The sequence below is a fragment of the Geotrypetes seraphini genome, chromosome 2 (genome assembly GCF_902459505.1).
Source record: "Geotrypetes seraphini chromosome 2, aGeoSer1.1, whole genome shotgun sequence".
NCBI lineage: Eukaryota > Metazoa > Chordata > Amphibia > Gymnophiona > Dermophiidae > Geotrypetes > Geotrypetes seraphini.
In genome coordinates, this window is record NC_047085.1 from 101,187,112 (window position 1) to 101,763,827 (window position 576,716).

The 576,716-nt window shown below is 42.3% G+C and overlaps 2 protein-coding genes across 6 annotated transcripts; one reads left to right on the forward strand and one right to left on the reverse strand.

Annotated features, from left to right (window-relative positions):
• Positions 1-61,990: 61,990 nt before the first annotated feature.
• SLCO5A1 (solute carrier organic anion transporter family member 5A1) lies at positions 61,991-188,943 on the forward strand. The gene is made up of 10 exons (XM_033932794.1): positions 61,991-62,141; positions 62,273-62,970; positions 84,747-84,879; positions 88,189-88,409; positions 93,277-93,441; positions 147,294-147,492; positions 157,864-158,023; positions 164,019-164,260; positions 174,664-174,728; positions 188,489-188,943. The coding sequence occupies exons 1-10, from the start codon at positions 62,101-62,103 to the stop codon at positions 188,941-188,943; spliced, it is 2,379 nt and encodes a 792-aa protein (XP_033788685.1). The 5' UTR covers positions 61,991-62,100.
• Positions 188,944-238,867: 49,924 nt separating this feature from the next.
• Positions 238,868-484,518, reverse strand: SULF1 (sulfatase 1). 5 transcript variants are annotated; one of them, XM_033934434.1, is made up of 20 exons: positions 484,259-484,516; positions 401,708-401,767; positions 391,167-391,744; positions 371,958-372,197; positions 352,035-352,186; positions 321,464-321,633; positions 313,758-313,908; positions 308,804-308,979; positions 303,516-303,644; positions 295,440-295,496; positions 292,776-292,905; positions 282,418-282,634; positions 277,358-277,622; positions 272,286-272,382; positions 272,080-272,174; positions 268,218-268,283; positions 264,579-264,751; positions 259,529-259,671; positions 254,129-254,252; positions 238,868-240,544 (listed from the first exon to the last, which is right to left on the reverse strand). In XM_033934434.1, the coding sequence occupies exons 3-20, from the start codon at positions 391,351-391,353 to the stop codon at positions 239,739-239,741; spliced, it is 3,378 nt and encodes a 1,125-aa protein (XP_033790325.1). In that variant the 5' UTR covers positions 391,354-391,744; positions 401,708-401,767; positions 484,259-484,516; the 3' UTR covers positions 238,868-239,738. The 5 variants fall into 5 exon arrangements, with proteins under 5 accessions (XP_033790325.1, XP_033790324.1, XP_033790327.1 ...); XM_033934438.1 differs by lacking the exon at positions 401,708-401,767 and adding an exon at positions 245,858-245,891 and having other exon boundaries at positions 240,368-240,544; positions 484,259-484,518; XM_033934433.1 differs by lacking the exon at positions 401,708-401,767.
• Positions 484,519-576,716: the final 92,198 nt, after the last annotated feature.

Below are 576,716 nucleotides of genomic sequence, written 5' to 3' on the forward strand. Positions count from 1 at the left end.
CTAAAAGACAGCAGATAAAGAGACCTGAATGGTCCAGTCTGCCCTGCAATCACAATTTCATGATTAAATTAGTATAAAGAAATAAAACAAAAAAACAAAGGAAATAAGGTGATCCCTTTTTTATTGGACTAACTCAATGCATTTTATGATGAGCATTTACAAGCAACCCTTTTTTTCAGATCAGAAATAAGCAAATGTTGACAAATATCAGTATATATAAGGAAAATAGGAAAGCATTTCAGGGATAAAAAGCCCAGATCTCTGTTAAGTCCTGTCTGGTAGGTGTCAAATACCTTATCATTTTGATTTCAAAGGTTTTGCGTTCTTGCATTGTCTTAAAGTTCCCTTTTAGTATTCTTTGCTACTTTTCTGTCTCCTGCTCTCCCACCCACCCCTCCCTCTTTCTATCCCTGAAATGCTTTCATGTTTTCCTTATATACTGTATACTGATATTTGTCAAAATTTGCTTATTTCTGATCTGAAGAACATAAGAATTGCCGCTGCTGGGTCAGACCAGTAGTCCATCATGCCCAGCAGTCTGCTCACGCGGCGGCCCTCTGGTCAAAGACCAGCGCCCTAAAGGGTACCTTCGAAAGCTCATTATAAAATGCACTGAGTTAGTCCAATAAAAAAGGTATCATCTTTTTCGTTTTTTGTTTTGTTTCTTTACACTACTTTGGAAAGTGGATTAACATGGCGACCATACCATTTCACTCATGATTAAATTAAAATGTCTTTTTTCTTTGTTATTTCTGGGCCATAGACCTTAGAAGTCTACCTGGCACTGACCTTAGTTTTCAACTACTGGAGTTGCTAATAAAGCTTGCTCCAGCCTATCCAAGCCATCTTGTTTGTTGGATTCAGACTGTGAATGTTAGCCCATTCATATAATGGGTATAATTGTTGTTTCCACAACTCTTGTTATCTAGCCCCTCCTGGAAGGCCACAGATATTTTATGCAGTTTTCTGCTCCTTCTATCTGGCATATCTGTCCTCAGGCTCCCCCGCTGATGTCATCATAGACCAACAACAATAGCCAGCCTGTTGCAAGGGGTAGGTTGCCCCAAGAGGTGATGCCAAAGGGAGTTGCAACTTTAGGAATAACCAGGATGATGGGAGCGAGCTTTGTGAACATAAGAATAGCCTTACTGGGTCAAACCAATGGTCCATCAAGCCTAGTAGCCCTTTCTCACGGTGGCCAATCCAGGACACTAGTATCTGGCCAAAACCCAAGGTGTAGCAATATTCCATGCTACCAATATAGGGCAAGCAGTGGCTTCCCCCGTGTCTTTCTCAATAACAGACTATGAACTTTTCATCCAGGAAGTTGTCTAAACCTTTCTTAAAACCAGCTATGCTATCCGCTCTTACCACATCCTCTGGCAAACGCGTTCCAGAGCTTAACTATTCTCTGAGTGAAAAAAAATTTCCTCCAATTGGTTTTAAAAGTATTTCCCTGTAACTTTGAGTGTCCCCTAGTCTTTGTAATTTTTGAGAGTAAAAAATTGATCCACTTGTACCCGTTCTACTCCACTCAGGATTTTGTAGACTTCAATCATATCTCTCCTCAGCCGTCTTTTTTCCAAGCTGAAGAGTCCTAACCATTTTAGTCTTTCCTCATACGAGAGGAATTCCATCCCCTTTACCATCTTGGTCGCTCTTCTTTGAACCTTTTCTAGCGCCACTATGGGCTCCTTTTACTAAGATGCGCTAGCAGTTTTAGCGCATGCTACAATGCCACGCGCACTAGATGCTAACACCTCCATAGAGCTTGTGTTAGTATTTTCCGTGTAGCGCGGGGTTTGTGAACGCTAATCTTCAGTGTGTGTTAAAAATGCTAGCGCACCTTAGTAAAAGGAGCCCTATATCTTTCTTGAGATAAGGATACCAGAACTGAACACAATACTCCAGATGAGATCGCACCATGGAGTGATACAGGGGAATTATAACATTCTTAATCTTAGCATCCTATTTGCGTTTTTGGCCGCCATCACACATTGGTCATGCAGAGTCATAGGATATTTCTTTTTCCCTTACAAAATGAGGGAGAAAAAAGAGATAAGGTAATTTTTATCTTCATTTATTATTGTATTTGTAATATCTGATCTTCAGTTTCAATCATAGAAATATGAGCCACCCTGGTTCCCTTATTTGGCAATATGACCCTGCCTGGTGCATTTTGCAGACAACAGTGTTGAGGCAGGAGTGAGTGGGCATTGCTCCTGTCTCTTTAAGGTATGGGACTGGGGGGCTAAGCCACCAGGGAATTTTTTGGGGTAGGTGAGAAAGAGGAGGACCATTAGATTACCAGGAAAACTTTGATTTTTGTATCAGAGGAAGGGGAGGCTCTGATTGGGTCAGGAGAAGGTCTGCTAGACTACCAGGGCAATGTTTTGTATTGGGGGTAGTGGGGGGGGGGGGTTCAGGTCAAGTCAGGTTGGGAGTAGTACTACTAGACTAGCAAAGAAATTTTGTTTTTCTTAATTGGGAGAAGGGGGCCATTGCATAAAGCAGTCCGGGCAAAGTGATCAGGTTGGAGTGAGAGAAGTGGGTGCCACTAGGTACCTACTCTCTGAACCAATTCTTATACTCTGCTCCAGACCTGGTGCAAAGTTTCCTGCTCACAATGTGCAGGAAAAGCTTTTCTGAATGGCTGTGGGATACTTAATGACTGCATTAAAATGCATGTAAATGCGGTCTACAGTGAGTGTTTCCAGATGAGTTAACACCTTTGCTGAAACCTTTCTGCATTGCTATCCCATGGTAAAACTATGCTATGCCTGCTTTAACCAGGTGGGAAGTTGTTTGCATAGGTCCCTCTGTCTCTTCGGTGCTTAGGTTGCAGAAGAGTCTACTTTACCAACAAGGTTAACATTCTTATACTCTGCTCCAGACCTGAGGTCTCAAGTCGGGGGCTTGATGGCAGTTTCAATCAAAGCAAGCCTCACATTAATCTGACAATTAAAAGCCAAACAAAAATGGGTCTTTTTTTCTACATGGTGATGGTAAATGTCAATCACACTAAGGTGAACCCCAATAGAATTAAATCTCTAGACCAGATTCTGAAAAAATGTAGGTGATCAAGCAGGTTTTGTGTAGGATCTAGGGCTTCTCAATCACATCATAAATCAAATCTCTAATTAAAATAACAAGACTTTCTAATGGAATCTTTTTTTTATAAGCGTGAAGAATCCAAAGACACATTATAAGGCAATTTCAAAGAACTGATTACTATCCTCTCAATGTCCAGGCTGTAAGTGCTAGGGTTCATCCAATGATGTCATCCATATGATAGAACTGGCATCCTGTTGGCCTCAGACAATACTGAGTACAGGCAAGTCATTTTGCTTTCTGCTAGACCCATATCTTTAATCTCCTTGTTGCTTCCTTGAAGAATGAAAGGCAGCAAATGATATGGTTCATTAGCTGTGCCAGAGGTGAAGGCTAACTAGGAAATATAGGAATTCCTTAATCAGCCACAGAGACCGGTGTCTTCCATCACATCAATATCTACTGTTGTAATGCTTTCTGATTCACTGACTTGGATGTCATCGTGTTCTGCAAATAAGTGATTTCAGGAACAAATAAGAGTGGCATAAATACTGTCCAAACAGTTCTTGTGGCATGGGGGAGACCCAGTCAAGAAAGGGGAAGGGGATGGAACTTGATATATCACTTTTCTGTGGTCACAATCAAAACAGTTTAAATATTATGTACAGAAAATTATTTTGTACCAGGGGTAATGGAGGGTTAAGGAGCTGCGGAGGGAATTGAACCATTTTCCCTAGTTCTCAGATCACTCCTCCACAACCCCTAACAGCTGTCTGTAATTCCTACACTCCAGGTCTCATGCTGTATCTCGGCAGCTGAGTGCTGCTGATGCACTTGATACCATTATAATAATACCTTCGGGGCTTGATGGACCATTGGTCTGACCCAGTATGGCTATTCTTATACTGAAATCACAGAAAAAAAAATCATAGAACTTTGACAAAAACCTTAATGAAGACATAAGGGGGACAATTCTACAACTGGGCACTTCCATTTAGGTGACCAAAGGCTGCACGGTAGGATCCTATTCTGTAAGGGCACCTGGTCACCCAAGTTCTGTGATAGAATACTAGAGGAACCTGGTATCAGCAGACCTAACATTTATGCATCTGCAGTAATACCAGCCAGGGATCTGGTGAAAATGCTCATCCTTACATTTTTGCACCATTTTTCCAATGGAACAAAAAAAGTGGGAAATCACTGAACAAAGTGTATAGCTTTCAATGGAGACTGCCCCAATTTTGTTGGTTGGGCTGAGAACTTTTCAGCGGGCCCTCATATGGACTAACATTTGGATAAATTTATTTAAAACAATTTGTTGTTCCGCCACTCTAGAATCATTATATTGTTTATGCTTCCTAATTGTTGTTGGACATGTAACATTAATCAAGCAACTTTAGAGCACATAATCTTCTATTGCCCTCACTTAAATGATTATTGAAAGAAAATATGGAACACCATTTGTGATATTATTGACATAGATGATCAACTCAACTTTAAAATTCTTATATTTACAAATTTATTGGATAAGATCCCACCTTAATGTTCACAAAACTAAACTTTTTCACATTCTCATTCTTCTGACAAGTAAGAACATTTTACAATGTTGGAAAGACCTGTCGAAAGGCAAATATTCTACCTGGTGGAATACGCTTTGTTTAACTGCTAAATTTGAAAATGTTATAGCTGAAAACCATAAAGCTTTAAAGCTGCGTGGAGGCAGCGAGTGTAGGCAGCGGCTGAGGAAGCAGGAGAGGCAGACGGAGAAGAAAGGAGGTGGTAGCAGGAGGTAAAATCATCGGAGGAGGAAGCAGGGGCTAGCGGCAGCGCGGAGCGGGTAGCGAGAGATAGCTCCGCCCACCCGCACCACGTCACCAGCAGCGTCAGCACCCAGACTCCCCCTTAAAAGGAGGGGCCAGCGGCGCTAAGGTTTTCACAGCCGCGTGGAGGCAGCGAGTGTAGGCAGCAGCTGAGGAAGCAGGAGAGGCAGACGAAGAAGAAAGGAGGTGGTAGCAGGAGATAAAACCATCGGAGGAGGAAGCAGGGGCTAGCAGCAGCGCGGAGCGGGTAGCAAGAGGTAGCTCTGCCCACCCGCACCGCATCACCAGCAGCGTTGGCACCCGGACTCCCCCTTAAAAGGAGGAGAGCCAACGGCGCGCAGCCATTTGCCGCGCAGCAAAGGCGCTCGCCTTAGCGAGAGCGCCTTTGCGAAGAGCCTTTGCGAAGAGCCAGACCACAACGCTCAAGAACACACACAAGGAGAGTCAGCACATAGGATAAAAGAGTCAGCACAAAGGATCCACACAAGAGCAAAGAGAAGAGACAAGCAGAGGGGCAGAAGTAAAGCAGCGGGAACAGAAGACAGGAAAAGGGTAAGGCCCAGGAGAAAGGCCCAAGAGGTAACATGCACCTCGGCACATAGGACAGTGGCAGAGAAGCACACACAAGCGAATAGAGAACACACTCAAGCAGAGAGAACACACACAAGCAGAGAACTCACATAAGAAGAGCAGTAAAGACAAAGGGTTAAGGAAAGGCAAGCTCAAGCAAAAGGCTCTGGCAGGCACAGAGGGCTAGGAAGGGAAGGACAATGCGCTCGCACAAGCAGCAGGAAGCATAAGATGTAGAGGATCAGGAAGACACAGGAATAGGAGCAAGCACACTAGCAAGAGTACAGGAACTTCTAGAAGGAGGACAAGAATGGAAGCTACAGGAGCCCAGGGATTGAGCTTCCCAGTGTACTGCACGGACTGCCACATGTACGACTACCTCCCCTTGGGAAGGCAGTCGTATGTGTGCGGACGATATCAGGAACTGAAGAGCCTGAAGAGTGAAGTCAGGATCCGGGAACTGGAGGGACTCTACATCCCAGAAGACCCCTTCCAGACAGACGATTACCCTATGAGAGAGAGGCACATCGAGGAACAAGTCAGGGAACTTGAGAAGTTCATTGAAGATGCCTACAGGAGAGTGGAAGACCATCGAGGAGGGGAGAAGTTCATCGAGGACGACTACGGGAGGGTGGAAGAGCAAGAACACGAGCAGCACAGGAACAAGGCGGATGCACAGAACAGAGGACACGAACCATCTGACACCGAGGCAGAAGGATCCCATGGGGGGAACACGCAGGAGGAAGAGGCAAGACCCTACCAGCGCCTTGAGGGAGAAGAAACAAGAACCACCAAGGACACTGACCTGCGACCACAGCGGAGACTGAAAAAAGAGAAATCTGCGATCCTGGTGGGAGATTCGATCCTAAGACAGGTGGACAGCCACATCGCAGGAGGGAGAGAGGATAGGCTGGTGACCTGCCTCCCAGGAGCAAGAACCGCGGACATCATCGACAGAATTGAAAGGATCCTGGAGGGAGTGGAGACGGAAGAGACAGCAGTGTTAGTCCACGTCGGGACAAATGATGTTGCCAGGAGAGACTACAGCAGGAAGGCACTCATCGAACAGTTCGAGACTTTGGGAAGAAAGCTGAAGATGAGGACCCAGAGGATAGCGTTCTCAGAGATCCTGCCGGTACCAAGGGCAGACGTGAAGAGGCAGACGGAACTACAATCAATAAATGCGTGGATGAGGAGATGGTGTGAAGGATTTCACTTCGTGAGGAACTGGACAACGTTCTGGGGAAAGAGCAAGCTCTTCCGGAGAGATGGACTACACCTAAGCACGGCGGGCACTAGACTACTAGCAAACAACGTCAAGAGAGGAATAGAGCAAGCTTTAAACTAAGAAGTAGGGGAAAGCCGACAGTCGACCAGGTGTTGATGATTCGGAAGACAGTGTCCCGAAAGGATACTGAGAGGGGAGAGCACTGGGAAGACACCAAAAACACCAAAGGAACAACAAAGAACACCAAACAGATGATGAATAGCCAACGGAGACAGACGAAACATGAGGGGGACAGGAGGGACTACAAAGGGAAGGCAAATGGGAGCAGGAGGAAGATGATAAACACAAAAAGGAAGGAAAAAAACACAATAAGGATACATACCACGCACCACTAGGGGAAGACAAGAGAGACAATAAACAAGAGATGGCAGAAGGGGACGAAAAGAAAAATGAATCACATGGGAAAATAACAATAGGACAAAAATATGGAGACTTACATTGTATGTACACTAATGCAAGGAGCCTGAAGAACAAAATGGGGGAACTAGAAATCATGGCCAAAGATGAAAACTTAGACATCATAGCAATCACGGAGACAAGGTGGAGCGAAGAAAACAAATGGGACACAGTACTGCCAGGGTACAAGCTATACCAGAGAGACAGGACACATCAGAGAGGAGGTGGATTAGCACTGTACGCAAGGGATACCATTCCATCAACCGAAAGAGACGAAGCAACGACAAACGACCAACTGGAATCAATATGGATCAAAATACCAGGAAGAAAGGGAACAGAGGTAAAGATGGGCCTGTACTACCGCCCACCTGGGCAAATGGAAGCAAAGGATGAAGAACTGAGAGCCGAGTTGAGGCGAGAATGTAAAAACGCAAACACCATAGTTATGGGAGATTTCAACTATCCCGGGATAGACTGGAGCCATGGAGTTTCAAAATGCTCGAAGGAATCGGAATTCCTGGAGGCTGTACGGGACTGCTTCTTGGAACAACTTGTCAAGGATCCGACGAGAGGGACAGCTACTCTGGATTTAATCCTCAATGGTCTGGGAGGACCTGCCCACGGAGTGGAAGTTATGGGACCATTAGGAAACAGTGATCACAACATGATCCAATTCAAAATAGAAATAGGTAGGCCAAAGGGGAGGAGAACCATTGCAACAACGTTCAACTTCAGGAAAGGGAACTATGATGCCATGAGACAAATGGTGAAGAGAGAACTCAGGAACAGCTCCAGAAAGGCACAGATGGTGGAGCAAGCCTGGACCCTATTCAAGGACATGGTAAGCGAAGCGCAAAACCTGTATATACCCAGGTTTAGAAAGGGGTGCAGAAAGAATCAAGCAAGAGACCCACCATGGTTAACCAAGGAAGTTAAGAAGGTGATAGGAGACAAGAAAAAATCATTCAGGAAATGGAAACAGGATAAATCCAAGGAAAATTGGAAAGAGCACAGGATGCATCAAAAAGAATGTCACCGTGTGGTCAGATCAGCAAAAAGAGAGTATGAAGAGAGACTTGCCAAGGAGGCGCGGAATTTCAAACCATTCTTTCGATATGTGAAGGGGAAACAACCGGCAAGGGAAGAGGTGGGACCCCTGGATGAGGGAGACAGGAAGGGAGTGGTAAAGGAGGAAAAGGAGGTGGCAGACAGATTAAACACATTCTTCTCGTCGGTATTCACAATAGAGGACACATCCAACGTGCCGGAGCCGGAAAGATTCTTCAAGGGGGACCAAGAGGAAAAATTGTTGTGCATGGAGGTAAGCCTCGAAGACGTACTCAAACAGATAGATAGGCTAAAATCGGACAAATCTCCGGGCCCAGACGGAATCCACCCGAGAATACTAAAAGAGCTTAGAGATGAAATAGCAGAGTTACTACAGCAGATTTGCAATCTATCCCTGAAAACAGGGATAATCCCAGAAGACTGGAGGATAGCGAATGTTACGCCCATCTTCAAGAAAGGATCCAGAGGCGACCCAGGGAATTATAGGCCGGTCAGCTTAACCTCAGTTCCGGGGAAGATGGCCGAATCGCTAATCAAGGACAGCATCAATGAGCATATAGAAAAAAATAAGCTGATGAGAACTAGCCAGCATGGTTTCTGTAATGGTAGATCATGCCAAACGAACCTACTGCACTTCTTTGAGGGGATAAGCAAACAATTAGACAAAGGCGAACCCATAGACGTAGTGTACCTGGATTTCCAGAAAGCCTTCGACAAGGTGCCCCACGAGCGCCTACTAAGGAAACTGTGGAACCACGGAGTGGAAGGGGACATACATAGATGGATCAGAAACTGACTGGTGAACAGGAAGCAGAGAGTAGGAGTGAAAGGTAACTATTCTGACTGGAAAGGGGTCACGAGTGGTGTCCCGCAGGGGTCAGTGCTGGGACCGCTGCTGTTCAATATATTTATCAATGACCTGGAAGCAGAGACGAAGTGCGAATTTATAAAATTTGCGGACGACACAAAACTCTCCGTTAAGGTTAGAACTGTTGAGAAATGTAGAGAACTTCAAAGGGACCTGAACAAACTGAGTGAGTGGGCAAATAAATGGCAGATGAGCTTCAATGTGGAGAAATGTAAAGTCATGCACATGGGAAAAGGAAACCCGATGTACAATTACACGATGGGGGGGGGGATATTATTGGGGGAAGGCAACCTAGAAAGGGACTTGGGGGTTAATGTAGATAGAACAATGAAACCAGCAGCACAATGCGCCGCGGCCTCAAAAAAGGCGAACAGAATGTTGGGCATTATCAAAAAAAGTATCACTACCAGAAGCAAGGAAGTTATCCTCCCGTTGTATAGGGCGATGGTGAGACTGCATCTGGAGTACTGCGTTCAATACTGGTCGCCGTATCTTAAGAAGGATATGGCGGTACTTGAGAGGGTCCAGAGAAGAGCAACAAAAATGATAAAGGGCATGGAGAACCTTTCGTATGCTGAGAGATTAGAGAAGCTGGGCTCTTCTCCCTAGAAAAGCGGAGACTTAGAGGGGATATGATAGAAACTTACAAGATCATGAAGGGTATAGAGAAAGTAGAGAGGGACAAATTCTTCAGACTGGCCGGGGAAACGAAAACTAGAGGGCACTCGGAAAAGTTGAAGGGAGACAGATTCAGAACAAATGCCAGGAAGTTCTTCACTCAGAGGGTGGTGGACACCTGGAATGCGCTTCCAGAGGAAGTGGTAGAACAAAGTGCGATTGTGGGTTTCAAAATGGGACTGGACAAGTTCCTGAAGAAAAAGGGGATTGAGGGGTACAAATAGAGGGATACTATGAAATATAAAATGCTTTAGAGTAATAGATAATTTACAGGCCATTGACCTGGGGGGCCGCCATGTGAGCGGACTGCTGGGCATGATGGACCTGTGGTCTGACTCAGTAGAGGCGATGCTTATGTTCTTATGTTCTTTAGTTCATACACTAAAACCTGGTCATCACTTCAAGATTATTGTGAATCTAAACCTTAAATTGCTTTATATCATCATATTTCTTAGTAATTACATATTTGTTTTCAACAAGATTAGCATGATTGTGTAACATGTAGATTGTCTATAACCACAATTATTCAGCTATTCATATATGGTAGGTCAAATATGATATATCTGTGATGTTATTGATAATATGCTTATTGTTATTAACCAATGTTCTTTCATACATTATGAAAATTTAATAAAATGTACTGAGTTAAAAAAGAGAGGGTACAGTTGAATTAGGAAGGATTACTGTAACATCATCTGCATAACTATATGATTTTATCCCACAGAAAGCTAAATATGATTCAAGTGAACATAAATAGAGGTTAAACCATAATGGTGAAAGTGGGGACTCCGCATTGAGTAGACCAAACATTGAGTAGACCAAACATGAGAAATTCCACTATTAAAACTCATGTGATAGGAACGAGATTGCAAAAAATTCTTAAACCAACAATAAACTGAGCTCCCCTATTCCAATAGCATCTAAATAGTAAAGGAGGATATTAAAGCAGGATCCACTGTATCAAAAGCACTGCTGATGTTAAATTGCAGTAATCATTTAATAGCTTGGCTCTCCTCCTTCCTGAAAGAAAGATCGCAGAGAGTACTATTAGGACTCTCCCTATTTGAGCCCAAACTAGAGAATGACATGGTGACAAAATTCATCACCGTTCCCGTCCCCGCGGATAACGCGGGAAATAATCCCATGTCATTTTCTAGTGTCTATTTCAACCTCGGTCCTTCTACACCATCATTCTTCAAAGCAAAGCTTGCGGGTCAGTGGTTGTGCCCAATTATACTCTGGTTCTTTCCTCTCTCCTTAAAGAATGACATGAAGATGGTTTCCCGCGGTTATCCGCGGGGACGGGAACGGTGATGAATTTTGTCACCGTGTCATTCTCTAGCCCAAACCACTCCACTACAGAGTGCCCCAAGGTGCATTGTTATCCCCACTCAGACCAGTACTCGAAATTGCAGGAAAATACCAAATCAAAATCCACTCATTCGCGGACGATATACAGCTCTTCCTTCCTTTAGGCCAACACCATGACGCAAAAATCATAAAACTCCATAGCTGCCTAACTGAAATAAAGAACTGGATGACCGCAAATAAACTACAATTTAATGCCTCATAGACTGAACTCCTCTGGATACACAAAGACACCTGCACATACCTCCGCCCATCCTTTTCATGGGGAAATGACACACAGCCAAAGATAACGTCCGCAGCCTAGGAGTGATCCTGGACTCACTCTCAAATCACGTATCAAACTTAGTGACTTCATCCTTCTGCTACCTCTGTCAACTGAAGTGCATCTGTGCTTACTTTTCAGGAACCGACTTTGGCCAACTACTGCATGCGTATTATCCTGCTTAAACTATTGCAATTCACTACTAGTGGGCTTACCCGCAAAAACCCTTTCCCGCCTCCAAGGTATGCAAAATGCAGCCATGCATCTCATCAAAAACTTAGGCTTCCGAGACCATGTCACCCCAGCATTAACATCCATGCATTGGTTACCTATCCAAAAACACTGTGCCTTTAAAAGCTTTGGTCCTAGCCTTCAAGACCTTCCACAAGTTGACACCAAACTACATGACATCAAAACTACAAATTTACGTCCCAGATTACTGAGATCTCAAGCAGAGAGACGGCTCACATTACCACCTAGCCGTTCACTCAAAACCGAAACATCCCGTAAACGTTCTTATTCATAGTTTGTACCCAGATTTTGTCACATCATCCCCACATCCATTGGATCGCTAGACAGTCTATGGAACTTCAGGAAGGCTGTGATAACCTTCCTCTTCACTAATCCAGCTCCTTAATGACCGACGCTACTCATGGGAACTCAACTGCCGATCACCAATCATGTACTCGCTTAAAACACTAAAGTTTTGTACCTTTATGTTCTGTTCTGTTAGTACAGTGAATGCTGTCCTAAAACTATGCTATGCCATGTAATATCTCCTAAGAATGTTGCAAATTCTTCTAAGCTATGTCTGCCAATATGTCTTTCACTAATTTTGTCCTTTTTATACTGTGAATGTACTTTTGTAACCCGTTCTGGCCTCCTTTGGGAGGACGGGCTAAATACATGAATGAATAAATAAATAACATAAATAAATAAATAATAAAATCCAATAATGCATATCAACTAGACTAATTAATGATATAATTAAATTTAGCCTTGCATTTATTAATGTAGAATTATTATATGATGCTAATTAATGATTAAACAGGAGACTTGATAGTGTGGAATAATGGTCTGTCAATTTAATTTCACATTTGTGTGGCGCGGTGGTTGAAGCTACAGCCTTAGCACCCTGGGGTTGTGGGTTCAAACCCCGCGCTGCTCCTTGTGACCCTAGGCAAGTCACATAATCTTCCAGAGTCCCAGGTACGTTAAATAGATTGTGAGCCCACCGGGACAGATAGGGAAAATGCTTGAGTACCTGATTGTAAAACTGCTTAGATAACCTTGATAGGCGGTATATAAAATCCTAATAATAAAACTCCCCCTCCATTTCCCTGTGCAGCAGCATTTTTTCCCCTCCCCCCACTTCCCTGTGCAGCAGCCGCAGCATTCCCTCCCCCTCCATTTCCCTGTTCAGCAGCATTTTTTCCCTCCCCCTCCACTTCCCTGTGCAGAAGCTGAAGCAGCATACCTCCCCCTCCATTTCCCTGTGTAACAGCATTTTTTCCCTCCCCCCCACTTCCCTGTGCAGAAGCCGAAGCAGCATTCCCTCCTCCTCCATTTCCCTGTGCAGCAGAATTTTGTCCCCTCCCCCTCCATTTCCCTGTGCAGCAGCAGGATTTATCCATCCCCTCTACTCTTCCCGCGGTCTAGCCGGCTCTCTTGCCAGAGTTATGTTTAAGTTTAAAGGTGCCGCGGCGGCTCCTCTAACGATCCCCGCCTGCATTAGAAGTCTTCTCTGACGCAGGTGCGGCTCATGAGAGGAGCCGCGGCGGCACCTGTAAATGGAAAAATAACTCCGGCAAGGGAGCCGGCCAACTGGCAGTTCAATGAGAGCCACAGCTCTGTCGAGCAGTGGATTTGCTCACCTTTGTAAAGCCTTGGGATTTTTGAAGCTTCAGTCTGGCCTGCTCCCTGCGTGCCTTGCCGTAGTGTATTTTTTAGTTGAAAGACGTGGCGGCGGCTCCTCTCATGATCCCCACCTGCATCGGAAGTACGACGCAGGTGGGGATCGTGAGAGGAGCCACCGCCGCGTCTTTCAACTTAAAAATACACTAAGGCAAGGCAAGTAGGGAGCAGGCCAGACCGAACAACAGCACAGAAAACATAACCCTAAGCGCGCATGCGCACTCCTAACTGCCGGAGACCTACAGCTCATGGAAAACGGAACACGCAGGTAACAGTGTACATGTGCGCTTAGGGTTTTATTATATTAGATTACATTCTTGTCCAAAAATTAGTCCAAGTCCCAAACGCCTAGAATAAGACCTTTAGGACGTGGGAGGGGTCAGTAAAGTGATGGACTGGCCACCCAGCCATGGCAACAGTGTAGTGGGGCATCTTACTGGGCACTGCTGTGAACTTCACAAATAGGGTGCCACAACTCCCTTGCAGGTCATGGTGAGCCTGCCAAAACACTCCAAAAACCTACTATACTTACCTGTCTATAACCACAATAGCCTTTATGGCTGTAGGTGCCACCTATATGGCAGTAGAGTAAGGTTTTGATAGACTCACATTTTTCACCATGAATGTAGTGGTTAGAGTGGCTTATGGGCCTGGTTTCTCTTCTCTATGGCTCACTAGCCCAGACTACTTAAGCCACCTCTGTGCAGATGTTCTGGAGGCAGGTATGTATATTACATTACATTGGTGATTTATATTCCGCCAATACCTTGCGGTTCAAGGCGGATTACATAAGAGTTTTCAGGAGGTTACAAGAATTGTGACATAGCAAAATAGATGCCATAAGAGTTACAAGAATTGTGACATAGCATAAGAGTTACAAGAAATTGTGACATGGAATAAGAGATGTCATAAGAGTTACATAAGAATTACCAAAGAGTTGTCGAGATCTTGAGGTGATAAATGGGTAATTAGAAGCATATTTGAGTATGTTAAGGGTATACAGTGGGTTGGTGGGGTTTGGGTAGGAACTGGTCATGTTAAACAGGTTTTATGTATTTTTTTAATATACATAATGTACATAATATACATAATGTATATAATTATACATATATATATGTTTTATATACATCTGTATGCACACCTAATATGTTATTTTTGCATAACTGATTACTCACTTGTTCCAAGTCTTCTGTTAACATGAAGAATATTTCCATCAATATGAATACATATTTTTTATCTTTTGGTTTTATCTTTCGGTTCCTTATCTTCTAGTAGTCCAGATTCTTACTTCATTTCCCTTATTTCATTTCTTTCTTTTATATATAGTACATTTGTATAGTTATGTGTTTAGACATACCTGTATATGGAAATTATTATTAAAAATGCTTTCTTATGTTTTGTGTGTCAATATTTTATAGGCTCCTGAGGCAGTCCAGTTAGGCCAAAACACATGCGTTTTGAGCCACCACACAAATAGTTCTGAAATAAACAAGTACACTTGTGTTTTGAAAGTCTCCACTGTTTGCTTGTTCAGATATTCATGCTCCATAACCTTGCCCTCTGAAAAAGGCAGCCCCTCCAGACCACCCACAATACCAGCAGCCGCCACTGGATATAGTTGATGAGGAGCCCCCCCTGCCCTGGCAGAGCTGACCAGGATGTGTTACAGGAGGTGATCTGCACTAGGCACATCACTCTGTAGCCCTAGCAGCTGCAGCTGATATCATCAGAGGAAAGACACAACCCATCCCTCATGTCTTTTGTTGCCTGCAGGCAAAGCTTACTATAGACAGACTTTCAGTAAAGGTCAGTGAACAGGTTTATTCATGCTTAATAGTTCTATCAAATCCCAGCAACTCCACCATCACTACCACTCCCACCCTCTCCTCCAGCATCCCTCCCCAACATATCCTCCCCCTCAGCACACCCCTCTCCCTCCCCACGGACACCCACACACTAAGACCCACATCCAGATTTCCCTGCCTACTTTCTCCTCCTTTTGCCTCGGCCCCCACATCCCTTTTGAGCTGGGTGTGGTTGTAAAAACTACAAAAAGGTGTTATACAAGTTCCAATCCCTTTCCCTACTGCTGGAGGTAGAGGGTGTAGTTGGGTGCTGATCAAGGTGCTGCTGGGTGGTCTCCAGAGGTGTAGTGAGGGTCTGCATGCCAATCTGTAGCCCTAGCAGCTGATAATAATAATATAACAGTTTATATACCGCAGGACCATGATGTTCTATGCGGTTTACAATAATTAGAAGATGTTACAGTTTGAATGGATTTAGCAATGTTCTGCCGGTTAACATTGATAGAAAGATGTTACAAGTTGAGTGGAATTAGCGAAGTTAGAAACTAGTGATTAACAACTCTAGGGATCAGTTATTGTGGGAAGAGGTTAGTTGCCTACGTACTTTAGGAACAGATATGTTTTTAGGCGTTTCCTAAATTCCCCATAAGTAGTAGACGTAAGCAATTGTTCTAGATCTTTACCCTATAATGCTGCCTGGCGTGAGAGGAGATGTTGATGATGTCTTTTGAATTTACATCCTCTAACCGGAGGGGAGACAAAATTTGACTGTGAACTTCTCTTATGTCTGTTGGCTGAGAAAGAGAAAAGGTCAGTTATGTATTTAGGGGCTAGACCGAATAGTACTTTGTAACAGAAGCAACCAAACTTGAACTTCACACATGCCTCCATCGGCAGCCAGTGCAGAAGTCGGTAGGAAGGTGTAACATGGTCGAACTTCTTCAACCCGAGGATCAGTCTGATCGCTGTATTTTACACTAATTGTAGTCGCCGTGTATTCTTTAGGGAAATTGCCAAGTAGGCGATGTTACAGTAATCAAGTTGGCTCAGTATGAGGGATTGTACCAGAATTCTGAATGATGACATATCAAAATATGCTCTAATGGACCGAAGCTTCCAGAGAGTGAAGAAACTCTTTCTGATTATAGAGTCCACCTGGTCTTTCATGGTTAGGCTCTGGTCCAGTATTACACCCAGTACCTTCATAGTAGATTGAATAGGATAACTGAGTTTATTGATGCATAGTGATGATTTGGTATCAAGCGGGTGTGGCGAACAACAAAAAATTTTGTTTTTTCTGAGTTAAGTTTCAGTCTGAATTCTGACATCCATTGCTCCATCAAATTTAGTACTTCTGTTGCTTTGGGAGTGACTTCTGAGAGAGAGTTAGTGAATGGGATAATGATTATGTCATCATAGGAATGACACAACCATTCCTCATGTCTTGTGTTGCCTGTAGAGCTTGGTGCAGCACCTATGTATGCTCTTGCTGTGCCTCCACTCCCTGCTTCAGGAGCTGCAGCTTCTGCTGCTGGTAATCACAAAGAGAAGTTCTGGCCCAGGAGCTTATGAGCCAGGTGGATGAGGTGTCACCAATGTTATTGGGGTCCCTTCCTCTTGGTAGGCTGATCTCCCTCACTGCCCTCATCCAGCACACCACCCTGATCTGGAAACTCTGTGTGAGTGGGGACATGTTGCAAGTGTTTCTCATCTTTCCCCTCCTTCATGACAGCCCTCCCTGCCTCCTATGCCTCTATTGTGGCCATAGGCTGACTCTGGTCATCCCACTGTGTCTTGCTTGGATGGTTTGTGTCTTTCGTTCTCTGCATCCCCAGCTGCTCCTTGTTCCTGTGGTGTAGCCACCTGCAGCCCACTGGGTCCAGCTTTTGCCTCAGATTTGCCATCTGCATGGGGAAATGGGAGCCGATGTGGGTTCTGGCCATCTTTCATCTGCCCCAACTTAGCAACATTTCTGTCTTTGCCCCTCCAGTGTTCAAATGAGCAGTGCCAATGTCATGGACCCCCATGCTTTCTGCCACTACATACACACCTACCAGAACTTGATGTGAAGGTGAACCGTAACCCATAGATGTCACGGGGCCTCATACAACCACCTCAAGATATGCATTTACAGACAGAGAGAAAACAGAGTTGTGGGGGAAGGTGTGCATACCATTTTAGGAAGGGGGGATCAATGGCTTCTTGGAGGTGCAGGCATGGCTAATGTGACCATATGTTCCATTTTGAACAGTACCGTCCCGTTTTTAGATTCCCTGTCCCGTTGTCCCCGCACACAGCTTCGGGATGCCAAAATGTCCCATTTTCAGAGACTGACAAAAACGAAAAAAGAAACAAAAAACAAAATGAAAATGCCTTTAAACCTCGAAGGTGCTCAGAACCAATATATGGTAAGAAAGTGACCAAACCGGGGCAACAACCCCTGTAAGGACTTTCAAAGAGTATATCATTGCACCATCCTCAAACGGTAGAAAGGTATTTAAATTTTGGTGAATGTCTTTTTGTACTACTTTTCTTCTTTTTTCTATTAAATGTCCAATGCTTAAGTGAAAACTATGATCCTCAAAATAGGCAAAACTTAACTGTGAGTGTTTAGGAAGCCAACTTGCTACAGCAGGTACAGATGGGTCCTAACGTGTTTCGCCGACAGGTTTCTTCAGAGAACCCCCATGCTGGATGGAACATCAAGTTCAACAACTTCCTGAATCTTCCATTTTCAGAGACAGCATCCCGAAGCTGTGCGCACGGACAATGGGACAGGCAATCGCTTCCCCTCCCTCCCTGATGCACCAAAGCTAGCCTCCCTCCAGCGCCCGATTCAACACCCCCCCGATCTGCCGCCGCTACTTACCAGCCTCCCTCCTTCCCTCCCTCCAGCGCCGATTCAACCCTCCCCCTGGTCCGCCACTGTTGCTTGCCGCCCAGAAAAGGAAGGTCTGACATTGGAGAGGAAGTTCCGGGACAGCCAGGCAGTGATTGTCTGGCCCAGAACTTCCTCTCCGATGTCAGAATTGATGTCGGGAAGAAGGCTTGTGGGCTGCCGCCTGGCCCTTCATTTTCTGGGTGGCAAGCAGTGGCAGCAGCGGACTGGGGGGGGGTTGAATCAGCAGGCCAGACTTTGGGTGCTGGAGGGAGGGAGGCAAACAGGCAGGCTGGCTTTGGCACGGCAGGGAGGGAGGTAGGCAGGCAAGCTAGCTGGATTCGGGGGAGGGGGTGGGACATAGGCTGGAAGGCAGTGAGGGGGACATAGGAAGGAGGGAGGGAGGAAGGAAGGAAGGAGAGATAGAGGCAGAGAAAGAGGGGTTGTAAGCAGAAGAAAGATTAGAGAGAAAGCCCTGGACCAAAGGGGAAAGACAAGAGGCAGATATAGGACTATGGGAGGTGCAGACAGAGGGGGAGAGACCCCAAGGAAGAGTAGAGAGAGGCAAGATCATAACAGAGGAGGGCAAGAGAGGGAGACCTGGAACAAAGGTACAAAGGAGAACTGACACTGGATCTGGGGGCACTAAGGACATAGGAATGGACACAAAGGACATAGGAAGGAGGCACTGGGGCACTAAGGACATGGGAAGGGGCACTAAGGATATGGAAAGGGACACTAAGGACATAGGGAGGAGCACTAAGAAGATACTGGGGGCACTAAGGATATAGGAAGGGGCACTAAGGACATAGGAAGGAGATACTGGGGGCACTAAGGACATAGGAAGGAAGAAGAGAGGGAATAGAAAGGGACAATTGTTGGGTCTGAGTACAGAAATGAAAGAAAGGATGCACAGTCAGAAGGAAATGCAACCAGAGACCCATGAAATCACTAGACAGCAAAAGTACGAAAAATGATATGATATGAAATGAAAGTGTCAAGAAAAGTGTGGAATAACTTGTAAGTTTCATGGCTCCACATCATTCTCTTCCTGGTTGGGCTGAGAACTTTTCAGCGGCCCCTCATACACTTCCTGCTCTGCAGGTACCTAATCTTGCTTTTATTTACCCATACTGATATAGGGTTACCATATGGTTCCAGAAAAAGAAGGACGGATTGAGATATCTGGTTTTTACTTCCAATGCTTTCAATGGAAGTATAACCCGGATATCTCAATCCGTCCTCTTTTATTCTGGAGCCATATGGTAACTCTATACTGATAGCTTCTCTCTTTGCATATGTTGCACAAAGAGCATATTTTAAAAGCACTTGATATCTTGCTGCATGCTTGAATTTTTGTAGAGGCAGGTTTTATACCTGAACGGTTGGCTGCATCACCACCCATGTGGCTCGGTACAATGCTCCTGTTTCACTTTAATATAGTACCGCATATGTTTGATGAGGTTTGCTCTTTGAAACTGCACAATACCCCTCTGTCTAAGGGCAATTCAGGCAACACCAGCCCTAGCATCTGCCATATAATGTAAATCTATCTGCTCTCAAAAGATTTACCTTTCTTAAATTAAGGATATGTTATTGAAATGCGCACCTAATTATGACAATGCTTTGGTTGTGATTCACTGGGAACATTATTTACAATGTAGCAAATTAAAAATCAAATTAATTAAGGGGTAATTTATAAAGACTTACGAAGGATATACTATTATTTATTTTCAGAGCATTTCTGCTCCATCCAAATCATTGAAGGCAGAAAACAAACAACGAAGGTGACTGATTGATGTTCAATTTCCTTTATTGAATAAAATGACTTGACACGATCGTGTTTCGGCCCCAAGGGGTCTACCTCAGAAGTCTGGGTACTCGATGAAGGATCAATAACCATAGGTACGTAGTCCTCTATTGTCAGTGTTATAATGCAATCAAAAAGTGTATGCCGCTGTCACTGTGAAGTGGACGTAAAACCCGAGTGCGAAATGGCGCCGTCTTTTTAAAGGAAATTGAACATCAATCAGTCACTTTCATTGTTTGTTTTCTGCTTTCACGATTTGTGAGGGTGCCATACAAATCATTAGCATGTTCAAATAAATTTTTTTTCACATCCTTGTAAGTAGGGACTGCCTCTGTTTATCAGCTGTTTCCCTTCTTGCTTTCTCTTATTCAAGGGCAGACTGACAGAGATCTGGGTCCCTGGGTAGTAAAGCTCCTGGACCAGGCCAGGCCCCACCCCGGGCAATAAGGCTCCAGGCTCGTGGTCCCTCACGCCTACCTGTTTTTTCAGTGGCAATGGCAGCAACAGAACTTCCCAGCAAGTAAAGTTTGCAGCCTGCTCTCTGTGCATCCCGCTCTTGCTAAGTAAGAATTTAAGTCGGAAGGGGCAGAATGAGTAGAGAACAGGCTGCAAGCTTGAGGCCGACAGCTGGTGTGAAGCGCTGGATCCCCCAGATGCTCTGGGCCCTCAGGCACTACCTGGTTGCCCAAATATTCAGTCCGCCCTTGGCTCTCTATGACTATCTAGAGCAGTGCTTCTCAAACCAGTCCTTGATGAGGTGATTAAATTTGAGGACGATACAAAGTTATTCAGAGTAGTGAGGACACAGAAGGATTGCGAAGACCTACAATGAGACATAAACACACTCGAGGAATGGGCTGCGAAATGGCAAATGAAGTTCAACGTGGATAAGTGCAAGGTGATGCATGTGGGTAACAAAAATCATATGCACGAATACAGGATGCCCAGTGCTATACTCGGAGAGAGCCCCCAGGAAAGAGACTTGGGAGTATTTGTAAATGAAACCATCCGCGCAGTGCGTTGTGGCGGTGGCGGCGAAAAGGGCAAACAGAATACTAGGAATGATTAAGAAGGGGATAACAAACAGATCTGAGAAGGTTATTATGCCACTGTACCGGGCCATGGTATGCCCCCACCTGGAATATTGCATCCAACACTGGTCGCCGTACATGAAAAAGGACATAGTACTACTCGAAAGGGTCCAGAGAAGAGTAACAAAAATGGTTAAGGGACTGGAGGAGTTGCTGTACAATATGAGGCTAGAGAAACTGGGCTTCTTCTCCCTTGAAAAGAGGAGACTGAGAGGGGACATGATCGAAACATTCAAGATATTGAAGGGAATTGACTTAGCAGAGAAAGAGAGATTGTTCACCCTCTCCAAGGTGAAGAGAATGAGAGGGCACTTGCTAAAGTTAAAAGGGGTTAGATTCCGTACAAATGTAAGGAAGTTCTCCTTCACCCAAAGAGGGGTAGAAATCTGGAATGCCCTTCCAGAGGCTGTTATAGGGGAAAGCACCCTTAAGTGATTCAAGAAAAGGTTCGATAAGTTCCTGCTGGACAAGAATATACGCAGGTAAGGCTAGACTCAAATAGGGTATTGGTCTTTGACCTAAGGGCCGCCGCGGGAGTGGACTGCTGGGCACGATAGACAACTAGTCTGACCCAGCAGCGGCACTTCTTATGTTCTTATGCAACTCTATCTCATGCATATGGAATCTTGAAAACCTTAATGGATAGGACTGGGTTGAGAATCCCTGATTCTAGGTAAGCACTTCTATTACAGAGAAACAGAATATGATTGTTGGTAAAGCCTGCAAAGCCCATCTACCCTGCAAGTTTCTTTGCCTGCCACAACCCGCTTGCAGAGATGCCAAGTTACCCAGTTCCAGGCTGGAAATTTTTGGGATAGACCTGGATTCCTGACCACCTCATTCTAGTGCATGATGGGACTTGCAGCACTGATTTCAATGCCCAGGATCAGGCACTATAACACCCACTTTGCTTTGGGATGTAAGTACAAACCCAGGACTGGGCAAAGGTTTCCAGCCTGGAACTGGGTAACATGATATCTCAGCACTTGATTTTGGCTCTCTTTTTTCAGGATCCTCTGTTCTTATCCCATGTTTTGCTCAGCTATTTTACTTTATGTAGATTTAGCTCATGCTTTTTCAATGAAATATCAAAATGAGTTATATTCAAGTACAGTAGGTATTTTATTGTTCTTAGAGGGCTTACAATCTAAGGGGTCTATTAGACAGCCGCACAAACTTCAACTTTACTCCGCAGCTCTCCTTCTCAGCAAGTCCCAAATCTACCACTCTTTCCCTCTTGTCTTGGTCCCGGACCCCTCCTGACTGTTCTTTGGGCTCGGGTCTGTAATGACAGGGTTTACATTCTTGGTACCAGATCCTAATATCTTGTGGTAAGGAAGGCCAATAAAACTGAGCCTTTGCCCTGCTCAGGATTTGGGCCTCCGAAAGGTGACTCGTTTTGGGGTCAAGATGGGCGACCCAAAACATCCTCCTTCTAAAGGAATGGGGCACTACCAGATGTTTATGTTGCCTCCCCGTTTCCTTATCCCAGGTCAAATAATATACCAGGCCTCCTTCTATTTGGAACTGTCTGTACCTCCCCCCTGGCTGCCTCACTTGCGCCCATATGTATTGTAAGGACCGATCAGTTCTTTGTTCTTGTCTCAGGGTCGGGAACTTCTGCATCACCTCCCATGGTTGCCAGGGCCTCCAAGCCAGATCTCCCCCTGACCTTAATTCTTGGGAGTATGTGACTTTGTCTGCCCTCCTTTCTGTCCGGGTTTTCTTAATATTTCGGGAGGGGGCTTCCATAAGCGCATCCTCCCAAGGAAAAATTTCCCCTAGTTCTGCCTCCCGGGGCTCCCTTTTCCCCTGTAGTGTCCACCCCGCCTTATGCCTGGACCGGGACATCTCTTCCCGCTCCCTCATGCACTCTTGGAAACCTGCCCATTCTCTCCCTAATATGAGATCATAGGGAGGTGTTGGCATGACCACCACCTCTAGGGGCTGTTTTCCTCCCCCATACTCTAACCCTACTCTTCGGAGTTCATAGGGAATGGTCGTGCCATGCATGCATTGGATTTTAGACATGCCTCTAGATTTATCCACCTGACCTCCCTTTTTATTACGTATGGCTCTCCATAAGGCCCTGGAGACGCTTGACTGATTCGCCCCAGAGTCTAACAAAGCAGTCGCTGGAACTCCCCCTATCCTAACGGGCAGAAAGTATTCCCCCCCTTCCCTAGGACTTGAGTATTCCTTCTTACTAGCCAGGTTCAGCTTCCCTTTACACTGTGTGCTCCTGTGTCCCATTTTCCCACAGGAGAAACAGCGAAAGGCTCGATCCCTGGAGGTGCTCTGATTATACCTACTCGGGGTGGTGTGACTAGACCCCCGTGTTCGTGAGGTTTCCTCCCAGGGTGTTCGCCTAGACCCTTGGGTTCTAGAGGGGATCTGAGCCTCCAGGAAGGCTTCCGCAATGGCCACAGTCTGACCTAGGGTTGGAGCTCCCTGCCTGGCTAACCAGTCTTGTAAAGAGCCCGGAACTGCCTCCATAAATTGCTCTCTCACCAGCTCTGCTATCACAGCTGGGAGACTTTGCAGAAAAGGGGTTAACCATCTCTCGCAGAGACGCTTAAGTCTCTGCGCTAGGGCCTTAGGTCGCTCTCCGGGTTCCATTTTTAAGGCCCGAAACTGCATTCGGTATTGCTCTGCAGTATGTCCCAGATATTCTAGCAGTACTTCCTTTAAACATTTATAGTCTGAGGCTTTGCTCAGCATTTAAAGTTCTATAAGCCTCTAGTGCTCGTCCCGCTAAGCAGGGAATAAGTTTTATTGCCCACTGGTCCTGAGGCCAGTGAGATGCCCCAGCCACCCTTTCAAAAGCTAACAAAAAGTCTTCAATATCATCCTCCGGTACTAGCTTATTCAGTCTAATAGGCTCCGCAAAGGAAGCTCCTACTGGGGCGCTGGTGGTTGGTTCAATCACTTGCCGCTGTGCCAGCTTATGCATAGCCTGCACTTGCTCCCCGAGCATATGTAGTAGCTCGGCATGACGAGTTTGTTGGGCGGTCTGATCGGCCTTCCACAAGTCCATTTGGGTCCGTACCGACTCTCTCATCGCTTCTGCCAGCTGTCGCCACTCGACCTCCCACGCTGCTGTAGGCTTGGCCGACTCCATCTGGAAGGCAAGGGAAACGAGAACACAAACCAAGTGTGGCTCTTAAACACCTTTCCCCTCTCCCTTCCCGGCAACAGGAAACCTTTTTACTCAGAATCCCTCACCAGCACCCTAAGGTACCCTTACCTCAGGCACTGATGAGTCTGCGCCTTTGGGTTTTTTCCTCCCCAGGATTCGATCTCCTTTCCGCATACACTGCTCTCCGGTCGTCTTTCCACTCGAACGCTGCTGGGCTCACTCCGGTCCTCGTCCTCCAACCAGGATCTCCGGCCTCGTAGCCTCGCTCTCCAGCAACCTCCGTGAGATTTCACCAAAACTCCAAAGAAATGAGACGTTAATAATCCCTCGTCCCAAAATCAAAAAAGAACTGTAATCCACAGGCAATTCCAACTTTGCTTCAGTCTCTTTGTACTTGAGCAGCACTACAAACCTGCTCTCAAGCAGTAGGCAATCTCTCAGTTCAAAAGTCAATTCTTCAAACAAAATTTGAAAAACCAAAAAAAAAATTCACTGTTCCAGCATATTCCTGTGAGTGGCGCTAGAGATCCCACCACTGCCACCATATTCCGCTCTGTGGCGGGGCCGGGGGTAAGCCTAGCGCTAGCAACCCAGCTCCCGCCCCAGGCGTAAGGACCAAGCGCTCCCAGGAGGACTTCCACTGGGAAACAGTGAAATAATTAATGGAGGCTGCGTTAGTGGTAAAGTTCAGCTTTTCATTTATTTCCCTCAGTTTACAGCACTAGGGTTCAAGCAGTCCCTCTGTGTTGAGGAGACTTAAACAAAACACCTTTTCATACAGTCCAGCCTGATGTCCAGGCAGAAAAGCCAAAAATAAAACCAAAAACGTTTTCTCCTGATTTTGCTTTTTCTGTTTGAAAAATCGTTAGGAAGCTTTAGCACTGTCCCACCTGAAGCCCAATGCCCCCACTACCCCCAAGCTCTCAGGGTAGGGCTAGGGAACTTTATAACCCAACCGTTTCAGACTGCTGTTAGTCCCCTCCCAAAGTTCCTGCTTCAGGGTTAAATTATATCGGGACTCTAAGTTCCGTGCAAGCTTTCTGAGGAGGTTAATTACAGGTTCTCACCTCCTTCCCTATCTTCACAGGCTTTCCTCTCGGGCTCTAAGTAATTTATTCATGCTAGTTCACAGTTAGAGTAAGGGAGAAAGAACGCTACTTCCCAAACATTCACTTTCATTCCCCTCCCCCATTCATACCTCGTTATCTGGGACTCTCCTGGAGCTCCCATGCTGCGAGATTGCATTCCATGTCACTGCTCTCAGATAACGCCCTTTCTAATTCCATTAGGGAATCACCATTCTCTGAGCTAGGGTAAGAACTCCCTTCAGGGCCAGCTAACGGACAGCCCTGTCCTGGAAGTCTTGCTACTTCCCTGCACTGCTGTTGAGGAGTTAGAAGTCTGGTCACTCGGGAGGGTTGTAAGAGCAGCTGTGCTTTAGCTAAGGTCTGGGACAGAGACCTCTTGGCAGGCTCTCCCCTCCTTAGTGCAGCCTGGCTCTTCCCTGCATTCCTCCTTCCAGTCTTCTCTCCAGTATTCTCCACAGTGTTCGTAATCTCCTCAGCCCTCCCCCTATTGTTTCCACCTGGGCTCATTTTATGCTGCAAGCCTAATCTCACTCTCCCTCTGGTTCGTCCTGCTTGCTAGCCACACCCCCCTCATTAACCATGCCTGTGCTGGTTTTCTTTCTCATAGGTTTTGTCAGAGCTTTGCCCAAGGAATCATAAAAGGAATTATAGTGCCCCAAACTAGACGTTATGGTTTCTGTCCTTGCCTCTCTGCCTTGCCCTGCCTGTTGGCTCTTAGTGATAGGCACCGGGATACTAGACAGTTTCCTGGGCTTAGGAATAGGGACAGCCCTTTGCAAGGCAGGGTTTAAAACCGTGCTTAAACCGCTGACAGGCACTTCCCTGTCACAATACACACTAATTCATTAGCAAATTCTTGAATTTATTAGTGCACCTTAGTAAAAGAACCTATAAGTTTGTACTTAAAGAAAGAGAGAGTTAAATGATTGCCCAAAATTACAAGGAGTAACAGTGGGATTTGAACTCTAGCTTCCCAAATTCTCAGAAAAAATACACAAGTAGAGATCATATACAATGTCTTCCATCCATCTCAAATGTTTAGTAAAATACAAGCTTAAACTAAAACACAGAGCATAAAATCATTGACTCGACAAGGTGCTGTGTTTCAGCGACACAATGCCTACATCAGAAGTCAAGATATCTACAAACAGATAAACATGAAATAAAACATGAAATAAAAGTATGCTTACAACCATATTCTCAGCCAGCTACACTAACCATTAGGTTTCACCCCTTCTTCATACTTTTTTTTTTTTCATCTCCATCACCACAAGAAGGACACCATTTCATGACTCTTCCACTCATTCTGGAACAGATAAAGGGGACTCTACAGTATGAGATTTTGATTTACCTGAAATACAAATTGAATTCATTTTACTATACATGGAGGAGCTGATGCAGAATGCTAACGAGAGCAGCAGTGTGCAGTTAACAACAGGAATAATAAGTGAACATTGCAGAAACAGGTTAAATGCACTAGTTAGCATACCTGAAGTAGAAAATAGGTTATTAACTATTCTGCCCCGATGCAGTGAAAATTTTAAGGGAGCACAACATGTGTACAATATGAGAAATTAATCACCAGATATGAGGTGGCATAAAAGGATTAGCTCACCTCAGACCCTCAGTCTCTCTTGAGATGACCCATAATTTTCAGTTACCCACACCTGAATCCCCTCCCCCCAAATAGTCTTGGTATCCTGTGACACTCCATTCTCCTATCCTCAAACCCAAGGGTGAGCTCACCCTCCACCCAGGCTCCTTAGACCCTCAATCTCCCATAATTTTCAATTGCCCATACCCAAACCTGAATCCTCCACCCCAACTGAAATAGCCTTGGTGTCCTGTGACACCCCAATCTCCTATTCTCAAACCCAATAATCCCGATAGATACAAAGTGAAGAGGGCTGCGAGACTGATGATTTCAAGGTAGCCACAGATAGAAAAAGTGACAGCAAAAGCCAGAAATATACTTGGATGCACAGAGAGAGGAATGGCCAGCAGGAAAAAAAGGTCATAGTTCCTCTTTATAAGCCTCTGGTGGGACCTCATTTACCCATTTTAGAAAAGTGTAGCGCGGTTTTTAGTGCCGGCTCCGGTGATCTCTCCAACACTCATAGAATTCCTATGAGCGTCTGAGCTGTTACCATTGCTGCTGGCGCTACAAACCGCACTATGCTTTTGTAAAAGGAGGGGTTAGAGCATAGTGTACAGTTCTGAAGACCGCACCTTCAAAAAGATATACACAGGATGGAGACGGCCCATAGGGCAGCTACTAAAATGTTCATCAGAAAGTGTTTTTCAAATGGTTTTCATTAGAAAGTGTATGGGGACAAACTTAAAGATTTCAAAATGTCTATTTTGGAAGAAATGAGGGAGAGGGAAATATGAGTTATGAAAGAGACGTTTAAATGCCTCTGTGGCATAAATACGAAGCACTGAACAAGCGAAACTCGAGTCAAGGGGGGATAGCCTGGATTATAGATGGCTGGGATTTATCACTACACAATAAGCGAGCAGGGAGATAATTCAGATAAGTTCATCTTTTTGAATATATTGAAAAATTATACAAACATTGGCGGTTTAAGGGACCTAGTGAGCTATGATGGTTCCTATGACTCTGCTTGCTTCATGTATTTGAAACACTGGAGGTGTGGGTCTGAGCACTACTTTCATCACTTTAAGCATATTTTGTTGTCTGGTTTGTTTTTATTTTAATTTATAATATAGAAACATAGAAAATGATGGCAGAAAAGGACCACGGTTCATCAAGTCTGCCCACTCTAATGACCCACCCCCTAACTTCACCCCCCAAGAGATCCCACATGCCTATCCCATTTTTTCTTAAAATCTGGCACGCTGCTGGCCTCAATTACCTGCAGTGGAAGTTCATTCCAATGATCAACCACCCTTTTGGTGAAGAAATACTTCCTGGTGTCGCCATGAAATTTCCCGCCCCTGATTTTCAGCGGATGCCTTCTTGTGGCCGTGGGTCCTTTAAGAAAAAAGATATCATTTTCCACCTCGATATGGCCCGTGATATATTTGAACGTCTCAATCATGTCTCCCCTCTCTCTACGTTCCTCGAATGAGTATAGCTGCAATTTACTCAGCCTTTCCTCATACGGGAGATCCATGAGTCCTGAGACCATCCTGGTGGCCATTCGCTGAACCGATTCAGCTCTCAGCACATCTTTTTGATAATGTGGCCTCCAGAATTGTAAATATTCCAGATGAGGTCTCACCATGGATCTGTACAACGGCATTATGACTTCGGGCTTACGGCTGACGAAACTTCTACGTATACAACCCATCATTTGTCTAGCCTTGGGTGAAGCTTTCTCCACTTGATTGGCAGTTTTCATGTCTTCACTAATGATCACTCCTAAGTCACGTTCTGCTGCAGTCCTAGCTAAGGTCTCACCATTTAGGGTGCAAGTTCTGCATGGATTTCTGCTGCCAAGGTGCATGACCTTACACTTTTTGGCATTGAAGCTTAGTTGCCAAGTCAAGGACCAATGTTCCAGTAAGAGTAGGTCCCGCGTCATACTGTCGGGCAATGTGCTTTTGCCTACTATGTTGCATAGTTTGGTGTCATCGGCGAATAATGTTATTTTACCTTGAAGTCCCTGAGTCAGGTCCCTAACGAATATGATAAATAGGATCGGGCCCAAGACCTAGCCCTGCAGCACTCCACTGATCACCTCCGACGTTTCGGAGAGGGTACCGTTAACCACCACCCTCTGAAGTCGACCGCTTAGCCAGTCTTTGACCCATGCAGTTAATGTTTCTCCTAATCCCATCGAACTCATCTTGCTCAATAACCTGCGGTGTGGGACGCTATCAAAAGCTTTACTGAAGTCCAAGTACACGACATCCAGGGACTCTCCCATATCCAGTTACCCAGTCAAAGAAGCTGATTAGATTGGATTAGTAGGACCTTCCCTTTCTAAATCCATGTTGATGGGGATCATGTAGATTCTCCTCGTTCAGGATCGTATCTAATTTATGTTTAATTAGTGTTTCCATAAGTTTACTCATTATCGATGTGAGACTCACCAGTCTGTAATTCGCAGCCTCCATCCTGCATCCCTTTTTGTGGAGTGGAATGACGTTAGCTGTTTTCCAGTCCAACGGGACTCTTCCTGTACTTAGGGAGAGATTGAAGAGCGCGGATAACGGTTCCGCCAGGACATCACTCAACTCTCTAAGCACCCTGGGGTGTAGATTGTCTGGTCCCATGGCTTTGTTCACTTTGAGTCTTGATAGTTCACAGTAGACGCTGCCGGGCGTAAACTCGAAATTCTGAAACGGGTATTCCGAGCTTTCCCTTGTCTGGAACTGTGGTCCGGACCCCGGCGCCTCGCAGGTAAAGACAGAGCAGAAGTATTCATTTAGTAGTTAGGCTTTATCGGAATCGGATTCTACATAATTCCCGTCTGGTTTCCTAAGGCGTACTATCCCATCTGTGTTTCTTTTTCTGTCACTAATATACCTGAAGAAGGATTTATCCCCCTTCTTAATGTTCTTTCCTAGATTCTCTTCTATTTGGAGTTTGGCCTCTCTGACTGCTGTTTTGACAGCTTTAGACTTGGCCAGATAATCTTCTTTTGTCTCCCTTTTTCCTGATTGTTTGCAGGAGATAAATGCTTTTTTCTTCTTTTTAACGAGGTCCGAGATCTCCGCAGTGAACCACTGAGGTTTATTGTTTCTCCGCCGTTTACTTACTGTTTTTATATAGTAGTTAGTTGCTTTGTGTAGGGTAGATTTCAGAGTTGACCACATAGCCTCTACATTATCGGTTTCAGCTTGGTTTTGTAGTGCCCGATGGACGAAATCTCCCATGCGTTTGAAGTCAGTTCCCTGAAAGTTGAGGACCTTTGTTGCTGTGTTTGATGTAGTGAAACCTTTCCTGAGGTTGAACCATACCATGTTGTGGTCGCTGGAGGCCAGCGTATCGCCTACCGAAACCTCAGAGAAGCTTTCTCCGTTGGTGAGTACCAGGTCCAGTATCGCCTGATCCCTAGTGGGCTCCAATACCATTTGTTTGAGTCGTGCTCCCTTTATGGAGGTTAATAGCCTTCTGCTGCTGCTGGTCGTAGCGGAGAGTGTGTTCCAATATGTGAATCCTGTGATAATATTGATGAGATAAATACACAGGAGACAAGTCTCTTTCAATTGACAGGATGATCTAAAACAGGTACTTCCTGATGCTACACAAACTGTTAGAAAATATGCAGTATTAATAGAATATTTTAGTGATGTCGTTAGCTGAAAGCATTATAGTTGTCATGTTATTCCATTTGAATACATGGAAATAAAGGCTAATAAAAAAAAAAATAAGGTGATTCCTTTTATTGCAGTGGCTTAATGAAAATTGTTATAGATTCTCCAATATACCTTATAGAATATATCAAAATGAGCTGTGAAGAATGAAAACTAGGGGGTCAATATTCAACCAGTGGTGGCCAGTGTTTTTTTTCAGTCCAGTAACAGAGGAACAAAAACACTGACTTCCACCAGCTAAATTAGACCTAGATATTAGTATACCAGCATTGGAACTGAATATCCGGGCCTGTAGTGGCCCAGAAACTATCCAGGTATGGCTGTTATTCAGTTCCATAACTGAATAGATAAGCAGGCAAAGTTAGGACTACTATTTATTCCCTGTTACTTGCCCAGTATGAGTGTATGTAGACATTGGAAGTGAATATCACTGGTGCTTGCAGAACCCCTGGCTTCACCCAGGCCTTGCAAAAGTGGTCAGAGCTAATATTCACTGGGACTGTCTGGTTAAATGTCACTGAATATCTGCTCCCAACCCATGCAGCATGGTTTCACTGGGCAGGTACTTCTTCCCAATTTAAACCACTTTGAATTTTGATCTCTAAAATTTTAAAAATTGCCTTGAATTTCTTTTTAAACTTCAAAGAGAATAATACTTAAGAAGAGCAGAGTACACTTAAACAAGCATCATAATGCTTTTTTTGACATTATTCAGGATTACCCCTGCAGACGTCCAAGCAGTTACCGCGATGGTCAGCACTAAAAATGTTAGAGCAGCTTTGTAAAGGAGGGGAAGTGATAGGAAATGAAAGTCTAAGGGCTCCTTTTACTAAGGTGGGCTAGCGGTTTTAGCATGCTGCCACACGCGCTAGACGCTAATGCCTCCATAGAGCTTGCGTTAGTATTTTTCAATTAGCATGGGGGTTTGCGTGCGCTAAAAATGCTAGCGCACCTTAGTAAAAGGAGCCCTAAATATCAATTAAGGTTGGGAAGGTATTTAAGAAACTTGGACTCAGTTATCTTAGGTGGAGGAGGGGGGGAGGAGAATATTTACTACTTTTCCTGAGAAGAAGCGTATATTTTTATCTATTACAATATTTGTGGTTTACATATTTGACATTGTTTTCTTTTTTATTGGATTATTTGGTGATTCACACTATTGTTAATTGTTCACATTTTCTAGTAAATTTCAGTGAAATGTTATCTTCTGCTGCCATCTGCTGGATACATATAATTGCAATAATCTTGACTAGTTTAAGGTTTTAATGGACACTAGAAATGATCCAAACTCCATTAACAACCTGCATACCACTCAACTAGTTTCTAGATTAGTCAGCCCAGCTTAGGGACCATACCAAGAGCATTCAGTTATTTATAAGCTTCTAGTGTGAAATCGGTGCTTGTGACATGCAAGAACATCACATCTAGCACTCTCTCTTGATCATATTTTCTGGTCTTCCAGGGCAATGCAATAAACTTCTATGGGCAGGAACAATGGTTAATGAACAATCTACATGCTCATTGCTGGCCAAACTGTGCAGAAAGGGCTTTAAAATTGCACAAAAACAAGCAAAGAATCCAACAAAACTGCAGAAAAATATTGAATCGAACAACAAAAGCAAAAACTGCAGTAATGGTCACTAACACAGTTTTATGATTATATTTTTATTTATGATTGTCTATTAAAGACTCGCGGCCTCTTTTACAAAGCCATGCTAGCGGCTGTGCTGCGCTAACGGCCCCAAAGCCTATAGAGATTTAAAGGGCTTTGGGGCTGTTGCTCTGCGGCAGCCGTTAGTGCGGCTTTGTAAAAGAGGCCGCGAGTCTTTAATAGACAATCATAAATAAAAATATAATCATAAAACTGTGTTAGTGACCAACTAAGCAAGCTTTATGAGCTCCTACGTTTGCTTAGTTGGTCACTAGCACAGTTATCTCCAGCTGTCATCAGGTTTCTTTGTACACTTCTCCCTCCGGATTCGCGGGGGATAGGAGCAGAGCTGGACCACGAATGGTGAAAAACCACGAATATCCGGCTCTGACCCACCCCCGCCTTCACCTGGTGGTCTAGCGGGCTTTCGGGGCAGGAGCGATTTTCCTACGCTCCTGCCCCGTGCAGATCACCATTAGGAAATGGCTGCTGTGAGTTCCCGTAGTCTCTCGAGACTATGACGGGAACTCCCTACAGCTATTTCCTAGTGGCGATCTGCACGGGGCAGAAGTGTAGGAAGATTGCTCCTGTTCCGAAAGCCCGCTAGACCACCAGGTAAGGCCGGGATGCCGGGTGGAAGACTTAACGATGTTTTTTAAAAATTTTTTCCCCTCCCCAAAAAATTGCGAATATGTGAAACTGCGATTACCGAAACCGCGAATGGGGAGGGGGAAGTGTATATGATACATTTTAGGACCCCTGAAGGAGGATTGTTTCTTCAAAACACGGACCATGTCGTTTCCTGGTCCATCAACCCATTTGGATACAAACTGTTTTATGATTATATTTTTATTTATGATTGTCCATTAAAGACGTGGCATCTTGTACACCATTACTGCAGTTTTTGCTTTAATATTGCCCAGCAGAAAATCAGTGCAAAGCATATTAAAATGTATGGAAAGGAGTCCATTAATCAATCCACAGTAATGCAAAGCTGTGCTGATGTCCGCTAGGTAAGCACAAGATAAGAAATCTACTGACAGGCTTGAGGCAGCTCAGAAAGATAAGGACCCCACCAACTCAACATTTAAAACAAAAATCCCTGGGGTCTTGCAAACCCCTCCACCCCAACTTCTCCCTTTTATTGTACCTTGAAGAGGCAGGATGGATGCCCACTCACTCTTGTCTCATCACTGCCATCTTGGAAAATGGTGGCATCTGACCCTGTGCATCCTGGGATGCACCAAAATGAGTCATCTGCCAAATAAGGGACCTTTACTTTTGAATGATAGTCTAGGCAACAATTGCACATAGCCATTAAAATACAGGCAGTCCCCAAGTTATAGACACCCGACTTAAGTACGACTTGTACTTAATGCAGTCGTAGCTTCACTTGATTTCATTGAGCAGTATTTCCAGTGGCATAGACTCCTATACTTCTCCTGTAGCAGATTCAGGAATAATGCATGGCCACATCAAGAACAGTGTATGGTTGTGCATGCTGTACCTTAGAGGGAACAGTGGTAGGGACAGTTGGCCCTTTTGTTGGCTGGGAGTAGAGGTAAGCTGCAAGAATTTTAAAATCTATAAGTTCTGAGTTACATACAAATTCAACTTAAGAATAGCTTTAAAAACGTAACTTGTTCTTAACCCGGAGACTGCCTGTATATATAATCAATAAAATATACAAAATTTAAACATTCAAAAACTAAACATAGATAATACTATTTAAAGTTTAATATTTAAACACTGGCAAACACTTTTAAACCAACATCAGATGTGTACTGATCATGTCCTATAAACACTCACATTGGTTATCAGGCATAATTCAATAGATGATAACATAATACAAATTATATGGATAATCGTTGAATCAGACTTCAAGTTTTCAAGTTTCAAGTTTATTAAAATATTTGTTATACCGCTTATTCAAATTTCTAAGCGGTGTACAGCAATAAAAAGTAAAGTTTATAAAACAAATATTTAGTATTAAAATAATAAAAACAAGACAGTGTTAGTCTAATAGGGGTTAAACAGGGAGCACATAAGTTGACTACACACAAGTAGGAAAGGGGGAAGAACTACAATAATTTAAGTAAAGAGAACATTAAAGGTAAAAACACAAGGTAGGTAGGGAGACTAGCATAGTTTAGTCCTGAAAAGGACAATTTTTAAAAAAATTTTTTTATTTTATCCAAAGGCATCCTTAAATAAAAAAGTTTCGAGGTTTGCCTTAAATTGCTTTATTGAAGATTCCATTCGTAAATGATGAGGCAATGAATTCCATAGGGTAGGCGCGTTAACAGCGAAATTATTGATTCTTAAAGTATTGATAATCTTGAGAGATGGAACAGTTAAGAGATTTTGTGATGTAGAATGAAGAGATTTGGCAGGGTAATAGGGAATAAGTAATCGGTCAATAAATTCTGGTAAACCAAATGAACGAGTGGTGAAGATTAATAGTAAATTTTTATAGCTAATTCTGTGTTCGACAGGTAACCAGTGGGCATTAATTAGAAGGGGGGAGACATGGTCGTATTTCCTAGCACCGTAAATGATTTTAATAGCAGTGTTTTGTATAATCTGGAGCCGCCTTATTTTCTTTTTAGTGATGCCCTTGTAGAGGGCGTTACAATAGTCTATACAAGTAATTATTAAGGAATGAATTAGTATATTAAGAGATGATAGATTTAACAGTTTGGAAAGAGAACGTATCATCCTGAGACGGTGAAAACATTTCTGGACCACTGTACTAATGTGATTATGGTAGGAAAATTTACAGTCAAAAGTAACTCCCAAAAGTTTGAGAGTAGAGACCACTTTAATCGGAATTGATTCAAATTTCAAGGGGGCCTGAAGGGTTAGTCCCTCTTTAAGGGGGAAAATCATCAGTTTAGATTTATTGATGTTGAGTGACAACATGTTGGTATCAAGCCATAGTTTAATTTTTTCGAGTTTTAGATTAATGGAGGCAATTTCATCAGAATTATTCAGATCAATGGGGTGTATTAGCTGCACATCATCAGCATATGCGAAGGTGGTAAAGCCAATAGACTGGCCCACTATCAAAAGGGGAGACAAGAAAATGTTAAAGAGGAGAGGAGACAAAATAGATCCTTGTGGAATCCCGTATTTAATGGAAAAAGAAACAGAGGAAGAATCATTAACAATAACCTTGGAGGATCTGTTAGAAAAGTAGGATGTAAACTATTCCATGACTTGACCAGTTATTCCTATTTCACGAAGGCGAGAAAGTAATAAGCTGTGATCAATAGTATTGAAAGCAGAAGAGAGATCAAGAGAAATGAGCAGGACTGACTGATGATGGTCAAGATGATAAAGTATTTTAGTAGTTAGACCCAATAGGGAGAGTTCTGTGGAATGATGTGGGCAAAAACCGGTTTGATTGGGATGTAAGACATTTGTTTTTTCAATGAAGTTGGATAATTGGTGAAACACAATTTTTTCGGTAAGCTTGGCTATGAATGGAATGTTAGCTATTGGGCGGTAATTGGACGGTTCGTGGGTACTAGACGTATGATCCTTAATAATGGGAGAAATGGTTGATTGTTTTCAAGCTTTAGGTAGATAGCCTAATGATAAGCTGAAGTTGACTAAGTCTTTGATGTACGGTCCAAAAATGGAAAAGAATCGTTTTAGGAGAAATGGAGGAATAACTTCAGATTTCGTTGCTTTTATGTTAAGAGAATTAAGACTTCTTTGTAATTCTTGCAAGGTTGGAAGGATAAAGCTAGATAATGTAGAAACAGACAGTTTAATAGTTGTAGGGTCAGTGGGATCAGTGACACTACTGGAGTTGAGAGTTTGTGAAAAATTATCCCGAATTTTTTGTACTTTGTCTGCAAAGTAAGTCGCAAAAGCTTGTGCTGACGGTGTTTGAGTTACTTTGTTTGATTCTGTTTTCTTTGAAGTTAGAGATTTAACTTTAGCGAATAGTGCAGAAGTATTTTTTGCTTTATTGATTAGCTTGGAATAGTATTCTTTTTTAGCTTTATTGATTTCAGTTTTATAATAGGCTGCATGATCCTTAAACTTATTAAGATTAAAAAGCATTTTATTACTTCTCCATTTACGTTCCAGAGAGCATAGTTGTTTTTTAATAAGATTCAAGCTGGCTGTGTACCAGGGGCTTTTCAATGTACGCGGAGAAAGCGTAATAGTAGTCATAGGTGCGAGAGAATCTAGGAGCTTAGTAATGGCAAGATTCCATTCTAAAATTTTATTGTCGATAGAGAGACTAGACAGTCTATCAAGAGTGAGGTCAAAATTAGATATAATAGAGCCGGCGTCCAGGTTATTAAAGTTTCTAGAAACAACTAATTTAGGTTTTGGTTATAAGGTGCGATCTACGGTTAGTTGTTGAAAAGAAACTAGAAAGTGATCTGACCAGGGAGCCTGTAAAGTGGGAAGGACATGAAAATTACTGTGGAAAGAAGCTTGAACAAGCACCATATCCAAAGTATGACCGGCAGTGTGGGTAGAATTGTGCAATAATGGCAAGAGCTCAAGATCTCTTAAAAAAGTGAGAATTTCTGAAGTTAAAACATTGCTTGGGTCGTCAAAATGAATATTAAAATCACCTAGAATGACAGGATTAGTAGTAGAGACGCAAAAATCCAAGATAGTGGATTGTAGATGCGTAAGAGTTGTAACACTGACTGGGGGTGGGAGGTACAAAAGCAAATATTCTTGAGGAGGGGAGGTTTTAAGCGTAACCTCCATGTATTCCAATGTACTATTATTAGGAGAGACTTCACCAGCATCCATCTGACTCACTCATATATAACCTCAGTTTCACATATAAGGGAGAAAAAAAAGACTTCAAGGGCCATGGGTGCAGGACTTTAGAGCAGTCTTGACCAGTCATCGTTAGTCTCAAAAAAACCTCCCTTGTTGTACTGAGTGATAATGTTGCTTGGTTTTTAACTTAAGCAACTCAGGGTATCCATTAAAGTGAGTGAGTCAGGTGGATGCTGGTGAAGTCTAATTCAACGATTAGCCATATAATTTTTATTGTGTTGTCATTTTTTTACTTTATTCTCACTGGGGATATTATATTTTTATAATTCAATAGATAACTTTAGGTAGGCTCAATTGAATGAGACTGGTGATCATGTTTTTTTCAGTAGCAGTTATATTATCTGTGTATATTTTATTACAGATGTTGCAGAGTTTGAATCCATTGTTGTGACATCCAGTTCTGAGACCTTAAGGCTCCAGGAGAATGACAAAGTCTCAACAGGGTTGCAATAGTAACTGGGGCTTCATTCTATAAGGTCTTGTGCACTAATGTAAACATTTTACATTTAATTCACCAAATGACTGGTAACCAATGCAATATTTGTGAAAGTGGAGCTGCAGGGACAAAACAATTAGCCTCATTTCGTGAACTAGAAGTGGCCTCAGCACGGAGTCCAGGAGGCTTAGCAATAGACCACTGCAGTGATTTAAATAAGATATAATTAATGATTAAAAACAGTGCACATGCTATCAAAATTCAAGAATGCAGCATCTATAATTTAAAAAAGACAATTTTAACCATGGGGGTCCTTTTACTAAGCAGTTCTATAAAGGATGGATCTACGTATGGGTACATGCAAAAAAAAGGAGTTGCTAAAATGTATGCATGTATTCTATAATAGACAAGCAGGCAGGGACACCTTTTAGAGAATCAGCATACATTCCTGCATATGGTATGTCTGTATTCAGGCAACATATGACTGACATCGCAGGTGCAGCGATACTTACAAAATGGCAGCCATAACACAAATGCCAAACTTTAGCACAGCTGACACTCTTCTCTTGGCCAGGCTGTTTCTGCCCCAGAAAACAAATTGTTTCCAGATCCTGGTCAGAGGAGGGACAATTGAAAGATGAGGAGGACCTGGAAGAGGCTACAGAGAAGACACAATAGCAAAGTGCCAATAGAGGGTCAAAGGAAGAAGGAGAACATATGCAAAAAATATAGATGTGGCTGAACTGTACCAATGCATTCAAATGGTCTGTTACATGGCAGATGGATCAGAGATACAGCACCAACACATACTAAGAGCAGTATGGGATTGAGGCTGGAGAAAGGATAGAGAACGCCACCACTCCAGCCTACATAGAATCCAAGCTAACCCTGTACACTCCCACCCGCCCCCTCCGCTCAGAAATGATGAAACGCCTATGCATCCCCCCAGGAAGATCTCTCCTGTCAGAAACCGCCCGCAAACGCTCCTACAGCCACTTCATCCCCCAACTCTGGAACCAACTCCCCCCGCAACTCAGATCACAGAACTCATTGATGACCTTCCGGAAAGCGGTAAAGACCCTCCTCTTCAGCTAAAATGACAACTAAACAGCATCTGGGAACACATCGAAAACAATGGGCAGCTAAAGTCGAGCCAGCATGGCTTCTGCAAGGGCAGGTCATGCCTCACAAACTTATTATACTTCTTTGAGGGGGTAAACAGCCAGGTGGATAAAGGGGAATCCATAGACATCATTTACCTTGACTTCCAGAAAGCCTTCGACAAGGTACCACACGAAAGACTGCTAAGGAAGCTATGGAACCACGGGGTGCAAGGGGTGGTCCACTGATGGATCAAAAACTGGCTGGCGGACAGGAAACAGAGGGTTGGGGTAAAGGGCCATTACTCAGATTGGCAATGGGTCACGAGCGGAGTTCCACAAGGGTGGGTGCTGGGACCGCTCCTGTTCAATATATTTATTAACGACCTGGAGGCGGGAACAAAATGTGAGGTTATTAAATTTGTGGATGACACTAAACTATACAGCAGGGTCAAAACCACGGAGGACTGCGAAGACCTCCAAAAAGATCTGACAACGCTGGAAGAGTGGGCCAAAAAGTGGCAAATGAGCTTCAACATAGGGAAATGCAAGGTCATGCATGTTGAAAAAAAGAACCCGATGTTCACTTACAAGATGGGGGGATCACCGCTAGGGGTGAGCAACCTTGAAAGAGACCTGGGAGTGATGGTAGACACAACACTGAAGGTGTTGACGCAGTGCGCCACAGCCACAAGGAAAGCGAACAAAATGTTGGGTATCATTAAGAAAGGTATCACGACCAGGACGAAGGAAGTCATCCTGCCACTGTATCGTGCAATGGTGCGCCCGCACCTGGAGTACTGTGTCCAGTACTGGTCGCCGTACCTCAAGAAGGACATGGCGGTACTCGAGAGAGTCCAGAGAAGACCAACTAAGCTAATAAAGGGTATGGGGGACCTCTCATATACTGACAGACTGAAAAAGCTGGGACTTTTCTCGCTGGAAAAGCGACGACTTAGAGGAGACATGATAGAAACCTTCAAGATCATGAAGGGCATAGAAAAAGTGGACAGGGACAGATTTTTCAAACTATGGGGAACCACAAGGGGGCATTCAGAGAAATTGAAAGGGGAGAGGTTTAGAACAAACGCCAGGAAGTTCTTTTTCACCCCAGAGAGTGGTGGATACATGGAACGCGCTACCAGAGGATGTGATAAGCAGAAGCATGCTACAGGGCTTCAAAGAAGGTCTGGACAGGTACCTGGAGGACAAAGGGATAGAGGGGTACAGATAAGAGTAGAGGTAAGGTTATAGGGATAGGATTAGAGGTAATTTATAAAATTTGTCAGAGACCACTGTTCAGGCAGTAGGCCTGATGGGGCGCCGCGGGAGCGGACCGCTGGGCGAGATGGACCTCTGGTCTGCCTCAGCGGAGGCAACTTCTTATGTTCTTAACTGCGATCTACCCCTTAAACTCCCCCGTCCTTCTCCCCTCCCCCCTCCATCTTGAACCTCTACTTAAATTACTGTATAGTCCTCTCTTAACCTGTACTTAAATTACTGTATAGGCCATTCTTAACCTGTACCTAAATTGCTGTATAATCCCCATACTTGAACTACTGTATAATCTTTGCACTGTCCACATACACCCCACTGTGAATGTTTGTTTGTAGGCCGTTCTGAGCTATTGGGAGAATGGGATATAAATTGAAATAAATAAATAAAATAAATATGGACAGGGCTCATATGACTCAGTTGCACTCACAAGGGCACATCCCACCTCACCTACCCAAATATATATCACCACACGCAGTGATAACAATCATGAATTTATATTGTGTGTAACTATTGGGCAGACTAGATTGACCATTCAGATCTTTACCTGCTGTCATTTACTATGTTACTATGTGCCTCAGGCAGGCCCTAAGTGATGGGGAAGAGCAAGAACCAACATTGCACAGCATCAATGTCTGCCAGGAGCCTGGTCTATAAACCAACTGATATGAAGAAATGTGGACAATGTGATAAGGACTCTTGGTCATATCAACCCCAACTTGCCTGGAATTCAGGAAAGTCCTCCAGTGATGTCACAAGACATTCCCATGTTTGTCAAGCCTAAAGAAAAGGTACAAGCCAATCACCTTCTGTGATATTGTAGCAAGAAATTATTAATGTTTGCTGGATCTAGCATTATAAAATATGGCTTGAAATAAAATGCATTTCCCAACCTGGAACTCTGAGTAACTCCAACAATCTGCCTTCAGGTGTTAAGTACCACCTTTCAGGGAAGACAAAAGACAGCTAGGGTTGGCACTAGAGAGGCAAATAAGGAGCCTGTAGAGTCAACCGGGGCCTATACACCCCCATAACCATCCATCCCTGCTCCTTCCAAATACTCTCCCATCCCTACATTCTATCTAGTATCACCCCTGAAAGAGGAGGATAATAATTAGGAGGTTTTTAAGATATTAGACAGAGATCCAGATTCCCCAAGCAGCTGGCATTTTCTTCTCCACATGCAGTCAGTGTACCGTCCCCTGTGGTGCCTAGGAATGCAGCTCAGCCTACAGTTCTAGGTGTTGAGAAGATGGAGCACTAATTGCTTTGGTGCAGGAGATTGTTGGCAGCAGGGAGACTTGGTCTGAAAGCTAACAGGCATTGAGAAGCACACTGAGAGGATGGAATGCATTCAAGGACAAATGCTGATGACCCTGGTGACAATTTGCTTTTGGATGTGCTGGCAAATTTTGGATGCATCTTAGCCCTGTTCTCCTCCCTTCCCTGGATTGTCTTCTTTCCTCCCCTTGTGAACCTCCCTCTCCTGATTTTAATAATTCTTATTATAGTAAATAGTTTATTATTTTCACTTGGAATCATACTTTTCATGTACTTTCATTGTTTGCACATGGTTCCCCCTGCCATGTCCATATCCACTCACACATTTGAATAAAATAAATATTTTCTAAATGGATGAGGACATTGATTACTTTAGGATATTGGATATAGTATGTGTGATTTTACTTGCTTTTATTGTTTAGTGAAGAAAGTTGTATGATTTTTTGTTTATTTTATGACCTAATGATGTATGTATGTATTTTTGGAATCTGCTTAGATTTTAAGCAGGCTATAATTTTTTTAAATAAAATAAATATAGTTTATTCAGAACTTTATACATACTGCCTTTCACAACCTTTCACAATAAATCAAAGTGATTTACAATTTAAAATTATCAAAGTAGTTAGAAAGGAATGCCGCATTCAATACAGAAAAGCCTAGAGCAGTAAACATAGAAACATAGAAAGATGACGGCAGAAAAGGGCTGCAGCCCATCAAGTCTGCCCACTCTTCTGACCCACCCCATCAAGTCTGAGTGCTAATGACCTAGTTCCCTAGCTCGACCCCCGTAAGGACCCCACGTGGATGTCCCATTTGTTTTTAAAGTTGAGTACACTGGTGGCCTTGACCACTTGCACCGGAAGTTTGTTCCACTGATCCACCACCCTTTCTGTAAAGAAATACTTCCTGGTGTCACCATTAAATTTCCCTCCTCTGAGTTTGAACAGGTGCCCTCTTGTGACCGAGGGACCCTTAGGGAAGAATATATCGCTTTCCGCCTCGACACGACCTGTGATGTACTTAAACGTCTCAATCATGTCTCCCCTTTCTCTACGCTCCTCAAGAGTGTAGAGCTGCAGTTTATCCAGTCTTTCCTCGTATGGGAGACTCTTGAGTCCGGAGACCATTCTAGTGGCCATTCGCTGGACCGATTCAGCTCGAAGCACATCTTTTCGGTAGTGTGGTCTCCAAAATTGCACACAGTATTCCAGGTGAGGTCTTACCATGGTTCTGTAGAGCGGCATTATGACTTCAGGTTTGCGGCTGATGAAGCCTCTATTGATACATCCCAACATTTGCCTTGCCTTGGATGAGGCCTGCTCCACTTGTTTGGTAGCCTTCATGTCCGCGCTGACGATTACTCCCAAGTCCCGTTCTTCTGAAGTCCTAGCTAGTGTTTCTCCGTTCAAGGTGTAAGTTTTGCATGGGTTTCCGCAGCCGAGATGCATGACCTTACATTTCTTAGCGTTGAAGCCCAGCTGCCATGTCGAGGACCAGTTTTCCAACGTGATCAGATCTTGCGTCATACTATCCTTAAGATTGTTTTCACTTACTATATTACACAGTTTGGCGTCATCGGCGAACAGTGTTACTTTACCCTGAAGCCCTTGGGTCAAGTCTCTTATGAATATGTTGAAAAGGGATGGTCCCAGGACCGAGCCCTGCGGCACTCCGCTAGTCACCTCTGATGTCTCAGAGAGGGTGCCGTTGACCACCACCCTCTGAAGTCTTCCACTTAGCCAATCATTCACCCATGCAGTTAGCTTCCCGCCTAGACCCATCGACTTCATCTTGTTTAATAGTCTGCGGTGCGGAACACTGTCAAACGCCTTGCTGAAATCCAAGTACACTATGTCCAGAGACTCTCCCAGGTCTAGCTTTCCCGTCACCCAATCGAAGAAGCTAATAAGATTGGATTGGCATGACCTACCCCTAGTGAATCCATGTTGACGGGGATCCCTTAGGTCTCCCTCATCCAAAATCGTGTCTAATTTACCTTTGAGTAGAGTTTCCATGAGTTTGCACACAATTGATGTGAGACTCACCGGTCGGTAATTTGCAGTCTCTGCTCTGCATCCCTTTTTGTGCAGAGGAACGACGTTAGCTGTTTTCCAGTCCAGGGGGACTCTCCCCGTACTTAGGGAGAGATTGAAGAGCATGGCTAATGGTTTCGCTAGAACATCGCATAGCTCTCTGAGTACTCGTGGGTGTAAATTGTCCGGCCCCATGGCTTTGTTCACCTTGAGTTTTGACAGTTCTCTGTAAACATCAGCAGTTGTGAATTCAAAATTCTGAAATGGATCTTCCATGCTTTGCTTTGTTTCCAACCGTGGCCCGTGCCCTGGTGCCTCACAGGTAAAGACAGAGCAGAAGTAATCATTCAGCAGTTTAGCTTTATCTGAATCTGTTTCTACATAACTCCCGTCTGGCGTTCTAAGGCGTACAATACCATTTGTGTTCTTCTTCCTCTCGCTAATGTACCTGAAGAAGGATTTGTCCCCTTTCATAATATTCTTCGCTAGAGTTTCTTCCATTCGAAGTTTGGCCTCCCTGACTGCTGTTTTGACCGCTGCGGACTTTGTCTTGTATTCAATGTTCGCTTCTTTCTCCCCGGTGCGTTTGTATGAGAGAAATGCTCTTTTCTTCTCCTTGACGCGGTACGAGACCTCATCAGTGAACCATTTGGGTCTCTTGTTTCTTTGTTGTTTATTTACCGATTTAATGTAGCGGACAGTTGCCTCCTGAATGGTCGATTTCAAGGTTGACCACATAGCTTCCACATTATCGGTCGCTTCTTGAACCTGTAGTGTCTGATGAACGAAATCTCCCATGCGTTCGAAGTCAGCGCCCCGGAAATTGAGTACCCTTGTTCTTGTTTGAGATCTAGGGAAGCCTTTCCTAAGGTTAAACCATACCATGTTATGGTCACTGGTGGCTAGCGGTTCTCCCACCGAGACCTCCGAGACACTTTCCCCGTTCGTGAGTACCAAGTCCAGGATGGCCTGGGCCCTAGTAGGCTCTAGCACCATTTGTTTAAGCTGTACTCCCTTCATGGACGCTAATATCCTCCTGCTGTCACAATTTGTCGCTGAGAGTGTGTTCCAGTCTACATCAGGCATATTGAAGTCACCTAATAGAACAACATCCCCCCGCAAGGTGATACTCTCAATGTCCTCAATTAATTCTGCGTCTTTGTCCTCCGATTGTCTAGGAGGTCTGTATACCACACCGAGGTACAGGCATTTTTCTCCGCCCCTGGCCAGGTTTACCCAGATGGATTCCCCAGTATACTTAACATCCGTGATCCTGGTTGTCTTGATGTGCTCTTTGATGTAGAGTGCTACCCCTCCTCCTAGCTTACCCTCTCTGTCTTGGCGAAGCAGGTTGTATCCCTGTATAGTCATATCCCACCCATGAGAGTCCGTGAACCATGTTTCGGACACAGCCACCACGTCTAAGTCTGCATTAACCATTTCTGTTTCCAGTTCTAGAAGTTTGTTCCCTAGGCTGTGTGCGTTAACATACATAGCTCTCCACTCTTGGTGTTTACTGAGCTCCTGATGAGTTAAAGTGTCTCCTAGCGAATCTTTTGTAGTAAGGGGACTTACCTCGGACTTGGAAGTGGAGTTTTGGTTCATTACCTCAGGTTGCAGGATCTTCCCAGGAACAGAAAACTCTCATAAGGACTGTGCACAATTTGGGAAAGTCATTAAAAGATACTAAAGAAGAGTTTTCTATAGAAACTAAGAAGCTTAAAGAAAAAACAGACACATTACAACATGTAACAGGGGATTCTGAAAGAAATAATTCTTTTAAATTGAAAAATTGAACAATTAGAGAATTACAATAGAAGGTTAAATTTATGTTTATTGAATTTTCCAAAATCCCTTGGTGTATCTCCTCATGAAATGTTCAAGAAATATTTAACAGAGGTGTTAAAATTTTCCCCTGAGCTTATACCACCAATTAATCGTATATATTATCTACCTCAAAAAAAATTACCAGCCGCCTCTATAGAAGGTGAAGGTTTAGAAGCTATAGGGCCATTAAATCTTACAGAGATTTTGGAATCCTCGGTGTCGCTGGAAACAGAGAGAGCCACTTTGTTGGTTTCCTTTGTTTTTGAACAAGATTTGAATTCACTAATGAGATTGTTTTTTCTCAACTCTCAGATGTTATTTTATGGAAAGAAAATTTGGATCTTCCCCGATGTTACAGGAGTGGAGACAGTTGTTTCTAGTAATGAGGACAAAACTTGGAGCAACGTTTCTTTTGGCATATCCATGCAAATGCTTAATAAAATTCTTAGGTGTTATTCCAGAACAACTTAGATCATTCCTGGATTTGAAGAAAATGACAACCGGGACAGTTTAATAAGATCTTAATGATAGTCATGATTATGGAAATATGAGGACTGTATACTGTTAAACCAATTTCTAATTATCCTTATATTCCTCATTTGAGTTGCTCCTCACTCTTAATATTTCTTCTTTGTTTTGATATTGTGGTCTAAGAAAGACTTAATATTTTTTTCTTCTTTAAAGTTCTCAATTTGTATGAATGTTTTTCCTCTGATTTTCTTGTACAAGAGATCTTTTGTGAAATTATATTAAAATTTCAATAAAGAAAAAAGAAAAGAAAAGAAATATAGAAACAAAAGTCAATTGGGTTGGAATAAGTAGCACGGAAGAAGCAGGAGTAAAGGAAGGAGCAGAAAGGCAAGGGACTAAAGTGCGTTCCACAGAAGGGAGATAGGGAGTGAGTAGCTGAGGCTGGTAGTATCAGAAAATTGAAATCAAGGCCATAAAGTGGAAGAGAAACAGCATGTACAAAAAGGACAAAGATTGTTAACCAGGACGGGAGGAAGGCCCCAAGCCGCCCCTGGAGTTGCCCCAAGGAGTTTATCCAAGGAGCATAACCTGCTCCTCGTGTGTTTGGCTCCTCGTGTGTGCTACTTGCCGCAGTGGTGCAGATGCTGCTACCAGAAGGCAGGAAATACTGGCATCTGACATGACCCTTGCCAAGTGAAGGGTACAGCAGATGACCTGAAGTGTGCTAAGCCTTTATGTTCATGGTTTATTCTTTATTTGCTGTAATGCTCTTAATACAATCATAATGCAAAGCAGCATACAATCAAAAGCTTAAAATATGAAAAAGACCATCATAAATTAACAGAAAAGGATAGATTCACTAGACATCAAAGATAGAGGTACAGGTAGAGTTAAAATACATTAAATAATTAAAATAGCACTGAAACTTACATTTGGTGGCAGTTAACTTTCTGGCTTATATTTCTCGGAAACATCGGAAAAGCCTATGTAACTGGATATGTTTTCAATCTAACTTTGAAGTAAGCATATATTGGTTTAGCCCTAATATCATGTGGAAATAAATTCCAGAGTTTAGGACCCCAAAAATAGAAGGCTGCATGCCAGGTACTTTCTACTACTACTACTACTACTATTTATAGAGCACTACCAGATGTATGCAGCGCTATACAGAGTCACAAAGGAGACAGTCCCTGCTCAAAAGAGTTTACAAGCTAAACAATTAAGACAGACAAAAAGGGTGCCAGAGTAGGGGTTATATTAGAGGGGATGGTTAAATTGCTGGCTAGAGTGGTGAGCAGAGGGCAGCGGAAAGCAGGGTTATGAGTTGAAAGCTAACTCGATAAGGTGGGTTTTCAGCTTACTTTTGAACAAGGGAAGGAAAGGGGCATGACGACTGGACTCAGGTAGTTTATTCCAGGCATACAGGGCAACAAGATGAAAGAAACAAAGTCTGGAATTGGCAGTGGAGAAGATACAGATAAAAGCAACTTATCTGAGGATCAGAGGTCTCAGGATCATATATAAGGAAAAACAAGAGGAGAGATACTGAGGGCTGCAGTGTCTGTGTGTGCCAGGATGTATCCAACTTTCACCAACTAAGGTGTATGGCACCATTGACAATGCCCACATCCCCTATGATACCCCCTTTGGCTACCGGTCAGTTCTGCCCTAGATCCAGAGCTAATGATTTCACCTATATTCTTTGGACGTCTATATGAAAATATTGGACTTTCTCCAATCGTAGCTTCTGCTAATTTAGCTACATGCCAATGCCTTTGGATGATCTGATTTATTTCCGAGACGAGATGGGAAAATCTTAGTACAAATGCTATAGAGTCATTTGCAGGATCCGGTTGTTTGAATTGAAGAAGTAAAGGATGATGAACATATTTTACAAGCCTACAGACAGGAATAGCCTGCTTAGGTTTCACAGCTTCCATCTTTGCAGACTAAAATGTCTATTAGTCAGTTCTTGCGATTAAGGAGAATTTGTTACTTCCTGAGTTTAAAATACGAGCACAAATAATGAAACAAAGATTTTATAACAGGGGATATCCTAAACAAGTGGTACGTAGACATACTTAAGAGCAAAATATGCTCAGCGTCCTTTACTGCTTCAATACAAAGTTAGTTTTTTGAAAGTCTAGAAACTTTGCTTTTGAATGAGCCCTCTCTATGCCCATCTTAATATTAAACCATACCATGCAGTGATGACTGGATGCCAGATGATCACCTATTGTAACATCAGAAACACTTTCCTCGTTTGTAAGCACTAAGTCCAGTATATCCCCATCCTGCGGGGTTCCATTACCAACTGCTGGAACAGTTCTCCTTGTAGAGAATCCAGGATCTCCCTACTTCTAGAAGACCCCGCAATAGGGATACCCCAATCAACATCCAACATGTTAAAATCACCTATTAATAAAACTTCCCCTTTTTTAGATATATTCTGAATGTCCCCCTCCTTTTCTTCCTACCCTGTTTTTCCTGAACAGATTATAGCCCGGTATAACTAAATTCCAGTTATGGTTCTCTGTAAATGCCACTATATCCAACTCATCTTCCATCACGGCTTCTAGATTCAGAATCTTATTTCCCATACTTCGAGCATTAGTATATACTGCCCCCTTTTCCTATCAGTGTAGAGGTATACAGTGATTTACTTACCTGAGGACTTTTACTCACCCAGGGGCTTTGATCATTCTGCCCCCATTACGTCTAGTTTAAAGCCCTCTTCAGTACATTAACCAGTTTGCTGTCGAAGACACTTCTTCCCTTCTTTGATATATGCACACCATCCCTGTTCAGCAGCCCTTGGAAAATCATTCCATGGTCCAGGTAGCCAAAATGCTCTCGACGACACCATTCATCTCCAGAATGCGAACTTGGCAAACATGTGAAGAGAAGACCACACTGCCGCCCTGCAAATCACCTCAAGAGAGACAGATCTAGCTTTGACCCATGAAGAAGCCACACTCCTGGTTGAATGCGTCTTGACGGAAACAGGGGACTGTTTCCCAGAAAGAATGTAGGCTGATGAAATGGCCCTATGGACTCATCTGGGAAATTGTGGCCTTGGGAGCGTCCCACTTAACTGAATAAGTCAGCACAAAAACAAATGGTCAGAGAGATGAAACTCTCTGGTAACCTCCAAATAACGCAGAAAAACTGCGCACATCCAGTTTCTTTAACAAGCGATCCTGTGTCCTGGAACCTGTAGACCGAAAAGGCAGGCAAATACACTTCCTGAATAATATGGAAAGCCAAAACCACCTTCAGCAGGAAGGAAGAAACTGTCTAAAAGGAAATCCCTGCCTCCAAAATGAATTTAGTAAGACAAAGACTGTAGTTCCGACATACATCATGCTGAAGGAATGGCAACCAGAAAAAGGTCCTGAGCGTCAAGTCCAAGAAGGAAGGAAGTATCTCAAAGGGGCTCAAAAAGAGCCTTGATAAGGCTAGACGGCACCAGGTTAAGGTCCCAGGAAGGGCAAGGCTGATTAACCGGCAGGCTGACACGAAGAGCCCCTTTCAGAAATTCAGCGACATCAGGATGAGATGTCCACAAAGACTGACGCTCTCGGGATCTACAAACAAGAGAGAGCCCAGTCACCTGGACTCAAAGATAAGTCATAGAGAAGCCTTAATCCAGACCACTTGGCCCCACAGAGAAGCCACAGTAATGCCTGAAGAAAGGCGAGAATCAGTGAGATTGAAGCCGAATACAGATACACCTGGTTTTGGGTGCACCAGTGTTGGAAAGCCTTCTACACCTTAGCTTAAGCCGACAGCGAGGACAACTTCTTAGACTTAAGAAGGGTATCAACAACCAAGGCAGAATATCCTTATTACCTAAGGCTGCGTGCTCAAAAGGCATGCTGGAAGAGTAAAGTGGCCCAGATCCTCCATGGCAACTGGCCCCTGTTTGAGAAGGTCTGGATAGGCACTCAGCTGAAGGCTGCGACCTACATGCACACACAGCAGCCTGATGAGCTGCGATCCTCTGAATGACACAGCTGACCATCGGTCAAGGAGGAAAAACATACAAGAGAATCCGGAAGCCATAGCTGCACCAGTGCATCAAGCCCCTTACTTCTGGGCTCGGATCTTCGACTGAAGAAGTGATCCGCTTTCTTGTTTCTTGCCATGGCCATGAGGTCAAAGCGGGGCCGTCCCCAGCACCCCACAATCGCTTGAAATGCTTCTGTGGGCAGGACCCAACCGCCCGGATCCAGAGTCTGCTTGCTGAGAAAGTCTGCTTGAACTTTGTCCACACCTAACACACACACTGCTGTCAGAACCCCAGGAAATGACGTTCCGCCCAAAGCAAAAGAAGGCGGGCCTCCTGACCAGAGGTGTGTTTTTGGACCTTCCCCAGATACTACTGTCGCTTTGTCGGAGAAGACCTTGACTACTTGACCCTCCAGAGTCTTCCGCAATCCCATCAGAGCCAGACGAATGGCCCTGAGCTCCAACCAGTTGATGGGCCACTTTCCCTGTGAGGGTGACCAACACCCCTGAACAGAACAATTACAATGGCTCCCCAGCCCCGAAGGCTGACATCTGTCATCACCACGATCCAGGAAGCAATGTGGAGCAGTTCACCCTTACAGAACGAGAGTGAGCAAAGCCACCAGTCCATGCTTGCTCGAGCCTCCCGAATCCACGGCAGATAAGTCTGCAAGGCATCTTGGTGAGGTGCCGAGAGAGCGAGGAGGGCATGCTGAAGAGGACGAATGAGCATCCTCACTCAAAGAACTATATCCAGAGAGGCAACCATGGATCCTAGAACTGGAAGATAATCCCACACCGAAGGAATATAAAAACATAAGAATTGCCGCTGCTGGGTCAGACCAATGGGCCATCGTGCCCAGCAGTCCGCTCCCACGGTAGCCCTTAGGTCAAAGACCATTGCCCTAACAGACTAGCCTTACCTGCGTAAGTTCTTGTTCAGCATGAACTTGTCTAACTTTGTCTTGAATCCCTGGAGGGTGTTTTCCCCTATAACAGCCTCTGGAAGAGCATTTTAATTTTCCACTACTCTCTGGGTGAAGAACTTCCTTACGTTTGTACAGAATCTATCCCCTTTTAACTTTAGAGAGTGCCCGCTCGTTCTCTTTACCTTGGAGAGGATGAACAACTTGTCTCTATCTACTAAGTCTATTCCCTTCATTATCTTGAATGTTTCGATCATGTCTCGCCTGTCTCCTCTTTTCAAGGGAGACGAGGCCTAGTTTCTCTAACCTCTCACTGTACGGCAACTCCTCCAGCCCCTTAACCATTTTAGTCGTTCTTCTCTGGACCCTTTCAAGTAGTACCGTGTCCTTCTTCATGTACGGTGACCAGTGCTGGATGCAGTATTCCAGGTGGGGGCATACCATGGCCCGGTACAGCAGCATGATCACCTCCTCCAATCTGTTCATGATCCCTTTCTTAAACATTCCTAGCATTCTGTTCGCCTTTTTCGCAGTCACCAAGCATTGCGCAGACGGCTTCATTGACTTGTCGACCAGTACTCCCAAGTCTCTTTACTGGGGGGTCTCTCCGAGTACTACACCAGACATTCTGTATTCGTGTATAAGATTTTTGTTACCGACATGCATCACCTTACACTTATCTACATTAAACCTCATTTGCCATGTCGCAGCCCATTCCTCGAGCGTGTTTATGTCATGTTGCAGGTCTTCGCAATCTTTCTGTATCTTTACTACTCTGAATAGCTTCGTATCGTCTGCAAATTTAATCACCTCGCTCATCATACCAATATCCAGGTCATTTATAAATATGTTGAAGAGCATGGGCCCAAGCACCGAACCCTGCAGCACTCCACTCGTGACGCTTTTCCAGTCCGAGTATTGTCCATTTACCCCCACTCTCTGTTTCCTACCCGACAACCAGTTTTTAATCCATGTGAGTATTTCACCCATGATTCCATGGCTCGCAATTTTTCGAAGTAATGTTAAAGTATAAAATGATTGTATCTTATGTCATACTTGTAAGTTTTAAAAATGAATAAAAACTTAAAAAAAAAAGGAAAAAGAAGTAGTCGTTAATGCGGGAGCCGACCGCTCCAGAAAAGAAGACATCTGAACACACAGCTTCTCTCAGCCCCATCGAAGAGAACTGCTAGGTAATCCATCTACTGCAAAGTAGTGCTGCCTGATTCACGATTCGAATCGGTTCACCAATTCACTTCGGGTGAATCGATTCGAATCGGTTCAAAACAAAAAAAACCCGGCTTCCCGATTCGCCTGACCCTCCCCCCTCGCCCCCTAAAGCAGGAGCGGCAGCTGCCGCACCTGCTTTAGAAAGCGAGGGGGGAGGGTCAGTCGGGAAATGCTGCTGTCGGCTTCCTCCCCCTCCGATGTCCGGCTTCCGGCTCCCACCCCCTCGGCCTTCCACTCCCGCCCGGCCTCCCCGCATTGTTTACCTTCCAGCCGGAACAGCCTGCAAACAAGATCGTGGTGTTAGCGATCTTAGTACCACTTTGGAGCTGGTTCCTCCTTAGCGGTCCCACCCCTCCTCTGGGGTCTTGTATATCCTTCAACACCACACCACACTACCCCCACTAGGGAGAGAGGTGCACTTGGTCTCCTGTGCCACCTGGGCTGACACAAACACTGCTAACACTCCTGTGCCAGAAGAAATAAACTTGACAAAGCTCCAGAAATGCGCTTCCAGAGGACTTAATAGGGCAGAGTACGGTACTGTGGTTAAAAAAGGATTGGACAATTTCCTGCTGGAAAAGGGGATAGAAGGGTATAGATAGAAGATTACTGTGCAGGTCCTGGACCTGTTGGGCCGCCACGTGAGTGGACTGCTGGGCGCGATGGACCTCGGGTCTGACCCAGCGGAGGCAGTGCTTATGTTCTTATGCTCCAGAGATTCAAACTGCTCTGAGATCAGAATGCCCATATCCAGACGTCAGCGCACACCGTAAAGCCAGAAGTGGATGGAGCAGCTTAAGAGACAACGAAGTTCAATTCCTGCAAAAACTCAGCAGTAAGTAAGTTCAATTCCTGCAAAAACTCAGCAGTAAGGTCCGGCAGAGCTGTAAACTGAAATAAGCTCAGGACCGTAGTATCCACACCAGGCTCTATGATCCCCGAAGGATCTGCAGATCCAGCACACAATCCCTGATCTCCCATCCCGGGAAATGCTGTACCAGCAAACAAGGGATCAGTAAGAGACATATCATCCTCTGGGTCCTTCAGATCAGGATCAGGCAGTGCAACAGGCTGAGGTGAAGATGTGGCCAAAGGCACCACACCAGTAAAGGACGCCGCGGAGGCGGATTGAAACTGCTCAGGGGAAGAACACTTGATTTTTTTTTTTTTTTTACAAATTCAGAAAAGGTGTCCAGCTCCTGGGGCATAAAGGCATCCTTAGATGACTTAAAGATGCGTTTCTTAGGCTGCGTGTGTATGTGTGTGTGTGTGGGGGGGGGGGGAGGGGTTTTCGCAGCCGGCTGACAGAAGAACCAGCTGTGCCGAGCCCCAAAAGCAATGCCGGCTGCCCCGCCAGGCTAGGTGAACGTTTGGTCACATGCTTCAGCAAGGGAGAAGCTTAGCAGGATGCACTGGCCCCTCCATCTGTGCCACACGGCACGTGGTACAAAGACGCTCTAAAAGTGCTACATTTGCACAAACCTGGCAATAATTCACAAGAGGAGAGCCCAAGGACTCCATCCCAGCAGTTTTCTAGGCAAAATTCTAAGTTTTGAAGAAGCAGGGAACTGAAGAGAAAAAAAAAAAAGATCGCTAAAAATCCGAGATGGCTGCCAGCACAAAATTCACACCAAAATTGTGATTTTTTACACATTTTCCGAACTTGAAAAACAGCGATTTTAGGATTTTTCAGGAGGAGGAACACAGGGAAACAACCAGAAACACTCAAAACCCCACTTTTTCTACCTCACCTGATGTCTCTCACAGGTTGTCCGCCTGTGTACTCACTGTGACCTGAGAGGATTCATGCTGCAACCTGCTTTCAGCTCTCTCACAGTAGCTGTATGAGAATTTCACTGCCACAATAATGGGAATTGGTCCTCAAAGTTGATCTTTGGGCTGCCAGTCAGAGCAAGCTGTTCCTCCACCCCTGCAGACCAACGGATATGCACCAGGACGGGTGGAGGCACAAAGACACAGCCGGCACCCTGCGAGACACCGCTGAGTCTCCTAAGGGTGCCTAACAGCCTACACTCAACCCCCACTTAATAGCAGGTGAGCCATTTCAGGGATGGCCCTGAGTTCCAGATAAAACTATGCAGGCTGGCCAACAGGTATCCAAAATGGGATTTGCCTGCCAGCTACAGACCGAAGTCTGTGAATTCTCAAGCAGGCAGAGCTTCAAATTCGCAGAAAGAAATTACCTCAAAAGGGGACGAAATTACATCTAATTTAAAATAATAAAATGGGGAAAGCAGAACACACACAACTGCAGTCATGCGTGCAAAACTGCACAATGAAGTACATCAGAGGCAGAGTGAAAAATCCATAGTGGATTCCTTCTGCAGCATGTGGGAATGGGGAAATAACCCATCTGTCTAGAATGTCTCACCTATTGCAATGGAAACCCCTTTTCAGTTTTAACAAGAACATAAGAATTACTGCTACTGGGTCAGACCAGTGGTCCATCATGCCCAGCAGTCCGCTCACACGGCGGCCCTTTAGTCAAAGACCAGCGCCCTAACTGAGACCAGCCCTGTTCAACAGGAACTTGTCTAACCTTGTCTTGAATCCCTGGAGGGTATTTTCCCCTATAACAGCCTCCGGAAGAACGTTCAAGTTTTCTATCACTCTTTGGGTAAAGAAGAACTTCCTTACGTTTTTATAGAATCTATCCCCTTTCAACTTTAGAGCGTGCCCTCTCGTTCTCCTTACCTTGGAGAGGGTGAACAACCTGTCCTTATCTACTAAGTCTATCCCCTTCAGTACCTTCAATGTTTCAATCATGTCCCCTCTCAATCTCCTCTGTTTGAGGGAGAAGAGGCCCAGTTTATCTAATCTTTCGCTGTTCCTCCAACCCCTTAACCATCTTAGTCGTTCTACTCTGGACCCTTTCGAGAAGTACCATGTCCTTTTTCAAGTACGGCGACCAGTGCTGGATGCAGTACTCCAGGTGAGGGTGCACCATGGCCCGGTACAATGGCATAATAACTTTCTCCGATCTGTTCGTGATCCCCTTCTTTATCATTCCTAGCATTCTGTTCACCCTTTTTGCCGCCTCCGCACAGTGTATGGACGGCTTCATCGACTTGTCGATCATGACTCCCAAGTCTCTTTCCTGGGAGGTCTCTCCAAGTATCGTCCCGGACATCCTGTATTCGTGCATGAGATTTTTGTAACCTACATGCATCACTTTACACTTATCCACGTTGAACCTCATCTGCCATGTTGATGCCCATTCCTCGAGCCTGATTATGTCAAGTTGCAGATCTTCGCAATCCCTCTGTGTCTTCACTACTCTGAATAACTTCGTATCGTCTGCAAATTCAATCACCTCACTCGTCATACCAATGTCTAGATCATTTATAAAGATGTTGAAGAGCATGGGTCCAAGCACCGAGCCCTGTGGCACCCCACTGGTGATGTTCTTCCAGTCCAAGTATTGTCTATTTACCCACACTTTCTGTTTCCTATGATCCAGCCAGTTTTTAATCCATGTCAGTATTTCACCCTCGATTCCATGGCTCGCAATTTTCCAAAGTAGTCGTTCATGTGGAACCTTATCAATCCTTATTTATTGCATTGCCCAATGTTTAAAAAAAATCAAATCATAAAACTTTCTTTTTCAATTCAATGCCATGTAGCTGAACTATAAACCAACTCCCTTTCTTTTTGAGATCATGTGATTGTTATTTTCTATTCCACAAATACTTAAAGGCTTTTCTTTTTTGAAAATTTGATATATCAACCAATTCATAATGTTGATTAAAATATATTTGTTAACGATGTTCTATTTTTGCTTTATTGCAAATCTGTCCTTGAACTGTGTAGGTATTGGTGGAATATAAATAAGTTAGTAATAACATAACTCCATTTTGGAGCCCATTTGAGGTTTTGCTCCCTGCTCTCAGGGCTAGCCTTAGGGGAGTGCAAATAAAGCAATTGCCCTGGACTTCCATACCAAAGAGGGCCCCAAACCTGCCCAAAGTAGAAGTGAAACCTGCCAGCTGGCTTTGAGGCCCTCTCAATTTCTAACAATTACTTGCCTGCTCTTGGAGCTATGGAATAGAGAGAAAAGCATAGGGTTGTCAGTCTGGACCACAGCTGTGCCCTAGAAAAGAGAGCAAGCTGTTCCCATAGAGACAAAAATGATCAGCGAAATCCAGTCTGATCCAATACTAACCTATGAAGCACAGACTCCCAGAGAGAATAGGAGAGACAGATCATTTGGAAGACCTTGATCCTGTTTCTCAGGAGACACAGTGAAGCTGCTACTACCCTACAGCTGTTGTTAGGGAAGGGATTTGACACTACCATACCATTTCTTATACCCTGCAAAATTTCAACTGTGTGGCTTACAATAAGCTGTATAGAATCCTAGGTACTCAAAGATGGTACTGTAGATTCTTGTTTTAGTGGAGAGCAGCTGTATTTCTTTGTATTTTTCTTCCACTCCTTGTTTTTTTGTACTTTTGCTTACAATAAGCTATCAGAAGTTTACATTACAGTTAGGTATTTGAAGCAAATTAAGATTGTTATCTTTTGCTATGGAAGAAAGGTAGTTGCTCGAGTCATGTCTAGCAAGGCTACTATGAATTCCATTTGTTGATTTAGGATAATTTATTTCAAATCCTTGCATTCCAGTAGCCGAATGGATGAGTGAACTGATCTTTTCGCTCCTTCCTGTGTACAATACCAGTTAATTGTCCAAACAGGAAAACAAGTGGATACATATAGTCCAGGGGGTCTCAAAGTCCCTCCTTGAGGGCCGCAATCCAGTCGGGTTTTCAGGATTTCCCCAATGAATATGCATGAGATCTATGTGCATGCGCTGCTTTCAATGCATATTCATTGGGGAAATCCTGAAAACTCGACTGGATTGCGGCCCTCAAGGAGGGACTTTGAGATCCCTGGTATAGTCTATATAGATATGTTGTCATAACTGCAAAATTCTTTGTGATCACTCAAGGTGTTGACAAACAGAAAGCAGTTGGAGTGAGAAGGAAAAGTGAGTAGTTTGGAGAAGGGAGAAACAGCCTGTCTCGCTCTGGTTAATAGCTGGTGGAAGCTGGCAGATAATTTCTCTAAGTAGCTGACTACCTCTATACCAGTGTCTTGCAAACTTTGCGAAGCTGCCACACCCTAAATTGGTGGCCACAGATCGAGGGCATCTGGAAGTGTGTGGACATCGATGCGATTATGTCAGGCGCATGCGTGCCGTCATTAAGCCGACATTCATGCATGCGCAAAGGCCCTCCGTATGTGGCCCTAAGCCATCAGTGGGGGGTGCTGGAAGGGAAGAGGAGCCGGGGAGAAGGACAGGCGCTGGTGTAGGCTGACTGCCTACAGCAGGGATCTCAAAGTCCCTCCTTGAGGGCCACAATCCAGTCGAGTTTTCAGGATTTCCCCAATAAATATGCATGAGATCTATGTGCATGCGCTGCTTTCAATGCATATTCATTGGGGAAATCCTGAAAACCCGACTGGATTGCGGTCCTCAAGGAGGGACTTTGAGATCCCTGGCCTACAGGATATGCCAGCTGGTGCCGATGCCTCTCCTCCTCCCTGGCGTCTCGCGGCACACCTGGAATCTTGGGCGGCACACAGTTTGCGATACACTGCTCTATACACATAGCTCTGGGAATCAGTGTCCTAGAATTCTGAATTTACTGGTAAAGGAGGAGTTTCTATTTATCCTATTTACTCTCTTTTTACCTGATGGTGTTCTTCTGATCTGCCTCCTGTGCACATAAACAGCCACAGGGTACTAGAGGTCTGCACGGGAATGGGGATCGCGGGGGTCCCACGGGAATCCCCCCTAACCCACAGGACTCCCACGGGGACCCCCCACTGGCCCACGGGACTCCCATGGGGACCCCCCTCTAGCCAACGGGACTCCCACGGAGATGGAAGGCTTTGGAAGCAGGGTTCGTCCATATAATATAATGGACACGTCAGCCTTAGTAAAAGAGGGGGTTTATAAGTTAATTACCTGAACAGAAAACAAAAAAAGGGTTCCACCAAAGAGATTCCACAAGGAAAACAGCAGCGCAAACACAAAAGAAACTGTGGAATTGATGATCCTGTCAGAAGTAATTGTTGCTTTTTATAGGGATGGGCGGGGATGGAGGTAATTCCTTGCGGGGATGGGTGGGGACGGAGAGGATCCTGGCGGGGATGGGTGGGATTTCTGTCCCCGCGCAACTCTCTACAGGGTACCATAGGAGGCCAGGGGTTACACTAGAGAATGGTGAAGCTGGTGAGTGTACTGGGAAACACAGAGGGAAGAAAACAATTAGACAATATAGAGAAGTAAAGATTTTTACAACTTTCCAGTCAGCAAAGGGGTGTGAAAGATGTAAGAGTTTGAAGGAGAGAGCAATGCTCACAGCATAGGAACCAACTTTCTAAAATTATTGGGGGTGCTAAACTCAATGATAATTACCTCTCCTTGGACACAATATTGGGGGTTCTCAAGCAGCCAGAGCGCTGGCTCCTATAGTTCAGAGACCAACAATTTTGTGTCCTTTGAAACTATTTTACTTTGTTTTATGAACGTTCTGCCTCATTTTTTCCTATTCCTTCTTTTGTATACATATTCATACAATGCTGGACATTTAAAAAATATCTATATAATTTAGACTCGGATTCTTGAACCGGTGCCAATTTTTTAGGCACCCAAACTCAAGTTAAAAACGCAGTTCAATTTTAAATGACGTTTTTAAATGAGTTTCAAGACGCCTACCAGCGTCTAAAAAAAATCAGTACCAGAATCACTTCTACGGAGGTGCTTTAGGCCACTGGACGTCACTGTGGGTGTAGCTAATGCTGGAAGTGGCGTTAGGTGGCCTAAAGTGCCTCCGTAAGTGCGATACACATCATAGATAGGCACCAGAAATGTAGGCCAGGAAAACTGTCCTACATTTCCAGTCCGCACCTGGCACCATCGCATGATTGACATGCGATTGGCAGCAGCTTTTAAGGCAGTCACTGATCATGGCGCTGGTTACAGAATTTGGGCCTAAGTGTTCCAGCTATATTTATGCTTTTGACTTTACTGTGCTTATCTAATTGTAACCAATAATATTTACCAACATTTCACAACACACATAGTTATACCCTAAATCATGGCTAGGGTTACCAGATTATACTTTAGTAAAATCCAGACCCCTAGACCTGCCCCCAGGCCCGCCCATCCCTGCCCCATTATGCCCCCCCTCAACCCCACTGCCTGCTTTCCTACCTGATGCGATTCCAAGCTTTTCAAAACCCGAACATGTCCAGGGAAATCTGGATGTCTGGTAACCCTAATTATGGCCCCCTTTCATCACGCCTCGATATGTTTTTTTTTTTAAATCACCAGATCATTTTCTTGGGTGCTAACCCCCAAGGTTGAGCCTAGCATTCTGCCAGGGTTACATAAGCTTATGATACATCTACATGTGTTAATGGCTCGTACAATGGTGCGGAACATGTGCCTCACACACAAAAAATGCTTTATGAAATAACGTTTAAAGTGGTTACAAAGCAACAATCTTTTTCAAAATGGCAACAGCATTAAAATAAAGCTACAAGGCATTGAAAGGTTTTGTATTTACACAATCAAAGGCAGTGTGAGAACTTGGTGCAGTCTATGCATGCGTGGGTAAGCTTGAGTGCAATTGCAGGAATCTAGCAAATGCTTCCCAGGCTCTTGATGCACCGATCTCGAACTCAGCACTGGAACGGGCAGGAGCTCTCTTTAGGGATTCCCAAGGCCGTGTCCTGCGCCCTTCCTCCAGTTAATGGAAAATCCGAACAGTAGGCTGTCAACTGTTGAAATCAGACAGAGATACCCAACGTCTCCTAGTACTGTGCCAGACAAACCAGAAGAGGGTAAAGGGGATGGGACTTGATATGCCACTTTTTCTGAGTGATTTACACAATCAAAGCGGTTTACATGGGCCACTGAAGGTGTTAAATGACTTGCCCAGAGTCAAAAGGAGCTGCAATGGGCATCGAACTCACAACTTTAGGGTGCTGAAGCAGCTGCTCTAACCAGTGAAATTAGTTAGCTTAGCGGGGTTTAAAAAAGGTTTGGATAATTTCCTAAAAGAGAAGTCTATAGGCCATTATTGAGATGACTTGGGGAAATCCACTGCTTATTCCTAGGATAAGCAGCATAAAATCTATTTTACTACTTGGGATCTAGCTAGGTACTTGGGACCTGGGTTGACCACTGTTGGAGACAGGATGCTGGGCTTGATGGGCTTATGCTCACTTATGTTCTTGGTCTCGTATATCTTATTTTCCCTCATAGAAACCCCCCCCCCCCCAAAAAAAAAAAACCCTTCGCCCTCGCTTTGGTACTTCTCCGTCTCTCTCCCCCACTGCCTTCCGGCTTCAAACCCGTCTCCGAGGCTGCCGGCGACTTCTTTTCCCTCTGCCGCATGCCGCGCCGGAAAACAGGAAGTTGCGTCACAGGGGGGCGGGACACCGGGGGAAGCAAAGCTCCGGGAGCGGTTCCAGGCGATCTGTATGAAATTGCTGCCGGCGACCTCAAAGACGAGAGCGAAGGTAGGACGCGGGGGGGAGGAGAAGAGAAATAGCAGAACGAGGGAGACGCGCTGGGCGAGGAAGGGCGGGAGAGATGCAAAACCGCGAGGGGAGGGGAGGGGGTCCTGGTCGCGTTCGGCTTTTGTGAGAACAATCAAATACTGTATGTGTGATTTGGTACCTCTTATGTCCTGTAGCGTTATAGCGAGATCTTCATTGTGTTACGAAAGCCATAACAACCAGATGAATAATAAGGCGGACCAGCATCTTGCCTCCCTCCTATATTATATGTGTGTTTTATCCCTGCTGAAGAAAGAAGTCCCGAGTCAGCTTTCCCAGTGTTTTGTTTTTTTTTCTCTCTCTCTGCCTAGAAAGCGCATCTCTCGCTCTCCTCTCCGCCGAGGAGGGCAGCTGTGCACTTTTCCTGCTCTTTGTGTGAGATCGGATGCTCCTTTTGTCTCCCTCGGCACTTCTTCACATTTCCAAATCTCGGTCAGTAGAGAATAGAGAAAAAAAAAAGAGAGAGAGAGCCAAGAGCAGGTGCAGCACTCGCCGCTCTCGCAGACTCTCGTGTCTCGTTATTTGTAACTGAAGATTGATTTATTTTTTTTTTCTCCGCGTGTATTTTTAGGCTTGTGAAAAGAAAGGAGTTGCCATGCTGACCTTTTTGCTGTTGGGTGCCGTCGCATTTTGCCTGGCACAATGAAAGTCCCGATCTGCACAACGCGCGGGCCTTCAACTTTTTTTTTTTGTTGCCGCTGATTTAAAGTTTTAGGTTTGAAATCATGTAGAGCAGGGGTGTCAAATGTCGGCCCTCGCAGTCCAGTCGGGGTTTCCCCGATGCATATGCATGAGATCTATTTGCATGCACTGCTTTCATTGTATGCTAATTGATCTCATGTATATTCATTGAGGGAATCCTGACAACCCGATTCGATTGCGGCCCTCAGGGACCAACATTTGACACCCCTGATGTGGAGCATTTTGTGTTCTAGCCCTGTACATGGGAGCCAACTTTTCAAAATTATTGGGGGTGTTAAACCAAATGAAAATCACATCTCCCTGCTGTCAAGGAGTTTATTGTTCAGTGTTGGGGGTGCTGGCTCCTAAGGTCCTGTAGTTTTCTTTCAAATTTCTGCAGTACTCTAGCCTTTTAGTGCCCTGTAGTAGAAGCAAGAGGATTTTTCATGAAGCAAAAAATCCCATGTTTTTGTGAGAATTGACAGCTTTCTTTTATTTAATTTTATGCAACCTAAAATACTGTAGTTTATTGACAATGTGTGGGGTAAAGAGCAGGGTGGAAGTAAGGTGGTTTTTTATTTTCATTGTATGAAAGGGGATTTTGAAAGGAGTTTTCTTCAAATTATCTTGTTCTTTAGGTTGATATTAGGGACTAGATTAGGAATCATGTGGGTGAGTGCTATGGCAATGATTGGGGGTTCTTATTTAGGGTTGTCCACCTTTTATGTTTCATATCTCTTTTCTTTTTTGTTTACAGATTTAAAGCATTTGTTATTGGAGGATCTCACTATAAGCAATAAGAATTACTGTAACTGGCCTATGATTGGAAGGAGGGATGCAAAACATGATGGAGATAAATATACAGAAATGGTACATGGACTTAAACCTTATTAAAATACATTTTACTCAGTCTATCATATGATTATTCATCTGAATGGGAAGGTTTCTGAAGAAGGAAGAGCATAACTCCATCCAGACTATATCTATGTTTTCATCTGAATGTTTCAGGACTGTCACATTGATAGAATTGCCCATAACTGGGTGCATTTACTTAAAGGCAGTTAATAAATAAATGGAATGTCAAAATCAGTATTGGTTTGCTTCTGAAATCTATAATGAATTTTAAGCTCATTTGCCTCATGTATAAGACTGTTCAGAATTTATGATGGGGAATCACACTGGATTTTCAATTATGTTTGGCTTAACATACCAATTTGCTGTTTTTTTACTGTGATCCACACATGTTTCAGTGATGACTTCAGAGGATGACAGAAGCCATAGTCTTGTTTTCACTTGTCATTTTGAAGAACATCGGCAGGAAGAACAGAAACAACCTAGTGAAGACAGTGATAATTTCAGGTCCAGGAGCTTACTGGTCATAAATGGGTGTTGTAAACCTGCTGTTGGTGAATCAAAAACAAAGGTGATAGATGTACCACAAATGGCATTCATTACATCACAAAAGAATGTCTTGGACAATGTCCAAGATGATTCTGATCCACAGTGTTCTATTGTAATTGGCAAATCAACTTTGAGTAATGCTGTCTCTTCTAGGACCATGCTGTCTTCTTTAGCAATATCCAGCTTTTTAGTTGGTGGAAATACAGAAAGAACAAACACAAGTAATGCCAGTGAAGGTGTGAGAAAAGGAATTTCTTCATCTCCCACACTGATTACAATCACAGGTAGAAACTACCTAAGTTTGGTTTTGACAGATTCCCGTTGTTTCCTGGTTTGTATGTCCTTCTTGACTTTCATACAGTCCTTAATGGTATCGGGTTATCTGAGCAGTGTCATTACCACAATTGAAAGGCGGTACAGTTTGAAGAGCTCTGAAGCCGGGCTGCTGGTCAGCTGTTTTGATATTGGCAGCCTGGCGGTGGTGATTTTCATCAGTTACTTTGGTGGCAAAGGGCGAAGGCCGCGCTGGCTTGCTGTAGGTGGATTTTTCATTGCTCTTGGAGCAGCCATTTTCTCTTTACCTCATTTCATTTCTCCTCCACATCAGATCCAGGAACTGAATTCCTCAGTTTCTGAAGAGGGTTTATGTACGAGCGGCAATAACACTGCCAAAGACCGTTTGGAGTCCGCAGCATGCCGAAGTCACTCGGGTGGAAAAGATCACTCGCTTTATGTGGCTTTATTCATTTGCGCTCAAATTCTCATTGGTATGGGCTCCACACCAATCTATACCCTTGGACCAACCTACTTAGATGACAATGTCAAGAAAGAAAATGCATCATTATATTTAGGTAAGAAGGATATTGTAAAATTTTATGAGTATTCACTATAATTGAGGTTTCACTTTGCTTGAATTAAAATCCCACTACAGGTATAAGATCCTTAATCCAAAATCCTTGGGACCAGGCAAATTTTGTTTTTTGTACAAAACCATAAGACCGTAAAATTGCTAGTAAACCTTTTAGTCGGCCATTGTACTAATACATCATGATCAAGCTTCTTAACTACCTCAAATTTCTGTACTGTTGACAGAGAGAAACACTTCCGTTTCTGCTTCTCACGGCTACCCTGAGTGGAATCTGTAGCTTTCTTTGCCATTTTTCCAGCCCTCTTCCTTGAATTGCACAGAGAACGGGAGAAACACTCGTACCTGCGTTGGTTTCATCATGTGTCGTAGGGAAATTGACTATTTTCAGTTTGCGTTAAATTTCGGGTTTTGGAGCTTTTCAGTTTTTGGAATTTCAGATAAAGGATCTTGTACCTGTACTATCATTTTAAAAATAATCCTCAAGTAGAAAAACTAGCTACAGTATAACTAACTGCAAAATGACTCTGGTTAATTTATTTTAAAATTATTTATTAAGATTTTATTATATTACTGTACATTCTAGAAATACAAAAAGAAATACACCCATATTCTCAATTCTCATTAAGAAAACAGGAAACAAAACCTCTTTATCATAAACATAAATGGAATAAACTGGAGATCATAAAAAAGGCATATGGGGCTCCTTTTACGAAGGTATGCTAGCGTTTTTAGCTTGTGCGCTAACCCCAAGCTACACGGAAACTACTAACGCCAGCTCTATGGAGACAGTAGCGTCTAGCGTGTGCGGCATTGTAGCGTGCGCTAAAACCGCTAGCGCACCTTTGTAAAAGGAGCCCATAGTCTAGGAAAAGCAAAAGATTTAACTTTTTAATAAATCTGCTTGAATACTGGTCCTATTTCAGTACCGACCCTATTCTGACCCCTATGTGAAAAAGCAACTTATTTAGGAGCTTTGTATATCACTAGTGTTTAAGCCCGTTAGATTAATGGGTGCTAGAATAGATGTGCAATCTTAATAGTTTAAAAAAATTACTGAAAACTTAATGTGAGAGCTTTAATATCCATTGTATGGTTGATTTATTAAAAGTTTTTATATTTTTCCTATTTGTTGCATGTCTGTCTCCTTGGGTGCTGTATGTTTCTATTTTTTTTTCTTTCTGTCTCCTTAGCCGTTGTCTGTCTGTTTCTTGGCCGCTGTATGATTGTTTGTGGTTTTTTACTGTATGTCTCCTTGGTCGTTGTCCTTCTGTATGTCTTATTGGCTACTGTATGTTTCTCTGTTTTTTGTTTTTTTGCTGTATTTTTAATTGGCTACTGTATTTCTGCCTTTTTTTCCCGTCTATCTCCTTGGCTGTTGTCTACTTGGTTGCTGTCTGTATGTCTTTTTTTGCAGTCTAACTCCTTGGCCACTGTATGTTTGTATGTCTTTTTTCCATTATTTATCCTTGGCCACTGTATGGTTTTTTTTTTTTACTGTCTTTTTAATTGGCTACTGTATGTGTGCCTTTTTTTTTCCATCTATCTCCTTGGCTGTTTATATTTTTTTGTTCTCTGTCTCCTTGCCCGCTGTCTGTCTCTTTTTTTGCTGTCTGTCTCCTTAACCGTTGTCTGTCTGTCTATCTCCTTGGTCGCTGTGTTTGTTTGTGTTTTTTTGCTGATTGTCTATTTGGTCGCTGTCTGTCTGTCTCATTGGCTGCTGTATGTCTGTATGTCTTTTTTGCAGTCTAACTCCTTGGCCATTGTATGTCTGTATGTCTTTTTTTCCTGAATTTATCCTTGCGCATTGTATTTTTGATTTTTTCCGTTTGTCTCCTTGGCTGTTGTTTGGCTGTTTGTATTTTTTTTTGCTGTCTCCTTGCCCACTGTCTCTCTGTCTGTCTACTTGGACGCTGTATGTAAGTATGTCTGTATTTTTTTTTGTTGTCTGTCTCCTTGGCTGCTGTATGTCTGTCATTTTTTCCCTGTGTGTCTCTCTCTCCTTGTCCACTGGTTTTAGTGTTTTTTTTTAAATCAGTGTCTTTAGCCCCGTGTCCTTCTGTGACTGTCTGTGTGTGTCTCTCTCTCTCCGTCTCTCTCTCCTTGTCCTCTGTGGGGGGGGGTTGGGGGTTCAATCTGTCTCTTTAGCCCCCCTGTCCTTCTGTGAGTGTCTGTGTGTCTCTCTCTCCTTATGTGTGTATCTCTCTCTCTCCTTGTCCACTGTATTATTTTTTTGTTTTTAAATCTGTGTCTTTAGCCCCCTGTCCTTCTGTGAGTGTCTGTGTGTCTGTCTCTCCTTGTCCACTGTTTGTGTGTTTTTCAATCTGTCTCTTTAGTCCCCTGTCCTTCTGTAAGTGTCTGTGTGTGTCTCTCTCCTTGTCCACTGTTGTTGTTTTTTCTTTTTTTTTTCAATCTGTCTCTTTAGCTCTCTGTCCTTCTGTGAGTGTCTGTGTGTCTCTCTCTCCTTGTCCACTGTATTTTTTTTTCAATCTGTCTCTTTAGCCCCCTATCCTTCGGTGAGTATCTGTGTGTGTCTCTCTCTCCTTGTCCACTGTAGTTTGTTTTGTTTTTCAATCTGTCTCTTTAGCCCCCTGTCCTTCTGTGAGTGTGTGTGTGTGTCTCTCTCTCCTTGTCCACTGTATATTTTTTTTCAATTTGTCTCTTTAGCCCCCTGTCCTTCTGTGAGTGTCTTTCACTGCTACCTAAGTTAAACCGGCACTCGACACTTGTTGGTATGCGAACGTGTGCACATGGAAATTTGCTTTGACAACCGTTGAACGCGCATGCTATTAGCCCGACGGGTGGGGTGGCTCAAAACTTGCCAGTGCTTTGTTCAGATCAATAGAAGAACGTACATACCTGTTTACTTTGATTCACGTTGGATTGAGCTGCCACATTTGTTCTGGGAACATCACAAAGCTGTCTGCCTGTATTTCCCCCCAGCCAAGAGGCTCTCTGCAGGAGAAGCGGTATTTCCCTCCCCCTCAAGTCCCTGTGCAGCACTTGCCACGGCGCCTCCTTCCATGACCCCCATCTGCATGGCGACTCTTGAGAGGAGCTTCCGCTTAGGTGTAACTGTGATTTCGGGCGTAATTGGTACAGAAAAGGCACGCAGGGAAGCCGGCGTCGCAGACGCCAAACGCAGGGCTCGTGTGACAGTGGATCGCAGGCGCTCCACTTGCTCTCTGGCTGGTGTTAACGTCTGGGGCATTTTTTATTGTTATGTGTAATCAGGGCAGAGATGAGAAGTGGCTCGAGCCGACGCGCTTGTGCTGGGGACTCGTACAGAAAAGGAATGCAGGGAAGCTGGCGTCGCGGATGCCAAACGCAGGGCTCTCATGACAGTGGATCGCAGGCACTCCACTTGCTCTCCGGCTGATCTTAACGTCTGGGGCTGAGAAGTGGCTCGAGCTAACGTGCTTGTGCAGCTTACAGGGACTGAAGGGGACGGAGAAAAACAAAACAGTATTTCGCGGGCTAAGCTTCTTAAGGCAAACAAATGTAGGTAGGTGCTGGGAAGTAAGGCTGGGTGCGGCCACAGACCAACAGATCACGGAAGCACGCTGATAGGAGTGCACATGAGCGGCTAGCCTTTTATTATATAGGATAAAATTTAACGTGTAAAGGATCAAAGAAAATATATTGCTTCCCTTGCCAGGAGATTAAACATTTGCAGGAGAACCTTTAAAAAGGTTCCACCTACCAATAAAACCTTAGATTTTAGCTGAAGAAATGCCTTCTTCCTTAGCTGTGTGGTACAAGCCACGTTGGGAAACATTTGAATTACTTGACCACAAAAGAAATGTTCTTTTTTCTTGAAATATAATTTCAATACCTTAGCTTTATCATGCTGTACAGTAAAAATGACAAGAGGGTAGCCCTAATGGAAATATCTGTCGATCATTCAAGAAAATCAGTTAAATTATGGTTACTACCCTCAAGGGAGTCATAAGCTCTCCTCCTTATCATTAACTGCCCAGGTTCTTTGGGGATAATAGCATTGGGGAATCTTTACATCTTCTTGTATAAGCAGCACCTCCTTAAGATATATAGAGAGCAATGTAGTTTAAAGAAAATTCATTAACCAAAGATTCCTGGTTCTCAATGAATTCTCCACTCTCTCTAAGCCATAAAGGATTGAGAGGCTGTCTTTTGCTGTATTAGAACCAATTGTCCTCAAAGTAGCAGTTTGAAGTTCCACTTTTTCCATAGCAAGAAATTTATTATCCATGTTCTCTACAGTTTCTTGAGAGAACTGGTACAACTGGGCCACCATGTCACCCATCCTAGTTTCAATTCTAGTTACAACAGTCCAGACATCTTTAAGAACATATCTTGAGGCAAAGGTTGCAGACCAGCAGCTTTCATGTAAGGTAATATTACTATCTTAGGTAAATGTATTAATTAATCACCGGGAGGGCCAGGCCTGGCTATGCCGTCTCCTACTTGCCCCTCAGTCACAGTCATCAAGGGAGATTGGACTCTAAGCTGGAGTTGCTGGGCATAGGGGAAGGGGTCCTTTCAGGGGATCTAAGTGGCACCTGTTCTACCAAAGGAGTATCATGGCTTACACCAGGGGTGCCCACACTTTTTGGGCTTGCGAGCTACTTTTAAAATGACCAAGTCAAAATGATCTATCAACAATAAAATTTTAAAAAAACATAACGCACACTGTACGCATACAATTATTAATTATCATTCCTATTCCGGGGTTTTTTCAAAGAGGTCAAAGCAGATGACTCTATGCACTGTCACCTCAGTAACAACCATACAAAAATAGACAAATACCCACCCTCTCCCTTTTTACTAAACCACGATAGCAGTTTTTAGCGCAGGGAGCTGCGCTGAATGCCAAACTATATCGCAAGGTCAATAACATGGAGGACTGCGAAGATCTCCAAAAAGATCTGACAACACTGGAAAAATGGGCCAAAAAGTGGCAAATGAGTTTCAACATAGGGAAATGCAAGGTCATGCATATAGGGAAAAAAAACCCGATGTTCACTTACAAAATGGGGGGGATCAGTGCTAGGGGTGAGCGTCCTTGAAAGAGACCTGGAAGTGATGGTAGACACAACATTGAAGTCGTCGGCGCAGTGTGCCACAGCCTCAAGGAAAGCAAACAGAATGTTGGGTATCATTAAAAAGGGTATCACAACCAGGACAAAGGAAGTCATCCTGCCACTGTATCGTGCTATGGTGCGCCCGCACCTGGAGTACTGTGTTCAGTTCTGGTTGCCGTACCTCAAGAAGGACATGGAGGTACTTGAGAGGGTCCAGAGAAGAGCAACTAAGCTAATAAAGGGCATGGAGGACCTCTCATATACTGACAGACTGAAAAAGCTAGGGCTTTTCTCCCTGGAAAAGCGGAGACTTAGAGGAGACATGATAGAAACCTTCAAGATCATGAAGGGCATAGAAAAAATAGACAGGGACAGATTTTTCAAATTAAGGGGATCAATAAGTACAAGGGGGCACTCAGAGAAATTGAAAGGGGAGAGGTTTAGAACAACGCTAGGAAGTTCTTTTTCACACAGAGGGTGGTGGATACATGGAACGTGCTACCAGAGGATGTGATAAACAGGAGCACGCTACAGGGGTTCAAAGAAGCTTTGGATAGGTACTTGGAAGACAAAGGGATTGAGGAGTACAGATAAGAGTAAAGGTAGATTATAGGGATGGGATTAGAGGTAAGTTACAAAATTAATCAGGGACCACTGTTCAGGCACTAGGCCTGATGGGCCGCTGCGGGAGCGGACCGCTGAGCAAGATGGACCTCTGGTCTGACTCAGCGGGGGCAATTTCTTATATTCTTAAGTATATATTTATTTTTAAAAATTTATCTCCTGCTTAAAACCTAGGTGAGTTAGAAATCGCATATATAAAATCAACTTACTTTTACATTGTACAAACATCTGGTACTCTGTGGGGCTCATAATCAAAACTTAAATACGTCTAAAAACCTGCCCAAGTCTGCACTTGGTCGTCCTAAAAGACAGGTTGTCCAAGTGCCGATAATTGAAACGGCTTTTTGGACGTATCCAGGGACTTTTTAGGCCTCTGAATACCGCTGTGTGCCCAGAGCTGAAAGGGGTGTTTCTGGAGGAGTAGTTAGGGTAGGATGTGGGCTGAGCTAAACTTACCCTCTCTTCTATTAAACTGTACTAGCAGTTTTTAGCGCCGAGAGCTATGCTGAATGGCCCGCGCTGCTCCCGAAGCTCATAGGAACTCTATGAGCATTGGAAGCAACACGGGCCATTCAGCTCGGCTCCCCGTGCTAGAAACTGCTAGTGCAGTTTTGTAAAAGGAAGCCTTAGTTGTCCTGCAGGGATAATTGAATATTTGATGAGACTTCTTTCCTCCCTTCTATCCTGGATCATTTTCCCTCTTTCCTCCTCCCCACTCCTGCAGAGCATTTCTTCCTCTCTTCCACCCCCATGTGCAACATATTTCACTCTCTCTCACTGTCCACCACCTCTCTCCCTCTCATTACCTTCCTTGCTGCAAAGGGAGTGGAAAAAGAGAGAAAGACAGGGATCCAGGGTGCATCTCTCTCACCCCCTCTACAGCCATGTCCAACATATCTCCCTCTCTCATCCCCTGGACCTTGGGCAGTATCTTTTGCCCCTCCCCACCAGCCCCTTGCTCAACATTTCTCCTTCTATCAACCCTCTCCAGCACCATGCCACGTTTCTCCATTCATTCCCTCCACCATGTACACATTCCTCCCTCTTGCACCCTTTCCATCTGTCCCACCCATCTTTACCACAACATCCAATATTTCTCCCTCCCTCCTCTCCACCTGCATGTCCAACAATTCTTCCAAGATTTATAAAGAGCTTCAATGGATAGAAAAGGGGGTTTGAGATATTCCAAGTCTCTCACTCTCTTCCCTCCCCAAGATCTCTCCCCTCTTTCTCCCCTGTAACCCCTCGCAGGTCTCTGCAGTGCACCTCTCATCCCTCCCCCCAAACCATAGTCAAGGCCCAACCCATTTTTCTCCCTCCTAACCCACAATTTCCCCTCCCCCAAAGGGCCTACCTGGGTACTAGGTCCAGGGGGGTGGATCTTGGTGTGAGGAGCATGGCCTTCTCATGGCAGCTCAACCCTACAATGCCCCTGTCTCCCCTCCACTGTGCCATATTTGGGTATCCCCCTAGCTTATTGCAGTACCTGGTGGTCCAGCAGGAGTCTTCGTGGTAGGAGCGAGGCTCTTTCGCTCCTACCTCCTCACTGTTTCCTTCTGTAATGGCTGCTGTGACCTTTTGCAGGCACTTGCTGCATTTCTTGTAGTACTGCGAGAGGTCATGCAGCCATTTTAGAAAGCAACGAGGAGGCAGGAGTGAAAGAGTCGCACTCCTACCACAAAGACCCTCGCTGGACCACCGGTACTTTGGTAGGTCTTGGGGACCATGGGAGAAGAGCCGAAAGGTTGCCGACCCTGCCCTAGCCCAAGCAGTATATATTCCCTCCCTCTCCACACCCCCTCCTAACACGTGCAGTATCTTTTTTCTCCCTTCCTACTCACCCCGAGCCTATACAGCAGGGGTAGGGAACTCCGGTCCTCGAGAGCCGTATTCCAGTCGGGTTTTCAGGATTTCCCCAATGAATATGCTTTGAAAACAGTGCATGCAAATAGATCTCATGCATATTCATTGGGGAAATCCTGAAAACCCGACAGAAATACGGCTCTCGAGGACCGGAGTTCCCTACCCCTGCTGTACAGTCTTACCAGGCGCTCTCTTCAAGCCAGTGGCAGAGTTTCTTCGCTCCTCCACACTTCCAGCAACTGACCCAGAAGCCTTTCTTCTGATGTGTTTTGTGTCAGAGGGAAGGTTTCTGGGTCTGCTGCCATCGGCCTGAAAAGAGCATGCGAGTGAGTGCAGCTACATAGGACCTGACACAAGAAGAAAGTACTATACCTGCGGAATGCCTGAACAAAGGCTACCCGTCCCCACAGGATCCCTGCAAGTGTGGAAGGGATCCCCATGGGATTCCCATTGCCTCCGTTCTCGTGCAGCTCTTTACCCCCCAACCGCTCCATCTTTGTTTCCCCAGACGGTGGCTGAATACTTCTATGACAAGGTTCACAAGATTGCCCTTGAATTTGCTGCAAAGTTACATCCTTCTCCCCTTTCCACCATCCACTCTCCTGACATTAAAGCTCACGCAATCTTTTCTTCCATCGCCCAAATAACTCCCTTGCCTGATCACACCCTCTCGACTCTCCTCCACCTACCACTGACTTTTCTTCCTTCCCTGAAATTACAGAGGAAGAGACTGCACAACTTCTGTCCTCAGCCAAGCCTACTTTATGCCCCTCAGACCCTATTACCTCCCCTCTACTTGACCCCATCTCACATACTATTATTCCTTCTATCTGTCATATCCTCAGCCTATCTATTTCAACATCAACTGTTTAAGCTGCTTCTCAAAAAACCTTGCTAGGCCCACCTGTCCGTCCAACTATCACCCTGTCTCCCTTCTTGCATTTCTATCCAAGCTACTTGAGCGTGCTGTCCTCTGTCGCTACCTTGACATCCTTTCATCTCGACAGACTCTTGATCCTCTACAATCGGGCTTTCACCTCTACACTTCACAGAGATTGCCCTCACCAAAGTCTGCAGTGACCTGTTTCTGGCCAGATCCAAGGGCCTTTACTCGATCCTCATCCTTCTTGACCTGTCTGCTGCCGTTGATGCTGTTAATCACTGCTTAATCCTTGATATGCTCACTTGGAGTCCGCAAATCTGTCCTTTCCTGGTTTGCCTCCTACCTTTCGCATCGCACATTTAGTGTATGCGTCAGTGGGGAGAGTGTGGCAGAGTTGTTAAAGCTATAGCCTCAATGCCCTTAGGTTGTGGGTTCAAAATAAACAAATACATTAATTATAATCAAACATTTAAGAATATGTCCAGGACACAGTGTAGATGTTTTGGGGCTAGACCTGTTTTAACAACAAATACGTGCCAAAAAGGTGCCCAACTGACCCGATAACCACTGGAGGAATGAAGGCCTGACCCCTACACACTGACCTCCTCCTACTCCCAAAGATGTGAATGAAACTACATACCTGCCTGTATGATAGCGTCGGATGTTATGGCCAGTCCTAGTAGAGCAGCAAGCAGGTTCCTGGAGTAGCCTGGTGGGCTCTGTAGTCAACCATACCCCAATCTTTCTACCACACTTATAGTGGATCCTTCCCCTCAACCATCTCTTCTCCAAGCTGAAGAGCTCTACCCACTTTAGCTTTTTCTCATATGAGAACCACTCTGTCCTCTTGATCTTTTGGTCCCCCTTCTCTCTAGCTTATGGGACCTTTTGATAAAAAAAGTGGTATATAATTGTATTAAATATAAAAATAAAGATCCTTTTCAACATGGCCAATGATTGCAGTGAGTCCTGGGCTGTAGAGATTACAATGATTCTGCAGTAGGGTGGTATATTAATGGCAATTCAAGCAGTACAAAGACTAGGGGACACAATGAAATTACAGTCAAACCTCGGTTTGCGAGTAACGCGGTTTGCAAGTGTTTTGCAAGATGAGCAAAACATTCTCGCAAGTCGTGACTGGCAAACTGAGCGTTGACTCGATTTATGAGCATCGCTCCCTCCTGCCTGCAAACGCACCCCGCCCCGCGAACTGGCAGCCCCCGCCCGCCCAAACAGAAGCCTTACCCCATCTGACACTGGAGAGAGTGAGAGCCAGAAGGCCTTCAAGTTTCAAGTTTATTAAATTGTTTGATTAAACGTTTTTCCAATTTCAAAGCGTTTTACATAAAATAAAACAGAATTTAAAATACACATCTTATACATGACATTCTACTAAACGAACAGGGGATACATCTTTGGACAAAAAAAAACACAAAAAAACAACTGGAAACAACGGGAAAGCGGGGAAGAAATACAATATTTGTTAAAAGAGTACATTAAAGGGAGACAAAATAGGGAAATAAGGGGAAAGATTGAGAGATCAAAAAAAAGGTCATAAGAAGGAGTAATAATAGTCTATATTTAAGAGAAAAGAAATTTGCTGATATTATTATAAAGTGAGCTGTCAGTTAAAGGCTTCTTTAAAAAGAAGACATTTTAAGTTCTTTTTAAATATTTGCAAATCTTGTTCTAATCTTAAGTACAAAGGGAGAGAGTTCCATAACAATGGTGCAGTAACAGAGAAAATTGAAGCACGGCGGGTTCCGATAATTTTTAAAGAGGGAACATTTAAAGTAGATTGTGAAGCTGATCTGAGAACTCTGGAGGAACTATATGGAATCAGGAGCCTATCTATGAAAGCAGGAGTATTAGTTTTTAATGTCTTAAAGACAAGGAGAGCTATTTTGTAAGTAATCCTGTAAGATATAGGCAGCCAGTGAGCATTTTGTAATAGGGGTGTGACATGATCAAACTTTTTTGAACCTGAAATAATCTTTATTGCAATATTTTGAATGAGTTGAAGACGTCTTATATCCTTTTGGTAAGCCCCTTTTAATAAGGAGTTACAGTAATCTAACTTTGAGATAACTAAAGAATGAATTAATGTATTAAGAGAAAATGAATCGAGAAGCATGTGCAGATGCTCAAGGCCCAGGCAAGAGGCAGGATCTTCGTTCACTGGCACCGGCAGGTCCTGTGGGCTGCGTGCCGGTGCTGGTGCCAGATAGGGTTAGGCTTCTGTTTGGGTGGGCGGGCAGGGGATGCTGGTTCATGTGCGGGGGGTGGTGGTGGAGCAGTGCTGGTGGCCTTGGATGGGGGGGAATGAATCAATCGAGTTCCCCTTACTTCCTTTGGGGAAACTCATTTTGATATGTGAGCAATTTGGTTTACGAGCATGCTTCTGGAACAAATAAACTAAGGTTCCACTGTACATGGAAATATTTCTTCATTCAAAGTATAGTTAAGCGCTGGAACTCAATGCTAAAGGATGTGGTAACAGTGGTTAGTGTATCTGGGTTAAAAAAAGGTTTTGACAAGTTCCTGGAGGAAAAGTCCATATTCTGCTATTGAAACTGACATGAGGAAGCCACTGCTGTCCCTGTGATCGGTAGAATGGAATGTTGCAACTTTTTGTGTTTCTGCCAGGGACTTGTGACCTTGATTGGCCACTGTGGAGACAGGATATTGGGCTAGGTGGATCATTGGTCTGACCCAGTATGGCTATTCTTAAGTTCTTATGTTAAGTAGCCAGCTGAAAAGCTGGAAGGCAACTGGGTTAGCCTGGCAGGCTGCATTCACAGTAATATTTATTTTTTAGAGGTCCTGAAAGCAAAGACATAAGTCAAGACAAGCTAGGCATTTCTTGTGTTGACGGAGTAGGTTTGGTAGATCTACCCCTGTTAGGCAGGCAAGTTGGATGCAGAGTAGAAAAACGGGGGGGGGGGGGGGGGGCATTGCAGACTTTTATGCAAGCTTTGTCCTCATCTGCACATATCTCGAACACTTTAAAATCATAAGTGTTCAAGGCTTGTGCGGTTAAGGCAGTGCTTGCAGGAATTGGACAGGGACAGAACTTGTGGGGGGCAGGATGGGAATATTGCGATTCCCTAGATCCGTATCTAGCATTAAGACAAATTTAGGACAAGGCTGGAATCCAAAGGTTTTATTATAGCATCTCAAATATACTGTGTGTTGCTGGCATATAAAACACAGAATACAAATTTTGAGTTTCAATGAATACAAGCACTTGAGATTTCATTGTGAGAACTATAAGGATCATTGTCTCTCCTCACTACAGAGTGCACGTTCTAACTACCCCCGAGAGCAAAATAAAACAGTGTTATGTATTCTTTGTGCAGCGCTCTTGAGATTGTCACAAGACCTGAATTCAGCCCTTTCTTGTAGACGAGGCACACTGATCTGTCAGAATGCAGGCAGGTGTTAATTTTATGAGGCCAGTGCTAGCTGTGGCAGTCATTTTTGAAGCAGATGGCCATCTCGGAATGGCCAAAAATAACCAAGTTGCAATTTTTGAAAGGCAGAATTTAAATGTTTTACACTGCAGTACATCCAACTAGTAAAGGGGTGTGTTGGATAAGACTAGGCAGGGCTCAAAATTATGATGTTTTTCAGTGCCACAAAGAATTATGTTTTTATCTAAATCTAATTCAATCACGTCCAGAGTACAAAAAGGTGCCCTAATTGAGCAGCTGATCACTGGAGGAATAAAAGCATAACCTCTCCTTCATCTCCCATCCCCCTCAGAAGTAAAAGTGACTGTGGATATGCTGTATGACAATGTCAGGTGTTGTGGGCATTCCTAATTAAGCAGCAAGGGGGAAGGGGTAAAACGCACACCTGACAGATCTCGCGGATCTAAAACCGCACATCCTTAAAAATCTGAGGTCCGTGCCACTTGTAGCTTCTGTCTCTGACAGACCTCTGAGATTTTAGCGCTGACGGATCCGTCTCAGCATAGGGAGGGAAAAGTATTAGGATCCGTCAGCGCTAAAATCTCATAGAGGCTTGTCAGAGACTGAGGCCCGCGTTTTACCCCTTCTCCAAGAAAGGCAGATCAGAGGGGTACATCGAGCAATTCAGAGGGAAGGAAAGCAGCCGAGGCTCTGCCTCATGCCTACGATCATCAGACAGCACCCAGCAACATTTGGAGACTTCTTTTCCATAACGCACGTCCCAAACCTATGTTCCCGCTCTCTTTGTCTTTCCGAAAACCTATGCATAAGAAGATTTCTGCTCTGCTGCTCCAGCATTAGTCTCTGTCTCTGACAGACCTCTATGAGATTTTAGCGCTGACGGATCCTAATACTTTTCCCTCCCTATGCTGAGACGGATCCGTCAGCGCTAAAATGTCATAGAGGTCTATCAGAGACAGAAACTACAAGTGGCACGGACACGGACCTCAGATTTTTAAGGACATGCGGTTTTAGATCTGCAAGGTCCGTCAGGTCCGCGTTTTACCCCTTCCCACCAGCAAGGAATAATTTAGTGGTCAGTATAGTGGATTTTGAACAACTCCCACTTTAAGGGCTCTTTTTACAAAGGTGCATTAGGGCCTTAACGCGCGGAATAGCACGCGCTAGCCGCTACCGCCTCCTTTTGAGCAGGCAGTAGGTTTTCGGGTAGCACGCGCTAAAAGTGCTAGCGCACCTTTGTAAAAGGAGCCCTAAGTCTTTTATTTCTGTACAAATATGCGATTTCTCCTGGAACATAGAAATACCCACTGTGGTGCAGCAGGGGAGAGTGTGGCGCAGTGGTTAAAACTACAGCCACAGCACCCTGAGCTTGTGGGTTCAAACCCACACTGCTCTCTTTCCTCACCATACTGTTCTTTGATCACTTACCCACCTTTTACAAAGCCGCTTTAGGTTTTTTTAATCACTGGCTGCGGTGGTATTAGCTCCAACGCTCATAGAATTCCTATGAGCGTCAGAGTTAATTCCGCCGGGGCCAGCGATAAAAAAGCCAAAAGCAGGGGTGTCCAATGTCGGTCCTCGAGGGCCGCAGTCCAGTCGGATTTTCAGGATTTCCCCAATGAATATACATGAGGTCTATTTGCATGCACTGCTTTCATTGTATGCTAATAGATCTCATGCATATTCATTGGGGAAATCCTGAAAACCCGACTGGATTGCGGCCCTCGAGGACTGACATTGGACACCCCTGGCCTAAAGGGTTGGGGGTGGGGTAATTTTTCATCTTAAGAAAAATTTACAGGTATGAGGAAGCCAAAAATTTCTAATTAAAAATTTCTCTCATTGTTCCAACATATTTTAACATTAACCCCCGCTTTTACAAAACCATTGCGTGGTTTTCAACGCTGGTCGTGGCGGTAACAACTCCGATGCTTATAGAAATTCTATGAGCATTGGAGCTGTTACCGCTGCGGCCGGCACTAAAATCCGTGCTATGGTTTTGTAAAATGGGGGGAGGGGGAGTGGTAAATACAGGTTGAAATCTTGGTGTACCTTTAGGCCTATTTTAAGCTTTTGGGAATAGCAGGTCAAAAATGTGGCTTGGTGAGTTTTGTAGCCAAGAAATTACTCTTTCAAATGGTGCAAGAAAGAAAGAAATTGGAGGATGTACAGTTGTGGTATGTGACATTAAATTTAGGTAAAGTTGCATAAAATTTTTTTCAACGATCTTAATTAAGATTTATCTCTTAAAAGAAAAGTACACTGTGCCTAAAAGTTTATGAGACAGTAACTGGCCATAATCTCTTTCAGTTTCTAAAATCTGAGGCCTAGTGTGCTTTCTGTTTAGGAGCTATGTTGTGTCAGATATTTGCCTGTGCATTCTACGACAGACTTTTTCATCAACTTTATGGTCCCGCAATGATGCCAATGTTCTGAGTGGTATATTTGGACTCAGCACATAAGATTGTTCTAGAAATATTATCTTTAGCTGGTTGAGCAATTGTCCTGTCCACAACTTGAACTAAAAGTTGACGTTTTTTCACTTTCTTCCATGAAATGAAAAAAGTGACCCCACTAATGAGGCCCCTAACTTTGGAAGAAGTTGAGATTCTGCCCTAAGACTTTGCACATATTCATCGCATGTCCTGTTGTACTTCCAGTAACAATTTTATCAACTTCTAAGATGGTCAGTTGACGAGACCTAGATCACTTGACATGGAATGAATGGCACATATATAAATTCACAATCAACAGAAAGAGAGTACTTGCCTAATGGGAGAAGTACAGACAGAACAAGAAAAAGTCAAGAGAGATGTCCTAATCAACCAATATGTAAGCTTTATTGTTAAAAAAAAGTCCCAACAAGGATCCAGGATTTGGCATTAAAGATGCCTCCGTCAAGGGAACCTAAAGACATAAAATAAACTTATGTTTATGAATAAACAGAGCAATAAAAGTAACTATAAATAAACAGAACAAAAAATAACAATGAATACATAAAAGAATGCATGAACAAGGCAATAAAAGTAACTATAAAATAAACAGAGCAATAAAAATAGCCATGAATACATAATGCATTTGGCTACACTTAGGGCTCCTTTTACAAAGCCGCATTAGCGGTTTTAGTGCACACAGCTTTTTAGCATGCGCTAAACCCACGCTACGCTTCTGTTTTCTTGAATACTAGAACTTTCTTTTGTTATTTAGAAAATAAGTACAGGAAAAGCACATGGTTTTTAGGATTAGTAAATTAGAAAGCAGTAATGTCCACAAAATGAAAGTGCCAAGGAGGTGGGTTTAAGTCCACCCCATGAGTTGATCATGATCAGTGAACTTGGATACTAGAAAAAAAAAAGGGTGTCAGGTCAAAAGCGCGCCCCGGGACAAAGGCGCGCGCAGACAACTGAGCGCAACGCGGAGCCATGCGCTGAAGAAAATGACTGTTTTAAAGGGCTCTGACGGGGGGTGTGGGGGGGAACCCCCCCACTTTACTTTATACAGATCGCGCCACATTGTGGGGGGGGGGTTGGGGGTTGTAACCCCCCACATTTTACTGAAAACTTCACTTTTTCCCTAAAAACAGGGAAACAGTTAAGTTTCCAGTATAATGAGGGGGGTTACAACCAGTGTTCCCGCTAAGCTGCGCTGGGGTGCGCTGACGCACAAAATATTACCTCGCAGCGCACAAGTTTCTCGTCACAGCGCACACAGTGTAGAGCACAGTTCTTCAACCGCCGGTCCGCAAACAAAATCTTGCCGGTCCGCGAAGGATTCGGTCCCCGCCGCAACGAAAGGCCGGCGTCAGCTGACTTGCAACTTCCTGTTGCAGTCGCTGTGCCGGGACTCCTGCCTTCGCCGGGACTCCTGCCTTCCACCGCGTTTGCCTCCTGCCTTGTCTCCGCACCTCCAGACCAGCAGCGGCAGCTGTGTATGCTTTTAACTTCGGCACAGAGCTGCCCCTAATCAATAGTTTAGCGCGGTTTCATAAGGCAGCCTCGGGGCCTTTGCTAGGCCGGCCCACATCGCATCATCGAAGCGGGCCGGCTATCAAAGGCCCCGAGGCTGCCTCATGAAACCGCGCTAAACTATTGATTAGGGGCAGCTCTGTGCCGAAGTTAAAAGCATACAGAGCTGCCGCTGCTGGTCTGAACTCTTGGGCCGCTGAAGGAGGGCAAAAAGCAGCTGTCCTGGAGGTTTCCCTTCCTCTCGCCTTTACAGGTTCCTTTTTTCCACCTTTTTTTTTTTCCTTCAAACGGCAACGGGCCCCAGCATCGACATCAATCAAGTAAGTTCCACTGTCAATCAAGCGGTTCTGCTCGGCCAAAGCTTCCCCTGTGACATGAGCCACCCTCAGGGGAAAGAAAGTGACCCACAAAGGTGAGGGGAAGGGGGGGCAGATGATGGAAGTTGGGGGGGGGGAGAGAGAGAGAGAGAAGGGGCAGATGATGGAATGGAGGAGATGAGAGAGAGAGAGAAGGGGACAGATGATGGAAGTGAGAAGAAGGGAGAGAGAGCAGAAGGCAGATGGATGTCAGTTGAGAAGGGAGAGCAGATGCTGAATGGAAGTGGGGAAAGAACACATACTGGATGGAAGGAGGAGATAAATAAAGGGGGAAGAAAATAGTAAGATAATGGAGGGGTGAGGGAAAGGGGTGACAAGCTGTGTGTAGACACAGTGAAAAGAGGGAAACGGGACTAAATAGTAAGAAAGAATTTAATTTAGATGGAGGCAGAAAATAGAGAAGGAAGACCAGAGAAGAAAAGGGAAGAGAGAGCAGAGAATGATCAGATCTGAGTGGAGGAAATGAGAAGAGAGATATGCTAAAAACCACAGGGGGGAGGGAAGGATAGAGATGCCAGACCATGAGGGGAACAGAAGGAAGATGATGGATGCTAGACCAAATTGGGGGGGGGGGGGGGGGCAGGAGGAGAGATGGCAGGGAAAGACAGACAGTGAATGGAAGGGGCAGATGCTGGACTGAAGAGACAGAGAAGGTTATCATGCTGCTGTACCGGGCCATGGTACGCCCTCACCTGGAGTACTGCGTCCAGCACTGGTACTTTAAGAAGGACACGGTACTACTCGAAAGGATCCAGAGAAGAGCAACTAAAATGGTTAAGGGGCTGGAGGAGTTGCCGTACAGCGAAAGATTAGAGAAACTGGGCCTCTTCTCCCTTGAGCAGAGGAGATTGAGAGGGGACATGATAGAAACATTCAAGGTACTGAAGGGAATAGACTTAGTAGCTAAGGCAGGGAGAACGAGAGGGCACTCTCTAAAGTTGAAAGGGGATAGATTCCATACAAACGTAAGGAAGTTCTGTGGTAGAAAGCAACATATTTATTTGGCTCATAACTTGCTGGCGCCCGATATTTTTAGCTCACAGTGAAAAAAGTTTGCTCACAACACCCGCCCGCTTAGAGGGAACATTACAACCCCCCAAACCCCCACAACGCTGCCGCGATCTGCATTAAGTAAAGAGGGGGGGTTTCTTCAACAAAAACCCCCGTCGGAGTCCCTAAAAACACTCTTTTTCTTCAGCGCGTGTTTCCGTCTTGCGCTCAGTTGTCGGCGCACGCCTTTGTCTTCGGCGGTTTTGTCTATGAACCAAAAAAAGATTTTGTACTCTTTCTAGTTCTGACTCTCACCTCCTTCAACTTTCTCTCTTCCTTGGCTGTTGCAATGTTCTGCATGGGCAATCTGGCTTCTGGGGTTTTTTAACTTACTTGTGGTGTCACTATCGGCATAAAATGGACATACCCTTGAGAGGGAGAATGACCTCTTACAGATCTATTTGAATGTGGAATTCAGCACCTAGCCATTGCTTGCATTGTATTAGGTCATAAAGCTTGTATAAAAGTTTGAGTTGTCCTTTCATTTTGAAGTGAGCCTTGTTGCAGAATCACTGCTCTTAAGCATGCTTAAGTGCTCAGCTTGGCGCCTAACTTTTAGTTGTGCCTCTATTTCTTGGGCGCCTCCAAAATAGATTCCGCTCAGCGTGATTCATTAAACAGCACCCAATTTTACTTGAATCGTGCTGAACAGTACCTAATTAGGTGCCTAACTTTTGGGCGCTTCTTATAGAATTTGCCCTTAAGTCTTTGTGTTTATTTAGCCAAAGAAAAGTTGTTTTATTGGTATTTCCCCAGACTACAAGATGTTCAGAAAGGAAATAAAAACTATACTCTATAAAGCTTAATACCATGATAAAGCTTAACCCCCCTCTTACCATCCCCTCCCTAACCCCCAGATCCTACTTTTCCCTCTCTTGGAAACCTTCTCTGATCTAACGTTGTAACCCTTCTTCCATAACTCTTTTTGTAATCCGCTTTTAACCGAAAGGTAATGGCGGAATAGAAATCTGTAATGTAATGTAATTTCAATAGTTGTGACAAAGCGCAACCTATGATTTTTCTTATACAGTTTGTTTTAGTTGAAAAAGTTTAGATTAGTTTATCAGTAAGAGGTAGTAAAACAAAAATATCAGCAATGTAGGAATAAAGCGATTGTCCTATCTCCAGAGAAATGGAACTCAAAGATGGGCAATAAAGTCAAACCCCTGAGGCACCCCAAAAGGAGGTTGCAGGAAGAAGAGAAACCACCTCTCATCTTAACTGTGTATCACCAGTAATACACAATTCACTTAATTTAGTGATAAAAAGCTATCCCGAGTGGGTTGGATTCATTGATATGCTGTCCTCACTTGGATTTCAGGGCTTTGTTCTTTTTTAGTTTTCTTCTTATCTCTCTCATCACACTTTTAGTGTATGGAGTGGTGGATCCTCCTCCACTGCTACCCCACATGTCGGTCAATGTACCTTAAGGCTCTGTCTTGGGACCTCTTCTTTTTTCCTCTCTGATCTCTTCCATGATTTTCAGTATTACCTCTATGCTGACATCTCTCAGATCTACCTCTCTACTCCAGAAATTTCTACAGGAATCCAGGCCCAAGTCTCAGCCTGCCTATCTGACATTGCTGCCTGGATGTCTCGCCATTTAAAACTGAACATGGCCAAGACTGAGCTTTTTATCTTTCCACCTAAATTCACCTCTCTTCTTCCCTCATTCTTTATTTCTGTGGATACTCTCATCCACAGAACTTGCAACTTGCAACTTCGGAGCCATCTTTGAATCCTCTCTTTCTTTCTCTGCAGAAATCCAACAGACTGCTAAAACCGGTTGTTTCTTGCTAATATCACCCAAATCCGACCTTTTCTTTCTGAGTACACTCCTATCACCTCTTGTCTAGATTATTGCAACTTGCTTCTCACTCCCATTCAATCTATTCAAAATTCTGCTACAGAACTTATATTTCGCCTGTGTCACTATGTTCACGTTATCCATAAGAACATAAGAGTTGCCGCTGCTGGATCAGACCAGTGGTCCACCATGCCCAGCAGTCCGCTCACGCGGCGGCCCTCCGGTCAAAGACCAGCGCCCTAACTGAGACCAGCCCTACCTGCGCATGTTCTTGTTCAGCAGGAACTTATCTAACTTTGTCTTGAATCCCTGGAGGGTTTTTTCCCCTATGACAGATTCTGGAGGAGCGTTCCAGTTTTCTACCACTCTCTGGGTGAAGAAGAACTTCCTTATGTGTGTATGGAATCTATCCCTTTTCAACTTTAGAGGGTGCCCTCTTGTTCTCCCTACCTTGGAGAGGGTGAACAACCTGTCCTTATCTACTAAGTCTATCCCCTTCAGTACCATCTCAAGTCACTTCATTGGCTCCCTATCCATTTCCGCATACAGTTCAAACTCCTCTTATTGACTTACAAATGCATTCACTCTGCAGCTCCTCTGTATCTCTCCTTTTACTCCTCCCCGGGACTCCGTTCATTGGGTAAGTCATTCTTATCTCTACCCTTCTCCTCTACTGCCAAGTCCAGATGCCGTCCCCTCTATCTTGTTGCACCGTATGCCTAGAACAGACTGCCTGAGTCAGTAGATCAAGCTCCATCTCTGGCAGTGTTCAAATCTAGACTACAAGCCCACTTTTTTGAGGCTGCTTTTACTCCTAACTCTCACTCAGTTTTAAAATATCTATGTCTGTTGTTTTATTCCCTCAATGAGAAATTCCCTAACCCCTATTTGTCCTGTTTCTCTGTTTTAATTAGATTGTAAGCTCTATTGAGCAGGGATTGTCTCTTAAATGTTTAATGTACAGCACTGCATACGCCTAGCAGCTCTATAGAATTGATAAGTAATAGTAGTAGTACGACAAGAGAAGAGAGAACAGAGCTGACTGAAGCCCACTAATACTTAGGGATATAAATAGGCTGTTTATTTTAAATAATTGCAACTTGTCTATATCTCAGTAGCTAAGTCTACAGCAGGAACACCCCACTTGGAGAGGAGGAGGGGGGAGTCTTCTTTTTTTACTGTTTAAATTGATTCAGATTAAACACAAGTTACATAAGTGCAGAAGGTCTTTAGTAATTGCAAAGAAGTGAAGGAAATGCTGAAGATGAATACTACTGTATGACATTGCAAAAGGAAGCAAATTGTGGGCTTCATAGTTTTTAATTAAGCCATATGTTACCTCATTATAATTGTTTGTCGAATGTGAGCCAATTTTTGTTTATTTTAGTACATATGAAGGGAAGGGTGGGAGGGGGCGTGGGTTATTTATGTCATAACTTGATTTTTAAATTTCTATTCTTGGGATGGTTGGGAATATATCATTATTTAGAATAGGGTAAGGTTTTTTGTGGTAATGTATGTTTTTGTGTTTTATTGGATAAGTATTGGGTGAGTGGGGAAAATGGTTGATTATGAACATGTGTAAGTTGGATATGCTTTTATTGTATCATTTGTTGTGCATTGCACTTTTGCAATTTTGAAAATCAATAAAGAATAAAAAAATAAAAAAAAGACATATGCTGTATTGTCCTCATAGATCTTATAAAATAACACTTTGAAGAAGTGGTTGATAAAGTCTGTGAAATTCAGACAAACATGCTCTCGCTGCAGACCATAGCACCACATTTCCCAAAAAACATCCTCATTTTATATTGGGGCCCTTTTACTAAGTTGTGTTAAAAAGTGGCCAGTTCTTTTTTTTTAGTGCCTGGGTTTCTGTTACGCTGTGGCCACTTTTTGCGAGACTGTAAAATGGCTACTTTTCCTAAGGGCCTCTTCTATCAAACTGCGCTAGCAGTTTTTGGTGCGGTGAGCCACGCTGAATGGTCTGCGCTGCTCCTGACACTCATAGAGTTCCTATGAGCGTTGGGAGCAGCAAGGGCCATTCAGCATGGCTCTCTGCGCTAAAAACTGCTAGCGCAGTTTGATAGAAGAGGCCCTATATGTCCTATAAACGACGAAGCACTAATTTCTTAATTAGTACATGAGCTCTTACTGCAACCTATTTACACTAACCGCGCGTTGATTAGCACAGGACAAGCCTACTTTTTACCTCCTATTTTTTAATGTGTGGGTAGTTCACGCCAGTTCCAAAACTACTGTAGGGTAAGTGCACCTCATGGTAGTAGAATTTAACCTGAGGGGAGTGTGTGGTGCAGTGGTTAGAGCCACAACCTCAGCACCCTGAGGTTGTGGGTTCAAATCCCACACTGCACCTTGGCAAGTCACTTAATCCCCCCACTATCCCAAGTACATTACATAGATTGTGAGCCCACCAGGACAGACAGGGAAAAATGCTCGAGTAGCTGAATGTAAACCACTTAGGCTATAAGTGGTATATAAATACTTAAATAAAAAAATATTCGTGCTTATTGTAGCTTAGTAAAAGGGCCCCATTTTGACAAAGGTGATATGAAATGTACTTTGTTATAGTGATACTGTCATTCACATTTTTATTTCTTGCTTAATATTTTATGTCAAAGAGCAGTTCTGGACTAAATTTTATTTATTTTATTTTTTTTCTTGTATATCCTCAGCTATGATGTATGTCATGGGAGCCCTTGGTCCTGCTGCAGGATATTTGTTAGGAGGTGTTTTCATTGGTTTTTATGTGGATCCCAAAAAAACTGTCTATATTGACCAGAATGATCCCCGCTTCATTGGAAATTGGTAAGAATTAATTATTTCATTTTAAAATATTTTATCCATAGAAATATTTTAGCCATTTTTACTCCCCCGAATATCCAGGGATCTTATGATGATCTGTGATCACAATGTGATAACCCAGCCCCTGAGTTTAAACTTTGGACCCAAAATCTCAATATTTTGGTCTATATATAATAAAGCTAGTAAGTAACTGAATGGCAAAACTGAGTTGGCATTTCTACTCTGGAAATAAACTTGCCAATAATTTCTTTGTACTTCATAATCTTTCATGGTGAGGGCAATTTTCAGTAGCCTTTTAACTATTCACACAGGTAAGAAAACCGTTTTTGAAAATGGCCCAACTTGTGTGGTAAAAGTATTGTGGAACATTTTGTGAACTCTAATTCGGCAGAGGCATTCATGGGAGTAGGATTAGCCCAAGGATTGCTGCAACGCAAAACTACACGCATTAGTTTAGTTGGGAAAAGTACTTGCAGAAAGAGTAGGTGGAAGTATCTGTTGATAGTTATTCCTGTGGCAGCTTTCAGAGTGAAATTACACACATACTTTCACTTTGAAAAATTTGTGCACACTGTGCCTGAAAAAAGTACCTGTGGACTTTGGAGCAAGTGGGTAGTTTTAAAATTGCTTTGTCAAAATTTGACTGAGGGCTCCTTTTACAAAGGTGCACTAGCGTTTTTAGCGCATGCACCGAATTAGCACGCGCTAGCCGAAAAACTACCGCCTGTTCAAGAGGAGGCGGTAGCGGCTAGCACGCGGGGCATTTGAGCGTGCGCTATTCCGTGCGTTAAGGCCCTAACACACTTTTGTAAAAGGAACCCCGAGTGCTGCAGAAATCTTTACCTTCTGACTAAATATACAGTAATCCAGCCAAATATTTTAAAGGCAAGTTACTGTATAACAGATTACTTACAATTGGACACCTAAGGTTGTGGGGTAGGACCCTATTCTATAAAGGGACATAAGTGCCTGCTTTTTTATGGCATACTAGCATAACTATGCATATAAATGCTTAGGTGCGAGCACTTACACCAGCCATGTTAGCGCTTTACATGCGTATATTTAAACTTGCTCATGTGTACATCCTCTTTGGAAATATACACTGTATAAATTAAGTAGGTTATTTATAAAAATGGCAGTTATGTATTTGAAAATTCTGCAAGGTTTATTTGTTTTGCAAAGAATTCCCCTATCATAAAACCTGAAATTCTTTCTTCCATTTTCTTTTCTCAAGCTCTAGCCTTCTCATTTCCCTCTCTCACTCCAACTACAGTTCTGTCTCCAACTCCCACCCCTCTCTCTCGCATCCTGAATTCCCTCCTTGGCCCCCATGGTCTGGCATCTCTTCTCTGGCCAAGAATTTCTTCTTACCTTCCCCTTGCCCCCATTCTGGTCTGGGTCACTGTCTCTTCTATTCCCCCACCCCTACTTGCGGATCCAGCATCCATGTCTCCTCCACCCCTCCCCACCAGCACACCTCTCGCTAACACCCTGAATCCCACCCCTACTCCCATTGTCTGGCATCTCTCTTTTCCTTTCTCCATTGGCCAAGCATCTCTTCCTCTCTTTTCACCCTTAGTCTGGATCAATTTCTCTCTCTTCCTCTTTCCCCCACTTACAGATCCAGCATCCCTGTCTCCTGCTCTTTCTCTCTCCCCCTCATCACTTACAGGTCCATCATCTGTGTCTTTTGCTCTCTCCCCCCCACACACACACTAGCAGGTCCAGCATCCATATCTCCTGTTCTCTCTCTCCTCTTCCCCCACTTGCAGGTCCAGCATCCATATCTCCTGTTCTCTCTCTCCTCTTCCCCCACTTGCAGGTCTAGCATCCATATCTCCTGTTCTCTCTCTCCTCTTCCCCCACTTGCAGGTCCAGCATCCGTGCCTCCTGCTCTCTCACACTCCCCCCTCCCCCATTTGAGGGTCCAGCATCCATGTCTTCTGCTCTCTTTCTCTCCCCCCTCCCTCCCACTTGTAGGTGCATAGCTGTGCTTTGGCACTTTCTTCCAGCAGCACCCTTTTGATTCCCATGTTGGGGTACTTCCCCAAGGTGCATGGATGCCCTTCACTCACTTTCAGGGCATTGTGCCAAAACAAAAGTAAATGGTGGCCCAATTCTGGGATCGTAGTTGGTGACTGCTGGCAGCGGTCTTGTTTTGGGTTCTGGCCATCGGAATTCTCTCCACAGCAGCCCTGTGCTAAAGCAGCTCCTGTTATGGGTTTGTTCGTCTATTTGGACTTCACCTTCTGGTCTTGTCTGCTCTTTCTGGCTGGATTTATTTGGTTCGATGCCGGGGCTGCTGACAGATATCTTGCTACCAGAAGGTTTTTGCGTGAGAGAGTCTAAGTGGGGAAATTTCAAGCCAGCGGTTGCTGCAGTGGCCTCATCTTTTAGGTTTCAGACACTGGCTTACCTTCAGCAGTATGGGAATCTCCCAGTCCTGATTCTCATTTCCCTTAAAGGGCGGTTTTCTCTTTTTGGGGAATGGCTGCCTTTGAACAGGGCCTCAGGTTCTCATGTGATCAGATGCTAGAGGTTCTGGCAGTATGGCGGGGGAATCTAAATTGAAAAATAAAACCTCAGTCTTCAGTAAAACAGTACAAGGTCTATTTTGGGGGACAGGGGACGGGACCTGCCTTGGGTTTTCCCAATACTAGCCTTTTCCTGATCATTTCTTCTCCCCCACCTTGACATTGTCTGTCCAGTATAGCCTTTTAGAGTTCACACCCTATGGTTGACGGTGAGTTTTTTTGGCAAGTTGCTTCTACAACTACTGCAATGTTTTTAGGTTTCAGGTCTGTTAGGCATTTGGACCTTACGGCCAACTATACCTTGTATTTGAGCTTTGATTGTGCTATAATTTTAAACGTGTGTGGGTATGTCACTCTGTGTGTCTCTGGCTCATGGAGGCTTCTGGGGGAGCGCAGCTGCAGATATGCCTAGGCGTTGGCTCCATGTCAAGAGTCTTGACATAACTCAGTCTCCAAAGTGGCACTGCGGGGTTCTTTAGCGGCTGGCGGACGGACCCTAATCCAACACCCAGCACCCGACAGGTACAGACCCCTGGGCCACCTCTCGCCACTTCCTTGACACCTTTTGGGTTCTGGAACGAATTGTCAGCATTCCCATTATGGCCTATGGGGAAAGTTGCTTTGATATACGAGTACTTTGGATTATGAGCATGCTTCTGAAACGAATTATGCTCATAAACCAAGGTACCACTGTATTTTGTCTTCTTGTAATTTATTGTCTTTAAGCAAAGTACGGACAATATGCACATAATTTTCTGGGGCTTTTTCCTATCAATAGGTGGAGTGGATTTCTTCTTTGTGCCATTGCAATGCTTCTTGTGATATGCCCAATGTTTAGTTTTCCCAAAAAACTTCCACCTCGACAGAAGAAGAAAAAGAAAAAAAAAAGTAAATCTGATGATCTATCCAGTGATGATGACGTTATGAAAGAAAAATCTAGCAACAAACTTATGGATACCGGTGTTGGCCCTTCTATGGGATTTGGAAAGAACGTTAAAGGTATAGTATACTATTCTGTAATCCTGCTCAAAACACTGGGGTAAATGTTCAGAAATTTAGGGCACTTGGTTGTGAAGCTGCAGTCTGAAACAGAATAAAACAGGATTAGGAGGGCAAAATTGGAATTTTAGACACCAAACAAATTCTGCAGAACTGTCTGCCCGAACTGGCTGCCTCCTTGTAGAGAATCCAGGATCTCCCTACAAATGCAGCTTAATTATTTACTTCTGTATTATTTCTTCAGAAATAAAAACTTAGAGGAGCTAGCTAGTAAAGAGCTCCTTTATGAACCCTTGAGAAAGCCCTTGTGGACAAAACGGGTCCCGTCGGGGCACGCTAGAGACACTGCATTAAAAAACGATAAGTAAAAAAGAAACTATACTGTCTATTAGTTTTTATTTCTGAAGAAATAGTACAGAAGTAAATAATTAATCTGCATTTGACAAAGGAGGCAATGATATGAGCCAAGTCAAAACATCTGCACTGGATTTTTGTATTGATGTTAATGACTTTGGGAACCTTGTTGCCATCCTATATTTTGATCCTCTGAGTGAGGATTGCTGCGTTGTGGGAAAATGGGGGTCTCAACTTATATTTGAATCGACTTATATTCGAGTATATACGGTAATTATGAAATTATTGCGAGGTGAACTATGTATTTCTAATAGTATAACTAAATCAGTAATTTTTTGATATAACTGTAAAACTGAAAAGTTATTTTTCAAAACAAAACCTTCATCTGGTTGTAAATATTAAGATTATATCAGCAAGAATGAGTCTGTAGAAAATCATGATTTAAATCAAGTCTTTGACTAAACAAGCCAGATCCTGCACAGTCAATATATTTTGTACAGTCAATGATAACAGAAAACCATTTCCTTTTCATACACAAAGAACACAGAAACACTTTCGCCCAATATGGAATAATCACAAACTAAAAATAGAAATATGTAGACAAAAGTTAAACTAATGCAACACCTCAGAAACAGTGACACATGTCCCCTAATACTGTGCAAAATATAAATACAATAGATGTAAATTTGAAAAAACTGATACATAACAATCACAACTTTAAAAATTAACAAATATAAATAAAACAATGAGAAATAAGAAAATACCATTTTATTGGACTAATCCATTTTTCAATTAGCTTTCAGAGGCCAAATCTTTATTCAAGACAGTACAGTATACAGCTGTTATGGTATCCTGTCCTGACCTGAGGAAATGGGTTTAGTCCAAAAGAAATTGCCTTATTTCCATTTCCTATTTATAAAGATTTATCAATACAGTTACAGTACTACTTGATTCTATGTAAAGCAACAAAAAAAATTTATTTCTACCTTTTGTAGTTTCTGCTTTAATTATCTTCTCTTCGCTCTTTTCTTTCTATACAGCGTTTATCCTCTCTCCCTTCCATGCAACATCTGCCGTCTATCTTTGCCCCTTCCACCCAGCCTCTGCTCTCTCTCTGCCCCTTCCATCCACTGTCCACCCTTTCTCTGCTCTTTCTATCCAGTGTCCGCCCTCTCTCTCTCTTCCATACGGCATCTTCTCTCTTTTTATGTCCTTTCAATAAACTGTATATCCTGTGCACTTTCTCGCCTTTGTACATGATTCATTTCAGCTTCATCCCCCCTCTCCATTTTTCTGTCTCCACTCCATCCCCTATGCTCTGGCATCTCTCTCTTCTCCTTTCTTTCCTTCCTTCCTTCCCACTCCACCCCATGGTCTGGCATCTCTATCTACTTCCCTTCCTTCCCCCCCCCATGCCCTGGAATCTCTCTCCTCTCCTATCTCTCCCTCTCTGCTCTGGCACCTCCTCTCCTTCCTTTCCCTCTGGTCTGGCATTTGTCTCCTTAGTTTCCCTTCCCTCCCCCTTGCCCTATCATTTGTCTCCTCTCCCCCTCCCCCTCCATTATCTGGCATCTCCTCTCCTTCCTTTCTTTCCCCTGGTCTGGCATCTGTCTCCTCTCCCCACCATGCCCTGACATCTCTCCCTCCATGGTCTAGTATCTCCTTTCCTTTCCCTCCCTCCCTCCCATGGTCTTGGCATCTCTCTTTCCTCTCCTCCCCCTTCCTGGTCTTTCTTTTCCTTCCTTCTCTCGCTCTCCCCAATTGGGTGCAGCAGCAGCAGCATTTCTTTTCCCCCTTCCCCCTTCCTCCATCCCCTCTCACTCTCCTCCTCCACTGCTCTTCTTCCTTCTCTCCTCATTCCTGCTGCAGATTTCCCTCTTCCATTTTAAGTCCAGCAGCACCTCTCCCTCTCACCTCCCTCCACTACTAATCTCCAACAGCACCTATCCCTCCCCTCCTCTCTATTTCCGTTTCCCCCACCGACGAGCTGCAACACTTCTCCTTTCCACCCTCAGGGCCACAAGAACCTCTCCTCTCCAACTAGCAGGGTTCCTCTCCCTTCCATTTCCCTCCCCTCTGACTACAAGCAGTACCTTACTCACTCACCTCCCAGGTCTAGCAGCACCACTCTCTCCTCTCCTCTTTTCCTCTTCTCCTGTCAGCACCTATCCCTCTTATTTCCCAGTCCCATTGACACCACTCCCCCTTCCAATTAACAGGCTCTCTATTGTAACTTGCCTGACTGCTGCCCTATTGAGTCAATTCCCTCCAGCAGCCTTAGGGCCTCTGCTAGGCTGTCCCGCCTCCGAGGAAGAAGGAAGTTGCATCATCAGAGGTGGGACGGCCTAGTAAAATCCCCAAGGCTGCAGAAGGGAATCGATTTGATAACACTACTGCAGCTGTCAGGCCAATTACAATATTCCAGGGTATAGCGAATAGAAAATGACAGCGGCAGCAGGAAGGCAGGAATCATGCCGGCGCTGTGTTTCCCCAAAGCAATTTTCAACTTCCCCAGGCCCGTCTTCCTGATCGGGAATGGGGGCCGCCCATTGCATACACACACAAAATACAAATTGCAGGCTAGTTTTACGGGGAAGGTTTTTCGTTTGTTTGTTTTTCTTTTTTTTTTTACTTTCTTTATTTCTTAAATTTAAAAAAATATCAGGCTGAGGCCGGAGTCGAACACAGAACTTTAAGCAGCTCTTCAGGCTGTGCCGAGTCAGGTCGGGGAATCCCCAAGCCGGTGAGAAGGGTTTTAAAAAATGTTTAAGTGGCGGCATTAGCAGTATATAAGAAATAAATTACATTACATTACATTAGCAGCAGCAGGATTCGCAACCGCGATGACAGCCGGGCGTTCACCTAAATTAACCGGTCGTTGCGCCCGGCTAGAAAACGCTAAGGAGAAAACTGTAGCCGATAGCTAGGGAGTCCCATGTAGTGATGATCTTAATATCCAGCTTGTCCGTGGAGAAAACAAAGTTACTTACCTGTAGGAGGTGTTCTTCAAGGCAGCAGGATACAAATCCTCATATACCAGCCCACCTCCCCCAAGTGTTTGCTTCTTAAGCTAGTAAATAGACTGGCATGGCCCCATGTAACAGCAGCAAGTGGGAAAGTACATGCACGAGTAGCTGAACTGGCTCAAAAGTTCTGACATTCATTTCTGGGGTGTAGTTCCTTCACTGAACTCCACTGGATGATGTGAGGATTTGTATCTTGCTGAGAATATCTGCTACAAGTAAGTAATGTTGTTTTAGCTAGGCATTGCCAATATCCAGTAGCAATACTCAGAAAATATCTAGAGATGGTGAAAAAGTTGCTCTAAATTTAACTGGTTGCTCTCCGAGTACTGTTGTTGAATATTGCCGGTATCCAGATATCTTCTGGCCAATATACAGTGGTACCTTGGATTACGAGCATAAACCGTTCCAGGAGCATGCTCGTAATCCAAAATGCTCGTTTATCAAAGCAAGTTTCCCCATAGGAAATAATGGAAACTCGGTTTGATATGTTCCCACCCCCCCCACCCGCCCCCCGAGGCCACTGCGCTGCTCCCCCCCCCCCGCGTGATCTGGCACCCCCCGTGAGAACAGGCACCCCCGCCCGACCAACTTTAACTCACCGCTCCCCGTCTGGCACCGGCACGAGAACCGCTCCCCCCCGCTCGCAAAGGCCCCCCCCCGCTCGAATCGGCACCCCCCCCGCGAGAACAGGAACCCCCTCCCGACCAACTTTAACTAACCCGTCTTTGGCACCGGCACGCAGCCCACAAGTTCTCGGCGAGAGGGAGAATTAGAAGGGCTTGAGCATGCGCAGATGCATGCTCAAAGCCGGCAGAGACTGGGAAGAAGATCTTCAAGCGGCTCCGGCACTTGTGGGCTGCGTGCCGGTGCTAAAGGGGGGGGTGAGTTAAAGTTGGTCGGGCGGGGGGTTCCTGTTCTCGCGGAGGGGGTACCGATTCGAGCGGGAGGGGGCCCTTTGCGAGCGGGGGGGAGCGATGCTGGTTATCAGGGAGTGCTCGCAAATCGAGTCAACACTTGGTTTGCGAGACACGTTTTGCGAGAATGTTTTGCTCGTCTTGAAAAACACTCGCAAACCGAGGTTTGACTGTATTTGGTTCCAGTTCCTGGGTAAGGGCCAGTACTGAATATCCAAGTTTAATTCAGGAGACGATGACCAGTATTTAAAGAAACAGTGACCACCACTGACTGACCAACAAAAATCTCAGCAGTTCACCCATACAAATTGTATGTACAGTAGTGGCATGTAGGTTGTGATTTCAGCTGCTTTTGTGATGTTATTTTATAGAGAAACAAAGGCACCTACATTTGTATTTTTATAAAATAACCTTAAAATATGTGCCTATTTGGTCTCCTAATTCAGGCGACCTGTTATAAAATTACCCTCTCTGTAGTCCTGGCCTTTGCAATATATACGATAAAATGCCAATAGGTCATTTTTTTTGGTTCACTTCAAGGAATCTGTTTTCAATTTCTTTTCATATTTGTAGACCTTCCAAGAGCAGCTGTCAGAATCTTAAGCAATATGACATTCCTTTTCATGAGTTTGTCATATACAGCTGAGAGTGCCATTGTGACTGCTTTTATTACCTTTATTCCAAAGTTTATCGAATCACAATTTGGGATCCCAGCTTCCAGTGCCAGCATCTACACTGGTAAGCCATTGCCGTTAAAGTTTCATTAAAACTGTTTGATTTTTGATTATTGTGACAAAACTAATTGAGAAATGTCTGCATGGAACATTCGGCCTGTTCATATGTCAGCATCAGTCTAGTTCATTGGCATCCCTCAACTTCCTCAGTCAACTGGTGAACTGCATGAAGCATTACATTTGTACCTAGACCACTACTGAAACAGTATATGAACAATGCCAGTTTTTAAAATATAGTGCTGTGACTTGTGCAAAGATAGTAGATGCCCTAAGCAAATAAATCTTTATTCTTAAACCCTTTCTCCCTAATTACACACCCACTTACTGGCAACAGTTGACTGTGGAAGTTCAGTGTACTTGATATACAGATTCTGGAGTCACCTCAGTAACAGCAAAACAAACTCTGCAGTACCAGGCACTTAAGTTGGTTTTTGTGTTCTCTCTAAACTTAGGGGCACTTTTACTAAAGCTTAGTGTGCGCTAATGAAATTAGCATGTGCTAAATGCTAAGAAGCCCATTTTATACCTATGAGCGTCTTAGCATTTAGCGCACTAAACTTATATAGCCCTTATATAGCCAAGTCATCATACCAAAATTGTACTGTCTCCCAGGACTCAAACACTAAAAATATTGCCCCATTTCCCTCCTCCCTTTCTTATCTAAGATATTTGGACATGCTATTCACTGCTGTTGTCTTGACTTTCTTTCATCTCAAGTATTTTTGATCCACTGCAATCTGGTATTCACCCTGTATATTCAACAGAAATAGCCCTTGCAAAAGTCTCCAGTAACGTGTTATTGTCCAAATCCTATGACCTTTACGCAATCTTCATCCTTCTGACCTGCTTTTGAACACCTCCTAGCCCTTAATATGCTGTCCTCACTTGAATTCAGGGTTCTGTTCTGTCATAGTTTTCTTATCTCCCCCATTACACTTTTAGTGTATGCTTTGGTAGATCCGCCTCCACTGCTATCCCACTATCAGGGTTCCGGCTTGGAACTTCCTCTCTTCTCTCTATACTTATTCCCCTGGTTCTCAGATCTTCTCCCATGGTTTTTAGTATCATCTTTATGCTAATAACTCCTAGATCTACCTCTCCAAAACCCCTCCCTGACCCTTGCCACCTTATCTTCCTTTACTGAAATTACTGAGGAGGAAACTGCACATTTTCTTTCCTCCTCCGGACTCAGCACCTGTTTCTCTGATCCCATCCCCATCCAACTACTTGCCACTATCACTCCTATTGTCATTCCCTCTATCTGCCTATCACTCTCCACCGCAACTTTGCCCAACGCCTTCAAAAATGCCGTTGTTATATCACTCCGCAAAAAGCCCTACCTGCCCTTCCAACTATTGTTTTGTTTCCCTCATCCCCTTCTTATCCAAGCTACTTGAACATGCTGTTCACTGCCATTGTCTTGACTTTCTTTTTTTTTCTCAAGATATCATTGACTCGCTTCAATCGGGCTTTCACCCTCTTCATTCTTCAGGAACTGTCTTTATGAAAGTTTCCAATGATCTGCTCCTGGCCAAATCCAAAGGCCTCTACTCCGTCCTCATTCTTCTTGATCTATCCACAGCTTTTGACATGGTAAATCACCACCCACTCATCGATACGCAGTCCTTGCTTGCATTTTAGGGCTCTGTTATGTCATGGTTTTCTTCTTATCTTTCCCATTGCACCTTTAGTGTATGCTGTGATGGATTCTCCTCCACCGTCATCCCGCAGTTGGTCAGTGTACCTCAGGGCTCTGTTCTGGGACCACTTCTTTTTTCCATCTACATTTCCTCCCTTGACTATCTGTATCAACTCTATGCTGATGACTCACAGATCTTTCTATCTACACCTGAAATCTCAAAAAACATTTAGTTCTAGATTTTAACCTGCTTGTCTGACATCGCTTCCTGGATGTCTTGCTGCCATATAAAAATTAAACATGGCCAAGATTCAGCTCGTTATCTTTCCACCTAAACCCATCTCTCCTCTTCCCCCCTCCTGCTCTATATCCAACAAACTGCCAAAACCCGTTGCTTCTTTCTCAACAATATTGCTAAAATCAGACCCTTCCTTTCTGAGTGCACTGCCAAGACCCTCATCCATACCATCATCACCTCTCGTCTAGACTACTGCAACCTCTCACTGGCCTTCCGCTAAACCATCTCTCTCCCCTTCAGTCTGTTCAGAACTCAGCTGTACACCTCATATTCCACCAATGTTACTATGCCCACATTACCCCTCTCCTGATGCTACTTATTTGACTCCCTCTCCGTTTCCACATACAGTTCAAACTCCTCTTAATGACCTACAAGCTCCCCAGTATCTCTCCTTTCTCATCTCTCCCCACACTCCCCTCCCTGCGCACTCTACTCATTGGATAAGCTTCTTTGATCCGTACCCTTCTCTGTGTCCAACTCCAGACATACGTCAAGCTCTGTCTCTGGCAATATTCACATCCAGACTCCAAACCCCCTTCTTTGAAGCTGTTTTCAATTCCAAACTCTAACTCACCTGCTAAGCACTAATATCTGTCTTATCAGTCCCTCTGTAATCCCTCTACCCGAGCGTTGTGTATCAATGCACCTTCTTGTCCAGTTTGTCTGTCTTGACTAGATTGTATGTTCTTTTGAAAAGCGACTGTTTTTTTTCCAAATGTTTTGATGTTCAGCACTGTTTTTGTCTAGTAACACTATATAAATGATAAGTAGTAGCAGTCGATATTTCACCAGGCATTTAGGCCCAAGTCTCAGCTTCCTTGTCTGACATTACTGCATGGATGTACCACCTCCATCTGAAATTGAACATGGCCAAAACTGAGCCTTTTTTATATTTCCTTCTAAACCAGGGGTGAGCAACTCCGGTCCTCGAGGGCCGGAATCCAATCGGGTTTTCAAGATTTCCCCAATGAATATGCATTGAAAGCAGTGTATGCAAATAGATCTCCATTGGGGAAAACCTGATTGGATTCCGGCCCTCGAGGACTGGAGTTGCCCATGTCTGTTCTAAACCCACCTCTCCTATTCCCCCATTTTTATTTCTGAGGATAACACTCTCATATCTTCTCAGCTTCCAGTATCACATATATGCTGATGACTCCCAGATCTACATCTCCACCCGAAATTTCACCTAAAGTCCAAGAAAAAGTCTCTGCCTGTTTGGCTGCCTGGATGTCCAGCCATCATCTGAAATTAAACATGCCCAAGACTGAGCTGCTTCTCTTTCCTCCTAAACCTCCTCCTCCTTTCTCCATCTTGGTTAATAATACTGTCATCATTCCAGTCTCCTCTGCTTGCAACCTTGGGGTTGTCTTTGATTCCAACCTCATTTTCTATGCACATCCAACAAAATGCTAAGATCTGTCGCTTCTATCTCAAAATTTGCCCCTTCCTCTCTGAACACACTACCTGGACCCTTGTCCACACTCTCATAACCTCATGCTTAGATTACAGAAATCTACTTCTAACTGGTCCCCTGCAGTGCCGCCTCTCCCCCCCTGCAATCTTCAAAACTCTGCTGCACAACTTATTTTCTACCAACCTTGCTATTCTCATGTCACCCCTCTCCTTAAATTACTTCAATGGCTCTCTATCCGCCTTCGCATACAGTTCAAACTCCTATTGCTGACCTATGAGTGTGTTCATTCTGCTGCCCCTCAATATCTCTCCTCACTTCAATCTCGTTATACACCTCCCAAAGAACCCCATTCCTCAGATAAGCCGCTCTTAGCCATACCCTTCTCCTCCACTGTCATTTTTAGACTTGGTTCCTTTCATCTAGCTGCCCCCTATGCCTGGAATAAATTACCCGAGTTTGTCCACCAAGCCTCTTCACTTACCTTGTTTAAAAGCAGACTGAAAACCCACCTTTTTGATAAAGCCTTCAATCCATAACCCTACTCCCCACTACCCACCAACCCAGCCAGCAGATTAACCGTTCCCCTTAACTGTATCCGTGACATCCTGTTTGTCTGTTTGGATTGTAGGCTCTTTCGAGCAGGGACTGTCTTTGTTGTGACTCTGTATAGTGATGCGTGAGTCTGGTAGCACTATAGAAATAATAGTAGTAGTAATAGCTTGTAACCTTAGGGTCATCTTTAACTCCTTTCTCTCCTTCTCTGCACAAATGCAACAGTCTGTTGAAATCTGTTGTTTCTTTCTCTGTAAAACCTCAGGGCGCATGCGAGGGCTGGAGGCGCGCGCGCAGTGGCTGAAGGCGTGTGACTGTGGAGCTTTCTCAGCACGGGCGCATTTGGCGGTTTGGAGTCTGCCGCTGATTCGGAGGGGGGGAGGGGGGCACAGGCGCACCTGCCAGGATCTTCTCACCCTCCTCACCCACCCGCCACGGCTCCTCTCTCGAACCGCACCAGGCGGAGATCGAGAGAGGAGCTGCGGCGTCGGCTTTCAATTGATACACGGGCGGGCGGCCGGCCCGCAGACAGGAGACTGCTGAAGCCGGAAACGAAGCTTCCCGGGGGGGGGGGACGGCAAGCGACGGTGAGGAAGGAGTGGGAGCAGGCTGCAGAGGCTGTCGGTGCCTGCAGGCCACGGCGGCTGTAGGCAGATGTCGGTGGAGGTAAGGGTTGCTGCTGGACATGGGAAGAGGTGCTGATGGACGGGGGGGGGGCAAAAAAAAGGAAGGGAGGCCTACTGCTGGACAGGGGGAACAGAAAAGAGGTACTGCTGGACAGGGAAAGAGGTGCTGATGGACGGGGGGGGGGGAAATGGAAGGGAGGCCTACTGCTGGACAGGGGGAGCAAGAAAGAGGTGCTGCTGGACAGGGTGGGAGTTAAAACAAAGGGAGAAGAGCTGCTGCTGGATAAGGGGACCAGTGAAGGGGTGGTGGTGGACACAGGGGATGAAAAAGGAAGGGAGAATGGACAGGGGGAGCAGGCAAGGGGTGGTGGTGGACCACCGAGGAAAAAGAAAGACAGAAAGAAAGAAATTCAGAAACAGGCTAAGGAGAGAGAGAGAGAAAGAAAGAAATACACACACACATTCATATTCTAGCATCTGTTAATGTAACGGGCTTAAAGACTAGTCAGAAATAAAGTCCTTCAGCCGGGCTGCTTTCAAAAGAAACTGTTTTATTTAATTCAAAAGTAGCCAAAAACTACACTTTCCACCTTCAACTCCATCCAGGATTAAAACCAAAAATTATGGCAGTCTCAGCTCCCCCACACTTCTGAATTAACATAGGCTGGAGAAGCATGTCAAACTTGCGGCTCACAGGTCATATGCGGCCCACAACAAACATCTTTGCGACCCAGCCAATGTAATCCAATAAGTCATAACTAGAGTCGCAAAATTTCTCACGCAATCCATTGGCGCCGAGCAGTCACCTACCTAAGCCAGTCGACAACAACAATACAACGTACAAGTACATATAACCAGTTGCTTATTCTTATTAAGTACCACAATGCGGACGCCTTTGGTACCCGAGACAAGTTCGTGCCTCTAGTCATAATGCACCATTTTACCCATTAATACTAGCAGTGAATCAGACGATAATAATACCTGCCATTCCATTAGTCTTATATTGACTTGCTTGGTGTACCTAACAGGAAATATTTTGCCTTTGGAGTACAATAAAAATATGAGTATAGGTTTTTTTACTTTACACTTATTCATTTGTGCAATTATTCTGTGTCTGGTAAGTTAATATTTAAGAAAAGATATTGATTTTTTATTGAAATGTTTTATTTTTTTGTGTGTTAACTTTTACTCATTTATTTCAGATCGTTGTATTCAGAATGTCTGTATCGAAACCAAGTAGTATTAAAACTAAACAAAAATTGCTGATGAACATCAAATTTTCCAAGAAAAGTGGGAATTGGAGTATTTTTGCTGTGAAGTAAAAGATAAAATAATTTGCTTGATATGTAATAATGCTATTAGTGTGCCAAAGTTATATAACATTAAACAGCACTATGAACAGTATAAATCAAAATATGATAATTATGAAGGATTAATGAGACAAGAAAAGTTGAAAGAGCTCAAAGTTGGGACTGAAAAAACAACAGTTCATGTTTACTAAAGTATCATGAGAAAGTGAAGTAGCAGTGCACGCAAGCTACGCCTTGTTGGAGTTGATAGCTGAACACTCGAAACCTTTTACTGAAGGTGATTTAATCAAGGAAAGTCTAATTAAAGCTGCAGAAATTGTTTGTCCTAGAAGTGTGAAGGTTTTTCAAACAATCTCTTTGTCTCGAAATACAGTTGCAGAAAGAATTACTGATTTGGCCGGCAATTTAAGTGATTAGATCAAAGCAAAATCATCTAGTTTCAAAGCTTTTTCCATTGCTTGTAATGAGAGTACGGACATTGGGGGCTTAGCTCAATTAGCTGTGTTTCTTTGTGCTTGCGACACGAATTTCAACATTTTTGAGGAATTATTGGAACTAGTGCCGATGCATGGCACTACAACGGGACACAATATGTTGAATTGTGTTTATGAACTTCTGCAAAAATATAATTTACCTCTGTCAAAACTAACTTCTGTAGCTACAGATGGAGCTCCTTCAATGGCAGGAAGAATTTCAATGGCAAGAGAAACTTGTGACGTATTTAAGATTCATCATACGCATTGCATTATACATCAAGAAGTATTGTGCACAAAGGTAATAAACATGAAAAATGTGTTGACATTTGTCAAAAAAATGATCAATTTCATAAGATTTCAAGACATAAATCAGTGACAATTCTCTGCTTCAAGGTCCTTAAACAATTCTGGGACTTAAAAGAAAAAAAATCAAGACACAAGGTTGTTTTCTGATCCAGTATGGTTACAAGATTTATCCGTCATGTTTGATATAACAAAACACTTAAACAATTTAAATTAAAAACTGCAAGGAAAAGATCAGATCATTACAAACATGTGTGATTAAGTTAAAGCATTCCAATGTAAGCTTGTTCTTTGGGAAAAGCAGTTGAAAAATGAAGATTTAACACACTTTCTGACATGCAACATAAACAAATTGAGTTTAGGTAAAATTATATTGTACCAAAAATACACAGAAAATATTTTAAGCCTTAGAACTGAGTTTGAAACAAGATTTGCAGATTTTAAATCTCTAAATATACTAATTCACTCGCTGGTGATTTCAAAAATTGATTATTGTAATGCTTTGTTCAAAGGAATTGCGTTAAAAGAAATCCGTCGTCTGCAGATCACACAAAATGCCTCAATTAAACTCATAAAGAACGCAAAAAAATTTGATCATGTGACTCCGTACTTAAGGAAGTGCATTGGCTTCCAGTTGCTCACCGAATAACTTACAAACTAAGTCTACTAACTTTCAAATCTCTTCTGTATAAATCACCTTCTTTCATCTATAGAGTATTGATTCCCTATACTCCCCCTAGATCACTTAGATCTATTGACCAACATCTCTTGACAGTTCCTTCTCTTAAATCTATAAATACACAGCGACTCTCTATTTTTTCTGTCACAGCCCCTCAAATGTGGAATTTACTCCCAATTCATGTATGAGAAGAATTAAGTTTGGATAGATTTAAGAGCAAGCTAAAATGCTTTCTTTTTAAAGATGTATTTGACAGCTAATAAAACTAGAATGTAGGATTAGATTAGGGTTCTCTACTGAGCCCTGGGCTTTAAATTTTCTGTTTCTTATTATTCTCCCCTTACCTATTGTTGTTTTTCCCTTATAGGTTTCCTTTACTATCTTTTAAAAACTTGTATTTCTTTTCCTATTCTCTTCCTCTTGTGTCATTCGTTTGTCTTGTGAGTCATATTTACATTGTCTGTTTCCCTTTAATTATTGTAATTTAATATTTTAATATTTTGTACATTGCTTAGAATGTGGAATAAGCGATTAATCAAATACTTAATAAACTTGGAAACTTGGAAGACAAGTTTTCTTTGTTTTCTTCAATTTTCTCAATAAATATAGAATCAGTACCTAACCATATGCAAATGGAAGCAATTGAGATCCAGTGCGATTGAGATTTGAAGTTGGCTTGCTGGAATTTTACAAATATTTGCCCCCCAGGTTTGAAAATACTCCAAAATTCAAATATGAAATTATTTCCATGCTTGGAAATAAGTCTCCTATGAGATCCAGAATTACTGACATTCATCTTGGGTCAGTTTTAAAAGTAATCACTGCAGATAACATTTCCTCTGAAATAGGAAAAATAGTATCAGAGAAGAGATTCCAAGTGTCAGGAAGAAAACATTAATTTTATCGTTGTTCTTTTTTTATACTGTACTTTTTGAAATAAACCTAAGTTTCTATGAAAAATGACATTTTTGCTTTTTTGCGGCCCACATAAACTTAACCATTGTTTATTTGGTCCTTGTCAGCCTTTGAGTTTGACATGCTTGGGCTGGAAGCTCTTAGGCTTTTCTCATTTTAGGGGAACCCTTTAGGTTTGGTCCAAAGTCAAAAGCACAAAGAACAACAAAGTTCCTTTAACGTACTTTTCTTCGGGTTTGTTTTCTTCCACACCCATATACTATACTGTTTTTCCAGTCAGTCATATAATTCTTTTTTCTTTAGCTCAGGGGTGTCAAACTCAATCACATAAGGGGCTGAAATGTAAAACATAGGCTGTCAGAAATGTAAAACATAGGCTAAGTCACCCGCCAATTATTTTATTAAGATACTTAGGGGTCCTTTTATTAAGGTATGCAAACTGATGTAGCGCACTAAATGCGCATCTTAATAAAAGGACCCCTTAGTCTTAGTAGAAGTATAGGATTACAACCTCTCTAACCCCATGCCGGCTCTGTGATGTAAACAAAATAAATAAAAAAGACTTTTCCTCTCTTTTAGGTCCTAGTTCACGCATGCTGTCTAACACCAGCTCTGGCAGGATGTACATTTCAAATCTGACATATTGTAATCACAAAACAGAAAATAAAATTATTTTTTTCTACCTTTTGTTGTCTAGTTATTATTCAAATCATGTTGGTCCCAGGCTCTGGATGTCTGATAACTCGCTTGCCAGGGTCTCCTTCCCATTTGTTGTTTTCTTCTTTCTCTGTGCTAACCATCCATCTTCTATCTCTGCATGTCCCCCTTTGTTCCCCCACCTGAAAAATCCTAAAATCATCATTTTTGTGTTTTGCATTTATGTGAAAAATATCACAATCATGGCACAAATTTTTTGACAGCAGCCATCTTGGATTTTTAGCAATCTTTTTTTCAAAAGCTCCCTGCACTTCCAAAACTGCAATTTTTGCCTCAAATGTTGTTGGGATGGAGTCCTTGGGCTCTCCTGTTGTGAATTTTTGCAAGAATTGTGCAAATTTAGTGCTTCAGTAGCGTCCTTGCACCACGTGTCACTTGGCTTAACCAGCACAAAGCTTAGCCTCACCCTTGACTAAGGTGACAAAATGCTCTGCTAGCCTTTTGGGTTGGCCTTTTCTATTTTCAGGGCTCAGCACGGCTGCAGGTCCGTGTGGATGGATGTGGACCTCCGCAGCCCAAGAAATGTAAAGTGAAGTCATCTAAGGGTGACTCTGTGCCCCAGGGTACGGAGGCTTTAACGGATTTCATGAAATATTTGTGGAATGCATTTTAGAGTAGCCATTTTTCACCTGCGCATTTCCACTTTGTCTTAGACTTATCCTTTGTCGACACTGCTTCTGTGGGCATGGCCTCATCGCAGTCAGTCGCTGTTCCTAGGCAGGCTGCCCTTGACCTGGGGGATACTTATGATGATAACCAACTTTCAGACCCTTTGTTCTCAGGTGCTGCACTTCCCATGCCTGGGGATCCGGGGATGTGTGCAGGATCTTTGGATCCCTCAGAGGCTTTAGAACCAGGGGACGAACCCACTGTTCTGCGTTTATTCTGCGGCTTTGCCAGACTTCATTTCGGAGTCTATGCAGGAGTTGAATTTAGTCACTCAGCCGGCTCTATCTACTTCTTCTTCAGCGCTATGTGGAATGCGCTCACAGTCTTCCTCCTTTCCCTGGCATCTTGATATGAGCATCTCTGTCTTATGGTGCAGGAGTGCCAGCAATTGCTTGGTCAGCCTAAGGTGGACTCTGGTAGCGCAGTGTGGTACTGAAAGACATGCAGAACCACCAAATGGATGTGGTCCTTAGGAGATTCTTTGAGGCAGTGATTTTGGGCATAAAGGCTGCTTCAGCAGCTTTTGTTGCACATATTTTGTCTGTCTCATCTGTGCACCCCAGAGAATGAGGCTGTGGAGCCCCCTTCTTTGCTGCTTGTGGTTAGAGGGGATTATGTTGCTGACACATTATATGACCTTTTGAGGGTCCTGGATAAAGTCTGAACATATTTGATTTCTGCTAGCAGAATGCTCTGGATTTTACAATGGGCTGGTGATTACACATCCAAAGCTACCGTACTCTAGTTAAGCTTCCCTTTAAAGTGCAGTTGTTGTTTGACAAGGGTCTGGACGATTTCATGAATTTGGTGGTGGACTGTCACCCTAAGAACCTGCCTGATAGCAGTCTCTTGCCCTAAAGAGCACAGGTGTCAAAGTCGGTCCTCGAGGGCCGCAATCCAGTTGAGTTTTCAAGATTTCCCCAATGAATATGCATGAGATCTATTAGCATACAATGAAAGCAGTGCATGCAAATAGATCTCATGCATATTCATTTGGGAAATCTTGAAAACCTGACTGAATTGCGGCCCTCGAGGAACGACTTTGACACCCCTGCTCTAGAGGTTCAGGGCACTCTAATTTTTGTGGCTGCAGGCATTCCCACCCATAATCTACTGCTATGTTTAAAAGTTTTTTCCAGGGCTATAGGCAGCGGTTCTCCAGTTTCAGATGTGCCCAGCCTTCCATCTCCCGTTCAACTCCCTCTGCCAAAAAGGCACAATGACACCAGGCCAAGGGTGCCCCTCTTCGAATAGGGGGCAGACTTTCATCATTCCTGCAGGCCTGGGAACGCATTACATCTGACCAGTGGGTTCTGGACATTATTTGGTCAAGCTACAAGCTGGAATTTTCTGGCCTCTGATGGATTATTCATGGACTCTCCTGCGGGGCGCCCGGACAAAGCGGTTAGAGTGCAAGCCATTGTTCAAAGATTGCTGGATATTCAGGCCATAGAACCGGTGCTGCCCTACTTCTCGGGCTCAGGCAGATGCTTACATTACATTACATTACATTACATTAGTGATTTCTATTCCGCTTGTGCCTTGCGGTTCTAAGCGGATTACATTAGAATATGGCTGGTCATTTCCAGGCGATGACAATACAATTATTTGTATAACTTTACAAACTTTGCATACCTAACTTTACATAACTTTTCGTACACAACTTTACATAACTTTACGTGGTGTTACTTTGTGTTACTTTACATTATCCTTACCGTGCTTGCATAACTTGCATTAAGTTTACATAATTTATCTTACATTAAGTTTACATAATTTATCTTACATAATTTATCTTACATAACTTTACAAGACTTTACGTAGAGTTATTTTATGTTATTTTACCTTATTATTCCAATACATTGCATAACTTACATTACATGATATTACAAGGCATAACCTTATGTTATATTACAACGCATAACCTTATGTTACATTACATAACATTACAAAGCATAATCTTATGTTACCAAAAAGATCGTCTGTTCCTAGGTTTTTATATCTGATTTTTCGGTATTTGGGGAAACTGAGTTTCTAGATATGAATTGGCTTTTCGCCCGTTGCTACTAGATTAGATGTTGCCTATGGGGACGAGGTTGCAGTTGGTTGTGAGTTGCAGGAGGTTATGAAGGGAGAGAAGATGATGGTAGATTATAATATTGGAATATGTTTTTTGAATAGTATGGTTTTTATATCTTTTCGAAACGCTTTGTAGTCCGTAGTTGTGGTCAGCAGCTTGGATATGATGGGGTCAATTTTCGCGGCCTGTGTAGCAAGTAGGTTGTCATATAGCTTTTTGCGTTTTGTGCCTTTGAGTGAGGGGTAGGTGAATGGGGTCTGGGTTCTCCTTACTCTAGTTGAGAGGTTTCGGGTTAGGCGGCTGTTTAGGTAGAGAGGTGCTGTTCCGTTTAGTGCTTTGAATAATAGACAGTATAGTTTGAATTGAGTTCTTGCTTGTATCGGTAGCCAGTGTGAGTCGAGATAGGCATTAGTGATGTGATCGTATTTTCCTAGCGAGTAGATAAGTCTGAGTGCTGTGTTCTGTACTGTCTGTAATTGTTTGGTCATGTAAGCGGGGCAGGGTAGGTAAAGGCTGTTGCAGTAGTCTACAAGTCCTAGTACAAGTGATTGGACTAAGATCCTGTATTGTATTTTGTCAAAGAATTTTCTTATTTTTCGCAGGTTGCGCATGGTGTAGAAGGCTTTTTGGATGGTTTTGTTAGTATGAGTCTGCATTGTGCATCTCCTGTCTATCGTTACTCCCAGGATTTTGAGTGCTGGCTGTATTGGGTATGTGATTGCATTTGTCATCAGATCAGTTAAGGTAGGTTCTTTGTCTTTTTCTAGCAGCAGGAATTTGGTTTTATCCGTGTTCAGTTTCAGTTTGTGGTTGGTCATCCATGTTTCTACCGTTTCCAGAGTTTTTTTCAGTCGTCCTGATGAGTTGGGGTCTTGGGTATTGAAGGGGAGAAGGATTGTTATGTCGTCTGCGTAGCTGAATGAGACTATATTTAGGGAGTCTAGAGTGGTGCCCAGTGAGGATACGTAGAGGTTGAAAAGTATGGGTGATAATGGAGATCCTTGTGGTACTCCACAGGGGTTTGACCAAGGGTCAGATATGTGGTCTTTTGTCTTTACTTTATAAGTTCTAGTTTTAAGGAAGCCTTGGAACCAGTTGAGTACCAAACCTGTGATCCCTATGGCGTCTAGTATCTGGAGTAGTATGTTGTGATCCACTAGGTCGAAAGCTGCTGAAAGATCTAGTTGGATAAGTAGTATCCTGTTCCCTTTGCTGAGGTGTTGGTGGGCTATATCCATTAGAGATACAAGTAGTGTCTCTGTGCTGTGGTTTTTTCTGAATCCTGATTGTGATGGGTGTAGTATGTTGTGGTCTTCTAAGTAGTTGGTGAGGTATTGTGCTACAAGACCTTCTTGTAGTTTGATATATAATGGGATTGAAGCGATGGGTCTGTGGTTGGCTGGATTATTGTTTGGAGCTTTGGGATCTTTCGGTATGGGGGTGATAATAATCTCGCCTAGTTCTGGTGGGAAGTGACCATCTGTGAACGTGGATTGTAGCCAGTTCATGAGGTTAGCTTTGAACTTGATGGATGCGGTTGTTAGCAGGTACGATGGGCAGCTGTTTAGGTCACAAGAAGTTTTACTATATTTGTTGTATAGTCGAGTCATGTCGTTCCATTGTACTTTGGGGAAGTTAGTCCAGGTTCTGTCAGCTACTATGGCTTCATCTATTGTTGGTGTTGTTGTAATCTCATCGAGGAGGGTTAGTGAATTGTTGAATGTGGATCTGATATTGGTGATTTTGTGCTTGAAGTAGTCTGCTAATTGGTGGGCTGAAGGAGATTGGTTTCCTTGAGTAGCTAGGAAAGGTTTGGTGTCCGTGAGTTTTCTTACAATATTGAAGAGTATTTTTGAGTCTGGGTTTTCAGTGCCTATTAGTTTGGAGTAGTATGCTTTCCTTTTTTCCTTTAGTTTGATATTATATTGTTTGATTTGGATTCTCCATGCTACTTTTGTTTGGTCTTGTTTCTGTTTTTTCCATATTCTTTCGAGGTGTCTGCATTGTCTTTTTAAATGGAGAAGTTCGGCGTCGAACCATTTGTCTGAAGGTCTACAGATTTTGTTTTTTGTTTTTATTGGTGCTAGCTCGTTCAAAGTAGCTTCGCTAAGGGTACGCCAGTGAGTTACAAATTCTTTGGGGTTGATGTGGTCGAATGCTGGATCTACCTTCTCCCAAAATGTAGTAGGATTGATTTTCTGTCGTGTGTTGATGTGGATTTTTTGGGGTGCGGGTTTGTGGTTGTTTTGAGCCCAATTTATAGTGAAAGTGTATTTGTAGTGGTCAGACCAGAGGGAGGGGTGCCATATACCGTTGGATGTGTGTATGTTTTGAGTGTCAAGGTTATGGGACGTGAATGCTGCAATGTCCAGTTGGTGGCCTTTTTCGTGTGTGGGTTCGGGGTTAAGTATCTGATAGGATAGGGTATCGAGATATGAGAGTATTCCCTCTACTTGTTTGGAGGAGTGGTCTTCTAGATGGAGATTTAAGTCTCCGAGGAGTAAGTTGTGGGTGGAAGTTAGTGAATTCTGGAGAATGAATTCTTCGAGTTCTTGTTTTGATGTGGACCATTTCCCTGGTGTGACATAGCATAGAATGCAGGTCAGGTTTCCGGAGAGAGTGTTATCGGAGAGTTGACAGGCTAGAAGGTCTAGGTGTGGAGATGAGTTCTTGGCTAGGACTTTTAAGTTAAAGTTGTTTTTTACTATGATGGCTAACCCTCCCCCTCGTTTGTTTTCTCGACAGACAAGCTCTAATTTATATCCTTTTGGGCAGAGATCTATTATGCTTGGGTCGGAGTCTGAAGTGATCCAGGTTTCAGCTAAGAATAGGCATCCTAGATGATCTTTGATTAGCCAATCTTTGATTAATTCCACCTTTGGATTGATTGATCTTATGTTCATGTAAGCACATTTTATTGGTGTGAAATTTGTGAAGGAGAATTGTGAACTGATTGAGTTGAGGAAGCTTCTTGGGGGTGTCAAGTGTTTATGGCTGTTTGTCTTGGGTTTTGGCGGAGGTCGTTTACCCCAGAATGTTGGGATGCTTTCTAGGCTGGAGTTAGGACATGGTGTCAGAGTTCTGAGGGAGTGGGGTTTCCTGGCAGGTGGAGTTTGCCTGAGGTCTGTTGTAATGATTGGGATGGAGTAAGTATGGTAGCCTGCTGTTTTCCATTTGGATATGAGGAGGGCGAGCAACAGAAGGACAAGCAGGGTTTTAGGAGGGCGGGTTGCCATTGTTGGTGAGTAAGGTTGCTAGGGCGTTAGTTGCTAAATATACGATGTGAGTGATCTGACTGATAGGATTATCTCTTAGCTCCATATACTTTATCATGCCAAAAACGACTCAGATGGTTGGAGGCCTATTCTGGATCTTACACACGTGTTTACGGCTCTCAGGATTCCGCACTTTTGTATGGAGACTATATAGTTTGTCATAGCAGCAATGGTGCCAGAAGTGTTCCTTGCTTCACTGGATCTCAAAGAGGCTTACTTGCATCCCAATTTTTCCAGCTCACTGCAAATTTCTGCGCTTTCATGTTTTGGAAAATCATTACCAATTCTCAGCTCTGCTGTTTGGACTCACGACAGATTCTCGGACCTTCACCAAGGTGATAGTGGTTGTAGCAGCTCATTTGAGAAAAAATGGGTTTGCAGGTGCACCTGTACTGGCTGATCAGAGCCCCTCTTTTGCTGAGAGTCAGCACACTGTGGTTCAGGTGATCCAGAGCCTCAAGGACCTTGAATGGATTGTGAATTATAGAAAGAGCAGTTTGTTGCCCACACAATCTCTGGGGTACCTGTTCTGTTTGACATGACAGTGGGCCACCTCTATCTTCCAGAGGCATGCAGACAAGCTGTGTGCTCAGATTTCTTCTCTTCTGGCCAAGGCAGCTCCCTCAGCATGGGACTATCTTCAGATCCTGGGGTCCATGGTGGCCACTCTGGATGTAGTGCTGTGGGTGAGGATGTACATATGTCCTCTCCAGCATGCATTGCTTTTCCGCTTGGCTCCTCACAAGGAAGCGTTGCAGACCTCTCTTCCCTGGACTCTGGAGGGAAGAGAGCATGAATTGGTGTCTCCTTCCACAGTCTCTTTCCATATGCATGCCACTGGGGATTGCTTCCTGTATCATTGTGATGATGGATGCCAATCTTTGGGATTGGGGAGCCCATTGCAATCGTTGTCCCATTCAGGGGTGTTGGAACTGGAGGCCATTTGTTTGTCTCTGGTGCAATTGCAGAAGACTGGAGGGCCAAGCGGTCGGGGTCTTCTCCGACAACGCAACATCAGTATCTTATGTCAGTCACCAAGGAGGTACAAAGATTGCATCTCTGGCCCTGGAAGCCCTCCTGCTCTTTCATTGGGTGGAGCGTCACCTCCAGGCACTCTCAGCAGTTCATGTGGCAGGAGTTAACAATGTTCAAGCAGACTTTCTCAGCAGACAGACTCTGGATCCGGGTGAGTGGGTGTTGTCTTTAGCGGCATTCCAAGTTATCGTACAGCACTGAGGTTGGCCTTGCTTTGACCTCATGTCCACGGCTCAAAATAGAAAGGCAGATCGTTTCTTCAGTTGAAGAGCAAAGCCTGGAAGTGAGGGTCTCAACTCTCTAGTTCAACCGTGGCTGCAGGGAGTTCTTCTGTATATTTTTCTCCCTGGTCCAGAATTGGCCAAGTCATTCAAAGTATTGCGACCAATCAGGGCCAAGTCATTCTGGTGGCTCTGGACTGGCTTCGCAGGCTGTAGTATGCAGATCTGATACATTTGCATCAGGGTCGCAGCCTGCGGTTCCGCACACATCCGACCATTCTTACGCATGGTCCCCTGCTTTCTGTTGAAGGTAGTTTCAGCTTTCCATGTTAATCAGGAGGTAAGTTTACCTGTTTTTCAGCCTTCTGGCTCAAAGTCGCAAGATTGCATCTTGAGGAAATTGAACATGCAAAGGGTTCTTCTATGTTATTTGGGGGTTACTAATGAGTTTCGTCTCTCTGACCATCTGTTTGTGTTGACTCATTCTTCTAAGTGGGGCACTACCACTTCCAAGGCCACTGTTTCCAGATGGATCTGAAAGGCCATTTCGTCAGCCTACATTCTCTCTGGGAAACAGTCTCCCATCTCTGTAAAAGCGGATTCTTCCAGAAGAGTGGCTTCATGGGCCAAAGCTAGAGCGATATCTCTGGAGGAGATTTTCAGGGCAGCGACGTGGTCCACTTTGCACAGGTTAGCTCTGCGTTTGGGTCCTCAGTCTTGAGGGCCGGCACAGTCAGCCCACCCTTGCTCTTTAGGGCTGCTTTTGTATGTCCCACTTGTCTAGAATGTCTCACCCATTGCACTGGAAAAATAGATTATGTTCTTATCTTGATAAATCTTTTCCTGTAGATAGGCGAAATATTCTAGACTCCTGCTCAGTCCTTCCTAAGCCTGCCTACTGTCTCATTCTGTTTATGCTTCTCCAAGTTGCTGTTGGATGCCAGTCAGGCCTTCGGGGTTTCGAAGAATTCTGTATATACAGTATATTCATGTGCATGCAGGGTCTTTCCTGAGCAACTTTGATGTAGAGAATGACACGGGGACAAATTTTTCCCTGTCCTCGCGGGAACTCATTTTTCCATCTCATCCTGGTGAGTTCTTTTCCTGTCCTTGCCCCATTCCTGCAAGCTCTGTCCTCATCTGCACAATCTTCAAACACTTTAAAATCATAAGTGTTTGAGGCTTGTGCGGTTAAGGCAGAGCTTACAGGAATGGGGCAAGGACAGGGATAGCAACAAAACTTGCAGGGACAGGGAAAAATTTGTCTGTTTTGATGCTTTTGTTGCCTGTTGCAATTTGAGTTTACATGTTGAGCAGAACAGTTGTTTTGGGGAATTTTCCCTTTTCTGTCTCTACTTCACATTGACTGTGGGAGCTCTTGGTGCTTGGGTGCCAACTGTAGGTGGTGCTATAGCTCCCAGTGAAGTACAGGAGAGTCACAGAAAAAGTTCTACATATGGCATGCGGCCATTGGGATACAACCCATTTGTCTAGAATGTCTCATCTCTCTACTGTAAAAAGATATAATAATCTCATTTTCTTGTTAATAACAAAAAAAAACACAGTTATAATGGTTTTAGTTATAGTCAAATAAAAATATTTAGTTATAGTCAAATAAAAATATTTAGTTATAGTCAAATAAAAATATTAAACAATATAGAACATCAAGGAGACATAGCGGAAAAAAACGGAATCCTCCAATTGCATAAATGTAGGATAATGAATATATAGTCGATCTGACTAAAACCAGCAGTAGAGATGCAAAAGTGATAATAAAAATATTTTTAAAAGTATGATCAGCATCTGTGAACAGAATTCAAGAAATCAAGTCCTTTGTAAGTAAAGATGTAAGAGATGATGTGAATGTAAATTTTTTTCAGAGTAGGAAGTTGTCATTCAATCATAATTGGTGAGCTGAGCAGTCTATAGTGAATAGTTATGCTGTCATTAGAAAAGCCTTCTCGCTGTATCAACTTCCTATTCCCGCGTAGGCTTCCGTGGCAGGCCGAAGGCAGCAGGCTCACGTCGCTTAAGCTGCTGGCTGCCCGAAAATTGAAATTACAGCGCCAGAAGAGGTAAGTAGGGAACAGGGGAGAGCCATACTTGACTCCGGGGGTTGAGGACTGGAGGGAAGGATTCCAAAACCCGGACAAACTCCCTCTAGTTCAGAAAACCATCTGGACACCCAAGTAAATCCAGGCACCTGGATAAATCTGGACGTGTAGTAACATTAGCTTTTGGGTTGGACCAATTCTGGGTCATTGCCTACACTGTTTGTGTACCCGTGTTGCTTTGTTCAGATTCCAGGTGGCCTTGTTATTTGTATCTGTGCTTCCGTTTTCTTGCTTAATGCCTAGATTCTAACTGGCTGTATGCAGTGCATTCCTGGATTCCTTGTCTAGTGCTTATGTTGAACTAATAAAGGTTAAATTGAGGATTCAACTTGCTTGAATTGGCACTGTGGTGTTCACTTCTCCCTCCGTATTCGCGGTTTCAGCATTCACGGTTTCGATTATTCATGGTTTTTAGCTTGCTGGCTCCTCCCCCCCAAAATTACGTCAGCTTGCATAGAGAAATCGCTAATTCCAAGCGTTTACAGAGAAAATCGCTGATTCCCAGCACTTTCTTCACCTTGTTTTGCCTCTCCTTCAGGAACAGATCAGGTCTCCCACCATGTTAGTCGCGGTTTCACTATATTCATGATGGTTTTTAATAGAAAACAGCGAATAACATATGAAAAAGTTATTCGCGGTTTTTCTGTATTTGCGGTTCTGTTAATCCCCTATCACAGCAAATACGGAGGGAGAAGTGTACACTCTGTTTCTTTTAAAGGGATCAGTTTCTTGTAGTTACCTATGTTCCAGCTGGGTCCCTCAAACATATGTAAGTGGCACCATATAATGCGGAGCTAGTAAAATCACTATTTACCCATGCAAAGCCCCTGAAAGATGCTGTTCTTTTTAAAGTGTACCTTTGTCAAATAGCCTCTTCTCATGTGCTTGCTGGAAAATATACATATTTTTTCTTTGGTATTATGTGTATTCTATAAAACATTCTATATTCATTGAGCTTTTTATAAAGCACTGTCATAGTTTTGTACACATGGACCTAAATATCTGTATAATATTAGGCTGTTTATCTCTTTTCTCCAAGGACAAACAGGACTAAGAATCTTCATGCATGGATGACATCACCAGTAGATTCTGGCATGGGAAACAGTACCCCAGCAACTTTGTCTTGAAGCCTTTGAGCTGCCATGCCATTAATGCACATCCTTTCCTGTCTGCCACTTTCTTTCTTTTTTTCTTCTTTTATTTAAGAAAACAGTTTATAACATAACAGCTACACAACAATTAACCTTTCCCACACAACAATAATGTCATACTATGCCTGCCACTTCTAGTGTGACAGACACTCCATTCCTGAACCTGTGGGTAGTCAATCCCGTCTTGCGAGAATTATTGTAGGGAACTTCATTAGCATTCTTTTGCTCTGCCTACCATCCTTCTGGGTTGTCCTCCAATTCCTCAGTTGTCTCGCTATAAGCAAGATGGTAGGAATCTGTCTTTTCTGCTTGTGTTTCTTTTCAATTAAATTTGGTCTTTTCTTTGCTGTTTGTGAGGCTTTTCAGTGCTACTGCTGGGACAGCTCTGGCTGTGGGAGAGCACACTCTGAGGTTGAGGGTCTGCTTCCAAGGGGCAGACTACTTTGCAATGCACGTACTTGGACAGCCTGAACTACTAGTTTGGAGGCTTAGGGAACGATCCCTTGAGAGCAGGGCTCGCATCAGGTTCATCCGCAATGGGCTTGATTTCTGGCTGAGTGACTCCATGGCAGTTTTTCCAGGATTGGGGCCGACTGCTTTCCTCCCCCAGTTTGTGTGTGCGTGATCTGGTGGGGGTTGAAGTCTCCAGCTGGTTCGTTGGGCCTGAGAGGCAGTGGCAGTCAGCAGAGACAAGCAGTCTGGCTTCCAGGCTAGTTGAGGCAGAGATTCTCCCTGTAAGTTGTTTGCAGCTTCCTTACTTGAAGCTCCCAGCACACAGCATGGCATGGTAAGTAACAGGCTGACAGTCTAGCAGGCAGAATCACAGGTGGGGGGTAGAGGGGAAGGGGTGTGTTTAAATTTTTTTTTTTTTTGTTCCCCCACCTCTAAATTCCTAAAATTGCTCCCACGGGCTGTTTTTGGAGCTACCATCGCTGCCATGGTAGCCATCTTGGATCTCCTGATTTGAAAATAAAAACCTCTATCTGCCTCAGAACACCATGTTTTTGCTTAAAAACAAGTGTGATGGACACCTCAGGCCAGGATACCTTGGATTCATGCCAGGTTTGTGGTGGATGGTTGTCTGAGGATTGTCTGTGTTTCATGTGCCGCGCTGCATAAGAGGGGGGGGGATCCACTGGCTTATCCTCCTGTGGTCCCTCATGGGGTGTTAGTGCTCAGTTGGTCCGAGAGCCCGGCAGGATGTCTAGATTTGAATCAGGGGTAGCGCAAGTGGGACCCTGGCAAAGCGCAGCCGGCAGCAGCTGCAAAACCCCAGAAAGAGCTTGTGAGTTTTCGCGGGGACCTTCTAGATGTTCTGGTTAGGATTTTCCCCCTGAATTCATCAGTGTGATATCTGAAGCTTACATGATTAACAAGGGCTGCGTAGATCCCTTAGGAATCGTGACCCTGCTGGTGCCAGGGTTCCCCCCTCCCAAGAGCATAATTCCCCAGCAAAAGTGCCATGCGCAAGACAGGGAAGTTCAGCCTAAGGAAGACTGGGACAAAATTTCAATGCCTTTACTTTCCCAGTCAGGGTCCTCTGTAGGAGAAGATGCTGCTTTTTCTAAGGGGTCCAGATTTGTATCTGGTGGAGGCTACTGATCTCTGGGAGGACCTGACTGTGCACAGGCTGTTTAAGCCTTCAGCATTTTTGAAGGTGATCATGGAATAAGAACATAAGAACATAAGCAATGCCTCCGCCGGGTCAGACCATAGGTCCATCCTGCACAGCAGTCCGCTCCCGCGGCGGCCCAAACAGGTCACGACCTGTCTGAATCACCAGAAGGGGCCCCCTTGCCACCTTGGTTTCCCATTGAGTCCTATCTTCCCATCGAAGTCCTAACCCTCCGGTTGGGTTTCTATACTTATTACCTGGTTAGCTTTCTATACCTGTGTTACATCCCAGCACCTCTCTCAGTATCCCACGATCCCTTTATCCCTCAGGAATCCGTCCAATCCCTGTTTGAATCCCTGTACTGTACTCTGCCTGATCACTTCCTCCGGTAGCGCATTCCAGGTGTCCACGACCCATTGGGTGAAAAAAAACTTCCTTGCATTTGTTTTGAACCTATCTCCCTTCAGTTTCTCCGAATGCCCCCTCGTACCTGTTGTCCCCTTCAGCCTGAAGAATCTGTCCCTATCCACCCTCTCTATGCCCCTCATGATCCTGAAGGTCTCTATCATATCTCCCCTGAGCCTCCTGGAAAGTACGTCCAAGTACGTCCAGAGAGAAGAGCCCCAGCCTATCCAACCTCTCGGCGTATGGGCAGTGTTCCAGCCCTCTTACCAGTTTCGTTGCTCTCCTTTGGACTCTCTCAAGTACTGCCATGTCCTTCTTGAGGTACGGCGACCAATATTGAACGCAGTATTCCAGATGTGGACGCACCATCGCTCGATACAATGGCATGATGACTTCTCGCGTCCTGGTTGTTATGCCCCTCTTTATGATGCCCAGCATCCTGTTGGCTTTTTTCGAGGCTGCTGCGCACTGCGCAGATGGCTTCAGTGATGCATCCACCAGCACACCCAAGTCTCTCTCTAGACTGCTGTCTCCCAGCAATGCCCCCCCAATTTGTAGTTGAACAACGGGTTCTTTTTCCCTATATGCATGACCTTGCATTTTTCCATGTTAAAGCGCATTTGCCATTTGTTTGCCCAGTCTTCCAGCTTGTCCAGATCCCTTTGCAGGTCCTCACACTCCTCCCTGGATCTAACTCTGCCGCACAGTTTGGTATCATCTGCAAATTTTATAACCTCGCACTTTGCCTCCTTTTCCAGGTCATTGATAAATATGTTGAAGAGTAACGGCCCCAGCACCGATCCCTGTGGCACACCGCTCGTGACTCCCCGCCAGTCAGAATATTGTCCCTTTACTCCGACCCTCTGCAGTCTACCCGACAACCAGTGCTTGATCCATCTGTGCACATCCCCTCCCACCCCGTGGTTCCACAGCTTCCTAAGCAGCCTTTCATGTGGCACCTTGTCGAAAGCCTTTTGAAAATCGAGGTAAATGATGTCTATGGGTTCCCCATTGTCCACCCGACTGCTTATTCCCTCAAAGAAGTACAAAAGGTTCGTTAAGCATGACCTTCCCTTACAGAATCCGTGCTGGCTTGTTCTCAGTAGGCCATTTCTCTCGATGTGCTCGCAAATACCATCCTTGATCATAGCTTCCACCATCTTCCCTATAATTGAAGTCAGGCTCACCGGCCTGTAGTTCCCGGGGAATCTCTCCAGGAATTAAACATAGAGACTCCAAAGTCCTCTGCTAGACTGTTCTCACATATGAGCAGCTCAAAGACACATATCTCCTGATTTTTTTCTCATCAAGACATTACCAAAATGCTCATAGACCATTATGAGGTCCCGGAGGGGCCCCTTCGGTTGACCAAAGCCATGGCAAAGCTGTATTGGATAGATGTGGAATTTAATCAGCTTTTTGTTCTTCCGAAAGTGGATTCATTGGTGGTGCAGGTTACAAAGCATATCTCCCTTCCCAGTGAAGGCGGTATGGTATTAAAGATGTCCAGGACCACAGGCTGGATTTTGTTCATGAAGCTCTTTGAGGACACAACCTCAGGTTTGAAAGCAACTGCAGCAGCGTCTTTTGTACCCGGGCTTGTCGCTCCATGTTATGCCATGAGGGATCTCTAGTTTTTAATGTCTGGAGTGGATTATGTAGCTGTGTGATGTTTCAGAATCATAAGCAAAATGTCTGCTTATTCCAATTACACCTGCAGGATATTATGGGCTCCTTTTACTAAGGCACGCTAGTGTTTTTAGCGCGCACTGCATTGCTGCGCATGCTAACCCTGTGCTACGCGCCAAGAACTAACACCAGCTGAATGCTGGCGTTAGCGTCTAGCAAGCGTGCTAAAACCGCTAGCGCAGCTTAGTAAAATGAGCCCAATGGATCAGACAGTGGGCAGGGGATTCCTCCTCTAAGACGACCTTGAGTAAATTACCATTTAAGGGACATTTACTCTTTGGGAAAAGTCTGGAAGATCTTATGGCCAGCATGCAGGATCGCAAGCTGAAGTCTATAGGACAGCAGACCTCAAGCCCCTAAAGAGTCCGCTCGCAGTGATTTTTGGGCCTCCAGATGATTTTTGCCAGTTCTCAAGCGGGCCTTTGTGCTAGACATCCTTTTAAAGCTGCAGACAAAGATTTGGTTGGGTCAGGCACCTCCTGTCTTCAGGATCCTACTCCGTCACAACTCCCAAGAAGCAGTTATTGACTACAAGCCGTCTGCTGAGCTTCCACACATTGGCGGGAGGTTAATACTGACCTATTGGGGACTGTGGGCTGGACATTATATGGGAGTGGTACAAGCTTGAGTTCCTTCATCCTCTCCCAAACCTTTTTCTAGACCCTCCAGCTGGGAGGCTGGTGTAAAGCAGCCAAAGCAACAGTGCAAATGTTGCTGGATCTGGAAGCCATAGAACCCATACCAGAGGAAGACTTGGGCTAAGGCAGAGACTCGGTATACTTCATAGTGCCCAAGAGAGGCTTGGAAGACTGGAGGCCGATTCTAGACATCAAAGCAGTGAATAATAATAATAATAACTTTATTCTTTTATACCGCCATAACCAAAAGTTCTAACTAAAAAGAGCTGGACAATCAGCGAAATACAATAATACAGTAAAAAATACAAATATTTGTAAAATAGAATTTCAATAATAAAACTCACTAAGTAATAAACTTATTGAACAAAGTGGTCTTAATTAATTTCCGAAAACTGCAATAGGATAACATAGCTTGCTGAATACATTTACCTAACCAAGATTGCTGCCTACCAGCTTGAAATGCTAGGGTCCTATCTATGAAGGTCTTATATCTATACCTATTAATTTTTGGATAAGCAAATAAGTAGAAGTTTCTAGTTTCTCTTGATGGTCTATGCAACACAAAATGAGGAAAAAGGTAAGCTGGAGACAATCCCAATATCAGCTTAAAGCAGATACAGGAAAATTTGAATAATACTCTTGCCTCCAAAGGCAGCCAATGAAGTAAATGATAATATGGACTAATATGGTCGTTCTTTTTTAAACCAAAAATCAATCGAACAGCTGTATTCTGAATTATCCTTAATTTCCTTAGAATTTTTTTTGGGTGCTCCTAAATAGATGATGTTACAATAGTCTAAAATAGATAAAACTAATGCCTGCACCAATAGTCTGAACAATAAAGGATCAAAATATTTTTTATGGTTCTTAATTTCCACAATGTAAAAGAGCATTTTTGTACCACTAAGTTCGTGTGTTCTGCTAGTGTTAAATGTCGGTCTAGTGTGACTCCCAGAATTTTGATAGATTTAATAATCGGGTAGTCATGACCATTAAGATGAAGCAATGATTTTGTTATTTTGTCGTTGGGACTAGCCAAGAAAAGTTTGGTCTTTTTTGTATTGAGTTTTAGTTTGAAATTAATTGTCCACTGTTCTATCTGAGTCATAATAGAAGATATCTGGTTTAAAATTTCAGTGGTAAAATTATTTAGAGGGATTAAAATAGAAATGTCATTTGCAAATATATAAAATTTTTCATTTAAAATCTGTAATAAATGTCCTAAAGGGGAAATGTAGATTTGAATAAGGTAAGTGACAGTGGAGAACCTTGGGGCACACCAGATGGGTTGCTCCATGAATAAGAATAGTTACCGTCACAAATCACTTGATAAGATCCTTCCTGAAAGTCCTTTTGTGTCTAAACAACTCAACAATATTTCATGATCTACTAGATCAAAGGCATCCCTCAAGATAGCATGTTTCTGATTGGAGATTGTGAGGTCGGTGATTGCATCAGGCTTATATGCACATTCCCATTTTTCCAGAGCACAGGAAGTTTTGCGATTCCATGTGCTGGAGTAACACCTTCAGTTTGTAGTCTTGCCCTTTGGCTATCCACGGTGCCACAGACTTTCACTAAGGTAACGGTGGTTGTTGCACCTGCGCAGAGCGGGCATACAGTACATTTGTATCTGGACAATTGGCTAATAAGAACCCAGTCCGAATCCAAAGGCAGACTAGTGGCTCATAGAGTGATTTAACTGCTGCAAAAGCTATGCTGCATGGTCAACTTTTGGAAGCCGATGCAAATCTTGCAGTATCTAGGAGTCCAGTTTGACACAAGGGAAAACAAAGTGTTCCTCCTGTAAGTCCACAGAGAGAAGCTTCTGCATCAGATACAGAAATTTTGGAGCGAGTCTTCAACAATGGCCTGGCATTGTTTGCAGGTGATGCTCAAGTTGGTGACTTGTTTATTTTTCAGTTTGTTATGTATTGTAAATAGTTAAGTTTTGTTTATCTGTTATATGTTTAATGATACGAGCAGAACACACATGTTTCTTGGAGAGTGCCCCATATCCCGCCCCTCTTCTGTTTCCTCTCCAGCACAGAAGGATAGGAGTTGGGTCAAAAGAATGCTAATGAAGCTCCCTATAAAAATTCTCACGAGAAGGGATTGACTACCCACAGGTTCAGGAATGGAATGTTTGTCTACTAGAAAGAAGATTATGTAGGTAAGAAGCTAATCTTTCCTTTTTTATGGTACCTTTTCCAACCTGGTTTTTCTTATGGAGCTGTTTAGATCATTTTGCAAGTTGATATCAGTAAAAAAAAAAAAAAAAAATTAAGTTCTGTTGCTGTTTCTCTGGCACCATCTTAGTCATGTTTTTAGTTTTCTTTCTTTTTTCGTGTTACTTAATCTAGTCCTTTTTTGGTTCTGAGAGTACAACTGGAGTATTTTTATAACCAAGTTTAATTTTATTGTGGCTAATTTTCTGAACAGTGTGTCCCAGAAGAAGACCCCGACATGTATTTTTTGTCTACAGATGTCAAAAAGAGAGATTTGTGATAGATAAAAGCAAACTGGTCCATTAGCATTTGACGCATCAGTCTCTATTGGTACAGGAGCTACATCGGATGCTGGAGATGCATTGACATCTCATCCCACATGGTGTCCTACTATATAAGAACATAAGAATAGCCTTACTGGGTCAGACTTATGATCCATCAAGCACAGTAGCCCGTTCTCACGGTGGCCAATCCAGGTCACTAGTACCTGGCCAAAACCCAAGGTGTAGCAATATTCCATGCTACCAATACAGGGCAAGCATGTCTTTCTCAATAACAGACTATGGACTTTTCCTCCAGGAACTTGTCCAAACCTTTCTTAAAATAAGCTACCTCTTACCACATCCTCTGGCAACGTGTTCCAGAGCTTAACTATTCTCTGAGTGAAAAAAAATTTCCTCCTATTGGTTTTAAAAGTATTTCCATGTAACTTCATTGAGTGTCCCCTTTTCTTTGTAATTTTTGATGAAGCAAAAAAATCGATCTACTTGTACCCGTTCTACTTCACTTAGGATTTTGTAGACTTCAATCATATCTCCCCTCAGATGTCTCTTTTCCAAGCTGAAGAGCCCTAACTGTTTTAGTCTTTCCTCATACGAGGAGAGAGAGGAGTTCCATCCCCTTTACCATCTTGGGCGCTCTTCTTTGAACCTTTTCTAGCGTCACTATATCTTTCTTGAGATGAGACCAGAATTGAATGCAATATAGGGCGCTATACAAAGGCATTATGACATTCTTAGTCTTGTTAGCCACCCCTTTTTAATAATTCCCAGCATCCTATTTGCTTGTTTGGCCGCTGCCGCACATTGGCGGAAGGTTTCATCATATTGTCTACAATGATACCCAGATTCTTTTCTTGGGCGCTAACCCCCAAGGTGGAGAAGAGTGGCAGAGGTTATAGACACTGTTTTTAGTGATAAGTCTGCTCGCTAATAGCCAAAAGGAAGGAGTGCAGAAAATATATAGTCTGAGAGATGATACTTTCAAAACAACATTGAGAACTTCTGCTATGGGGATTAGTGTTCAGAGACTCACCTGACTGTGGGCCTGATCTCTCAGACAAGATATGTAGAAAAATCTTCCTGATGTACCATACCATGGAGTTGAGAGGTTCAAGAAGTTGCTCATCAAACAGTATAGTGGCACCCTTAAAACTCCCTGCAGGCTCAATCTGGTCTCCTCCGGCAAGGTCATCTTGGTTCAAATAGACAAACAACTGGCTATATATTACATAAACAATAAGGAAGGAACAGAGATGTATTCTGTGTTTTGAAGATCGTCAGTATATGGAAATGAGTTATTTCTTATAAGCTGTGCCTCAGAGCCATGTATCTGGCAAGCAAGGACAATGTCTTAGCAGACAGACTGAGTTGAGTTTTGTAGCCCCCATGAGTGGATTCTGGATAATAAAACTATCTGTAGGATCTTGCAGGAGTTGGGCAGTCCCTCGATAGATCTCTTTGTCACTCTGTTCAACAAGAAAGATCCAAATTAGCCTTACACGCCTTCCTCCTACATTAGCGAGAGGGTCTTCTGTACATGTATCTTCCAATATATTTCATATCTAAGACCATTTTGAAGCCCAATCAACATCAGGGGACCATGATTCTCAAAGTCCCTTCCAGTGCAATAGGAATGGTATGCTGAACTGTAGGGTTATCCATGCATGCTTGCAAGCATTCTGCAGAAGATGTCAATCATAGCTTTTCAGTTCCTCCTCCTTCTCCCTGGTCTCTGCTGCCCCCTTCAGTTCTTCCTTCTGCAGTTGAGCATAAAAGTGTCATTCTAATCTGCTTCTTTTATTTCTTAATTTTTTGTGGGAGTATTTTGGCCTTTTTCGGTTGTTTGCATTTTTTATGCAGCTCCAGGACTGGCTGTGCCTGTTTGGAGAGCAGCAGACTCTGCAGATAGCAGGTGCATCCTATGGGGACATGTACAGCCAGCTTGCTGAATATTTGTGGAACTCGGGGTTCGGGCCCTCAGCGTTTGCTTGCTTCCTTGACTTGGTCAGGAGCTTGAGTGCAGGCTGTTAGGCAATCATTAGCATCCTTTGGATTACTCTCGGTGCTGGCTGCAGTTTCACCCCCCCTTCTCTTATCAGCATTCATTGAGACCTGGGGGGTGGAGGTTCAGTCCAACCGGCAGCCCGAAGATCTTGGCGTAATAGCTGACCGGTAGATTGAGGCAGAAAATTCCTCCAGAACCAGCTACTCTTTCAAGGAGCTCAGGCAGGCAGCAGCACCTTTCCCCTGCACATGGTCTGTGAGTACAGGCTGTGACAGACTATGGGGAAAATCAGGGGGAGGGGGGGTATGAAAAACTGTGTTTGGACTATTTCTACAGCCAGAGCTTTGTTCCCCCCCATCCTCTAAAATCCTATTTTTAGTTATTTTTGGTCAGCCCTAAAGTATTTAAAGCTATTTTTTGGGTTCCAAAATGCTGCTGCTGTGGCCCTCTTGCAGCATTCCCTGATTTCCCCCCCCCTAAGTTCTCAAACTCCCTTAAAACACCTTATTTTGTTTCAAAATTAGTAAGGATAGAGTCCTCAGACCCTAATGCCTCCTATATTATTTGTACTGGATGGGTTGCTGGAGAGCGTCTTTATGCTACTTGCAGTGCAGCACAGGGAGGAGGGGTGGGAGCTTTGTGCTTATTTTATTTATTTATTTTAAAATTTTCTATACTATTTAAAACCTAAACAGTTTACATAGTATTACTTACATAAGTTTATAAAACAAAATAAAAACAGACAAACATAAACAAGCAATCCTCAGAAAATCAGCAATTGGAAAATAAAAGCCGAAAGAAGCTTATACAATCATGAAAAAGTTCTCAAAAATCAGCAGTCATGAGGAATCAATATCTAGAAAAAGGCATTTATAAACAATTGCGTTTTAAGTAGTTTCCTAAATTTGCCTTTTTCACCACATTTCCATAATTGACTCACAAGTGAGTTCTACAATTTAATGCCTGCACAACAGAAAGTCATTGCTTAGCCCCTCCGCAGGCCACTAGGGCTGGAGGAAGGCAGATGGTCCTGTCAGGTGGAATGAAACTCCTTCTAGAACCCTGGAATAGCAGCTCTGCGCACCATCAGGGCGTAGAAGCTTCACAGCCCAAGAAATGATGCCTGCTCCACTGAAAGGGGCAAGGAGACTTGCCCTCTCAGGCCTTTACTATAGAATTTATTCATCTACTCTGACAGGCTTATGCACAAGGTGAAGAGACCAGCATGCAGACCTCGTTGGAGTCTGAGCACTTTCTACCTGAGATCGGAGGCTATTCTGGATCATGATGATCCTTCAGGCAGGGACTCAGAGGACGAGGGGTAAAGCAACTTCTCACTCGGAGGAACAAGAGTTATTGACTATAGATCAGGAGAAGATCCCTCCGTCTGTAGACTTTTTAAGTCCTCAGCCCTAATGGAAATTATTACCAAGTCCCTTCAATAACTGAAAATAGACCCTCTGCAAACCCTGTCTTCCCTAGTGTTCTCTGCTGAACAGAGTCTGGGCTCAGCCCATGTCTTTTCTATGGCATCTGGACATGAGAGTCCTAATCACAGAGCCCTGGGAGACTCTGGAGAGATCCCTGAGGGTGGCTAAAACCATGGCAAAACTGTATCCCATGGATTAGGAATTCCAGAAAATGTTTACTATGTCAAAGGTGGACTCCCTGTTTGCCCAGGTGAGCAAACACACTTCCCTACCCAGTGAATGAGAAGTTTATTTTATTTATTTTATTTATTTATTTAGATTTATATCCCGTTCTCCCAGTAGCTCAGAACGGTCTACAAGTAAACATACACAGTAGAAGTAATTAGGCAAATAAGATGTACAATAGGTTTAGGTGCTTGGACATACAAAATTGTGCAGTATTTATCAGGGTACAAACAATTTTTCAGAGTACAGACAATTTATCAGAGTACAGACTAAGAGAGGACTATACTGAAATTTAGGAGAAGTTAAATAGGGGAGAGAGGAGAGAGGTGGGGTTTAAGGGGGGGTGTAGACTGAGGGAGATCTTTAGTTGAAGAGGAGGGTCTTTACCATTTTACGGAATGTCAATAAAGAGTTCTGTTGCCTGAGTTGGGGGGGGAGTTTATTCCAGAGATGTGGGATGAAGTGGCTGTAGGATCGTTTGCGGGCAGTTTCTGAGAGGAGGGACCTTCCAGGGGGAATGCATAGGCGTATTTCCGATTTTGAGCGGAGGGAGCGAGTGGGGGTGTAGATGGGAAGCTTAGATTTTATGTAGGAGGGGGTGGTGGCATAAATTCTCTTGTGGGCTACTGCTAGGGCCTTGAAAGCACAGCGCTGGCTAATTGGGAGCCAGTGTTCAGCGCGGAGTGCTGGGGAGACGGGATCATGGTAGTTGAGGTTGTGTAGGAGGCGGATAGCTGCATTTTGGACACGTTGGAGGCGTTTGAGATTATTTTTGGTTAGTCCATTAAATAGGGAGTTACAGTAATCCATTCTGGAGAGGACATATGCATAGAGGAGTTGGGCGAGGTCAGGTGTGGAGATGTAGGGTTTGATCCTTTTCAGTTGGCGGAGGTAGTAGAAGGAGGTGGAGATTACTTGGGATATGTGGGCAGATAGGGATAAGTGTCCATCTAAGGTTACTCCTAGGCTGCGTACCTGATCTGTTGCCGTTAGTAGAGTGGAGTCCCATGCTAGGGTAGGACGTGTGAATTTGGTGCTTTTTTTCCTGATCCATAAGAGTTCTGTTTTAGTGGCGTTTAGTTGAAGTTTGTTGTTTGACATCCAAGTTTTCATATCAGAGAGGCAATGTTGGAGGTTAGTAATTTGGGACGATCGGTTCTCGCCTAGTGGGAGGAGCAGCTGGATGTCATCTGCATAAGAGTGGATTTTAATGCTATATTTCTGCGCTATATTAATGACAGGTCTGATGTAGAGGTTGAATAGGAGGGGGGATAGAAGGGCGCCTTGAGGAACACCATATTTGATAGGCTTGGGGCGAGATTTGTGTGTTCCTAGTAGGACAGTCTGGGTCCTTTGATGGAGGAAGGAGGTAATCCATTGGAGGGCTGTGTCCTTGATTCCGAGGTCATAGAGTCTGGATGTGAGGAGGTGGTGGTCGACTGTGTCAAAGGCAGCGCTGAGGTCAAGTAGGACTAGTAGGGCATCACTGCCTTTGTCGAGTATTGCCCAGATGTCATCAATGATGTCAAGGAGTACTGACTCTGTGCTGTGGCCTTTTCGGAAGCCGGACTGGACAGGGGATAGAGCAGCTTGTTCTTCAATGAAGGGGTGAAGTCGGTGGAGCACAATTCGTTCAAGGAGTTTGGAGACAAATGGGAGGTTGGAGACTGGGCGATAGTTGCCGGGTTTGTTAGGATCAAGGGTGGGTTTTTTGAGAGTGGGCTTGATAATAGCTGACTTCCAGCTGAGGGGCACAGTCCCAGTGGTTAGAGAGGTGTTAATGATGGGGAGGATGGATTCTGCCATGGCGTCTTCTGTGGACAGTAGGAGGCTGGATGGGCAGGGATCAAGGATGGTGTTGGAGGGTTTGAGTTCTCTCAGGGTTTCGAGAACCTCGGCATGAGTGGCCATATGAAATTGGGAGAGAGCGGCGGAGGGTGGGGTATTTGGAATCGGTTGGGGCTGAATAGGAGTGGGTTTGGTGTTGGTGTCAAGATTATCTCGGATGGTTTGTACTTTGGACTGGAAGAAGTCCGAGAGAGTCTCGCTATCAAGTTCTGTTTGGTTGTTGTGACTTTTTCTTTGGGCGCTGGTGAAGAGTTGGTTTGTGAGGGTGAACAATTGTTTGGATCTAGAAGGGGCAAGTTGTAGGAGGTGAGAGTAGTAGGTCTTTTTTGCTTCTAGGATGGCAGCTTTGTAGGTGATGGATATGTTATTCCAGTGGGCTTTGGTTTCCGAGTTCGGGTGTTTGACCCAGATCCTTTCTGCTTTCCTCAGCGATCGTTTTATGGATCGGAGGTCACTGGTGTACCAGGGAGCAGGTGCTTTGTTGGTGATTATTTGGGTTGTTTTTGTCTTGGCGAGGCTATTATAGAGGGATTGGATGTTGGAGTGCCATGCGGAGGCTGCCTGGTCAATGGAGTGGGGATGTTGGGTGCAGGTATCATTTAGGGTGCGAATGCCCGCGGCCATGGCTGGAGGGCTGACTGAGTTAGGGAGTTGACGTAGGGTGGGAGGGGTAGGGTCTTTACGCGGGGCTAGGGTAGTTTCGAGTGGGAGTTCGAATTCAATGAGGTGGTGGTCTGACCATGGGACTGGTGTGGTGGTATAAGTTGTTTGTTGGGGCTCTGCAGTTGGGTCACTGAGGGTGAAGAGCAGGTCTAGGATGTTGCCTGCTGAGTGCGTGGGGGTGGTTATAGCCTGATGAAATCCCAGGTCGGTGAGGGAGGAGAGGAAGTTGTCAATTTGTCCTGAGGTGTTGGGGTAGTCTGGGAAATTGAAATCTCCCAGGATGGTCACGTGTTTGTGTGAGATGGATAGTTCAGTGATGAATTCGAGGAGGGTCTCTAGGGTATCTGCTGGGGAGCTAGGGGTTCTGTAGAGGAGTATGAGGGCAATTTTGTGTTTGTGGCCTATGGTGAACGCAAGTGCTTCTAGGGAGGGAATATTGATGGAGTTTATCAGTTTAGGTGTGGCGGAGGTCTTGACAATGGTAGTCACTCCACCTCCTTTCCCAGAGGTGCGTGAACAGGCTAGGGCCTGGTTGCCTGGAGGACATAGTTCGCCTAGTGTTATCCCATCATTGTCTTGGAGCCAGGTTTCAGTGATCATGAGGGCGTCCCAAGTCTTGTCACAGATGAGGTCGTGTAGGAGGAAGGATTTGTTGGTTTTTTTTTTTTTTTTTTAAGATCTGCAGGACCACAGAGTGGATATGGTCCTCTGGAGACAGTTTGAAGCTTTGGCCTTAGGAATTAAGACTGCAGCCGTGGCCTCCTTTGTGGAATGCACCTCTCATTCTGAGCTAAGAATACAGAGCCTGATGGACTCTGAGCCCCTGTCTCATCTTGTCCTGGCAGGAATAGACTACATCGCAGATTCCCTCTATGACATTATCAAAGTCATGGGAAATGTTTCAGCCTGTCATTTGTTTTGGATTAGACAGTGGGTGGGTGATTCAACCTCTAAAGCAACACTGCAGAGGATCCCACTTCAGATTGAATCTTTGGTCACTTTGACAATGGATACAAGCTTGTTTGATTTGGGGGGCTCATTGCAGTAGTCACCCTCTACAAGGTCAATGGACTCCATCTCAACAGAAGTGGTCTATCACTAGGCTGGAACTTTGAGCACTTTGCATGATTCTACTCAGACTGCAGCCCCTGTTGGAGGGCAGTGCAGTCAGAGTCTTTTCCGACAATGCCACAGCAGTGGCCTGTGTCAACAGGCAGGCAGAAGGAGCCCTCTGCTTCGACTGGAGGCAAAGGCATTATTCTGTTGGGCTGAAATACATCTACTGGCAATCTCTGTGGTGTACGTAGCTGGAGTGGACAGTGCTCAAGCAGATTATCTCACAGACAGACATTAGATCCAGGAGAGTGGTCGTTGTCTCTGAAATCATTCCAGAACATTGTGAGAAGATGAGGCTGTCTAATGTTCGACCTCATGGCAACTACAAAGAACAAGAAGGTGGATTGGTTCTTCAGTGGCAGATATGAGCCCAAAAGTACAAGGCTAGACACCATGGTTCAACCATGGCCAGAGACCGGGCTGCTCTACATGTTTCTGTCTTGTCCCATGATAGGCCAGGAATTCCACTGCATAGCTCATCATACGCGATGTACCAGATTGGCCCAGGTGCCTGTGATACATGAATCTCATGCACCTACAAAACGAGTGAAATCTCAGAGTTCAGGTGCATCCACGCTTACTCTCGCATGGGGCCGATTACCTTAGAAGATCTGAGACAATTTGGTTTTATGGCATGATTTTTTAGTTCAGCGCCAGTCCAGAAAGGATATTCAGAAGTAGTTATTACTGGTGTTAAGATATGGAATGCTTTGGTGGGCCAGTTGCGACAATGTATTGATCAGTTTCAATTCAAGAAACAGCTAAAAACCTAATTGTTTCTTACTGCATTCTTATGACTTAACAGTTCTTTGGAAAAGAAAAGATAGTTATCCTCTGTTGATTTTAAGATTTTAGTTTATCATAATTATTTTGTTTATTTTAACTCATGTGAACTGTTTAGTTTTTAAGCGGTATAGAAAATTTTAAATAATTAAATAAATAAATACTTAGAATCAAAAAGCTGATGACATTTTCACGTATGCTAAGGAACGGGAGACATTTCAGCACTGGTGTAGCAAAGAGCAGTTAGTCGGGCATTCCTGCAGGAGTTTCTTAACAAAGGGATGGTAGTGGTGTCCCTTGGACTTCAAGCAGCAGGACTCTCCTGTTTCCAGAGCTGAAAGAGGAGACCTTCACTAGCAGCCCAGCCGGACATAGCCAGGTTACTGAAGGGTGTACTGACACTAATGTCTCCAATTCTAGAACCGTTTCCATCCTGGAACCTTAATATAATCTTACAGGGACTCAGCAGAGCTCTGTATGAGCTCTTACAGGAAGCTTCCCTCATATATCTGATGGTTAAAGCAGTCTTCTTGATGGTGATTACTTCTAATCTAATCTAATCTTCCATTTGTGGGTCACACAAACCTATACAAGCTCAAGGCAACAGATCAAAGAGGAAGTGGGAAAGTAGTAGGTGGTGCATGGAGAAGCAAGGGAAGGGGGTCTAGAAGTAGGGGGTGATATACAGAAAATGAAACAGTTAATTGCAGGCCCTGTTGTGTAGAGAATCAATTCTCCGGATCACAGAAGCAGGAGTGACCTTGTGTATGGTTCTCATCTTCCTGTCGAAGGTCGTTTTGGTATTCCATGCCAACCAAGAAGTTAGACTGCCACCATTTCACTCCACAGAGTCTAAGAAGAAAGACAAGGCCTTAAAGGTTTTGGATGTCAGAAGAGTGCTCTTGCGTTACCTGGAGGTAACCAATGAGATTTGTCTCTCATCTTTTTGTGTTGACCAATCAGGCAAGATGAGGCAGACCCACATCCAAGGCTACCATCTTTACATGGATTCAAAGAGCTATATCCTCTGTCTATATTGGTTGCAGCAAGCAACCACTTGTCTCGTTGAAGGTGCATTTGATGAGGAATGGCCTCTTCTTGGATGGAAGCTCCTTCAATTCCACCCAAGGAGATTTGTACATCAACAACCTGGTCCTCCCTTCATACTTTCACCAAATTCTACAGGGTGGACATAGCAGCATGAGAGAATGCCGCGTTGGGGTCCTTAATATTATGAGCAGGCTCTTTTATCCTGCCTGAGAGTTTGGGACTGTTTAGATAGATCCCTAAGGTTCAGCATACCATTCCTATTGCACTGGAAAAAGAGATTAGGTTCTTACCTTGATAATATCTTTTCCAGTAGATAGGAATGGTATGCTGAACACCCCCCCCCCCCATCAGCAATTATCTGATGCTCCTACTTTCTGACTCAAGCTTAATGGTCATCTTCACAGTTAAAATTTTCCTGTCAGTCAAACTGTGGGATTATGAAGAATCTCTGTTTATACTTAAAAGGGAGAAATGTTTAAGCTCTATAAATGTTCAAGCTGTTATGTTCTTGTTTAATGTGTATTTTTCCTGCATTCATATTTCCTCTTAGAGGCTTGTTAATGTTTTACTTGCATTACTCTTCATTCAGTGATTGATTTACATTTATCTGAGCAGATCGGACACTTGGTTTTGAGGAGTTCCCTGTACCCCTCCTTCTTCTGTCTTTTTCTATAGGGCTGTCGTTGCCTCTGTTATGAACTGAAGTGGGCAGCAGAGACTGAGGAGAAGGAAGGGGAGAACTGAAAACCTGTGATTGACATCTTCTGCAGAATGCTTGCGAGCATGCATGTATAATCCTACGTTTCAGCATACCTTTCCTATTTACTGGAAAAGATATTATCAAGGTAAGAACCTAATCTCTTTTTTATTGGCTGAGACAGGAATGATTTCCATTTCTGATAGACCTTTCCATCTGGCATCCTATAACACGGGTATTTTCCAACACAGATTATTCAAGATCAGAGCACTCTGTTGCATCCCAACATAAAGTCTCTAGCCCTCAAAGCTTACTTGTTGCCAGGTTAACATTTTCTTCTCTGAACTTGCTTGACAGCATTTCACAGGTCTTATTAGTGACCAAAAAGGATTTTATTAAGAGGGCTTGCCATCTAGTATGAGGGTGAGTGCACAAATTCCTTCAAATGCCCTATACAGAATACTGATTGAATGTCTTCTACATCTATCAGAGGCAGGTCTTAATACCAACTTGGTAAGGGTTCATCTTTGTGCAATTGGAGCTTATTGTTATCAGATAGATCAGTGTCTCTCAAAAATGTGCCACATGCCCCAAAAAGATTCCAGATGTGCCACAAGAGATTCCAAAATTTTACTTAATTTTTAAAAATTCCCTTCATAAGTATACACTAGAATAGATGACATCTACGTCACGTACCCAAGAGTCTGTCAATATTATGAGTGTCTGTGTGCATAAGGATACAATTGCCCAGACAAGCATCATTCTTTGACGTGATTGGTTCTTGAAAACTAACAGCAAGTAATTTTATTTTTATTTTTTATGCAGTAGTTATCCTAACTTGAGCAATAAAACAATCAAGGCTTAGTTACCATTTGGATCTTCTTATCTTTTTGAACTTGGATTTTCAGCTCTGACAGAAATGAAATTGAAACAAAAAAAAGAATGACTGCATATGGTGGATGATAAATTGCAGTTTTCTTGTCAAATATTGAGCCACGTTTTGAGTTAATTTGCACTCAAAAACAAGCACATCCATCACATTGATTAGCAATTCTATTCTATCTATTTTAGTTTCACCGTTGTTACAGTTACTCATACCTATAAAGCTTAAAGAACTTTAAGGGGTCCTTTTATCAAGCCGCGCTAGTGGGGTTAGCGCATCAGACATTTCATCACGCGCTAACCCCTGCGGCTGGCTAAAAAACTAACGCCTGCTCAATGCAGGCATTAGCGACTAGCACGGCAGGCGGTTTAACGTGCGGTATTACGCGCGTTAAACCCTTACTGCAGCTTGATAAAAGGACCCCTAAATAAATATCTCTCAAATTTAATTTTATATTGGTTTTGCAATTTTATAATTTCAATTATAGTGTGCCGCAAAAAACATTTGCTCTGTTTAATGTGCTAGAGCTAAAAAAGTTTGAGAGACCATCTCTGTACAACCTTTAGTTTCCTTTATGCACGGATTGCTACTTATAAAACCTCCCACAGTGTCATGGGACCCCAAGGTTGTTCTTACTCAGTAGATGAAATCTCTTTTTGAGCCACTAGATACCTTACACTTGAACACCGGATCTGAAAGGTCTTATTTTTGATGGTGATTACTTTGGTACACAGAGTTGATGAGCTTCAGGCTCTAGTGGCTAATCTGCCTTCTTCTGAGTTTTTTTAAATAATAGAGTAGTTCTAAGCACCCATTTGAAGTTACTTCCTTAAGTTGTGTGGAGGTTCTACCTTATTTAATTAATAGTTTTTCTAACCCTTTTTCCTAAACCACATACCTATAAAGGTAAAAGTCTACTGCACTTTGAACTGCAAGAGAACATTGGCCTTCTCTTTGGAGCAAATTAAAGCCTGTAGAAAGTCCACTTGGCGCACTTTCTAATTGGCTTGTAGACTGCATTTCCTTCACTTATGCCAAGAATGGGCTAACCCTAGAGGGTATGTCATACTTCATAATGTCAGACAATGGCTGCATCAGTAGCTTACTTGTATACATTTGAAGAGATGGGAAATGGACACCTATCTACAAATCCACATCCCATTATTGCCTAGTTCAAGATTCCTGATGCAACAATAGATTTAGCCAAACTTATTGTATTTGGGAGTTTAGAATTCCCCTAGGACCCTTGTCTTTCAGTTCCAGGCTGCCCCCCCCATACCCCTCAAAAAGTTAAAATGGCCTGTTGCCACTAAAAATATTGGTGTTTGCCAGTTGTGGGATCACTTACATAAGAACATAAGAAATGCCTGCACCGGATCAGACCTGGGGTCCATCCAGTCCGGTGATCCGCACACGCGGAGGCTCAGCCAGGCGTACCCTGGTGCATACATTAGTCACTCGTATCCCTCAATGTGTCCTGTAAGAAGATGTGCGTCCAATTTTCCCTTAAATCCTAGAATGGTAGTTTCCTCCACCATCTCTTTCGGGAGAGAGTTCCAGGCGTTCAACACTCGCTGTGTGAAGCAGAACTTTCTGACATTTGTCCTGGCCGTGTCCCCTCTCAGCTTCAGGCCATGACCTCTTGTGTTCTTTCCCCTTTTTCTTTTGAAGGCAGCCTGTAGCTAGGGACTCTCATGTACGAGGATTCACAGTCCTGCTTGTCTACAGAGAAAACAGTTACTTACCTATAGCTGTGAAAACAGCAGAACTTGAAAACTCACATATACTAATAAACTAAGGAGATCCTTCCTGACAGTGGCAGGCAGAATCAGGGACACATGCACAATGAGTTGGCCCAAATGCTTCTAGAAAAATTGCTGGAGTACCGTTTCCTGCAACAGGCTTTGTCAGTAACGTCACATTTGATTAATAGCAAAAAAAATCCTGTGATGAAAAGAAACCAATAAAAATCAATATGACCAAAAATTAGCAATTCAGCAACTCCTTAAATCAAGTTTCAAGTTTATTTAAAATTTGATAAAACACTTATAAAAAAAATTTCAAAGCGAAGTACATAGAAATTAGAATACCAAACAATTAAGATTAAACAGACTTAACGAATACTTAATGAATAAAGGACATTTTCCAAACAGAAACAAGATGGAAGTGGGGTGGGAGGGGATAGAACTACAATGTTAGAGGAGAGATAACACTAATGGAAAGAGGAATGGGATCGGGGACACAACAAAATCAAAAAATATTTTAGAGGATCTGGTGAGGGCCAGGAATAGGCATTATTTTGTTTGAACAGGATTAAATTAATGAATAAGAAACTTTAAATCAAATTTCAGAGAAGTCTTTTTCAGAGAACCAGGACTGTCCATTGGAATACTCTGTCATATATTGTAATCAGCCAAAAATCACATAAAAGAAGGATGTTTTAAAATAAATTCTCCTAAAGGTCTCATCTCTGGCTTCAACAAGCCTGGCTAGATTGTAAATGATCTTAGACTCAGAGGCCAACATTATTACAAACAATTTGACCCATGTTGCTTGAACCAAAGCAATCTCCCTAAAAATAGAGCTGCTTTCTCCCATCTAGATCCTCCCATCATCTGCATAGCAGCTGTTTCGTAATAGCTGCATCAATGCCAGTGGCCTCCTTAAGAGACATAGAGGGCCATTTTCAAAAGGATGTCAAAGTCCAACTTTGGATATTTCCCACAAAACGGCCAAAGTTGGAAGCCAGAAACATTCATTTTTGAATTGCCTACTTGGATGTCCAGGCTGCTGGGACATCCAAGCCACCAAAAAGTCCAAAGTTATACCCTATTTTTGATCCAGAAAAAGTCCAAGTTGGAAAAGTCCAAATGAACTGCATTTGGATGTTGGAGGGACCAACCTTGTAATGGACTAGTCACCCAGACATGCCAACAGAACAGTGGGACACCTTAGAGGGCACTGCTGTGAACTTCACATAAACAGTACCATATGCACATCCTACTGTAACCCCCTTATAATTTAGAGTGAGCTCTCACCAAACTCCCCTAATACTGTACTGAACGTAGCCCTTAGAGTTACTTTATTGAAAGCAGGTGCTAGAAAGCAGCTATAGGTGTGGAGGGTCATTTTCAAAAAGGACGTCTAAGTCCGATTTGGATGTTTCTCACTAAGCATCCAAAGTTGGAAGCACAGAACTGCTAGATGTCTACTTGGTCGTCTAGGCTGACAGGACATTCAACCCTCACAATGCCTAACTTTATACCCCATTTTTGACCAAAGAAACGTCCAAGTTGACAACGTCCAAATCCAGGCCATTTGGACATGGGCGGGAGCAGCATTATGATGGACTGGCCATACAGACATGCCAACAGAGCAGTATGATGCCTTAGAGGGCACTGCTGTGAACTTCACATATAGAGTGCCAGAAGTACATCTCACTATTTGTCCCTTATAATTTATGCTGAGCTCTCCAAAACTCCCTCAAAACCTACTAGACCTATCTGTCTACCACCCCAATGGCCGTCATGGCTGCAGGTGACATCTATATGGCTGTATAGTAGAGTTTTGGTGGGCTAATACTTAATACCATAGATGTTGTGGTTAGAGTGCCTTATGGGTCTGGCTCCTCCTCTCTTTGGTTCACTAGCCCACCCACCTGGCTACTTAAGACACCTGTGTGATGTTCTACTAGGCTTTCCGTTAACAGATGCTGCTGTTCTATAGGCAGGTATGTACTTTTTCATTCAGAGTTTTGAGGGGTGGGAATGAGTGTGTGAATACTGGGGGAGTGGGGGTGGGGGTTCAATATAGAGAGCTGCACGGGAACGGGGATGACGGGAATCCCGCGGGACCCGCGGGGATCCCGCGGGTTCCCCCTTTGGGTCACGGGGATCCCGTGGGGACGCCCCCTAGGGTCGCGGGGATCCCGTGGGGACGCCCCCTAGGGTCGCGGGGATCCCGTGGGGACGCCTCCGAGGATCGCGGGGTTCCTGCGGGGTTGGATCGCAGCGGGGTTGGTCGAGCCGCGAGGGTAGTCTCCTTCTCCTTACCTGCCCTGTCGCAGCACACATCCGAACAGAAATCTTCCCGATGTCAGCGCTGACGTCGGAGGGAGGGCTTAAGCAAAGCCCTCCCTTCCTCCGACGTCAGCGCTGACATCAGGAAGACTTCCGGTCGGCTGTGTGCGGCAGGGCAGGTAGGAAGAAGGCAATGGCGTACCAAAGAAGGGGGAGGAGCGGACCGCCCCGGAGAATGTGCACAGCCGGTCAGATCCCCCGATCGACCGACAACAGGCCCGGCCGACAAATCTCCCTGCCCTGTAGCCGCGAATCTAAATTACCTCTTACAGCAGCTTCACTACTCCAGCTGCTGTAAGAAGGTAATTTAGATTCGCGGCTACAGGACAGGGAGATTTGTCCGACCGGGCCTGTTCTGTTGTCGGTCCGGTGCAAAAGCGCCACAAAGGTGGAGGCAGGGAGGGAGGAAAGGTGGAGTGGAGAAGAAAAGACGCTTAAGGGGGGAGAAGGCCGCTGAAAGCACTGGGGAAGACAAAGGGGTGGAAGAGAACGCTGAAAGGACATGGGGTAAACGGGAGGAAGGGGGGGAAGGACCCTGAAAGCACTGGGGAAGACAAAGAGGTGGAGATTGCCACTGAAAGGACATGGGGAAGACAGAGGGGGGAGAAGGCCGCTGAAAGGACATGGGGAAGGCAGAGAGGGGAGAAGGATGCTGCCTGACAGGACATGGGAAAGATGGTGGGGGAGAAGGACACTGAAAGGAAATGGGGAAGAGGGAATGGGAAGAAGACGCTGGCAGGGAAGAAGACAGAGGTGCCAGACTATGGGGGGAGCGGAGGGAAAAAGATGGGTGCCAGACCAATTTGGGAGGGGGGAGAAAGGGAGAGGCACAGTAACAGAGCAAATGGAAGACACAGAGAGAAGAGAGGCAGTGGATGGAAGGAATTGAATGAGAACATGAAGAAAGCAGAAACCAGGCAATAAAGGTAGGAAAAAAATTCTTTTTTTTGCTTAAGGATAAAGTAGTATATTAGTTGTGTTGATAAAAATTTATAAACATTAGAGGCTCTGGTAGAAACCCGTTTACAAAGTATGTATTCTTCCCAATTAATATTTCCAAATTAATAAAGTCTTTTTGCTTATTTTTAAATGGGTTTCTACCAGAGCCTTTAATTCAGTAGCATAATTAAATGAAATAACTATTTCTGTAGTTTATAGTGACGGGCGGGGACGTAGGGGATTCCTCGCGGGGACGGGCGGGGACGGAGGGGATTCCTCGCGGGGACGGGTGGGGATGGAGGGGATTCCTCGCGGGGACGGGTGGGGACGGAGGGATTCCTCACGGGGACGGGTGGGGACGGGTGGGACTTTGGCGGGGACGGGTGGGGACGGGTGGGATTTCTGTCCCCGCGCAACTCTCTAGTTCAATACTTAGTCACTCCAGTGGTCATCTGGTCAGTTTGGGTACCTTTTTGGCATTTAGATACTTCTAAAACAGGTCTAGCCCAAAACATCCAAGTTCTATCCAGGACATCTTAGGAAATGTTTGATTACAGCTACAAAACGTCCAAGTCTAATCCTGCTCATTTACTCACCTCCAACATGTTCCCCTTGATCCTTAGATGCACAGTGGAGAAAACATTCCACTAGATGTCTAGAAACCCAGTTTCGAAATTCGGCACTTGGACGTTTTTGCAAGCAAAATGTCCAAGTGCTGACTAAGGCCTTTTTTGGATATTTTTCTCTTTTGATTATGCCTCTAATAGTAGTCTAGATGGGAGAGAAAAGAATACATCACATCTCCAAATTTTCTTCATATAAGTAGAAATGCATCTGAAATTATCCTGAGATTTTAAAAGGTTATCCTAACCACTGAAGATACCTATTTCTCTTTTATAAAGGCAAAACCAATTATGATCCCCAAATCTTGAATATTATTACTCAAGGGAACCCTAACCCCTCCTTAGACAGGATCTTCTACAGGGATTGTTTATTCAGATGATCCTCCCACCCACAACATCTGGGTTTTCTCTGTATTGATTTTGAACAGATTCTCTTCCATCCAGTCTCATATCTGAATGAAACAATAATTCTTCAACTTAAATGTATGAACTAGTGTTTACTTAAATGGGATTACAATTTGGATGCCAATTCATAAGTGAAGAAAGAGGTTAACAGTATTGGTTAATAATAATAATAATTTATTCTTATATACCGCCAGACCACGAATGGTTCTAGACAGTTCACAGCAGATAAGACTGAACATCCAGCGAATATACAGTTCAAAAAGATACATCAATTTCTAGAATGTACACAATACAAGTTTCAAGTTTCTTTATTTTTGATATATCGTCTATCAAAACAAGTGTCTAAATGGTGTACAATATAAAAAAATTGCAAAAAAAAACCCAATTAAAATAAACAAAAGCAAGATTTTATCAGATATTAAAAGTAGCGAACCTAGATATATGAAAAAAAAGAAACCCAAAACATGAGAAATAAAACTCATACATTAAAAAAAGGATAAAGGAACTTCAGAAGTTGGTTACACCTTGTGAACCTCTATGCACATAGCAATTACTGGTTCTACCACATTCTGTTAACCAAACATTTGTTTCTATTTTCTTTATTTCATGCAATTAAAACTACTTCCCTGCAGGATGAATCATTGCCCCAACACAGCTTGATGTTTCATGTCACAACTGCATTAGGGATTCAATGCTGAAACATTGACTTCTTGTGGTGAAGCACTTCCTTCTTCTAGTGATATTTAATTTAATACAGTGATGTATAGCCCATCTTATCCTATATAGTCCAAAGCAAATAGCATCAATAAAAAAAAATACAAAAGCAGATATAAATGAATAACTGTTAAATAACTAATATACTATAAAACAAATGCAAATTAACAGTTTACAAAAAATGAAATATAATTAAAAATAACACATGTATTTAAATAAATGATTGATGCAGGTACGTGAGACCCATATCCAAACTTAGGCCCTCTTTTACTAAGCCGATTACCATATCAGCCCATGGTAATTGTGTCAAAGCCCTTTGGGAATTAACAGGCTTTGGTGCCATTGCCATGTGGATGCCACTAGTGCGGCATTGTAAAAGGGAGGGTCAGTCTTCCTACATAGTCACTGTTCTATATTGTTTGTTTTCAGTATTTTTAATTTATTGAATCTCCCCACTCAATCTCAATATTTAGTCCTTCTGGAGCTATGCTTTGAAGATGAAAAATTGACATTTGCTCCAGTCTATTAAGCAATACTGAAGGATCACTGACACACTTATCCCTCTGATGCAATAACAGTCATTCTTTCAAATCTTGAAGAGAATAAGCATATTCCACACAAAGTGTTGCATTGGAGTATTCAAAATTCCATCAGTTAATGCAGTGCCGATATTCTATAAGATGATGTGCTTTTCTGATGGCATTAAAAGCCAACAGAATGTGGCTATGATCAAGTCCTTTGGAACATGAGGAAAGGACTTTTTATGAATTTCTATTTTCAAATTTGGCTACTAAGATTAACACCATCATTAGAAAACATTGGCCAATGCATGGCTTCACAATTTAAGAGACGTGAAGTCTTTTCTACCCTCTTTGGAAAGCACATACTCTTCTAATGTAAAATTGAACATATTAGTAATTTGTGCTTTTTAGTGATAGTTGACAACATAGGGGTCCTTTTTACTAAGGCGTGCTAGCTGTTTTAGCCTTAGCGTTCATAGCGCACGCTAAAACGGCTAGCGTGCCATAGTAAAAGGACCCCATATTTTGCTATCCATGAACAATAGCTTATATGCACAAGAAACAACAAGCTGATTGAAGATCAAGTTATGACAAATGCATACTCATCTATCCTTATTCTGTATGATATGTGGGATATAGATCAAGAATGATCTTCTCTTATGGAATATCAGAGCTGCATTAATCAAAGGAATTTTGAAGCCCCAATCATAGCACATTGTGGGGAACATGGATTTCAGATGGACTGTTATGAAGAAGTAGAATACTGGTGATCTGTCAGCTTAATAAGATGGAGCTTAGGTGGATTTTTCATTTACAAATTGTAGCTCCAGAAAGACACTTAAGGGGCTGATTCTATAAAGGGCGCCTAAAATTAGGCACCTAACTTAGGGGGGGGGCTCCTTTTACAAAACAGCGCTAGAGGTTTATATGAGAGTCAGAGCATTTACCTTGCCAACCCATACTAAAAACCTCTAGCACCTTTAGTAAAAACCCAGTGTTAATTGGCAAAATACCCTTAATAGGCTCAGTAAAGAAAATTAATTGGATGATAGGCGCCTATCCAATTGTATAAAAGATAGGCGCTTATCACATGGTGCTTGGTGGCGCCTAATGCCTAATTGGGTGTTTCAATGTGTGGAGCATCACTTAGGTGCCCCTAAGAGCGATTCTCTAAAAATTTAGGCGCCTGAAATGTAGGCCTTTAAAACCCTCGCCAATATTTCAGGTGTCTAAGGGCTCCTTTTATAAAGGTACGGTAGGGGTTTAACGCACGTTAAACCGCCTGCCGCGCTAGCCGCTAACGCCTCCATTGACGAGGCATTAGTTTTTTGGCTTGCCGCGGGGGTTAGCGTGTGATGAAATGTCCGACGCGCTAACCCCCGTAGCGCGCCTTGATAAAAGGAGCCCTAAGTTTTTACATAGGTGCCGCTATCCGTGATTCTGTAAACAGCGCCTAAGTGTGATTGACACACAGCCGGCACAATTTATTTAGGTGCCATTTATAGAATCAGCCCTTAAACACTAAGATTAAGTGGGAAGATTGTTTTCAATGTCTTAAATTTTTCATTTGTTCAAATGATATAGAGCAGTGTCTGTGTAGGAAGACTGAATCTGATTTAGCACTAGTCTCACTTGTTTGCATCTATCTTGTATTTAGATATCACCAGGAGGCCTTTCATCACAGGAGGTAGATGTTAAGTGTTGGATCCCTGTTGCAGTTATAGCACTAAACATGGAGCTGTGTTGGATCAACAAATCATCCTGCAGGCAAGTAAATTTAATTGTTTTGACTCTGTACAGCTCTATGTATGTCTGGTAATGCTACAGAAATAATTAATAGTAGTATTAAAAAAAAGAAAAGAAAATAAACACAAGAATATTCAGTTGTTGGTCAGAATGTGTTGGAACCAGCTCATAATATTCTGATTACTGTGACTAACATCAACTTTTACTCCTTTTTTCAGATATATTTATGAATTTTGTTTCTCCTGAAATATATTCATTTAGTATTTTTGTCTGTTTTTCTTTATGTATCTTATTTTTTGACCCTTTAAGGTTTTTTAACCTTAGTTTTTATTGTTTATAAATGGATTTTTTTAAATGTTTATTAGAACCATAGGGTTTCTCACTCTTTATGTGTAGGCCAAGTGGTCTTTCAATTTTTGCCTTCAGGGAACTACCAGATAAGCCCCCCCCCCAGATCATCAGAACCATATGGTACCTAGTTCACTTACCTTAGTTGACAACTTCATGATCAGTAGACCAAAAGCCACCAAAAGATCCAGTTTCATCAAAAATCTCATAACTTCTCTGTAATATTGTTCTTGGCTCCTTCAGCAGAAGGCCATGATTCTGACTGAGGAGGTGAAAGCTTGTCAAGAATATATTGGGAGACTGGAAAAGACAGTTGATAATTTGCAACAGACCCAGACTAGTCTGATTAAAAATAAAACTCTGGTAATTATCTGAAAATTTGAACAATGTTGTGAGATACTTGAACTTAGAGTGCTTAATTTTCTTAAATCTTCCTTATTTCTTACCTGAGAAATGTTTAAAGAAACATATGTTGGAACTTCTTAAAATATCAAACTCTGCTATTTGTCCTTTAAGTAAGGTATATTTTATTCCATCTAGGAAGTTCAGACTCGGAGTTAAGGTGAGAACAAGTAACAAAGCTGAATTATCTACAGACATCTTGAACCTAATAGGCTTATTAAAAAGTTTTGAGGTGGGGGAGCCTTCTAGAAGGGAGCCTGTTAGAAGCAACCTTCTTGTTATCTTTGCTTTCCAACAAGGCAGAGAGCTTGTAATGTATCTGCTGTTTGCTCATAGTATGGAACTTTTTCTGGGACTCAATGCATGGATATTTCCTAATAGGAAGAGATTTCTTTCTGAAGCAAAAGGTTTTGTTCCCTAGTGGACAATTTCAATTGTGATTTCCTTGTAAATATTTAATAATTCTTTCTGCCCCCAAGTATTTATTGTTTGAACCAGAGTAATTTAAATTTCTTTTTGAATGCTAAGAATTTGTTACTATATGGGGTTAGTGGCTGATGATTGGGGATGCGTTTAGGGGCTCTGTTATGGGAACAATTTTATAAAGGAGGATGGAAGAAGATAAGTAGACTATATGAAGAAAAACAGTCTTTATTACAATTTCTAGTTCCCAGGTTTGCAAAGAAGCACTTGTAGGACAACTTAAGGCAATTCTATAAGTGGGTACCTCCTTATAGGCATCCAGAAGCCTCATGATAGGTGCCTATTGTATAAAAGATGGTAGGTCTCTAAGTTCCATTATAGAATACTAGTTATGCCATTGCTATGTTATACTAGCATTTAGTTGCCCACAGTTACAACAGCCTTAGAGCAGGTGTAAGTATGGGCACCTAAATGTGGCAGGGATGTGTACTGTATAATGTGCAATATTCTGTAAGATGTCCGCATAAATGGGAATCCTGCCTGATCCATCCATGCTCCTCCCCTGTTTATGCCTCTCTTGCAGGTACATACACCCTATGCAAGTTATTGAGGTATTTGCAGACTAGTACATAGGAGCCCCCTTAACACATATTTGTCATATATACTATATATAAGTGCTGATAAGCTAAATATTTACCATTGTAACCCACAATGAATTTGAGTACCTATGCTATACATAGTAACATAGTAGATGACGGCAGATAAAGACCTGAAAGATCCATCCAGTCTGCCCAAAGCACACTGTACGCAGAGAAAATGTTAATTATCATTTATATTCCACGTGGTTTCAAAGAGGTCAATGCAGATGACTTTATGCAATGTCACCTTAGTAACAACTAAACAAAAATAGACAAATATAACCCCTTCCTTTTTACTAAACCGTGATAACGGTTTTTAGCGCAGGGAGCCGCACTGAATGCCCTGCGCTGCTCTCGATGCTCATAGGCTCCCTGCACTAAAAACCATAGTGCATAGGGGGCCATAGTGCAAAATATAGATAGCAGATATAAATTCTCAAAACGGACACATTTTGATCACTAAATTGAGAATAAAATCATTTTTCCTACCTTTGTTGTCTGGTGATTTCATGAGTCTCTGGTTGCACTTTGTTCTTCTGACTGTGCATCCAATATTTCTTCCCTTTCAGCCTCCTGTATGCTTCCTCTCCTCCATATCTCATTCCCTCTCCAAACTTTTTCATTCTTTTTCCCTGCCCCCTTCTTTCTTTTTCTCTCCATGCCTCCCTTTCTTTCTGTATGTCTGTCTTTCTCTCTCTTCGTGCCCCCTTTAATTCTTTCTTTCTTCTGTCTTTCTCTCTCCATGCCCCCTTTCTGTCTGTCTCCCTATCTTTATCTCTCCATGCCCCCTTTCTTCTGTCTCTGTCTTTCTGTTTCCCGTTGCCTTTCTTTCTTTCTGTCTCCCTTCTTTCTTTCTGGCTTCTTGCCCCCCTTTCTTTCTCCCTTCCCTCCCCTAAGCCACCGCCATCGGGGAACAGGCCGCCACTGCCGCAACCATCAGGGAACAAGCTGCCGCCGAGTTTTGAGCTCTCCCTGCTTCCCTTCCCCGTAAAGAGGACGCTGAAATGCTGGGCCGACCAACCTTCCCCACCCGACGTCAATTCTAACGTCGGAGAGGAAGTTCCGGGCCAGCCAGGCAGCGATTAGCGTTATTAGAGATATGTTTAAGATTACTTAATAAAATTAATAAAAGTATTTTATATTTAAATTAACTATTCATGACTAATATCATGGATAGTGTTAACATAGCTTTTTTTGAATTTAAGGTATATATCATAGTGATTGAAGCTATTGAAAGTTTATTGATAAGCCCTGACTGGATTATAAATTGATTGTCAATGAATATGCATGAGATCTATTTGCATGCACTGCTTTCATTGTATGCATATTCATTGGGGAAATCCTGAAAACCCGACTCGATTGCGGCCCTCGAGGACCGACATTTGACACCCCTGCCCTTTGGGCTGGCTATGACACCCTGGACCTTCACCAAGGGGATGGTTGTGGTTGTGGCACATCTTTACAGGACTGGCATACAGGTACATTCATACCTGGACCATTGGCTCATCAGAACCTAGTTCGAATCCGAGGGCAGATTAGTGGTTCACCGATTGATCCTCTTGCTGCAGAAACTCAGCTGGGTGGTCAACTTCAAGAAGAGCTACCTAGAACCAACACAGAGCATGGCATACCTGGGAGTCCAGTTTGAGACAGGAAAACAAAGTATTTCTTCTGCAAGCCTACAGGGAAAAAGTTCTGCATACGGGAGTTTCAGAGCATGCTCGTTCTGATGGCCTGGCAGTACTTGCAGGTTATGGGGTTGATGGTTGTGACCATGGTCATGGTCCTCTGGGCAAGGGTGCTTTTATGTCTGCTCCAGTAAACACTTCTTTCCTGATGGTGCCTACAGAGGGATCCACTGCACCAACAGCTTCCTTGGACAGCGGAAGCCCATCACAGTTTGATCTGGTGGTTGAATCCTCTCTCTCTCTCTTTATATATATATATATATATATATATTTTCAAGGTCGATTCTAATGATAGATATCAGCCTCTATGGCTGGGAGACACATTGCAAGGGACGTCCAGTTCAGGGACACTGGTCCCCTTCCCAGAGGAAGTGATTGATCAACTGCTTGAAATTTCGAGCCATCTGCCTGACACTCCTGGAGTTTGGGAATGCCTTGCAGAACAAAGTGGTTTGAATTTTCTCAGACAGTGCAGTGGCGGTGGCCTATGTCAATCGCCAAGGGGGTACCAAGAGTTCTCCTCTACACTTGGAAGCCCAAATGCTGTTTTGATGGGCAGAGGCCCATCTTTTAGTGCTCTCAGCAGTGCATGTAGCAGGAGTGGACAATGTACAAGCAGATTTCCTCAGCTGGAAAACTCTAGATCTCGGGGAATGTTCATGGTCCCGGAAGCCTTTAACTGCATAGTGAATCAGTGGGGGCATCCGACATTTGACCTGATGGCATCAGCCACCAACAGGAAGGCAAATCAGTTCTTCAGTCAAAGACATCAAGCCGGGAAGCGAAGGACACCCTGGTTCAATCTTGGCCAAAGGCAGGTCTTATATATACCATCCCTCTGTGGCCCATGATAGGCCGACTTCTGTTCAGGATTGAGGCACACCGGGGAAGGGTGATTTTAGTAGCGTCAGCCTGACTGAGGTGCCTGTGGTATGCAGACCTGGTACATCTGCAGCAGGATCAATGTGAACTTCCCTGTCTTTCCTAGCTTCTCACGCAGTGCCTGATTGCCCTTCAGGATACAGATCACTTTGGTGTTACGGCATGGCTCGAGCTTGCAGCACTAGTGCACAAAGGCTGTTCAGATGGTTTGCTCACCATTATGAGATGTAGGAAAAAGTTGACTGTTGCAGCGTATACCTGGAAGTGTTTCCAAACATGATGCATTCAGAGGAGTGAAGACTGGAGCTCGACAATGCTTGCTTTTCTCCAGGAAGGTCTAGAAAAGGGCCTAGCATTTGGCTCCCTGAGAGTTCAGATAGCCAGGATCTCCTGTTTTGGATCCAGGCTCAATAAGATCATCCTTACTGCTCATTCTGATGTACCCAGATTTTTGAAGGGCGCATTATAGTTCCGCCTTCTAGTGTGATGGCTTCTTCCGACATGGAATCTTAATTTAGTTCTCCGGGGGCTAGCGGATCCGCCCTATGAGCCTCTGGAGCAAGCATCCTTGATGGACTTTACCGTTAAGATGGTGTTTTGGGTGGCAATTACCTCTGTTTGGAGAGTGTTGGAAATTCAGGCTTTGTCCTGCAGAGATCCTTTTCTTAGGATTACAGATTCAGGCGTGACTTTGCACACAGTCCCATCTTTCTTGCCGAAGGTTTCCAGCTTCCACATCATCCACAAAGTACACTTGCCTGCCTACAGACTATCTGGTTTGAGAAAACATGATAGGGTGTTAAAAACTGTGTATGTGTGTAGACTTTTGCTGCAGTACCTAGAAGTTACAAACAAATTTCGATTGACAGATCATCTGTTTGTGCTGGCTGGAGCAGTCCATAAAGGGCAGCCAGCCTTGAAGGCAACAATTTCAAGGTAGATCCTTTATTTATTTATTTATATGCATTTTCAAAATAAATCCACAAGCATTCACTTGTTAACAGAAATACAAAGAAGAAATCCATTTAGACATCATATTAATACTCTTCCTTAGACCATATATGGGGAATCAAAAAAGAAAAGACAAGGAGATCCCAAAACAAGTAAATACCTATAGAAAAAGACTTAACGTGAGTCGATCATATCCATCTTATAATTAAACAATGCCCTTTGCATTATTGAGTACACTCTTCAAGGTGGATCCTTATGGCCATTTCTTCCACCTATATCGGAAGTGGATTGCATCCACCTATATCTGTGAAGGCACATTCCACGTGAGGTGTTGCTTCCTCATGGGCGGAGTCTTCTGCGGTTTCCCCAGAAGAGATATGTAGGGCTGCTACTTGGTCTTCTATGCATATGTTCATGAAGTTTTGTAGAGTAGATGTGGCGGCTAAACAGGACTCCCCGTTTGGACTTCGATTCTGGTTGCAGGCTCATCTGTTCCACTCTAAGCTGAAGGGACTGCTCTGTCACATCCCACAGGTTCAGGATTAGAGTGTCTGTTGTACTAGAAGGAAAGATTAAGTTCTTATCTCGATAATCTTTCTAATCGACATGCTGTATTCCTGAAGCCCGCTCTGTCAGCTGTGAATTCGCCTGCTTTTTGCCTTAATAAGACCTGACAATTCAGATATTTTGTTTCTTCTGTTAAGCCCTGACAAGAAAGGAGGCAGGGGTTACTGTGTTATACTCTCCAGGGGGTATCTATCCATATCTCCCACACTCTTAGTGCAGGTTGTGCTCAGGTTGGTGACTTGTTTGTTTTGTTTTCACCTTGTTATGTATTGGTAATGTTTGAATTTGGCTATGTTATATGTTTGCTGATATGTTTGATGATATGAGCAGAACAGACATGTTTCTCGGGGAGAGTCCCAGTATCCCTCCCTCTTCTGTTTCCATTCCAGGGTTGACTATTATGTTACACACTGAGGGGTTAGAGGACAGCACAGAGTAAGGAAGGAGGAGCAAAAAATAATCCGAATGAAGCTCCCTACAAGAGTTCTCATGAGAAGAGGTTAACTACCCAAAGGTTCAGGAATAGAGTGTATGCCTACTAGAAAGAAGATTATCAAGGTAAGAACCTAATCTTTCCTTGTGCATCCTTTCTAAAATACCTCTCAGTGCTATAATTGAAATGCTTTTTAGAATCAGATTAGCTGTAATACTCTCTATATCAGAGGTCCCCAAAGTCCCTCCTTGAGGGCCGAATCCAGTCGGGTTTTCAGGATTTCCCCAATGAATATGCATTGAAAACAGTGCATGCACATAGATCTCATGCATATTCATTGGGGAAATCTTGAAAACCCGACTGGATTCGGCCCTCAAGGAGGGACTTTGGGGACCCCTGCTCTATATAAAGGGAAAAGGAATGGGGCTTGTATAATGTATTTTTGTGGTTACACATTCAAAGCGGTTTACATATATACAGATACTTATTTTGCACCTGAGGCAATGGAGGATTAAGTGACTTGCCTAGGGTCACTGGGATTTGATTCCACAACTTCAGGGTGCTAAGGCATCTCTACTACTAGGCCTCTCCTCACCTCCACACAAATAATGCTTATTATGTTTAAAAGTTATTTTGCTTGAGTACTGAATGACTATCCCCCTCTTCTACGAAACTGTGCTAGTTTCGTAGAAGAGGGGGCATATATTAAGAAATTTCATTTTTGCTCTTTAATACTGTTTCTAGTATTGAAGTAGAATGGTGGGCGTTTCTTCACAGATGATAGACAGCCTCACACCTCATAAGCACAGGGTGCTCAGCAGAGCATTCATGTCATAGAACACGAGGAAGTTTCTTTTCCCTTTTGAATTAGGTACCCAACTGACAAGTCTGTGAGTGTTTGGTTAAAAGTTTTCTTTGTTAAAAGTTCTCTTTGTAAAATGTTACTATGTATCTTTCTTGTTGTTTCTTATTAAAGGAGGATTTATTTTTTAAGGTCACACACAGCATTAGCGGGTTCTCTGAGGAAGCCAGGACGGCGAAACGCGTCAGAACCCCGCTGGGTCACCGCTGCAGAGACATTGAAACTAAATCTGTTTACTTATATGAGCTTTTCACAAAACTTTGGACTTTGGACTTTATTTTCACATTATGGAAATTTAAGAATTACTTATGAATCTATGAAGTTATTTAAAAATCATTTATTCTAACAAGATGGTGCAATGATTGATTCTATGAAAATTTATAAAAGGGTTTTTCCCTATGCTGAGTTATTTTACTCTACTTTTGGATTCTAAACGCCATTTTTGAAACTGTATTAATAACTATTATTGTTCCTTTTTTGCTGTTTGTGTCTAGTATAAAGAATACACTCTTCCAAAAGTGTGTGTGTATAACCATAGCACATATTACTAATATATTGATTTGCTAGAATTGACATATTTTCCATTTAATATTCTATTGTTTTAGGTATTATTATTGTCCCAAGTGCTGGAGTTGGTATTTTCTTAGGAGGGTACATTATAAAAAAGCTGAAACTTGGTGCAAGAGAGTCTGCCAAATTAGCCATGATTTGCAGTGGTGTTTCTTTGTTGTGCTTTTCAACACTTTTCATTGTGGGATGTGAAAGCATTAATCTGGGAGGCATCAATATACCATATACTACAGGGTAAGTTCATGAAATATTATCATTTTATTTCTTAATTTTTCCCATTTTGAAAGCCTTGTAAAGCCCTGAACATTTTTACTCATTAACAGCTGAGATTCTTAAATGCCTCATCCATATAACATATTTGTTTGTGCTATTATAAGAGACATGTGTAGAGTGTTATTTCTGATTTACCAGGAAAACCCACTAAACCAGTCTTCTGTGAAGACAAGCAATTCGCTAGTCATACATTTGGCCACGTAACTAACTATGGTTGATGGTAATTACACAAATTATTGCAGAGCTGATTTAATTGTGGATTGATTTGGTTTTGTTTTAATTGTATAATTTTATGATTTAAGAACATAAGAATAGCCTTACTGGGTCAGACCAATGGTCCATCAAGCCCAGTAGCCCGTTCTCACGGTGGCCAATCCAGGTCACTGTTACCTGGCCAAAACCCAAGGTGTAGCAATATTCCATGCTACCAATACAGGACAAGCAGTGGCTTCCCCCGTGTCTTTCTCAAAAACAGACTATGGACTTTTCCTCCAGGAGCTATATTATGAGTGTAATTTTGTGAACCGCCTAGGACTAAGGATAGTTCAGTATACAAATTTGTTATATACAAATTGTGTTATAAATACATACTCTGCAGATTCTTTTCACTGATCTTGTGTAGACACATTCACGCTAGGCAGTGGCCTGTTGACTCCTCTCATTTTTGCTTTTGACTGCCAAAAATGACATAGAGCATCAGGCATTCTACTCTTACTATAGCGTTACCGGATGCACCAGCACTGTACATTAACATGCAAGATACAGTCCCTGCTCGAGAGAGCTTACAATCTAATTGTGACAGACAAACAGGACAAAAAGGGTGAATGCTGCACAGGTAGGGCATTATAGAGGGAATGACAAGGCAGATAGGGTAAGGAACTATAGAGGGAATGACAAACAGATATGGGTGCTTTACAAGTGGGTTAGAGTTAGAACTTAAAAGCAGCTTTAAAAAAAGGGAGCTTTTTGCATGAATTTGAATACTGCCGGAGATGGAGCCTGATGTACCAAGTCAGGCAGTTTGTTCCAGGCATATTAAACTGTAGAGTAGAAGGGATGGAGTCGGGTGTTGGCAGTAAAGGAGAAAGGTACAGACAAGAGAGGCTTACCTGATGAATGGTGTTCTTGGGGAGGAGTATAGGGAGAGACAAGAGAAGAGAGATACTGAATAATTTGTAGATCAGTAAAAGGAGTTTGAACTATATCTTTACTGTAACCCACTTGTATCCCATGTACTGACAAAATGAATCTTTAATGTAAACCACTTGCATCCCATGTACTGACTAAACTTATCTTTATTGTAAACCGTTTCTATCCCATGTACTGTCAAATGTATCTTTATTGTAAACCGCTTCAAACTTCACGGTATAGCGGTATATAAGAAACAAATTATTATTATTATTATATGCGGAAGAAGGCAGGGAGCCAATGAAGTGAGTTGAGGAGAGGGGTAATGTGAGTATAACACGGGCAGACTATGAGGCGTACAACAGAATTCTGAACAGACTGAAGGGGAGAGAGATGGCTTAGCAGAAGACCTGTAAGAAGTAAGTTGCAGTAGTCTAGGCATGGCCTTTCTCTCCCATAGCCCTTCAGCATTTTCCCTTTTATTAGGTTTTAATTTGAAATATTCTAAACTGTTCTTTATGGAATTTTAGGCACTTTGATCATTTAGGCCTCCTTTTACTAAACTGCAATAGTGGGTTTTAATGCAGGGAGCTGCACTGAATGACCTGAGCTACTCCCGATGCTTGTAGAGTTCCTATCAGCGTGGGTCATTCAGCGCTAAAAACCGTTATCGTGGTTTAGTAAAAGGGGGCCTTAGTTTTGTTTGTTAACCTTCTGAACCATCCTAGTTTTTGTTCAGCATGACCACACTATTATGAGAATCGGCTGAATTATTTTTTATTTTCTCATCCTTTATTTTTCAAGGCCATGGTCTTGTTGAGGCTTGATTACTGCAATGCCCTGTACCTTGGGATAACAAAGACAAGATGCAGAGCTTTGCAGGTCATACAAAATGCAGCAGCATGTCTGATAATGGGTTTGTCTAAATATGACCATATTTCACTATATCTTTAAAAATTGCACTGGCTTCCAGTCGCCTTCAGAGTCCAGTATAAAGTAGTGATGATTTGCCATCAATTTATGTATGGAAACATCCCAGAATTGCTTAAAAGTAATATATTCAGTTATATAAAAAAAAGATCTTTGCGTTCTGAAAATTTAGCTTTACTGAAGACGTCTGTGAACCCAAGACTTGTTGAGACCGGTAAAATGACTTTCTGTTGCGCAGGAGTTAAGTTATGGAACTTTTTGATGGGTCAGATACAAAATTGCTGTGAAAAGGGTATCTTTAGAAAATTACTAAAGACGCAGTTATTTGTAGATGCCTTTTTTTAGTTTCTCTTGATAAGGTTGATGAACTTTCCATGATCTTTTTTATCCACATTATGGTATTTCCTTGAAGATTGTTTTTATGTTTATTTTATTATATGTTTATTCAACTACAGTGCTCTCCCACGAATTCACGGTCGGCAGTTCGTGGTTCCGGTCATTCGCGGTATTTTCCGACCATGAATGACTGGGCATGAGAGGGCAGCTGGAGAAGCCAGAGAGGGCAGCCGGAGCGCTGGCGAGTGAAGGAAATCACTCGCTGTATGGTCCGACCGCCTCTTCCTGTACTAAAATCGGGCCTTACCAATCAGGAGCTGCGTGTCAACAGGAGGCTCAATGTGCATTTGTTAAACTTCCCGAGAACACCGGAAATTTCAGCAGTGAAATTGTTTAGAAAATATTTAATACAAAATCTTTGTTTCGCTCCCAAAGCCATACCTCCTTTAAATAATATTTATTACATACCTTTGGGTACATAAAAGCCAGGGAATGATCCAGTAAAAGAGAATCAAATACAACAAGTTCAAAGTGTAATGGACTTGGGAAATATTTCAGAAATTTTGTAATCAACAATATCATCAAAAACGAAGAAAGAGCTACTCTGCTTGTTTCCTTTATTTTCCAGCAAGATTTAAATTCTGCCTTGAAGTTTTACTTTCGAAAATCGCAAATTCCCTTTTTTGGGCAGCGACTGTGGATATTCCCTGATGTGAATAAAGAAACTCAGGAAAGAAGAAAACTCTTCTTAGTAATGAGGCAAAAAACAAAGGAGATTGGGGCCACTTTTCAATTAATGTACCCATGCAAGTGTCTCATTAAGGGCTCCTTTTACTAAGCTGCGCTAGCATTTTTAGCACGTGATAACCCTGTGCTATGCGCAAAAAACTAACGCCAGCTCAATGGTGGCGTTAGTGTCTAGCGTGCGTGGCAATTTAGCACATAGAAACATAGAGTATGACAGCAGAAAAGGGCCGGCGGCCCAACAAGTCTGCCCACTCAAGAACCCTCCCTCCCTTGAGAATCCATCTTTTAAGCATAACTCTTTAGCAACCCTACCTGTTTGTCTCATCGTCTCTTGAAGTCAAACACGCTACTGGCCTCGACCACCTGGCGTGGAAGACCATTCCATCGATCAATCACCCTTTCGGTGAAGAGGTATTTCTTGGTGTCACCATGAAATCTTCCCCCCTTAAGTTTTAGCGGATGTCCTCTTGTCGCCGTGGGACCCTTAAGAAAAAAGATTTCTTCCTCCACTTCAATGCGGCCCGTGATGTATTTGATGTTTCATATCCCCCCTATCTCTGCGCTCTTCGAGAGAATATAAGCGCAGTCTGCTCAGACGTTCTTCATATGGGAGATCTGTGGACTTTTCTAGACTTAAAGAAGATCTCCAGAGGTTAAAAGGATGTAATACAGATATACTTCTCCCTCCTTATTCGCTGTGATAGGGGATTAACAGACCTGCAAATACAGAAAAACTGCAAATAACTTTTTTGTGAATATGGTGAAACCACAAATAACATAGTGGGAGACCTGGCCTGTTCCTGAAGGAGAGGCAAAACACGGTGAAGAAAGTGCTGGGAATTGGCGATTTTCTCTGTAAACGCTTGAAATCGGTGATTTCTCTGTGCAAGCTGATGTAATTTGGGGGGGGGGGGGGAGCCAGAAAGCAAGCTAAAAACCACGAATAATCGAAACCGTGATTGCTGAAACCATGAATACAGAGGGAGAAGTATACTAGGAGTCACCATTTAAGCCTTTTGTTCTTTCTTTCCTTTTTCATCAAAAATTTTAGTCCCATATTTTAAACTAAACTAAACTAAACTAAACTAAATCTTGGATTTATATACCGCATCATCTCCGCAGATGGAGCTCGACACGGTTTACATGGTTAGGGAAGGAACGGAACTCCAGTGGAATTTATAAGTAAGAGAGGAGAGAGGTTAGGTGTAAGAGTGCCAGGAACGGGACGGGGTTACGTTTTGGAGAAGAGCCAGGTCTTCAGATGATTACGGAATGGTAGAAGTGGGCTCAAATTGCGGAGAGGGGAAGGGAGACTGTTCCAGAGCTGAGCGATTCTGAAAGGGAGGGAAGAGCCAAGTTTACCAACAAGGGAGATGCCTTTTAAGGAGGGGTAGGATAGTTTTAATTTTTGCGTGGATCTAGTGGAGGTTGGATTTGAGGAATTCCAGGATAGAGGGATAAAAGGAGGGAGGATACCATGGAGGATCTTGAAGGTTAGACAGGCACATTTAAAGTGGACCCTGGAAATAACGGGAAGCCAGTGGAGTTTGGATAGGAGCGGTGAGACATGATCAAACTTACTTTTTGAGAAGATAAGTTTGGCCGCGGTGTTCTGTATTAGTTGGAGTCTGTGAAGGCTTTTCTTTGTTACGCTTAGGTAAATGGAATTGCAATAGTCCAATCTGGAAAGGATAATGGCAAAGTGTTTTTGGTGGAAGCAGGACCTCACTTTCCTCAGCATGTGAAGGCTGCAAAAGCATTTTTTTATCAGGGAGTTGAGGTGGTCATTGAAGGATAATGATGAATCTATGGTGATGCCCAGAACTTTGCTAGAGAACTCCAGCTGTAGAGAGGAACCTGTGGGCAGTGGGATTGAAGTGGGTAATTGGTCAAGTTTGGGGCCGAGCCATAGTAGTTTGGTTTTGGACTCATTCAATTTCATTTGTACAGTGTGAGCCCAGGATTGAAGGTTGGTTATGCAGGAAGAAATGTTAGCTGCGAGATTGGTGAGGTTTGCGTCGGTCTCGATGAGGACCAGGATATCGTCGGCGTAGGTGTAGAGTGTTTCTAGGGGGGATAGGTGGAGAAGGTTCAGGGAGGACATATAAATGTTGAAGAGGATGGGAGATAGGGGGGAGCCTTGTGGGACTCCACAAGTCGGTTTCCATGGGGAGGAGGAGGAACCATGTTTGGTGACGGTGTAAGAGCGAGAACGTAAGAAGTTCGAAAACCAGTCGAGGACTGTAGAACTGATGCCTATCTCGGAGAGTAGGAAGATTAGAATGTCATGGTGGACAACGTCAAAGGCAGCAGAGAGGTCGAATTGAAGGAGAACGGCAAATTTTTTATGAGAATGAAATTGTTGGATCTTCGAGATAAGGGAGGCCAGGAGGGTTTCGGTACTGAAGTTGGGTCTGAAGCCGTATTGATAGGGCAGGAGGATAGAGAATCTTTCCAGGTAGGCTGAAAGTTGGGAGGAGACGATGGACTCTAGCAATTTGGTTAGGAGCGGAATGTTTGCTATTGGGCGATAATTGGATGGGGAGGAGTCTTCTCCCTCATAGGTTTTTGAGGTCTAAGAAGATAAAATAATTTGTTTCCTATATAACACTTAGGCCCTCTATTACTAAGATGCACTAACCGATTAGCGCGCGCTAATCAATTTAGTGTGTGCTAAATGCTAATGCATGTATGTTAGTCTATGGACGCATTAGCTTGTAGCACGTGCTAATTCGATTAGCGTGCGCTAATCAGTTAGCGCACCTTAGTAAAAGAGGGGGTTAGTTAATCCTGAGATTGTCAATTGTTTTCTGTTGTTTTTCCTGCTCAAGTTGTGATGCTTATATAATTTTTCAAACTATAATAAAGAATTAAAAAAAAAAATAACGTAAAATTCCAGAAACATGGAAAAATACAAAATTTCAGGTGTTTTTCTCTATATTTCAGGTAAAGTGCACTTTTGTGAAACCATGTTGCAAAAGTACACGTTGCAGTAATAAACTTGTATACTTTGAAGCTTATTTAAATTTGGCAGTAATGAGCTGATGTGATGCAAATTTATGCAAAGCATTAATGGCAATAATGAACATGTGAAAGAGGCTTTACAACCTATTTTAGCAAGAAAATAGCTATATTTCTGGAAATATAGTTATTTTCTTTGGAGATGCTTTAGAATTGAAGGGTCTGCTAGCCTACTTTAAAGGTCCTGTAGTCCTCCACTGGAACCTCCAATCCCTGGCAGGCTCCCTGAAGTGGAGCCTAAATGGTTAAACGAGGGCCTTCCTAGGGTACTTTAAAGCAGCGTTTCTCAACTTCTTCAGGACAAGTACCCCTAAGTCTAACAAATATCAACCGAATACCCCCACCCAAGCTCTGCGTCAGTTAAGCTAGTGCTAGTGCTGGGCCTTGTATAGACTCCAGACTCCTTGACAGGCAGCGGGACGGTAGCAGAAGACTCAGGGCTTTGTAAAAAGCAAAAATTAAACCTATTGGTTGTATTTTATTGTTCATCGCCTTGAAACTTTGTTTAGGCAATTAATCAAATTTTTAATAAAACTTGAAACTTCATCACTGGAGTTAGCTTGGTGTTGCTTGGACTGTGGGGCCACACTGGTTGACCCAGAAGCTTCGCCTTCTGGGTCAACCAGTGTGGCCCCACAGTCCATTCAACACCAAGCTAACTCCAGCGATGAAGAGCTCTCCGTCTTCTGCCATCCTCTTGCTCCCTGACTGCTTGTCAGGGAGTCTGGAGTCTATTCAAGGCCTGGCACTGGTGCTAGCTTAACTGATGCAGAGCCTTCAAGTGGGTGGAGCCGACAGGACCTTCCTGAGCACGTGGATGAGAAGGCTGTTCAGCAGAGGAGGCATGCTGCTGTAGGAAGGGGGAGCAGGAGACATGTGATTCGTACCCCCCACAAGTGGCTCGCGTGCAGTACCACATGTTGAGAAACACTGCTTTAAAGCTCTGCTTTGTCAGTAGCCCTCTAATTCCTTCGCTGCCTTCATTCAGGGCATAAATATTAAAAGGCAGCTTTACTCCTAGAGGTAATACTGTGAGAATACCTCTAGGAGTCAGGAGCCTCACTTTGACAAAGGGAACCGCTGAAGCGGGGGGAGTAAGTGAGGTCCTGGGAAAAGGTGGCCAGGTATACCTGCTCTCACTTTTTCATGAATTAAGAAGCTGGGTCTAGATGGACATTGAGAGTACACAGATCAGCCTTCACATTGAGCATTGATAGTTCCCGCTAGGACTGAACATCAATAAGATCCCATCTGAAGATAAGAGAGGATTCATTATCATCATCATGATGTCAAATGTTGGGCAGAGGCCAGGATGCATCAACATCATACCCTGACAAAAACCACTAAGATAATGGCTACTGTGGTACACTCAAATTGGCGTCACTCATCCTCATTGATTATGGTGGAGTTATAACAGCATCCAAGGACATGAGACCAGGTCACTCATACTTCCCAGGTTGCCCATGAAAACATTGCCTCTTCTACTAGTTCTCCTACTAGTTCCCCTGATGAAAGGCTGGAATGACTTGTTTGGCGAGACTCTTCAACCTCAAAATCATCAATGTCCATGCATCAATGTCCATGCGCATCAATGTCAATGTCCAGCTGATCCTCAAAACTTATACATTATTTGAAGACAATTTATTAGCCTTAAAGGGTTTCTGCTACATTGTTGTTGTCACAACTACTTCAAGGGAGCTGACCTCCAGTAAAGTAGGCAGGTGTCTCACAATTAAGTTTGCAAACTAATTCTTAAAAAAAAGTGGTACATACCTCATTGCTGAATATCACTATGGTCACCTTCGAAGTACTCCCCTTGGGAAGTTATGCACTGAGGCTAGCACCATTCCACCCTTCAAAACAATTTTTGGAACTCTTTTTTTCTGGAATACTCATCAGAGCTGTCGTTGTATTACCCTTGATGTCTTGAATGTCATCAAAATGTTGTCTTTTCAATATTTCCTTTATCTTCAGGTAAAGAAAAAATTCATTGGGGGTCAGATCAGGTGAGTAGGGAGGGTGTTCCATTACAGTTATTTGTTTTCTGGCTAAAAAACCCCTCACAGACCGTGCTGTATGAGCTGGTGCATTCTCATGATATAAGAGCCTTGAGTTGTTGGCGAAAAATTCAGATCGTTTTCGTCTAACTTTTTCATGCAGCCTTTTCAGCATTTCCAAATACTAAACTTGGTTAACTGTTTGTCCAGATGGTACAAATTCATAATGAACATCCCCCCTGATATAAAAAAAAGTTTAGCAACATCATTTTGACTCTTGATTTGGACTGGTGTAATTTTTTTGGTTATGGAGAATTGGCTGATTTCCATTGTGCACTTTGACGCTTTGTTTCAGGATGGTATTGGTACAACCATGTTTCATCACCAGTACCAAAAGGTCTTGGCAAACTTCGACTGTCCTTTGCTTTTGTTCATTGGTGAGCTCCTTCAGGACCATTTTTGCACACACCTTTCTCATGCCAAGATTTTCAGTTAAGATTGTCCTAACTGTTTCTCTATCAATGTTTACTTGGTCTACTATGCTTTTCAGTCAGATGATGATTTTGATGCACAATTCGATGAATTTATACAACATTTTTTCCAGTTCTGCTTGTTACTGACCGCCCTGACCTTTCTTCATCAGGGACGCTTTCTCTCCCTTCAGAAAAATGTTTAATCCATTTGTATACTGCCATTTTCTTCATGGCATTATCCCCATAAACTTGGACTAACATGTCCCTGATTTTGCTTCCACTCTTGCCAAATTTAACAAGAAATTTAATGTTTGTTCATTGCTCTAATTCAAGCTCCGACATTCTTGCAATGGCACACAAAAACATGCAACAGCAATAATGAATGCCACTCAGCAAGACACCACCACGTGTCAACACGAACACAGCTGTGAGACACTGATATACCAAGGTTATGAAACCTTACCGAGTTGTTTGTACAGTGCTGTCAACATAAGCGCAGAGAGGCAAGTTTGCAAACTTAATTGTCAGACCTCGTATATAAACTCAGTTCTCGACTTCCCCTTGAAATTCTCTGTTGGGTTTCAATTTTTAAGCAAGAGCCTGCAGGTTTTCTGAAGAGGTGGGTTCTGCTGTCTAGTTACTCCCAGCTCTTCCGTGTGAAAGAAGAGTCTCCATTGATGGAATTCTCGTTTATTGATTTTGTTAGGGTAATGGAAGAAGCTATTCCATTTAGGTTACAGATGGGAGAGGAAACCGAGATAGCAACATTGAATATCTTCCAAATTCTCAACCCTACCAAAGGAGCTGTGATATGGGACAGGCACATACAATTTCTAAGGAAGAGGACGGTATACAAACAGCAGGGTTGGGCAGACTTGATTGGCCATATTGTCTTTATCTATTGTCAGTTTTCTGTATCTCAAAAATCCTTGTGTAGTTGCAATTGAAGACTCAAAGCTCCAAAATTCCAGTAGTAGTTTTGAATGAGCTTGAAGAGTGGAAAGAAAAAACTTCTGGGGCAATAAAATTGTATCAGAGTGGAATATACTTTAGGATGTTAACTTTGAGGATAGTTCATTTAGACTACTGGTCTAATCACTTGTTTTGGAAATATTGGATTATTGTAATATCGTACACTTGGGTCGTCTTTAAAAAAATTTATTATCGACTGTGACTGATAGAAAACACCGCGGTACATTTAATTTTTTAGATTAAAAAAGGCAGATAATTTAACACCATACTATAGAGAGCTGCATTGGCTAGGTGGCGCATGGTATGGCTCGGACCATTTTAATTTTTCCAGTTTTTGACATTCTTCACGTATTTCAACAATGTTTGATTTCCCATCAGTTAGAAGATGCTGTTATAAAAGATTTCATAACAAATTGCTCTATCAAGCAGCTATTTGGAATTTTGTTATTCGCTAGCTATTTTTTAAATTGTATATTGTATATTAATTTTAGAAAACAGTTTAAAAACTTACTTGTATGATAAATTTTTCTAATTGACTATCATATATTTTTTGTAATTCGCTGCCCCTGATGTTCAACTTTCTTTAATTGTTAACCACAAGGATCTACATAGTTTTGCAGTATACAACTGCTATGTTATGTTATGTAATTGTATTTTTAAAATATTTTTAATTAATGTGATATAGACATTGAAATTTGTTAAGCTTTTGGTTTTTTTTTCCTTTGCAGTCCCACTCTTACTCTGGCACATAGGAATCTAACAGGTAGCTGTAATGTAAATTGCGGTTGTAAAATTCATGAGTATGAGCCAGTCTGTGGATCAGATGGAATTACATATTTCAACCCTTGTTTAGCTGGTTGCATTAGTATTGGAAATCATAGTCTTCTGGTGAGTATTATCAAGTTATTATATTGTTATCCTTGTATATGTGGAGGGGCATTTTAAATAAGACATTGAAGTCTGACTTAAGCCGGGTCCAGAAAACGCCCATTTTTGAAACCAGCATTTTCATTAATTGATCACACAGACATGCCAACAGAGCAGTGTGGCACCTTGAGGGACTGCTGTGAATTTCACATAAAGGGTGCCAGGTACACATTTCCCCATAACCTTATAGTGTATGGTGAGTCCTCCAAAACTTCCCCAAAACCTACTATACCTATTTGTCTACCACCCCAATTGTCCTTATGGCTGCTGGTGTTACCTATATGGCAGTACAGTAGATTTTGAGTGAGTTTTCGTGGGCTCACACTTTCCACCATAAATGTAGTGGGTAGGTTGGAATATGGGCCTGGATTGCCCTCTTTATGGTTCACTACACCACCCACCAAGCTACTCCAGATGCTTGCTGCTCTACTAGGATTTCCCATAATAACTGCAGCTGTCATAGAGGCTGGTATGTACTGTTTCTTTCACATCTTTGAGGGGTAGGAAGGGGTCAGTGATCACTGGGGGAGTGTGGAGGGGTCATGCTTATATCTGTCCAATGGTCATCTGGTCAGTTTGGGTACCTTTTTGGTTCTTATGCGCTTTTAAAACAGGTCTAACTCCGAACATCTAAATGATGTCCTGGACGTCTTCAAAAAGGTTTCATTATCCGTGCAAGATGTCCAAGTCCTAAGTCCGCCCTAATCCTGCCCAAAATATGCTTTTAACATGATCCCTTAAGATTTAGATGTACTGGAGGAAAAATGGCTCAGAAGACATCTGAAAAATCAGTTTTGAAAATCAGCATTTTGATGTTTGGCAATTAAAACGTCCAAGTGCCACTTTATGCCGTTTTTTGGATGTCTTTCTGTTTTGAAAATAAGCCCTAAGGGATTAAGAACATAAGAATAATTGAAATCTGTGAAAAGTTCCCTTTTTATTATCTAGTTTTGAGTGGGTTACTTAATAAGTTAATGTGATTAGAGATAAGTATCCTTCTTGACATTTTCACTTTCAGTATGTGGAGGGGAGACTGGCGGCCGTAGCTGCGGCCGCTATACTAATCGCGGTAGGGAGATTCTTGCCGCGATTAGGAATAGCGACTGCATCTACTTACCATGTAGGCCAGCATTTTGCTAGCCTACATTGTAAGCGTCTCCCACTCTGCTTAGGTGGGCTTGCGGGCCTCTCTAGGCTCCCTGGAGGCGTCTTCAATATAGGCGGCCTGCCTGGGGAGCATTTTTTTTTTTTTTAGAAAACGTGCCTCCCGATTGGCTGATTAAACAGCTGTAGGAGCACTTTGCAGAATCAGGACCTTAGGGTCAGATTCTGTATAGGGCGCCCAATCTCAGAAGCTGCCTAAGCACATGGGCATCTTATAGAGAATCGCCCAAAGCCCACCTAATTTATTTATTTTAAAACTTTATATACCTCCTGGAGTCGCAGCGGTTTCCATATGAACATACATAAAGCAAAAACAATGAACAAAGAACAATACAAATTATTCTTCAAAATAATATTAAAGCACATAAGAAATAGGACCTACAAATTGTTCAATAACGTATTTGATAAGGTGTTGACAAAATACTCAGACAGCGTTAGGAAAGACAAATCAAAAGTATGCTTCTACAACCAATGAGAAAATTTTGTTCATAAATGTCCAGGGGGAGGGGGGGTGGAAATATTTTATGATTTCTTTTGTTTATGATTAATTGTTGGATATAAAGAGGGGGGATATCTGATGAAAGCTTTAATTTGATGATATAATAAATAATGTTAAAGTATAAAATGATTGTATTTTGTGTTATACTTATTGTGAGTTTAAAAAAAATGAATAAAGATTTATTAAAAAAAAAAAAAAGTATGCTTCTACAAACAGCTTGGATTTTAACATCTTCTTAAAGTTGTGGTCATCTGCGCATAATCTTAGTTGCCCAGTGAACTTGTTCCAGTATGACATTCCAGGAATGGAAAATATTTGAAGTTCAGTTGCCATATATCTTACATTGTCAGCTGTCAGTGCTACCAGTTTCATTTTCCCCTCAGAATACACAGGCGACGCTAAGAAAATCGAGTTGCCGCTGAGGTTTAGCGATAAGTTTAGTGGTAACCCCCCCCTGAAGACTACCAGCAGGAGGGTTGCCCAGTCCCTCCTTCTGGACCCCACCAAACATCACGGGCATCCCCCCGACGGATCCCCAGCCCCCCATAACCCTCCTACCTTAAAACATTGGCCAACTGGAGGCATCCTCCCTGTTTTCTTTTGACTGTTTTGTCATTGTAAAATGAAAAATTGCCTAAATTTTTTTAAAAAGTTACTGATGCTGCCATAGCTCGGACCTTAAATGCTGTAACACATCCCTCGAGCTGCAGCCCAGCCTGAGAATAGCAGAAGGAAATATAGGCCGCTAACCTTGTGGAAATAATTGTCTTAGTTACAGGCAAGCCCAATTTGTTAGGATCAAAAGAGATGAACAATTGAGGTAAAGTCCTGTGTGGCTTAGTTCTTTGTATGTAGTAAGACAAGGCACGCTTACAGTCAAAAGTGTGTAAAGCTGTTTCTCCACATGTGAGAATATCTGCCTACTGTCCCTGGATAACACCTGTTATGGTAAGTAACTATGCTTTGTGGCTGACCAACTGCTAACCTGTTTGGAAGATCATATCTTAGCACCAGCGCAATCGGCATTTAGAAAGGGTTTCAGTATGGAAGCTCTACTATGGGCTTTATTATCAGACTAGTCGTTAAGCCCGTTACATTAACAGGTGGTAGAATATATGTCTGTCTTTCTTTTTCTTTCTGTCTCTCTCCCCCTCTATTTCCCTGTGTAGCGCTGTCTCTGCTTTCTTCTTCAGTCTGCACTCTCCAGCTGTAACATTACTGCCTCGCTTTTTCTCCCTACAAGCATCTCTGCTCTCTTTCTCATCCCCAGTCTCTTTGCTCTTTTTCTCTTCTTGCAGGGGTCTCTGCTCTCCTTTCTCTATATGTTCCTGATTCCTACAAACCTGTACGCTCTCCTGTTTTCTCTGTATGCTCCTGATCCTGTGTTTCCTTGTAGGTGTCTCTTCCTTTTTTTTTTTTTTTTAATTTCTTCTTCAGTCTCAGTTCTTTATCTGAACATTCCCTTCCTCTGTCTCTCCAACTGCAGCTCTCTTGCCCTCTAAGCCCCTGCTGTGCATGTCACTCCTGATCCCCTTTCACTGACCCTTGTGACTGCATCATTTTTGTTATGCCGGCTGGGTTTCCATGGCAACTCTGCTCACTAATGCCCTGAACTCTCGCTTACAGTGATCGTGGTCTCCTTGTCACTTTGGGGTCTGTGAGTGTGGGGCCATTTTCTTATTTCCTCGTGGAAAGCTGTTTTGCAGACTAGTGGGTGTGAGGAGCAGCTGGGATCGCGAGCAATGCCCAATGTTATTTTGCCGACCGTTACAATTGGGGCCTTTGGAGCCATGACTCCCTTAGTTCTGGCCGAAATTATTTTTAAGTTCTAAGCCGCGGTAGCGGCTTCTCTCACGATCCCTGCCTGCGTCGGAAGCCTTCTCCGACGCAGGTGCGGCTCATGAGAGGAGCCGCCACAGCGACTTAAAACTTAAAAATAACTTCGGTCAGAACATTACCTTGGGGTCCACTGAACTTAAAAATAACTTCTGGGTTCCACAAGTGTGGTACAATTTTTCCTCCCAAGCTAATAGAACCCTGGTCTCTGATCGGGTCCTGTTTGGTCTGCCACTGCCTGGAGGAGCTGAAGAGCAGGGAGGCCCGCGTACAGATTCTCTGCCGGCCACTGTCACAGCTAGGCGTGCATGCGCACTCCTGCCGGCCACGGACCTACAGATCACACAGGTAGGAGTGCGCATGCGCGGCTAGGGTTTTATTATATATGATAGTCATTTAAATATGACCTCAGGAAATCAGTTGCTTTTTCTGCAATTTGAGTTATCTGCAGAATTTGATTTCATAGATCATGAGTTATAGGACTTTATAGGAATATCTGGGAAGGTTTTTAGTTGGTTGAGAGGATTTCTTCAGGATAGGTTCTATTCAGTGAAATGGGAAAATATTGTATCGGAGAGTTGGATAATGGGTTGTAGAGTTCCTCAAGGATCTCCACTCTTGCCAATTTTTTTAAATTTAATCATGGCAACCTTTGGTAATTCCTTGGAACAAAAGGGTATAATATATGCTGATGATATTACAATATTTATTCCCTTTGATTCTTCTCAATCCTAAACAGTCTTGATCCAGGACAGTTTGGGGTTTTTTTTTTTCTGGTCGGAGAGTGGGCAGATATGGTCAGAATAAAACTCAGTACATAAAAAACTAAGATGATGTCTTATCCTTCAGAAATCACTATCCATAGTGAGCTTTTTAAATTAGAATCATCTCTTCGTAGCTTGGGAATAATATTAGACCCATATGTATTGATGAAGGCTCTGTTAAATAATCTGACTTGAGGTGTGGGGTTTTTTTTTTTGTTTCTTTTTATAAATTAAAGTAACTGAATAGAATTAAGCACTGTCTTCTGGTTGAAAATCTAAGGGCTCCTTTTACGAAGGCGCATTAGGGCCTTAACGCGTGGAATAGCGCACGCTAAAATGCCGCTCGCGCTAGCCGCTACCGCCTCCTCTTGAGCAGGCGGTAGTTTTTCGGCTAGCACATGCTAATCCATTGCGTGTGCTAAAAACGCTAGCGCACCTTCGTAAAAGGAGCCCTAAACCTCCTGGTTCAAGCAGTAGTAGTATCTTCTATTGATTACTGTAATTTGCTGTAATTTGGCAGTACTGAAACATTCCTAGACTGCCTATAGTGGCAAGCAGTTACTGTGGGAATTTGGTGTAGTAAGTGCCATGGCCATGTGGTAATACCTGTGGTGACTGCCTGACACATTTTAGTAAAAAGGTCTCTTAATATCTTAAAGTGTGCCTTGTACTTGGGACTTAAAGATAGCTCTAAGTCTAATAAATGTTGGCACTGTCATCTTGAGGCTGGGACATTAGATCATCTTTTATTCTATTGTCCGTATATATTATTATTTTGGAAATCAATTTGGCCTCAAATAAATAGGATGATGGACAATCCAGTAGCCTTGACTTATGATACTATTTTATTTGGTACAACAATGAGAGCAAAAAGTCAAATTTCGTCACATAATAATAAACTTTTATTCATATTAACTGGAGTAGCAATTCAACAAACAGCATGTAACTGGAAAAATTATGACAGATTAAGTTATAACTTTTGGTGGAATTCGGTATGCCATATATATATAAAATGGAGCGCACAATAGCAACACAGAAAGGTTATTTTGGTAAATTTCTGAAGATTTGGAGACCATTAGCAGATTTTTGTAATGATCAATAACATTTTCCCATAATAAGAGATTTGTTAAGTGGGGATGTGGGTGGGTATTATTTTATTTACCTTACAATATGTATGAATTAATTAATGCATTTTGAAGTATTAGGTTAAAGTTTCTGAAATAGGAAGGGAGGGCTTGGGGGGGCTTTTTTTATTTTATTTATATTTGTCATACATATTATCTAAAACATTATAAAAATATGAATATAAATATGAATATTGTACTTAAAGTATTCATGAAGGAAAATCAAGTGTGTGTTTATAAGATTATATGTATTTTTCTGATACACTTGTTGTAATATGAAAAAATGAATAAAGAAATTAAAAAAAAAAAAAAGGCATCAGGCAGCAGTTTTGTTCACATTTAGAAACTGAAAACTCTTTTATCACGGTTCATTTTCTTTTGAACAAAATTGGTTTGATTCAAACCAAAATCACTTATGGACTATAGGATTTATAATAAATAGTGACTTTAAAAGTAAATTTAATTGCAACTGGACTTGTTAAGATACTTTTCAAAATTGTTTAGTGTACTGTGCTGCTAAATCAGTTAAGTTATTCTAAATATCAGCATTTTTATGCTTTCTCTCTCAGCTAAGAAATTATACAGAATGTGCCTGTGTTCAAAGCCGTCAAGTAATCACATCACCGACAGTGGGGCAGCGAAGTCAACTCAGGGTGGTGATCGTCAAAACATATCTCAATGAGAATGGCTTTGCTGTATCCGGGAAGTGCAATCGGATCTGCAATACACTTATCCCATTCCTAATATTCCTTTTCATTGTTACACTCATAACAACATGTGGCCAGCCATCAGCAATCATTGTAACACTCAGGTGAGAACCAGTAATGTAGACCTTAATGGTTATTTATATTTTCTTGATCATCAATATTAGAAGAATTAAAACAAAGTAATTAAGGCCCTTTTTTTACTAAGGGCTCCTTTTACGAAGGTGCTCTAGCGTTTTTAACGCATGCACCAGATTAGCGCGCGCTAGCCAAAAGACTGCCGCCTGCTCAAGAGCAGGCGGTAGAGGCTAGTGCACGCGGCATTTTAGCGCACGCTATTCCACGCATTAAGGCCCTAATGCGCCTTCATTAAAGGAACCCTAAGTTGCGTTAGAGGCTTCTACTGCAGCCCGGGGTGCTAAGTGCACTGACGCTCATAGGAATTCTATGAACGTTGGAGCAGCGTTGGAGTATTTAGCTCTCTGAGCCATGGTAGAAACCTCTACTGCAGCTTAGTAAAAGGGTGGGGTGGGGGGAGTTTAAATTATGCTAGTTTTTTCTGGTATCATACTATGGGGTACTTTTACTTTGCTGGGCTAAAATGACCAGTGCTATCCTCAGCACAGATCTTTTCCTTGTGCCGAGGCCCCTTTTATCATGGCAGTAAAATTACCCCATTTTCCCTATTAATGGCCATATGCTAATTTTGGCTACGAAAAGACCTGCTCTCATATCTCCAAAATTTGCTCACAAAACTCCGAGCTACCTTATGGGGCTCATAATTAAAAAAAAAAAGTCTAGAAAGTGGCCTAAATGGGTACTTGGGACGATCGAAAAGCATGATCGTCCAAGTACCCATAATCAAAGCTGGTTTTAGACGTATCTAAAACCATCTTAGGCCTTTCCCTTGCCTCTAAACGCATAGAGCAAAAAAGAGGCGTTTTTAGAGGAGGGGAAAAGGCGGGAGGTAGGCCAACCTACACCTAGGCGTACAGCAGGTATAACCAAAACTTTAGGCAGGTTGCCTAGTTGGCACTTATACGTTTTGACTTAGAACAAGTCAAAGCAGGTATAAGTGGTGAAAAGGGGCCGCTGAGCTGATCGCTGCAGCTCAATGGCCCCAGCAACCTGCCTATCCCCTACTACAACGTTCGCTGTTGGAGAGATGGCTCATCTCTTCTGCCGCGATGGTGATCACCCACCCCCCTCTGAACCGCGGCACTTCGAGGTGAGCATCGCGGCAGGGCATCTCCACTGCTGGCGATCCTCACCCCAAAGTGCTGCGGTTCGGAGGGGGGTGAGCGATCACCATCGCTGGCAGGAGAGATGAGCCATCTCTCCTGCAACGATCAGCCCTCCCCCGGCTATTACGATTGGGCAGGAGGGGGCCCAAGCCCTCTTGCCCCGCAGTCACCAACTCCCCCCCCCCCGCCGAGTCCGATGGGGCCAGGAGGGAGCCCAAGTCCTCCTGGCCCGGCAACACCCCCTAACCCCCACCCCCCACTAAAATATGGGCAGGAGGTATCCCAGGCCCTTCTGCCCTCGATGCAACCTCCCCACGACTGCCTCCCGAACCCCTGATCGCCCACCCCGCTGACCCCATGACCCCCCTTCCCCCCCTCCCCGTACCTTAAAAATTGTTGGTCGGATGGATGGGTGCCAAGCCTGTCTGTCCAACAGGCCAGCCATCTCCGGAATGGCTGGCCTTAGGGCCTGATTGGCCCAGGCAGCTCAAACCACACCCACAGGTGGGGCTTGAGGCGCCTGGGCCAACCGGAATCGGCCCAGTTGTCTTAGGCCCCTCCTGTGGGCGGGGCCTTAGGCACATGGACCCAACCGGCCCATGTGTATAAGTAATAAAATTTGAAAGAAAATCAATATATTTTATTCATATATGGGTGGCTAATCAGTCTACGGGAACCTCCCCATTGGTTAGGAGATTCACCTGGGGGTTATTCACAATACATGTGCACCCTACAGCACACTGCTGGGTCTCCCCACAAACATCATATAACACCTCAGAGCATTGTGTGCAAATATAAAAAGTGAGATGTTAAAAATTGCTTTCAAATATAGTAATCAGTGTATCTGTGAATCATAATGCAAAAAAAGAAGAAAGTCCCAAACATCAATATTCATTCAATCAATTAAAAGGAGAGACTTATCTCAGAATGTCCGCGAGTTCTAGCATATCCTTCCAGGGGCACCTTGGCTGATTTCCCAACAAGGTACCCCATTTCGTGATCTTCTTCAGGGGCAAACTCAGAGGCACATCCCACTGTTTCTTAAAGATTCCCCATTGTCAGCATGGTCAAAAATCTTTCGGGAACACATGGTCCTTTTAAAACAGGAAACAGTGACGAGACAAGCGTGTGAGCACTTCCCCTGACACCTATTTTCTAGGCAGTAAGGGTTCGCACGCTAATCCTGTGTTAATCAGTTAGTGTGCAGTGGTCAAGCTGCATTAACCAATTAGCGCAGTACATGTAATAATTTCTGTTTTTTAGTGCGTGAGAAGCATGAATCGATGCTTGAGCACGCTCCCACAGTAGTGCTTTTTAACCCTGTGGTAAACATGCGCTAGTGGTTACTAATGCATATTATTAAAATGTTATAAGATAGATGATACATTTCATATAAATAAGAAAGTCAGTCATTAAATTGTAAAGCTTATGTTTACCGCAGAAGTTTAGTTAAGTTGTTGTACTAATTGCTGTGTTTATTGTTTACTAGTGTTTAAGCCCGTTACTTTAACGGGTGCTAGTAAAGCCTCCTTCCCTCACATGTCCCCTATTTTCAGCCCCAGCTCCAAACCAATTTTACCCCCTTCTCCCCCGGCCCCAGTAGCACCTCTTCCCTGCTCCCCCGGTCCAATAGCACCTCTTCCCTGCTCCCCGTCCCTCTTCTTGCTCTCCCGGCCCAGTAGCACCTCTTCCCTGCTCCCCCTGTCCCTCTTCCTTGCTCCCTAGGTCTAATAGCACTTCTTCCCTGCTGTCCGTCCCTCTTCCTTGCTCCCCCGGTCCAATAGCACTTCTTCCCTGCTCCCTGTCCCTCTTCCTTGCTCTCCCAGCCCAGTAGCACTTCTTCCCTGCTCCAGCAGCACCCCTTACCTGTTTCCCCGGTCCAGTATGCAACGTTGTGAGCATCGCGGCCGGCTTTTGTGAACCTCGTAGGCCGCTTTGCCCCTCAGAAGTACATTCCCTCTGACGCGTTCGCGTACGTCAGAGGAAACGTTCTACTGAGGTGCTGTGTGGCTGCGAAGTTTAGTAGAGCCGGCCACGATCCTCACTGGAGCAGCGCCCAACTCTCAGCAGATCGATGCCCTCCTCCTGGCAGCCGCCGCCAGCACCACTGCAAAAAGCCCTCCTCCCGGAAGCTGCCGCTAGCACCACTGCGCCTCCTCAAGCCGCCGAATATGGCTGGCTTCCTCCAGTGGTTGGTGAGTGAGTGCGGGAGGAGGGAAGTGGCCAGAATGTTCCCTGCCGCCGGGTTCTACAATGGAACACGGCCACAGATCACACACCACAACGGCAGGGATCACGATGTTTTCAATGCGCATGTACCGGTAAGCTTTTATTATATAGGATTATCCATATTATATCAACTGGCAGTTCAGCACTGGGGTCATTTCATAGAGTTATACAGTTTATTCCAAATAATTCCATGGCCCTGGGACTTGAGAGGCCTTGCTAGTAATCAGAAACATGCTTTATGAATGCATTTTTAAAAGTTTTTTATTTACCCTTGTTAAAAAAACATTAAAATAGCCATACCCTTCTTTGGATTGACAACTTTATGAAAAAGAAAAACATGTCATCTGCAGCTGTCCATGCTACACTCCAGCCCCCTCCCTCCCAAATTAACTGCAGTGACAGTCCCCTCCTCAGTTCCTCAATATATATACATGCTCTCTCATATTAATTCAAACATAATTTGCCTTCACAGAACCCTGCCTGATCTCCCCTCTACAATGGGTACAGAGCAAAGGTAGGGTATTTCGCATAAGAGCATAAGAATAGCCTTACTGGGTCAGACTAATGGTCCATCAAGTCCAGTAGCCTATTCTCACAGTGGCCAATCCAGGTCCCTAGTACCTGGCTAAAACCCAAGGAGTGGCAACATTCCATGCTACCCCATGTCTTTCTCAATAACAGACTATGAACTTACCATACAAAACTATTTCTGATTCTAGTGTAATCTCTGTAACAGTAACATGAATTTTCTCAGCACCAGTCATATTGTGGAGTAATACACAACTATACAAAGTAGGGTAAATATAATCAACTAGTCTTATAGCCCATTACATTAATGGGTGCTAGAATATACGTCTGTCTGTATGTCTTTCTTTCTGTTTTGTTTTTGGGGTTTTTTTTTCAATGTTCTCTCTAGCCCCCTGTCCTTCTGTGTGTGTCATTGACTGCCACCTTCTGTCTATCTCCTTGGCCGCTGTCTGTATTTCTCTTTTTTTTTTGTCTTTCTCCTTGGCCAATGTATGTCTGTCTGTCTTTGTTTTGGTGTCTGTCTCTTTGGCTGCTGTATGTGTGTCTTTCAATCCGTCTCTCTAGCCCCCTGTCCTTCTGTGTGTGTGTTTGTGTGACATATTTCTGTCAGTATGTCAATGTTAAGGGTTTGTTTTTTTTTTCTTTCAATGTCTCTCCCTGGCCCTCTGTCCTTTTGTGTGTGTGGAGATGTCAGGGGGATGTCATGTGTGTATAGATATCAGGGGGCTGTTGGGGGAATATGCCCCTTTTCTCACCTACCTTTTTTTTTTATAATCATGGAAGCTGCACAGAGCAAGTCGTTTGAAGTAAAAAGTATTCAATCGGCACAGAGTGACTTGTGTAGGGTAAACCGCCACTTGACACTTGTTTGAAAGTGAAAGTTCACGCTCTGAATGTGCCCACGAGCAAATTTGTTATGCCGACCATCGAACGCGCCTGCTATTATCCAGATGGGATCATGAAATTTGCTTGCGCTTTGCAATAGCAGGAGGTGGAGGCACACGCGCTGCAGGGTACATCTCCGTTGAAGCAGAAGGCTTAATTGGATCACTTTAACAACAACGGCTCCCTTAGTTCCTTTTCAGAGTTATTTTTAAGTTTAAAGTTGCCGCCACGGCTCCTCTCTCGATCCCCGCCTGCATCGTAAACTTTGGCTGTGGAGTATGGGGGTCTGCGACAGAGGGAACTTTCTAAGCGCACATGCGCACTCTTGCCAGCCACGGACCTACAGATCAGGGATCACGGAACATGCAGATAAGAGTGCGCATGCGCGCTTAGAGTTTTATTATAGTAGATTACTGATATTCAATTCATTAAAATGCTATACCAAGAATACCAAAATATAAAATTAATTAAATGTTTAATTTATGAATTTCTGTAATTCAATTCATATCCTAAAAACTAACAAAATTTATTTCATATACATTTAAAATCTACAATAACAAGTAATACAAAGTGCAGAGTGTTACTAATGACAAAATCATAGGCTGGGAAAAGCTACAGGTACTATCTAAAGCTTTTAAATAAAGTCCATCAATCAATCTTCAAGGCTTTTAATGATGTTAAGTATTGAAGCCATTCAGACCCAATAAAGCTCACTTAACTTGATGATGAGTCAATTAAAGTCCCAATATCTACTTGAGTTGTAATCCGTAGACTTGACCAAGCTATATTCATGATCCAATAAGAAATTCTTAATCAGTTATGAGGTTCTCTCTTCTTAATCCTTATTGTTTTCCAGTTTTAGTTACTTATTGTTCAATCAGCATAACTCCAGCTGAATTTCAGTTGAATCCATCATCAGGGAGGTTGAAGATATAAGTACTGAAATTACTTCTGATACAGATCTCCAGCTGAGAGTTCCTGCTGGGAAACATCAAGTGAGATATTAAATGTAGATGAAATAAGTTTTGTTAGTTTTTAGGATATGAATTGAATTAAAGAAATTAATAAATTAAACATTTAATTCATTTTATGTTTTGGTATTCTTGGTATAATAATAATAATAATAATTTTATTTATATGCCGCCATACCGGGGAGATTCTAAGCGGCTCACAGCATGAGAAAAAGCAATACATACATACATTTTCAATGAGAATCACAATAAAATTCAATAAAAAGCAATGCATACATTTCAATAAAATTGATTGGAATAAAAGTACAAACATTACAATAAAATTGAACAAGATAAAAGGGCAAACCATGCAAGTAAGAAGCATGAAAATCAAATGGAAACATGGTTAAAATAAGAGAAAAATTAAGATCATTATGATGTCAGCCTATTAAATAATTGAGTCTTTAGTAATTTCCTAAAGTCTAAGTAAGAAGAAGCTTCTAGTATCCTTTTTCCGAGCCATGTATCCATTTTAGCGGCCTGAAAAGAGAAAGTTTTCTCGAGGAACTTCTTGTAACGGCAAGATTTTATAGAGGGTTAAGTAAACAACTGCACTCTCCGTGTATTTTTGTTACAATGACTCCAGGAAAAATGAGAAAGGAGATAACCTGATGCCAGACCAAATGCTATTGTGGAGTAATACAAAACTCAACAAAAAGAAGCCAGAACCTAGAACAAAATAAATAAACACACAAATAAAAGTCTACTATGCCAGCACTTAACTTCCAAATCATACATTACAAGGACCTACCTGTGAAAAGACAGCATGATGGAGTGGACAGCATCAATACACCTATTGGGAAAACCAAACAAGACAGACTACTAAAGATTGCTACATAGAAAATTCATTGTAACACGGTAGCCTCAGTCACCCACAAATAGAAGCAAGTACAGAATTAGTGACACATGTTAAAAATAGAAATATGTAAATAAAAATGACCAGATACTGCATGCAGTGCAGCACCAGAGAAATATAAAACAGATGCATTTTTTTCCTATGCTGTGCAAACTCTAAAGACATCAGATGTCAGGGATAGTGTTTTGGAAGGGGGTGAAATCAGGGTAATTGCCTTGGGCCTCCAGCCAAAGAGAATCCCAAACCTGTCTAAAGCTGAAAAGATACAGTCTGCTTGTGGACTAGGGACATATGCCTTTCTAACTTCAAATGTGACTTTCTTTAAGTTAGTCTTTGTGGTAGCACAGGCATAGGAGCAGCAGATAAACAACCAAATAAAGGTTAATTATAAAAACTTTATTGCTCCAACCTAGGGTTACCAGGCATCTGGGAAAACCCGGACATGTCCTCTTTTGAGAGGACTGTCTGGGTTCCCAGACAGACTTTCCAAAACTCTGCAGTTTGTCCAGGTTTTGGAAAGCCTTGAACTCTGGCAGCATCTGGAGGGCCTTCAACAAGCAAGTGTGGATGATTTCACATGCATCCACGCATGCCGGAGGCCCTCCAGACGCGACCTAGAGGTCGGGGAAAAAGAGACGCTTTTTGCGGGCATGGTTGGAGGTGGGGTGGGGTTGGAGGCGGAACTAAATGAGGCTGGGACAGAACAGGGCGGGGCTATGAGTCTGGGTTTTCCCAATGTCAAATATGGTAACCTTACTCCAACCAACTTTCTAGTGCAATAGGTGTATCATTCTGGACAAGCAGTGCCCACGAGCCATACAGGAGGAATCTGCTCCAGATTTTTTTTTTCTGAATCCCTCCTACTTCACAGAGGGCTCTGCTGCCCCTTACAGTTAGTTCCAAAGCAGGCAAGTGCCCTTTCTAGAACAGATATGAAGCAGGGGTACGGGAAAACTTCCCAAAGAATAAGTCTGTTCTGCTCTGAAATATTAACAAACATTTTAACCATTGAGTAATCAAATATCAAAACAAATAGTAACATTAATGGAGCTCAAATAATACCTCAGAGAATCTTGACAATAGACTACTCTTCATACACTTAAAGTCTCACTGGCATCCAACCTGCAGGTTTGGATAAGAGCAGGTGCAGGAAATAAATGACAGGGCAGGGGTCCAGAATGACACACCTGTCTAGTAGAAAAGATATTAGCAAGGTAAGAAAAACCTCGAGGAATGGGCATCAACATGGCAGATGAGGTTCAAAGTGGATAAATGTAAAGAGATGCATGTCGATAACAAAAATCTCATGCAAGAATACAGGATGGGGCGGTACTTGGAGAGACCTCCCAGGAAAGGAACTTGGGAGTTCTGATCGACAAGTCGATGAAGCCGTCTACGCAATGTGCGGTGGCGGGAAAAAGGGCGAACAGAATGCTAGGAATGATAAAGAAGGGGATCACGAACAGATCGGAGAAGGTTATCATGCCGCTGTACCGGGCCATGGTGTGCCCTCACCTGGAGTACTGCGTCCAGCACTGGTCGCCGTACATGAAGAAGGACACGGTACTGCTCAAAAGGGTCCAGAGAAGAGCAACTAAGATGCTAAGATGATTAAGGGTTTGGAGGAGCTGCCGTACAGCGAAATATTAGAGAAACTGGGCCTCTTCTCTCTCGAGCAGAGGAGACTGAGAGGGGACATGATCAAAACATTCAAGGTACTGAAGGAGATAGACTTAGTAGATAAGGACAGGTTATTCACTCTCCCCAAGGTAGGGAGAACGAGAGGGCGCACTCTAAAGTTAAAAGGCAATAGATTCCGTACAAACGTAAGGAAGTTCTTCACCCAGAGAGTGGTGTAAAACTGGAACGCTCTCCCGGAGTCTGTCATAGGGGAAAACACCCTCCAGGGATTCAAGACAAAGTTAGACAAATTCCTGCGGAACAAGGACGTGTGCTGGTAGGGCTAGTCTCAGTTAGGGTGCTGGTCTTCGACCAAAGGGCCGCCACTTGAGCGGACTGCTGGACATGATGGACCACTGGTCTGACCCAGCAGCGACATTTCTTATGTTAATGTAATCTCTTTTTCTAGAAGTATTCTTGGGTGCATAGGGAGAGGTATGGCCAGCAAGAAAAAGGAGGTACTGATGCCCCTGTATGAGACCTCATTTAGAATATTGTGTACAATTCTGGAGCCCACAACTTCAAAAAGGTATAAACAGAATGGAGTTGGTCCAGAGGAAGGCTACTAAAAACGTCAGTGGTCTTCGTCATATGGCATATGGGAACAGACTTAAAGATTTCAGTATGTATACGTTTTAGGAAAGTCCGGAGAGGGGAGATATGATAGAGATGTTTAAAAACCTATGTCATCTTTTATACTATCTTCGTTGTCCTTTTCAATAAATTCACTCCACAGTATAACATACAGTCCAGTCTGGACAAAACAGCTTCTAAGTGCCAGTGGGATATCAGATTACCCTCTGAGCAACATAGCTCTAAGGGTTAACTCCTCACTTATCCCGGAGGCACAATCCTCACTGTTCTTATTATATTTTCTTATTATCTTTTATCTTCCTTCTTACTTAATTTACTGCATTTCATATTTCTTGTTAAATCTCCATCCATAACTTCATAAATACTCTCATTCAATATTTTAATTTAATATTTAAATTAACTTAGTTTTCTAGCCATCGCTGTTAATCCCCTCAACCAACACGTTTTGCTCTCTGTATCAAGGCAGTTGGGGAAACTATTTATTTTTCACATCATTCATACAATTACTGGGCAGACTGGATGGACTGTTCAGGTCTTCATCTGCTGTCATTTATTATGTTAATACTGGTAACCCATTAAAATTAAAAATGTAACTTAATTGCGCCATTGCTGGTGATACACCATAAATCCCACCGACTAAGGTCAAAGTTTTGTCGTAGCTGCTTCAGGATGTGATATCCATTTACCAGCTCATTCACTCTGCTCCCATTTTCGGCATCACTAAGTTCCCAAAAATCGGGTTCTGAGGCTTTTTTCTCCCTTTTTGTCTTTTACTCTCTGGAATGCTGTGTGTAGCTTGATCTCAATTGATTGTTAAACCTTATCAAATGTTTAATTGTCAGCAATATCTAGTGTTAGTGAGTGATAATAATTAGAATAATGGCCTATTTGTCCTCCACATGTTTAGTAGTAGAGAAATGGTCAGAGTAGTGAGCTGAAAGCCAGAGATCCCAAGGTTGAAATTTAGGATGGGCAGCTATAAAATTTTGTTTCATGTCTTTATGAGAATTTTCATTTGGCTATTTTGTTATGGGCTGATAATAGTGTGTACTCTTTGGAAGAGGGTGGGCTGTTTTCCCAATGGGGTGCACAAGTGTGCATGCACGATGGCTTTGCACATACATGGTAGGATCATAGTCAGGAAAGAATGTGCACTGTTTCTGAAATAATGTATCCTCCTTCCACATAGTACACACCATTTCCAAAAAGTATTCACTGTTATTGGTAATGACAAGCCACAACATAGAATATATCATTGACATTTCCTATGTCATTTCAAACAACAGCCCATCCCTAGCTAAAATCCTGCCTCTCTTTTATGATTTTGGCAAGTTGCTTCATCTTCCATTGCCTCAGTTATTGAACTTAGACTGTAAGCTCTCTCAGACATGGAAATACTTAACTGTGCTTAATTGCAGCATCTTAAGCTTAGAGTTGGAATTGCAAAACTCAAAACCAACTAAGAAATTATCTTTTTCTTATAGGTCAGTAGAAGAAGGAGAGAGGCCTTTTGCATTAGGAATGCAGTTTGTTTTATTACGAACGCTTGGTAGGTATTAATGTAAACATCCTTTACATATTTTAATACAAAGAACTGGATTATCACTTTAGTTGATATGTCATGTGTCTGATTTTAATTTAGTTTAACAAAAAGACTCTGAATTTGAAAATCAAAGGGTCCAATGTTTTGTGCTACTTTGCCAGATAGGAGATGCTTCTACCCGGTTAAGTAGCACTGACTGGGTTATGCCCAGATTTTCAGTGGCATATAAGTGGATAGTGCGCCTGAAAATTTGGGCAGATTACCGCAGCACTATTTGGTTAGTGCTAGGGACAGTCCAGAAACAGAATTGGGGCAGAGCTGATAATTACCCAGACACTGCTGATATACAGATAAATATCCAGTTAATTTTAGACATCAAAAAGTTAACCACTAGCTATCCTAGTGCTGCCATTGAATATTGGTTCAGTCCCCACTCCGCTTCTTGTGACCCTGGGCAAGTCACTTAACACTCCATTGTCCCAGGTACTGTATTTAGATTGTGAGCCCATTGGGACAGATAGGGAGAAATACTTAGAATGCCTGAAGGTAAACTGCTTTGAATAGAAGTGGTATATAAGAAATGTAAATAAATAAATACCCAGGTTATTCACAGCAGGCTGCCAATTACCCAAATATTTAGTGCCAGTGTTTAAAAAATTCTCTGATCACTACTGGCTGAATATTACTCCCAAACTGTTGATGAGCAGTGAAGTCAATTGAAAAGAAGTAATTCAGTGACCCAGAACATAATTCAACTAAATTATACATAAAGGGGATTATTTTGAAAGACATTTTTAAACTACCCGTATAAGGGGCAATTCTGTATAGGGTGCAAAAACATAGGCACCTAATTTAGTTGACATGGTAAGTACTAAGCACTATTCTCTTAACAGCATCTGCACAGCCAAATCTGCATTTATGTGGCAACATTTAGGTGTGACCACCGGTTTATGGCAGGTGGAAATAACATATAACATAATTTTTAAAATATATACTATAACGCTATATACCTGGTAGTTCGATACAGTTAACAGTTATCTAAAGAGTGAACAGAAATGCATATGCCTAATTCTGATACATCTACACAGGTTAAAGCTGCTCACTGGGATTGTGAATTTCTGCTGCTGATTAGACGGTCTATGGCAGTGGCAGTGTGTGGTGCAGGGGCTAGAACTACAGCCTCATCACCCTGAGGTTCAAATCCCTTGCTGCTCCTTGTGACCCTGGGCAAGACACTTAATCCCCTCATTGCCCCAGGTACAATAGATAGAGTTTGAGCCCACTGGGACAGATAGGGAAATATGACAAAGTGGGTGATGCAGCAGCGAGACCTGGAAACAGCAGAGGGAACCCACAGGAAAACGAGTCCGGTGCAAGCCAACGCCAGGATGAAGGAACATGGAAGTGCACAGAGGACACGGACCTACGGCTGGAGAGATGGTCATACACTAGGGACACGGACCTGCAGCTAAAGAGGCAAGAGAAGATAGAGAGGACAGCGATCGTGGGGGACTCCATCATCAGACAAGTCGACAGCCACATAGCGGGAGGAAGACAGGATCGGCTGGTGACCTGCCTACCAGGAGCCAAGATAGAAGATGTAGTGAGCCGCATCGACAGGATCATCGACAGCATGGAAGAGGAAGATAGGGCGGTAGTGATCCACGTGGGGACAAACAACATAAGCAACAGGAACTACAGCAGGGAAGGACTGAAGGACCAGATCCGGATGCTAGGAGGGAAGCTGAAGACCAGAATGCCGAGGGTAGCATTCTCAGAGATTCTGTCGGTACCCAGGGCAGACGAGAAGAGGCAGACGGAGCTTCAAGCAGTCAACGCATGTATGAGGTGCTGGTGTGAGGAAGAAGGATTCCACTTCGTGTGCAACTGGACGACGTTCTGGGGGAAGAGCAAGCTATACAGGAAGGATGGACTCCACCTCAGAGGAGATGGAACGAGGCTACTTGCAAGCAACAGCAAGAGAGAAATTGAGAAGTTTTTAAACTAGGAAGAAGGGGAAAGCCGACAGTCGACCAAAAGTCGATGGTTCGGGAAATGGTATACCCAGAGGATACCATGCAGGAAGATAGCGGGGAAGACTCACCGGATCATAGGCAAGACAGAAATCCTTACGGATCGAAAGGGACACAAGAGGGAAGGAAATGCAAGAAAGTAACAGGCCGCAAACTCAAGTGTATGTACATGAACGCAAGGAGCCTAAGGAATAAGATGGGGGAATTGGAAGCTATGGCATCATCGGTATCATGGAAACATGGTGGAATGAGGAAAACGTCTGGGACACTGTTCTACCGGAATACAAGCTATACCGCAGAGACAGAGTAGATCAAAAGGGTGGAGGTATTGCCCTATACATCAAAGAGGGAATTGAGTCTACCGGAGAGAACACGCTGGAAATGAAAAATAAGGTAGAGTCTCTATGGGCCAAAATTCCGGGAACAAATGGAACGGAAATGAAGATCGGCATCTACTACCGACCCCAGGGCAGTCCGAAGAAACTGATGGAGAAATGACGGACGAGATTAAATGCAACTGCAAGGGAGGCATCGCAGTTTTCATGGGCGACTTCAATTATCCGGGGATAGACTAGAACCTAGGCAGTAGGGAGACCAAGTTCCTGGATGCTGTGGGCGATTGCTTCCTGGAACAATTTGTCAAGGAAAATACGAGAGGAAATGCAATTCTGGACTAAATGGACTATGAGGACTGGCGCAATGTGTAGAAGTAGAGGGGACGCTGGGAAGCAGTGATCACAATATGATCCACTTCAACCTGGACACAGGGGCAAAACATCGATCCAGAACGACTGCCATGGCCCTGAACTTCCGAAAAGGGAATTACGAAGGGATGAGACTCATGGTGGGGAAGAAGATTAAGAAGAGGATAAGCACTGTAAAAACGCTAGAGCAAGCATGGTGCCTTTTTAAGGACAGAGTCAACAAGGTACAAAATCTATATATACCGCGTATCAACAAGGAATCCAAGAGGAAATGAACAAGGAACTGGCATGGCTCACTGTAGCGGTGAAGGAAGTGATCAGAGACAAAAAGACTTCGTTTAAGGAATGGATAAGGTCAAAAACGGATGAAAACTGGAAAAAGCGCAAACATCATCAAAGCAGATGCCATAAGGCGGTAAGAGGGGGCCAAAAGAGACTATGAGGAAAAAATAGCCAAGGAGGCAAAAAACTTCAAGCTGTTCTTTCGATATATTAAGGGCAAACGACTTGTGAAGGAAGCAGTGGGGCCAATGGATGACCATGGAATAAAGGGAGTGCTAAAGGAGGAGAAAGCCATCGCCGATAAACTGAACACATTTTTTGCGTCTGTATTTACCGAAGAGGATATACACAATATACCAGAAGCCGAAAGACTATATGCAGGAAACGAAGATGGGAAATTGACAGAGTTGACAGTCAGTCTAGAAGAGGTATCAGGCAAATTGATAGGCTTAAAAACAATAAATCCCCGGGACCGGATTGCATCCATCTGAGGGTAATCAAGGAACTGAAAGGGGCTATAGATGAACTGTTCCAACTAATAGTCAATCTGTCAGTCAAATAAGGAAGTATTCTGGAAGACTGAAAAGTGAATGTTACGCCGATCTTCAAGAAAGGTTTGAGGGGAAATCTGGGAAACTACGGACCGGTGAGTCTGACCTCGGTACCGGGAAAGATGGTAGAGACACTGAATAAAGGACCGCTTCATTGATCACCTTGACGGACACAATCTGATGAGGACCAGCTAGCAAAGGAAGATCTTGCTTGACGAACTTGCTGCATTTCTTCGAGGGAGTAAACAGGCAGATAGACAAGGGTGACCCGGTCAACATTGTATATCTGGATTTTCAGAAGGTGTTCAACAAGGTCCCACATGAACGACTACTTCAAAAAATTGCGAGCCATGGAATCGAGGGCGAAATACTCACGTGGATTACAAACTGGTTGGCGAATAGGAAACAGGGAGTGGGGGTAAATGGACAATACTCGGACTGGAAAAGCGTCATGAGTGGAGTGCTGCAGGGTTCGGTGCTTGGACCTGTGCTCTTCAACATATTCATAAACGACCTGGAAATTGGTACCACAAGTGAGGTGATTAAATTTGCAGACGGTACGAAGTTATTCAGAGTAGTGAAGACATAGAAGGATTGCGAAGACCTGCAAAGTGACATAAACATTCTTGAGAAATGGGCTGTGACATGGCAAATGAGGTTTAACATGGATAACTTTAAGGTGATGCATGTCGGTAACAAAAATCTTATACATGAATACAGGATGTCCAGGGCAGTACTCGGAGAGTCCCCCAAGGAAAGAGACTTGGGAGTTCTGGTCGACAAGTCAATGAAGCCGTCCACGCAATGTGCAGTGGCGGCGAAAAGGGTGAACAGAATGCTAGGAATGATTAAGAAGGGGATCACGAACAGATCAGAGAAGGTTATCATGCCGGGCCATGGTACGCCCTCACCTGGAATATTGCATCCAGCACTGGTTGCTGTACATGAAGAAGAGTTCCTATGAGCATCGGAGCAGTGCAGAGCATTCAGTGTGCCAGCCGGTGTTAAAAACTGCGTGCGCAGTTTTGTAAAAGGGGGAGGGGGCTAAATAAGGATATACCAAAATATCCTCCTTTCATAGGGCTGCTGCCACAACTATTCCCTGCTTAAGAGGTGGCGCGCAAGTAGTGTTATTCTTGTAAGGCAGAATCCCGCAGGTTGCTGAATCCCACAGACATTAAAATGCAGTAAAGGATAATGTTTTATGGTACCTTGATGTGTTCACCCCTCCTCTTTTTTTTTTTTTTTCCATTATTTTTTATTTTCAAATTTTACATAAAGTGTACAAAATATTAAAATACAATTGATAACTACATAGTATCACTTTTATATCTAATACATTATATATCTAAATTTGATTTTCCCCCTCACTTTCCCCCCACCCTTTTATTACTTTAATATAATATTTTTAATTTTCAAATTTTACAGAAAGTGTACAACATGTTAGAATACAATTGATGAATATTCAATAACACCTTTATATCTAATACATTATGTTCTAAATAAATTTTATCCCCTCTCCCTCCCCTCACCCTTCTATTACTTTTCATTCCTACATTACATATTGTATAATATATTATAACATATTATGTAGAAATTATTTTCCTTACCCCCCCCTCCATGTGTGTCACATAAAAAGATCCTTAATAAAATTCTACAATAAAATTCTACAAAAATTCTTTTAACTGTATATTCAGTTGTTTTCTAATTTCCGGATTTTTATGATTTTTGTTTAGAAATGCTTTCTGAATTAAATCAATTTCCTGATTTGAGACGAGGAAATGGATAGACAATAAGAATAAGTTGTGCCTATCACAAGTATGATATGAGCCCTCCAGTATAATATATCACTGATAAATTCATTCCCTATCCTATAAAAAGCATTTGTTCTTTAGGTTTTCTTTATTGAAAAAATATATTCGTATTGTTATAGCAATAAGCTTTATTTTCTTTAAACTTGGAGAATTGAATGTGTGTGTTGTAAGAATTTCAACTCTAATAATAATAATAATAATAATAATTTATTTTTATGTATACTGCTATACCAAAAGTTCAAAGCGGTTCACAACAAAGTAAAAACACATTCAATCAATATGTATGAAATACATTAAAACTGTCAAAGTGCATCAATTAAAAGTTAAAAAGCAAGGAGAAATTAAACAGTACAGCAACTAAAATTTAAACATATCAAACAGGTGTGTCTTTAATGATTTTCTAAAATCAGAATAAGAAGTAGCCTCTAAAATAGGTTTTCCAAACCAAATATTCAATTTGGCGGCCTGGAATGATAAAATTCTGTCAAACAACTTCTTATATTGACATGATTTTAGTGAAGGGTAATTAAATAAATTTATTCTACGTGTACTCTTATTAGAATAGTTCAAAAAAAACTGAGAAGCAAGATAATCTGGTAACATCCCCAAAACTGCTTTGTAACAAATACAGGAAAACTTGAACAAAACTCTGGACTCTACAGGTAACCAATGAAGTTTTTAATAAAAAGGGGTAATGTGCTCCCATTTTTTTAGTCCAAAAATAAGGCAAACCGCAGTGTTCTGAATCAATCTCAGTTTTTTGAGTATTTTTTTATAAGTCCCTAAATATATAATATTACAGTAATCTAAAATACTCAAAATAGATGTCTGCACCAGCAAATGAAATGAAGGTTCATCATAAAACTTCTTAATGGTGCGGAGCTTCCATAAAACCGAGATACATTTCTTAAACAGTAGGTCTATATGTTTTTCCAGGATCAGATGTTTGTCAAGAGTTATACCCAATCATACTCTATTTGGGATTTTTAGTGTTGTCTGTTTCATGGATTGTTGGTCATCCGGATCCAGTGTCTCATTTTGTATTTCTGTTTGTCTTCTGAGTTGCTGTGGGACATTTTGTTCTTTCTTTTAGCCCTTATTCCAAGATACACAAGGAGGGGTGACAGTGCAAAGCAATAGGCACAGATTAAAGTGAAGCTGTGCTGGCAAGCATCATATAATGGGGACAGTTTCATAATAGGATGCCTGTATAAAACATCCCCAAAAAAGTGCATAGTGTACCTATTTTGTAAAGGATAATCAAAATACAAGAATGAAAAAAGAAGTACACTCAAGAAACACAAATATGAACAAATCAAGAGAGTGAACTTATACCATATAACTTTCTAATCAGAATCATACACCCAGAGCATTACTCAATATACTTTCATGCCATTACTGGGGTGGTGTATTCATTGGTCGCCGTACATGAAGAAGGACACGGTCCTACTCAAAAGGTCCAGAGAAGAGCGACTAAAATGGTTAAGGGGATGGAGGAGTTGCCATACAGTGAGAGATTAGAGAAACTGGGCCTCTTCTCCCTTGAGAAGAGGAGACTGAGAGGGGACATGATCGAAACATTCAAAATACTGAAGGGAATACACTTAGTAGAGAAAGACAGACTGTTCACCCTCTCCAAGTTAGGGAGAACGAGAGGGCACTCTCTAAAGTTAAAAGGGCATAGATTCCATACAAATGTGAGGAAGTTCTTCTTCACCCAGAGAGTGGTGGAAAACTGGAACGCTCTTCCGGAGTCTGTTATAAGGGAAAACACCCTCCAGGGTTTCAAGACAAAGTTGGACAAGTTCATGCTAAGCTGGTGAGACTGGACTCATTTGGAGCACTGGTCTTGACCTAGGGGCCGCCGCATGAGCGGACTGCTGGGCATGATGGACCATTGGTCTGACCCAGCAGCAGCAATTCTTATGTTCTTATGTTTTATAGATTGTTCAATATTATATTCTCGCCCACTCACATGAATCGTGTTTTCTTTTATCTTTTCGTTGGGTGTTGCTAAAAAGAATTTGGTTTTTTCAGTATTTAATTTCAATTTAAAAGCAGTCATCCAAAGCTCGATCTGATCTAAAATATTTGCTAAAAAATTAATGAAATCAGGTGACAGACAGGTTAACGGAATAACCACAGTGATGTCATCTGCGTAAATATAAAAGTTGAGCTTTAGACTGCAATAAATTACCCAACAAAATAAGGTAAATATTAAACAAAGTCGGAGATAGAGGGGAGCCCTGCGGCACCCCGCAAATGTTGTCCCAACTATAGGATAAATTGTCATTCCTTGAACACCCGGTAGGATATTTTGTCCAGGAAACCTTGGAACCAGTTTAAAACATTTCCTGCAATGCCAATGGATTCCAGACAATCCAGTAAAATGGTATGATCAACGAAATCAAAGGCGAAGCTTAGTTCCAACTGCAAAATCATGGCGCTAGTGCCTTGACTAAAAAGGGTCAGGTCATTTCGAAAAACAGGTTTGTAAATATTAAGGTATTTCTTTTAGAAGTGCTATTTGTATTTAAATGTGCATAAACCACTATTTAAAGGGTCATATTTTAAACAGGCTGGGTATCCATTAGTAAGAGTGGTGGCAAGGCGGTGGCTGCTGCCAGAAGGATGCTGGGCTGTATAAAGAGAGGCATAGCCAGTAGAAGGAAGAAGGTGTTGATGCCCCTGTACAAGTCATTGGTGAGGCTGCACTTGGAGTATTGTGTTCAGTTTTGGAGACCGTATCTGGCAAAGGACGTAAGAAGACTTGAAGCGGTCCAGAGGAGGGCGACGAAAATGATAGGAGGCTTGCGCCAGAAGATGTATGAGGAGAGACTGGAAGCCCTGAATATGTATACCCTAGAGGAAAGGAGAGACAGGGGAGATATGATTCAGACGTTCAAATACTTGAAGGGTATTAATGTAGATCATAATCTTTTCCAGAGAAAGGAAAATGGTAAAATCAGAGGACATAATTTGAGGTTGAGGGGTGGTAGATTCAAAGGCAATGTTAGGAAGTTCTACTTTATGGAGAGGGTGGTGGATGCCTGGAATGCGCTCCCGAGAGAGGTGGTGGAGAATAAAACTGTGACTGAGTTCAAAGAAGCGTGGGATGAACACAGAGGATCTAGAATCAGAAAATAATATTAAAAATTGAACTAAGGCCAGTACTGGGCAGACTTGCACGGTCTGTGTCTTGTATATGGCCATTTGGTGGAGGATGGGCTGGGGAGGGCTTCAATGGCTGGGAGGGTATAGATGGGCCGGAGTAGGTTTTGACAGAAATTTCGGCAGTTGGAACCCAAGCACAGTACCAGGTAGAGCTTTGGATTCATGCCCAGAAATAGCTAAGAAAAAAAAAATTTAAATTGAATCAGGTTGGGCAGACTGGATGGACCATTCGGGTCTTTAGCTGCCATCATCTACTATGTTACTATGAAAACTGGAACATTCTTCCAGAATCTGTTATAGGGGAAAACACACTTCAGGGTTTCAAAACAAAGTTGGACAAGTTCCTGCTAAACTGGAATGTACACAGGTGAGGCTGGACTCATTTAGAGCACTGGTCTTTGAACTGAGGGCCATACTGGGCAGGATGGGCCACTGGTCTGACCCAGCAGCGGCAATTCTTATATTCTTATATGTTATCATTATTAAATAAAGAAAATCATATATACAAATAACGGGGTCCTTTTACTAAGGCATGCAAGCTGTTTTAGCGAGTGCTAAACGCTAACGCATCCATTATAGTCTATGGACGCGTTAGCATTTAGTTTTTTGTTAAAACGGCTAGCGCGCCTTAGTAAAAGGCCCCCAATATTTTGTTGTGATCAATGTTACAGCCTAAAATATTTCTAGGTAGTTGTAAAATAAATAGCTGTTAACAGGTTGATAACTTCCAGGTAATATGTATAACTCCATGCAATGTGTTTTACCCTACACAGTACTTCTATGTAGTATTATACTTCTTCTAGTGCAATAGACACATTCTTGAACACTCAACATTACTAAAATGTTAGGCTGTTGGGAGGTCCTTTAGGAGCTCCTTCAGGTGGCCAGAGCCACAGCAAAACTTTATCCCATGCCTGCTAATTTTAACCAGCTATTTATCCCACCAAAGCTGGATCCCTTGGTGGTGCAGGTACCCAAGTTTACCTCCCTCCCCATTGATGGTGAAGTGGTGTTGAAAATTACCCAGGTGGAGTTTGTTCTAAAGAAATTATTTGAAGCCGTAGCTGCAAGTTTGAAAGGTAATAGCATTTTATGTAGTACATGCTTGCCACTTCAAGTTGCACTATGATCCGGAGGCAGATCCCGGAAGAAATCACCGATTTTTTTTCATGTCTGGATTATATAGCAGATTATATAGCAGATGCTCTGTATGATTTCTTCAGTATATTGAGCAAAATTTATGCATATGACATTTCCACATGAAGAATGCTGTGGATCAGACAGTGGGCAGGGCACTCATCTTCCAAGGACAATTTGCTTTTTGGGAAAGCTTTGGATGACCTCATTGCCAGGATGCAGGATCACACGTATAAGTCTTTACTAGAGAGCAGACTAGGGGTCAACCCGTAGGGGGTCAAGTCAAGGTAATTTTTGCAGCTCTAGGCATTTTCATCAGTGCTCAGGAGGATCTTCGGTCCAGAGATCATTTCAAGAGCATGAGATAGAATTTTGGGGCTGCCAGGTACCCCCAATCTTCAGGATCCTGCATGTTAGTCACCCCCAAGAAGCAGTTATGACGCCAAGGCACAAGCCAGACCTCCACAGATAGGTGGGAGGTTAACGTCCTATTGTGATGCATGGGCGGGGATCACTTAAGACTGAGTATTGGAAATTATTCGAGAGGGATACTAACTTGAGTACTTTTGTCCCCTCCTGGACCTTTTTCGGGACTCTGCAGGAGGGAAACTAGAGAAAGCGAGCACATAGAAACCTTACCAGATGAAGAATCGGGTTTAGGCAGATATTCCATGTATTTTATAGTTCCCAAATGAAATTCAGAAGACTGGAGGCTAATTCTGGATCTCAAGTCGGTCAATGTGGCCTTCCAGATACCCTGTTTTCTCATGGAGATGATGCAGTCGGTCATTCCTTCAGTGGCACCGGGGGAATTTCTTGCTCCTTTGGATTTGACAGGGGCCTATCTGCATATTCCCATTTTTCTGGTGTACAGGAAGTTCCATATTCTGGAGCAGCACTTCCAATTCTCGGCCCTGTCGTTATGGGACTGGCCATGGTGCCAATCAACTTCACCAAGGTGATGATAGTAGCAGCAATACACCTTTGCAAGGCAGGAATACAGGTATATCCATATCTGGATGACTGGCTGATAAGAGTGCAGTGTATGGTCCAGATCCTGCTGAACTGGTCTGGGTGGTCAACTTTTGGAAAAACCACCTGGATCTGATGCAGTTCTTAGAGTATCTGGGCATTCTGTTCAATACAAGGACAGGCCAGCACCAACAGCTTGACATTACCTGCAGTTGGGGGTCAATGGTAGCAACTATAGAGAGAGTTCCTTGGGCAAAGGTGCACTTACGCCCTCTCCAGGATGTGCTCCTATTCTGATAGTGCCTGCAAAGGAATGCATTGCAGGTGGCATCTATCTTAGATGGCGGAGGTGCATCACAGTCTGAATTGGTAGCTGGAGCCTCAGTCACTAGCCCGAGAAGTTCCACTCCACATCTCCCCATGGGTGTTCCTGACTATGGATGCCAGCCTATAATGTTAGGGGGGAAGGGATGGGGAAGTGCTTTGTGAAGTGTGTCCAGTTCAGGGACTCTGAGCTTCCTCCCAGAGAAGGTGGTTGATCAACTGGTTGGAGCTAAGAGACATCCTGGCCCTGCAGGCGTTCGGAAACATACTACAAAACAAAGCCTTGCAAGTATTCTCAGACAATGCAACGGCAGTATCTTTTGTCAATTGGCAGGGGGACACCAAGAGTGCTGCTCTACACTTGAAGCTCTAAGGTTGTTTATGTGGGTGGAGATCCTTTTACTGGCTCTCTTGGCAGCACATGTAGCAGGAATGGACATTGTGCAAGTGGAATTGCTCAGCTGGAAGGTCCTAGATTCCATAGAATGGGTGCTTTCTCAAGAGGTATTTAACAGCATTGTGAGTTGTTAGGGATGCCTGAAGTTCAATTTGATGGTGCCGTCTACCAATAAAAAGGTGGCTCAGTTCTTCATTTGAAGATATGAACCAGGAAGCAATGGCTTGGATGCCCTGGTGCAACCAGGGCCGAAGGCAGAGCTTCTATATGTCTTCTCTCCATGGATCATGATAGGCAGAGTTCTGCAAAGACTAATGTTTCATCCAGGGCTTGTACCAGATTGGCCGAGGCGTCCAGGGTATGCAGATCTCAGCTGTCTACAGAGGGACCAGAGTCTTAGCCTACCGTTCCATCCAGGGTTGATCACACATGGCCCAATCATCCTGGAGGATTTGAAGCACTTTGGTCTTACAGCATGGCTCTTAAGCACGCAGCCTTAATGCATAAAGACTGTTCAGACGTGGTGATTGCCACCCTTCTACTGTCCAAGAAGCAGTCCACATTAGCTGCCTATGCAAAAGCCTGGATGTGTTTCGAGGACTGGGGTGCAGAAAAGAATGAGGATCCGATCATGGCTTTGATTTTTTTGATCCTGACATTTCTGCAGGAGATACTGGAAAAGAGCCTGGAAGTTGGCTCCCCAAAAGTTCAATTAACAGGTCCTCACACCTAGACGTAGCCAGGTTTCTGAGGGGGGCCTTACGCTTGCATCCTCCAGGACATATTCCCTTCTCAATGTGGAATCTTAATCTTGTCTTGCAGGCACTCTCCAGAGCCCTGTATGAGCCTCTGGAGTAGGCATCTATATTGGACCTCACAATTAAAACAACGTTTATATGCTTAGAGCTCCACAGGTGTTGGAGCTATAAGCATTTTCATGCCAAAGTTAGTATCCAATTTTCACTCAAACAGGAAGTTTACTTGCCTGCATTTACACACTTGAGGTTCAAGAAGAGTGACGAAGTCCTGAGATTGTAGGACGTTCACAGGGTATTACTTTGTTGTCTGGAGGTGACAAATGAGTTCTGACAGTCAGATTATGACTTTTTGCTGGCCAGGGCTGCCCACAGGAGCCAACCAGCTTCAAAAGCGACCATTTCAGGATGAAATTTTTTTCTGCGAGAAGCGTCTTCCTGTATACTTAAAGGAGCATTCTGTTGGAAATATGGCTTCCCCCTGGGTGGAGTCTAGATCACTTTTCACCAAGGAAATATGTAGAGTGACTGCATGGTTATTCCTCCATACTTTAATAAAGTTTATAGGGTGGATGTAGCAGTCAAATTGGATACCGAATTTGGATCTTCAGTATTTGCAACATGCTCATCTGTGCCTATTACACTAGAAGGGAAGATTAAGTACTTACCTCAATAATCTTCTTTCTTGTAAATAGGCACACAATTCTTGAAGCCCGCTCTGTCAGATGTTCCTTAGTCTGCTTGCGGTCTCATACATGTCCTTATTACTGGATTCCTTGTTTTTGTCCACTGTCCATTACAGTCAGGAATAGGGGGAGCAACTGCTGTTGGGAAGAGACTATGAAGTATTTTTTCAGAATTCTGACTGTTGTGCAGCTTGCACTCAAGTAAGTGGCTTTTCTATAGTTAAATGTTTAAATATTCATGATTGTTTTGTACTGTATGTTATGATATGAGCAGAACAGACTTGTTTGTCAGGGAGAGTCTCAATACCCTCCCTCTTGTGTTTCTTCTCTAGGGCCGACGATCTGCTTTGATACAAACTGAAGAATTACAGGACAGCCCAGAGTGATGGGAGACTGTAAAAAAATGCTAATGAGGCTCTACACAGAATCTTGTGGGAAGGGAAGAGATAAAGTTTTGCTGTGGCCTCTCCAGGATCTCCCAATGACCTGTTAATATTTTAGTAATGTTGAGTGTTCAAGAATGATGTATACGTACAGTCTCTTCTTTAGTATATGCCTTTTTTATTACTGCTATTTATGTAACATCTTTGTAAATGTAATAACACTGTAATATGTATCATCGCTGTAAATGTACAGTCTCTTCTATTGTTAACCGCATTGAACTTCCATGGTATTGCGGGATACAAGAATAAAGTTATTATTATTATTATTATTATTATTATGCACTAGAAAGAAAATTATCTAGGTAAGTACCTAATCTTCTCTTAATCCACCTAAAACTCTGATTTGTGAGGATTCGGAGAGATACTATATAAGACTGAACATAAAATAACATAACATATGAATAAGGAAAATATACTGTGCAAAATTAGATTTATGTTTGTAATGCTCTGGAATATGAGTAACCAAGCATCTCTTTTGTTTTCTTTCTTTACAGCTTACATTCCTACTCCCATTTACTTTGGGGCTGTAATTGACACCACTTGCATGCTTTGGCAACAAGACTGTGGTGTGCAAGGATCTTGCTGGGAATATGATGTGACATCATTTCGCTTTGTCTATTTTGGTTTGGCAGCAGGTCTTAAATCTATAGGGTTTATTTTTATTTTCCTGACTTGGTACTCCATAAAATACAAAGAGCAGCAGCAGAGGAGGAGATGGAGGGCATCACCTATAAGCACAGTAAGTGAAATGGTTGGCAATACAACAGCTCAGGTAAACTATGCACGGACTAGATCGTGTCCAGCCTTCAGTGCTAGAGGAGAGCAAAGCGAAGAACTGAATCTGGGAAGAGAAATTGACAACATAGCACAGACTTTCCCTGGGCCCTTCTCAGAAGCAATACCTTCCTCGGTTCAAAACACAGTAGAAGAAATTCCTGCTAAGGCCTAGTTCCATGAGGTCAAGATACAAGAATCTAGTTTGGTCAGTTGAATTGAATATGGCGCCTTGTGAAACACCTGTGCCTTTTTTTTTATACCCTGAACATGAGACATTCTAGCCAACAAAACATAATGCAAGTAGCGACAGCATGCTTGAGGGCTGGATTCCTCAAAGTGATCAAAGTTTGTTCTTTCTTCCTTCATAAAATGGAGTTTTTAAAATATTTGTAATTCAGCTGTGCCCATTAATATCCATGCAGTGAGGTTGAGGTATTCTAAACTTTAAAATTCTGTGCACAGCAGTAAATTCTAGGCAAGACATATGGATTAAACATGCCATCACTTTTATTTGTGATCAAAGTTTTAGAGATGAGAACTGTAACTGTGAGATCTGGTATGAAGCACAGTTGAAATTGCCTAAACTATGCAACTTAACTTTGGATGGTTATACCTGTAGCATATTGGTTTACTTTCAAAAATTTTTATTCACCTGAATTTAGAAAGGGACAGCTTGGAGCCATAAATGTATCAGGTATATCATATCCTTAAATTAGTGTTTCTAATATGGCAAAGAGCTGTACCCAGGTTTATTTATTTTTATTTATGTATTTATTAGGATTTATTTTATCACCTTATTGAAGAAATTCTCACAAGGCGGTATACAGCGAAATTAAGGACTCCTTTTACAAAGGTGCGCTAGCGTTTTTAGCGCACGCACTGGATTAGTGCACGCTACCCGAAAAACTACCACCTGCTCAAGAGGAAGTGGTACTGGCTAGCACGCGGAGCAATTTAGCGCACACTATTCCACGTGTTAAGGCCCTAACGCACCTTTGTAAAATGAGCCCTAAGTTGATCATAGGCAATAGAAAATTACAGCAGTAAAAATATTCAAATAACAGTACATAGTATGGCATAATATGCTACTTACAATGTCAATACAGTTTGCTATAAAACATCTTAATAGAGTAACCAGTGTTAGAAATTAAGAGGACAAATTTAAAGTCAGTTACATGGGAAGTTAGAAAGGTGCATGACTATAATCCCTGCAAGGATAAGTGGATAAGCAAGTTCTTTTCATCCTTGTGTGTGACTAGCAAGTTAGTTGCTTTTTCCATTAAAAGCTTGGGAAAAGAGCAAAGCTGTCACCTGCTATCCTGAAGTAGAGATAGGCTTGTGTTGAGTGAAGCCTTTCAGAGAGTGTATTCCAGAGAAGGCTTGTTAGTGAGGTGTCACATCGTATGATGTCCTATGGATTTGGTATGGTTGGGGGATACTTCTTGGGAAGACCAAGTTAGGTATTTAAACACAACCAAAAGAATGTTTAGAAAATTGTGTTTGCATGCTTAGAAATGATGCTTTGCAGTATGTTTCCAAGTTTTACCAAGAGGTTTTGCAAGCTGCTGAAAAAGAAGGCCAGTTGAGCAAATATAAGCAGTATTTGACTTATGAAAATTTTAAAATATATATAATCACAGAGATATAAACCAGATTAATTCTGATGGTTATATTTTTAAATGTCATATTGTTATCTACAAACAGTGATTACATCATTATGAATTCTGATTCATAATCGTGATGATTACTGGAACCCTGTTAAAAAGTAATGAAATTCAGACCACTTTCTGCTTAACTATCTAGATAAAGATGGTTTTTTGAGGGCCTGACCATCCAAATAGTAGTCTGAATATTGTCACTGTCTGGATGACTTGCTGCTCTGCACCTGCTCTGTCCACATACTACCATGGCATTGTATTCTGTAAGGATGACATGGGTGGCCATCTCTATTTAATGGAGGCTACTATACAGATATTTGAATATCAGGCCCAAAGTATTTACACTCCCCCTCCATATTTGTGGGTTTGACACTCGTGACTTCAGTTATTTATGAGTCTCTCTTCACAGACCTCTCCAGACCTTACTTTTCAATCCTGGCGGTCTAGCGGTGAAGCAGGGCAGGAGCGATCTTCCTACGCTCTTGCCCCGTGTAGAGCCATGATCAAAAAAGGTTGCCATGAGTTCCTGCAGTCTCGTGAGACTGCAGCGGGAACGCATGGCAACCATTTTTGATTGTGGCTGTGCATGGGGCAAGAGCATAGGAAGATCGCTCCTGCCCTGCTTTACCGCTAGACCGCCAGGATTGAAAAATAAGGTGTGGAGAGGTCTGGAAAGTGGGGGTGGTTCACAGTCAGCCCTAAAAATTATTCACAATTTTTTCTAATTCACCTAACCTCCGCGAATATGGAGGGGAGAGTGTATAAGGTGAACAGAAAATGTAACAGAAAAATTCCTCTCTTATGTATTATGGTAACTAGTAAAGCAGATGTGCTGATTCAGAAGTTTAGTTACTGAATTTAATATGGTTGTAGCTTACAGCTGTCTCAACCTACTACAGAGCTTTGTTTTTCCTAATTGTCATTATGGTCCATATTTTATAAACATGCCTTAATTTAGGTGCCGGTAGGCGCCCTACTGGCGCTTAAATTAAGAGACAAATGCCATTTAAAAGGGGTTTAAAAATAAAATTCAAGGCACCTACAGAAGCGTTTTATAATTCCTAATGCCACTGTAGGTGTGGCTAATGTCAGAAGTGTGTTAGGCATCATAAAGTGCCTTCGTAGGTGTGATTCACATGATAGACACTGGACATGTAGGCCTTGATAATCCTGGCCTAAATTTCCAGTGCCTACCTTTCCCAAAGGTGCGATTCTATAAACATCGCCATTGCGTGATTGACATGCAATTGGTGGCCGTTTTTAAGGAATCCGCCGCCAATAGCACCATTTATAGAATCCGGGCCAATGGGAATAGTGGCAGTTAAAGCCTGATCTTCCCAAATATTCAATGCCACTCACTGTCCAAATAATAACATTGAATATCCATGATTTATTTAAACTCTATAGTCTGGGTTGTTTGTTTGTTTTTTTAAATACTGACTGCGGAGTTTAAATATGTTTCAAATATCCATTTTACACAGGCACAGTTTTGGTTATGGATAATGGGTATCTCCAAACACCTGAGGAGTGACAAAGTGCTATGATATGTACAACAAACATTTTCTATAATGCTGTATTGCTTAATTGGAAGAATACAAAGGTATAAAATGTAGGGTCTGTTTTAAAATGATTTTCCTGCTAAATTGATTAACCTTGTAACAGAAATTATGTGGTCTTCATCATAAGGCATATGGAGACAGACTTAAAGATCTCAATCTGTATACTTTGGAGGAAAGGAGGGAGAGAGGAGATATGATAGAGACATTTAAATACCTACGTAATATAAATGTGCATGAGTTGAGTCTCTTTCATTTGAAAGGAAACTCTGCAATGAGAGGGCATGGGATGAAGTTGAGAGGGCATAGGATGAAGTTAAGAGGTGATAGGCTCCGGAGTAATCGAAGGAAATACTTTTTTACGAAAAGGGTGGTAGATGCAGGAAACAGTCTCCCAGAAGAGGTGGTGGAGACAAAGACTGTGTCTGATTTCAAGAAAGCCTGGGATAGTCACATGGGATCCCTTGCAGAGAGGAAGAGATAATGGTTACTGCGGATGGGCAGACTAGATGGGCCATTTGGCTTTTATCTGCCATCATGTTTCTATGTTTCTAATAGTGTGATCATACAAATTACAGTATATTAAATTTACTTCCTTTTGAAAAATATCATTTGTGATTATCTTTTTCCCATTTCTTTGTTAATTTTTTAAAAAATATCAACATTTAAACATTTTCCTCGAATAAACATAGAAAACCCAATTTTAGAAAGCTGGGGAGTTTACGTGTAAACCTGAACTATGTTCATATGGGAATGGGAGCTTGGTTTTGGGCAGACTAGAACAGGAGCAAAAAAATAACACATGTGTTGCCTTTTCCTGTGCAAACAGCATATGATTTGTTATGGATGGGTTAAGCATCTCAGCTTGTGAGTTGCTTGCAGAAAGGGAAAGGGATAGAGACTTATATACTGCCTTTTTGTAGTTATACAACCACACTCAAAGCGTTTCACATACAGATACTTCAAATATTTTCCCTATCTGTCCCGGTGGGCTCACAATCTACCATAATGTACCTGGAGCAATGGAGGATTAAGGGATGTGCCCAGGGTCACAGGGAGCAGTGCAGGGTTTGAGCCTACAACCTCAGGGTGCTGAGGCTGTAGATATACCATACCATATATTTTCTTCTATACTGCAAGTTTTGATAAAGATTCATTGTGGTTTACAACAAGATTTCTAATCACTGATCATGAACAATGAATTACAGGTTTGAGAAAGTAGATATGCTTTGCATTTTAAATTATAGTTATCCTTGGACAAACAGGCAGCATATTCTCACATATGGGTGATGTCATCCATGGACAGTGCTAAGAATGTACTGTCACTTTAAACTTTTTAAGAAGCTTCCAGACTGCATGCACGAGTGCCTTCCTGCCTGATGTTGGTTCACGGTTCCTCAGTTCTTTGTTTTCTGTGGAGCAAAGAATTTGGTTTTTGGACTTTGTCCAAATTGAGTTGCCTTCCCAGTTGATGCACTTTTCGCCTTTTGGCTCAATTTTTTTTAAAATTTTTTAAGTATCTTTTCTTCAGTTCTTTTTCTTAAAAAAAAAAAAAAATTCTGTATAATTTTTTTTTCCTCAGTCAGGCCTTTGGTCCTTTTTCTCTCTGGTTTTTCTCATTGGTTTTCCATCTCGGGTGCAACCATTGCATTTTTCAACTTTACCGCTGATATTTTTCCTCACTTGTCGAGGCCTTCTAGTGGGTTTAAAAAGTGCACTCGTTGCCAACAGCCCATCTCCATTACTGATCTGCACAGCTGGTGAATTCAGTGTCTGTGTGGCCGGAGCATCGAGTAGACACTTGAATCCGTTGTTCTACTTTACAAAAATGCTCTCTTAAGGCTCGACGCATTCAGCAAGAGAAGCTGTTTGGACCAGCCATGGCCTCTAGCAACAAATCGATGCCATCGATATCGACAGTACCGGCATTGATACCTCCCCTTAACATCAGACATCGTTCCTACATCGGGCAAGCCTGCTAAGCCTCTTCACAACCAACATCACAAGCATCTTCTGCATCGAGTCCCTCGATACATGTCAAGCATCAACACCATCATTGATCTCCTGTGCAGGCTGTGTCTCCTTCAGTGCGTCTATCCTCATCAAGGTCACCCACCCCTAGATACCCTGCAGCACCAATGGTACCAGTTGTTGAGCCAATGGTACTGGTGCAGTTCTTCCAGAACCAATTGAAGGAGTTCTTTTGGAGAGAACTTGGTGACATCTTTAAGCTTCATTTGGCACAGATGCTCACATCGACTCCTTCAGGACTTGGTCAATCTGAGCCTGTCACATTGAAGCCCAAGGATACTGCCCCCCAGATCTCCATCAAAGCATCAATGGACATCAAGATCCCATGGTACCGATGCTCGCTCCTCTTAATCCAAGCAAGCATCGCACAGTACTGATTTACATTCACCTCAACATAGATCAAGGTCTAGACATTCTCAGCATCGATCTTCATCTTCATCTGACTGGTACCAACGTCATCAAAGGAGTTCTTCTTGATGCTCCCGCAGTCTTCATACTCCTCAGACCAGGAGGCATCCTTCATTTCATTCCTGGAGTTGTAGACAATTCCGATCTTTCTGTACAAAACACTGATACTGATCTTGAACCTACATTATCACACTGGCTACCAATTCAAGCAAGAGTACACTTCAAATTCTACTGCCTACTATTCAAAGCGATTAAAGGAGAAAGCCCATCCTACTGGAATAACCAACTAACTCAATCCACCTCAACCAGACACAGGAGAACCCACTCACTATTCACACACCCACCAACCAAAAATGTCAAACGAAGAAAACTATATGACAATCTAATAGCTACCAAAGCAGCAAAGCTAGACAGGCAAATCACCAATCTGCTATCTTCGACCACAGACTACAAAACCTTCGAGGAAGAAACTAAAACCCTACTCTTAAAAAAAAATACATAAAACCTATATAGCAAGACCAGTTCCTTCCCAAACTCCACCACCTCACTCTCTTACCCCTTTCAAATCTAAAAGTTTTTAATTACCCAACATATATCACCTCAAGTTCCCTACAATCTCTTAGGTAATTCATATGTAATCCCTATGACAATTCTCATGTAAAGCTACAATTCTTGTAACCTATGACAACTCGTATGTAAAGTTATAATTCAAGTTTCAAGTTTTATTAGTACGTTTGATTAATCGCCTATTAAAATTACTAAGCGATGTACAAATTCCAATAAAGAATAATAAAAAGAGGCTAACATTTAACAATATGGTTACATATAATACAAACATGAGTCGGGAGGGAGAAAGTTAAAAGTTACAATCTTAAATTTTTGGTAGAAAAACAAAGGAAAAAACAAAAGGTAAGGGGTAATTAATCCATAACACTGTTAAGAGCATCTCCAGAAAGTATAAAAGTTTCAAATATTAAAAGCATCGTTAAATAAATAAGTTTTTAAGAATTTTTTAAATGTTGTGATGTCATTTTCAGTTCTAATGTATTGTGGTAAGGCATTCCACCATTGAGGTCCCATCACTGTGAACATATCTGATCTTCGTGTTCCAATAATTTTCAGAGAGGGTACTGAAAGCAGATTTTGTCCAGATGAACGAAGTGGACATTGAGTACTATGTGGGATTAGATATCTAGATATAAACAGAGGTTCGTTAAATGCTAGTGTTTTGAAAATGAGCAACATTATTTTGAAAATAATCCTATGACCGATTGGCAGCCAGTGGGCATCTATTAGTAAAGGTGTAACATGGTCATCCTTTCTCGCGTTATATATTAATTTGATGGCCGTATTTTATATTAATTGGAGTCTCCTTTTTTCTTTCTGGGTAATATTGAGAAGAAGTGCATTACAGTAGTCAAGTTTTGATATTACTAAAGAATGTATGAGAATCTTGATCGAGGTTAGACTGAGAAATTTAGCAATTGAACAGATCAGTCGTAATTTATAGAAACAGTTTTTAACAGTAAGGGAAATGTGTTCATGATAGATCAATTTATTGTCTATTGTTACTCCGAGGATTTTAACAGAGGAGACTAAGTTAAGTGGGATATTATTAAGGATGAACGAATTTGACAGAGTTATTTCTTTTTTCCAAGAAAATAACATTGATTTAGTTTTATTTATGTTTAGCGCTAATTTGTTTGTATTGAGCCAGTTTTGTACTATTTCCAATTTGTGATTGATAGATGTGATTTCAGTGTTATTTTCCGGGTCCAAGGGATGAATAAGTTGAATGTCATCAGCATAAGAAAATGGAATAAAGCCTATGGACTGGCAGATACCTAATAATGGAGAAAGAAAAATGTTAAAAATAAAGGGGACAGAATAGATCCTTGAGGGATTCCGAATGAGGAAGAATAAGTTGAGGATTCGTCATTATTAAACCTGACCAAAGAAGTACGGTTTGCAAGATACGAGGTAAACCAAGAAAGAACATTCTCATTTATGCCTGTTTCTTCTAGCCTATTTAAGAGCAGATTGTGATCTATAGTGTCGAAGGCGGCAGAAATGTCTAAAGAGAAAAGAATGACGGATTTATGGTGGTCTAAGAAGTATTGAATGCTTGATGTTAGACCTATTAAAGAATACTCTGTACTGTGAAATTTTCGAAATCCTGTTTGATTAGGATGGAGTGCATTAGTATTTTCTATAAAATCAGAAAGTTGGTTAAAAACCAATTTTTCTGTCAGTTTAGCTAAGAATGGTATATTGGCTATCGGACGATAATTAGAGAGTTTATTGATACTAATATTATGTTTTTTAAGAGTGGGAGTAATTCTTGTAACCTCCTGGTAAATCTTATGTAATCCGCCTTGAACCGCAAGGTAATGGCGGAATAGAAATCACTAATGTAATGTAATGCAATTATTTGCTCCAGAGTCGTATGGCATTCCATCAGATCCATCTCCTCCATCACCAAGATGCAGGTCTCCTCCAGAAGGACTTTCTTTCACGAAATTTATCAGGCAGTTGGGAAAGCTTTGCCTATTAAACTGGATTCAGACATTGAGCCCAGAGCAGAACTTATTGAGGCATTAGATTTTGACAAACCTCTTAAAGAGCTTCTCAAATTGCCTCTTCACAATCTACTTAAGGAAACTCTGTTTAAGAACTAGGGGACTCCTGCCACCCTTCCCATAGCTCCAAGGAAGATTGACTCTCTCTACAGAATACAATCCTGTCCCAGCAGAGAGAGAGATAGGCAGGAGACAGAGGAGCAGCGAGGAGAGTCGGGAGCACAAGGGAGAGCCGATAGAGAGAGGCAGGCAGGAGACAGAGAGGGGCAGAGGCGAGAGATAACTCCACCCACCCCTCCGAAATCAGCAGCAAACCGAAGCCGAACTTCCCCTTAAAAGGGGAGGAGACAACGGCACGGAGATCGCTGTAAGCAGCATCGGAGGCAGCCGAGGAGAGTCAGGAGGTGGCTGAGGAGAGTCGGGAGCACAAGGGAGAGCGGAGAGAGAGGCAGGCAGGAGACAGAGAGGGGCAGAGGCGAGAGATAACTCTGCCCACCCCTCTGATGTCAGCAGCACACCGAAACTGAATTCACCCTTAAAAGGGGAGGAGCCAACGGCGCACAGCCATTCGGTGTGCGGCGAAGGCGAGCGGCAAAGGCGCTCGCCTTAGCGAGAGCGCCTTTGCGAAGGGCCGGGTCGCTATATCCAGGCACCCCAAGAAAGGCAAGGGAGACAGCAGGGTAAGAAGGTAGCAAGAGCGGAACAGAGCATACACACACAAGCAAGTAAGGCTAGGGGGCAGCAAGCACAGAAGATAAGAAACAAGGAGTTTATGGGAGATTTCAACTATCCTGGGATAGATTGGAGTCTTGGAATTTCAAAATGTACAAAGGAAACGGAGTTCCTGGAGGCTGTGCGGGACTGCTTCATGGAACAACTAGTCAAAGAACCAACGAGAGGGCCAGCGATTGTGGATCTAATCCTCAACAGGCTGAAGGGACCTGCAAATGAACTGGAAGTAGTGGGACCATTAGGTAACAGTGACCACAACATGATCCAGTTCAAAGTGGAAGTAGGATTACCAAAGGGAAAGAGAACCAATGCAACAACGTTTAACTTCAAGAAAGGGAACTATGATGACATGAGACAAATGCTGAGGAAAAAACTCAAAAACAGCTCCAAGAAAGCGCAGAATGTGGAACAAGGCTGGTCCTTATTCAAAGACATGGTAAACGAGGCGCAAAACCTGTATATATCCAGATTTAGAAAAGGATGCAAAAAGAATCAAATGAAAGACCCAGCATGGATGACCAATGAAGTAAAGATAGTGATAGGAGACAAGAAAAGATCATTTCGGAAGTGGAAAAAGGACAAAATCAAAGAAAATTGGATAGAGCACAGGAAGCAACAAAAAGAATGCCACTGAGTGGTCAGAAAAGCAAAGAAAGAATATGAAGAGAGACTAGCCAAGGAAGCACAAAATTTTAAACCATTCTTCGGATATGTAAAAGGAAAGCAGCTGGCGAGGGAGGAGGTGGGACCTCTGGATGACGGAGACAGGAAGGGAGTGGTGAAGGAGGAAAAAGAGGTAGCTGACAGACTAAACATGTTCTTCTCGTCGGTCTTTACAAGAGAAGACACATCCAACATGCTGGAACCGGAAAATATCTTCAAGGGGGATCAAGAGGGAAAATTATCATGCATGGAGGTAAGCCTCAAAGACGTACTCAAGCACATAGATAGATTAAAAACTGACAAATCTCCGGGCCCAGACAGGATCCACCCGAGAATACTGAAAGAACTCAGGGACGAAACAGCAGAGTTACTACGACAGATTTGTAACCTATCTTTGAAAACAGGGGCAATCCCGGAGGACTGGAGGATAGCAAATGTTACACCTATCTTCAAAAAAGGATCGAGAGGTGACCCAGAGAACTACAGACCGGTGAGCCTAACCTCAGTTCCGGGGAAGATGGCCGAATCTTTAATCAAGGAAAGTATAAATGAGCATTTAGAAAAAAATAATCTGATGAGAGCAAGCCAGCATGGTTTCTGTAAAGGAAGATCATGCCAAATGAACCTACTTCATTTCTTTGAGGGGATAAGCGAACAATTGGATAAGGGTGACCCCATAGACATCGTATATCTGGATTTCCAAAAAGCCTTTGACAAGGTAGAAACATAGAAAGATGACGGCAGAAAAGGGCTATAGCCCATCAAGTCTGCCCACTCTACTGTCCCACCCCATTAAGTCAGAGTGCTGCTCGACCCACGTAGAGATCCCACTGGATGTCCCATTTATTCTTAAAGTCAAGCACGCTAGTGGCCTTGATCACCTGCACCGGTAGTTTGTTCCAGTGATCCACCACCCTTTCTGTAAAGAAATACTTCCTGGTGTCACCACCAAATCTCCCTCCTCTGAGTTTGAGTGGGTGCCCCCCTTGTGACTGAAGGTCCCTTAGGAAAGAATATGTCGTTTTCCACCTCGACACGACCTGTGACGTGCACAGATGGATCAGGAATTGTCTGGCGGACAGGAAACAGAGGGTAGGAGTAAAGGGACACTACTCTGACTGGAAAGGGGTCACAAGTGGTATCCCACAGGGGTCAGTGTTGGGACCGCTGCTGTTCAATATATTCATAAATGACCTGGAAACAGGGATGAAGTGCGAAGTTATAAAATTTGCGGATGACACAAAACTCTCCAGTAGGGTCAGAACTGTTGAGGAATGCAAAGATCTACAAAGAGACCTGAACAAACTGAGCGAGTGGGCAGAAAGATGGCAGATGAGCTTCAGTGTAGAGAAATGTAGGGAAAGGGAACCCGATGTACCCGATGTACAGCTACACGATGGGAGGGAGGGTACTGGGGGAAGGCAACCTAGAAAAAGACTTAGGGGTATTGGTGGATAAAACAATGAAGCCGGTGACGCAATGTGCAGCGGCCTCAAAGAAAGCGAACAGAATGTTGGGCATTATCAAAAAGGGTATCACTACCTGAACGAAGGAAGTTATCCTACCACTGTACTGAGCGATGGTGCGCCCGCATCTGGAGTACTGCGTCTAATACTGGTTGCCGTACCTTAAGAAGGATATGGCGATACTCGAGAGGGTCCAGAGAAGAGCGACTAGGATGATAAAAGGCATGGAAAACCTTTCGTATGCTGAAAGGCTGGAGAAACTGGGGCTCTTTACCCTGGAAAAGCGGAGACTTAGAGGGGACATGATAGAGACTTATAAGATCATGAAAGGCATAGAGAAGGTGGAGAGGGACAGATTATTCAGACTAGCGGGGACAACAAATACAAGAGGGCATTCAGAAAAATTGAAAGGAGACAGTTTCAAAATGAATGCTAGGAAGTTCTTTCCTACCTCAGCAAAGATAATAAACCTTGCTTGAAATTTACATTCATGTATCCTCTCTACAAAACATCTCAGCATGACACATGATACCACTCATGGGTCACATGGCATCTACAGTTCATGTAACTTCTTCGCTGTACTTCATCTCAGATGAGTTCAGTAGAGCCTGGCGTCTCAGTGTTTTCATGCCGTAGATTCCTTATCTCAATGGATAAAAGTCACCTCGCCTCTTCTGGCATCTCAGTGGTTTCATGCCATGGATTCCTTATCTCAACAGATCAAAGTCACCTCGCTTCTTCGTCAATCTCTTTAGTGGTGGTTGAATGAGACAAATTTCTTCAGAAATTTGCTTTTTCACATCTCTTTACATCAGAAAGTATGGCGGATGCCTCCATGTATGCTTGGGGAGCTCATCTGGACAGCCTCCAGACTCAGAGACTGTGGTCTTCTCGAAAGAAAGCATTTCATATCAACCTGCTATCAACAAGTAGGGGGGAACGGGCTTTCTTCTTCTATGTCAAGAAGCCGAACATATTTGGAACTGGGCAATTCCTCAGAACATATTTCTCAAATCCATATATGTCCAAGGCAAACAGAATGCCCTTGACAAGCTCAGCAGATTTCTTCAGCCGCATAAGTGGACTCTTAATTCCAAAGTCTTACGCCACATCTTCTCTATCTAGGGGCACTCCTCGGATAGACCTGTTTGCATCTCCCCTCAACCAGAAGTTACCTTTATTCTGCTCCAGACAGTACTCTCCTCATCGTCTGGAAGCAGATGCCTTTCTTCTAGATAGGTTACGCAAGTTCCTCTATGCCTTTCCGCCAATCTCTCTGGTTCTGAAGGTATTAGTCAAACTCAAAGAAGAGTCAGCCACCATGATCCTAATAGCTCCTTGGTGGCCCAGACAGCCTTCTACTTCAACTGAGTGTTAAGGATCCAATTCCATTACAGATCTTTCCATCTCTACTCACTCAGAGTCAGTGATCGCTTTTACATCCCAGTCTGCAATCTCTGCACCTAACAGCTTGGTATCTCTCAACCTGAATTCAACAGATTATGATCTTTCTGTTTCAGTACAAGCCATCATAGCTGCTTCCTGAAAGCCTTCTACTCAGCAATGCTTTTGACTCAAATGGACATGCTTCATTTCGTGATGTAATCTCCATCAACTTGATCCCTCTACATCTACCTTCTCCATTTATCCAACTCTGGGCTTAAGACCACTTCGGTTAGAGGTCACCTCAGTGCTATTAGTGCTTACCATACTCCTTTCAACAATAAACCATTAGCCACTCATCCACTTGTTTCCCAATTTATGAAAGGACTCTTGAACTCAAAACCTCCACTAAAGCTGCCTCTTAATTATCTGGGATCTCATCTTAAGTTTCTCACATGGAAAGTGGTCTTCTTGATCTCTGTCACTTCTGCTCATCAAGTGAGTGAACTACAGGCATAGGTTTGTGATCCACCATTTACAGTATTTCATCACGATAAAGTGGTTCCTAGAACTCATCCTAAATTTCTTCCTAAAGTTGTTATAGAATTTCACCTAAATCAATCTGTTGTACTATCTGTGTTCAAGTTTCAAGTTTATTAGGATTTTATATACCGCCTATCAAGTTTATCTAAGCGGTTTTTACAATCAGGTACTCAAGCATTTTTCCCTATCTGTCCCGGTGGGCTCACAATCTATTTAACGTACCTGGGGCTACGGAGGACTGAGTGACTTGCCCAGGGTCACAAGGAACAGTGCGGGGTTTGAACCCACAACCCCAGGGTGCTGAGGCTGTAGATCCAACCACTGCGCCACACACTCTTTCCAAAGCCTCATTCTCACCCTGGAGAAACTGCCCTTTGTACACTGGGCTTTAAACATGCCTTAGCTTACTACATACTGTCCACCAGCTGGACAAGGCCCTGCCTGGGTCATAAGAACATAAGAATAACCTTACTGGCAGTAGCCCATTCTCACGGTGGTCAATCCAGGTCCCTAGTACCTGGCCAAAACCCAAGGAGTAGCAACATTCCATGAAAGTGGCTTCCCTCATGTCTTTCTTAATAACAGACTATGGACTTTTCCTCCAGGAAATTGTCCAAACCATTCTTAAAAACAGCTATTCTATCCACTCTTATCACAACCTCTGGCAATGTGTTCTAGAGCTTAACTATTCTCCGAGTGAAAAATATTTCCATGGGACCGGATAACCTACACCCCAGAATGCTCAGGGAGTTAAGGGAAGTCCTGGCAGAACCATTATCTGTTCTTTTCAATCTTTCCCTAAGCACAGGAAGGGTCCCCTTGGACTGGAAAACCGCCAACGTAATCCCATTCCACAAAAAGGGCTGCAGGACAGAGACAGCAAACTACAGACCAGTGAGTCTCACGTCTATAGTGTGTAAACTCATGGAAACACTGATCAAACAGAATCTTGACACAATCCTAGACGAAGAAAAACTGCGTGATCCACACCAACACGGGTTCACCCAGGGTAGATCCTGCCAATCTAATCTGATTAGCTTTTTTGACTGGGTTACTAGACAACTGGACTCCGGAGAGTCACTGGATGTGGTATATTTGGACTTCAGTAAAGCATTTGATAACGTCCCTCATCGAAGATTACTGAACAAGCTGAAATCGATAGGATTAGGAGACACTCTAACTACATGGGTTGGGGATTGGCTGAGCGGTAGACTTCAGAAGGTGGTGGTGAACGGTACCCCATCCGAAGCATCGGACGTGATCAGTGGAGTGCCACAGGGCTCGGTCCTGGGCCCGATTCAATTTAACTTATTCATAAGAGATATGACGCAAGGACTTAGAGAAAGGGTATCACTGTTCGCCGACGACGCCAAACTTTGCAACATAGTAGGCAAAAGCTTATTACCTGATAATATGACACACGACCTACTGTTGCTGGAACAATGGTCAACTACTTGGCAGATAGGCTTCAATGCTAAAAAATGCAAGATAATGCACCTGGGTAAGAGAAACCCGCGTAGAACTTATGTACTAAATGGTGAGACCTTGGTTAGGACCACGGCGGAACGCGACCTAGGGGTGATCATTAGTGAGGACATGAAGGTTGCCAATCAAGTGGAGAAGGCTTCCTCCAGGGCAAGACAAATGATGGGGTGTATCCGCAGAGGTTTCGTCAGCAGGAGACCTGAAGTTATGATGCCGTTGTACAGAGCCATGATGAGGCCTCACTTGGAGTACTGTGTTCAGTTTTGGAGACCACACTACCGAAAGGACGTGCTGAGGATCGAGTCGGTTCAGCGAACGGCCACCAGGATGGTCTTGGGGCTCAAGGATCTCACGTATGAAGAAAGATTTAAAAAATTGTGGCTGTACTCACTTGAGGAAAGAAGAGAATGGGGAGATATGATTGAAACATATAAGTACATCACGGGACGCATCGAGTCAGAAGATGATATCTTCTGGCTCATGGGACCCTCGACCACCAGAGGGCATCCGCTGAAGATCAGGGGAGGGAAGTTTCATGGCGACTCCAGGAAGTACTTCTTCACCGAAAGAGTAGTGGATCATTGAAACAGACTCCCACTCCAGGTGATAAAGGCCAGCAGCGTGACGGATTTTAAGAGAAAATGGGATACTCACGTGGGATCTTTAAGGGAGTAAATTCAGGGGAGGGGATACTTGGAATGGGCAGACTTGATGGGCTATAGCCCTTTTCTGCTGCTTTTTTCTATGTTTCTATTGGTTTTAAAAGTATTTCCCTGTAACTTCATCGAATGTCCCCTACTCTTTGTAATTTTTGACGGAGTGAAAAATCGATCCACATGTACCCATTTTGCTCCTCTCGGGATTTTGTAGACTTCAATCATATCTCCCTTCAGCCATCTCTTTTCCAAACTGAAGAGCCCTAACCTTTTTAATCTTTCCTCATACGAGAGGAGTTGCATCCCCTTTATCATCTTGGTCGCTCTTCTTTGAACCTTTTCTAGTGCCACTTTATCTTTCTTGAGATAAGGTGACCAGAATTGAATGCAATACTTCAGATGAGGTCGCCCCATTCTTGGCCTTATTAACCATCCCTTTGTAAATAATTTCTAGCATCCTGTTTGCTTTTAGCTGCCACCGCACATTGGGCGTAAGGTTTCATCGTATTGTCCATAATGACACCCAGATCCTTTTCTTGGGCGCTAACCCCCAAGGTGGACCCTAGCATCTGGTAACTATGATTCGGGTTATTCTTCCCAATGTGCATCACTTTGCATTTGTCCACATTAAATTTTGTCTGCCACTTGACCGCCCAGTCTTCCTGTGGCCTCTCCTGAAGAATCGTGTGGGAGTGTGAGGAGTCAAGGGTTTCAGATTTTTGGAACCTGAATAACAGGCATCCCAAAGAGACAAGCTGCTGGAGCTTCCCTTGCTTGTCTGAGGCAGAAATCCCTTCTCCATTTCCAACTGCATTGAAAAGCTGATGTAAGCACAGCACATGGCAGATCTGTGAATACAGCTCATTACTGTCTATGGGAAAATTGAAATGGGTCTGAATTCAACAAAACTAAAGGCTTCTGAGAGTGTCCCAAAGGTCTCCCACCTCTAAAATCCTATTTTCAGCAATTTTGAACATTTAGTTTTGCTCCCACTGGCCGTTTTTTGGTGCTAAAATGCTGCTGCCATGGCCAGCTTAGATTTCCTGATTTTATTTCTAAAGCCTTCGGCCTCAAATTGCTTCAGTTTTGACAAAAATCAATTATTATGAACTCCTGTGGAGGCTTGTAAACTTGGAAGAGTATCCAGCGGCTTGATATGTGGCAGCCAAGGAAGAGAAGAAAAGCCTTTGAAGAGGCGACATGTTAGTATCCAGATTCCGCATGGTTTGCCATGTTGTGAGCTCTACAAGTGGTAGTTGCACACAGGTAGGTGGGTTTCTTGTGTTTCATCACCATTCTTGTTGCCCTGTTGGGTAGTTTTTTATTTACTTTTATTTACTATTGTAGAGCAGATCAAAATTATCGGGATTGGGAGTGTTTTCATTTCCTCTTCTAGGGGTTATCACTTGCTTGAAGAGAGGTGGTGCTGCCCAGAGAGACAAGAGGGTGGAGAGAAGAAAATGATTGATATCTTCTGCAAGCAGCTCACGAATTGAGGTGCTTAACACATTCATAAGGAATTGTATGCATCAAACACTGGTCATCGTACATGAAGAAGGACACAGTACTACTTGAAAGAGTCCAGAGAAGAGCAACTAAAATGGTTAAGGGGTGGAGGAGTTGCCATACAGTGAGATATTAGAGAAACTGAGCCTCTTCTCTCTTGAAAAGAGGAAACTGAGAGAGGACATGATCGAAACATTCAAGATAATGAAGGGAATAGACTTAGTAGATAAAGACAGGTTGTTCACCCTCTCCAAGGTAGAGAGAATGAGAGGGCGCACTCTAAAGTTAAAAGGGGATAGATTTCGTACAAACGTAAGGAAGTTCTTCTTCACCCAGAGAGTAGTAGAAGACTGGAACGCTCTTCCGGAGGCTGGTATAGGGGATAACACCCTCCAGGGATTCAAGACAAAGTTAGATAAATTCCTGCTGAACCAGAACGTACGCAGGTAAGACTAGTCTGAGTTAGGGCACTGGTCTGTGACCTAAGGGCTGCCGCGGGAGTGGACTGCTGGGCACGATGGACCACTGGTCTGACCCAGCAGCGGCAATTCTTATGTTCTTAAGGTAAGGACCTAATCCTTCCTTCAGAAAGGAAATAAATATTTATGATCATGGAGATCAGTGTCAGGATTTACAGCTGCTCTTAAGTGTATATAGGCTTTGTAAAAGTTCTCATTTTGGGGAGTGCTCTACAGGGGATTAGGAAGGTCATCAGTTAATCCCCCATTGTATTTTCCTACTCAGATGATTATACCTCTGTACTTAATTGGGAGCAGTTATTTAGGTTTTCAAATATGAGCAGACATACACATCTAAGTATTGGCACATATCTAGATTCTGAAATACCAGCTTACACTTGTGTTTGCCAACACTTTGATATGTATGTTGCTGAGTTGCCTCTGTTGATGTTTTAGATAATCATGTGTGGCGTTTTTGCTTGGCTGTGAGAGACCGTATTGTTTGCTGTTTGTTACTTGATAGAATACCTACCTATTTTTGAAGGCTCATCCATGTTTTTCTCCACATTTGGTTTGGTTTTCTGTACCTTGAATTCCCTCTTCTTTGTTAATATCCTTCCAGTCCCCCCAGACCCTCTCCTACCTAGACAGATTTTCTTCTCCCTCTGAGTTAGGAGGCCCTCTTCTGAATTAGAAGTCCATCCAATCCAGAACTCCTCCTAAATCTAGTCTGTTCCCAGCCATTTCCAATGGCTCTGTAAATGTTTTAATTTGAATAGTATATGATATTTGGTTTTGTGTGACTTGTAAGTAAAGGTAGAATATAAATAAACAATAAGCAATACCAAGTTGCAAACTTGGCCCCTAGTGGTAATATCATGAGACTAATGCTAGGAGTTGACCATTGCCATTTTGAAGCCAGCAGCCTATGGGTCAAAAGCAATGGAATCACTCTAAGCCACCCCCACCCCTCCGTTATACATATGGTGCATGTTTTAGGGGCTGAGGTGCCAAATTCATGGTGGTGGGTGGGGGGGAGGGAGTTTATGAATTATAAGAAGGGACAGGATCATTTATAGATCACTGGCCCTATTAAGATGCTCTCAGGAGCATCAAGCCACACATTACTGTAACAACCTGATCCTCCTGGGGAGGAAAGATAAATGCCAATTCAAAGCTGAATAATCTTTTCATGAATATTGAAGCATCAGAGGTGAATCATATGCTGTGTTGTTTAATTTTCATAATAATGTGGTGCTTTGCATACATTTGTATGCTTTACATCTTCTCATGTTTAGATCGTGTTGTGCTAGCATATAGGCATTAAGGGTCACCGTGAAGACGGGGCTACTGGGCTAGATGGACCATTGGTCTAACCCAGTAAGGCTATTCTTATGTAAGAGTATTATTGCATGATTTTGCCTTTTAGTACATATTCCCTCTCCTTTACAAAGCCACACTAGCATTTTTAGCGCTGGCTACTGCAGTAACAGCTCCAACGCTCACAGAATTCCTGAGCGTCCGAACTGTTATCGCCGTGGCCAGTGCTAAAACACTAGCGCAGCTTTTTAAAGGAGAGGGATTATTTGGCCAAAATTATGCATTATTCCCTTAACACACATAAGTACCCCTCTTAATTTTATATTTAATGTGCACTAATCCAAGTCCTTACATAAATATTAAGGGCTGTGTTCAGCAATATTCCTATTTAATATTGTAGAAAACTTTGTTTGTCCTCAAAATAATTTACACATTCATAATCATAAAGATTTCATAAAAGTGCCAAAAATAATATATGTTAGAAAAATGTAATTTTGGGGTTCAAATTTCACTATTAATAATGCATTTAGTACTACAGTGAGGAGTCATATGCTTCAATCATCATCCAGAAATAGTCCATCAATTTCTTAATTACTTCAGTGCTTCAAAAATCCCCAAAAGATGTTATTCGAAAGCATGTATCTTAATCATATCCACCTTCAACAACAACAACAAAAAAAATAGAATGCTATCTTCATCGATTAATTTCAATAAAACAGTCTAGTGGAATGTCCCTATATTCACAACAATTACTCCCAAAATTGCTGCAAACTCAATCTGGGCTTCTTCAAGGAGCTCAATTATAGAACCCTTTTACTAGTGCGCACCAATGTCCGTTTACATGTCCTAAGCTGTAGTTAATGGGCCCTATATTTTTTTTTAAACTGTGATATTCTCTGAATATAACAAAACCAACAGTTACAGTTATTTTTATTTGAGATACCACAATTAATTTACAGAAAATGTTAAATCAAAGCGGTTTACAAAGATAAAACCAAGGGTATAGGGAAAAATAGTTTAAAAAATAAAAAAAGCCAATAAAAACCGACATGGTAAATAGACGAAGACGAGGAAACATACTAGACACAGAGAAAAACATAAAGGGAAACAACAAGAAGTAAGGTAAAAATATAAAATAACCATATTGTTCGTAATAAGAAGGTCTACAAAGAAGATGCATCAAATGCCTTTATAAAGTAGTAGGCTTTTAATTGTGACTTAAAGTTCTTAAGAGATTTTTCTGACCTTAAGTATAGCGGTAGAAAGTTCCAGAGATTGGGAGCTGTGACTGATTAACTAGAATCCCAGTTAATGTCAAGAAACATCTGTCTAAAAGAGGGAACAGATAGCAGATGTGGATTAGAAGAACAAAGATCCCTTTTGGGGGAATAGGGGATCAGAAAGCAAGACAAGAATGAAGGACGTCCAGAGGACTAAATCTGGAAAGTGAGTACATTGTACGTGAATTATAGGAAGCATAGATTTTGGAAGCTTATGTTCAGATTTGAGTAGAGGTGTGATATGGTCATATTTTGAATGGCAATAAAGGAGACAGTGGTGTTTTGAACAAGCTGAAGGCGATAGAGTTAATATTAGGGGAGTCCTATTAAAAGGGAATTACAGTAATCCAGCTTGGAGAAGACCATGGAGTGTAAGAGAATCCGAAGTGAGTTGCAATTTAGGAGTGACCGAACAGAACGAAGCTGATGAAGCTTGAGGAACGAAGAAGAAACCATTAGAAAAGTGTGAATGGAACGAAACCATGTTATCTAAGGTTACTCCAAGAGTCTTAGTAGATGATGAATATGACAGAGGAATACCTTTCAAAGTGAAGCATGGAAGTTTCGGTAGGCATTTGGTAGAGGAAAAAAATCATTGTAGAGGTTTTCTGAGAGTTGATTTTTAATCTTTTGTATGTTAACCACTCAACTACTTTGTCTAATTTCTTGGAAATTAAACAAAAATCATTAGAACACTGGGAGTTGAAAGGGTAGAGCAACTGAATATCATCAGCGTAAATAAAAAAAATGTGAACCTGAAAGACTGAAGCAGTAATATTAAGGGAGTGAGAAAAATGTTGAAAAGTATGGGGCCTAAGAACAGAACCCTGTGGGACACCTGATTGAAGCTGCTGTAGACTTGAGAAGGAACCAGAATATTGAACAGAGTAAGACTGCTCAGTGAGGTATGAGTTGAACCATGGGAGGGCTTTATCTGTGATATGTATTCCTTTAATCAATCTAATAGAATTGAATGGTGCACCAAATCGAAAGCAGCAGACATATCCAATGAGAAGAGAACAACGTCACAATAGCTGTCCAGAATGGATCTTACATAGTTAGTTAGACCTAGGAGTGAGTGTTCAGTTGACTGCTGAGGCCGGAAACCTGGCTGCCGTGGATGGAGAGCATTTGTATAATCCAGAAAATCAGACAACTGTGCAGCAACCACCTTTTCAGTGATTTTAGAAAGGTAAGTTAGAAATAGGCCTATAGTTGTTAACTTCTGCAGGGTCCAATTTAGGGGCATTAAGCACCGGAGTAACTATAGCATGTTTCCAGATTTGAGGAAATGTTGCAGACTTAATACTATTAGAAACTATAGCCACCAAACGACCAGAAAGACACTCCAAGAATCTATTTATAAGAAAAGAAGGAATCGGGTCATTTAGAGAAGAAATAGATCGTAATGAAGCAACTACCTTCTTTAAGTAAGAAACAAGGAAGATTAAAAGCTGAGAGCTCTGAGACTGGAACCATGGAGGAAGAGGTAGGTACAGTTGGTAATGATTGCCTTAGGTGTGTGACCTTATCATAGAAACCATGAGCGAAGTCTTCAGCACTAAAGGTGTTCAAGGATTGAGTAGTAGACCTTGTTGGAGATATTCCAGAAAAAGATATTCCAGAAAGATACAATTGGGAGTTATTCAGATCTTGTTGCAGAAACTGTGTATATGGTTTTGTTTTGCTTTCCTTAGAGAGGTTGGATAGGACTTAGAAAGTGATTTAAATTATGCATTGGTGGACACAGAAGGGTTCTTTCTGCAAGAAAGTTCTCCGCTTCGTAGTTGACATAATAGCAATAAACATGAGTGAAATCAGGGCTGAGAAGAACAACGGTTAAAGGAAATTAGTTTAGGATGGGCAGAAAGATCAAGAGCTGATCAAAGTGTATTATTCCAAATTTTAAGCTGCTCACAAAGGTCAAGGTCTGCATAATTGACAGGAAATGGATCACAGTTTTTGAAAAAAATTGCGGTTATGGATTGGAGGTTTCTAACGTATTTAAAGGGACACGGGACTGAAACACCAGGAACTAAGGAAGTTGAAGTTACGAGAAGAAACTGAATGAGGAAGTGATCAGATGTGCAGTAGAAATATTAGAACAGAAAGATGAATTAGTGATAATCACATCTAGCAAATGCCCTGCAGAATGAGTGGGGCGAGAAACCAGTTGATGAAGAGAGCAGTCATCAAGAAAAGTCAGAAGATCAAGAGTAAGATAATTAGAAATGTCATTGAGATGAATGTTTAAATCTCCCAATATAAGAAGCGGTGAAGGAAGGAGTGAAAATGGGGAGATAAGATCAAAAAGGTTTGAAATAGAGGAGGAGGGGAAACGCAGATTAATAATAGTGTCATTTCTAAAGGAGCTGAAACCTTCAGTATGAGGCATTTTAATGTTGACTATATAACAAAATATCGGATTTTATATTGGTTGCAAATTGAAGGAATAATATTATTTAAATTTGGTTGTATCTGTTACAAGACATTGCAAGGTCTTGTGCCTAATTACCTTGTCAATCACTTTAAATTTGTTAACAGAAAGCATCTCGCTCGTGATTCCACACTATTTGTTTTCCCTTATGTAAAAGGTTGTTTGTATAAATGATTTTTTCAATAGAATTCTAGCCTAACAGGCTGGCTTGTGGAGCAATAGTTTTGGTAATTTGATGTCAAGTACTATTTCCTATCAAACTTTTAGAAAATTGTTATAAACTTATCTATTTGATCTTTTTTTTTTTTTTTTTTTTTTTTTAATAAGTGGGATTATAAGTCACTGTTAATACTTTATCATTGTTAACCGCATTGAACTGTGAGGTAGCTGCGGTATATAAGTGAATTGTTATGTCTTGTTTGTGTGTTCAAGAATAAAAATTGTGCTGCTTAGAACTGTGTAAAAGGTTAATTTGATTATAACTGTTATTAGTTTAGGCCTTCTACTGTGACCCAGGGCACTAAATGCTCTGATGCTGCTCCAGTGCTCATAGGAATTCTGTGAGCATCAGCACTTTGGGCCGTGGTAGAAACATCTTCTGCGGTGGGGGGGGGGGGTGAGATTAGTTACTAAGCACTCTTAAACCTGCTGAAACAAACCAATTTTTTTTTTCCAAATAGAACCCTTAAGTTTTGTCCATTGAATCTTGAATCATATTATAGTAGTACCTCGGAATCCAAACGCCCCAGAACTCGAACGACTTGGAATCTGAACTTTTTTTTGTAGTAAATTTTGTCTTGGAATCCAAACTCTGCTTTGGAATCCGAACGCCCTGCACATGGTATGTGTGGTTTCTGCCCCAGAATCTGAATGCTGCTTTGGAATATTTGTTAATATTTTACCTTAAAATCCAGTGTATTTCCTGTTAAAATTTGAGTTTGTAGGACCCAGGAACAGATTAATTCAGTTTCTATTATTTTCTTTTTCTTTTTTTTGTTTAAATTCTTTATTAATTTTCAAAACTACAACAGTGCAATACAACCAATGGAACTCATAGTAATACATTCGAAGCACATTCATCTTTTTCAAGTTAATAATCATCCATTTTCTCCCTCCCCCACCCAAACAATTATCAGTCCATCTGCACACCCATCCCAATTATAAATATTCAAAAAACAATTCATGGCCTAAAGAATCCCTCTATTATTTTCAATGGGAAAAATTGTCTTGGAACTCTAACGCTTTGGAACTCAAACGGGATTCTGGAACGGATTAAGTTCGGATTCCAAGGTATCACTGTACTTTCAAAATCTGTTATGTAAGATAATAGCAATATAACTATTTAGGAAGACTTAACATTTTTGTATTCAAGATTTTCTTTACCATTTTGTAGGAGGCAGCACACCTAAATATGAAATCAGTCCTAGTGCTAATTATTTACACCACTGATGTTCAAATTAGGCCCATGAAAAGTAGTAAAGGAAAAAACTGCAGGAATGGTGTACAAGACCCCAAGTCTTTAATGAACACACATTAAAAATAAACATGAAACAGTTTGCATCCAAGAAGGTTAGAGAACCCGGACCCGACACAGTCCAAGTTTTGAAGAAATACTCCTTCCTCAGGGGTCGAAAAGGTGTGTCATGTACTGGGGAACATTATGGATAACAACTGGAGGCAGCAATGTCTTGAACAACAAAGAAAGCCAGTGTGCTCCTTCGCAATGTCATCCTTACTCAGGTTTCTTACGTTGAACTGTAAATATATTGCACAACACTTGAACAAATACATGTTTCCAAATGGATTAGTGCCATGCAACCTGACAGGAATGAACTTTGGCCCAGATTCACTAAAGATAGAGACTCAATCGCTGTTGGCCTCTGGCCGATTTTTAAACAGTAATTGATTCACTATCAAGTTTGCATGCAAATGATTTACACAGAGGTGAGCGATTGAGTTGGTGCAGAGCCCTGACAGTAGTGACAGGAGAAGCAGCCTCCTGTCACTGCTGTCAGAGTTTCTGTCGGGAGGCTTTTTCTTTTTTAAATGGCACAGATATTTTGCGTGTATTACACACGCAAAATATCTGCCCAATAAAAAAAATGAAAAAAAGCACTTTCCGACAGCACCCCTCCCTCCTAAACCCCAAAAAATGACAGGAGGGATGCCCACTTTCTCCTGCCGCTCTTAAATATAGCAGTTCGGTTGCCCACTCCCTCCTGCCGTTGGCCCCCCCTGCTGAACTTCCCCCCGAATTCCCCGCCTGCTGAACTTATGGCAGAAGGAATGCCCACTCCTGCCATCGATCCACTCCCCCCTGCAGAACTTCCTCCTGAACCCACCCATTGGCCAAACTTATGGCCGTCAGGTCATGTTATTCCCTCCTCCCATCCCCTACCGTCGCCTTCCTCCCCTCCTCTCCCCATATCTTTAAGTTGGGAGTAGGAAGGGTGCTCAGTCCCTCCTGCTCCCTGGTGCATCATGTGATGCACGGGGAGGGGCCTAAGGCCCTGATTGGCTCAGGCACCTAAGGCTCCTCCCTTGGGAGGGACCTGAGGCGCCTGAGCCAATCGGAGACTTCCTTATCGAGGAGTCTAAGGAAGTCCCTAATTGACCATTGCTTGGAAAACCTTGGCCTACATTTCCGGCGCTTATCTTTCATGTTGGTACGATTCTGTATAGGGCACCGTCGCGTGATACATGACCAGCGACCACTTTATAGGTGGCCGCCAATATTGGCACCCTGTAAAGAATCCAGGCCATAGTGTGTATTTCATGACTAATTTTGGATGCAATAATTTTCCCCTGCCAAAGGTTGGTGTAAATGCTGGCTATTAGGTGCGCAAATGCAGATATTCTATAACATTGCACCTAATTTCTGGAAATACCCCTGACCTATGCCCCTCCCATGGCCACATCCCATTTGGAGGTGCACAATATGAAATTTAGGCATGCATGTTGTAGAATAGGGCAGGGCTGTGTGTAACTCCTAATTACTGCCAATTAAGTGCTTTTTAGCTCTACTAATTGTTAGCACATCATTAACTAATTTACACCCATATCAGGGTGAAATTTGGGTGACCTTTCCAGAATTCAGGGAATAAACCTTTGCCATAATTTGTTAAAAGCTCTTATATGCATGTAAAAAGGCCTTTACACATGAGAAGATAGTGTCCAAAGCTAAAGAATGTCTTCTTCACTTCCATTCACCTAAGAGATCAAGTGAAACATCCATATCAGTGCTCTCTATATCAGTCCGATTATGAATAATATATTGGTCTATCATACTTGCTTCAACAGGGCCAACTTTTCTCTGTTCTCATCTAGGTTATGGCTATATCCAGACAGCTTGAGTTTTGCTAAGATTTAAAAAAAATAAAAGTCCCCAAATACTGGGAACTCCAAGCCGATATGCTATACCTCCTCAAAAGGGTTCATCAAGGTCCATAAGAAGTTTCTAATTAAGGGCCCCTTTAAACCGTGTTAAACTGTTGACACACAGTTTACTGCACAGTAACTGCTAAGGCACAACTGCATTAAGGGATTAGCAGTATTTTTGCAGTAATTATGTAGTAAACCACATATTAACCCCTAGATTTTATATATGACACCCAGAGATAGGCATGTTTCTGAGATAAATGTCTAACTTGCTTGGCTAGCGAGCTGTTAAAACTATCAATAACTGGACTGTTTTTAATTTGAGTATTGTCTGGTGGCCTTCTCTGACTTTTTGATACCCTACTTTTTGAGGTTTATCGTATATTGGCATGATAAACTCTCTTCTCTTTTGATTCTATTTCAACAACTAGTTATTGACATTAATTAGCACCAATTAGGATTTGCATATGGATCTAGCTGCACACTATTCTGAGTGCCTAAATCCATTAGTGTGCAAACCAAAAGGGCCATGGACATAACAAAACATTGCACATATGATTAGAAAACAGTGGTTTTCTTCACACAACTTGGGCACCAGAATTTACCTCCAATCTTAGTAGGTGTCCCGTATATCGCAAGATGGATCAAGGGGAGGGGGCTGTTATGGCAACTCTAGCTGTGAGGCAGTGTAGTGAGATAATTAAAATTGCTGATGCCAGACAGACTTCTGCAGTATGTGTCCAGTATATGATAAGATGGATTGGGGGCGGGTGTATGTGTGTGTGTGTGTGGGGGGGGGGGGGGCTGGAGTTAGCTGTTACGGAAACTCCCATGGGGCAGGGTGGGACAGTGTAGCCGATGCCAGACAGATTTGCACAGTCTTCATCTCATATGCAGCAAGAAGGATCAAGAATTATAAGTATGATATACCTCATCCAAATCGACGGGGAGGTGGGATGGAGAACATCTTATACTGAAACTTAGCAAGTAAAATGAATAATTGCTGGTTTGTTGGCTTGAGAATGAGTGTGACTGTTGGGCAGACTGGATGATGGACTACACAGGTCTTTATCTGCCATCATTTACTATGTTACTATGTAAGTATGGTGCCCTGAGTTGTGCACCAAAACTGGCACTAACCAATATTTTATAAAGGACATGCCCCCTTTATAGAATAACAGGACTGGATTATTTAAAAAGCTTCTGAAAGTTGCGTGCCTGCCGGCACCTAACTTACGGGGCTCCTTTTATCAAGCCATGCTAGCGGTTTAACATGCTTAAAAGCGCGCATTAAACTGCCGGCCGCGCTAGCCGCTACCGTCTCCCTTGAGCAGGCGGTAGTTTTTTTGGCCAGCACAGGGGTTAGCACGTGCTGAAACGTCGCGCGTGTTAACCCCGCTAGCGCGACTTGATAAAAGGAGCCCTAAGTGTTTTAATTGGTTTTAAGTGGCATGATAATTGATCACACCAGTAAAAAAAAAAAATTAAAATTCATTTTAAAAATTAGGCATCCTCCAGGACAGGCATCTGGTGATGTCGCAGCCTGGAAGTGGATGTGTTTAGGGATGGTGCCGGACTTTGGAGTCACTAGGCACTGCCAGCCGCGATTCCACAAAGACCCTAAGTGTTGGAAATGTAGGCCTGTAAAACCCTGGCCTGTTTTTATGGCACCTAGAGTCCTTGCTAGGCACTAGTATCCCCGATTCTGGAAGCAGTGCCTGTCCATGATTGACACACGGCAGGCGCCACTTACAGAATCAGCCCTTTAGTGCGGATTTTTTTCTGGTGCCCATTGTTGAGCGCTACTTATAGAATTCTTCCATAAATACTCTTGATATTGAGGAGCATGTCATGGGCTGAGAATGGGTGTGAAAGGTATTTTGTAGTTAGTGCATTGCAGATACTGCATGCTAGTTGGCAGATTGCAGTTAGCACAGAATCACTTACCACCTTCAATATAGGAGGTGCTAAGGGCTCCCATGTTTCTCTATAAATGTGTGATTATCAGTCTCAAACTTACTTAAATTTATGATCCTTCAAAGTTGACTACAGATTTGACAATAGATTTGTCTGTGCACCACATTGTAAGCGATATATTTGGCTATTAGAATCAATTTTTTATTCTTGCTTGGCCTTAAATTTATGAGTTTGTTTGTTAAAGTTGTCATATTAATTGTTTTTCTGTGCAAATCGAGTAATGTACTTCACTGCCCAAAAAAGTGCATACGAGCGTAATTTATCCTTCATATTCACGTAGGTGGCCTTGTGTCCGTTTTTGTGTGTCCGTGACAGCTCAGTATTTTGCGGGTCACCCTTTGTTCTTGATCACCTATTTGCACTGTGTTGGCATAGAGTGAACCAGTTTGATGAGGTGATCATGGGTGACAATGTGGTTCCAGTCTCCAGTGAGTGACTAGTTTTGATGCTGGATATCTTTTGGATATCTCCCAGGCCACCTTGTGACATAAGTTCTCAATCATATTTAGAGCTGGAGATTGGACAGGCCAGCCAATTGATTCAATGCTGTTCTGACACTTCCAATTGATCAAATACTAAGCATTTTACAAACATAAAAATTAAGGGGAGGAACAAATTTCCAGTATGTTCCAGTATCAACAAAATTGTAAAATTAGAAACAAGTTATCTTAAAAAGTTGATTCTAATAGCCAAATGTATCCCTTATAATGTGGTACAGAGACAAATCTATTGGATCAACAAAGAAAATAAAAGGTCAGAAAGTTGAAAGCATGCAAAATTCACAAGTGATTTCAGAATTTTCCACATCAATGTATGTATTCTAAGTATTAAGATAGTTGCAACTGGCCAGAATGTATCCTTCCAATTGGCAGAAACTCAACCGTGTCCGTTACTATCTCGCATAAAGATTTAAATTGGTTTAACTCCAGGTTTAATTTCTTAAGTTGTATGGGAAATTTCCCTTATTTTTCTTATTAATTGTTTGATGTCATGTCTCCTCTAGTATTGTGGACTTGGATCGGCCCCCATATTAATAGGTTTTACTGATCATTATTTACCCCTCCCCCCCTTTACGAAGCTGCAGTGGAGGTTTTTACCGCGGCCCGGAGCACTAAGTGCTCTGATGTTGCTCCGACGCTCATAGAATTCCTGTGAGTGTCAGAGCATTTAGCAGCCCGGGCCACTGTAGAAACCTTTACTGTGGCTTAGTAAAAGAAGGCCTTAATCTGGTGTAAAAATATTTTCTTTTTGTTATATTCTTGTGGTATCTGATATTCTAAATCAAGTGTGCTTTACTTGAAATTTTTGTTTATATTTCAATAAAGATTAAAGTTTAAAAAAGGAATTGAATGATGCCTACAGTGAGCTGTGTTTGAGTTCTGATCTTGATAGAAAAACTTGAAGAAAATAATCAGGTATTATGGTTGATTTTAGTCAATGGACACATTTTGCCATGAAAATAGCAACTGAACTGTTGTATGATGCATGTTCATCATAGAAACCCTGCATGAAATAAAAAGTAAATTTCTTGCTTGCCATTTACAGTCATTAGAAACAAATGCGTATGACCTTTAACTCCAGAAATATTTTATATATAACAGACTAAGTAGTATGTATTAAAAATAATCTTCTTGAATGCAGAATGCATGGATAATACGTAACTGTATATTTTTCAAACATGGAAACTCTTCAGCAAAGCTCTTGCAGGCAATGTCAGGCAACACTGTCTTATAATGAAATGATGTAGAGGTGTAAGAGAACTATGATCTAGTATGGTTTAAAAATGTAAAAAAAAAAAATTATACAGGAATGTATGAACCAAAAGGCTGTTCAATAGTGATAAAGTGCTTATATATTCTAATTCAATGCCAACTCAGTATTATGGTTTATAACAGGAATTGCACTGCATACCTCTACCGATATAAATCCTAAATAATAATTAAGAGCATGGATCTACATACTGACCTGTAATTCTCAAATTAATCAAATAATGTTTGTTCAAGTGGTATTAGTTGAGTTGTACTATATGCATAAAGTATGTGTAGGAGCATTGTATAAGAATGACTGCTTGTTGGATGCATTTGTTTTACAAACTGTGTGTTCATTTTCTGTTGTTTTTTTTTAAAGTTGATATTTATTTCTAAATAGATGTTAAAATTAATCCATGTGTAATCATTTTGTTTTGCATAATCAAAGATTTTACCAACACCTTTGTAAACATCTGTTTACAATCCTTGAATCCTTGATACTTGAAAATAAAAAAAATAAAAATATTGTCCTTTGTTCATACTTTTATATAAAACTATTTATTATATGTGTTCTTTCTTCAGGTTAAGAACTTTAAGAAGGCACTTTTATAAAAACTTTTTTGTGTGTTTAAAAAACCTCTTATAGAATTTCTTCTTGCTTAAAATATGCCTGGTGCAAGTATGTCCCTACTTAAATGAGAAGTTTGCACAGAGCGTGGGTAAAGTTGCATTTTATGAATATATTTGGCTTGCTAACTTTAGTTCTGGTTTTCACCAGGCATAAATGTCAGTGACTTCATTCTAGATTCTAGACACTACTCCCAGGGGCGTGAGCGGGTAGCTTTTTCAGTAGCCCAATTGCTGCATTTTGAACTTGCTGTAGTCAGTGAATGTTCTTCGCTGTTAGACCATTAAATAACATATTGCAGTAATCCAGGCATGAGAGGACAAACTCATATAGCAGCTGTGTGAAGTTTTGTTCAGTGAAGTAGCTTCTTATTTTCCGGAGCTGTCAGAGATAATAGAAAGAGGCAGAAAAGAAGTTCTGATCTTAGTGGTTTTTCCACCAATATCTGCTCTTATATCTCTAGTTTGCAATACTGGGCCTCCCAAGCCCAAATGAAACTAAACCCTTCGAAAACAAAATCTCTTTAGGAACATTGTGGGATGCTTTCAAAGCTATCATGAGAGGGCAAATAATTTCCTATTCGGCGTATGTTAGGAAACAATTGTGGCTTTTACAGATGAGAATGGGGAAATTCATTCTCAAATTGGAAATATCTTGAAATAATTCTTGAAACATTATAAAACTTTATATTCTTCTAAGCTTTATTCAAATAAAGAACTTGAGGTTTTAGAGTTCTTGAAGTTAATTAAGGGGCCTAAAATTTCTGAGCATATAAAAGGAACTCTTGACACACCTATATCAATAAGAATATCCATATCAAAATTTAAAAGAATTAATTAATAATTTAAATAGTGCTCAGACCCACAACCTTAGTGTTCTAATGTAAAGACACACAACCCCAGTTGCCATCAGACCATCATGGCACTATTAATGTCTGTACCACCATATAACAATCCAACATCCATTTACTATAAAATAAACTTATCTTTGTGGTGGTTACTGCTTCTCCGATGGTCATTTAATAAGCAGCTGGTGTCATAAAGTGCTTGTGCATGTGAAAATAAATAATAACTTCTGGGAGCCAAAAATTTACAAATATCCCTTCTACTCGAGTTTCGCCTTGTGCGTCCTCAGGAAGGGATTATCTATCAAAAAACATATAATACACTACAAAAACATTAACACTAATGCCATTTATAAAATATATCAATACATAATACAAATTTCCATAAATTACCTAGAAACAGCCTCCAAAGAAGGACCCATCCGACCTGCTCCATCAGAACAGCCTACTAGCTGACATCAAGCTGCCGACCTTCTATCTTAACTTAAATAGGGAATTCTGAGTCACATGCCCAAACTCCTCCCTCTAACTCATTACTAGTCAGAAATCTTACTGCCTTGTGAAAGGGAGATACGGCACTCTACATCTGAAACCAATCAATCTCATTATTGAACCCTCTAGGGCTTAGGGTCTGCCAGTTAAAAATAAACCAGTGTTCTTTCTCCATTAAAATCTGTGTAACATCCCCCCTATATGTAGGTAAATGTAATAACACCGTATATCGTAATTCTTCACTCCCATGTCCCATATCTAGCCAGTGGGAAACCAGAGGAGCTGACAGCCGACCACATCGGATGTTACTTAAATGTTCCGCTATTCTGATTTTAATACTTCTTTTAGTGTGACCGATGTAATATTTATCACAGGGGCATATAATACCATATACCACTACCTTAGACATACAATTGGTGTCCGTAAACAATTTAAACTTTCTTATATCTACCTCCATTTGGGATCTCCAATTCCTGACCCAGCTTAATATTTACAATATACACAGCGGTCACATGGCTTATGGCCACTTCCAGTTCTGTCTGTTCCTCTGGTTTCCCATGGGTTACACCTATGCTGCAACATTTCACCTACATTATTACGGCCACAACGGTATGCAAACTTAGGGGGTTCAATTAGATTAGGGATAACTTGCAACACTGACCAATACCGTTTAATTATCTGACAAATCCTATAGCTATCTACTGAAAAAGGGGAGGACACATACCGTAGCGTTACCATTTCCCCCTTTCTTGTTAGGCTGTAGTAACCACTCACGATAACAATTGCTAGCCCTCTTCCATGCTTTTTTAACTACTTTATGAGGATATCCTCTTTGTATAAACCTGTAATACATTTTTTCAACTTGATTATGAAATTCCTAACACTGGCATTCGCATCACTCCTTATACTCACATCACTGAATAAAGACACATAACACTTAGTAATGGCAAAGCATGGGCCGCAGCTTTATTAAAATTATTCATCAATGAATTTGTAAAACATAACATATATATATAAATAATTCAGTGTAGCATAACCATAAACCTTGGAGCTATTCGGTGTCGAACTAGCTTAACTCACAAAACTCAAACCCCTTGATGCTAATCGGTGTCGAATTAGCACAGGTCAACAAATTCATCACATTCCATGAAACCCCACTTCCCCCAGCAAGACTCGCGGTATCGCAGAATCATGCCGGCCACCCATGGCGGTTCCGCACATGAGCAGAATAAGCACATAAAAGATATAACTTCATAAGCCACACTGTGCACAATTCACCCCATAACACATTTCCGCCACAAGCGGTGACTGCCTTGCAAGTCACCGCTCCCCCCCCAAGCTGCGACCATGCTGCCTATTATAACAAGCTTCCAACAGGTCTTGGATAGAACTCAAAAAAATATCAAGACCAATATCAGATAAATGCACACCGTCTGGTCTGTATAAACCAGGACAATCAACTGCAATCAAATCATGGCTTAAAACAAACCCACCAAGAGAAACAATGAACCTAGAAATTTCAGAATTCACCCGTTTTCTCAAACGCTCAATACCTTCAACCTTGAGCGCATCCCTCCAAATGATCCGAGGAATAATGCGAGACCAGACTAAGCGGGTGCCAGGAAAATAACTGGCCACCAACAATAAGTCCCGCTTTATACAGCGAATCAAATCCACCCCTTTTACCTTGCAGAGATCATTCCCTCCAACATGAAAAACAATCAATTGAGGACAGGAAAATCTTCTGGCTTGCAACAAGGTCGGAAGAACTTGGTCCCAGCACATGCCTCGGAGTCCCAGCCAACGAATTCGAACTCCATGATGCACAAGGCCCAGATTCGATCCCCAGCGAGATTCCACTGCACGTTTCTGAGCCCAAAAGATGTAAGAATGGCCACATAACCACACACAGTTATCAGGCGGCAAAGGACCTGCAAGAAAAAACTGAAGCAGCAAGAAAATCATGAACAAAATGACATACAACCAGGCCTCACATAGCGTTTATAACAGGTAGAACGCCAACGCCCAATTTTACATAACATGGAAGGAGAAGCCCCCCGTTCAGCCGCATAAGAAGCAGCCCCAATACGGAAGGAATGTGTCCCAAAAGACTGCGGGTCACATCCAACCGCCACCAGACACCTCTTCAAGATGGCAGAAAATTGAAAACGAGTCAGTGGTGTGCCATCAGCATGAATCAGCCAATAGAGACCCCCCATCGGACGCACCGCAGCATAAGACAAGGCACACTGCACAGGACACAAGGGACCATCTGCCAAAGGCCGCAAAGAAACAGAGGACCCTCTCCCAAAAGGATCAGTCTTTGAACGCCGTATATGCAAACGCAAGTAGCGCCTGTCCAAAAACACATCAGATACCAGGAGACCAGTGCTACCAACCGCAGACTTAGCTGGAGCTACCAGCTCACCGACTCGCAAAGCTGCAAAAAAGGCAACACTAAAAGCCACCTGGAACAATAACACTTCAAAGCCATCCGTACAAATGCCAGGCAAAACAGCACACAACTGCTGCAATAAAAGTGGTAAAATAGGCAAACGCTCAGGCCTAACAGGCCTAATAAGAATAGAGCGCTGAAAGCCAACCCACAATTTCTTCACTAAAAATGAGGCACAAGGATTCGGATAGCCGAGCAGCTGAGCCAAAAAGGCAATACTGGCCAAAGAGGCACGAACCATCCCAACAGACCAGCCCCGTTGCTGAGAAAAAAGCAAGAAGTGTACCAGGAGAGATACCGAAAAGGGCGGAACACCCAAAGCAGATGTGGCTTCCAAAAACCTCAGGTAACGGTTCCAGCCAGACCGATAAGAATTCCATGTATTCTCAGCCAAAGACTTCCTCAGTAACTCTCCCAACGATCCAGCAAACAGGTCCACAGTGTGACAGGCATGACCACGGGTTCTTCTTCCGCTGCAGGTACCAAAGCCCGAAAACGGGCCCACTGAAACCGAGATAATGAATCAGCAATCTCATTCAAAAAACCAGGAACATGCTTAGCAGAGAGTGTGGTATTAAGCTGTAAACAACGCAAAACAATGAGCCTCAAAAGCTCAACCAATAATGGACAATGAGCAGATTGAGCATTAAGTGCCTGCACAACAGCAGTGTTATCAGAAAAAACCACCACTCTCCGGTTAGCCAACTTGGGCCCCCAAAGAACCGTAGCCACAAAGACCGGGAAAAGTTCTAACAAAGCAATATTATCACACCAACCCCGAACTCGCCACCACTCAGGCCACCTTTCTGCACACCATGACCCCCCAAAATAAATGCCAAAACCAAAGCCCGCTGCAGCATCAGTAAAAAGACGTAAATCCACTGATGTAACTTCCTCCTGCTGCCACACACAAACCCCATTAAAGCAAGCCAAAAAATGAGACCACAACCGAAGATCTTCCCGCACACCCCGTGTAATGCGCACACGGAAATGCGGTTTCCGCAAGCCCCGAGACAAAATTGCCAAACGACGGCAAAATACCCGACCCATCGGGATCACCCGAGAAGCAAAATTAAAGTGTCCCACCAAAGACTGAATTTCCCGCAATGTCAATTTGGATTTCTGCAAAGCTGCCTGAATAGCCTCTCTCAAGGCAGCAACCTTTACAGCAGGCAAACGAGACTCCATACGCACAGAGTCCAATTCAACCCCCAGAAAAACTAAAGAAGTAGCTGGCCCTTCAGATTTATCCAATGCTAAGGGAACCCCCAAATTCTGAGTGACTGCATGAAAAGCCCCCACCAATTCAGCACACTGAGAAGAACCAGCCGGACCCCCAAACAAAAAATCATCCAGATAATGTACAATAGTCACACAGCCAGAAACACATTGAGTAACCCAATGAATAAAAGTAGAAAATGCCTCAAAATAAGAACAAGAAACAGAGCAGCCCATTGGCATACATTTGTCAAAATAAAATTGATGCTCAAATTGAAAACCAAGCAAATAAAAAGAATCTGGATGTACAGGAAGTAAACGAAATGCGGACTCGATATCGGCCTTAGCCAAAAGCGCACCCGCACCCAGAGTACGCAGCATAGCAATGGCCACATCAAATGAAGTATACTGCACGGAACAAAACAGGGGGTCAATAAAAGAATTCACACTACAGCCCAAAGGAAATGATAAATTATGAATGAGCCGGAACTTGCCCGGCTCCTTTTTAGGCACAACACCCAAAGGTGATAGTACCAAATCGGGAAAAGGCGGAAAAGAAAATGGGCCAGCAATCCTCCCCAACTCCAACTCCTTCAGCAACTTAGCACGAACCACCTCCACATGCCGAGCTACCGAAGGAGAATTACGACAATGATGAGCAAGGGGTGGCCCAGCAAAAGGAATCACAAAACCAAAATGAAAACCTTCCCCAAGCAGCTGAGCAACATCCTCCAGAGGGTACAAACCCAACCATAAATCAAGCATGGGCAAATTAATTGGGGACTCTGCCTTGACCAGGCAAACTCCCACCAAAGGACCCGGCATTCCGAACTCCTGCCCCTCGACCGCTGGCTCCAGCACTGAAACAGCGAAAGGCTGGGTGGGCACCAGAACACTGACTACATCGATGCTGGAATTTACAAACCGCTCGGTCACAACGCCCGGCATTAAACTGGAAACAGAAGGTACCCATGGCGACTCGGGACCCGGGCAACCCAAAAGTCTCACCGCGTCCGGAATTACCAAGGGGCACCCGGGTACCGAAGGAGGAAGAGACCCCACTAACTGAGGGCCCTCCCGTGACAGCAGAGCCCGCCCCCCTTCCGAAACGAAAGGAGCCAGCACGAGCCTGCGTCATCTCAGCAAGCCATAAATCAACATCCCTATACCCCCACACCCATGATTTATCAGTAGCCAAACTTTTCCGAAATTGCTCGTCATAGTTTAGCCATGACCACCCACCATAAATCCGAAACGCCCTCAAAATGAGATCAGAATATTTCAACAAGCCTGCATACAAACCTGGCCGAGCAGCCCCAACCACAGAAGCATAGATATTAAAACCCAGCAACCAATTCATAATGGTTCTAGGCACACGAAAACGACTACGCTGCCCATCAGCCTTACCAGCATCTTTCTTCTTTTCCAGCCTATCCTGCTCCTTTTCCAACAAAGAAAACACATCCACATACTTGCCCTTCAATATTTTGTCCCGCAATTTTTTAGAAATACTACAGTCTAAAGGTGCAATTTCACATAAAGTATGACCACGACGCATCAGCTGAGCAGCCGCACCAGACGAACCACTCGGCACAGACGTGGACGGCGGAACACCCGCTCCCAAACTCACAGACTGGGCTGAAGGTCCAGCGGCAACACCACTCTCCGAAGAGGAAGAGGCACCAGAAGAAACCTCCGAGGAATCCCACGAATCCGACGACTGCCAAACAGCCATCGGATCCGCAGGAACCCCCCGACGCCGCCTCTTGTCCACATCTAAACGCTTAACAACATGCTGAAGTCGCTTCAAAAATTTTTTATCCCGCAAACGCTTCGCCACTGAGTGCGCCACCGGACGCGCCCCACTCCCAGACTCAACAGCATCCACCCCAGCCAAAACATCCATCAAAGCCCCAAAAGACTCACCAGAATGATCAACAGGAGCAGGATCCACTGCAGATGTACCAGGCTGAGAAGCAGCTGACATCCCAGCAACCCGGGTTCCAGAGATCCGAACACCAGGGGCTCCTCCTCTGCGAGGCCCAGAACCCCGTGGAACAGCTGCACGGGAACCTCGCCGCTGCCTCCCAGCAGCACCACTGGGAACCGCACCTGCAAGAGAGGTAGAGCGTCCCCTACGAGCCCCTCTAGCTGAAGAGCCCCCCCTAGCAGATTGCTGCTTCCTAGGAGCCATAACAAAAGCACCTGAACAAACTATAAAATTGAGACCAAGCACACCACCCCCAACCCCAGAAACCCAGCAACCCACACCCCAATACTCTAAACCCAAACCCCCCCCACCCCAAGCACTAGCCAACTTTTCCCCCCCCCTCACTTCCCCCACCAAGGATCCCACACACGGTTCAGGCAGAAATAAGGCAAACAGCCAAGGAAGCAGACACGCGCCCCAAAGTCCCCAGCACAACTGAAGACACACCCCACCGGATCCAAACAGCCTGGCCTGCTAGACTGCCTTCCCAGCTATTTCCCTACAAACACGCAGCACCCCCCAACCGCACAGCAAGCAAGCAGGCACACTCCAAAAAGAAAAACGAACCTTGCTGTGCTGAGAATCCCCCTGCCAAGAAAACCGCCGGTCTTGTGCTGAAAACTGCCAGCTCCCGACACCTCCGCAGCCGACCGAAGGAGCAAGAAAAGACGCGCGGAGAGAATATGCTTCACAGAAGCCTATCCGGCAGCTCCCACACACGCGCGGCACCACAATGCCGGAAAGCACCCTCGCACCGCCGGAGGCGTCCGTAAGGCAGTGCCGGCTTCGCGCACACACGCCTCTCTGGCTAAACGATGCTAGGCCCTAGAAAAACTAGCAACACAAACCGAAAAGCAGCACCAATTAAAGGACAAGACAACTCAATTACCTGGACCCAGCTGTCGTCCTCAGCACAAACCTCGACACCCGAAGCAAAAGCACCACAACAAGGTAACACAAACCACCCTAAAAGTTTAACAAATTTAACCCTGCCTACCCACCTCTTCCCACACACCCACACCTTCCCAAACTGATTTTGCCCGCCAAATTCACCCTTAATCCTCACAAGTCCTCCACCAATCACCCCTCACCCTTTCTCACAACCAATCCTCCTGCCCTAGCACCCCAACCACCAATCCCTTCCAACCTCTAGCTCCCACTACCAACCCTCACATTCCAACCCCCCCCTCCATCCCCCACCCACTGAAATTATGTTATAAGGATTCGCTCAGCCACTGTTATCAGCTTACAGCTAAACTGTAAGCTCCCTTATCTTCTGAGCAAATTCTCCGTAATCGGAAAAACTGTCCCACTGGTATGCCTTGACGGAGGGGCTTCGGATGGAAACTCTGAAATTGTAACAAAGAATTTCTATCCAACTGCTTACTATACAGGGTAGTTTTTAATGCTCCCTGATGTTTAATCAGCCTAAGATCTAAAAATGATATATTTTCTTTACTGCTGTTAAACGAAAATTTGATATTACTATCGAACCCATTCAACTCCTGCATATATAGACGTAAATTGTCCTGAGTTCCCGTCCAAAAAAATATCACATCATCAATATACCTTTTCCATAATAAAACTCCCTCGTACAAAGAGACTAGTATACATACTTTTTTCAAATTGGGTCATATATAAACAGGCTATTGATGGGGCAGCTGCTGACCCCATAGCTACCCCCTTTATTTGAACATAAAACTGTTGTTACATTACATTACATTACATTAGGGATTTCTATTCCGCCTGTGCCTTGCGGTTCTAGGCGGATTACAATAAAGATGATATCTGGGCATTTCCAGTAGAATTACATTACAGGAGAAGAGTAGATTACAAGTAACAGTGAAGAGTTAACAATACATATCGCAGCAGATGTAACATAGCCACGGATTACAATAAAGAAGATATCTGGGCATTTCCAGTAGAATTACATTACAGGAGAAGAGTTAATTACAGTTTATATTGAAGAATTATAGTACATTCAATGTCACAGGAGATGTTACATAGCAACTGAGTCAATTTACAACTGGTGGATAATAAAGAATTACAATATATTCTAGATTACAAAAGATGTTACATGAGCTGAGTCAAGTTTCTTCGGATGGAGAGTAGCATCATATGCCTATAAGCGGAGGTGTATTTATTGTTTTGATGATTGCATGATGTTGGTTAATTAATGTTGATGATATGGACAGTAGGGGTGTTTAGTTTGGTTGGATAAAGAGATTCTGTTCCCAAAGGAATTGATTGGGAACTCATTAGATGGCGGTTTAGATTGATGGGAGATATTTTTTGAACAGTAGTGTTTTTTTTTCTTTTCGGAACTCTTTTATGTCTGTAATTTCGATCAGTAATTTTGAGATGTCGGAGTCAATATTAGCTGCCTGTGTCCCTAGTAGGTTGTCATAAAGTTTCTTACGTCGAGTACCATTGAGAGGAGGGTAGGTGAAAATGTTCTGTGTTCTCCTTCTTCTGGATAAGAGATAGTAGTGAAAACGGTTGTTTAGGTAGCTGGGTGCCGCGCCGTGGGTTACTTTGAATAGGAGACAGTAGAGTTTGAATTGTTCAAAGCTAAAGTAGTTACATTGAATTATGATGTCTACTAACTATTTAATGAATGATACTTTATCTCTAGCTATACCTAATAAGTCCAAATAGTAGCTGGCCACCTCAATGGCTGCTTGCTGGGGAATGTTCGTATATAGCGCAGCCACATAAGCAGTTACTATCACTGTGTCTTCTCCAATTTGACCCATATCCTCAATTAGCTGTAAAAAATGAGAGGAATCCTGGACATACGATTCAGCAGCAGATACATATTTCTTAAGAAAACTGTCAATATATTTAGAAAGCGGCTCCATAATAGAACCAATACCAGCCACAATTGGTTGGCCCAGGGGGTTGCATAGTAGATTTATGTATCTTAGGAATAAAAGGAGCAATGGGATATTCCTTTCTAAGATACCTAAATTCCTTGAGACTAATCAGATTAATATTCCTTGCAGATATTAATATACTTTCCACCTTTACCCTTAACTCTTGTGTTGGATCGCTATCTAATTTCAAATAAAAGGTCTCATTATCTAACTGATTTTCAGCCTCTTGTTTGTATCTTATATAATCTTGGAGAACTATGCCTCCCCCCCTTGTCCGCTCTATGAATGATAATGGACTGGTCATCTCTCAATGAATTCAGAATATGAAGCTGTTGTTTAGACAAATTAAACTTGGTACGTGATAATTGTTGCTCCATCCTATGTAAGTCTGACATAACCAACTGTTCGAATGCAGCCACTGACACATCTAGAGGACCCGGAGGAATCCACTTAGATTTCAAATATAATGTATGTTCATCACCATCAGCAATCTGCTGTTGTTCCATATTCTGAAAAAATTATATCAATCGCAGGGTACAATAAAACCGATGCAAAGCTACATGGCGCAGGATACGAAAAAACTGATGCAAAGCTACACGGATGTTAGATTGTTATATGGTGGTACAGACATTAATAGTGCCATGATGGTCTGATGGCAACTGGTGTTGTGTGTCTTTACACTAGAACACATGGAGGGGCATAATCGAAAGGGACGTCTAAGTCCGTTTACGTCCATCTCGCAAGTTGTCCAAAGTTAAAAAGAGCCTAAGACACATTTTCGAAAGATATGTCCAACTTTTTTTTACTTTCGAAAATCATCTAATTTTACGTCCTGCCGATCTGATAGTCCAAGCCGCTAAATCGTCCATCTTTATACCACATTTCCATCCAACTTTCCGTCCAAGTCCAAAATGCCTAGAACAAGCCCTATTGGACGTGGAAGGGGTCTACAAAGTGATGGACTGCACACCCAGACATGCCACCTAAATAGTGGGGTAACTTACAGGGCACTGCTGTGAACTTCACAAAAAGGGTGCCATGGGTTCTCCTCACTACAGCTCCCTTATAGGCGACGGTGAGCCCACCAAACCACCTCCAGAATCCCCTAGACCCACCTATCTACCACCCCAATAGCCCTTATGGCTGCAGGAGCCACTTATACGCCAGTAAAAAAGGGTTTTGGGGGTGTATAGGGCAGTGCACATGTTTCAGTATCAATGCAGTGATTACAGGGGCTTATGGGCATGGGTCCTCCTCTCTATGGGCCCCTAACCCACCCCCAAGACGACTTAAGCTGCCTCTGGGCTGGACGACTAGGCTTTCCTTTGCCAGGCGGCCAGGTGATGATGGTCTGGAGGCTGAAATTTAAAGTTCTGTATAAAATTTTTATGGGGGTGGGAGGGGGTTGAAATTTAAAGTTCTGAATAAAATTTTTATGAGGGTGGGAGGGGGTTGGTGATCACTGGGGTAGTGTGTGGGGGTCTATGTTATGTTTTTTCAGTGCTTATCTGGTGGGTTTTTGTGACTTGGACCATGTTTTACATGGTCTAAGTCACAACGTCCAAGTTCCTTCTAGGCTCTGTTTTTAAACTTTCGGTTATACATGCTGTACGACTAAATCTAAGCCGGCCCACATCCCGTCCAACTCCCGCCCTCGACACGCCTCCTGAAACGCCCCATTTAGCTTTGGACGTTGAGCGGCACTATGAAGGCTTAGGTCATTTTTAAATACGTCCAAAACCCGGTTTTATTATCGGCGCTTGGATGTGTTTGAGAAATGTTCGTCCAAGTGCCGACTTAGGCCAGTTTTTGGACATTTCTCTCTTTCGATTATGAGCCCCATAGGTTGTGGGTCTGAGCACTATTTAAATTATTAATTAATTCTTTTAAATTGTGATATGAATATTGTTATTTAAGTTATTATCACAATTGAAAAAAATATATATATCCCTATATTTATTTATTTAGCACCTATATCAATGAAAGAACTACAAGCGGCTTTGAAGTCCCTTAGAGTTGGATCCGCTCCAGGTGGCAATGTATTCACTATAGAGTTTTACAAATTATTTCAAATTACCCTATTGCCTCATCTATTAAATTTATATCAGGCTCAACTGACTAAAGGTTGCATTACAGGTACTATGGCAGAATCTTTAACTATAGTATTGCCGAAGCCAAATAAAGATCCTACATTGGTTTCAAATTACAGGCCTATTTCTTTGATTAATGTAGAAGGAAAACTTCTGGCTAAATTATTGGCTTTACACTTGGCCAAGGCTCTCCCTTATATTATTGGTATGCACCAAACCGGGTTTGTTGCTCAAAGACATTCATCAAACAACACTAGACTGGCTTTCCACATGTTAAATTTAACAAAAGCCATGGAAGATCCGGCCTTCTCTGTATCCTTAGATGCAGAGAAGGCCTTTGATCGTGTGGAATGGACCTTCTTGTATCAAGCAATGGATTGGTTTGGTATTGGTTCTGGATTTATACAAATGATTCAAACCTTGTATAGTTCCCTTTCTGCCAGATTATATATTAATACTTTTTCAGAGTGTTTTCATCTGGAGACAAGGGTGTCTATTATCTCCTTTGCTGTTTGATATTGTTCTGGAACCCTTGCTACTGACTATTCAACAGGCAAAGGAGATTCAGGGTATTCCTTATGCAGGCCGGGAATATAAAGTCTCTGCGTATGCAGATGATATTTTGCTTCATTTGAGAAATCCTGAAACTTCCATTCCGCATTTACTGGATTTGATTGACAGATTTAGTAAATTTTCTGGCTATAAAATAAATTGGAGTAAATTGGAGGTTCTTCCACTAAATGTACATTGTCCAAAAGGATTATATGATGCATTCCCTTTTCTTTGGAAGGAAGAGGGTATAAAATATTTAGGTATTTGGATACAAAAAACACTGGAAGAGACGATGAAAGTAAATGAAAAATCTTTATTGCTGAAGGTTACAGAAATGTGTGAGCAATGGAACCCTTTTCAGGGGTGTCCAACCTTTAGGCTTCCCTGGGCCGCATTGGCTGAAAATTTTTTTTCTGGGGCCGCACAAATGTGCAAACGCAGCAAGAAAGAGGAGGGAGCCGGCAAGACAGTAAATACCCAGGGGCAGCAGAGGAAAACACTGCATTGCACTTGACCAGGGCCGCACAAAATACTTCACGGCGCCGCATGAGGCCCTTGGGCCACAGGTTGGACACCCCTGCTTTACATCTATCTTGGTGGGGGAGAGTTCAAACAGTTAAGATGATGATTTTGCCTGTGGTTTGCTACCAAATGGGTATATTTCCAGTGTTTTTTTCAGGGGTCATTTTACAAGAAATTAAATAGTATTCTTAATAAATTTATTTGGCTGGGTAAAACTGCGAGAATTGCTTTAGTATCTTTACAAAAACCAATTGCGGCGGAGGGGGGGGAGGGTAAATTTTTCCAATTTTTATAGGTACCATCAAGCCTATCTAATGCGTCAGGGAATGTATTGGATCCTTCCCAAACTCAAGGAAAATCTTCCAGACTGGTTATGGTTGGAATGGCAACTCCTGTCTCCATTGAGATTGTGTCACATTTTAAGTATCAAGTTACCTAGGATGTATAAGGAGAATAGAATTTTATTAGACACTTGGCAGACATTAAAATTTATTAATAATTTAACACCTATTCTGATTCATAAATCCACTTGTCAGTCCCTTTGGCTGAACTCCAAGATTCAAATTGGCGGGTTTAAGATCATCTGGAAGCATTGGATGCAGGCGGGCATATGTACTCTAGATGATATAGTATCAGGTGGAAAGCTGCTTGACTTCACGACTGCAACAAACATTTGGTATTGCTAAGTTTCAAAATTATAAGTGGTTGCAGTTGAAGTAAGCCATTCAGAAGGGGTTCCCCGATTGGCGAAGTCTTAAAAATCAGTATAGCTTGCTGGTCTTATGCTTCCAGACAGATTTCCTAGGGCATCAGGCTGCCCCATGGTATAAATTAAAATCTGAATTTTTGAATAAGAAACCAAAGACTGGTTTTCGTGACATTTGGAGTATTGAGATAAAGCAGCAGATTTCTGCGTCTCAATGGCCACGAATTTGGACTTGGACAATGAGATGTACAGGGTTCTGCATCTATGAGACAAACATGGTTTTTTTTTTTGTTACATAGATCTTTTTGGACCCCTGTTCGATTACAGAAATTGGATAGTTCCAAGTCTAACAGATGCTGGCACTGTCATCTCGATGTAGGGACATTGGATCATCTACTGTTCTATTTTGTCCCTTGATACTTAAATTTTGGAGATCCATTTGGGGGTCAAGTGAATAAAATACTGGAAAATCCAGTGGCATTGATGTACGATACTGTGCTATTTGGCACGCTAATGAAGGCTAAAAGCCCAATATCATCCCATAATAAACTTCTCTTTATTATAACGGGGGTTGCCATACAACTTATTTTGAGGAACTGGAAAAACTGGGACCGGTTAAATTATAATTTCTGGTGGGAGTCTTTATGGCACATTTTTAAAATGGAGCGTATGATTGCTATACAGCAGGAACATTATAGGAAATTTAAGGAGGTTTGGGAGCCATTGACAAGATTCTGTAAGGAGTGATTGTTGATTTTGCCCTTTGAACAACACGTCCAGGGTGGGAAAATACTTTTAATTTGGGTGCAATTGTTGGATATGTAGAAAGGGGGGGGGGGATGATATATGTATTTGTCATGAAATATAATTTGAAAGAATTTAAGTGCTGTTAAAGTGTAAAGTGTCTGTATAATATGTTGCACTTATTTTTGGCTTTAAAATGAATAAAGATATTTTTTAAAAAAGAAAAGAAAACAAAATTGTTGTGGTTTGGACCTGACCGTGTTGATCTGCCTTTTAACATTTTTTGGGAAGTGGTGAAACTGTACTTGTCGAAAAATCTTCGAGAGTATTGGAAATATGTTTTCTGAATTTATGTAGTTTTAAAACAGTCCACACTCTATTCTATCAACAACATTTTGCAATTTTAGTTCAATCAATTATTTTAACACAGCTTGATTGCTGCACTTCTGTATATTGTAGCATAAGTTAAAGAAACTTGAAGAAATTACAGCTAGTAGAAAATACAGCTGCTCGCTTGATTTTGGTAAAACAATTTGATCATGTCTCTCCGCTTTTGAGACCTCTTCATTGCTGCCATTGGAAATGAGGATCAAATTTAAATGTGTTTTGTCACATTTTAAAACTAATTCATGGTCAATCTTCTGAAGCACTAATACCACTGATTTTGACTTTTATTAGACAGAATGAGAGTAGACCAATAGTTCTTAAACCTGTCCTGGGGGACCCCCAGCCAGTCGGGTTTTCACGATATCCCTAATGAATATGCACAAGACAAATTTGCACATAATAGAGGTGACAGGCATGCAAATCTGGGATATCTTGAAAACTCGGCTGGAGGATAGGTTTCAGTACCACTAGGGTAGGTTTCAGTACCACTAGGGTAAGTACCATTTTGCACATAATAGAGGTGACAGGCATGCAAATCTGGGATATCTTGAAAACCCGGCTGGAGGATAGGTTCAGTACCACTAGGGTAGTACCACTGGAGGATAGGTTTCAGTACCACTAGGGTAGACCATTTTATATCAACATTCTGTTATATCCCTCATTTAAGGATCTAAGTGTAAAGACAATTCTTTCTCAGACTTACTTTTAAATCTCACTGGAATAATCTTCCTCCTTACCTGAGACTATTTGGTTTTTCGTAAAAATTTTAAAAACTCTTGTCATTTCAAACCTCAATAGATCATTCTTAAAGGAAAACTGTTGCATCACTCTTCTATGAGTTTTTATATACACTGTATCGAGCCCTATCTTGTAATAGAAAATTTTGAAAAAGCAGCTGTGACACTTAAAAACTCTATTATTCAACAGGTGGCAGATAAAGCTTTGCTATTAAGGAAGACAGAGAATTTGGAGAATATGAACAAAAACTTAAATCTGAGCTTTTTAAACTTTCCTGTTTCTAAATATTTGTCTCCAGTGGAATTATTTAAAAAGTTTTTGAAATCTATATTGAAAATTCCTGATTCAAATATATATTCCTATTCAGAAGATGTGAAGGGCCATTTTCAATATGATGTCTACGTCTGACTTTGGTGTCTTGTGATTCACATACAAAAATCAGGTAGGGAAAATATCAATTTTCGAAACGCAAGACATCCATTTTCTTTTTTTCAAAAATGACCTTTCTATTCACCCTTAGTGCATCTATCTTTTTTGTCATGTTCAAAAATAAAGGGCTCCTTTTACTAATCTGTGATATCGGTTTTAGCGTGTGCTGAATTGCCGTGCACGCTAGATGCTAACGCCAGCATTGAGCTGGCATTAGTTCTAGCCATGTAGCGCGGGTTTAGCGTGAGCTAAAAATGCTGTTGCAGCTTAGTAAAAGGAGCCCAAAATGTCCAAATGAAATACTTACAAAAGATTCCATTTGCATGTAGGAAGGGCCAGCCTTTTTAGTAGACTGGCCTCACAGACATGCCAGCAGAGCAGTGGGTACCCAAGGGGATACTACAATGAACTTCACATATAGGTTCCTAGTTACACATCCCACCTTAACCTCCTTACATTGTATGGTGAACCCTCTAAAACTCACCCAAAACCAACTGTACCCAACTGTTTTCACCGATACAGTATGTCAGTACAATAGGTTTTGGTGGGCTCACACTTTCTAGTACAAGTGTACAAGTTAGGGTGGCATATGGGCCTGGGTTCCTTTCTCTGACATCTAGTGTACTAGAGAATGACACGGGGAAAAATTTGTCCCCGTTCCCGCGACCACCGCCCTGTCCCCGTGACCACTGTCCCCGCAGCAGCCATAAAAGCCTCAGTACTGCAATATTTAGCTTATTCCTTCCTTATAAATCAAAGTTCTGGCTGATGCACTAGAGAAAGAGATGTTCAGCTGGCTGGGCTTTGTTTATAAATTTATATCAACACAACTAATATATTACTTTATCCTAAAGCAAAAAAGAAAAGAAATATAAATTTTTTTCTACCTTTATTGTCTGGTTTCTACTTTCCTCATTCATTTCCTTCCATCCACTGTCTGCCTTCTCTGTCTCTTCCATACGCTCTGTTACTGTGCCTTTCCCTTCCATCTCTCCCTCCACCCCCCCCCTCAATTGGTCTGGCACCCATCTTCTTCCCTCCACTCCCCCCATAGTCTGGAATCTCTCTTCCCCGTTTCCCTTCAGCGTCTGTTCCTCTCCACCCCACCTTCCCTCCCTCTCTTCTTTCCCCAGTTTCCTTTAGCATCTTTTCCCAACTCTCTTTTCCCCATTTCCCTTCAGCGTTTGTTCCTCTCCACCCCACCTTCCCTCCCTCTCTCGCTTCTCCAGTTCTCTTCAGTATCTTATCCCCACTCTCTCTTCCCCATTTCCCTTCAGTGTCTTTTCCTGTACACCCCATCTTCCCTTCCTCTCTCCATTCCCCAGTTCCCTTCAGTGTCTTCTCCCCACTCTCTCTTATCCATTTCCCTTCAGAGTTTGTTCCTCTCCACCCCACCTTCCCTTCCTCTCTCCCTTTCCCAGGTTCCTTCAACATCTGTTCCTCTGCACCCCACCTTCTCCAGTTCCCTTCAGCATCTGTTCCTCCCCACCCCCCCTTCCCCAGTTCCCTTCAGTGTCTGTTCCTCTTCACCCCACCTTCTCCAGTTCCCTTCAGCGTCTGTTCCTCCCCCTCCTCCAGTCCATGCTCGCTATTCCAACTCTCAACAGCTGTAGCCACCTTCCCCCAGCCTGCACACTTCCTGACTCTTACCTTCAGCACATGCAAGCTAGCACCTAAGGCCACTCTTCTCTGGAGCTGGCATGTCAGTTGCCTCTTCATTCTGGTCCACATGCACTGGCACTCACTGCAGCGCCTCTCCCAGGCAAGCGGGCAGCAACCTCTGCTGATTTGTCCGAGTAGACTATTCCCACCTTCCCCAGTTCCCTTCAGCATCTGTTCTTCTCCACCCCACCTTTCCTCCCTTTCTCCCTCCCTGCCCCTTACCTTCATGGCAGGCAGTTTCTAAATTTCCTTCCTACGAGTAGCGGAGCGTTGAAGTTGCTTGTGGCTGCAAGAAAGGTTGTCTCTGATGCAACTTCGGTTGCGTCAGAGATGACCTTTATGGCAGCTACACACAATTTCAATGCTCCAGCTGCTTATAGGAAGGAAATTTAGAAACTGCCTGCCATGAAGGTAAGAGGCAGGGAGGGAGAAAGGGAGATGCTCAGACGGGTCGGCAATCAGTAAGGAGTGAGGGAGCGAGCGCAATCAGTGACCATGCGCGTTCCGTCCCTTAACTGCAGAGACAAGACCATTCACCGCTCCACGGGGCGTTGAATGGCCTTGTCCCCGTAGCCATGGTGAACACTGTTTTTCCCTCCATTGTTTCAGCAGGTTACCCGCAACATATCATGGGTAACTGCCTCGTGTCATTCTCTATAATGTACTGACCACTAGCCTACTCCAGTCAATTGTTTGCTGCTCTAATAGGACTGGTCATTGCATTTGCTGCTGTCAGACAGATATGTACTATTTCATTGAGATCTTTAGAGGGTGGGAGGGGAGTCTTCATAATAAGGAAACTATTTTGAGACTTCTACAGAACTATGGATGTTTATGGGAAATAAGGTTTCTATATTTCTTGGTGTCTCTATACGAACTCAGTTGCATAGAAAGTTTTTGATGTTGCGGCAATCTGCAATTTCTATTGGAGTAGTTTCCCAGTTGCATTTTTCTTGTAGATGATTTCTTTCTCATCAAAGAAATAAATATAATTTTTATAAACCTGCTCAACTGCAGTTTTTCTTAGCAGGTAAAGAGCCTCAATCGCTGTACACACTGTACCCTAAAATCCAAGCCTAGAAGTAAATAGCATTAGGACTTTAATGCTTTTTGTCATCATCATTTCTATTTTCCAGCTTTTCATGAATATTATCCTTGGCTTCTTCTCCCTATATAGTGGACTGTAAGATAGCTTGGTTCTTTATTTTTTTTCTGAATTTCTGTTCAAAGATATATAGGCAAATAAAAATAAAAAAAATCCACAATAAAAGGTGTTCAACTATTTAAACTCAGGCTATGCAGTTCAAAATAGAAATGGGATTCAATGGTGTCCCAGTTTTCTGTACTTAAAAGGGGAGATATTTAGAAAACAACTTACTAACATGATTACCATGCATAGGTTTGAACTTGAAATCTTGATTCTTTTCACCACTGAGGTTGGTCAATTTAATCATATTTTATTCCAAGAAATATTGCTTCTTGACTTTCCTGAAGTCAGAATTGTTTTATAAAAGTATCACAGAATACTATACAAGGCTGCATTGTAATAACTTGAAATCTATTTACAAATAGCATCATTCACCTCCATAAATATGTTTTGTTTTCTTATTCAGCCCCTGCCATACATGAAATAGTTATTTCATTTTAACATATTTACAGCATTCATAATAAAGATCACATATTAATGCTATTAAATAGCTCAGTATGCTGCTCCGAAACAGCATCCTTTATACTGTACACAGAGAAAAAAATGTCTGCAGAAGATACAAACAACAAGGGTATGCATAATAGCATCATAACGTTCAGTAAACTGGACATAATCTTAATAACTCTGTATGAGGTAATTGAAACCTGTTTTACTTGCAAAATTAGATGTCAGTTTTCAAAGCATACAAGTTTTGCATTACGGTATACCTTTCCACATAATGAAATACATTCAAGAGGAAACAATGCTTGGTAAACACTATAAACAGCTGTAGAACATGTAATAATATTATACTATGGCTAGTCTATTTTTTCTGACTTTTTGTGCCACATGTATTCAGAGTTTGAAACACTTACTGAGAGCCTACTTCCTTTATTCACTCTTTAAGGTTACAGTTTTGAATTTCTACACCATTCTTAAACATATCAGCACTCAGAACAATCACGTCGGATCTGAAATGCATTCTTTTTCATATTTCTTTGGGTCCTTGGATTCTCTGGTCCTAACTGACTTAAATCTGTCCAGTCATTTTCCTGATAAGGAATAAAGATCCCCAAGTGTGCAATCTGCATGCTTATGCTGACATGCCAATAAAGTTTTACTAAGCTGCAGTAGAGGTTTCTTTCTATCGCAGCCCAGAGCGCTAAATGATCTGATGCTGCTCCAACGCTCATAGGAATTTTATGAGTGTTAGATCAGCGTCAGAGTGTTTAGTGCTCTGGGCCATGGAAGACACCTCTACCGTGCCTTAGTAAAAAGGGGGGGGGGGAGGATAGGATGAAGGTGAAAGGGGATAGATTCAGAAATAACCTCAAAAAATACTTTTTCATGGAAAGGGTGGTGAATGCTTGGAATGACTTCCCAGGGAAGCTGATGGAGACAAAAAGTATATCTGAGCTCAAGAAAGCATGAGACAAGTATGCTGTATCTCTACGGGAGAAGAGGGGATAATAGATGGCATGGTTCGGCAGACTAGATAGACCATATGGTCTTTATCCACCTTCATTTTTCTTTGTTTCCATTGCAGAATTCATACTGCATACCTCTTTTTTTGTGTGTTTCTGCTTTATTATTTCATAATTTGTACTGTAAATAGAAAGAAAGTTAATGCAAAAAAAACCTGACTAATGACATACAGATTCCAAAAGTGCAACATTTTACTTCAAAATTGCAATAGTAATAAATTCCAGTGGTTAGAAATTAAAATCACCTTCTAAAAATGACATCATACGGACAACTCTGATGGAAGAAATATTCACAGGAGATAAATACTTTAAAACATACAAGTATTATCCTTTAAGGAAAGCAATTATTAAACCTAAAAATGTATTATTATTATTATTTTTTTTTTTACTATAATGTTAATATAACACTGAGTTGCTTCAGATTTAACATTCTGGAATTTTAGTTTCCTGGTTAATTACCACACTGCTCTTTTTCTAGAGCTAGAGAAAATTCTTGATCTAGAAAGAGAGAAAGACGTACAAATATGCAGAAGCTATGAACTCTAGCTCTGCTTAAGATGGAATGTTTAAGTGGTGTCCTATAGAATTCAGATTGAGAGTACAGTATTAACACAGAGGGATTTATTTAACAATTATATTCCAGAGGCACAGAGTAGGAGATATCCTTTTTGAATAAGGCGCGGAAAGTATATGGAATGATTTAATCAAAGGAAAGTGGAGATGAAGCGCTACCTTCCAGATGCACTTTTGGGGAACAATCTTCGATCGGATTAGGCCCAGTTTTGCTTAACAGGGTGTCCATTTTGTTAGATCCAATCAAAAGATTGACAATAGAAACATTTAAAGTCTGATGAGAAATGGGTCTTTTTAAATTAACAGGAAGATAAATCTGATCTTCAAAACTATTTTCTGCATGTCGGCCAGTCTGTTGAGATTCTTTCTGTAGATTGTTAATTTGCTGAGGAATGACGATATGTCTAGACTCCAACTCTGACACAGTATTCTCAAAGAATTCTGCTTTATCGTTGTCAGTTTCTTTAGGCCTTATCCATTTTTCTGCTTCACCATTGTTCCAGTGGGTTGAATTTAACATAATTTTTTCAGGACTATTATTATTGACTTCAAGTTTATTACCAAATTTTGCTCTGATCGATTCAGTGGTTCCAAAGTCTGTCAGCTGTCCTTCTGCCAGCACACCACTTGATTCTTCATCCGACTCAGCAGAGGCCATGACAGCCAGTGTGAATGGTGTATATGATGCATATGAGAATCCATTATTTTGAGCAGCTCTCTTCTTATCGGTGTTATTTTGCTTATAACTGTTCAGCAGTGCAAACATTCTATCTACATCCTTCAAGTAATTAGTCCAGTCATCTGAACTAAGTCTATAATTGTACCTGTAGTCAAATAAATTGTCATTCACACTGCGTATACCTTCCAGTCCTTTCCCTTCAGTGCGTTCATCGAACTCTGTAAATTTAGCCTTCCCATCCATCCCATAGTTCTCTAGAAACAAAAAATAATTTAGTTTTTTTAATACTGTAATCATTATTTTAATTTATACCTATATCTTTTCATTCTACCTATACTTATGTTGCATACATCATATATATTTTGTTGCAAACTAAAGGTGATGCATACTTGTCTTGTTAGAATCCTGTTATGTTTATCATTTCATGTATCGTTTATTAAAAATTGCTGGATTTGCCTTTACCACAATAGTGAGCCGAGGCAAATTACAATAAAAAAAAATCAGTTATACAGTTGTCTTTCACATATTTTGGGCTAGTGAAACAACAATTGAACTGTTCAGCCACAAACACACAAAATACGTTTGGAGATGAAAAGATGAAGCATTTGAAGAAAACACCTTATTAGCTTTTAAGCATGGAGCGTATCTATATTATTCTTTGGGGCTGTTTGGCAGGCAGTTGCACAGAATATATTACATTGGTAGAGGTAAATATGGATTGAACTAAATAGGAACATATAAGCAAATATGTCACAGTCCTTGAAGAAATAGAAATTGAAAAGAGGTTGTAAGAATGACCCCCCCCCACACCCACACACACACACACTCTCTCCCCAGTGATCACTGAACCCCGTCTCACCACCCAAAGATGTACATGACAGCTTCAGATGTTTGGACAGTTCTCATAGAGCAGTAAGTAGGTTTCTGGACTAGCCTGGTGGTCAGTGCAGTGGACTCCATAGAAGGGGACCCAGGCCCATATCCTACCCTTAACTACTACACTTGTAGTGGAGTGTGGGAACCTACCATAATACACGCAAAACCTACTAATAGTACAAGGGGGTAAAGGTGATATGTGTACCTGGGACCTTTTATGTGCAGTTCACTGCAGTGCCCCTTGAGGTGCTCTACTGCTCTGCTGGAATGTCTGTGTGGCCAGTCTACTACAAATGCTGGCCCCTCCTACATCCCAATGGCTTGTTTTTGTGCATTTTTCTTTTGGATTGGTTGGGGTTTTTTTAATGTTAAAAAAGATAGATGCACATCTGAAAATGGCCATTTTTTTTGCGGGGGGGGGGGGGGGGGAGAAACAACAAAAACCCAAGATAGATGTTTTGCAATTTTGAAAAATGGGCATATTTGGTACTGGATTTTTGTGCGTCCTCCACAAACGTCCAAACTTGGATTTAGACATCATATTGAAAATGGCCCTCCGCATCACTTTTCTTAAAGGGCTGTAAACTAGAATTTCAGATTCTTATTTCGCGAATATCCCTGAATAAGGCACAATTCTTCTATACAAGTCAACTCACAGGGCATCAGGCTTCAAATCTTCAAAGGACCAAATACTCCAACCAGGCCATTAGTTTCACTCAACCTATTGGCTTCTTCATGGAAAGTGTCTTGTTCGTATCAGGACAACACAGAAATAAAAGGCACCAGCGCATGTGCACTTCCTTTAAAAATAAGGAAGTCAGGTCCATGCTTTCCCTGCCTGAATGTCTCACTGCCATTTAAAACTGAACATAGCCAAGACTGAGCATCTTTTCCTTCCACCTAAATCTACCTCTCCTCTTCCACCATTCTCTATTTCTATGGATAACACTCTCATCCTCCCTGTCTCATCAGCTCACAACATCAGGGCCATCAATGGAGGAGAGAAAACAGTGGAGTGCCACAGGGATCTGTACTGGGACCAGTGCTATTTAACTTATTTATAAATGATCTGGAAACTGGAATGACGAGTGAGGTGATTAAATTTGCAGATGACACTAAACTGTTCAAAATTGTTCAAGCACATGTAGATTGTGAAAAATTTCAAGCAGACCTTAGGAAATTGGAAGACTGGGCATCCAAGTAGCAGATGAAATTTAATGTAGACAAATGCAAAGTGATGCACATTGGGAAGAATAACCCAAATTACAGTTACCGGATGCTAGGGTCCACCTTGGGGGTTAGTGCTCAAGAAAAGGATCCGTGTGTCTTTGTAGACAATACGATAAAACCTTGCGCCCAATGTATTGTGGCAGCGGCCAAAAAATCAAACAAGATGCTAGGAATTATTTTTAAAAAAGGGATGGTTAACAAGACTAAGAATGTTATAATGCCTCTGTATCACTCCAAGGTGCGACCTCATCTGGAGTACTGCATTCAATTCTGGTCTCCTTATCTCAAGAAAGATTTAGCAGCACTAGAAAACATTCAAAGAAGAGCAACCAAGATGATAAAGGTATGAGGAAAGACTAAAAAGGTTAGGGCTCTTCAGCTTAGAAAAGAAACGGCTGAGGGGAGATATAAATGAAGACTAAAAAATCCTCAATGGAGTAGAACAGGTACAAGTGGATCGATTTTTCTCTCCAGAATTACAGAGACTAGGGAACACTCAATGAAGTTATAGAGAAATACTTTTAAAACCAATAGGAAGAAATATTTTTTCACTCAGAGAATAGTTACGCTCTGGAATGCATTGCCAGAGGTTGTGGTAAGAATGGCTAGCATAGCTGGTTTTAAGAAAAGTTTGGATAATTTCCTGGAGGAAAAGTCTGTTATTGAGACAGACATAGTGGAAGTCACGGCTTGCCCTGGATCGGTAGCATGGAATGTTGCTACTCTTTGGGTTTTTGCCAGGTACTAATGATCTGGATTGGCTACCAAGAGGACCGGCTACTGGGCTAGATGGACCATTGGTCTGACCCAGTAAGGTTATTCTTATGTTCTTATAAAACACAGAAGAGAATCCCTGCTCAAAAGAACTTTCAATCTAGTCAAGACTGACAAACTGTACAAGAAGGTGCATCAATACACTGTGTTCAAGTGGGGGAATTACAGAGGGAATAATAAGACATATAGCGGTGCTTAGAAGGAGGGTTGGAGTTTGGAATTAAAAGCATCACAAAGAAGTGGGCTTTGAGTCTGGATTTGAATACTGCCAGAGATGGAGCTTGACATATTGAGTCAGGCAGTTTGTTCTAGGCATATGGTGCTGTGAGGTAGAAGGGCTGAAGTCTGGTGTCAGTTGTAGAGGAGAAGGGTACAGATAAGAGAGATTTATTCAATGAGTGAAGTGCCCGGGGGGTGGGGAAGATAGAGGAGAGATACTGAGGAGCTGCAGAGTGAATACACTTGTAGGTTAGTAAGAGAAGTTTGAACTATATGCGGAAATGGATAGGGAGTCAATGAAGTGACTTGAGGAGAGGGGTAACGTGGGCATAGCGATATTGACGGAATGTGAGGCATGCAGCAGAATTCTGAATAGATTGAAGGGGAGAGAGATGGTTTAGCGGAAGGCCAGTGAGAAACAGGTTGCAGTAGTCTAGGCAAGAGGTGATGAGGGTATGTATGAGGGTATTGGCAGTGTGCTCAAAAAGGAAGGGTCTGATTTTATTGGTACTGTAGAGAAATCACAGAAAAATAGTGTAAAATACCACTTATATGGAACAATACACATCAGTATTGTCAGCTCATTACAATTCAGGGCTTACTATACGGCCTCAGAGATGGAGCCCACGCACAGCAATACAATCACAAGCTGAGATGATCCGCGTAGTTGTGATACTCCTCCTCCAATCATTGGCCAATAAATACTTTTTTTGTGCTTTTTTTTATCTTAAAGCTAATATAAACCCTTCACCAATCAATTCTGAAGAAATAGTACTTTTTCAAAAAATCTTCAGGTTTTGGCAGTCTGCTAGATATGTGAAATGGAAAGAGATGAGTCAATAATTACCCCAAGGTTGCAAGCCAATGAGACAGGGAGGATGAGGGTGTTGTTCAAAGAAAGAGAGAAGGGGGGAAAAGGAGAGACAAGTTTAGGTGGAAAGATAAGGAGCTTAGTCTTGGCCATATTTCATTTTAGATGATAGTGAGATATCCAGGTAGCGATGTCAGACAAGCAGGTTGAATCCCAGGACTGAATGTCTGTCGAGTTTTCAGGTGTAGAGAGATAGATCTGTGAGTCATCAGCATAGCACATAAGAACATAAGAATTGCCGCTGCTGGGTCAGACCAGTGGTCCATCCTGCCCAGCAGTCCGCTCACGTGGCGGCCTCTAGGTCAAAGACCAGTGCTCTAAATAAGTCCAGCCTCACCTGCATATGTTCCAGTTTAGCAGGAACTTGTCCAACTTTGTCTTGAATCCCTGGAGGGTGTTTTCTCCTATAACAGACAGTTTTCTACCACTCTCCGGGTGAAGAAAACTTCCTTACGTTTGTACGAAATCTATCCCCTTTCAATTTTAGAGAGTGCCCTATCGTTCTCCCTACCTTGGAGAGGGTGAGCAATCTGTCTTTATCTGCTAAGTCTATTCCCTTCAGTATTTTGAATGTTTCGATCATGTCCCCTGTCAATCTGCTCTTTTCAAGGGAGAAGAGGCCCAGTTTCTCCAATCTCTCACTGTACGCAACTCCTCCAGCCCCTTAACCATTTTAGTCGCTGTTCTCTGGACCCTTTTGAGTAGTACCATGTTCTTCTTCATGTATGGTAACCAGTGCTGGACGTAGTACTCCAGGTGAGGGCGCACCATGGCCCGGTACAGTGGCATGATAACCTTCTCTGATCTGTTTGTGATCCCCTTCTTTATCATTCCTAGAATTTTGTTCGCCCTTTTCGCCTCCGCACATTGTACGGACAGCTTCATTGACTTGTCGATCAGGACTCCCAAGTCTCTTTCCTGGGGGGTCTCTCCAAGTACCACCGTGGACATCTTGTATTCGTGCATGAGATTTTTGTTACCGACATGCATCATTTTACACTTATCCACATTGAACTTCATTTGCCCTGTCGATACCCATTTCTCGAGCTTGATTATGTCACATATTGGTATAAGATGGCAAATAGGAACCTACCAGCCCTGATTAAGCTCTTCAAGAGAACTGGATAACAGCACAAAATAAAAAAAAAAAAAAGCCCCAATACATAGAGATCTGTTATTTATAATCAGCAATTAAAGAGGGAAAACAATCGCATCAAGTGCAGAAACTAGAAATATTTACTGGCGCCATTATTCAGCACATGTAGCAGTGAAACAACACAGAGCTTTCCAGTTTTGAATCTTTTAGCCAGTGCCTTCACGCTTCCCTGGATACCATATTAATGAGTATATTAAGCGGTTTATTTACCCTTAACATTAAACACAACCACATAAGCTGCATGAAGTCTTGCTGTGATGATGAGCAGAGTTAAATGAAAACTGGCAGATTTGCAGCTGCTGACAGGCAAGGAGGTGTTAGAGCTTGCATGCATCAGAAACTAAGCTGTGTGTAGAACGGGCAAAATCATTAGTCACAATGGTCTGCATCATGCAATTATTTGGAAAGAAGCTGCTGAGGAGAATAAAAAAGTGTGGATACCTGTGTAGGTCAAAGCTTCCTCCCTCTTTACTTCCTGATGTAGGAAAATATAAGAGTAACTTTTGTTAATAGGTATTGTTTATAAAAACTGTTCACATCATCTAAAATCTCCACAAAAGAAATGTCACTTGAGGAAGGGCCTAGTTGAAGCCCTTAAAAGCTTAGAAAGATAGTAATAGAAGAAGAAATTTTTTTTAAAAATTAGAAACACACATTAGTGAAATAAAACTCACAACATGCACAGAAAACTGTATGAGTGTCAGTAATTAGGGTTCTGCTTATCGTTTCCCACTGTCAGATTTGACCTTACATATCAATATCAGGAAGATGCTTACATATTTGAGAGGACTGTCAATATGAAACCAAATTTCTATTTCTTGTTTTTATTTATTTGGATTTTAGCTTGTGCCTTTTTTCAACTGAAGCTCAAGGTGAGTTACATTCAAGTACAGTAGGTATTTCCCTGTCATAAGAACATAAGAATAGCCTTACTGGGTCAGAGCAATGGTCCATCAAGCTCATGGTGGCCAATCCAGGTCCCTAGTACTTAGCAAAAATCCAAAGAGTAGCAACATTCCATGCTTTCGATCTAAGTTTGTAGCCTAGGCACTGGAGGGTTAAGTGTCTTGCCCAAGATCATGAAGCCTCACAAGAGATTTGAACAAGGCCTCCCTGATCCTCAGCCCACGGATCTAATCATTTGGCCACTCCTCTGCTTCCTCTTTACTTCCTGATATAGGAAAATAGCTAGTCTTCCACTTCCATCATTTTATCTCAGAAGGGATAGCAGCATTTGTATTGTTTGAGATCAGCACGAAAATATATCAATGTGTGACTTGGCACCAGGAGCCTAGAAAGGGCAACACCAAAAGCTCAAATGAAGAAAAAGAATCAACAAAGCCAAACAACCTCCCCCCACCCCCCCATTCTGGGTAATGTTTTGGAATATCTGAGTAACTCTATTTTAAATTCTCTAAAGATAAGAATTCCTTTGAAGTGTAGATGCATTAGACTGAAGCTTGGGGGCTCAGTTGCAGGTTACGTCTAGCTACAGAACTAGGATCTTTCTTCATGGTTGAAGTCTATTGAGAAGCAGATGAAATACAAGGAAATGTATGCTAGCGTATACATTGTTATGCAATGGATGGAAATTCTGCAAAAGCAATCAAACTAACAACAACCTAGTATTAGTATATCTGAATCTCCAGCAGCCACAGAAGCCCTTCTGCTTTTCAATATAAATGTCAGTACAAATCTGAAACATTACAGACTTTTAGCAGTTTTAAGAATGACTTATTAAGTGTATTTCCAAATTGGCATGCACATACCCTCTTGTAAAATATCATTCCACTTGACAGAGCCTTGCAAAAGTCTTCACACTCTTGTACTTTGTTATTTATTTATTGCGTTTTCTATCCCGTCCTTCCCAAAGAGCTCAGAATGTTTATATAAGTGCATAAATGTTACTAGGTACATCAAACACAGCATCCTTTTCCATCAATGGCTAATCCAAGTCACAAATATAGACAGGATCCCAACAGAGTAAAATAGATTTCATGCTGCTTATCCCAAGAATAAGCAGTGGATATTCCCAAGTCCACCTTAATAATGGTTTATGATTATTTTTATTTAAAATTTGATATCCTGCACTATATATAATGCCAATGTGGTTTGCAAAACAATGGTAATCAACTTAGAATGAAAAGGAATACCATATTATCACAGGAAAGATCTACTCACAAATACAAATATAAAAAAATCCAAAACTAAAATAACACTCATCATCAATCTATATAGTCTACAGAATACAGTTCTTCCTCCCTCAACTATAAATTTAGAGACTTTTCTTATAACGTCTCTAAAACATCTTTAAACCCTGCTAAGCTAACTGCTTTTACTTTAATCTCTGGCAACAAATTCCAGAGCTTAATTACATGTTGAGTAAAAAAAATATTTTCTCTGATTTGTTCTAACCCCTGTAATCTACATATGGTTCTGAAATATTGGTATCAAAATTTCAGCACAGATCTGAGATGCATGAACTATGAATTGATGGGCCTTAATAATCAATAATTGCACTTAAACAGCACTAATTTGGATTTGTGCATGCATCTGCACCTAAATCCTCTAGCATGCAACTCAAAAGGGGGTGTGGGCAGGGGAGGGGCAAGGGCAAGTCAGAGACATTCTGAAAATTTGTGCTGTTTAAAAAATACCGCCATTTATAGGCCAAAATGCCATGAGTTATATACCTTAAACAAGGGTAATTAATTTATAACTGACATAGGATTCTATATCTCAACCAAAAATAACTAATCCTTAGTTTTTTGTGTAAATCTCTCCTCGTATAATATGCATATATGAATATACATATACAAGTGATATATGAATACACATATACACGTGATATATGAATATACATATTAGAATTGACGTCAGGTGGCGAGAGTTGGTCAGACCCGCGGGAGAACTCGGTGCTGGTCTATTTCCGATGGCAGCAGTGGCATCTTATTCCCCGGTGGCGGTGGCAGCATGTTTCCCAATGGCGGTAGCATGGGGGAGGGCAGGGAGAAAGAAAGAAAGAAAGTGTGGGGGGGGGACAGGGAGCCAGAAAGAAAGAAAGGGGGCAGGATAAAACAAAGAAACAAAGAAAGAAACAGGGCAAGGAGAGAGAGAGAAAGACAGACAGAGAAAGAAAGAGGGCATAGAAAGAGAAAGAAAGAAGGGTCAGGTTGAAACAGAGAAAGAAAGAAAGAAATGGGGCAGAGAGAGAGAGAGAGAGAGAGAGAGAGAGAAAGACAGAAATACAGAAAGAAAGGGGACATGGAGAGAGAAAGAAAGAAGGGGGCAGGGTGAAATAAAGAAAAAGTTTGGGGAGGGAATGAGGTCTGGAGGAGAGGAAGCATACAGGAGGCTGAAAGAAGGGAAGAAATATTGGATGCACAGTCAGAAGAATAAAGTGCAACCAGAGACTGATGAAATTACCAAACAAAGGTAGGAAAAATGATTTTATTTTCAATTTAGTGATCAAAATGTGTCCGTTTTGAGAATTTATATATGCTGTCTATATTTTGCACTATGGCCCCCTTTTACTACTAAACCAAATTAAACTAAACTAAGCCTTAAGTTTGTATACCGCATCATCTCCACAGAAGTAGAGCTCGGCAGTTTAACTTTTGTCTACATATTTCTATTTTTAGTTTGTGATTATTCCATATTGGGTGAGGGTGTATCTCTGTTCTGTATGTAAGAAAAGAACATAGTTTTCAGTTGGCATTGACTGCAGGATCAATTGACTGTGCGGGATCTGGCTTGTTTAGTTTTACAATGTATGTGTTGGTGTTCTAGTGCTCACTGCAGTGTTTAAGATACTGCCTTTTCCTAGGTACACTCTTGTTGTGTGATATGTGGATTGTTACTATAAATCATATTTTTCATATAGATGGGGGGGGAGGGGGTGTCAAAAAATGATGGGCCCCGGGTGTCACATATGCTAGGTACGCCACTGTTTCTTAATAATTCATAGCATTCTATTTTCTTTCTTGCCACTGCACACTGAGCAGAGGATTTCAACGTATCATCAATGACTCCTAGATCTTTTTCCTGAGTGATAACTTTTTATGTAGAACCTTGCACCATATAGTTATAGTTTGGGTTACCCTATGTGCATCACTTTCCACTTGCCAAGAAAATTGATCATATAACTCCTATTCTGTATCAGTTACACTGGGTACCAATTTCAAAATGCATTGATTTTAAACTAAACTATTGTGCCTTGTTTTTAAAGCATTATGTATGGGTCAACCAGAATATCTATCTAAGAAGTTGCTCAAGCATGTTACTTCTAGAACATTAAGTTCATCTAAAAAAAATCTGCTTCAGCTACCTAGTCTTAAAGAAGTAAGGATTTTGTCTATCAGGAAAATAGCCTTTTCATCTGTGGGTCCAGCTATGCGGGTCCAGCACTTTGGAATTTTTGGCTGTACAATTTTCAAAATGAAAGAGTTAAAATGGAAATTATATCTGGATTCTACTGTTCAATGTCTACCGCACTGACTACCAGGCTACTCCTTATACTTGCTTGCTGCTCTATTAGGAATGACCATAATACCTACAGCTGTCATAGAGCCTGGTATCTACTGTCACTTTCAATTCTTAGGGGGATGGAAGGGGTCAGTATCCACTGCGAGATGAGGTAGGGATCATGCCTTCATCCCCTCCAGTGGTCAGCTACTCAATCAGGGCACCTTCTTGTACCCTGGATGTGACTGAAACAAGTCATGATAAAAACATCCTTATTTTTTGCTTTGGATGTTTCTTCCCATTCCATTATTGCTTAAAGAAGTCCCAAATTTGGGCCTTCCCTAGTCCCATACATAACAAGCCTCCAACTCATCCCCTTGGTATTTGACTGAACTGCAATATAATGTCCAAATTTTGCCTTTCAAAAATTGTGATTTGGATATTTTCGGCAGATAGACCTTTTCTGGCTATTTTGAGATGTCCATTTGCTTCTCCCCAGTCCCAGGTTTCGTGGTATACTAGACAAGGGCTTACCACAAGATCTGCCTGTACCGCCCATCTTTTCCTTGATCTTCATAAGTTTATTTAAGTTTCGAGTTTATTTACATCTTGATATACCATTTATCAAAAGTCTAAGCGGTTTACAAATTTTACAAAAAGGTTAAAATGACAATCGCCAGTAGTGTACAACAACATAATGCTCCCACCACTGTAGGAGCAAAACCACTGCATATAGCTTTCATATGGAGGTTACAACCTCCTGCACTGATTTAACAGATTATACTTTAAAGCAGAGAGAACTGTGACCTGCACTGGTTTAGCAAGAGCAGCTTATGGCTCACCTAAATTATGCAGCACATGACTGGTGTTGCATCATGAAAGTAACAAGGCCAAGATGGTCTTCAACTAATGAGCCAGATAGCCTTAAGTTCCTCCAGCCACTAAGGAGCAAGATAACCTCAGCCACAAAGGAGCCAGGTAACCTCCAGGTTCCTTGGGACAGGAGCAAGAGGTTGTGAGACTGCAACCTTAAGATGATGCAATGGGGACTTTTCACTTCAGACATGAGGTGGAGCAAACATCTTGTCTTCAAGTACTCCTTCTGCTAGAGGGGTATGAAGGAAGCATCTCTAGAATGCACAGAGGTCAGTCTCTGTCTGATCCCTAGAGGTCTGACCCAAGCTGTGAAGAGTTCCGGTGTTCCCATTCCTGACTGCAGCTCGTACCACTGCTTGGCTATGGCTATCTCACCTGACTCTACTCTGAATGGCATCTCTTTCGAGTTCCTCTGAGCCTGATTCCTCTGAAAGACTCTTCTGCACTGACAGATTATATACAGCTCTTTCACACTTGAAGGGGAATTTATAAGGCACATCTAGTGGCCTATAGAGTAACTATGGGTCTCATAATAAAAAAAACTCAAACATCTAAAACGTGGCCTAAATGGGTACTTGGACGATCAAAAACCATAACAAATGCCTTCCTCAAATTTCAAAGATTATTGATCATCGGAGACATCAATCTCCACCTTGACGATGTCACCAGCAAGGATGCAATTGAATTTAATAGCTTCCTCTCCTCTTTAGGCTTTCCCCCACCACACTCTCCCCAACCCACGAAAAAGGCCACACACTAGACCTCATCAATTTTCTAGATCTCACTATCCACAAAACCTCAACCGACGACATTCGTTGGGAAATCGTCCCCTGGTCCGACCACTTCCTAGGGGCTTTCTGTCTCCCAATCTTCATCTCACATTTTGGGGCCCCATCCCGCATCTCAAATTCTATTATCTTCCGAAAAAAAATCTCGAGCAATCTGTTCTGGACCAATTTTCTTGACAAATTTTCCCCCATCCCTAAACCAGCAGAACCAGAAACTAACTAGCAAAACTGGGTCGCCCTCTCCGAGTCCACCTTCCATTCCCTCGCCCCTCTCTCCACTAAAACCATCTCCTATTCCCTTAAGGCCCCTTGGTACCTCCCATACCACAGAGAACTGAAACAGAAATGCCGAACTCTGGAACGAAAATGGAAAAAATCTAAATCCCCTACAGACAGACACTCCTGGAGGGTCAATATTAAATTCTACAATATTGTTCTAAAAAAAGTAAGGAAAAACTTCTACGGTGACAAAATCTCCAAATCCAACAACCAGAGTAGCACATTATTTAACATCTGGCGTTTCCTTAACCTCCAAAAATGACTCCATCCTCCCCTCCTCCCCCTCAGCCGATTCTCTAGCAAAAGTTCTTCAGCGATAAGGCGCTCCTTCCCACCTGCAATCTCCTACAAATCTTTGATTCCAATCGACCCCAACCCTATCCCAATAGACTCCTACCCCATCCCAGCCGACAGATCCCGGTCTTCCTTCGAACTAGTTTCTGAATCCCTGGTCCATAATCTCTGCCTCAAATTGAAATCCTGCAACTGTACCTTGGATCCATTCCCTGCCTACCTTTACGAGAACACTCCCCCTCAGGCCATCTCATCTCTTACCATTCTCAAAAATTCCGCCCTCCATTCGGGTCTATTCTCCCCAGAAATGGGCCATATCTCCTTAACCCCACAACTGAAAAAACCTGATCTAGACCCCTCCACACCATCCAGCTACCGTCCAATAGCAAACATTCCTCTCCTTACCAAGATGCTAGAATCCATCATATCCACTCAACTATCTTCCTACCTTGAAAAATTCACCATTCTTCTACCCTACCAATACGGCTTCCATCCCAACTTCAGCACCGAATCCCTTCTGACCTCCTTAATCTCAAAAGTTCAACATCTCCATTCTCGCAACAAATTCGCCGTCCTTCTTCAATTCGACCTCTCTGCAGCTTTTGATGTCGTCCATCATGATATCCTAATTTACCAACTCACCGAGATAGGCATTAACTCCACAGTCCTTGACTGGTTCTCGAAGTTCTTACGCTCCCGCTCCTACACAGTCAACATGAAGGGTACTTCTTCCTCCCCCTGGAACCCGATATGTGGAGTCCCACAAGGCTCACCTCTCTCTCCTATCCTCTTCAACATTTACATGTCCTCCCTTAAACTCCTCCATCTCTCCCCACTTGAAACACTTTACACTTATACAGATGACATCTTTGTTTTCCTCGAGACCGACCGGAACCTCACCAACCTCTCTGCGAACATATCCTCATGTATATCGAACCTTCAATCCTGGGTCCACACTGTGCAGATGAAACTGAACGAATCCAAAACAAAACTTCTCTGGCTCGGCCCAAAACTGGACCAATTGCCCACCTCCATCCCACTGTCCTCTGGCCCCACCTTGCATCTTGAATACTCAAGTAAAATTCTGGGAGTCATCATTGACTCTACACTTTCCTTCAACTATCACCTCAACTCCCTAATAAAAAAATGTTTCTTCAGCCTTCACATGCTAAGGAAAGTGAGAACCTGTTTCCATCAAAAACACTTTGCCGTCCTTGTCCAATCCACCATCCTTTCCAGACTGGACTATTGCAACTCTATCTACCTAAGCCTAACAAAGAAAAACCTTCAAAGACTCCAGCGGATTCAAAATGCTGCTGCTAAGCTTTTCTTCGCAAAAAGCAAATTTGACCACGTCTCACCACTTTTGTCCAAGCTCCACTGGCTCCCGATAATCTCCAGAGTCCACTTACTTTCAAGATCTTACACGGCATTCTCCCCCCTTTCTTAGAATTCCTCTAACCCCAATTCCACCAGATCTACCCAAAAACTGAAACTTTCCTTTCCCTCTCGAAAAGGCGTTTCCCTTGTAGGAAAACTAGGTTCCTTCCTCCCTTTCAGAATCACTGAGCTCTGAAACAATCTTACCTCCCCTCTTAGGAATCTGAGCTCCCTCCAAATTTTCCGTAAACATCTGAAAACCTGGTTATTTTCAAAAATGTAACTCTTCCTCTCTCTGGTTACTCTGTCCTAAATTTTCTCTTCATTTTGTCTTTTCCTTTCACTGGAGTTCCTTTCTACCCTAAGCCTTGTTAACCGTGTCGAGCTTTGCGAATGTAGAGATGATGCGGTATACAAACCCAAGGTTTAGTTTAGTTTAGTGTATCAGTGAAACAAGTTCCTATTTTAATGCATTTTGAACTGAATTTTTCAGACAGCAGAATACTAAAAATATACAGGGGCATGAAGACTTTTGCACGGCACTATAAATACAAATAATTTAAAGGAAGGAAAGAGCTGAATGTATTGAAAATAGGCAAAAGTAGCAGAATAGTGATTTTAATGACGTTACCTGCTTCAAGTCCTTTTGGTCTTGGATTACACTGCTTATAGCCTTGACAACTTCTCAATTCCATTAGCTGTAGGTGTAACTGATTCAAAACACCTCGTTCTACTGTATGGACTGCATTAGTCAGCTGATCATAGGGAGAAAAAAAGGCAACTTTCTTTAAAAATTTTATTGTGTTGGCTTTTTTGGTCATAAACGTTCCAATATCAACCATCCACATAAGAGTCCATACCAAATATTACTGACCTACTCAGGTTTCTGGCTAACTGTCCTCTCTATAAATAGGCAGCATATACAAAGTGGACCTTTGCTATCATTTAGTAGGTAATTTTTTAAAATATAATTTTCATGCATAAGTGGCCTGTTATATAATTCCAAATCAACAAACACAATCTATCAACCTGTGTGCATTAATACTTCTCAAAAAAATTGCGATTGAAATTTTTTATATCAATATTCATAGATGTTTTAAGATTTTAAACATTTTTTTGTATATGCTTTTATATTGTGGAAAAGCCTCAGGATATAAACAGCTGTTTCTCTCTCTTCAGGCTGTCTCCTATTCAATCACAGGCTTAAAAACACCTTAATTTTTTTTTTATATAAAGCATATGGGGTCCACTCTGTCCATAAATCTTTTCTGTGGAATAATTCAAATACCCTTTCTAGAAATTCAAATATTTAACTCAACCATCAGAAACTTATCTTTCTTTCTTCCTTTAAATAACAGCAGATTTGAGAGTTGGATAGGTCGATAGATTGTGTTTGCGGTTTACAGTGGGTTTTTTCCCCTCTAAATATTGATTATGATTTATTTCACTGTCCTCTTGTTTCTCTTATAAAATTTCAACATGATGGCATGTACTTTGCCAGTAGTCATGTGTGGGGCAGGGCTTGGGTGAACACAGGCACAATTGGCATATACACTTCCCCCTCCCTATTCGCGGTTTTGGTGTTCACGATTTTGATTATCTGCTTTTTTGGGAGGGGAGAAAGCATAGTTTAGGGCCTTCCCCCCTTTCTACAGGACTTAAAATGTCTAGTAGCTCTATAGATTACTCCTTACCTGGTGGTCTAGCGGGCTTTCGGGGCAGGATCAATCTTCCTACGCTCCTGCCCTGTGTAAGTCGCCAATAGGAAATGGCTGCCGTGAGCTCCCATTGTAATCTCGAGAGACTACGGGAACTCACGGCAGTCATTTCCTATTGGCGATCTACACAGGGCAGGAGCGTAGGAAGTTTGCTCCTGCCCCGAAAGCTCGCTAGACCACCAGGTAAGGCCGGGATGCCGGGGGGAAGGCAGGAGGGAGGCAGGGGTAGGTCAGAGCCGGACGAGAAGTTATTCGCGGTTTTATACACTTCGTGGTCCGGCTCTGCCCCTATCCCCCACGAATACTGAGGGAGAAGTGTACACATGTAAAAGGGCCTTTCTATTAAGGGTGCTTAAATCTAGCACCAAGGCCTAAATTCTATATAAGACGCCTAAAGTTAGGCACCTAGATAGGCAGATCTAGCCAATCTAAGTGCCTAATTAATTATTTAAAAAGCTTAATCAGCAGCACCAATAACAAACAATTAGCAACTCATAATTGACTTAAATTAAAATTAATTGCTTTCTAGGTGCCTAACGCGGTAGTCGTCTACCACTTGCAGCTAGGCGCCTAGTTCAAGACGCCTACAAGAAAGTGGGTGTGATTAAGGGCAGATCGTAGGTGGATCTTGGGTGTGTTTTGCATGTACGTGCCTACATTGGACTTAGGCACCATTATTTAGGCCAAGAAAACCCTGGCATAAATAGGGGTCACCTAAGATTTTGATGTCTACTGGTGCTTAAGTCCAATATAGGCGCTGCTAGACATGATTCTATAAATGGCACCTAACTCATGATTGACATACACTATGCACTTCATTCCTCAGCACCTATGTTTTAGGCACCGTTTATAGAATCAGGGCCCAACTGCATGCTCTGATTTATAGAATAGGTGCACTTAAGTGCATGAATGATGTCATAAACAGGTACTTGTGTGTGCTATGTGCTATTCTATAAAACTGGTCTGCTAGTCGCATGGTGCATAAAAAAAGGGATGTACCAGTGCACAGAGCTTGAAAATGCCCTGAACGTTCTGCCTTGCATTACACACACATTATAGAATAGTATCAGATGAACAGATTGCAAAGTGCACTTAGGTGTGCTAGCTTATGACCTGGAGAACAAAGAAAAAGAAGAGACAAAGCCTCGGACTACTATAAAGAGAACAACAAAAAGAGGCACTGGAGATGTCACAGCCAACTGACATTGTTACTAATAGGGAGATAATTAGTGAAGAATAACTCAATTTTCAATTCTCTATAATCACAGCTCTAGAATATTTCTACAGAAGTTTTTTATAAAACGTGTAGTGGAGTGCTCAGACCTAATTCCTGTGATTCAGTGGTGACACTGAACCGAGGATCACAAAGGGACCATCATCGCCTCCACTATCCCTTGCCCAACCACATGACAATCCTCTATAAAAGCAAAATCCACTTATCTGAATTGGTTGGGTCGATGGAATCCTCAACCTCGGTGGTGTCAAAGTGCCGTACGTGACTGTGACAACTTAAAAAAAAAGTGTTCCTAATCAAACCATCTCATCATCCCTGTCCCCCCGACTCGAGTTTCAGCTCTTCATCAGGGAAGGACACCCAGCCCGGACACGTCCCAGGGGTCAACGGCGCACCAGGAGCAAGACGACCATCGCAGGTGAGGGCGACGAGCTCTAGTTCCAGACACCTTGCCTCCAGCAGCTCTCAGGCTGCCCCTACTAAACACAACTTTCCAGCAGCCCTCAGCCAAGAAGCGGCGCTCTTTGTTTGTCAGGGGAGGGAGACGAGACTCAGCTAACTGATAGTCACGAGTCTTTTATTTGAAAATAAACAACTGAAATATGTAAAAACCAAAGTCCCGACTAGGATCCATGTTTCGGCGACAGCGTCACTTTCCTCAGGGGAAAGTATCAAACGTGTCAGCGTGTCATCTCCACCCTATCTACAGAAACCAGATCCTTCATTTCTTCAGTCATCAACCCTCTATCTCAATGGACAAAAAGCTTCAAACTTAAACTAAATCCAGATAAAACCAAATTTTTCATGGCGACCCCGTCAAACAAAACCATCGACTCTTCTATCAATCTAAATGGTAGCATCTTCCCAATCAACCCTACCATAAAAATCCTAGGTGTCACCATCGACCAACAACTCACCCTTGATGCTCATACCAACATCTTGATCAATAAATGCTTTTACCTGCTATGGAAATTACGCATGCTAAAACCTTACTTTGACTTCACTGCGTTTAATCTGCTAGTTCAATCTCTAATTCTAGGTTTGCTGGACTACTGCAACATTATCTACCTAGGATCCCACAAGAAAACCATTAAGAGACTAAGAGCGATCCAATAAGACTGATCTTCGGCCTGAAAAATTCTGACCACATTTCCCCATCTTCAAAAAACTGCACTGGTTACCACTTAAAGCCAGAATCATCTTCAAATTCGGCTGCCTCTGTTACAAGACACTGTTCGACACCTTGCCCACCTACCTCATGAACTTCGTTCTTCAGGACTATCCCCGCCCCTCCCGCAAAACTCTTCTATTCTCATTCCCCACCCCCAAGAGATGTCGATATAAAAAATTCCGTGATAGGACGCTATCCTTTCGGGCAGGCATCTGGACAACAGTTTAAGCGCCCTCCTCTTGAATTCTCCATCTTACCAATCCTTCAGAAAATCTCTGAAATCAACACTTATTCAACAAGTTTATCTGATCTTTCGAAACCCTTCCATCCCACGTACAATCTCAACACACCCCCCCTCCTAACTGTACATTCCCACCATCTTCTCTCCCCCCTAAACCAATGCTATAACCTTCATTTGCATCGATAACTGCGGTATCCATACTGTATTTCAACTTTACTGTATACCATATTGAACTGAATAGATATGACGGGATATAAATAAAGCTATTATTATTATTATTATTTATAGAATTGCGCCTAGAGGTGCCTAAGCAGTCTTAGGCACACTCAATTTATGCCAGGGTTTTCTTGGCCGAAATAAGTACACCTAAGTTAGGCACCTATTGGCACCTAGTCAAGCCACACTCAAAATCTATCCTTGAATCCACTCCTAACCATGCCTACTTCCTGGTAGGCGCCTTGAAGTAGATGCCTACCTCGATGTGATAGGTGCCTACCAGCGAATTAATGGTTTTTTAACGGTGCTTTTCAATTAACAGCACTGATTAAGCCTAGATTGGTTAAGCATACTGTTTATAAAATTTGGGGTCTTCTTTCTTGTTACTGCTCCTGCCACTGCCTCTCTCTCACTCTCAGATTTGCTGTTCCACTTTGGCTCTGTGGGCTTTCAATGAACTCAGGCCAAATAGCACCTGAATCCCAGCATCAATCTCACTGTCTCATGAAGACATAAGATCTCAAAGCCAGAATGGAAGTTTGGGCTACCACACAATGCTCAAACAAAACAGAACAAATATTCTAGGAATAGTGGCGTGGTATCCAGCAAAATGAGGTGGAGAGTTGTTTAGCTTAATCTGACTACTGGGTAACTTAAGCTGACTTGTTGTTTTTCTGATCCCATGTCTCTGGTCAATTGTTTCTGCTTTTCCAGTTTAACTATGTCTTTAATACTATATTTTCTTCTGACCCAGATGTGGGAGAAGGAGGTGATGGGCTGGCTTGACTGGATGGGAGTTGGTTAATTGGGGGATGCCTGGAGATGGCTGTGGGGATCTTGGCTAGCTTGGTATATGAATGGATGGAAGTGACTGGGAGAGGATCTTTTGCTGGTAAGTGTTTGACCGCATTGGTGACTTGGAGGAGGGAAAGAGGCAGATGGTTGGCTGGGGGTTTGAGACTACTGGAGATGAGGGTGATGGGGTGATAGAGGAAGAGGGGTGGGGATAAAGAGGAGGAATGAGAGAGAGAGAGAGAAACTGAGCATGAAAACATAGTACAAGAGTGTTGAGAACAGAGTGAGGGTACCAGGAAAGAAGGAAACTGGCATATAGTAATAGAAAATGCAAATCATTTTAAGGAATTGATTCACTAAATTATATTTCCCGTAAACAGATATAGCCTTAGTGAATCTGGTTCTAAGAGAGCTGTAGCAGAACCAAAAGAGAGATCCCAGTATCAGAAAGGAACCATATCCCTTGCTTTTTAACTTCGCCAGAACAGAGGGGGGAAGGGAAGAGGGCAAGGGAATGTTGGAATGCTATCAAGAGCCTCAGCCACTGGTTCCTAAATTCTGAACTGGCTTCTCATCCCAAAAAATGATTATTAAGGCCTGTCTTATTATTCTCTAGATTATTTTATCTTGGACTACACTTACACTTAGTGGTTTACCTGATAAGGATCAACGCTCAAATCAAAGTACTCCAAGAACCCAGTGGCAAATTCACAGAAGATGAAATTGTGGGTCTCATTTACAGTTCTCAAACACCAGTAAGTATTATTATTAGAACTTGTGCAAGCACAGAAGGATCCCACTGGAAAGAAAAATATTTCATATTAATAAAGATTACAATGAAAAATAGTATTTAGCCTTAAGTTAAGGGAGCACCTAGATTCTATTAGACAACATTAGAGTAACCCAGTTTGGGCCCATTTAACATGTAAACCCCCAATTAAAACAGCCATAGTGCGAGTGCCTAACTGTGGCAGCAGTGTGAAGAACTGACAGTATTCTGTAGGTTATGCTTGTAGGAGGAAGTCCCACCCATGCTCTGCCCCCTTTCAAATACTCTCCATGTACGATAGGCGCATATTTACAGAATAGCATTTAGGTGGAATATTGAAACTTATGTGTGTAATGCACTTGTAAATGTTAGCTCCTGGTTTAAACAATTGTCCTTTAATTGTCCAGTATTTCCTGCAAAAAAAAATTATGCAGTGGTGAAGATTTTACCAAAACTGGTGCATTTTTCATCACTGTATAAAGCTCAGCAATAATATCCCATATTTGAAATCTGTCCTGCACTTAAGCAGTTATAGCCTTTAATATTCTTCATTTACACCCCTTTTACAAAACCGTGCAGACGTGCTGAATGCTCTGCGCTGCTCCAACAAGTCAGAGTTCCTATGAATGTTGGAGCAGCACAGAGAATTCAGCACGCCAGCCGGTGCTAAAAACCTCTTGCGTGGTTTTGTAAAAGAGAAGATTAGATAGGATGTTGTTTATTTTTTAGCTTTCCTTAAATCCTAAGGCTGCAAAGTAGAGGCTGACAACTTGCTTCAGCAAAAAAAGTATTAACTCATAGATGCAAATGCACAGCTTCCTGACTGAACCAATTAGGAGTCAGGTATTTCCTGAGCCAATTAGAAGTACACTTCTCCCTCCATATTCGTGGGTTTGGCATTTGTGACTTTGATTATTCACGGTTTTCATCTTGATGATTCTGCCCTCGAATGATGTCATCCTGGAATGCGAGAAAAAAGTTAATCGCTTTTTGTCAGCATGGTCGGGCAAACAGCAGCGTCGGAGAAAAGTGTGCAGAGAAAAAGGGGTGCAAAGAGAAAAGTTCAGCACTCGCTTCAGCGTGGTCGCGAATACTAACGATAAGTTTTATTCACGATTTCAGGGTATTCACGAAGGCTATACCACAAAACCCGCAAATATGAAAGTGAAAAAGTTATTTGCGATTTTTTGGTATTTGTGGGCTGCCTTTGACTCTAAGCCCTGCAGATATGGAGGGAGAAGTGTAATACAGAAAAATGAGGGTTTACTTTGTTGCTCAATCTATGCAGCTGTAATAGAAATGGGATGAAAAGGGGAGGCATGGAAGAAATGAGATCCTGTAGCCTGCCAAGTCTATGCTGATCATAATAGGTTTCTGATGCCTCCCACTAATTTTGGCTCTTCTGAAAAACTGACTTCGTACATTAAGTTTACTGTAAGTAAAAAAAAGGCTTGGATAATTTCCTAAAAGAGAAGTCCATAAACTATTATTGAGATGGCTTGGGAAAATCCACTGCTTATTCCTAGGATAAGCAATATAAAATCTGTTTTACTACTTAGGATCTAGCTAGGTACTTAGGACCTGGGTGGAACTCCTCTAACCCTAATTCCACTAGATCCTCCCAAAAACTGAAACTATCATTCCCCTCTGCAAAAGGTAGGAAAACTAGGAACATCCCTCCCCTTTAGAACCACTGAACTCTGGAACAACCTCACATCCCCGCTCAGAATTTCAAGCTCCCTCCAATCCTTCCGCAAACACCTGAAAACTTGGCTCTTTTCAAAAATCTAACACCTCCCGCTATTTGGTACCCTGTCCCTCTTTATCTTCCTAGCTCCTTTCCTATAACCCTTCATTGTAGCTCCTTTTCAACTTAACCTTGTAAACCGTGCCAAGCTCTACGCTTGTGGAGATGGTGCGGTATACAAACTTAAGGTTTAGTTTAGTTTAGCCACTGTTGGAAACAATATACTGGTCTTGATGGACCTTTGGTCTGTCCCAGTAAGGCAATTATTATGTTCTTAAGTTCTTAAGTCTTCAGAGATAGAAGGAAGAAAGCCAAACCCACCGTGGATTATTTTATGACTCACTCTAGCTGAGGTGTATGAAGACAACCATTTCCTGACCAGAAATTACATTACATCTCACATTTATCACCTTTACCAAATATAAATCAAGGCGATTTACAATTAAAAAAAGATCAATACAATCAGAGATTTAAAACTGGCAAAGAACAAGAGCATCAAAAGGTTCCTATGCAGTTTTACAAAACATTTTTGGGCCGATGACTGGCTCATAATCAAAAAAAATGAAAGCATCCAAAAAAAACCCCGCCTAAGTCAGCACATGGACATCCTAATCGCCGGGACGTCCAAGCATTGATAATCAAAACCGTTTTCTTGGACATCTATTAAGACATTTCTCCCACTGGGTGTCCAGAGCTCCAGGGGGATTGCTGGGAGGTGTGTTATGAGTGTGTTTTGGGCAGGCTTAATTTAAATATCTTGTGGTGATAATCAAACCTTTTCTAAGACGACCTGGACGAAACTTAGATGTTCGGAGTTAGACATATTTTAGAAGCATGTAAGTGCCACAAAGGGACCCAAACTGACCAGAAGACCACTGGATACATTAAGGTGTGATTCTCCCCCCACTCCCCCACTGCTCACTAACTCCATCCCACCCCCCACCCCCCCAAAAAAAAATCTTAATGAAAGAGCACATACCTGTCTCTAGAACAGCAGCATCTGGTAAGTGAAAGCCTAGTACAGCATTACACAGGTGTCTTAAGTAACCTGGTGGACGGGGTAGCAAACCATAGAGAGGTGGACCCAGACCCATAAGCCACTCTAACCACTACATTTATGGTGAAAAGTATGAACCCACTAAAACCTATCAAAACCCTACTATACTACCATATAGGTGTCACCTGCTGCCATGCTGGCTATTGAGGTAGTAGGTGGGTCTAGTAGGTTTGGGGGGAGTTTTGGAGAGCTCAGCATAAATTATAAGGGGTATACAGTGAGATGTACTTCTGGCACTCTTTATGTGAAGTTCATAGTAGTGCCATCTAAGGTGTCCCACTGCTCTGTTGGCAATGTCTGTGTGGTCAGCCCATTACAATGCTGGCCCCTCCCACATCCAAATGTCTAGATTTGAACGTTTTCAACTTGGACGTTTCTTTGGTTGAAAATGGGGTATAAAGTTAGGCATCCTAAGAGTTGGACGGCCTGTCAGCCTAGACCTCCAGGTAGACGATTAAATTTAAAAAAAATTTCTTGGATGTCTAGTGGTTCGGCTTTTGAAAATGGATGTTTCTGTGCTTCTGATTACGGATGTTTAGCGGAAAACGTCCAAATCAGACTTAGACATCCTTTTTGAAAATGGCCCTCCACACCTATAGCTGCTTTTCAGCACCCACTTTCAATAAAGTAACACTAAGGGCCATATTCAGCACAGTGTTTTAAGCAGTTATCCCCAGATTCTATAAAGGGTGCCCACATTTGGAAGTAGATCTCAGATCGGAACCCAAAATAATTAGTTAATGGGCTCCAATGATGTAATTACACAAAGCCCTGAGAGGTATTGTCTTGTGTTTGCACCGGTCTTTCTATTGCAACTTTATGCTTTGACATCCTACAAGGGGCCAGCATTTTTAATGCACTGGCCACATAGACATGCCAACAGAGCAGTACGGCACTCTAGGGGGCACTGCTGTGAACATCACATTAAGGGTGACAGGTGCACATCTCACCATAACCCCCCATAGATTATATGGTGAGCCCTCCAAAACTTCCCCAAAAATCTACTTTACCCACCTGTCTACCACCCCAATAGTCCTTATGCTTGCAGGTATGGCAGAACAGTGGGATTTGGTGGGCTCACCCTTTCCACCACAAGTGTACTATTTAGGGTGGCATACAGGCCTGGGTCCTCTTCTCTCTAGTTCAGTGTATTGCAAACTGTGTGCCGCCTGAGATTCCAGGTGTGCTGCAAAATGCCAGGGAGGAGGAGAGGTGCCGGCAGATTGCCTACAGGACGTGCCTCTCATGACGAGAGGCACATAATGTAGGCAGTCAGCTGGCACCAGTGCCTCTTCTTCTCTCCAAGCCTCTTCCCTTCCAGCCTCCCCACTGGCAGTTCAGGGCCCCGTCTGGAGGACCTTCGCTCATGTGCGGACATCAAAGTGATAACATCACGCTTGCATGTGACAACATCGTGTCAACATCCGCACACTTCCAGAAGCCCTAGAGCCGCGGCCACCAAGTTTAGTGCACCACAGCTTTGCAAAGTTTGCGAGACACTGCTGTAGTCCAATGCACTACCCATCAGGCTACTCCAGAGACCTGCTTGCAGCTCTACTAGTACTGACCATAGTATCTGCAGCTGTCAAAGAGACAGATATGGGAAGGCATCAGTGAGCACTGGGGAGTGTGGCCTAGTGGTTAAAGCTACAGCCTCAGCATCCTGAAGTTGTGGGTTCAAACCCACGCTGCTCCTTGTGACCCTGGGCAAGTCACTTAATCCCCTCATTGCCCCAGGTACATTAGATGGATTGTGAGCCCACCGGGACAGACAGGGAAAAATGCTTGAGAACCTAAATAAATTCATGTAAACCATTCTGAGCTCACCTGGGAGAACAGTATAGAAAATTGAATAAATAAATAAATAAATGTTTTCATCCCCCCAGTTATCTGATCAGTTTGGGTACTTTTTTGACTCTTATTCATTTTATAAACAGGTCTAGCCCAAATGTCCAAATTGTACCCTGGACATTTTGTAAAATGTTTGATTATTGCTATAAAACGTCCAATTTTATTGTTGTCTTTTGGAGGCTTATTTACGGAAGAATTGGAGCCCAATTTGCACTGACACTGAACTTCATTGCTTTATGTCTCCCGAGTGTAGAGTGAGTTCTATTAATGCACGGAACTTACAGTTCCAGAAGGGTGCTGTCTGCCAGTGGTTATTATCATGTGTAAAGCACGTGAGCCCAGGAAGACTGCATTCATCCCCCTTCTTCTGGCGCTTTTTCTCTTTTCTTTCCTTTTTCCTTCTGTGGCTCTCTTTGAACAATCGAAGTTTACCATCCACTTCCTGTGCTGCTTCCCTGTGCAAAAAACATTCATTAAAATGTATTTTTTTTAACATAAATTTCATTAAAATCAAAATATCTTTGACCTCTAAGAGGCGATCAGTAGAAAAAAACTAAATATATAATCTAATCTACCATTTGTAAGTCGCTCTATGCCTAAATAGGTTCAAGGCGACGTTCAAGTTGAGTGAAGGCAGATAAGTAGACGGGGGAGAGGAGAAGAGACAAGGAGAGGAGAGGGAAGGAGGAAGGTCTTCTAGGGAGAAATAGAGAGTAGAATAAGTGATACATTTTACATTGAAGACATTGAAATATCAGTCAAGTAGGCTATTGATTGTCAATGAAGTGTGTTGCCCCAAAGAGAAGAGGTTGTAAAAACAGCCTGGCAATAATAAGCAAAATATTAAAAAGATATACAGGGCACACAAGTAGAGACTCCTCCATAGAGTTTCCATTGTTCTTGCAAATTTCTCTGCTCAGGATTTGTTAAATTTTAGAAAAACAGAATCTCATAACAAATAAGGATATAGGTCCAGCTAATTTGCCAAATATCTTTCTGGTGCAGTGCCAGAGATCCCAGTTGATTTCTGATTTTGCCATCATTTCACTACAACTAGAGATCTTTCTGCCTAGCCCATAGTTTTCTTGATCATTGTTACGGGTTTTGTTTTTTGCCATTTATTTTTTTTCTTTTTTAGTGAAGAAATATTTTCTGATGTTTCAGAGTTTACCCCACTGAAGTTTCATAATGTGACGAGAGTGATTGAGGGGTCAGTGGGACAGGTTTGGCAAATCCTGTTATTATACATTTAAAACATAAAGAAAAAAAGAGAACAAATGTCACATACAAGCAAAAAAACAGGACAAGCGAAATGGCTTATCAGATCTTGTCTTCAAAAAAATGGCTTTCTTAAATACAACCTAACCAGGATCCAAGTTTTAGCAATAACTATTGCCTTCATCAGGGGTCAACAATACAAAATTTACAACAAGAAATAAATGAAAGCAATATTTAATATGAATAGAGGAATTGAATAAATAAATCATGAGGTATCATGAGATCATAATACACTGTAGTACCATAAATACAAGTAATGTCGAAATATGCACCTACAGATATAAAATCATACAATATAAGGTTATATATAAAAGACAGAACCAGTAGTCAATGGACTTTAAAAGGTGCCATGGAAATGAAGTCAAGAGGTCCACACTGAAGAAACAAAGATTTTCACCACTACGCAGAGACTACTATTGTCTTCAAAATGAAAAATCAATCACATTATACTGAAAAGATGCCACAGAAATGAAATTAGGAAACCAAACCAAAGTGACAATAGTTTGAAATGCTTGGGGAACCACCATGTTTGATCGAGGAGTTAACGTGAGAGATTGACTGGGACTTCACATCCTGAGGCAGCTTATTATTAGCGAAATGCTGGCCACCATCAATGTGCGGTGTCTTTTGCGGTGTCTTTCTGTTTACTCAACAGGATTTGGCTTTTCAAATCGTTTTCAGATCATAGGGGTTCCAACACAAGGCAGAATATATCCCACTTGCATTGCACAAGGCTTTTCTTTATTGAAATATTATTGAGGAGGTTTTTTATGTCAGTGACTTCAATACACCCTGTAAAACTCCACCTGTTTTCAACCTGAGTTTCTCGGTTTGGTGGAGGGGGAGATCTGAGGCTTTTTCCTCCTCTTTATAATTTTCAGAGAAGAAGCGTTGTTGATGTTTGAATTGTGGGTTTTCTGCCTTGTTTTGGAACTCTTTGCCTGTGAAATGCGTAGTACTCTTTCTGTGGACTCTGTTGATCTCTCATGAGTAGTTGTGTTGTGCTGAAAACCAGGTCGGAAGTGTAGTAGGATTAAATAATTTGAACTGCTCCATAGATATTTCAGATGCCTACAATAAGTGACTATTGGTTCTGTCTTTCATATATAACCTTATATTCTATGATTTTATATCTTTAAGTGCATATTCTGACATTACTGAATATTTATGGTATTACAGTGTGTTATGATCTCATGATACCTTGGTGTGATTTATTTATTCAGGTCCTCTATTCGTATTACATTTTTAATGATATATGTTACTTACTATTGTTTTGATTTCTTTCTTGTAGATATTGAGGAGTATTTTCAATAGGACGTCTGAGTCTGACTTTGGACATTTTGAGAAAAATGTTCAAAAACTGATTGGAAAAAATGTCCATTTTTGAACCTGCACAATGTCTAGCTTTTTTTTTTTTTTTTTTAATGGCTCAGCTAGATGTGTTGTACAACTAGACATCTAATTGGTTGTTTTTGGCCATTATTGGAAAAAAGTCCAAATTAAAAATGTCCAAAACAAGCCATTTGCATGTAGGAGGGGCCAGCGTTTTTAATAGACTGGCCACGCAGACATGCCAGCAGAGCAGTGGGGCACTGCTGTGAACATCACATTAAGGGTGACAAGTACACATCTCACCACAACCCCCATACATTGTATGATGAGCCCTCCAAAACTCCCCCCAAATCTACTGTACAAACCTACTATCTACCACCCCAATAGCCCTTTTGCCTGCAGGTGTCACCTATATGGCAATGCAATGGGTTTTGCTGGGCTTACACTTTCCACTATATTAAAAGGTTCACAGAAGAATGACCAAGATAATAAAGGGAATGGAAGTCTTCTTGTATGAGGAAAGACTAAAGAGGTTAGAGCTCTTCAGCTTTGAAAAGACATGGCTGAGGGGTGATATGATTGAAGTCTACAAAATTCTGAGTGGTATAGAATGGGTACAAGTGGATCCATTGTTTACTCCGTCAAAACTTGCAAACACTAGGGGGCACTCAAAGTTACGGGGAAATACTTTTTAAAACCAATAGGAGGAAATATTTTTTCACTTAGAGAATAGTTAAGCTATGGAATGCATTGCCAGAGGATGTGGTAAGAGCAGTTAATGTAGCTGGTTTAAAAAAAAGTTTGGACAAGTTCTTGGAGGAAAAGTCCATAGTCTGCTATCGAAATAGACATGGGGGAAGCCACTGCTTGCCTTGGATCAGTAGCATGGAATGTTGCTACTATTTAGGTGACTGCCAGGTACTTGTGACATGTATTGGCCACTGTGAAGGCAGGATATTGTGCTAGATGGACCAATGGTCTGACTCATTAAGGCTATTTTTATGTTCTTATGTTCTATGTTCATCCCATATAAATTATTTTTCTTTTTTCCTGGATATACAAATTGCATTCTATATACCTAATGGTTTTGTTGTTTTTTTTTAGCAATATGAGGGGTATAATCAAAAAAATATCTAAATCTGATTCGGATGTATGGCATTAGACACCCAAAGTCAGCAATGATAAAATATCCATTCTCTAAAAATACATCTAGAATATTTTACTTTTTTGGAAAGCCCTTGAGAGTCTGCCTCCCCACATGCTTCTGAAGAACAAGAAAACTATTGAGAGGAGGCCAAAAACTCTACTCACTTAAATGGATGAAGCTGACTCTTCAGTTTTTCCTCAACTTTCACACCTTTTTCTTTATTGTAATAGCTGGAAGCAATAATACTGAAAATGTAAGTATTTCATAAATTACACCTGTTGAGACAACTCATTTTCTGCAACAGAAACAAAACAAAGGCTGTAGCACATTTGCAGTTCTTATATATATATATATATATATACAGTCAAACCTCGGTTTGCGAGTAACGTGGTTTGTGAGTGTTTTGCAAGATGAGCAAAACATTTTCACAAATTGTGACTCGCAAACCAAGCATTGACTCGATTTGCGAGTCTCCCAGCCCGCAAACCGGCATTGCCCCCCTGCCCACAAACACCGCCCCCCCCGCTAACCGGTATCACCCCCCCTCGCAAACGCCCGCCCACCCAAACTGAAGCCTTACCCCCATCTGGCACCAGCAAGCAGCACCAACCCACAGGAGGTACCGGTGCCGGTGTCCGAAGATCGTGCTGCATGCCGGACTGGGCCTTGAGCATCTGGCTTCTGGCTCTCATTCTTTCACTTATTTATTTATCTATCTCCTGGAAGAAGTGGTGGAGACAGAGACTGTGTCTGAATTTAAGAAGGCGTGGGATGGGCAGGTGAGATAATATTTACTGTGGATGGGCACTCTATATGATCCGTTTGGCCTTTATCTGCCATCATGTTTCTATCTATCTATCTAGCTATGTATCTATCTATCCCAAAAGGCCTATAGAGCTCTTAGTATTTCTGGCTGAAGCCCTCTAGGGGCAGTATTGACTTCATGTGACCCTCTATGTTTAAGGGTTGCCCATACCCCTGTTTTATATCAATTTACAGCTGCCCAGAGAAGGATGGACTTGTACTACATATCTGGCACTGTCTGATGATATGATAGTTTCCAAATAATAAAGGGGAATTACAGTTAGGCAAAGTGAGGCAGATGGAGATGGGGCAACTCTGTTTGAATTAGCAGCAGAGTCTGGTTTATATAACATAACAAAAAAATGTATTTATATACCACAGTACCTTAAGAGTTCTATGCTGCTTACAAAAGAAAATTAAACAATGACAATGGAAACAAATGACCTAAATTATATAATTTTTTTTAAATAAAAGAGTTTTCAATAGTTTTCTAAAGTGCTGGTAAGAAACAGAACTAACTATGAAACCTACAAACACTTTATCCCAAGAAGCTGCCTAAAGAGATTGAAAATAACTCATATAAATTAGCTTTTACTGATGAAAAAACAAACAAATTACAATTACATCTTGAGAGCATCCTGAATTAATAAATGAGAAGTGTTCCACAAGATAATCAGGTGCTAGACCATATAAAACCTTGTAGCATATGCATCCAAATTTAAATATAACTCTCGGCACGACTGGTAACCAATGTAATTTTCGATAATAAGGTGTAACATGATTTGACTCTTTTATATTGAAAATCAAATCGGACCGCTGTATTTTATATAATGCAAAGTCTGTAAAGATTCTACTGATAACCCACTAAATAAACAATATTACAGTAGTCCAAAATACTTAAAATTAAAGACCGTGTCAACAATCAACAATCTAAAAGAAGAAATATCAAAATATGGTCTGATACTCTGTTACTTCCACAGCCTATAAAATAGAATTCCTATGAGCGTCAAAGCTTTTACCGCAGCGGCCAGCAATAAAATCCCCTAAGGAGCAACTGAACCACTATTGGAAATGAGGTTTAGTATGCAATATATATATTTTTTCATATGCTTGGTTTAACTAATGCATTATTAAACATAAAAAAATAGAAGCCCCGTTTACCGTTATGCGGATGCCTCTAGCACGCCTAGGAGACGCCTATGTCATGTCCACCTAACTGAAGCCTATCTAGCGCCCAACTCACGCTCAAAAGTAGACCTGCTTTTGCAAGCAGTCCTCTTACTATAAAATAGAGGATTTAGTATGCAATATATATATATATATATATATATTGCCATGCATTTTGAGGAACATAGAGGCCAAAAGAGGAATTGGACGTGTTGAAGGTACATGTTTGATATTTATCCTAGAGAAATGACTGCTTGTAAATAAGGAGGATATAAGCTTGGCTTTGGAAATGACATGCGGTTTACTATCTGAGTGTGTGAGGTGCAATGGTTAGAGCTACAGCCTTAGCATCCTGACATTGTTGGTTCAGATCCCCCCACTGCTCCTTGTGACCCTGGGCAACCAGAACAGAAGAGAAATATGATAAAGGAGAAAAATGTAAATACCACATAGGATATAAGTGGTAAATAATTAATTAAAAGATAAATAAATAAAATATAATAGTAGTGCCAGCCTTTTACTGCATACAATTTTAACGTTAAAAAAACAGCATAAAATCTCCATTCTAATGACATTTTAATGCTAACACACAATAACATTATAGATGTTATGAGGACGTCTATGTAACGCCTACAAGTCGATTCTGTAAAGGACGTTTAACAATATAGACATGTTTATATTCGCTCAGCACCACTGAGCACAATTCTCTATAGTGCGTCTATGCATTATAGAATCACACTCAGTATTCTGCTGCTGGACATCTAAACAATGCCTAAATGTTAGAAGTCCTTTATAGAATCTGGCTCAAACTGTCTCTTGACCCTCCTATTCTAATACACCACTTTTGGTTGGACATCATGGAAGAAATTCTGTAAGTGGAGTTCAATCAGAACCAAAAAAAAAAAAAAAAAATCACCATTCAACAAGTGCCCATTATAGAATAACACTGAGTGCCAATTTTAGTGCCCAACTTCAGGTGCCAGGACTTAAGTCTGCTGAAACAAAGTTTAATTCCCAGCGCTCAATTTGCTTGGACATCTTTAGTATTCTATAACACTGCAAACAAATTTTAGGAATGACCCTGACCCACCCATGCACTTGTCATGGCCATGCCCTTGTGCCAAGCTGATAAACCAAGCTATTTGCTATGTTAAACTGTATTCGGGTCACCCTTCAAATGCCTCACTATAGGTCGATTATCTGTAACCCAGAAACCTGTACAAACACCCATGTTGGTAACCCTTCCTGTTTGTATCATTCTATGTACATCGACTTGCAACCCCCCTAACTGTTACCTCCCCAATATATAATCTGTTATTACTCCAATGATCTGGAACAACACCTTAAGCCAACAGACACAAGAGAAGCTCACATTCCAACTTCGTTTCCCCCCCAGTGAGAGGTTGTAAACTGAAAATACACCATGAACATCTTCTCTCGCACCAAGCAGCATCATGGGGTAAAGACCTAGAACATTTGCTTTCGCCCACTACTTATGAGGAATTTAGGAAACGTCTGAAAACACACCTGTTCCTAAAGTATCTAGACAACTGATCCTCTCTTCTATCTTCCCTCTATAGCGATTAACTTGTTCTATTGATCACTCTCTCCTCAAAAATGGATTTCCTGTCCTATTAACCCTCTTTCTTCCTTCCCTCTTAAAGTCAATCAATTTGTACCTTTGCTTAATCTTTGTAAACCGCATAGAACTTCACGGTATTGCGGTATATAAGCTGTTATTATTATTATTATTAAGTGACCTAATCCTGAACGCTCTAACATACCACTCTTTCAGAAAATCACTAAAAGCCTACTTATTCGACAAATTTACCTGATCCTTCAAATCTACGTGACACCTACCTCATCTTACACACCTCTTCCTCCTACCCTATACCACCTTATCACATAACTGTCTTTCTACCCCTTCCCAATTCTAATTGATGTTACCTTGCTGTCCTTACAGCACCTCTTGTTGTACACCATCTTGAATTGAAAAGGTATGAAGGGATATAAATAAAGCTATTATTATTATTAATAGTTAAGACAAGTAGTTACCCTTGTTTACTGCAGTCACATTCATCAGGCCTTCTTCTCTTTAGGTGTCCTCTTACTTCCCTTAAATTCTTAATTCTATCTTGGAGAACCTCAATCTGTAATTATATTAATGAAATATATATATTTATATAGGTATGCATATCTCATAGTCAATTAAAAGTGACTCACCATCTTTCTGGAAACCCAGTCTTAACATGTCAACTGACCTCTTTATCAATGTAAATCTTGTGGTCCTTCCATGCTCTGGATGACTGATATAGTTCCCTTTCACAGTGTACGGTATCATTTGCAAGAATATAGCATCTATAATAATAGAAAAAAATGATAAAATAAACTAACATAGAAAGACAGTGAAAGATAGCAGATAGAGAAGACAGTGTCCCATCTAGTTTGTCCAGGAAGATGGTCAGCGCTGTAACTTTTGCTCCCCCATACATTCGTTTAGGGTTGTAACTGAGGTTCCACACAGGTTCCCAACCCTATCCCATATCTCCTTAGAAGGAAAAACATTTATTTCACTGCTGTTTTGAATTGGGGCACTCCATGTTTGGTTTCTTCTGCATATGTTCCATTCCTTTGTGAATTCCAACATTGTTTGGTCTCTACTACCTCCTCTGGGAGAACATTCAAGGTATCTACCACCCTTTTCTGCTGCCCTTTACTCAGTTTACCTCCTTGCAGCTTTGCATCATGTCCCCTAGTTCTGCAGTTTCTTTTCCTTTGGAAAGGGTTTACATAGTAACATAGTAAATGGCAGCAGATAAAGACCTGAATGGTCCATCCAGTCTGCCCAAACATACACTCTATAATTTAATGATTTAATTTAAATTGTTCTTTTTCTTAGATATTTATGGGCAAGAAACCCAGAGCTCTGCCCATTATTGTGCATCTACTTGAATCTGTTAAAACTCCAGCTCATCTAAACCATCCCAGCCCATCCTCAACTGAATGGCTATATACGTGACACAGATTGTGCAAGTCCGCCCAGTACTGGCCTTAGTTCTTTAATATAGACTATTATTTTCTGATTAGAGATCCTCTGTATTCATCCCATGCTTTTTTGATCTCTGTCAACGTTTTTCTCTCCACCACCTCCCTCGGGAGCGCATTCGAGGAATCAACCACCCTCTCTGTAAAGAACTTCCTAACATTACTCTTGAGTCTACCACCCCTCAACCTCAGATTAGGCCTTCTCGTTTTACCATTTTCCTTTCTCTGGAACAGATTTTATTCTACGTTAATACCTTTCAAGTATTTGAACGTCTGAATCATATCTCCCCTGTCCCTCCTTTCCTCTAGGGTATACATATTGTACATGTTTGGAATAATTCTACATAGGCTCAAACCCCGCGCTGTACCTTGTGACCTTGGGCAAGTCACTCAATCCTTAATTGCCCCAGGTATGTTAGATAGATTGTGAGGACAGATGGGGAAAATGTTTGAGTACCTGATTGTAAAAGAGCTTAGATAACCTTGATAGTCAGTATATAAATACTTAATAAAATTAAATTTAAAAAAGAGGCAATAACATTTTTGCACCAGTTATACATGTAAATGATTAGAATGTTAGCATATGCACTTGTACGTATATGCACTTTTCTGCTTAGGTGCACGTATATGTACTTTTCCACCTAGGTGTTATATGGTGACTATGTACATATTGTATGTACCATGCAGTCTGCAGGTAGGTATACATAAGGGTAGTATCTGGGTGCAACATCAGTGGGGTGTACCATCACATGCATAACTGACAGAAAACTCTACGGCTCTATGGTTGCTGTTATCCACTCCTAAATTATAGGCACACAGTTTTGCTGTTATGCTAGTATTTTGTAAAGGAAACTATTTATTTATTTTTAAAAATTTATAGACCACTTAAACCTAAGTGATTTCCACAAAAAACATACATAATGTTACAACAGACAACATGTATAACATGTTATGACCATTAAAGCAGAACTTTAACATTTCACAGTACTAAAATAATACTATATTGCAGTTTGTCAGGCCCTTCTATTTCTATATTTCCGACATGATCAAGTTAGACATAACTCTAACCCCCTCTTCTACAAAGCTGCGTGGTAACAGTCCCAAAGCCCATAGAGATTTAAAGGGCTTCGGGGCTGTTGGCACGCGGCAGCCACTAGCGTGGCTTTGTAGAAGAGGGGGTAAGACAAAATGTTTCTCAGTAAAATGATATAAAAATTACAGTATCAGAATCACAATTCTCCTTTCTTTACATCTTGCACAATCCTAAAATTCCAAAATAGCTGTAACAAAATCAATGTCCTCCCATCATTTGTCACACAAGTACATCCACAAACAATTGTGTATTCAACATTTTCTGAAAGCTCAAACGATCAGTACAAAGCCTCAAAGTTCCAGGGAGAGAATTCCAAAGCTTTACTATAGAAAACTATAGAAAACACTTACGCTCTAGTTCTTGCATGATACTCTATCGTCCTTCTCAGAAATCAGTTTCATCCCTCCCTTAGATCTCAACTTTCTACTTGGCCGATAGATTTTCCATAAATTTTGAAATCACCAAGAGATTGACCAGTATAAAGTCTGATGCACAGCTGAAAGTACTTTGTAACACTCGCTAGTATACTGGAAGCCAGTGTCGTTTCAACATCAGAGTGATGTGCGCTATCTTTGGTATACCAGCAACTAACCTTGCAGCAGAGTTCATCAATTGTTGCAGTGCCTTACATTTTATCTTTGTCAAACCCAAATAAAGCATATTGCAATAATCCAATCTAGTCAATATCAATACTTGAACCACAGAACAAAAGTTATTTATTTAGATTTATTTACTGCCTTTCTGAAGGGATTCACTCTTGGTAGTGTACAGCAAGAATATGTCATATATAGGCAATAGACAATTGTTGTTGTAGGTACCATTGACTCGTGTTCGAGTCCTAGTGACTTGATGAATTGTGGATCTAAAAAGAAATCGGTTTTGTGCTAGATCGGAAAGGTCCTCCAGCGTCAATTTCAGCACTAAAAATATTCAAACAACAATACATGGTACGGCATAGTATGCTGCATTATAATGTTAACGTATACCTTTATACAAAAGGATCCTATCAAGTGCCTTATCGGCACCTCATTATGATTGCATAATTATAGGACTACCTCTTAATACCTTTCAGATATTTAAACACCTATATCATATCTCCCCTGTCCCTCCTTTCCTCTAAGGTATACTGTATGTAGGTCTTCAAGTTTTTTCTCGTGGCTTCGGGTGGAAACCCCTTACCACTTTTCTCTGAACCACCTTTAGCTTCTTTATATCCTGACATATGGCATCCAAAAATGAAACAATATTCCAGAAGCAACTTCTCTAGTAACTTATTATCAGGTATTCTAAACTTGTAGTTGTATCTTGCTTCAAGGTAAGTAATATGCTAAAAATTCCTCTTTTCCTCTCCTCTCTCTGCTGGCATGGATTCTTTGGCTCCCTCTTCAATGACATCACTTCTAGAGAGTAATAAGCAGTGAGCCAAATAGTTCCATTGAGGAAGAACATAAAGAAGGATCCTCAGGTGTGGAGTGTAAATTACTCTCCTGGCTATCATAAGATCAATAATAAATAATTGGTTCCTCATAAATTATTCCTTCAATCAGCTTCATGTAAGTGAAAAATGTGTGATGTCCCATTTGATGTCAAAGATATTTTCTATCACTCAATTGACTTCACATTAGTGCAAAATGTGTAATGTCCCAAACATCAAATCTATATGGTGCTGCTCTTCTCCTTAAGGACACTCTCTCACAGGGTCAGAACCACCTTAAGATCCACAGTCCCACCCAAGAGGGAAGAGACATTGGAGGGATGATGACAGAAGAACAGGAACTAGAAAGTAAAAAAAAACTAGGGGCACAGCCAGGTTAAGAGGGCTCAGAAGGAAGCAGTGATGCCCCTGGACACAGGCCTCCACTATCTACTTGAGAACTGCCACTGCTATAACCAGGTAGGCAAAGCCTCACATGGAACCTTAAAGCTTTTATATTTTGACTTGAATACTTGAGGAACCAGGCCAGGAACAAGTAAAGTGGGCTACTGTGTTGAAAGACAGTTGAAAGTTTTATGTTATTTTTTATTCGTCTACCTATGAATGTAAGAGGGCCCTGACTTATAGCTTTAATAAATATTATTTTTCATTGTCTGCAATTATTGCGTGGTTCTGTCTTACTTGGGTTCTGCATCCTCCACCCATTCACTTTACCACCCCTCCTAAGCAAAGAAAAATATTTAACTGCTGCTATGCAAATAAGACATAGGTGTTGAAAATGGGTAAAGAGTTGGCAGAGCATTATGGGTTGGGCCACCCTGAAGAGGCACATCCAATAGACATGTCCCTTTGGGGGCTACAAAAATGTCATTGTGTCTACTTGATTGGAAATGTTTGATTTTAACTATATGATGTGACCTAGTGCTCTCCCTTATAAGAATATGGACGGAGAGAGTCAGCATTAGAGTCATATATATTAGATTTGGTATATCTTATTGCTTTTGCGATATAAACCAGTTTGATATTTTAGGATATAAATTGCTCTGGAACTTTATCACATGTTTCACTCTCTAAGGCTCCCCATTCAAACAATAGTTCACTTCATCCTTCTACTGAAGACTTATTTACAATTTTCCATTCTAAAATTGAGTCTTTTCAGGCGTCTCTACCTTCCCTCACTTCTGAGGTTACTTTAGGGCAAATGGGAGAAAGTAGCATTTAAAATAAACTACACTTGGTTCTGAAATCGACTTGTTTTCTGCTGTGGAAATCTGATCTTCCTCCACAGAACAATCTAGGAAACCAAGCGCTACATCAGTTTTTCTTACTAATACTCAAAGACAAGAAAAAAAAAAAATACCCACAACATAGATACAAACCTGCAGACTGACTCAAGTGATTCAATAAAATGTGGGTCAATTTTGGTTTTCAAAATATTTGTGAGTCAATATTGAGCCTAATCCTGTTACCGGTATTGAATATCTGGGTCTTTGGCAGCTGTCAGAAGTTATCCAGGTGCTGGTCGATATTTAGACTGTTGCCTGGATAAGTTAGGACAATCTTTTTCCTGTCCTAAAATTATCCAGACACTTACCTAGTTAGTGGACTGAAAATTGCTGCTAATCAGCTAAGTCTTGGCTCCAACCTGTACTGGATAGTGTCACAGCGGCCTATGCCGATATTCAGCTCTACGCCCCAGGGAATAGGAACAGTAAATAGAAGAACCTATTTAATAAAACAACATGAACATGCATTCTTACTTATGTGTTACTTTAACGGAGTCAGACTGGCTTACTGCATTTGTGTCATCAGCCAGCATTTCTTCATCATCCTCATCACCAGGAATGCCATCATCACCCTCCTCCTCTTCAGTCTCGTCATGAAAATCATACTGACTCATAGGAATGCTTCCTGGCTGTAAAATCTGCAGTTCTTTTTCCTCCAGGTTTATATCATAGATTTCCCCTTCAAATTCAACAGCCAGGGACCGAGCTTGGCGAGTGTGAACAAATCGGGGCTTGAATGCTACAAAAACAAAGATATAAATTAAGGCCTGATCATTTTCTATGCCAGTCAGAAAAAAATAGAGACACAAGAACCAAACATTAGAAGATGTGCCTTAGTTTGTAATGCTTTTTAACCCAGGGGACAAACTTGGAAAATAATTGTCATGAAAAATTATTAGTAAAGAAGTGAATTTTAATGATTTTAATTGTTTGCATTACTCTAAAGTGCCTCAGGTATCTCTTGTAGAGGTGTTGGTGGATGCCTGGAATGCCCTCCAGGAGGAGTTGTTGAAAATGAGTCTTATACAGGTGCTAATTTAAAAGCTAGCTGGAGAGAGAGGAGAATATTAGTAATGTAAGACACTTTCCCATAGACAGTGCAAAAGTAAAGAAGAAAGCTATAGCACAGGCCAATAATAATAAACCCAGGGGAAGAAAAAGCCTCAGAAACGGACCCTCCCATCCCACAACAGAGGTTCAAGGTGTTCAGGCAATAACCTCATTAGCATAAAATAGCCTCCCCTGGAATATGAAAAGCTCTGTGTGGAGCAATAAAAGCTCAATACGACCAGGGCAAGAACATTTATAACTTATCTCAGACTGACGATTGTGGGGTGGAGGGTCTGTATCTGAGGCTTTTTCCTCCCCTGGATTTATTATTATTGGCCTGTGCTAGAGCTTTCTTCTTTACTTTGCACCGTCTATGTGAAAGTGTCATATGCTATTAACACTGGATTTTCACTGCATCTGTGTTATTTAGGATACTCCTTGGGTTTTGGCCAGGTATTAGGGATCTGGATTGGCCACTGTCAGGACTGGCTACTGGGCTTGATGGACCATTGGTCTGACCCAGTAAGGCTATTCTTATGTTCTTAAGTCCAAAAAGGAGGCTTGGCAATGGGAGGGTATTGAGCAGATCAGGGGCATTCCTCCAAGTTATACACAAAGTTATAGAATAAGGGCGGATCCTCGCTTAATTTAGGCATGAGGATTGTGCACCACGATTCTGTTGGTGTAAATGGCCCTGCCTAAAGTTAAGAGCAGTTCCTGGTGCAAAGCGTTTTTCAATAAATGATGTATAACTTTGAGTCAAAACAACCAAATCTAATTAGCACCAAAAGGTTCCACAAAGGAAATGAAACAGCAAAACAACAAAAAGATTGTGGAACAGAAGATCGAATGTACCAGTTTGTAGCTTAATAAGCGTCCAAATAAATTAAAAATAATAATTTTACAAGCAATCCACAAAGGATGTATGCACTCATAAGTGACCCACAAGATAAATAATAAATAAATAAATAAATTTATTCTCTTATACCGCCATTACCCAAGAGTTCTAGGCGGTTTACACCATAAGAAACTAAACAATCAGCGAAGTACATACATATCATAAGATAAAACCAGGATTAAAAGTTAGTAAAATAATTACAATGTTAAAAAGACCTAATTAACATAGTAACATAGTAGATGACAGCAGATAAAGACCTGAATGGTCCATCCAGTCTGCCCAACCTAATTCAATTTAAATTTTTTAATTTTTTTCTTAGCTATTTCTGGGCAAGAATCCAAAGCTCTACCCGGTAATGTGCTTGGGTTCTAACTGCCGAAATCTCCGTTAAAACCTACTCCAAACAAACACAGCAGACTTTACTAATTTTTGAAAAGAACAGTAAGACATGGCTTGATGAAGACATTCACTGAGCCAACATTGTAGTTTGCCTGCCTGAAACGCTAAGGTCCTTTCAAAAAAGGTCTTATATCTGACACCATTTGGCTGGAGCTTCTTGTAATCCTTAATGGTCTATAAAATTCAAAGTGAGGGGACAAATAAATTGGAGACTCTCCTGAAATCAGCTTAAAACAAATACAAGAAAACTTAAATAGTATTCTTGCTTGCAACGCTAGCCAATGAAATAATCGATAATATGGACTAATGTGGTCGTTCTTCAGACCAAATATCAATCGAACTGCAGCATTCTGAACTATTCTCAGTCTTCTTATACAAATGACCCAACATGAGCCATGTTTTGGCAAAATAAAAATGTCTTAAAGGGCCCTTGACCGTCTTAAATATAAAAACATAAAAGTCACAAAAAAAGGAGGCTGAAAACAAACAGCATGGTACACAAGCCTCCAAGATAGGCTGATATCATTGTTTTGTATAACTTTGAGCACCATTTATAGAACAATGCTCAGTGTATTTTTTTTTCTGGCACCATATATAGAATCTAATCTTTTAGGTCTTTCATGTGTTTTATGCATGTCTTGATTCTTGCTTTTTCTTTATTGTAAACCATTGTAAACTGATTTTTTTTCAATAAATGAATAATACTTAAGTTTAAGATTGTAGACTATTTCAGTGATTCCCAACCCTGTCCTGGAGGAACACCAGGCCAATCGGGTTTTCAGGCTAGCCCTAATGAATATGCATGAGAGAGATTTGCTTATGATGGAAGTGATAGGCATGCAAATTTGCTTCATGCATATTCATTAGGGCTAGCCTGAAAACCCAATTAGCCTGGTGTTCCTCCAGGACAGGGTTGGGAACCACTGGACTATTTTCATCCAGTAATCTCATTTCTTCATAGTCTTTATTCTATTCACTATCCACCAGAGGGCACTAGATTCTAACTAATTTTCTAATTGGCACACAGCTTTACTTTTGTACAGTTTATATCCACATATGTTATAAGCTGAAATCTTCTAAGTGCAAATCATAGCCTAGAGCATATTATCAATGTATCTTTTCCTCAAATCAATAAATTCAATTTACTTCAAAATAAAATCTTAATGTGTGTTACTAACTAGCTTGGAGATGTATTTATCAAAGCACATTGAAATATACTCAGAATCCAATTCATAACAGGCCAACAACAACAAAAATTCTTGGTGCCTTGGGTTTTTTGACCTGTTCCCGGGGATATTTGGAGCACTGATTCAGAAAATTGCATTGGATAGACTGCATTGGCTCTAGTCCCACCCTAAATACTACACTTGTGGTGGAAAATGTGAGCCCACCAAAAACTTACTTGACTATCATATAGGTGACACTTGCAGGCATAAGTGTTATTGGTGTGGTGTACACACAATTTGGTAGGTTTGGGAGGACTCACCACACAGAGGTTATGGTGAGGTATCTGAGACCTTTTAAATGCAGTTCACTGAAGTGCACCCCGATGTCTCACTGCTTTGCTGGGATGTCTATATGGCCAGTCTACTAAAAATGCTGGTCCTTCCTACATCCCAATGGATGTTTTGTGCATTTTTGTTTTGGATGTGGGGGTTTTTTTCTTCTAAAATGGTTCAAAAAGATAGATACACATCTAAAAATGGCCTTTTTAAAAAAACAAAACAAAAAACAAACAGGACATAATTTTTGCAGTTTTGAAAATAAGCATGTTGGTTCTGGATTTTTGTGTGTCTTCCGCAAAACATCCAAACTCGGATTTGGATGTCATATCGAAAATGTTCCTCGTTATCAACAATTTTTAGTGTATGTCAAAGGCAAAACATCTACAGTAATGAGGTAGAAATTGCCACCATGTTAATGTGCATGAATGCATATTAATCTGGTGATTTTTGCCAGTGGAGGTACATAGCTGGATGTATAGATAAGTCTAGAAAGTAAATCTCATATGCACATTAATAAGTGTTCATCTCTTCACCTGTAAGCAATCCCCTTCTTTGCCTTATTCTCATCTCCTTGTCGCATTTGCAAAAAATCTTACATTAGGTGTTTAACACAGGTTTTAATACTTATTAGAAATTTTTGTCCTGTGTAGTAATGTTTATACAGTAAGGGGCTCATAATCAACACTTAAACGTCTAAAAACCTGCCCAAGTCAACGGATGACCTAAAAGTCTCCCTGACCCTAGCACTAACTAGATAATGCCATGGTGGTTAGGATTTTCAGCTGGAGTGGGCTTCAAGCGGCAGCTTCAGCAGTGGGGAAGTGTAGCCAATGCTGTATGGACTTCTACGGTCTTTGTCCAGTATATGGCAAGATGGACCAGGATGGGTTGGATTATAGTAGGTTTGGACTTAAACTCCAGTAGCTGGGAAGGAGGGCCAGAGCAGGGCAGACTATGGTCTGAGTCCTGAAAATAGCATGGATGGATCAGAAGCAAGTGTTTGTATTTTATACCACATGCAGGCCCTGTATAAGTTAGCGGGGGAAGAGAAGACATTTTATACTTAGCAAATAAAATGTAATACTGGATTGTTGATTCAATATTGCCATGATAATAAGTGTGACTACTGGATGGACCACATCATTTGCTATATTACTATGGGTCCAATGTTCAGATCATGGGAGGCAGCCTGACTACCTCCAATGGTCGGCAGCAAACCTGGAAATTTAATGCCAAGACTGTATCCGTCCACTGGCATTGAATTTCAGGGTTAAGATCAGCTGCGCTTGACATAGCTGCCCTTGCCAATATTTATCGGCTGGCTAGCTAAGTCATAGTGGCCAAAAATAGACCTGCTCACAGGCATCTCTTCCCCTCTCTGTTCCAGCATCACTTCCCATCTCTCTCCTTCCTTTTTCTTCCCTGCCCATTCTAACATCTATCCCCCTTCTATGTTTCTCCAACTCTTCCCCTCCCCCACTCCCCCTGTTCCAGCATCTACTACTACTACTTATTACTTAATATATAGCACTGAAAGGTGTACTTAGCGCCTTGTATCCCTTTCTCCCTCCCCCATTCTAGCATCTCTAACATGTTAATGATTCTGTCCATTAATGTTAATGCAGCTTAGTAAAAGGGGTACCTAAATCACATATTAAAACACTTCCAATCTAGTGACTTACTTTTTGAATGACTGGATCTCATGAAATGTCTTTGTTTTTTCCTCTGGGCTCTGCTGCTCTGATAGTCCATATTGCTACAATTGCATTCTTTTTCTTTACTGCCAAAGGCCCGGGAGCTGATGCTCCGTGTTCTCTTTCTTACCCTGAAGACATCAATAAGTCCTTTGCACTTATGAATTCGCAGCTTGCCTGAAGTATCTTCAATGCATTGCCATTTCTGCAGAGATAAAGAAAGGTAATGAAATCTCCAAATAATCTAAATGTCAAATATCAGTGAACACGTACAAACATTTTAAATAAAAATACATTAGTCTTCATGAAATTTTTTTTTTTTTAACATTCACTTCATGTGCAAAACTGAAGTTGCAAATTTAATACAAAACAAAATGGTTGTAGATGGTTTCCTAACACGGTGGGTCAGAAATTTTAATGCTGGTTTTACTACAAAAAAAAAAAGTTCCCATCTATCTACACAAATGTCTTTCACATTATGTGGAGAGAAGAGTTAGGATGGCTGTTATAGTGAGAGATTTGATCATTAGGCATGTAGATAGCTAGTGGTTGGTGGACGTGAGGATCGCTTGGTCACTTGTCTGCCTGGTACGAACGTGGCAGACCTCACGTGTCACTTAGATAAGATTTTAGACAGTGCTGGGGAGGATCCTGCTGTCTTGGTACATGGGGTACCAATGACATAGGGAAATGTGGTAGGGAGGTTCTAGAAGCCAAATTTAGGCTCTTAGGTAGGACACAAAGTTGTAAAATTGCAAAAGGATTATGAAAAATTGCAAAAGGACCTTGTGAGACTGGGAGACTGGGCATCAAAATGGCAGATGATGTTTAATGTGAACAAGTGTAAAGTGATGCATATTGGAACGAGAAAAATAAACTATAGCTACATGATGCTGGGTTGTATGTTAGGAGCCACGGCCCAGAAAAAGGATCTAGGTGTCATCATTGAGGATATGTTGAAACCCTCAGCTCAATGTGTGGCGGCAGCTAAGAAAGCAAATAGAATGTTAGGAAAGATCAGGAAAGGAATGGAAAACAAAGATGAAAATGTTAAAATGCCCTTGAATTGCTCTATGGTACAGCTGCACATTGACTACTGTGTGCAATTCTGATCACCGTATCTCAAAAAAGATATAGCAGAATTACAGTAGAAAAGGTACATAGAAGGGTGACGAAAATGATAAAAGAGAATGGAACGACTTTCCTATGAGGAAAAGCTAAAGTGGCTAGAGCTCCTCTGCTTGGACAAGAGGCAGCTCAGGGGTGATATGATAGAGGTCTATAAAATACTAAGTGGAGTGGAGAGGGTAGATGTGAATCACTTGTTTACTCTGTCCAAAAATACTAGGACTAGGGGGCATGCGATGAAGCTACTAAGTAGTAGATTTAAAACAAAACGGAGAAAATATTTCTTCACACAACATGTAATACTCCTCTGCTGATTCACCAAAATATTAAGATCCTAGGTATAACATTCGACACTAAGTTATCATACCATGATCATATAAGCAATGTGGTCAAATCTACCTTTTTTAGATTACGCCAAATTCGATCTGTTGCAAAATTCTTATGCGAAAAATCTTTAAATATCCTAATACATTCCCTAATCATTTCCAAATTAGATTATTGCAATGCTTTGTTCATGGGTATATCCCAAAAAGAAATTAGACGCCTTCAAATCATACAGAACGCTTCCATAAAAATAATTTATAAAGCTAAGAAATTCGACCACGTCACTCCTTTACTTAAAGAATCCCACTGGCTTCCCGTGGTACATCGTATTCTATATAAAATTTGTTTGCTTACGTTCAAATCAATAATGTCCCAAACACCAGCTTTTATTTTTAGAGTTCTAATTCCCTATATAACTTCAAGAACACTTAGATCTCAGGACCAACATCTATTGGCTATTCCATCATTGAAAGTTATAAACACTAGACGGCTTACTATTTTTTCAGTGACCGCACCACAATCTTGGAATAATCTTCCTATTTATATAAGAGAAGAAAAGAACTTAGTTAATTTTAAGACTAAGCTTAAAAGTTTCTTATTCAATGATGCTTTTAATTAATATTCAATGATATTTTTAGTTAATAAACAACTTTATAATCTTTCTTATCTTTTACTTTCTTATTTATGCTTTTATTCCCTCCCTATTGTTGTAATCCTGAAATATAAAATTTGATACATAATGTAACCCTTTAAATATCGTTTTCCTAATGTTTCATGATTGTAAGTTTTTGTAATTATGTAATTTTATTTGTCTTTGTAATAACTACCCCAAGTTTTTATTTATTCATTATTGATTGTATATCGCCTAGAATGTAGAATAGGCGATTAATCAAATTACATAATAAACTTGATAAACTTGATAAACTTGGTAATTAAAGTTTGGAATTCATTGCCGAAGAATGTGGTGAAATCAGTTAGCTTTTCAGGGTTTAAAAAAAAGTTGGATAATTTCCTAAAAGAGAAGTCCATAGGCCTTTATTGAGGTGGCTTGGGGAAAGCCACTGCTTATTCCTAGGATAAGCAGCATAAAATCTGTTTTTCTATTTGGGATCTAACTAGGTACTTGGGCCATGGGTTGCCCACTATTGGAAACAGGATACTGGGCTTCATGGACCTTCAGTCCAGGGCCGCCATCAGAAATTTCTGGGCCCCTTACTGAGCAATCCTATTGGGCCCCCCACGCACCCCTTCCCCCCCCCCCCGACACCCCCCCCTGACGCCCCCCCCTTCTTCCATGGGCCGAATACACACATACTTTTCTGCTAATGCTCCACCTAAGCTAGTCCCTTAAAATCTTCTCACGTCCATTGGGTGATTGGGCATAGAGGAGATATTCATAAAAAGAACGTCCGTCAAGATCTTTACTCATAGTCTGTGCCATTTGCTTTAAATCATCTTCCATCATTAATCCAAATTGCACAATTCTTTCTCTGTCTTTGTCCTGAATGGCATCTGGCCACATTGCTGGATCCTTCCAGTCAACAAATTTATGAGCAGGCGCGGAGAATGCATTTTTAAACAAATGTAGTTTATCCTTGTACTCCTTATGTAATTTTAATCATCTATGGATATGTTTGTATGTTTATTGTTCAAATGGTTTTATTTATTTCCCAAAATTTATTTTTGTTATACGCAATGAAAATATTTGATATTGCGTTTAAATCAAAATCTCAATAAACTTGAAACGAGTGCCCGTGAGATTGTGGGAGGGTTAAATACTCAAAACTTAGAAGAATAACAATTTACTTAAAGTTTTTGCTACGCCAGCTTTCTGGTATCTTTACATACAGTGGCGTACGTAGCATATGTAACACCCGGGGCCCATCATTTTTTGGCACCCCCCCATCTGTAAGAAAAACATGATTTTTAGTAACAAACCACACGTCACACATGAGTACCTAGGAAAAGGCAGCATCTTACATATTGCAGTGAGCAGTACATCAATACACCCATTGTAAAACTAAACAAGCCAGACCAGCACAGATCAATCCTACACCGTCAATCCTAACAGAAAACCATGTCTTTCGAACACACAGAACACAGAAAATACCTTCGCCTAGTATGGAATATGTCATCACAAACTAACCCCTCACTCTTTTACAAAACTGTAGTGTGGATTTTAGCCACAGTGGTAACAGCCCTGACGCTCATAGAATTCTGAGCATCAGAGCTGCTATCACCACGGCTGGCGCTAAAAAACGCTCCACAGTTTTGTAAAAGGGGGGATAAAATAGAAATACACAGTTTCAACGCTCTAGCTCAGAGGTGCCCAAACTTTTGAGCTTGTGAGCTACTTTAAAATGACCAAGTCAAAATGATCTACCAACAATAAAATTAAAAAACACAAAGCACACTATACGCTGAGAAAATGTTAATTATCATTCCTATTCTGGGTTTTTTTTCAAAGAGGTCAAGGCAGATGACTCTATGCATTGTCACCTCAGTAACAACCATACAAAAATAGACAAATATACTCTCCATCCTTTTTATTAAACCACAATAGCAGTTTTTAGCGCAGGGAGCTGCGCTGAATGCCCAGCGCTGCTCTTGACGCTCATAGGCTCCCTGCGCTAAAAAAACACTATTGCGGTTTAGTAAAAGGGGACCATATTGTAAAATATAGACAGCAGATATAAATTCAGAACTGTGCATAGTAAGTGAAGGGAAGTTTTCATCTCTGGGAATTTACCCAGTTAACTATTAAGTTATTTGGGCAAATTCCTTTGAAAACTGTGGTAATACTGCCTCCACTTTGCTAAATTTAAAATAAAATCATTTTTCCTACCTTTTCTGGTGATTTCTGGTTGCACTTTCTTCTTCTGACTGTGCATCCAATCTTTCTTCCCTTCTATCAGCCTGTATGCTTTCTCTCCTCCGCACCTCATTCCCTCCCCCAACTTTTTCTTCCTCTCTCCCTGACCTTTCTTTCTTTTTTTTCTGTTTCTCTTCTTTCCTTCTGTTTCCCTGCCTGCCCCCTTTCTTTCTTTCTCCCTGCCGTTCCCCAAGCCACTGCCACTGCCGCTGCCATCGGGGAACAGGACCCACCAATGGATAACAGGCCCCAAAGCCGACGCCGACGCATGCTCTCCCTGCTTCGGGCCGATCAGTCTTCCTCTCCCCGATGTCAATTCTGCCGTCGGAGAGGAAGTTCCGCCCAGCCAGGCAGCGATTGGCTGGCCTGAACTTCCTCTCCGACTGCAGAATTGACGTCGGGGAGAGGAAGACTGATCAGCCCGATAGATTAGATCGCCAAGACAAAGTGAGTCCTGGGTGATCGACTCACTTTGCCTTGGCGAGCTACTGGCGCCCCTGCCTTAGAACACTGCCTAGGACCCTGGGGGAGCCCGGGCCCCCTGTCAGCTCCGGGCCCCTGAATGCAGGACTGGTAGTACTGCCCTGATGGCGGCCCAGCTTCAGTCTGTCCCAGTATGGCAATTCTTATTTTCTTATGTTCATTTATAACAAATACAAAACATCACTACTTAATGAACATTATCAATTATTTGTGTGCAAAGTAATGAATCACTGCTAATGACATGCACCCCCATGGTCTTAACAATGAGATCGAGTGGCAGGCCAAGGAAGTTGCTGACGCTGGTGAAGATTTAAAGAGATACGGGGGAAAGGAGGGTACGAGCGTGGCGTGGAGAGGTGCCGGCAACCCCACTAAGATGGTGCCCATGGTGGTCTGCCCCTCCCCCTCCCCCTCTACGCCACATGGATTTAAGCAGCAAATACACACGCATATGCTAGTATTTTACCGGTTAATTTCAAAGTGATGTAAGTGAACAGCAGAGTCTCCTGTCCACTTAAACCATGCTCTGTGAACCAGCTGCCAATATTCAGTGTCACGTAACCAGGCTGTGTTGCTGAACATTGGCACTAAGCAGCCATTTCCAGAATGAGCTGGAGAGAGGTGTTCCGGAAGCAGAGTTGGGGAGGAGCCAGCAGCTGTGTGGGTACCGGCAGTATTCAGTGCTGGAGCCCACACAGCTAAGTGATCAAACAGGACCGCATAATGAGCAGTCCTAACTTTGGTCGCTTAGCTGGCACTGAATATCAACTGGCATCTGCATAGCTTCTGTAGAGCTGCCAAAAGGGCTAAACCACCCAATGGGAGATTTAGGGTCCACTCTGCCCCACTCTGCCCACTGCTCCGCTCAGCCACACTCATTGCCCTACTCCAGGCAATGAGTGAGAAAATAATAAAAGAACCCAGAAATGGGCAGCTAATTAGTGACCAGAAGCAAAAGAAGTGGCCTTCCTGTGCAGTGGCAGTAGGAAACACCTTCATAAAACATTATCTCCTGCTGCCATGGGATTAGCAGCAGGAGATAATGTTTTATGAAGTTGTTTCCTGCTGTCACTAAACAGGGAGGTACTCAGTGGGAAACTGCAGCTCCCTGGTGGGAGTGGACCTACAAAAGCGGGAGACTTGGCAGGTCTGCTTCTGGGTAGAGGCCGAAGATGCATGTCCTTCCCTTCCACAACATGGTCCAACACCCCCCATGCGCTAACATCAGACCCCTCCTCTGTAATTCCAGCACACCTACCCACCTGTACCCCCCCCAACATTTCTGGTGGTCAGTGGGTAGCCCAGATAGGAGCAATCCCCACATGCTCCTGCCAATAGTGGCTGCTGTTAGCTCTAGTTAGGGTTACCAGACGTCTGGATTTACCCGACATGTCATCTTTTAAGAGAACATGTACGGGCGTCCAGATGGCTTTTCAAAACCTAGCATTTTGTCCGGGTTTTGAAAGCTTCCAGCTTGGGACCACATTAGGAGGGCATCTGCGCATGAGCAGATACCCAATGCGGCTCCAAGCACGAGAACAGGTTGGGGGCGGGGTTGGGGCGGAACAGAGTGGGGCTGGATGGAACTGGGCAGGCTTATGGGCAGGGGCCATGGGTCCGGATTCTGCAGTAGTAGCTCTAGTGTAAGTCTCACAGTACTACCACTAGAGGTCAGGTTTTCATATTGTCTTATTAAAATAAAAATCAGTGTAGGAAAATATACCACTTCAACATATATACTATGTGGTAGAAAGATATTAAGTGGTTTTTCAGCTGCTTACAGCTGTGGGCTGAATTAACTCCAGGTATTCAATGCTGGGCTATGTCTGGGTAAGTGTGGTCACCTGGAAGTTAACTGGGGGCTGGCTAATAAGTTCAAACCATTAGTTAACTTGGTGGATAAAGTTAGGATAGCCTTTTTTGCTCTTCTAACTTTATCTGGTTTGGTTATGGTTTATTAATCTTGTTATACCTCTCGTTCATTTTACTGGTCAAAGCGGTTTACAGAATACAATAAAAGTAAAAGAAAAGAAAAAAGAACTCCATTATTAGATAGGATAGACCTGGCCCATACAAACAGCGGATCTTTTCCAGATAAGCCCCACCACTAATGGAAAAACTGGACGCGCCAAAAGTTAGGCCCCGCCACCTTTTGCCAGCGCATGCAACCTTAACCAGTGAAGTTCTCAGCACAACGGCTCCACAACGCGGCGCGATGTGTATAAAGTAAAGTGGGGGGGGGGGTTCCCTCCCCATGCCCCCCCCGTCAGAGCACCCAAAAAAGATTATAAAAAAGAGGATATGAAACTTAACATTATAAAAAAATAGGATAAACTGTCGACCATTTTTTTAAGGGCTCCGACGGGGGGGGGGGGGGCGTGGGAGGGAACCCCCCACTTTACTTTCTACAGATCGCGCCTCTTTTTTATAATCTTTTTTGGGTGGCGGGGGTTAACTTTTTGGTGGGGCTTATCTGGAAAAGATCCCAAACAGCAAACATACTAAATAAAACTCCATTATTGAGCAAGATAATCTAATCATACAAACAACCGTACCTATATAAAATCATAAAAATACCATTGAGCTTTAAAATTTCACCAGACTCCTGACTGAAGATCTAGACAATTTAGAATATATGAGTAATATGGGATTGATTTAAATCATGCCTGAATGCTTCTTTTAAAAAAACTGTTTTTTAACATCATTTTGAAAGATTTTAAATTTGCCTCTAGCCTCAACTCTTGTGGCATATGGTTCCATAAATTTGGAACTGCAAAGTAGAATGCTTTATTTCGAGCAGATTCCCATCTAGATCTATAAACAGAGGGCATTACCATTCTATTATCTTGAATAGATCTCAAGGTTCTTAATGGCGAGTAAGGGATTAAATACGAATGTAGATAAGCAGGCTGTAGAGAATAGAAAACTCTATGTGCAAGGAATAGAGTTTTAAATTGAATTTTTGCTTAGGCAGATAATATGGTGGGCTGAATATCACCACTAACCATTTATGTTTTGACTCTGCCCAAGCTCCACCCCTGAACCAAATTGGCACTAACCAGACAGTGCCTGGAAGGATACTGGCAATATTCAGGAGCCTCTCCTGCCCTGTTTTGAATATTGGGCCTTATGAATCTTGAAGGCAGCAGTTGACCATTCTTGGGACAGATTATCACTGGAGAGGAAACGGTGGAAAATTCTAGCATTCCAAAGTCAGAGGAGCTTTTTAGGTTAAGAGCCTTGGAGGAAGCATCTTCTATCCAAGTGACAAACACTATTCCCTCTAAGCCAGGGATCTCAAAGTCCCTCCTTGAGGGCCGTAATCCAGTCGAGTTTTCTTGATTTCCCCAATGAATATGCATGAGATCTATGTGAATGCACTGCTTTCAATGGATATTCATTGGGGAAATCCTGAAAACCCGACTGGATTGCGGCCCTCAAGGAGAGACTTTGAGATCCCTGCCTAAGATGACCAGGAGTTCTCCACCTACAGTCCTGCCAGTTGGGGGTGGGGGTGCTGTTTCACTATTACATTTTCAACAGTAAAGCATAGGCAAGCTTTGCAGGACTCCAGGAGACGTGCTTGACTCTAGCCATTGAAAACACAATACTGAAGCAGCAATCCCACTGGCAGTAATGCAGTTTGAGGACTCCTGCTGAGAACTCATTAATTCTACTTAAGAGAGGAAGAAAATATCGACAAATTTAAAACGAACTTAAAATGTTTTTAATTTAAGGACACATACGACATATGATTTCCTTATATCCTAGACCACCTAATTCCCTTAAAATTAAATAAGGAAGAGCATAGCCTCCCTCCCCCATTGTGTTGGCCCTCTTTGTTTTTCTACCCTTCTTTCCTATGTGTTTCAGTTTGTCTTGTTTTGGTTTATGTCTTAATTATATATCTCCCAAATTTTAATATACTTGGAAACTTAAGGAATAGTGGTGGCAAAGAGGATTGTAGAGCCAGTGATTTGAAAAGCCATAAAAAGAAAAGTAGGAAAACATGTTCTGAATGAACCAGCACCTTGCCATTGATCTAGAAATGACCAGATAAGAACCTTATAGATCTATATTTCCCTGCTAAGCTATTAAATGAAAAATTTGGTGCACAGATTAGCATACATCTAGATGGCTTTAAACCTGAACTAGGGTGCTGCCAAGCAAACTGGAAAGTGGGGAATGTGTGGCTACAGCCCTGAGGTTGTGGGTTCAAATCCCACACTGCTCCTTGTGACCCTGGGCAAGTCACTTAATCCCCACATTGCCCCAGCTACATTAGATAGAGTGTGAGCCTATTGAGACAGACAGGGGAAAATGTGTGGAAGGGCATAATCGAAAGGGACGTCTAAGTCCGTTTTCATCTAAGTCGCAAGTCGTCTAAAGTAAGAAACAGCTAGAACACATTTTTGAAAAATACGTCCAAAAATTATTTTTTTTCCGAAAATCGTCTAGCTATACGTCCTGCCGATCTGATAGTCCAAGTCGCTAAATCGTCCATCTTTATACCACATTTTCGTCCAACTTTTTTTCCCAGTCCAAAATGCCTAGAACAAGCCCTGTTGGACGTGGGCGGGGTCTGCAAAGTGAACACCCAGACATGCCACCTAAATAGTGGGGTACCTTACAGGGCACTGCTGTGAACTTCACAACAAGGGTGCCATGTCTTCTCCTCACTACAGCTCCTTTATAGATCATGGCGAGCCCCCTAAACCACCTCCAGAATCCCCTAGACCCACTTATCTACCACCCCAATAGCCCTTATGTCTGCAGGAGCCACTTATATGCCAGTAAAAACGGGTTTTGGGGGTGTATAGGGGAGTGCATATGTTTAAGTATCAATGCAGTAATTACAGGGGCTTATGGGCATGGGTCCTCCTCTCTATAGGTCCCTAACCCCTCCCCCCAGATGACTTAAGCCGCCTTTGTGCTGGACGACTAAGCTTTCCTATGCCAGGCGGCCAGGTGATGATGGTCTGGAGTCTGAATTTTAAAGTGTGATTAATATTTTTATGGGAGGGGGGGGTCGGTGATCACTGGGGTAGTGTGTGGGGGGTCTGTTTTATATGTTTGCAGTGCTTATCTGGTGACTTTAGGTGGTTTTTTGTGACTTAGACCATGTTTTACATGGTCTAAGTCACAATGTCCAAGTTCCATCGATCCTGTGCTGTACGACTAAGCCGGCCCACGTCCCGCCCAACTCCCGCCCTCGACACTCCTCACAAAACGCCCCGTTTAGCTTTGGTCGTTCAGCGGCACTATGAAGGCCTAGGTCGTTTAGAAATACATCCAAAACCCGGTTTTATTATTGGCACTTGGATATATTTGGGAAATGTTCGTCCGAGTGCCGTCTTAGGCCAGTTTTTGGATGTTTTTCTCTTTCGATTATAAGCCCCTTAGTATATAAATACTAAAAATAAAATAAAGCAAGTCAGGTAACAGGCACTATAGAAAATTTGTTGTTTGCAAAACACTTTTGCTGATCTCTCCATCATCTGTTATCTAGTCTATATGTAATGTAGTGTGTGCAGCTCACCTGTCCCGGTTGTTCACAGGCAGTCTGGTACCTTGCTTGCTGACACAACTCTTTTACCCTCTCGTACTTTGGCAAGTGATTCGATTGTTGAGAGGTTTTGCTGGTTTCCTCCTTCTTCCGTAGGATTTTTCTTTGACAAGAAATAAAATGACGGTATTTCATGGGGAGCCCATATGTCTATGCTTCATAAATTATTAACATGAATGTCTTTTACTAACCCCCCCTTTTACAAAACTGTAGCGCAGTTTTTAGCGCCGGCCGCGGCGGTAACAGCTCTGACTCTCATAAGAATTCTATGAGCGTCGGAGCTGTTAGGGCTGCAGCCGGTGATAAATAAATGCGCTACGGTAAACTGTGGTAAAAATTGGCCTTACACAGGTCTTTCCCACATGGTATGGCCATTTCTACAATTAATTAATGACTGTGTAGTAATGTTATGAAAATCCTACTAGTATAATATCAATCAAAATGTGGAAGTTCTAGTGGTCGTATTAGTCTCTAATACACTTGTCAATATTATTATTAGTGCGGCGGGAAAAAGGCTTCAAGGGCTTTAAGAGTTTGAAGGTTAACATCAGGCACCCGTGAGCCCTTGAAGCTTTTTTCTTCCGCACTAATAATAATATTGACAAGTGTATTAGAGACTAATACGACCACTAGAACTTCCACATTTTGATTGTGTATTAATGTTGAGCAGAAAGAGAAGTGGGAGAACCGAAACAGAAAGAAATGTGAGCTATTTTGCCTGAAGCAGCTGATTGCGAAACGCGTCAGGCCCTGAGACCCATTTGTACTTATTCACACGTTTACATGGAGCTAAGTTTAAATTTTTTTTTACTTTTTGATGTGGTGAATTGACTCTTTGACTTTCCATTTAAATATATAAAGTAATTTGATAAAAAGTAATGATTGAGAACTTGAGCCGTTTTCAAAGGTGGGCTTTCACTGACAGGGTGTTTTTACCTTGTAACGGTTCTCTAAGCACAATACAAGTATGACTTACTAAATGTTGTGAATATTTTGATATATGCCCAGAGTGTATTCACTTGATCTATTTGTAGCACTATGCACTTGGGTTTATACCCCCTCTTCTACAAAGCCGCACTAGCGACTGCCGCGCAGTAACGGCCCCGAAGCCCATAGAGGGTAGGGATAATGTTATAATGCCTCTGTATCGCTCAAATGGTGTGAACTCACCTTGAGAATTGTGTTCAGTTCTGGTCTCCTTATCTCAAAAAAGATAGCAGCACTAGAAAAGGTTCAAAAGAAGAGCGACCAAGATGATAAAGGAGATGGAACTCCTCTCGTATGGATAAAAGACGGATAAGGGAAGATATGATTGAAGTCTACAAAATCCTGAGTGGTTTACAACGGGTATAAGTGGATTGATTTTTTGCTCCGTCAAAAATTACAAAGACTAGGGGATACTCGATTAAATTACAGGGAAATTCTTTTAAAACCAATAGTAGGAAATATTTTTTCACTCAGAGAATAGTTAAGCTTTGGAATGTGTTGCCAGATGTTGTGGTATGAGCAGTTAATGTAGCTGGTTTTAAGAAAGGTTTGGACAATTTCCTGGAGGAAAAGTCCATATTAGTCTCTTATTGAGACAGATATGGGAGAAACCACTGCTTGCCTTGGATCTGTAGCATGGAATATTGCTACTATTTGGGTTTTTGCAAGGTACTAGTGACCTGGATTGGCCACCATGAGGATGGGCTACGGGGGTCAATAGTAGACAATGACATGGAGACAAATTTCTCCATGGGTCTTTTTTTCTTGTATTGGATTCTGGGGGTGAATCAGTATCAACAGTAAAATTCACCCTTGAAATTAAACACTGATAAAGGCCATTGAAACTGATTATCATTTGAGTCCTGCTGGAAAAAGATGAAGGACTTGTTCTTGACTTCATCAATACTTCAGGGCTCATGATACTGAAAGTTAGGTGGAGGCTGAAGCATGTTGACATTGTACTTCATTGAAGTTCAGTGTGGAAAAGCACTGAGGCATTGAGGTTGCTGGTATCTTCAAAGCATGTGAGCAACATGTCTTCTTCCAAAAGTGTCAATGCAGGCTGGATAGGTAGGTGCCCTGTAAAAAGGTTGCCCTCCCAGTTAGACTTCTGAGTCTGTGTCTTCTCCCAGACAGAGCTGCCCCAGTAAAATTGGGGACCTCTGAAGCACAAAGAAGCCTCAAACAAACCAAAATCTGAGCATATCTGATACCGTCAACTCGCAGTAGAAGGTAAAACTGAGGAGATACAGCACAGTCCAATGATAAAGGAGGTGGAGCCCAAAAAAAGTAGATGATGCTTTCTAAACAACTTGCAATTAGAAATGAATAATTCACTGGTTCAAGACTCATATGCCTTTTGCAGTAGAAATCTCCATCGGTGATATCTGTGTTGTGAGAACTTGTATCCAATTGGTCACAGAGAATACCTGCCATAGGTAAGTAATTAGGTTGACCTGTTTTTTAGTAAAAACAGGCAGAGAGGTTATGATTGACCATAATTTTAAGTTGAACATTATTTCACAGTCATGTGATCTCATCTGCCCCAAAGGCCCCATTTCTAATACTGTTTCACAAGAAAAGCCACTGAGTAAGATCTTCAGAACTTGAATTTCTTGAAATCTGAACAAATCATTAGAATATAATTACCCTCTTTCCACAAGGAAGGTATCCCGCCATAGTTTGGCTTTCTTGCTTGTTCGAAACCTAGAATCAAAATAACATTTGAAGCTGTTATCAGTTTTGAATGATGAAATATCCTTTAGCAAAAGCAAGATCTCTTGGCTAATCAATGACGTAGCTATAATTGTATCAAAATTCTCTTTCAAAAAGTTTAGGAATTCAAAGTGAAAAGTAATTTCACTGAACATTATATATTTTTCAACAATATCCCACCAACTTACATGCTACAATGCAGGGACAAAGAACATGACAGCAAAAAAAAAAAAAAAAAAAAGACCGTGTAACATTCATTATTCAAACCAACAGCTTAGGGCTCTTTTTACAAAGCTGCGCTAGTGATTTTAGCGCACGCTTAGCTTATGCTATAATGCTGCGCGCGCTAGAGGCTAACACCTCCATAGAACTGGCGTTAATATTTTCCACGTAGCTTGTGGGTTAGCGCATGCTAATCTTCAGCGCGCGCTAAAAACGTTACCGCAGCTTAGTAAAAGGAGCCCTTAGTCTCTCAATTCATTTTTCTTCCACAGAAATCCTCAGTACTTGCCTAGTTCGTTCTTGAATTTTGATGCTGTCCTTGTTTATACCACCTCCGCTAAAAAGGTTGTTCCATGCATCCACCATCCAGTTCATAAAGGATTGTGAAAGCATGGAACAATGACTTTGATGTTGTGTCTTTCCAAACGTGTTATCGTTATGGAATAGATATGCAATAAGCAAATAGAAATATAGTAGAATATCCATTGAGTGTCGAAGAAAAGATTTATTTCATTCATTTATTTATAAAAACTTCAGTGTCATCTTTCTTTCCAAATGTTGTTAAGGATGGTGTACAATCAGAAAACTACCGATCAAGTATACTCATCAAAAACAAAATAAACTGAATGAAATAATTCAAAATAAAAATGAACCTACTCCTATCCACATTAAAAAAGCAATTCTATAAGCTAGCACTTAATGGTAGGAACTAAATATGCCAAAAATACTTAAATGCTAACAGCTGGATTTTCAATGACACCTAACTGGATAAAAGGTATCACTATGATAAACGATTTTTGTTCCTGGGCAATAATGGGCTGATTCTATAAATGGGTGTTCTGATTGTAGGCAGTAGTAGGCCCATAGGAGGGGACCTTAGGTATCTGGCCAATCAGTGTTAGGCTACGTCTACTGCATCCCAGGATGGGAGGGGCCTGACATTTTGGCATGGTGGGCCTGCCAGCTGGAGGGTGTAAACATAACCTCTGGCCAAACTTTCTTCTGGACAGATACAGATGTGTGTGGGAGGGAGAGTGTTGCCAGTTGGGGGGTTGGGAAGTTCCAGGGGCTGGCGGCAGGAGGGAGTGGACAGCCCTCCTGCCGGGGTACTTTGGAGAGGAGTTGGGAAGTTATGGGGAGTTTGGGGGCAGGAGGGAATGGGCAATCCTCTTGCACAGCTACTTTAGGAGGAGTTTGGGGGGTCAGGGCAGGAGTGAGTAAGCATCCCTCCTGTCTGGCTGCTTTGGGGGGTTTGGCAGCAGAAGGGAATGGGCATCCCTCCTGCCGGGGGACTTCACAGGGGGGTTTCCTGCTGCAGCTTTTTTTTGAGATTTACAATTATATTGTAAGTCATTTTCAAGAATCAGACTCCAGATGTAGTCTCCCATCAGGTTCTCATTAAATTGTCCTTGGTAGTAGTGTTTGAAGTCCAGTATATCCTGGTGGAAGTGCTCACCTTGCTCCTGAGAGTATGCTTCCATATTCTTCTTGAATGTCTCAAAATGAGCATCAAGGACATGGACTCTGAGAAACATCCTACTGCCCATTTCACTGCAATTCTTCACCACATTCTCAACCAACTCTATGTAGTTTTGGCCTTGTGATTGTTCAGAAAGCCCTGAATCACTGTGATAAAACAGTTCCAAACCGTTTTTTCCTTCCTAGTTAGCTTCTTGGGAAATTCATTGCACTCCAGGATTTTATCTTTGGTCCGATGTGGTGATAGGCTCCGGAGTAATCTGAGGAAATACTTTTTTACGGAAAGGGTGGTAGATGCGTGGAATAGTCTCCCGGAAGAGGTGGTGGGAACAGAGACTGTGTCTGAATTCAAGAGGGCCTGGGATAGGCAAGTGGGATCTCTCAGAGAGAGAAAGATATAATGGTTACTGTGGATGGGCAAACTAGATGGGCCATTTGGCCTTTATCTGCCGCCATGTTTCTATGTAACATCAGATAAGTGCCATTTTCTGTGATATGTGATTCATTTGTGCTAGAGGTGGTGTAAGGGAACTCTGATGGTACGATGATGATTCTCGGATATCCTGTGAGCTCCATGCAGGTATAAATTTGGGTCTGAGCACATAACACTTTATATATGTAAAAGATATATAATATCTATATTAGAGGAATACATTTTATAAACCTGTGCTTTATTGGTGGAGTATCTGGATAATGCTAAAGTAATCGCATTTCAAATTTATTATTATTATTAAGGCTTGATATGCCTCCAGTCAAAGTAACCAGTTCAGCAATGTACATCATTATAATAAAAAGCATAGATATGAATAAAATAAAGATAGAGAACAATACATTATCTATTCAATACAACAAATACCAAAATTAGAATTTCAGGTAGTGCGAAATATAAATAATTTAATCTCTCCTTTTACAAAACCGTAGCAGTTTTTAGCACTGATTGCGGTGGTAACAGCTCTGATGCTTTTGTAAAAGGGGGAGGCGGTTTAAATTATCTTCCAGTTAGTGCATATTAATGTGAACGAACTAGCTGGATGATGCTTCCATGTCACATCCTCTCAAAATAAATATATACAGTAGACAGAGAAACAAGTGGGGGGCATAATAAAAAAAAAAGTCTAAGTCCCCTTTTGGCCTAAGGCCTTAAACGTTGAAAGTAGAAGCAGGGAAAATGTCCATTATCAAAAAAAAACATCCAAAGGAGGTTTTTTTGATAATGGCCTGCCTCTACGTTCAGCTGTTTAAACGCACAGACCACCACTACATCTAATCTTATACCATATAATCAACCTAAAAAAAAACCTAAGCCCCAAACGTCCAAAATAAGGGCTTTTAGGCGAAGGAGGAGCCAGTCCTTCACCTAAAAGCTAGATTCTGTAACCGGTGTCTGTCAAAAACAACACCGGTTACAGAATCCACCCTTCTCCCACGACATCAGGGAAAAAGGCCCTCTTGCTCCACGATCCCCAACCCCCATTGACGACATCAGGGCAAGAGGGAGCCCAAGCCCTCTTGCCCCGCAGCACCCCCGACCTTCCCGACACTATCAGGGCAGGAGGGAGTCCAAGCCCTCCTGCCCCGCGATCCCCAAACCCCTCCTCCCGGGCTGAATCCGTTGGGGCCATGAGGGAGCCCAAGCCCTCCTGGCCCAGCGATCTCCCCCCCACCCCCCACCACATGATCTGGCCAGGAGGGAGCTCAAGCCCTCGTGGCCCGGCAATCTTCCCCCCACCACACGATCCGGACAGGAGGGAGCCCAAGCCCTACTGGCTCGTGACACCCTCTAACCCCCACCCCCCACTAAAATATGGGCAGGAGGGATCCCAGGCCCTCCTGACCTCGACACAACCCCCCCAATGACTCCCCCCGAACCACCAATCCCCCCCACCCCCAACCCCCTTCCCCGTACCTCAAAAAATGTTGGCCGGCTGCCCTCTCCTGTCTCCCCGCTAAAAAACGTATTCGCGGTTTTTCAACATTCGTGGGGGTTCCTGGAACAGAACCCCTGCGAATATGGAGGGAGTACTGTACTCCAAGTCCTCCGTCTTATTTTTTGGACTCATAGCATTTGTATGATGACACAGCTGCAGATCTGGAAGGAAATGGGAGAGGGAAGCCAGAAACCCGAGAGTCTTGCTAAAGCCAGGAGTAGATCTAAGCTATGATTATGATTCTTAATATCCAAAACTGTACTGTTTGACAGATTTTTCTCCTAAATAGAAGCCACACTAAATCTATATTATCCTTCTGTCTATTTCTTGTCTAATATGTTATACTTTCACTAATTGTATTTTGTAATTCGCTGACTGTTCAGCTCTCTTCGGTGTGAACCACCTAGAAATCATCTGACTATGGCGGTATAGAAGAATAAAGTTATTATTAATAATAATAATAATAATAACTTTATTCTTGTATCCCGCAATACCATGGAAGTTCAATGCGGTTAACAATAGAAGAGACTGTACATTTACAGCGATGATAGATATTACAGTGTTATTACATTTACAAAGATGTTACATAAATAGCAGTAATAAAAAGGCATATACTAAAGAAGAGACTGTACGTATACAGCGATGTTCCATGTTAAAGCGGTGGTACATTTACAGTGATGTTAAATATGAGGCTATGAAAAGGCAGGGCAATTAGATAAAACAGAGCTTGAGAAAGAGAGGCCATAGTGGCTTGGGAGGGGGGCGTAGTCAGAGGGAATGGAGGCATGTCGAGGTCAGGAGGGTGCAGGGAAGGGGGGAAGGCAGCGTTAGCGGAATTTGTCGAAGAGGTAGGTTTTTAGTGACTTCCTGAACAGGTGGTAGGGTGGAGAGTTGGAGATGAGGGCGGTAAGGCAATTGTTCCATTTGCCCGCTTGGAATGCTAGGGTTCTATCAGTGAATCTCTTGTAGAGGCAGCCTTTTAGGGAGGGAAAGGTGAATAGGTGGGCGTTTCGTGTGCGAGAGGGGCCTGCTATTTCAAGGTGCTCAGACAAGTAGATTGGGGAAGATCCTGTTAGAGTTTTGAAACAGAGGCAGGCGAACTTAAAGATGATCCTTGCCTCTACTGGGAGCCAATGGAGTTTGGTGTAGTAGGGGCTAACATGGTCGTATTTTTTGAGATCATAGATGAGGCGGACGGCCGCATTTTGGACTGTTCTAAGACGTTTGATGGTATTTTTATAGGATCCCAGGTAAATAATGTTGCAGTAGTCTAATATGCTTAATACCAGAGATTGGACGAGTAGACGGAAGGCTTGGTGGTCGAAGTAACGTTTGATGGTGCGCAGTTTCCAGAGGGTACAGAAACATTTTTTCACCTGGGCACTGGTATGGTCATCGAAGGTTAGGGTGCGGTCCAGGATGACTCCAAGGATTTTTATGGTGGGTAAGATAGGGTAATCTAGCCCATTCAATCTGAGGGAAGTGTTTGTTAATTTGTGGTTGGGACTAGCTAGGAAGATTTTGGTTTTTTCAGAGTTCAATTTTAATTTGAGTTTTGAGGTCCACAGTTCTAACTTGGTGAGGATAGATGCGATGAGTTTTTCCGTTTCTAGAGTGAGTGAGGTAATGGGAACAATGATGGTGATGTCATCTGCATATATGAACGATTTTAGGTTAGAGTTTGCTAGGCTTCGTGCCAGAGGGGTCAAGTAAATATTGAATAGGGAGGGGGATAGGGGAGAGCCTTGTGGGACTCCACAAGGGTTACGCCAGTGGTGGGAGAAGGCTCCATTACTGTGGACCTGGTAGGTACGGTTGGTTAGGAAGCCTGTGAACCAATCTATTACCTGACCGGAGATGCCGATGGAGTCAAGGCAGTTGAGCATAATGTCGTGGTCGACCAGGTCGAAGGCACTACTCAAATCGAATTGAAGTATCAGGGCGCTTTTACCCAGTGAGAACAGGTGGAGGAGGTAATTTGTCAGGGCAGCTAGGACGGTTTCGGTGCTATGATTTGGGCGGAAACCGGACTGGGAGTCATGAAGAATATTGTACTTGTCGAGGTAATTCGTAAGGTTGTTGTTGACAAGACCTTCCATGAGTTTTTGGAAGAGTGGTATGTTGGCGATGGGTCTGTAGTTGGTGATGGAAGAGATTGGCTCCTTGGGTTGTTTAGGGATAGGGGAAATGAGGATGTGGCCAAGTTCGGACGGGAAGTGTCCAGTGGACAGGCATAGAGATACCCAATTGAAGAGTTCTGCTTTGAATGATGGGGGGGGCGCATTTCATGATGGTGGGAGGACAAGTGTCTAATAGGCAGTTGGAATTGGCGTATTTAGAATAAAGTTCGAGGAATAGATTCCAGTCAGGATTTACAAAGGAGGTCCAGGACATGTCGGCTATTGAACCTTCTGTGTCTGCTGCGCGTAGGTTGAGTGGGGGATCGGGGCTGTGAGCTGAAAGAGACAGTTTTAGAGTGTGGATTTTGTTCGCGAAGTGGTCGGCTAGAGTGATTGCGGAGGGAGGGAGGTCGGAGGTGGGGCGTTTGTGAGAGTCTATGTCGAATAGAGAGTTAACTAGTCTAAAAAGTGCTTTGCTGTTTAGAGAAGGGGAGTTTATTAGTTGGGAGTAGTGTTTACTGCGCTTATCGATGATCTGTTTTTTGTATTCTTTGACTTTCAGTCGCCAGGTAAGTCTGTCTAAATCAGTCCCTGATTTACGCCAGATTCTTTCATGTTTCCGGACTTCTCGTTTTATGGTCAGGAGGTCCGCGTCAAACCAGCTGTTTGAGGGGCGAAGAGTTTTCGAGCGAAGTTTAAGAGGGACAGTGGTGTTAAGAACCTGGTCGCTAAATTTTTCCCAATTTAGGTGGAAGTTGGGGTCTACGTCGGAGTCGGAGATGAGAGTGTAGTGTGACCAGAAGTCTGCTGGATTAAGATGTTCTCTTGTCCAGATGAATTGCTTTGTATGGATGGGGTTAGGCTTTTTGTCAGGTTGTTTTTTGTGCCAGGCTAGTTCAAAATTGCACAGGAGGTGGTCAGACCAGGGGGTATTTGACCAGGTTTGGTCTGAGAGACTTATATTGGGAGTGGTGTTGGTATTGGAGAGAAAGGTGATGAGGTCGAGGTGGTGGCCTTTGTTATGGGTTGTGGTTTGGGGGGGATTGGAGAAGCCTAGTGTCGTGAGGAAGGAGAAAAGGTCTGCGACATTTGGGTTCTCTTTCTGTTCTAGATGTAGGTTGATGTCTCCTGCTAAGAGATTGTAGGTACCTGCTGACGAGTTCGCAAGAAGGTGCTCGTAGAAATCATCTTTTGCTTGATTCCATTTATTAGGGGGTATGTAGAATAGCGTGACGATTAGGTTATCTATACAGTCTGTTTTGGAAATTTTGCAGGTGAGGATTTCTAGGTCCTTGGTTGATTTAGAGTCTAGGACATGGAAGTGAAGGTGATTATGGAGAATGATAGCGAGGCCACCTCCTCTTTTTGAATTTCTTGAGAGAGTGATAATTTTGTAGTGTGGAGGGAGAATGTCCCCTATGATGGGGTCCTGGTCGGAAATGAGCCATGTTTCGGTTAGGAGGACAATGTCTAGGCGAGTTTCTTCCAGCCAGTCTTTGATGAGCTGGGCCTTATTTCTAGCTGAGCGGATGTTCAAGTAGGCACAAGGAAGAATGGATTGTTGTGGGGGGCAGGAGGGTATCGTACGTTGCAGATATTTTAGAGATCGTTTTCTTTTAGGAGTTGGTCTAGGAGGGTGGTGGGTGGTATTGATCACAGGAATTGGGAAAGGACCTGCTTCTGTGCAATCGTGTATAAGTCGATGAGGGCGGAGGAATTTGTCAGGACCGGGGATTCTAGTCCAAGTGGTGTAGGTTGAAATAGGTTCGAATGCTAGGACATTATTATAATAACTGGTCATTTGGTACAGAGCAGTGCCTTGCTAAAGAATATTTTGTTTAAAAGGCAACATAGAGAGTCAAAGTAACAGAAACTGACATATCAATATTTATAATGAAATCAACTAATTTATCATTTTTCTAGATAGCTTAAAAATTGAGAAACTAATTTTATCTCAAACTTTGAGTTAAAGATTGAGGTTGGAGACCTAATGGAAAAATGGCATTCTAAACTAAACTAAACCTTAAGTTTATATACCGCATCATCTCCACGGATGTGGAGCTCTATCTGGTTCCTCTATTCAGCCTTCTTACTGTAAGTACCTTGTTATGAGGAAACCTGAGTAGAATTAACATGGATACAAACAACTGGAAGGGTTTTGGATATGAGCACCCCCGTTACATTACCCTATAAAGCAGTTCACCCTCTCCCTCCTTAAAAGAAATTTAACTACAATACTAACAGCACAGGTACAGACTGACCTGTTTCCCGGCTTGTCCAAATCCAGCAGTTTTAGAACAGATTTGCCGTCCATGTCCGGTGGAGTCTCAAGCCCAGCAATGTCCAGAATTGTGGGAGCAAGGTCAATGTTCAATACAATCTGAGGCACACTGAAAAAAAGTAAAACATTTCTGGTCTAAATGAACAGCAGCTAACACCAGGGACTCGCACATATTCCATTCAAATTAAATGCATCTTTTATTCCAAACATTTACTCTAATTCTATACAGTGTAGCACAAGTTAGGCACCAGTTATTTATCCAACTTTAGGTGCTCAAATAGAAGTTAGGTGTGCAAATGGGAGGGGGGGGGGGGGTTTAAACAGAATTTAGATACCTAACTTCACTTAGGCACTATTCTATAAATTAGTGCCTAAAGGGCAAATTCTAGAAGAAAAGTTAGGCGCCTATATAGACACTGTTCAGCTCGATTCAAGTAAAATTGGGTGCTGTTTAGTGAATCACGCTGAGCGGCACCTATTTTGGAGGCGCCCATTAAATAGGCCAACTCTAGGCACAACTAAAAGTTATGCGCCCATGCGAGCGCTTAAGCACGCTTAAGAGCAGTGATTTTGTAAGAAGGCGACTAACACGTAGCCACGCCTAACATGCATAGCGCCTATTTTTTTTGAGGCCGCCTACATTTTCAGAGGTGCCTTGTTACAGAATCGCGCTTTCTTGATGGACACCTATATTTCAATCAGCACTGATTATAAAGCTTAATTGAGCTAGTTCTTCAATTTAGATAGGCGTCTATCTAGGTGGGCACCTCCGAAATAAGTGCCTCACTTTAGGCGCTGGTTACAGAATTTGGGCCCAAGTGCTTTAACATGTAACTGCAAAGAAGGTGTGTATGTGGGCAGCGCATGGACAGGTCACACACACTTAGGCACCAAACCTAAAATACTATAAGTTGCATGCCTAGGCGTAAACATTTAGATACCCACACTTACATGTGGAGGTGCCTTTTCGATATGACATCCAAATCCGAGTTTGGACGTTTTGTGGAATGCACACAAAAATCCAGTAGCGAGCATGATCGTTTTTGAAACAGAAAAAGTCTTTTTGTTTTGAAAATGGCCATTTTTTTAGATGTGCTTGTCCTCAGTATGTCTATCTTTTTGAACCAGTTTAGAAAAAGAAAAGAAACCACGTCCAAAAGAAAAACACACAAAACAAGCCATTTGGCCACACAGACATTCCAGTAGAGCAGTGGGGACCCTAGGGGGCATTGCAGTGAACTTCACATCAAAAGGCCCATGCACATATCTCATAGTAACATAGTAGATGATGGTAGATAAAGACCCGAATGGTCCATCTGCCCAACCTGATTCAATTTAATTTTTTTTCTTCTTCTTAGCTATTTCTGGGCAAGAATCCAAAACTCTGCCCGGTACTGTGCTTAGGTTCCATCTACTGAAGTCTCCATCAAAGCTCACCCCAGCCCATCCTCAAACAAACAGCCATATACAGACACAGACTGTGCAAGTCTGCCCAGTACTGGCTTTAGTTCTTCAATATTTACTATTATTTTCTGATTCTAGATCCTCTGTGTTCATCTCACCAATAATCACCTTATAGTGTATGGTAAGCCCTGCAAAATTCACCCAAAACCTACTGGACCCAACTGTACAGAACACTAATAGCCCTATATGTAAGTACAGTGGGATTAGGATGGGTTTTGGAGGGCTCACATATTCTACCATAAGTGTAGCAGTTAGAGTGAGATATGGACCTGAGTCCCCCATCTCTATGGTTGACTACATCACCCACTAGGTTACTCCAGGAACCTGCTTGCCATAATATCTGAAGCTAACATACAGGCAAGTGTACACTGTTTCATTCATATCTTTAGGGGGTGGGAGGGGGGTCAGCGACCACTGGGGGAGTGTATGGGGGTGGGTTTGCCTTCATTCATCCAGTGGTCATCTGGTCAGTTCGGATACCTTTTTGGCACTCATTCATTTGTAAAGCAGACGGCTCAAGCATCCAAATTGTGCCCTGGCCGTTTTCTAAGATATGTTTGATTATTGCAAAAAAACGTCCAAATCATAAGCCCGCCTTAGTCTTGCCTCCAACATGCCCTCTTCAGATTTAGATGCACTGCAGAAAACCACCTTCCGTCTACAACATACATTTCGAAAATAGCAAATTGGAAGGTTTGGTGAGAGATACATGTCCATATGTCCCTTTATGCCCCTTTTTGGATGTTTATCTTTTTTGAAAATGAGCCCAGATGCTAAGAATTGGGTATCACCATTTACACAAAGTTTCAACTGGCATAAATCCTGGCACCCAAATTTAGGCACAGGAATGGGCTCTAAGTATTACTTGTTAAATAGTGCTTAACTTGGAGTGCTCTTTATAAAACATCATTCAGCACCAAATTTTTTCTGTTGGCCAGATTTGGGTGTCATTTACTGAATCTGAGCCTCACTGTGTACTGTCACTCTTAGGATATTCACAATAAATATGCATGAGCTACATCTGCATGCATTGTCTCCTTTTCATGCAAATCTTGCTAATGCATATTCAGTTGGATATGCAGAAAACCATACTAGCTAGGCCAGTTCTTCCCAAATTTTTATTCAATACAACTCCATTTTAACACTTAAAATTTCACGTAATCCCAGATACTGATAAAAATGAAATAACAGACCTCAATTCCCCCCCCTACATTATCTCCTCAAGAGAATGACAGTGACAAAGATTATCCTCCTTCCCGCAGGCTCTGTCTCCGTCCTCACCCCATCCCCGCAGACTCAGTCCTTATTTGCACAAGCCTTGAACACATGATTTTATACTTTAATAAAAATACAGTGGTACCTTGGTTTGCAAGCATAATTCATTCCAGAAGCATGCTTGTAATCCAAAGCAAATTTGCCTATAGGAAATAATGGAAACTCGGACGATTCGTTCCACATCCCAAAAACTTTAATAAAAAATACAGTACTGTACGTACTTGTGTTGCAAGATCTCACTCATTTCGAACAGTCACTACACTGCAGGTGAACTGGCCGTGATGCTTTTATTATGTTCAACCGCGCTCAGCATATGATTTGCTTATGTTGTGCGGTCTTGAACTACGGGTGCATGTATTACTTTCAGCCGTGATCAGTGATGCGACATACATATATTGTGCGTGTTTGATGTGACACAAGTATATGTGCTCGTACTGCAAGACAACGCTCGTTTATCGAGTTAAAATTTAAGAAAATGTTTTGCTCATCTTGCAAAATACTCGTAAACCACATTACTCACTATCCAAAGTTTGACTGTATTTAAATATAATTCTGTACAATCTTTTATCAATCACAAATGGAGCCTTCAATTTCGATCTGATTTTGGTGCAACCTTCCCAAAGATTCAGTTGCCTATGTTTTTACATAATTTGGGAAGGAAATTGGATTGTCTTTCAGACATGGGTGTAGAAGATAACCTAAACAGTATAGTGGATGAACTGGAAAATAAGGCCCAGATTCAGTAAAGATAGGGAGTCAATCGCTGTTGGCCAATTCCTGGCCGATTTTAAAACAGCGATTGATTCACTATCTTCTTTGCATGTAAATGATTTGCATGGAGGTGCAAATCATTTGCATGCAAACTCCCGACTCAAAGCGATTGAGTCGGGGCAGAGCCCTGACAGTAATGACACGAGAAGAAGCCTCCTTTGGCAAAGCAATGGCCAATCAGGGACTTCCTTAGGCTACTCACTAAGGAAGTCCCTGATTAGCTCAGATGCCTCAGGCCCCACCCAAGGGAGGACTCCGAGGCACCTCAGTCAATAAGGGCATTATGCCCCGCCCCGTGCATCATATGATGCACAGGAGTGGGGCCTAAGGCCTCAGATGCGTCGCTGCAGTCATTGGAGCAGGAGGTACAGGGAGGGGGGTGAGGAGAGGAACGGGGAAGGGGCTTCCAGTGGCATCTCTCCTGCCGTTTGTTTTTTTTGCGGGGAGAGTTGGCCTGATGGCGGGAGGGAATGGAAACCTGTGGGAACAGAGAAAAATTTATCCCCTTGTCATTCTCTAATATCAACTTCTTAGATATCTATTTTGGCCTCATTTCTTAAATTTTTTTTCCCATAAAAATATATTTTGCTCTTTCTACTTTTGTTGAGAGATAAAATAGAAGGGATGCACTGTTTATTATGTCAATGCATCTGATTTTAAAAACAAACAAATCTCCTCTCCAAGCCAATTTCTGAGCCATCCATGCCGTTTCTACCTTACATGGAGCTTGATAAGGATCAGCACGGTATCCCCAGTATTTAAAGTAATTCAGTGTTCTTCAACCACCGGTCCGTGGACCGATGCCGGTCCACAGAAATTTCCTGCCAGTCCATGAAAGAGACCCACCACCACTCTGCAACCATAGGAGAACTTTCTATGTTCCATGATGTGGTGCTTCTGAGATCTTTTCCTTCCCTTAGGTCTCTATGTGCTTTTGTTGACCTGTATTTGAGAATCTTTAAGTACTAGCTCTGCCCAAACTTCACCAGGAGTCCACCTCTTCAATAACCAGGCAGAGCAGAGACAGTTAGGCCCGGATTCTCTATAGGGTGCCAATATCGGCGGCCGCCTAAAAAGCGGCCACCTATCGCATGTCAATCACACAACGGTGTCATATAGAGAATCGCACATCCGCAAAAGATAAGCACTGGAAATGTAGGCCAGGGTCTTCCGGGCCTACATATCCGGTGCCTATCTTTATCGTGAATCGTGCCTACATAGGCGCTTTAGGCTGCCTAATGCCACTTCCAGCCTAAAGCGCCTATGTAGGCACAATTCCATCATGTATTATTAAGGCACCGGTAAGCGTTTTAATAGTGTGGTGCCATTTTTTGCCATTTTAAATGGCATTTGTTAATTAACTTAGGTGCCAGTAGGGCGCCGTTTCTAGAATATTCCTCTTAGTGCTGATATTGAGTGGAATTGTCATGTTAAACTGTTGCTGAATATCAGCAAACAGACAGGCCCAAGCACTTTAATTGCACAGGAGGCTTTCCTGCCCAGTTAAATCACTTTGAATACTGACTCCCATGAGCTTGGTTTATTCTATGCTTCTGACACTTCCAACAAATCCATATTTCTCCAAGGTCATTAATTAAAAAAAACTCCCAAACAACTTCAAACAGGAAAAGTGGTCCTGTTTTAACTTGAAATGTTTTGTGGTAGCAGCCTGTTTTGCAGGGCAGGATAACAATGTACATTAGACACTTAAACGTGTTTAGAAGCATTTCACTGATGGTATAACTTCAGAGAACGTACATAAATCCTGGTTCCACATTTGGGCCACGGACAAAGAAAGGAACTCGAATATCAAAGTCGTATGGCATGGACTTCCCCTTCACCAGCCCAAACTGTCCTATGTGGTAGCCATGGTCAGCAGTGTAGATGATGTAAGTGTTCTCCAATTCGCCAGTCTCCTGAAGCATCTGATAAATCTGAAATACAGACATAGACAATCCAGATCACATGGGATACAAATTATGATGCTAAAACATTTGGGGCTCTATTCTGCCAATTTCTTGAACCCTGGCTTTCTGGAACATTCTGAAAACACTCTACCGTAGCTTATAACTGACTGGTGGCTGTCAGGATTCTAGTGGAACAGATCAGTGGTTCCCAAACCTGTCCGAGGGGAACCCCAGCCAGTCAGGTTTTCTGGATAGCCATACTGAATATGCAAGAGAGAAATCGGCATGCAATGGAAGCAGTGCATACAAATCAATCTCATGAATATTCATTGCAGATATCCTGAAAAGCTGACTGGCTGGAGTTCCCCACTGGAATAGATGGACAGCCCTGCAGGTGTCTAAAATACATTTAGTCCAGTTGGAAGTGTAAACTTCTCTTGATGTCTCATTTCTTTCCCTCATGTCACTCTCCTCTAATTTTTTCTCCTTTTTATTTTTCACACTCTATCTCACCCTACTCTACTATTTTGCTCATATTTTCCATCTCTTTTCTATATTGCCTTCTCCCCAAGTGTCTTCCACAGCTTGTTTTCTTCTATTTCAATCTTTTCTGTCCTCTTTACTTGCCTTCTTCCAACTTACCACCAAAACATGGGTTCAACATTTTAGAGCACTGCAAGTATCATTATGTACCCTGTTATACTGCATCCATGTATCCACCTTCATATATCTTTCATTTTCATTTCCTCCCCACCACAACCCCTGTATATAAAGTTAATACTGACAGAGAACCCCCCCAGTCTAGAAAATCCAGGCATTTAGCAGTGTCTCTCATTTCCGTCAATGCGTTGCTCCCCATTTTCCCCAATTTATTAGCAAACATTGGCTCTTCAATTCCATATGATCTTTCCTTGAGGTGTCTTCTCCATTTATTTTATTTTAAAAATATTTATTGCTGATGGATTCCAAAAAAAAACCACAAGCAACAAAAAACAGCTAAAATGAACCATTCTAAACTGTTATAATGGTATAAGTCTTATTCTGTAAACTTGCACACCCAAATTTGCACTTAGCCTGTAAAGTTGTGTGCACAGGTTATGGAGCAGTGTCACTTACATGTGCAAAGTAATTGTATAATTAGCAGCTAATTGGGCGGCTTCTTCACAGGGCCATGAGCAGTGATTCCTTCTGGTGCACTGCCCGCGTTGATCCAGAAGCCTTCCTTCTGACATCAAGGGGGGGGGGGGGGCGAGATTGTGGTTTCAAGCCCTACACTGCTCCTTGTGATCCCGGGCAAGCCACTTACGGTAATCCTCCATTGCCCCAGGTACGTTAGACAGATTATGAGCCCACTGGTACAGATAGGGAAAAATGCTTGAGTACCTGAATGTAAACTGCTTAGGAAACCTCCACTGATAGGTGGTATGGGGCTGATTCTATAAAGGTGCCTAACTTAATTGGCAAAATACTCTTAATAGGCTCAATAACTGGTAAAAAATTAAAAAAAATGCAATTGGGTGATGGCGCCTATCTGATTTTATAAAAGTGGGTGTATCTATGGGCGGAGCATGACTTAGGCACTAAGCATGATTCTCCAAAAATGTAGGCACCTGAAATGTAGACCTTTAAAACCCTGGCCTACATATCAGGCGCCTAAGTTTTTACATAGGCACCATTAGCTGCGATTCTGTAAATGGCACCTACGTGTGATTGACATGCGACCGGCACCATTTATTTTAGGCACCGGCTGATTGAGGTGCCATTTATAGAATCAGGGAAACACCGACTTAGTTCAGACGAGAAGAAAGTAACGGGAGGAACCACAATCAATACAGGAAAGAGAACAAAAAAGGAATAAAACATAGAGGAATTACGATACATTGATAGGGCCTTGCCTGCATTGAGTGTCGCAATCAAGCTAAACCTGGGAGGGCAATTATTCAAAGGCGTCCCTGAATAGGAGACTTTTTAATTTTCCTTTGAACTTATCAAGGGCTTTTTCCTTCCTTACCTGTGCCAGTAATAAATTCCAAATTTGAGGGGCTGTAACTGAGAAAAGGGTGTTCTGCCTGGTGTTAATTGTTCTCAAGGATGGTATTGTGAGAAGGTTTTTATCCTCCGATCTTAGGAGTACGAAACGGATTGTAAGGGGTAATTGCTTTCGCCCACTACTTATGAGGAATTTAGGAAACGTCTGAAAACACACCTGTTCCTAAAGTATCTAGACAATTGATCCTCTCTGCTCTCTCCCCTCTATAGCGATTAACTTGTTCTATTGATCACTCTCTCCTCAAAAATGGATTTCCTGTCCTATTAACCCTCTTTCTTCCTCCCCTCTTAAAGTCAATCGATTTGTACCTTTGCTTAATCTTTGTAAACCGCATAGAACTTCACGGTATTGCGGTATATAAGCTGTTATTATTATTATTACTCTGCATAAAAATAGTGGGGCTTTGAATAGTTGTACCTTAAATGTGATTAAAGCCAGTTTGTATATGATTCTATGACTGATAGGGAGTCACTGTGCATTCTTTAGTAATGGCATAACGTGGTGAAATTTCCTTTTTCTTGCAATTATTTTTCTTGCAGTGTTTTGTATTATTTGTAATCTTCTAATTTTTTTTTGTGCAATTCCCTTGTAGAGTGAATTGTAATAATCTAATTTAGATATTACCAGGGAATGTATTAGTGTGTTTAAGGTTGAGGCGCTGAGAAAGTTAAGTTTCAAGTTTCAAGTTTATTAGGTGACTTGATTAGTCGCTTAATCAGGATTTCTAAGCGATGTACACTTTAAAATTCACATTTGTTTAGGGGACAATACAATACAATACAATACGTACAAATACTTAACCAGAGACCTAATCATACGCAGCCTAAGGAAGCAACTTTTGACAACTATATTCATTTGATCATGATAGTTGAGTGTGTGGTCAAGGATAATACCTGAAATTTTTATCTTATTGACTGTTTGAATAGGGGTATTTTCAATACAGATGGAGGAGGGAGGCTTGAGTCCGTCTTTCCAGGGGAAGAATATGGATTTCGTTTTTTTCGATAGTCAAAGATAATATATTCTCCTGGAGCCATTGGTTTATTTTTGATAGTTTAAGGTTAATGTTGTGGATTTTTTGTCCAGAAAATGAGGATGCGTGGCCCTGCCCCATTCTGTCCCCAGGCCCAGCCCCACACAAACCCCATCTCTTCAGGGCCGTGTCTGGAGGGCATCTGCACATTCATGGATGCGACATAATGATTACACAAACTACTGGGGAGATATTCAATTATGAAAATTTAATCAAATATTATACTAATCACAGCTATAAAGTAAAAATAAAATGTATTTAGTATGAAGTGCTCAGTGATCTCACCAAACTGGGGTATATTAGGGACCATCATATCACTTAATTGTCCCTATGCCACCCTATACCAATCTTCTGATGCTCCAAACAGTGTTATACAAGTAAGTAAAAGTCACTTATCTTTGAGATGGATTAAATGGGATGGGCGGCAAGATCTTAAACCTCCAGCTGCGTTGAGATTAAAGTGCTGTGTGCTACAAGTGCTCGCCTTTACCGACGTGAAAACTAAAATGTGCTGTTACTGTGCCTGGGTATTGGTCTGAGCACTTCATACTAAATACATTTTATTTTTACTTTATAGCTGTGATTAGTATAATATTTGCGACATAATGATGTCACATGATGCACACATGCGTTTGACGTCACCGCATCACAGATGTGGCCCCGATCTCAATGCTTGTCAAAACCCGGACAAAGTGCCAGGTTTTGTAAAGCCATCCAGATGCCCGGACAGTCCTCTAAAAAGAAGAACCATCAGGGTAAATTCAGATGTCTGGTAACCTTAAGCAAGCGGCATCTCCTACCTGCTGCTCCCGCCAGTCTCAGCTCTCCTTCTGATATTACTATCAGCTTCTGACATACTATTGGATGCTTTTTCGAATGGTGTCAGGTCAAAAGCGCGCCGGGACAAAGGCGCGCCCAGACAATTGAGCGCAGCGCGCGCTGCCGCGCCGCTCTAAATTACTGTTTTTAGCGCTCCGACGGGGGGGGGGTGGGGAGGGAACCCCCCCACTTTACTTAATAGACATCGCGCTGCGTTGTGGGGGCATTGTGGGGGGTGGTAACCCCCCACATTTTACTGGAAACTTCACTTTTTCCCTGTTTTTAGGGAAAAAGTTCAGTTTACAGTAAAATGTGGGGGGTTACAACCCCCCAAACCCCCCATAACGCCAGCACGATGTCTATTAAGTAAACTGGGGGGGGTTCCCCAACAAAACCCCCCGTCGGATCCCCTAAAAACTGTAATTTAGAGTGGCGTGGCGGCGCACGCTGCGCTCAATTGGCGGCGCGCGCTTTTGTCTTTCGCGCTGTTGTCTATGAACCTTTTCGAATAACTAAACCTTGTGATATTTGATATTTTGTATCCAGAAGACGGTGATGTCAACCGAAACACGGACCATGTCGGCACCACAATTTTTTTTTGTTGTGTGTAATATGTACTGTTTCTATTTCGACTGCATCGCTTTATTTTCACCTGTGAAGAATTGCTGCAATAAATTTTTTACATCAAGTACTTTGTTTCCACAATACCGTTTTGGTTTTGGTTTTCTCTTGGTGTTCTGTGAAATTTGTTGGTGCTTTTGTTGTTGTGGGCCTAATTTTTGGAACCATTTATAGAATTTCCCCCCTGTATTTTTAGATAGTTTTATATGTTACAGGTAACAGTCATAAAATATGAATATAAGCTACCATGACCAACTTCAATAAAATGTTTAGGGATCTCACCTTTTCTACGGAGTCGTCCACAGACATTAACGTCTGGAGTCTTTTGCGCTGCAGAACATTGGTGAACTCCATGTGGATCGGCAACATAGGCCCAGTGTACTGCATGATCCAGTGCTTGTCCATGTTAGGAGCATAGTTGTAGCTTGGAGTACTGATAAAAAACACAAAAGAGAGAACTTGGGCTAGTAAAGTGCCAAATTTACAACCAGTGTTACCCTTAACCACTGTGAAACATTTGAAAAATGATATACCCAGACTGCAGGAAGCCTGGGAGGATGATGTCTGCTGCTACTATATAAGTAAGATTGAAAAAGAATAATTTACACAGTGCTTTACATGTAAAATTGCTAGATGTATACATGCACTAAAATGTGTTCTACCAATGAAAAAAGTGGAAAATCGCTAGACTAAGAGGTACATAATTGAAATGAAAATACGTCTAAAAACCCACCTAAATCGGCACTTGGACGACCTAAAAGACAGGTTATCCAAGTGCCGATAATCGAAACGGGTTATAGACATATCTAGAGGCAGCTGCTGTACGCCCAGAGCTGAAAGAGGCGTTTTAAGAAGAGTGGTGAGGGCGGGATTTGGGCAGGACATGGGCGACCTAGACATAGTCGTACTGCAAGTATAACTGAAAGTTTTATGAGGCTGCTTGGACGGAACTTATATGTTGTGACTTAGGTGATCTAAAAATCGGTCTAAGTGGCCAGAAGGTATCCAAAGTGACCAGATAACCACTGCAGACACAAAGTACAGACTCCCACATACTCCCCCAAAGATCACTGACCCACCCCCGCACTGCCATAAAAATCGGAATAAAAGTGTACATACCTGCCTCTAGAACATCAGCACCTGGCATAGAAAAGCCTAGTAGAGCTGCACACAGGTCTCTTAAATAGCCTGAGGATGGGCTAGTGGACCATAGAGAGGAGGACCCAGGCCCATAAGCATTCATGATGGACAATGTGAGTCCACCAAACCCCCCCCCCCTACTGTACTGCCATATAAATGGCATCTGAAAACATCTTACATTGTATCAACATTAAAGGTTCCAAATCTGAACCAATTCCTCCTTTTTTCCTTAAAAGATATTTCACAGTATTCGGGCCATATATTCTTCAAATTATCCACTCTTGCCTATCTACAGCTAATATACCACCAGAATGGAAACACTCCATCATATCTCCAATCTTAAAAGATCCAAAAAATAATCTTGACGATTGTTCTAACTACCGTCCAATTGCAAATCTACCTTTTTTATCCAAGCTAACTGAAAAAATCGTCTTTCAACAATTGTCAGATTTTGTTGAAAAAACGCATGTCCAAACTGGTTTCCGATTAAATCATTCTACAGAATATTCTTTACTTGGTCTCACTACAACTATAAATTACTATCTGGACCAACATAAATCAGTTCTATTAATTTCTTTAGATCTTGCAGCAGCGTTTGACACTATTGATCATCATCTCTTATTGCAACGCCTTTCTTCTATAGGGGTTGCTGACCAAGCTCTTGAATGGTTTCGCTCTTACTTTTTTGACAGAGCCTCTACAGTACATTTCAATAACTCAGTTTCAAAATCCTATCATTCTAACTTTGGTATTCCCCAAGGCTCCATCTTATCACCTCTGTTATTTAATATCTATTTGGCGCCTCTCCTGACCCTTTGCCAATCAATAGGGTTCACTGTTTTCGCCTACGCTGATGACCTACAATTATTGCACCCTATTGATCCTAATAGCCAAACAGAGATTCACTCAATTAATCATAAATTAAGTAAAGTTCATGACTGGTTAAATTCTAACAAACTCTCTTTAAACATTTCAAAAACTAACACTCTCCTCTTCTCTGGTAAAGAAGGAGCACAATTAATTTCTCCAGTCACCATTGAAAATATCTCACTTCCTCTAATCGCAATTACTAAAATATTAGGTGTCCTTATAGATAACAAATTAACATTTCGTCCACAAATTAGTGCATTGGTTAAAAATTGTTTTTATAAATTAAGGATGATTCGATCGTTGGCCCCGCTACTTGACGTTAGTTCCCTGAATATTTTGATCCATGCTCTTGTAATATCAAAAATGGATTATTGCAACTCATTATTAAAAGGGATCTATCATAAAGACTTAAAACGCTTGCAGCTCATCCAAAACACAGCCATTAAGATAATCTATGGCGCAAAGAAATTTGATCATGTCACCCCTTTGCTTCAAAAAGCCCACTGGTTGCCTGTCTCACACAGGGTAACTTATAAAATCGCCCTATTGACATTCAAAACGTTACAGACTACTACACCAGCATTCATAGACAGACTTTTGATCCCATATGATCCGCCAAGAGCTTTAAGATCTATTTCTCAATGCAATCTCAATATTCCATCTTTAAAAATAATCGGTACTCGTCGCACTTCCATTTTCTCTGCGACAGCCCCTACGATCTGGAATACTCTTCCTTTAGATTTAAAAAAAGAAAAAAATATAAAAAATGTTAAAAGTAATTTAAAGTGCTTTCTTTTTAAAGATGCTTTTAATTGATTATCTGAAACTTAGAGATTAATCTACTCTTGTTTTTTACATGCTATTTCCCAGTCCCTTTTGTGTTTACCATAAGTGTTTCTCACATTTTCTATATTAATTGTATTTCTCCCCTCCTTCCCATTTGTGTTTAGGGGCCTTCGGGTCTGTAATTACCCTGTATGTAATTGTCGTCAGTCTAGAAATTTTTATATAAAGATATGTCTTAATTGTTAAATTTGTTTAAATGTTATTTTAAACCTTGTACAACGCTTTGTAGTATCGATAAAGCGTTTAATCAAAAATTTGAATAAACTATAAACAAACAATAAACAATCTGCAGCCATAAGGGCAATTGGGTTGTAGACAGGTGGGTATAGTAGGTTTTGGGGGGTCTTACCATGACCTGCAAGGGAGTGGTGGTGAGATGTTTATGTGGCACCCTTTTTGTGAAGCTCACAGCAGTGCCCTATAAAGTGCCCCACTAATCTGTTGCTATGTCTGGGTAGCCAGTCCATCACTTTGCTGACCCCTCCCACATACAAAAGGTCTTATTCTAGGCGTTTGGGACTTGGACGATTTTTGGGATGAGAATGGGATATAAAGATAGACGACTTTGCGGTATGGATATAGAAGCAGATGATTTTCGCAAAAAAATTATTTTGGACGTATTTTTCGAGAATGGACTTTAGACGCTGCCGACGTTGGGCGACTAGCGCTCTAGGTCTAAAATGAACTTAGACGTATTTTTGGATTATGTCACTCTAAGTGTTTAGCCCTTGATGGAGACTGCCCCAACTTTGTTGGTTGGGCTAACTTTTCAGCGGCCCCTGCGTATATAGAGCTACATTCACCCTTTAATAGCCTTATACTTACAGCTCTAAGAGGAAAATAGGTCCCTGGAGGACATTGCAATCTCCCTCATACTATAAGCTGCACATTAAAGGATTGTTTAAAGTGGGATTTTAATTAATTTAGTCCCACCCCCTTTTACAAAATAACACAAGAGGATTTAAGTGCTGGCCGGCGCGCTGAATGCTCTGCGCTGCTCCAATGCTCATAAAAACCTCTTGCATGGTTTTGTAAAAAGGAGGGTTATTTAATTCAGTTCTCCCCACATATTCAGAACAGGTACAGGTTGAACAGAGGTGAGGAGGTATGTTTTTATTGCTTTCTTAAAGTTCAGGAGCCCTTCAAGGTATCTGATCTGTGGGGGTAATTGGTTCCAGTAGTTTGGTAGGAAATGGGAGTAGGATCGGTGTCTGGCATTCTGTAGTTGACGGGAACGGACTGGGGGTGTTTGGAGGTGTATTTCTTCCTTTAAAAAAAAAAAAAAAAATTCTTATAAATAGGCTGTGCTTGAATTTGTTTGGGTAAATTATTCCATAATGTTGACGCAAGCCAACAGAAAGCACGCTCCCTTGCAGCTATCCAACGTGCCCTTGAGAAATGTGGTAGTGACATTCTGTGATCCTGTATGGATCTAAGGCATCTAACAGACATATACAATGTTGACCATCTACTCAAATATAAAGCTTAATAATAATAATAATAATAACTTTATTCTTGTATACCGCAATACCATGGAAGTTCAATGCGGTTAACAATAGAAGAGAATGTACATTTACAGCGATGATACATATTACAGTGTTGTTACATTTACAGCGAAGTTACATAAATAGCAGTAATGAAACAGCTTACTGTTTCAAACCCAGTAGCTTATTGTTCTCAAAACCCAGTAGTGTAGTAAGGGTAGGAGGCCCCCCCGCACCCCTGCTTCTTCCATGCCCCCCCAGCTCTTTTCTGCCCCTCCACTCCACACTCGCGCTCTCCCTCTTCCCCATACCTCTAAATCTTTGCCAGTGTGAATGGCTTCTCTAGCATGCTCCTCACGCTAGCGTTGGATTTCTCTCTGATGTCACTTCCTGGCCCTGTGACATGGAAGTGATTCAGGGGGAACTAGGCTAGCGCGAGCAGCAACAGACAGGAGAAGTTGCTTGCACTAGTGAAGATCTACAGAGGTATAGGATGGGGGGAGGGATAGTGCGAGCATGGCGTGGTGTGGCAGGGTGGAAAGGTGCCGGCACCCCCATCAACACGGTGTCTGGGGTTGTATGTCCCTCGTCCCCCCTTATTATGCCACTGTTCAAAACATTTGATATATAAAATACTAAAGCAGCAGCTTAGGCAACGTTAAGTGTTTTGTCAAACAAAACACTTTTCCCATGTATGTACCTAATTCCATGTAGTAGGCTGGTGGTGAGAGCAGCAGGTTGGGGATCAAGTAACTCAAGGTATCATTAAAAAGGGTATCACAACCAGGACGAAGGAAGTCATCATGCTGCTGTATCGTGCAATGGTGCGCCCACATCTGGAATACTGTGTCGAGTACTGGTCGCCGCACCTCAAGAAGGACATGGCAGTACTTGAGGGGGGGTCCAGAGAAGAGTGACTAAACTGATAAAAGGTATGGAAAACTTTTCATACGCTGACAGGTTGAAAATGCTGGGGTTGTTCTCCCTGGAAAAGTGGAGACTTAGAGGAGACATGATATAAACCTTCAAAATCCTGAAGGGCATAGAGAAGTTAGACAGGGACAGATTCTTCAGACTGTGGGGAACCACAAGTACAAGGGGGCACTCGGAGAAATTGAAAGGGGACAGGTTTAGAACAAATGCTAGGAAGTTCTTTTTTACCCAGAGGGTGGTGGATACATGGAACGCGCTTACAGAGGTTGTGATAGGCCAGAGCACATTACAGGGGTTCAAGGAAGGTTTGGATAGGTTCCTAAAGGATAAGGGGATTGAGGGGTACAGATAGAAGTAGAGGTAGGTTATAGAAATGGTCAGGAACCACTTCACAGGTCATAGACCTGATGGGCCGCCGCGGGAGCAGACCGCTGGGCGCGATGGACCTCTGGTCTGACCCAGTGGAGGCAACTTCTTATGTTCTTATATCCCACCGATGCTCCTAGGACAAGTCATTTAAGCTTCCATTTTGTTAGATACAAACTTAGGGGACAAGTCTATAAAGGAGTATTTAAATATATGCAGCATGAGGAAAATATATTCTATAATGGCACCTGGGCACCCAGATTACATTGTGGAATGAAAGCATAAACTCGCATTGGCATGCATAAATATAGGCATGCCAACTGACGCCGGGTCAATGACAGGTATAAATGAGTGTGCCAAAGTGCAGCAAGCAGTGTGTGCAACTTACAGTATCCTGTATGTTGTATGCATAAGTGTGCTGGCTTGAACATTTTGTCAGTTGTTATTCAAGAGAGAACAAGATCTTATCATGAAAGCAGGAGTTTAACCCATGAAGCACCAGTTTGGCAAGGACATTTTAAATAAAACACTGGACAATGTGGAACTGATTATCCAGGTTTTTGGGGCAACAAGGGCATTTGCCTGGGTTGTTTGTTGAAATAGGTGTTTGGTATAAGTCAGAGGGTAGTATATTCAATATATTTATAATATGTATGAAAAAAATAAGGTTGATTAATAAATTATTAATGTTGTGTGCATATATGTATTAATTCTTCTCTTCTTCTAAATGTATGTTATGTGGTTAAACAAAATATAGGGGAAGATTTGTATTTGAATATTTCCATTAGCAGTATTGATTGGGGTGTGCATAAGTGTGAGACAAGTCCAGGCTCTGCCCATGTATATAAAATAACAGAACATAACATTGTACTTCTTAACCGCATAACCATAAGTTCTACGCGATTTACAAAAGATTACAAACTAAAGACAGTTTAATGATGACAAGAATATTATTTGACCAAGCATTTTGAAAAAAGATGAGTTTTCAATTGGATTCTGAAAAGTTTATAAGACCAAGCTCCAAGCAATAACAATCGAAACTCTCTATCGTGGGAAGCCGCTTGGAATGCAAGAGTGTGGTCAAGAAATTTCTTGCTTTTACAGCCCTGTACTGGTGGAAAAGTAAACAGGGCATGAGTTCTTCTACTATATTTATACGATGCTAAAGAAATCTATTAGCCATGTAAAATGGTGCGGTACCATACATAACCTTATAGCAAAAACAACCCAACTTAAATAAGACACGAGCCTCCATTGGGAGCCAATGTAACTCACGATAAAATGGAGTTACATGGTCATTCTAACCGCTGTATTCTGAATCAATATAAGACTGACCATATCTTTCTTGGGGATTCTTAAATAAACAATGTTGCAATAGTCCAAAAGACTCAGTAACAAAGATTATACCAAAAGTTTGAAAGCAGAAAACTCAAAATACGGTCTAATGGTATGCAATTTCCCTAACGTATAATAACCCTTATGTACCACAGCATCTATCTGTTTTTTTCATGGTCAGATGCAGAACAACTCCCAATATTTTAATTGTTGGTTGAATTGTATATAATGTTGAATTTATACTGATCGAGGACTCGTGAATGATCTTATGCAGTGACATAACAAAGAACTTCGTCTTATCAGGGTTGAGCTTAAGTTTAAAATTCTGCATCCAAGAGTTCATCAATTTCAACACAGACTCAATTTTGTGAGAAATATGGGATAGAACTGTGCCACAAGGTATAACAATTGTAATATCATTGGCGTAGCTGAACAGTTCTATACCCAGATTACAGTTGCATACAATGCTACTTATGCATGCCCTTAGAGAACAGCATTTAGGGCGCTTGCCAGGTGCACAGTTAAAGAATTGCCTTTTTAGATTGTACCTAAGACAATGGGGACAGGTAGATGCCTCCTGTATCTGAATGTATCTTGAAGAAAAGCAAATGAAGAAGAGGAGCAAAGAAGGACAAACTCAGCAGAAAGTAAGTCAGCCAAAAGTGAAGCCCATGAGAGGACCAAAGTATCCGAGCTAGCAAAACCTTTAATAGGTAGTTCATTTGAAGTATGTTCCACACGAGCTACCTATTAAAGTTTTTTCCAGCTTGGATATCTTGGTCATCTCTGCTTGTTTGGGGGGGGGGGGGGGGAGGAACCGAATCTCACCTGAACTACTGATAAATACATGAGTGAAATCTGAAATCTCCTCCCTCTTCTACAAGTCTACTATCACTATTATTATGTTAAAAATAGACATATCTTTTCTGACCTGACCTATGCAGAACAATCAGGGGAATCATGTGAGCAACTGTACAAAATTATAGACTAGATGGATTCCGGGTATGTACTTACATGTGCTGGGAAGCATTTGGAAAGAGTTGTGAATATTGTGGAGCAGAATCCTCTGGCCCATGGGGTGCAGCATGGCTGATAACCATCATTATGGGCCTATGAGGGTAGAGTCGCTTTGACATTTTGAAATAATTTATGCTGCCATTGGTGATCAAGTCTGTGAAGTAATCCTGAAAAACAAATTCCACAAAATATGGCGCCCATGATCACAGTCAGTCTTTTTATTTTGCTGAAATATGAAAGAATGAGAACAGAAAGAATAATAAATATTTTATAATAATGGATGGAATGTGTTTTAGGAAATGTCTGATGATGGCAAGATCTTATTACAACAGGACATCAGATTCTTGTGCTCACCTGCTTCAAGTTCTGCTATCAACTGAATCAGGGGTGGGCAACCACCGTCTTCAAGGACTTCAACCCAGGAGCTCCACAATAAATATGCATTAGATCTATTTGCATACAATGGAAGCAGTACATGCAAATCAATTTCATGTGCATTCAGTGTGGAAATCTTTAAATCCTGAATGGGTTGTGGTCCTCATAAGAACATAAGAATTGCCATACTGACACAGACCGAAGATCCATCAAGCCCAGTATCCTGTTTCCAACAGTGGCCAACAAAGGTCTCAAGTACGTGACAGAAATCCAGATAGCAGCAACATTCCAGAGCTCAGATTGTGATGTCATAAAGTCTCATTCCACAAATGCCTAAGAGCCAGCCTCATCAGTGATGAAACAATGGCTTGATTGTCGTATACTTGGCTCATATAAGAACATAAGAATTGCCATACTGGGACAGACCGAAGGTCCAGCAAGCCCAGCATCCCATTACCAACAGTGGCTGACCCAGGTCCCAAGTACCTAGATAGATCATAAATAGTAAAACATATTTTATGTTGCTTATCCTAGGAATAAGCAGTGGATTTCCCCAAGCCATCTCAGTAATGGCTTATGACTCTTCAAGGACCATGGTTGCCCACTCCTGATCTGACACATGTGAACAATTGGTCTATACTGCATATGAAGAGAAAAGCATGTGAAAATAGAGAAGCTGGTATGCATGCAAACTTTCAGTTTTCAAAAGTCCAGGAAACAAAAAAAAAAAAGGGAAGCTTCAGAATGATAAAGGATATTCATTAATAAATAGACTCTCAAAATGTTTGCAGCACAGTAAACACATGCACCACGTAAATGCTAAGGAGTGATCCACAAATAGTTTCCCAAGAGTCTACATAGAAACAAAATAGGGATTAGCAAGCATTAACTAAATGGCTTAATATTGTGAAAATTATCAGGAGGTAGGAAAAAGCCTCATATCCCCTCCTCCAACCCAACAACATGTTAACATATTGTTGGGTTGGAGGAGGGATGAGGCTTTTTCCTACCTCCTGATAATTTTCACAATATTAATATTAAGTTCCGGAGGAACTTACCAATTGGATAGTAAATTGACTGTACGTTACTGTGTGATATAACAAATAGATTACAGTTAGAGTACAAATAAGATTACATTACATTTCAGGGATCTGTATACTTGGTAGGTGTTTTGGGGAGGAAGAGATTTTCTAAGTGGAGGTTTTGGGGGAGAATTTATCCGGGAGGAGGGGGAAGGGGGAGTTAAGATATTTGGATGAATTTTTTGAAAAGCAGGTCTGATTTCTTTTCAGAATGTTTTGAGGTCGCCCGTTGCCGTCAGCAGGTTGGAAATGGAGTGGTTGAGTTTTGCTGCTTGCGTGGCCCGAAGGTTGTCAAACATCTTCTTGCGCTGAGTGCCCTTGAGTGGAGGGAAGGAAAAAGGGTTCGAAGTTCTTCTTTGTCTTGAGGTGAGGATCTGGTTTAAGCGGTTATTTAGGTAGGAGGGGGCAGAGCCTTTTAATGCTTTGAATAATAGGCAGTAGAATTTGAATTGAATTCGTGCTTGCATAGGTAGCCAGTGAGAGTCTAAGAAGGCAGTTGTAATATGATCATATTTTCTCAGGGAGTAGATCAGTCTGAGGGCGATATTTTGTATAGTCTGAAGTTGTTTTATCATGTTGGCAGGACAAGGTAGATAGAGGGAGTTGCATTAGTCCAGTAGACCTAAGACTAGGGATTGGACAATTAGCCTGAATTGTGCTGAGTCGAAGAATTTTCTTATTTTACGTAGATTTCTCATAATTAAAAAAGCTTTCTGGGATGTCTTGTTGATTTGGGACTGCATTGTGCAGCATCTATCTATCGTTACTCCTAGGAGTTTGAGTTTGGGCTGTATTGGGTATTTGGTGTCTTAAGCACCACAGGTCACCTTCTCTGTTTTCTTTGTGTTTCTAACATAGCAAGTTAGGATCTCCTATTTGGGTGCATAAAACTATTTAACATAAGAATTAGGATGCGTTAACTGCTACTGCATATTTTTATTTTATTTATTCAATTTTCTATACCGTTCTCCCAGGGGAGCTCAGAACGGTTTACATTAATTTATTCAGGTACTCAAGCATTTCTCCCTGTCTGTCCCAGCGGGCTCACAATCTACCTAATGTACCTGGAGCAATGGGGGGATTAAGTGACTTGCCCAGGGTCACAAGGAGCAGCGTGGGTTTGAACCCACAACCTCAGGGTGCTGAGACTGTAGTTTTAACCACTGCGCCACACACTCCCATAAGCACGCCAATTATCAGAACAGTGTCATCATGGTTGGCATGAGTGAATTTGCATGTTAACTGCATGTTGTTATAGGGATCGAGAACTAGGTGCAGAATGAGTAGGGACTGCATAATTTATAGTTGCAATTAGCATGGGTTTACTTAACACCTCTGCGCTAATTGCAACCAAGTTTAGGAATGCCTGTGGCAATTTTAGTGCTGTAATTGCAGAGAAGTAGAACACTGGGAATTGGAAGGGCCCAAGTTCAAATCCCATGGTCGCTCCTTGTGGTCATTGGAAAGTTGTCATGCCACAGGAGAAGACAATGGAAAAGCTCTCCTGTTTTCATGCCAAGGAAACCATGATGGGATGTCCTACATAAGAACATAAGCAATGCCTCTGCTGGGTCAGACCTGAGGTCTATCATGCCCAGTAGTCCACTCACGCGGCGGCCCAAAAGGTCCAGGACCTGTGCACTAATCCTCTATTTATACCCTTCTATCCCCTTTTCCAGCAGGAAATTGTCCAATCCTTTCTTAACCTCAGTACTGTACTCTGCCCTATTACGCCCTCTGGAAGCGCATTCCAGTTGTCCACCACTCGTTGGGTAAAGAAGAACTTCCTAGCATTCGTTTTGGACACCCTTTCAACTTTTCCAAGTGCCCTCTTGTTCTTTTATTTTTCGAAAGTTTGAAGAATCGTTCCCTCTCTACTCTCTCTCTGCCCTTCATGATCTTATAAGTCTCTATCATATCCCCTCTAAGTCTCCTCTTCTCCAGAGAAAAGAGACCCAGTTTCTCCAATCTCTCAGCGTATGAAAGGTTTTCCATCCCTTTTATCAGACGTGTCACTCTCCTCTGAACCCTCTCGAGTAACGCCATATCCTTCTTAAGGTACGGCGACCAATATTGGACGCAGTATTCCATTTGCGGGCGCACCATCGCCCGATACAACGGCAGGATAACTTCTTTTGTCCTGGTTGTAATACCCTTCTTGATTATACCTAGCATTCTATTTGTTTTCTTAGCGGCCGCTGCACACTGTGCCGTCGGCTTCATTGTCATGTCCACCATTACCCCCAAGTCCCTTTCTTGGGTACTCTCATTCAATAACATCCCTCCTATCGTATAGTTGTACCTTGGGTTTCTGCTTCCCACATGCAATACTTTACATTTCTCAACGTTGAACTTCATCTGCCATCTCGCCGCCCATTCCCCCAGTTTGTTCAAGCCCCTTTGCAATTCTTCACATTCCTCTTTAGTCCCAGCTCCACTAAATATTTTTGTATCATCCGCAAATTTTATTATCTCACACTTCGTCCCTGTTTCTAGATCATTTATGAATATATTAAATAGCAGCGGTCCGAGCACCGAGCCCTGTGGAACACCACTCGTGACCCTCATCCAGTCCAGTTTCTGATCCATCTATGTACGTCTCCATCCACCCCATAATTCTTCAGTTTCCGGAGTAGACGTTCGTGAGGCACCTTGTCAAAGGCTTTTTGGAAATCAAGGTATATGATGTCTATGGGGTCTCCCCTGTCCATCCTTTTGTTAATTCCTTCGAAGAAGTGCAATAAGTTAGTAAGGCACGATCTCCCCCTGCAGAAACCATGTTGGCTTGTTTTCAGAAGTTCGTTTCTTCCCAAATGTTCATCGATGTTTTCTTTTATCAGTGCTTTACTATATGTAGTTGCCAGAAGCCAAATCTAACTTGAGGGCTCATCTGGATCTGAAATTGTAGAGAACATGGTGGACAGGTTCTCAACAATTACTGCAGTCTTTGTACTTAACGTGTTTTAATTTTGCTCTTAAGACATGCTAGGTGCAAAACTTAGCACACTTTAGCATAAATATCTCCTTAGTTAATCTAGATGTGTGGAAGAATAAATATAGGTGCACTACAAAGAAATGCAGATCTATGCAGCTACCTTAAAAGGGAACTACTACTACTTATGCAGTTACCTTAAAGGGGAACTACTACTTATTTCTATAGTGCTACCAGACACACATATTCCCTTCTTGAAAGAGCTTACAATCTAGTTGTGACAGACAAACAGGACAAAAGTGAGTCTACTGTATACATGCTGCTCAGGTAGGGAATTACAGAGGGAATGATAAGGCAGATGGATAAGGAACTCTAGAGAGAATGACAGACATGAGTACTTTACAAATTGATTGGAGTTAGGATTTAAAAACTGCTTCAAAAAAGTGGGCTTTTAGCATGGATTTGAATACAGCCAGAGATGGAACCTGACATACCGAGTCAGACAATTTGTTCAAGGCATATGGTGCAGCAAAGTAGAAGGGACGGAGTTGGCAGTAGAGGAGAGGGGTGTAGACAACAGAGACTTACCCAATGAATGGAGAGAGAAGAGGGGAGAGGTACTGAGGAGCTGCAGAGTGAATACACTTGTAGGTCAATAAGAGGAGTTTGAACTGTATGCAGAAATGAACAGGTGTTGGATATGTGAAGAGAAGAAGAGAGATAATTTAAAGATGACCCCCAAGGTTGCAAGCTGATGAGGCAGGGAGGATGATAGTGTGATCCACAGAAATAGAGAACGGAGGAAGAGGAGAGGTGGGTTTAGAAAGAAAGATAAGGAGTCTTGGCCATGTTTACTTTTAGATGGCAGGAGACATCCAGGTAGAAATGTCAGACAGTCAGGCTGAGACTCAGGCATGGGTTCCTGTAGAAATTTTAGGTGTAGAGAGGTGGATTTGTGAGCCATCAACATAGAGGTGATACTGAAAGCCATGGGAGGATATTAGAGCACCAAGGGCAGAAGTATAGATGGAGAAAGGTCTCAGGTCAGAACTCTGAAGTACACTGACCAATAGCGGGATAGCGGTAGAGTAGGATCCACCAGAGTACACTTTAAAAGTGCAATAAGGAATATAAGAAGAAACCCATGAGATAACAGAGCCCTGAAATCCAAGTGACGACAGCGTATTGATGAGTAGGTGGTGATCTATGGTATCAAAAGCCACAGATAGATCAAGGAGGATGAAGATGGAGTAGAGGCTTTAGGATTTGGCCAGGAACAAGGCATTGGAGACTTTAGCAAGGATAGTTTCCATAGAATGAAGAGGGTGAAAGCCCAATTGATGTGGATCAAGGATAGTTCAAGATGAAAGAAAGTCAAAACAACAGCGGTGAACAGCATGTTCAAGTAGCTTGGTTAAGAAGGGGTGGAGATAGGTGAGGTTTTAGCTGGAGAGGCAGGTAGGGTCCAGCAAAGATTTTTTGAGGAGCGGTGTAGAGAATGACACAGTGACAAAATTCATCACCGTTCCCTTCCCCGCGGATAACCGCAGGAAACTATCTCCATATTATTCTTTAAGGAGAGATGTAAGAATCAGAGTATGAATGGGCACAGCCACTGACCCTCAAGCCTTGCATTGAAGAATGCTGGTGTAGAAGGACTAAGATTGAGCTAGACACTAAAGAATGACATGCGATGGTTTCCTGCGCTTATCCACAGGGATGGGAATGGTGATGAATTTTGTCACCTTGACATTCACTGGTAACTACAGCATGCTTGTTGGGCTCAGTTGCAGTGGAGAATGATAAGTTGAGGATGTGGCAGATAGAGGGAATGAAAGTAGGAGAGATGGTAATAAGTAGATGGATGGGAGTGGAATCAGAGGAACAAGTAATGAGTTTGGTGGAGGAAAGAAAACGTGCAGTTTTCTCCAGTGATTTCAGAGAAGAAACAAAGGCTGCAGGGGTTGATGGAGGGTTGACAGAGTTGACTGGAGGAGGAAGAGGTGAAGGTGATTTGGTTGAGAACTCGAGGTTAATCTTGTGTACCTTGTTTTGGAAGTACTCAGCCATAATCTGGAGAGAAAGTGAAAAGGGGGGGGGGGTTTGAGGTGAAGGCACTTTGAGTAGAGAGTTGAATGTGGCAAAGAGACAGGGTTAGATCCAAGAAAATTAGTCAAGTGGAAGTAGTAGTTTTGTTTAGCAAATGAAAGGGTGGACTGGAAAGAGGTTAGCAGGAATTTGAAATTCACGAAGTCAGAATGTGTGCGGAATTTCAGCTAAAGACGTTCTGCAGATCGGGCACAGGAACGTAAGTAACGGATCACAGAAGTCAGCCAGGGCTGGAGTTTGGCACGCCTTATAGGATTTGAAATGGGAGTTGCAAGGGTATATCAATAATTTAATTTAATTTAATTCTTATATACCGCTAATAACCATGAGGTTTCTAAGCGGTTTACAAAAATGATGCATTAAAAGATACAACAAATAAAAATAAATAAGATAGGTACTTGGAGATTCCCTAACTGTCCCAAAGGCTCACAATCTAACTAAAGTACCTGAAGAAAGAATTTATGAAAAGTAAAGATAAAAATATAAAGACAGAGGTAGAGATAGAGATAGAAATGAATATTCCAACAAGATGGCGGCCAGTTAGGTCAAATGAAATAAGACATTTACAGGGAAATTTTAAGAAGAAGATCGCACCCACCGCTAAGGCTTGAGCAATAGAAACTGCTTCCTCTTTATCTGAGTCTGCTTAGAAATATCAGGAAATATTAACACTCGTTGGCCACAAAACAGAGCTTGTTTCTTAGTAAAGTACAACTTCAAATTAACCTGTTTCTCTAGTTCTGATTTGAAAGCTACCAAGAGTGTAGCACGTTTTGTAATTGTGTCCTTAGAGGACTCAAGAAATGAGACCTCATCTTCTGTGCTGTCTCCCTTGTCCTGCTTTTGTTTTATTTTGCCTTTGTTGATTTTTCTTTTAAATTTTTTTTTTGTTGGTTTTTTGTTCTGTCTCTGCTGTTTTCATTTGGGACTTCCAGTCTCGTTGGTGTTTGCTTCTTTTGAGCTCACCTACCGATTTCCAGTTTGACAGTTGCTCCGATCTGGCAGCTGAGGGAGCTGTTGCCTGATGCCTGAATGGTTCTATGGTGGCGGTTAAGAGTTGAAGAATTGGGTCCTGTTTCTTTTCGTGGTGGATGGGAGAGTTCTGGCTTTCGGCTCCTTCTGTGCAGAGGAAATTACACATATATGGTTCTCTTTGACAGCAGGTGCAAAACCCACTGGTTATAAAGTACATGCTGTTCTGAAAATTGTCCCTTTATGGACTTACAAAGTATTATAATACGTACATTTATATTTTACTAAAACACATTGCTTATATTTCAATTTTTCACAAAAGTTCTACTTTTTTCTGTATTTTCAAAATTTCTGGAAAAGTTTGATTCTCACATATAAAAAAATTCAGCTTGCATCATAAAACTGGTTCTCTCGATGATTGCTAATTTAACCTTTATTTGCATGTGCACCAAAATACTGTTCTTAAATCATTTTCCAGTTGACAAGCCACATGCATAATCATGGCTGGTGGCAATCAGTGCATACAGTAGATCCACATTGCTCTTAACACTGTTTTGGACTGAACAAACATGGAAGTGGGTCCAACCCCCCTCCGCCCGCCTCCCTACAGGTGATCCTTCTGTTCTGGTGGGTTATAAAAGAAGTTTTCTCTGATACTGGTTGGGCTGATCCTGTTCTATGAACAAATGGGTTTTTATTTCAGTTAACCAGTCTGATACTAATTACAAGCACTAACATTTCAAGAAATATTAAGGAGATAAATCTATATCATATTAGGCTTGACAGAGAATATTTTCAAGTGAATGCTCTGTGCTGTTCCAACACTCATAGAAACTCTATGAATATCAGACAGCGCAGAGCATTCAGCATGCCGGCTGGCGCTAAAACCTATTGTGCGGTTTTGTAAAAAGGGGAAGGGGTGCTAATCTGTGATGCCAAGGTCTTTCAGGAAAACTAAAGAAATCCATCTGATACTGATTTTTACTCAGACTGTGATTTTGAATTGTTTAATGTGATATCAGCTTCACTGGACCATTTGTGATCCTCATTCATGCTTTCCTGATATATTGTCACTGCCCTCATATCAACATGTGGAATTAAGCATAGAAGATCATTCTAAAACCATGTTCTCAGCTCAAATCAAGAACAAAAAAGCAAAAAAAACAAACAAAAACACCCAAAAATTCAAAACAAAAAAATAAATTTCACTTTTAAAGGGTAAATTCTATAAATGATGCACAAATTTAGGCTCAGGGAAAACCCCACGTTAAGCATTATTCTATAAGGGTGCTCTGGGCTAAGTGCCTTTTGTAGAATAGTGCTTAGAGTGGATTTCTGAGCCCAAACTGGTGTAAATATTGGTGTGCATGGTGGACGTGTATAACTCTGGTATTCTAGAAAAGTATTCTTCAACCTTTTTACACCTATGGACCGGCGGAAATAAAAGAATTATTTTGTGGACTAGCAAACTACTAGGACTGAAATTAAAAAAAACCGTTTCTGCCCCGTCTCTGCGAGCTCGGTCCCCGCAAACCATCTGATCCCATCCGCACAAGCCTCAGTTATGATTTTATATTGAATGTATTTTATTAAAGTAGAAAAAGAAACAATATTCTGTACAATTGTCATTTTATAAATACAAATAATACAGAGCAAGGATCAACAAAACCCCTGTCTCCCCTCCCCTTCACATATATCCCCTCTACTATCAAGAAAACTGAATAAGCCAAATTATTACAGAATGCTACACAGAAATATCATTCTAACAGAATACCGCAGTCACACATGACAGGATAGTGTTAGAGGAGTGCAACTAGGGCAACTGCCCCCTGGTCAGAGAGAACCCTAAGCCAGCTGGAAGCTATAGAAGCACTGCCTGGGCTTTGCAGTCCCTAGTTATGTCTAACACCAGCTCTAGCAGGATATATATTTCAAATCTGATATATTCTAATCACAAAATAGAAATAAAATTATTTTTCTACCTTTTGTAGTCGCTGGTTTCTGCTTTCATCTTCTTTTCACTCTCTTCCTTCCAGCACCTGCCTTCTCTGTCTCCTCAATCCAGCATCTGCCCTTTCCATCCACTGTCTGCCCTCTCCCCCTTCCATATGGTATCTGTCTTCTTTCTATGCCCCTCTCCCCTTTCCATCCAGTCTGTGCTCCCTCTCTCCTTTTTACATGATTCATTCCAGCTTCACTGCTCTCATTTTTATCTCTCCTACACCAGATCTAGCATCTTTGTCCCTCTCTGCTTATTTCTCTGCTGACCCCTTCCCATCATCAATCTCTCTACTTTCTCATTCCTGTCTCTCCCCTTCCCCTCCTCTAATCTCCCTGCCAGCTGTTTCCTTCCTTTTTTCCTTCTCCCTTCCCTCCTTCTCCTGTCCAGCAGTAACTCTATTCCTTTCCCAGCAGCATCTCTCCTTCTCCTTCCCTCCAGGTCCATAGGATATAATGGACACGTTAGCAAGCACACTAAATCGGCTAGCGTGCTTTAGTAAAAGGACCCCTGACACATTTCAATCATTACATTGAAAATAAAATCATTTTCTTTACCTTTGTTGTCTGGTGATTTTATTTTTCTAATCATCTTTTCCCAGTCTCTGGTTGCACTTCCTTCTGTCTGTGTTCTTAACTGTGTTTCCAGAGCCTTCTTATCCACTGGCTGTTTTCCTCTCCTTCTTCACTTTCTGCCTTATATCCATCTTTACATTAACTTTTAACATTCAACTTATCTCCATTTTTATACTTCTCAAAATCTGCTTCTCCATTCTATATCTCTTCCATGGTCTGGCATCTCTCTTTCCTTCCCATGGTCCAACATCTCTCTTCTTCCCTCCCTCCTCCCCCCCCCCCCACCAGTGGTCTGACATATCTCTCCTTCCCTTTTTTTTTTTTTTAGCTCCAGCACACTAACAGAGCAAATGTTTTTTTACAACACACAAAGAAGAGGAAACATGGCCCCGCCCCACTCTACCCCCAGCCCCACCCTTGCATGGTCCTCTGAGCATGCGTGGACATCGATGTCCATGTATGCTCTGAGCTCTTGTGCTGGCAGCTCTGAGCTCTCGTGCTGGCAGAAAATTTATGGAGGTACGTCGTGGGGGGAGAGGGGGGCAGAAAGGAGGAGAGGCACTGGCAGTGACAGACTCCCTATTAGCATTCCTGACAGCACAGTTTGCGATACACTGCAATAGAGGGTTAAGGGGTCCTTTTACTAAAGCATGCTAAGCCCTTAATGTGCAGGCTACCACAGAACTATGTTAAAGTTTCATAGATATTTTGCCTGTTTGTGCACACAAAACTTGTGCATTTATCAATTTTTAAAAAATATTTTGGGAGGGTGCATGTCATGGTTGGAGTGTGGGTGTTCCTGCATTATCCATTTACTATATGAGGATAACCATGTGCTAACTGGACAACGCTGGGTTAATGAAGGAGCACTTACTGCCTTCTAATAGGAGTTACAGGCTACATGTGCATGGCAGTTGGCTGTGTTGGTCCCCAACCACCTCTGACATTAACTTCCTGTTCTGGGGCAGGAGACCGGCAGAGCTGACAGTTGCACACATGTAGACTGTGGCTTCATGACTATGCATACATTCCTTTAATGCTTGGAGGGATGTGTGTGATATGCCTGGAGGAGAGGGATGCTCTACTCTGGATGAAGAATAGAGAAAGGACTTTTCTACGTGGAATTGCTGTTATTTTTTGTTCTGGCCACTGTCAGACAGGATACTGGACTCAATGAACTGTTCTTCTGTCTCAGTGTAGCACCTCATGAATTTTTTCTGCTAATGTTTTAGATATTTTCCAGATAGCTTCCAAAAGTACAAATTGTAAATGATCCAGATTTCTATGAAAAATACTGATCTGCTTTCTTTGCATTCATTTATTGGAACAATAAAGTAACAAATGCTTTGTATCACTATAATTTGGTTTGCATTCCTCATGTCACATGAAATACATTCTTTGTGTAAGGCTTAGTTTTCCAATTTGTTCCTGTGGAATTACATCATGTTCCAATAAAGATAAGGTGAAAAAAAAAACTTATTTTGTACAGTATAATTATATCTTGTGAAATGCAAACAGTAATATTTTACTTATGTAAGCCATGAGAAATATGTTTTTCACTAGTGTTGCCATTATCTGCTTTTGCAAGAATTACTATCTGGGGTATTGTGCTAGTCATACTTCCGGAGACTGCTGTTTTAGACAAGACATACAAAGTCTAATGTTAATCAGTTGGTTAGCTGTTTGAGTTCAAAGGCTCTATCAATGTTTATAATTGCTTATTTTTCTCTTTAATTTTGCATCTCTAAATCAGTGGCATAGCAAGACCTAGTATTTTGAATGGGCCCACAGTTAACATCGATGGGTCCTTCCACATACACCTTCCTCTACCTTCTGAAGATATTTTAAAAAGATACAGGCTTTTTTTAAACCCATCTAACATCACCCCTCCATGGCACTCCGGTATCTGACCTCCTCTCTCTCAACCCTGTCCCTCTCTGGTATAAATTGCACACATCCAGGTGTTTGAAGCAATTCATTTTTGTTGCTGGCACCGGCCCTGGAGGCTTCCCTCTACCGAATTCAACCCATACTAACGCAACTTCCCGTTTCCTGTCTGGCAGGATGTGGTAGAGGGAAGCTTCCAGGGTCAGCACCAATAGCAGATATGAATCACTGCAGTAACCAGGATGTGTGCAAGGTATACCAGGGAAGGAAGGGGTTGAGAGATAGGAGGACAGATTCCAGGATGTTGTGGAAGGAAGATGGCAGTGTGGCGCTCCTGCTAGATGGGCCTACCTGTGGTTACGCCACTGCTCTAAATGCCTTTTTGTTTTTAACTTAAAAGTGTTTTTGACCAAAAGTTTTAAAAGACAAATTTATTACAGGATGACAATCTCCAGTCCCTGTGTAAACCAACCTGCTTGAGTTTTCGGAATGTGCATAATGAATATGCATGAGGTTCCTATAGTTTATAGTTTATTTTGTTATTTATATTCCCCCTTTATCCAAAGCAGATTTCAACTTCACATACATAATTAAAAACAAAGGGAAGATCATGCCTGACAAACTTATTGCACTTCTTCGAAGGAATTAACAAATGGATGGACAAAGGGGACCCCATAGACATCGTATACTTAGACTTCCAAAAAGCCTTTGACAAGGTACCCCATGAACGCCTACTTCGGAAACTGAAGAACCATGGGGTGGAAGGAGACATACACAGATGGATCAAGAATTGGTTGGCAGGTAGGAAGCAGAGGGTAGGAGTGAAGGGCCACTACTCTGACTGGAGGAGAGTCACAAGTGATGTTCCGCTGGGGTCGGTGCTTGGACCGCTGCTATTCAATGTATTTATAAATGATCTAGAAACAGGGATGAAAATTCACAGACAACAACAAACTATTTAATGGGGCTAGGACTATAGAAGACGGCGAAGATTTACAAAGGGACCTGAACAAACTAGGGGAGTGGAGGACGAGATGGCAGATGAAATTTAATGTAGATAAATGTAAAGTCTTGCACGTAGGAAACAGAAACCCGAGGTACAGCTACACGATGGGAGGGCTGTCATTGAGTGAGAGTACCCAAAAAAGGGACTTGGGGGTAATAGTGAACAAGACAATGAAGCCGTCGGCACAGTGTGCAGCGGCCGCTATGAAATCGAATAGAATGCTAGGTATAATCAAGAAAGGTATTACAACCAGAACGAAAGAAGTTATCCTGCCGTTGTATCGGGCGATGGTGCGCCCGCATCTGAAGTACTGCGTCCAATATTGGTCACCATACCTAAAGAAGGATATAGCGAGAGGGTTCAGAAGAGAGCGACACGCTTGATAAAAGGTATGGAAAAGCTTTCATACGCTGAAAGATTTGAGAAACTGGGTCTCTTTTCCCTGGAGAAGCGGAGCCTTAGAGGGGATATGATAGAGACTTACAAGTTCATGAAGGGCATAGAGAAAGTGGAGAGAGATTCGTTAAACTTTCGAAAACTACAAGAATGAGAGGCATTCGGAAAAATTAAAAGGGAACAGATTCAGAACCAATGCTAGGAAATTCTTCTTCATCCAGAGGGTGGTGGACACCTGGAATGCGCTTCCAGAGGGCGTGATAGGACAGAGGTTCAAGAAGGGATTGGATGATTTCCTGAAGGAAAATGGGATAGAAGGGTATAGATAGATGATTACTTTAGAGGTCCTAGATCTGATGGGCCACTGCGTGAGCGGACTGCTGGGCATGATGGACCTCTGGTCTGACCCAGCAGAGGCATTACTTATGTTCTTAAATTTAATAACAATCATACATCACATACAGCAATTTATCTAAAAGGCTGACTGCAAAGACTCTTCTCCAAAACTTTCAACATGTGATAAAGGATGCTAGTAACCAATACGAGTCAAACGGTTCCTGTGTATTAAAGTGCATATGTCATCTGACAAAACAGGTGACATTTAAGCAATTTCTTGAACTGACACAAATCTTTCAATTTTTGAAGCTTGTTTTACTCTACGAAAGGCTGCCGAAAAGTTCTCAGCCCAGCCAAGAAGGGAATGATGTGGAGCCATGAAATTTACAAGTTATTCCACACTTTTCTTGGTACTTTTTGGATTTAGTGGCAGAACGCAGTGATCTAGATGGCACATATGGCATCATACAGTTTTGTAAATATTTGGGAAATCACCTATTCAAACTCAAATAAACCGTCAATAACAGTTTATACTTAACAGGACATTCCACTGTTAACCAGTACATCTTAATGTAATATAAAGTATCATGCTCAAATCTGTTAATCCCACATAGTAGCCGTATTATTGAATTCTGGCCCTATGGGGCACGCATACTTGTTGACGATAAACCCCAAAATACGATGTTGTAATAAGCTAGGCCTGCAATGGATTAAACAGTTCAGGCAGAGTAGTGTACATGACAATAGGAAAGTCCTAAAAACCTGAGTGGATTTGTATCTTCAGAGATTTGTAACTTTCAAGATCTTACACGGCATCCTTTCTCCCGTTATTCCACTATTTTGGAATTCCTCAAATCCTAATTCCACCAGATCCTCCCAAAAATTAAAACTATCCTTCCCTTCTATAAAAGGTATATCCCATGCAGGAAAACTAGGGACATCCCTCCCCTTTAGAACCACTGAGCTGTGAAATAACCTTTCATCCCCGCTCCGAAATTCGAGCTCCTTCCAACTTTTCCATAAACATCTGAAAACTTGGCTCTTCTCAAAAATGTAACTCTTCCCCTCTCTCCGGTACTCTAGTCCCTCTATACCCTTTTTACACCTATCCTATAACCCTTCATTGGCGTTCCTTTCTATTCCAGCTCTGTAAACCGTGCCGAGCTCTATGCTTGCGGATATGGTGCGGTATACAAACCTAAGGTTTAGTTTAGTTTAGAGACTGAAGGATGCCTTTCCTGGAGTTTTGCTTCAAAAGGTCACTAATCTTAGGAAATGCAGTATTGTCTTTGGCTGGACAGTGGACAGATGTTCATTTTCAAGTCTCTCAGATGACTTTTAGAAGACTTTGCCTACCAGTTCACTTCACTGCACTACTGTGACTCAGTCACATGCATGTACACACTAAAACAGTCGTTATCCCTGCATTAATGCTACCTTCCGAAAGTGAGAATACATACACAGTTATAGAAATCTTTTCAAAACATATGTTCCCTTTTCTGTGGCACCAGAAAATCCTAGAATATAAATCACTACTTACACAAAAGAAGAAAGAGTACTACTCTAAACAGATCAGCACAGAAGATAATCTTAAAGTCAACAAACTGTTCTCAGTATTAGATAACCTAACCAACACGAACAAAATCACAAATGGCAACTACCCCTCTATTCCAAACAGCCCCAGAACTAGCTAACTTTTTTTAAAACAAAGACTCAATCCACACGAGACCAGCTACCCCCCACCAATTCAGCAAGACCCACTGCAACAAAACCATCTATGGAAATATCAGCAGACAGGGGAATACTTTTAAAACCAATAGGAGGAAATCTTTTTTCACTCAGAGAATAGTTAAGATCTGGAACGCGTTGCCAGAGGTTGTGGTAAAAGCAGATAGCGCAGCTGGTTTTAAGAAAGGTTTGGACAAATTCCTGGAGGAAAAGTCCATAGTCTGTTATTAAGACATGGGGGAAGTCTCTGCTTGCTCTGGATCGGTATTATTGCTACTCCTTGGCAATATTGCCACTCCTTGGGTTTTGGCCAGGTACTAGGGACCTGGATTGGCTACTGTGAGAACGGGTTACTGGCCTTGATGGACCATTGATCTGACCCAGTAAGGCTATTATTATGAGATTAAATTCAAAGACACAAAAAGGTTTCTGCTAAAATACTTCAAAGCATACTGCAGCCTCGACACCTGCCCACCTTACCTGATCAAAGCAGCTACCCCAACAACCACAGAAAAAAACAACCCAATGGCTGAACTATCACCTAAAAACTGATCTTTTCCCAAAATCAGGAAGATAAATTATCTTAACGCCCATTTCCAAGAACCCAAAACTCAGCCCCTATGATTTGACCACTTATTGGCTAGTAGCTTCCATCTCCCTATTTATCAAAATGATGGAAAGATATGTCACAGAACAGCTCGAATGCTACTTGTCATTGCTTCAAAATCCTTCACCCTTCACATTTGGGATTCAGGAAAAATCACAGCACTGAGAGGGTGGTCACAGCACTAGTAACATTTGGCAAAGAACTACTAAGAACCACAGCGTAATCCAATTTGTCCTAATTAGCACATTTGATCTAGTAGACTTTGATCAAGTCGGAAATCTTCAGTGATTATGGATTTAGAGGCCCAGTCCTCTCCTGGTTCCAAGGCTTCCTAACCAGTTGCACTACGCTGTATGTAAGGATAGTGAACTCTCTGACAGCTGGCACTTTCTCAGGGGGGTCCCCCAAGGAACCCCACTTTCACCATCAGTGTTTAACCTTCTAATGCAATCCTTGGGAGCCAACCTGGATCTCACACAAATAAAACATGTCACCTATATAGACAACATAAAGATCATGCTACCTGTAATGGCTGTATTAGACAACACCACTGTCAAAGGGAGAGGCTGCATGAGCTGGGGGGAGGGTCGGGTAGCAGGGAGGGAAATAGAGAGGCTGGTAGAGAGGTGGGGAGGGGGAGGGAGGGAGGGAGGGAAAGAGAGGTTGCATGAGCTGAAGGTTGGGAGGGAGGGAAAGAGAGATGGTGCAAACGTAAGGTGACCATATGTCCCATTTTTAACGGGACCGTCCCATTATTGGACCAGCTGTCCCGTTGTCCTGACCCACCACTTCAGGACGCTGAAATGTCCCGTTTTCAGGGACAGCATCCCAAAGCTTGTGCTTGGGGACAACGGGACAGGCGATCGCTTCCCCTCCCTCCAGCAATGATACAAACCCCTGTCTACTCGCTGCCACTGCACCTTCTTCTTGCCACCCAGAAGCCTTCTTCCCGACGCCAATTCTGACTTTGGAGAAGAAGTTCCGGGCCAGCCAGGCAGCAATTGGCTGGCCCGGAACTTCTGCTCCGATGTCAGAATTGACGTCTGGAACAAGGCTTCTGGGCGGCAAGAAGGTGCAGTGGCGGCGGGTGGACAGGGGTTTGAATCAGCACTAGAGGGAGGGAAGGAAGGAGGCTGCCAGGCATAAGAACATAAGAATATAAGCAGTGCCTCTGCTGGGTCAGACCAGGGGTCCATCCTGCCCAGCAGTCCGCTCATGCGGCGGCCCGTCAGGTCCAGGACCTGTATAATGATCTCTATCTATACCCTTCTATCCCTTTTTTCTTCAGGAATTCATCCAATCCTTTCTTGAACCCTGATACCATACCCTGTCCTATCACACCCTCTGGAAGCGCATTCCAGGCATCCACCATCCTTTGGGTGAAGAACTTCCTAGCATTGGTTCTGAATCTGTCCCCTCTTAATATTTCCGAATGCCCTCTCATTCTTGTAGTTTCTGAAAGTTTGAAGAATCTGTCCCTCTCTACTTTCTCTATGCCCTTCATGATCTTGTAAGTCTCTATCATGTCCCCTCTGAGTCTCCGCTTTTCCAGGGAAAAGAGCCTAAGTTTCTCTAATCTTTCAGCATATGAAAGGTTTTCCATACCTCTTATCCATCGTGTTGCTCTTTCCTGAACCCTCTCGAGTATTGCCATATCCTTCTTAAGGTATGCCGACCAATATTGGACGCAGTACTCCAGATGCGGGCACACCATCGTCCGATACAACGGCAGGATGACCTCTTTCATTATGATTGTAATACCTTTCTTAATAATACCTAGCATTCTATTCGCCTTCTTAGAGGCCGCTGCGCACTGTGCCAACGGCTTCATTGTCTTGTCCATTATTATGCCCAAGCCCTTTTCTTGAGTACTTTCACCCATTACCAGCCCTCCCATCTTATAGCTGCACTTCGGGTTTCTTTTCCCTACATGCAAGACTTTACATTTCTCTACATTAAACTGCGGCGGTGGTGGTCTGGGATGGGAGTGTGGGGGGTTGAATCGGGCACTGGAGGGAGGGAAGGAGGGAGGGAGGCAGGTAGGCTTTGGCACGGCATGGAGGGAGGGAGGGAGGGAAGTAGGCAGGCAGGCTTTGGCGCGGCAGGCAGGCTGGCTTCGGGGCGGGGGGGGGGGGGAGACAGAGGTTGGAAGGCAGTGAGGGGGACATAGGAAGGAGGCACTGAGGACACTAAGGGTATAGGAAGGAGCACTAAGGACATAGGAAGGAGGCACTGGGGGCACTAAGGTCATGGGAAGGGGCACCAAGGACATTGGAAGGAGGCACTGGGGGCACTAAGGACATGGGAAGGAGGCACGGGGGGCACTAAGGACACAGGAAGGGGCACTAAGGACAGGAAGGAGGCACTGGGGGCACTAAGGACATAGGAAGGAGGCACTGGGGGTACTAAGGACATGGGAAAGAGGCACTGTGGGCACTAAGGACATGGGAAGGGGTACTAAGGACATAGGAAGGAGGCATTGGGGGCACTAAGGACATAGGAAGGAAGGAGGGAATAGAAAGGAACAATTGTTGGGCCTGAGTGCAGAAAGAAAGGATGCACAGTCAAAAGGAAAAGCAACTAGAGACTCATGAATTCACCAGACAGCAAAGGTACGAAAAATGATTTTATTTTCAATTTAGTGATCAAAATGTGTCAGTTTTGAGAATTTATATCTGCTGTCTATATTTTGCACTATATTTGTCTATTTTTCTATAGTTACTGAGGTGACATTGCATATTTTAAAGTCATCTGTCATCTTTGAAAACCCCCCAAATAATTAACATTTTCTGTGTATAGTGTGCTTTGTGGTTTTTTTTTAAAGTTTTATGGTTACCATTATGAATTAATAAGATATTATATGTACATGCAAAATGAATGGAATAAATTGGGGGTGGGGCTGGGGTGGGGGTAGGGTGGGATTGGGGGTGGGACTGACAATTAATAGATGTCACGTTATGCATACGGGGAAAGGAAGAAAGGGAGAATTGTTGGTGGTGGAGATGCGGGAGTGTGAAACATTGGATGTGGTGGAGAGAAAAGGGTAGAACAGATGAAAAGGGATGCAAGAGGGAAGAATATTGGACATGGTGGTGGAGGGAATGGAGGGAGAGATAGAAAGAGAAATGTTAGGCATGGGACTAGTGGGGAGGGGCTAAAAATGTTGCACAGGGGCCAGGTAAGAGAGAGAGAAAAGTTCCCTCCCTCTGCAGCAAGGAAGGGAATAAGAGAGAGGACAGTGAGAGAGAGGGAGATGTTGCACATGGGGGTGGGGGAGTCTCAATCTGTCCTCCTTCTGGAGCCATATGGAACCCTACATATAATAAGCCCTTCTAACTCCGAAAGACACTTAACCTCAATCTTCCTCCTACCTACAAGAGGCTCCCCATCCTAGTATCTATTGAGGAGCAGGAGAAAGCCCCAGACCCATCTTTTTTCACTAAAGTCCCAGATTCAAAATGGTACCTGCAACCGCTATCACTAATTATGCAGTACTACCCACAGGGACAGTACCCCTAGCAGTACCCCTAGCAGTCGTACTGTGAAAATACCGCTAGTGGTCGGAAGTGCCATTTTGATTAGTAAAAACCTATAAAAAGATGGAAGAAATAGAAGAAAATAATTCTAAATTAAAAAGTGACACCTGTTATAGCCTAGGTATGTGCCATTAACTTGAAAGCCCTATTTGTGCTTCATTGAAAAGAGCCGTGCTGCTTTTGCTTAATTTCAAACACTTCCAGGCATGACTAATCATGTGTTCTGGATTACAGACCAAGAACAGCTGCAAAAGCAATGCCTGAGGGATAGACTTCAAGTTACACAACAGCTTTAGGACAAGCTAACCGGCTGTGACCTTCTTCTCTTTTCCTCTCAGCAACAGAAGATGCTGCCAGAACTGCCATGGTAGATTTTTGTGGTCATCGAGGAACAGTAATATGGGAGCAAGACACGCACACTGTTCCATGGTATAAGGTAACTGTTTGAAGAAACTGATTACCTTGGCAGCAGCTAAAGGGTATTACGGGAAACATTTAATAGCTTGAACACTCAAACAAAATACACTGCATGAACTCTGTGCATATCGCCTCTATTATCTTTTTCTACAGTCCTCCTCAAGAACTCTGCTCTTCTTCTCCATTGTCACCTCTAGATTGTGTGCTTTTGTCTGGCCTTGCCGAACACATAGAATACTTCTTGAATCAGTAGGTCAGACTCCATCTCTAGTACAAATCTAGGCTACAAGCCCATCTTTTAAAGATGCTTTTAATTCTTATCCCTTTATTCACCTGTGTAAATACCTATGTTGTTTTAATCATTCCCCTAATAAATGAAACTCCCTAATCTCTTATTTCTTTTGGGTGGTTTTTTTTTTAAAATCTTGAATAGACTGTAAGCCCTGTGGAGCAGGGATTATGCTATACATGTTTGTGTACAGTGCTGTGTACATCCAGTAGCACTACAGAAATAATAATTAGTAGTGATAATAGTAAATGAGTACCATGGATTCTACAATATGGAAACCAGATGTCCCTGATTTCAAGGGATTGTCTTTGATTTCAGGTCCCTGTCCACAACATTTCCTTGTTTGGAAGCCATCTGTCTCCAATTTTAGCATTGGGGACAGAAGTGCCACAGTGTATTTTTGCATATCCTTGCCTACCTCCCAAGTAGCACAGCCATAAATCCATTTTCTTGGAGAGGGGTCAGAGGTAGACTGAGGGGGCCACATATTCTCCCCACCTCATGCCTCCTGTATTAAACTACACCTTTGCTTGTGGGGATACCCAAGCCCTGTCAACTAAAAAGATCTCCTGTGCAAGTCCTCGCATGTGAAGGCAGAGCAATGCTCAAGTTGTTCTTATGTTTCAGTCACCAATGTCGGTACTTCTGCACATGCTCAGTTCAACATCAATGACTGATATGTGCCAGCAGACTTAAACACTGCTTAGACAGCACAGGAAGAGACTCATTCAGGAGACCTTCGCTAAGGTGCACGGCAAAGGCGTGTGCGCCTTAGCGCGCGCTTTTACGAAGCGTCTGCGTGAAATGTCCAAACCCAGAATAAAACGATAAGTACTCCTTAACTATTTAACCTACAATTTGAATCTGCATGTATAGGCTGCACGCTTAGCCAGCATATATAGCCTGAACAACAACTTATACTGCCTGTCCCGTTCATATAGCCAGCATGTACAGCCCGATACCGCATGTATAACGTGTAACCGCATGTATAACCTGTTATTGCATGAAAAGCCTGCGACCGCATGTATAACCTGTTATTCCATGAACAGCCTGTTACTGCATGATCAGCCTGCGACTGTATGTATAACCTGTTACTGCACGCATAACCAGTAACAACCTGTTTTCCATATATTTATATATATATATATATATATATATATATATATATATATATATATATATATACAACCCGAACTAAAACTCCTAGGAGTTACGATAGACAGATGTTGCACAATGCAGCCCCAGATCAACAAAACAACCCAGAAAGCTTTTCTAACCATGAGAAATCTCCGTAAAATCAGAAAATTCTTTGACCAAGCACAATTTAGACTAATCGTTCAATCCCTAGTCTTAGGTCTGCTGGATTATTGCAACTCCCTATATCTTCCTTGTCCAGCCACTATGATAAAACAACTCCAGACCATACAAAACACCACCCTCAGATTGATCTACTCACTCAAAAAATATGATCACATAACAACTGCCTTCTTTGACTCTCACTGGCTACCCATACAAGCACGAATCCAATTCAAATTCCACTGCCTGATATTCAAAGCATTACACGGCTCTTCCCCCTCCTATCTAAACAACCGCTTAAACCAAATCTCCACCTCAAGACACAGAAGAACCTCGAACCCTTTCGCCTTCCCCCCACTCAAAGGCACACAACGCAAGAAAATGTTTGACAACCTTCTGGCAACACAAGCAGCAAAAATCAACCATTCCATAGAACATAGAAACAGAGAAATAGACGGCAGATAAGGGCCCACGGCCCATCTAGTCTGCCCACCTTAATGTCCCTCCCCTACCTTTGCCCTGTGAATAGATCCCATGTGCCGATCCCATTTGGCCTTAAAATCAGGCACGCTGCTGGCCTCAATCACCTGTAGTGGAAGACTATTCCAGCGATCAACCACTCTTTCAGTGAAAAAGAATTTCCTGGTGTCACCTCGTAGTTTCCCGCCCCTGATTTTCAACGGATGCCCTCTTGTTGTCGTGGGACCCTTGAAAAAGAAGATATCTTCCTCCGCCTCGATGCGGCCCGTAAGATACTTGAACGTCTCGATCATGTCCCCCCTCTCTCTGCGCTCCTCGAGCGAGTATAGCTGTAATTTGTCAAGCCGTTTTTCGTATGGTAGATCCTTGAGTCCCGAGACCATCTGGGTGGCCATTCTTTGCACCGACTCCAGTCTCAGCACATCCTTGCGATAATGCGGCCTCCAGAATTGCACACAGATCTCCAATCTTATGACAATATCAGACAACTTCAAAACATTCAGAAAAGAAATCAAAACCCTGCTTTTCAAAAAATTCATCCAAATATCTTAACCCCTCCTCTTTTACCTCCAGAAGATTCACCTACCTTCAGATAACCTTCCCCCAAATTACCCACCTTAACACCTTCCAATTAAACAAATACCATAAATAGATTGTAACCTACCCTCTCTAACTGAATTCCATATGTATTTTTCATACAGTTCTTCACTGTCAGTTTAATTTCCATCCTATAAGTTCACATAGAATTTTTCTTATTTCAACCATCTTTATTTTCTCTTCTTTATTAATTTCCAGGTACTTTAGTTAGATTGTGAGCCTTCGGGACAGTAAGGGAATTTTTTAAGTACCTTCTTACTTCTCATTTATAATCTTAATGTATATTTTCTTCAAACCGCTTAGAACCTAACGGATGTAGCGGTATATAAGAAATAAATTACATTACATTACATTACATATTTAACCTGTCACAACTATGTACTATATGTTTATCCTTCTACCCCAGGTACAATCTATTTCTACATATACACCATATGTTCTCCCTATGCTTAACCTGCTACCCCAGATATAACCCATTACCGCACGCACAACATATACCATCTGCACATACAGTCCTTAAATCAACCTGTTTCTGACTATTTCTACCTGTTTCTGTCGGTCTCCGACTGTCACTACCTGCCATGTCCAACCAGGCTACCGTCCCTACCTCTCACGACTCGCATCCCTCATCTCATCACACAACATGGCAATCTTTAACAAACAAGAACTACTTTTAGGGATACTATACCTAATATGCTCTAAATGCTGGGGCAATGAAGACAACCCTCACCAACCTATTCACACCTATCCCTCCTGGCACAGACTAGTCAAACTAACTAAATCTACCAACCCCCTCCAACTCCTACAAAACCATCCAGGACAAGACCTACATCAAATCACAGTGCTAAACACCACCCGCAAACACTGCAAACCATACAGGAACAAGACCAACAACAGAAACATAATAAAGCTAACATACTCTGAAACCCCTACACCAAACAGCTAAGAAAAGATTAAGGGATACTACCTAAATACCTGCTCCGTAAGAAACAAAGAACATACAATAAATGACTGGATACTGCAAACAAAGCCTGATCTCCTGTTTCTGACAGAAACATGGATGATCTCTGACACAGACACTATCATGAAAGAAATCCTACCACAGGAATACAAAATTATCCCACTATCAAGAAGTTGGAAAAAAGGAGGAGGCCTAGCGATTATCCTAAAGAACACTTTGACTACATCAAGACTGACTCTACAACTTCAGAAAACTTTAAATACTAACCTGCAAAATCACTAACGACAGTTAGAAGAATCACTAACTACAACTCTATTCTATATCCCACCCAAAAAATGGTCAAACACAAAAGAAGAATTCTTCAAATTCCTAACAGTAACTACCCTAAAAGGATCATACAACCTACTTCTGGGGGACATAAATATACACTTAGAACAAAAGACAAAACCAGAAGTAACTGAAATCGCCAACTTCCTAATGTCACTCGACTTTCCAAACCCAGACGCTGAAATAACCCATGAAAAAGGACACAAACTAGACATAATCACCTTCTCCCAGAAAGAAACAATAGACCCTAAAATACAATACTACACAGGGTCCTGGGATAAATGCATCTGGTCAGATCACTACATTGGCAAGCTCAGCCTACACTGGCTAAAACAGAGTGCAGAACAAAAACACAAAACCAGCTGTGGCATTATAAACCCAACCGAATTCTGGGCTCACTATGAGCTATGTCCACAACCAAAGAAATTCAGGACTTCCCAACAAGATGGGAAAATTACAGCAAAGAACTTCTAGACCAAATAGCCCCATACCAAACATACAAAAAGAAAAATAAACCACCAAATGAATGGTTTGACTCTGAACTACTAACTAGAGAATGACACGGTGACAAAATTCATCACCGTTCCTCAGTCCTTCTACACCAGCATTCTTCAAAGCAAAGCTTGTGGGTCAGTGGTTGTGGCCATTCATACTCTGATTTTTCCCTCTCTCTTTAAAGAATGACATGAAGATGGTTCCCGCGGTTATCCGCGGGGACGGGAATGGTGATGAATTTTGTTCGACCTGGTAGACCATGAAATCATGCTACTGTGCCTTGATGTAATGGGAATCTCGGGAAAGGTAAAGAAATGGTTCCAATAATTCCTAACAAACAGATCCTACCGAGTAACCAGCAATGGAAATTATTCCAACCCATGGAAAAACCCGTCGGGCGTGCCTCAAGGCTCCCCCCCTATCGCCCACACTATTTAATATCTATATCGCATCCTTAGGTCACCTCCTACAAAAACTAAATTTAAAGCATTACGTATACGCAGACGACATACCCATTTTAATCCCCTTAAACGACATCACAAATGAAATTATAGACAACCTCTCAAACATAATGACAGAAATCGAAAAATGGACCACCAATTTCAAACTGAAACAAAAGTCTTTTTGGCAAGCCCCAATGACAAAATTACGAGAACATCGTTAAAAATAAACAAACAATCACGAATACCCAATATCCAAAACCATAAAAATACTCGGTATCACTCTAGATACTCACCTAACCATGTCTGACCACACAAACTTACTGGTGAAAAAATGTTTTTTCACGCTGTGGAAACTAAGGACCATTAAAAAATACTTCGACCCAACATCCTTCAGGTTGCTGGTGCAATCACTGATCCTATCCATCCTTGACTACTGCAACATCATCTACCTGGGTATCCCACAAAAAACAGCAAAAAAACTGAGATTAATACAAAACACCGCTGTTCGCCTAATCTTCGGACTGAGAAAAAATGACCACATTAGCCCCTACTACAAAAAATTGCCCTGGCTACCAATAGAAGCGTGAATACTATTCAAATTTGCTTGTACCTGTTTCAAACAAGTCTGGGGACTAGCACCTTCCTACCTGCAAACTCACTTCATTCTACACAACCCCACACGAACAACCAGAAACAAAAACATCTTTGCATACCCAAAGATCACGGGCTGCAGATACAAATCCTTCCTGGATAGAACCTTTATGTTCCAAGCGAATAGACAGCAAGTCTGGCTGAGAAACTGCATAAATGAACTCAATCTGACTTACAGTGCATTTCGAAAATCAATTAAAACCGCTCTATTCGACTAATTCATTGACTAAAACAGTCCTCTCCCTCTCACTAGGATATCCCCCTCTGTAAACACCTTTTCTTTCTCTCAAGAAGTTCCTTCTCATGTATTCTTTACCCATGGAACTCCAATTAGTATGTAAGCTTTCTATTTAGGCTTATTGTTATTCGCTGACTGTCCAGCCTTCTTTCAATGTGAACTGCCTAGAAGTCGCTTGACTATGGCGGTATAGAAAAATAAAGGTATTATTATTATTATTATTATTGTTGTTCAGCTGGTGGGGCTTGGATGGGTCCCTAGGCTTGGAGGGGCCTTAAACAGCCTGAGTCAATCAAAGTCCTACCCCCCTCCCCGGTGCATCCCAGGATACACCGGGGAGGGGAAGGTCCACCATTTTGAAGAGGCGGGCCCGCTAGCCGGAGAGAGTAGGCATCCCTCTGGCCAGCCATTATAAACAAGATAAGGGGAAGGGGCGGGAGGTCGTAGGAGGCACAGGGGGTGTCAGGTGGGTTGTGTGGCAGTGGCAGTGGCAGGGAGTGAAAAAATCCAAACAAAAGATCAGAGCGTGCCTGGTCTTCAAACCCCTCTTTATTAATAGTAAATAAATTATATAAGCAAATAAACAAAACAGTCACATAAACAGATGAGAAATGACAGATTCAAATCATGGACTCATGGTATTTATGTGACTGTTTTAGTTTATTTGCTTATATAATTTATTTACTATTAATAAAGAGAGGCTTGAAGACCAGGCACCTTCTGCTCTTTTGTTTGGATTTTTGTCAAAATAGTTCCGATTGTCTTGTTATGTTTGTTTTTTTTAAACTTAATTCTTAACTAAATGTAAATCGCATTGGATTTGGATTTTGCGATCAAATCAAATATTTTAATAAACTTGAAACTTTTGCCAGTTAGGGCTCCTTTTACTAAGCCGCGCTAGCCAAGAGGAGGCGGTAGTGGCTAGCGCGGCCGGCGGTTTTACGCGTGTTAAACCGCTAGCGCGGCTTGATAAAAGGAGCCGTTAGTGCGCAGAGACGACTTTCTCCTTTGTGGTTGTTAGTAGCGGGGAGTAGGCATCTCTCCTGCTGTTGGGGGGTGTTGGGGGGGGGCATTGCTTGGGGGCAGGAGGGAATGGGCATCTCTCCCATTGCTGGGAGGGGGTGTCGGATGGGGGGGGTTGCTTGACATTGGCTGCAGGAGGGAGTGGGCATTTCTCCTGCTGCTGTGTGGTTTGATTGACTTTGGCAGCGGGAGTGGGCATCCCTCCTGCCAATCATTGATTTGGGGGTGCCTTTTTCTGCGCATATGATGATCACTATCACCAAGTGATAAATATGTGTTTCTAGACCCAGTCCAGTTGGAAGACTTTCATAAGGATAAATCAATACAAGGAATTTCTCACTTCCCCCTCCCCCTCCCCATTCGCGGTTTCGGTAATCGCGATTTCACATATTTGCGATTTTTGGGGGAGGGGAAAAAAAGAAAAAAAAACCCCCATCATTAAGTCTTCCCCCCGGCATCCCGGCCTTACCTGGTGGTCTAGCGGGCTTTCGGGACAGGAGTGATCTTCCTAAGCTCCTGCCCCGTGCAGATCGCCATTAGGAAATGGCTGTAGGGAGTTCCCATCAGCAGCCATTTCCTAATGGCGATCTGCACGGGGCAGGAGCGCTCCTGCCCCGAAAGCCCGCTAGACCAACAGTTAAGGCCGGGAAGGCGGGAGGGAGGCGGGGGTGGGTCAGAGCCGGATATTTACAGTTTTTCGCCATTCGCGGTCCGGCTCTGCCCCTATCCCCCGCAAATCCAGAGGGAGAAGTGTACTTTTACAAGTCTGGGAGGATGTTTAGGTGACATTTAAAAGTGTTCCACATGTTTTTCTGTCTGCCACATGTTAGATATCTTGGTTTAGTTATTTGTTTCCAAGCAACAGCACTAGCGGGCTAAATGATGTGGATCAGATCACCGATATAATTTTCTTTGAATTTTATTTTATGAGCATTTTTATGCTGATGATGAAATGGATATTCTTTTAGGTTTGTTATTTAAATTGTAAAAAATGTATAAATAAATAAATTTTAAAAAAATTTAACGATATGCAAATTTAACAAACCTTCGCTACTCTCCGCCAACCTTATTTGAATGTGGGCTTTTTGGAGAATGACTCACCTTTGTGAAATCGCTACAACAACGGCTGCGACAGCAACCCATTGGTTTTAAACGTGAAGTTTTTTCAACCTCTCTCCCTTATCAGCCCCGTACTTTTTGAATTCCACTCAGCTTCTCTCCCTGTCCTCATGTTTTTCTTTCTTCAGCCCATCCTTTACCCACTTAACTTTGTATCACAGTTCATGCCCCCCCCCCCCCAGCTTGTATTCACTTCAGCTATTTTCCCTTTCATGGTCCATATTTTTTCCCTCAGCTGATTTCCCTCTCAGAACCTATCAGTGTGTGTGTCTTTCCTTTTCCTGCTTCTCTATCAGATCCTCATTCCTTTCCCAGTGCCTCCCTCAGCATGTCTCCCTCTCTCTAGGGTAGACTAAAGGCAGGAAGCCTGTAGACCTACACATCTGCACTCTTCTGCTATTTAGTATTTATATACTGCTTATAGCCTAAGCAGTTTACATTCAGGTACTCAAGTATTTCTCCCTATCTGTCCTGGTAGGCTTATGATCTGACTAATGTACCTGTGGCAATGAAGTATTAGGTGACTTGCCCAGGGTCGCAAGGAGTGGTGCTGGGTCTGACCCTGCAACCCTAACCACTAGGCCACTCCTCCACACCCATTGTTCAGACATTCCTTTGCCAATCAATAGGCTGCAAGGAGAGGCAGGCCCAGTAGCTTAGGAGACATCAACCTTTCATCCTGCTTTACCCTGCATTCTATTGGCTGGCTAAAAAGTATTTGACTAATAGTGTCTCCTAAGTTACTGGTCCTGCCTCTTTTGCAGTTTATTGGCTGGCTGAGGAATATCTGATCAATAGGCCACAGGGAGAGGCAGGAACAATAGCTTCAGAGACACAGCCTTACTTCCTGCTTTCCTCTGCAGCTCTACATAGAGAAGATTTCAGCTCTGATGTCTAGCACTCACAGAGCTGGTGCCTATGCTCCCAGTTATCTTTGGATAACAGAACATGGGTTCTCATCACTGCTACTACCCATGATAACTTCTTCAGTTGATGGATTCTAGGCTCCCCACTAATCCTGGTGTCAGTTGCCACCTCTGCTCGTGCGAGTGCTTCTTTTTTGGAGTGGCAGGATCTTGGCTCCCCTAGTAGACTCTGGCTCTAGCCCCCTTATCTCAAAGCCTCAGCAACAGGTGCTCCTGCTTTATGTGAAAAGGCCTTGAGAATGAAAGAGAGTGATAACTGCCAATGAATGGTGAACTCAGAACCTTGGTGAAACTGTTCCTAAACAATCCCATTGTGTGGATTAGACCCCACAACTTGAACATCTGTGTCCTCAGAAAAATTCTAGCACGAATGATACACATTAGACTTTGAGGGATGTACAGCAGGAAGCATGTCTATGAAATCCCAGGGCAGCGGGCAAGTCATCTTGGCATTCGTTTTGAAAGCTTTGTAAAGAGTGATTAAGGTCAGATCCTTTCCAGTACTTGTTGGCTTTTTTAAAAAAATTTTTATTAAATGCATCTGTTTTCATTCATGTATGAATCTGAGACTTGCATGGCGGATTTTTTTTCTCTTCACAGTAAAGAGGAAAACAGCTGAGGCAGTGGAGGTCTCTGCATGTGTTTAATGGCTGGAAATGCACTGTATCCATTTTACCGACATGTTGCACTGTTGTCTTCCTACTGGCACTAGGTTCAAAGGTAGATCACATTTCTTCAACAAAACCAGATTTCGGGAAGAATGATCCATAAATAGTAAATACCAAATTTCTAACTGAGGGAAACTCATGGCAGCTAACATTCTGTTGTACATGAATCCCCAATTAATTTCGGTATCAGCTAGCTTTAATAGATGTAGCAGTTATATAACATTTACAGATTGATTTGAGAGAGAAAGAAGACTGCCCCTAATTCATGTATTACTGGTTTTGCTTGCCGGTTAATTTGTCATACATCCCTTTCTTCCAGCTGATATACATGGACAAGCTGAAAAGCAACCACTACCATAGATATGACCTTATGGTTGAAATAAGCAGACAATGGAAAGTGAACAGGATAGGCAGCTGTCTTCCTATGCAGTGAAGCAAGGAAAAAATAAAACACAAATGCTCTAAGTTATTATTGAAGCACTCTGCAAATAAAACCATTGTATCTCAACGACTACTGCCATGCTGCTCTGAAGCCGAAGGTAAAGGAATGATCACCAGGTGTAGGCCCGATGAGAAGGTACAGGGGAATCTGGGGACGGAGCAACACCAAAACTGTGATAAAAGGGAGGAACTGCAGCGATAAAGGGTTTTTGTGTGTATTGTCAATTTCAGCCCTTGTGGTTCCAATACAGAATAGGAGCCACATAGATCCAGTTGGGAGAGATAAGCAGGACCCCCTTCATTGCTTGGGTAATGGTACAACTGCCCCACTAGTCTGAAGCCTCAAATGGGAGGATGGAGGGTCAAAGTCATTTCATGCCATATTCCTAAGTGCCCTTCTGTGACACCTGCTGAAAATGGAAGAGTTGGTCAGAAATGGCTTTCTCTAATACATACAGCTGCAACACACAAATATAGTGGATACTTAATGATACGACAACTAGAAATATCTGTGCGCTGAGCATCCTGTGCAGGTAAAACTCAGACAGGTCAGACAGCTATGGCTACATAACAATTAGTGAAACACAAACTCCAACTGAAAAGAATTCTAGGTCAGAAGACAAAAAAGAAAGCTTGCTTAACTGAGAGAGACAGTACCTTGTCATATTCAAATCCATGCTTCTCCTTGTAGCCATTGCGACAAACAGTGTAATTGTAGAAACGGGAATTCTTGACTAATCCGAGCCACTCACGCCACCCAGGGGGGATATAGCTACCGTTGTACTCATTCAGGTATTTCCCAAAAAAGGCTGTGGATTGGAAAAGGTGGACTGTAAGCAGTTTATTGTAAAATATTTGGTGAGTTCAAATGCATATACTGTTATACCAAGTTTCCAAGTTTATTAAAAATTTGATAAAACGCTAATCATAAATTCTAAGGTTCTCATAATAAAAAAAAGTCTAAAAAGTGGCCTAAATGGGTACTTGGATAATCAAAAAGCCTGATCGTCCAAGTATCCATAACCAAAGCTGGTTTTAGACGTATCTAAAACCAGCGTAGGCCTTTCCCCTGCCTCTAAACGCATAGAATGAAAAGAGGCTTTTTAGAGGAGGGGAAAGGGCGGGAGGTGGGCCGACCTAGACCTAGACGTGCAGCAGGTATAACCAAACCTTTTGACAGGTTGCCTAGTCGGCACTTATACGTTTTGACTTAGACCAAGTCAAAACAGGTATAAGTGCCGAAAAAGGGCCCGTTGAGCTGATGGCGGCTGGCGCGATCAGCTCAGCGGCACGGCAACCTAACCACCCCCCACCACAACCATCACAGGAGGAGAGATGGCTCATCTCCCCTGCCGCAATGCGATCACTCCTCTACCTGAACTGCCGCGACCCACGGCAGGAGAGATGCCCAATCTCTCCTGCCGCGGTTTGTGGCAGTTCGGGTAGAGGGGTGATCACATCGCGGCAGGGGAGATAGCCAATCTCTCCTGCCGCTATAACAATCCCGAAGTGTCGTCAACCGTGGCACTTCGGATCGTTATCGCAGCAGGAGAGATTGGCTATCTCCCCTGCTGCGATGCGATCACCCTCCTCGATAAGATCGGGGCAAGAGGGAGCCCAAGCCCTCTTGCCCCGGTGAGCCATGACCCCCCAATTACGATCGGGACAGGAGGGAGCCCAAGCCCTCCTGGCCAGGTGATCCCCCACTAAGATACGTGCAGGAGGGATCCCAGGCCCTCCTGCCCTCGACGCACGCCCCTCCCACGACGGCCCTCCCTGAACCCCCGATTGGACCCCCACCTACCTGCGAGACCCCTCCCGCTAACCCCTCAACCCTCCCACCCCCAATCCCCCTCCTCATACCTGTATAACAAGTTGGCTGAACGGACGGGTCCCAAGCCCATCCATCCGGCAGTCATCCCTGGAATGGCAGGCCTTAGGGCCTGATTGGCCCAGGCGGTTCAAACCACACCCACAGGTAGCCCTCCTGTGGGTGGGGCCTTAGGCACATGGGCCCACAGGAGGGGCCTAAGGCTACTGGTCCAATTCCGGTTGGCCCAGGCGCCTCAGGCCCCACCTGCGGGCGGGGTTTGAATCACCTGGGCCAATCTGGCCTTAAGGCCTGCCATTCCAGGGATTGCTGGCCTGCCACACGGATGGGCCGATTGGGGGGGGGGGTAATTGGGGGTTCAGGGTGGCGATCGTGGGAGGGGGGCTGCGTCAAGGGCAGGATGACCTGGGATTCCTCCTGCATCTTAGTGGGTGTGGAGGGTAGGGGGGTCGCCTGGGTAGGAGGGCTTGGATCCCTCCTGGCCCGATCGTAATCAGTGGGGGGGGGGAGGTCGTGGATCACCGGGGCAGGAGGGCTTGGGCTCCCTCTTGTCCCAATCTTGTTGGGGGGGGGTTTGTGGCTCACCGGGGAAGGAGGACTTGGGCTCCCTCCTGCCCGGATCGTTGTAGGAGGGGGTGGTGGATTCTGTAACCAGTGTTGTTTCTGACAGACACAGGTTACAGAATCCAGCTTTTAAGCGAAGGACTGGCTTCTCCTTCGCCTAAAAGCCCTTGTTTTGGGCGTTTGGGACTTAGGCTTTTTTTAGGTTGATTATATGGTGTAAGCTTAGACGTAGTGGTGGTCTGGGTGTTTTAACAGCTGAACGTAGAGGCAGGCCATTATTTTTTTTTAAAAAAACCCTCCTTTTGGACTTTTTTTTGATAATGGACATTTTCCCTGCTTCTACTTTCAATGTTTAGGGCCTTAGGCGAAAAGGGGACTTGGCCGGTTTTTTTTTTTATTATGCCCCTCCACGCATTTTTATAATAAAAAATTTAAAAAGCGGTCCAGTTAACAAACTTTTAATGACATAACATTACAGATGAGACACTTTATAGATACATTGCATCTATGGCAAATAGTTAATTAAAGCAAGAGGAACAGCAAGTGAAATGTATTGAGATATTTTATAAAATTTTGGCCCAGGCTGGCAAGTGCCATGTAAAGGAACTGAACTTGAATCCTCATAGGCATCATTCACAGCATCTTGGTGAAGTGTGTTCCAGAGGGAGATACTGAAAGGGCTGAGCTAGTTGGGTGTTATAAAATAAGGGGCTCCCCCTCCCCACCAGATAGCTGTGAATGAAGGCTTATGGCACCATAACCTAAACAGAAGCCAATGCTGATTGAACTGGAAGATTGAAGGTGTAGGAGACAATTACAGTATCAAAATAAAAAGGAAAACAGAATTAATCCTAATGTGTTAGAGTGCATGTTCATTGCTTGCCAGATTTAATAATAATGATAATAGTAACAATTTTATTCTTTTATACCGCCATAACCAAAAATTCTAGGTTGTTTACACTAAAAAGAGCTGGACAATCAGTGAAATACAATAATACAGTAAAAAATACAAATATTTCTAAAATAGAATTTCAATAATAAAACTCACTAAGTAATAAACTTATCGAACAAAGTGGTCTTAAATAATTTCTGAAAACTGCAATAGGATAACATAGCTTGCTGAATACATTTACCTAACCAAGATTGTTGCCTACCAGCTTGAAATGCTAGGGTCCTATCTAAGAAGGTCTTATATCTATACCCATTAATTTTTGGATAAGCAATTTAGGGCTCAGACTGGGCATTTTCACATTTTAGTCCAGGCTGAGTCAAAATGGAACTATCCTTTCTTTGGAAGGGATCTTGCTCTGTCCTCCTTGTGACAGTAGTAGCCTCACCCTTTCCTCCCTCTGAAATTATTGACTGTTCTCCATTCCTTGGAACTGCTTTTCTTCTCTCTATTCTTGCAGACAGAATCAGCACAGATCTTCCCCTATATGGTACATAAAGCTCAAATGCATTCAATTTTAGAAAATGATGGAAATCGCAAGGCACAAAGTCTGGGTGGTTTGGTAAATGGGGTTAAGACTGCGAGACCCATCTTCACAATTGCTTTTGTGGTATTTTTTACTGCATGCAACAAAACATTTGCAAATAGATTTCCTTCTTCTCACCGAAAGTTCTCCTCTTACTTAACCCACCCTCTCAATTCAACTCCCCCCCCCTTACCTCCAACTCACTCTGTCTTCTCATCCAATTTCTTTCTACCTCTACCCATTTCCATTGCTCGCTGACTGCCACACCCAGCCAGGCAACAGTCCCTAATTCTCCCAACCCAAACCACACACCTTTTACCTCAACATGGCAATCTGCAACAAACAGCTACTACTCTTTGGGATACTATACCTATTATGCTCTAAATGCTGGGGCAATGAAGACAACCCCCCCCAACCCATGCACACCTACCCCATCTCCTGGCTCAGACCAGTCGAAGTAACCAAGTCCTCCAACCCTCTCCAACTCCTACAAAACCTGCCAAAACAAGACCTCCATCAAATCACAGTACTAAACACCACCCGCAAACACCGCAAACCTCACAGGAACAAGATCTGCAACAGAAACTTAAGAAAGATAACACACTCTGAAATCCCCACAATAAACAGCTTTGAAAACATTAAGGGATACTACCTAAATACCCGTTCGGTGAGAAACAAAGCACACATAATAAATGATTGGATACTACAAACAAAACCAGATCTCCTGTTTCTGACAGAAACATGGATGATCTCTGACAATGACACAATCATGAAAGAAATCCTACCTCAGGGATACAAAATCATTCCACTATCAAGAAACTGGAAAAAAGGAGGAGGACTAGCGATCGTCCTAAAAGACCACTTCAACTACATCAAGACCGACTCCAAATCGTCTGAAAACCTTGAAATACTAACTTGCAAAATCACAAACGCACAGTTAGAAGAATCACTAATTACAACTTTATTCTATATCCCTCCCAAAAAATGGTCAAACGCTAAAGAGGAATTCGCCGAATTCCTTACCCTATCCACCCTAAAAGGACCATACAACCTGCTTCTGGGAGACATAAACACACATCTAGAGCAACAGACAAAACCTGAAATAACCGAAATCGCCAACTTCCTAATATCACTAGACTTTCCTAACCCAGACACAGAAATAACCCATGAAAAAGGACACAAACTAGACTTAATCACCTTGTCCCACAAAGAAATAATAGATCCCAAAATACAATACTACCCAGGACCCTGGGAAAAATGCGTCTGGTCAGACCACTTCATTGGCAAATTCAATCTACACTGGCTAAAACAGAACACACAACAAAAACACAAAAACGTCAACACGAACACAATTACCAGCCGGGGCATTATCAACCCAACAGAATTCTGGACCCACTATGAGTTACATCCCATAACCAACGAAACTCAGTATTTCCCTACAAGATGGGAAACTTACACCAAAGATCTCCTAGACCAAATAGCACCATATAAAACATACAAAAAGAAAAATAGACCACCAAATGAATGGTTCGACTGCGAACTACTAACCACCAAACAGGAACTAAGAAAAATGGAGAGAATCTGGCAAAAAACAAACAATGAGTCAGACAGGACAAACTGGAAACAAAAAATGAAAACATACAAAAATATGATCAAAGAAAAACGCACCAAGCACTATGCAAAAAAAATTGGTACATCAAAAATAAACAGCAAAGAGTTGTTCAAACTAGTAAAAACAATAACCGATACAACACAAATACTGAAAAAGGACAATGAACCCACCCCATCAGCACAAACCCTAGCCAACTTCTTTCAAAATAAAATTGCTGACCTAAGAGCAACTCTACCCACTACCATAACAAATGCTCTTCAATACCTCGAACCTCACGACCAAGACACCAGAGTCGACATGATATGGGACCACCTTGAGTACCCAGATTGGCATCAGTTCCTAAACCTATTCAACAAATACACTAAATCTAACTGTCTACTTGATGCATGTCCCCCTAAAATAATGATAGTTGCTCCTCCAAAATTTAAAAAGGAACTATTTGAATGGCTAACTTCCACCCTCACAAGTGGAACACTAAACAAAAAACTGGGACACATACTAATCACCCCAATCCCCAAAGATCACAAAACCTCTTCAGCTCTGACATCCAATTTCAGACCCATAGCAAGCATTCCTCTTTTCACAAAGATACAGGAAGGATTGGTCAACCTTCAACTAGTAAACTACCTAGACAAATTCAACATCCTTAGTGAACACCAATCAGGATTCAGGAAAGGATACAACACAGAAACTGTCCTAGCCTCCTTACTAAACCACCTTTATGACCTCTTTAGCAAAGGCAAAAGCGCACTAATCCTACAATTAGACCTTAGCAGCGCGTTCGACCTGGTAGATCATGAAATCATGCTACTGTGCCTTGAAGTGATGGGAATCTCTGGAAAAGCAAAGAACTGGTTCAAAGAATTCCTAACAAACAGATCCTATCAAGTAATCAGCAATGGTAATTATTCCAAACCATGGAAAAACCCTTCAGGCGTGCCTCAAGGTTCCCCACTATCTCCCACCCTTTTCAATATTTATATCGCCTCCTTAAGTCACCTCCTACAAAAACTAAATTTAATACACTACATTTACGCAGACGACATATCCATTCTAATCCCCTTAAATGACATCACAAAAGAAATTGTAGACAAGCTCTCAAACGTAATGACCGAAATCGATAAATGGACCATTAATTTCAAACTAAAACTAAACGCAGAAAAAACAAAAGTCTTTCTGGCTAGCCCTAATGACAAAATTACAAGAACATCGATAAAAATAAACAATCACGAGTACCCAATTTCCAAAAACATAAAAATACTCGGTATCACTCTAGACACACACCTAACTATGACTGACCACACAAACGCACTAGTGAAAAAATGTTTCTACACGCTATGGAAACTAAGGACCATAAAAAAATACTTTGACCCAACATCATTCAGGTTGTTGGTACAGGCACTGATCTTATCCATCCTTGACTACTGCAACATCATCTACCTGGGCATACCACAAAAAACAATTAAAAAACTGAGATTATTACAAAACACCGCCGTTCGACTAATCTTCGGACTAAGAAAAAACGACCACATCAGCCCCTACTATAAAAAGTTGCATTGGCTTCCAATTGAAGCACGAATACTATTCAAATTTGCCTGCACCTGTTTCAGACAAGCCTGGGGACTAGCACCTTCATACCTACAAACTCACTTCATCCTTCACAACCCCACACGAGCGACCAGAAACAAAAACATCTTTGCATACCCAAAGATTACTGGCTGCAGATACAAATCATTCCTGGATAGAACCTTCAAGTTCCAAGCAAACAGACAGCAAGTCTGGCTGAAAAACTACATAAACAAACCCAATCTGTCTTACAGTGCATTCCGCAAATCGATCAAAACCGCCCTATTCGCAAAATTCACTGACTAAAATTGTCCCCTGCCTCTCTAGGACTCCCCTCCCTGAAAACGCCTTTCTTTCTCTCCCTCAAGAAGCTCCTCATGTACTCATATATTCGCTGTTCCTAGAACTCCAATTCAAATGGAAGTTCTAAAAAAAAAAAAAAAAAAATACTCAGATATTCTCTACCCTCTGAACACCAATCTGTACGTAACTTTCCCTTCGACACTATTGTATTATATTTAGACTCATTGTATGGTATTGTATTAAGACTTATCAAGACTTAAGTATTGTATTGTATTTAGATCTATTATATTGTATTGTATCTAGACTTGTTGCATTACATTGTACTGTATTGTACATAGACTCATTGTACTGTATTATATGTTGACCTATTGTACTGTATTGAGACCTCTTATTATTCGCTGAATGTCCAGCCTTCTTGCAATGTAAACCGCCTAGAAGTCGCCTGACTATGGCGGTATAGAAAAATAAAGTTATTATTATTATTATATTCTTGTGCTTCCAAACTCTTCTCAATTGTTCTTTCAAAGTTTTCAGGGTTGCATGTAATGCTTTGAATGATCTTCCGATTTTTCTTTACAAGTTCATCAACTCTTCTCAAGAGACTCATCTGTTGCCGTCATGAGTCATTCACTATCTCTCCCCTCCCCCCTTACTAAGCCTTGATAGAGGTTTCTTTTACTATTGTAAATGTCTTTTTACCTATAAGAATAACAATGATATTTTTTTTTGATCCAGTACATTTTGAAAAACGTATACAAGAGATTTCCTCCTCTTCTGTTTAATGACTTCAGAGGAGAGTATGGTGCAGTGGTTAAAACTACAGCCTCATACTGTGAGGTTGTGGGTTCAAACCCACACTGCTCCTTGTGACCCTGGGCAAGTCACTTAATCCTCTCATTGCCCCAGGTACATTAGATAGATTGTGAGCCTGCAGGGACAGAGAGGGAGAAATGCTTGAGTACCTGAATGTAAAAACAAAAAGAAACCAACAGAAACCGAAGTAAAAAATGCAAAGCAGGAAAACAAAACTGCAGGCAGGAATTTATTCAATAAAAGTCATAAACTCATATATAAAAGCATGTATAAAAACCTCAATAAAATGATTGTATCCAAAAAATGGTTCTTGTTGTCATGCGTACCGGACCCAACACGGTCCGTGTTTCGAAAAACACTTCTTCCTCAGGGGTCCAAGTTGTGCAGTACGTAGTGTGTCAGGAACCAAATGGAATAATCATGCAAAAATCTCCAATAAAGCAGACGAGAAGCTCTCTTGTCTGAAACGCCGTTTTGTATTTGGGGCAGGGTGGGGGACAGTACCCACTGGGGGGCTTAAGGTGATGACTTGCCTTGATTCCTCCAATGGACAGCTGCTGAATCAGAGCACCTGCCACATACCAGGTTTAAATAACAATCCAAGTTTATTAAAATCTTACTATCTTGCACCATTGGTAATCTGGGTGGCTTACAATCTAAAATTCTGTAATAGACTCAATAAACAAATTCAAACAAGTCACATGTACGTGAGTCTAAGGTTAGAAGTTGAACTACAATTTTTAAAGTAAAAGATAGGGAATGTAAATATAATTTGGTAATCTTGTGCTCTGCATGGCTCCTCCAGTGCAAATTAATCTACTGTATACTTTTTTATTGACAAATGTATTATTATGTTATATAAGCATCTGCAAATAAAAATGTTCTAAGATCAGTCTTAAATTTGTCTAAAGAATTCGACAATCTTAAAGATAATGGTAAAGAATTCCAAAGTTTAGGACCAGTTACTGAGAAAATTGCAGCCCTAACATATTCATGAACTATTCCTCAATATGTTGGAACTGAAAGAAGATTTTGAGTTTCTCTGATCTCAATGGACAATAGCATATATGGAATTAAAAGATATAAAGATTCTCCTGCATTTAGGGCTCCTTTTACGAAGGTGCGCTGGGGGCTTAAAGCGCAGAATAGCGCACATTAAATTGCCGCACGCACTAGCTGCTACCACCTCCTTTTGAGCAGGCGGTAAAAACGCTAGCGCCCCTTCATAAAAGGAGCCCTTAATGTTTTAAAAGTCAACAAAAGAAATTTATGGTCGCCACTTGCTAGATCTCAAACTCGTGGCCTGGGGACCACATGCGGCCCGCCAGGGACTATTTTGAGGCCCTCAGTATGTTTATCATAATCACAAAAGTAAAATAAAACAGTTTCTTGATCATATGCCCCTTTAGCTATAAATTACAATATGATTATTAAGACTTAGGGCTCCTTTTACTGAGGTGTGCTAGCGTTTCTAGCGCACGCAGGATATTACCGCGTGCTACACTGCACGCTCCGTGGCTAGAACTAACGCCAGCTCAATGCTGCCATTAAGGTCTAGCGTGCATGGCAATTCAACGAGCGCTATTCCACGCGTTAATGCCTTAACGCACCTTAGTAAAAGGAGCCCTTCGCCAAAAGGAAAGATTTATAAACTATAAAGAGTTTTACCTTATGTAATTTCTTTAATAAAACATTATTTTTTCTGAGGCCCTCCAAGTACCTACAAATCCAAAATGAGGCCCTGCAAAGGGTTTGAGTTTGAGACCACTGGTCTAGATATAGCGTCTTAATTACATCAATTTATTTATTTAACAAATTCTCAACTGCTTATTACAGGCGACTTACAAATAGCAACATTCATAAAATAAGTAAAAACATACCAAAATCAATGATGCCTTACCTCAGCTACTATATAACTTGTATACGATACACCTATTTTGTATTTTTCCTATACTCATGTATGCCTTTATGTTTGTTATATGTCATTATACACCATGGTATGTACACTTCGCAGATTGTTCTACTTTCTTGTTATTGCCTTATTTGAAACTTAAAAAAAATTTTTGAACTAAAGAAAAAAAAAAGAAGTCTACAAAAGAATTTTATAAGTAATTTGATGATTCATAGGTAGCCAATGTGCTTCTTTCATAAAGGAGGTTACATGATCAAATTTACGTAAATTGTAAATCACTCGAATGGTTGCATTTTGAATCATTTGAAGTCTTCGACTATCCTTCTGACGTACACCCACATAAAGTAAGTTACAGTAATCGATCTGTTGGATCACTAGGAAATGTATCAATATGCTCAAATCTTTTGGGAAAAGTAGTGAGTGAACTGATCTAAGACATAATTTGAAAAATGACCATCTTACTACCTTGTGAGATCTGAAGTTCATAAGATATTTAGGGCCTGATTCTCCAAAGTGCGTCCCGATTTTAGGCAGCTTTAGGCGTCCTACAGCTGTCTAATCAGCCAATCGGGATGCACGTTTAAAAAAAAAATGCTCCCCAGGCAGGCCGCCTATATTGAAGGTGCCTCCTGGAGCCTAGGGAGACCCGCAAGACGCCTAAACTCGCCTAAGGCGGCCCTACGCGTCTCCCTAGTAGAGGAAGAAACACTTAAAATGTAGGCCAGCAAAATGCTGGTCTACATTGTAAGTAGACGCGGCCGCTATACTTATTGTGGCAAGGGATCTCTCTGCCGCTATAAGTATAGCGGGCCGCGGCCGCCTGTCCGATCGCTGGCAGGAGGGTGCCCAAACCCTCCTGCCAGAAGATCCCCCCCGACACTACCGACCCCCCCCCCCCCCCGACACTACCGATCGCTGGCAGGAGGGTGCCCAAACCCTCCTGCCAGAAGATGCCCCCCCCGACAATATCGATCGCTGGCAGGAGGGTGCCCAATCCCTCCTGCCCGAAGACGCACCCTCCCCCCCGACAATATCGATCACTGGCAGGAGGGTGCCCAATCCCTCCTGCCCAAAAGACGCACCCTCCCCCCCCCCGGCGCTAACAGCCCCCAAACCTCCACCCCACCAAACTAATCTTTTCTTAAGGCCAGACGGGTCTTGCCCGTCCAGCCGGCAGGCCCGCCTCGTCGAAATGAGGCGGGCCCGCCCCTTCCCAGCCCATCCCGCCGAAGCCTAAGGCCTGATTGGCCCAGGCTCTAGAAGCCTGGACCAATCAGGCCTTAGGCATAGCGGGTCTGCCCATCCCCACTAAGTCTAAGGCCTGATTGGCCCAGGCTTCTAGAGCAAGTTGAGTCCCTCTGCCGCGTCACTAATGATGCCATCAATGACGCGACAGATAGACTCAATGGCAGAAGAAAGCCGCGAACCAGCCTGTTTAATGTGCTGCGGCTGCCAACGCTGGAGGGAGGTTTGCTATTATAGTCATCTCGCCGGGAGGGTCGCAAAGTCAGCGGGGGTTGGGCTGGGAGGGGAGAGAACCGTCTGCCTCGGGTGCTTCAGGCAGCAGCAGCGTTTACAATTCGCTGCTGTTGCGGCTTCAGGCCTTCCTCTCTGGCGGCTCCTGCCTACTTCATGAACACAGGACCCGCCAGAGAGGAATACCTGAAGCCAGCAACAGCAATGAATTGTGAATGCTGCTGTTGCCCGATGAAGTAGTTGAAGGAGGAAAGTGAGCACAGGGAAGAGTGGCTTGGAGGGAAGAACAGATGGCAGGGCATGGAGGGAAGGAGGAAGGTATGCCAGACCAAGGGAAAAGGAAAGAGGAGATGGAGAGAGGCCATATGGGACAGAGAGAGAGGGGGCGGACACTGGATGGCAAGAGAAGAGAGGGCAGTGAATGGAAAGGGCAACATAGAGGGTGAACAGTATTCTAGCACCCGTTAATGTAACAGGCTTAATGACTAGTTTGTTAATATTTACTTTAAAATCCAGTGTATTGTGGGACTCAGGAACGGATTAATCCAGTTTTTATTATTTTCAATGGGAAAAATTGTCTTGGAACTCAAACGGGGTTCTGGAACGGATTAAGTTCGGATTCCAAGGCATCACTGTATTTGGATAATTCTCAAGATATGATCCAAACCATTTTAATACTAAATTCTAAATACCTAGTTCCATAGGCAGTGGAACGTTTTTTGTTTTGGGGGAGGCCCAAGAACTCTGCCCTAGATCCTGCCCAAGCTCCTCCCCAGACCTTACTCCCATAATAATAGTACTAATTGTAAATACCATTTCTTCCATTCATTTTTCATATACACACAATATAACCTTACTAATAATACACAATGGTAACCACAAAATTAAACTACAAAAAGTGCACTCTTTTTCCCCTCCCCACCACTGCACAGCATTTCTTCCTCTCTCCTCCACCCCCATGTGCAACATCTTCCTCCCTCCCTCTCTCTCTCATTCCCTCCCTTGCTGCAAAGAGAGTGGGGAAATAAAGACAGAGGGATACAGGGTGCCTCTCTCCCACCCCCTCTACTGCCACATCCAATATGTCTCCCTCTCTTATCACCGGGACTATGTGCAGCATCTTTTGCCCCTGCCCACCAGCCCCATGTCCAACATTTCTGCTTCTATCACCCCTCTCCAGATCCATGCCACATCTCTTCCTCCATTACCTCCACCACCATGTCCAACATTCCTCCCTCTTGCATACATTTCCATCTGTGTGCTCCCAAGTATGACATCTCTCATGTCTCACAGTCCCCAGTCCATATTGCCTCCACATTTTCCTAGCCATGTCTTCTCTTCCTTCTCTGCTTTCCCAAGTTGTCCATCTCTCTCTCCTCCTTCTGTACCCTTCCCAAATCTCCTTCCCTCTCCCCATCTTGCCCCTCCACATCCATTTCTCCCTTTCCCCTCCCCTGCCTTCCCTCATGTCCATCTCTCCCTCTCTTACTTCCTCTGTCCATACCTCTTCTGTCCCCTCCCTGAATCTCTCTCCCTCTCCCCATCTTGCCCCCTCCACATCCATTTCTCCCTTTCCCCTCATGTCCATCTCTCCTTCCTCTGTCCATATCTCTCCCTTCCCCCAGTCCCATATGCTCCTCCCTTCTACACCTAGCTATCAGCCAGCGTGCTTGCTTGTTGGAACTCTGCAACGCGCCCCTGCCAGCATTTACTCCTTCCCCTCCTCCTCCCTTCTGCCTGCTCACCCACCCGCCACGTTTAACTTCATAGAAAAGCGCTGTGCCGCACTCCCGCTGGCCTCGGCGTCTTCTCTCCACTGCAGCCCGCCCTAGCAGAAACAGGAAGTTGTCAGAGAGGGTGTGCCACAGTGGAGAGAAGACGCCGAGGCTAGTGGCAGTGCGGCACAGTGTTTTTCTACGAAGTTAAACGCGGCAGGTGGGTGAGTAGGCAGGAGGGAGGAGGGAGAAGTAGATGCCGGCAGGGGCGCATTAGTGAGGCACGCTGGCCGGAACCAAGCTCCCAGCCTCGCAAGAAGTGGGGTTCCCCCCACCATTCCAACTCCTATGCCTAGTTCTTGTAATCGTAGAAGTAACAAAGAATAATCCACAATGTCAACAGCAGAGGATACATCTAGTGATATTGTAAGGATTAACCCCCCCCCCAAATGTAAGGTTTTGGAGGGGTAATGTTGAAGCAAATAAGCCCCAATGATATAATGTTGCGGCTTTACAATCCGCCAGGCCCCGGGCACAATACCCTCATTGAAGATTCAATAGGAAGTAAAATGAAATGACAAGCACAGCCAGAAGTGATTACATAAAGAATATAATGTGCAGAAATAGGCTTACTATTACAGAAAAGCAAGATTTATAAAGATACATCAAGCATATATTGGGTTACAATTCTACAGAAAGAAATATAAATAAGCTTCACAAATACAGAGTGGATTCAAAGACTGCTCGTATGTGTGTGCCAGGAGAGAGAGAGAGGACAGTTTACCTGCATTACAGAGTCCAGAGGAAAGAGAGATAGAGAGAGGGGAGGGGGTGATGGTCCAGACTTCAGGTTCCAGAGAGAGAGAAAGGGGGGGGGGGGGGAAGTTCAGGCTTCAGGTTCCAGAGAGGGAAAGCGGGGTGTTGCAGAGAGGAGGCTTTTATACGTTGGAATCTTATTCTAAAAATAGAAACTATTGTATTTCCCAGTATCTTTCTGTTTATAATTTGTAAACTCTTTGAAACAATGGTTAGTTTAATTGATAAGGAAGGTGTAACACTTACAGGAATGGTAGATGGGATTAGTCTCTGGCTTCTTTGTCCCATTCAAGTAGCTTATCTTCTTGATAAACAATCCAGTCTGGCTGGATGCTTAATGTATGTGAATTCTGTGCAGGAGCATTTTCCAGAGTCAGATTGATATAATGTCCCATAGGCCTCTGCTGACATTGGTTAGGCCAACAGAAAATGCTGACTGCTAGCAATGCTAGGCTGACAATATCATCAGAATCTTTTTAAAATTATCAAAAGCTTGCTCTATATAAGTGGTAATTCCTATCATGTCAGTCCATACTACGATAGTGACGGAATGCCCTTTGGTGGGGCTGTAATGCCTCGGATTTAGCTACGAAGTCCTGTAATTGTGTGTGTATAGTTGCTTCAGTAATCTTAGATAGTGATCTCCTTTCCTGTCCTGAACTGAGAACTGGACATCCATATTTTGGCCCCTTTCTAGTCCCACCCAAAATATATCCAGACTCTGCCTCTTTGCCATAAGGATGTATTTACATTTTTTAATGTCCATATCCTGGCTTTATAAAATCAGGATTTGGATGTCCATACAATATGGAATGTCTAAAAATCAGTTTTAAGATGTGCAAAACACAAATAGAGCTTCTAATAAGGGCCACGTTTAACTCATGTTTGTAAATATATGTTTATATTTAATAATTTTTGATTTTTGTATCTCGCTTAGTAAAACTAAATAAGCGATTCATCAAAGTCTAATAAAAACTTGAAACTTGATGTAAGAATAGAGAGCTGGATTCTACAAAACAAATCTTTGAATTCTGAGCTTTTTTCATGCATGATTTTGTTTTTTTTTTTATTTAGGCCCCCTTTTTATCAAGCCTTGTTAGGGTTTTTTTTAATCACCAGCCACTGCGGCGAAATAAAACAACCCCTAACACAGCTTGATAAAAGGGGTCCTTAATGATTAAAGGTTAAAATCATGCTTTTACTAATGCAACAGTTAATCATTATAGATTCATTAGAGAAAAAATTATACAACATGTTTATTCAGTCAAAATACAGCAGAAAACTAGAGGGTTTTGGTTATTAGAAGATGGTTTTATAATATAAAGAAAGAATAGCAATATGAATAGCTGAGAACAGAAGTTGTATAGCAGAGACGGTGATGGGACAAAGGTGTACTGGACAAAGCTGTGCCGACATTAGAGAGCAGACAATTGAGCGCAAGACTCCAGCATGCCGCCGTTAAAGTTTATTTTAAAGAGCTCCGAGGGGGTGTGGGGGGAATCCCCCACTTTACTTAATAGTGTTTGCACTGCCATGGGGGTGTGTGGGAGTATAACCCCCATATTATACAGAAAACTTAACTTTTCCCCTAAAAAAATAGGGAAAAAGTTAAGTTTCCTCTATAATGGGGGGTTCCAACCCCCCAACCCCCCCAATGGCAGTACAAACACTATTAAGAAAACTGGGGGGGGGGGTTACCCCCTCACCCCCCCTCAGAGCTCTTTAAAATAAACTTTTACGGCAGTGCGCTGGAATCTTGCGCTTAATTGTCTGCTCGGCTTTGTCCCGCGCGCTTATGACTGTGAACCAGCAGACATCTATACAGTAGACTTAAAGAGCACATCCAAAAGCTTCATGCAAGATAAATTCTTCAAAATCAAAGCCAGCCCTTTAAAACTGGCACATGTTCCCAGTGAAATGAGTTTATGAATTTCCCAAACTGCAGTGAATATGTGTGGAATGACATTGATTGCCAACAGGATTAAAGAGCTGGCACTGTATCTTGTATAAAAAGCCCATCTAAATACATTTTACCCTCTGCTAGTGAAGCCAGCTTAGGATTTCAGTTACTCAGGGTTGTATTCTTTTCTGTATCTATGTGGAAGAAAATCTTAGTGAATCGGGACCTTAATGCATTTATTTTCTGAAGCATTCGCCTAATCAATATTTTGAAAAAGGCTATGCAATTTTCTCTGAAAGATCATAGTACAACTGGTTTTGATGGCACACTGCAGATTTAACTCCAGTTTGTCATAAGTTTATAATATGAACTTGTAGCTGAGTTTTATTCTATTTTATGTATTTGTGTTATGGTTTTGTTATCTTATATAGTAAAACCTTGGATTGCAAGTAACTTGGTTTGCAAGTGTTTTGCAAGACAAGCAAAACATTTTATTAAATTTTAACTTGATATACAAGCAATGTCTTGCAATAAAAGTACATACAGTATACACACATCACAACTGAGCCGATAGTTCTTCTCTCTCTGACGCTGCGGTAGTGTAGTGACTGTTCTAGATGAGCGAGGTCTTGCAATACAATGTATAGTATTTTGTATTAAAGTTTTGAGTTGTGGAACGAATCGTCCGAGTTGCCATTATTTCTTATGGGGAAATTTGCTTTGATATATGAGTGCTTTGGATTACAAGAATGCTACTGGAACGAATTATGCTCGCAAAACAAGATTTTACTGTATTTGATATTCATTGTTATTTTATGGGTTTTTAATTTATCGTATTAGTTGTGTTATATTTTTTTGTGTTTGGTGCACTTTGAATGTTATACAGTATTATAATTAAGATATATCTCTCCTAGAGTGCCTTTGATTGCAGAGACAAGAAATAAATTAAACATAAATCTAACATATCAAATGACAATTAGATACCTTTAGTCTATCATCTATGCCTGTGAAGCTGAAAATATATTACCTTTTAAAAAGAAAACTATACAGATTTTCCTACAAATTCAGCATTTATTTGATTTAACCAACATAGCAAGTCATTCAACCTTTCAAAACTTAACAAATGTCTCTTATAGAACAAAAAAGTCTCCCCTCACCCAAAAGGGTGGTGGTGGTGGTTAGGGGGGGGGGGGGCAGAGACGGTCCTTACAAATGCTAAGAATAAATTATATAGGTGAATGGGAAGAAATCCTCAGTCCCACAGCCTGCAATGGGGAATCACAACCCCTTATGCACAGCTGCCACAATCGTACACCCAAAAGGGCATTACATGTGAAACATCCCAGGATTAAATCCAAAGTTTTCTTTAATCAAATGCACTAAATAAATGTGCTAGATAGTGAAAAAAGTAATATATTTAAAGAACAGGCCGTCTCTGTCCCTCAACCCGAGAGTACACAGCGACCAGAGCTCCATTTTTCAAACCTGTCTTTCTACAATCTGCTGGGACAATTTTCCTTTGAGCGAGCAGACACAGCCATGCTAGTTCCTGAAGAAGGGGTTTTTTGGACCTTTGAAACGGAGCCCCATCGGACACTAGAAGCATGCAGTTCTACTGAGCATACTCCTCACTTTGATGGGAGAGATAAGTACTATGGGGCTCATAATCGAAAGAGAAAAACGTCCAAAAACTGGCCTAAGTCAGCACTTGGACGAACATTTCCCAAAAGCGTCCAAGCACCGATAATCAAACCAGGTTTTGGACGTATTTCTAAACGACTTAGGCCCTCATAGTGCTGCTCAACGTCCAAAGCATTTTGGGAGGCATGTTGAGGGCAGGAGTTGGGCGGGACGTGGGCTGGCTTAGACTTAGTCGTACAGCATGTGTAACCAAAAGTGATACAGCCCACGATCGACGGAACTTGGACGTTGTGACTTAGACCATTTGAAACATGGTCTAAGTCACAAAAACCCACCTAAACTCACCAGATATGCACTGAAAACACATAAAACAGACCCCCACACACAACCCCAGTGGTCACCGACCCCCCCCCACCCCAATAAAAATTTTAATCACAACTTTAAAATTCAGCCTCCAGACCATCATCACCTGGCTGCCTGGCATAGGAAAGCCTAGTCGTCCAGCACAGAGGCAGCTTAAGTCATCTTGGGGGTGGGTTAGGGACCCATAGAGAGGAGGACCCATGCCCATAAGCCCCTGTAATCACTGCATAGATACTTAAACATGTGCACTGCCCTATACACCCCCAAAACCCTTTTTTATTGGCATATAAGTGGCTCCTGCAGCCAAAAGAGCTATTGGGGTGGTAGATAAGTGGGTCTAGGGGATTCTGGAGGTGGTTTGGCGGACACCCTGTTTGTGAGGTTCACAGCAGTGCCCTGTAAGGTACCCCACTATTTAGGTGCCCTGTCTGGGTGTTCTGTCCATCACTTTGCAGGCCCCTCCCTTGTCCAACAGGGCTTGTTCTAGGCATTTTGGACTTGGACGGACAGTTGGATGAAAATGTGCTTTAAAGATCGACGTTTTAGCGGCTTAGACGATCAGATCTTCAGGACGTATAATTGGATGATTTTCAAAAGTCAAAAGACATTGGACATCTCGAAAATGGGACTTAGGCTCTTTTTGACTTTGGACGACTTGCGAAATGGACGTAAACGGACTTAGACGTCCCTTTCAATTATGCCCCTCCACGCTCTTATTTCAGCATTTAGCGTTTTTGTCCAGCTTGTTTGATTTTTTTGTTAGGCTTACACTGTGTACCCTCGGGTTGGGGGACAGGGACGGCCTGTACTTTAAATATATTACTTTTTTTCACTATCTAGCACATTTATTTAATGCAATTGATTAAAGAAAACTTTGGGTTTAGTCCTGGGATGTTTCACATGTAATACCCTATTGGGTGTACGATTGTGGCAAGCAGCTGTGCATAAGGGGTTGTGATTCCCCATTGCGGGCTATGAGACTGAGGACTTCTTCTCGTTCACCTATATAATTTATTCTTAGCATTTGTCAGGACCATCTCTGCCCCCCCACCCTTTGGGGCGAGGGGAGACTTTTTTGTCTACCATTATTTTTGTAGTCCTCCGTTGGGTTTTTGTGTTCAAAATCTCTTATGGAACAAGCAGATCTTTAAAAATATGGGCAGGGAAAGAAAACTTATCTTCATGAATGCATGGATATGTAAACATGAATTTCTCCTGCAAAATCCCACAGCTATGACTAGTGTCCCATAGCCAGTCCTTGTGTTCTAGTTCCCCTTTCAAGACTATATTGTCGGATGATATTTTATAATGCTCCTAAATTGTATTTTTTGAGCTTAAGGCATTTTTACAGGCTTTATAAAAGTGGTTTAGAAACTTTAGAAGTTGTCCTTTGTTTGAGGACTTGAATTTATATATGGGTCAAAATACAAGAAGGTGAGAGAGTTAGCATTTATAGCATCAGCAATCGAGAATGTATTGAGCACAGATGGAACAGAATGTTGAAATTCGGCTTTTACTTGTCTGTAACAACTGATTACCCCCCCCCCCATTTTTTTATTTTTTTTTTAACTAAGCCATGGTAGAGGTTTCTACCCCGACCTGGAGCGTTAAATGCTCCTACACTCATAGGAATTCTATGAGTGTTGGAGCAGTGTCAGAACATTTAGCACTCTGGGCCGTGGTAGAAACCTCTACCAAAGCTTAGTTTTTAAAAAGTGTGTGTGTGGAGGGGGGGGGGGGGGGGGGAGAATGACTAGATTCCCAGAGTTGGGATTTTGTCATAGATTTCAGTGGAAACAATTTCAAAAGTATCATAGAGAACTATGAAATTTGACTATTGTTGCATTTCCAGTTCCACTATTTTCTTATGAACCATTGAGTTGCTGGTGAATTCTTTGTTTTCGCCTTTCTTGGCTCATGGAGACTATCTCTACAGGGACTGCCTATTGAATGTTAAATGTACAGCGTATGCCTTTCAGTGCAATAGAAATGATAAATAAGAGTAGTAAATATGAATATTCTGTGAAATATTCATGCCAATAGTCAGAAAATGAAAATGATGGGCCCAGTATTTAAAATGATTTAAATATCTCTACCTCACATAAACAGGACTGCATAAACCCAGCACTGAATTTCTAAGGAGAATGCTGGCAGCGGTCAACAAAACATTGACCACCGTGTCTGAATAGCAGGTTCTTCAATTGCCGTGTGTGATTGTGCTCCCATCCAGCCATGTCTCGTTCACCACACAGAGATAATTTTATTTTTTTAGGATTTAAAAATTCTTACAGGAAAATAAAATTTTCCTATGCTCACGTTTTAAACTTCAGCTGAAATCTGTCATTAACCTACTGCCGACTAATAACAGCTATTAAGGGCTCCTTTTACTAAGCTGCGATAGTGGTTTTAGCACGCACGCGCTAGACGCTAACACCAGCATTGAGCTGGTGTTTGTTCTAGCCGCGTAGCATGGGTTTAGCGCACGCTAAAAACGCTATCGCAGCTTAGTATAAGGAGCCCTAAGTGCGTCTGTTCCGTTTCACTTCTTTCTCGTTCTTTTGAAGAAATGATGCATGTCAAGAGGCTGTCTTACCTGTCCTATATCCTGTGTTGTTGAGGTACACTGCAAAGGTACGGGGTTCATGTGTGGCCTGCCAGGTTGGAGAAGAGCAGTTCTCATTATTGGTGTACACATTGTGGTTGTGAACATATTTCCCTGTCAGCATGGAAGATCGAGATGGACAACACATTGGCGTAGTGACAAAGGCATTGATGAAGGTGGCTCCACCTTGCTCCATGATCTTCCTGGTCTTGTTCATCACCTGCAAAGAGCCTATAATAAACAGCAGTAATAAAGGAGTAAGCATTTAAAAAGTATGCATACCAGAATCACAATTTCAGAGTATTTTATATTTATTCATTTATTTTATTTATGAGATTTTAATTACTAACTTTTTAAAGGAATTTGCACAAGGCGATGCAGAGCAAAATAAATCAAACATAGGCAATAGACAATTAAGCAGCATCAAAATATTTAAACAACAATGCAAGGTACGGCATAGTATGCTACATTACAATGTCAACACAATACGCAATAAAACATTTTAAATAGGTAGCATAGGGTGAAAGGAAATATGAAACATAAAGATAGATAAGATAGAGTTAACAAGAGCTTAGAAAATAAGGGGACTAATTTAGAGAAAGTTGCATGTGAAGTCAGAAAAGTGCATGAATGGTGGAACACAGTTTGCCCTATATGCACTTTATGAACGAATAGTTGCTAAATGGAAGAACTCGCTCAGACGGTTTGAGAAAATGTGGGATACCTTACTCACCAGATTATTTCCCTCTTAGTTGTACTGTACTCTGTGATTGTAAAAAACAAATTTATACTGCCTTGTAATTGACCAATTAATATAGTATATTATACAAGTGGTATTTGCTCATTTCACTTAATGCCCTGTAGGTGTGACTTATGTTATTATTAAGTACATTACATTACATTAGGGATTTCTATTCCGCCTATACCTTGCAGTTCAAGGCGGATTACAAAAGAGCTGACTGGACATTTCCAGTGAAGATGCAACTTTTTTTTTTTTTGGTTACAAAAGAGGAGAGATAGCTGGATAAATTCCGGAAGAACTTGCAAATTGGATAGTAAATTGACTGTACATTACTGTGTGATATAAAAAATAGATTACAGTTAGAGTACAAATAAGATTACATTACATTTCAGGGATCTGTATACTTGGTTGGTGTTTTGGAGAGGAAGCAATTATCTAAGTGGAGGTTTTGGGGGAGAATTTATCTGGGAGGAGGGGGAAGGGGGGTTAAGATATCTGGATGAATTTTTTGAAAAGCAGGGTTTTGATTTCTTTTCGGAATGTTTTGAGGTTGCCCGTTGCCGTCAGCAGGTTGGAGATGGAGTGGTTGAGTTTTGCTGCTTGCGTCGACAGAAGGTTGTCAAACATCTTCTTGCGCTGAGTGCCCTTAAGTGGAGGGAAGACAAAAGGGTTCTGCTTTATAATGCTCACTTCTGTCTAGGTTCATGGTTACTGATTTTCTTTTATACTGATACTGGCTGTTGAATTTATATTTCTGTACTATGTTCATTTTTGGGCAGCTGGTCAATGTATTATTACTATTATTTTTATTTTTGTAAGTTCTGAAACACAATAAAGATTATTGAACTAAAAAAAAAGGTACATGAATATAATCTCAGCTTGTGTGATTATGACTAGCAACTTAGTTCTTCTTCCATTAAATGCTTGGGTGAAAAGCCAAGCTTTCACCTGCTTCCTGAAGTAGAGATAGTCTTGTGTTAAGCACAAAACACTTCAAAGACTGCATTCCAGAGTGTAGGAGCTACTCCTGAGATGGCTTGCTGGTGGATATTGCACTGCATGGTGTCCTTTCTAGAGGGTTTTCATTAGGGATACTCCATGGGATGACCTTAATGACCTTGGAGTTGTGTGGAGGGAGATTCTGTTCCTCAAGTATGTATTATACCTTTCCATCAGAAATGTTTTGGAGATTTATAGCAAGTTCTTTTACTCAAAATCTTCCATAGCCACAGAGAAAAATTATAAGAGAATATGATAATTAAGCCTAAGATTTAAAATCTGTCAATCTTTGAAAGCTTTTTGCCCTTTGAAAATTTGTTTGCACAGAATGTGACACCCCAACCAATGTATTAAAGTTGTGACTCAATCGCAGAAAATTGATAAGGATCTGATTGTGGATATCCAAAAGTTTGGAAGGAAAGAGGAGGTTCTGCTGTTGGGAGATTTCAACCTGCCGGATGCGGACTGGAATGTTCCGTCTGCAGAATCAGAAAGAAGTAGGGAGATTGTGGATGCCTTTCAAGAGGCTCTGCTCAGACAAATGGTGACGGAACCCACAAGGGAAAAAGCGATATTGGATCTGGTCCTCACAAATGGAGAGAGTATCTCTAATGTTCGAGTGAGTGCCCACCTGGGAAGTAGCGATCATCAAACGGTTTGGTTTGATATAATGGCTAAAGTGGAGAGCGACCGCACGATACTTAAAGTCCTAGATTTCAAACGTACGGACTTTAATGCTATGGGAGAGTACCTGAAGAAAGAGCTGTTAGGATGGGAGGACATAAGTGAAGTGGAAAGACAATGGTCTAAACTGAAAGGAGCGATAAAAATGGCTACAGACCTTTATGTGAAGAAAATCAATAAAAACAAGAGAAAAAGGAAGCCGATATGGTTCTCCAACTTAGTGGCTGAGAAAATAAAGGCGAAAGAGTTAGCGTTCGTGAAATATAAAAAAAATCAAGAAGAGGAGAGCAGAAAGGACTACAGGGTGAAACTGAAAGAAGCCAGGAGAGAGATACGTCTGGCAAAAGCACAGACGGAAGAACAAATGGCTAAAAATGTAAAAAAGGGAGACAAACATTTTTTCAGATATATTAGTGAAAGGAGGAAGATGAAAAACGGAATTGCTAGGCTAAAAGATGCTGGGAACCAATATGTGGAAAATGATGAGGAGAAAGCGAATGTGCTAAACAAATACTTCTGTTCTGTGTTCACAGAAGAAAATCCTGGAGAAGGATCGAGATTGTCTAGCAAAGTTACACGAGAAAATGGAGTAGATTCTGTGCCATTCACGGAGGAGGGTGTTTATGAGCAACTTGAAAAACTGAAGGTGGACAAAGTGATGGGACCAGACGGGATCCATCCCAGGATACTAAGAGAGCTCAGAGAGGTTCTGGCGAGTCCTATTAAAGACTTGTTCAACAAATCTCTGGTGACAGGAGTGATTCCTGGAGATTGGAGGAGAGCAGATGTGGTCCCTATTCATAAAAGTGGTCACAAGGATGAAGCAGGAAACTACAGGCTGGTGAGCCTCACTTCGGTTGTTGGAAAAATAATGGAAGTTTTGCTGAAAGAAAGGATAGTGTACTTCCTTGAATCTAATGGGTTACAGGATCCGAGGCAACATGGCTTTACAAAAGGTAAATCGTGCCAAATGAAACTGATTGAATTTTTTGATTGGGTGACCAGAGAGCTGGATCGAGGACATATGCTAGATGTAATTTACTTGGATTTCAGCAAAGCCTTTGATACAGTTCCTCATAGGAGGCTGTTGAACAAACTTGAAGGGCTGAAGTTAGGACCCAAAGTGGTGAACTGGGTCAGAAACTGGCTGTCGGACAGACGCCAGAGGGTGGTGGTTAATGGAAGTCGCTCGAAGGAAGGAAAGGTGAGTAGTAGAGTCCCTCAGGGATCAGTGCTGGGGCCAATCCTGTTCAATATGTTTGTGAGTGACATTGCTGAAGGGTTAGAAGGAAAAGTGTGCCTTTTTGCAGATGATACCAAGATTTGTAACAGAGTAGACACCGAAGAGGGAGTGGAAAATATGAAAAAGGATCTGCAAAAGTTAGAGGAATGGTCTAATGCCTGGCAACTAAAATTCAATGCAAAGAAATGCAGAGTAATGCATTTGGGGATTAATAATAGGAAGGAACCGTATATGTTGGGAGGAGAGAAGCTGATATGCACGGACGGGGAGAGGGACCTTGGGGTAATAGTGTCCGAAGATCTAAAAGTGAAAAAACAGTGTGACAAGGCAGTGGCTGCTGCCAGAAGGATGCTGGGCTGTATAAAGAGAGGCATAGTCAGTAGAAGGAAGAAGGTGTTGATGCCCCTGTACAGGTCATTGGTAAGGCCCCATTTGGAGTATTGTGTTCAATTTTGGAGACCATATCTGGCGAAGGACGTAAGAAGACTTTAGGCGGTCCAGAGGAGGGCGACGAAAATGATAGGAGGCTTGCGCCAGAAGACGTATGAGGAGAGACTGGAAGCCCTGAATATGTATACCCTAGAGGAAAGGAGAGACAGGGGAGATATGATTCAGACGTTCAAATACTTGAAGGGTATTAACGTAGAACAAAATCTTTTTTAGAGAAAGGAAAATGGTAAAACCAGAGTACATAATTTGAGGTTGAGGGGTGGTAGATTCAAAGGCAATGTTAGGAAGTTCTACTTTACGGAGAGAGTGGTGGATGCCTGGAATGCGCTCCCGAGAGAGGTGGTGGAGAGTAAAACTGTGACTGAGTTCAAAGAAGCGTGGGATGAACACAAAGGATCTAGAATCAGAAAATAAGATTAAATATTGAACTAAGGCCAGTATTGGGCAGACTTGCACGGTCTGTGTCTGTATATGGCCGTTTGGTGGAGGATGGGCTGGGGAGGGCTTCAATGGCTGGGAGGGTGTAGATGGGCTGGAGTAAGTCTTAACAGAGATTTCGGCAGTTGGAACCCAAGCACAGTACAGTGTAAAGCTTTGGATTGTTGCCCAGAAATAGCTAAGAAGAAAAAATTTAAAAATTTAAATTGAATCAGGTTGGGCAGACTGGATGGACCATTTGGGTCTTTATCTACCGTCATCTACTATGTCACTATATGTGTGCCAATCCATGAAAGTCATTGTAAAGATTTAACCCTGGTACAGGTAAAGGACAGGTCAGAAGGGCTTTTATTATATATCAATTTTTATTAACTGAACTGTCAAAACTTATCATTTTTCTTTCTTCAAGAGGTAGATCAACGTATCTCAGCTAAATTTAGGGGGTAAGACTCCTACCACTATATCTAGTGCATTACAGAGGTTGTCCAGATCACAGATATTAATAATAATAATAATAACTTTATTTTTCTATACCGCAATACCACAAATAGTTCAATGCAGTTTACAGAACAAGAGACTATATACAGACAAAAAGCTTCTAGAATTACATCAGCAGATTGAGATTAATCAAATTCAGCTTAGAGTGTTTATAGATACATCAAGATAGAAATGGAGTCAGAGAAATTTATAAAAAAGGTAAGTTTTAATTAACTTTCTTAAAAGTTTGATAAGAGAATGCATTTGGAATGAATTTGGTTAAACACTCATTCCATTTGCCAGCCTGGAATAATAATGTTCTATCAAGAAATCTTTTGTAAATACAACCCTTCAAGGAGGGGAAAGCAAACAAATAAGCTCTACCTGGGCAGGTTATGCCTGGAAATGTAAAATTATGTAATAGATCAATCGGAGATGAGTCTGTTAAAGTTTTAAAGCAGAGGCAAGCAAATTTGAAAGAGGCAAGTATTACATAAGAATTGTCATAATGGAACAGACCGAAGGTCTATCATAGTGCTGCCCAATTCAGGAAAAAAAATTTCGATTTGATTCGATTCAGCCTATTGAATTGGTTTTTCGATTTGATTCGATTTTCCTGCCAATTGGGTGTTTTTTCCAAACATCCTGGTGGGTTTATTTTATAGCTTCTTCACCCCCTTTGGCTTCTCCTAACCACATTGGTGCTGTGGTATAAACAAAATAAAGAAACAAAAAGGACTTTTCCTCTCTCTGTTAAATCTTAGCTCACGTTTGTGGTCTAACACCAGCTGTGGCAGGATACACATTTCAAATCTGACATATTGTAATCACAAAACAGAAAATAAAAGTAGTTTTTCTACTTTTTGTTGTCCGGTCATTATTCAGATCTTGTTGGTCCCAGGCTCTGGTTGTCTTCTGATAACTTGCTTGCCAGGGTCTCCTTCTTTCTCCGTGCTAACCATCCATCTACCATCTCTGTCCTCCCCTTCAGTTTCCCTTCCCTCCCCTGGAGGTCTGGCATCTTTCCTTTTTCTCATCTCCATCCACAGATTCACCTTTTCTAAACTACCCTTTCATCCAGCATCTCTCCCTCCTTCCCCACCACCCCAGGGTCCACCATCTCTCCCTTTCTCTTCCCAACTATCCTCCTATCCAGTATCTCTATCCCCCATCCACACCATCCCTTGTGTCCAACTTCTCTCCCTTTCTGTTCCTTCCCTCCCTAAATCCCATTGTCCATCATCTCTCTCCCTCTCCTCTATTTTTTGACCCATTATTTCTTCCCCCCCAAAGTCCGGCATATGCATGTCTCTTTAAACCCCCCTTCCCTCCCTCCCTCCCTCCCTCCCTCCGTGTACTTCTACACCAGGGCCCTCCTCCCCTGAAGGTCTGTCCCCCCTGAAGGCCTGTGCCACCATCCCTGAAGGCCTGTTTCCCCCCCTTGAAGGCATGTCTCCCCCCCTTGAAGGCCTGCATCCTACCCTTGAAGGCCTGCCTGCCTGTCCCCCCTGAAGGTCCCACCCCCTACCACAAAGGACTGCTCACCCTCTCCCCCTGGAAGACCTGCGTGTTCCCCCCTGACCTCCCCGCACCGTTTACCTTATAGGAGCAGCCTGCAGACAAGATCGCAGTGCAAGCGATCTTTGCACTGCTTCGGAGCCGTTTCCTCTGCCGCGATCCCGCTCCTCCTCTGTCACTGCTGTCAGGGCTCAGCCCAGCCCAGATCTCTCTTGCCTGCTCCCTAACTCTCCTGCTTTCTGCCGCCGTTCCCTGCAGTGCAAGCCCGTGGTTTTAAAGCTGGCCAGCTCTGCGGAGAATGGCGGCAGAGAGCAGGAGAATCTGGGAATAGGCAAGAGAGATCTGCCCGACACCCCCCCAGGCCCCAATCTCTCCTGCCTGCCCTGTTCTGCTGTGCCTGATTTCCCCCTCCCCCCACGGATAAAAGCAGGAGGGATGCCAACTCCCTCCTGCCATCGGTGTTTATTAAAAAAACAAAAAAATAACTGCATGCAGCACGACCCTCGCCCCCCCCCCCCCCCACCGACCAGCATGGCCCATCCCCGCCACAAAAGTTGGGAGCAGGAGCGGTGCTCAGTCCCTCCTGCTCCTAGGCCTCCCACCCCCTACCCAAGCCTGCTCAGGCCAGACGGTCGGGTCCGGCCCACCCACCCCGGTACCTGGAAAATTTTTGGGAGCAGAGAGGTGCCCGGACCCTCCTCCTGCTCCTACACACCAGCAAACTCCTCCTGCTCCTACTCTGCTGCCCCGCCGCCACCCAATAGCGGCCTTAGACCCCGCCCCGGTGCATCATCTGATGCATGGGGAGAGGCCTAAGGTACTGATTGGCTGAGGCGTCTCAGGCTCCTCCCTTTGGAGGGGCCGGGGCACCTCAGCCAATCAGGTACTTCCTTAGGGAGGAGTCTAAGGAAGTCCCTGATTGGGAGGGGGGGCTGGGATGGAATTTAATGGTGCTGGGGGCTGGGATTGAATTTAATGATGCTGGGGGGGCATGTAAAAATGATGATTGATTGGGGGGTGCTGGGTCAGAATTTAAATGTGCTGGGGTATATAAAAGTGATGATTGATTGGGGGGCTGGGATGGAACTTAAAGGTGTTGGGTATATATTAGTATACAATTTGGTTCAGAATGGGGTTTTTTCCTTCTCTAAATCTGGGGTGCATCTTATGGTGAGGTGCTTCTTATGGAGAGAAAAATACAGTATTTCTTCATGTACATAAAATCTTTATTATTTCTATTAGTTTCATGTTTTAGTTCAGCTAGAAACATAGATAAAAAGCAAGAACTCAGGATTGTTTGTAAGAGGCGTGAATGTTGCATAATTTCCAGAGTGCTACCAACATATAATATTGCACGTCTGTACCTACACTGTCCCCTTAGTGGTTAGTGTGAATTATTGGTCTACTCCTACAATTACTTCAATGTGTTATATCCTTTACAGCCTACGTAACTCATTTGCTGAAAACTGGTAGGATCAAACTGTCTATTACATTGGTTCTCAAATCAGTCCTTAGAACACCCCTAACCAGTCAGATTTTAGGATACTCACAATGAATATTTATGAGATAGATTTGCAAACATGTTCATTGTAGATATCCTGAAAACCTGACTGGCTGGGTTATGTCCCAAGCACTGAAATATGAAACCCTGTTCTGCTATAAAGTGCTCATGAGCAATGAATAGAAGTTTATTAACTGTCTTACAAATTTCCTGAGGCACACACTTTTTTTTAATTTTAATGATCTTCACCTCTGGTAGAAAGATAATTTCATCAGATAATAATTAGAATTGCAAGCTGTGATGTGTGTGCCTATGGCATGATACTCTCAGTGATACTTAGAAAGTTTTCAATTTTATAAGATCCAAAGCTGGTCTGCTCTTCAGAGAGCAAGTCTTTAGCCTTTGCTCTCATGATCTTATGGAGATTCTGCCCTGCTTGATAGTTCAACTGTTGATCAGCTTGTCAAAGGTTTCCAGGTCCAATTTAGATCCCTGAATGTTTCTTGAAATAGTTATGTCCTTCTAGTTGATTAATATGAGAATCTGATCCTCTCCCCCACCCCTCCAGAATCTATATGGTCCTCCTTCAGTCCAAAAAGTGTGTGAAAACTGAAACATCTTATTTTATGAACATTCATATAAAATTACTGTAGAATCCTATCACTGTTTTGGAGAAAAAGTATGTATGGCTTTCTAAATGATTATCTTTTGCCACAAAATAGAGGCATCCAAGAATGTTCCAGATAAAGAAAATTCTTCTTTTGAATTTGGCCCAAGAAACTATTTTGTATGAGACAGGAGGAAAACTTACTTGCTATCTGCCACTTTCACTGCAATTTTCTGTAAGTCAGAGCCAAAACAATTCTCAGCCTCATAAAATATATCTAGAAGGGCAGTACGTAGCAGGAGCTCCAGGCAGATACAATAGATACAGCAATTAATATAAACATTTAGGGGCTGATATTCAGCTGGTGGTTCTCAGTGTTTTGCTGACTGCCGCTGGCATTATGCATGGAAATTCATTGCCAGGCTCTAGCATTGAATTTCCAGGTGTATGGAGCCAGTTAACTGAGATAGTCAGATTTGAGGCCCTGCATAAAGGCCCTCTTTTCCTAAGCTGCGGTAGAGGTTTCCACCGCGGCCTGGTGTGCTAAATGCTACGACGCTCATATGAATTCTATAAATGTTGGAGCAGCATCTGAGAATTTAGCACTACAGGCTGTGGTAGGAACCTCTACCGCAGCTTAAGAAAAGGGGAGGAGGGAATAGGATGAAGTTTTATGCGTTTCTATTTATATAGTGACCTTGGCTGGTTAAGTGCTAAATATTGGTAATTAACTGGGCAAATGCTGTCTCTAGCCCTGAATTTCCCCACAATAGACAGCTTTGCATTAGACACTGGCCATTTTCAGTGGCACAAACTGGTTAAGTGCCACTGAAAATGACTGGTTAGCCCCAAACAAGTGATTTAACTGTCCAGGAGCTGTTTCTGGCTGGTTAGATTGCTTTGAATATTAGACTGCTTTGAAACTATGGGCTAGATTCACTAACCTGCCCGATCATGACCGATCCGTGTCCAATCCGGGCAGGTCCGATGGATTCTTCAAGCCACAATATTCTAATGGGGCGATCGGAGGAATGCCCCCATGAGCCGACATGGATTACTAGTGTGCGATCCAGATGCAAGTGCAAACCATCTGCTTTCCCTGTAGATGGGGGGGGGAAGGGGGGCTCCGACTTCATCACCGGTGGCAGCAGCCGCCTCTTTTAAAAAATCTTTTTTTCTCAACTTCTTTGCGAGCCCGTGGTTTTAACCTGCTTTAACTCACGGGTGAAAACCACGGGCTCGCTGTGCGGGGAAGGGCAGGAGAGATTCGGGGCAGAGAAGAGCGGTGATTTGGGGCGGCAGGCAGGAGAGATTTGGGCAGAGAGATATAATTGTCGGGGCAGCAGAGAGCGGGGCGTGCAGAGAGCAGGGTGGCAATGGAGCTGGATAGTCGGAAAGGATGTTTGCGACTGGTCCCCAGCAGTCGCTTCTTGGGTTGATCGGCCAGCTCAGTTGGTTCGCAAAATTTGTTTGTGTATTGCGTCCCTGCCTACTTTGCATGCTGTTCCCCTCATTTGCATGCGCGGATCGGAATCGGCAAAGAGGTAAGTGAATCAGGCCGGAGTAAAATCGGGTCACAAAGGGGTCGCACACTGATTGGTACACAACCGGTTTGTTTAGTGAATCTAGCTCTATGCAAGGTTCCCCCCCCCCCAATACACTTTGACCATCTCTCCTTACTAAAAAGTTGTCTGTCATCTGAGGACACTAAAGGCTATACAAAGAAAGGTGAGAGTAGTTGTACTAACCATTGGCTACAGAACTCCCCCTCTTTTAGGTCCCTTCATTCCTTTATAAGATACAAAGTAGTAGCTAGGGAATTCTTTATATATTTGCTCAGTATCTGAAGATCAAGGATAGGTTGCATTCCCCCTGGTTTCTTTGGTATCAGAAAGTATCTGGAATAAAAATCATGATGTTCTTTTTTTTGGGGGGTTCTTCCTTGATGCAATTGTTTTGAAGATATCATCAACTTTCTTTCTCCAAGTACATAAGACTTATTCCAGTATTATTACAGTGTCTTCAGAACCTCAGTGGCACTACTCCACCGCTCAATAAACTTTCTTAGCGGTGAGCTTTATGTGTCAAATTGTCACTGGCTCCACTTTACTCTATATTACACTACCTAAGCAATTTTTGCTCCAAAGGAATTAGTGAGTCAGATGACATTGGTGGCTTCAGGGGGACCCCTGAGAAAGTTTGTGCGAAACATATCAGGTCCCGTCCTCCTTAGTTGCGCCAAGGCGCACTTTTACTAAGGCGCACTAGCCGTTTTAGTGTGCACTAAACGCTAATGCATCCATGAGATATAATAGACGCATTAGCGTGCGCTAATATTTAGCATGCACTAAAACGACTAGTGCGCCTTAGTAAAAGGACCCCTAAATGAGAAACTCGAGATAAATGATTTGTCTTAACATCTAAGAAATGATATAATATTTATATATATTTTTAAAAAGTACTGAGAGCACATTAAAATTTATTTGAGAGCACAAAAAAAATTGCTTAGGTAGTTTAATATAAAGCTGTTTTCGGATGCTTAAAAACCTTAGGATTCATATTAACTCCACAAACATAGCATGTTCTACACATAGGGCTTGACTCTCTATAGGCCTCTGATCTCGGCGGTCAGATTATGTTTCATGCATCAGCGTCCTATGGAGAATCAAGTCTAGTTTTCTCACAGATGCCTTAAATGGAGGCCTCAAAAACTCAATCTGACTTACAAAAATTTCATCAAAGTGCATACTGTTTTATCAAAAATGTGCAAACTTGCTAGCATTCAACCTCGGAGTCTTCAGAATGCCAGCTGGATCATCAGACTCAAGCTGGCTGGACTCCTTATTAGTCCTGCTGGTTTTTTTTTTAATATACTCTTATAAGTAATTAGATCATATTTTGATTTATTTGTTCAATCTTCTTTGTACTTTTTTTTTCATAATTAATTATTTTATAAATATGTCTTATTCATTTCATTAGTAAAACAGCTAAATACACACAAATTTATCAAACGTGCACTTAGCTTGCTTAGCAGTAACACCTCTCCGACAGAATTACTGTTTCAACCCTTTCTTCAGGGAACAGGTGAACTGTTAAAGCATTTGCAGCAACAAGTTCCAGTTAGTGTTCATTCGCATTCTGGAGTCCAGCCACAAGAGAGCTTCCCATATGCCTCTAAAGTCACCACCGCAGATTTCGCCTTCTGAGTAAAAATCTCAGATGTTGCTCCAGTGTCTTCTTGTTCACCTGCACATGCGATTGCTCCAACACCTTGAAAAGGAGTTTCCCCATGAGAATATCCTCACAGAAGTAACAGGTTGCAGTGGGGGAATGGATGCTGGGGGTGATAAAGGTGACCTAACTCTAGTTCCTTGGGCTCTCTTCCTTCCAAAGATACAGTGTAGGCCTCTCCGGCATTCCCCTTCGGACCTTTTGAGTGTGGTGTACTTCAAAATCGTTTGCTGCTGGGGAAAAGACGTCTTTACCACCAATTGAATGGCTCCGACTATTCCCTTATATTTTGTGTAATGCATAATAAGGTATGAAGAAAAAGCGTATAACGCAGCAAGAGAAGATTTCGAGAATGTCAACATCAAGCTGCCGCCATCTTGGCCCCTCCTCCAATATTTCATAAGTTTTGATTAATGGATTTGTGTTACCAGGAGGCTGCCATTTGCTTTCCTTTCTAACGATAGACATGTCTATACTAGAAGTTTAGGTGGAGAAGTAGATAATTATATTCAACTTCCTTACAAATTTTAAAAGCTCCACTCTAACATTAAAAGCATTGTATGATGATGTGGGAACAAATGAAAGACCCTTATTCTTTTCAGTCTCTGTCAGTTCACATTTAGAAATATTATAGACCCTATTTTCTAATATCTTTGCAGGCAGGCAGGCCCCCATACTCCCCACATACCCTAAATCATCCCCCCAGTACCTTAAATTATCCCCCCATACCCCCTACGTACCCCCAGTACCTTTTTTAATCATACCCCCGTACCTTTAAAAATCCCTCCCTCCCTCCTTAGATGGCTTTCTTGGTATTTTAAACATCCCCCACCCCCCAAGTACTTTTTAAAATCCCTCCCTCGATGGCTGTCTTGCTATTTTAAACATCCCCCCACCCCCAGTACCTTTTAAAATTCCTTCCTCCCTAGACGACTGCCTTGCTATTTTAAACATCCCCCCCCCCCCGGTACCTTTTAAAATCCCTTCCATGCTCGCTAGCTGTCTCCTCTTCTTATTTCCCAGCCAGCGGCATGGAGGTCAGAAGAGTGTGGCAGTCAGGAGCAAAGCTTTCTGCGCTCCTGCTTGATCCCGCCCTGTTTTCTGAATGGCTACGATGAGTTCTCACGAGTCCTGCAAGAACTGATCGCAGCCATTCAGAAAACAGCGCAGGCCCAAACGGGAGCACAGAAAGCTTTGCTCCTGACCACCATGCTCTTCTGGCCGCTGGTTAGGAAATAAGAAGAGGAGACAGCTAGGGAGAGTGGGATCACGCTGGATCACCAGGTAATTTGTAAGCGGTCAGGCAGACGGCGGCGGTCGGGTTTTAAAAAGGTGTGACAGACGGCGGTGGGCATGCAGGGGGATGGGGTGTTTTACAGAGGTGTAGCCGGCATGTGGTGGTGCAGCAGGCAGGGTGTTATAAAAAGGCTCGGCGGCAGAAGGGGTGTTTTTAAATGTTACGGGGGGGGGTGTAATTTTTTGTACCTTCGACACACATAAGACGCACCGAGACTTACACCCACTTTTGGGTGGAAAAAAAGTGCGTCTTATGGAGCGAAAAATACGTTATGTCTGTTCATTTGTCCTTTGCCATGTATAAGGCATATAATAAATAAACACAATATAATAAGATAGTCATTTTTATAATCTAGATTAGTGGTTCCCAACCCTGTCCTGGAGGACCACCAGACCAATCGGGTTTTCAGGCTAGCCCTAATGAATATGCATTGAGCAGATTTGCATGCCTATCACTTCCATTATATACAAATCTCTTCCATGCATATTCATTAGGGCTAGCCTGAAAACCCGATTGGTCTGGTGGTCCTCCAGGACAGGGTTGGGAACCACTGATCTAGATCATGTCTCTGAAATTTCTCATATTTGATTAATATTAGATCTCTCTCAAACTGCTCACAGTTTTGATGAAGGCCACCTAAATGAACTTTTCTGTCAGAAATCTTCTTTAAGAAAAATGAAGTTCTTGAGGATAACCAGTCACACTTGAAAGAAGCTACCAACTTTAGTAAATGCCACTACGTGGGATTGCACTATTAGTTTACTACAGATAATGTTGCTATATTTGTGTCACAATGGGAAGCCATTTTTAAATAAATGTTCTCTAGATTTAATGATTTTGATTATAAGAATAAGTAAAGAAAAGGACAAAGTTACATAGAGGGGCAAAATCAAAACATACGTCTAAGTCCGATTGGGACATATAGTGCTAGAAGTCCAAAGTCGGCAGTGGGAAAATGCCCATTCTTGAAAAATACGACTAAACTATTTTTTTTAAGAAAATCATCTATCTGGACGCCTAGGCTATTGTTTGTCCAAACCGCCAGTACATCTATCTTTATACCACATTTTCGACCAAAATTTTGTCAAAGTTCCAAACGCCCAGACCAAGACAATTTGGATATGGGAGGGGCCAGCATCGTGATGGACTGGCCACCCAGACATGGCAACAGAGCAGTGGGGCACCTTACAGGGCACTGCTGTGAACTTCACAAAAAAGGGTGCCACATAAACATTTATTTATTTTATTTTAAAAATTTCTATACCGTTTTAAGCCAAAACGGTTTACATAAATGTTACATACATAAAATTTTACAACAAATAAAACAGATGAACACAAATAATCAAATCCTTCAGAAAATCACTACTTAAGGAAATGCGTTTACAAACAATTGTGTTTTAAGTAGTTTTCTAAATGTGCTCCTATCACTACATTTCCATATTTGCCCAATGAGGGAGTTCCACAATCTTACCCCTGCACAACAAAATGTCATTATATTGGTTTCCACGTATTTTGGGATAACATTTGCTTTCAGCAGCGCAGAATTTTCAAAGCACAATGATCTTTTCGGTTGATAACTAGTCATCATATTCTTAAAGAATTCAGGGATCACCAGAACTCTTATAGGTTATGCTGAGCCCCCCCGAACACCCCCCAACCCCACTATACCCACATGTTTACCCCCTTATGGCTTCAGGTGGCACCTATATGGCAGTAGAGTAGCCCTTATGGCTGCAGGTGGCATCTATATGGCAGTAAAGTAGGTTTTTGGTGGGCATACATAAATGTAGTGGTTAGATTGGCTAATGGGCCTGGGTCCTCCTCTCTATGGTTCACTAGCACACCCCCCAGGCTATTTAAGAGATCTGTGTGCAGCTCTACTAGGCTTTCCTATACTAGGTGCTAATGTTCTGGAGACAGGTATGTACGTTTTTATTCCGATCCTTGCGGGGGTGTGAGGGAATTAGTTAACACTTGGGGGATGTGTAGGGGTCTTTACTTTGTCTTTGCAGTGGTTATATGGTCATTTTGGATACTTTTGGGGCACTTATACCTGTTTTTACATTGTCTGAGTCACAATGTGTAAGTTCCATCCAGGAAGTCTCGTAAAACCTTTGATTATCTCTGCAGGACAATTAAGTCTAGGTTGGCCCAAATCCCACCCTAAACACTCCTCCAGATACGCGCCCCTTTTAGCTCTGGGAGCACAGCGGCATTCAGAGGCCTAAAAAGTCCCTGGATACATTAAAAAATAGGTTTTACGTATTATCGGCACTTGGACAACATGCCTTTTAGGTCGTCCAAGTGCCGACTTGGGTGGGTTTTCAGATGTGTTTAAGTTTCAATTATGAGCCCCATAATGAATTGAAATTTTAAAGGAAAGTGATATTTGTTTTTATCTCCTGTATGAAGATAAGGAAAACTGAACAATTTGAAAGAGTTCATAGACAAAATCGCGCGAGACAATGGCGCGCAGACAACTGAGCGCAAGGTTGACAGCGCGCCGAAGAAAACCACTATTTTAAAGGGTTCCGACGGGGGGTGTTGGTGGGGAACCCCCCTATTTTACTTAACAGACATCGCGCTGGCGTTGTGGGGGGTTTGGGGGGGGTTGTAACCCCCCTCATTATACTTGAAACCAAACTTTTTGCCTGTTTTTTAGGGAAAAAGTTCAGTTTTAAGTATAATGTGGGGGGTTACAACCCCCCAAACCCCCCACAACGCCAGCGCAATGTCTGTTAAGTAAAGTGGGGGGGGGTTCCCCCCCACACCCCCCGTCGGAGCCCTTTAAAATAGTGCTTTTCTTCGGCATGCCGTCAACCTTGCGCTCAGTTGTCGGCGCGCCGTTGTCTCGCGCGATTTAGTCCCGTCACCATTTGAAAGAGATCTAATGTTAATCAAATATGAGAAATTTTGAATAGATGATCTAGATCAGGGTTGTCTAATGTCAGTCCTCAAGGGCAACAATCCAGTCGGGTTTTCAGGATTTCCCCAATGAATTTGCACGAGATCTAATTGCATGCACTGCTTCCATTGTATGCATATTCATTGGGGAAATCTTGAAAACCCGACCTGGCGAGGGCCCAGGTTGGACACCCCTGATCTAGATTATAAAAATGGATTTGTTTAACCTTAGCACAGAAATAAAAGTAAAAGTCAGAATAAGAGGAACTATGTACCGAGAACAGTAAGGAAGGAGAATGAGGAGTGACCCAGTAGAGGTTTTTGATGCCTTGGAATCTCTATACACAACTTCACCAAGAACTAACATTGATAAACAGGTTTTTCGATTAGGAGAGTTTTAGAAAACAGATTGATCAAAATGGGGCAGAAACGACAGACAGCACAAAAGCAAATAACCGGGTTACTCCTCTTCTGAATCAATTACATTGGTTGAAGATTGAGAAGAGAGCACATTTTAAATTGGTTATACAGTACTTATATACGAGTATATATTGTTTTAGGAATGGGACCAGAAGATTTAATGAAGTATGGTATATAACTTTCCCAATAAATAGAGCTACCTACTGGTATAAACAGTCATTGAGGCTTGGCTATTCGATAAGCTCATATGGTTTTTGTAAAATCTTTGATGAACAAATCTTTTGAGTTTATAGGAACAAAGTTTTGAAATGATCTTCCAATTGTACTAAGAAAAGTTTCTTCTTCTTATATCTTTAGAAATTTGTTAAAAGTTTTTTATTTGTAATGATTGTTAAATGAATAATTTTATTTGGACACAATGAGCTCCTTTTACTAAGCTGTGCTAGCGGTTTTAGCGCGCACGCTAGACGCGAGCGCGAGCATTGAGCTGGCGTTAGTTCTTGGCGCATAGCGTAGAGGTAGCACATGCGGCAATGCAGCGTGCGCTAAAAACGCTAGCGCACCGTAGTAAAAGGAGCCAAATATTTTTTAAAATTGTTATCCACCTAGAATCTATTATGAGAATAGTGCAGAATATAAATAAATAAGAATAGAAATAGAATTATTATTTTGTAAAGACCAAAGACAGCAGACAGGCCAGAAATTATCATGAAAAACAGACATATTTAGCTACTATTTATTCTTTCAGGCAGGACTTTGGAACAAAAGTTTTAGGGCTCCTTTAAAGAAGGTGCGCTAGGTTTTTTAGCGCACGCACAAAATTACTGCACGCTATAGCACGTGGTAGCCAAAAATCTACCGCCTCCTAAAAAGGAGGCAGTAGTGGCTAGCACGATCGGAAATTTAACGTGCACTATTGCACACGTTAAGGCCTTAGCGCACCCTTGTAAAAGGAGCCCTTAGTGGTTTGATCTTAAATTCTTCTTACCAGGCCTATAGAAGATTGTTAAAATCTTATCTGTTTGATAAAGATGTATAATCTAGATATGTTAATAATTTTTTAATGTTATATTTTATATATAATGTAGTGTGCTTTGTAGTGTAAATTTGTTGTGCTTTTACAGTTCTTATTTCTTATTGTAAACCGCACTGAACTGTGCGGTATTGAAGTAAATAAATACATTTATTATTATTATTTATAGTACAGCACCCAAGAATTTCTGTGCGCTCTGCAAAAAGAGTGGTTATGGGAGGTGTACGAATGGATCAGGGGCAATCAGTGTTATAGAACAGAATTGACCAATGCTTTCAGTTGCTGTAACTCCTTGTACCCAAAATTAAGCATGGATCCTTGCGCTCAACACTATTGTATAATGTGCACCAGTCCCAGAATACCATCCAGCACTGATTTTTTTTTTTTTTTGCCACTGAATTTTGAGCATCGTTTATTGGAATAAGCTTTATGAGGCTGATGTTCGGCACTATTTAGCTGGCTGGAACAGCTCCAAGCTGGCTAGATAGCACCTATCCTATGCTGCAATATGCAACAGGAGATTGACAACCGTCTCCCGTGGAATATCTGGCTTAGCAGGTGGCCGGTGACTAGCTATGTCATATGACAGGCAGTTACCACCAATATTCAGCATCTTTCTGGCTAAGTTCGCTGGCCAGATGGAGCCGCCTAAAAGGGAGGTCTATCTTTGGCCATTGGAATATCAGCCTTGCCAGCTATGTCCCAGCCAGCCAAAAATAGACCAGAAATTCAATGACGGATGACAGATACAGTGCCAGCATTGAATCTGTGGGTTCACAGTGGGCTGCAGAAGATTGATGGCAATTTCCCATGGTTTGTATAATGCCTGTGAATTTCATTTTGTAAAGTGGCACTTACACATGTGCCATTGCAATGAGCATAAAAGGGGGAAATCCTACAAACGGCACCTAAACTTAAATGCCGGTAGGTGCTCTACTGGCGGCTAAGTTAATTAAGAAGAGCCATTTAAAACGGTAAAACTCATTAAAGTTAAAGTGCCTACTGGTAACTATAAAATTGGTGCTAGAATCGTGCTTCTGTAGATGCCTTAGGCCGCCTAATGCCACTGTGTGCCTGGTTCATGCCAGAGGCGGCGTTAGGCAGCCTAAAGCGCCTACAGAGACACAATTCACAACAAAGATAGGCACCAGAAATGTAGGCCTGGAAAACCCTGACCTACATTTCTGACGCCTGGAGGAAAAGTCCATAGTCTGCTATTGAGAAAGACACGGGGGAAGCCACTGCTTGGCACCATAGAATATTGCAACTTCTTGGGTTTGGGCCAGGTACTAGTGACCTGGATTGGCCACCGGGCTACTGGACTTGATGGACCATTGGTCTGCCCCAATAAGGCTATTCTTATGTTTTTATGTTCTTATGCATATCTTTCCCAGAGGTGCAATTCTGTATATGACGTTGTCATGTGATTGAAACACGATCGGCGGTCACCGATATTGGTGCCGTACAGTGAATCTGGACCAAAGTGCCTTTTGAAAACTGGCTTCAGTGTCTAGACATCTGAAATCATTTGTCATCCAGTGTCATTTTTAAAACTGCCATCACATCATATTTGCAATACACAATTGTGCAGAGTGAGAAAAATTACAGTGCAGTTGATAGAGAAACAAAACCAGTAAATAAGCTGGATACTCTTACCCAGCTCCACGTCCTGGTCGTCTGTCAGCACAAGGATGATGTTGGGTCTGATGTTCCTGCGCTCCGGCAGCACGCGCGCCCGGAACCGTGCTGCTTGTACAGTAGAACAGAGGCTCCCTAGCAGTTCAGTGCCAAACACAGCCAAGATCAGTGCAAAGCAAGAATACTTCATGCTAGCAAATCTCATCGTTGTAAAAAAAAGAAAAAAAAAAAACACCCCAAAACCAATTCCAAAGATATATATCCACAAGGTTCTGGTGCTCAGCTTTCTAGATCTAGTGAGAGACTGAGAAAAATAGCTGAAAACCTAAGAAATGAAGCACCGCCAAAGTTCCAGTTGGAAACCAGCCCAGGTCCATGCTAGGCAGCTCAAGTACTGCAGCTGTGCTGTCACGGCTCCACCTCTAGGCTTGCAGGTTTCTTCATTTCTCGCCAAACATCAAACTCAGCCGCATCAAGCATGGTCTGGATTTCACTTGAGATCCAAGTCATTCCCGTGCATTGTTTTAATGCGCTGTCACCAAATAACTCCTGCCCCCCTAAGAAACCACTGTCCGTCTATGTCCTCTGCCAGAATCCTTCAGAAGGGAGAAAGCAGAAAAGGGGGGGGGGGAAATCTGTTAGTTACAGATCTGAAAATCTCCTTACCCCACTTCTGCACTCACAAAAGAAACAAACTCATTCTGTACTAGAACTTGCTTATAGATTAATGAAGACTGCAACCATTACTACCTGATAACTATTTATACTTTGCAATGCTTTACTCTGCTCAGTGCATCTCTGTATTAGCCTCACACTGGACACAAGAGAAACACATAAAGCATATATTTTCCTGCCTTCTGTGCTTGAGTTCAAATAACACGTTTCGAGTCCAGAACATCCCGCACAGGCAGAGTAGCTATTTATTAACTCACCTGTCTGCGCTCTCATATACCTGCCTCGTAAAGAGAACGGCAAGCCCACTTTTCATTTCCAGTTTTCTGGTATGCCACTGAAAGAAGACAGTGTTTCGTTTGCCGAAGCTTCCAGCCTGAGTGACAGTCTGGACAATTTAAGCCTCTGATTGTTCCCCGCCCATCAGCGGTGGCACGGTACGCATCATTCATACCCTGCGGTAAGTGCTCATTTCCAGACCCAGCAGAAGCTGAGCAGAGACCTCTCAGCTCGCTCGTCCCTTATACTGCCTTCCCACTGTAATGCGAGCACAATAGCTTTCCCTGCAGTCCATCTGAACCTGCAGCTGGAAATGATTGATTAGCCTTAGGACTGAAAGGTTACGACCAAAGTTCTGCAAAAGTACTGCATGAGGGGAAAAAAACAACAACCCCCCCCAAAAAGGCTGGCTGAAATGCCCACAGGCTTTACTTCCCGGACATGCTGGCAGCAGTTTTCCCTCCTGGGTTTCAGAAAGATGGCAAATGGCTCGTACACAAGGATATCAATGAACAAAACTCCAGTCTTCAAGGAGTGTGCATTATATGAGTGGGATTATCCGATTTGAAGAACACTTTAAGATTGTGATTTAGTCGTTCACAAGGGTGGCACAGGGCAGGACATCCTAGACTGTATCAGCTCTATTCCCTTAAACAGAGGACATCTTTCTTCACTCAAATTAAATGTTAATTTAACCCTTTCTGCACCTTTGTTTAGAGGTGGTGATATGTAATATGGTGAATTTTTGAAATTGGGGCAAATACCTGGGTACCTAGATAACCCTGCCTGTGAAAGATGGGGTCAAAACAAACCCTAATATTTTGATAGGGTTGACATACACAGAACAAAATAGAATGGATAACAGTATTTAGGGGGAAATATTCAGCAAGTGATAGTCAGCGTTTTCTTTTGGGGTTTTTTTTGGCAGCCACCAATGTTATGCCTGGAAACCAGATCATGAGAAGGAATCAGAATTGAATATCCAGGTTTGTGCAGACAGCTATCCCTTATCCAGTTACATGCCATTTTCAGCACTTAGGGCTAGATTCACAAAGCAAACCGATCGATTTGCGGCCCTTTTGCGACCAGATTTCCCTCAGGCCCCATTCACTAAACTCTCCTGCGATCCGTGCATGCAAATGAGGAGAAACGCATGCAAAGTAGGTAGGGACATGATTCACAACACACATGTCACGATCCGATCGACTCCAGAAGCGACTGCTGGGGACCAGTCGCAGATCTTCTTTTCCCACTCTCCACCACTGCCCTGCTCTCTGCGGCCCCGATCTCGCTGTTTCTGGGGCTGCAGAAGCCCTGGGGCCGGGGACACAACTAAAATTAATCTCGCTGCCCAGACTGATCTCTGCTGCCTTCCCTGCAAGTGCGGCCCCGCTTTAAACCCATGGGCTCGCACTGCAGGGAAGGCAGTAGAGAGCAGGAGAGTCTGGGCGGCAAGAGCAGGGCTTGGGGAGAGCAGGAGAGTCGGTGCGTGCGACGATGGATGAGAACGATTCCAATGGGTTTTGAGGGGGGGTGGTGGTTGTAATTGGGGAAATGCCATTTTGGAAGTTTAAGGACAGCAATTGGAACATATGTAAAGATGTCCCTGAGGAGATTTCTCACAGCGCACAAGGCTAAGGCTCAGCGGCAACTTCCAATCTCCCAGTTCCGGAAAAAAAAAAAAATTTATGCTGGGCCCGGAGGTCCAGCGCATGCGCAGATGGTCTGCGCATGCGCTGGGATTGCTATTGAGCAATCCGGGCAGGCAAATGGGGGCGTTCCTCCGATCACCCCCATATGCATATTGGGATTTCGAGAATTCATCGGACCAGCCCAGATGTGAATCTAGCCCTTAACACCTAAGTGAAACCAGATAAAAATAGGACAGAGTTGTATGCAGTCCAAAACTTATAGTTACACTTCTCCCTCGTTATTTGCGGGGGATACGGGCAGAGCCAGACCGCGAATGGCAAAAAACCGCAATTATCTGGCTCTGACCCACCCCCACCTCCCTGCCGCCTTCCCGGCCTTACCTGGTGGTCTAGAGGGCTTTCGGGGCAGGAGCGATCTTCCTACGCTCCTTCCCCGCGCAGATCGCCATGAGGAAATGGCTGCTGTGAGTTCCCGTAGTCTCTCAAGACTACGACGGGAACTCCCTAGGGTTACTAGATTTTACTATTGTAAAACCCAGACCCATAGCCCTACCCCAGGCCCGCCCAGTTTCACCCAGCTTCGCCCCCATTCCGCTCAAAGTCACGCCCTGTTCCGCCCCAGCCTCGCCCTCTCAACCTGTTCTCATGTTCAGAGCCAAGTCGGGAGGGCATCTGCGCAAGTGTGACACGATGAGGTCACGTACATGCACACAACGTCCCCGCTTTGCATCCGCGCACGCACAGACGCCCTCCCCAAATGTGGTCCTGAGGGGGGGCAGCTTTTCAAAACCCGGACAAAGTGCCGGGTTTTGAAAAGCCATCTGGACGTCTAGTCACCCTATGAATCTCAGCACTCCATCCCCAGACTGCCCACAAAATAGCCGGATATTGGTTTTGCGGTTAATACTGCGGAATATCAGTGGATCGTCTTGAACGAGACATTTAACTGGTTAGAAGAAATTGCTTTGAATATCATCCCCTAAGATTTTGATTTTATTTTTTTTAAGACTGTGAATGGAATGGCTCTCCATAAAATCTCATGAGCCATGTAAATTTACGTACACTGGAGTGTCTTGTATCTGCTTGTGGAGACACAACCTGCTGGAGATTGCTGGGGTTATTCTTATGGCAGAAATGAACGGAAAAAAAAAATGCTCTCTCATACGTGTATGGAGTTTTATGAAACAAATAGCCTGGGGGATATTAAAAGCTTACTGAGGTAACATTTTCAGAGAATGTGTAAAACCTGGTGGATATCATAGGCGCCAATATTTCAAAGTCAATGAGTTTGCTCAATATTGGGGTTGCTCATGTCCCCATGGGAGTGTGTAGTGCAGTGGTTAGAGCTACAGGCTTGGCACCTTGAGGTTGTGGGTTTGAATCCCACATTGCTCCTTGTGACCTTGGGTAAGTCACTTAGGGGTCCTTTTACTAAGGTGTGCTAGCCTATTTAGCGTGCACTAAACGCTAACGTGTCCTATAGGATATAATGGACACATTAGCCTTTAGCGTGCGCTAAATTGGCTAGTGCGCCTTAGTAAAAGGACCCCTTAATTCCCATGGCCCCAGGTACATTAGAAAGAGTGGAAGCCCACTGGGACAGTTAGGGTAAAATTTTTAATCTGCATAGAACTGTAGGATATGCAGAATATAAGTTATTAAAAAACAAAACAAGAAAGCAGCACTCATAGAGCTGGCTCCTATAGTGGATATGGTTGTATATAGGGGTTACTGGGTTAGTGAGGGCCAATGTTGTATTCTTTTTCCTTTATGTAAACTGTTATGTGTGAACGGCATATATGACAAATCAATGAATGAATGAATCAATTTCTTTTTAAATAAAATACCTTTTCAGTAGTTCCCTATTGCCCTGCTCTTGTGTAATGCCTATAGTGTGGTGTTGGAAACCATAAAAGATTACCATCTCTTCAAGATTCTCAATTTAAAAAAAAACAAAAAACAATCAACTGACTAGAATGTTTGTTCAACCTGCCAGTAGAATCATCAAGAAATTTTTGTATTTTTTTCCTGAGACTGCCAAGTCCAGATTCACTGAGGAATTCAGTCACCTATACTGGAGACCTTACGAAAGCAGTTTAGCCACGCAACATTAACTAGTATCAAGAAAATAAGAAGGCCTAATTAACTGTGAAAAATCCATCAGGAGGACCAGGAAGAATGAAGGAGAAAGTTAACCTGGTGCTGCCATGGGTCTCCTATGAATGGTCAGGCCTGGTTTTCCCACACTCCCTGCTTCTTAGTCTTATAAGCAATGTTGCGATATCCCTCACAGTTAAACTAGATACTGTTTATCCTTTTATTTCCATTTCTAAGTACCATAACGGCTTTTAAAGTGAGCATGCGCAAATTTTTGCATTTAGGGAAATGGCTGCTACGTTGACAGATATCCAGTAAACACTTCAGACAAGCCTGACACGATGCCCGTGAAGAGTCAACATATGAACACCACCAAAGAGGGGACCTGTCATTTCAGTGATTACAGAAAATTAAAGTATGCAGACTGAAAGTCTGTAATTAGACATCAGACCTTGAATTACTATTTCACAAGCATGTCAGGTTCTCTCCTGGCTTTCCCTCGCTTGCTCTCTAATGCTGTGGTAAGACATTTCTAAGGCTATTATAGCATGTATTTAGCAAACAAAAGCACAGAGCAGATAAGAAGAGTGTGGCCTGCGAGATTCTTCAGCTGCAAAAAAGCCTGTTGTGGGACTGAAGTCAAATCTAACTTCTCTTTTCCTAATCTTCCAAATGCAAAGCCTTTTTAAGCACCCCCAGATGATGTGAAGCGAGGCTAAGCGTTTGGTTTCCATTATCACTTGTACTGTACAGCAGCCCTTTTCAGACAGTGTTGACCCAGAAAATGCAGTCATGCTGACCACACTGAGCAAACATGGGCACCAATGTATTTGAATAAACCCCCCACCGTCCCAGGCAAGATCTAACAAAGATACTTCAGTGTTAAAATTCACCCCAGTCCAAAAACGATTTTGCACACTAGCCTTCATTTTGTCCCATTGCCTGATAAATTAGCGATGTGAAATTTACACCCCCCCCCAAAAAAAAAAGTATTTTTTTTTTGCCTTACTGTTGTATCTTAAAACGGAACCCCCTGTTACACAAACCCTTTTCTACAGAAAATATAAATAATTCTACAAACCCAATTGTCTCAGTTAATAAGTGTAGCATCTTCATTTCCTTATTTTTTTTTTTTTTAAGTTTTGCATTATCTAATCTTTAGTGATTTATTCATTAGAGGACAAGGGTTGGGTTGAAAAAAAGCCTGTGCATTCAGGTCTTTCCAAACAACTGGATCCAATTTGCACAGACAAAACTTAATTGAAAGGTGACCTTTTAAATCCTGTCATCCCCTCACAGCCTGCTTTCCAGCTAAGCAAGGAATAAAGTGGAGATGAAAATAGACAAACCTAGAGGGTTGACCAAAAAGGCAACAATACAAATACTTTATGAGATCTTTTGAATTTCCCTACAGATATCACTATTTCTGGAGAATGCTAAAACAAATTGCTATAAAAGTGTTTTTTTCATCACACAAGTCATTTTTATTAATAATAACGTACAGATGGCAAAATGTGGAACACATGGAGGGCGATCATCAAAGCGATTTCTAAGGACAAGCAGGTATTTACCCATCCAAGAAACTCCCTTTCCAAAGTACACTTTCTTCTCAGGGGAAAGGTGTGGTGCCAAGGTTGGGGCACACCAGCTGAAGTATGGCCTGGGAGTTTCTCAGTGTACATCGAATCTGTAAAGTATTTGGGAAACAAGATTCTTAAGAGCACTAGCAGCAAGCATATTTTTAAAGAGAAACTCCTTTTCCATGTAAAACTCACTTCACAAGCACCTGAGTATTTTGCAAGCTCACCAATTTGCCTCAAAATTACCTTCATGTTGCTGACCTGTTTTCTGGTTTAAAATGAAAGCATGGTGGAACAACTTCAGAAAATCAAAAATAATGTTTCAAGTAGAAATGTGAAGGGCTTATCAATGACAGCCAATCAACAAACTTTAAAGAGAGTGAACATTAAAAAAAAAATCCTCAGAAAATAAGCTACAACTCTATCCAATGAGAGAGCAACATACCTTGAGAGGTCAGAGAAAATTCCACATTGACAATATAAAACTTATATGTCACTCAGTCAAGCAGGGATCATCTATTCCATGTTAATTGTACTGTGCTGTGTATGCTTTTATTATCTAAACTATGGCATCTTTCTGAGGATTGTTTGCATGTTTATTTTATCATATGTCTATTTTATCATGTATTTGTTATATCATGTGTCTATTTTAAATATTATGTATGCAAATTATGTAAACCGCTTAGTTTTTAATGGTATATAATTTTTAATATAAATAAATAAATAAGAGCAGTTCAAAAATATCTCTGTGAATATCATACAATGTACTTAGCTTGGGCCACATCTTCTCAAAACATCAACTCCATTCTGTCCAGCTACTCAACAAATGTTGTTAGGTGCCATCGACTTGTGCTCGAATCTTAGCGATTTGATGAATTGTGGGTCTAAAAAGAAATCGGTTTTGTTCTAATCTGAAAAGGTCCTCCAGCGTAAATCCCCATGGTTGTTTTCAACATGTCCAGCCATCTGATTGCAGGTCATTCTCTTTGATTGGTTCCTTCAATCTTCCCAAACATGATGTCCTTCTCCAGTAATCTCTCTCTTTTGATGGTGTGACCAAAATAAGAGTCGTAACTTCATCATTTGGGCTTCAAGTGACATAGCTGGTTTGATCTCTTCCAGAATCAATTTGATAGTTTTTCTGGCAGTCCACGGCATACCTAAAATCCTTCTCCAGCACCAAAGATCAAATGAATCAATTTCTTTCTGTCTTGTTTCCATGGAGGGGCATAATCAAAAAAGCCGTCTAAGTCCCTTTTTGGCCTTAAACGTTGAAAGCAGAAGCAGGGAAAGTGTCCATAACCAAAACAAACATCCTTATTTTGATAATAGCCTGCCTCTACATTCAGCTGTTTAAACGCCCAGACCACCTTATACTTATACCCCATAATGAACCAAAAAACGCATAAGCCCAAAACGTCCAACACAAGGGCTTTTAGGCGAAGGAGGAGCCAGTCCTTCGCCTAAAAGCTGGATTTTGTAACTGGTGTCTGTCAAAAGCAACACCGGTTACAGAATCCACACCAACCCCCCCCCCCTCCACACACACACACACAACATCGGGGCAGGAGGGAACCCCAGCTCCCCTGACCTGGGCACCCGCAGCACCCCCCGACGACATCGGGGCAAGATGGAGCCCAAGCCCGCTTGCCCCGGCGAACATGCCCCCCCCCCCCGCTTAGTACAATCGGGCCAGGAGGGAGCCCAAGCCCTCCTGGCCCCGGTGACCCCCCCCGACTCGATCTGGCCAGGAGGGAGCCCAAGCCCTCCTGGCTCCGGCGAAACCCTACCCCCACTACAATATGGGCAGGAGGGATCCCAGGTCCTCCTGCCCTCGACACAACCCCCCTCCCCCCAACGACCATCCTCCCTGAACCCCCAATCGGCCTCCCCACCGACCCGCGGCCCCCCCGGCTGACCCCAGGGAGGGGGGTTGTGTTGAGGGCAGGAGGGCCTGGGACCCTCCTGCCCGTATTGTAGTGGGGGTGGGGGGTCACCAGCGCCAGGAGGGCTTGGGCTCCCTCCTGGCCCAATCGTACTCGGCGGGGGGGGGGGGGGAGCATGATCGCCGGGGCAAGAGGGCTTGGGTTCCCTCTTGCCCCAATATTGTCGGGGGGTGATGTATCGCAGCAGGAGAGATTGGCCATCTCCCCTGCCGCGATGCGATCACTCCTCTACCCGAACTGCCACAACCCGCGGCAGGAGAGATTGTGCAGTGGTAGTGGGGTAGTGGGGTGATGGCATCGCGGTAGGGGAGATGAGGCATCTCTCCTGCCGCGATGGTTGCGGTGGGTGGGTGGGTAGGTTGCCGGGCCGCTGAACTGATCGCGCCAGCGGCCATCAGCTCAGCGGCCCCTTTTTCGGCACTTAGACCTGGTTTGACTACGTCTAAGTCAAAAAGGTATAAGTGCCGACCAGGCAACCTGCCTAAGGTTTTGGTTATACCTGCTGCACGCCTAGATGTAGGTTGGCCCACCTCCCGCCATTTCCCCTCCTCTAAACACGCCTCTTTTCTCTCTGTGTGTTTAGAGGCAGGGGAAAGGCCTAAACTGGTTTTAGATACGTCTAAAAGGGTCTGAAGGGAGAGAAGTTGGACCTGGGGTGGTGTGGAGGAAGAGGGAAAAAGATACTTGAAGGGAGAACTGTTGGGAAGAGAAAGGGAGAGAAGCTGAATCTGGGGATGGAAGGGAGAAATGTTAGGCCTCGGGGTGGAAGGGAGAGATAGATGCATCTCTTTTTTTTCCCTCCATCTCATTGTTCAGCATCAAGTGGGGAGGGAAGAAGAACAGAAAAGAGAGGGAGCAAAATAAATTAGCCTATATTATTTAATCAGCATTTTGTTTACGCAAAGTGTTGCTTGTCTGATTAAATAATATAGGCTAATTTATTAAAACAAATTTAAATCTAACAAAATTGAGTGTACAAATTTCACAATAAACCTAAGCACTAATTCCATGCTTCCTTTTTCTTTACAGAAATCTATCTAAACACTTTCTCACTAATCTTCAATATCATCAGATAAGTAAAAGTTTTTATCATTCCTTCAATATAATCTAATCTAGTGATTCAGGAAAATAGCAGTTCTTAAAGAATATGATTCTTTATGTACGTTTTGTTCTTACAGAAATCCTGTAGAAGATGTTTCCAAAGGCTGTATAGGACTTCTTTGGACCCCGGGACAGGTAAGACAGGTAAGTATGCAGTAATTTTATTTCTGTTCTTTTCCTTCTATAGCAGACTTTCATTGGGTACCAGCGCTCTTCTTGGTGGTGCCCAGTCCAGCTCACTCCTCTTCTGCCCTGTTTTTAGGGTCAACGACCACCGTTCCAGCTCTTCAGCAGGCAGAGGAAGAAGTCTTCCATTTTGTCCCTCCTTCCTTAGCCTGACTTTGAAGCACAGCGACGTTGATCGGGCCAGACTCCGCCCACTCCAGCTCACTCCTCTTCTGCCCTGTGTTTAGGGCCGACGACCACTATTCCATCTAGGCAGAGTAAGGAAGAAGAAGTCTTCCATTTTGTCTCTCCTTCCTCAGCCCAACATTGCTCCACAGCGACGTCCCAGATCATCCGGCTCCTCTTCAGCCCTATTTAAGGGCTGGTGAACACCATTTCAGCACTTCAGCAGAGGGAGGAAGAAATCTCCTTCCTGCCTGACTTCGCTTTAAAGCGACTCAGATTGGGCTTGACCTAGCCCACTCCAGATCACCCAGATCCTCTCCAGCTCTAATCATACACACAATCACACTAAAATCCAATCATCTGCCACTAACAACCACCATAAGAGAAAACTACATTCTAACCCCCAGAAAGTCATCTGGTACCTCACACCCACCAACCCCTTGCCTCCTATCTTTCACAATGAAAACAATACCACAAAAACAATTATAAACTATCTTACTGATCTCCTTGCTCCTAACAAGCTGGAAGGCAGCAGCAAACAACATCTCCCCAATACCAGTTATTTTAACTGCAAACAGAGTTCACCACCCAGCCAGGAGAATCATTGTAGACAGAAACATAACAAACTGCCAGACCTGCATGCAACACATCATTACATCAACATGGGGGAGAAGACCAACAAACCCACCCAGGACCAATCCACACCCACAACCAAGATCACTCACCCACCCAAAAATGACAAACAATGCTCAAACAGAATACACTACATTATCATGTGCCTACATAAATATCAGAGCTCTAGGCTCAAAGATAAAACGGATAAGAGACTGGATAGAAACCGAGAATCTAGACTGCCTCTTTCTAACCGAAACCTGGCTTACCTCAGACTCTGATCCCAGGATAATGGAAGTTTGCCCGCAGGGATACAAGATAAAGGTGGTCTGCAGAGACAAAAAACAAGAAGGAGGTTTGGCCTTCTTATTTAGAAACTCCCTAAACTTAAACATACTAGACAAAACATCCACCCCATATATGGACCTACTAGCTTGCCAACTATCATGCACCACTCTAAAAGGATCCATAACCTGCATGCGCTGCTACATAACATCAGGGCACTGGAACACAGCAAGACCAGAATTTGAAGACTTTATATACCGAAACTCACTAACAGCATATACAACCTAATCCTAGAAGATCTAAACCTCCATCTCGAAGATCAATCCTCTAAACAAGTAGAAAACCTACTATCTTACCTTGATGCCTTAACCTACAAGATCTTAGACCCACAAACCACACATGAGAAATGCCACCAACTCAACATCGCATCATTCATGACCCAACAGCCCATTCTACCAGAGATTCACACCTTAAATGGAAATTTATCCCGATTCCTCTGGTCAGACCATTACACATACACCTTCAATATCAACTGGGCCAAAGGCAAAATCAAACCAAAATTCCAAAGCTTAACCTATGAATCACATAAACACATCGACCCCTCCATATTTGGGAATAAAACAGATGAACAGTCCAAGAAAGTAACCCCCCAAATTTCATCTCACAATGGTGCACACTAAGTACAGCTATCCTAGATGAGCTAGCCCCAGTACAAAGAAAAACCAGAATCAGCAGATGATCAGACAAATGGTTCGACAACGATTCACTAACCTTGTGGCCGATTAACATCTGATCCAATCTGATCCAATCTGCATATGGAAATGAGGGGAAACAGCATGCAAAGTAGGAAGGACGCGATTCACTAAACAAAATCGGGAACACCGACTGGGCTGGCCGATCCAAAAAGAAGTGACTGCTGGGGGCCAGTCACTCATGTCCTTTCTGATTGTCCTGCCAGCCCTGCAGCCCTGAAATAAACCTGCTCTCTGTCTCTACCTCCCCGGGTGTCCTGCTCTCTACCTCCCTGACTCTCCTGCTATCTGCCTACCTTTCCTGCAGTGTGAACCCGTGGTTTTCACCCATGGGTTTAAAGCAGGGCTGCGGTGTGTTCTGTTCTGTCAAATGAGCTAACTAAAACCTTATAAACCCTCCCCCAGATCTCATCGCTCAATTTAGTCTACAATTCGTGTAAGCTTACTCTATCTATCAACTCTGTAAGCTCCCTGGGAATGCCCAGGCCAATTCTTTCTGTAAACCACCTAGAACTGAAAAGTATTGGTAGGATAGAAAACACTAATGCAATGTAAACCTGCGGTTAAAACCATGGGCTCGGGAGTAAAAAGTAAAAAAAAATAAAGTTATGCCACGGGGAGCAAGCACGTGTGCAGACTATCTACAGACAAAGAAGATGGTCTGCACATTTGTCAGGATCGCTCTTCAGCGATCCATCTGGTTGGTATGGGGCGGGCCTCTGATCGCGTTTATCTGCATAAAGGCTGTTTGGTGAATGCGTCGGATCGGATCGATGCAGGTTAGTGAATCTAGCCCTGAGCTCTAATGTCAGGTGATTGTAGTCTATGGGATTGCTCACATTACAATATGTATCACAGTTGTAATTTCACAAGTAGCTACAACCAATGCACTGACACATGAAATAACTTAAAAGTCAAAGAGCCTGCAGGGACTTGAAAATGTGAGCACGTTCTCTAAGCCAGTTTAATGGTAACCTGCAGTTCTAGTAGAATTTTTAGTTTATGAGAAGGTGTTGATAATGCCCCCTGCCTCTCCCTTTAACCCTCCCCCCCCACCCGGTCATTAAGGTCACTTTTAATCTTAGGGGAAAAATGACCTTCCTAGGCAGATGAAAGCAACCTTAGCTTATAAGATTCTAGAGTTCAGTTACAAAAAGTGTTTCTATTTTTTTAGGGATTTCCTTTCTCTCATTGTTTGAACTAAAGTGCCTCATGTCACACTGTACAAACTATTCCCTAAATATATTTCTTCAGCCTATTTTACTCTTTAAAAAAAATCACTAAAGTGCTAGGGAAGCATCCTTGTTGTATTAAAGATAGTGATATACAGTATGATAATTAAACTAGAAGCAGTTTCCTGTGAATAAAATCAGCCATTAAAATTACTCCCCACCCCCAATACAAAAATCTTTCCCCTTTGCAAGAAAACCAGTCACCAAAGACCATTTCAAACAGTACATAATTCTGTGTAATCTAAAGTAATCTGTTCTCCATATTGATTTCCATTTTCATGCCTGTCTGTGTGGTAAGAAGCTTATTAAATCCTGATGTGTGTGTGTGTGTGTGTAGAAGATTATAACACAGCAGGTTTATGACAGAATTCAGCATTTTGGAGCCTAGAAATTATGGGGAAAAAAATCTATTAGATGTATGATTTTGCTAAACCAAGTTTACCTTTATGTGCAGTTTAATAGTCTTTGCTCATTTAAAACAGATAACTGCTAAATCATATAATACATTCCTTCTTGACAGTCAGATATCAGATTTTGATTAAAATGGAGGATAATCAAATCTCAATTTTCCTCTATTTGATAATATAATTAGAGGTGACAATTTTTTTTTTGTAGTTATTAAATGCAGTCTTTGAGCAGGCAGGAAAGTAAAAGCACTGTGGAACATTGTTAAAACTACCACACAATAACCAGAGATTCAATTAATCTGCCATGAGATAACAACTTGTGTGATCCTTATTACAGATGTAAAAAAAGACATGTGAAGAAGGGACCTATGTGATCTTTAATGTCTATGCTGGCCAAATTAAGGAGTCCTTTTACCAAACAGCAGTAAAAAGTGGTTTTATTGTAACTCTATGCAGGTCATATCTATGTGCTAAGGATCATTTTTACTGCTGGGGTAAAATGGCCAAAATTCTTATCCCCCCCTTTTAAGCCACGGTAGAGATTTCTACCACAGCCCAGAGTGCCAAAGACTCCGATGCTGCTCCAACACTCGTCAGAAAATAATGGTATATATTGAAGAACTAAGGTCTGTGTCCCGTATATGGCCATTCAGTTGAGGATGGGCTAGGAATGGTTTAGAATGGACTGGAGTGAGCTTTGACGGAGACTCCAGTAGATGGAACCTAAGCATAGCACTGAGCAGAACTCTGGGTTTCTGGCCCAGAAATATCTAAGAAAAAGAACAATTTAAATGAAATCATTAATTTACAGTCATGTGAAAAAATTAGGACACCCCATGAAATATTCGGTTCTTTCCTAAGAAATGTTCACATATCGATGTCAAATCTTTTTTTAATTTATTTATCTCTGGAAAAGAAAGTGATGTAATTGCAGGTAAACAATAAAAATTTTCCTTGATTTACTCATGAATCAAAAGATATATTCTAACTGAGGAATAAATTAGGACACCCTATACCCTAATAGCTAGTGTTATCCCCTTTGGCTGAAATAACTTTAGTGAGATACTCCTCAGTTAGAATATACATTTTTGTGGATATGTTTTGTTTCATGAGTAAATCAAGGAAAATTTTTGTTGTTTACCTGCCCCTGATGTTCCTAGAGCACACTAAGGCAAGTGGAAAATTCATCATTTATCTGATTACTGAATGCATTTTTTTTTCTTTTTGAAAGAGACTCTTTTGGCTATTTGGCCCATAGGACTGTTTGTCGGGAGGACGGAAAGAAGCATTCTTTTTTAAGTGTGTTTTTCAAATACTTGTTGGCTAAGGAGGTGTTGGGAGTTTGTGGTGCCAGGGTAGGTTTGTGAAAGAGAATGACACAGGGAAAAAATTTGTCCCCATCTCCATCCCATCCCTTCGAGATTGGTCCCCATCCCTGCACTGTCCCCATGAGCTCGGTCCCCACAAACCATCTGATACCATCTGCACAAGCCTTGAATAATTATGATTTTATATTGAACTTATTTTATTAAAGTATAAAAAGAAACAATATTCTGTACAATTGTCATTTTATAAACACAAATAATACAGAGCAAGGATCAATAAAGCCCATGTCTCCCCTCCCCTTCACATATATCCCCTCCACTATCAAGAAAACTGAATAAGCCAAATTATTACAGAATACTACACAGAAATATCATGCTAACAAAATACCACAGGGGAGTGCAACTAGGGCAGAGAGCCTTAAGCCAGCTGGAAGCTAAAGAAGTACAGCCTGGGCTTTGCGGTCCCCAATTATGTCTAACACCAGCTCTAGAAGGATAAATATTTCAAATCTGATATATTCTAATTACAAAATAGAAAATAAAATTATTTTTTTCTACCTTTTAATTTTATTCCTCAAATCATGTTGGTCTCAGGCACTGGTCTCTGTTTTCTTTTGTCTTCTCTTAACTCACTTGCCAGCATCTCCCTTCTCTATGTCTCTAATACGTTCCTTTCTAGTATTTCCCTTTTGTCCATCTCCCTCCTATTATATGATCCCTTCCCTCTGTATACAGGGAGTGGGGAAAGAGAGACAGAGAGATCCAGGGTGCATCTCTCCCACTCCCTCTACTGCCACATCCAACATTTCTTCCTCTTTCATCCCCCGAATCATGTGCAGCATTTTTCACCATTGCCTACCAGCCCCATGCCTAACATTTCTCCTTCTATCATTCCTCTCCAGCACCATGCCATACCTCTCCCTCCATCACCTGTAATTGACCAACAGTGTGCAACATTCCTCCCCCTTGCTTCCCCTTTAATCTGTCCCTCTGTTCCCTCTCCATCACCATATCCAACATTTCTCCCTCTCATTATTCTCTTCCCCATGTATTTCTACCTCACTCCTTTCTCTCTATGCCCAACAATTTTCCTTTCTTCCTTTCCCCATGTGCACCATCTCTTTCCCTCTCACTCACACACTCATGCCCAACAATTCTCCCTTTCTATTACCTCCCTCCCTTGTGTCCTATGCTCATGCCCCCTCCCTTCCTTCTGTGTCCCGAGTTCATATCTCCCTCCCTGCCTTACAGCCTTTGTCCCAAATTCATGCCCCTCCCATGTTCCAATGTGCTCCTCCTCCCCTCCTTTCTCCCTTTGTCCCATGTTATCCCCTCTCTCCCTTACTTGTTTCCTTCAGGGCTGTCCAGCTGGGCATGTCCCCCTCTGCTGAAGCTGACATGAGGGCTTCCCTCTGATGTCAGAGCTGAAGTCAGAGGGAATGGCCTTGTCCCTGTACCCGTGGCAACCAGTTAATTGTTTTCCCCATTCTGTGGGTTAACTGCAGCTACCCATGGCTAGCCGTGGGTAACAGTCACCATTTCATTCTCTAGTTTGTGGGTTAAATTGTTCAGATTTTCATCTCACAAGCTCGCAACTCTCTTTCCAGTGAGGACACGCTGGAGAACCAGTCTAGGGCTGGAACAAGCTGTTAATTAGCTTCTATCAGCTGGTGAAAAGAAAGTGGAAAGCTATGGAGGGGCATAATCAAAAGAAACGTCTAAGTCCATTTTGGGCCTAAGTCGCTAGTCACCCAAAGTCGGCAGTGTCAAAAGTCCATTCCCGAAAAATATATCCAAAATATTTTTCTTTTTTGAAAATCGTCTAAGTATACGTCCAGCCGTTTGGTCGGCCAGACTGCTAAGTCGTCTATCTTTATACCTCATTTTCGTCCAAAAATCTGTCCAAGTCAAAAATGCCTAGAACAAGACCTTTTAGACATGGGAGGAGCCAGCAAAGTGATGGACTGGACACCCAGACATGGCAACAAAGTAGTGGGGCACCTTATAGAGCACTGCTGTGAACTTCGCAGAAAGGTTGCCACATAAACATCTCACAACTCCCTTATAGGTCATGGTGAGCCCCCAAACACCCACCAAAACCTATTAGACCCACCTGTCTACAACCACAATAGCCCCAGACTACTTAAGCCACCTCTGTGCTGCTCTACTAGGCTTTCCTATGTCAGGTGCTGATGTTCTGGAGGCATATATGTAAAGTTTTTATTCTGATTTTTATGGCGGGGGGGGGGGGGGGCGGGTTGTCAGTGATCACTGGGGGAGTGTGTGAGAGTCTGTATTTTGTGTCTACAATGGTTATTTGGTCACTTTGGATACCTTCTGGGCACTTAGACCTGGTTTTACAAGGCCTAAGTTACAACATACAATTTCTGTCTAGGCAGTCTTGTTAAACTTTTGGTTATACTTGCAGTATGACTAAGTCTACCTCAGCCCACATCCCACCCTCGTCACTCCTCCTAAAACACCCCTTTTAGCTCTGGGTGTACAGCAGCACTGAAAAGACCTAAATCATCTTTATATACGTCTAAAACCCAGTTCAATTATTGGCACTTGGACAACTTGTCTTACTGATTGCCCAAGTGCCGATTTAGGCCAGTTTTTAAGACGTATTTCCATTTGGATTATGAGCCCCTTATGGTTTTACTCTCTAAGGGAGATGTCCAAGAAGTAAAAATACTGCAGAGGAATGAACTGTGAACTTTTGTATTTTACCCTTGGAGGGGTTTTTTGTTTTTATTTTTTGTGTTAGTTTGTGGCGAGCACAGCCCTATTGGATACCTCTGCCTGTTTGAGCAGGGAAAGCTGAAGGAAGCATTTCGGTTTTCATTAATGACTAATCTGAAAAGATTGTAGGCGCATTCTGACAAAGCTGAACCTTTGTTTGGAATTACTTTGCAAAAATGCTTATAAGTTACCAAGTTCCAGTGAGGCTGTGTATTTAAGTGTAACCAAGAGGAACACTACTAGGTCTTTACAGTGCAAAGGGGTTGTGTTTGAAATTCCTGTGTCCACTTGGGGGCGTGGCGGTGACAGTAGCTATATAGAACAGGCTGCTATCATGTGCCCTTTAGGTGCTTTAATATAGGCACCCTATAATCGAATCAGGGAGATTATGCAGACAATGATCTAGTTCTTTGCACTTACAGTAACAAGGTGATAAAACCTTTGGGAGTTTCAATTTATCTCTGGAACAGAGAAGCAGGTTAGATTTCCTAGCCTAGCCTAAAATGTCACTGTATATTCCTAATATTATATTTTTTATTTGTTTCCCTTTTTGTACTTTTCCCTTTTTGTTCTACTTTTCTATATTGATTTTGTATTTCACCTCCCCTCTTTCCTTGTGTATATGAGTTTGTTAAGTTAAACTTTTAATCCCTAATGTCATTATAGTTTTGTATTGTATTGTCTCCCATTAATTGTAATTTTAAATTGTTCATCACTAAGAAATATGATTAAGCGATTAATCAAAAAAACTATGAAACTTGAAACTTGAATACCAAAGAAAGCAGGACTCACTGGTGGGGCAGAATCCTCTAAATTGGTTAAATAATTCCTTATTAAACCCCTCCTCTTATGAAGACGCATTGGGCTTTTTTATCGCCAACTGCAGCAGTATTAACTCATAGAAATTCTAGGAGAGTCGGATCTAATATCGCCTTGGCCAGCGATAAAAAAGCCTAACGCAGCTTCATAAAAGGAGACCTAAGTAATTAGCAGGCCTTTATATAAAGATGAGACAGATGTGTCTTGTTAAAAGAAGAGTGTTTTTAGAAGAAAAGACACGCTCACCAATGAAGTATTATTACTTCTGATGCTTTAAGGCAGTACCTCTCAGGACTTTTGATCTTAATATTAGTGTTTTGCTTTCTGCCTTCAATATCCAGTAATGACTCACCTTAAGGCACAATTACATGGCCTGATTTCCTCCGGTATGAAGAGGATTTAATGAAGCAGCTTGAGGCAGGCTTGCTTGCTTGCAAACATATCTCTTTGCAGTCATAAATAGGCATTGTGCTAAATGACTTTAAAATCTTAAGAATGATGTCATTGCAAAGCAAATCCAAGAAAGATATGATTTTCTTCTGCTTTTTTTTTTTTAGCAAACCAGCCATGATTTTCATGCCATAAGCAGAGATACTTGCGCCCAATCTGCCTTTGCACAAGTCTTTTCATTAGGGAGTTCAAATGTCTTTTTTTTTTTTTTTTTCCTTTAATGCCTCCTTTTACAAAACTATGATAGCAGTTTCTAGCGTGGGGAGTCTGGAAAGCTTATCCTCTTTCCCTCTCGGGAAAGATTGCACTTTACAACATGCTGTTATTACCCTATTGGCTGTATCTCTTTCAAATGCTATCCTTAACACTTACACCCAGAACTCACACCAGTATAATTCAAGCCATAAACAAATATTTATGGAATGGAGAGACCAAGGTTGGCATATAGAGTTGTTGCTTCCACAAGGGGTAAGGGAGGGCTGGATCTCCTCAATATCCAATTATTTGAAGTGGCATGTCAACTTTGCCATATTAATGACTGGTTTAGGGACCTTGCTACTTTTTCTTTCACCTCGGTGGAAACATCCTTACTGTATCCCTTTCATTTCAGTGCCCTGTTTTACGCTCCTCAGAAATACTTTCATTTTCTCTTCCAGGCCTATCCGATTTACTCCGCTATGCACATGGCATGGAGATGGCTCTGTTCATTCTTAAAAGCTCAATCTGACTCCTCACCTTTACTGCCTATACAGGGTAACCCTGATTTTTAACCGGGATGGACTCTAGAGTATTCCAGCATTGGAGGGCCATGGGCATTTGCTACCTCCATCAGGTTTTCACAGATGAAGGGGTACTATCTTTTTGTCCTTGCAAACGGAGTTCTTGTTACACTTCTCCCTCCGTATTCGCAGTGATAGGGGATTAACAGACCCAAGAATACAGATAAACTGCGAATAACTTTTTTATATGTTATTCACTGTTTTCTATTAAAAACCATCGTGAATATGGTGAAACCATGAATAACATGGTGGGAAACCTGGCCTGTTCCTGAAGGAGAGGCAAAACACAGTGAAGAAAGTGCTGGGAATCAGTGATTTTCTATGTAAACGCTTGGAATCGGCGATTTCTCTATGCAAGCTTATGTAATTTGGGGGGGGGGGGGGGGAGGAGCCAGCAAGCTAAAAACCGCGAATACGGAGGGAGAAGTGTACTCACTCAGGATTTTTATGCTTATTGGCAATTGCACCATTATGTCCTTTCCTTGCCTTCTGCATCTATAACATTAGAGTCTTATGAACAACTGAAGGAGGTCCTTTGCAAGGACGCACAAAATGTTATCCCTTTATGGTTCCACCACAAAAGTCTGCTGGAATTGCTGCTAGATTACGATTACTCCCGCCTAAGTACACAATGGTCTGCAGACTTGGGTGTGGCTTTCTCGGTTGACAAACTCAAATGATACCTTCGAATGATGTCTTAACTACAACTCTTGGTACCCCTTTGGGAAATCACTTATAAGCTGGCTATGCGATATTATATCTCACCTAATCATGCCCAGCGCATGACCCTTCATATGGACTCCAAGTGCCTGAAATGTGGTAACTCCAATGCTACCCTGGATCATGTTTTATCTTTGCCCAGTTGTCCAGTGTTTTTGGAAAAACATATCTCTATCCTGTGGCAGGCACGCTGTATCTTAACCCCGCTGATAATCTTTTCTCAATGTCTAATAGTCGCACCTGTATCCAAGGGCATGCGAGCCTTTCTCAAAATAGCTTTTCTTTTGGGTGTTACGGCTATATGACTGCGATGGCTAATCTAGAGACTCCTACTTTGACACAATGGAGGGCAGTTCTTATACAACACATTTACAGATGGAAAGGTGGAGAGTAACAATCTTAGACACCCCTGGAGGCAGAAGGTTGCAGTCTACCTGGGAGCCTTTTTGGAACTCGCTGACATCGACTGCCCGAAGCAGATTACTAAACTTGTAACCTTAATATACAGTCTAGTATTTCTACCAAAGCAAGCCTTGATGTATTTTCTAGTTACTGCACCTTGATATTGTTGACCCATTTATGTATTTTTGCATTGCCTCAATAAAATATATGTTAAAAGGAAAAAACAAACCCATTCACACCAAGAGTCAATCGTAACAGTATATATCTCTTTTCTCGTAAATTTTGTGACCTGCAGAGTAGCTAATAAACCCTACTTTTATCCTCAAAATCGACATCAAAAGCCTGTTAAAACATGACATTTTTAACAAAACCTTGAGGAGAGAGAGTATGGTGCAGTGGTTAAAGCTACAGCCTCAGCCCTCTGAGGTTGTGGGTTCAAACCCACACTGCTCCTTGTGACACTGGGCAAGTCACTTCATTGCCACATTAGATAGATTGTGAGCCCATCAGGACAGAAAGGGAAAAATGCTCAAGTACCTGAATAAATTCATGTAAACTGTTCTGAGCTCCTCTGGGAGAACAGTAAAAAAAATTGCATGAATAAATATTAAAATTTGCTTCTGCATGTGCATAGTGGGGAAGATTATTTCTCAAAAAATGTGGTATTTTTTTAAAAAAAGGCTTTAGTTCATCTAGATACCCGTCTAACCCTTCTTAAATTTGGCATAATTCATTCTAACTTTGTATTATATATTTATTTAAAATACTTGTAGCCCGTATATCAAACATCTATGCGGATAACAACAATATGTACATAATTAAAACAACATAAAAATCTAGGAGTTCAAATTAGGTCTTTTATGCTCAATCAATATGATTCAATCAAAATAAAGCATATCTTTAGTATGTGTTAAATCTTATAATTTATACATTATAAATTATTTGTGAAAAGTGCTCAGTGTCTGGTGTTTCCTGCAAGCGCGAGCCGCTAGGAGAACAATACCGGGACCATCATATCACTTCTCAGTCCCAGTGATGCATGTCATTTTCCTTAGTCTGATCTAATTTCAACTGTTACTGAGTGTTACCTACTAAAGTTGTAACAATATAATGATAATTAGTAGCGCGTATCATTGCTGATTGTCAGACTTTAGCTGTTTCTGGGAATACCAAAGTGGGCCAAACAATTACGAGATTACAAAGTGTCCAAATTTGAAAAGGCAAGTAAAAAAACAAAACAAAACAGGCTTTCAGACTTTTTTGAAATGCCAGGAAGTCAGAAATCAAATGGATGGAATCTGATACCGAGTTCCATAGTAAAGCTTCAGCTACTTGGAACATACGTAATCAATTTACAATTTTAGTGACACAACGAATTGTGGGAACAACTAAAAAATCTCTGTCTTGTGATCTCAAAGAACGAGAGGGTATATACAGTATATCTGCAGATGAGAAGCAATCACCTTAGGCAATAGGTCACGTACAGATTTGAATACCAAAGTTAAAAGTTTGAATTATATTCTCTATATAACCAGCAACCAGTGAAGTTCGGCCAATTTAGGTGTGACATGGGAATAGCGGGGCAATCTAGCTATTACCCTAGCAGTGGTATTCTGAGCCACTTGACATGCTCTGAGTGATGTCTTCGGCAAGCCACAAGAGAGAGTTACAGTAGTCTAGGCGTGGTAATACATAACTGCATTACTAATCTAAAGTTCACAGCTGACAAATCCCGTAATCTGAGTACCATCCTAATTTTGAAGAAAACAGTCAACTACTGAAGCGATGTGGCTTTAAAATTTTAAGGATGTATCTAGAATTACTCCCAAACTTTTAATTTCCTGCTGTATTAGGATGGTAATACTAGTATACACAAAATTCAGTGGAGCGCCTACAATACCAGTGGAGGAAAGCCATAAAATCTTTGTCTTCAAGACATTCAGGCAAAGATGATTCATAGTCATCCACAGCTGAATCTCATCCATATAATATGACAGCAACTGGAAACCCTGTGTCCAATCTGCCGGAAATCCAAACAGAAATTGCAGATCATCTTCATAAATATGATATTGTAGACCAAATTCTGCAAACAACTTCCCAGTTACAGATATCATTGTAGATAATGAATAACCCTGAGATACTCCACATCTCAATGGGAAAAACGAGGCTTGATAATTTCCATTAATAATTTCCACACAAAAATATCTATCCCTCAAAAAAAGATTGAAACCATTTCAATACATTACCTGCAATTCCAAATCCACTTAGTCTATCCAATAATATAAGATGGTCTACAGCAGGGGTTTCAAAGTCCCTTCTTGAGGGCCACAATCCAGTCGGGTTTTCAGGATTTCCCCAATGAATATGCATGAAATCTATGGGCATGCACTGCTTTCAATGCATATTCATTGGGGAAATCCTGAAAACCCAACTGGATTGCGGCCCTCAAGGAGGAACTTTGAGATCCCTGGTCTACAGTATCAAAAGCAGACACATCAAGTAATACAAACAAGTATTGCTTACCCTTATCAAATCTTTCACGGATCTCATCACATAAAATCAACAAAAGTAACTCCATACTATGATCCTTCTGGAACCCAAATTGAAAATCATCCAGACATCCTCGTTCTACCACGTCTACCTCGTTCTACCTCATCCTCCAATTACTGTAATACTATTCGTTCTAGAACCTTCGACATAAATCTCAAATTAGAGATTGGTCGAAAGTTTTCCTTCTTAGTAATATCTAAAACAGAACATTGTTTTGTTACCTATCTTGTGGTCTAAAAACTGTGACTAGAGTATGTAACACACACACACATATTCATATACAGTATATGCATACAAAAGGCATTGACATATACAGATAAACATATACAGTACACACAGCCTGATTTCGACAGTCATACATCCAAGTATTCATGTAAGTACACTCCTCCCTCCATATTCATGGGGGTTAGGTGCAAAGCTGGTCCACGAATAAGAAAAATTTGTGAATAACTGTAGGGTTGACTTTGACCCACTCCCACCTCCCCCCGCCTCCTAGACCTCTCCACACCTTACTTAGGGCCAACTCTGATCCACCCCCACTTCCTGGACCTCTCCATACCTTACTTTTAAAGCCTGGTGATCTGGTGGTGGAGTGGGGCAGGAGCGATCTTCCTATGTTCCTGCCCCATGCAGAACTGTGAACAAAAGTGGCTGCCGTGCATCGATTGTAGTCTCACGAGCCCACGGGAACGCATAGCAGTCATTTTTGCTCATGGCTCTACATGGGGCAGGAGTGTAGGAAGATCGCTCCTGCCCCACTTCACTGCTAGACTACCAAACTTTACAAGTAAGGTAGGGAGAGATCCAGGAGGCAGGGGTGGGTCAGGGTTTAGAAACTCGCAGCTAACCAGTTGCGAGTCCTAAACCCATGAATATGGAGGGAGACCTGTATTCAGAAATCTGAACTCACATACATAGAGGGGTAATTTCAATAGGACATCTGAGTTTGGATGTTTTGGGCAAGACATCCAGAAATCTAGTAGAGAAAATGTTCTATTTTTGAGACCACAAGACGTCCATTACAAAAAAAAAAAAAAGACCTAGCTAAATGTTTTGGCCCTTAGTGCATCTATATGTTTTGGGTCAGTTAAGAAAGAGAAAAGTTACTAAAATGCTACAACTCTGCATGACATCCTCCCACATTTTCTTACTAAATATGGGGACAGCACATATGGGCAAAAAGCATGTTAAAATCAACATACTTTTGAGCACATTGGATCCTTAGGGATCTTTTACTAAGCTGTGTTATGTGCTAACACAGCAAAAAAGAGCTGGATTCGCTCAGGTAGTCCGCAGTAAATTTTGCACGCGTGCACACTTCCCACAGGCTAAAAACAAACTTTATTTTTTAGTTCTGGGGTTGGGCAGGAAGGCAGGGAGTAGGCATGCTCTGTGCTAATCGGTTAGCACAGCTAAGCAACTTGTGTGCGAACCTTTGTCACATAAAAAATAGGTGTATAGTGTTCACAGACCATAGCTGGAAATAGAAAAATCAGCCATATTGCCCACACCGAAAAAAAATGTCCTTAGTGTGCACGAATGACTCGCATAAGCATGCGCCAAGGTCACTTATCATTGCTTAGTAAAAGGATCCCTAACAGCCTCTTTTACAAAGCTGCGCTAGCGCCTGCCACGCAGAAACAGCCCCGAAGCCCTTTAATTCTCTATGGGCTTTGGGGCTGTTAGCGCAGAGCAGCCGCTAGTGCGGCTTTGTAAAAGAGGCCGTACGTAACTTGGTCTAAATTCAGACTGAGCGACAGAGATAGGATTTATTTAGTCTGGGTACCCCACAGACAATCACAGGAACGAATAGGCCATACTGTACTGTAAATCCCATCTATTTCTGTTTCCATATACCACACCAAAGTAAACACCAAAAAGTCCAACAGGATAGAGAACCCACGGGTATAAAGCAGTACAAAAGGAAGTGGGAACGTTCAATGAACACTCCACTGAAGATCACTGATGTAAAATCAACTTGTTTATTTCAGAAAAGGGCACAAGCAGAAGCTGTGGACCCGACACAGCATTGCGTTTCGGCGTCTGAGAAACACCTGCATCAGGGGTCACTGTAGCATATATGTTCACAGATGACATGTCTGGGATAAAACAAAGCTCGGTCCAACTTACATGCCAGAGTAACCAGTTGGTTTTACATCAGTGATCTTCAGTGGAGTGTTCATTGTCCATTCCCACTTCCTTTTGTACTGTCTATATACCACACCTGCATGTATCTCACACCCATGTTCAACCTTTACAGACAGATATCTTAAGAATTTTGGTTTTGGAATATTTTAGGGCAGAAGCAAACCAATCTTCCTGTGTTTTCTAGAAGAAAAAAAAATATACACCCTCATTGTTTCTCTCTCTGCCAAGGATAACCCTATCACTATCAAAACAGTTGGGCGAGACCAGCAATTATCTATCTAGCAATGTGACATACAGTACACTGTGATGTGTATTACTTGTTAATCGTGCATGACTGCACTTCACTCTTCCTTTACAAAAGACTCACATTCCATAAACACAAAGTCTCTGGACCATAAGGACTCAGGGAAAAACAAACCCTCATCAGTATCTAATGAAAAATAAGCATAAAATTTCAGTTCTCATCTTTTGTTGTGTCTTTTCAACAGATCATATACATTTATCAAGGAGCGGGATTTGGTCAGTAAGAACTGGAGCTATGTTCTACTCCTTCCCTCTGCTCCTGCTGTGAAAATAAGTAGGTGATTTTTTTTTTTTCTTCTTCTTCCCAATAACTTGTCCTTCAATCTCCAATATTGCAGATCTGGATTGCCTAAATGAATTGACTTTATAGCTGTACTGTTCATAATAATAACGTATAAAATCTTATTAATGTGTATAATCTAAAATGTCAATATATTTTTCTAATCTTTTCATGGAAAGAATAGTCAGAGCCCATTAAATCAGGGCTGTCCAACCTGCGGCCCGAAGGCCGCATGTGGCCCCGTGAAGTATTTTGTGCGGCCTCGGTCGAGGGCGATGCAGTGTTTTCCTCTGCTGCCCCCGGGGTGTTTACCGTCTTGCCGGCTCCCTCCTCTGTCTTGCTGCAGCGTTTGCGCATTTGTGCAGCCCCAGAAACATTTTTTTCAGCCAATGCAGCTCAGGGAACCCAAAAGGTTGGACACCCCTGCATTAAATCATGAGAAAATATGTTTTACCATTTACTTTCTTATTGTCTTGTCTGCGCACCCCTAGTAATTCCTTGCAGAATATATAAAGATATTTAAAAAAAGGACCCTGTTAGCCGGATCCCCTTGAATTGCCTGATGTATTTGAAAAATCTGATGTGGATGGATTACTCAGCATAAAAGTTATTAGGGGAAGATACAAAGTTGAAAAGTAGACTAAAAATGCCATGGATAATTTTAATATAAACAGAGAGGGGAAAAATGGTTTTACCTCCATCTGTTACTATAACAAATACATTTAAGCTGGCCTTCAACTCTAAATTAAATTCTAATGTACTGTAAATAGGTAGACATACACTTTAGTAACTAATTTTACGGAAACAAACCCTTGCATAGGTGCAGTTATCTGCTCTCTTTTTCCAAGGAGAATATTCAGATTTTAGAAACAATAAGGGCCTCATTTTTGAAGCATTTCCCCTGCATATAGAACAGGGGAAAAAATAATCTTTGCCAAGCAAGCTGTAAGTTACTGATGAGCTGTTAATTGTTTATAAAAAGGCAGAACACTGCAAACTGACAATTTGCTAAGAAATCATCTCATGGACTTTCTGCAGCATATGCATTTTCCTCACAGTATTTATTATTCTAATAAATCTAGTCATGCTATGATCATAAATTAATTTGACACTTATGTGCTAACACATGAGTTCAACCACATTTCAAAGGCAAAGAAGGTACAGAAAGGTCACTATTGAGTAACCCACTCTGAAATACATTCTGCATTTTTTTTTCAGTTCTAAAAACAGAAGTTTGAATGCAGTTCTTCATATCTTACATATTTAGTTCCATTTAATAATTTCACTTTGGAGGAGTGGCCTAGTGGTTAGAGCAGCTGTCTTAGAGCCAGATTCTCTAAGTTCTGACACCACTGTAAAAATACCATGATGGGAGTGATTTTTGTTTTACTGGCAATTCTCAGCACAATAGCATGCAAATTATATGCATGCTATGAGTAAGGAAAATCGCCGGTAAATGGGGGTGGGGGAGGAACTGTACTCAGAAGAAAAATCGCTAGCACAGCTCCTCCTCCTCCTGCCTGCCGGTCAAAAAAACTCAAAAGCAGCCCCTGCTCTCCCTACCTGAACCGGCAAGCAGGGAAAACAGGGGCTGCTTGTTTTAAATGGGTGCAGCTATTATGTGTGTACCCCCCACACACACAGCAAGCTCCCCTACAACATGCCCCACCACACCAAGCCTGGTGGTCTATCACCACCAGGCTTGAGCCATCTCCCCAATGACCGCCCCAGGAATACCCCCAGCATCAAGCTCCCTCTCCAACAGCCCTGCACCACAGCAAGCCTGGTGATCTAGTGGGCCATTCCCTCGAAAGCATTGCTGGCCCCCCATACCTTTTTTAAAAGACCAGCAGGAGGGATGCTCACTCCCTCCTGCAGGCATGCCCGCCTCTTCAAAATGGCAGGCCTTCCCAGTTCATCCTGGGATGTACCGGGGACGGGCCTTAGTTTCTTGGATCAGAGACTTAGGTCCCTCCTTCCCAGTGCATCCCAGGGTGCACCAGTAAGGGGCCTAAGGACCTGTCTGGCCCAGGCTTCTAAGGCATCCCAGGAAGCACCAGGAAGGAGAAGGCCCACCATTTTGAAGAGGCGAGTCTGCCAGCAGGAGGGAGTGAGAATCCCTCCTGCCAACCTTCTATTAAAGGTACTTAAGGGATTGAAGGGGGACGGCCCATTAGACCATCAGGCTTGTGTGGTGGGGGGCTATCAGGGGGAACTTGCTGACGGTGGGTGCTGGGTGGGGGGAGGGTCAGAGGGGGCTGGCCCACTAGACTACCAAGCTTGAGATTGTCAGGTGGGGAGCTTGTTAGGAGGGTCCCCGACCCTGCAGCTGGAGGGAGGGAGCATCCCTCTTGCTGATCTTCCTCATGGGATTTTGGGTTATCGGCCAGGGGCAGTAGACCAGCAGGATTTTATGGGCCTCCATTTAAGAGAAATCAGGGCCATTCCTGGTAGGGCTACAACAGACCCCACCGGCAAATATCAGCTGTGATTCCTCCTAAATGGAGAGCATTCCTTTTGAGAATTACCTAGAGAGGTCATTTTAATATTAATGACCTTGTTATACTACAGTTTTAATATTAATGACCTGATTGTACTATATTTGAACAATACAATCAGAGGCTGTTAGAAAGCATGGAAAAGATCACAGCGAGTTGTTTTAATAAACGGGCAGTAAAATACATGTATTTGATGGTTTAGCACCATCATTAAATGCATAGTGACTTTAGAGCAGTGGTTCCCAACCCTGTCCTGGAGGACCACCAGGCCAATCAGGTTTTCAGGATAGCCCTAATGAATATGCATGAAGCAGATTTGCATGCCTGCCACTTCCATTATATGCAAATCTCTCATGCATATTCATTAGGGCTAGCCTGAAAACCTGATTGGCCTGGTTGGGAACCACTGCTTTAGAGAATCCGGTTCTTAGTAAGTACCCTGAGGTTGTGAGTTTGATTCCCACTGCAGCATCTTCTGACTGTGGGCAAGTCACTTAACACTTCTTTGCTCCAGGTAAAACATAAGTTGATTAGGTGCCATTGACTCATATTCGAATCCTAGTGACTTGATAAATTATACATCTAAAAAGAAATCAAGTTTTGTACTAGTCCAGTAAGATCCTCCAATATCATCCACATGGTTGTTTTCAAAGTGTCCAGCCATCTGATTGCAGGTCACCCTCTTTGCTTGGTTTCTTCAATCTTCCCAAAAATAATGTCCTTCTCCAATGATCTTTCTCTTCTGATGGTGTAACCAAAATAAGACAGCTATAACTTTATCATTTGGCCTTCAAATGACATAGTTTGATCTCTTCCAGAATCAATTTGTTAGTTCTTCTGGTGGTCCATGGTTAACGTGACCATTTATTTTTTTCATCAAAAACAGGACATCTATTAATTGTTAGTTCCGCCCCCAATCCCATCCCCAATTTCTTCCATTCATTTTTCATGTACACATATCATCTTATTAATTCTTAATGGTAACCATAAAATTTTTTTTAAAAACCCACAAAACACACTATACGCAGAGAAAATGTTAATTATCATTTAGATTTGGGGGGTTTTCAAAGAAGTCAAGGCAGATGACTTTAAAATATGCAATATCACCTCAGTAACTATAGAAAAATAGACAAATGTAGTACAAAATATAGACAGCAGATATAAATTCTCAAAACTGACACATTTTGATCACTAAATTGAATATAAAATCATTTTTCCTACCTTTGCTGGCTGGTTATTTCACGAGGCTCTGATTGCATTTCCTTTTGATTGTGCATCCTTTCTTTCTTTCTGCACTCAGGCCCAACAATTGTCCCTTTCTATTCCCTCCCTTCCTATGTCCTTAGTACCCCAAGTGCCTCCTTTCTATGTCCTTAGTGCCCTCAGTGCCTCCTTCCTATGTCCTTAGTGCCCCCAGATCGTGTCAGTTCTCCTTTGTTCCAGGTCTCCCTCCTCTATGATTTTGCCTGCTCTCTGCTCTTCCTCTCCCTCTCATAGTCCTGTATCTGCCTCTTGTCTTTCCCCTTTGGTCCAGGCCTTTCTCTCTCTAGTCTTTCTTCTACTTACAATCCCCCCTTTCCCTCCTTCCTATGTCCTCCTCACTGCATTCCAGCCTTTGTCCCTACCCCTCCCCTGAAGCCAGCCTGCCTGCCTCCCTCCCTGCCGTGCAAAATAAAGGCCTCCCTTCTTCCCTCCCTCCAGCGCCAGATTCAACCTCACCCCCTGCCACTGCTGCTGCCGCTAATTGCCGCCCAGAAGCCTTCTTCCCAATATCAACTCTGACGTTGGAGAGGAAGTTCTGGGCCAGTCAATCGCTGCTTGGCTGGCCCGGAACTTCCTCTCCGATGTCAGAATTGACGTCGGGAAGAAGGCTTCTGGGCGGCAAGCAGCAGAGGCGAAGTGGGGGAGGGTTGAATAGGCACTGGAGGGAGGGAAAGAGGGAGGCTTTTTTTTGTGCGGCAGGGAGGGAGGGGAAGCGATCGCCTGTCCCGTTGTCCCCACAGCTTTGGGACACTGTTCCTGAAACGGGACATTTCGGCGTCCCGAAGCTGTGTGCGGTGACGCGACAGGGGATCTAAAAAAGGGACATATGGTCACCTTATTCATAGTGCACACAAAATCCTTCTCCAACACCAAAGCTCAAATGAGTCAATCTTCTTTCTGTCTTGTTAACATAATGTCCAGTTTTTGCATCTGTAATTGACCATTGAGAAAATGAGTGCATGAACTTGTCTGATATTCATTTGGAGTGTTATTTCTTTGCATTTGAATACTTTGTCAAGAGCCTTCATTAAAGAGTAACCAAGTGCTATTCTGTAGAGTATTTATTCCCTGCAGGTTGGTTTTTTGTTTACAAAAGAACCCAGGAGATAGAATAGAAGTTGTAAAGGATTTCAATCACCTTCAAACTCAAAATCTTCATTTTCCTTGTTCATGATCTTCGTCTTATGTTCAGTTCTAATCCCATGTTATGACTTACAGCATGTTTTCCTTGCTGCTGGTGATGTTTAAATTATGTAAACCACTTTGACTGTGTATCCACATAGAAAAAAGCAGTACAGGCAGTCCCCATACCCTCACTCAGTTGTGGTCCAGGATCTCTATCCCTCCCCTTTCCTCAGCCTTCCCAAAGTGGATGGTCAGCAGGAGCTGCCCCATTGGGTCCTTTCCTCTGCCATGCCCACTTCCTATAATACCACGTCCTTTAGGCAGATGCAGCAGAGGAAAAGACCCAATGGGGCTGACCTTGGGCTTCCTGTTTACAGAGCTGCTCACTGCTGGCAAAGAGCTGAAGGTTTTAAAAGAAACCAGATGGATTGGGGGGGGGGGGGGGGGGAAAGGAATGGAGTTGAGAGATACATGATCACCTGGGTGGGAAGGGAGGAAAAGATTCAGGAGGATGGAGTTGTCATGCCCACATACTTTAGGTCCAGGCCAGCTTAAAATTTGCTGTCAAGCTACACTCTTGCTCCATGGGGCTCCTTCAGTCTACCTAAAAGTAAGACCCACACCCAAAGGAGCTAATTTGTCTGGAGACCTTATATTTCTGCTAATCTTACTTTTTGTTTCCTGATTGGCTCGTCAGGGACAGACTTGAGTATATCTGCCCAGCCTATGAGCCTGTTTCCTATTTCAGTGTATTCTTATTCAGTCATATACAGTGGTGCCTCGCACAGCGAACGCCTCGCACAGCGAACGCTGCGCACAACGAACTTTATGTCGTGATCCGTATAACGTACTTCGTTTCACACAACGAAGTCGCCCGAGCTGCATACTTCCGGGGTTCCTGCGGGGTTGGATCGCAGCGGGGTTGGTCGAGCCGCGAGGGTAGTCTCCTTCTCCTTACCTGCCCTGTCGCAGCCGCACACAGCCGAACGGAAATCTTCCCGATGTCAGCGCTGACGTCGGAGGGAGGGCTTAAGCAAAGCCCTCCCTTCCTCCGACGTCAGCGCTGACATCAGGAAGACTTCCGGTCGGCTGTGTGCGGCTGCGGCAGGGCAGGTAGGAAGAAGGCAATGGCGAACGAAAGAGGGGGGAGGGGGCGGTCCGCCCCGAAGAATGTGCACAGATGGTCAGGTCCCCCGATCGACCGACAACAGGCCCGGCCGACAAACCTCCCTGCCCTGTAGCCGCGAATCTAAATTACCTCTTACAGCAGCTTCAATAATCCAGCTGCTGTAAGAAGGTAATTTAGATTCGCGGCTACAGGACAGGGAGATTTGTCCGACCGGGCCTGTTCTGTTGTCGGTCGGGTGCAAAAGCGCCACAAAGGTGGAGGCAGGGAGGGAGGAAAGGTGGAGTGGAGAAAGCACATGTTGGAGCAGGGGATGAGAGGGAGGGAGAGAAGGGGAAATATTGGACAAGGGCAGAAGGGATGCTAAATCATAGGGTGACAGGCAGAGAGAACAACAGGAAAAAGAGTGGAAGCAATCTTGAACCCTGAGGGTGAGGGCAGAGAGAGGTGGTGAGATGATTGATCATGGGGAGAGGGACAAAAGGGAATAGAGATGGGATAGGAAGATAGTGGAAGTAAAAGGACAGGGAGATGTATGTTTTTAGATGTATCTAAATAAAAATAATAACAAAAAATTTATCTTTTTTATGTCATCTTAGCATATTTTATGCTGCAGAACGAATTATTTTTTTTTACATGTATTCCTATGGGAAAACGCGTTTCACATAACGAACGTTTCACATAACAAACTTGCTCCTGGAACCAATTAAGTTCGTTGTGTGAGGCACCACTGTACTTGGTTTCTGTTTTTGCCTTGCTTTCTGAAAGCACAGTTCTATCAACTCATCAAGCTCTTTGCCTTCTTGGTTGTCCTTTTGAATTAGATATACTACAGTGACTTTAAAGACTCACTGTAAGCTAATCCTTTGTTCTAGTCTAGTATTCAAACATCCATTCAGGGACTCTTACAGTATGAACCAGCCAAAATGAAGATACTGAAAGAGTGGCCCAGTCACATTAAAAAAACCAAAAAACATTATACAAGTTATCTAAATCTGAATGGCCACATCAACTTAGGCAGTTAACAAGTTATCCAGTTTGAAAAGGGAGATTTTAGGCTAGTTCTATCATGGTATATTATAGGACTTATAGCATGGATTTCACTGCTTTAGGGTATAAGTTCAAAACAAGGACTGGACAAAATGTCGCTCCTGGAACTGGGAATGTGGCCTCTCTGCATTAGAGAGTTTACTAATGCATTGTTTTCAGCAATTCCTTGCATGGCTACAGAAGTTTCTTAGAAGAGGCTCAAATAAGCTTTATTTATAAATCTGTCAACTGGATCCAGATTTGTAGAACAGGGTTGATGTAGTCCTGGGTTTACTCCACTGTATACAGAGACTTGTAGTTCTGATTTTCCGATTGCATCCCCTAGGAAAACCAAGACTACCAGTCCCAGCATGTACTGGGGTAAACCCAGGACTGCGTAAACCATGTCCTGTGAATCTGGATCCAGTTGGGTTACTCTCTCAATTAGATAACAGCAGTTTCCATCTTAATCTAGACCATTTACAGCTAATGCAAAGTTGACCCTATGGCAACCATAAAAAGAATTGCAGTAAGCAAGCTTTAAATTCACAACACTGGACATGACAATATGTTACGTCTTAGACCAACACGTAAGGTCTTAACTGTCATTTTAGCTGGCATATCCAGTAATGGCTGACCTGAAGGGCCAATGAAAAGGAAATCAGACTGCAATCTTTCAAGTCTGGCATTTCCTTGTCGACAATGCTTGGGAAACGCAGGCTAAAAATCTCATGGAAATATATTTTTCATGGAACCCCATTTGATTGCATACCGAAGGATTATTGTAATAGTGATTTAAGCAGAATCAAGAATATTACAATATTGGAGGCAAGATTCAAATGAATGCGGTTTACTTGCATTCCTTTCTTAGGGTAGGGAATGAGGGAAATTATAGTACAGACATCATCTGATTTGTCCCTCAAGTTCTTAGCTCTCATTAAGATATAAAGCATTAAGAGTGACTACATATCAATGGGCCCCATATTAATTTAAAAGTTTTTATATTTCTCGACAAATCAGCATTCATTTTCTCATATTTATAAATTAAACATAAATTTGCCCAACATAAATTTAAACGGTCCCAATTTTTCCAGTTTCTCATAATTAATTGCATAGCTGTACCTGTCATATTCTGAGAGAATGGAGAAGCTGGGTCTCTTTTCCCTGGAGAAGAGGAGACTTAGAAGGGATATGATAGAGACTTATAGGATCATGAAGGGCATAGAGAGAGTAAAGAGGGACAGATTCTTCAAACTTTCTAATAATAAAAGAACAAGAGGGCATTCGGAAAAGTTGATAGGAGACAGATTCAAAACAAATGCTAGGAAGTTCTTCTTTACCCAACGTGTGGTGGACACCTGGAATGCGCTTCCAGAGGACGTAATAGGGCAGAGTACGGTACTGGGGTTCAAGAAAGGATTGGACAATTTCCTGCTGGAAATGGGGATAGAGGGGTATAAATAGAAGATTACTGCACAGGTCCTGGACCTGTTGGGCCGCGGCGTGAGCGGACTGCTGGGCACGATGGACCTCGGGTCTGACCCAGCAAAGGCATTTCTTATGTTATGTTCTTAAAAACAATCGCCTCCTATATTTATCTAGGGGATCTTTAACATACAATATAGTCCCACAAATCACTACTTCATAAGATAAAGGAATCTCAGAATCTAAAATATTATTAATATGTCCCCAAATCGACTTCCAAAAATTCAGAATCATAGGAAAATAAAACAGTAAATGATCCAAAGTACCTACGTCTAAATGACAGTGCTAGCATCTATTAGACCTAGAATTATCTAACTTATTCAATTTAACTGGGGTCCAATAAGAACGATGTAACAGAAAAAAACAAATGTTTGCTTCATAGATGCTGACGCTGTACATTTTATTCTCCAAGACCAAATACGTGGCCATCGAGATGCAGAAATATATTGCTTAATCTGAATGCTCCAAATGTCTCTAAGCACTTTTTTGGGTTTCTTATTCACAAATTCAGAAATTAATTTATACCACCTAGCGGCTTGATGACCTAGCATATTTGTCTGAAAGGAGAGAAACTGCAAGCTATAATATTTTTTCAAATTATGCCAATCAGGGAACCCTTTCTGAATGGCCTGCTTCAGCTGCAACCAATTATAAAATTGAAATTTTGAAATACCAAATTTTTGTTGCAACTGTGAAAATTCAAGCAGTTTTCCATTTAAAATGGCATCCTCTAATGTTCTTATTCCTATTTGCATCCACTTCTTCCAGGCAATTTTAGATCCGCCTATTTGAATCTTGGATTTGATGTCGTTTGTAGATTTATTATAGTTTTGAATTTATTGTTATATCAAATGCACATCCAGAGGGAGGGGGGTGGATTTTTCTTTGAATTTTTTTTTTTTTTAAATTGATGGGGTGGGTGGATTGGATTGGTTTGTGAATAATTAAATATTTATATAGGTGCTTACTATTTCTTTATAAAGATGAAAAATATGGCATTTGCACTTTTGAAAGATTATGAATATACTTCATCAATAATTATATAATAATTTTTGATGGGAAAATGTGTTGATCTTATTATATATTCTAAGGATTTTAAGTGATGTATAAAGTGTAAAATGTATTTTTCTTGTATTCACTTAATGAAAGTATTAAAAATGAATAAAGATATAAAAAAAAAAGAGTGACTACATAATCAAGTTAAAATACATAGTAAAAATTAAGAAATAAATTAAAACATGATATGAAGACTTGAATGGAAGATCAATTCTTAGGATTTATGAAGACGTTTCAGTGATATAGCTACAAGCATTGCTATTCACTGTGGAAGATTTTCCTGACGATTCTTTGAGACGAATGAAAATTGTTGTGGGATGAGTATGAGTGAATTAAGTATATGCACTAAGGTTGCCATTTGCATGTGGGCACTGAATCAGAAGCCAAGGAAAGGCCTCAACCACGAGCACAGAGGAGTCGTGAGGATGAGATGTCAAATAGTCAGGCAGGGGTATAGTGGCATATTTAGCAATAAAGTGACTTTTGAACACTAGACCCCTGGCTGACTATTTGACATCTCATCCTCACGACTCCTCCGTTGTGTGCCATTTGCATGTGGCCATTAAAAAAAGAATAGTACATGAGCTCTTGCTGCTATCTATTTTGTAAGTGGTAAAGGCTCATGTATTAATCAGTTAGCACAAGGCAATATAATTGCACGAAGGGGCTGATTCTATAAAGGATGCCTAAAGTTAGGCACCGATTAGGTGACTAACTTACTCCCCCCTCCTCTTTTATAAAGCCACGTTAGCATTTTGATTACTGGCCATGACGGTAAAAGCTCTGACGCTCATAAAATTCCTATGCGCATGTGAACTTTTACTGCTAATGTGGCTTTATAAAAAAAGGGGGGGGGGGAGTTCATTGGCAAAATACCCTTAACAGCCTTAATAATTGGTCAAAAAAGAAATTAATTGGGAGAGAGGCACCTATCTCAAATGCACTTAGCAGCGCTTAATGCCTAAGTGGGCATTTCTGTGGGCGGAGTGTGAGTTAGGCTCCGCTAAGGAAGATTCTCCAAAACTTAGGCGCCTGAAATGTAGGCCTTTAAACCCTTGCCTACATTTCAGGTGCCTAAGTTTTTATATAGGCGCCGCTAGCCATGATTCTTTAAATGGCGCCCTAGTATGATTGACACACGGCCAGCGCCTCTTTTTTAAGTGCTGGCCGATTTAGGTGCCATTTATAGAATCAGTCCCTAACTGATTACAGCAGACATACCAACTCTCTATCCTCAGATACACCCTTTGGGCCTGATTCTGTATAGGATGCCCAGTCTCAGCAGCCGCCTAAGCGACTTTTGAGAATCACACACTGACATCCTATACAGAATCGCATCTGTCCGCCTAACCCTGCCTAACCACCCTGATTCTCTAACCGGCATCCATGTCACAGATGCCATTTAGAGAATTGCATTGCCGCTGAGCTGACCGCAGCAAGGGAATCTCCCAGCCGCGATCAGCTGAGTGGCAACGGCAGAGACCACCCCCGCACTGTCTGCAGCAGGAGGGATGCCCACTCCAGCCGCCACCCCAAACCCCTCCCCCATACTGTTAATGGCAGGAGGCAAGCCCAATCTCTCCTGCCGCAAACCCCTAAACAATCCCTGACAGGAGGGATGCCCATTCCTCCTGCTGCAAATCGCAAAACAATCTCCAGCCGGAGGGATGCCCATGCCCTACTGCCACAAGCCCCCCCCCCCCAACATCCCCAGCAGAACGGATGCCCACTATCTCCTGCCGGCACCCCCCAACATTCCCTGCACGAGGGTTGCCCAAACTCTCCTGCCAGGCACCCTTCTGAACCCTCACCCCCAAAAGTCCACCCGGATCCACTGGACCTTTAACAGGAAGGCCGGCCAGAGGGATGCCTACTCCCTCCGACCAGCAGGCCCACCTCTTCAGAATGGCAGGCCTTCCCCTTCCTGGTGCATCCTGGGATGCACTGGGGAGGATGCTAAGGCCCTGAGTGGCCCAGGAAACTAAGGCCCCTCCCTTTGGAGGGGCTTTAGGCACCTGAGCTAACTAGAGTCTTAGGCCTCCTTCTCAGTGGCCTAAGACACCAATTGACCAGATACCTAAAGCCATGAGGGGCCTTAAGGATATGGCCAATTGGTATCTTAGGCCACTCTCAGTGCATCCCAGAATACACCGGGAAGGATGCCTAAGACTCTAGTTGGCTCAGGTGCCTAAGGCCCCTTCCCAGTGCAGCCCAGGATGCGCTAAGAAGGGAAAGGCCCGCCATTCTGAAGAGGCAGGCCTGCCAGCTGGAGGGAGTAGGCATCCCTCCGACCGGCCTTCCTATTATAAGTACTGGGGGGGGGGGAAGGTGTCCTGGTGGGCTTTGGGGGGCTGGGGGTTCAGGGGGGGGGGTGCCAGCAGGAGGGAGTGGGCATCTCTCCTGCCAGCCGACTTGTGGTGGGACTTGGGAGTTCCCTGCTACAGTCGCTCAGCTGATCCGCGATCAGTTTAGCAGCTGTGTCTATTTGAAATGTAGGTCGGCATTTTGCTGACCTACATTTCAGCGCCTATTGCGGCTCTAGGGAGACAACTAGGGTTGCTTAAGCTCACCTAAGGCCATGTCCAGGCAAAACCATGCCCAGCCCTGGGCGAGCTTAAGCGTCCTAGGCACCTACCTGAACCCGCAAAAGACACCTACAGTGTAGGTGGCCTGCCTACCTTGAGGTTTTTTTTTTAAGAAAACATGCATTCCGATTGGCTGGTTAGATAGCGGTAGGCCGCCCACCACTGCCTACAATCGGGATGCTGTTTATAGAATATGGCCCTTTGTGTGGCAAAATAAAAGTATGTGTACATGTTAACCTGGAACCTACTGCAGCACACAGTAAGCCCTTTTGAGTTGAGGAAAGCATGCGCTAGTGTTTACCACATCTTGGTAAAAGGACTCCATAGTCAACTGAGGTGGCTCATTTAAAAATATGCTTTGCATTATTATATTTTACTACTGACTTGCAAGAAATGAGCCTAAATACAGCTCCCAGCTGTGAGACACCTGGAAGCAATGGGAGAAGCTCTTGTCTTTTCTTCTGCATGACTTTAGAAATGTCTATGTACATCTCACTTTCAAGCCTAAAAATCAAGAATCTCAAACCATAGGGAAAAACCCCCCAACAAAACGTTTCAAAACAAAATCTTAGGCTGTACTAACAAGATCATAATTAAAGGATTTAATTCACACTTGAAATTTAAGAAATCCTGTAAAATGTTTAAAATTTCACAGATTCATAGTAGTCCCAACTTTGACCAGGGCCTAAAATTTTATTTTTAAATGGAGGCAGATAACGCTCTTTTAGAAAAATAGGTATTACCTTTTCAGGAACATGCAGAATGTCCACAATGCATTTCTGTCTTATATCCCTAGGGGATGCAGGGGCCCTTTTATTAATGTTTAGCACAATGGTTTTCATTAGTTTTGGATTTTAAAGATCTGAAGGATAGCCGCCACATATCTTCCAGGTGGGGCCATGACACTGCTGACCAGTATGTGTCAGTGACTTCCATCCCCATCAGTCCACGTTCAAACTTTATTGAAGGGAGGTAACCTCAAGGTTGTGAGCATTTCTAAATGCATTCTCTTTTGTCTAGTGAGAAATACCTTAGCTTTCACCCCCATCCACGTTCTTCTTTCTGTCCAAACCCTGGGTAGAGAGGCAGAGTAGCAGAAAAATAAGACAGACAGTGAGGGCTGCCACTAGCCCCTGGGCCTTTCATTGATAAATGCTGGTTCTCATAGCTCATACTATTGGACATTAGAGGGTATTAAATGCTGCAAGACCTATGGGCCATATGGCCCTTGTTGGACACTAATGCCCATTAGCATGCGCTAAGCTTTAGAAAAAAAGGCCCCACAGATTTTAAACTAGGCTCTTCATTTTAATCATGGAAGGACATTTCTGGCAATACATGGACCACAAAAATACATGGTGTTATCACTGCTGGTGACTCAACTTCCAGTAACTTCAGAAAATGTGTCCTCTTCTAAAGAGAATTAATCAGGGTGTACATGTACTTGCAATAATAAAGTAATGGCCTAATCACTTCCAGCTGTACTTCACCACAAATAAAAACTGTTTCAGTGAGTTGAAACTGCTACTATGGAACAGTGCTTTGGATCTAATCCCACATCTTTGACAAACTGTCAAAATTGTTCTTGTTTCTTTCAGCACTGGTGTTTGTTTTACTTAAACATGTAGCTCTGCCCAGTATCTAATGACTGCTTTACTGTCATGCTCTCCTAGTGGTCTTGCCAGGCATCAGTCGAAAAAAGAGAAATAACGGTGTGACTACAATGCTATTTAATCAATGTCGCCCTGACAGTTTCCTCCTAGTCTCTTGGGCTTCCAACTTTGTGGCATGGGCCTTTGCCGGACTACAGAGCCAGGAACTTTCACGCACAATGCCCAAGCTTTAAGTCAGCAGATTCTGTAGGGGTTACCAGACTCTTCCATTGTGGAGTTGGTTTAATGCAGCCACTGGTAGTCACAACCAATCAAAAGTTCAAATGTTGTGGATAGCTCTGTCTCCTGAGGGGGAAGCATGTGAATATAGAAAATACAATACTAGCATTTCAAAATGATTAGGGGGTGCCAAGTTACCCCTCCCCGGACAAATAAAAGTGCTCAGCACTCAGAGCTGGCTCTTATGATACAAATGTTATATTGAAGACTGCTTTGGGTTATAAGTATTTGAGTGGTGGAAGCATCCTCCGTTCTTTAGGCTTGTTCAGGCTACTGCTCAGGAAAAAATTTATGCAATAGAACTTGTTCCAATTTTCTGTAAGCTCCTGCTAAAATTTATAAGTGTATTAATAATCCACCTAAATGATGAAAAAAATATCTAACACACTTCTAACTCATTTTATTCTCATGCATCGAAACCCAAAAATGAGATGAGGATGGTAGTTACTAACATGTGATAAGGGAATAATATATGATATTTGCCTCTTAATGCACATTAAACAGCAAACGGGCTATTTTACCATAATGCATGTTTACTGTAATATGTGTTACAGAATAATGAGATGTAAATGCATGCATAGTGACTGATTATTGTGCAAATCAACATGTGATGAGTTTCCAAGGTATGTTATTCATGGAAAAGTAATGCCAGCTTTGAGTTGGTGCTATTTTACTCTTCCTTGACGCATACGGCTGCTAACACAGAGTGAGATGCTCATGGGCACCATCTTTTTTAAGTGCAAGAAAATGTTCTGGGGGGACTCCCCTTACTCCATTCCCAGTCAAGTTCCCCTGGACCCCAAATCAAACTCCACCACCCCCTCTGAAACCCCTTCCTAGGCCTCAAGTCAAGTAGTCCTCTCCTCCGCCAAACCCCTCACTGGAAACCCAAGTCAAACCATTCACATTTTGAAAGCCTCACCTCATAGTCCACTATCCCGAGTCCCCCTCCTGAAGATTTCCCAGTTGTCTAGTGGATGGATCAGGAGAAATTGCCAGTCCTCTGCCCTCTTGGGCGCCAGATACAACATTCTACCAATTGATTCCTACTGGTATTAACATGGAACCACCACGAAGCTCTTTTATATGGAAACTGAAAGGGGCACAAACAAGTGGAGATTGCTTTTATCCCAGCCATTGGCTGCCAAGGAAGCCCTCAGTAGTTCACAGGGGACTTCGGGTGGGGTTGAGGTCTTGATTGGTCTAAGAAGATGCTATGGGGAGAGATGGTGAGCTTCAGTTAGATCTGGGGAGTGTTTAAGGGTTGGGAGGCCCTTATTTTTTATTTATACCAGTCACTTTAAGAAGCTCCTGGGGAGCAGAATAACTCAGTTTGCAAAGCTGGTAGCAAGTTGCATTAATATTGCAGGTTAGTAACTCCCATGATATTGACTCCTGCAATAAATTAAACTGCATTAATATGCAATATTTTACTGCAACTTAGCAACTACCCTCTGAAGTGTGCTAAACTGAGCATGGCCATTACTCTCTTGCCTGTTACTGCTTGCTTTCAGGAGATAGTGAATTGAGCTTGGCATGTGAGGTCTGCTTGTAAAAGTAGAAGGTGTGAGAGAATGGGCTCATGCCAGGTGAAGAGGTCAAAGGAAAATGGAGAGTTCCTGGACAGCATAAAATTGACATGGACACATGTTTTCTACTACTACATGTGGATACAATCATTCACAAACTGAATGACTTAGTTTTCCTGTGTCTGAGCTGCTCGTACTAGGATAAATGTATTTTGGAGGCAATTCTATGAAACAGCACCTACAGTTATAGAAAAATCCATACCCACACTCGATGAATACAAAAAATTCTGTACTCAAACTCACCCAATATGAGCCAATATCTTAAATATATTATACAAAACTTCTTTATGACCTACAGTTATGGGCCAATTATGTGCCATCACTGAAAAAAAAACAACCCAAAAAATAACTGGCTGTTAAGACATGTAAGTGCACTAAACTCTGTTCTGTAAAGATGTACGTAACTGGTTTGGTGTATAAGTGTGAAGGGACATGGGCAGGTGCATGAACTCAGTGGAATATTAAGGAGAATGGGGGGGGGGGCAGACCACCCCAAGTGTCATCTTGGTTGGGGCACTAGCACCTTTCCATACCACTTCTGCCCTCCCATCCCACCCCCCATACTTCTTAAAATCTTCACCAGCACAAGCAACCTCTCCGTGCTGCTACTCGCACCAGCCTTGCTCCCCTCTGCCATCACTTCCTGGTTGTGGGGGCCAGGACGTGACATCAGAAAGAAAGTCAGCGCCAACAGGCTAGAGAAGCTGCTTGTACTGGCGAAGATTTAAAGAGGTACGGGGGAGGGTAAGGGAGGGTGCAAATGTAGCGTGAGAAGCAGGGGTGGAGAGGAGGGGCGAGGTGTGCCACCACTCTGAGCACCTCCTACCCTCACTGCATTAACTGATGCATTTACTTCAGAGAATCCTGTAGGCTACACAAGTCCTTGTCACACTAATGCTCCAACAGTTAGTATTGTACTATGTCTATGGCTGGCCTAAATGATGGCATGATGCAGTTTTCAAAAATAAGACATAGTGGTCCAAAAAATAAAATGAACATATAAATAAACCCACTAAAAAAACTGTCAATTAATCAACAGGGGTTGGTCAAGTGTATTCATTTCTTTCTATATCGTAGGGAAAACCCTCAGAATCAGAACCCAATTAACACAAACGGGTCACAAACATGATAGTTCACTTAGCTCAAAATGCAGTCAGAGGCAAAAACCCCTTTATTATATTTTTTCATTCTTTTTTTATTTTTTTTCATAATTTAAAATACCTATTCTATGACACTGTCTATATTCTGTTTTAAAATTCCCATTTAATCATAACATAACATTGTGCTTCTAGACTGCATAGCCATAAGTTCAACTCTGTTTACAAAAGTTAAATGAAAAATTACAAAAAGAGTACAGACTAGAAATATTCGGTCACGTATTTTGAAAAAAAGATAGGTTTTCAACTAAGCTCTGAAATGTTGATAAGAGCAAGATTTAAGCACAATCTGCTGCCCTGAGAGGACGCCATTTTGATTCCTTTCAGGGCGGCAGATTGTGAAATAGAAGGAAGCAAAAATTAAGCTGCTGTAAGGATACCCTGATGCAGTGGGGAAGAAATTAATGCCCATGAAACACAGGCCACATTGGTTATTGGAAGCAGCTTTAGAAAAATATCTAAAAAGATGAACAGAGGAATGAAGGAATCATGATACGCCCAAGTTAAGTTATATTTTTCCTCCATGAATAGAGATTGAACTGCTGTCTCTGTATTTGAAGTCACTTTCTCAACATAAGGGGTGATTAATTGGGAATTTTAAAACAAAATATAGACACACGGGCCATAGAATAGGTATTTTAAATTATGAAAAAATATATAATAAAAAGGTTTTTGCCTATAACTGCATTTTGAGCTTAAGTGAACTATCACGTTTGTGAATTATCACAGTCTGTGACCCGTTTGGGTTAACTGGCTCCAATTCTGAGGCTTTTCCCTATGATACATTAAAAAAAAAAAAAAAATTAAAAAAAATGAATACACGTGACTAACCCGTTGATTGATGACAGTGTTTTTTGGTGGGTTTATTTATGATGCATTTTTGACAGAAGTGATGGCTTGCACTAGTATTCTAAAACAGAATCTTGGTGCCAAGTTCCTATCATAAAATTAGCACTCAGTGTGCACCAATCTGACATGATGCTTTACAGACTTACCCCTTTGATGTATAAGAACTTGTCACCTCCTAATGAAAAATCAGAATAAAAAAATCCTTTTTTTTTTCTGCCATTAAAATCTGAAACACTGAAAATAAATCCTTTTTGATTTCTCATCAGTTTTGCAATACATGAACCCAAGGCCAGTTACCTTTTGTGCCACTAGAAGGTTGACAGAAGCTTCATTTTGTGCTTTGTAGTTTTCTCATGAGTAGGTTAAGCTTGTGTGAAATGAAGGAAAAAATTAAGAGGCTGATATTCAGCAGGATTTACAGGTAGATGTAGTTCCTATATGGATAAGTCCTGCTTACTGGTTTCATGCCCAGATTATCATTAGCACTTACCTGGGCTGCAAACCTAGCCAGGTCCGAGGCAATTTGGGCAGAGTCATGAGTTCCTTTTACAAAGCTGCATTAGTGATTTCCACATAGCAAATTCAATAAAGCCCATAGGAAATTGATGGGCTTTTTGGTTTTTTTTTTAAACTCTATATAGTCTCCTTTTGATAAAATCCATTCGATGATTTACAAATAAATACAAAAATTCGCACACATACAAATTGTAATAAGTAAAAGCATCAACCAGCTGTTCTAACTTTATCCACATACATGTCTGAAAATTGCTTGTACCCTGATAAGAGCCAGCAGCCTCTGAATACTTGGATATTTTGCAATAATATCCGAGTACTGCCTGACACTGAATATCTGGGTATAAAAAGCTCACAGCGGCCACCATTTAAAAATATTCGGATCACCACACACTGAATATTGCCGCCAAGAAAAACACAAGTCTCTCCTTTCAAAAACGATTTTCCTTTCCTTTTATCCTTTTGGAGACAGAAAGCTATCTATTTGTACTGGAACAGCTGAGGTTACCAATACAGTAGTGCTAAATGCCACTGAAGCTAGGAGTGCCAGATTTTCCAGTTGGAAAATCAGGACCCCTAGACCCACCCCCCAGGCCCACCCAGTTCCATCGGGGCATTTAGCACTCCAGGCTTTGATATAAACCTTTGTCGTGGCTTAGTAAAAGGGGATAGGGGATAGAGGTTAAGCTCTAAATAAAAGCATAGTACTCCTTTTTTATTACAATATGTGATAAAGTGAGCACCCTAAACTTCTAATCAAAAATAGTCTAGCTTGAAAGCTTTCAGGGTAATGGTCTAATGCTCTAATAATGGAACTTTTTTTACAGTTTCTTGAACTGCTTCAAATAGGTTTAGAAGGCAGGTAGCTATCTACTATTAATTATGGTTCTGGAAAGCAGAAAGCAATGTTTTCATGACATGCCCTTTTGGGGGCATTCCTACCCTGGAAACAGCATATCCTTTCTGCCAAGCTGACTTGGGAACCAAAGGGAGCAAGGCCAGGGGCATTACTATAAGTTGGAAATGGAAATATAGAATAGCCCTATTTCTGCACCAAAATGTTCAGCATTGGGCAGCATCATTTACGTCAGGTTTCAGCTGGCATAAATACTGGCGCCCAACTTTTGGCATAGAAATGGGCTCCATAAATGGCACCTAACTTTTGACAATTCTGCTCCTCAGCAGCTAAAAGTTATGCCATTTATAGCAGTGTTCTTCAACCTTTTGACACCTATGGACCGGCAGAATTAAAATAATTATTTTGTGGACTGGCACCAGTCGGTGGACTGGCGGTTGATGAACACTGGACTAAGTCGTTGGCCAGACCCCGCCCATCTACACCCATCTACACTCAATCTCCTCCCCAGACCCCGCTCCATAATTGTAACCATTTTTCCATTCATTTTTCACACACACACACTCGCCAACACACACACGTTAACTACAAAATTAAACTACACAAAGCACACTATATGCTTCTCAACATTCATTCCTACTAGAAAACAGATAACCCTACGCAAATACAGGACCAAAAACTAAAAGCACTAATATATACAAACATAACCCTAAGATTCAAGACTCTGCTTGGAGTACAACACCAGAGAAAAATAAACAAATGCATTTCTTCCTGAACAGTGCAAAATAAAGACAGCAGATGTAAATTCTCAAAATTGACACAATTCAAATCACTAAATTTAAAACTAAAATCATTCCTCCTACCTTTGTTGTCTCCCTCCCTCCATGCTGTGCCTTACCTTCTGCCCAGCCTGGCCATTTTAGGCCGCCTCCCGGTGTTATCTTCGGGCTGGCTCCCTCTTCTTCAGTGCTGCAGGTTACATAGCTGCAGGCAGCAACTCCTTGCGACATCAGACAGAAGGATTCCGGATCAGGCACAGGACGTGCATTGGAGCCTCTGCCCACGGCTTTGTTCACTGCAGCACTGAGGAAGAGGGAGCCGGCCCAAAGACAACGCCGCATCGATCGCACTGCGGACCAGCGGCTGAAGAACACCGTCTCAGGCCCTGGTCTTGTAGACCGGCAGGAAATTTCTGCGGACCGACACCAGTCCGCGGACTGGTGGTTGAAGAACACCGATTTTTAGAATCATACTTAGCAATGCCTAAGCAGTCTTAGGTGCTGATAGACGTTGAAACCTTAGTGGCACTCCAATTTATGCCAGAGTTTTCTTGGCCTAAATTAATGTACCTAAGTTAGGCGACTACCGATGCTTAAGTCAAACCATGCCCCAAATTCACACCTAACCACGCCTACTTTCTGGTAGGCATCTCAGAGTAGATGCTTACCTTAAAGTGATAGGCACCTACTACGTTAGATGCTTACCAACTAATTATTTTTTAATGGTGTTTTTCAATTAACGGCACCAATGAAGCCGAAATGAATAATTCAATTAGGCACCTAGATCGGCTAAGTGCGCCAATCTATCTGCTTAACTCCACGTGCCGGTTACAGAATATGGGTCTAAGTGCTATTCCATAAGCAGAATTCAGTACCATTTATGGAATGCCTTCTTCTCTGTGCTTGTGGGCTAAAATTTAGGGCATGCTAATTCACGTTTCTACTACTACTACTACTACTACCACCATTTATCATTTCTATAGCACTGTGAAGCATATGTAGGGTTACCAGACATCTGGATTTTCCCCAGACATGTCCTCCTTTTGAGGACATGTCCAGGGGTCCTGATGGATTTCAAAACCTGGCACTTTTTTGACGAGAGAACTAAGGTAGCAGGAGGCAGGGCTAGGGTGGGGTTGGGAGGTAGGGCTGGGGCGTGATGGGGTAGGGATGGATGGAAATGGGTGGACCTGGGGGGTGGGTCTAGGGGTCCGGATTTTTCAAACGGAAAAGCTGGTAACCCTAGGCATATGCAGTGCTGTAATCTGACATTTAATAGACAAGCCCTGCTCTGAAGAGCTTACGATCTAACTTGACAGACAGACATGATGTATAGGGTTGGGGATGTAGATTCCAAGGTGAAAGGAGATAGGAGTTGAAAAGCAGTCTCGAAGAGGTGGACTTTTAACTTGGACTTGAAGACTGCCAGTGTCAGTTGCTTAAAACACTTTAGTACAAAGGACCCATTTCTTTGTAAGTCTGCCAGACATTAAAGTCAATGTTTGTTGAAGTTAGCTTTTGTTTTGGGATTTTGAATTTTACTTTAAAATTTGAAGTTTTCATTTGCTGTACAGGTTAGTCTTCTTTAAGCTCTGCTGCCCATTTGGTACTTGTTTCATGTTTTTATGTCTCCCGAGGTAGCTTTTAGATAGTTACAGCTGGTGTTTTGCTTTCTTGTAATATAATTTTCAGGCCGCCTATGATCTGGTTAGCCAAAGGATCCTACATTTTATTTATCTATATTAGGATGTAGACACATGCAGGCTTATATATAAATTCAGACCCACTAAGCTGAATAATTCTAATGACAAATTTTAAACATTCTGTGCATGTGCGGCATAGTTAGGAAAAAAAATTACCATTATTATTTTGTAGTGATAAAAAACACTTACCAACTGACCGAGCAGCTAACGATGATATACAATTCATTTGGCTATCACAAAACCTAAGCATGATCTCACTGTTTCCCTTGCTCAGCATTGTTCTGCCGTTTAAGAAAATAATCAGGATTTCTGGTTGTTCCAATAGGATAGTCTTTCATTTCCACATATGTTGCTCATAACCACTTTTTGTTCTGTTTTCTTTCAAAGTATAATTTTGTTTGCACATCACTAAGAAAGCAAATGGTCCTCTTTAATTTCTCACTATATTAGGAATACTTATGACTAAGCATAATAGGTCACTATGTACACATACAAACATAATCCCACAAGGAATTTTTATTTGCTGTGGTTTCTATTCTGTGGAAGCCCCAAGCCAAACAAATGGTTCAATATTTGGAGGTAATGGGCCTGAGGCTTTTTTTGTCTTGCTGTCAGGCCTATTCAAAGATTTGAGTCTGTTCTCTAGAGATTTACTCCTGTGCCTAAGAGCTCCTTTTACTAAGCTGCGATAGCGGTTTTAGCGCACACTAGATGCTAACGCCAGCATTGAGTTGGCATTAGTTCTAGCCATGTGGCGCGGGATTAGCGCACGCTAAAAACGCTAGCGCACCTTAGTAAAAGGAGCCCTAAGTTTACATCTCTGCATTTCATGCAGTAGAGACTCATACTTGCATTTCTTTAGCCACTTCAAAAATTGTACTTAATAGTAACAGGTTAGAATGAGATAAATAGGTACTGCTATTAAACATATACAGTCAAATCTCGGTTTGCGAGTAACACGGTTTGCGAGTGTTTTGCAAGACGAGCAAAACAGTCCCGCAAATCGTGCCTTGCAAACCGAGCGTTGACTCGATTTGCGAGTGCCCCCCCCTTGCGATCCAGCATCCAGCACCCACACAACACCATCCCTTACCCCTATTTGGCACCTGAAGATCCTTCCTCTTGGCTGGGCTGGGCCTTGAGCATCTGCGCATGCTCAAGGCCTTCTGGTTCTCGCTCTTTCCGAGATTCTCGGAGATCTCCAAGAATCTCGGAGAGAGCAAGAGCCAAAAGGCCTTGAGCATGTGCAGATGCTCAAGGCCCAGCCCAGCCAAGAAGGAGGATCTTCGGGCACCGGCATGTCCTGTGCGTTGGTGCCAGTGCCAAATCAGGGTAACAGATGGTGTTTGGGTGGATGTGCGATGCCGGTTCTCGGGGGGGGGGGGCGTTCGCTGGCGTGGGGGGGGGGGTGTGGAGCAGCACCGGTGGCCTCGAGGGGGGGGGTAAAGTGAAGCAGCACTGGTGGCCTCGGGGGGGGGGGGAAGGAATCAAGCGAGTTTCCATTCATTCCTATGGGGAAACTGGCTTTGATATACAAGCAATTTGGTTTACGAGCATGCTTCTGGAACGAATTATCCTCGAATACCAATGTTCCATTGTATTTCATTAACAATGTTCATTGACCTGTTGATCCAACATAGCTGCTTGAGCCCTATGCTTTAATCAGTCAGTAGTGAAAAAAAAAAAACAAATAAAGGATCAGCACCAGTCCAGGTAGGATGGTCCAAACTGTGCCATCCAGTCTCTACTTCTGATGCAATGATGGCCAATGGTGGTAAATAGAGCCTTTCAACTTGAAGGAGTTTTCTTACACAGCCAACTCTCAGTAGTAGCAGGACAGCACAAAGATAGTGTTGACTAGAATCACAAGATACTATCATTTGAGATAGTAGTAGTGATCGCAAATTACCTGAATGGAAGACTGAAGATGAGCCCATGACTCAGGGAGTGCAAGCATGGTTTCAGGAGCCGAGGAGTGATTTGGCTGTATTCCATGGAAAGGTTGTCGAACTGGTAGCAAGACTAACAGCTGACACTATTGACCTTGGAAGGGAAGTAGAGAAGGATAAACAGGGTAGAGAAACAGGCCCTTGAGTGACAAGTAGTAGACCTAGCCAAACAAAATGCTGAGCTTTGGAATATGATTGAGTACAAGGTATAAAAAAGGAAATGAAGGTTTAGAGCAGGGGTGTCAAAGTCCCCCCTCGAGAGCTGCAATCCAGTTGGGTTTTCAGGATTTACCCAATGAATATGCATGAGATCTATTTGCATGAACTGCTTTCATTGTATGCTAATAGATCTCATGCATATTCATTGGGGAAATCCTGAAAACCCAACTGGATTGCGGCCCTCGAGGAGGGACTTTGACACCTCTGGTTTAGAGGATGGCCTTAGACAGAATACATGATTAGCTTATCTAAAGCCATTCTAGTAGAGGGTATTAGCCCTGAAGACGTCCCATGAATTAAGCTGGAAAGAGTAGAAGAGTGAGACAAAGTGGAAGAGTGATGAAAAGGAAACTCAATAGTCCCTAAGCAGGAAGGGGCAACTGGGGTCAGTTACATGTGTTGCTACTTTTTGGGGTTTTGCCAGATTGGCCACCGTGAGGATGGGCTACTGGGCTAAATGGACCATTGGTCTGACCCAGTAAGGCTATTCTTATGTTCTTATGATAGAAATTATATTATTGGAATAAAGAGGTTAGAGAGAAAAGAGTCTGGGGATTGAAGGTGCTGTATCCAGTCCAGGGATATATCTTTTTTCTTGTCATTGGGCTTACTGATAATTGGTGGGGGTAGAATCTGATACAAGTGATGAGTGAGGGCGAGATATTATGAAAGAGGGGAAGGAAAAACAAGGCAATACAGGTTCTGAGGTTGTGGCATCACCTCTCCTGAGGTTCTAATAAGAAAGATAAAATTGGAGGAGGTCATGACCTTTCAAGACATTTTATTTTGTGCAACGGAGCGGTTAAATAATTTGTCTTGAACGAACATAAACTGAGTCAGACAATAAGTAACAATGAATGTAAGAAAATTTGGTTTGCAGATCCAGAATCAAGATCTGAATTTTATTACAGCCAGAAGCGGCAACCAGTGTTCCTTACCTGGAAATGTTACATGAACTGATGGTTTAGCAATTATACTGTAACTTCACAGATTTTAAAAAAACCAAAACAACCCCAACTTGCAGTTGGTATAAATTATATCTGACTGAACATCCAACTAACAAGGAAAGTACAATAACCAGTTTTACACATCACTAATGAATGCAGTACAAATTTTTCATAAAACACTTTTAAGAACAAATCTTTAAGTAAAATAAATAAATAAATTCTTTTACCAGCTTCAAAATAGAGAGAAAAAGGATAAGTATCCCACAGAAATTCCAGAGAGGTTATTTCCTTCTGAAATAGTTGTGTGGTAGACAATTCGCATAAATGAAGGAATCTTCAAATCTGAGACTGATATTACCACACATTTCATAGGATTTAGAAACAGGATACAGTGATACCTTGGAATCCAAACTTAATCTGTTCCAGAACCCCGTTTGAGTTCCAAAGTGTTCGAGTTCCAAGACATTTTTTCCCATTGAAAATAATAGAAACTGGATTAATCCGTTCCTATCTTAAATTTTAACAGTAAATACACTGGATTTTAAGGTAAAATATAACAAATATTCCAAAGCAGCATTCAGATTCTGGGGCAAAATTTACTACAAAAAAAGTTTGGATTCCAAAGCATTCGAGTTCTGGGGTGTTTGGATTCCGAGGTACCACTGTATAACCATCCAACTATTTCTTCATATGCTCCAGTTCCAATTTAAGGTGTCTTCAAATAATGTGGGTCATACCATCACTATCTGTATAAAAAATGCAGATGAAATCCAATATTCAGAATTGTATGAGGGGAGATCACATATATGGCTGTTTCTCACAATTATACAAACATAGTGTCATTTTCATGCCAATGTGCAGCTTCTAGGTGCACATTTATTCTTACTACATTCCTGATGCTGCTCGTACCAAGAAAATTAAGAGGTACAGGGAAAGGGAAAGAGTGTGCGCACATACAGCAGGGGAAGTTGGAAAGGAACGGGGAGGTGGCAAAGAGGGCAGGGGAGGGGTGCCACCACCCTGGGCATCACTCAACCTTGCTACTCCACTGCATTGGAGGTACACTTTTAGAGAATGACACAGTGACAAAATTCATCATCACTCCTGTCCCCGCGGATAACCGCGGGAAATAATCCCATGTCATTTTCTAGTGTCTATTTCAATCTCAATCCTTCTACACCAGCATTCTTCAAAGCAAAGCTTGCGGGTCAATGGTTGTGCCCAATTATATTCCGATTCTTCCCTCTCTCCTTAAAGAATGACATGAAGATGGTTTCCCGCTGTTATCCGCAGGGACGGGAACGGTGATGAATTTTGTCACCGTGTCATTCTCTACACTGGATCCTTCTGTGTCCCCAGATGGCTTACTGTCTAAAAAAAAAACAAAAAACCCCTTTTACTATTCTGCGCTAAAAGTGGCCTGTGCTATTAGCCTTTGGTTTCCCACGCGTTGAGGCCACTTTTTTAACGTGCCTGTAAAATGGTCATACTTTCCATTTTCTTAAATAATGGCCATGCTTTAATTTCCAAATTAGTGCGTGGACATTAGTGCGCGAGACCTTACCCCTATCTAATTACTAGACGGTAAAGGCTCCCATGTCAAGCATGCACTAATCATTTAGGGGCTGATTCTGTAAGCAATGCCTGTCGTGGCAGAGGCTTACAAAACAGGCACCTGCCGAATGTCAATCATTGACAGGCGCCGCTTCCAGAATTATGGCTCGACAGGACCAGGTTTCATAGGCCTACGTTTCTGGCACCTAGGATCCTGTCAGAATCTCAGCCAGCGACACAGTGATGCTGAGTAGAGAATGACACGGGGAGCGATCCCCGCAGCGAACCGCTGCGTGGCTGCGGTTTGGCTGCGGGTTATGGTGACCTCATTAGCAAATCGCCGCAGACGCGGGGACAAATCCTTTCACCGCCCGCAAAAACGGTGAATAGATTTGTCCCCGCAGGCCAATGTCCCCCCTTCTAGGAACCGCTATTTACCTGTGTTTCACCTGCACGTTGCCGCATTGACTCCGCCCCCCAATATACTGGCTCCTCATTTGTCAGATCAACCCTTCCTGCCAATAGAACCCGCCCCCCCCCCCCCGACGATCGCCGGCAGGAAGGTGCTCAGCCCTTCATGCCGACAGAACCAGCCCTCCCCAACGATCGCGGCAGGAGGGTACCCATCCCCTCCTGCCTACCCCAACCCCCCCCCCCCCAACGGCCCTCCCGACGATCGCAGCAGGAGGATATCCAACCCCTCCTGCCAGCTCCCCAACAGCCCCCCTATGATCACTGGTAGGAGGGTGCCCAACCCCTCCTGCCGGACCCTCCCCCAACAAACCCCGCCATCCCGAAACACCACCCTTAGTCTTACTTTCCAAGTTGGACCGGACAGCTCCTCGCTCGTCTGGCCAGCAGGCCTGCCTCCGTCCAAATGAGGCGGGCCCGCCCCTCCCCTCCCCTGCCTAACCCACAGGATCCTAGGGCCTGATTGGCCCAAGCACCTAAGGCCCCTCCTATAGCGGGAGTGGCTTTAGGTGCCTAGACCAATCAGGCCCTAGGATCCTGTGGGTTAGGCAGGGTAGGGGCGGGCCCGCCTCATTTGGACGGAGGCAAGCCTGCTGGCCATACGTGTGAGGAGCCGTCCGGTCCAACTTGGAAAGTAAGACTAAGGGGGTTCCGGGGTGGGAGGGTTCGTTGGGGGGGGGGTCCAGCAGGAGGGGTTGGGTACCCTCCTATTGGCGATATAGGGGGCCGTTGGGGGGGCCGGCAGGAGGGGTTGGGCACCCTCCTACCAGTGATCATAGGGGGGCTGTTGGGGAGCTGGCAGGAGGGGTTGGATATCCTCCTGCTGCGATCGTCGGGGGGGGGGGCTGTTGGGGTAGGCAGGAGGGGATGGGTACCCTAACATTGTAAGCATTAAAAGTACATGTCGTGTTTGTTTTTGTATAGTTATTAACTAATATTTAACTAAGTTTTAAAGTTTTAAAGAATGTTTCCTTTATACGTAAATAAAGAAAAGTATTTAAAATCGTACCCGTTTGAGGCTTTTATATATGCAGCGGTGACGGGGCGGTGAATGGGGTGGCAGTGGCGGTGACGGGGCGGTGAAGGGAATGGCGGTGACGGGGCGGTGCAGAGGATGGTGAGACGGGGACGGGGCGGTGACGGGGACCAATTTTTTCACCGTGTCATTCTCTAATGCTGAGGTCTGGTGCCACACCTAACTATGCCCATAACCGGGCTTCAGCCTCACTATGCACCACCAGCTGCCAGGGACGTAGGCGCCAGTCCTGGAGGCCGTGTAGCGGCACTTTTTTTTTTTTTTGGTAATTACTTTTTATTGGTTTTAAATGACAGTCAATTACTGCATCATTTAGCGCCAATTAAAACAATTAAGTTAGGCAATAGTATGACGCCTACCATCACCTAATTTTTGGCATCCTGACAAGGAATCAGGCCATAGTGTTTGTGGGATGCATACACACAAAAAGTAAATTCTACCTCCTCAGGGTAGAACAAAGAAAAGCTGGTGCTCAGTCTTTTTATTCATTCAAGACCCTGAATGGATAAAAAGATCGAGTACTATGGTCGCCTCTTTTGCTTCTCTCTGGATGCATGTGGGATGCATGAACCAATCCCCAAACTACTTTGGGATGCTAGAGTGCATCCTTTGGTAGAGTCTTTTAACCTGTGGTAAGCATGTATTAAGTTCCTTTTACTAAGTTGAAGTAAGCACCAAGTACATACCTGAGACACTGGAGGGCCAAAATCAGAACAAGCTGCAATGAAATTTGAACCAGCCTTTTTTCTCCTGTCAGTTTAGTACTTAGGCTATTCCCCCCCACCCCCCTATAATTTTTATGAAAGTTTCCAATGGATGAGATGTGCCTTTCAATATAGAAATTTTCCAGTATCGGAACTTAGCAGACAGCTACAAAATGAGTAACTGTTTACAGAATCTACAAATATATGTTGTTACCAGTTTTTCCTATGCTTGCTGGAAATCAACCATGTTCTCAGCATTAGGAGGAACTTTCTATATTTAGTGCTTTTGAATTTAATTCATTCCTCTTACTCAAAAAACAAAACAAAACCACACACTCAAGCACATGATACGTGGTATTTTAGGACAGTCCAGGCTTTGAATGATATAATCCATTATCGGCCTCATTTCATTCTGCATGAGACTTGCCCTTTATGATATGCAAGTCAACTTCATGATGTCACCAACATCTGGAATAGGGTGGAGGAAACGCACTGGGCACACTTAGAATGATCTCAGCTTTAGTAAAAGGAAGTGAAACCAAAAATGCTTGCCCACAGTCCAGTCCTTTTCCAACATTTGGCCCTTTGTTCTCTGTCAATTTACACAAAACAGGAAAAGGAATAAAGAACACCATGTATTTCATGATGATAAAGTTTTATATTTCTATTTAACTTGTGGGTGTTTATTGTACACCACTTAGGCTGTTGCCAGATGAGCAGACTGCAAATAATGAAATTAATTAACTGAATTTAGGTTACTTTGGGGCTCCTGCCACAACCCAAAATTAAAACAAATATTCTAGAGCACATTTAGACTTGCACTGACCCACTTCTGAGCAGTACCATTCTTTTCACAGACACCACATCTCTGCATGTCATTCTCTACACCTAACACTGAATGCTCCGACTTTTCAGAACAGACCAATATAGACTAACCTGACAGAGTAATGGCAAAAGTAAAATAATCTAAGAACATAAGCATTGAAATACTAGGAAAGGCTAAAGACCCATCAAACCCAGTATCTTTCTATCATCCCAAAAGCGTAAAACAGATTTTTATGCTGCTTATCCTAGAAATACACAGTGTATTTTCCCAAGTCCATATTAATAATGGCTTACAGCCTTTTCTTATAGGAAATTAGCCAAACCCTTTTTTAAATCCTGCTAAGCTAATTGCAGCGTTGAATTAAAATACTCATCTCCTTATGTATCAGAAGCAAACTCAGATACAAAATTACTACTACTACTATTTAACATTTCTATAGTGCTGGATAGGAATATGCAGCACTGTACTCAGGGTGCTTAGGGTGAGGGCGTTATGAGTTATATGCATTCTCAAGAAGGTGCGCGTTTACTCTGGATTCGAATAGTTCCAGGGATGGATCTTGACATACTGATTCAGGCAGTTTGTTCCAGGCGTATGGTGCAGCAAGAGAGAAAGGGTGCAGTTTAGAGTTGATAGTAGAAGAGAAAGTTGCAGATAGGAGAGATATTCTTGATGAATGGAGTTCCCAGGGAGGAATGTAGAGAGAGACAAGAGAGGAGAGATATTGAAGAGCTAAAGAGTGAATACACTTGTAGGTCATAAGAGGAGTTTGAACTCTATACGGGAGCCAGTGAAGTGACTTAAGGAGAGGGGTGATGCGAGTGTAGCGACTCTGGAATATAATTCATGCAGCAGCATTCTGAATGGATTAAAGGGGAGAGAGATGGTTACATGGGAGACCAGTGAGAAGCAGGCTGCAATAGTCTAGACGAGAAGTGGTGAGGGAGTAGATGAAGGGTTTTGGTAATGTGCTCAGAGAAGAAAGGTCAGATATTGGTAATGTTATAGAGAAAGAAGTGACAGGTTTTAGTGGTCTTTTGGATTTGCGCAGAGAAGAAGAAAGACAAGTCAAAGAAGACACCAAGGTTGCGAGCTAATGAAACGGGGATGATGAGAGTGTTATCCACCGAGATATGAGTAGGGGGAGAGGAGATGTAGAAACCCTAGAAACATAGAAAAAAGCAGCAGAAAAGGGCTATAGCCCACCAAGTCTGCCCATTCCAAGTATCTCCTCCCCTGAATTTACTCCCTTAAAGATCCCACATGAGTATCCCATTTTCTCTTAAAATCCGTCATGCTGCTGGCCTTTATCACCTGGAGTGGGAGTCTGTTCCAATGATCCACTACTCTTTCGGTGAAGAAGTACTTCCTGGAGTCGCCATGAAACTTCCCTCCCCTGATTTTCAGCGGATGCCCTCTGGTGGTCGAGGGTCCCATGAGCCAGAAGATATCATCTTCTGACTCGATGCGTCCCGTGATGTACTTATATATTTCAATCATATCTCCCTGTTCTCTTCTTTCCTCAAGTGAGTACAGCCGCAATTTTTTAAAATCTTTCTTCATACGTGAGATCCTTGAGCCCCAAGACCATCCTGGTGGCCATTCGCTGAACTGACTCGATCCTCAGCACGTCCTTTCGGTAGTGTGGTCTCCAAAACTGAACACAGTACTCCAAGTGAGGCCTCACCATGGCTCTGTACAACGGCATCATAACTTCAGGTCTCCTGCTGACGAAACCTCTGCGGATACACCCCATCATTTGTCTTTGGGCAAAAGGATAACTAGTTCAGTCTTGGCCATGTTTAAAGTGATTGCAGGACATCCAGACAGCAATGTCTGACAAGCAAGCTTTGGACTTAGATTCCAGTAGGGATTTCAGTTGTAGAGAAATAGGCCTGAGAGTCATCAGCATAGAAGCGATATTGAAAACCATGGGAGGAGATCAGAGCACCGAGGGAATGAGTATAAATGAAGAGAAGAGAACTCAGGACCTGTGGCGTAATGAGGGTGAGTAGCCCCCGGGGCGGTAGTGCCCCTCCCCTGCCCTCTTCTCTGCTCCCCTGCTCCTTCCCAACCCCACCTCTCTGCTGTGCATGTGCCCCCTTCTCCCGTACCTCTAATTTTCCCAGTGCGAGCAGTATCACAAATTTGCTGCCTGCGTCATGTCGGCTCTCCCTCTGACATCACTTCCTAGGTGCGGGATCAGGAAGTGCAGATCATCCCTCGCTCCTTCCTCTTACTACACCACTGCTCAGGACAGAACCCTGGGGTACTCAGATTGATAGTAGGAAAGCAGTGGAGGAGGATCCACCACTGTATACACTTAAGGTGCGATGTGAGAGGTAGAAGACAATGAAACAAGTGGAAATGGACAATGAGCAATCCACAGGAGCCAGCAGACTTTACTGTATATCCTGGATCAAAATAAACAAGCTTTGTTTTATCCTGCTGGCTCCCGTGGATTGCTCATTGTCCATTCCCACTTGTTTCTTTGTTGGCTTTGCTTCCGTGGGTTTGTGTCCTGTTGGACTTCCAGAGATAGATGACTGCCAGGAGAGAACAGGGTCCTGGAATCCAAGTGAGGACAATGTGTGAAGGAGAAGGCAGTGGTCTACAGTGTCAAAAGCAGTGGATAGATCAAGAAGGATGAGGATAGCATAGTGGCCTTTGGATCTGGCCAGGAAGAGGTAATTGGAGATTTTGGCAAGAGCAGTTTCAGTAGAGTGCAGGGGACAAAAGTCTGATTGGAGTAGGTCAAGGATAGCTAGGAATGATAAAAGTCCAGACAACAGCCCAGACAAGCATTTTTGAGTAGCTTGGATAAGGAGGAGAGGAGGGAGATTGGTCGATAATTGGCAGGACTGGTAGGGTCCAGTGGAGTTGTTTTGGGTTTTTTTGTTGTTGTTTTTTAGGAGCAGTGTAACTACAGCATGTTTGAAGGCATCGGAGACAGTGCAGTGGAAAGTGATAGATTGAGGATGTGACAGATAGAAGGGGTGACCTTAGGAGAGACAGCATTGAGTAGAGGGGTAAGAATTGGGTCAGTGGAGCAAGTAGTGAGTTTGGAACAAGAGAGAAGATGTGCAGTTTCCTCTTCAGTGATTTTAAGAAAGGAAGAAAAAGAGGCAAGGATTGACAGAGTGGGCTTGGGGAGGGAAAGGTAGAGGTGGCTTGGTTGAGAAGTCAAGTTTAATTTTGTAGACCTTGTCGTAGAAGCAATCGGTCACTGGGAGGAAAGTGATGGAAGGGTTGGAGGTGGGGGCATTTTGAGCAGAGTTCAGGGTGGTCTATAGACCTTGAAATGCACATTATAAAATATCCATACATACTATCTTGCACCTTACCTTGTAATCAAAGTCCAGCATTTCTACTGTGGCTGCAACATGGCAGATGAGGTTCAACATGGATAAGTGTAAGGTGATGCATGTTGATAACAAAAATCTTATACATGAATACATGATGTCCGGGGCGGTATTTGGAGAGATCCCCCAGGAAAGAGACTTGGGAGTACTGGTTGATAAATCGATGAAGCTGTCCGCGCAATGTGTGGCGGTGGCGAAAAAGGGTGAACAGAATGCTAAGAATGATTAATTCAAATATACGATTATGTTTAATGTTTATAATCTTTTGTAAACCACGTAATGCGTTCTATAAGTATAATGTTATGTTATCACGAACAGATCAGAGAAGGTTATTATGCCGCTGTACCGGGCCATGGTATGCTCTCATCTGTAATACTGCATCCAGCACTGGTTGCCATACATGAAGAAGGACACAGTACTACTCGAAAGGGTCCAGAGAAGAGCAACTAAAATGGTTAAGGGGCAGGAAGAGTTGCTGTACAGCGAGAGATTAGAGAAACTGGGCCTCTTCTCCCTTGAAAAGAGGAGACTGAGAGGGGACATGATCGAAACATTCAAGATACTGAAGGGAATAGACTTAGTAGATAAAGACAGGTTGTTCACCCTCTCCAAGGTAGGGAGAACGAGAGGGCACTCTCTAAAGTTAAAAGGGGATAGATTCTGTACCAAGGTAAGGAAGTTCTTCTTCACCCAGAGAGTGGTAAAAAACTGGAACACTCTTCCGGAGGCTGCTATAGGGGAAAACACCCTCCAGGGATTCAAGACAAAGTTAGACAAGTTCCTGCTGAACCAGAACATATGCAGGTAGGGCTGGTCTCAGGGCACTGGGCTTTGACCTGTGGGCCGCTGCGGGAGCAGACTGCTGGGCATGATAGACCACTGGTCTAACCCAGCATCAGCAACTTCTTATGTTCTATATTTAAGGACACAGCTAAGCACTAAGTAATGCTAATCTCTTTGAAATACATTCCCACTAGTTGGAGGCTGTATGCTCAGTTCAATTTTCTGCAAATCTCATATTTCAACCACTAACTTTTTTTTTTAATTTGGTCAAAGCAGATGATGAAGTGGGTTGTGAAGCATATAACACACCACAAACATCTTATATGTTGGACAATCAACCACAGAAAGCCTCTATTCTGGTTAATCAATGTATTCCTCAGTGCTAAGCTCCTTGCACTGTGGGATGGAATACTGTTCCATTTAAAAGGACCCTTTTTGATTAATATAGCTAATTGTTCTTTTGAGGTACTTTACCTGGTATGTACCAGTAATTTGTTTGAAATTATAGTCCATATTGCCCTCAGTACAGATGGCCAGTTTTTGAAGCGAGCTTTTCAATAACAGATTTAGCAGATCTTTCAAGCACTGAAACAATTAAGTCTTGCCCATAGTGAGCTAAATTCCCATTCATTATATCAAACTGTGGTTGACCTACTCCCGATGATTTGTGGCAATGAATAAAGCTTTAATCAAAGCTGTGGAATTTTCATGCATTCCAGCAAACACTTCCTAAAAATTCCTACCACTGAAATTGAAATAACACAAGGAAAATTGACAGCTTTCAATTCTTTTCATACAAGCATTTATAAACGGTTAATGTCTTGCTTGGAGAACAGCATTATCATTAACCAAAATAGAGCTTACAATCCAAATCTTTCTACTTTTTTTAGAACTTGAACAACATTTAATTTATGAACACAGTACTGAAAATCAGTGCCGAGCCCCTGACTTCTATTCCCTGAATGTCCCTGTTGCTTACTTCTTATACCTTACATTTAAGTAGGGTTACCATATTTCGGGCCGCAAAACCACAGACACATGACCCTGCCCTGTTCCGCCCTGGCCCTACCCAGTTCCACCTTCAACTCCACCCTGTTCCATCCCAGCCCCTCCCCCACAAACCTCCTCTCTTCTTTCCCAATAAACTCCAACTGTGTCTGTAGGGCCTGGAGCATGCGCAAATGTGTGTGAAGTTATCTGCGCATGCTCAGAGGCCCTCCAGATGTGGCCAGAGCTCGTCAGGGCTTGCCAAAACCTGGACAAACTGCTGGGTTTTGGAAAGTCCGTCCAGACACCTGGACAGTTTTCTAAAGAGAGGACATGTCCGAGTTTTCCCGAATATCTGGTAACCCTACATTTAAGAGTTCAGTGAAATTTTAAGTATACTGTAAAATTTAGGCACTCAGCCCTAGTAAATTTTTAAAAAGGATCATTTGGGGGCAGGTCTTTTAACTTTAGGAGCATAGATCTTTGAAAGCTAGGCCCATCATGTCAGATTTGTGAACCTGAATTGCTTAACCCTACTTGCACTTTACAGGAACATCTCTCAGTGAAATAAAATAGCTGTGGTGCCAACTCTGAGACAAAAGTGCTTGGGGCAAGAATATGAATGCAAGCATTGGTGAAGGTAAATGATTGCTCAGATCCATGCCATTGTAGCACCAATAGTGGAGCTGAGGTGGGTGTGGGAGATGATAGGACGCCAGAGCTTCTTCATTGATCCAGTGGTTCTCAAAGAGGAGGCAAAAACAGAGGCACAGAACAGAGAACTGTTCTTTGCTGGCCATCCTCATGACAACATGATATGTTTTCAGTGATGACACTGCAGCTTTGGAATGCCATGCCTCAGCATTTAAGAGAGGAAAACAACTCGAGTCATTTTAAAAGTAATTTTAAAAGTTTTCTTTTTAAAGATGCTTTTAATCTTTAAATTATGTTTAAACTTTAGTTTCTTTCTTTGATTGCACTCTTCCCTCCCTATTGTTTTTTCCATATATGGTTCTCCTCTGTATTTTAAAACATTGAATTGTAGTTCTGTTCCCTCTTACCTTGTGTATTAGTTGGTCTGTAAGTCTATATGTCTAACCCATTATTCTAAATTTTAAATTGTATGTCTAAATATGTTTATACTTTTATCAATTTTGTACCTCGCTTAGTAAAACTAAATAAGCAATTCATCCAACTAAAATAAAACTTGAAACTTCTGTACGGTGTATATCTCTATGGCGTCCATTGCTCCATAGTGTTTAATGAACAGTTTCCACAAATTGCAAGTGACAAAAATGAACAAAAAAGTGTTGGGCTTTGTTTTAAGTTTGTCAAGTATTATGATATTTAGAAGCCGTGCCTAAAAAAAAAAAAAAAAGGTACAATTTGAAGGATAATGAATTAAGGAGACAGGTTGAGCAACTATCTAACCCCATGATCCATTAGCATAGTGCTGGAAACACTTAAAAACAGAGCAGTCCAGACACATAGCTTAACTACAGTCATTCAGACAGAACAGCTCAAAATCTATGAAACTGATAACTCTAAGTGCATGCAGAGAACATAAGAAGCCTGGAAAGATAAGAATATTCCGATACTGTAAAATCTCTCTCTTTACTTTCCCAGCGATAAGAATGATTGATGCCATGAAAACAGTGTACTCAGATTACCATCAAACAGGAAACCCTTTAAAAAAAAAAACCAACACAAAACTGGTGCTGGGCTGCAAGGAGAGTGTACAGAAGGATCACTTCCAAAACTGATTCTAGTGTTAACTTAACACTAGATTAAGTTTTTGTTTCTGAAGATTTTGTTTCTGAAAGCTCCAGGCTAATGACTTAAGACATAATGTATGATTTAAGTTCAATCTGTTTATTACGTTTAACAAACAAATACAGTAGATAACAAGTACAGGTTCACAAAAATTTACATGCTTGAACAGTAATCAGAAATATCCATTGTGATAATACAGTTAATATGTGGAGTAGTGCTATATCTTGATTGATATAGCAGGATCTAGCAGGGAGTTTGAATTTCAGAATGTTGATGCCATCAGGCAATTAATTATTTTTAATGAAGTCACTCTATTGTCTTATATTCATTCATTCATTCAATTTTCTATACCGGTCTCCCAGGAGAGCTCAGAATGGTTTACATGGGTTTATTCAGGTACTCATTTTTCCCCGTCTGAATCGAGGGCTTCTCAGCTCCGCGGAAAACTTAGAACTGAGGAGATGTCAGGGTGGAAGGCACTCGCGCATGCGCGGTGCAGCAATTGCGAACTTTCTAAGGTTCTTCAAGCAAGGCTGCTTACGAGGCTCCATGTGAGAATATGCTGCCTGCTTGTCCTGGGATAAACACACTTACAAAACTTGCTAACTGCATGACAATAGTGAAATGATCAAACTTAAGCATAAGTACAATTAAGTAAACTTGGAGAGGGAACATTGAATCCTAGAACTGGGAGAACACGATACATACTATATTTATACTTTTGATCTAATACCTATATATCGACTCCTCCCTTTCCCTCAACGATCACCTGAATTCCCTGGCAAAATCTTGTTTTTTCAGCCTCCACATGCTGAGGAAAGTTAGATCCTATTTTCACCAAAAGCATTTCACCGTCCTTATACAATCCATCATCCTATCCAAACTCGATTATTGTAACGCCATCTACTTAGGCCTAACGAAAAAAAGTCTTCGCAGACTCCAGCTTATCCAGAACACTGCGGCTAAGCTGATTTTTGCTAAACGCAAATATGACCACGTCTCCCCTCTACTTACCAATCTTCACTGGCTCCCAGTACTTTCCAGAATTCATTTCAAATGCTCCTGCCTGGCTTTCAAGATCATTCACGGCATCCTTCCGCCCCTAATCCCTCTATCCTTTCTCACCCCGACACCAACTACCACCAGATCTGCCCACAGATATAAACTATCCTTCCCCTCTCTACACGGCATCCTCCACGCAGGTAAACTGGGTAGATCCCTCCTCTCCAAAATCACCGGCCTCTGGAACGACCTCACTGTCCCGCTGCGGAACCTGGGCTCCCTCCAACTATTCTGAAAACAACTGAAAACCTGTCTTTTCTCTAGCATATAATAATCTCTTCTCCTGATTACATCCCCTCTTTTTATGCTTTGTAAACTCTCTCTTCTCTCTTCCCATATTTTTTAAACTCTGTAAACCGTGTCGAGCTCCACTTCAGTGGAGAAGATGCGGTATATAAACCTATATATAACCTATATATATATATATATATATATATATATATATATATACATATAGGTATTAGATCCCTAATGTGTGTCATTAGGATAAAAACAGTTACAGGTTATAATTTGCCATAGTTACAATACAAGGTTTTTGCCTTTTCTTCCATGCTGCCTATATGGTATCATTCATAATCTGTTGATATTTTATCATAATTCTGTTATATGATTGTTATATCAGAACTATAAATATAAATATAGTATGTATCGGTATTAGATCTCTAATGTGTGTCATTAGGATAAAAACCTGTACTGGAAAAAACTTGTACTGTAACTATGGTACATTGTAACCTGTTAACTGTATATTTTGTATGTTAGCCTGTAACCCATTCTGAGCTCTTTGGGATAGAAAATGAAATAAATGAATGAATAAATATACATGATTCTCATGATGTAAGCACAATGAAACACCTGAACAGGCACACATTAGAACAAACAACAGATATTTTATAAAATGTGAATATATATGCAACTTTGACCTTGCCCTCCGCTAATTACAATCCAGGAACACTTATGCACAGATCACATAAAATGTATATATTCTTGCTATCATTCATACTTGTGCGTATGTATGCCTCTATTATTTTAAGAGATTTTCCACATGCAGCTATTAAGAGATTTTTTAGATGAGAAATCATTGCATACGTCAATTCATGCCTTTGTATTGTTGAAGTTAGATTATGGTAATTTAGTATATGCAGGTATTGGGTTAGGACAGCTGAAACGTTTACAAACAGTGCAAAACACTGCGATTAGATTATTAGGCCGTGTATATATTCGTGATCATGTGACACCTTTGTATTTGAAATTCTATTGGTTACCAATGGAATTTAGGATCAAATTTAAGATCTTGATATTGGTATATAGAGCATTATTTCAGCTACAGCCTTCATATCTTTCAAACTTGGTGTTATTTTATGCCCCAAGACATTTGTTATGATCTTTGAATAATAATAGGGTAGTCGTTCTTCATATCTTGAAGGCACATCTTGCGTCAACTAGAGATTGAGCGTTCTTTTATCTAGTTCCACGGTTATGGAATAATTTGCCCATAGATTTGAGAAAAGAAGAATCATCCATAAATTTTAAAAAGATACTTAAGAGCATTTTTTTCAATTGGCTTTCTCAAAATTGAATAATTCAATTAATTGAGTTTGGGACCTGTAATCTGTATTTATATAAATGATTGATTTTTGGAATGGAAAAAAAATTAACTGTATGTATTAATTATGGTTTACTGAGATTTGATTGTTTGTTTTTATTAGACTTGCTACTAGAATTATTATGGAGGAGATGTTGATTGCTTAGTATTTTAGAAAATTTTTATTTTACTTTTACTCTTTTCTATCCTATTTTCAAATGGAGTTCCTTTCTTGATGAATGTGTATTATATATTGTACACCGCTTGGATCCTTTTTTAGGCTGTTATGCGGTATACATCCATTCTATTTATGTTTATTAAAAAAACTTTGTACTTTTCCTCATATGGGTGTTAGCAAATTTTCAAAATAAAAATATATGCCTATTTATACCTGCTTTTTATTATGCATACATTTTCAGGTTTGCTTTATTTCCAGATTGACATATACAGTATATATGGCAGTAAATTAATTTTACCTATAAAATCCTTAAATAATTCAATCAGGGGCAAGCAGCACATCTTTTTGACTGGAGGGGAAAGAAAAATTAAAAAAAAAAAAAAAAAAAATCAACCCGACAATCTCTGTCCCCATCTCATGGCTCTAGCAGCCGATACTGTGTTGGATAAAATATGGGTTTGGCCATGGATTTAGTTGTAAACTATACATTCATAATCCTGAGGGAATTTTGTGCAAAAATGTTGAAAGTTTTGTGCAAATGGTTTTTTCCCCCACAATTTTTCAAAATTCTACACACACAAAAAAAATTGTAGAATTTCCCTAGCAAAAACTGACACTACTTAAAATGTATACCAGATCAGACTCAATTTTTCCCCTCCCTCAGAAGTCTCACTCATCAACTAGCTTGAACCTTTTTCTAAGATTAATATACTGCCCCTAGGTTCAATCTCCATTTTTTGTGCCCCCCCAGCAAGACCCCTCAAGATTCTCTTCATTTCTCCCCTAGCACACATCTCTCATACCTCCCCTAGCACACACATAAACCTAGCTCTATTTCTAAAATAACTTGCCCCCAGCACACATATTCCCACAGCTCTCTCAGAATGCCCTCCACATATACCTACATAGATCCCTCATCACGCAGCTCACTATACAACTCTTTCATTCTTTGCCCCCCACTCAGGCTCACAATCCACCATTGCTATTTCAACTTCCCCAGCACCATGAGCATAGGGAAAATCTATTCAAGGGGGGGGGGGGAAGGAAGGAGAAAGTAATTTTTGTGTTGTCCAACAGAGTGATTTTGATGACTGCTGCGATTTTATTTTAGAGCATTGATCTACAATAAAGAACATTTTATTTATTTTTGTCAGTTTGATATACTACCTTTCAACCCCCTCCCCCTCCATAAATAAAGGATTAGGCTCTTACCTTGATAATATTTTTTCCAGTAGATAGAAATTGTATGCAGAACCTTAGAGTACTCTGTCCTTTCTCACGAGCATACTGCAGAAAGATGTTAATCGCAGCTTTTTAAACCGCCTCCTTCTCCCAGGAGTCTCCTGCTGCCTTCAGTTTGTTTCAAAGCATGTAAAAGTGTTCTAGAGTAAAAGGCAGGAGAAGGTGACACATGGGGAACTCCCCAAAACCAAGGTTCTGATCTGCTCATATAACGTTAAAACAGTCAATATTCAAATTGTAATGCATAATTGAATGAACATTACCACTGAACAGTAAAACACATCAAATAAAAAAGCCACAGCTTGAATATCAGTGAAGCACAATTATCTCTTTAGATTCTATTTACTAACTGATTCTGAACCAATAGTTCGAATGACAGAGAAGTCTTAGCTATGGAGAGGACCATGAAGCATAAGCAGAAACAGGCACATCGGAAATTATCGGAGAGGGGAGGTTCAGCATACCATTCCTATTTACTGGCAAATGCTCCCCTTGCTTCCCTCCCTAGCCTCAAACACAGCATTATGGCTCTCTCGCTCTCTTTATCTAACTCATCCCCACTCTACACACACAGTCCCCACAATTCTGTGAATTTTCACAATACATCTACCCAGCCTTTTCTTTCCCTAGCCCCCTCAGAACTTACATACATACACACCCATTCACTTTTCTCTCTCCCCCCTATGAAATCGTCACACTTCATCTGTGGCAACCCAGCTTACCCTCCTCTCCTCCTCCTTATATCCATTTCATCTCCTCTTTCCCTTGCCCCCCAGCACTTCCGAAATTGTCTTGTTCATTTTTTCTGGGCCCCCTCCCTCCCCAGTATTCAACACAACTGAAGGAATAGGAGAAAGGCAGCTCCGATTCTCACTGCTGAATTTGAACTGTGTTGAGTGCTGGAGAGGGAGGGGACCCAGAAGCAATGAAGAGGACAAATGGGGAGTTCCCATAGCAGGGGGGTGCATATGTTCCAGTGGAGAGAAGAGCTTGGCATATGAGTTCCAGGAAAGCTTGCCCATTCCAATTGCCACATAGAATTTCCCTGGAAGTATTTTTATAGCATTAAAACATCATAATATAAAGCCTCATTTTCCATAGGGGCTCTACATGGGATAGGGCATCTGGATTGGGATATTCACATTTTACCAAGTATTTCACATAAAGGAGTTGCTTAAAGTGGAGCCTTTTGTAAAATATGTAAAAACAAACATACATATGTCAGAACATCCAGTGTGAGAATCAATTTCAGAAATCTATGATTGTAGAAAGAGTAGAATTGCTGAATGATAAGCAACCTACAGCAACCAATATAAAAATGAACTTCCTAACTTACCCACTAAAACCCTCACTAAAAATATTAGGGGTCACCACAGACAAACGCAGCTCTCTTTAAGTTCAATATTTTTATTAATGAAAATTAGCATAAAATACCTGAGACTCGGCTCTCTTCAATTACAAATCAACAATGTTGTCTGGGAATGCTGGATTATTGCAACATCTTGTACCTATCATGTCCAGCATCAATGATAAATCAGTTGCCAACTATATAAAATACAGCACTAAGATTAATCTTTTCCATGAACAAATATGATCACATAAAACCAGCTTACCTAAAAACACTGGTTCCCAATGAAAGCCTGAATCTTAAACACTCATAGATTTTGATTTCTTGTCTCAGCCAACAACCTTTATTTTATCTTCATTTCTAATTCTTTGTTATCATCTCACTGATTTCTACATTTTGGTTCTATTATAGAGGACTTGAGTTAAAGTTAAGCTATATTAAGTTATCTCGGACTATTGGGTTAGTAGATTATAATTTATTTGTTGCTTAACTTTCTGTACAAGTGTTAACTTGATTGTAATTGAAAATTGATAAATAAATATATTTAAAAAAATAAATTAATTAAAAAAAGAAAGACCGAATCTTATTAAGATTCTATTGCGTGTTATTTAAAGTACTACAGGGCTATGCCCTAATTTACCAAAATAGACTCACACTGAAAGAAACAAAAAGGCCTCGGAGAAACGAATCCCTTTTCTTACCCCTTAACCAACCCCCCCATCAAAAAAAAAAAAAAAGTCTAAAATAGTTAGAAGGCCTACTGTCATTCCAAGCAGCAAAACTAGATAAAGATGTTGTCAAAATCTTAGGTGACATATCAGATTTTAGAATATTCTGGAAAGAAATCAAAACAATGTTATTTAGGAAACATGTCTTACAATGCTAATCCGATGTCTGTCTAATAATAAGCTTTGAAATGTAATTCCCTGGAAATGTCCAGATACCTCTATTGTAATCTGCTTAGAACTGAAAGGTTAAGGTGGAATAGAAGTCAATAAATGTAATGTAATGTATTTGTACCTATAACTGTCATAAATTATATATTTAAGAAGAGATTATTGCTGCTTCTGTGTATAAGTACTGACAATCATATGTAAGTGTAATATTTTAGAACATTATCCATATAAGTGCAGCCATTTAAATAGCTAAGTGCATTTATTCACATATATTTAAAAAAATGGAAAAGTTCTTCCCACTCTTAGCCCTGGGAATGCCTCTGCTCTGTTTGCGTTACGTTTCATGCCTACAGGCTGTATGCATATGACTTTATGTGCATAATTTTATAAGTGCCTGTTTATGTGCACAAGGCTTTTTGTTTGTAGAAAGCTCAGATCTACAATATGGCCGGTGTTAAATTGTAGGCGTGTAAATTGGAAGGCATTTCCAAGATTGAGTTATGCTAGTGCTCTGTAATGGAACCTGAGCACCCAGATGTCATTGTAACCCACCCTGAACTCCACTTTTGAGGATTTTGCGGGATATAAGCCCACAAACATTATATTGTGCAAAAAAAACTTCCACTGCGTGTCCTTGGGGCACTTTTAAAGAATAGGCTCCTACAAGATGTATGGTGTCTTTGTTTTTTAAAAATAGAACTAGAATGCTGCAAATCTCAGTGTTATGAAATTGGAAAAAGTCCCTTAAAATTTTTTGGGTGTATTTTCTGGCTGTTTGCTAATGACCTTCCAGCTGACTTTCTCTCAATAAAATCACATTTGTCTACATGTTTCACAATTTTATTTTTTATTATTGTTTCCCCTATTTTTACCAGCACTGAAGTCAGGTTTACCAGTATGCAATTTCCCAAATCTCCTCTGGAACCCTTTTTTAAAAATCAGCGTAATATTGGCCACGATGGTAAGAACTTCATGTACTACAGATGATTTTAGTGATAGGTTACAGATCACAGCAGATCATCAATTTCATGTATGAGTTTTTTCAGTACTCTAGGATGTATACCATCCGGTCCAGGTGATTTATCACTCTTTAACTTGTTGATTTGGCTTAGTATAACTTCCAGGTTCACTGAGATCTTTCAATTTCTTGTTGCAGCCAGCTGGAAGTTTCAGCATCTTGGGGAGGGGGGAAGGGAGGGGGAGGAGGGGTAAATGCTCCCCTTGCTTCTTCCCTAGCCTCATGCACATTATAGCTCTCTCTCGTTCTCTTTAACTCACCCACACTCTACAAACACACTGTCCCCACAATTGTTTCAATGCCTAGTAGTGCCTAAGAACACATGGAGGGGAAGTGTCAAAATATACGTCCAAGTTTGTTTTGGGCCTAGGGCACTAGTCGCCCAAAGTCAGCAGTGTCTAAAATCCATTCTTGAAAAATGTTATAATGCCTCTATATCACTGAATGGCGTGACCTCACCTTGAGTACTGCATTCAGTTCTGTTTTCCTTATCTCAAAAAAAGCTAATAATAATAATAACAACTTTATTTGTATACCACAATACCACAAGCAGTTCAGAGCAGTTTACAGAGAAAGAGACTGTACATATACAGCGATGTTACAGAAAATATTGTCAAGTACATTGGTAACAAAATTACAATTACATTAGTAAGCCGAGAGAGGTTAGGTATAACCGGAAAAATATCAGAGATTCAGCAGGTAATTCAGAGATATAGCAAGGTGGGAAGGAGTCAGAGAAATTTATCAAAGAGGTAGGTTTTAATTGATTTCCTGAAGGACTGGTAGGAGGGTGCACTTGAAATGAGGCAGGTTAGACATTTATTCCATTTGCCAGCTTGGAATGACACTATAGCAGCACTAGAAAAGGTTAAAAAAGAGCGACCAAGATAATAAAGTGGATGGAGCTCCTCTCATATGAGGAAAGTCTAAAGAGGTTAGGGATCTTCAGCTTGGAAAAGAGATGGCTGAGGGAAGATATGAACGAAGTCTACAAAATCCTGAGTGGTGTACAACGGGTACAAGTGGATCAATTTTTTCCTGCATCAAGATTTATAAAGACTAGGGGACACTCAATGATGTTACAGAGTAATACTTTTGAGGAGGAAATATTTTTTCACTCAGAGAATAGTTTAAACTCTGGAATGCGTTGCCAGAGGATGTGGTAAGAGTGGTTAATGTATCTGGTTTTAAAAAAGGTTTGGACAAGTTCCTGGAGGATAAGTTCATAAACTGCTGTTCGGACAGATATTGGTGAAGTCACTGTTTGCCCTGGATTAGTGGCATGGAATGGTTTTTGCCAGGTACTTGTGACTTGAATTGGTCTCTGTGAAGATGGGTTACAGGGCTAGATGGACCATTGGTCTGATCCAGTAAGGCTATTCTTATGTTCTTATAACCTATAAATATTACTACTAATGATTTCAATAGTGCTACCAGGCATAAGCAGTGCTGTACACCAAAACTATTTCTTTAAATATTAGTAAGGGTCAACTTGTACTTATTTTGTGTTGTCACTAATAGCATAGAAACATGATGGCATAACATGAAAATTTACCATACTTGTGTTAGTTACTTATATTGTGTTTATGGCTTTGGTAGTGTCCTTACTGTAGTGGGATGACTCCACTGAAATTCAAAATGGAAAATAATTTTCCTCATAATATAGTAGGGTTGACCCTGGAAAATTCAGAGATTCTCACTTGACATGCAAGTGCCAGAAAAATTTACTTTTTCCAATACATTTACTCCTTCCCCCACTAGAAGTTTTTAGCATGGGCTGGCAAGATAGGTGCTCTGATACTCATATGGATTCTATGATCGTTGGAGCTGGCTCATGCTAAAAACCTCTAGCGCAGTTTGATAAAAGGGGCCCTTACCTATTACTTAAAATGTTTTTAACCCTTCCCCCACCCCAAACTGTGCTGTTAATAGCAGAATATCAAAATATAACAGAGATGAAGTCCATAATTTTTCCAGCTTCTGAAGAACAGAAAAGTAAATGGGTTTTCTGCCTGTATTTATTAACCCCCCCCCCCCCCCCAAGGATTAAAAGTAGAAAAAAAAAATACATTAAAACTTAAAAGTACTGCTGTATAATAGTATTCTGGCTAGGTTAAATTTCATCTAAAAAAGTGATGGCTCCCTTCATGTTAACATGGCAATAAAACAAAGTTCTTGCCTAAGCCCTACTCTGAAAGGGATATAAAATCCAATTCACTTCCTGACCACATGAAACTGACTGCAAACCTCTCGACTACTTTGTACTATTGAAGGCAGGATGAGAACATTAACATACTAACAAGATGATTATTAACAGTTCTGAAAAAAAAAATGTCTCTGAAAATTATTTCCTCCGTTTCTTGTCTAGGGCTTAGCTCCGTGCACAGAAATGTCCGACCATGGCCCACAAGCTATAGACTTTTTACTAGTGTATGTAGCCCTGGAGTTCAGCCAGTATAGTCACCGAGTGTTACCTGAGTTTCAGAACGCTTGTACCTACTTTTCCTATCAGGCCTGCACTGCATTCTTCTTCTAAAATCGTACCTCAAGTACATGGTGCACAGCCACACAGGGTACTTTTATAAAATGTATTTTTTATAATAAATGCTGTTTTATGCACATTACACTATTTATTTATTCAATTTTCTATACCATTCTCCCAGGGGAGCTCAGGACGGTTTACATGCAGTGGCGTAGTAAGGGAGGGGGGTCCACCCTGGGTGCTATGTTGGTGGGGGCACCAGCACCCCTCCTCCTCCCTGTCCCCGCCTCTTCCCTCACCACGTGCGTATGCCCTTCCCTTCCCCCATACCTCTAGTTTTTCACCACTGCGAGCAACAACTTCAGTGAGCTTCTCACGACTGCGTCATCTCTCCCGCCGATGTTACTTCCGGGGTGCCGCAAATAAAAAGTGGCGTCAGAAGGAAAGCCAACAGGGTCATGAGGAACACGTTGAAGTTCTTGTTGCTCACAGTGGTGAAAAACTAGAGGTATGGGAGGAAGGGAATGGGGGCGTACACATGGAAGGGGAAAAAAAAAAAAATTGGGGAAGGAGTGGGGGGCTGGAGACCAGGACAGGGGAGAGGCGCCTCTTACCCTCGCTATGCCACTGCTTACATGAATTAATTCAGGTATTCAAGCATTTTTCCCTGTCTAGCCCGGTGTGCTCGCAATCTAATCTAATATACCTGGGACATTGGGGGACTAAGTGAACTGTCCAAGGTCACAAGGAAAACCATGCGTCAGAGCCCACAACCTCAGGGTGCCAAGACTGCAGTTCAAACCCCTGCACCACACTCAGTAGGAGAGAACATGGCAAACATCGTCTGACAGGATGCCTGGCTGGCCCGAACGTCCTCTCTGACGTTAGAATCGACGTCGGGAAGAAGGCTTCTGGGCGCGATTAGGCAGGAAGGTTAGCAGAGGAGCAGCGGCGGTGGACCAGAGGGAAGTTTAAGTCAGGCCTAGAGGGAGAATTTTTTTTCCCCATGGTAGGGGGGAAGGAGGTAGGCAGGATGGCTGGCTTTGGGGGGAAGTAGGTAGGCAGGCAGGCTAGCTTTGTGGGGAGGTAGGTAGGCAGGCAGGCAGGCTAGCTTTGTGGGGAGGCAGGAAGGCAGGCTGGCTGGCTCTGGGGAAGGCAGGAAGGCAGGCTGGCTGGCTCTGGGGAAGGCAGGCAGGCCGGCTTTGATGGAGGCAGGCCGGCTGGCTGGCTTTTTGGGAGGGGATGGGACAAAGGCTGGAAGGCAGTGAGGGGGGACATAGGAAGGAGAGATGAAGGAAGGAGAGAAAGAGGCAGAGAAGGCAGGGTGATTGTGAGTAGAAGAAAGACTAGAGAGATAAAGGCCTGAACCAAAGGAGAAAGACAGGAGACAGACAGAGGGGGAGAGCCCCCGAGGAAGAGCAGAGAGAGGCAAGATCATAATAGAGGAGGGAGAGAGAGGGAAACCTGGAACAAAAGGAGAACTGACACTGGATCTGGGGGCAATAAGGAAATAGGAAGGAGGCGCTGGAGGCACTAAGGACATAGGAAGGGGCACTAAGAACATAGGAAGGAGGCACTGGGTACACTAAGGACATAGGAAGGAAGGAGGGAGGGAATAGAAAGGGACAATTGTTGGGCCTGAGTGCAGAAAGAAATGAAAGAAAAGGATGCACAGTCAGAAGGAAACGCAACCAGAGACTCATGAAATCACCAGACAGCAAAGGTAGGAAAAATGATTTTATTTTCAATTTAGTGATCAAAATGTGTCAGTTTTGAGAATTTATATCTGCTGTCTATATTTTGTACTATATTTGTCTATAGTTACTGAGGTGACATCTTTGAAACCCCCCAAATATAAATGATAATTAACATTTTCTCTGCGTATAGGGTGCTTTGTGTTTTTTTAAATTTTATGGTTACCATTATGAAATAAGATAGTGTGTACATGAAAAATGAATGGAAGAAATTAGGGGCGGAACTAGGATGGGGGTGGGGCAGGATTGGGGGTGAGACTGAATATTAATAGATGTCCCGTTTTGTTGAAAAAAATAAATGGTCACGTTAACCATAACCAGAAATAAATGAGCCTCAAAGACTCAACAAGCATAGACTTTGCCAGCTAGCACCACACAACTATGCTGTCATGGAGTACAGATAGCTATTATTGGCTCAAAGACACCAGAAAAAAAGAGCAGCACGACAAAAACGATTTTTCCTGTGTCATATTAGTGTGCAAGTTCTCCTGCTCCTCCATGATGCACCACAAATGTGGGCCTTAGGCCCCGCCCTGGTGCATCATGTGATACAGAGAGGAGTCTAAGGCCCTGATTGGCTCACACGCCTCAGGCTCCTCCCTTGGGAGGGGCCTGGGGTGCCTGAGCCAATCAGGGACTTCCTTAGGGCTGAGCTTAAGGAAGTCCCTAATTGGTCAAAGCAATAACCAATCAGGGACTTCCTTAGGCTCAGCCCTAAGGAAGTTCCTGATTGGCTCAGGTGTCCCAGGCTCCTCCCAAGGGAAGAGCCTGAGCCGATCAGGGCTTTAGGGTCCTCCCCATGCATCACATGATGCAATAGGGTGGGGCCTAAGGCCCACATTCACAGTGCGTCATGGAGGAAGAGCAGGAGCAGGAGGACTTTGTGGTTCCACCTGCTCCCGAAGATAGCGCTGGAGGCCTAAGGAGCAGGAGGGACTGAGTACCCTCCTGCTCTGAACTTTTAGGTACAGGGGAGGGGTCAAGTCGTGCCAGGCTGGGCCGGGCGGGGGGAGGGGGGTGGTACAGTGGGCTGGTTAGGGGTGGGCTGGGCCGGTTGCATTCATTTGGTGGCAGGAGGGAGTTGGTATCCCTTTTGCCATATTCGGCCAGGCGGGGAGGGCAGCGTCAGGTGGTTGCAGGAGGGAGTAGGCATCCCTTCTGCTATTTGTGGGTCACGGAGGGGGGGTTGCGTTTGTCGGGGGGGAGGGCCCTCAGTCATTTTTTTGACAGGTCACCTGTCTTTTCATTTTTTTTATGGGGCAGATATTTTTTGTGTGTAACAGGAAACTAAAAAAATAATTTGAGCTGCACACGCCTAGTCACAGGTAGGTTGAGTTAGGCACTAGAGAATGACATGGTGACAAAATTAATCACCGTACCCATCCCCGTAGATAACTGCGGGAAACCATCACCATGTCATTCATTAAGCAGAGAGGGAAGAATCAAGGTATGAATGGGCACAGCCACTGACCCTCAAGCCTTGCATTGAAGAATGCTGATGTAGAAGGACTGAGGTTGAGATAGACACTAAAGAATGACACGGGATTGTTTCCCACTGTTATCCACGGGGACGGTGATGAATTTTATCACCGTGTCATTCTCTATTAGGCATGCAAGTGGGTGGCTCCTAAGTTTAGGCTGCTTACATTGCCTCAGTCCTCTGAGCAACCTGCAGGGCCGTAGTGAATTATGTGTGGGCAGGGAGACATGGACTTCAAAATTGTGTCCTGTCCATTGCCTTCCCTGCTTGGCTGCGATGCAGGTGTTTCCAGCTTGGGACAGTCCTGGCAACCTGCATGATGAAATGCACAGAGAGTGAGTCCAGACACCTCCTCTTACTGGAAAAGAAATATGTAGTGGTCTGCTTGCACTTCAGCGCTTTCATTTGAGCTGATACAAGCTGGTTGTAGTCAGGTTTCCACAGGTGTTTAAGAAATGGCTGTGCAGTAAACCTAGACATGTGAAGAATTGCAGTGGCATAGAAAGTGGGGGGCAGAGCATCCTGGATGCCATCTTGGCAAGAGTACCAACCAACAGAAGCATTGCATCTCTCTTCTTCCCACTTCTCCAACAACAGGGGGTCTGAATTGTACTCACCATCCCCTGCCCAGTACCTCTTGCATGCTTCTATTTTTTGCTGGCTGTGGGCAGGGAGTCTTACACTCTGCTCATGCTGGCCCCAAGCTCTGTAAGGAAGCTACATCAAAAGGTAAGGCTCGAGCCAGCATGAGCAGTGGAATGGAGATCCTGCCTGCTGATGACGAATAGAAGCATTTAAAAAGGCACTGGGCACCCTTTTCCCTTGCTACATCACTGGTGAAGGGCATAAGAACTTTAGAAGACTGGACTCGCATTATCACTGCACCTAAAAACTGAAGACTTCTCCATAGAAGATTCTCAACTGGACTGTCTAGGAGCGGATGGGTTTTGTTCAGCAACAGCCTTTTTTAAGTTAATTTGGATGGTCTTTTCACTTAGGCATTTACACTTTCTTTGACTTACTGTATATGTAACTGTAGGCTAACTTCTCATTTGGGGTTTAGTTTGAAAGGCGAGCTTGAGGGAAGAATTGATGCTTACCTCTGTGGCATTGGAAACCCCTTCAAAATGCCAAAAATTGATGTTCATACAATTGGAAAATCCGGACCCCTAGACCCGTCCCCCAGGCCTGCCCAGTTCCACCCATCCCCACCCTGTAAGACATAGATAATGACCAATCTATCTTGCATATACTTCCAGACCCAATGCGGTCCATGTTTCGGCTTCGAAAGGGAAGTCTGCTTCAGGGGTACAGATGATAATTTGATAGATGGCGCTCAAGCACTTAAACATCCGAGGTGGAAAAAAGATATATGTCGAAATGTAAAAAAAAGATGGTAAATGACTCTGTTAAAAAATAACGTATCGCTCAACAGCTGTTGTTCGTGTGTGTGTGCAGCTGTTGAGCGACACGTTATTTTTTACCAGCGTCTTTACATTTCGACGTTTTTAACCTCAGGTGTTTAAGTGCTCGAGTGCCATCTATCAGATTATCATCTGAAGCCCTGAAGCAGACTTTTCAAGCCGAAACACGGACCGTGTCAGGTTGGAAGGATATGCAAGATTCTATATATAAGTCTTGTATTTTAATAGCTGATTGTACTAAATAAACTCTACTTTATCTCAGGTTGATGTGTACAGTTCCTCTCCCGCTTTCTCTCTGGTGAGGTTGTTTGCCTTGTTTTTCAGATTGCTATTAAAAAAAACCTGTGCTTTTAAGTTACTGTGGAGATCATTTTAAAAGGTAATCCCCCTTTTGAAAAATTGCCCAGGATATATGTGCCTATATTGTGTTTATGCATAAATGTATCTGACCTGGTCAGAGGCAATCCTAGAGGCTGAATTTTCATTTATGCACTTAGGACCGGATTCTGCAACCAGTGCCGGTCATGTATCAGTCATGTACCTGCGCCAGTTGCAGAATCACAGCCACATGTAGATGCCAGAAATGTAGGCCACGGTTTTACTGGCCTACATTTCCGGTGCCTATTTTACATGAGAACCGCGTCCACATGGAGCTCCTACTGGCACAAACCATGGCTACTTTGACTGTAGGTGCTGAAAGGCACTGATTGACCTCTATGTAGACGGGACATCGGCAGCCTATTCTGTAGGCACCTGCAGGCGCCTAAATTGTTTTAAAATGAGTTTTTAATTCATTTCAAACGACTTGGTCAAGTACTGCATCATTTATCACCAATTAAGTTAGGCGGCGGAAGGACACCTACCGCCACCTACCTTTCAGCATCCTATGAGAATCAGGGCCTCCTTATTCTATAAAATACACACATTAAAATTTGCAAACTAAACCAGCTACTTTGTGCAGGCCTGAAAGCAAACAATTTGAGAAAGGAATAGATGCATATTCTTTCCTTTTAGAACTGGTTTAAAATATATGCGTTCCTGTCACACAGGTTAGGTGGCTTATTATAAAGTTACCCTACAGGCATTGCAGTAGATAAGGAAAACGGGCCTAGCAACGGTCTTTGCTTGTTTAGTTCCATTTCTTTGAGACACATGTAGGTGGTTTGGACAGTCCGACAAACTCTGGTTCCAAGTTTCCATGTCATTTGTCTCAGGGAACCCACCAGTAAACAGGAGAAGTGAGGTATTCAGTTATACCATTCTCATCTGAGCAGAATCCCAGACTCCGCTGGAACCTGGAGACCCACAAGTTCATGGCAACAGAACGTAAAGGCAGGCTAGCTTTGGATAAGGATTATGTGCCAATAAGAATATTGACCTTTAATCTATACAAAGATAAAAGAATAAATTGACTAGAATACTGGCCGCTCGGTGTTCTGATCTAGTGATTCCGACCTTCATTGATTATTTTCCACGTCCACATCTTATGTGAATTTTAGAAAACTGTTAAAAGCTTATTTATATGCTAAATTCTTATAACCTGTAAGTCTAGTCTATGCAAATTTATTTTACAGTTTGCTATTTGATTTTCAGCTCTTTTTTTTTTTAAAAAAATTGTTAACCACAAGGATCTGTAAGGTTTTGCAGTATATAAATGCTATGTTATGTTATGCTATGAATACTAATTCATTCTTATGAAATCAGTAGCACCAAAAATTATCTGAATTGCATTAGTTGAACTACTATGCCCACTATTTCTTTACATGGTCTGGAGGGAATAGCAGCACATGCCATGCTGGGTGGCCCTCCATCTGTTCATCTCAATCAGACAAATCGGGGATAATGCTCAGAGCAGTTAAGGTCAAACTGTTAAAAAAAGGGTTAGTAAGGACATTGATAGATGGTACAAGTATCTTGGGGGGGGGGGAGGGGGGGAGTCCTTAATATTTGTAGTGACTCTACTACTATGGAAAATTATTTAGTGAATAAGGCCCATGAGTGATATCTCTGGGTTGCAAATCAGTGATGTTCTGGTGAGGCTTCTCAAACTCAGGAGCCCCTTATTTAATTATTTTATGAAACCAGAGTCACACTGAATGGAGCTTTACTGGCGGTAGATGCTTGATAGGAAATTGGCAGAACATAGCTGTTGCTATAGTTTTCTTTTTTTCCCCTTCCAAAAAAATAAAAATCACCTATTCTCTTTGTTTCATGCATTTACAAAATACAGTACTGTCCTTAGGTTCCAAATTTGAGACCAGGAAATAAAGTTCATGTTGACTAATATGACAAATCACACTATTTTATCCAAAGATAAGACTATTGGTAAGTGGAATGAATCACGATTGGACCCTCAGCCACAAGAGGGCATCCGCTCAAACTCAGGGGCAGGAAATTTCATGGCGACACCAGGAAATATTTCTTCACCGAGAGAGTGGTTGATCCTTGGAATGAGTTCCTGGTGCAGGTGATCGAGGCAAACAGCATGCAAGAATTTAAGAGCAAATGGGATGCCCATGTGGGATCCCTTAGAGGGTTAAGCCAAGGGAACCTGTCACCAGGAGTGGGATCCCTAGGATAGTAGACTTGGGGGTGGGTCAACAGAGTGGGCAGACCTGATGGGCTATGGCCCTTATCTGCCGTCATCTTCTATGTTTCTATGGATGATTTAAACAATGATAGTCAGTGCTTTTTTGGTTGCTGCTGGCATTATGACTGGATAGAATGGCTTAGTAAAGGAGGCACCTCTCCTCCTCTCCACCCCCTGTTTACCAACATGAGCAGCATCTTCCACTTGCTGTTCACGCTGGCCTCAGCTCCCTTCTGACGTCACTTCTTGGTCACCGGACCAGGACATGATGTCAGAAGGAGCCAAGGCCAGAACAAGCAGCAGGTGTTGGAACGGGGGTGGCCACAGGGGCCATGGCCTCCCACAAAACTGGCACTGCCCCAGCCCCCTTCCTCCCCAACCCCTGTCAGGCTTTGTCTTCACTCGTGGAAAAGAGTTTCTTCTGCCGCTGAGCTGCAGTGAGAATTTGCAGGAGCCAGTCAGGAAGTCACTCAGTGCTGAGCAGGCACGCCTGCTCGTTGCAGCTCAGCGGCAGAAGAAACGCTTTTCCGCGAGTGAAGACAAGAGTCTGACAGGGGTTGGGAGGGAAGGGAGCTGGGGCAGCGCTTGTCGTCGCTCTGTTGCAGAAAACCCCCGATTCTGAGGGTCAGTGCCTGACAGGGGGGTGAAGGGGGCTGGGTGCAGAGCCTGACCGGGAGAGGCTGGCTGCAGGGGGTAGGAAGTTGGGTAGGCAGGGAGGCCAGATGCTCAGGGGGTTGGAAAGACAGATATTGCACATACTGAGAGATTGTTGGGAAGGACAAATGCAGGGCCTGGGGGGTGGGTAGGAAAAGAGATGCTGCACAGGTAGAATAGTGGGAAGGGGAAGAAAGAAATGCTGCCATTGGGGGAGGGAAAAGGAATGGAGAATTGTTGGACATAAAATGTGTTGCGTGAGAGGGAAAGAGAGGAGAGAGTGTGGCACAGTGGTTAAAGCTATAGCCTTAGCACCCTGAGATTGTGGGTTCAAACCCATGCTGCTCCTTGTGACCCTGGGCAAGTCACTTAATTCCCCTTTGCCCCAGGTACATTAGATAGATTGTGAGCCCACCGGGAAAGACAAGAAAAAATGCTTGAGTACCTGAATAAATTTGTGTAAACTGTTCTGAGATCCCCTGAGAGGATGGTATAGAAACTTAAATAAATAATAAAATGAATAAATAAATGAAAGAACTGATAAGTGGTCTACTGTTAAAACAGCTTTTGTAGAGCCATAACATTTGCCACTCCAGTAGAAGCAAGAATCCTTGCTCCACGCAATGTGTTATGATTAAAATTCAAGCACTTTTCTAGCGAAGTTGTACCGCTGCTGTGGCGCCTTGCTGAAGAACTTATGAGCACATTTAAATATTTAAAAGCCTTTAAATGTTATATGATGATATTTGAGAAACTCGCCCAGTATTGATGAGGGGGGGGGGGGGGTCTTTTTGTTGTTTTGTTCTGTAAAGATAGATATATGGCAGAAAGTGAAGGAGAGAAAAACAGCAGATGGATAAGGTGGCCCTGGATACACAGTTAAGAGCACAAACAGAAGGAAGTGCAGCCAGAGATTTGGAAAGATGGTTTGAAAACCAAAATCACCAGGCAACAAAGGTAAGGGAAATGATTTTATTTTCCATTTAGTGATTGAATTGTGTCAGATTTGAGAAATTACATCTGCTGCCTATATTTAGCACTGTTCAGGAAGAAATGCATTTGTTTCTATTTCTCTGGGGTGTTGCAGAGTCTTGCATCTTAGTGTTTTATTTATATACTAGTTTTTTAGCCCGTTACATTAACGGGTGCTAGAATAGATGTGTACACTTAGGCATTTTTCTTTCTGTCTCTCCCCCTGCCCGTCTTTCTTTCTTTCTTTCTCTCCCCCCTGTCCAGCAACACCCCTTCCCTGCTCCCCCTATCCAGCAGTAGCCCTTCTCCCTTCCTTTTCCCTCCCCCTCTCCAGCAGCACCCCTTCCCTGCTCCCCCTGTCCAGCAGTAGCCCTTCTCCCTTTGCTGCTCCCCCTGTCCAGCATCCGCTAGCTCGGGGAGCCTTGGGGCTTTTGCTAGGCCGGCCCGCCTCGCATTATCGAAGTGGGCTGGTCTAGCAAATGCCCCAAGGCTGCTTGATGAAACTTTGGCTGCTGCTGATCCAGGAGTGAGAAGAAGAGGCATCCCAGCAGCGGCAGCATAGTCAGAAGGCAGAATGTCAGCCGGCGGAGAACAGGGCAGGAAATCAGCTGAGGCAGGCACTGCACATGTACGGCATGGAAGCACGGAGCAAGGCGGCATGGAGATTGAAGTACTTATGCGCGCTAAGGGTTTTATTATAGTGGATATTAGTACTTTTAGTTTGTGGTCCTGTATTTGTATAGGGGTTATCTGTGTTTTGCATGTGTGAACAAGGCCAGGTGTTCTGGTAGGAATGAATGCTGAGAAACATAAAATGTGCTTTGCGTAGTTTAATTTTGTGCTTAACCATTATGTATTGTTAATACGATTATATTGTGTGAATATATGAAAAATGAATGGAAAAAATGGTATTGTAATTAGTACTATTATGAGGGCAGGGTCTGGGGTGGAGATTAGGCGGGTTCTGGGGCGGAGCTTGCGGGCCCCCCCCCCAACCAAAAAAGCATTCCGCTGCCTATGGGTGAACATAACATGAGGTGGGTGGGTGGGGAAAAAGTGCCACTGACTAGATATTTAGCACTGGGCCATCTCCAGGCATCAGCAGTGAATATTCAGGTTTATGTGGCCAGCTGTCTCTTATCACTTGTCACTTAATACAGTCCATGCACAATGCACAATGTCGAATTTACTTATCTTTATAAATGGTGAATTCCATAGATCCACTCAACAGATATGTCAACTCAACAAGCTGAAATATGTTCATTATTGGAAAGAAATGTGGATAGACATGAGAAGAAATTGTATATTAGGGATGTGCAAAGGGCAAAATGTTTAAGGTTCATTTAGGCTTTATCTACTATAATAAAACCCTAAGCGCGCATGCGCACTCTTACCTGCGTGTTCCGTGGGCAGGATCGCAGCAGAGAGGACGTGCCGCTGAGGACGACGGGCAGCTGCAGGGATCGCTATAGCATCTGCGATCCTGCAGGCTACTGTATTAGCTACTCTCCCAGGACTCGTCAGGAAGCAGAGGCACAGCCAAACAATCTCCGTGGCAGAACAGGATCAGGAAAAAAGCTCCCACACTCCATGGGGCTACTGCTGGCTCTCACTGCAGTCTATCGACTCCTAGGAGGCACACTATCTTCTCAAAGAGCTCCTGAAGCTCAGTCTACACTGCTCCCCCCACAATCGCCAAGGAAGGAGTCTCCAGCAGAGGCAATACTCTTGTCTGCCATCCGTGCATTCACAGCGGGCGCCACCCCCAACACTCCAACCAGCTTTCTGCTGCGTTGGAACATGTGGGCTCGCAATAGAAACGCTACAAGGAGAAGCTCTCCTCCAGCCAGTCAGCCGTGGTGAGTTTAGAGTAAGCAATTAATGGGGCAGCGCTAAATTTCTCCATGCTAGGGCAGAATCCCGGTTAACTCTCACACTAGTCAGCCATTGAATCAAGAGGCTGATTTTTTTTTAAAAAAATTGAATCGATTCACCTGATTTGAATCGGTGAATCGATTTGAATCGTGAATCAGGCAGCACTAATGAACACATAGGTGCTCACGGTTATGTGGTCTATAAGTTGATTTTATGTTGTTATGTCAATCTAATTTCAAGATAAAAATTTCGTAAATAAAAATGTGGTTTTTTTGTTTTTGTTTTTTAAAAAGCTTCCTATAAACCGTATATTGAATTCTGATCTAATTAAAAAAAAAAAAGGTAAATCATTCCAGATTAGAGATGCTTGATAATAAAAAGATGCATGCCACTGAGTAAGTGACCAATTAGTTTTGGGGAGATATTGAAGGTAAAACCATTTCCTCAAAACACATCCTGATCTATCTGCTAATAAAGAGAGACTGGCCATTCCTTTCCTTCTGGCATTTACGTTTTCTATCTGCTTGGTCACCTTAAGACAGTGTATCGTAAACTGTGTGCCATGGCACACCAGTGTTCCTCCTGAGATTCCAAGTGACATTGTGCACTTCCGGGTCCGGGTGTCTCGAGACGAGGACACTAGGTTTAGCATGACCCACCTCGAGAAAGAAGTAATCTCAGTGTCTTGCAATCTTAGGGCTCCTTTTACTAAACTGCGATAGAGTTTTAGCACACGCAGGATTTTAGCGCATGCTAAACCCACGCTATGCGGTTAGAACTAACGCCAGCTCCATGCGTGCACTAAAACCGCTATTACAGCTTAGTAAACGGAACCCTGTCTCACTTGTCTTTCATGCGCAAAAATATTTCTTCGCTTTGCTCCTGGGGGCCCTAGGTAGAGTTACCAAATGTTACTCCTGTAAAATCCAGACACATTGCCCCACCCCCAGGCTGCCCAGTTCCACTCCACCCCATTACACCCAAGTCACGCCCCATCCTGTCCCATCCTCACCCCGTCCCTGCCCCCAGCCCCTTCAATCTGTTCTCATCCTCGGGTCCGCATCGGGACGGCATCTGCGCATATGCACATACAGCATGACAACATTGCATGCATTCATGCATGCATGTGGCATCACCGCATTACATCTGTGCATGCACAGATGACTTCCCAACGTGGTCCTGAGGTGGAAGCTTGTCCGGGTTTTATAAAAGTGCCGGGCTTTGAAAAGCCATCCAGACGACCGGACCTCTAAAAAGAAGACATGTCCAGGTAAACCTAGACGTCTAGCAACCCTGACCCTAGGGAAGTATTGGGGGATGTCCATTGGAATCCCAGATTATTTTTGTGGGGTCAGGCCAGGGAGAAGGGGTGCAAAGGGGCTTCTTGGGCTAGCAGAACTATCCTCAGAATAAGAGGCAACAGGGTGTTAGATCACCTGAACTGAAGTGCACATTTCACTTCAGATGACTCATTTGCACCTGTACTGCATTTTTACAGCATCCTGAGGTACAATTTTGCACAACTGGAACAATACTTTATGCATTTTATGGGCCCACTGTGCTAACCTTTAGCATAGTAATCTTTCTTTTTGAATCAGAAGCAAGACTGGTGCATGAAAAATCAAGAATAAACCACTGAACTATTACATCAGCCCAGAAGCAGGAGCTGCATCTAATACTGTATGTCATGAGTTAGGTTATAATGGTAAGAAATACAACTGCTACACTATTCCTTCCTTCTCACACCCATTTGGAAGCTTCTATAGAGTTTAGGTAGCATGAGTAGCTGCATACTTCAGTTTCTTTCTGAACTTCTAGATTACCACATAAATCACAATACAATCGTGTATAGATTAAAGACAATGCATAAATCAAAGCCACCTTGATTACTGTCAGCAAGCAATCATTGTGCAGCAAACAGTAAAATCCCAGGCAGAGGTACATCAAGGCACATGCATTCGGTTCCAAATGATCTCAATTGCTTTCATTTGAAAGGCTCAAAAAGCGTTTTAAGTCCCGGGAAAGTCATAGAACTGCCCATATACCATCATGTTCTTCTCCCCATTAGGCTGGGGACTAAGTGGCCACTCTGATTTTTGTTTGCACATTCTTGCCACAATGTTCTGTCAGAATAAATAATGTTTTGGTTTCCTGTTTGATGCAACTTTCTGTAAAAGGGAGAAAAAGCAAGTATTCATTTTGGTAGATGCCTTCCTCCGGAGAACTGACAACACAGATGTGCATGAGATATAGCACAGTTATACTTACCGTAACAGATGTTATCCAGGGACAGCAGGCAGCTATTCTCACATATGGGTGATGTCATCAACGGAGCCCTGATGCGGAAGCCTTTCAAGCAGACTTGCTTGTAGAAACTAGAAGTTTCGAGTCAGGCGCACCGCGCATGCGTGAGTGCCTTTCCGCCCAGCACAGGGCGCGTCTCCTCAGTTCAGATAGCTAGCAGAGAAGCCAACCAGGGGAGGTGGTTGCAAGAATAGCTGCCTGCTGTCCCTGGATAACACCTGTTATGGTAAGTAACTGTGCTTTATCCCGGGACAAGCAGGCAGGTATTCTCACATATGGGTGACCTCCAAGCTAACCAGAATGGGATGGTGGGAGTGTTGGCAATTTAGGAGAATAAATTTTGTAATACTGTCTGGCCAAAATGGCCATCCCGTATGGAGAAAACATTTTTGCTTGGAGGCTCAGACTCAAGTATGCATAGGTCACTGTTGGGCCACTGAGGGGTCCCTAATCAAACTTAATGCTACTCCTTGCCTGTCCTTCCCAATGCTCATTCTCCTTCAAGCTGCCTTAATGACTCGAGTTCTGTTTTGTTTCTGACAATACATATTCTGAGTTTGGGCCATGTGATGCCCGATGTTCTGTGCTAGTCTCCGAGAAAAATTCTGTCGTTTGGGTACTGTGTAGCTGCTACCAATTAAACAGAATACAGAACAGCTGTTCCAGAAGCAGCACTGGTTATTAAACTTCCAGCTGAAGCTGGCAGTGGGTTAACCATCTTGAGGGAAAATAGATTTGGAGAGAATGGTGGAAGAGACAAGATGGCCAGTGGCGGCTGACTGGTGGCAGAGGCAGGTGGAGCCTAAAACTAGCTAGGATGGAATTAAGGAAGTGGGCAGTGGTGTAGTAAAGGGGGTGTCCTGGGCACTGTCTTCAAGGGGGGGGGGGTGCCATGCTTCTCCATCCCCTCGTGTACCTCTTTATATGTTCGCCAGCGCGAACAACATCTTCCACTAGTGTCGGCTCTCTTCCGACATCACATTCTGGTCATGAACTGTGCCATGATATCAAAAGGGAGCCAACGCAGGTGCGAGCAGTGGGTGGAAGGTGCTTCTCGCATCAGTGACCATTTCATGAGGAACATGGGGGGCTGCTCAAGCAGTGGGGAAGAATGGGGGGCAATGCTACTGCCCCGGCCGCTGAACTCCCTCACTAAGCCACTGGAAGTGGGGTTTGGAAATCTCTCTCACCTTTTCAGTAGTATCTCAAGCTGAGTTACATTCAGGTACTCTAGGGGGGTAGATATTCAGAGTGGCAGTGAGGTGTTTTGGGGGTTTTGTTTTGTTTCTTACCAGTCACCAAATTTATGTCTGATAATCAATGCCAGGCTTTATTGAAAACTCCACTGGTTACCAGTCAAATATCAAATTGTGTATAAAGTTTTGGTGCTGATATTTAAAGTATTACACTATGCGATACCTTGGTATTTGACTCAGGTGCTGAAAGTGTATCAACCATGTAGACCAGGGGTGTCCAACCTTTTGGCTTCCCTGGGCTGCATTGTCCGGAAAAAAAAAATTTCTGGGGCCGCACAAACGTGTAAACGCTGCAGCAAGACAAAGGAGGGAGCCGGCAAGATGGTAAACAACCCAGGGCAGCAGAGAAAACACTGCATCGCCCTTAACCGGGGCTGCATAAAATGCTTCACGGGGCCGCATGCGGCCCCCGGGCCACAGGTTGGACACCCCAGTAGACCTTTAAGGTTGGAGGGGACATTAAGATTGGTTAGCGATGAGCTTGGTAGTGTTCGCTATGCAAAAATAAGGGCTTCAATGATTTATGTGGCAGGAGTGCTTTTGTGGAATAATTCAACAGGACCACTGAAGAGTACTTTCTGGTATTTAGAAATTTAAGAGCGTGTTAAAGACGTGTGGTGGACACCTGGAATGCGCTTCCAGAGGACGTAATAGGGCAGAGAACGGTACTGGGGTTAAAGAAAGAATTGGACAAATATTTGAGGTTCTAAGTTTGCTTATCTACACACTTCCTCCCTATTAAGTTTAAACTGAACTCATTAATATAATAATCACTGAGCCAGGGTAGGTGTGATAAGTTTTCACTGGCAGCTGTAATGGTGATGATGGTAATGGGCATAGACTTGTGAGGGGCCGCTGAAAAGTTCTCAGCCCAACCAAGAAGAGAATGATGTAGAGTCATGAAACTTACAAGTTATTCCATACTTTTCCTGGGACTTTTAATTTCATCGAATCATTGAAACAAAAAATATCAAAGTGTAGAATAAGTTTTATAGCTCCACATCATTCTCTTCTTGGTTGGGCTGTGAACTTTTCAGTGGCCTCTCTTAGATTTTCACTCTATTTTAAACTGCTACTTTTTTCACAAAAATTTCAGTTTAGAACCAGAACTGTGGTACAAAGCAACCAGTGTCGTATCAAAGGGCAATGTACTTTCTATCGATATGGCGAGAATGATGTGTACCTAAAACAAAATCTGATCCCCCCTTCTTACTCTATCTCCCCCTAAACACTCTTCCCATGTCTGTCTTCCCAACACATTCTCTCCGCCCAGAATTCTCCCCGGCTTCTTTCCCCAGTCTCACTCTTTTTACCAAGTACACAGACAGGTACAAAGTTTGATTGTAAACTTTCTGGAGATGGGGAAATACCCAAGGGTTCATATACTTTGTGATTTAACAGACGGGAATCATCAGCTTGCTGATTAAATTGTTTGTATGGGGCTATCTGCTGATATTCAGAAGCATTTCATAAGAACATAAGCAATGCCTCTGCTGGGTCAGACCCGAGGTCCATCGTGCCCAGCAGTCCGCTCACGCAGCAGCCCAACAGGTCCAGGACCTGTACAGTAATCCTCTATCTATACCCCTCTATCCCCTTTTCCAGCAGGAAATGACCAGTTCTTCCATGTGCTAACTTTTGCTCCAGCTTTTGCTCAGGTGAACACTAGACCACCAGGGCATCTTTTTTTGTGTGTCTGACTGGTAGAGCTGCTGCCTCAGCAACCAGAAGTTGCGAGATCAAATCCCAGTGCTACTCCTTGTGACCCTGGGCAAGTCACTTAATCCTCCAGTGCCCACCACTTTGAACGTCAGCTTTGAAATGCCAAAGCCACAATATAAGAATATGCTTTCCCTAATATAAGAACATAAGAATAGTCTCACTGGGTCAGACCAATGGTCCATCACGTCCAGTAGCCTGTTCTCATGATGGTCAATCCAGGTCACTAGTACCTGGCCAAAACTCAAGGAGTAGCAACCTTCCATGCTACTGATCCAGGGCAAGCATTGGCTTGCCCATGTCTTTCTGAATAAAAGACTATGGACTTTTCCTCCAGGAAATTGTCCAAATCCTTCTTGAAACCAACTACGCTATCCACTCTTACTACAACCTCTGGCAATGCGATCCAGAGCTTAACTATTCTCCGAGTGAAAAAATATTTTAGCCTATTGGTTTTAGGAGGAAAGGGAAAGAGGGCCAGGTCAGGAAGCAATTCAGGGTAGAGTGGTCAGGTTAGAGCAGGGGTCTCAAAGTCCCTCCTTGAGGGCCGCAATCCAGTCAGGTTTTCAGGATTTCCCCAATGAATATGCATGAGATCTATGTGCATGCACTGCTTTCAATGCATATTCATTGGGGAAATCCTGAAAATCCGACTGGATTGCGGCCCTCAAGGAGGGACTTTGAGATCCCTGGGTTAGAGCGAAAGAAGGGTGTGTCACTAAACACCTGCTCCGCTCAACCAACCTTTCTACAATGCTCTAGATACAGCACAATTTTTTCCAGCAGAATACGAGGGTAAACCTCTCTCTTTCTTTTTTATGCATGGCTGCTGAACAGTAAACAACTGCATTGACAAACATTTAAATCCATTTTAATATGGTCTGTGGTAAAGGTTTCTGCATGCGATTTATACCTGTTAAAAATTATATAAAGTTGGCATTAATTGTATGGCAAGTGTTCTGAATAGGCCCCATGGTCATTAAAAAGCAAAACGTTAAAGAAAGGTATTCCGACTGCACCTAAATTATGTTATTCAATTAGTTCAGCAGCTGGAAAGATTACATTTTGTAAAGCAAATGGACTGCCTGGTGACAGTAGTTCTTCAAACAGTGCTTCCCAAACCTGGTCCCGGGGAAACCCTTAGCTAGTAAGGTTTTCACGATATATACAATGATTATCCATGAGACAGATTTGCATGCTTTGGAGGGAATGCATGTAAATGTATCTCATGCATATTCATCATGGATATCCTGAAAACCTGAACAGGTTTGGGAAGCGCTGGCTTAACATTTTCCGATCCCTTTTAAGTGATGAGGGACAGAGGATTTCCTTAAGTGTTTCTTTACTTGTCCTGTTTGCCTGTGTTGAATAGATTATAAACTCTGTCAAACAGGTATTGTCCTGTACATATTTGTATTTTGTAAACCGCTTGGACCAGTAAAATGAACAAGCGGTATAACAAGATTAATAAACCACAAGTCTAGAAGTGCCACAGAAATTATAAATAGTAGTAGTATTTTAATGTATCATTCATGAGGTCTAAGTAGAATGTAATACCTTTACAGAAAATCTGGATGCGAGTTAAATAATTAGCACATTAAAGCCAAGGGTCTAATGGATCGTCTCACTCATGCATTAGAAAATCCTAGTTTCCCACTCAGGTTGCTGCTGTGCTGGTGTTTTCAGAATACACCCTGCCCCCTTATTCAGGACTAGATGCATAAACGCTCCGATCGTGTACTGATGATCACTAAACCAGTTTGACTGGTTTAGCGACCGATCGAATCTGCTGACCCGATGTTCAAAAATGGTTCACCACATTTTTGCATACATTCATACATTCTCTGACTCTGGAATGCAAACAACCTCATTACTATTAAAATGAGGTCATTAGTATTAAAAGAGTCATCCGATCAATGGCCTAACATTGCAAAGCCATAAGTGGAGTGCTAATACAGACCCGAAAAAACAGACAGGTCTAGACCCTCCCTGCCAGGATCCCATTCTTGTGCTTTAATAAAAATCAGCAGGAGAGATGCCTACTCCTTCCTGCTGCCGCAAATCCCCCCCCCCACCGAGAACCCCCCCACCAAAATCCCTCCTGCCAGGACCCCCCCTCCCCACTCCCTGTACTTTGCAAGAAAATCAGCAGGAGAGATGCCCACTCCCTTCTGTCGCCAAATGTCCCCAACACCCCCCTCCAAACTACTCCATACCTCTATGTGAAGAAGACAGCGGGCCTTCCCCTTAACAATACATCCTGGGATACACGGGGAGGGGCCTAAGGCTCTTATTGGCTCAGACATTTAAGACCCCTCCCAGGGGGTGTCTGGGGCAATCTGGGTCTTAGGCCACCTGCCTGGTGCATTCTGGGATATACTAGGAGAAGCCTAAGGTCCTAATGGGCTCAGACACCTAAGGCCCCTCCCCTGGGAGCCAACCAGGGCCTTAGGCCCCTCCCCATGCATCCCAGGATGCACCAGTAAGGGGAAGGCCCACATTTTGGAGTGGTGGGCCTGCAAGGAGGGACTGGGCATCCGTCCTGCTGTCTTATTTACGTAAAGGTACTGGGTGGTTCGGAGGGGTGCAGGGCAGTTTGTGGGAACTGAGGGGCATCTGCTGGCAGGAAGGAGTGGGCATCCCTCCTGCTGATTTTTATTAAAGTATAGGGGGGAGTCCTGGTAGGGAGGTTGGTTTGGCTTGGCATGGGGGGGGATCACAGCGTCAGAAGGGAGTGGGCTTTTCTTTATTTTTCTTCTGGAGTTTGTCGGGGGGGGGGGGTAGCTCGACTCACTTTTTGTTATTTTGTTTTTTAATGTGGCAGATATTGTGCATGCATAACACACACAAACATCTGTGCCATTAAAGAAAAAAAAAAGAAAGAAAGAAAGAAGACCCGAATAGCTGAGTGGCAGAAGGCTGCTTTGAGTAGGGTTACCAGACGTCCGGATTTCTTCGGACATGTCCTCCTTTTGGGGACATGTCTGGGGATCTGGATGGTTTTTCAAAACCTGGGTTTTGAAAAGCTTCTGGCAACGAGCGATGTCAGGATGGCATTTACGGATGCAATGCAGCAATGCCACATGCATTGCATCACACCAGCACAAGTGCGAATGCCGTCCGACGTCACTTGTTGCTTGTGTAGGTCGAGGGGGCGGGGCATGGGGCAGACCTGGGGCAGAATGGAGAGAGGCCGGCCAAAACAGGGTGGGCATGGGGGCGTGGCCATTGGTCCAGATTTTCTGTTTCAACAATCTGGTAACCCTAGCTTTGGGGCTTCCCCTGCCGCTAAGCTGTTTGGGCTTCCCAAACCAGCTCTGCACATGTGAGAGCTGGTTTCTTAATGAGCAATTGGATGGGATTATGGCTGCCCTCTGCAAAACTCATTTGCATGGGAAGGAATTTGAGCATCATCGTCATTTAGAAATCGGCCAAAAAAAAAAAAATCAGCCCACAGTGACCTACCTGTATTGTCTTAACACAGTGACCTACCTGCATTGTTTTTAGTGCATGTAGCTGTTAGTTCCCCCCCCCCCTCTTTCCCATGAGAGGCTACCCTCATCCCTCAAGCTTCCTTATTTGGTTATAGCATTCTTCTGAATATGCTTATTTTAGAGGTGCTTTCCACACAAAAGAGCAGAATTGTAATTAAATCCCAAAGATTTTTGTATACTACATTTCCAGAAAATAATAAGTAAAAGGCAAGTAACAATAGCATTATTATTTTAGCCTTTTGCTGGTGTTACTTTTTCAGGCTTTAGTTTAGGGATGGACAACAGCAGTTCATGAGGGCCTCAATTGGGTTATCAAGATGTCCACAATGAGTATGAATGAGATCTATTTGCATACAATGAAAGCAGACCATGTAAGTCAATCAATCTCATGTATATCCATTGAGGAAATCCTGAAAACTCAACTGGGTGTGGCCCTAGGGGATGGTGGTTAACACCTCCCCCCCCCCTTTTTACCTGAAATTAATCTGTTCCCAATTATTTACTGAACTTCATTTAAAACAGGAATCGTGAAGCAATGAACAGCAAGTGTGAAACCAAAAAAAGAGTTCTATAGGCATCTAACATCAACCTGTTCATGCACAAGATATTAGACTTAGGCTGCCTCTAGAAATCTTTGCAATATTTTTACTGATCTTCTATTTCATCTATTTGAAATGCTAGTACTAGAGTTTCTAAACTATTATAGGGATTTTAATTTATATTTGGAGAATAGATTTGATAACAAGATATCATTTTTGAAAACTGTACAATTTGATTTACCAACTGAGATCCCCACTCATCAAAAGGGGCATATGTTGGATTTGCTGTCTGCTAATGATCCGCTTTTGCTAACATTCTACTTGTATCTCACCTTGAACCTAATTAAGGGGTCCTTTTATTAAGGTGTGCTAAATGATTTAGCGCGCACTAAATGCCAAGGCGCCCATAGACTACAATGGATGCCTTAGCATTTGGCTACAGTGCCAACATAAGCTCAGAATTTATGCAGTTGGTTGGGAACTTTTCAGCACCCCCTCCTATTAACAGTAGCCATATTGATAATTGCACTCCCACGTAATTTCATTTACGACAGAATACCTGCTTTATACTTCAGTTAAAGTTGCATAGACACTGTTAAAACTATTCTTGTATGGTAGATAAAACAGAGATATTGCTAATGAATCAAATATTATCAGGTATGGTTAGATCAAAGTTCCAGGGATCTCAAAGTCCCTCCTTGAGGGCCGCAATCCAGTCGGGTTTTTTAGGATTTCCCCAATGAATATGCATTGAAAGCAGTGCATGCACATAGATCTCATGCATATTTATTGGGGAAAACCTGAAAACCCGACTGGAATGCGGCCCTCAAGGAGGGACTTTGAGATCCCTGGATCAAACCATGTATAACACCTACAATTCTTCATCCATCCTGCCTGTGCGATGAATGTGGGGCGAGGAGGGCTCCATTCATTTTTACTTGCACAGATTTTTACAAATACATTTGTAAATGTAACAAACCATCTCCTGCAGGAAAATGTTATGGGTTTGATTGCAGCTCCTTTAAGAAGGGGGGGGGGGGGGTTAAAAATCTGGAGCTCTCTCATTCATTCAAAGAAGGCCTCTCTGAAAGTACCCCCCCTTAACTCGTGTTGAGTATACTTGGAGCACAGCCTGCTTTGCACCACAATGAGTCAGAGGGAGCACATACACCACGCCGACCCATTGAAAAAGACCATTGAAATCTTTGACTCAGCAATGCCCTTCTCTCTTCCTCAGCATTTTTTTCCCCCTCAAAAGAAAAAAAAACAGCAGAAGTGGTGTGTTGGCGACCACCTGAGCTGCTTCTGATAGATTTATTATTTTTTTTTAATCACCAGAGGAGTAAATGGTATAAGAACAAGGGTCGCACGGCCTCAAAAGTGATTTTATTTTATTTTTTTAAATCTGCACCTTCCAAAACCTGCCTCTAAACGCATTAGCAAGTGTTAGTTCTCTGAAGATAGCCAGAGAGCCAGCTATGCTCCCTGTTATCTGTCAGGCACACAATAGCAGCATTGATAAGACAACGGCAACTGGCTTTTGACAAGTGTCCTATTCCAGCCTCGCATTCCAGAGCACTACAGAAAAAGGGGGGAAAAAGACCAAAAAAAAAAAAGCATCGGATGCTTGTTTCACTCTACCTGAGCAAATTTTCGCTGCAAAGGAATCCTTCTCAAAAGGCTCTTCCGGTCCCAGCCGTGGCACACTTGGGGGGAGGGGGGGTGGGGACAGACCACACAGCCGTGGCAGGCCGGCTTTGCTCTTCTAAATCCCCACTCGAATGCGATGACACCCGCTAACCCCAGCCATCTGTTGAAGCCAGTCTTCCAAGCGCGCGCGGCCGCCCAATCCCAGCACCAGGACCCAAACGGGCAGCAAAGTAACCTGAGAGTTTGAGACAGGACTGCTATAAAGAGCCTACAAAGGGGAGGAGCCCGGGAGAAGGTAGAGAGGGGAGCGCGTCCTTATTGGTGGCTGGCGGTGTTACTGCTCACCACGCCCTGTAATCCTGAGGGACCCCCCTGGGACCCTCACAGTAGGACGCACAGAAGCACAACGGCCCTGCTGAAAGACGATTTATTGCAGGTCTATTGAGGGCAATTTCCTCTGACCGGCTCCCCTCCTTAGAGGAGATAAAAGGTTCGCCTCGAGATCCTGATAAAGGAGTCCTTTGCACTGAAATGTGACATCTGCATTTTAAATCCACTCGCCTTTCTCGGCAGTGTGACAGCTTCCTGCATTCTTTAAGACTGGGGAGAGTGACCGCAGAAAGTTTAGTTTGCATTTTATTTAAACCGGAATAAAAGTAGACCTTCAGCTCTTCCTCCTCCCCATCGAGAGCTAGTTTTAATTGCTGCCTCAAAGCACCAGTCTAGGCTTTGCTTGCAGAAGAAAGAGATTGCTTCCACCCCCCTCCCCCCCATTCTCTGTGACTTAAAAAAAGGACCCCCTGTTTTCTTCTTTTAAAATTCACCTTTCAGTAAAAGACTGAAAACGAAAACACATTCAACTGTTATAAACAGGCTTGTCTTTCTGCTCTTTTTTTCCTACCGGCTTTATCCTAATTACATATTATTAGTCTAAATAACTCTATGCTGATCCCTTGAAAGTGGGTTTCTGGTTTTGATCAGTTTTGTGGAGTGTTCTTTATCTTTTTCACAGTACTCAGAACTTGGCCTAGGAAGGAATTAATTGCTCAGAACTGAGGGGGGGGGGGAGGGGGGATGCTGTATTTTTAAGCCAAGACTTTTCATTTTAACTAATAGAGCTAGCTGTATTTCTCAGAATATTATTTTGTATTTTTCCTTGCTAGGGATGTACATTCATGGATGCCAAAACAGTTTTGGTACAACAAAGAAAAATGGGGAGACCCAATGATCCACAGTGAAAACAATCCACCAATGAAAACAAAAACTGTGAATACAGATGTTCTGGAGATAATTTATTAAACACTGACATATAAAGCCATGAAAATTCAATTAAAAAAGTACAATGCTAAAAAATACTGTGATAAAAATCCAACCGGACCCTACACAGTCTGTGTTTCGGCGAACACGCCTTCCTCATGAGTCCAATGGTTTACTACCTCACATATAAAGAACTGGACTGAAAACAGTCTATTGTCTAACATGTGAGCAAAGAACACCGCAGACAAGCTGAAGTAGCAAAAAAAAAAAAAAAAAAAATGCTAAAGAAGCTTTGGTCACATACTGTATCACTTGTGCACACATACACTGAGGAATTTACACACCTACAATTGCTTTGCATGCCCAAAACATTATTTTGCACATAAAATATATGTAAAAAATATTAAATGTGTGGAAAAAATGTAAAAGTTGGCAAAATCCATCATTTTTTCTCCTCCCACATATTTCCACTGATTAATGGAAGGATCTGCAGTTTGAGCAGTTTAGCAGGGACAATGTTCCATGTCTCAAACTTCTGTACAAGATAAGAGGCTCTGGAATGTACTCAAACCTCTTTTTTTGACCATACCCCCCCCCCCCCCCATCTCTTGCTTTAAAATCTTTTAGTCTTATCTTTGGCTTTCCTGTTATTTCTGTCTACATATTTTATTTCTTTGTAAAAATAGCTTTGGGGACTTTTTTTTATTTTTTACTAAGGTTAATAAAGCTGTTAATGTGAATTAGTATGTTAACCATTACTGCATAAGTGTGCTGATAGAGCAGTGTCATGCCAGTGTTAGCCAGTGTGTAAATTCTTGCTTTCACCTCATGTTGTATTAGGGGGTGGGAACTTAGCAGAGAATGGGGGCGGGGCTGCATATTACAGTTAGCACATGAGGGGGTGCTGAAAAGTTCGCAGCCCACCCAAACTTCCTAAAGACCAATGCGGCTAACTGTAGAAGATAACAATTGAAAATGACATAGCACTTTAAAACCAAATATCAATGAGCTGTGTACCAGACAGATAAATGTGGAAAAAAGGTAATACAAAATGATTTCACTAGCATAACATAGTTTAATCTATATTTATCTATCTAAGAAAATGAAGGGACTTAGGATTGAAAGTAACAATTGTAAAGTCAGATGAACATAAGAATAGCCATACTGGGTCAGAACAATGGTTCATCTATCTCTGTATCCTGTTTCCACAGTGGCCAATCCAGGTCACAAGTACCTGACAAAAACCTAAATAGTAACATTCCATGCTACCAATCCCAGGGCAAGCAGTGGCTGCTCCTAAGTCTGTCTCAATAGCAGACTATGGACTTTACCTCCAGGAACTTATCCAAACCTTTTTTAAAACCAGCTATGTTAACTGCTGTTACCACATTCTTTGGCAGTGCATTCCAAAGCTTAGCTGTTCTGAGTGAAAAAAATATTTCCTCCTTTTGGTTTTAAAAGTATTTCCCTGTATATTTCATTGATGGTCCCCTAATCTTTGTAATTTTTGATGGAGTAAAAAAATTGATTCACTTGTACCCATTCTATACCATTCAGAATTTTGTAGACTTCAATAAAATCTCTCAGCCATCTCTTTTCCAAGCTGTAGAGCCCTAATCTCTTTACGGCTCCTTTTACTAAGGTGCGCTAGCGTTTTTATCATGCGCTGCATTGCCGTGCACGCTAACCCCGCACTACAGGCCAAGAACTAACACCAGCTCAATGCTAGCGTTAGCGTCTAGTGCACACGGCAATGCAGCGCACGCTAGGTGTGCGCTAAAACCGCTAGCACAGCTTAGTAAAAGGAGCCCTTAGTCTTTCTTCACATGAGAGGAGTTCCATCCTCTTTATCATCTTGGCTGCTCTTTGAACCTTTTCTAATTCCGCTATATCTTTTTTTGAGATACTGCGACCTGAACTAAATGGAATACTCAAGGTGAGCTTGCACCATGGAGTGATACAGAAGCATCATAATATTCTTAGCCTTATTTACCATCCCTTTTCTAATAATTCCTAGCATCTTGTTTGCTTTTTTTTGGCCATTGCTTCAATTGGGCAGAAGGTTTCAGTGTACTGTCTGATGACACCTATATCTTTTTCTTGGGCAATGAACACTAAGGTAGACCCTAGCACCTGGTAACTACGATTTGGGTTATTCTTCCCAATGTGTATCACATTGCGTTTGTCCACATTAAATTTCATCTGCCATTTGGATGCCCAGTCTTCCAATTTCCTAAGGTCTGTCTGCAATTTTTCACAGCCTGCCTGCATTTTTACAACTTTGAACAGTTTAGTGTCAGCTCCAAATTTAATCACCTCACTCATCATTCCAATTTCCAGATCATTTATAAATATGTTGAATAGCACTGGTTCCAGTACAGAACCCTGCAACACTCCACTATTTACCCTCCTCCATTGAGAAACATAGCCATTTAACCTTACCCTCTGGTATCTGTCCAATAACCAATCCCTAATCCACAACAAAATTTTGCCTCCTATCCCATGACTCTTTAATTTTTCCAGGAGTCTCTCATGAGGAACTTTGTCAAAAGCTTTCTGAAAATCTAGACACACTATGTCAATTGATTCAACTTTATCTACATGTTTATTTACACCTTCAAGTTTATTTAAAATTTCTTATACCGCTCAATCAGACTTCTGAGCGGTGTACAATAAAAATACAGCTTTCAACATATAAAATAAGGTTGGTATTTGACAATTAAAAACTACATGACAAAGAAATGCAGCAAATTAGTGAGGCAAGACCTCTCGGTTGAACCTATGATGATTCCCATTAAACCATGTTTGTTTATATGTTCCATAATTTTATTTTATTTCCTTTATTTAACATTTCAAACTTATTCACTAGGAACATAAGAACATAAGAATTTCCACTGCTGGGTCAGACCAGTGGTCCATCGTGCCCAGCAGTCCGCTCACGCAGTGGCCCTTAAGTCAAAGACCTGTGCCCTAACTGAGACTAGCCTTACCTGCATACGTTTTGGTTTAGCAGGAACTTGTCTAACTTTGTCTTGAATCCCTGGAGGGTGTTTTCCCCTATAGCAGCCTCCGGAAGAATGTTCCAGTTTATTACCACTCTCTGGGTGAAGAAGAACTTCCTTACATTTGTACGAAATCTATCCCCTTTTAACTTTAGAGAGTGCCCTCTCGTTCTCTCTACCTTGGAAAGGGTGAACAGCATGTCTTTAATAACCTTCATTATCCTGAATGTTTCGATCATGTCCCCTCTCAGTCTCCTCTTTTCAGGGGATAAGAGGCCCAGTTTCTCTAATCTCTCACTGTACAGCAGCTCCTCCAGTCCCTTAACCATTTTAGTCGCTCTTCTCTGGACCCTTTCGAGTAGTACTGTGTCCTTCTTCATGTACAGTGACCATTGCTGGACGCAGTATTCCAGGTGAAGGCGTACCATGGCACGGTACAGCGGCATGATAACCTTCTCCGATCTATTTGTGATCCCCTTCTTAATTATTCCCAGCATTTTGTTCGCCCTTTTCGCAGCCGCAGCACATTACATGGATGGCTTCATTAATTTGTCAACTAGTACTCCCAAGTCTCTTTCCTGGGGGGGTCTCTCCAAGTAGAGAATGACACAGTGACAAAATTCATCACCGTCCCCGTCCCCGCAGATAACCGCGGGAAATAATCCTATGTTATTTTCTAGTGTCTATTTTAATCTCAATCCTTCTACACCAGTATTCTTCAAAGCAAAGCTTGTGGGTCAGTGGTTGTGGCCATTCATACTCTGATTCTTCCCTCTCTCCTTAAAGAATGACATGAAGATGGTTTCCCACGGTTATCCGCGGGGACAGGAATGGTGATGAATTTTGTCACCATGTCATTCTCTATCTCCAAGTACTGCACTGGACATCCTGTATTCGTGTATAAGATTTTTGTTACCGACATGTATCACCTTACACTTGTCCATGTTAAACCTCATTTGCCATGTCGCAGCCAATTTCTCAAGTGTGTTTATGTCACGTTGTAGGTCTTCGCAATCCTCCTGCGTCTTCACTACTCTGAATAACTTCATATCGTCTGCAAATTTAATCACCTTACTCGTCGTACCAATTTCCAGGTCGTTTATAAATATGTTAAAGAGCACGGGTCTAAGTACCAAAACCTGCGGCACTCCACTCGTGACGCTTTTCCAGTCAGAATATTTACCCCCACTCTCTGTTTCCTATCCGCCAGCCAGTTTTTAATCCACATGAGTATTTCACCTTCAATTCCGTGGCTCGCAATTTTTCAAAGTAGTCATTCATGCGGAACCTTGTCAAATGCCTTCTGAAAATCCAGATATACAATGTTGACTGGGTCACCCTTGTCAATCTGCCTGTTTACACCCTCGAAGAAGTGCAGTAAGTTCGTCAAGCAAGATCTTCCTTTGCTGAAGCTGTGCTGGCTGGTCCTCATCAGATCGTGTCTGTCAAGGTGATCAATGATGCGGTCCTTTATAAGCGCCTCTACCATCTTTCCTGGTACCGAGGTCAGACTCACCGGTCTGTAGTTTCTCGGATCGCCCCTCGAACCTTTCTTGAAGATCGGCGTAACATTTGCCACTTTCCAGTCTTCTGGAATCCTTCCCGATTTGATCGACAGATTGGCTATTAGTTGAAGCAGTTCAGCTATAGCCCCTTTCAGTTCCTTGATTACCCTCGGATGGATGCCATCTGGTCCTGGGGATTTATTGTTTTTAAGCCTATCAATCTGCCTGCATACCTCTTCTAGACTGACCGTATAACCTGTCAGTTTCCCGTCTTCATTTCCTGCGTATAGCCTGTTGGCTTCTGGTATGTTGTGTATGTCCTCTTCGGTAAATACAGATGCAAAAAATGTGTTCAGTTTGTCGGCGATGGCTTTGTCCTCTTTAGCACTCCTTTATTCCTTGGTCATCCAATGGCTCCACCACTTCCTTTGCGGGTCATTTCCCCTTAATATATCGAAAGAACGGCTTGAAGTTTTTTGCCTCCTTGGCTATTTTTTCCTCGTAGTCTCTTTTGGCCCCTCTTACCGCCTTACCACCTGCTTTGATGTTGTTTGAGGCAAAAACTATTGTTACATGAAACACAGGAACTAATCACATTTAAATATATAAAGAAAAAAGGCACATTACACCCAAGAGGTATCTAATTAATCCTTCATTAGACCTCAAGTAATGGTCAAAAGAAAAGTAAGGAGACTAACCCCTTCTTTTATGAAACCGTGCTAGTGCTTTTTAGCACAGAGAGCCGCGCTGAATGTCCCACGCTACTCCCAATTCTCATTGAGTTCCTATGAGCGTCGGGAGCAGTGCAGGCTATTCAGCGCGGCTCCCCATGCTAAAAACCGCTAGTGCGATTTCATAGAAGAGGGGGTAAGTAACTATTCAAAAAGAAAAGGCTTACACCCTCTTTTACTAAGGTGTGCTAACCAATTAGTGCGTGGAAACAATTATAAAAAATAAAATTGTGGAACATATAGACAAACATGATTTAATGAGACAGAGTCAGCATGTATTAAGCCGAGGGAGATCTTGCCCACCAATTTGCTTGACTTCTTTGATAAAGGTGAGCTAGTTGATGTAGTGTATCTAGATTTTCAGAAAACTTTTGACAAAGGTCCTCATTAGAGGCTCCTGAGAAAATTAAAGAGTCATGGGATAGGTGGCAAAGTTCAGTTGTGCATTAGAAATTGGTTATCAAATAGAAAACAGAAGGTAGGGTTAAATGATCATTTATCTCAATGGAGGAGAGTAAACAGTGGAGTGCCGCAGAAGTCTTTACTGGGACTGGTGCTATTTAGCTTATTTATAAATGATCTGGAAATTGGAAAGATGAGTGAGGTGATTAAATTTGCAGATGACACTAAACTGTTCAAAGTTGTTAAAATAAATGCAGATTGTGAAAAATTGCAGGCAGACCTTAGGAAATTGGAAGACTGGATGTCTAAGTGGCAGATGAAATTTAATGTGGACAAATGCAAATCACAGTTACCAGATGCTAGGATCCACCTTGGGGGTTAGCGGCCAAGAAAAGGATATGGGTGTCATTGTAGACAATATGATGAAACGTTTCACCCAATGTGCGGCGGCGGTCAAAAAATCAAACAAGATGCTAGGAATTATTTTTAAAAGAATGGTTAACAAGACTAAGAATGTTATAATGCCTCTGTATCACTGCATGGTGAAACCTCACCTGGAGTATTGTGTTCAATTCTGGTCTCCTTAATCTTAAGAAAGATATCTAAACTGATCAGATGACCACTGGAAGGATGAAAGCATGATCTCCCCCTACACTCCCTCCTGTGGTCACTGACATCTTCCCACCCCAAAGATGTGAATGAAACTATATACCTGCCTCTATGACAGCTTCAGATGTTCTGGGCAGTCCTAGAAGAGCAGCAAGTAGGTCTCTGGAATAACCTGAAGGTCAGTGCAGTGGACTGCAGAGAAGGGGACTCAGGCCCATATATCACTCTAACTACACTTCTGGTGGAGCATATGAGCCAACCAAAACCCACTCAAAACCTATTGGACCATCATATACTGTAGGTGCCAACTGCAGGCATAAGGACTATGGAGGAGGTATACAGCTGGGTCTTTGGGTGGGTTATGGCGAAATATATACCTGGGACCTTTTATGTGAAGTTCACTGCAGTGCACCCTGAGATGCCCCACTGCTCTGCTAGATGTCTATGTGACCAGTCTATTACAAATACTGGCCCCTCCTATATCCCAATGGCTTGTTTTGTGCGTTTTTCTCTTAGATGTGTTTTTTTCAAAAATGGTTCAAAAAGATATACACACATCTGCAAAATGGCCACTTTTGAAAAAACAAGATAGTTTTGCAACTATGGAGATGGGCATCTTTGGAACTCGGATTTGGACATCGTATCAAAAATAGCATTCCACAACTTTTTGGCATATAACCAGACTTGCACATAGTATTCAAGGTGTGGCCGCATCATGGAGTGATACAAAGGCATTATAACATTCTCATCTTTCTTTTACATTCCTTTCCTGATAAAGACAAAGGAACCAGAGTCTCTTCCAGGCTCTTAATCCTTGTATAGGCCACTGTTATAGACTTATCCTTAAAACAACCAGAGTCCTCAAGTATATGCCAATGTTTATGTCAAGTGGTCACTTCATTGCTGTTGGCAGAGATGGCCAACTGGTCACCTGGTGTCTCTGGTCTCTTTCTGGTCTTTTCCAGTCACTACTGATCACTTCCAGTCACCACCAGTCACTTCTGGTAACTCAGGTCACCATCAATCACTTCCGATCACTTAGGTCTCTTCCGTTTACAACTGGTCACTTCAGGTCACTTGGGTCTCTTCTGGTCACCACCAGTCAATTGTGATCTCCAAGTACCTTGGTTCCCATGAACCTTTGGGTCACTGGTCAATTCTGGTCTCTGCTACCTTGGTCTCCTTGGATCACCAGTCAATTCTGGTTTGAGCTTACTGGGGATTAGGCGGGTGCCAGCATGCATCCCCCCCCCAAGGGTCTTTCTGTACTCCGGGTCTTGTTTGCAAGCTCCTGTTTCTCTCAGGGTGAGATCTTCTCCAAAAATGCAAACGAGATAGCTTTGCTTGGCCTGCTGGGAAGAGCCTATATCCAGCAAGTTTTAGCATAGGACTTCTCCATGCAATTTTCTCTCAGAGATGATTGGGGTGATAGCAACTACCCCATCATATTACAAACCATCCCCCCCCCCCAGCTCAAGCATCACTATTGAGCATTCAGGCCCTTTGGGGCTACTTCTGTGGACAGGTAATCTGCATTTCTATGATTCTTCACGCGTAGTGTTCCACTCTGAAGTGGTATGTCTGGAGCATTAAACATAATTGCATCAAACGAGGGTTGGAGCTTTTCATCTGCTGCAGCCAGTGCAAAGGTGCAAGGTCAGTTACTAGCATGAATTCTCTTCCTGTTGAGTAATATTGTAAAGACTCAGTCGCTCACATAACTGCAAGGCTGAGTAGCGTTGGTCGGTCATTGAAAGTTTATGGCTTATGTAAAGGACAAGATGTTCGTTTTTGCTGACTCACTGGCTTAGTACGGCCCCAAGTCCTGTCTCTGAAATTCTGTTTAAAGTTCACATTTTTCAGAATTGGTTCTCAGCACAAGATCTCTTTGAGTTGCTTAAAGATCCTTTTAGTGCCTTCATTTCATTTGGACGTAATAAGTCAGTTAAGCATGCAGCCTCATCAGCAAAGCTTGGTATAAATATATAATAGTAGCCTATCATGCCTACAAAGTGTCCTAACTATATTTTGTTGATCGGATAAGTTATGGCCTGGAGCGCCTCTACTTTGGAGGGCACAGGCTTAACCCAAATGTTTCCCCCACAAAATCTGAGGTACTGGACTACTTTCTGTCCTAATGGGCTGTACAGAAAGAGGCATAACCAGTAGAAGAAAAGAGGTGTTGATGCCCCTGTACAGGTCATTTGTCAGGCCCCACCTGTGTTCAGTTCTGGAGGCTGTATCTGGCTAAGGATGTAAAAAGACTTGAAGCGGTCCAGAGAAAAGCAACAGAAACGGTATGTGGCTTACACCAAAAGGCATACAAGAAGAGATTGGAAGACCTGAATATGTATACTCCAGAGGAGAGGAGGGACAGGGAAGATATGGTACAGACTTTTAAATACTTTTAAAGTATTAATATAGAAACAAATATTTTCCTGAGAAAGAAAAAGGTAAAACTTAATTTAGAAATCTCAATAAATCATGAGAACCAGTAGGTATCAGATAACTCTTGACCACAACTAACTTTCACAGACATCTCATTACACACCTCAGTTCAACAAACTATAGGCAGGTTTAATTTGCAGCATTTCTCATTTATTTTTTGTTCTTCCTGTTACAAAGAGCAGCTGTAGTCAAAGCAACACAATAAGTCCTGAGAACCACACAAACTGAAAGAACTAATAACTTATACTTTGCCTGCAGAATGAGTGGGTAATTTTTAAAGGGAACTCCTTTACCTGGATACATGGCATTTTGGAAAATGTCCTCATTTTATATATTTTATTGTTGTAGGATGATCATGAGTTTAATGCTCACAAATCTTTTTGGGAGGGAGGAGTGGCAGATTTGGGGCCTGAAAGTTAATTAAATAGGGGTTAATTAAATATGACTGAATGTTTGCTGAGGGCCCCTGATATCCTTAGGACTCTGCAAATATAAAACCATAAGTACCATCCTTGTTGTGGGTCATCAGAATAACATTCTGTTTTCAATGATGGTTGGTCCAGGTCACTTGGGAAGATTCTTTTCCCTTACTCCAAGAGATATATATAGAAACATGATGGCAGATAAAGGCCAAATGGCCCAACCAGTCTGACCATCCACAGCATCCATTATCTCCTCCTCTCCCGAAGAGATCCTATGTGCCTGTCCCATGCTTTCTTGAATTCAGACACAGTCTTTCTCTCCACAACCTCTACCAGGAAACTATTCCATGCGACTACCACTTTTTCTATTAAAAAAAGTATTTCCTAAGATTACTCCTGAGCCTAACAACTCTTAACTTCATTCCATGCCCTTTCACTCTGGAGTTTCCTGTGCATTTATGCCACATAGGTATTTAAACGTCTTATCATATCTCCTTTCTTCAATTTTCCTCCAAAGTATACATATTAAGATCTTTAAGTCTGTCCCCATATGCCTTATGATGTAGACCAGGTGTAGGCAGTTCCAGTTCTCGAGAGCCACAGGCAGGTCAAGTTTTCAGGATATCCACAATAAATATGCATGAGATTTGCATTCATGAGATTTGCATCTCAAGGAGGCAGTGCGTGCAAATCCATCTCATATATACAGTATATTCATTGTGGATATCCTGAAAACCTGACCTGCCGGCAGCTCTTGAGGACTGGAATTGCCTACCTCTGATTTTCACTGACCATTTTAGTAGTCTTCCTCTAGACCGACTACATCCTGTTTATATCTTTTTGAAGGTGCGGTCTCCAGAATTATACACAATATTCTAAATGAGGTCTCACCAGAGTCTTATACAGGGGCATCAATACCTCCTTTTTCCAACTGGATATTCCTCTTGGAATGGGATGATTCATCATGGCCAGTTCATTGCAGGCATTTCATTGCAGCCACGGTAAAGTAGCTGTGCAGAATCATCTCATCCCGAGAGGGGATGGGCCACTGGAGAAGGACAGCTGTGGCAACCTCAGGTATGAGTTTGATAGAGGTTGGGATTGCTTGAGGGAGAGGACAGGGATTGCAGCTAGGGAGGAAAGGGGGAGAGTATCACCCTCCCCAAATGCTGAACCATACAGAGTGGAAGACAGAGGGAGAGATGGCAGACAATGGGGAGAGGAGATTGGTCCCACTGGTGAGGAGGAGTGCTTGATGTGTAAGGAGTGCTTGGCATGTGAAGACAGCCTATTTGGAGGGGGGGGGGATTTATTTGTTTATAATGTAATTCTAGAAAAGACGATTCATCACAACCAGTATGTGCTGAAACAGCCGTAATGAATCATCCTATACGCCATTCCTCTTCCTATGCACCCAAGCAACCTTCTAGCTTTTGCTGTCACCTTTTCAACTTGTTTGGCCACTTTAAGATCATCACATACTATCACTCCCAACTCCTGCTCCTCTTTCGTGTACAAAAATTCTTCACCCCCTAAACTACTATTCCCTCAGGTTTTTCTCTGCCCAAATGCATGACCTTTCACTTCATAGCTTTAAATCTTAGCTGCCAAATTTCAGACCATTCCTCAAGCTTCACTAGATCCTTTCTCATGCTATCCACACCACCAGAGATATCTACTCTATTGCAGAGTTTAGTATCATCCACAAAGAGGCAAATCTTACCAGACAGCCCTTCAGCAATATCACTTCCAAGAATGTTAAAAAGAACAGACCCAAGAGCCTAACCTTGAGGCACACTACAGTGTGATCTCCATCACCTACTACCCTCTGTCGCCTTCCACTCAGCCAGTTTCTGACCCAGTCCATCACTTGGGATCCTATCCTGAGGGTAATTATTTATTTATTGTAAAAATTTCTTTTCCACCTACCACCTAGTTTATTTATTAGACACCTGTGTGAAACACTGTAAAAGGCTTTACTAAAATCTAAATGCACCACATCTAGTGCCCTCCCTCTATACAATTCTCTGGCCAAAACCCAAAGAGTTGCAATATTCTGTGCTACTGATCTAGGGCAAGCAGTGGCTTTCCCCATGTCTTTCTCCTCCAGGAACTTGTCCAAACCTTTTCATTAATTTACTTACCACATACATCTTCCTTACTACCACCTTTGTGGAGAGTGACCATATCTGCCCTTTTCTAGTCCTTTGGTACCACTCCCGATTCTAGAGAAGCATTGAAAAGGTCAGCCAGCAGAGCCATCAGACCTTCCCTAAGTTTCTTCAGTACCCTTGGATGTACACCATCCAGCCCATTCACTTTATCCACCTTTACTTTAGCTAGCTCCTCACAAACACAATCCTCTGAAAATTGATCAGGGTCTACCACACCTCCTGCCCTATTTGCTATTGTCATGTGTGGTCCTGCTTCTAGCACTTCAGCTGTGAACACAGAAAATAAATATTTGTTAAGCATTTCAGCCTTATCTTTATCAGCTTCTACATATTGCTCCCCTTCACTTTTGAGTCTTACAATGCCACTTTTGTACTTCTTCATATCACTAATGTATCTAGAAAAGTCTTGCTCTCCCCTCCCCCCCCCCCCCCCATGCTACTGTGTTGGCTATTTTTTCTTGCATTTACATCTTTGCTATCCTGACTACTTGACCAGACTTTCTTAACTTTTCCAGATATTTTGGCCAGTCTTCCTCTTTCTGGGATATTTTGTAGTCTATGAAAGCTAACCTCTTTTTCCTTACCTTCTCAGCTACTACTTTTGAGAACCAAAGCAGTCCTCTTTGCCTCTTACTTTTACTTACTTTCCTTACAAAATGGTTTGTTGTCCTTACAATGGCTCCTTTCAGTTTTGCCCACTGCTTTCCTACTCCTTTTAGATGTTCCCATCCAGACAACAATTCCTTGATGTAATCCCCCATCTGAACAAGTCTAGAAACTTTACTTTTGAATGTGCCCTCACTATACCTGTCTTAATATTAAACCACTGTATTAACCAAACACACATCTACTTGTCATCAGACACATAACCCTTTTTCTGCTTTTATTGGCATCTGGTTACGCTATATAGATCCAACAAAAAATTGGGCAAATTACTTATATGAAAAAGAACCAGTAATGTAATATCCAAAAATAAATATCATAAATGACCCAGTTCCACTTAAACTTAAATCTTATATTTTTTTGGCACTATAAAGTGCTCAGAAAATAAAGGTTTATGAGAGACCAAAAAACTGGTCAGAAAATAAAGGTTTATGAGAAACCAAAAAACTGCTCCTTTTTCATTTTTTACTTTATTCTTTAATAATTTCACTTTTACATCACCAATACATTGGAGATTAACAGAAATTCTTGAAATAAACTAAAATAAAACTAACGGCCTCTTTTACAAAGCCTCGCTAACAGCTGCACTGCGCTAATGGCCCCGAAGCCCATAGAGTTAAAAGGCTTTGGGGCTGGTGCCGCGTGGCAGCCGCTAGCGCAGCTTTGTTAAAGAGGCCATAAAAATACAATAGGAAATAATAAACATCTTTCGCCGACAACATTTAGGGCTCCTTATACAAAGCCACGTTAGCGGCTTTATCGCATGCACATTTTTAGCACGCGCTAACCTCTGCGCTAGCTGAAAAACTACCGCCTGCTCAAGAGGAGGCGGTAGCGGCTAGTGCAGCTGGCAAATTAGCGCGCTATTACGCGCATTAAACCGCTAACGCAGCTTCGTAAAAGGAGCCCTTAGTGATCCAACATTTAGTGATCCAAAATTATGAAAAAGTAACTATCTATAAAAAATAAGGAATACAAATGCACTGAAAGGGCGCTCTGAGATCCCACCCTTAGCCAGTCTACAGCAAACGTATGGAATTTACACTATGACATTAATTTCTTCCCTAACACTTAGTTATTCCTCAAGCTGCTTAGGGTGAAAGAATTGAAATCATGTGCCCTCATGAACAATACAACAATTACAAGGAAATCTTAACACAAAGTTAGCAGTTAAAGCCTGAACCCTAGCCCAAAGGGCCAATAAGGCTTTTCGTCTTATCTGTGTATCTCGTGCCAAGTCTGGAAGTACTCTTATTTTAGACCCTAGAAACTGAGAGTCCAAATGTCTAAAGGAAAGCTTCAAAACATTGTTACAGTCAAGTTCAAAAGTGAAGGTAACCAGCAATGTAATCCTGAAGAGAATTCCAAAAAGGCAGTAAGTCCCAGGGGTTCTTCCTTCTCAGCTGTTGTTTCTGGGTTAGCAGAACTCCTCCAACCCTGGAGGTATTATGCATGAGTAATAAAAGGAAGTGCCTCCGACGGCATCTCAGAACTTCCATCAGAAATTTCTTAAATGTATCCACGTCTGACACCACTGCTTTCATTGTATGCTAATAGATCTCATGTATATTTATTGGTGGAAATCCTGAAAACCCGACCGGATTGTGGTCCTCAAGGAGGGACTTTGACACCCCTGTTGTAGAGAAGCCAGCTATGATGAATGACAGACAGAGGCTGATGAACCCATAAAAGAATATGCAAAACACTAAATAAAATGACCTAATAATGGTCTAAAAAAATTGAATCATAAGTCTTAAAGTAGTATAAGCTAACAATTATACGTGTAAAAAAGAGGGTGAACCGCCAAAGATGAAAACAGAAAATGCCTAATAATAAAATAGAGCATGGCAAAATAGGAACACTTAATTACCAAATATAAAAATACAAGTTATGTGAGATGTTCTATTTTACCCAGCTCTACTTTACCCAGAAATGCAGTTTTGCACCTTTTTTTTTACAACTATGAGTAGTGCTGTGCCTGGTTAGTAAGGTGCTGGCTGAGTACTTTAGATTTTTTCTAATGTGTGTTTTTTTAATCTTTCCTCCCATCTCAGAGGTAATGAAGATTTTTAACCTTTGAGTGGCACTGCTGTGGCCCGTGTAAAACGGCTGAGATGAAAGAGCGTTTTGTGTCAACTTTTTAGAATATGGATATTCCTACACTGCCACACAAATGTCCATGTCCCTTGTTTTGCCCCGTTCATCGCCATTCAGTTTGTAAAATGAATGTTCATGTTGGACGCAACCAGTGCCTGGACCTCCATTTCTCAGCTGTTTTAGAACAGGATCTACCCACATACAGCTTGTTCTAAAATCCATGAGAAATGGAGGTCCATATCTGCCATATAGACTGGGAAGTCCATATTCTGAGTTCGACATCTTTTCTAAAATTCCACTCCATGTAATAGCCTTGTACATTGACCCCCCCCCCCCCCCCAATAATACACAAATGCTCTCATACAAATTAAGGCCCTTTTTTACGAAGCCACATTGGGCTTTTTTATCGGCGGCCGCAGCGGTATTAGCTCCGACACTCTTAGAATTCCTAAGAGCATCGACAGTGGTGTAGTAAGGGTGAGAGGTGCCCAGGGCAGTGGTGCCCCTCCCCCACCCTCCGCTCCTTCCCAGATCCCCCCTGCCATACACGCACCTCCTTCTCTTCCTCCGTACCTCTAGGTGTTCATTGCCGTGAGCAACAAGAACTTCAACATGCTCCTTGGGACCCTGTCGGCTCTCCCTTTGATGTCACTTCTTATGCCCTGCACCTGGAAGTGATGTCAGCGGGAGAGACAACATAGTCGCGAGGAGCATGTTGAAGTTGTTGCTGGCGGCGATGAACAACTAGAGGTTCAGGGGAAAGGAGAGAAGGAAAGGAAGGGGAAGTGCGTGTGGTGAGGGGAGGACTGGGAAGAGCTGGGAGGTGGAGAGGAGGAGGGGTATTAGCATTCCCACCAACATGGCACCCGGGGTGGACCGTTCCCCCCCTGCACCCCTTATTAAGACACTAAGCGTCGGAGCTAATACCGCCATGGCCGGAAATTTAAAAAACCTAACATGTCTTTGTAAATAGGGGTGGGGTGGGGGAGGGTAAATGTTTTCTTGTACTCTATGGGCTAGATTCAGTAAATTGCACTCAAAATTTAGTGCCAAAACAATCAGCACTGAACCGTATTCTCCAATGGGCATTCTGGAAATGGCACCCTTTACTACTATTTATCATTTCTATAGCGCTGAAAGACATAAGAACATTGTACATTTAACATTCAATAGACAGTCCCTGCTCAGAAGAACTACAATCTAATTTGGACAGACAGACAGGGTTGGGAAGTTTCTAGCAGAAGGAATGATACGATGAGTATAGGTATCTGATGGTAAGTGGGAGTTAAGAGTTGAAAGCAGCTTAAAAAAAAGTGGGCTTTTAGATTGGATTTGAATACTACTAGAGGCCACATAGTGCTGAGATTGACACTCAGATCTCAGTGTGAGGGGTTATGCCAACTGAAACCAAGGGCTCCTTTTACGAAGCCGCGTTAGCGGTTTAATGCGCGTAATAGCGCGTGCTAAATTGCCGGCCGCGCTAGACGCTAACGCCAGCATTGAGCTGGCGTAAGTTCTAGCTGTGTAGCGCGGGTTGAGTGTACACTAAAAAGCTGCATGCGCTAAAACCGCTAATGCGGCTTTGTAAAAGGAGCCCCAAGTGTAAATTCCAGCTTGCAGTCTGGGAATGGATCCATACTTTTATATAGCACTGTGCGCATTTTAAGGGAGCACCAATGACCTGTCCATACCCGTCCTATGGCATGCCTACTTTGTAGATTCACACAGAAACACTTAACTGCTATTTTATAAATAGGCATGTAAGGGTGTTTTCACGTGAATCTGCTGTTTCTGTCTCATTTTGGTGCCTTGCATCTATTAGAATATGTGTCATAGTGCTTAATGTTTGGCGCCATATACAGAATTCCCCTTTATGCGTGTACATTTGTATTTTAGCAAATACACAATTACATAGAAATTTTGCAACTGCTGGATCCAGCCTATATACTTATTTATTTATTTGGATTTTATTAACCACCTTTTCATGAAGAGATTCACCCAAAGCAGTTTATAATGCATTGAATAGTAATCAGAAACTCATAAGTATTTCATAAGTATCATCCCATTCGCCAACTCCATCTCGGAAACCATTCCCAAGGCATCCGATGCCATAAATGAGATGGAACAATGGATGACAGATTTCAAGCTCAAGCTCAACCCAGAAAAAAAAAAATTCTTCGTTGCCTCCCCTCACCCGCTTGACAATAAAACCCCACTATGCATCAATAAACTTAACTACTGTATTCAGCCCACCATGAAAATACTAGGTGTTATTCTAAACCAATGCCTAACAATGAAGGAACAAGTGGATTCCCTATTCAGAAAAGGTTTCCTTACTCTCTGGAAACTCAGAACCATTAAATCATACTTCGATACGTCAACATTCAGAATCCTAGTGCAATCCCTCATACTGAGTCAGCTTGACTACTGCAACATCGCCTATCTAGCAATCTCACAAAAGAATATGAGACGCCTCCAAATAATGCAAAATGCTGCAGTCAGACTTATCTTCGGGCTGAAGAAATTCGACCACGTGACACCCTACTATCGGCAGCTGCACTGGCTACCAACGGAAGCCCGAGTAAGGTTTAAATTTGCCTGCCTCTGCTTCAAAGTACTGTACGGCCTGACCCCCAAGTACATAACGGACCTTTTCGCATTTTCTAATAACAAACTCAAGAGAAACACACACCCAAAACTCATTTCCCCTCCACTTAGAGGCTTCAAAATGAAAAAACACCACAAACACCTTCTCTCTCACCAAGCAGTCCTATGGGGCAAAGACCTAGAGCAACTGCTTTCGCCCACTACATACGGGGAATTCAGGAAACGCCTAAAAACATACCTGTTCCAGAAATACCTAAACAATTGACCCGCTCTCCCTCTCCCTCCCCCCTCCCTATTCCACCTGAACTTACAGCACTGTTATAAATATAATCTGTTATCTTCATCTTATCGTAACTTTACGTTGCTATTTATCCCCAACAGGTCCTGTCGGACATTACCTACTAAAATGTACATATTACATTTTTGCACAGCAAATTGTATTTCTATACTATTGCCTCCTGAGGTCTCTGATCTCCGTATTTCCTCTGAATATCTACTTATTGTATTTCGCTGAATGTCCAGGACTCTTGATTGTAAACCGCCTAGAAGTTGCAAGATTGTGGCGGTATAGAAGAATAAAGTTATTATTATTTTCCCTATCTGTCCCAGCAGGCTTGTAATCTAACTGTGGTACCTTGAGCAATGGAGGGACCAAGCAACTGCCCAGAGTCACAAAGATCAGACTGAGATCAAACCCACAACCTCAGGGTGCTGAGGCAGCAGCTTCAACCACCATGCCACTCTCCCACTTCAAATGTTCCTGCTTAAAGACTTATCTTCCAGAGATTAAGGGCCTGTTTTACAAAGCCGCACTAGCGGCTGCAGTGCAGTAACGGCTCCGAAGCCCATAGAGATTTAAAGATTCCCATTAGGCCTCTTGGTAGGAAAGTAGATTGGTTACATATCTTTTACACTTGCATTCCTTTACTGATAGAAAAGTGAAATAAGTATTATTTCGCAAAGATCGTTTTATAATGAAAGATGAGCATAAAAGTAAGAAGGAACTAAACCAAATATGATCTCATAACAAACACATCCCAATTTGAATAATACCTTGGCCTGTTTTGGAAGCCAATGTAATTTCTAGTAAAAATAAAACGGAAAGATGAACAAATTTTTTTTCTGATTAAATATCAGACAAACTGTGGAATTTTGGATAATTTGTAACTTTTTGAAATGTTAATAGGAACCCGTTAAGTATATTATATTGCAATAACCTAGGAGAGTTAATAAAAAAGATTGCATCAATAGTTGAAATGGATAAGGTTCAAAATAAGAATGAATGGACCTTATCTTCCATAGCATTACAAATCCTTTTCAAACTACCAAATCTACTTGTGATTTCAATGAAAAATTCCAATCTAATTGGACCCCTAAAATTTTTATTGTCAGTAAAATGATGTAATTAATCCCATTTAACTGTAACTTCTTTTCATCTTTCCTGTTATTAGAAGCCAAAAAAATTTGTTTTTTTTAAATTCAATTTTAACTTGGCTTTGTAAAACAGGCCCTAAAATTTGGCCAAAAATGTCCATCAATTCTAAACTCTGTAAGCAAGGCAGCTTTTAGGCTTCCTCCTAACTGGTGAGCAGAAAATCACTGGTTAGTTTGTCTATTGGGCAAAATGGTAGAACCTATTATAAAGAACTAACTTACTGAACACATAGACAAACATGATTTAATGAGACCAAGTCAGCATTGATTCAGCTAAGGGAAGTTTTGCTTCAACAATCTGCTGCATTTTGTGAAGGGATTAATAAATATGGATAAAGGTGATCAAATGATGCAGTATGTCTGGATTTTCAGAAAGCTTCATGAAAGATGCCTCAGAAAATTAAAAAGTCATGGGGTGGGATGCAATGTTCTGTTGTGGATTAAGAACTGGTTTGGATAGAAAATAGAGGGTATGATTAAATGGCCATTTTTTTCATTGGAGGAGGGTGAATAGTAGAGTGCCACTGGGATCTGTACTAGGACCGGTGCTGAGAATGCTTATGCACAGATCGTATGAAAGTAAAGTGGAATCTTGCGGTGTGCCTATTTTTTTAATACCTATATCCCCACACAACTTTCTATGAGCCATGTTCTACATGTAAACATACTTTACAAGTGGGGATAATTTTATAAAATTACCTTTACAATTGGAAAAATTATTTTATCACCTTTGTATATTTGGCAGACAATTCATGATCTTAGGTAGACTATTTAAGATTTTGAATTCCCATGTTAGTCTCCATTGGATGGAGACTAATATTGACTCCATTGGATGAATACAGATATCCCTCAGGCAACCACAAATGCTTTTTATTTTTATAGAAGAAAGAGAAATGCCAGGGACTGAATGTTTCTAGATGGTTGTTTACTTGGCGCTGGACTTCAGTAGAATTGAGATCTTAGTGAGCTATATATTTCTGTCAAAGAAAGTAAATATGTACTTTAGCAACAGCTAAGGCTTGTCAGAAAGAGAATGCTTATCATGGATTTTTTCTTTAGCATATCGCAAAACTCCTCATTAAAATAGTAGTCTGATTTATAAGCACAGGCTGAAAGGAAATCATGAGTAAATCTGGCCCTGTGTATTGTTAACGTAGATTTTGTGAACTGTTCTCTTGATATTTTGTTCTGAATAAAATTATTCAACCTTCAAGTTGAGCAGCAGAATAAAAGTCTTAAATTAGTTTTTGGGGCTTTGTTAAATGTTATATTTGAGAACATAAACACAGATGACAATGTTTTCAGACAGGCTCTCAAAACATGGGCTTCTATGATTTCCAAGACTGTGTTAGAACAAGGCAGAAAGGGATCATTTCTGGGGCCCTTGAATTCAGAGGTCTCAGAGGAGTTTGTATTGATTACAAAGATTAATTGATAGAGTAAGAAAGTTGCTAAGGATTACAAATATTCCAGGTTCCCAAGGCCTTAAAATTCTCTGCCTGACCCTGACTGTTGCCACATGTGAATGCTTGTCAGAGGTTTCCATTACCATGTTCTTGCTGCCTGCACTACATTCATCTTTTAGTACATGGAAGTGAAAGTTGTATTTACAACTCAGAGTAGCTACTGCTGTCAATTAAACAGTCTAATAATGTAACACAAACCCACTTAAGAATCTCACTGAAAATGAGGGATATTTCATTCTGGATGAAAAGTGAGCCTGTCAGAAGTCTTAAAGTGGCTATATTGCTGGAAGTTACTTAACACAATCCTATAATGAAAGGTTGTTGGGTTTATTTGTTTTTAATGAAACTGTGATTCTGAAAATGGTCTCTCTGATAATGGAAGATAATTTTTTTTTTTTTTTTTAAACTGTGATCCTGAAAATGGTCTCTCCAATACCTTCTCACAGCTAACTGTCTCCTATTAGTTCCATTAATTTCCATGGTAACCCAACAGTTTATGGAAGACTGTGCTCTTTGCGTTACTCATCTTTGTCTAGACTGGACTTATCACCTCCTCGGCAAACAGCTCTTGTCTTTCACATGCATGCACAGTTTATGAAAAGACAGCTAGGCTGTTTCTATCCAGGCAAGCGTCACTTCATTTCTCTTGCATTGCAGCACTCAGAGGATCAGAGAATATTACTGAAAATGATAATGCTCAGACTTTTGATGTCAGAACATTCTGTTTAGACTCTAGTTTCCAGATTGTCTTAATTTCTATTTCTATGTTAGATTTATATATCACTTTTACCCAAATCATTTGAATCATAAGAAAATTAAAATATTGTATAACTAGAAGAAAATCCCATCACCAAATGAAAGGAAACCTAGAACGTATCTGTTTGTTGACTTTGTGCTTCTGGATGGATGAATTTAATGGAGTGAATGGGGTGTTTATGTGTGAAATTATTGTTGAACTTAATAACTGAAGAGAACACCTCTAAATGAGGAACAATAAATTATAATTACCATACGCCATTTTAACCCTTTAATTGGCAGATGGTGAAACAGCTGCTTTATGTAACTTGATGTTGAACGAGAGCAACAGTGCCAAGTAATAGGCATTTGGAGATGCAGATCTCCCATAAGAGCCATAGAAAACATATGTTGCTTTTGAGCAACAATGCCAAATAGAGGGTTAAAAATAAACCCCCTCCTTTCAACAAGCTGCGCTAGAAGGTTTTAGCGCAGGCTGGCGAGGTAAGTGCTCTAAAGCTCATAGGAATTCTATGAGTGTCAGAGCATTTACTGTTTTGGCTCACACTAAAAACCTTTAGTTCAACTTGATAAAAGGTGCCCAAAGATAATTAAACCAAAAAAATAAGACAATTAGTGAAGCAGTTTAAATGAAATACTGTATACAATTAGCAAAGAACATCCATACTCCAACCACAGAATATTAATTTCCTTGCAAAAAAAAAAAAAAAGAAAAATCACATCCTAATGTTCTTTGAGAAACAAAATAATATTCTTCCTCCCACAACTTAGCGGGGAACACATTCCAGAATTTAAAAGCAAAAGTTGAAAAATGGGGCCTTTTTACCAAATCACTTTAAACAATTAATGCTCAGTTTACTTCAGGTTAGTTAATACCACAATGCCATGTTAAGAGACTTTGCAGTATTTTCAGTTAGTGCATGGTAATCTGGGTGTGAGGAGGAGCCAAACATGGTCATTTTTAAATCAGAAAATCATCTATCTCTTTGGTGAGAAAATTGTCCTGTTAGTGTGACTAATTAACAAAAGTATTCAATATCAAGGACTCTTGTCATCCTAATTTATGCTATTCTGGCAATTTACGATGGATTTTCCAAAATGGCGCTAGAGGTTTTTAGCGTGAGCTGGCGAGGTAAATGCTGCGATGCTCATGAGTGTCGGAGCATTTACTTCACCGGCCCATGCCATAAACCTCTAGTGCCGTTTAGTAAAAGGAACCGTTGGTTAATAGACTGAATGATTCATGTCTAGTGGAGCACGTTTGACAAACAAGATTGGTCTTCTTTCATAAGTTTATATAAGAAGTACTCACAGTCTTATTGCCCTTTAGATAGCTGCAGTCTGGCTATTGTGAGCAAAGCTTCTTCAGAGTTTTTAATAGAATGAATGGATTGTACTGCTCCTAGATCAAGTTTCTCCCCAATGGAATTAAATAATTGTCACTCCTATCACTAAAGATCCCAAAGAATCTATTACTCCCTCCTTCACAAAGCCACACTAGCATTTTTAGCACCAGCTGTGGCGGTAAGAACTCTGACACTCATAGAATTCCTATGAGTGTCGGAATTCTTACCACCGTGGATGGCACTAAAAATGCTAGCATGACTTTATAAAGGAGGGCCTTAGTGAAGTTTCAAACTATAGACCAATAGCTATAATCCTTTTGTTTACTAAACTGTTAGAAAGGCTGGTCAATATTCAATTATCAGACTATTTAGATCATTTTATATTGCTAATTTTCAATCTGGTTTCAGATCACACCATAGTACTGAAACTCTACTTGTTTCATTAACAAATCACTTATTAGTATTTTATCTTCAGGACGAAATGCCTTGATTTAACAATTAGATTTGAGTTGTGCCTTTGATTTAGTTGATCATGATATTTTATTGCACTGAATGGATTCATTGGGTCTATTAGGTAATATCTTCTGCTGGTTTAACTGTTTTTTTGTGATCTTGGATATACGTATAAGTATCATATTAGAAGAGATGACATTTTCTCTCATAAATGGAGTATACCATGTGGAGTTCCTCAGGGATTTCCCCTTTCCCCTTCTCTCTACACTATAGGCTCTTTTTACTAAGGTGCGCTAGCGTTTTTAGCGTGCGCTGCATTGCCGCACATGCTAACCCCGTGCTACATGCTAAAAACTAACGCCAGCTCAATGCTGGCGTTACCAACTAACGCGTGGGGCAATTTAGCGCACGCTAAAAATGCTAGTGCAGCTTAGTAAAAGGAGCCCTATATTTATGCAGCCAATATTACCTTCATATTCCCTGTTTCCTCAAATTTTCCATTTGAAATATTTTAGATAGAAAAGGTTTTACTGTTGATACATGATTGGATGGCCAGTTTTAAGTTAAAAATTGAATAAAGAAAAAACAAGTTTTCTTGGCTTCTAATAACAGGAAAGATGAAAAGAAGTTACAGTTAAATGGGATTAATTACATCATTTTTCTGACAATAAACATTTTAGAGGTCCAATTAGATTGGAATTTTTCATTGAAATCACAAGTAGATTTGGTAGTTTGAAAAGGATTTGTAATGCTATGGAAGATAAGGTCCATTCATTCTTATTTTGAACCTTATCCATTTCAACTATTGATGCAATCTTTTTTATTAACTATCCTAGGTCATTGCAATATAATATACTTAACGGGTTCCTATTAACATTTCAAAAAGTTACAAATTATCCAAAATTCCACAGTTTGTCTGATATTTAATCTGAAAAAAAATCTGTTCATCTTTCCGTTTTATTTTTACCAGAAATTACATTGGCTCCCAAAACAGGCCAAGGTATTATTCAAATTGGGATGTGTTTGTTAAGAGATCATATTTGGTTTAGTTCCTTCTTACTTTTATGCTCATCTTTCATTTTTCTTTACAAAACGATCTTTGTGAAATAATACTTATTTCACTTTTCCATCAGTAAAGGAATGCAAGTGTAAAAGATATGTAACCAATCTACTTTCCTACCAAGAGGCCAAATGGGAATCTATAATTCAACCATTAATTTCACTATGATTCTCTTGCAAGCATTTTGGAAGATTAATGAAAACTTATTTGTTTAGTAAATTCAGAAAATGATTATTGTATTGTTTTAATTGATTGTAAATTCAACAGTTAATGTGCTGGTTTTATCTTTTGTACATCGCATAGGACCACGAGGTATCTGCGATTGATGAATAAAGTTTTATGTTATGTTATGGAGATATTTTTTCTCTTGGGCAATTTTCAAATTGAACGTGCACACATACGTTCCCTTTGGATAACGATTTTCAGACAGTCTAGTTGCTGGAGTAAATGACTTTTGAAAATTACACAGTTTATCTTTAAAATGCTGGTTTGTTCCCACTGCAACATCTTCCATGCTTTACTACCTCAGACTAAATAGCTTCTCATGCCTTCTCTCACCTGGCCCACAATGCACTGTAGCTTCCACCATCTGTAAGTTATCATATTCTAAGTGGCTACTATAAAGTGACAGGCTTCCACTTGTTCTGCTTGTGCATTTACTCATCTGAAAATCATGATTCCATTAAAGAATTGGTGATAATGATCAACATGTTTTATTATACAAAGCAAATGCTGAAGGTAAAGTGACATCCATGCTTTAATGCTAGATTTGCCAGTCCTTGGCTTGACCCAACACCTGTATGGATATGTTGGTTTCATTTTCTTATGGAAATAAAAAGGAGGAATGATAACTACAAATCCATGCATGCCACAAGGCAAAACCAGAACTGCATCAGCCTGTTTAAACTCATCTGAATTGCGGTGGGACCCTACTTAACACTTCCGAGAAACCAGCAATCAGACATTCATTAAGGGATGTATGGCCACCTCAGGAGTTAGAATAATTAAGTTATAATTATTAGATAATTCATAATTATGGTTATAGCTATAATTTAGGGATTTTCATAGATGTGATTATTATACCACTTCTTTCTGTTCATTAAGAAAAGCCAGATTTTCTTGAAATTTGATGCACATATTATTAGCCCCAGTCTCTGTCAGAATGCCAGCTTTCAGATACTGTAAATTGGCCCAGAGATTTTGGAGACTGATGACAAGAAAGAAAAAAATATTCAATATTTATAAAAGCATTACATTTAGGGGCTGATTTTCAAAAGACTAACACATCCAAAAAAATGGCATAAAGTGGCACGTGGATGTTTTCATCGTCTAAATCATCATTTTCAAAACCTATTTTTAGACAGTTTTCTATGCTATTTGTCAGCAGTTCATGTAAATTCCAAGGGGGCATGTTGGAGGTGTGTTATGGGTGGGACTAGAGCGGGCTTATGACCTGGACATTTTGTAAAATGTTTGATAACCGCTGCAAAATATCCAGGGCATAATTTGGACTTTTGGGGCTAGACCTGTTTTAATAACGACCTATGCTGACCAGGCAACCACTGGAGGAATGAAGGCATGAATCCCCCCCACATATTACCCCAGTGGTCACTGACCCCCTCCCAACCCCCAAAGATATGAATGAAACAGTACATACCTGTCTGGATGACAGCAGCATATGTTATGGCCAGTCCTAGCAGAGCAGCAAGCGGGTGTCTGGAGTAGCCTGTTGGTCAGTGCAGTGGACTCCACAGAAGGGGACCCAGACCCGTATCCCACTCTAATTAATATACTAGTGGTGGCGTGTATGAGCCCACTAAAACCCTACTGTACTAACAAATAGGTGATACCTGTAGGTATAAGGACTATTGGGATAGTATACAGTTGTGTACAGTAAGATTTGGGTCTTCCCATACACTACAAAGGGGTTATGATGAGATGTCCCTTTATGTGAAGTTCATTGTAGTGCCCCTTAGGGTAGGGTTACCAGACATCCAGGAAAACCTGGACATGTCCTCTTCAATCAATACTCAGAATCTAGCGCAGTGACATTCCTTTAAAGACTTTCAGAAGTGGCATTCACAGAGAAAAATTAATCTATGGAGTTTCAGACTGAGTTTGAGAGCTTTGGAAATTATGCATTTGCTTATCTCTGATCTGAAGAAGAAAGATTACCTTTGAAAACTAATCTAACCATGCCCTCGTTAGTCCAATAAAAAAGGTATCACTTGAATTCTTTTTGATTTGATTTATTTCTACATATTTGGTGGGGGGGGAGGGGAGGGGGGGTTGTATTTGACATAGTGCAAAAGAAATAGAAACATGATGGCAGATAAAGGCCAAATGGCCCATCTAGTCTGCCCATCCACAGTAATCATTATCTCTTTCTCTCTCTGAGAGATTGCATGTGCCTATCCCAGGCCCTCTTGAATTTAGACACAGGCCCTCTTTTACTAAGGTGTGCTAACCGATTAGCGCGCGCTAATCAATTTAGTGCATGCTAAATGCTAACATGTATATGTTAGTCTATGGACATGCTAACCTTTAGCGTATACTAATTTGATTAGCGCGTGCTAATAAGTTAGCGTACCTTAGTAAAACAGGGGGACAGCCTCTGTTTCCACTACCTTTTCTGGGAGACTGTTCCATGCATCTAACACCCTTTCCGTAAAAAAGTATTTCCTCAGATTACTCTGGAACCTATCACCTCTTAACTTCATCCTATGCCCTCTCATTGCAGTTTCCTTTCAAATGAAAGAGACTTGACTCATGCACATTTATATTACGTGGGTATTTAAATGTCTCTATCATACCTCCCCTCTCCTGCCTTTCCTCCAAACTATACAGATTGAGATCTTTAAGTCTGTCCCCATACGCCTCATCACGAAGACCACACACCATTTTAGTAGCCTTCCTCTGGACCGACTCCATCCTTTTTATATCTTTTTGAAAGTACAGCCTTCAGAATTGGACACAATATTCTAAACGAGGTCTCACCAGAGTCTTATACAGAGGTATCAATACCTCCTTTTTCCTACTGGCCATACCTCTCCCTATGCAACCTAGCATCCTTCTAGCTTTTGCTGTCACCTTTTCAACCTATTTGCCCACCTTAAGATCATCACATACAATCACATCCAAGTCCCGCTCTTCTGTCATACACATAAGTTATTCACCCCCTAAACTGTACCATTCCCTCTGGTTTTTGTAGCCCAAATGCATAACCTTGCATTTCTTAGAATTAAATTTTAGCTGCCAAATTTCAGACCATTCTTCAAGCTTCTCCAGGTCTTTCTTCATGCTATTCACACTATCCAGCGTGTCTACTCTATTGCAGATTTTGGTATCATCCGTAAAGAGGCAAATCTTAGCCGACAACCCTTCAGCAATATCATTTATAAAAATGTTAAAAAGAACAGTTCCAAGAACAGAACCATGAGGCACACCACTGGTAACATCCCTTTCCTCAGAGCGATCTCCATTGATCACTACCCTCTGTCGCCTTCCACTCAACCAGTTCCTAACCCAGTCTGTTACTTTGGGACCCATCCCAAGGGCACTCATAAGAACATACATAAGAACTGCCATCTCCGGATCAGACCTTAGGTCCATCAAGTCTGGTGATCCGCTCATGTGGAGGCCCAGCCAGGTGTAACCTGATGAAAACTTAGTCACCCATATCCTTCTATGCATCTTTTGAGGAGATGTGCATCTAACTTGCCCTTAAATCCTAGAACGGTGGGTTCCGCAGCAATCTCCACCAGGAGAGCGTTCCAGGTGTCTACCACTCGCTGTGTGAAGCAGAACTTCCTGGCATTTGTCCTGGGCTTGTCCCCCCTCAGCTTCAGTCCATGACCTCTTGTCCTAGTCAAATTTGACATTGTAAATAACTTTTTATCCTGCTCTATCTTGTCAATTCCTTTTATTATTTTAAAAGTCTCAATCAGATCCCCTCGCAGTCTCCTCTTCTCAAGGGAGAACAGTCCCGGTTTTCTAAGTTATTCTTTGTAGTTCAAGTTCTCCATACCTTTTACCAGCTTCGTTGCTCGCCTATGCACCCTCTCCAGCAGTTTTATATCCTTCTTTAGGTAGGGAGACCAGTGTTGGACACAGTATTCCAAGTGTGGTCTGACCATTGCTCTATAAAGCGGCATTATGACCCTCTCCGATCTACTGGTGATTCCCTTCTTTATCATGCCAAATATTCTATTTGCTTTCTTTGCCGCCGCCGCACATTGTGCTGACGGTTTCAGGGTCCTATCTATCAGTAACCCCAGGTCTTTTTCTTGTTCGCTCTTACACAGAGTTGCACCTGACATGCTATACTCGTGCTCCTTGTTCATTCTGCCCAAATGCATTACCTTGCATTTTTCCACATTAAACTTCATCTGCCATTTCTCTGCCCATCTCTCAGTTTATTTATCAGATGTCTGTGTGGAACACTGTCAAAGGCTTTGCTAAAATCTAAATACACCACATCTAGTGCACTTCCTGTATCCAATTGTCTGGTCACCCAGTCAAAGAAATTGATCGGATTTGTCCAAGGCCTACCTCTAGTGAATCCATGCTGCCTCCAATTCTGCAATCCACAGGTTTCCAGAAACTTCACCATTCTCTGCTTTTGAAGCGTTTCCATTAATTTTCTTACCACAGAAGTCAGACTTACTGGCCTGTAATTCTCTACTTCTTTCTTACTTCTACTTTTTTTCCCCAGTATTGTACTGTTTGTAGAGTCTGACTTTTTTTGGTGTGTATTTTTCTAATTTGTTTTCTGTCCATGTTCTGTAGTGATGTGCTGTTAGGGCTTTCAAGGGATTCAGTGCATCCACAGCTCTGCAGTGATACCATCTGTCCTTTTCTCTTCTTTAGGGACAGGAAAGGGGATGGGATTAGATATACCATCTTCCTGTTGTTACAATCAAAGTGGTTTACCTATTATATACAAGAATGTATTATTTACCTAGGGCAATGGAGAGTTAAATGGCATGTCCTGAGTCACAAACAGCTGCAGTGAGAATCAAACCTATTTCTCTAGGTTCTCAAGCCATTGTACTAACCATTATACTCCTCCTCCACATGTGATGGTTACACTGGCATCCCTACTATAAATCTTCACCGGGGGGGGGGGGGGTTGTTGGAGGGAGTGGATATCCCTACTGTTCTAATTTTTTTTTTAAGATTGGAGGTGGGGGAGAGGGCTGTCGTCAGGTGTGTGTGCGTGTCCTGGCACAACTTTTTTATAATTTGTATGGGGACAGATATTGTGCATGAGTAATACATGCACAATGTCTGCACCCATTAAAAAAAATAAAAGCTGGGAGGAGGTTTCTGTTGACAGTGTCCAACAGTACGGAGATTGGATCCTGTGATACCATCTTGGCTCTTTGCCCCCATTTCAATCGGTGGTTTGCTGAATTTGGAGTGCTTTGTTGAATACATCTGGTGCAAGTAAGGACACACGGTGATGTCAGTGGACTCATGAATTTTTCAGTGAAAACACCAATGCTGTTGCAGTGCATGGCCACAGGTGCACACCAGGTCCTTTGGGAACCCCTTGGAGACATGAGGAGCAATGAGGAGTAAAAAAGGCTAACATTTTAGTGATTATGGGTAAATGTAAAAAAAACAAAGTCTCTACCCCAGTTTCATGAGGACCGATGGACTGACATGTGACTACCTCTGGTTTTTCCCCTTTGATTTCTGGGAACTCGGGACACATAGCAGGTCCTGATTCTGCTTCCAGGAATGTACTGGAACTTTATTCTACTGTTAAGATTTCTTTTGTGAAAAGCCTCAAATATTGTCGGGTTTAACAAGCATGACTGAGGATCCAGCTTCATTAGAAGCACCGCAGGAAATTTCCCTAAAAGACTTGTGGCAAATTAATTCTAGAATGGAGGTTTTGTTGAAATCAGCAATAATTCAAAATCAATCTTTTTCAAAGGAAGTTATTGAAAAACTAGAAAATGTGGACTTAAATATACAAATAATTGATAAATGGTTACAGGTGGCAGAAACACAGGCTTCTACTCTGCAAGCGCTTTCCACTTCAGCAATTAAAGATTCCTATAATGTGCACTTGAAGTTTGAGATAATGGAGAACACAGCTAAAGTCAGAAATCTGCATTCATTTAATTTTCCTATTACTCACTTAATTTCACCTGAGATTCTCCTGAGATGCTCAAAACTCACTGTGCCTTTAACAATCAACACTAAACCACTAACGGGTTTAGTGTTGAATTATTTCAGCTATTGTTTCCCAAAATGTCTAATCATGGTCTTTTCCGTGGTTTGTAGCAGCCTCAGATAATCGTATGTATATGCATTACAATAAACTCATCAATATTAAAATCACTCCAAAATCAGATGTTCAATATCATCAGTGCAGAGTATAGATAATAAACACAGGCTTGTTGGCATCTAGGTTACTGCTGCAGGCATTGCAAGAAGGAATCTCCCTTTGAACTATAGGCCAGAAGTGGGAGATGAGACCTAAGAACCTAAGCCAAATTAAGGAGCCTGGAGTGGGCTTATCTAATCTACTACTAGTACTTACCATTTCTATAGCGCTGCCAGACATATGTAGCACTGTACATTAAGCACGTAAGAGACAATTCTTGCTCAATGGAATTTACAATCTAATCAAAACAGACAAACAGGACAAGTAGGGGTTAGGGAATTTCTCACAGAGGGAATGATAAATCAGACATTGGTACTTTATAAGTGAGTAAGAGTTAGGAGTTAAAAGCAGACCCCAAAAGTGGGCTACCAGAGACAGAGCTTGATGTACTGACTCAGGCAGTCTGTTTCAGGCATATAAGAACATAAGAATTGCCGTACTGGGACAGACTAAAAGTCCATCAAGTCCATCCAGTATCCTGTTTCCAACAGTGGCCAACTCAGGTCCCAAGTACCTAGCTAGATCCCAAGTAATAAAACAGATTTCATGCTACTTATCCTAGGAATTAGCAGTGGATTTCCCCAAGCCATCTCAATAATGGCCTATGGACTTTTCTTTTAGAAAATTATCCAAACCTTTTATAAACCCTGCCAAGCTAACTGATTTCACTACATTCTCCATCAACAAATTCCAGAGTTTAATTACATGTTGCGTGAAGAAAAATTTTCTCTAGTTTGTTTTAAATCTCTACTTAGAAGCTTCCTTGCATGCCCTCTAGTCGTGGTATTTTTGGAAAGAGTGAACAAGCGATTCTCATCTACCCTTTCCACTCCACTCATTCTTTTGTAGACTTGTATCATATCACTTCTCAGCCATTTCTTCTCCAAGCTAAAGAGCCCTAGCCACTTCAGCCTATCCTCATAGAGAAGTCATTCCATCCCTTTTATCATTTTCATCACCCTTCTCTTTACTTTTTCTAATTCTGCTATATTTTTTTGAGATACGGCGACCAGAACTGCACAGAGTATTTAAGGTACCCTACCATAGAGCATACCATAGAGCCGTACCATAGAGAGATACATGGGCATCATAGCATTTTCATCTTTGTTTTCCATTCCTATCTTGATAATTCCCAACATTCTATTCTCTTTCTTAGCCACAGCCTTGCATTGAGCTGAGGGTTCCAAGGTATCCTCAACAATGACACCTAGATCTTTTTCCTGGATAGTAACTCTTAACATAGAACCCAGCATTACATAGCTATAGTTCAGGTTCCTCTTTGCACTTGCTCACATTAAACGCCGTCTGACATTTTGATGCCCAACCTCCCAGTCTTACAAGGTCCACTTGCAATTTTTCACAATCCTCTTATGATTTAACAACTTTGAACAACTTTGTGTCATCAATAAATTTAATTATCTCACTAGTTATTCTCATCTCTAGATCATTAATAAATATATTAAAAAGCAGCGGTCCCAGCACAGACCCCTGAGGAACCCCACTATTTAGCCTTCCCCATTCAAAATATTGACTATTTAAATCTACTCTCTGTTTTCTGTTTTTAAACCAGTTCTTAATCCAAAATAGGACATTACCTCCTATCCCATGACTTTTTAATTTTCTCAGGAGTCTTTGATGAGGTACTTTGTCAAATGCCTTTTGAAAATCCAAATACACAATATCAACCGGGGAGAAATACTGGTCCATGAGGGAGAGGGCAAGAGGGAAGAGAGAAGGGATAGGGAAAAGTCAGGTTATGAGGGCAAGGAAGGGAAGAAGAGGGAGCAGATGCTGGGCTAGACAGGTGGAGGGAAGAAGATGCTCAAAATGGTGGAACTCTATTGCAGAAGTCGGGAGGGGGAGGGAGAGGAGAGGGGTGGCAAGGTAATGACTGAGATAATAGTGATTACAGAGGGTAAATGTGGTAATGGGGAATAGATTAAAGTTGAAAGTGAATGGAGGGTTGAGGAAGGTGTGAAATGGGGAATGGGGGAGCTAGTGAGTGAAAGAAGAAGATGGAAATTTAATAGGTATCTGAAAAGTAAAAAGGAGGAATTGCCTATTGGTTTGAGCAGCTACTTCAGCGCCCTGGAATTGTGAGTTCAATTCCCACTGCAGCTCCTTGCAATTCTGGGCAAGTCACTTAACACTTAATTGCCCCAGGTACAAATAAGTACCTGCCTAAAATATGTAAAACAATTGTGATATATCAAGTCTCATCCCCTTTACCCTTATAGAAAGAGACAGAAAAGAGCTAAAAAAGGAATGATCAATATGTCAAAGGCAAGTGTAGTGAGGGAATAGACATGAGAGAGGAGAAAAGACAAATGGACATCAGCCACTTGGAGAAGAATTAGCAAACAGGGCAGCAAAAAAGAGAAACTGAAATGAAATAAAATGTCCAGACAATAAATATAGGGAAAAAACATTTTATTTTGAATGTTTTAAATGGAACAAGTTCCAGAGGATGCTGGATTTAAACAAGGTTTGAACAAGTTCCTGGAGGAAAAGTCCATAGTTTGCTATTGAGATGGACGTGGGAGAAGCCACTGCTTGCCCTGAGATTGATAGCATAGAAGATGTTATTATTTGGGTTTCTGTCAGGTACTTGTGTCCTTGATTGACCACTATTGAAACAGGATATTGGCCTTTTGGTCTGACCCAGCATGGCTATTCTTATGAGGAGTATGTTAGCTTTTGGAAATTTGCATAGCTAATGTCTTTGCATGTGTTCAGTATAAAAGGAAATGCTTTTCTGTTTTTATGTCTCCAGGTTTAGGTCCAGTGTTGCACTACATGCTAAGTTTAACTTCTTGGGATTCCCAGTTCAATTTTTGTCTAAATTTTTTTTTATTTCTAATTTGTGATCCCTTCTTCTGTATTTAGTGAGGTTTGGTTCTGTTGATATGATAGTAATGGCAGATGGAGAAATTGGAAGTAAAGCAGTAAGTAGAGGGGATCAAGGAGGGAAGCCCTAGCAAGTCTAACACCGGACCTGACCCTTGCTGCTAGGGATCCCCAAGCATCCCCAGCTAAGGACCTTCTCCAAAGATGGCCAGAACTCTTTTCTACCTAGCTTTGCAGTTGGTGATGGCATACCTAAGCCATCGACATATAAGAATGTGTGGGGTTTCAGCCATCAGTGGCTTAGGGACATTGCTGCTACCTGCCAAGCTTGGTAAAAGGGAGTTCTGGTCACCTTCAGAGAAAGTCTTTAGCTGACAGAGCTTGGCGATCCTCATTAGCTAAAGTATTTATATTTTGAAGTGGGGTAGGGTAGGGCAGGGCCGAGAAAGCTTTGTGCCCACCCACTTTGGGCTCAGTCCCGCCCAAAATTGGCTGTCTGGCTACACCACTGCTCAACAGTAAAGTGCACTTAAATAAATAAAGAGGGGGGGGGGGGGCAAATGTAATTCTGAATATCTACTTCAGCAAGAGAAAAAGCTGGTCCTGGATCTGCTGCATACCTCTACATTCACTCTCTTCCGCCTCTTCCACTCACTGCTATGCTCTCTTCCTCATAAGTCTGCTATATGCACAGAAAACAGTACATTTGGAAGTGGAAGAGAATTGAATGTCAGCTCTCCAGTCTTCAGTCAGCAGGACCTGGCAATATGTTTATTATGTTTATGTTTATTAAAAATAAAAAAATCCACCATATGCTGAAGAATGAAAGTATGGTTGTTTTTTTGTGGATACTGTCATCATTGAACCTGGTTATTCTACATGTTAAAATATGAAAAATAAATTTAAAAAAATCTTTCAACCCACCAGAACTGTAGAGTCAGCTCTCCTGGGTCTTCAACATTATGAATGCCCTTGCCTAGGGCAAGATTTGTGCTAGCACAGCAAGTTTGTCCCAAACTTGGGTCTAGCACTTCCTCTATGTTGATCTTTCATATCATGAAATTAGCAAGCAAGAAATGCCACTCAGACAGAAAAGTGTCAGTAGCAGTAACGGAACAAAATCTCATCTTTTTCTCTGTTCTATTGCCCAGAGCCACCAGCAGATGTATCATGGCACCATTCAGGAGATTCAGGGCATGTTGAATTCTATGTATAAGAAGAGTTTGTTATCCTCATTCTGTCTCTCCTCAGAAATAGACAAGAACATAACAAAGACTTGCTTGTTTAAATCAGCTCATTCAGCTTTATCCCGAGCTATCATTTCAAATGGTAATATCAGCAGAAAGGGATGAGGAACACTTCAGATGACTTAAGAGTTATTAATACAGTATACAGACACTGGATTTAATTCACCTACTCAGCAGTGTTCTCTATAAGCTGTGCACGTGTGTGTGTGTGTATGCACACAGGATTTATAAAGGGAGCACACAAGCCTAGCAACTGCTTGTACAACATTTTACTGACTATTATGAACATTGGCTATACCACTTGAAGTAGAGAGGATGAGTCAGCTGAGATGAAAAGTTTCAGCTGAGGTAAAAAGTGAAGTGAGGCCTATGACATGAGGAAGTGGGCAGTGGAGGAGTCCCAGGGACCTGGCACATGAAGGAACTTATTTTGCTCAACAAGCTGCAGGGCATCTTCAGCTGCAACCTGGATCTGCTACAGATTGTTGTGATAGGTGGACAAAATGCTGGCAAGAGTTCCATGTATTGAGAGCTTTGATAGCTGATGAGGAGTGCCATGGTTTGATGCCGATGCCTCTGTTGAGTTGGTGTCCTCTAAACTTCAATCCCTCCACCAGAACTAGGGTTACCAGACGTCCGGATTTCCCCCGGTCATGCCCTCCTTTTCAAGGACATGTCCAGGAGTCTGAATGGCTTTTCAAAACCTGGCACTTTGTCCGGTTTTTGAAAAGCTTTCCATCAAAATCGCGTCAGGAAGGGGCATCCGCGCACGTGTGGATGCAACACAGTAATGCATGTGTGCATGCACATGATGTCATTGCATCATGACCGCGCATGCCCGGATGCTATCTGGGGGTGGGGCTGGGGGCAGAACGGGCAGAACTGGGTGGGCCTGGGGGAGTGGTCATGGGTTTGGATTTTCCTTCGGGAAAATCCGATAACCCTAATCAGAACTAATGTAATACATCAGAAAAGAGTTGAACGGATGGGTGCACCACTGGTACAATCATAGTTCATTGAATTACCAGATGCCCAGGAAAACCCGGACATGTCCTCTTTTTAAAGGACTGTCTGGGCTTCCAAATCATAGTTACCCTCCCCCTTTCCCTGACTGTCTCTGTGTGGCCCCCTTGTATTTCCCCAAAGAGCAAAGCTGACTGCTCCCCAGCACACCCCTCCCCCAAAGCAGCCCCCTTTCTCTCTCCCTGACTGTCTCTCTGTGGCCCCCTTCTGTCTTCCTCCCCCAGAGCAAAGCTGTCTGCCCCCCAGCACACCCCTCCCCCTCTCCCTGACTGTCTCTCTGTGGCCCCCTTCTGTCTTTCCCCCCCAGAGCAAAGCTGTCTGCTCCCTCAGCACACCCCTCCCCCTCTCCCTGACTACCTCTCTGTAGCCCCCTTCTGTCTTTCCCCCAGAGCAAAGCTGTCTGCCCCCCAGCACACCCCTCCCCCAAAAGCAGCCCCCTTTCACCTGCAGCACCGGCACGACACTCTCTAGCCGTTCCTCTCAGCTATCTGGATTGAGTGCTCAGAGCGCGAGAGGGAGTGCGAGAGTGGGGCCGGGGCGGGGGCCACGGAGGCACGGGGGGGGGGGGCCCGGCTGCCCCAGCTGCAGCTTCTTTCAGCTTCAGTGAAGAAAGAGAGGTCGGAGAGGGATTTTTGCTTGCGCAGGTTCGAGCCTCCACTGGCCGCTGCCCAGAAAACCTTCAGCTCGCCAGCCCTGTGTGGGGGTAGCGCCCGACCCTCAGCTGGGGCTTTGGGGAGAGTCTTCAGCGGGTCGGATCCCTCCTCCTGGCAGCCGCCACCAGCGCCGCTCCGCACTGCCTTCATCCCGCTGCCTGGTGTGCCAAGCCGGCACATGCGCCTCAAGCCACCAAATACGACCACGAAGGGACACAGTACATGTCAGGTAGCACAGCCTCCTAAGTGCGCATGCGCGCTTAAGAGGATTATTATTTGGGGATAATGGTATAGAAAACAAAAAAATAAATAAATAAAAAGATCTAGATGTCATTGTAAACAATATGCTGAAACCTTCTGCCCAGTGGAGGCAGCCAAAAAAGCAAAGTTTGCTAGGAATTATTAGGAAAGAGATGGTAAATACGAACAAGAATATTATAATGCCTCTGTATTGCTTCATGGTTGGACCTCACCTTGAGTACTGCATGCAAAGCTGGTTGCCATATGTCAAAAAAGATACATCAGAAACAGAAAATGATCAAAGAAGGGCGACCAAATGATGGAACTCCTCATATCAGAAAAGGCTAAAGAGGTTAGGGCTCTGCAGTTTGAAAAAGAGACAGTTGAAGGGGAATAGGATAGAGGTTTACAAAATCCTAGTGGCATAAAACGAGTAAAAAATGAGTCAATTTTTTACTCTTTCAAAAAGTACAAAGATTAAAGGTATATAATAATACTTTTTTTTTTTTTAAGTTCAATATGTTTTATTGAAAATTTTTCATAACATAAAAATAAAACAATACTAATACACAACAAGAAATCTAGACAAAATTACCTGTACTGGAAATCATTAGATGTACAAGTCAAAGCCCGGAACCAGGCAATATAAATTCAACATGAACAGGAGGGAACATTTTTCTACTACACAAATAGATAAGCTCTGGAATTAGTTGCTGAAGGCTATGGTTACAGCAGTTAGTATATCTGGATTTAAAAATGGTTAGAACAAGTTCCTTGAGACAGACATGGGGGGAAGCCACTGCTTACCCTGGAATTAGTAGCATGAAATTTGCTACTATTTGGGATCCTGCCAGGTACTTGTGACCTGGATTGGCTACTATTGGAAACAGGATACCGGGCTACGAGTATCTTGCGGAAGGAATTCTCTTTTTGCAAGACAATGCACCTGCTTACAAGGCTGGCAAAATGATGGATGTTTTGACGCAGTTGGGTTTCAGTGCATAGACCATCCACCCTACTCACTAGATCGTACTCCTTTGTACAGCAGAAACCTCTATTTTCTAAAGCATACCCATAAATTTCTTACACAGACGCAAGGGCATTGTGACCTGTGCAGGGATCTTAATGCCAAAGGAAACAGGCAATTCCAGAATAAATTAATTGTAACAATGATAGATAAAATAAACAGTAGTACAATTGAACTTCAGCTGAATATATATATATATATAATGATTTATAGCAATAGCATACTCAGTTAAGGAAAATCTTATCATCTTTAGAACAGATGATGCAAACAAGAAAAAAAGGGCATGGTTTCAATGCTGGTGACCTTAAGACAAAATAAGAAGAAATTGTCTCTCCTGACCATCAGTCAGGCATGTGGAATAATACATCAGATTTTAAACTCAAAACCACCTCTTGGATTTCTCTGTGTACTAGAGCAGTGTATCGCAAACTGTGTACTGCGGAACAATAGTGGGTTGCGGTGAGGTTCTAGGTGTGCTACGAGAGATACATAATTTATGCGAGTCTGTCACTGCCAGCCCTGATGCCTCTCCTTCTCTCTGCCCCTGTACCACTGCAAATGGAATTTTAGGGTTACAAGATGGAGGGGTTTCCAAAACCTGGCAGTTTGTCCGGGTTATGGAAAGCCCCCTCCCCTCCTCCCCTAGCTCAGGGCTCTGTCTGGAGAGCCTCTTAGCATGCGTCGATGTCAACGTGATGATATCACGCACGTGTGAGTGATGTTATCAGTCGACGGCCGCATAAGCTCGGAGGCCCTCTATATGTGGCCCCGAGTTTAGTGTGCCAGGGCAAGAAAAATGTTTGCGAGACACTGTGCTAGAGGAACACATATGAGATAAAAACCAGTATGCTCCATCTTATTTGCCTAGCAAGGTGACTAGAGTTATATTAGCCACTCTCTGTGGAACATATAGGTTACCTCCCCTATGCTTTTGTTTAAGATTGTATCTGTCACTCTGTGCAGGCTATAGCCCACTCTGTCATTTGTTTAGCTTTGATCCCATCCTCTTGGTAGAGATTTTTTTTAGGTTTATCCCATTTCCTTTTTGAATATTATTTTCAGTGAGCTCAGGTGATCCTCTATTTACAAATTAAAAACACTTCTCTAGATGCAATTTGCAGGTCCAGAATTTCCCTCTTCATCATATTTTTACCATTTGCCTGGGGAGAACCCACTGAAGATAGTCCAGAATCTCTTTCATTCTAATTCCTTAGGTAGAATGCTTCAATCAACCTGTCAGATTAAAATCTCAAACCAGCAATACCGCAGCTTCCATACTTTTGAATGTTTTTGGCTAGATCCTTATCCAACTCTTTTGTTTGTGCCAGAGGTTTGTAGGTCATTCCAATGTAAATGGAAATATCATCTTCCCTTTACAAAGTAACCTACAACATGTCTTCCTTTCCTTGTACTTCTTGTATTTCTCTTGCTTTGAGGAACAATTTTCAAACTGTCTATATTGGCCATGTTTTATCTGCAAACTTTTCTATAAGTGCATATTTTGACCTTGGAATATCCTCCAAAGTACCCACAGACAAGTACATTTGCATTTGTTATGGATAGATTCCCTTCTGAAACAATTTTATAAATGGTATTTTCTGAAATGATACTCCTAAATACAGCTAATAGTACATATATCTTTTTCATGCTTGATCGTCACAGTGATATGTCTAGACAGAAATATTTAGGGTGCCAACAGGGAAGCAAGCCAAAGTAAAATTTGTATACATCATGCCTACCACCACATCACACCCCTTTGCTCTCACTTTAAAAATTATCAATATAGTGCATAAAGAAACCCTTTTTTTCCAGCTACCCGATAAAAATACCGTTATAATTGATAGCATCATTCAATAAAAGGTTGAATTGCTTAAAAAGTATTTCTGTTCTGTGTTCATAGCTGAAGCGCCGGGAGCAGGACCACAGAAGGCAAAAGCAAATAAGGTTGGAGGTGTGGTAGACACTGATCAATTTTCAGAGGATTGTGTTCCTGAAGAGTTAGCTAAATTAAAGGCGGACAAAGCGATGGGGCTGGATGGTGTACCTCCGAACATAGGCAGCGGAATGCTTTTTTGTTTAGGGAGGGGGCAAGAGCTCCACCCTAGACCCCCCACCCCATAATAATAGTACTAATTGTAATGCCATTTCTTCCATTCATTCTTCATATACACACACAATATAATCTTATGAACAATGCATAACGGTAACCACAAAATTAAACTACACAAAGCACACTGAATGCAGAGAAAACTTTAATTAACTATTATCATATTTTGCGTTTTTCAGAGAAGTCAAGGCAGATGACTTTAATATATGCAATATCACCTCAGTAACTGCTACAGAAAACTCCCCTTCAGTGCCAAAGAAATACATCAAGATACATCAAAAAGTAATACTAAACCTTGCAAAGAGCATAAGAATAGCAATACTGGGTCCGACCAATAGTCCATCTAACAGAGTATTCTGTTTCCTTTTGGGTTTTGTTTTGGTTTTTTTTGTAACTATTTAATTTTAATAAACATCATATATTGCACAAACTGCAGTGTTGTGAATTCTTCAAGACCCACTCAATAAAAATCATCACAAAAATATAGTATTATAGTCATGCCTCATTCCCATCCCAGTTTCTACCCCCAAACCCTTAAAAGCCTCTAGGACTAGGTAATAGTCCCTTGCCTCACAGTATTCTGTTTCCAACAGTGGCCAATCCATGAGTACCTGGCAGAAACCCATATAGTAGCAATATTCCATGCTATTAATACCAGGGCACACATCATAAGTGCACAAAATAAGTTACAAACTGTAAAACAGTTAAAATATCAAATGAACTTGGTAGAAGAGCTGCTGGCATTTTGGCGAGGGTTTTTCAGAAGGCATTTCTTCTCATTCTCCATCTGATGGTAAAAGTACATAACCCAACCATCTACAGCTCACCTCCCCAATGCTCTCCTGTATAGCTCCATATGTTCTATAGCCCTCTCCCCAATGCTCTTCTTTACAGCCCCCATGTTCTCCAGCCCCTCTCCTCAATGCTTTCCTAGAACAGCAGGCTGAGAACCAAGAAAGCCAGGCTTCAGATGTCACTACTGTTCCTTGAGATCTTGAACATCTTAGATTGTAAACCCTCCAGGGACAGAAAATACCTACTATAACTGAAAGTAGCTTGCCTTGAGCTACTATTGAGAACAATGCGATCAAAATCTAGTACCTGGCATAACCAGGACCAACAGTACAATTCTACCATACAATTATAACAGTAACTGCTACGAGTCCCACAAGAGCCTATCTAGGAAAATCATCACCATAAGCATTGTGTCAGGCACTAAAACATCAATATACATAAGGGGAAACTAAACAAGCCAGAGAAGTGTAAATCGATCTTGCACAATGTTAAGAAGCCATGTCTCTTTCACAAATGCAGAACACAGGAGAAAAACAGAAATGCATTTCCTTTTCCATTGAACACAATACAAAGACTTAGTAATACACATTTCCCAAAGCTAACGTACTGTATGTATAAATTAAAAATAAAAGGTCTTTTTCACCTTTGTTGTCTGGAAATTTATTTTTCCATCAAGTCAGTTCCAGTTTCTCTTTTTTTCTGCTTTCCGGTCTTCTGCATTTCTTCCTCTCTCTCCTCTACCCCAATGTGCAACATGTTCCCTTCTTTTTCTCACTGTTTACCATCTCTCTCTCTCTCTCATTCCCTCCCTTGCTGCAAAGGGAGTAGAGGGGCCCCAGGGTGCATCTCTCAACCCCCTCTATAGCCAAGTCAAACATTTCTCCCTCTCTCATCTCCTGGCCCCTGTACAGCATCTTTTGCCCCTCCCCACCAGCCCCATGCCCAACATTTCTTCTATCAACCCTCTCTGACATCATGCTGCTGCATCTCTTCCTCCCTTCCCTCCACCACTATGTCCAACAGTCCTCCCTCTTACATCCCTTTTCATCTGTCTCACCCTTCCCTCTCCACCACAGCATCCAATATTTCTCCCTTCTCCTCTCCACTATTATCATGTCCTCCCTCTTTCTTCCTTTCCCCATGTGAACATATCTCTTTCCCTCCCATTCCATGCAACCATTCTCCCTTTTTTCCTTCCCCCACTGAGAGCATCTCTCTTTCCCTCCCTTCCTACCCACAGCCTGTACAGCATCTCTCTTTCCTTCTCTTAAGTGCACAAAAATAGAGAAAATAAGAACAGAGGAAGGGGAGAGGCAGGTTTAGGAGGAAAGATAAGGAGATTAGAGTGCCAAGGGAAGACGTGTAGATAGAGAAAATAAGATGTCCCATGACAGATCCCTGAGGTATACCAATTGATAGTGGAATGTCAGAGGAGGAGGATCCCACAAAGAAACAGGAGATACTACCTTTCCAAGGTAGAAAGGCAAGAAAAACAGCAAAGGTGACCTTAGGTGCTCAATTTCTTTATTATATCTATTGAGACTCGATATAAACGTGTTTCAGCTGAAAAGGCCTGCTTCAGGAGTCTGAACGATAATTGTATAAAGAGATATTGAGAAATATCACCTAAAATTGATACCTTATTAGCAAGGTTCTTATTAGTGGTAAAGCATGTGCACCTTTTAGTAATGACTGTATCAGTAGCTGATACACTTATTACTATAGTATGCACATGTTTTACCACTAATAAGCTTGCTAATAATTTATCAGTTATAGGTGATATTTCTCAATATCTCTTTATACAATTATCATTCAGACTCCTGGAGCAGGCCTTTGTGGCCAAAACACATTCGAGCGGAGGAGGATCATCCAGAGTATAAGCTAACAGTGTGACAAGAGAGATGAGAAGAAAACCATGAAATAAGAGCCCTGAAATCCAAGCGAGGACAGCATATCGATGAGTAGGCTGTGATCTACAGTGTCAAAGACCACAAATAGATCAAGGAGGATGAGAACGAAGTAGAGGCCTTTGGATTTGACCAGGAGACTTCAGCAATGGTAGTTTCCATAGAATGGAGTGGGCAAAAGACCGATTGAAGTGGGTTGAGGATGGTTCGAAAGAAAGTCAAGACAATGGCGGTAAACAGCACATTCAAGTAGCTTGGATAAGAAGGGGAGGAGGGAGATGGGACAATAATTGGAGGGGCAGGTAGGATCCAGTGATGGCTTTTTTTAGGAGCAGCGTAATTACTGCATGCTTGAAGGCATAGGGTAAAGTTGCAGTAGAAAGCGATAGGTGATGTTTGAAAATAGGTGAATTTTGTGCATACCATGGCAGGAATTAGCCTAATCCCTCTGTTAGTTTATATTGGAGATTAACTCACTCTGTCATTGTTACTGTAATGCTTAACACTTGCATTATTCCAAAGAAAGCTTCCTTCTGAAGTTCATAATATATAATAAAAATAGGCAAAATATAAAGATGTTCAAACCGATGTTATGTCCCATTGAATCCTCATTAATTAGAGATCTAGGCTGGTAACAGGCAACATATTGTTACATAGAATTTTGTATAAATGAGCATCTATAAGCTATGGGCCCAATATTCAAAGGGGTTTAACCAGGCAGATAAGTCTCCAGTTAAAATTCCAATGAGTTGGCCAGCCACCAATATTCAGCAGCACTTAACCAGATAGTGACACTAAATATCTCCTCTAACTGGCCATTCCCTAACCAGCTAGGTGAGGGATAGTCTGGGGGCAGAGATTGGGCAGAGCTACAACTTAACTGATTAGCAGCAATATTAGTCTAAAAGTATAAAGGTTTGGATGCACTAAAAATGGTCGTTAAGGCCATGCGGGTTACTATGGGCTGAATTTTGGGCCGATTTTAAAACAGAGTTTGATGTTCCAACAAGTTTGCATGCAAATGAGTTTTGCGGAGGTTAGCTGTAATCCCATACGATCAGTTGTTCAGACAATGACTCTAACACATGCGCAGAGCCAGCAGGGGAAGCCCATCATTAAATTTAGTGCATGACTTAGCGATGTTAGGCCATTGATCAGAGTGCTCATTTTAATATTAATGACATCATTAATATTAAATGAGGTCATTAATATGCTATGCAAATGACCTCATTAATATTAAATGAGGTCATTTGCATAGCATAGTCAGAAAATGTATGAAAGCATAGAAAAGCACATGGTGAGCCATTGTATACATCGGGTCAGTAAATTAAGATCAGACGATCAGAGACTTTAGGGCATCTGAGCCTCAGGAAAAAGGCTGTCCTAATTTTCTATGCCAAGTTAACCAGGCACCAGTCTGAATATCAGCTGGTATCTGGTTAACTTCTTGGTCAGCGCACATATCCAGATATTCAATGTCAGAAGCTGTTTATACACCAGCAGTGAATATCCAGAGCTACTTCATCCTGTAGCTGTGAGTCGCTTACAAGATTCTTACCCCCGCAGGCTACATAAAAACATAAGAAGCGCCTTCTCTGGATCGGACCTTCAGTCCATCTAGTCCAGCGATCCGCACACGCGGAGGCCCTGCCAGGTGTACACCTGGCGTAATTTTTAGTCAAAAAGACCACAAAAAATATTCCAATTTATATCCACTATTATAGAGGAATAAGGCACCAGATAAGATATATATTTCTAAATGGAGAAAAGACCTCAGTTTCTTCCAGGGAAAGATAGCAATCACCTGGAGGATCTCTATGTCTGCCGTATACAACTTCAAGCAGCATAGGAAAAAACATCCCTGGTCAAAAACTCCATTATCAATAAATATCTGAAAAACTGTTAATATACAGTCCCGAGCATTATAAATCACTTATCTTTTGGATTCATTGTCCTCCAAGTGGAAATAGAATCAAAACAGTTCTATCAATGTCCCCACATCGACTTTCTTCCAAACGTGGGAACAGGTATTGTTGAGGTATTGGGGAGTCTCAACAATACCTGTTCCCACGTTTGGAAGAAAGTCGATGTGGGGACATTGATAGAACTGTTTTGATTCTATTTCCACTTGGAGGACAATGAATCCAAAAGATAAGTGATTTATAATGCTCGGGACTGTATATTAACAGTTTTTCAGATATTTATTGATAATGGAGTTTTTGACCAGGGATGTTTTTTCCTATGCTGCTTGAAGTTGTATACGGCAGACATAGAGATCCTCCAGGTGATTGCTATCTTTCCCTGGAAGAAACTGAGGTCTTTTCTCCATTTAGAAATATATATCTTATCTGGTGCCTTATTCCTCTATAATAGTGGATATAAATTGGAATATTTTTTGTGGTCTTTTTGAATATATATTCCTCTTGCTATTTTTTGAACTATTTTGTAATTTTTAGTCACCCATATCCTTCTATGCCTTTCGTAAGGAGATGTGCATCTAGTTTGCTTTTGAATCCTAGGATGGTCGATTCCGCAATAACCTCCTCTGGGAGAGCATTCCAGGTGTCAACCACTCTCTAAATGAGCAGAACTTCCTGATATTAGTCCTGAACTTGTCCCCCCTTAGCTTCATTCCGTGTCCTCTTGTCCGTGTCAAACTAGAGAATGTAAATAGTTTTTTCTGCCCTATTTTGTCGATTCCTTTCAGTATTTTGAAGATCTCGATCATATCCCCTCGTAGTCTCCTTTTCTCAAGGGAGAACAATCCCAGTCTCTTATGTCAATCCTCGTATTCCAGTTTCTCCATACCTTTTACTAGTTTTGTTGCTCGTCTCTGCACCCTGGATGGGATGATTTTTTTAAGATTTAGCTTCCACCTTTTTACAATAGTAGTTCAAAAGGAAAATACATTTAGATATACTGTATATACTCGAATATATGTCGATCCGGATATAAGTGAAGACCCCCTTTTTCCCCCCAAAAAGGAGGAAAAATTGTTGACTCGAATATAAGTTACCTATTGTGATGGCCACTAATATTTGTTTGTATTAATCCAACCACTGAAATAACCAATGATAATCACTTTTATATGTGGCTTGGATGTGTTGTTTAAAGAAAAGGATCTTCCAAATATGTATAAGACGCCTCAGCCCCACCACTCCACCGCAGAAAAGAATTTTTATCTCGCGGGAAGCATAGTGTGGTGCTTCATCATTGGCTGTCTATACTTATTGTGTTAATGTTATCTACTGTGTTCAATTTACTTTAAAATCTTCTGGTGTTTTTCTACAATGATTCACTTATAGTTATATTAGTAGTAAATAGTTCAAGCAGTACTTATCTCAGCCAAACCAAGGGAGCCAGACCCGACATGTTTCGCACGGCAATCGTGCTTTTTCAAGGGTCTCCCTGAAACATATAAAGGCATGCTGTAATCGTTTGTAGAAGCAGGGCTGAAATGCAAAATTAAGAACAGCCCCCTCTCCTTCAGTAATTATGTTATTCCAAGTGACTTACCGAGGTCGCCGCCGTCATCCGACTCCAGAAATTTAGTAAGCAAAAGATGGCGGCGGCGTCCTCAGAGCTCAATTTAAATAATTGCTCCATTCGCTCCAGACTCCGCCCCCTGCCGCCCATTGGACAGACTCTGATAACCATTCACAACAGGGAACCCCACTCAATCATACTATTCAATCCCCGTGGTGTTACTGTGTCCAATTTAAAAATGCCTTTATATGTTTCAGGGAGACCCTTGAAAAAGCACAATTGCCGTGCGAAACATGTCGGGTCTGGCTCCCTTGGTTTGGCTGAGATAAGTACTGCTTGAACTATTTACTACTAATATAACTATAAGTGAATCATTGTAGAAAAACACCAGAAGATTTTAAAGTAAATTGAACACAATAGATAACATTAACACAATAAGTATAGACAGCCAATGATGAAGCACCACACTATGCTTCCCGCGAGATAAAAATTCTTTTCTGCGGTGGAGTGGTGGGGCTGAGGCGTCTTATACATATTTGGAAGATCCTTTTCTTTAAACAACACATCCAAGCCACATATAAAAGTGATTATTGAATATAAGTTAGGCAGCTTAATAGTCAAGGGTCCTGCCCCGTCAGGCTCTGCACCCAGCCCCCTTCCTTCCGCCCCTCCCCTGTCAGGCTCTGCACCCAGCACCCTTCCATCCTCCCCTCCCCTGTCAGTCTCTGAACCCAGCACCCTTCCATCCTCCCCTCCCTTGTCAGGCTCTGCCCTCTCCCTCCCAGGCTCTGCCCTCTGTCCCCCCCACCCAGCCCTATCTTCCTACCTCTGCCGATCTGGTAGAGGTGCAGCGGGTAGGAGCAAGCTTTCTGAACTCCTGTCCCGCTGCTAACTGGCTGCGCGGATCCACTTAGTCCAAATCAGCGGCACGAGCAGCAGTGCAATTTGGTGCTGCTTCTCGGCACTGAGCAGCTTCCTTACTGGCTCCCGCGAATTTGGGTCTGAGAACTTACACTTGTTGAAACCTGAAAGCCCCTGACCTACACAAGCCCTTCTCATAGCCATACCTCCTTTTCAGTTGCATGCAAGAGAATTTAGGTGCAGTATTATAGAATAGCACTCACACAGATCTGCATGCAAATTTTAATTACTGCTAATAAACAATAATTGATGGTTAACAGCTTGTAAACTAATTAGTTGGCACATGGATCTGAGATCCACACATAAATTTAGGTGTCCAAATGTGATTGCTATTTATAGAACCAGGCGTAAGCTTTTGTACCTGAGGCAATAGAAAGTGAAGTGATTTGCCCAGGTCAGAAGAATATCAGTGGGTAGGGTTACCAGACGTCCGGGAAAACCTGACAAGGCCTCTTTTTAGAGGACTGTCCAGGTGCCTGGATGGACTTTCTAACACCTGACAGTTTGTCCGGGTTTTGGAAAGCTCTGGCCATTTCTGGAAGGCCTCTGAGAATGACATCACACGCATCTGCGCATGCTCAAAGGCCCTCAGCCGTGTCCCAGAGGTCAGGAATTAAAAGCAGCAGCTTGCTGGGGCAGAGCTAGAGGCGGAATGGGGCATGGCTGGGGCGGAATTAGATATGGCTGGAGCAGAACAAGGCGGATCTGGGGGGTAGAATGGGGCGTGGCCATGCATCCGGGATTTTAGGATGCAAAATATGGTAACCCTATCAGTGGGATTTGATTCCTGGCTTTTCTGGTTCTCAACCTGCTACTCTAACCAACGGGCTACTCCTCTACTTTTCATTGAGTCAAAGTTTGAGGAATGTGTCTTGACACAGTTGTTGAACAGTTTGCCTTTCATTCCCTCTTCCTTTTTAGTAAAGACTTTTAAAATAATAAGAAAACTCACCAGGCTGGCACATTTATGAGTAAAGTGAAAAAAAGCCAGCTCTGTGGTTTACTAAAGTGTGAGGCTTGAAGGTGTGATATACTTGAGGGAGCCCCCCACCCCCACCCAGTGCTGTGAAACTAGTCTGGGACGCACGCTACATCACAGCATTTGGAAAATAATTTTCAAGAGTTAATATTTCTAATGAGGGAAAGGGAGGTGACAGTAAGCATGATAAATCCATAGTCTGTTCTATAAAAAGCCTCAGGTTATCACGGCAGTCTCAGAACAGCCCTGATCAGCAGCACGAAAAAGTCAAGAGGCATAGTCTGTTCTATAAAAAGCCTCAGGTTATCACGGCAGTCTCAGAACAGCCCTGATCAGCAGCACGAAAAAGTCAAGAGGCAGAGTATAAGGAAATGGGTCTTCGGGAGGCACTTTGTAAGAGTCACATTGTGAGAACATACTAAGCTGCAGGGTCTCATGGTTTATGCTGACTTCACATTTCTGGACATATTATAGTTTCATAATAACAGAGGTAAGCCATCATCATGTGTGCCTGGCAGCATGGACTAGGTATATCTGAACATAGGAGAAACACAGCTTTTTGAGTTTTCATGCTGTCAATAGAGAGGAGATCAGCCTGAACTTCTGTTTCAATGAAACAGAAAAATGATGGCTCTAACAAGTCTAGGCCCAGATGTTCTGAACATGTTTTCACAGAAAGAAAGTGAATAAAATCTCTTAATATTATACATGTGGCTCCAAGAATTTTGTCAGTAACATACCATTGGAATTTCTTTTGGCCTCTAGCGTTATGGGTAACCAAGAATTTATTTTCTTCCACTTGAGCAAAAGTAACTATGCAAAAAGAAAGAAATAAAAACTGAGCAAGAACATATGCTGAATACACAGATCCCTGAGCAACTAAGGGAAGAAAACTGAAAATATTCTTTTAAAACTATTCACTGAAAAGAAAACTCTTAATCATGAGATTGTGATGTTAGAAACAGTATCTGTTCTCAAGACCTGGATAGTACTTTCAATGGTGGTCATTTATTTTTTATACTTTTGTTCCTTTGTCGTCTGTTCTCTTTTCAATGCATAAGAACATAAGAATTGCCGCTGCTGGGTCAGACCAGTGGTCCATCGTGCCCAGCAGTCCGCTCACGCGGCGGCCCCCAGGTCAAAGACCAGTGCTCTAAATGAGTCCAGCCTCACTTGCGTACGTTCTGGTTTAGCAGGAACTTGTCCAACTTTGTCTTGAATCCCTGGAGGGTGTTTTCCCCTATAACAGATTCCAGAAGAGCATTCTAGTTTTCTACCACTCTCTGGATGAAGAAGAACTTCCTTACGTTTGTACGGAATTTATCCCCTTTCAACTTTAGAGAGTGCCCTCTCGTTCTTCCTACCTTGGAGAGGGTGAACAATCTGTCTTTATCTGCTAAGTCTATTCCCTTCAGTATTTTGAATGTTTCGATCATGTCCCCTATCAATCTCCTCTTTTCAAGGGAGAAAAGGCTCAGTTTCTCCAATCTCTCACTGTACGGCAACTCCTTAACCATTTTAGTCGCTCTTCTCTGGACCCTTTTGAGTAGTACCGTGTCCTTCTTCATGTATGGCGACCAGTGCTGGACGCAGTACTCCAGGTGAGGGTGCACCATGGCCCGGTACAGCGGCATGATTACCTTCTCCAATCCGATTGTTTTGTCTTAATTTGTTTGGAATGTTATAATTCTTAAATTTAAAAACCAATAATAATAAAAGGAACAGCATCTGTTATAAAAGGATTCATAACTACCAGAATTATATTGCCCAATTTTCCTATTAGATTTGGATACTAACCCCCACCCCCTTTTACAAAACCATAGTGCAGTTTTTAACTCCGGCTATGGCGGTAACAGCTCCGACGGCTAGTGGTAAAAGCCACGCTATGGTTTTGTAAAGGGGGTGGGGGGAGGTAAGAGGCCCTTTCAGTGAAATCTGCTAAAATTTGTGGTTATTGTTGCTTAAAGTGAGATTTTACTGCACGGTATCTGTAAATTTTCCTCAGCACTATTTGGGGACATTGCCACCATTTTTATTAGAGATGATGCATTAATGATTCCATTAGTATACGGTACCTGCTGAGAGTTAATGTGGGACCATTTACCACCTCCAAAAAAAGGACTCCTTTTACAAAGGCATTCTCTATTTCTGTGGATAACACTCTCCTCTAGTTGTGTAGTAAGGGGGGAGAGTGCTCTGCTCCGGGTGATGCTTTGGTGAGGGTGCCGGCACCCCTCCTCCTCTCTATCCCCTCCTGCTCCTTCCCAAGCCTCCCCTCGCCATGCATGCACCTTAACTTCCCCCCACCGTACCTCTATTGCTTCGCTGGCATGAGCAGCAACTCCAACCTGCTGCTCGCGCCAGCATCGGCGCTCCTACTGACCTCACTTCTGGGTCCAACGCCTAGGAAGTTATGTCAGAGAGAGAACCAACGCTGGCGCGAGCAACACGGAAATTAACAGAGGTACGGGTAGGGATGGGGTCCAGAGAAGAGGGCAGGGGAGAGGCACCACCACCCGGGCCCCCATCACCCTTGCTACACCGGCACTCTCCTCCTCCGTCTTGTCAGCTTGCAACCTTGGTATCATCTTCGACTCCTCTCTCTCCTCTGCTCAGATCCAGCAAGTCGCTAAAGCCTGTCACTTCTTCCTCTATAATATTACCAAAATCTGACCTCTTCGAACACACTACCAAAACCCTTATCCACACTCTCATCACCTCTCGCAATTTGCTTCGCTCAGATCTTCCACTCAACCATTTCTCTCCCTTTCAATCCATTCAAACTTCTGCTGTACGACTCATATCCTGCGAGAGCTGCTGTATTCACATTATCCCTCTCAAGTCACTTCACTGGCTCCCCATCTATTTCTGAATAAAGTTCAAACTCCTATGACCAACAAGTGCATTCACTTTGCAGCCCCTTGTATCTCTCCTCATTTATCTGCCTCTATGCTCCCCCCCACCCCCCGCCCGTGAACTCTGTTCATCCGGTAAGTCCCTCCTATCCATACCCTTCTCCTCCACTGCCAACTCCAGACTTCATCCCTTCATCACGCTGCTCCTTGTGACCCTGGGCAAGTCAATTAATCCCCCCCATTGCCCCAGGTACATTAGGTAGATTGTGAGCCCCCTGGGACAGACAGGGAAAAATGCTTGAGCACCTGAATAAATTAATGTAAACCGTTCTGAGCTCCCTTGGGAGAACGGTATAGAAAACTGAATAAATAAATAAATAATATCTTGCTGCACTGTAAACCTGGAACAGACTGCCTGAGTCATTACATCAGACTCTGTCTCTAGCAGTATTCAAATCCAAGCTAAAAGCCCACATTTTCGAGGCTGCTTTCAGCTCCTAACGCTAATTCACCATAAGATACCTAAGTCCATCCTATCATTCTCTCTGTAAGAAACACCCCAACCCCAATATGTTCTGTCTGTCTGTCCAAATTAGACTGCAAGCTCTTCTGAGCAGGGACCATCTTTTACATTTTAAATGCACAGCGCTGTGTATGCCTTTCAGTGCTATAGAAATGATAAATAGTAGAAGCTGTAGTAATAATCAGTACACATGCCACTTTGGTGGCATTGTTTGTGGTATCTTCAAACAGAAAAGGTGGGTTTTTTCTGCTTTAAAAGCTGCTTTGATCCATGGATGAACTGAAGAGTGTTTTTCTTGATATATCTTTGACCACTCAGATAGTAAGTGGAAAATTTCTTATTCTTCGTCTCTGGTAACAGCTTTGGGCATTTATAGGAAAAATAATCCTAGGAAGTATGTAATTAGAACTTATATTTTCTTTGACCCACCACCACTAAATGTGTTTTTACAGAATAAAGCATTATCCTCTGAGGGCTAGTTTGGGGATGTTTATACCTCTGGGTTTCAGGCAGTTTGTTTGAAAAGGCCTCTCTGAACCTTTTGGATTGTTTTTCTTCATTTGGTTACCAGTATTATTTGGTTAGCTGAGCTTCTCCCCTGTGGACCTTTTGAAATATATGTTTGATTTTTTTTTCTCATTATTTGCTTTTGTTAGAGTTATGTATAATTGCCATTTTTCTTTGGTATATTGTTTTCTGTGTTTAAATTGGAAAATTTTGAATAATAAATTTTAAAAGTGCCCACTGACTTTATTCCAACATGTCTAAAAATGATTCATTTCTCACAGTTTGGAAATGTCTCTATAGGCACTGAAAGAAGTCATTTAAGATGGTTTGTAATAGCATTCATACATGTAAATGGCTCTATCGCCTGGATTTTATACATGGTGCTGAGATTTTGATGCCAAAATGTATGTGTGGATTAAAGATCTGCACACAAATTAATTAACTTAGAGCCAATTAATTTAATTAATTGATGCCATCAATGCAATTCATTTTCAATAATTGAAATCTGCAAGTGCATCTCCCCATGCTCTTTTCTGTAACCCTGTAACCACTGTTCACTACCCTAGCTGGATTAACTATCTCCCCTAACTGTATCCCCCATACAGGCATCCTGTTTGGCTTGTCTGTTTAGATTGTAAACTCTTTCAAGGGCCAGATTAACACTATCTTGGGCCCTAGGTAAACATATATTTGTGCACCATCCCCTACCAGGGACCTACACCCCCACCATCATTTCATTTCTCCAAAAGCAGCAGAGAAAAGTACATAGCCTAGCTGGGGGTCTGAAAGCATAATAGTTGGTAAATGAGAATGGGGAGTAAGCAAGCACATACTATGCATGGAGAGGCTTTGGAGGGGGAGGGGAATTCATCAAAGGACACTAAGGGCTAGATTCACAAAGCAAACTGATCGTGTACTGATCGGATTGCAAGCCCTTAGCGCGCAGATTTCCCTCCGGCCCGATTCACAAACCTGTCCTGCGATCCGCTTTAAATCCGTGCATACAAATGAGGGGAAACACATGCAAAGTAGGCAGGGACGCGATTCACTAAACTTTTCTCCTGACACACTGACTAGCTGGCTGATCAAAAGCAAGCGACTGGTGAGGACCACTTGTGTAAAAAACTCTACTCCTCTCTGCCTGCCCCAACTCTTTCAGCCTCCCACGGCTCTCCTGGTCTGTACCAGGACCTGCTCTCTGCCTGTCCTGACTCTCCTGCTGTCTGCCATCCTTCCCCGCAGTGCGAGCCCATGGTTTTAAAGTGGGGCTGTACTGTGAGGAAGGGCAGCAGAGAGCAAGAGAATAAAAATTTGCCGCCCCCCCAACCCAATAGTCTCCTGTACGTATAAGTTGGGAGCAGGAGGGGTACTCAGTCCCTCCTGCTCCATAGGCCCGATCCCCCCACCAGCCCACCGCATCCCAACCAGCCCACCCGTGGTCGGGCCGGCTGGACCAACCCCCTCCCCATACCTTTAAAAATGTTGGGAGCAGGAGGGGTGCCCGGTCCCTCCTACTCCTTAGGCCTCCGTGATATCTTCGGGAGCAGGAGGAAGCGCAAAGTCCTCCTGCTCCTGCCGTTCTGCCATGTTACTGGCCTTAGGCCACGCCCCGGTGCATCATCTGATGCACCGAGAGGGGCCTAAGGCCCTGATTGGCTGAGGAGCCTCAGGCTCCTCCCTTAGGGAGGAGTATAAGGAAGTCCCTGATTGGCCAAGGGAGGAGCCCGAGGCGCCTCAGCCAATTAGTGCCTTAGGCCCCTTCCCGTGCATCAGATGATGCATCGGGGCGTGGCCTAAGGCTAATATTGCGGCAGGAGCAGGAGGACTTTGGGCTTCCATCTGCTCCCGAAGACGATCACGGGAGGCCTGAGGAGCAGGAGGGACTGGGCACCCCTCCTGCTCCCAACGATTCTAAAGGTACAGGGAGGGGGTGGGCCAGGCCGTGCCAGCTGGACAGCCTACTAACGGGAGGGCGGTGAACCGGGCCCGGCCAGGTTGCGTTTGAGATGACAGGAGGGAGTTGGCTTCCCTCCTGCCTTGTGTTCGGCATGGCATCGGGCGGGTTGAGAATACAACCTATGCATTGTTACAACAATAACAGAAGAAAGAAAAATGTATGTGCTCACTAATAGCAGTTATTAACAAGCAAATGTTAAAGAAGTCTCTATAATGTTAATAGGGCATTACGGTTATCTCTATTAGAATGTTCCAAGTTGTTTCGAAGGATCGCAGGTTTCCATTCTTAATAGCAGCAGTTTTTTCATACTTAGCCATGAGGCACAAAACATTCCACCACATGTTGTGACAACTGATGTGTCTTTCCAATGTTGTAGTATAAGCTTGACTGCTAATTGTAATATTAAAGTCAATAGCTTGTTGTTTTCAGGAGATAAAGAGCATTGCAATCCATTACTATCAAGTATTGCAATAGAGCAAGTAACAAGTTCACTTAGCTGAAAAAGTGAGCTAATGGTTTTCCAAATTTGATGCCAAAAAGGCTGGATAATTGGACATGAAAATAGTAAATGAATGAAAGTGTCTTTTTATTTTGCACAGGACCAAAAGAACATTTTCACTTTTTTTAAGTTAACTAGTTTGAGGGGAGTCCAAATGGATCTATGTAATATAAAGAACATAGTTTGATATAGTGTAGCAGATTCAGAAATAATAAATATAAATGACAAGATTCGCTCCCAATTGTCGCCTGTAAAATGAAGCTGAAGATCAAACTCAATTGTAGAAGTTTATACCATTTTGATGCAGAGCCTTTCACACCGTGTAACTGCTGTACTAATGTAATAAATGATGGAGAATATTTGCGATTGTGTTATTCATCATACACGATGATATTCAATGTACTAGTTGGATCCATCTAAAGCAGCGGTCTCAAACACGTGGCCCACGGGCCGCATGTGGCTCTCCAGGTGTTATTTGCAGCCTGCGGTCTGGACGCGATCAACAGCATGTCTCTTCCCCTTTCCCTTCCTTTTGGAGCAGCAGCGTGTCTGGCCAGCTCGTTCCGTTCAAAGCCGCGGGTTGGCGGCTCCTCGCGCTATCCACTCCTGCATCGGAAGCTCAACATCAGAGAGGCTTCAGATGCAGGCGCGGATCTCGCAAGGAGCCGCCACCCGCGGCTTTGAACTGAACGAGCCGGCCAGACATGCTGCTGTTCCACAAGGAAGAGAACGGAAGGGGAGGGGAAAGAGAAATGTTTCTGTTAGATAGGAAAGGGGAACCCTAGGGAAATGCTGCTGCTGCTGTACAGGGAAAGGGAGAGGGAGGGAAAGGGGAAGAGAAATGCCTCTCCTGCACAGGAAAGGGGGAAGGGAAATGCTGCTTCTGTTGCTGCTGCACCCAATTGGAGAAAGAGAGGGAAGGAAGGAGAAGGGAGAGGAGAGGAACAAGAGAAGAAGCCAAGTTCATGGGAGGGAGGGAAGGATGCCGGGGCGTGGGGGAAGGGAAGGAGACAGATGCCAGACCAGGGGAAAGGAAGGAAGGAGGGAGGGAGAGAAAGGAAGGAAAGAGATGCCAGACCATGGAAATAGGACGGAAGAAGAGAGAGATAGGAAGGGAAGGTAAGATATGGAAACGAAGATTTTGAAAAGAAAGCAGAAAAATTGAACATTAAGTTAATGCCAAAGATGGATGCAAGGCAGAAAGTGAAGACGGAGAAAAAAACAGTCAAAGGACAAGAAGGCCCTGGAAACATAGTTGAAAGCACAGAAAAATAAAGTCACCAGACAACAAAGGTAGGGAAAATGATTTTATTTTCAATATAGTGATTGAAATGTGCCAGTTTTGAGAAAGAAAAGATATTAAACTTTAGATGTGAGGGCTTCAGAAAAAATAGAGTACTTGGAGGGCCGCAGAAAAAATAGTTAATGTCTTATTAAAGAAATGACAATTTTGCATGAGGTAAAACTCTTTATAGTTTATATATCTTTCCTTTTTGTTAAAGGAAAGTTTTATAAACTATAAAGAGTTTTACCTCATGCAAAATTGTCATTTCTTTAATAAGACATTAACTATTTTTTCTGTGGCCCTCCAAGTACCTACAAATCCAAAATGTGGACCCGCAAAGGGTTTGAGTTTGAGACCACTAAAGTGTTGAGAGCAGGGCAGGTTGAGATTCTGACAAAGTAACTCAAAGAGAATCCAAGAGTTATTGGTTCAGAGGTGTTGTATTGTCCATAATCCACATTTTTGTCATTCAATCCAGTTGACAACCTTGTGTATTTTGAAATTGACATTATTTCATAGTATAGCAGAAATGGAATTTAGCCATTTTGTCGACAAAAAATTTACTATTAAAACAATAGTTTGTCTGACATTTTGAAACATAAAATCAGACAGTGACTTATTCATTTGTGCAAAAGGTAAGTATATAAGAGGATAATGATCCCACTTTTCATATTCCCAAAAAGCCCATGTGGGTGTAGACACGTTCGTTGTTGTTATGAAACATTTTAAATTTTGTTTGAGTATATAAGCTACATGATAGTCTTACAGGTTAGGAAAATTCACTCTTCCGTGTTCTTTGGTAGCTTTTAGTTTATCCATAGCGATTTGAGGTGTTTTATTTCTCCAGAGGAAGGATGCTAATATTTTTTCCATAGCGTGATGAACACTGACTGGAAACAGAGATGGAATCATGCTAAGAATATAGTTCAATTTTGGTGTTTTTATGATGTTAAGGCAGCCTCACCATGTTAGTCTCAATGGCAACCATTGTGATGTGAGATCTTTATAGCCAATAACATTGTTTCTTCAGTAGTAGAACCAAAAAATATGCCTAGATACTTTAGTTTAGTTTCTTTCCAGGTAAAGTTTGTCTATGCCTTAATCCAGCTTTGAGGACCACCAGGACTTTAGCAAACAGGTAGATAACTACTCCTTTCTTGAATAAACCAATGAAAGAGTCTTTCTCCATTTGAGGAGTGTTCTTTGTGCTCCCTATCTCTTCAGACAGAACCTTACTGAGGCTAGCTAACCCCAAGAAAAGAAATGATAAGCAGTGTCTCCTATCTAGGTTTTCCTCAATCCCCTTCTGGGCACACAGCTATCAGCCAAGCATTGCTAGCACCATATCTCTCCAACTTTACTGCCTGGAGTAAGGTGGCCTGGAGTGCTAAATGCTCTGACGCTTATGGGAATTCTATGAGTGTAGGAGCATTTAGCGCTCTGGGCCGCGGTAGAAACCTCTACCACGGCTTAGGGGAGTAGGTGACTTGCCCAGACTCTCAAGAAGCAGGCTGGGATTAAACTCACAGCATCAGGGTGGTGAGGCAGCAGCCTGGTTCTGCCACCTTGTTTAGTCATCTGCCATCCTATAATCCTAGGAAGAGGGGAACAGGCACTTATTTTAGATGGTCCATACTGGTGGCCCTTAAGTGTATTCTGATTAAGTGACTGAACACTGATGCTCCTTCCTAGCACTTATGGCATACTTCAAATGTTGTGTCCTGGTAAAGGAAGGAAATATTGGACTTCTCATCTTGACATGGAGAGAGTTTTCAGGCCACATGGGAACCTTTTTGGACCACGCTGACCACCGTTGCCCGCAGTTGTTTCCTAAATGGCTGAATGTCGTGGGACATTCTGATTTCTATGGTTATTTAATATTTGCACATTTCTGAATTTTAATGGGGATTTCTGGGTATGGAAGGGGGTAGGTAGCGTATGGTCTTTTTGATCATCTGAGCTATAACATGAGAATAAGTTCTGTTTTGTGTAGATGTTTTGAACATCTCAATAAAAATTATTTGAAAATAAAATATAATCCAATATGTGATGTTATAAAAATTATCCTCATAGGGAATAACATCACCAATTGGATTACATACTATAGCAAGACACGTTATCCACGCCTACCCGGAGATAATTTTCAACCACTATTCTGACTTCATGTGCACATGTTCTTGTTATTGTGTACCCTTTTACACAGAGAGTAATTTTACAAGTAGCATTTAAAAGCATATAGGTCATATAGGCATGAAAATACCTTTATAAAATGACCTTCTATCTGTGCACACTGATAGCATTTTATAAATGGTACCAAACTACATTCATTTTTTTCCCCAGTATCTAACTATGCCATGAATTTCATTGTTTAGAAAGGAGCATCTTTAAAACAAAACCTGCCGCTCTGCATGAACCATTTAGCAGCAAAAAATGCAATAATTTTAGACAGAGAGAAAATCCTAAAATGAGGAAAGCCGTAATGATGCTCCCTTCTCCAACTACTGTGACCGTTATCCTCTGCTGCAGCCTCTTCCAAAGCACATCTCTTGCACCTGGCACTTAGGCAAGCCGGCTGCTGAAGGATACAGAGGCCATGTCTATAATAGGTCTTCAGCAATGAGTGGCTATTTCAATTGCAGCAGATGTCACTGAAAGAAAAGACACTGTTAGGTCTTGCTCTTCATTAAGCATTCTCCTGTTAGACAGCGACTTGTTTTCTTTATTTTATACTTCTTCCTTTATTGAGAAAGGTCTTGAGGAAATACTGACAGCCTCCATTTCAGATGTGCTGAGCAGATCATGCAAGTAACTAGCGGATGTCTCATATTTATTTGTTCAAAAGGCTCTCATTCTGCTTTTTTTTCTCCCATGCATTGTCATAAGCTGATTGGGATATCACATGCATGACATGTGAAATCCTAGGCACTAGTATGTATGTATATATATATATATATATATATGTATATATATATATATATATATATACACACACACACTAGTGCCTAGGATTTCACATCATACATCTGATATTCCACTATACATATATCTATATATACATATACACTGTATCCATATCTGTATCTATATACTGTAAATCTATATGCTGTATATACTCATATATATCTCAGATCTGGCTCTTATTAAATTGTTCAAAGGGAATGCTAGACTTTAACTTGAATTCAAGAGCATTCAATAAAAGCAGTCTTTGAATGGGCTTCCAGCTGTTTCCCAGTTAGGAGGTGTGGCACGTTTATTATCTGTATTACCCATGGTTAAATGTTAGTTCCAGCCAATAAAAATCAGCATTATTTACAAATTCTCTCAAATGCTGTTAAGTTCAATGAATTCCCCAATTCATTAACAAAAAATGCTAGTTGCTGTTTAGAACTGTGGTTAGAAAGAGATTTTTAGAGAAAGGGAAAATAGTTGAAAGGATTTCTTTTTATTGTCTGAGAGATGTTTAATGATATAATGTAAACTGTTAGGGTGTCTCATTTTCCAGGGTTGATAATTTCTCTCATAGGAATAAGTCATTAAGGGAAAGATTACAGGATCATTTAGGTTAAAATAAACAGATGTTTAGACTTAGCTTTTGTGGGAAAGTAAGTATTTTTCATGCTCATGGTGATCAGACAATGTTATGATATATAAATTGCTTAATGGCAAATTGTTAGCCTCTGGCTATAAAAAAAACAACCCAAAACTTATAACATCCATCCCATGAAGTACAAACCATAACAGTGTCAGTACTTTTAGAACAATGATGGGATGAGGATGAACTAGTTCAGATTTTATTTCAACTCTTTTCTAAATAGAAAACATATGTTTCCATTCAGATTATCACAACCACAGCTGACTTTCAACCCAAAGTGATTTAGCCTGGAGATGAACCACAACCCTGCCTTGTGAAATGAGTCAGTTGTGACTTGACTTCGGTTTCTTATTGACCTGGAATAATAATGGTTCTGATTTGGAATGCATATTTGTCATCATATTGTTATGACAAGACAAGTCAATTGTTGTAGAGTGCTATAGAATGTCCTGACTCATCCTCCTACCTAGTACATAGGTATAAACAAAAGTGACCCGTGCCTCTTTGCCCCACCACCTAGAAAGCATGACCTCAGTTAGCTTCCTGAAAAACTGTAAACCCAGGCAGTCTAGACATAGCTATCAATTACAGAAAATTGGATGTTGCTATGGAGAGCATTAGAACACACATGGAACCACAGAACTGGAATCAGTATTGGGTCCTAGTCAGTTTATTCATTTTTACAAATACAGTCACTATGACTCTATCACATACCAGAAACTCCCAAACCCCGAGAGGTCCTGTGTCTTCTGTCCAGATTAGATTGTAAGCTCTTCTGAGCAGGGACTGTCCATTGAATATAAATGTACAGCGCTGAGTACGCCTTTCAGCACTATAGAAATGATAAATAGTAGTAGTTCATTCATTCAGTCTGTGGAGTTACAGTGCTGTCCCTTCCAAACTGCCGCAATGTGTGGCAGTTCATGAGTATTGGTATCAGATTAGAAGTTTCTCTATTCACTTCAATGGCAAGCTTTAGGCAAAAATCAACTGAACTCAGAAAAAACAAAGTTCTTTATTGCTTCTCCATGCCCATGTGACAGTGATACATCTTTGATCATAATTAAACATAGGTTCAGTCAACCATTAAGATATTGGATGTGATATTGGATCAGGGCTTGACTTTGAGGAATCAGGTGGACTCTTTGGTTGGGAAGGGATTCTTTTCCCTTTGGAAGCTTCGATCCATTAGAGCTTACTTTGATGTTTCATCGTTCAGACTTTTGGTGCAATCCCTTATACTTAGTCAACTTGATCATTGCATTATTGCATATTTGGCAGTATCTCAGAGAAATATGCAGTGACTATGCATAATTCAGAACGTTGTGTTTAGATTGATTTTTGGATTGAAGAAGTAGGACCATATAACACCTTTTTTTCAGGAATTGCACCGGTTGCCGATGGAAGTGTGGGAAAAGTTTAAGTTCAGTTGTTTTTGTTAAAGGGTTTTGTTTGGTTTTACCCCTAAATATTTAATTGATCTATTCTCTTGTGCAACTAATAAACACAGGAGAAGCTCACATTCAAATTTTGTCTTTCCACCGGTAAAAGGTTGTAAACTTAAAAAAAAAATCAACAACATATTTTGTCTTACCAGGCAGCTTTATGGGGCAAGGATTTGGATCATTTGATTATATCCTCCAGTTCTTACTTGGAATTTAGGAGGAATTAAAAAATATACTTATTTGTCAAATATTTGGGTAACTAATTTTTCTATCCAATTGTATATCTTACTTTTTGTAAACCGCATTGAACTTTACAGTCCTGTGGTATATAAGCTGATGTTTATGTTATGTTATGTTTTATATTTCCAAGTTTAAGAATTAGCCAATTAAAAATTTAAGTGGTACAGTGGTACAGTCCAAAGATAAATTCTTGTCTTTTACTAGCTATAAAAAAACACAACAAAGAACCTCAATACTACATTATCCAAAGAAGAAACCGCAAACAAGTAAAAACCGGCAAAATAGAGTAGATTAACTGGAAACTCTCAGGTTTATTAATAACATAAAATAAAAACCAATAAAAAATATGATAACAAAGTCCCAAATTTGTACCAATCTGTATAAGAATAAATTGGTCTTCTATAAATGAGCCTGTATGTGTGACGCACAAATGGAAGATTAGATTAGATTAGAAATTCCACCTTGATATACACAATGGTAGCAGGAAATGATGACCTAAGTCCAATGTATCAAATCAGCTGACAAGTGGTGTAGCAGTGAAATGGATTCAATGGATGAATATAACCCTACATGGTCCTAGTATTCATATGGACTGGACCCGACACGGTCCGTGAGTCGAAAAACACTTCTTCCTCAGGGGTCCCAGATGATAGTACGTAGAATATATAAAAAACAGATTTGAAAAAACAAAATTGAACGAAACAGGTGTAAAATTCTCCTGTATAGGCACTTAACTGTGAAACACAAAGGACATTGCACTTGTTCACATTAAATTTTAACTTCCAAAACTTAGATCATTCTTTTAGCTTTTGCAGATCTCTTCTATTTTCTATTACCTCCCTTGTTCACTGCTGTTCAATGTATTTATTAATGACCTAGAAACGGGGACAAAATGTGAAGTTATAAAATTTGCGGATGACACTAAACTCTGTAGCAAGGTTAAAACTGTGGAAGAATGTGAGGACCTACAAAGGGACCTGATCAAACTGGAGGAGTGGGCGAATAAATGGCAGATAAGCTTCAATGTAGGGAAATGCAAGGTCATGCATATAGGGAAAAAGAACCCGATGTTCAGCTACCAAATGGGGGGATTAGTACTAGAGGGAAGTAACCTTGAAAAAGACTTGGGTGTGTTGGTTGTCACAACAATGAAGTCAACAGCACAATGCGCAGCAGCCTCAAAGAAGGCAAAAAGAATGTTGGGTATTATTAAGAAGGGTATTACAACCAGAACGAAGGAAGTCATCATGCCGCTGTATCGTGCGATGGTGCGACCGCTTCTGGAATACTGTGTCCAGTATTGGTCGCCGTACCTAAAGAAGGACATGGAGATACTTGAGAGGGTTCAGAGAAGAGCGACAAGAATGATAAAAGGTATGGAAAACCTTTCATACGCTGAGAGGCTAGAAAGGCTGTGGCTCTTCACCCTGGAAAAGCGGAGACTCAGAGGAAACATGATAGAGACTTACAAGATCATGAAGGGCATAGAGAAGGTGGATAGGGACAGATTCTTCAGCCTATTGAGAACTACAAGAACAAGGGGGCACTCGGAGAAATTGAAATGGGACAGGTACAGAACCAATGCTAGGAAATTTTTCTTCACTCAGAGGGTGGTGGACACCTGGAATGCACTTCCGGAAGCTGTGATAGGACAGAGTGCATTAAGGGGATTCAAAGAGGGGTTGGACAAGTTCTTGAAGGATACGGGGATTGAGGGATATAGATAAAGGTAGAGATAGGTTCATAAAAGGGTATAGATAGAAGAATAATGAGGATTGAAAGGTTTTAGTCAAAGGATCACTTACAGGTCATGGACCTGATGGGCCGCCACAGGAGCGGACTGCTGGGCGCGATGGACCCCTGGTCTGACCCAGCGGAGGCAACTTCTTATGTTCTTATATTCATGTCAAATTGCTTTTAATCCTTCAGAAATATCACTCATAAATATATTGAACAAAACAGGCCCCAGTACCAATCCCTGAGGCACGCCACTACTCACTTTTCTTTCCTCTGAGCAAATTCCATTCACTACTACTCTCTGTCATCTGTTAGTCAACCAGTTTTTAATCCAGGTTATCACCTTGGGTCCTACCTTCAAACCGCTAAGTTTGTTAATGAGCCTACTAAGAGGAATTGTGTCAAAGGCTTTGCTGAAATCCCGGTAGACTATATCTAGCACACATTCTCCAGGTAGTTTACTATTCTTTCTTTCAGTAGAGCTTCCATTATCTTTCCAACCACCGAAGTGAAACTTACTACCTATAGTTTATGACTTCATCTCTGTTACCACTTTTGTGAAGAGAAACTACATTTGCTCTTCTCCAATTTCACGGGACCTCTCCCATCTCCAAGGATTTATTAAACAAATCCACAAGAGGTCCTGCAAGTACTTCTCCGAGTTCCCTCAATATCCTAGTATAGATCTCATCCAGTCCCATGGCTTTGTCCACTTCCATTTTCCTAGTTGTTCATAAACACTTTCTTCCATAAACAGTGCAATATCTACTCCATTCCCATATTTAACTTTGTCAGCCAGCCTAGGTCCTTCTCCAGATTTTTCCGTGAATATAGAATAGAGGTATTTGTTTAGCAGGTCTATTTTTTCCTCAATGCTTTCTACACAGCAGTTTTCAGCATTTTAAAGTCTCACAATTCCATTTCTAGGCTTCCTCCTTTCTCCAATATACCTGAAAAAAGTCTTTTCTCCTCTTTTTATATCTCTAGCCATTGTTTCTTCTGCCTGCATTTTTACCAATCGTATTTCTCTCTTCATTCCTTTAAGCTTTACCTGGTATTCTTTTCTCTGTTCCTCTTCTTGAATTCCTTTGTATTTCTTGAACACCATCTCTTTTGCTTTTATTTTTTCAGTCACCTATTTAGAAAACTATAAATGTTTTCATGTCCTCTTGTTTTTATTAACTTTCCTCACATTTTTATAGCTTCATTCAGCTTGGACCACAGTCTTTCCATTTCTCTTATATCCTCCCATCCCATCAGTTCTTTCTTCAGGAAATCAGCACTGTTCATCAATGCTACCAAGGTGGGCACCCACCCAGATATTAGACACACTTTCTCCATTGGTGAGCATCAGATCCAGTGTTGTACCTTCAGTGTTGTTCCTGCACCATTTGTCTGAGCAGCATGCTTTGAAGGGCATCCACAATCTCTTTGCTTCTCTCCAATTGTGCAATCAGGACATCCCAATCTGCATCAGGAAGGTTGAAATCTCCTAGTAACATCACTTTCCCTTTCAGACTCAGTTTTTGGATGTCTGCAACCAGCTTCTTCATTTGTGACGGAGGCCTTAATTTGTGACAGAGGCCTTCATTTGTGACATAGGCCTATAGATGACTCCAGCATTTATAGAGATTTAATTTTATCTCTTCAAGCTAATCCCTAACGCTTCTTCCAATCCCCAGGACCCCTGTATTTCAGCTGCTTTAATATTGTTTTTCACATATAGCACTATTCCTCTACCCTTTTGGCTCTATCTATCCTTATACTACTATTAATATTATTTATTATTTATAAAGATAACACAATGGAAAAAGAGGAGGGATGTACTTAAGTAATGGAAGTTTAGGGTACAAGAAGGGAAGATCAAAGAGATGGGGTAGAAAGAGGAGTGTGGAGTGGGATAGGAAGAAAGGGGCATAGGCAGCAGAACACTTTTTTGTTTGGGGAGCCTGCTCTGCTCTCAGACCCCACCCAAGTTCCATCTCAGACCTCTGCCCCTGTAATAATAGCTTTATTTATTTATTCAATTTTCTATACCGTTCTCCCAGGGGAGCTCAGAACAGTTTACATGAATTTATTCATGTAAACTCAAGTATTTTCCCTGTCTGTCCTGGCGGGATCACAATCTATCTGATGTACCTGGGGCAATGGGGGAATTAAGTGATTTGCCCAGGGTCACAAGGAGTAGTGTGGGTTTGAACCCACAATCTCAGAATGCTGAGACTGTAGCTTTAACCACTGCACTATTCCTTCCATTCATTCTTCATATACACACATTATTATCTTATAATATGTCTTTCCCTACTTCCAACACCACCCCCCTCTAACATGGCTATTCTTACGTTCTAATATTTTAAATTTAGCTTTATAAAGTTTATTTCCATGCATTATTTTACTGAAAGAGGCTGACACGTTACTGTTTTAATTTTTTTTAGTCTTTACCGGCTGTGGGAGGGAAATTACTATCCTTAGTTAATCCCTAAATCTTGAGATATGTTTCTCCCTTTTCCATTCAGAAATCCTACCTATTACATAAACACACTCATTACAGCAGTTCAGCACTAAGCTGGGGATCTGAGATGAATGAGAGGGAGGCTTTCACTATGTTTTCCACTTAATAGCTCTTTGAGACTTTGGCCTCTCATATGCCCTTAATTGGCATTTGGCACCATTGTAAACCTTACTGATTTGGAACATTTTTCTCAGATCTGGTACACAGAAGCTCATTCCTACTAGAGTAATGCAGGGACAAAGATTTATCTCCATCCACCATAACATCCAATATTTCTCCCTCTCTCCTCTCCACCACTATCATGTCCAACAATTCTCCCTCTTTCTTCCTTTCCCCATGTGCACCATCTCTCATTCCCTCTTGCTAAATGCACCATTGTCCAACCATTCTCCCTTTCTCTTCCAATCTCCTACTGGAAGCATCTCTCTTTCCCTTCCTTCCTACCACCCCACCCATGCAGCATCTATCTTTCTGTAACCAAGGTTATAAGTAACATTTAAAAAAAGTATTTCTGTATTGCTGTTTATAGCTGTCAAGATAATTCTTCAGAACTGGAAAGACTCCTCGAAACTTGAATTTAACCATTGGTGGAACTCTGTTTTCCTACATGTTAAATATGAAAGACATATAGCTGAAAGACATAATTCGATAATTACTTACACTAAAACCTGGGCCTTAATTCTGGAACATTGTAATTCTGACCTTTGATGCTTTGTCTTAAAATATCTCATCCTTTTCATTATTTCACTAGCTATCTCATTTACCTGGCATATCTCTTATTTCTTATAACACTATTATACTGATTACATGTGCATATGATGTTGTATTGCTGTATTGGCATTACCCCTTGATGTATTATTGTCATGCATCCATCCTACTGCACTTTAATATACTTGGCATGTGTTCGTTTTTTCTTCGTTTATGCTTCACCTTTTGAAGCATTGACATTTGTAATGTTTTCGTTATACGTATAAAAATCAATAAAATTGTTGAACTAAAAAAAAAAAGTATTTCTGTAGCTTTAAGAATTCTGAGCTGTACGTGTCACTTTTGGAATTCTGGACAGCACAGCTCTCTCTCCAGGAAGTCAGCAGTGCTGCGAGTATTCTAAATTGCCAAGGAGAGCAGTTGAGTTTGGGTGGGTTTTGCCTATAGACAGCTGTGTGTTAGAAGTTGTCTGTGTTTTTGGAGGTAAATTTTGAATTTATTGAAGAATGGTAATTTGGTTTGTGTTTTAATAGTATTATTTCTGAAACATTTATTCAATGTTTGGCTTTTTTTTCCCCCCCTAATTTTAACCTTGGTGACATGCACTAGGGTTTTGGTGTTATAAGAGGTTTATTAAAATATTAGTTAATTGTGGGTGGGTATAGTTTAGGACTATCTCATTTATTGATTCTTGTATATAGCTAGTTTGTAGTGGAATCTTGGGAAATAGTTAGGATTTTCCTTTATTGATTTATTAATAGATAGAGTAGTAGGAATCATCAAGAGCTCCGATCAACTGCTAGCCCACGCAAAAAAGAAAGAAGAAAAGAAAAAATATATACCTGTTACCTGCATTGATCTGACGAGAATCCTTCATCTGTGCTGGAAGATTTCTACTAGAAGACCAGGAACTTGCATTAGGCAGTTAGAGAAACTTTTTCTGAGCTGCAACTGTGGTAACTGTATTATATTGTTAATTTTAAATGCAAATAAAATTTATTTTATTGAAAATATTTGAGTGAAAGAAATTTTTTATGCAGCTTTGGCTATTTCCTGAATCACTGAAAATAGGCTGAGATACATTTCCCTCCCTTCCCAACCCCCCAGCCCATGCAGCATCTGTCCTTCCTTGTCTTCCCAACCCCTCCAGCCCATGCAGCATATGTTATTCCCTCTCTTCCCAATGAAGACCCTAGGCCTTCGCAGACAGACCACTCAACTCTCTTTATGCTGATACAAATAATGAGTTTTAATAATCAAATAGCAATAGCTTACAGGAACAAATCACACAGCATACAGAATGATAGAGCATACACCAGGCTGGCCAGACTGATGAAGAACTTCCGATGAGTTCTGAAACTATGGTCCAGGGAGCTTTCTTTTATATGATTCTGGCAGCTCTGGCCCACGTTGGTGGATGTTACATTTCACACTTTCATTGGTTAATCATATTCATTATTTCATGTATTAAGCTATGGATTGGTTAATATAATTGAGTGATTCTGTGTCACGCCTTTTTCCCTCTAATTCTACCCTCATTTCCCCATAAGTGTTCTCTTAATATATAAAGAACCTCCTTCGAGCACCTGGGCCTAACGGTTTTCCAGTTCTGTGGTTAGCCTTTTTGTACACTTCTATCCGTAGTTCGTCTTTCCTCTGGTGAAACTTTCATAAAGTTATCATGCTGCTTATATTTTTCATCAGAATTGGTTTTCTCCCTAACAACGCCCTCTGGTTGCCTTTGCTTCTAAGAAAAAGCAGAAGTGTCTTTCAGAGTTCACAGTGTCTTTCAGAATTAACAATTTCTAGTCAGAGAGCCCATTTTGCTTTTTCAGCAACCATTTTAGGTCTTAGCTGTACTGGCCTTGCTTTGCCTGCTACTGCTGTGACAGGGAAATTCTCGGGGGTCTTCACCTGAGCTTACAGGACTTTTCCTCCCCATCCTCACCAACCCCAGCCTTTGAGCAGGATCCTGTGGCAAGACCTCCCTCTCCAGCTCCTGACTCCTCCCTCTACCTCCTCTCTGGCCTCCTCTTCATTTTAAATCTTCAGGCAACCATTAGCAGCGAGGTGAGCCTGCTGCTGTCAGCCTGATCCAGAAGCCTTCATTCTGCAGTATAACATCTATGTGGGAATAGGAAGCCACTGCAGAATGAAGACTTCGGGGGCAGGCCAATGGCAGCAGACTTACTTTGTTGCTGCTGCTGGTTGCCTGAAGATTTAAAATGACAGCGACCGGGGATGAGGTAGGTGGGAGAGTTAAGAGAGCCATAAGTGACTCTTCTGACCTCTGACCACCAATTTTTATTATTTTTTTTTTTTTTGGGGGGGGGGGCATGGTCCCTGTGGCCACCACTTTTCTGACACCTATAGAGAGGGGGATATGATATAAGGAAAAGAAGAGAAGATGTGAGAGGGTTATAGAAGGGATGAGCATAAGGTTGGAAAAATGTGGGCTAATGGATGGAAGACAAGTGGGATAAACAGGGTAAGAGAGAAAAATATAAGCGGAAGATGTTAGGTATATACAGAACAGTGTGCAAGAGGAAAGAGGATTAAAAAAAATACTGGTAGCATTTTTGTGGGGTGTTATATTGTGGCAGCTCAGTGCCTCTTGTCCCTATGGAGGGGTGGAAGTTGTTATGTTTGGGAAGTTTTTGCCAGAATGGGGATATATAAGTCTTGTGATTGCTGAGCAACTCTTGTTTTTGTTGGTGTGAGCAGTTTTGTAATGGGACATTGAGCTCCTCTTGTTGATTTTTATTGGAGTGTGAAGTGTTATATTTGAGTCTCCAAGTCCCTCTTCTTGTTTTAATTGGAGTGAGAGGTAGTGTGTGGGACCTCTGTGCCCCTCTTGCTTTTGTTGGAGTTGGTGTTGTTGTTTTAGAGCTACCACAAATCTCTTGCTGATTTAATAAATAGTGGTGTATTCAAGTCACAGAGGTTTTTATTTTGGGCACATTTACTGAATCTCCTGCTGCAATTGCCATTGCATGTCACACTGATTGGGGTGTTTTGTCCCCTCCTAAAAAATAAAAAAACAGAGAGAGAGAGAACATCTCCTCTCTAGCCTCTTTCATGATACTTCTTGTTCTGCTTTACCCTTCTTAAAGTTGCCTAGGGCTGCAATTACATTCAGAAAGTGTTAAACTTGCCTACATATCTATTTGAAAACAATTCCTAGGGGCTAGATGCACTAAAGAGGATCAATAAGACCTTGTGGCTCTGCTCTGATCCAATTTTTGGCTGATTCAAAGAGCTATTGATGCACTAAAAAGTTTGAATGCAAATCATTCATATGGAGGTTTGTTGTAATTCTCGTCTCTTCCTTCCGATTGATTGCTGTGATAGTGACTCTTACACATGCAGAGAGCCAGCAGGGGAAACCCGAACAGCTGAGAAGCAGGGGAAGTCTCCTGTCACTCAGCGGTTCAGGGCAGGAAATCTTTATTTCTTGTTTTTTTTTTAATGGGCACAGATGCTGTGCATGTTACACAAACACAATATCTGCTCCATTAATAAAAAAATAAAAAAGCCCCCTGCCAATGTTGGCCAAAGACCCAGATTGGCTCAGATGCCTATGGTCCCTCCCAAGGAGAGGGTCCTTTGGTGTTTGAACCAATCGGGGCCTTGGACTCCTCTCTCTGTATCCCATGTGATGCACAGGGAGGCACCTAAGGCCCTAATTGGCTCAGACCCGTTCCTGGGGTTATTTGGGGTACTGATTCAGAAAATTGCTTTGGATAGACTGCATGAGCTCTAGTTTCTTAGATATGTCTTTGGGGTAGTAGAGCCAAACATGAACATAGGGCAAAAAAAGATTGGCATTTAAGGGAATATATGGTAGTTGGAGGACAAAATGTCATCAATGAACCTTTGGTAGTACGAGATAAACTCGTACTGCCACCACTACATATAAAGCTAGGCCTGATGAAACAATTTGTAAAGCCTTTGAATAAAGATGGTTTGTGTATTGAATATATAGCACCTGGACTTACCATGGAAAAACTAAAGGCAGGAATTTCTGATGGTTCACAGATCAGACAACTTATAAATGACCCACATTCAATAGCATTAATGAATGAAATCAAATCATGTGCCTGGTCTTCATTTGTTCTTGTTGTGAAAAATTTTCTTGGCAACTACACACAATTTTGTAGAAGATATGCTCTTTAATTTCAACAGGTTTGGCTGTAACATGAGTGTTAAAGTCCATTATCTGCACAGTCACTTAGATCGTTTTCCATAGAATCTTGGTGACCTAAGCAAAGAGCAAGGTGAAAGATTTCACCAAGACATAAAAACAATGGAAGCCAGATACCAAGGAAGATGGGATGCAAACATGATGGCAGACTATTTTTGGAATCTTATTCTAGGATTTTCCTGGCAGATCACACTTTCAGAAATCTTACAAAAGGAGCTTCTTGTGTATCGAATGACCTGAACGTTTGTATCATAAACTTGTGCTTTTGGTATGAAATAAGTAGATTTTCATGTTGTACACTTTTATTTTAACTTTTAATGTTTCCTTCATGCTTAAAAGATACTAAAAATATCCTGATTTTTTAATGGACAAGCAGAGTGAAGAGTGGTATATGGCACATGTTCTGTATCTCATAGGAGAAAACTGGTGCCATTTTTTTGAATCAGCAGGTCAAATATACCCAGAAACAGGTCTAATGTTTGAGGCACCAAAATGAGTGTTGGCCAGTGTAATGGGACTGAGGGGGGAGGAGTAAAGGAAGAAATTAAGAGGGAAAAATGAAGAGAAGGGACACTTTATGGATCTCTAGGGAAATGGGCAGGAGGGAGCAAATAGAGAGGAAGAAATCCTGGACCTGGGGTGGGGGTCAGAGAAAAGGAAGAGAGAGAGACTATGCTCCGGGGTGGAAGTGGGTAAAAGGAAGACAGATGCTGGCCAAGGGAAGTGGGGTTGAAGAATGAAACAAGATGTGCTGGACATTGGGAGGAGCATAGAGATAAAGAAGAATGATGCTGGATAGAGAGGGGAATATGGATATGCAGTAGAAATGTATAACAAGGCAAGAATAAAGATACAGAGAAGGAAAATGTTCAAAATAGGAAGAGAATAGGATCAGGGATACAGAGGGAAGATGCTGGACAGGGTGATTTGAGATGCAGAGGAAGGAGGAACATGGAGAGAGAAGAAATGCCTAATAGACAAAGAGACCCTGACAAAAGGGTTAAGAGAAAGCAGAAACCAACATGATGAGAAAAATAAAAAGACCAGTATAGCCATACAAATGATTCTGGTCCTTCTTGTCACTCTGCTCTGTCTTCCTGTTTCTGGGGCAGGGGTCCTAATTCCCACTTCCTTGGACAATTAAGGTGAGCCCAACGTCCAGTTAAGCAATCTCCCCTTTGTATACATGGATGCTCCCAGGGCAGGATTAATTCTTTGAGGGCCCCTAGGCACCCAAGTACACTGGGCCCCCCTGGCCCTGTCCTGCCCCTACCCTGCCCATGTCCCGCCCCATTTATCTGTTTTCTTATTTATTTCCACTTGTATTTCTTTTTTTAATTCAAAACAAACAAAGATTAGCATACCATTGCACAGTTTTTCTTCTAAGCAACCCCCAAACATCTCTAAACAAATCTCCCTTCCTTCCCTTCCCACCTACTTACCCAGGACTTTAACTCTGAACCCTTTCCATGCATATATAAAAGTGTTCAAATATTTGTAAAGCAGTACTACTATCCAAAATATAAGTCTATATTAATAACCAAGTTTACAACTGCCTCACTCTACACCAACCAACTGTAACCCATATGTATAAACAACAAAATGTGTAACTCCTCTAGTATGTTCCACTCCATGTATGTTAACTTGCAAAGAAACAATAAGGCAAGCAGTCCACCAAAGAATCCAACATGAAACAAAAGAAGATTGGCAGAAAATAAGGAGATTCAAATCAGGTTAATTCAAGGTGCTCCTAAGAACCATGCCTGATGCATTTCGCCAAACAAGGCTAGTCAATGCTAACAAAAATCCATATCTTTCATACAAACAGAACATAGAAACACCTTTGCCTAGTATGACATATGTAATCACAAACTAACCTCTCCCCCTTTTATAAACCTGTACTATGGTTTTTAGCCACGGCCAGCGCTAAAAAATGCTCTACAGTTTTGAAAAAGGGGGGATAAAATAGAAATACGTAGACAAAAGTTAAATAAAACCACCAAGAAGCTGGACTTTACATATAATGCAATACCAGAAATAGCGATGCTGTCCTCTAAAGCAAAAAAATAAATAAATAGAAATTTTTTTTCCACCTTTGTCTTCTCTGGTTTCTGCTCTCCTCATCTTCTTGTCACTCTCTTCCTTTTATCTTTTGTGCTTCTTCCAGAAATTGTCTGCCTCTCCCTTCCATCTCTTCTTCCCCCCCAATTGGTGTGGTATCTATCATTTTCCCTTCCCTCCTCCAATGATCTAGCATCTCTCTCCTCTCCTCCCCTCCCCTCCCCTCTCCCATACCGCCATTGTCGGGCATTTCACTCTCTCATTCCCCCCCCCACTTCCATCAGCATCTGCCCCCTTTCTCTTCCTTCAATCCAATTCCATCCAGGATCCTTCCGCCTTATGTCTCTCTCCCCTTTCTTTGCACCCCAATTCCATCAGCATCTGCCCCCTTTCTTTCCCTTCAACCCAAATCCATCCAATATCCTTCTCCTTATATCTCTCCCCTTTCCCTGCACACCAATTCCATCAGCCCCTTTCTCTCCTTCCACCACCCTTTCATACCACCCTGCCCCCTTTCTCTTCCTCCACCACCCTTCCATATCATCCTTCTCACAACCCTTCCATACCACCCTGCCCCCTTTCTCTCTCTCCACCACCCTTCCATGCTACTTTCTCTCTTCCCCTCCAAACATTGCAGCTGCCGGCTCTACCCGCTGAGCTCCTTTGCCCAAAAGCAGCATTAGAACAGCTAACGGCAAAGGGTTACCCCCACACAGCAACAGCACCCCCTGCAGCAATGGCAACGGGCCCCCCCGCAGCAACAGCAATGGGCCCCCCCACAGCAACGGCAACGGGTCCCCCCTGCAGCAATGGCAACGGGCCCCCCCCCCCCCACAGAAATGGCAATGGGCCTCCCCCTGCAGCAACGTATAAGGCATCGCACTTCCCGAGGCATAGGGCAAAAACTCCTCAACTTTCTCAAGATATGTCTGGTTTGAGGATCACTTCTCCACACCAGTCAAGGCATTCATTGAGGCACAGGTCCTCTTCTTGGAACAAGACTCGTCGTTCCAGGCCTCTTCGAGGCCTCCAACTCCGAAGTCGAGGACACCACCTCTAGATACTGCCGCATCTTCTCCTACAAGGGATTCTATCCACTCTCTCAGTGAGTCGTCTATTACCTGCATATTCAGGCCTCAGGTATCAGTACACCAGAGAAGCTTCACCCTCGTTCACTGCCATACGAAGCACCTCGAAGTCACCTTCTTCTCCTCGAGGTCAACTGTCCTTGGAGCAGATATCTTTTTCTTCTTTCCTACGTCAAATGAGTAAGGAGCTCAATATTACTCTGGATTCTGATTCCAAATATTCTCTGGAGGATTTAGAAGAAATGGGCACGTCTCATCCTCCTGCGAGTCTCTTAAATTACCCATTAATCTAATCTAATCCTTAGATTTGTATACCGCATCATCTCCACATTCGTAGAGCTTCTTTCTCAAACTTTCAAGAGAAACTTTGAGACACTTTATTCCATTCCTGCTGTTCCAGGAAAGCTGGAGTCTCTTTACAGGATGGTCCACTGCAAGGGCTTCGAGAAATCTCAATTATCCCATCAGTCCCTTCTTGTGGAGTCTTCTCTGAAAAAGACCAAATCTAGCAAAGTTTATGCCACCGTCCCTCCTGGAAGAGAGGGCAAGACCATGGACAAATTTGGTTGCCGGTTGTATCAAAATTCACTCATGGCAACTAGAGTTTTGAATTACAACTTTGTTTTCATTTCTTATTTCAAGCATTTGGTTGACACTCTGCATGAATATTTCAAATATATTCCTCAGCATCGTCTTCCAGGTTTTCAGCAGATGATCACCACTCTGACTCAACTCCACATGCATCTTCTTCAATCTTCCTATGATGCATTTGAACTTTCCTCAAGGGTCACTGCCTTTTCAGTAGTGATGCGCAGGCTTGCCTGGCTCTGCACTATAGACATGGAACCTAATCTTCAAGATCGTCTGGCCAACATTCCTTGTAAAGGAAATGAATTGTTTGATGACTCCATCAAGGCAGCTACTAAACGATTGTCTGAACATGAAAAATGGTTTGCTTCCATTACTCGTCCTAAGCCTAAGCCTTCCACTTCTAAAGACTTCAGACCTCTTCCATCTTATCAGAGGCGTTTTCCACAGAGAGCAGCTCCTTATACAAGAGCACCTCCTAAGAAACAACCACAACAGCAGCAGAGGCAACAGAAACCTCAGACTCCTGCTGCGCCTAAGGCTTCTCAGACTATTTGACCATCTAATACAGAGCAAAACCTCTAACATTCTGCCTCTGTCCTCTCCCCTTCCCATTGGAGGTCATCTCCATCATTTTTACCACCGCTGGGAAATCATTACATCAGATCTCTGGGTACTGTCCGTCATTAGGGAAGGATACTCTTCATTTCCTCCAGATCTGTCTCCAAGAGAGTACCCTTCCAATCCATCCCAGATCATCTTTCTTCTTCAGGAAGCTCAAGCTCTGCTTCGTCTCCGTGCCATGCAAACCTGACAGATCAATTACTCAGTGAGCAACTAACACATGAGCAGAGCCCTAACAGCAGTGACAGGGGAAGCAGCCTCCTGTCACTGCTGTTAGAGCTTTTTTTTTTTTTTAATGGCACATGGCACAGATGTGCGTGTGTTACACACGCACAATCTGCTCCATTAAAAAAAAAGAAAAAAGCCTCCCTGTGCTGATGGCTTTCCCCAATGACCCACAAGAACTGGCACCGCGACACCTCCCCCCATGACAGGAAGGATGCCTACTCCCTCTTGCCTGGCTGAATAACCCTGCGCCATGCCCCAACCTGGCTGAATAACCCTGCACCACCGACTGCACCACCGAACTATCCCCTACCTTCCCCCCTTCCAAAAAAAAAAGCATGATGGATGCCCACTTCTTCCAGCCACCTGATTCTCCCCCAAACCCCATCCCCACTCCCCGAACCCCCCCGTACCTTGGTAGATGGAAGCTGAAGGGAAGCACAGTACCTCCAGCTCTGAGGGCCTGCCCATGTAAATTGATGGGCCTTCCCCTCTCTGGTGTATCATGTGATGCAAAGGGGGAGGGGGGAGCCTAAGGCCCTGATTGGCTTAGATGCCAAGGGGAGGGGCCTTAGACATCTGAGCTCATCAGGGCCTTAGGCTCTTCCCTCTGTATCCTTAAGACCATTCCCTGTAGAAAATAACAGGCCTTCCCCTCTCCAATGTACCATTTGATGCATGGGGAGGAGCCTAAGGCCTTTATGGTATTTTAGCTAATTTGCATGGCCGGTTTGGAAAATGGGTGATCGAGGGGAAAAACACGCGGTGGGCAGTTCTGTGAATTGGGTCAGTAAAAGCGATCATCACTAAAGCTGTGAAAATAGGTTTAGCGAAGATCCGCTGACTTTAGTGCATCTAGCCCTTTTTGTGTTTCAATGGTCAACTAAAGCTTCTACAACTAAATAAAGGTTTTGCAAGCATTGCTGCTTTAAATGGAATGGGATGGGGGTGGGGACTTGAAGTGTTAACTCTCTGATAGCAGCCTGTGAAGATAAAAGAGTTTGGTCTGGAAAGTGCAAGCCTGGTAACAATACCTGATAATTAGCTCCAGCTGAAATAAAAAGACATTATTAGAAATAGCCAATGTGCTATTCACAGGATGAGAAATCTGTCAACAGTAGTGGCTTGGAACTGCTCCATCCTATTCTCTGATTGGCACAAACTAATTTCTTTGGCCTGGTTGCAAAAGCAAGACTTGTGTTTGGCCCAAATTGACAATGTAATTGCCATCAGACACAGTAGAGATATAGCTCTAATGCCCAGCTTACTAGCAGTTGACATATGCCTGTATAGATCCTTTTCCTGAGTACTCTTATTCCTTAATTCTTTAAACTTGCACACATAGTTTTATGTTTATCATGCAAAGTTATAGAATAGTGTCAGTTATGTGTGCAACTTAATTTATTTAGTTGCTAAGCAGGTGAAAGCCTGACTCTTCTCCCAAGCCTTTAATGACATAGATGACTGATTATACGAAGGGGTTTCGTCAGTCGTAAGGCGGAAGTCATTATGCCATTGTATAGATCCATGGTGAGGCCCCACCTGGAATACTGTGTGCAATTCTGGAGGCCGCATTATTGAAAGGATGTGCTGAGACTGGAGTCGGTGCAAAGAATGGCCACCCGGATGGTCTCGGGACTCAAGGATCTACCATACGAAAAACGGCTTGACAAATTACAGCTATACTCGCTTGAGGAGCGCAGAGAGAGGGGGGACATGATCGAGATGTTCAAGTATCTTACGGGCCGCATCGAGGCGGAGGAAGATATCTTCTTTTTCAAGGGTCCCACGACAACAAGAGGGCATCCGTTGAAAATCAGGGGCGGGAAACTACGAGGTGACACCAGGAAATTCTTTTTCACTGAAAGAGTGGTTGATCGCTGGAATAGTCTTCCACAACAGGTGATTGAGGCCAGCAGCATGCCTGATTTTAAGGCCAAATGGGATCGGCACATGGGATCTATTCACAGGGCAAAGGTAGGGGAGGGACATTAAGGTGGGCAGACTAGATGGGCCGTGGGCCCTTATCTGCCGTCTATTTCTATGTTTCTATGTTTCTATGATTACACACTCACTCTGCACCTAGATTAGCTTTCGTACATCCTGTAACTTAGACCAGTTCCTTATATCTTATTTAACTGTTCAAAGAATGTGCCTTGAGTTCAGCTGCCCATCTATTTATCCCAGTGAACTCTGTACCACCCATCTTGTCCAATCTATATATCTGCACTTGGCTCCTTGGCTACATAGGAAGCTGTAAAGTAGAAAAGTGTTAGCATCATACCTGTTAACTATGGATGTTCTTAGTGTGCTTATTAGGTGTTTCATTAGTATTAAAGCAGAGAATATATTGCTCTATCGTTGGAGTGTGTGTCAGGTTCTGTGGTCCTGAGGCAGTGGCAGAATGCCACGAAACGATCATTGACCCACTCTCTGATTTGAATCCTGCATTTCATAATAGAAAATTTTGCTAGTAGAGGAGTTAAAATGGCGGCAGTTTAGGTGGCAGTGTTTTCATCTCTGGATCTGCCTTATTGTATTTCCTAATGAGAAAGATATCTGATGCCACATACCAAGAGGAAGGGTGCTGTTCACCTTGACCCCTCCATGGCGAAGACGTCTATCCCAAATCAGCATTCGATTCGGGAGTTACTTCCTGCCGCCAATGGGGCCCAAGTTGCTGGAGGGCCTGAGCTATCTCCATTGAGAGGAGCAGCCGGCAATATCGGGATGGAGGTTTCTCTCTCCTCAAAATGAAACAGGGGAAACAAAACCACAAACTCAAAAGCACAGAACCAGAGTGGAATTGTTCCAATCAGAAAGGTGAGCACCAAAAAAGTGTCCTTCAACTCATCTGATAACCACAAATGCCTTTATTCATCCAAAGTCTCGTATATGCATCCAATGACTCAACGACCCGACATGCATATGTTTCGGCCTAATCGGCCTTCCTCAGGAGTCAGGTTGCAGAAAAGACAACACCCCAGAACATGAACTCATCCGCACTAGAAGTGGTATTGCTTCCAGCTTCCCACACCTGATAGTTAGTCTTCCTGTGATGCTGCCTTTGCAGTCCAGCTGGTGGCATCAGTGCAGACTTACTGGGCTTAGTTCTGTTTGAGGGCTTTTCAGTGTTGAACTTCTAGTGTGGATGAGTAGATGTTCTGGGGTGTTGTCTTTTTGCAATCTGACTCCTGAGGCAGGCTGGTTAGGCCGAAACATGTGCATGTCGGATCGTTGAGTCATTGGATGCATATACGAGACTTTGGATGAATAAAGGCATTTGTGGTTATCAGATGAGTTGAAGGACACTTTTTTGGTGCTCACCTTTCTGATTGGAACAACTCCACTTTAGTTCTGTGGTTTCTCTCTCCCCTCCAGAGATTGTTCCACCACTACACCCTGCTCTGCTAGTGGCACAGTCAGGAGACTCTTGTTCGGAGGAAGCGTCAGGGGTAACCCCGTCTGAAGGGGCAGTGACTGTGAGAGCTCAGATTGAGCAGGGAGCTCTGGGAACCGGCAGGACAGCTGGCTCAGGAAGTGGAAGACCTAAAGTGGTGACTCTCGAGAGCATCTGGGACGCTCTTGAGAGATTGAACCTAACGGTTGCTGGATCCTCTCAGGAACTGGCTAATCTTGCAAGTACTGTTGATAATATGGGGAAATCATTGGTCAAGACTAAAGAAGATTTTACCTTGGAAATTAAAAAAGTTAACGATAAAGTTCAAGATTTACAATTAACTAATGAGAAAAATTGAACAATTAGAAAACCATAATAGGAGGTTTAACCTACGTTTATTGAATTTGCCTAAATCTCTTGGAGTGGATATGTTTAAAAAATATTTGGTTGAAATTTTGAAATTTTCAGCTGAAACTATTCCCCCTTTAAATAGTATATACTATTTGCCAACCATCATCAGATACTGAAAGAACTACGTTACTAATCTCTCTTGTGTTTGAGCAAGATCTTAATGCTATATTAAGATTATATTTCTGCAACTCCCAGTCATTGTTTTATGGGAAAAAAAGTTTGGATTTTCCCCATAGTAACCAGGAGTACGCAAGAGAGGAGAAAATTATTCCTGGCAATGAGACCCGAGACATTATCTTTGAGTGCAACATTTTTACTGGCATACCCATGTAAATGTTTGATTAAAAGTCAGGGAGTGAAATATATTTTCTTTATGCGGGAACAACTTTGAGTCTTCCTGGATATGAGGAAGCTGGCAACCGGGAAAGTCTAATAAGATAAGAACATAAGAATTGCTGCTGCTGGGTCAGACTAGTGGTCCATCGTGCCCAGCAGTCCGCTCACGCAGTGGCCCCCAGGTCAAAGACAAGTGCTCTAAATGAGTCCAGCCTCACCTGCGTACGTTCCAGTTTAGCAGGAACTTATCCAACTTTGTCTTGAATCCCTGGAGGGTGTTTTCCTTATAACAGACTCCGGAAGAGCGTTCTAGTTTTCTACCACTCTCTGGGTGAAGAAGAACTTCCTTATGTTTGTACAGAATCTATCCCCTTTCAACTTTAGAGAGTGCCCTCTCGTTCTCCTTATCTTGGAGAGGGTGAACAATCTGTCTTTATCTACTAAGTCTATTCTCTTCAGTATTTTAAATATTTCGATCATGTCCCCTCTCAGTCTCCTCTTTTCAAGGGAGAAGAGGCCCATTTTCTCCAATTTCTCAATGTACGGCAACTCCTCCAGCCCCTTAACCATTTTAGTCGCTCTTCTCTGGACCCTTTCGAGTAGTACCGAGTCCTTCTTCATGTATGGCGACCAGTGCTGGACACAGTACTCCAGGTGAGGGTGCACCATGGCCCGGTACAGCAGCATGATAACCAGTGTTAAGTAAAGGATAATGGACCCTTGACTACTAAGCTTATTCTTATGTATAGAGTATTTTCCTATTTTTTCTTTTGTAAGTTGCTCTTCACATTTGACACTCCTTCCCTCTCTATTGTGGTCTAAGAAAGATTAAGTTAGATATGCTTTATTGACGTAAGTGTAAATGCTTTATATTTTGATTTACCATCTGTTTTGCCTCAAACAAGAGTAATCTTGTAAAATTATGTTAAAATCTAATAAAGGAAAAAAAAAGAAGAAAGTTTTGCTAGTAGAAAAGGGTGTTCCACAAGACATATCCTGTGTAACAAAAAACTCTGTTTCTAGTAGTTAGCTTAACTTGTGACAATGAAGGAAGTTGTAATTTATTTATTTATTTTTAGTATTTATTTACCACTTATAGCTTACGTGGTTTACATTCAGGTACTCAAGCATTTTCCCCTATCTGTCCCGGTGGGCTTACACTCTATCTAATATACCTAGGGGCAGTGGAGGATTAAGTGATTAATTTGATGTTGAGAAGACCACAAGGAGTGCTGAGGGACATACTGTTAATCATCTCTGAAAGGTATTTTAATGCACCCATCTTTAGAGATTTAAATACCAAAGCCAATATCTTGAACATAATTCTTGATGAAATTGGCAGCCAGAGAGTGGTGGGAAACTGGAACGCTCTTCCGGAGGCTGTTATAGGGGAAAACACCCTCCAGGGATTCAAGGTAAAGTTAGACAAGTTTCTGCTGGACTAGAATATACACAGGTAAGGCTAGTCTCAGTTAGGGCACTGGTCTTTGACCTAAGGGCCGCCGCCTGTCAAATTCAACCACCTAGGCCCAACACTGATTCCACCCCCCATGACCTACCATTCCCTTCCCTCCAGGACATAACTGGGGCAGCATTAGTGGACAAGTGGATCCTGGGTAGAAGTAATCTCCTTCTGTTGCCAGGGAACAGCAGGGAAATTTATGCAATTTTAAGAAATTACTGAAAAAGTATTTGTTTTGTAAGATGAAATATGGGAATTGAAGCTTTAATATATTTGTAGGCGCTGGTCACTGAAATGTTTTGTTTGTTAGATTTGTTAATTGTATGTGATATAATAATATTATGCATGTACATTTTGGAACCCGCTTTGTATAAATCTATAAACTATAAACCTGGGTCTCAAAACGGCACCGATAACCCTTAGTGGTAGTCTCATGGTATTACCAATATTTTTAGTAATGATCTTTAACTGAGAGCCATGTACCAAGACACCATAAAATCATGGGCTCTTCTGCAGCCAAGTTGCACAATAACTGTTACTCCCCTCCCCCTCAGGGGCTATGACCACCTAGGTCTGGCTGACCTAAGGAGTAAAAGACGAGCTGGGATTCAAACCTAAGAGACTCCATATAGCAGTGCATTGTACTGCCAGTGATCCACCCTTCTGGTCCTGTCTTGTAATTTTTTTGAGGAGTTGTTCTGAATTATTTAGTACATTGTAGAGTTCTGTTATTAATCCTCTATTGTTGATTGCCTTTTCATATGGCAACAATGATCATTTTAATCTTACATCTCCAGTTATTGAAAAACAAACAAACCAGCATGTCTAAGTAGGAGGTATTTAAGAAATGAATATCTGACAATTTAAAAGTAGATGTGAAATCCCCAAAAGTGTTTGTTAATGTATATCCATAAGGTTGGGCAGGAGTAAGGATCCCTTTTTCCTGCCAGAGTCTTAAGTTTCCTAAACCAATAAAATCTGGGAGCCTTAATAGAGTTTGAAGCATCAACATACCCTAAGGCAGAATGTGCCTTTCTCCAAGGGAAGCATGTCAGTTTCATGATACTTGTAGCTAAGTTCTAGGTCTATTTTGTAAAATACCTCTTTGATATCAACTAAGTGAAGTATGTTTGTTCCAGAATGAGTAACATTTCAACACAGAGTTTTGGTTGGTTACAATTGAAATTCCGAACATACATGTAGCCCCTCTTACAGTGGACTAACGGTTTGCCTAAGAAGAAATAGTGGAAATACACAAAACGTTCTGGTGGGCTGGGAAAGCAGATCCCCCAAGACTATTTTGTAACAACAAAAAAATTCCAAAATAATCAGTCCACTCTAAGGATTACTTTATGAGGGGCTGCTGAAAAGTTTTTAGCCCAAGCAAGAAGAGAATGATGTGGAGCCATGAAATTTACCAATTATTCCACGCTTTTCCTGACACTTTTCATTTCAGTGATATGAAATTAAATGAAAAGTGTCAAGAAAAGCGTGGAATAACTTTTAAGTTTCATGGCTCCACATCATTCTCTTCTTGGTTGGGCTGAGAAATTTTCAGTGGCCCCTCATACTACATGTAGTTCTCCATATCAAAAGTGTACAAGATAGCAAAGGCATAATAATAATAGTTTTAAACAAAGTTCCAGTCCTTTTTCTACCATTTATAGGTACAGATTAGATCTCTTTGCCTAGCTTCCTTCTGTATTTCTCTTATGAGGTTCTGGGTGGGCTGCTTCTTTTCTCCAGGGTCTCAAAATGGATAGCCCAGATTTCTCAAGATTTCCTGTAAAACGTTCTCACAGAAAACTTTGTCCAAAAATCACAGTTCCTTCCTCAGCATTTCAGGCAAGTACTTTATATGAGATCACTAGGCTTTCAATAAGAAAATCTCCAAATTATTCCTTAAATTACCTCCTTTGGGGAAAAACAAAAACATGGAAAACTACTTTCCAGTCCAAATGACAAATATGTCAGTATTTAAACTCTGATGTTGCTATCCAGGCTGTCTTTGAATACTGAGCCCAAAATTACGAATCCTCCTGCTCTGAATGCACTGGGAATAAACCAAGCTTCAGTCACTCACAGAAAGGCAGGACTTCCAGGAGTGGGGCTATACTGGTCCCACTCATCTCCTGAAATATACTCAAAAACAATTTTAGGTCCAGTACTTAAGCCTTGGTGTTGTCCAGGAGCACATTGAATTATGCATTTAGCATGGCAACATCGCTAACACAGCTTTGTAAAAGGGAACCTTAGCCTCAAACAATCCAAGGAAAATATAGGAATTGTAGTCATTTACATATGGTTGTCAATGACCTCTTATAAAATATTGACCAGCATAAAAGTAACTGTATCATTTGCATGATGCTTATTTGCACTATGGCAGGCACATGGGTAGAGTTTGGGTGGCATATACGTGGGTTGTAGAATACTGTAATTTGTATGCAATTTTACAAAATACATGATCTTTAACACTAGCTACAGAAGAGCGGGACTTGGGTTAGAAGGATGCTAGGGTGCTTAGGGAGAGGTATGGCCAATAGGAAAAAGGACAAGACTTTGGTGAGACCTCATTTAAAATATTGTGTAAAATTCTGAAGGCCGCACCTTCAAAAAGATATAAAAAGGATGGAGTCGTCCAGAGGAAGGCTGCTAAAATGGTTGGTGGTCTTCATCATAAGGCATTTGGGGATAGACTTAAAAATCTCAATATGTGTACTTTGGAAGAAAGGCGGGAGAGGGGAAGTATGATAGAGACTTTTAAATACCTAAATGATACAAATGTGCATGAGTCGCATCTCATTTGAAAGGAAGCTCTGGAATTAGAGGGCATAGGATGAAGTTAAGAGGTAATAGGCTCAGGAGTAATCTAAGGAAATATTTTTTTACAGAAAGGGTGGCAGATGCATGGAACAGTCTCCTGGAAGAGGTGGTGGAGACAGAGACTGTGTCTGAATTCAAAAGGACCTGGGATAGGCAAGTGGGATCTCTCGGAGAGAGAAAGAGATAATGGTTACTGCGGATGGGCAGACTAGATGGGCCATTTGACCTTATCTGCCATCTTGTTTCTATGTTTCTAAGTAAATGATCATGCCTTATATGAAATTGTGTTTTTCCCCTCTTACATTAGTGTTTTACAAGAAAAGTAGGTGCCTTCTGCTTGTTATGAAAGAAGCTTTATTACAGTATAGTAAATGACAGTCTTCACGATGGAGAATATAACCAACATTCCGGAACCCGAGGAGATCGTAATAGGAGACCAAGACGATAAGCTGGTCGATTTAGAGGTAAGACAAGAGGATGTACTCAAGCAGATTGACAGACTAAAGAGCGACAAATCGCCGGGTCCGGATGGCATTCACCCAAGGGTACTCAAGGAACTAAAAGACGTAATAGCGGAGCCACTTCGACAGATATGCAACCTATCCTTAAAAACCGGAGAGATCCCGGAGGATTGGAAAATAGGAAATGTCACGCCCATCTTCAAGAAGGGCGCAAGGGGGGACCCGGGAAACTACAGGCCGGTGAGCCTGACCTCAGTCCCGGGAAAGATGATGGAGGCACTGATTAAAGACGGCATCTGTGAGCACATCGAAAAAAATGGGCAGCTAAAACCAAGTCAACATGGCTTCTGTAAGGGTAGGTCATGCCTCACAAACTTATTGTACTTCTTTGAGGGAGTGAACAGCCAGGTGGATAAAGGGGAATCTATAGACATCATTTACCTTGACTTCCAAAAAGCCTTCGACAAGGTGCCACACGAGAGACTGCTTAAAAAGATATGGAACCACGGGGTACAAGGGGAGGTCCACCGATGGATCAAAAACTGGCTGGCAAACAGGAAGCAGAGGGTTGGCGTAAAGGGCCACTACTCAGACTGGAAAGGGGTCACGAGCGGAGTTCCGCAGGGGTCGGTGCTGGGACCGCTCTTGTTCAATATCTACATAAATGACCTAGAGGCGGGAACTAAGTGTGAAGTCATTAAATTTGCAGATGACACCAAACTATACAGCAGGGCTCAAACCAAGGAAGACTGCGAGGATCTCCAAAAGGATCTAACGCAGCTGGAAAAGTGGGCCGAAAAATGGCAGATGAGCTTCAACGTGGGGAAATGCAAGGTCATGCACGTGGGGAAAAAGAACCCGATGTTCACATACAAAATGGGGGGAACACCACTAGGGGTTAGTAACCTGGAGAGAGACCTGGGAGTGATGGTAGACGCAACACTGAAGGCATCGGCGCAATGCGCCACAGCCTCTAGGAAAGCAAACAGAATGCTGGGTATCATTAAGAAGGGTATTACGACCAGGACGAAGGAAGTTATCATGCCGCTGTATCGTGCAATGGTACGGCCGCATCTGGAGTACTGTGTCCAGTACTGGTCGCCGTACCTCAAGAAAGACATGGCGGTACTTGAGGGAGTACAAAGAAGAGCAACCAAACTGATAAAGGGAATGGAAAATCTCCCATATACCGACAGATTGAAGCAGTTGGGACTTTTCTCCCTGGAGAAGTGAAGACTTAGAGGAGACATGATAGAAACCTTCAAGATCCTGAAGGGCATAGAAAAAGTAGACAGGGACAGATTTTTCAAATTAAGGGGCACCACAAGCACAAGGGGGCATTGGGGGAAATTGAAAGGGGACAGGTTTAGAACAAACGCTAGGAAGTACTTTTTCACTCAGAGGGTGGTAGATACATGGAATGCGCTTCCAGAGGCTGTTGTAGACAAGAAAACACTAAATGGTTTCAAAGAAGGTTTGGATAGATTCCTAGAAGAAAAAGGGATTGGGGGGTATAGATAGGTATAGACCATTGCTCAGGCAATGGGCCTGATGGGCCGCCGCGGGAGCGGACCGCTGAGCAGGATGGACCTATGGTCTGCCTCAGCGGAGGCAACTTCTTATGTTCTTATGTTCTTATAAAGACCTGATGGTCCATCCAGTCTGCTCAATGGTTATATGCATTATAAATCCATGATTAAGTTGTCTTATATTTCTGGGCCATAGACTGTAGAATTCTGCCTGGTAGTTCTTAGGTTCCAACTACTGGAGTTGCTGTTGAAGCTCACTCCAGCCTATCTAAACTATCCCAAATTATTGGAATTCCCAAAGGCCCCCCCCCCCCCCCAGCCCATCCTAAACCAATTGGCCATACACAGGACACAGGTACATTAGATAGATTGTGAGCCTGCTGGGACAGATAGGGAAAAATGCTTGAGGACCTGAATAAACTCATGTAAACCGTTCTGAGCTTTCCTAGGAGAACGGTATAGAAAATTGAATTAAAAAAAAAAAAAAAAACTCTGCCCATTTCTGGCCCTAGTTCTTCCATTTTTAGCGGCTGTGGGGCACTAAATAGAGCAAACGATTTTCGCTGCATATTATAATTGAAAGGATAAAATTGCAAAACCAACAAAAAAATAAATTTGAGAGTTATTTATTTAAAGTTCTTTAAGCTATATATGGGTAATTGTAACAATGGTGAAACTAAAGTAGAACAGAATTGCTAATCAATGCAATGGATGTACTTGTTTTTGAGTGTGAATTAGCTCAAAACGCAGCTCGATAGTTGACAAACACGCATTTTATCATCCACCATATACAGTTCTTCTTTTTTCAGTTTAATTTCTGTTAGAGCTGAAAATCCAAGTTCACAAAGATAAGCCTTGATTACTTTGTGGCTCAAGTATAACTGCTACATAAAAAATAAAAATAAGGCAGCCGGTGCTGCTTGCAGCACAACTTCCTTTCATCAGGGCAGGCAGTCCCTGCAACAGCCCGATGCTAGCCAGCGTCAAGGAGAGGGGTCCTGGAGGACTCCTTAAAAGTCCATCCAACCGCGACAGGGAAGCTGTTGGTGCTGTTTGCAGCACAACTTCCTTTCATCATGGCAGGCAGTCCCTGCAGCAGTCCGATGCTAGCCAACATCAAGGAGAGGGATCCTGGAGGACTCCTTAAAAGTCCATCCAACCATGGTACACAGCACGCGGTTGTGAGCCCTGGGCCGCGAGTCCGAAGGGCGTGGCCCAAAGGGGCAGGACACCCCCCCTTTTGAGCCCCTTAGGAGCCTGTGAGGAGTTGGGAGAAGGCACATACTAATTCCTTCCACCATGGGCAAAAGAAAGGCAAAACTACATTGTTTACCTTCTGGAATGGGACCTTTGGACCAGTATCTTTTGGCTTCTTCTTAACCACATATGGAAGAGCAGGTAACTTTAAATGTGCAGTTTGTCTCCCACTCCTCAGGAGAGCTGTTACCACCTCCCCAGCTATCAACCTTTGCTGGAAGAGTAAAGACACCCTCTAAGGTGGAGGTTGTAGCCTCTTCCTCACAATCTTGTGATCAAACTGGACTTAATGTATTAGATCAGCCTGGGTGTGTGAGATCAAAAGGATTTACTCCTGTTCAAATGGTTACAGAGTTAACCCATGATGTTCTCCCCAAAGACAAAGTTATCACTTTAAATGATATATAGCTTACTGTGAATAGAACTGAATCTTCATTGCAGAATACTGTTTCGAAATTGTGTCAGTTCTCCACAGATACTTCAGTTAAAGTAAATGAGCATGAAAATCAAATAACAGAGCTAGGAAATAAAGTAGATAAATCGAATCAGTCTGTGGGTAATTTACAGAGTACTGCACTTGCTAATGTTAAAGACAGTATATTGTTTCATGCTAAGATGGAAAGAATGGAGAATTATATGAGTCAAGAATCTTCGTTGCCTCCATTTCCCCATTACACACTACCTATCTCCATTGGAACTAGTAAGAATGTATATGAGGGAGATTTTGCAATATGCTAATGTGGACACATTTGAACCTGATAACCTCTATTACATTCCGAGGGCTTCCAAGGAAGAGGTAGATGAGGGGGAAATAGATAAATTAGTTACACCTGATAGTTTGGATTTATCTCAATTTTTGGAGTTATCTAAAGCCACAATTACAAAATGGGCTACACTCTTGGTAGTTTTCAAAATGGAGCAAGAGAAGCAAACTATTTAGAAGTTATATTTTACTAAAAAAACAAGTTCTGTTTTGTGGCCAGCGAGTGATGATTTTCCCTGATATCTCTAAACAGATTCAATTCAAAAGGAAGTAATTCCTAGCACATAGGCCTAGAGCTTTAGCGGTGGGTGTGACCTTATTTTGAAATTTCCTTGTAAATGCCTTATCTCATATGCAAGTGATAAATATGTCTTCTCAGACCAGGTCTAGTTAGATAGTTTTCTAAAAGATAAATCAGTGCAGACAATACCGTAGTTTTTTATTCTGTTTTTCTTACTAGGGAGGATAATTGACGACATGTAAAAATATATGCCACACTCTGCCTGCCAAGAAGGTTGATAGCTTTTATTTACTGAATGTGATCTGCTAAAATTGGTACTAGCGGCCAGATAATGTGGACTAGATCATTAAATTCTTACTTTCTTTAGATTGTATTATTGAGCATTTTCTTTATGCTGATGGCTGTAACTGATATTCCTCTATGTTTGCTATATAATTTGTAACAAATTAATTAAAAAATAAAAAAAATAATAAAAATAAAATTACTTGATGCTAGTTTTCAAGGACCAATCACGTCAAAGAATGATGCTTGTCTGGGCGGTTGTATCCTTATGCCCATAGACACTCATAACATTGACAGACTCTTGCGTACACGATGTACATCCCATCTATTCTAGTGTATACTTATGAAGGGAATTTTTTAAAATAAAGTAAAATTCTGGAATCTCTCGTGGCACACCCAGAATCTCTTCATAGCACACCACTGGGCTGTGACACACCGTTTGAGAGACACTGATTTATTCCCTTCACTTTCTAATTAGAGATCCTCTGTGTTTGTCCCAAGCTTTTTTGAATTCTGTCACTGTTTTGCTGTCCACCACCTCTCTAAGGAGGGTATTCCAGGCATCCACTACCCTTTTTATGAAAAATAATTTCCTAACATTACTCTTGAGTCTGCCACTCCGCAATCTCAATTCATGCCCCCTTTTTTTTTTTGCCAGCTTAGTATGGTTCTTTTTAAAATAAGCTTGAAATAGGGGCCCTTTTGCAGACTTACTTTAGGTGCCTAGCTCTAAAATTACCCTCATAGAGGCCCTATTACCAAACTATGGTAAAAAATGGCCTTAGTACATGCTTATACAGGCCATTCCCACATGCTACGACCATTTTGCTCTCATGGGTAAAATGAGCAGGTTTTCTATTTTTAGAATTAACGGCCATATGTTAATTTTCCTATTAGTGCATAGTCATTAGCACCCGAGCCACTCCTGCCAATTTTCCCATTAGTGCATAACCATTAGCACCTGAGCCAATCCTGCCATCTATTTTATAAGTGGTAAGGGTTTATGTCAGTGTCTCTCAAACTGTGTGCCATGGCCTAGTGCAGTGGTAGGCAAACTCATTAGTTAAAAGATTCAGAATCAGCAATACAACGATTAAGATTTTTTTTGAGTGCCATACCCCATGCCCGCTTGCGCTACAACAGCTACGTCAACCTGACTGACACCCTGCTCACCCGCACGAAGTTGAAATCGATTCGTGTCAGAGCCTAGAGAATGACATGGGAAAAAAATTTGTCTCCATCCCCACCCTTGTCCCCGTGAGCTCAGTCACCATCCCTGCACACCACCTGATTCCATCCACACAAGCCTCAAATAGTTTTATACTGAACCTATTATATTAAAGTATAAAAAGAAACAATATTCTGTACAATTGTCAATTTATAAATCAGCGTCTTCTCCCCACTCTCTCTTCCCCATTTCCCTTCAGTGTCCTCAGCCCACTCTCTCTCCACTTCCCTTCAGTGCACGCACATAAAATCAAGCAAGCAATTTTATATCATTTTCATTCTATTCATTCATAGAAATTAAAGTCTAAATAATGCCAGTCACATAACAAAACATGATTTTACAAAAATAATTCCCTGCACAGTCAAGCCTGCAAGGATTACTAGATGTCTTTCAGTAGCTCCCCTCCCTCCCTCCCTCCCCCTTACCTTCGTGGCCAAGTCAAAATGATCTACCAACAATAAAATTTAAAAAAACACAAAGCACACTGTATGCAGATAAAATATTAATTATCATTTATATTCCGCAGGTTTTCAAAGAGGTCAAGGCAGATGACTTTATGCAATGTCACCTCAGTAACAACTATACAAACATAGACAAATATACCCCCTCCCTTTTTACTAATTCACGATAACATTTTTTAGCGCAGGGAGCTGCGCTGAATGCCCTGCACTGCTCTTAATGCTCATAGGCTCCCTGCGCTAAAAACTGCTATTGCAGTTTAGTAAAAGGGGGCTATAGTGCAAAATATAGACAGCAGATATAAATTCTTAAAACGGACACATTTTGATCACTCAATTGAAAATAAAATCATTTTTCCTATCTTTGTTTGGTAATTTCATCAGTCTCTGGTTGCACTTTATTCTTCTAATTGTGCATCCAATATTTCTTCCCTTCATTCAGCCTCCTCTATGCTTCCTCTCCTCCAGACCTCATTCCCTCCCCATCTTTTTCTTTCTTTCACCCTGCCCCCTTCTTTCTTTCTCTCTCCATGCCCCCTTTCTTTCTGTATGTTTGTCTTTCTCTCTCTCCGTGCCCATTTCTTTCTTTGTTTCTCAATGCCCCCTTTCTTTCTTTCTGTCTGTCTTTCTCTCTTCATGCCCCCTTTCTGTCTGTGTCCTGTCTCCCTTCTTTCTTTCTCTCTCCATGCCCCCTTTCTTTCTGTATGTCTGTCTTTCTCTCTCTCTCTCCGTGTCCTATTTCTTTCTTTGTTTCTCAATGCCCCCTTTCTTTCTTTCTGTCTGTCTTTCTCTCTCCATGCCCCCTTTCTGTCTGTCTCCTGTCTCCCTTCTTTCTTTCTGTCTCCCTGTCCCCCCTTTCTTTCTTTCTTTCTTTCTTTCTCCCTGTCCTCCCCCAAGCCACTGCCATTGGGGAACATGCTGCCACTGCCGCCGGGGAATAGGCTGCCACTACTGCCATCGGGGAACAGGCTGCCACCGAGTTCTGAGCTCTCCCTGCTTCCCTTCCCCGAGGGGCCGACCAACTCTCGCCACCCAATGTCAATTCTAACGTCGGAGAGGAAGTTCTGGGCCAGCCAGTTTGTCAATGTTATGAGTGTCTGTGTGCGTAAGAATACAACCATCCAGACAAGTATCATACTTTGACATAATTGGTCCTTGAAAACTAACAACAAGTAATTTTTTTTAATGCAGTAGTTATCCTAACTTGAGCAACAAAGCAATCAAGGCTTTGTTACCACTGGATCTTCTTATCTTTGTGAACTAGGATTTTCAGCTCTCACAGAAATTAAAATCAATAAAAAGAGAATGACTGCAGATGGTAGATGATGAAATGCATATTTGCTTGTCAACTATTGAGCTGCGTTTTGAGTTAATTTCCACTCAAAAACAAGCACATCCATAACATTGATTAGCAATTCTATTCTATCTACTGTAGTTTCACTATTGTTACAATTGCCCATAGAACTTTAACTAAATAACTCTCAAATTTAACCCCCTTCCCTTTTTATGAAGCTGTGTTAAGTTTTTTTTTTTTTCCACTGGCTGTGGCAGTATTAGCTTCGACACTCATAGGAATTCTATGAGCATCATGGCTGGCAATAAAAAGCCTAACGTAAAAGGTTTTTGTTGGTTTTGCAATTTTATATTTTCAATCATAATGTGCTGCAAAAAACATTTACTCTGTTTAGTGTGCTGGAGCTAAAAAAGGTTTTGAGAGACACTGGTTTATGTGCTAACCACGTGCTGAGGCTGCACTAACCAATTAGCGCAATATATACCTACTCTCCACCCCTGACCTGCTCCCAGCACAAAAAATAAAATCTGTTTTTTAGTACATGGGAAACGCGTGCAGATGCCCAAATTACCACAATACCACAGGATACCTGAGCACACCTCAATATAAAGCATTTAAGATGCAGTAAGCACATATTAATGTCTACCGCAGCTTAGTAAAAGGATCCCATAGTTTCTTGGCCATTGATTAGAAAGAAAATCAATGCTTCACTATTAAACTGTTACTAAGATTTGTCCTGTAATTGTTGTAAGGGATTCCGAGACAACCTTGGAAAAGCTTTGATGTTTCTCTTTGATGTTTGACTGAGCATTCTATAAATTGCATTCAGCTATTTAAGTGGCCTGTGATTAGATTTGCCACCCCTTATGTGGGAACTGTCATCAGATTGCTGTGTGGTATGACATACAATAGAGTCTTGTCGCCTGGCCGGGCCTGCTAAGAGCAATGCGGTAACCCACCACCAGGCGACACCGAATACTAGGCCTGCTTCTCAACAGGGAGAAGGCCCCACAGGCAGTGCTGGCTAATAAGGTTTACCTTATAGACCTCCCAGAAAAGCTCACAGAAGTCACAAAGGCAAGGTTTTAATTGTTGAAAACAAAAGTAGACTTTTATTATGCAGTCTTTGCAAAATAAACAAGTTTTCAGGAAAATCAAAATCAATCCACAAACAGGGCATAAAGGTAAAACAGAAAATATGCATTATACAAGACTCAAATAATGCAGCACTTGAAACAAACACAGAACAATAGGTAAGTATAGGTAATGTCTGACTGCTTGCATTCAGTGTCTTTCGCTTTCTTGAGCCTGGTTGGATGCCATGCCTAGACTCTGCTTAGGCCTTGTTTCCAGAAACTCAGGAGGCTCAAAAGAGAGAAGAAAAACAACCTTGAGTAAGATTCAAATACAATCACCACTTCACAGGTTCATTTACCAGCACTACTGAATAGGTGTTGCTTAGTTAACTCCACACAGTGTGTAAGGTGCAGCATAGGTTTCACAATTCAGTAAAGTCATTCAATTAGTCCCAGCCAAAAAGAAAAGATAAAAAAAACATCCATGAAACAAAACACAATTCAAACTGATTCTTCTCAGGTAAGAATAATAAAGGTTTACTGCACAGTTTCTTTGCAATAAGGCAAGCAAAAAGGCAAAAAGAATTCCTTTTCCAAGAAAGAGAAAAAAAAAACCAATAATCAGGGATCATTCAGCTTATGTCCATGTCCTCATTCAGCTCCTTGTACAGGCACTTCTTCATCTACCTCCATACATTCCTCAGGAGTAGGCCA

Bases quoted from the DNA above. Each gene is read 5' to 3' on its own strand.
- SLCO5A1 (XM_033932794.1), top strand. From the start codon at position 62,101: ATGGGTGTTGTAAACCTGCTGTTGGTGAATCAAAAACAAAG. The intron at 164,261-174,663 runs GTGAGAACCAGT...TTTTTCTTATAG, and splicing joins GCAATCATTGTAACACTCAG to GTCAGTAGAAGAAGGAGAGA. The intron at 174,729-188,488 runs GTAGGTATTAAT...CTTTCTTTACAG, and splicing joins TGTTTTATTACGAACGCTTG to CTTACATTCCTACTCCCATT.
- SULF1 (XM_033934433.1), bottom strand. From the start codon at position 391,353: ATGAGATTTGCTAGCATGAAGTATTCTTGCTTTGCACTGATCTTGGCT. The intron at 321,634-352,034 runs GTACTGTCTCTC...TTTGTTTTTCAG, and splicing joins ATGGATTTGAATATGACAAG to GATTACTTCACAGACTTGAT. The intron at 264,752-268,217 runs GTGAGTAGAGTT...TTTTTTGCACAG, and splicing joins AGTCAGCTTCATCCATTTAA to GGAAGCAGCACAGGAAGTGG.